The sequence below is a fragment of the Anser cygnoides genome, chromosome 3 (genome assembly GCF_040182565.1).
Source record: "Anser cygnoides isolate HZ-2024a breed goose chromosome 3, Taihu_goose_T2T_genome, whole genome shotgun sequence".
Lineage (NCBI taxonomy): Eukaryota > Metazoa > Chordata > Aves > Anseriformes > Anatidae > Anser > Anser cygnoides.
In genome coordinates this window covers 14,010,225-14,503,056 of record NC_089875.1, presented here as the reverse complement: position 1 = coordinate 14,503,056, position 492,832 = coordinate 14,010,225, and the positions used below count along the sequence as shown (strand labels likewise).

Genomic DNA, 492,832 nt, shown 5'->3' with positions numbered 1-492,832 from the left:
GGAAGGGTCCTGCAGGCTCCTCAAGAGAGAGTCAGGGTAAAGCCCCCTCTCCCACTGATCCCAGCTTAACCTGTCCTGATCTCACCCCTTTTCCAAAGCCTGCCCAGTTGTGGGGCAGGGAGCTGCATCTGTCTTGTCTTTAAGTGCCAGTGATCCTCCATCCAGGTCTCTGCTGGCCATGCAAGAGATTGTGCAGCTCCTTGCAATTTTGGCAGGCCTGGGCTACCTGGAGCTGCTGGATTTTTTTTGTTTCTGGCTCATGAATCATGTTGTTTGTGTGAAGCAAGCTGTGCCAGCTGTTACTGCATCTTCCCAGTTGCTGCATTTTCTAGGCATTGTTTCTATAACTCAAAACAAACAAAAAAAAATCGTCTCTGGCTGAGTAAAGAGCCCCTGCTCCTGGTTAAGAACGTATGAGGAGTGGAAAATTCAAATTAAAGACCCATCTCTTCAAGAAACCTATTTCTGGTGGTGATGAAAGAAACATGGTGCAAGGCCTGTGTAGTGGTGGCAGCAGTACCTCTGGTCCTGTCAAGGGCTGTAGGTCCCTCACTCTTGGGCTGTTGTATTGGTTCCCATCCAATTGGTCTCTATCTGGAGACCAATCTTTCATCTCTTATCTCTTCTGGATATCCTCTCACCTCTCCATACTCCCTGCTCCCATGAGGTCATGACTTAAGACAAGCCATGCTAAAAACACACAGCTGATGCACGGCAAGCAGGCTTCGGTGCCCATGGACACAGTGAGTCACCCCTGATCTCCTGGGGACCTATTTCATGTCCAGCTGGGCCAGCTGGTGATCAGCTCACATGAGACAGAGCTTGTTGCAGTGCCTCAGAGGCAGGCAGTGTGTGGTACCCCCACACCATAAATCATGGTGCTTCCATGGGGCTATTCCCACAGCCTCCTTTCCTAATGTGGATCTCCCTCTCAAAAACCACAACAACAAGAAAGGGCTCTAAAAAGAGAAGGTGCCTTGTGCTGGGTCCACTTGAAATGGATGTGCTGTGTGCACACGGGATGATTTCTTTGGCTCTACCCCAAATGGACAGTTTTACTGTGACTTTTGACAACTTTTCAGTGACGTCTCAAAGTCCAAGGGAGTGGCTGTATGAAAAGCCATGGGAAGCTGAGCTCCAGAGACAGAGACCGCTTCTCAAGCTCATGTTGCTGCTCCTTGGTACATAGCTGCTCTGAATGAGCAAACTCCATAGAAAAGATGAAATTTGAAGATCTCTTGCTGGAAATTGGTGGCTTTGGCAGATTCCAGATTTTGATTTTGTTTGTACTTTGCCTCGCAAGAATCAACCTTCCCATGCATTTTCTGCTGCACAGCTTTCTTGCTGCTACCCCCTCTCATCACTGTGCAATTCCACACCAAGAGGCATTTGTGAACCTCACCATGGAGGAAATTCTGCTCATCAGCATCCCCCGGGAGCCTGATGGCACCTTCAGGTCCTGTGAAATGTTCTCACAGCCTCAGTTTCACCTACTGCTCAATTCTTCTCTGCAACCAGAAAACGACTCCGTCATCCAGAACTGCCAGCATGGATGGGTCTATGACCACTCACAGTTCACCTCCACCATCTCTACCCAGGTAACCCCTGGTCCATGATCTAGGTGAAAATGAAATCAGCTCAGTGCTTTGAGAAGCAGATGGAGAGATGTTAGGTGCACAGAATCAAAGGGGAATCTTTGCATTTTAACCTGTGGAAGTTGTTCAGTGAAGATGACCTGGGATGGGGAAGCTCTCTGAAGTTCAGTTAGTCATCAACATTTCTCATAACGAGCATCTTGATTTCTCTGGGCGATTGAGAAACTGGTGTTGTGGGGAGGAGAGATACATCAGATTTTCTCTGCTTGGGCCACGTGGAATTTGCACAAGATTACAACTATAAGGATTTCATTTTAGCCCGTGACTTACTTTCCTGATTCTCCTAACACTTCATTACTTCTCTTCCTCTGTCTGCCTCTCCTCCCTGATCTCCTGTTTCCCCCTCTTCTCCCAGAGATCATACTGCCTCTCTTACTGCCCCCCCTTGTTTTATCTCTGCCCCCTTGGCATAGCTTTGGTGTTTCACATTTGTTGAGCATGTAGCCTAGCTGGGAAGATGAGCAGGACAGAGGGAGAAATGAGGCAGAGGAGGGCATTCACTCCCCATGCCACCCAGCCACTGATTGGGAAGTGCTTGAGCTCACGGGGCACCCTGGGAATGGGGCAGCCAGCAGGCATGGGGTGGTAGGGATGGATGGGCCAAGTGAAAAGGGAGGAGGTGGTACAGAGCACAAAATGGTGGGACAGCAGCAGCAAGGAGGGTGGGCACAGATCATAGGATACAGGGAACAAAATTCAAAACTTTCCCAGATCAGAGCCCAAAAGAAGTAGGGTTTGTGGTGAGGCAAGGACGATGCTTCAGGAGCAAGGTGGTGATCAGCTCACAGCAAGCACTCAGCAGAGCAGGGACAAGGCCCCTGGAGACACTGAGGACATCACCCAGCTCAGTACCAGCTCCAACCTCATGCCAGCAGAGGGGTTCAGCAGCCATAGAGTGGAGACCCCATGGCAAGAGGCTGGATGAACCTGGCCTCGATGGGAAGGCAGGGAATCCTGGTAGCAGGAGCCCATCATCCCCAGCAGTGCCACTCGGGGAAACAGCAGAGCGAGGACTTGGCTGCATCACCCCCTCTGAAAAGCTGTAGACTCGCAGTGTACTCATCCCCCTGGAAAACATTTCACAGGTTTAGGAGTCCATCAGTCCAACTACCAGCAGTGCCTCTTGCCATCAGCCAAGAAATGTGCTCTCAAAGGGCCTCCTGCTGAGGTGCAGCATTCTGGCCAGACATAACCTTGAGCCTGCCCAAGGTCCCTGCTCATCAAACATTAACCACCAGCCTTCTGAAATGCTCTGCTAGGGCTGACAGTGATGCCTCTGGGTGTTAATACTTTACATGCAGGCTGTAGTTTTCTTTCCTTGAAAGGCAACCCAAAGCATGGTAGATCTGAGGGAAGGGGACAATTTGGTCAGACAGAAGGCTGATGGATCCTAACCTAGAGCCAATGCCTCCTCCCTACCACCCACCACCTCTAGTTCTGGCAGGCACTGAGGTGAGATGGGCACCAGATCTGCACCTGATTTCTACACTGTTTCAGGGAGAAAGGTGTAAAGCACCCTTGGAGGAAAGGCAGGAAAGGTGCTCTGCAGCAGAGGTGCTGGGCTCAGAGCCTCGTGACGCCACATTCAAAGTGCAGTGGCCTCGGGACATGTTCAAGGGGACACGGCCTCCTCTGGAGTCTTTTGTGCTTGCAGGCAGAAAGGTTGCTCAAGGTCTGGCCAGCCTTTTCAGAGAGACTGCAAGGCTGGGTTGATGATTAATTTTAGTTTTATCAAGTTACACTCATATGGAAAATTAACTCTGCAGCTTGGCCACAGCATTCTGTAATGATTAGCGACATTTGCACCTCCAAGAAAGTAAAATGATGCTCATTAACTGAGTTAAAAAGAATGCCTAGACCACTCTCTTCATAAGAACTCAGTAAGTTAGCCTCAGGAGCTAGTGTTTAGTCTGACTCCTCTGCCTTCTTTCTACCCTGCACAGACAACTTTGAGGAAATTGGCCAGGGCAACAGTAACTGGATATCAGCACACATAGAATCATAGAATGATTTAGGTTGGAAAAGACCTTCAAGATCACCAAGTCCAACCATCAGCATGGCCTACCGCGTCCCATCACTAAACCATGTTTTTTAGTGCCATGTCCACACTTCTCTTAAAATACCTCCAGGCTATGGACTCCACCACTGCCCTGGGCAGCCTGTTATAATGCTTGAACACCCTCTCCATGAAGAAATTCTTAATGTCCAATCTAAACTTCCCCTGGTGCAACTTGAGACCATTTCCTTGCATCCCAACACACCCTGAGGTCACTGCAGTGTGGCACCCTGCAGATGCCCATCTGGTCAGGTCAGTCCCCAGAGCATCAGGATCTTGATGAGGAAGCTAGCAGAGAAGTGCACCAAGGCAGGTTGAGAACAGTTATCACAGGGGTCAGGAGAGGAAAAAGGGATCTCTTCATGATGGAGTGGTACCCAGGGAAGCTTTCTCCTGCTCAGCAAGTGTCCACAGAGAGGTTGTCACAGTGGGGCTTAACAGCTGGAAGCCTCTGAGCTTTGTAGGTTGCCATTTTACATTTTTCAGGACTCTGGCACTGTCCTGTCTGCAGCTCCATGCACAATTCTACATCTCAAACAGATTTGGCTAATATGAATTGGAACACGAGATAGCTGATCACTGGAAGGAAGGGGTGAGAATGGAGACAGAGTTTGAATTGGGCACTAAGTGTCATTTTGGACTTGTGTTTCAGTGGGACCTCGTGTGTGAGCAGCGTGGACTGAACCAGGCAACTGCCACCTTCTTCTTCATTGGCGTCACAATCGGGGCCGTGGTGTTTGGATACCTTTCAGACAGGTTTGACACCTTGATTTGGAGGCTGTTCCTCCAGGGCTTCAGTTTCAATGACAAGGCCTTCACAAACCTGTGACGTGCAAAAGGCAGTCAGAGGGGCAGAGAAAGGAGAAAACACAATCATAAAGGGAGAATTCAGCCTTTCACATGAAAATTGGATTAAAGTCATAACTGAGGAGCAATGCAGGGGCTAAATGCTGAGTGGTGGCCACCGACTGGTTCATGGGGCAGCCAGTTAGGAGCCCACCAGGGAAGCAGTTCTCTGGCCATGGTTAGGAGCAAGATGCACTGCAACAATAACACTGACCCACTGCATTGGGGTCAGCACTGCTGTAGGAACAGTAAAAACTAAAAATATCCGCTGTTTATGGGACCTATTTCAGGAAAGATAACCGTCTATAAAGGAGAAAGCTGGTTAAAACAAACAAACAAAAAGTTAAATCCTTGCAAGTTATCTAGAAATTGGTTAAGGACACACAAGTGAGGGGTCAAAGCAAATGCATGCCATGTCTGAAACAGAGTTTCAAGAAAGAAAAGATTGACTCTGCTATTACTAGAGAAGCAGGGTAAAGGAGGTTGGTATAAGCAGGGAGGCTTTCCTTGAGGAAGAGCTAGGGCAATGCCTTGATGAGGAAAATAGGAACAAATCTGCTCTCCCTGGTTAAATGTTAGAATGTGATAATGTAAACTTGAAAAAAGTCTGAGTGACAACCCAGAAAGGTCATAAATTAAGAAATTAAGTATTTTTGCAAATAGCAGAAACAGGAAACCTACCAGAGAATACACAGAGCAAGCAAGCAAGCAGGATGTGCCATTCACTCTACACTATTCAATATTTAATGTCTGAGCTTCCTGTGCAGGAAACTATTTGATTCCTTCCCAACTTCCTTCCTCTGGGAGTAAACAAGCATTAGGGTAAAGTAGGCTACAAGATCACTGCATAGCATAGGGAAACCAGCTTCCCAGTACGATGCTCCCAGTTACTTCTGTATCTTTGATATCTTTGCTTATATCTGTATATTTCTGTGAGTCTCAAACAGTGTGTCTCAACTTTGTGTCTAAAAAGGTTTAATAGCACTTTTGTAGGGGGAAAAATGAGAATCAGGAAAAGGAGATAGACAAATTAAGGCAGAGAAAAGCTTTATGTTAGAGAAAAATGAAAAATAAACTGTTTTTTAAAGTGAATTGTAAGGGGAAAGAGCCCATAGATGATTAAGCAATAAAAGGAGCAACAATAGGGCTGTGGTGTGAGACATAACTGAGTTCATGCTCACAGCGAGGGAACATGTAGGGGCAGGTGCCGGAGCTGGAGCCTTCTCAAGAGAAGACCTGCCTTGAAATGAGCTGGTAGAAGAAGGCGTGAATTCACAAAATGAATGATGATAAACTGCCAGGACCAGGGAGTGGTCATCCCACGGTCCTACAGGAACTTTAGGATGGAAAAAATGAAATATTGTTGGCATTGTGTGACCTCCACAGCAGAGGACTGGGAAGGTATGAGGTATCAAATCAGTTTTTACACCAGTTCCCAAGAAAGATCTTGGGAACTACCAGCCAGGCAGCCTGGCATCTAGCTATATTGGGCAAATTGGCTCAGAAACTATTCTGAACAATTGAGCCAGTGGCCACATGACTTTTTCCTCTTTTGCACAAGATTCATACTTTACAAGCAGTCTGTATTTCTTTGAAGATGTTAACAGATATGTGAACAAAGAAGATATCATCTACTTGGATTTCAATAAGTTTCCTTACAAAAAGCTTCTAAAGAAACTGAGCTGCCCTGCAGTAAGGAAGAAGGTCCCTGCTTGGCTAAATAATTGATCAAAAGCTGGGAAAGAGAAGAGAGGTGTAAGTGTTCAGTTGTTACAATGTAGGAACACCTCTGGGGACCTGATAATTGGATATGTGTGCTTTTCAGCATTTTTCTAAATGATCTGGAAAAGAAGTAAGCAGGGAGGTGAGGCTGAGTGACAAAGCTGGACAAGACAAACTCTGAGCGTGGAGAACTGCAGAAGGATCTTACAAAGCTCTGTGAGTGGATGGAAGCATTAGAAGACACAATGTCAGGGTAGATAAATGTAAAATAAATAAAGAAACAATTAAAATTTCACATGTAAAATAGAGGCCTCTGAGCTGACCATAGCTGCTCAGGAGCAAGACTTCAGGGATATGATAGAAAGCTTCAGGCAAACATCCTCTCAGCAATGTGTAGTGGCTGGGGAAGCGAATTTAAAAGTAAGAATTATTAGGAAAGGAAAAGAAAGTTAAAGAGAACGTCACCATGCAGAAACATGCATATGTAGTGACCCCACATCTTGAATACCATGTGCAGTTTTGATTTCCTCCTCCCCGTCTCTAAAGGTTAGAGTAGAAGTGGAGAAAATTTGAAGAAGGCAACAAAAAAGACTAAGTTTTGGCTTGACTTCCAGTTAGAGAGACCGGACCCTTCAGTCTGCTAAAGTTACAGGTAAAGAGGGTTTGACGTACTCTTGTGAGCAGCCCGGAGCAGAGCTGACTGCACTGCCCTGCTGAGCTACGTGGGCACAGGCCCTGCAGGAGAGCAGGTCACATCAGGGGATGGTGCTGGGGATGGTGCTGGGAGCAGGGCATCCAGTAAATTTGCAGGAAATTTGGCAGATCCTTTTTCCTGATTCAAGTGGGAAGGGTCCTTACCTTGCTCAGCTTTTCTTCTGTTTGTCTCTTCACATGATCTTGATGTGGGATCGAGCCAAAACGCCTAAGCAAGCCCAGCATTTAAGCATATTTGTGCCCTGATTTGCCTCCCCTGAAGATGGTGTGCCAGGAGCTGCTGGTGGAAGGACAAGTGCAGTATTTGCTCCAAAAGCACTAGGAAAGGGGCCTGGGACTGACAGAGTGGGGATGGGAAAGAAGAGGTAAAGTTATGAAAGGGCAGGTCATGCCACATCCCTTAAAACACAGCAAATGTATTGAGCACTTTGTGTTGGTTCCCCACGACACTCCAGATACAGCAACCAGTCTCCAGTCGCTCAGACTATTTTTGGAAATCCAGCTGTTCTGAATCAGTCAGAACTTTCTTGTCATCCATTTGACCACCCCCAGTGAACTTCCACAGGTTATGAGTATTATCTTTACAAAAGCCATGCTGATTCTTGCACTGTTTACTTATCTGTGTGTCTAAGAATTCTTTTAACATTATTTTTATCCATTTTATCAGTATCGATGCTAGATCTGTTAAACCCCAGAAGTCATGCCCCACACCTTTGTAAGACACCAAAGCTGATGTCCCCTTAGCAAACTTCCTTCTCTCTAACAGAGAAGAGGTCTCACTTCCTTGTGCTAATCGTAATGCAGATATTTCATCTCTAGTGCTTTGGAGTGAAAACCATCTGGACCTGGCATTTTGCTACACTCATGGTTCACTTTGTTCTAAGATCCTACAGACACGCGTTTGAGAACACCTCTGCTGACAATTTTTACCCTGGTAAACCCTCCAAGCACCTTTACTGTGAACATATATATGCGAAAAAATAAATAAATCTGTTATTGCCTGCTCTTTTCCAAGCACCCCTTTTATGCCTTTTCCTTGTACCTCACTGGTTGTGCGATGCTTTGGCAGACCTCCAGACTGGGATATTTGTGAAAATGGCTTTTTTATTCTTTTTTATGCTTGCGCAGTTTGCTCCTTTTATTATATTTTCCACATTTAATCATTCAGAGGTTGGTCTTTTCCAAATCTTTCTCTCTGAAGACAGTTTTAACCGCATTATTTCTAGCAGCCTTCCTGTAGCCTGCAATTCAATCCTGCCAGCTTCCCTCTGGTTTCCTTAGCAGGTGGCATGCATTTGCTGAGAGAGTCTAGTAATGGATCCATAAATAGCTGCCTTGTGCCCTGCAGGGAATTTTATGTTTTGATATGCTTCTTGCTGTATTTTTGAGATATACCTTAATTTCAAAAATGTACCTTTTTTTCCTAAGCAGTTACACTTTTGGAAGCTGGATGCAGTTTAGGTGGTTTTCTGGATGTTTGCTGCTCTGATCCAGCTGCATTACAATGACTTTTGCAGACTGGGTCTGCTTAAATTTCAAAGCAGATCCAGCAAACTGCCTAGGCCAATGCCATGACTCATTTCTTCTACAGTAGATTCATTAACTAGCTGCTGCACGAAGTCACTTGTGATAACTCTTAAGAACGTTATTGTGGCATCGTGTCCCAGCACATAATTTGACCCCACCAGGGTAATGGTCTTTGCCATCATCCTTATCAGGTGGCCACTAGGAGAACGTCAGAATCAGGCCAGGGTTTCAGTCCCTATAGACCGAATGTTACCCATTGACAGAGTTAATTTAATTTAATTTTAAGTTTTTTAATTTTATTTTTTTTTAATTTTTTAAATTTTCACAGTGCTCTCTCCTCCTTCTCCTTTGGAGCAGGGGCAGCATCTGGTTCCAAGGGGACGATGGAAGGAGGAGGAGTGGGGACAGCTATTGGAAGGTGCAGGCTGTGCCAGCAACACAGATTTTCAAGCTGGCATCTCTCCTTTTCATGGTGGTGTTGAATGGGGAGCCCATTATTATTATTACTATTATTATTATTATTATTATTATTATTATTATTATTATTATTATTATTATTATTTTGATAATTGCTGCTCTTTCCATTTGGGAGATTTGTGCCTGGTGCTCACGGGGCAGGCTGACCGTCTGTAGTGGATCACATCACTGCAGCACTGGCTATATCCAGAGCAGTTTCCCCCCTCTGAGGCATCATGTAGTCTTTGCAGAGTAGGCAATATTTTCACTGACCTCCTTGAGTCTCTCATTTCACCATTTGAAACCCTTCTCCTGGACCAGGCTTCCAGCCTGTAAGTAACCCACGACTGTGATTGTGGCAGGTTCGGTCGGAAATCCATGCTCCTGCTGTCGCTTGTGCTCTCTGTCGTATTCGGGATGCTGAGTGCCGCCTCCGTCTCCTACAGCATGCTGGCCATCACGCGGACCCTCACCGGGATGGCTCTGAGTGGTCTCTCCCTGATTGTGTTGCCTCTGGGTAAGTGTGAGGTGTTTGTGGGTGCCTGGCTGTGAGGGGGTGCTCCTGGCAGGCACCGGGTAAGCAGGGACTCGTGCAGCACGCAGGCGTGATTTCAGTATGGGCAGCCAAAAGAACAACCCTCTTGGGAAGATCCAAGCATTACAATTTAGTCCAGTTAATGCTTTAGCAGTCTCATCAAAATATAACAACCACTTATTAGTGCTTCTGTTCCAGCATTAACACTTATCATCCATGCTGCCCAATTCCTGTTAAGCATCATTAACCGTGCAGTAAAAGCCATAGACAAATTATTGTCCCTTTTCTTCTGATACAGGGTTCTCACTCTTCAACCACAATTACAAAAATTCATCAGCGTGTCATGTCCTCAGCAGGAGCAGGATGGTGTGTCATTTGCAGGGTGTTTCTTCCTCCCCAGTCTTGACTTTGCAGCAGTTGTTTTCATTATGTTCCTGACCCGTATTTTTAGAAAGGCCAGGAGAAAGAAACAAAAAATAAAATAAAATAAAATAAAATAAATTAATAAAATAAAATAAAATAAAATAAAATAAAATAAAATAAAATAAAATAAAATAAAATAAAATAAAATAAAATAAAATAAAATAAAATAAAATAAAATAAAATAAAATATAAAATTTTTTTTTTAAATCACTCAAAGCTAGGCAAAACTCAAGCTGAAGACTTTAATTACTTAGATAATTAAAACAAGCTCCAAACTCCAAGCTACCCAGCAGAGCATAGGATGACTTTACAGATGCAGTTAGGACATACTAGGCAAGAGTCACTCTACTGTAGAGCAAGCTATAGGTGCAGCAAAAATTTCCAGAATTTTTGCAGATACAACCAAAATCAAGCTAAACACACTTCAGGAGTGGACAAGTCCTCACAAGACATTACACGTCCCAAGGCCTGCTATGGCTCATTCCTGTTATAAAGTCTGATGCCTACAAGACAAAGTAGAGCCTGGGAAGGACATTTATGATTGTTAGATGCTGTAGCAAGATGTCAGGATCTTTAGAGGAAAATTGACTTTTAGTTCACACACAGAAACAAGCAGACCACCGTTTGTTCTGGTTTTACATGTGCATTAGTATCTGTTCTCAATGAACACCTGTTCAGCTTAATATATTTCTTTAATGTGGAATAATGAGTGGGCAGAGAAATAGGAAACTATGCAGACAAGGTACAACTGGATAGTAAGAAAAAAAATGAGTTTAATGAAGAAGACCTCTTGAATGCTGCTGAACAGGGTAAAAATGTATCATCTAAGGGGTTTTAGCACCATTTTTTTATTACTGTATGTCCAGCATTTCTTCTTTTAAGGCTTTACTTTAATTGCTTACAGCTTTGCGGGAGGTTAAGCATTGTGGATGAACGTTTAAAATGTGCAAAATGTCAGCCAAACAGCAGAATTCTGCTGGAGGAAAAGACCAGGGATGTTGCCTCACTTTGCACTTCTTACAAAGTCCCGCAGACCCTTCCCTGGAGAAGTCCTGTGTGTCCCCGCTGAACGCTGCCTCCCTCTTGCAGGGATGGAGTGGGTGGACATAGAGCACCGCACCTTCTCTGGGGTCCTGACCAGCATCTTCTGGAGCATCGGGAACATGCTGCTGGCCCTGATAGCCTACCTGGTGAGGGAATGGCACTGGCTCTTAGTCGCCGTAACAGGACCTTGTCTTCTGAGCATTATCTACCTGTGGTGAGTGCTGCGCCCCGCAGCCTGCTGGCTGGTGGGGATGGGGGCGGGCTGTGATTTGCCTCCCCTGCCCTGTGAGCGTGGCAAATATCACAGTGCTGGTCCTGGGATGGCAGGCCTTGAAAACTGGAGGGGCCTGGGTTTCATCTCTCCTCACCTCTGCTGAGGTCGGGAGCCAAGGGTGCACCACGGCTTTGGGAACAAGGAGGAGGCAGGAATGAGGCTGAGGCCAGGCACAGATCTTTGCATTTTCCATGGCCTTTCTCAGCTGTGTGAACATCCTAACTGGTCGAATACATCAGCTTTCTGTGGGCTATTTCCCACCTGTAACTTTATTTAAGGAATATCTAACATCTCTGAAACTTCACAATGGAGAGGTGGTCTATTTAATCAAAGAAATTATTTTTCCTTTTTTTTTCTTTAATATAGCAAGACAGACTAAAATATAGGGTTGATTCACTGATACTGTCACTGTAGTGTGAAGTATGTTGGATTAGTTTATTCAAAGATACAAAACAGTTCTTTGCATGAGCAACTCCATTTCCTAGGTGGACAGATGTCCCTTGTTGTAATCAGCAGAGATATTCCCACAACTGCATAGATCTACCAACAAAATCTCAAATAATATTCATGAAAAAGGGGATAGAAACTGATGCTGTTGTTAAACAATGGCTCAAAAATAGATGTATCCTTTCCCCAGTGATTAATGCTTTCTGGCAAAGTGTATCATCTGATATTTTGCTGATCAAGTACAACACAAAAATATGTGTTCCGCTGGCTTTTTAATCTGAGGTTTTTTGCTTTTTTCCAAGGACAACTAGCTGTAAAAAATTGAATCATGGGAAATGTTGAAATTCATATAAATACATTTTGACCCATCCTTTGAAGGATAACTTTCCTTTTTTTCTCTCTCTCTTACATTAATGCCTTTTATGGAGATGAGTTCTCCAACAAATTATACTGTAGTCTGATCAAAATTCAGGCACCCAAGAAGTCCGTGATTGCTGGATAATTAAAAGTCCATGAAGTATGGGATCAAAATCAAATTTAGCACATTCCATGGATATTGTTGACATGGCACCACAACTCAGTTGAGACATTAGACAACCAAATGACATAATATACTCTGGAGATGGTGACAAGGTGTGCAAAATGTCATTTTTTTATTCTTTATGTTTTCCAAAGTATTAAAAGGTTATGGGAAGGAGTTGAAAACTTTCCAGAAGTCCAGTTCTGCAAATGTTTTTGCTCCATGCATCCTTTTTCATCTACTGATTGACTAGATTGAATAGTTTATTAGCTTTACTGTGGTCTGACTTGGGGCACGTAAATCACCAACAGCTTATAGGGAGCTGGTCTCAGATCACTCCTCTGGAAGACCCCATTGAGAGATTTTGACAAATATGTGATCTCAGTAGACCTCTTACCTACATATTCCTTCAAGCTTCTAAATTCTGTGTTTAGAGACACCCACCTGTCGTTGCCCAGAAGCTGCAAAAGAGCAAGCAGAGGAGCAGTGGCAGATTAGGGAATGAGTATTGCTTTAATGCTCACCACCCCTCCTGATGGTGAAGCAGGAGAAGTTGGGTCTCTCTTCTGCAAGGAATACGTGGCCCGTATTACCAAAATCTCTATGACACACTGCCAGGAAAGGATAAGCGCTTAAATTATTTCTTTAAGGGCAGAACAGCATGCGTGTGTAAAGACAGCGTCCTATTAGTCTTATTATTTTCATGCACCACAGTTTCTATTTTTAGCTGAGGTTGAAGTCTCACAGAGAAGATCCCCTCTCTTTGGCCAGGGCCATGTATGTGGGGTGGAAAACACGGAGCGCCAACAGGAATGCTGTCTTCTCTCCTCGCACCAGGTGGGTCCCAGAGTCTGCCCGGTGGCTCATAGCCAACGGCAAAGTGAAACAAGCTCACAAGCATCTGCTTAGATGTGCAAGAATGAACGGGATGAAAGACTTTGCTCTCTCACCAGAGGTGAGAAACTGAAGATCCAGACACATATCCTTCCTCTTCCATTTCCTCTTTCTCTCTGTTTTAATTCTATTTTATACCTGAAGCAATGCTCACAGCCTGCAATGTGATCCACAGGGTGCCATAGTCCATTTTACTCTAGAAAGCACTTATACCCACTGCTAAAGAGAAAACATCAGCTCACCTGACATAAAGACATATTAATAGCATGTACTTAGTGTATTCATTGCACTCAAGGTACTGTATGCAGTGATATCCCAAAATATGAAGGCTACTCCACCTTAGTCTGGAGAAATAATCTTGTATTTACTGTACATATGCAACGGAAGATTGTTGGCTGTGGTGAAGTCAGCACTCATGAAAATCCTTCACAGCGAGGCTTGGATGGCTGCACATCTGTCACCTCTGAATAATTAGATCCACATGATTTAAGTCCTGACCTCCTCAAGAGTGACAAAGCTCAGCAGTAAAATCCAGTGGGTACAGAAGTTTGTGGCTCATTAAACGCTGATATTTTCTTTAATGTCCTCTGCTTTATCTCTTACCAAAGGAGGAAGATGGGAAAACCCGGCACAAGCACACGAGCTTTGTGCTTTGCCACCACGGTCCAGATGTGCACACAGTGCTCCAGCATCCCCACCACTCTCTTATCCTGGCCACTATGCCATTTTTAAAAAGCAGTTTCTTAATATTTTTTAAGAGGTGGTTAGCCTCTTTGATTTACAATAGACACGTGTTGTTTAATCATGTGAGGAATGATGAGTTTAGGTTGTGGCAGGCGGGAGCTAACTGTGACTCTTCCTTGCCTTTAATCAAGCCAGTAGCTCTGACTAAATGTGTAAAAATAACAGGTTAAAACCCCATTCATTCAGCTTTGGCTTATGACTCTGTATTTCAGAGTGCAGCATCACCAGAAAGGACATGGGATTGTACCATCAACCTACTCTTATGGTTAGGAAGTGTAGCTGGGGCTTCCCCACTTGTGTGGCCTTGCACCAGGTCACACTGGACCATAACCACTGGACCTTGATCAAGAAAGGTTTGCAGTTGTGACACCTTGCTGGATTTATGAGGTTTATAGAGACATGCCTGTTTTCTCATCTGTATCCAAACATGCAGCCAACAGATGACTGCCTGATATAAGGTTGCTTGATTGATTTGACCATGCTTCAGTGTGTTTTGATGGCTTATTAAGATAACAACTGATTTTCCTTATTCAGAAGACTTTGATTCTGCGAGACATATAAATCTCCTGATAATTGCACATTACGTTACTGATGTGCTCTCAGATTTAATAGCACTGTCTTATAGAACTCATTAAGTAATTTCCCAGTGTGATTTTTTTTTCAGTACGAAAAGTTTTGTCACTCTTCCAAAAACTGCAAAGAATGAAAGTCTCATAGTATGCAATTAAACATAAAAATCTTAGCTCTTCCCTAGCTGAACATGCTGTTACTTACAACTATCCTCCTCCTTTTCCTAACATTATTTCATTTTGTACAGTTCTTTTAAACCAGAGAGCTCTCTGAGCTAGGATTTCTCTTTTATTAGATATTTCCAAGCCCCCAGCCTCCATAACCGTTCAGCACTGTGTTAACTGTAGGTAATGCTAAAAGCCTGCAGACTCCCTCACCCTCCTTCCTCCCCAGCTATCACTGAACCATGTGCTTTTAAAATTCTTTGGGGATTCTTGTTGTTCTGGCTCTCCCAGTTGTCCTTCCACATGCTAGGAAATCTGGCCAACAATATGTAGTAGATGTCTTCCATGTTAATGTCTTATATTACCCAGTTAAATAGCAAATCATGCAACTTAAAGAGAGGACTAACTGCCATCAGGGTTGCTTGAATCTCACATTGAAATTCTCAGCATTGCAGAAGTGGTCTACTATCAGTGCTATAATTCATCCTTCGTATCTGGATGAAAAGACTTATTATTTGCCTCTGAAAAAGGCAAAAATAGAGCAAAAAAGTAGAAAAAGGAAAGAAAGAAAATGGGTATACTGAAATAAAAGAAAAGCATGGGTTCAGCAAACCACTAGACAATGTGTGAAAGGATCATCCAACAGGCAGACAGCTCATCTGGTCCAGAGTCCCTGAACTGCTGGAGGTGGTGGCATTTTGGGTGGAATATCTCTGTGTGCTTGCCCTGCTCTCCGCGGGCTCCACTGCAGGATGCTGTTGGAGACAAGGCACTGGAAATGACCCTCAGACCCAAGACGCTGCAGCTCTTCTTCATACATCCAGCCAAGTTGCAGGCTCACAGCATAGCTCTGTGGTTGTGATTAAGTCTTTATGCAAAAACTTTGTTGTAGGCTTTGCTTTCTCTGAAGAGAATATTAATCTGAGAATACGTCACTAGTTAACCAGACTCTCTCCTCAAGGTTTCCTTAAAATTTTTCAGTTTTAACAGTCCTACCCCACATTTGCTGATGATTCTTGGGCATGGCGAAGCAAAGCCACGTTGACATCTCTCCCAAGGTTAGGTGTCCACATCATAGCTGTCTCCAGTCTCCTTTAGAGCCTTGCAATCTAATGAACAGAGTTGATGGAGTTTAGCATGCAGTTCTTCTGACCAAATGCAGCTATTTGCTCTGGGATGAAGTGACTCCATCACTCCCATTGGAGCTCCCCATTAACCACACAGTGAGCCTATGCCAACTAGCTTAGGTACCTCTGCCTGCACTGCAGACCTGCAGTTGTATGAATCTCTCACATCTTAGCCAGTGAGCACAAATTGTGAACTCTCCTGGTACTTGTCCCTAAATCAATCACAAAAATAATTTGTCAATAAACAATCTATTCTTCCTTATTGGCAAGGCTCACTTCTCAGTGTTTAGCTTCTTTATATATTCAGGTGGACATATTTTAAATATATAGATGTATAAATAATCATACTTACATAAATGTGAGAATAAAGCATGCAGTTCACCGTTAGCTCCTGCCTGAGACCTGACTCCATGGCAGGCAACTACTTGGGGAAGAGGGTGGAAATGGCCAATGCTGACTTTGCTAACATCACAATCTGCTGCAAGCCTTGTTGCCACGTAGGGTATGCAGGTAAGAAGGGGTGAATAGATGAAAAAGGGGTCTAAAATGGCAGACAATCTATTAAATATTGTATGAAGACATGCCTCTGATAACGTATGTCCAGAGAATTGTTCTGCTATAGGAAAGTATGGAAAACCCAATGTGATGATGGAGCTGGGAAGGATGACAGGCCCCAACCTCTCTAGGGTTTCATGTCTGGATCTTGAACGTACAGCAGCTGAGCTATTTCCTTCTTTCCACCTCTCCCAGGCCCTCAGAATGATCACAACAGACAAAAAGCCAGGAGAGAGTTACTCCTACATCAGCTTGTTCAGGACACCAGTCCTACGGAAGATCTCTCTGTGTTCTGGGGCAGTGTGGTAAGCAGTGTCACTTTGCAGAGGGGATTTATCCTGCACTTGCCCAGCTGTTTTTCCCTAATTACCATCTTCACACACTCCTTGCAGGTTTGGTGTTGCCTTCTCTTACTACGGCATGAGCATGAAACTAACTGGCTTTGGGCTCAACATGTATCTCTCCCAATTTGTCTTTGGCATCATTGAGATTCCAGCCAAGATGATCGTGTACGTGCTGGTGAATCGAATTGGACGACGGCAGAGTCAGGCATGGTCACTCATCCTGACTGGACTATGCATAGGAGCCAACATCATCATTCCCAAATGTGAGATGCTCTTCTGCTATATGCAGCACTTGCTAAAGGGGAGGTTTCCATTCCACGCAGTGCTAGAGAAGGAGAACCATAGATCTTGTCCACAGGCAACTGTGTACAGAGGTGTCTTTCATCTTCAAGGGTGACAGTGGGACAAGGCTGCTAATGTGGGCTAGCCCATATATCTGGTGGCAAAAGCTGGTCTCCAGTCACTGTGAAGTGGCTAGTGAGGGTCCAGTTATGACCAGGTTAAGCGTCTTTAGTACAGACAATGTCCAGTGGGAAACGTTGGGACCTATCCTTTCGTCAGTTCAGCTTCCACTCAGGATAACAGTCACCAAATTTTCAGACTTGGATTCAGACCTTGGATGCACTAGCTCTAGGGCTATTAGGCTTTCTCTTTATTTAATTATTTATTTTTGTAAGAGCATTGAACATTCGTTCCTTTTGCACAAGAAGCCTTTTCCTAGCTGTTGCTCTTCGACCATTGTCATAAATGTCTTTTCTTTCCTCCCAGCCTTCACTTCCTTACGCTCTGTAGTAGCCATTACGGGCAAAGGTCTCTCAGAAGCTGCATTCACCACTGTCTTCTTGTACACCTCTGAGCTCTACCCCACCGTACTGAGGTAAGAGATGCCACCGCCTGAGTGCACAACCAGACCCTCAGTGGGATGTCACCCCCTGGTCTTTGGCATCAACACAGCAAAAGATGCTGTTGGCTAGACTGCAGGACTGGTCCCTTGCCTCTAGAAGCAGCAGGTTCTAGGGATTATATATCGTACTCATGAGAAAGGGGCAGTGCGGGTGGGCTATGTGGATAGGGAAATCTATTGAAAGGTGAGGACTATTCTGTATGGGCACATTTTTGAACTCAAGGGATCTGTGCTCAATAAAGTCTTAGTACCCTGCGATAATCTGTTAGTAACTGCTAAAAGACCCAGGAAATAATCATTCGAAATATCAATTTTTATAAGGGACGCATATTACCACATGAGTTTGACAGCCTTCTGGACATCAGATGATACTAAAGCAGGGATTAACTAGCCTTTCAGGAGGAAAAAGCCAGTTTATATGAAATATCCAGGTACTGGAAACATAAAATTAGGTGCAGTACCAGCATGGTTTGGGCTATAGCAAAGACTGGTGGAGGAAATCTGTTTCTTGTGGAGTTTTTTGTTTGTTTTGTGAAAATCTGGAGGAAAACAAACAAAAAAATCAACTCATGGATTACTGCATGGATCATGGTTTACTTCACCTCTGTTTCTCCCTACCCAGAGTACCTACAGTCCTCTATCTTTCACCGGTCTGTTTTATGTGGGAATGGTGCATACTTAAACCAGAGTTTGCAAGGTCTGGTATGAAAGAAGTACCCATATCTTTCTTGTGGTCTACTCCACCATGGTCCCCTACCTTTCCAGGCAGAATGGGATGGGATACACCTCCTTCACGGCACGGATTGGTGGGGCTTTGGCTCCACTCGTCTTCCTGCTGGATGACGTGTGGAGGTCTCTGCCCGAGGTGACGTACTGTGGTGTGGCAGTGTGCTGCGGCTCGGTGGCCTTCTTGCTCCCGGAGACACTCAACGTGCGCCTGCCTGAAGGCATCGAGGACATCGAGAAGACACAGTGAGTCAGCTCCATCCTGCCCTGCACGTGGAGTCTGATGAGAAGGGCACAGAGACGTCCCACTCTGCTGCCTGTAATTCCCCATCCATGGGCGGCAGCAGATCAAGGGACAGCCCGGTAGGGATCAGGACTGTCAGATTTCTTGGTCTTCTGTCCATCAGCCTAAATATGCCTTCTTTTCTTCCAGGGTGAAAGAGCCATTACAAACCGGCGGTCCTGAGGGCATGCCGTTACAGTCTCTTCTGAAGTGAGCGACTCCGTGGGACAGGCACAGACACTGTGTAGGACTGCAAAACTGAGCCACCCTCTGACCTGCCAACAAAAGAGCCTTTACTATCCTCCTCGTCTCTCGCTGCAGGAAAGTGGGGCTGAGGGCATATAAGGAAGGATGTGGATCATGAAACCAGCTGGAGGGAGCTAACCCCTCTCTGTAGTGTGGCCAGGAGCAAGAACACTCAGGTCTAATAGGGTCTGGAAATGCAAGGACCCTGTGCTTAGCTCTTCCAGTCTTTGGCCTTGATGGACTAGCAGCACCTTTCAGATTACTGCACAGCCTTCCAGAAACTACAGTCCATTGGTTTACAAACCACAAAAAAAAAAACAGCAATAAAAAACAGAGTGTGAATTGTACAAAAAAACGTCTGAAATAAATCTAACTGGATGGTGGATAAACCATAAACTGTAGCTACAAATATTTCTTGAATTCGGAAGTGGTCTGGAGATTTTCCACACTGAGGGTCAAAGCTAGGAAAAAGTACATGCAGTAATTCCACTGAGAATGGGATATCTCCAAGCATTTGTCCCAAATACACAAAGAAGATGTATTTTTTTTTTCAGATTATTTAAATCTAGTTTATATGTGATATCCTTTAAGAAAAAAAAAATCATTACAGGAACTTTTGAATGTAATATTGAGTAATTCAGTAATGGATTTCATTCTGCTTATTGATCTAACACATTGATCTTAAGTTTAGGAAATGCCTTTGCATCTTGTACTTACTTCTGCAAATAACGGAGACAAGGCACCAACTATAAATCTGGAACCCTGACAAAGAGCAGCTTTCTAAATTGGGAAGAGAGAATGACCTCAGCATCTGAGTCCCAGACACACCATGATTCCCGGGGCTTTGATGAATTTTAAGCTAAACCATGCACAGGTCTATTAGGATAACACAAACCAACAACGCATCCGAAAACAGATGAGGAGCCCCATCAAATTCTAGGTCGAAGAGCGCCTCCTAGTAGAAATGAGCTGCATGGCGAAATTTTGCCCGCATTTTTGCTTTAAGCAAACAAAAGGAAAGCAGATTCCTCATCCTGAGACTGAGACATATAATTTTGTGTATTATTTCTGTCTCAAAGATTGGGTCAAATAGCCATTCAAAATCCCTGAAAAAAAAAAAAAAAGACCAATTCCCTGTGTGCTACCTTGTGTTCACTGGAGGCAGATCATCGCTCTTATATCAGCAAGTTGCAACACGCTGAGATTAATAACAGACCATAGTATTATTTCAGAAGCGCCCTATGCAGAACACTTGTTTGGGATCCTTTTCAGAGTATTGCCCTAGCTACAGCAAATACCTGAAGGAGACACCCCAGGGTGCTTTTGCAATGAAGGAGCATGCAACCTTTGATAAAAGAATGTGTTTATTAGTGGTAATTTATTATTTTGGACAAGCTTGACATCTCTCACTAGGTCACATTTTGCAGTTGTAGGTTTTCATATCTTTTCTATATACCTGTGAGTATAGTAAGTTATATCTGTAGTGCTGTCATCAGTTTTGGAACTGCATATATCCATCATGCATTTTATCCATCCTGGTAGCTGCCATCGAAGCTGGAAAGGAAGTTTCTCCTGTGTTACCAGATCAGCGTTAGCAAAATAATGTTGCAGCACTTTCTTCTGAGCCATCCAGGACCACGTGAAAAGAAAAGCTGCAAAACTCACTTTATCACAACCTGGAAAGTGTCAGTTCAGAAAAACTTTCAATAAAGAAGGTTAATTTTTTCTCCAGAGTGGGAGAAGGATGGGATTTAACGTCCTGATGTATTCCCCACCTCTACAGCCTTGTCAAAAGGAAGACAAGTGGGGTCCCAAATGACTGGGGTTGATGGTTCCCATTCTCACTCTGCCCATGCAGGAGCATACCCACAGGCCATTCCTCACATACAAGAGGTGTACATACACACACACACACACAAAATTAAAATGTTTACTTCTAAATGGCACAGCTGAGATAATATTGCTTTAAAACCCTTTTATTTTTTCTTGGGGGGGGAGGGGAGGTAAATTAAGTTCTGATCCCATTTTATATTCAGGAAAAACCTTTTAGCTTCAAAAAGACTAGATTCAGTATCCCAAGATTCATGTCAGTAACAATTAGCATCACATTTAAACAACCTGCACGTCAGCATCCAGTCAAAGATGATAAAAAATAATCGGACAGTTCTTCTTCATTCGAATCTTGTTATCATCCATTTGGCCTACATTTGGGTGTTTTCTATTTTCCTTAGATTATTAATAAAATTGGTCTTTTACCATAACAACTTGGAAACACTAATTGTTGTCACCGTCCATAAGGTGGAAAACATTTCATTAAGAATTTTTTGATCAATTTAGCAGAAGAAAATGAGGTAGGTAAGGAGCCATTTTTAAAATGAGATTTCCCTGTCCTTGAGCCACGTATCATCTCATGTTGTCAAAAAAAGAAAAAGCATGCTGGTCATCACCAATCTACCACACATTTCAGTTCTCTTCAGGAAAATGCTCTTGATTTGTTGGAAATGCGTCGTGTTTTATAGCAACCAACACAAGCATGCAGTGCTGACGGCATTTCTCATACAGGGTCTGCAAGGAAACCAGGGCATTAACCAAATCAAGAACTCTGTTGCCATTACTGACAGGTTTGTTAAGAGATCTAAACTCTCCAGGTTGTGAATTTGTGAAACGAGATGGGTGCGGTTGGCTGCAGCCTCGTTTAAGAGGAAGACAGGAGCAATGGTTACAAGGAAAAAGGCATTTTCAATGAACAGAAAAACCTAACTCGGTAACAATGCTTGAGAAGATAAGCACAGGAAAACCGAAAGATGTCAAGAAGAAAAACAGGATTTGATGAGTGTGGTGGACCAAGGACAAGTGTCGGTGTACCAGCTCCCAGGCCTCGCTGTCTCTCAGCTTGGGGCCAGCATCACCCCCAGGGGCAGCCTGGCCCTTTCCTCGCCTGCCACCCTCATCTGCCATCTGTTTTTCACTCCATTTCACCAAGACCATCCTCGAACTACCCGCAGCATCCCGATGCGGGCCAAGGAGCGCTGAGCAGAGGGGACGACCCCTTCCCTCTCCCCCATAGCTGTACCCCACAGGGGCCCTTGCAACGTCGGGGCTCAGGGCAGAGCCACACGGGCAGACCTTTACGATCCCCCCATCCTTCTCCCATCCCCTTCTCCCACCCCCTGCTGGCACACAGGGCCGGGGCTCACCACCACCCCCCACGGCGCCATCTTCTACAATCGGGAAAACCCGCTCTGCTTCCGGGTCGCCGTGGGGAAGGCGGTGCAGGGGCAGGGCCAGCACCCCCCCCGTGTGCCCCCCTGTCCCTCCCTGTCCCCCCCCCGAGCCGGGGGTAGACCCGAGCCGGGGCCTCCCCGCCCCGCAGCCGCGGGGCCCGGCGCGGTCCCTCCCCGCGATGAGCTCAGCCCGGCGGCGCGCAGGGGCGGGCGGCCCCGGCCATGCGGAGCCAGGACGGGAGGAGGCGGCGGTGCCGGTGCCGGTGGCCGAGCAGGGCCCTGCCTAGGCTGCGGCGGGGCCCCATGGGCCTGGGGAGGCCGGCGGGCCCCCGGGGTAGGGTAGGGTAAGGGTCCGGGGGTGCTCCCCGCCCCGCCGCCATGTACACCTTCGTGGTGCGGGACGAGAACAGCAGCGTCTACGCCGAGGTCTCCCGGCTCCTCTTGGCCAGCGGGCAGTGGAGGCGGCTCAGGAAGGACAACCCCCGCTTCAACCTGATGCTGGGCGAGAGGAACCGGCTCCCCTTCGGCAGGCTGGGTAAGGGCTGGCTCGGCGCCGCCGTGCATGAGCAGGGCGCGGTGCTGTCGGGGTGTCCCCCCCCCCCCGGCAGGGTGCGGCCACCGGGGTTCGGCAGCCCCCTGGCACCTCTGCGGGCAGGGTGTGCCCCATAGGGTCCCCCATAGCCTGGGAGGCATCGCCCGGCTGTCCCCTGGTGTCTCCTGGCCCCCTTGGCAGTGGCAGCAGCCCCTCGGTGAGAGCTGGCCCCCAGCCGTCTGTCTGCCGCCGGGCTCCTTGCCGCAGGGACCCCGTGGCCGCCCCAGCCCGCATCGCCAAGAACAAAGGGGCAGCACCGGGGGTCTCCCTGCGGCCGCTTCCATCCCTGGAACGGGCTCTGTCCCAAAACCTGAAAACAGGCAGTCCCTGCTGGGGGCTGCTGCCCCTCGCCAGGCCTCGAAGGATCGCCCTCCCCAAACTCCTGGAGGACAGCGTCTGCGATGCCCCCCAAAATACCCAGCCCAGCCTGGGGGCTGCGGGGCGGAGGAGTGGGATGCTGGCAGCCGGGACTCGCACCCCGCAGTGGGACACTCCCTTTGTTTGGCTCCCCGCCTGTAGAGGACAGTGGTCTCAGGGTCCCTGCCATCCCCAGGGCTGTCTGGGGGGGTCACGTCACCCCTACTTCTGAGCCTGCGTGCAGAAAAAACACTTGAGGCTTTTTTTTTTTTGCTGTTCCTTGGGGGTTCTGTCTCTTGGTGCAGGATCATGGGGGACACAGCGGTGCCAGTGACATCCCTGTGCCTAGCACAGGGCAGGGAGGTTGCAGCGCTGAGCTCACGCGTTAGGGGAGTGTTTCTGGGGTTTGAGCTCCTGCGGAAACGTGTCACAGCCAGGTGCACTGAAACCATCATCCGAGGATGTGCCTCTGCAGGGTCTTGGCGAGGGTGACAGCACGACTGGTCCCTGCTTGGGGCAGGGGGAGAGTTATTGTGGAGGCCGTGTGCATGTAAGGCCAGGGCACCCCCTCTTCTTCTCCACTGCTGCTTGTCCCCTTCTGCCAGCATGCATGGCCGTGGGTGAGCAAGCTCTGGGAGCTTCCCTACGCGGGTTTGTCCCCTGCCAGCCCTGCTGCCTGTCCCCGGCCCTACCAGACAGGGAAGAGCCCAGCAGCAGGGAAGGAGAGGCTGCCCACGAGCAGGGAGAGCCACGCCAGGCGCTGGCAGCGTTGTGGGGTGCGGCGGGGAGCAGAGATGCACCGTCATTGCCTGTGGCTGGTGGCGAGCTGCGAGGCTGGTGGGTGTCTGTGCAGAGTGCCAGCTGCTGGGCTGGCCCCGTGCTGGTTCCTCTCCCCAGCGTGTCGGAGCAGGTTTGTGGTGAGGACGCCGCTAACCCCAACACCGCAGGGTGTCTCCCTTCTGCAGTCCCAGCAGCCTGGGGGCAGGACTGCTTTTGCAGCCCCTTTCATGCAGTTCAAGCCCAGCACCACTTGGTCACCCCTGCTCTGTCAGATCGGTAAGTCAGCAGCTCCAGCACCACTCCCCCTGTCTCCACAGGCGCTTGTGACTGGAAAGTCCCCGCCACATGGCAGTGCCATCTGGTCACCTCCCAGCGTCAGGGTGTTTGCAGGAGGCAGGGGAACCCTGGGAGAGGCTTGAGCAGTGAGGATGCTCACACGTGCTGCAGCCAGCCACCACAAGCAAAGCTGGGCCCTAGTGTGGAGGTTTGCATGCAGGGCCTGGGAGCAGCAGGCTTCGTCACAGAACCGGTGCGGGCCTTTCATGTGACCAGAACAGCATGCCCAGCTCAGGTCAACCTCTTACTAACCTCTTCCACCCTAGAGAAGAGCCCTGGGATGATGGAAGGGCTTCAGCAGGTCCCTCGGTATGTCTTATGACAGGATACCTAAAAATGTTTTTCTTAGAGAGGGGCCAACCTTTGGCACTGACTTCTTTAACCCATCCTCTTATAGCAGGAGCTGGTTGCCTGAAATCGGTAGATTAAGACAAAAAAAAAAAACATGGTTATTTCGGTACATCTTCCAAAAATCTGTACCTTCTCTGGAATCTCTTCCTAAAGCTGTCCCTCTGAGCAGCTGTTGCACGCAGGCTGGCTGGGTTGGGTTCTCCTAAAGGCTCTGCTTGAAACAGACACTGCTTCAAGGAGTTGTAAGGCCCTGTCTTCCAAAGGGCTAAGCTTAGATCGTGTGTCACGGGGGAGTGGTGGGAGTGCCACTGCTGCTGGCTGGCCACAAGCACTTCTGCTGCACTCGCTGGTTTCCTACTCCTTGGGCTGATGGTGCCCTTACGCGGTGAGTGTCCGCATCTAAGCCTGTATCTTGCATAAAAACAGCTTGTGCTAAGGGGAGACAAAGGAGGAGCAGGCTGCAGAGGCCTGACAGAGCAGAAGATGCTGGGCTCTGCTGGCCGCTGGAGGATCGCCGGTTCACTCAGTGCCTTGACAGCTTTTTAGCCCTGTTAAACTCACTGAGCAGACCTCGGTGTGCACAAGAACCTGTTCCCTTTCCCTCCTTGCTGGCCACCACACTGCACGTCACAGGCCACTGCTCCAGAGATGCTCAGCAAACCAACAGGGGCACTACCTCAGGTGCCCTGGGAAGCAAGCAAAATCAGTAAGCTGGAAACAGGAAGAAATTTGAGAGTTTTTACTAATTGCTTTCTGTAAATTAGTGCGTGGCAGTGCTGACTGTACCTGGCTTTACAGATCTTTCAGCTGTTTTTCGTACTTAAAGATCTGTGATTAAAATAATGAGCCAGGTCGGGGCCATGGTTTTGGGGTTGAAATAGATATTCACTGTCTGTGATCTCGCAGCTGCCTGGTCTTTAGGTTAATGTTTGCTCTGGGCCGTTTTTTCCAGGCAATTACCGCAGAGGGTAACTAAAACTCTGAATGCTGTTTCAGGGTCTAAATAACTCCCACAAGCATTTGTTTGAAAAGAGAAGGCAAAGATGCAAGTAACTTGTCATGCTTGGGGGTCCCTCTGGTCCTAGGTCTCGCTTCAGACCAGAGTGGTTTTCTGTCATATTTTCCCTATGGATGTCAGTTGTCACCAGGGCGCCAGGTATTGCCTCTGGCATCGTTCACCTGTTGCACATCCGTGTTCTGGGGAAGGCTGTGCGCTGCTGCCCAGATCTGCATTACCCCTTGGGCCGTCAGTCTCTCGGAGTGACCATGGGAGGGACATTTGCAGTGGGATCTTCAACCTCAGAGCTGTTTGGACTTCGACTGGGCAGGAGGTTGGGGCGTGAGGCCTCCAGGGGTCCCTTCCCACTGCAGCTGTCCCAGGGGCATTCCTGCATGCTGCCAGAGGGAAGCAAGGCTTTAGATCGTCTTTTAACATTTCCCAGCCCTTTATCTGAGCCTAAAGGGAATCCTGCTGTAAATGACAAAAAAAAAAAAAAAAGGTTTTTTCCTAAGCTGTGATCTTTGTGTCATGGTGTACTTCCCTGCATCTTCCTACTGCTCTTAAGAGTAACTGAAAGCCTGGCTCTTAAAAAGTGCCACCAGCAAATGGAGAACATTTTTGGATGGCTCTGCCCGTTCCCGGTGTGAATTAGGAAATGGTTACTTTCTTTTGGAAAATGGAAGCAGCATGTTCAAAACAGACTTGAATAAAAGCATGTTTTTTCTTCCCTGATAGGAGGAAAATGCTGGAGCTGGTACCAGCTGAGAGTCTGTTTCTTTGATGGAGGGCAAGGAAACAGCTTCTTTTTCTTCTCTACTGCACAGATCCTTTGCACTAAGCAGATGTTTTTCCTCCACTAATTGAGAAGTTTGCCTGACTTTTCTATTTTCTGTTGTAGGCCATGAACCCGGACTTGTGCAGCTGGTGAATTACTACAGGGGAGCAGACAAGCTGTGCCGCAAAGCATCCCTGGTGAAGTAAGGAATTCACTGAAATGTTTCACAGCGTTGGTAGAAAATTTTCTTCTAACTGTTGGCAACTGCTGAACCTGTTCTAAGGGTATTTCACAGAACAGCTGCATTGGGGCGTCCTCGCACGTGGTGTCTTCAGACTTCTGTGCTGGTCTAGGCAGATATCTGGGTGCACAATGACCTCTTTGTAACTTCAGGGGAAATGACATTTCCATTGAATTACATCTTCTTGAAACCATACAGTGTATTGAATCAGACAGACAGGAGCTACAGATTAGAGCCAAATCAAAGAAAAAAAACAACAAACCGTATCTGCTCTTTCTCCTTGTAGCTACTTAATTAAAACCTACTCCTCTCGTCCTCTGATTCATACAGCGATGAGGCACTAACATGTGTTTAGCTAATCAGATTTGTTGGTCAAGCAAATGTCTGGAGACATCTCAAGGAAGACCAGGCTCTGGGAGTTATTTCTGCATGACCAGCTGTGCCATGGTCTCCTGGGGAAATGGGGGTGAGGTTTCATTGTAGATAACCCCGCTCCCTGCGCAAACTCTGCAGTCGTCAGGGCATCTTCATGTCAGAGCTCTTGGCCTCCTCCAAGCGTCTGATTACAAGTTAGTGTCTGTCCTGCCTCTTGCTGATGCAGTCTGTGTGCTGATCTGAGGCCAATCCTTCTCCTGCAAAGAACCTGGTCCCAAATGCTTTCTCTACAGTAGTGATGCTGTTTGTCAGGACATTTTAAACAAGCATTCAGCGTGCTCCCCAGCTGGATTTCTCTGCAGCCCATGGTCTGGAGACAGTCTTGAAAGTGCTTGCAGTTGTTTTTCTCTCCTGAAGCTTGGCTGACTTGTTGTACTCTGGGGTCAACCGTGTATCAAGCCACTTATGAAACCAAGGGACCAGAAGTGACGTTCCTCTGACAGGGGAATCCCAGGGTGTCACTGACAGACTGCCATTTCAACAGAGGATGCACACAGAAAGTCAGCACATGGTTAGCTCTGCTTTTGGCTTTCAGCAAAACGCAGAATGAGCATTCAAAGAGGCAGGCACCTCCCTGGACTCTGAAAGAAAACAGGCCTCAGCTCCACTGACAGGAGTTTGCTGGCATCTCTAGGCGTAACTGGTGGTAGGAGGGAGTATCTGCCAGAGGGAACAGAGACTGAATAATGCAAAGGGGATCCCAGGCACCTCAGAACAGGAAAAGTGTAGCTGTGTTCTTGCCTTCAGCCTGTTCCCAATGGTCTCCATCCCCATCTGGGACGCCTGATCTGATCTCAGGGGGAATGGGGTCACGAGCTGAGCTGCAGCCCGAGAGCATTACTGCTCTGGCTTCCCCTTTGCCTGCTGTTATCACAGCTTCCTTCCTGCCCTGTTTCACAGTAGCAATCACGCCTCCTCAGTGGCCTCGTGCAGAGATGGTGTAGGGAACTCACTACAAGCTCTAATTACATGGAAACTTCTCTACTGATTGCTTCGTGATATCTAAAGCACAAAATATTTAACAAAAGCTTGCAGGTCTGGTTCAAAGAGAAGTGCATTGTTGCAGCTTGGGATTGCCATGATCTCTTTAAAAAAGACCCTAATTTCGATGGTCTAAAGAGAATATAATTATTTAGTACAGGCTGTCTGTAAGATGCTATTCATCACCAGAGCCCAGTTAATTATGACTTGTACTCAGGAAATTATGTCCTCGCGGGTCACTCTGGAGATTAACAATGTGGAGATTAACAGCCTCTATCTCTTCACCCAGGCTAATCAAGACAAGCCCTGAGCTATCAGAGTCCTGCACGTGGTTCCCCGAGTCCTATGTGATTTACCCAACAAACCTGAAGACCCCCGTGGCCCCAGCACAGAATGGAATTCGCCATCTCATAAACAACACAAGGACAGATGAGAGAGAAGTCTTTTTGGCAGCTTACAATAGGCGGCGGGAAGGCAAAGAAGGCAACGTGTGGATCGCCAAGTCCTCAGCTGGTGCCAAAGGTTCGGTTTTCAGCAAAATGAGCCACCTTCTCATTATTCCTTACCCCTTACTTGATCAATAGAGTCCTGGGGCTTGGCTGAGCCCAGCTAAAATTTAGCCCATCTGTGAATGGCTTCGCCTACCTAATCCATGCCAGTCATGCCACCATAGGGCTCTCCTTTTTTGGTGGCATCAGGCTCCTGACAGGAATTAGGACATGGATGGCAGTGAAATAACTCCCCTTTTTTCTAGTCATGCACCTCAAAATACAAGAATGTTTGGTGCTGGGGGAAGGCAGCAGGGACCAGCAGGCCAGGGGAATGTGGACTGCAAGAGATGGGGAGCATAACAGGATGTGGGGAGGAGGGCAGTGGAGAGGAGAGCAGTCCTCCAGGACAGTGGCAAGCATTTCCATGCTGCAGCCAAGCCTGATTTCAGCTGATTTCAGACCATTGTTTGTCTTCCACCCAAACCTAAATACCTGGTGCCAATGTCCCTCCCATGGTCACACTGAGAGCTGTGAGCGCAGTGTATCCAAACTACATCCAAGCCTGGGCAGCCCCAAGCAGAGCAATGCAGTACCTGTATTTCTCTTTCATTTGAATAAGGCAATAGATACCTAGGTGATAACATGCCCTTCCTTTTTCCAGGGTCGTTGCACAGCTTGCTGTACAGAAATAATGAGCTATTAGGAAGATAGAGCTGGACACAGCTATGGATGTAATGCTTTGGTAATTATCCTATCTGCCAGTTACAGCAGTATCACTGGCATGCTATCAGAATTTCATTATGAAAACGCGCCTTGCTGTGTGCGCAGACCCCAAGTAGCAGAGCCCTGCCCATGGAAAGACCTGGTCTTTTCAAACAGAACAGGCCCTGAAATACTACTCATATTTGCAGAGTCACTTTTGAAGCAGTTTTACAAAAATCATCAGGAAACGTGAAAGCCAGAGGTGGCTGCAGGGAGGCTGGGTGATATAACTCATTCGTGCAGGCTTTCCTCGCTGCTCTGCTTTCATGGCTCCATTACTGAGAAGCATCAGAAGAGTACATGTATTTTCACCAGGGAGGAAGGGAGATGAGTACTTTCGTCATGCCACTGATGGGAAATGTGTCTGTGCAGTGTAACTGTCTGGCAAAGAATCAGTCTGGAAAACTGAAAAGGCCATGGCAGTTATTCACTGCAGCATGGGGAGGTTTAAACTCTCCGCATACTTTATTCAAGTGGGATCCTGTCTTCTTTTCTGCATTAAAGCAAAGTAACTTTTTGTATTCATCACTGTGCTGCAGAACTCAAGATGGGAATTAAAGTGAAAAGAGAGCCTCATGCTAATCTTCTAGAGAGAAGTTCAAATGTCTGGGGATTACTTCTGATGAAGCAGAAAGCTTGTCGGCATTAATTGCCGAGGCAGCTTCAGTTCAGAGACAGCCCCTGATTCAAGAGAGTTCTAGGAGAAGCTTGGTTGTCCATCATTAGAAGGAAAACTACAGGTTTAGGATGTCCTGACGTAAAAGTTAAGAAACGTTCATCTGTTGCCAGAGATTTTGGTGTCGTCTTTGAGAACAGAGACAGTGGCCCCACATAAGCTGCTTTGCTGGTTGCTGACTAGGTGCACAGTTGAGCTAACCACCCGCTCAGTTCACCGGCTGTCCAGCACAGAACTGATGCCTGCTGACTTTCCCACTGCAGCAGCTTTACTGGCTTAAAGAGATGTTGTTTCCTTCCTTTCCCGTGTGATGTACAGCACTGTGATACACCACAGGTACACCAACACAAGTGTCTGACTGGCTCTGCTGTGACCAGGGGACTAAAAATCTTGTTTCACTCTTCCCCCCACCCCCCCCGATAAAATGGGGGAGAAAAATATTTGATGAAAGCACTTCCATTTGGTTTGAGGACACTAAGAAGGGTAGGGCATTGGTGGGGCTGGGAAGCTGGTGATTCACAGGTGTGCTCTAAACCAGTGTTGTCCTACTGGTGCCCCACTGAAGAGAGTTTGTTTCTTTTCACTCAGTATTTCCTAAAAAAAATCAGCACAAAATTAAGAGTAAATTATCAGCTTTAGTCTAAAAGGTTAATTAAATGCTTAACAACAGGCCATAGTGCCAGAGAAATGTTAGATAATTTTACCTGAGCTGGTTTATCCTTCAGTGGCACTGTGCCATCCCTTTATCAAATCCCAGAAGGGATCTGTTCTCTCTTCGTTGTTCTGCAACAGTGATTTCATGTCTGGACTCTTGCAAGAAATGAACAGCGACAGCTTCAGCCAAAATGTGGCAGTATTTAAAAGACACATCTGAATTCTTTAATGAAGAGTTTCCAAAGAAGGGGAAAACACTGACTACATGGATGAGCATTTTGAAACAGTTCTTTTCCTAATTCAGCAGTGATTTCAATAGTAACTTAAATGGACTCAGGGAGCAGGGGAACACTGTTTGCATGTCTGCTTCTGGCAGACAGAAAAGCCAGGCGGGGGAAGAAAGTCTTAGTATAGAATGAAAACAAACCTCTCTCCCCAAAGAAACAAAATAAAGAAAAATCTCACAAACTGCCAAAGCCCCTTCTCTTCAAACTGCTGAAAAACAGGGAAAAGCAAAAGAAAATTTAAAAAGTGCTAAATGCCCCTCCCTGCCAAGCCCAGCTGGAAAAAAAACCTGCCAGAAAAGAAAATCTAATCCTCCAAACAAAGCAGCTGCCTCACTTCTTGCCAAGGTCCCTGATTGCTCTGCATCTACTCACACCTAAATAGCCATCCCCTGCAGACAGGCCCCAGGCAGACCGTGCCATCTCAGTACCCTTGGTTTCCATTTGCGTTAGCTCCAGCTGGAGGGGAACCAAATGTCCTATGGCATGGAAAAGGGGAGATACCTCTGCCAATTTATTGCATGACACTGAGCTAACATGACATAGCTCAGGCACCAGGCAGCCCTGGGGCCATGGGTTCTCATGTGATGCTTGGTTTTCCATGGGAATGATCCACGGCCCACTTGGGCCCGGAAAGAGCTCTAGCAAAGATCCTCCACCTGATTTTTTCTTTATCTTTCTGTGTCAGGGGAAGGGATCATGATTTCTTCAGAGGCTGGAGAGCTCTTGGACTTTATCGATGAGCAGGGACAAGTGCACGTGATCCAGAAATACCTGGAGAAGCCTCTTCTTTTGGAGCCAGGGCATCGCAAGTTTGACATCAGGTAACCTTTTCTGCCTGGCTTTTGTAATACCGGTTTGCATTTCTGCGTAGTTTCTTTTTAAGCCACTGAGACTTGAGTTTGTTCTCTTGCCCCCTAGGAGCTGGGTTCTCGTGGATCATCAATATAATATCTACCTCTACAGAGAGGGTGTCCTGCGGACCTCTTCCGAACCATATAACAGTGCTAATTTCCAGGACAAAACCTGCCACTTGACCAATCACTGCATTCAGAAGGAATATTCCAAAAACTACGGGCGGTATGAGGAAGGGAATGAAATGTTCTTTGAGGAGTTCAACCAGTATCTGATGGATGCCCTAAACACAACGCTTGAGAATAGCATCTTACTGCAAATCAAACACATAATAAGGTAACCAGCTGCCAGTTGTACAGGGGTACCCAACCCTTCAGTGACAGGGAATCTGTATGAACACAACTGAGCAGACAGATGGACAAGAGAAGGGGTTGATTTGCGTGAATCGGGGGTTGTGACCCAGTGGTAAATTAAAGATAAATCCAGAAACACCCCAATGTCATTGCTTAGTGAAAAAGCAGATAAGGGACTCTATAGATGCGGTTCTCTGAAGGGTAGGTGTCAGTGTGTGTGCATTTTGCTGGCTGTTTTTAGAGGAGAATGGAGTGAGCTTTAGCCCAAGCAGAGCCAGCTAGCACTATCAGCTACTTCCTGGGCACTGAGGAAATTGCCTGGAGAGATCGTGGCACTGCAGAGAAACCAGGTCTTGAAGAAGTGATCCTCCATGGCAGAGTTTTCTTTGCAAATCCCCCATTGCTGTTACACCAAAATGACATGACACGATCTTTGAGGGTCTCAGTGGCAAATGAGCTCTGAGTGGCAGTTCCCTGGGGGCCCTGGGTGCAGCTCTTTGTGGCTCTGCCTTCTACTTCAAGCTCTAACTGCAGATTCTCTTTTTCCACTTGCCTAATCTAGTGGTGAGGGCGGATGCTGCTCTCCTGCTCTTTGGGTGTTAACTCAGCGCTGTCTTAGGAATTTTGGACTGTCCACGTATGTTTTGATGTTTGCAGGGACCTGGTTGCCATGACGTTTGTTGGATATAACTTGTAATTTAGGGGCTGGTAAAATGACACCCAGATACCAGGCACAAGGCAGGCCTGATGGGGCTGCAGGGGGGCACTGCCTGCTTGTTTGCTTGTCAGAGTCAGAAAGCGTTGCCCCATCCACTTGATGCCCGAAGCGGTCCCAAGGCAATGGGGGAGCCCTCCGCTTACCTGCACCATGCACGTGCCTTCAGAAGCTGCAGTGCAACCAGTGTGCCCGCAGGGCTTTTAATCTCATGTTTCTGTTTTTCCCATCGCAGAAGCTGCCTTATGTGTATAGAGCCTGCAATCAGCACAAAGCATCTTCACTACCAGAGCTTCCAGCTCTTTGGCTTTGACTTCATGGTGGATGAGGAGCTGAAAGTCTGGCTCATAGAAGTCAACGGGGCTCCAGCTTGTGCCCAGTGAGTAGTCAGTTTCTGTAACACATTTGTGGTGCCACCGTTCACATGGCTCACACAAAACTTGGATGTATCCCAACTCCAAGTGAAAAAGGTGGAAGAAAGTGAATGGAAGGGGGCTTTCCCATGCAAATCCATACCAGATACTCGATTTCTGGACAACTGGATTTGAATGTAACTTGGGATGTTTTTATTGACACTGTGGGGTACGTTGCGGAATTAATGCCTTGGGGCTCAGGTGATTTCTCAGCCTCTCTTGTGGAGCCAGTGGTGGATGGTCTTCACCTGAACACAGAATAAATGAGTAGCATTAAAGGCAGCAGCTGGAAGTGGGTGACTGAATTTGCAGGCAGTAGGACCCCAGCGCGCAGTGTAGATGCCACAGAAATTGGATCAAAGCTCCTGCCAGCCAAGGGGAAGCTGGGACAGCCAGGCAACCCTGGCCATGAACATCTCTGCATAGGCACAGTGGGAGGCGCTGTGTTATGCGATTGAGACGACTGGAAGACTAGAAATCTTTGCTAAATAGGCATCTTTATTATATACAAACACAGCAGAACAGAAAAGGCTGTTCTACATTATCTGCATTACTGTAGCTATCATATTATTTTTACACGTACATATCAATGTGTTATATATTATAATAATATCTATATTATTATGTATGTTATAGTATGTCAACTAATCTGCATTAAATGTAGATTAGATTAGGTCATCACTAATACTAGAGAAGAAATACAGGGCCAACCTACCAGGCAGCCCAGTCATCACCCTTTTCAGGGCTATTCTAATTTATAGCACCCATATCACACAATTCAGATTTAAAAGTCAAAAATTGTCTGCTGAAAGCAGTAACATACTCAGGAGCTGAAAAAGCATCTTACTGTTAAGTAGCCCCAGCTGCAAGGGTGGCATTATTAATTCTAGCAAAGACAGCTTTGGTACTAGAAGTGTCCCATATGCCAGCACATTCAATGAGGTTACACGTGTATTTCCTTCAGCAGAAAACAAAGCTGTTGTTAACTCATTTCTGAAACACCTTGTCTCTCTTCTGCCTAATCCTGCTTTTTGTGAACCTTGCCATGATGAAACCCTTCCAGCCCTTCTGGGGGAGTCCTGTGAAATCTCTGTGCCTAGCTCACAAGTTAATATACACGCTTGCACCCCATTGCAACATTTCATCAAACCATGCATACATCAAAGAAATCCCTCTGGGGTGCATCCCCACTTGTACAGGGTCTGTTGTGATAATCACGACTCCCAGAGCTGGGAGACTGGTACAGGGGGTGCTTAGCTGTTGTCTGCCCCCATGCATCTTGCGGTGACTCAAGTCTGGGTCCTGAGGATGTGGAGACGCTGCTGAGGAACTTGATCTGACAGTAAACTGAGAGAAATGGGTCTTATGGTCCCATGCAGCAAAGAGCAATGTTGGGAATGGGAGCATCGTTGAGAAAGAAGATGGTTGCTGGGGTAGGAGGGGAGGATACCAGGACATGCCAGCCTCACCTGATTTGCCTCCCTGGAGCTACCTGTAACAGCAGCAGGATCTTGTAGCTCCCACTGGGAAAACACATGCCTATGTATGAGGAGGTTGGGGGCCCACTGGTTTGGCCTGCTCGGGCGTCTTACTCTGTCTCTCTTGTCTCTTAGGAAGCTGTATGCAGAACTCTGCCAAGGAATTGTGGATGTAGCCATCTCTAGCGTTTTCCCGCTCGCTGACACTGGGCAGAAGATGAGCCAGCCACCATCAATCTTTATCAAGCTGTGATGACCACAGGAATGCGTCTGCTGTGCATAGGGAGAGACTGCACCCACTGGGTCAGCACTGTTCGATGGCTTATCTCAGTATCATGCCAAAAAGTGATAGGGACAGACTTCTTTTTTTGTTCTGGAAAATCATGGGGAAAAACAACAAAACAGGCACCCACACAGAGCAGCGATGAGCCAGAGCTGCTGAGACAACTCTGCCTGCATTCACCAAAATCCACTTTAGAAACAGCTCTTGTGACTTTGATATCTGAAACAAATCTCTCTGGGAGAACAGCAAAGTAACCTTAAGATGAAACCCCAACAGGGATACTATAATACTGTATTAGCTCCTCCTTTTCTATAGAGATAACATTGTGGGGTTTTTTTAAGGCGATTGAGTGAAGAGTACGATGGTCTTCTGGGACATCGTAGTTGGAAAGTTTTCCTCCTCCCGCTGTGTTTCTTCTTTCCTCACCCACTGCATAATTAGTGCCTTAGCTCAGCTCCAAATAGGTGACTCCTTTCCCTTGTTCCTGCTCTTTTCCATAGAAAGGAACAAGATCTCTTGCGTCACAGGATGCATAAAACCAGGAACACTGAGAATTCAGTTTCCTGAGGTCATTTCAAAGCTGGCTGGCTGAACACCCAGGCAACGACTGGCAAGGACGCTGTCAGAAAGGGTGCTGAACTGCAGGCGGTGAATTAACCCAAGCAGGGAAGGCAGTTTGTTTGTTTATAGTTATCCCTTTTCCTAATGAGATTTGAATCAGTTTCAATCCAAGTCTGATGCAGTTGGATTCTGTTTGAAACAGGTAGAGAGACTCCCCTTGGGACTCACCTGCAGGCTATAGGATTTCTAGCACCATTTCTGTGCTAGGAGTGTTTTGAATAGCTGAAACCCAATCTACTCAGCTTCTTCTGAGACAATGCAGTGAATTTAGGCTCTTCTCTCAGCTTTCACCTTACTGCCTTTGAGGCTTGAATCTGAAACCTTTCAACCCAAATGATTTTTATCCTGTTTGATCCAGCCAATTTGATTCTCCTCCATTTTACAAATATTGTAATTTTCTACCCTGAACACAGTCCACAGCTCAGTCGCAGCAAGGAGGAAGTTGGGTGAGATGTTCTAGACCAGGAGAGAGATTCCTTGTGTATAGGTTTGCCACACAGCTGGGGCAGGCTGATATTTTTGTGGGGAAGTTAAATTCCTTGAGGTCCCTGAATTTCAGAGCTAACATCTACTTTGAGTATAACCTAAATCCCTGGCATGCTACCCATCTTGTGAAGTTCATCTGAATTTTCAGCGTAAGCCAGCACACCCCTCCTAAAGTAAAGCTCTGCAGAGCACAGCAGCATTTCTAGCAGCAGCTGGCTTTGTGAGTGGTGTCTGGCCTGTGCCGTGTCCCAGATTTCTATACAGAGAAGCAAAGTTCAACCGTTAGATCTCTGTTCAAGAGGCTACTGTGGTGTCTGCAAAGAACTGAGTGCTGACAGAGTGCATGTTAAAGCTCATTTGTACAATGGTGGTACTGGGTTTGGGGATTCTTTCCATGTTGCACACGATGTGTGGATGTACCTTAGCTCTGAGGTTACGTGGTTCAAAATATGGTTCAGGGCAGATTGTGCCTGCATGAGCAGCACAGAACCAGTTCCTGGCAAGGAGGAAGGGAGATAGATTGCCTGATTGAGATCCTCACATACTGCATAGGAAACCGTCATGGAAAACTGCAGCTCTGGGGATTTGAATTGATTGCAGCAGGAGAGCAGACTGTGCAGCTGAGGTCAGAGCTCTGTTCTGCTGCCTCTGGCAGGGAGAGATGGTTGGCACAGAAATAAACTGGTTCCTGTTACCCAAAATAAACAAACAAGAAGAGATCATGGAGGTTACAAGTTTCTTGCTGCCTGTGCGTAAATGGGACGTGAGTCAAGCAGTGGGATTTCTCCCTCAAAAGATCCTGGAGTCGTGATGGACTCATCTCTGCTCATGACCGAGATTTGAAAGGTCTTCCTGCCAGCCTAGAGCTCTGTAAGGAGACGATCCTGCCACTTTTCTGGAGACAGAATTGAAGTGTCCAGGCCTCCCTAGAAGAAGATATTTTGAACATGGTGTAATGGGACGGATATTCTTTGCAACATGCTGTGAATCCACACGTGGCACTACTTCACACAAGGATGCTTGAATCCAAGAGGGAACAGCGTGCTTAGCAAAACCCAGCAGAAGCATTGCAGAGGGGAAGCATCCCAAAAAGCCACACAAACACCTCTGGAGCTGTAAACACGCTGAAGTGCTGCGTGGATCAGCATCTGCACAGCATGTGACAGGCACAAGGTGCACTGGTACACTCAGAAGTGACAAGGAGCAGGAACATTTTAATATGTGAAAACAGGACTTTTTTTTTTCTTCTGCTGCGTGCAGAAGAGGCCTGGACTGTGAGTGCTAGTGGGTGGGTTTGTTTCTAGAGAGATCCCAAATGCCAGGTCTGGTCTCTGACTTTGGACCTTGGGTGTATTCCGAAGAGGTGCTGTGAACTCTTCAGTTCATGAGTCAGGAGGCAGTGGGGAAGTAGTGAATCATAAGCTGCTAGAGAGAGGGGTATAGGAGGAGGACTGGTTGGGTTTTAGTAACCTTATGATGGCACATAGGTGTCAAAACTTCCATGCAGACCAGGCAAAGCATAGTGGTAGCACTCCAAAGTAAAAAAGTAGGCCCTGATGGCTGTTTAACTCAGCTTGCAAAGCTGACAGTTCAGCACGTCTCCATTGGCATTTCCAGGGTATCTTTAAATTAGCTTAACCTAACATGAGCTTAAAAATACTTCCCCCCACCCCCCAGCAAAGGCAAGATCAAATAGCAATCACCCTGGTCCAGGATGTACATGAGGTGACAGGACACACTGCACTCTCTCAAGCTCTAGAGCAGCCCAGAGCACAGCTGCTAAGTGCATGAAGTGAGAAAAAAAATTCCCCATCATAAAGAAATGAAAAACGCACCAGCCCTGGGGCACCAGACCCATCTTTCTTTTCCACTCAAAAGGGAAATTCAAAAATCAGATCGTTCCCTTTCTTAGTGTACAGCTCCGTGCTGAAGTAGTGGCAAGAGGCCAGGAAAGCAGCCTGGATGCAGGAGAAAGCAGCGGCCTTCACTGGAGCAGCTGATAAAGCCAGAAGTACTGACTCAGGAACCTCTGCCAAACTCCAAGGCCTTTTCTTCCCCCCCGTTGCATCTCGGGTTGCGTTGTGGTACGTCACCAACTGGGTATTAGTGCTGCTCAGCTAAAAGCAGGGCTTCGACTTGATGGTAGAGCCGTGACCACAGGTGATGCAGCTGTTTATAAACTGCCCTATCAACTGGGTTTCGGGGAGATAGCGATTCAGGGACACTAATCATCGGTAGGTTTGCTGAATTCTTAAAAGTAAGCTACAGCCTCAGGAGGAAAACAGCAGGTACTGTTTGTGACTACCACCTGCCCTCAAAGCATTCCTCGAGGTAGAGCACAGAGGTGAATGACAGAGGACAGACAGCATAGTGCCTAAGGTCTTGTCCAATATATTAGCCAAGCATATATTAGATGTGTGTATGGCTGAGGCCTGAGTGTTGCAGCCGTGGGTGCATCTTGCAAGTGATGCTCACAAACCCTCGTGAGACTTTCTTTTTTTAGAAAAATGCAAAAAAAAAAGTTTTCTACCTTATTCCAGCTAAAAGGTCAATAGAAAAGGTCTTGCCCTCTTTCCTAAGCTTTTATAAAGGATGGTGCTGGGTTTCAAGAAGATACCTGCCATACTGCAGAATGTCTCTAGTCTTAGCTCTGTCCCTTCCTGTGGGCCACGAAGGATTTCAGACCCAGGTGCTCTGGTGGGTTTCCAGCAGGGTCTGGTCCAGCTGGGCCCTGGGTTTCAGTTAATTCCCCAATCACTTGTCTCATGCCAGGTTAGTTGTGACTACCATGCAACTGCTGTTGTGCTCCCATGAAATCCAGCGGCCAGCTGCAACCCACAAAAAAAACTCTGGAGAAGCATAAGAAGGAATCAGCAGCCATTTCACCCGGCTTCTGCACCCCGTTGTGATCGACGCCCTTCAGGACTGCTTGCATGTCCCTGGTCCCAGCATTTCATGTTCTCCACGTGCAGCTGTCCCCCTGGGGAGCCCCGCTGTGCCGTCCGTGGGTTAGTAACCATGTCTCATTACCCATGTCAGCTCCCACAGGCCACGGAGAGCGGCGGCGGTGCTGGCCGCTCCCACGTCAGCATGCGCGTGTGGGGCCGGCGGGGCTCCCTGTCCCACGCTTCTCCAGCAGCTGCGTCCACGTCTGTCCTCGGCCACCATTAAATGAGCTGATCTCATGGGCTGGCGTCTTTCCTTGGGGTGGCCTGCCCTCCATCATGGGTGGGCACGGGGAATCATAGAATCATATAATATCCTGATTTGGAAGGGGCCTACAAGGATTGTGAAGTCCAACTGGCTCCACACAGGCCTACCTAAAATTATCACACAGAGTCACAGAATGGTTGAGGTTGGAAGGGACCTCTGAAGATCACCTAGTCCAACCCCTCTGCTGAGCAAGATCACCTAGAGCACATTGCGCAGGATGGCATCTAGGCAGGTTTTGAATATCTCCAGAGAAGGAGACTCCACAGCCTCTCTGGGCAACCTGTTCCAGTGCTCTGTCACCCTCACAGTAAAGAAGTGCCCCCTCATATTGAGCCAGAACATCCTGTACTTCAGTTTGTGCCCATTGCCTCTCGTCCTGTCACTGGACACAACTGAAAAGAGGCCGACTCCATCCTCTCGCCGCCCTCCCCTCAGATATTTATACACATTGATGAGGTCTCAGGTAGTTTGGGTTGGAAGGGGCGTTAAAGACCACCCATTTCCAAGTGGGGCACCTCGCACTGCACCAACTCCCCCAAACGGGAAGCAACGCAGGGGGGCCAAACAGCGCTGAGGCAGCGGCGTGTGGGGCACGTGTGTGTGTCATGGTGGCCTGATGGCACCCGTGGCGTGGGCAGGGTGTGCCGCCCGCACGCCTGCACCTCACAGATAAGCACCTCACAACTCCTCCAGCACCCACACGCGGGGGGTGTCGGGGAGCCCAATTTTTTTGTGTGGTTGGAGGGGGGCATGGCTTGAGGCTTGAGGCTTGGGGGGGGGGGGGGGCAAGCGCGCGTGGGGCCAGCACGTGGCGGTGGCTGCCGCAGCGCCCCCTGCTGCTGCTGCTGCTGCTGCTGCTGCTGCTGCTACTGCTACTACTGCTTCCAGTGCTGCCGCTGCCCGCCCCGCCCCGCGGCATCCCGGCAGGCGGCGCGGTGCGGGCGGCATGGAGGGCGGCCCGGTGCCGGTCGGCGGCCAGCAGCGCCGCTTGAAGCGGCGGCCGCGGCCCCGCGGCGGGGTGCAGCGCGACCTGCCCGCCGCCCACATCGACTCCTTCAACTACGCCATCAGCGAGGGGGTGTACCAAGCCCTGCAGGTCGGGGGGAGCCGGGGGGGGGGGGGGGGGGGGGGGGTGCGGGTGGCGGTGCGGGTCCCGCTGAGGCGTGCGTCCCCTTCCTCCGCAGGACATCTCCCCGCTGGAGTTCGCCCTGAGGGACAGCCGCGTGTCGCTGACCATCGCCGGCGCCGCCATCTCGCCGCCCATGGTGCCGAAGGGGGCCGTGTGCCGGGAGGTGAAGGTGTACCCCGCCGAGTGCCGGGGTCTGCGCAGCACCTACCGCGGCAAGATCACGGTGAGCACGCCGAGCCGCGGTATATTCCTGGTTTTGTTTCAGCTAAACGCCTTTTGCAAGGCTCACCGGCTTCTGGGGGTGTTCCTGAGAGTCGTGTCCGGTGTGCGGTGCCGGTGAGCTGGCAGCGAAAGGTTTTCTTTAAACTGAGCTCTGAAGAGACCCCATCTGCTCTGTCCTTCCCCCCCCCCTCCCCCCCAAGGACCTTAATCATGTTCCTCCCTCTGCTGTCGAGTTTGTAATGGAATCCGTCAGTTAAGAAAATCCTAGGAGGAGACACGTTTAAACTCACAATGTTGTAATTAAAATCCTTTTTTTGCCCGGATCTATGTTTCAAATAAGCCCAGAGTTATAAATCCTTCATGTTCATATCATCTGCTCGTTAGTTTTTTGGATTGCTCCGACATGTGACTGTAGAAGAAGCATCCCTAGCAAATACCTTCTTCTGCCCTGTGGATGGCCACCGTGTTTTCTCTTACAGTTCTGTAACAGGGACCGTACTGCACATTTCCATGTGTCCACTGCAAGGGAATGCTTGCTTGCAGTTTCAGCTTTTTTTTTTTTCTTTTTCTGAAGCATTACAAGTAGGTAAAACCTACTGCAATTGAAACATCTTGTATGAACATAAAAGTGGGGCATTCACACATTGTTCACAGCAGTTTTCCCAATGACTCCTGGATTTTGCTGAGCTAGAAATGCTTTCATTCTTCTAAACTATATTGTTTCCCTTCTTTTTTTTTCCTATGCATATTTAATTGTTTTTTAATTGTTTTTTCAATCTGTGTAAATGTTGGAACAAAACATTTTTCTGTGCCTTGTGTGAGAAAGTCTGGCTTGTTCTTGTCCACTCCGCACTCTTGCGCAGGAAGAAGCAATGTCTGATCATTCCCTGTCTTCACCGCACTGCTTTTAACTGCATGTAGCACTATCAAATTATTCTTAGTTCTCCACAGTAAGTGCCATAGTCCGCTGAGCAGCTTGTCGCACAGAAGCCAGTTTATGCCCTTGGTCATCGTTTAAGCTGGAGCCCAGAACTGTGCAGAAGTTTCAATGTAAGGCTGCATCGCAGATTCAGAGGGGGGAGCATTAACAGTTTCAGCTCCATTTCCTAATAATGCCTAAGAAGTGTTGCCAGGTGTTGAACCAATGATTTTGTATTATAATGCCAGTTTCCTTTCTGAGCGTCAGTAGATCTTTGAAAGCTCATTCGCTATTCTGCCTATAAAATCAGGATCATTTGCCTCCGCTGGGCGTTTTATCACTTTGTTTCTTATGGTCAAGGCATCATCCTTCTCCAAACCCATTGCCAGATCTTACTGTTGTAAATAAATTTTTTTTAGCAGGACACTTTTTTTTCCTCACTTTTCAACTCACTTATGAACACATGAAGTGGACAGAATTAAGGAAAGGCTTGTAATCTGGATGTCCTTTCATTGAACACTTTTTCTTCTACTTTTTCTTTTAACTGTGTGTTAACTTCTGAGGCCTCCTTTTATATCCTGTGGCTTTCATGTCCTTTTCTATTTTGGCTGCTTTTTTGAGAGGTCTGAAAGGCAAAGAAAACTCTAGTCAACTTCATACACCTTACTAGCAGCTTCTTTACTTAGTTCTATACTTGTATGATTTTCTTCTGGGAACTCCTGTTGACTGTTTACCAGAGTGTATTATCTATGTTTGTACTAGTTGTGCTTTTTATTATGATTACTACCATTTTACAGTGGCAAAAGTTGATGAAACGGATTGGTGATTATGTTAAATGTGCAGTTAATATGTGAGGAAAGTAAAAGGGCAGCTTACTTTGCTCACTGTTTTTGTTGTATCATTTTAGGTTGACATCAGCTGGTCAGTGAATGGCATTCCACAAGGGACTATTAAACATCCTGTGGGGTATATTCCAATTATGGTGAAGTCTAAATTGTGCAGCCTCTATAATCTTTCTCCCCAAGAGCTCATCCAGCACCACGAGGAGGAAGAGGTAATGAGGATTTTGCAGGTCAGGAAAATCTGCATTTTACATGAGTAGTACATTAGGCCAACAACTGACAGGACTTGAACATTTGTATTTTAAGTTTGGCTTACATTTTCTGAATGTTTGCTCTTTACGACGGTTCTGTACAACGTCTTGAAAAATGTTAAGTCTCAGCTGTGTTTGAATACAGGGATCTGTTTGGTGCCACTGCCTGTGGTTGCGGTATGCGACTTTTCAACTGCTAACCAGCAATTGAGGCTATGTAGCTGAGTGGGCTGCTGTGGAGGCAGACTTGGAGAGCAGGCATTGAAAGAGTTTTTCTTATTTTTGGTTGTCTTCTACAACAGTTTCCTTACTTCCTCAGTAGCATGTCATCTATGGGCAGTTAAATACAGAAGAACTTACTGCTGATGTTTGCTTGCTGTTTTGTGAGCACAAAACAATGAAAGAAAATCTACAATGGCGAGCTATTGCTGGCCCCTCTACTAAGCCACTTGTACCCTTACTCCTAGTATTAATTACTAGAACACTTTTTTTCTAATGACACACAAGTTGGGGAGCTATAAAATTTATTGGCGTTAAGCTTATATGTGACCACAGAGAGGTTTTCTGCACCAAAGTTTCTTTTTGTCTAAAAATTCAAATTTAGAACTTAAAAGTATTTATTAAAAAAAATAACATCAACTCTTCAGAGCTGTTTACTTGGCCACATAGATTTGTTTTTTTTTTCTTCCTTGAAATGAAGGAACATGCATCCATTTCCTTGCACTGTATGCTAGAATTAGACTTAAAGGTCACTGACAAAGAGTGCAGCCTTTTCAAGTATAGTGCTGAAATGTGTGTCTTGCTGTTTCATAGCTGAAATATTAAATGTTTGCTTTCACAAAATAACGTGAGCATTTTTTTCTTTTACTTAAAATGTTATGTTATGAATTTTTAAGCACATTAAAAGCATTATTCTTTTTTTCTGGCAGGAAATGGGAGGCTACTTCATAATTAATGGCTTAGAAAAAGTTATTAGAATGCTGATTATGCCCAGGCGAAATTTCCCTCTTGCAATGACAAGACACAAGTGGAAAAACAGAGGCCCTGGCTTCACAGAGTATGGTAAGCTAAGGAGCTTCCTGCAGCATCCCTCCAGTAAATACATGTGGACAAACAGAAATGACCAACTATAGCTGATTTTTTTAAATTGCATAATGTTTATATTTTGAGACAAATTTTACTACAAAACCAAGGTGGTTGAGAACACCGTACTGATGAAAGTATGAAACAGGTACTTGCCTTGTGGGGTTGTCTGAGCTGCCCATGCTAAGCAAGGAGATTGTATTCCAGGCTGTGGAGTACATGAAGTACTTGTTATGTCGAAGGACTAACTGGAACCCTACGTTCTGTAGAAGTCAGTGTAAAATGTTGAAGTTGTTTCAGTGAATTTGGTTTTCTGTACTCCAAGATGCCATTTGTAATTTACATAAAACAGATTAACTAGATTCTTGGCTGTTCCATAGCTTTGTCATGTGTACTCAGGTAAACGAGTTGGCATTAAACCAGAGAAGTCAGGGTTTTGCACTCAAAGCATTACCATCTGCTGATTTGAGTGAACCATGGTGCTTCAGAACACACTGCAGTTCCCTGTGAATTTATTTTGAAGGAGGGCCGGTTTAGACAGTCGCATTTGTTCTATTTTGATTTCTCCTGCAGTGGACATCATAGAACAGGACCAGGAAACACTGCTTTGAAGGTACTGCACTACTACAGAGATGTGAAAATTTGAACCACAGTGCAATTAGGAAGAGTACTTGTGTTGCTGTATCTTTTGACCAGAGTTCCAGATAGGAGAGATGAGTCTTGGGGCTTTCCATTTCTTAAAAGCTTTATGCATCTTGTGAACCTCTCAGCGAATGCAGTGGCTGCCTGGAGACGTTTGTCATTAAGAACTAAACTGAGCTAGTATCTTTATTTGAAATGGGATGCTGATGCTGAAATCAGTGATCTGTCCGCCTTGTGTTCTCAGCCACGAAGTACCAAAACTTCGCTAAAGACCTAATGAATTGTCTCACCTGTTTGGACTTGTCACAGAAATGCAGTCAGTTGGTTTTGCACAGCTCACGTTGGTCTTTGCTTGTGTTAATTTTTGCAGGAGTAGTGATGCACTGTGTTAAGGAGGAGCACACTGCAATAAATATGAACCTTCACTACTTGGAAAACGGTTGCGTCATGTTGAACTTCATTTTTCAGAAAGAGTTGTTCTTCCTTCCCTTGGGATTTGCTCTTAAGGTAAATAGTGCTTGTGCTTTCTCTGTTGAATAAAGGCAAGTTTTGCTAAACATTTTTCATTTTTGAGTAACAAGAATCAGCTAATTCCAGAAGAAATATTTTCAGTCGTACTTCCTATATTGGCTGAAGAACTGTAGACCAGACTGAGCCTGTACATGTAATGCAATGCACAGTTGCAGTACAGGAAGTGCATGCAGGGTAAAGAGAGGAGGGAGGAGTTTTGAAAGGTTTTAGGGCTTCTTACCAATGAATGCTGTGGATGAATGGAGAGTGTAAGGGTTTGGCACCTAGTGTGAAAGGTCTTGGGAATCTTTTTAAAGCAGAATGACCTTACAAGAAAAGGTTCAGTTCTCAGCTATATTAGTATTAACCATTAAAATCAAGTAGTCTCATGTAAAAGTAAACCAGTAAACTGGCTTAATTTTTGAGGAGAAAAATAAAATGCTGTTTCTGATTGGAACTGAAAACAGGTAAGAACTGGAAGACAAAAAACAGTAGTGTCTGAGCGCATTGGGTGGGTTAAACTGTTCTTCAGATAGCAGGCAAAAGTTTGACTTCAGTCAAGCTCTCCAAATTTCTCCTAAAGCATGCTTTCTCTGGTAACAGAGTCCAGGGCATGTCAGCTGTGTATTTTACGTACAGCAGCAAAGTGTTGGAGCAAATCAGAGGCCTGTGGCACTACAGCTTGTCTTCCACTGCATAAATCAGTCTCAGGGAATTTGTGTGTACTTACAACCTGCTGTATTTGTGTTGCTGTTGCATGGTACATTTCACTTTTTCTCCAGTCCGCTGTCTCAACAAAAGTAGTTACCAAAAATGGGTAATTACTCTTAGTTTTAATAAGCAAGGGAATTATACTGACTTTGTTAGCTCATGAGATCTCAGGTTAAGCAGGCTGTGTTGTCTGAAGTTTGAGTTCTTCTTTCAAGAGTAGGCACTCCCTGGACTTTCATCCCCCCCAGCATCAGTTGAGCTTAGTTCTGCACTGGTTTTCTGTGGTCTGTCCAGGTCCTGCTGTGGCAGCCTGGTTCTTCTGTTCTGGCTGCAATTCCAGTTCCTCTTTGCTGCGTAACCACCTCACGTCCTGGCTGAGAGGCAGCGTGTGCTGTGGCTGCTTCTAGATTGTTCATATCACAAGGTTCTAGATTGTTCATATCACGACATACCAAGTGGCAGAATACGTAACTGCTGAGGTTGCATTGCCCCCTTTGAGAAAGAAATCTGCCTGGGTTTATTTTTCATGCAGCCTCAATTTTTAATGAGCTTCTTGAAAGCTTCTTAAGTGTTGTGGACAAACAGTTTGCTTAAAGATGAGGGAGGTTTGTCGGCAAATTGAGAGGTCATTGGCGGGCAATGTATTTGCTTAACCCTGACTTAAAGAAACAATTAGGCAACCGTTGTAACACCTAGACCTAAGAACATTGGCTTTAAGTATGAGCTTTAGAACATGAAATGCTGAAGCTAAAGTGAATTGTAATGGCCTTCTAAAGAGGCTTTAGAGACTAAATTGTCTTTTGATTTCTGTGGTGATAAGAAGTAGCTTGAGACAACGGTGAATTAAATTCATGTTTCTAAGTGAGCTTATTAAGTAAAGAAAAAAGGTGTGTATATATATATATGTGTGTGTGTTTGTATAATATATAAAAATACAAGTAAATCTAACCTAAACAAAAGAAGCCTGTTAATTTAGAAGGTGTCGGTCTGTTTGTTTGTTTTCCAAGGGTTTCATTAGATTGGGGCTACTTGTGATCATCAGTTTATTAATATCCTCAGTGCTACTCTTGAAGCCCCTTAATCCCACAGTATTTTTCAGTTTGCATGGTGGAAGGGTGTTTCCAGAGAACTGAAGAACCTAAATCATTGGGGTGCCCTGCTTCTTCAGTGTTTTATGGCCCAGCATTGTCATGGCTGTTTGTTTTTTTGTTTTCTGATCTGACGCCCTTTTGTCTTTCAGGCATTAGTTAATTTCACGGACTACCAGATTTTTAAAGAGCTGGTCAAAGATAAGGAAAACGACACCTTTTATGTGAACTGTGTTACTGAGATGATAAGAGCAGTAGCAGATGCAGGCTGTTACACGCAGCAAAACGTCCTCGAATACCTTGGAAAGAGCTTCAGAGTAAAACTGAACCTCCCAGAGTGGTACAGCAATGAACAGGCTGCGGATTTCATTTTCAAGTATGTATTTATGCATTTAGGAGTGTGTGATTCAGCGTGATTGCACTGAAATTACAAGCAACTTTAAGAATACTCTGCCATCACTCTGCCTTTGTTAAGATTTTCATGCACACACAAAATGATAGCCAGTGGCCAGTTCTTGGTGGGACTGGAGGATATTCTGTTAATCTGTAGTTGTGTTCTAAAATACCAATTTTACAGATTGACACAAACATCTACAAAATCGTTTCAGGAGAAGGGCGTTCATTGTTGTTTAGATGTAATTTTCTGATGTATTTAATGAAAAACTGGAATGTTCACCTAAAGAAAAGAAGGTTCCAGGTACATATGTGGACTGCTCGAAGTTAATCTTGTTGGCCAGCAGCACTGGCACTTCCTCAGCTGTTTCACACAGTAATGGGCAACTGTTATGAGAATTGCATTTATCTATTAAAATGGTAGGAATTAGATGTTTAGAAACCAGATTAGCTTCCAGATGTTTTAAAATCTAACTTCTTTCATGGAATAAGTTAGGTTTGAGATGTCAATGTGATGAGCATTCAACCAAATCATTTATTTTTCAAGTGTTAGTTCTATGAGAGGTATTTTAGCATTTGAAAAGGATCATTTGGGATGGCCATGCCCTTGAGTACTTGTAAATAGGGGGGTGCTGGTTAGGTTGCTGGAAACATTAAGGCAGTTTTCAGGTGCCTCAGAGGGGCACTTATAGTGCTGGAAGTACAGCACTTTGTACTGAGAAACAGGTGGATAATTTCAAGAAAGTTATATATTCTCTTCGTTCTAAATACTCTTATGTGTTTTTTCCCCTCTGATATGTTCTGTACACCTTGTCTGTCTAAGCTGGGGAGATAGAAGAGTGGGAATAGTGGAAAGCATTAATTGGGATGTACCTTGTATCATAACTTCTGCCTGGCCAGAACTTACCTCAGAATCGGCCTTTGGAGGTTTGTCTTTACGGTGAAGTTGTAAAGGCTTCAGCGGGGGGCAATATAGAGCAGCAGCAGAAAGGGACAGGTCCTTGTGTGCTGACATGCTGAAAGATGATTGCACTTGTGTCTTGGAAGGCGAGTTATTTCATTTGTCTGATTGGAAAGCAGTTTGTCAGCTTAATTGGGAATTAGGAGTAACCTTCCTTTCTGCTTGCGCTAGAATGTTGTTCAGCCCACTTTTTTCCATGCAAGGGTTTGATAGCAATAGAGGTTCGGATTTCCTGTGGCCAGACAGAAATGTTTTGTGATCTGTTACTAGAATCCAGTTCAGATTCGGAGAGTGGTTTGGTTGCGTGTATGTGGATAAGCACAGGCATGTAATTGGTGTCATACCTGCTGTGAAATAATGTGCAAAACTCATCTGTTGGGTGGTTCTTACTCAAATAGCTTTGTACATGAACTGGACATCTAACGCGGGAGTTTGTAAAGTCAGTTTTTCACAAGGTTCACCTTCATCTAATCAACCAGGTATATCTTTTTAGCTAAAAAAATGTTTTGAGATAATTTAGGAAGAATGTGAAGAGCAGCTAGCATGAAGAGATGGTGTTAGTTGTCCTTCTTTCTGTTCCTTCAGCAAGTGTATCTGCATACACCTAACAGACAGAACTGAAAAGTTCTACCTGCTTTGTATGATGACCCGAAAGCTGTATGCTTTTGCCAAAGGGGAGTGCATGGAGGATAATCCTGACAGTCTGATGAATCAAGAAGTGCTTACGCCAGGACAGCTTTACCTTATGTTCTTAAAGGTAAGATCATATCCGTTATCTCCCCCCCACATACCCCCTGCTCCACCGGGGGCTCCTCCACGGGCTGCAGCGTGGAGATCTGCTCCATGTGGGTCCCATGGGCTGCAGGGGGACAGCCTGCTCCACCAGGGGCCTCTCCACAGGCTGCAGGGGAACTTTTCTCCCAGCAACTTGAGCACCTCCTGCCCTTGTTCTTCAGTGACCTTGGTGTCTGCAGGGCTGTTTTTGCTCATATTCTTTGATTCCTCTCTCCCAGCTGCTGTTAGACAGTGTTTATCCTTTTTGTAAATCTGCCTCTCCCAGAGGCCCAACCAGTGTCACTCACTGACTCAGCTCTGGCCAGCAGCAGACATGGGGCAGCTGCTGGGAGCTTCTTACAGAGGCCACCAAAGCAGCGCCCCCACTACCAAAACCTTGCCACGTAAGCTCAATACACTGTTTTGTTTTTTTTTATAAGAATTCAAAGTGGTCATGGGTATGTTGTTCTGTCTCCTTTTCCCTGTTTTTATGTAGTATCCAAGACTACATTATAAAAATCTAATCCCCTGTCTCACAATTTTGTGTGACCATGGCCTTCAAGTTTTGGTGCCTAAATTTGCTTCATGACATGGTTTTAATTCATCACTGTATTTAGTAGGCTAAACAACGGAGTTGGTCTTGTGGTCAGATTATACGTATGCTTTCAGCTTTGGGGCTCGTTTGCTTTTTATGAAATTCTGTTACAGGACTTTATTTACTAGAGTCACCACCAGTCTGGGTGGAAGTGATTGCTAAGATGTCGGATGGGCTATTTGTTGCGGGTCTGCACTGGCATGATAATGCAAGCACTTAGATAAAATAAAGTCAGTGTAGGAAATCCAGTCGGAAGGCTTTCACTTTGCTGAAAGTTGTCCATCCTGCTGATTTCAGAAGACTTCTGTAGTACGCGTAACCAGTGAGGCACTCATAATTTGAGTCTCCATTTTCCAGTTTTCAATTTAAACCTCTCACTTTTAAACCATAGGAGAGGCTTGAGAACTGGCTGCAATCTGTTAGATTTGTTTTGGAGAAGAGAACAGAAAAGGCAGATATCAACATAAATGCTGACAGCTTGATGAAGGCATTCAGCCTGACAGCAGATGTTACCAAGGCATTTGAGTATCTTCTTGCAACTGGCAACCTGCGATCTAAAACTGGTAAGTCTTAAGGCTTAAAAAGCCTTTTTTCCTGTTACATAGTATGAGAAACAATATAAAACTGAGCTTTTAACTGAAAGCAACTTGAATGCAGAAATGATATACTGTGAGTTAATGAAGACTGGTTTGGGGAAAGGGATAGTTGAATAAAAGGGGGGATTTGTCTTCAAATATAGATTCTTCTTATGCATGGTATAAAACATGTTAGTTATTAAAGCAAAGCCTCTACACAGATAAATAGTAGAAACTGAGTTTAGCATTGTCCAAACGAGCAGCCATATTTTTGTTTTCCCAAAGACTATTTCTTAAAAGATACTACGTAAGACAGAGAAGGGGTGTTTGTTTATCAGGACTGCCCCATTAGTAACGTGAGTTTCAACAGAGAGAAACTGCTTCAGTTTAATAATGTATATTTCAAATTTTCTTTCTGTTTTTCTGGCATATGGAGTGTGCTGGTGTGGTTACTTAACGCTCGCTAGAAAATGAAGTGAGATTAGAAGGCCGCAGAATTTTGTTAAGAAGTACCAGGTGCAAATCCCCAAGTCACTTCACTAGGAACAATTTCCAGTTGTTTCTAAAAGAAGTTGTGTCTTAAGCCATGGCTTGGAATTTAAAGTCTCTAGGTCTTCTACAAGTCGCTTAAATGCCTGTGTACCTTCTGTTGTTGGGATCCTGTGTGAGCATCTTCAGGTCTTACCAGTGAGAAATAGGAAACAGCCTTGTAACATTATGCTTTATGCGTCAAAGCTGGGCGACGTCCTGGCATAAATCTCATTTTTGTTCCTAGGCCTGGGCATGTTACAGGACAGCGGTCTGTGTGTGGTGGGAGACAAGCTGAATTTCGTTCGCTACCTTTCCCACTTCCGCTGCATACACAGAGGCTCAGCGTTTGCCCAGATGAGAACCACAACTGTACGCAAGCTGCTGCCCGAATCCTGGGGGTTCCTGTGCCCGGTGGACACCCCTGATGGAGAGCCCTGCGGTCTGATGAACCACATGACAGCTGTGTGTGAAATAGTGACAGAGATGGTGCCCGTGAGAGACCTTCCACCTTTGTTATGTGCCCTAGGTACGTTTTACTGGCTTGAACATTTAATAAAGCAGTTCCTTTTTACTTCTTACTTCCTTTTTACTCTTCTGCCCTACAAACCCATATCTGGGAAATGTTCTCCAGATACCATTATTGTAAATTCTTAAACTTGAGAAGATGAAATCAAGCTAAACTTGTTCTTACTGTGCTTCTGCTTAATGGCAAGTAGCATGTTGCTTATATAGGCTTGTCAGCCTTCTGGAGAATAGAAAGTTCAAAATAAATGTCTTAGCCATGTACCGTCAAGTCAAGATGTTCACTTGAATGCAAGGAATTGCACAGTACGAGCTGTGCGAAGTTGAATGAAACTCTGCCTTCCTAACGCTGGCAGTGACTTTAATTAAACTGCAGCTCTTCCAGTGATCGCTGCAATAGCGGGAGTCCTGTGTCATTCCGAAAATTGTTGGGGAGTGGGTGGGGAATGGCATTCTCAGTTGTGCACATCTTACATTTTCCATCAAGTCATCGACAGCTTTGCACTCTACAGATGGTCTAAATTTTCTGATGTCTCATGAAGCTTTTCGGTGTGGATTTGAGGCTTCCTGCAGAAGTAACGTGTGCTTTGTGTGGTTTTTTTTGGCTGTTCCTTCTCACAGGTGTTGTCCCCATTGATGCGACTCCAAGCAGGCCTTACGCTGAGTGTTACAGAGTGGTATTGGATGGCGCTGTGGTGGGCTGGGTGGAGTGTGACCTGGCTCCTCAGGTTGCAGAAGCCCTCCGGCGTTTCAAGGTTGTCTTGTTTAAAATGTTACTTAGTTAAACGTCCTCAGTATGCAGTGGTCAAAAATAGGCATGTTTAGAACGTTTTTCATAACTTCCATTTATTTTTTTAAATATAACGTAGTAAGATATTTTGTCAGCATGTTAGTGCTGGAGTGGGTTCATCAGGTTTTTCTTGTTTACATTCATAAGTTTAGTCTGTTGGTTTATGAACTTGTCATTATTACAGATCTATTTATTTTTTTAAAAAAATAAGTATTCTGTCCTTTTCTTGGTGGAGAATTTTCTAGAAATATTTTTTAAATCTGTCTTCATCTTATATTACGAGCTGCATCTGTGGTTGGTATTTTTCATTGTGGGCATAACCTAATCTGTTGGATGCAACTTAACTAAAGCAGTCTTGGTTTGTATTTCTAAATTGTTATTTCATTGCACAAACAGATAACTCAAGAGAAAAGATTTCCTGCACGGGCAGAAGTGGTCCTTATCCCAATGACAGGAAAACCCAGTCTGTATCCTGGGTTGTTCATTTTTACTACCCCTTGCCGGATGGTGCGGCCTGTCAAAAACCTGCTGTATGGAAGGAAAGAATGGATTGGCACTCTGGAACAGGTGGGTTTTGCATATTTCCTGTATAGTGCCAGAATAACAGAATAATAGTATTACAGAGGTATCCTGCATCAAAAGCGCTATTTTGTGAAGTATTTGTCGAAGGAGCTGAGAATGGGACATAGGGAGATAGTGCTGAAGAGCTAGAATAGGTGGCAAAAGGGTTTTATCACTTCTAGCTGGTAAGTTTCTGGTACGTTTCTTACTGGTGGACTGTAGGGGTCTTTGAGATACTTAAGTCTGCTTTCAGTATTAACATAGTCAAGGTTTTTTTAGGTGAAGGATTGCTGTCTTGTGTGTACTGTCTCATCTTGGTTTATATCATGGCTGCCCAGGGCAGTCTGCAGAAACAGGTAGCGGCTTGCTTGGGAACTTGGTGATTTGGAACAAGGAAAGGAAAGGTGACATCTTACTGCAGTTTTATATTTTCAGACTTGCTTTCCTTGCAGTTAGCTGTGATTGTAGTAGTAGCTTAGCAGTTGTCTGATGTTTTTCTTGCCTGCACTAAGGTGCAGACAACAACCACAGCTAAAACTGAAATGAAAAGTCATCAGAGGCAGCTTTATTTTGCTTTCTTCCTGACCTGTCTGATTTGATTCTTGCAGATCTTCATGAACGTGGCCACCGTGGAGTCAGAGGTGGTTCCTGGAGTGACCACTCACCTGGAGCTCTTCCCTCACGGCATTCTGAGTGTGGTGGCCAACCTCATCCCCTTCTCCGATCACAACCAAAGTCCACGAAACATGTACCAGTGCCAGATGGGTAAATACTGTCGTACCTAATGCTGTGAGTCCCCAGGCAAGGGGAGGTGAGGGGTGGAGGAACCTCTTGTTTCTATTCCAGTGTGCATCCCTACACTCCCAAATAGCAGCTCTTCCCAGCAGTTGTTTCAAACTCGAGGTTTATTGCCGTGAAAGAAATGACTGTCGGAGAAGTCAGGTTTATCACGCTGGCAGCCTTCCAGTGGGCAGTTCTAAATAGCAGCACTCATATTGACTGTCTTAAGTCTTCAGTAAGTTGTTGGCATTTTCTTTCTGTTTTTTAATTTGAGGTTGTTGATCATAGAGACAAGCATGGGGCACTGCACCAGCTGCTTAGGGGAGTTAATATCTGACAACTGTGCTGCCATCCCCGCAGCTGCCAGGTTGACCTGCTTCTTTCTGACTGGTAACTAGAGCAGAGATTGTGCAGTAGTGCAGGTTTCTTTGCCACCTGTTTTCAGTCACTGTGATGTCTCGACACTCAGTTTTCAGAGGACAGTTACTAGGCATCTGTTGTGGGATAGTAATATAGTGCTGTGGCAACAGGGTGTTTTTTTTCTCTGTCAACGATTTAAATTGATTTATTTGGTTGTCTGAAGGCAGTTGGGATAGGGTATGTACATGGGGTTTCAATCGTCTGATGTGCAAGTGACCTGCAAGAAGCTTATTTAAAACAAACAAAAAAAAAAAAAGCAGGCTAAGAGAAGCATGTGGGCAGGAACTGAGAGAGCTCTCATTACCTCCACAGCATATTACATTTCTGACAATATTATCAGAAAGATTTCCTTAAAATGCTACCAGGTTTTCATACTTTTCTGAAAGTACCCATGTAACTCTGTAAAAAAAAAAAAAAAAAAAAAAAAACTTCTTTTTCCTGCCAGTATATTTATCCTGGCAGTAGCAAATGCTTCGTGACCTGGAAATATGTCAAGTATGCCTCACTATGGGAAACTTCAAAGGGGGGGGAAAAAAAAAAAACACATTATCGGAGATTCTGAAATTGCAGAAAAGACAATAAATTACAAATATTTCTTATGTAGTGCTATGAAGGGAAATAAATATTGTGCGTGGCTCAGAGAAACTTTTATAACTGGACTTAAAGCAATTATTAAATTCTACAGTTTTTAAAATTGATAATTTCTCTAACTCATTTCCAGCCTTGTTCTTAGCAAGATACCTGGAGGATGAAACATGGCTTAACTTTGAATTGATCCTGAATAAATCCACCTTTCTTTCTTTATAGGAAAGCAAACCATGGGGTTTCCAGTTTATAACTACAGGGACCGCTCGGATAACAAGCTGTACCTCCTTCATACTCCCCAGAGCCCTCTGGTGAGGCCCAGAATGTATGACTACTACAGCATGGACAGCTACCCAGTCGGTACCAACTCAATTGTGGCTGTCATCTCCTACAGTGGCTATGACATGGAAGATGCAATGGTAAGCCACCGAAAGAAGGAATTACGCCGTCCTATAAAGGAATCTGGTGTGGGCAGTGGTGGAGAAGGGTGGTAGGCAGCTGAGAAGAGCCCAATTTCTGCTTCTGCTAGTCCATAGACTCCATTAGGGCAGATACAGGAGCTCAGCTGTTAAGGATCTTCTGCAGATCGTGTTTGAGGTACTGAGAGTAAAGCAGAGCTCCCTTGCGAAAGGCAGCGGGCTTCCAGCACTGATGACAAAATGGGGGTGGAGGAAGCTTGGGCCTGTTGGGATGGTGACTTGCTGGGAGGTTTTGTTTAGGAGGGCAATGTTAAAAAGATGAGTATCGGATCAGAATGGAAATGCTTTCTTTGAAGTTACTAGCGAATCTCTAACAGGCCTTTTTTCTTCCTCTTAGATTGTGAACAAGTCTTCCTGGGAGAGAGGGTTTGCTTACGGAAGCGTTATCAAGATGGAGAGCATTGACCTTTCCCTTAAAGCCAACAGGGGAGACGATAATTTAGTATTTGGTGTCAGGCCTGGTGATCCGAATGTTGCAGAGAAGTTAGATGCTGATGGACTGCCTTTTATTGGCTCCATCCTACAGCCTGGGGACCCGTTCTACAGCTACATGAACCTCAGCACGGGGGAGGCCTTCACTGTGTACTATCAGTAAGTTCAGCTTGTCTCTCCTGGCCCCAAACATGCAGTTGTGAGCAGTCTGATAGCAGTGGCCCCTGATGAGCTCTATGATCTTCCCGGGGTTTCTTTTCCTCCTCACATGGCCACAAAACATGCACGTGTTGATGGAACATGAAATTCATGGTACAGGTGACTTAGGTGCATGTTTTGTGGCTTTTCTCTAAGCCAGTGTATGCTGAAGAGCTGCAAAGCCTGATTTACCCAGGAGACAAATCTGAGACTGGTGAAAAGATTGCTTCCAGAAATGTTTTGCTGTCTCCCTAGGACTGTTCCTCTGTCATTTTCTGCAGCATTTTGTTAATTGAATAGGAAATAGTGTTCTGTCCAAAAAAAACCACGAACACCACACCACCAACGCACAAAACAACAACAACAACAACAAAACACAATCCAACAACAACAAAATACAAGAAAGTGCTTGGTCACCAAAGACTGCACTCATATGTATGGAGTTATCCGTACAGCTTGAGGTCCTCTCTGTGTCTCTCTACAACATTTATAGTGTGAGGATTATGCTATTTATTATTCATGTTGAGAAGGCAAATCAGATCAGATCCAGATCAGATCATTTTTTTGGTTCCTATGGAGAGGTGTAGTTCCCTGCCCTCAGTGTTGGCTCCTGCCCCCAGTTTCCCCAGGGACCCTGCACCCTGAAGTTCTCCTTAGTGTCAGAAGTGTGCTGCATAAACTGCCAGGGCTTAAGCACAGCTAGGAAGAGATGAACAGAGGCTTTGACTTAAAACTTTGAACAAGCTTGCAGTTCTCTCTTTTTTTTTTTTCCCTTGCGATGGCCTGTACTTTGGTTGCATTCGGCACAGGAAAAGAACAGCTCTAAAACAGAAGTTAATCTTAGGTTTGTGCCTTCTGCAAGTAGTGTTCATTAGGATTTCAAAGGACAAAGGGGAAAAAAAATAACCCTGTTTGTAACATGGACAAAATGTATTTATTCTAAAGCTGTTGCCTCCAAAACACGTTGAGAGTTTGGGCTGTGTAACGCAAGTTAAGCCTGCAGCAGGCACCCACCATGTGAAACATCAGGCTGAGGGTACACGTGGAGAAGTAGCACACCCCTGAACTTGTTGGCAAAGGCTGTGTCAGCTCACACCGTGCCTTCACTCTCTGTTCCTGAGTCTTCCTCTCTGCTTTGCTCTAAACATATTTATTTATTTTAGTATCCCACCAAGGCAGTGAGAATTTACTGGGGAGGCAGGGCTGCTGCTGCCTTAAAACAAAACAAATGTTTTCTCATATTGCGTGTGACATCGATGAACCTGGTTTAAATGATTTTTATTTGAAGTCGTGGATGGCACACTACCTGATGGCATGGCAGCTTGCAGCTGTGCTTCTAGCATTAGAAACAACAAATGGATGGCACTTGTGTGATGCTTTTGTATTGTTTTTTTTTTTGCTCTAATTCTTACACAGTCTGATTTCCCTGAACGGTGTTTCCCAAGAAATGCAGTGATCCCCAGCATTTTATTAGACTAAAAAAGTGGTTTGGTTTCCTTCCTCTGCTTCCCTTTCCTAAAAATCACGAGTACGTCTGACACCTTTGCTGTGAATGTTTGTCTACCCACACAGGAATAAGGAGGTGGGCATTGTAGACAACATCAAGTTATGCAGTAACGACCGTGGCACCGGGAAATTGAAGAAGGCTTGCATCACCGTGAGAGTTCCCCGAAATCCAACTGTCGGCGACAAATTCGCCAGCCGTCACGGGCAGAAAGGCATCCTGAGCCAGCTCTGGCCGGTTGAAGACATGCCGTTCACGGAGAACGGGATGGTTCCAGACATCCTCTTCAACCCCCACGGGTTCCCCTCCCGTATGACCATCGGGATGCTAATCGAGAGCATGGCGGGGAAGTCGGCAGCGCTGCACGGTGTCTGCTACGATGCCACTCCCTTCACCTTCTCGGAGGAGGACTCGGCTCTGAAATACTTCGGCGAGACTTTAGTGAGCGCGGGTTACAACTTCTTTGGGACGGAGAAGATGTACAGCGGGATCAGCGGCCTGGAGCTGGAGGCAGAGATCTTCGTGGGAGTCGTGTACTACCAGCGCCTGCGCCACATGGTCTCGGACAAGTTCCAGGTGAGGACAACGGGCCCTCGGGACTCTGTCACCAACCAGCCCATCAAGGGAAGGAACGTGGAAGGTGGGATTCGCTTCGGCGAGATGGAGCGTGACGCGCTGCTGGCCCACGGCACGTCCTTCTTGCTGCACGACCGCCTCTTCAGCTGCTCCGATGGCTCCGAAGCCTACGTCTGCACGAGCTGCGGCAGTATGCTCTCTCCTCTGCTGCAGCGGCCGCCACCTTCCTCTGTGGCGAGCAACAGGAGGTATTCCTGCTTGCTGTGCGGCAGGGTGGACACCATCCAGGTTATCCCGGTGCCCCACGTCTTCCGTTACTTCGTGGCAGAGCTGGCAGCCATGAACATCAAGCTAAGGCTGACGCTGGAGCAGTGAATTGTGCTGCGGGGAGGGAGGAAGCACGCGCTAGTCCTGCGTTTGCCCCCGGTGGGTTTCACGCTTTATGTCAGTTCTCAAGTTCTTGAAACGGTTGCAAGGTTAATTTGAGGTTTGTATTGAGATGGGGCTGTCTTAGCAACTCCTGAAGCTGCATCAAGAAGAAATGCAGCTCCGCCGACATTTGTTTACCCTTCATAAAGGATCACTAGCTGTCGAGATACGGTGTATGGAAATCAAGCAATATCAGTGCTCCCACCAGGAAAGTGTGTGGGGGGGTTCCTCGTTCTCTGAGCGCTGGCTGCAGCCACAAAGACAAAGAGGTCACAGAACAGCATGAAGTGAATGCTGGGACTAGACAGTGCGTTGCACTGTTTTGTAATTCTTTATTTTTATTTTATTTTTTTGCATTTGGCTGAAGAACAAAGTAGATGACTTTGCAGCCTGGCACCTACCTTGGCTCCAGCAGCTCTGCGGTGCCGGGGGAGCAGGCACAAGGCACAGGCTCCCCGTCTCGAGTCCCTGGAGGCAGCAGCAGCACAAGTTTGATGCCAGCCGTGTCTCCCTTGTGTTCGGGGAGAGCTGGGGTGGCGCGGGGACCTGCTCAGCCCCGCTGCTTGCGGTGAGGGCACAAAGGAGAATTTTTCACTTGTTAAGAGTTCTTTATATGTTTCTTAAAAAAAAAAATAAATAAACAATAATTCTTTCGGAGCTGGTGCCTGCTTTCTGGGAAGGGAAGGGAAGGGAAGGGAAGGGAAGGGAAGGGTTTCCCCCGCTTCCTGCGCTCAGGGCCGGCCGGGGCGGCTCTCCCAGGGCTTGCTCGGCCGCGGCAGGCTGGAGGCCGTGGGGGTGTCCCCCGTGGGCTCGGCCCGTGGGCTGCGCACCCCCGGCGGGCTCTGGCCGCTCCGCACCAGCCGCAGGAGCTCGGCGAACGAGGAGGGGGCGGCCGGGGCCGGCGGCTCCGCGTCCCCCCCCGCGGGCTGCGGGGAGGGCGCAGTGGTGCGGGCCGGCTCCATGGCGCTGCCCGGGGCCGTACCACGGCGGCGGGGCGGGGAGGGGGGGAGCCGGGAGGGCAGTACCACCGCGAAGGACGGGGAGGCTGTCCCGGCCTCGCAGCCTCCTCCCCCGGGGGCCTCCCGGGCTCCACGCCCGCCCCGGGGCTGGGAGATGCGCAGAGCAGGTGGAGGTGGTGAAGGGCTGAGCCCTGCCCTGCTGCTGCTGCTGCCGCTGCCATGGAGGTGCTCTGCGTGCTGCTGGCCTCCGCCCTGCTCCCGCTCCTGCCCCGTGAGTACCGGGGGGACGAGGCACAAGGGTGGTGGGTCCTCGACCCGTAGCACCGGGGCGGGACGGCGCCCATCCCGGCCAAGGTGCGAAGGTCGAGCGGATCCCAGCGCTCAGCCGGGGAGGTTGGGGCGCACAGCCTCCGTACGAGGTCCTAACCCGCATCCTCGCAGCCTCCGGGGCCTCCGTGCCCACGCTGGCGCCGCCGTTGACCATGGTGGTGGACGGGCAACACCGGCAGCTGGTGGTGTGCGTGGTGAGCGACGTGCCGCCCGGCTCTGGCGACGCTGTGTGGATCTCCAGCGGGAACGGCAGCGCCCTGCAGTCCTTCACCTACGGGGCCTCACCGGAGGACGGCGGCACCGTCTGCGCCGTCTCCATCCTCCCCGAAAGCCCCCTGGAGGGTGGGCTTCTGGCTTGCCACGTGGGGCCCAACAGCACCGCTCCGGCCCGCAGCTCCAGCCCCGTCCCCGTCGCAGGTATGGTGTCCCCTCTGCCCGGCTCAGTGGGAACGGGGCCGACGGAGGCTCCCGTGATGGTGGGGAGCAGGTGTGAGGTCCCGCGGGCGAACGTTGCCCCTCGGTCGGGGTGCAGGAAGGGGTTTGTGGCTGGCCCCGATGTGCACCTGCCACCACCTCCCCAGCTGCTCTCCATCCTGCAGGCAGCGGCGAGGAGGCAGAGCTGTGCCCCAGCGCCACGATCGGTGAGTGCCCGGCCCCTGCGGCGGCCCGAAAACACACCGCCAGGGGGGAAACCCCGCTGGGAGGCTGGAGGCCCGGGTGGGGACGGACCGTAGAGGGCGAGGGGGTGTTAAACTGTGTTCTGGTGGGGATGGTGAACATTTTGGGGGATGGAGGCTGGGGGTGGAAGCTGGAGATGAAGGCTAGGGGTGGAGGCTGGGGTTGGAAGCTGGGGATGGAGGCCAGGAATAGAGGCTGGAGATGGAGGCCCAGGATAGAGGCTTTGGTTGGAAACCAGGGCTTGGGATGGAGGCTGGGGTTGGAGGCTGGAGAGGAAGGCTGGGGTTGGAGGATGGAGATGGAGGCTGGGGTTGAAAGCCGTGGATGGAGGCTGGAGATGGAGGCCAGGTCAGACCCCAAGGAGCCCACAGACTGGAGCCTCGAGGCCACCCGCCCAGCCTCGCCGCACTTTTGGAGGCCGTGTGGGGACGGTGAGGCCCCCCCGGCCTCGCATGGGAGCTACGTTGACGTCCCCTCTTCCAGGGCCTCATGCCTGCGCCTCCGCCGTCCTGCTGGCGGCCGCCCGCGTGGTGCTGCTGAAGGTGGCGCTCCTCGATGCCCTCCTCACCTCCGCCCTCATGGCCCAGCGGTGAGTGCCTGGGGGGGGGGGGAGGCAGCACCCCACTGGGCCTGGGGGCACCCCCAGGGGACGGGCAGCGAGGAGCCCCCCCGGTGCTGCAAGCACGGAGAGCCCCCTTCTAGGCTGGGGGGGGCGGGAGGGGAGCGGGGTCCCCGCTGCTGCGGGGGGGACCCCCAAAATCTGGGGATGGGGAGGGGAATGGCGGAGGCGGGCGGGGGGGGGAGGGAGGTAAGGGCACTGCCCACACTTGGGCCCCTCCATCCCGGGGGCAGGCGGTGGGCGGGGCTTCGTGAGGCGCGCGGGCTGGGATTGGCCGGGCGCGCCACGCAGCCCGCTCCGATTGGCCGTTGCCGTGGTTACCGGGGCGAGGCGCGGCCGGCTGCGTGGCCCCCCGGAAGCGGAGCCATGGCGGCGGTGGGCCCCGCCGTGCTGCTGCCGCCGCTGCTGCTGCTGCTGGCGGCGGCGGGCGGCGACGACTCGGACTGGGTGCGGCTGCCCAGCAAGTGCGAGGGTGAGCGGGGACGGGGGGGGCCCGGGGGGCTCCGCGGGCCTGGGCGGGCCCCCCCCCTCCGGTGCGTGATGGGGGGGGGGAGCCGGGGCTGGCGCGGCGGTGCGGCGGTTGTTGCTGAGGAAATAAAGCGCTGCGGCCCTCTGATCGTGTCCTGAGAGACAGTGAGGGGTGGGGTGGCGTGGGGTGCGGTGGGGTGAGGTAAAGCCGGGGTGCTGGCGGGCCCTGCCCTCACACGGCGCCCCCTGAGGTGCCCAGCACCAGGGAGCTGGGAGCTGTCACAGGGCGGGAGGCCTCGGTGCTGCGGGGAGGGGTCGGGATGTGCCGTGGGGCTGCTGGGGTGCACGAGGAGCCCTCCTCATCCTCCTCCTCATCATCCTCCTCCTCCTCAAAGATGAGCCTGTGGGTGGCTGCCAAGTGCAGTTCTGAAGGGACCCCGCAGGTGAAACTCTGCCTCCCGGCCTCCCTGTGGCAACACACTGACGTCGGAGCACTCATTTGGGTCTTCCCCCGGCTTCAGGGCGCCTCAGCAGAACCAGCTGAGACACTGCCGTTTAGTCCTTTGGACACCGATGTGGTGTCTGCTCTGCACACAACAGCTCCGTCCAGCCCGACTCCCGGCACTCATTTCCGAAGCAGTCCTGTTCCCCAGGAGCGGCAAAAGCCACTAACTCGCCTGTGCTTTCCGTCCTGCAGTGTGCAAGTACGTGGCGCTGGAGCTGAAGTCTGCTTTTGAGGAGACCGGCAAGACCAAGGAGGTGATCGACACGAAGTATGGCTTCCTGGACGGGAAGGGCTCTGCCGTCAAGTACACGCAGTCGTAAGTGAGAGCGGGACGGGGGCTCCTGCTGCATTTAGTGCCTGCGGAGCTGGGGCCTTGCCGAGCCTGCAGGTGGGCTGCACAGGCCTAAAATGCACCAGTGCTTGGCAGCGTGGGCAACGCAGCCCGGGGTACATCCCTCCTGCTCCAGAAGGGCTCGGCCCCACACCCTGGCTGTTCCTGGGGAGCAGCACCGAGCCTTTCCCCTCCCTCCTGTCTGCACAGGGACATCCGGCTCATCGAGGTGACGGAGAACATCTGCAAGAGGCTGCTGGATTACAACCTGCACAAGGAGAGGAGCGGCAGCAACAGATTTGCAAAGGTGGGGGTTGCCTTTCACTACCTCGCCTCCCTGCACGCTACTGGGGCACTGAACTGTGGTTTGTTCTTCCTGTCCCCTGGGTCCCTGGCCTGCCATCTGCATGCAAGGCCTTGGAAATTGGGTCCGGGGGGGCTGTCTTTAGGGAGAGGTGGTCATTGTGTGTGCAGGAGGGAGATATGTGCCCTCTTACGTGGCACGTGCCTTCCTGTCGTGTTGGGGATCGGGTGCTAGTTGCAGAGAGGGACTTGCCATCACTTATGCTTTCCCCCAGTGACACCGATGCGGTGTGGCCCCTGATTTCAGCTGTCTTGTGCCCGTCTGCACCCCTGGCAGCACTGTGGGGACAGAGCAGGGGCTGGGCAGGGAGCGTCACCTCACGAGGCGGCTCTCTTCTCCCACAGGGCATGTCGGAAACCTTTGAGACCCTGCACAACCTGGTGCACAAGGGCGTCAAGGTGGTGATGGACATCCCTTACGAGCTGTGGAACGAGACCTCCGCCGAGGTGGCCGACCTCAAAAAGCAGGTACCTGCCCGCCGGGGTCAGCCCGCAGCGGCTGTGCAGGCTGGGGGAGGATCTGCGGGTGCCGGCAGGACCCAGCACGCCGCTCCCACCCCCCGCGTGCTGGGAGCTAGGCTCTCCTCTCTCCGCTAGTGCGACGTGCTGGTGGAGGAGTACGAAGACGTGATCGAGGACTGGTACAGGCACCACCAGACAGAGGATCTCTCCCAGTTTCTCTGTGCTGACCACGTGCTAAAAGGGAAGGACGCGAGTAAGTCTTTGCTGCTCCCAGGGGCGACAGGCATGTGTGGGGTGGAGCGGGGTGGCCCGGTGAGGGTGCGAGGAACCCCGCTTCTCCCTCAGGGCTTTGCTTCTCTCTGCAGGCTGCCTGGCGGAGAAGTGGACCGGCAAGAAGGGCGACTTGGCGAGCATGGGGGAGAAGCCGAGCAAGAAAAAGAGCGGGAAGAAGAAGAAGAAAACCGTGAAGGAGCAGAGTGAGGGCATCGAGAGCCTCCCCGATGCAGGGGCCACCCTGGAGGAGCACGGTGTCCAGGAGGAGGCCCCGCTCCCCCACAGCCCTGCCGACGAACTGTAGGCAGGGGCCGGGAGCCCCGAGGCACGGTGCTCACCCCAAAAGTACTGAAGGGGAAGGGGTTCGCTCCACGCTGCGGGGCCACAGACCCCGGCCAGCCCCGGCACGGACTCACCAGCCCCTGTAGGCTCCAGCGAGCCGGGGCAGGGGGCAGTTGTGGCAGGTTGAGAGGCACGGACTCTGATGTGCAGGATCGAAATGAAACTTTATTAGGCGAGTGTGCTTCTTTATATACCCTAGGTACAGAGGCCGGTAACTTTCCGGTACACGTATTAAAATACATGAGAAAATCAACAAACATACTGTGAGTAGCTTCAACAGGTGCATAACCCAGCTTCCCAACCCAAAACCACCAGGAAAATTGTTAAGCCATCCCCACTCATCGTCCTGCCTGTGTTTACCGACCTTGTCCCTGAGTTTCTGGATGCTTTCATGAATGGACACGGAATGGTCCGAAAAGTTCACACAGCACATCCCGTCGAACTCTTCACATCCGTGACTGTGGGCTAACAGTAAAAAGTCTATTGCTGCGTGATTCTGCGACGTAGCCTGTCTAACCGAGTCCACATCCATCAGTAGATTAGGTAAGGCTAAAGACGTGGCGTTGCCCTGTTTGGCAAGCCAACAGCATAGTTTATTCAGTGCGACTGAAGCTTTTGATGCCACTACTCCTGGTGCAAATAGAGGCCAGAATTATCTCTTTGCTGCTCCAAAATCCCACATCATCCCCGCGGTCCGTCTGGAAAGCACGGGTCGATGGCTTAGCGCGCCGATGGTAATTCAGAATTGTTGACGTATTTGGTGTCAGCAAGGTAAGTCTTCCCAGGCCACAAGGTCTTCCCCTCACGTGTGAGGGCATTCCTCCCCACGTGTGATCTCTGCAGGTAAAGAAGATCCCCGAGGGGAGCGCTAAAGGCACATCGGTGGAGCAGGAGATGTTCGGGCTGGCATAGTTGCACCAGGCTGTGCTATTTCTATATAACGATAGAGAGGAATTAACATTTTGTGCTACAGATTGTTTTTTACCAGTGTGATTAAAATACAAACAACTGTCCATTTTGATTGAACCTAAAAGTTCAAGCTCCTGCGGTTCACGTGGTAGCAGGGGCAAGTAAGCACCCCACCCATCCCAGTTATCAGCACAGTTTCTTACGGTGCTACACAAACCCTGTGCAGTAGGTGGAGGCCAGGTGTCTGCTGGACACCAGGCACATAGAAAAAGGGTTCCCAGGGTAGACAAGGCGAGGCACGTGGCGTCTTGGCCAGTCTTATTTGCTAGTTACCCAAATGTTCTTGGGTTGTGGCGGGATCCACACTCCGTCCACAGGTACTGTCATCGTCAGGACGGCAATGGCTGACGTAATGATGACTGGAGCCATCTCGCTGGGACCCATCTCGGCCCCGCATCTCATTTCGCTGAGCAGAATGTCGGAGTTTATGGCAGTAGGAAGGGCGCTGCGCAGAGACCTTTTGGGCCCGCATAATTTCTGCAGGCCCCGTGGAGCCGAAGCTGCATTCCCCATGAACTTCGGTCAAGCATCGCGGCACCTGGGCATCCGTCGCCAGCGGTCCCCTGGCTCCCGTTGGGATCAGGGTAATGGTATCAGAGAGTGTTACTGGCGCTTCTGCTGGTGCAGGTGTACAAGCTGGGGCTGCCAGTGCCAGGGGTGGCCTGTGTCGGCGCATGTCCTCTTGTTGCGCTGGCTCGGCATTTTTGGGGGGCATTTCCTTTTAAAGTGACCAGTTTCCCCCCAGTAAAAGCGTTTGGAGGATCTGGCGTGGAAAGCCGCAAAAGCCTACATTAAAAGGTTAACCTGATGCGGTTGGGTGTCCACCTTCTGACGCGTCTATCGTGTCCGTAAGTGCAGGATTTCGCGGGGTTTTTAAGATCCGTTGGCAATCCGCAGTAGCATTTTCAACCGCCAGCTGTTCCAACAAAACTTCCCGAGCTGCAGCAAGATCTACTTACCTGTAAAGGGCACCTAGCAGCCGCTCCAGAAATTGCATAAAAGAATCCTGCGGCCCTTGCTTCATGGTGACAGAAGACTGTGTAGGCTTTCCAGCATCTCCACATAACAGATCACGGGCTGGTCAGCCTAGGTTTTCAACTGCTTGTTGGCCCACTAGCCGGCGCCGTTGGCTAGACCGCACCATGAATCGAGTGGCTGTTGGAAGTGTTCATGCTGTAGTCTGACAGTCGTGCGGCGCCAGGACGTGCGTTTCAGACACCGACTGCAAGAAGCTCATGGTGTACGGTCACAGGAGCCCCCGCCTGTCCCCAGGTGTCTGGGTGTGTTGTTTTAGGGTATCAGACATCGTTCGCCATGCTGTGAGCAGCCCACCACTGTTCTGTCACCTCACCTGACTGAGTCCTGGAGTTTAACCCCGATTTGGTGTCAGGTCTCAGGCTTGTAGATTGAACTAGAGTCCATCCCCCACGCAAACAGCATTCTGAGATCTAGGACCGGTATAATTTTCCCATGCTTTTATCAAAATGTTTTCCATTAGAGTTAACACCGTTTTCTGTTCCTGGGATGTTTCGCTCCCCATAGTCCTCGGCTGCTTACCTCCATCCCGCAGAAGGCGATGAGTCGTGCACGAACTCGCCCCCTTTCAGCGACCCAAGTTCGCCACCTGTGAGCGAAGTGCTCCGGGCGCCTTTTGGGGCAGGGGGAGAGGCACAGCCTCCAACGTGCCGGATCGAAATCAGACTTTACTAGGCCACGTGTGCTCTTTGTGCACCCTAGGCACAGAGGCCCGGTAACTTTCCACTTGTGCCCGCAGGAGATTTTTCACGGTGCTTTCCGCAGGACCTCGTGCGTGTCACGCACACCCTCAGCGGTGCTGTTTTCGCACCAGCACTCCCTCACCCCGTACGCCTCCCTTGCTCCTCCTGGCTCTCCCCACGGCTTCCGGCCCCTCGGTTCACCCACAGTTAACCCCCCGCACGCTTCAGCCCCCCCCAGCCGCTGGCAGCCCGGGGACGGAGCCCCCGCCCCGCTCGGCTGCAACGAAGGCGTCGACCCCGACCCCCTCCGCCGCCGCCGGGCCGTGGCGCGCAGCCGGAGGGCGGGAAGAGGGCGGGCGGCGCCGATTGGCCGAGAGGGGCGGCGGGGGGCGTGGCGCGGGAAGGGGCGCGGCAGGGGATTGGCGGGCGGCGGGGGGAGTGCGGGGGGCGTGGCGAAGGAGTGGCGCGCCGGGAGGAGTGGCGCGCCCGGGGGAGTGGCGCGCCGGGAGCGGGGCCGAGGCCGGAGCGGGGCCGGGGCCGGAGCGGGGCCGGGGCCGGAGCGGGGCCGGGGCCGGAGCCGGAGCCGGGGTCGGGGCCGGAGCGGGCGGCGGAGATGGTGGACAGCGTGTACCGGACGCGGTCGCTGGGGGTGGCGGCGGAGGGGCTGCCGGACCAGTACGCGGACGGGCGGGCGGCCCGCGTGTGGCAGCTGTACATCGGGGACACGCGGAGCCGCACGGCCGAGTACCGCAGCTGGCTCCTGGCGCTGCTCCGCCAGCACCGCTGCCGCTCCGTGCTCGACGTGGCCTGCGGCACCGGGTGAGGCACCGCGCACCGGTGAGCTCCCTCCCTCCCCAGCCCCCTCCCCCCGAGCCCTCCTCAGCACCCCTGACAGCCGTGTCCCCAGGGTGGACTCCATCATGCTGCTGGAGGAGGGCTTCCAGGTGACCAGCGTGGACGCCAGCGACAAGATGCTCAAGTACGCGCTGAAGGAGCGCTGGGAGCGGCGCAAGGAGGAGCCCTTCGACCGATGGGGTGCGGGGCTTGCTGGGGCGAGGGGGAGGGGGAAGCTTGCGGGCAGGGGGTGTTGGGGGAGGGGGGGCGCTGCCCTCATACCTTCCCCTGCGCTGCAGTCATCGAGGAGGCCAACTGGCTCACACTGGAGAAGGACCTGGAGAAGCCAGGGGACGGGTTCGACGCCGTCATCTGCCTGGGCAACTCCTTCGCGCACCTGCCTGACTTCAAAGGTGAGGCCAGGGAGGGTTGGGAGGGCTCGGGGAGGGTATCACATACCCACATATACCCCTACACAGAGCCTCCCAGGAGGCTGAGAACTTTCCCTAACTCATGCCACGAGTGGATTACCCGAGGTGGCATTGCTGTGTTGCAGCGTGTCGCCAGGGAACGTGCCCCAGTTCGTGGCACGAGCGGGGCCACCGGGCCCCGGGGGTGCTGGGGCTGCGTGCGTCTGTGTCGCGTCCCTGGCAAGGCTGAAGGCACACCCAGACTCGTGCCACAAGTGGGGCTGTGGGTTCCCTGCGCTGCCCCAGCGAGGCTGAGAACGTGCCTGAGCTCATACCGTGGGTGGGGCTGTGGGTTCCCTGAGCTAAGAGCTGGGGGGGGGGGGGGGGGGGCAGTGATTTGTATGTGGGTGAAATGAGGGGGGTGGTGGTGGTGGTCCTGTGGATACGAGGGCACAGCCCCTGCCTGGGGACGCTGCGGTTCCCTCCCCGCAGGGGACCAGAGCGACCACAAGCTGGCCCTGAGGAACATCGCCAGCATGGTGCGGCCCGGGGGCGTCCTGGTCATCGACCACCGCAACTACGACCATATCCTGGCCACGGGCTGCGCGCCGCCCGGCAAGAACATCTACTACAAGGTGGGCGGCTGCCGGACCCTGCCCTACCCCAGGCCCCTCTGCCCCAACCCCATTCCCTAGCCCCTTCGCCAGGTCCCCGAGGGGCCCGGGGAGCTGGGCTGTGCCTGGTCTGGGGGCAGCCGAGTCCCCGCAGGACACAGCCGGCCTCCTGCGCTCCCCAGAGCGACTTGACCAAGGACATCACCACCTCGGTGCTGCTGGTGAACAACAAGGCCCACATGGTGACCCTGGACTACACTGTGCAGGTCCCCCCGACGGAGGCGGGGGCCTCCCCGGAGCTGAGGTGAGAGGGGGCCGCGAGGGCGGTTCCTGGCCGGCACCGAGCCCCCGGCCTCACCGCCGTTGCCTCCTTGCAGCAAGTTTCGGCTCTCATACTACCCGCACCGGCTGGAGGCCTTCACGGCGCTGCTGAAGGGTGCCTTCCAGGGGAAGTGCCAGCACAGCGTCCTGGGTGACTTCCAGCCCTACACGCCGGGGCAGGCCCACATCCCCTGCTACTTCATCCACGTCGTGAAGAAGACGGCATGAGGGGGCTGCGGAGACGGGACTGTGGTGGTGGAGAGCTCCGAGCAGCTCTGGGGACAAGCAGGGGGCTGGGGACATCGCCGTGAGCTGCCTGGGAGCCCCCTCCTGTTAATTAAGAGCACCTGTGAGAGCTACCGGAGCCCGTGGTCCGTGTGTCCGTGTATGGGGCGAGTCACCTTCTGCTACGGGGGGACCTGGGTGCCCAGGGAAAGGAGTGCCAGACCTTGGGGGGAGTACGGGGGGGGGGGGTCACGGGCGCAGCCTCACCCCCTCTCTCTGCCCCTCGCTGCTGCCAGTCGCCAGGAGGCCCGCGTGGGCTGGCTCCTGGGTGGCTGTGCATCCCCACCGCTGCACGCCTGCTGCAGCACCGCTCGCGGGGGAGGCCAGCAGACACCCTTCTCCCTCGCACCTCCACCCCCCCCTTTTCCTGACGCTGCTCTCAGCCCTGGTCCCTTGGCACGGCTGCAGCACCCTCCTTGCCCGCCCTGGGGAAGAGGTGGTGGCCACATCCAGCAGGGCGTCGCGGTCACGGCCGGCTCTGCCTGAACACGCTCAGGAGCCGGAGCAGCAGCAGCGCTCGAGGCACTCGGCTGGGCTGTCACGCACCAAGTGCCCGCGGCTGCGGGAGGACCAGCCTGTCGGGGAGGAGCGCGCTGGGGTCCTCGCCAGCTGCAGGTGGTGCAGCGATGCAGTTGGAAGCAGTCCTGGGGCAGGCAGCACCAACCCCCCCCAGCAGGGCTGGGGCGCTCATGGCTCCCTGGTTTACCCTGGGACTGCCCCTGAGCTGCGGGAGCAGCTGCAGGGACCCGGCAGCTGACTGACACACACAGCTCCAGTGGGGGATTTATTTGGCACCCTTGGCAAAGGCCAGGAAGCAGCGCACGTGCAGCAGCAGCGCCAGCTGCGGAGCGAGGCGAGACAGGGCCTCGGGGGTGGCTGGTCCAGCTCATGCTCAGCGCAGGCTGGCTTAGGTGGGGCAGCTCGGGGCTGCTCCAGCCAAGGGTTGGGTTGAGTATTTCCAAGGCTGTGACAAGCTTTTCCTGGTATCTGGTGGGAATCGCTCTTGCTGCCACTTGTCCCCAGTGCAGCTCACCCCGGCACCGAGCTCCTCCAGGAAGAACGGGGCTCCCTCTGCAGGCAGCAGCGAGATTTTCCTTCATCTTCTGGGTGCCAGATGCAAGCACCCACAAGGGTGCAAGCCCCACAAGGGTGGGTGGCCCCAGCCATGTGCCTGCACTCCCCGCTGCTCCCTGCCAGACACGGGTTCCCCTCTGGGACACCCAGTCCTCCCAGGGGCTGGCAGGGCCTGTCCCGAGCACAGCGGACAAAGATCTGAGGCCAGGCAGTGCCGCAGTGGAGCAGAAACCTCTATTTATTTACGGAGACCACGTCAAGGCCAGGCCTGCGGCAGCAGCATTGCCCCACGTCCCACAAGTGACTGCCCCCAGCCTGCTGCCAAACTGGGTCGAGTTTTGGCCTCGCTTTCCTGTCCTGAGACACCCCTGAGCTGCCCACAGCCACCAGACTCAGCTTCCCCCCTGCCTGGGGTCACCCTGGCATGTTCCTGGCAGCGCCGTGGTGCTCCTCTACAGCTGAGGGACTGCTACAGAACCCACCACCCAGGGCGGCTGAGCAGAACAGCGCCTGCACACAGAACTGCATGGCCGCTTTTTCAGCCCAGCTCAAAAAAGGGGTCCACCAGCAGGGCGTCTGTTTTTGCCCCAGTTCTCTCGCACCTTCAGCGCATCCTTCCCTTTGTTCCTTCGGGCCCACCTCCGCCGAGCGTTAGCAGGCAGCAAACTTCTGCTGGATGTGTCTGTACCTGAGCAGCTCCTGCTCAGAGACCGATGGCTGCAGCCTCGCGGCAGCCTGCAGGAAGTCCTCCATGGTCAGGATGAGAGCAGAGCTCTCTGTGTCCAGCCCTGCATGAGACAGAGAATGGGAAAAGACTGAGAGCAAGGCGCTAGGGTGGCTGGCGAGATCCAACACCCCTCTCTCCTGCCAAAGGAGGGAAATTGGCCTGGAAAGAAAACCCATGCTTCTCTTTCCCCCCCGGGGCCAAGCACTGGAGGTGGAGATGCTCACACACGTCGAAACTGCCTGCCAGTAACCCGCAGCCTAGCACGCAGAGACAGCCCCAGAGCCACCGAGGCTCTTCTCCCGAAGCCCAGTTACTGCCAGCAGCGGTAACCGCCCTCTCTGCCCCTGAGCGGGGAAGCCACAACACCTGGGATGGGCTGGGGTCGGGCTCCCACCTTCCTCGATCCATTCCACCTTGCGTTTGACAGCGCACATCATGGCGTCCGAGCACAGTGCGTAGATGTCTGCTCCTGTCAGCTGAGCCGGGCATTTTTCTAGGATGCTGCTGAGATTCACCGAAGGATCCAGTTTAAACCTGCCAAGAAATGAAGCCACAGTTGTAAGAGCCACAGGACAAAAATAAAAACAGTCTGGTAGATATGCAGCAGCCAGAGTGACTGGGCAGGAGGAATCAGAGGCCACAGAGTCACACCCCATGTTTAGCAACTTTTGGACTATGCTCTGCACGCTCCAAAAAATCAAAGGGCTTTGTTTGTTTGTTTATGTTTGTTTGGTTATTTTGTTTTTTTAACCACAGTCATTTCGCTTTGAAACATCCCCACAGCAAGGTCCTCTCTCCTGCGAAGCAGGATCAAAGGCAACTTCGAGTTCTCACTCAGGGAAATTAAATGCTCTGCACACCTGGGAACAGCCTGCAGCCAGGGCTGAATAAGAACACGCTTAATTACAGACAGCACGAACCACTGGAACACCAAACCACCCCATCAGAGCCACACGGCAGACAGCAGCGAGCCTCCTACGGCACGAACGAGAGCACAGCACTGGAGGGCACGACTGCCAAGCCGCACGGCGTGAAACGATGCTCACAGCCCGCCCGCGCTCTCACGTCTCCTACCAGCTCATCCTCGAAAGGAGCAGCGATGACAGCTACCCATTACACAAAGTCCCTGCAAAGGCAGATGCAGAGCAGATGCTCTGCTGCTCGCCCAGCTGTTGAGGTGTTAAGTCCACACCCAAACTGCACAGCCTGCTCTTCTGCTTCCAGAGATGCTCTCGGGAGCCCAGAGAAGCCGGAGAAGCAGCCAAACCCTGCTGCTCGGTGACCCCACACAACCAGTGTTTTCTCTGGGAAGACGCACAGAGCACAGGCTGAACAGCACCCCTCAACATCCCAAGACAAGAGGCAGTACGACGAACAGAGCTGCCTTCACCCTCGGTTCTGGAAAGAGCAGCAGATGTGCTTATGGAAGTCTTGCAGAAAGCAAGTGGGAGCTTCCTGCCGTGTTGGTGCACTGCAGCCTCACCACACGGCCAGGATCCTCAGGCAAGGGGTGGCTTGCTCCTAGGAAGGCTGCCACCCGCTGCAAGGCGGTGGAAGGGTGCTGCAAGGGGACAGGGTCACTCACTTCCTGGTGACTGCGCTCAGCACCTGCAGCTGGGACTCCCGGTCTTCATTTATGCCCACATACACCAGCTTGTCAAACCTGTCAGCAGAGAAAAAGAGAAAAGGGACGGTCAAGAAGAGGCCCAGAAACACCTGGCACTGGTGCTCAGCCCCGTGCACCGAAAACTGAGAGGTGGCCCTGGGGCAGCTCCTTCTGCTGTCAAGTCCACGGACAACAGAAGACTCTGAGGGTGGCACAGATGCTGGAGGTCAAGGCTGCTCTTCAGAGGGACCTTGGCAGGCTGGAGAAATGGTCTGACAGGAACCACACGGGGTCCAGCAAGGGCAGATACAAAGCCCTGCCCCAGGATGGGCAAACTGCAGGCACGAGGACAGGCTGGGAGGCAGCTCTCCAGAAAAGACCCTGGGAGACCAAGTCCTACCGCCAGTTTGGTGCCACGGCAGGACTCCTACTGCCTTGCTCTGCTGCTGGGGCAATAACCAGAGTAGGGGGGAACGTAACGAGCACGGTATCTTGTGCCGCTGCTCCAGCTATAGGCTCTGGCCTCGTGTCAGCTGCCTGTCTTCCCCAGAAGCCAGGGCAGGCTTTAGGAAGAGTCCCTGTGGGGGGAACATGGCAGAGACCCAGCTCAGCTCATCACCAGCTGAGGTGCTCTACAGCCCTGCCCTGAAGCGAGGCAGGTAGGAGGCGACGCACCTGCCCGGCCGGAGCAGCGCTGGGTCCAGGAGGTCAGGCCTGTTCGTGGCTCCAATGACAAACATCTCTCGGCTGGAATGAAGGCCGTCGAGCTCAGCCAGGAGCTGCGAGACAACTCTGCAGGGAGCAAGACGGGACATTCACAACTGGGCCCTGAAAGGAGGAACAGGCGAGGCCACTAAGGGTCCACGTCCTGGGCTTCGGCTCCTACTTCCCTTCCCTGGAACAGCCCGGACACAGCCGCCCAGACCTCTCTGGGCACAGCCAGCGATTGCATGGGCTCATTGCAAAGTCAGCACAAACCCCTGGTACCAAAACAGCCCTTCATACTTGTGCTTGGCTCTGACCCCTTCCAGGCTGTCTGCACGTGCTTACAACTTGCTATCAGACGCTGGCAACACGGACCAAACATAGGCAGGCACGCATGGCTAGGGATCAGATTCCCCACACAGACGTGCTGGTCAATCCCAACTCTCCCTGCTATGCGGTGCTGCCCAGCAAGTTCAGCCGCAAGACTGCCCCGTCAGTCAGTGCTGGGGACGCCCCGGTGGGCCTGCGATGCTGCCGGCCAGTCCTCAGGGCAGCGAACAGCACACGGTGCAGATCTAGTTCTGCAAACCACGGGGCTCGAGGACGTCTGGCAGCAGAGAACTTCAGCGCTGCACAGGCCGCCCGGCGTGAGGAAACCTCAACCGGTTTCTGGCGTTGCCTGAGCCAACCAACACAAACCATACCCAGCCCCTTCCAGAGCTGTTGGCCTGTGTATGTGAAGATGGGCGCTGTGGGCACATGGTGGCACTGCAAAACTCTGCACAACCCCTCACGGATGGAGAGAAGACTGGAGAGGGACTATCAGCTCAGGATAAGAGCCCTGGGGGAAGTCACCCTGTTTCTGCGTATCGCCAAGCTGTACGTGCTTTGCTTCTATCAGAGGCAGCTGAAAGGTTTCCCACCGCAAGGCAGGGGTGTGAAGGATGGCCTTGGAAGAGGCCAAAGGGAACAGTTGGCAGCCACAGAAGCAGTTGGAGGAGGCTCAGTTTTAACCAAATGTTTGCACAACAAGCTTGGGCAATCAGGAATCTGCTGCAATGCAAACAGCAGTACTACGAGCCTGAGAGGGGAGACAGGCCATGCAGAGGGTTTGAAGGGAGCAGGAAGGGAAAAGGGAGATAAAGAGCTGGGATGGACTCTGCCTTGCCGCGCCATCCCGTGCACCCCTAGCTGAGGCAGGCATGCCCGCTCTGCCAAGGACACGCTACGCTCACTCACCTGTCCATGACACCCCCCGAGTCTCCGCTCCGCCCACGATTTGGGGCCAGGGAATCCAGTTCGTCAAAGAAGATGATGCAGGGAGCAGCTGCCCGGGCTCTGGCAAACACTGGGAGGAGACACAAGAGCACACGAGATGAGAAAGCAGGAGGAGCAACCGACGGACCCCGAGTGGAGTCACCAGCAGAGAAGAGCTGAAGAGCTGTGGATGGAAGTGAGCTGCCTGCTGCCTCACCACCGCTCTCTACTCCAGCCAGAAGGGCTCAGAGAGAGCCAGACTGGCTGTAAGAGACTGCTGGATATATGCCCTTGCTGCCTGCTGTGGATGGGAGTTTGGAAAAGCGGTTTAAGCCCTCCCACCTTCCCTCCGGCACCACAGAGCAGCCCCTCTTGCCACACGCAGGCTCAGGACGCTTCCGCTCACCGTTGCGCACGTTCTCCTCGCTCTGCCCCACGTACATGTTGATGAGCTCTGGCCCCTTCACGCTGCAGGGGGAGAAGGGAGCTGGTTAGAGCATGGCCAGCCACCGCTAGGAGAAAGTCAGTCCTCCCGCACGGCTCTTCACCTAAGGAAGGTCATGGTGCACGTGGTTGCCACAGCTTTTGCCAGCAAGGTCTTCCCTGTCCCAGGAGGCCCGTACAGCAGTAGACCAGAGCGGCACAGACCCAGCGACAGCAGTTCTGGGTGCTCCAGGGGCAACTGGATTGTGTCCAGGATCTCCTTCTTCACCTCATGGAGCCCACCAACATCCTGCCAGGACACGGAGGGGATCTGCACGAGAGGGAGAGTCCCTGTCAGCACTTCTTCCTGAGCCTGCCCGTTCAGCCCTTGCTCCAGTCGTCAGCCTCTCGTGCTGCGGGGCAGCGTGTCAGCCCCTCACCACACTGCCCAGCCACGTGAGATCCCCTAGGGGCACATGGGGGAAGGCTGAAAAAAGGAAAAATGGACCTAGCAACTTGTGTTTAGGGCACTTTGTTCCCCACGGTGCTGAGACTGAGCAAGGGCTTCACAACAGAGTGACAAAACCTGGGCTACTGAGACCTCTGTCGCGTGAGGGAGGATGTGAAAGACAGACATCCTGGAGGACACCACAAAAAAACTAGCTGCTTTTGAAAAGGAAAATGCAGGAACAAAATCCATGGGTTTACAAGTAGGTAGGGATGGGGCCAGCTGCAAGCATGCAAGGGAGGATTGCTAAGCGAGGAAAGACAGCAAACTTGAGAGGGGGGAGCCATGCCACTTGTATTATTTTATGGTAAAAGAACCTTGGAGGAGGAGGAGGGTGCTCTGTGCAAAGCCTTTGAAATCGCAGGCACGCCAGAGCCTGGGTGACAGATCCCCCCGAGCCAGAGCAGCTCTCGTGGGAACACACAGAGAAAACAAAGCCCCAGCACACTTCCCCCAGCTGCTGGCTGGGTGGTGAACAGGTGCCAGCACAAACGGGGAGTTTAAAAATAGGCCAAAGCTAAATTCTTTCCCCCTCCTTTGGCTCCCTCCCCTCTTTCAGCTCTCCTTCCTTTGCTACTCGAGATGATGTTATCACGCTTTTACTCCAGCTGTCCAGCAACTCCGCCGGAAAATCAGGTCTGACAAGATAAGGATTTCTAGAAAAAAAAACCTTCTAAAGCAAGAGATCGCAGGCACTCTTCCTTCACTGCTGATGAACAGAAGAGCTGCCTTCTCCCCCACACTCCTGCTTATGCTGCCTCTCCCTAGAAAAAGCTCTGCAGACATCAGCACAAGAGCTGGAACGCTGCAAGGTTGTTTTCAAAGGAGAACATTGTAACTGCAGGACACGCCGGAGATGCTGCTAGCAACTGAAGTTTGAAATCGTTTTTTAATCAGAGGCTCAAGCTGGTATCCCATTAACTGCAAGGAAAAACGTGTGACTAACCAGAAACAGTAATCACGGAATTGAGAGTTACGTACGTTGAAAATATCCGTGCCTGCTAATGGGCTTTTTGAACCCTAGCCAGTAACTAAGAAATCGATAAAGGATTGCAAAATACAAGCAGAATTAGCTTCCATTCACACAGCTCGCTGCCGAGCATGCTCTGTGGTTAGTATTTGTCTTAGAGTGAACTTGGTAAACACACCTCAAAGCAGAGCTCGTTTGGCTAATTCATTAATTTATTCGATACCGAACAGCCCCAGAGCGGCTCCCAGCTGACAAGAGCAGCAAGGCGATACCTTGCTCAGGCAGGACTGCAAACGGGCAGCCGGGGAAGGTGCCGGAACAACTGCTCTGAGGACTGTTTCCAGCCCTGCGCTGAGCGCAGTCATTTGCAGGTGGGGGCGGGGAGAAGAGGCTCTGATCGTCGTGCTTGGCCCTGACACCGCGCTGCCCAGCAGAAGCGGTCACCCCAAATGCTGTTTCCCTGGTCACGAGCCACCGGAGGCAGGGCATGCCCCTCCCAAGAAGCTGACCCTGCTGGTTTTCTCTCACCCCCCACGGCCCTCTCCCTGAAGGATCCCCGACTTTTCAAACTGCCCCGCTCTCAGAAAAGCCTGTGCCAGCTCGAGCCATGATCAAGGCCATGGATCAAGTTTAAAGCTTCTCACACGAGGGGAAATTCCCTCTCCGGCTTGTGCCACAGGCTCTCTGTTCCTGTATGCCAGGCAGCTGGAGAGACCTCAGCGAGGCAGCAGCCTCTTGAGAGGCTGAGCGGTGCAGCCTGGCACCCCTACTGATGAAGCAGTCTCCAGTTAGAGCTGCAAGGGCTTCCCCGAGCAAATCCAAAGCCAACAGGGTCCAAAAAACACACCTGGACTGTTTTTCATGGCTTGGGGAGTATGTGGAATGAGACAGCAGGAAGCAACATGCTCGGGCACAGCACGGGTCTGGCAAAGTCTGTGAGAAGTATCTCGAGCCACAGAGAGAGAATCTTTAGGGAAACAATCCCCCTCCTCTGCCCCAGCATCCTACCTTTGGGGCTCCCACTGCCTGCGAATGGGCGTCGTGCAGCTGGTCCAGAGCAACGCTGAAATCCTCCTCAAGCACCGGGAAGCCAGCAGTGCAAAAATCTCTCTCCACTTCCTCACTCAGTCCCCCTGGGAAACTGGCAAGGAAAGAGAAGGGAAGGGCTCAGGCACTGCCCCGCTCCCAGCACGGCCAGGCCCGCTGCACCCCCACCCTCCCCGCCTCCTGCCACATTGCCCGGGCTACCTCGAGGCCTGGATGCGGGTACAAGCAGCCCGGCTGCTGTGGGACAGCAAGGCACAGAAATCCCCCAGCACAAAACCCTGTGAACGCGGAAACAAACAGCATCAGTTCAGTCCCTGACCACAGCTCCAGCCAGGCCATACAAGGTGTATGGGGAAAGAGTCCTTGCAGAGTTGTACTCTGAGCTTCTGTGCTTTGACTAAAGGCTCTAGTTTGTCTTGTTTTTGTTTTTTCCTTTCCATTTTTCAAATCGCCTTCTAGCAGAGCAGAGCATCAACCAGCCCTCTGCAAAAAGCGTAGGGTCCTTAGGCACTAGAAATCCGCTCTTAAAACTGACGTCTGAGGACCAGGGTTAACCACTGAAGATACTGACTGGGCTACGGGAGTTGTCCCTTTCCTCCACGGCCAGACATGGGAGGCTGGCCCAGCGCCCCCGTCCTGCCATATCACAGGGCTGCCCCTTGCCGCGTGTCGCTGTGGTTTCACTCACTGCAGTCCTGCGGGCCAGCTTGGCTAGGTTCACTTCTTTGCCCAGAGGAAGACTGGCAGTCAGCACGCTCAGCATCGACCTCCTCTGCTCCTCGGAAAGGGCTTCGATTTTCACCTCATGAAGGAAAGCAGTCTGCACGTCTGCAGGAACATCCTGGGGTCTGCAGGTTGTCCCGATCACCAGGACAGGGTGGCTGTTGAGAAAGGGGGGCAGGGAACGGCTGCAGTTTTGTGGAAACCTCCCTCTCCCCACTGCTAACACCTCCGCCCCTCAAGTGACATCTCATCTCTTCACCTGGTGTCTCCCTCCCTGCTCCCTGGTACTTGTCACCTGCCGCAGGATTCTCCCGGGGTCTAGCTCTGCAATCCCAGCGGAACAGCTCCGCAGACCCTGCGACCCTTGGCATACCTCACACCTATGCCAGCTTTGCTCATCTGAATAAACTCAGAAGCCAGCCCAAGCTTGGACAATAAGGCCCCCTGATCTCCCCAGCCACTAAGAGCAAGGGCCCAGTGAGGTAAACAAAGTAAATCAGGGAGAATCTCCACTGGATTAACAACAAAACTGGGCACGCTAGCAACGAAAGCCTCGATGCAACAGCGGCTGCAGCCCTAGGCAGAAGCAAACAATCGTCCTGGGCGCCCAACAAGGTCCATACCTCAGTGCTGGGTCTCTATCCAGAAGCAGCTGGCGCAGAGTAGCGATGACCCTGGCGTCCTCTCCCAGCATGTCCCGGTCCCTGCCCAGCAGCTCTATGTCCTTCAGCAGAAGCACGCAGGGACGGTACTGCTGGGCCTGGGCGAAGGCCATCTGTATTTTCTCCTCTGCGGCTCCACTGGTGTCACCGCACAAACTAACGCAATCGACCTGCAAGACAGGCCACACAACGCACGGACTGCAGGGGCTGCTACGTGGACAGCTCGGGGACTGGGAGCAACGCTCACTTCCACGGAGCCTGCCGTGGGCAATCCGCAGCTGAAAGGGGTCTTAGGATTATCTGACATGCAGAAATGGCGGTTTCCTGCTTCTCCGCAGGAGGACAGGGGAGCAGGAGGGTCTTGTCTGAAAGGGCTGAGGACAAGGGACTGGAGAAGTCAGTGGAGGAGATGTCACGGCTCAGCCAACCTATGCTGGAAGGGATGGGAGAGCTGTGGAAGAGAACAAGACAGGGAGAACAAGGTGCCTCAAAGGAACAGAGCGAAGAGCAGAGGGAAAGGCTCGGGGCACTATTCAGCTCAGTGCCACCCAGGCTCAGAGTGCAAGAGGGAGGTAGAAGGTAAGAGGAGGAAAAAAAAGTTATGGGTGGCTGGAAACCTAGACACTGTTTACTAAGCAAACACTGCATGAAGTCATCCAAAAAGGAGAGGCTGCTGGTGAGCCCTTGAACAGCAGCTTGAACACTGCTGGAAACACACACTGCTGCCTCCTGGTGCTGAGAGGTTTTACACAGAGAGAAGAGGAAATCCACTGGTTGTTCTGCGGGGTTGCCAGAAGTCTCCAGATACGGCTGCTACACACTGAGAAGCCGGAGGTTTAGCAGCGGATCCGTGACAAAGACTCCCTACAGGACATATTGCTTGGAACAAGAGACGGTGCTGGGCAACGGCCAGGGCTTTATCTGCCTCCCCCACTGACCCACTGTTATGCATTTACTCTCTTAACCGTTCTTCTCTATCTAAGCAGTGACACGATGTAACAGGACCCAACTTCTAAGCAAAAGAAGAAAACCCAAATATCCAAAATGCTTGGCTTGTTTTCTGTGAATTTAACAAGACCCACGCAAAAGGAGTAAGCTTATGTTTTCCTTCCACAAAAAGGAACCTTCGAGCTCTCTTCTACTCTAGCTTTCTTCTTCTTCCAAGTCCTTTTAGAGTTTGTGAAGCTCTTAGAAAAGTCAGCCTGCAACTTCCAAACTCCTTGCAAACATAAATCTATAGATTCAAGGAGATTAAAGAATTTGAGGAATACATCCGGACTCTCAGAGCGAACAAAAGAAGCGCACAGAAGGAAAAACAGCATTTTTAACAAGCCAGTGAAGACTCTGTTTGTGTTCAGAACCTCAAGTGCTGTTCAGAGACATGGGCTAGACCTCATTTTGGCCATAAAGCTTACCCAGTGTAGCTGCAGCTGTGAAAACGTAACAATGGCTGTACTGGCTCAGACCAAGAGTCCACTTAGCCCACTGTCTTGTCGCCATGCATGGCCACAAGTGGCTGTTTAAGAAAGAATAAGATCAGCGTAAGCATTTATAGCCCTCTGCCCTCAGTCCTCTTCCGAGCAACTACCATTCTCTGGGGATTTTCCCAGTCAAACGTGATTTCACGATAAAAGTAAGACGCAGTAGATTTCTCCTCCAAATACTCTTACCTACCACAAAGAACCATCTCCTTCAGCTTGCCCATAACCTGCCTCCCACTGCTTTCACCTGTCGGCACCAAGCATCGTCCTGGCACAGAGAGAGAAATCAAACACTTTCCACTCTGTGCTGACCACTCAAGATCTTGCAAAACTCTACCAAACTCTCCCTGAGTACTCTCTTCCAAGCTGAAGAGCCTGTTCAGCTGTTTGCTGCACAGAAACTGTTCTAGACCCCTGATCTTCTTCACTGTCCTCCTCTGAATTTTTCTAGTTCAGCTTTATGCTTTTGATATGGGGAGACCAGAACTGTGGATGATATTAGAGCTGTGGCAAGACACGGATCTGTGCAGCAGCAGCACCAACTCTCCAGTTTATTTCCTGAAGTATGATCTGATTTTTGACGTGTGAGAGCAAAGCTGAAGTTTTCATGAAGCCACTGACATAGAACAAAAGTATTGATCCTGACTGGTGACAGTCAGCTTGAAATCCAACACGTTTCGTGTAAAGTGTTGTTGTTTTCCAGTAAATTTTATCCGGCATTTTACTGCTCAGTCACTTCGTCTCATTAAACCTCTCCTCTAGTCCAAGGACAGTCTGTCCATCTGTCTCCTCGTACCTTTAATAGTTTTGTTATGAGGAACCATCAGATCTCAATTCATCCTCTTTCCCACATCATTTCGCAATATGCTGAACAGCACAGCTCCCAGTCCAGATACCTGCAGAGCTCCCCTGCTGACTGTGAAGACTCACCAGCTATCATCAGCTAAGCCCCATCAGACCATCATGTCCCAAACCTTTAACCAGCATTATATCCAAGCCAGGATCTTCACTCGCATCTCACCGCCACGCAGTTTCCCAAACAGCCTTTTCAAATCCCAAGCAGACCGTATCAGTCTAGTTCCCCTCACCACATGCTTGATGCAACACCTTCAAGTAACCTTCCGAAGGCTCGCTGGACAGGACTTGGCTCTGCAGGAACTACAGGGATTCTTTCCCAGTAGCTCACACTCATCCTAGTCTTTGCTAATGCCATCCTTCACTCTAACCTCACAGTTCTGTGTCCTTTGAAGGATGTTTCTTGTTTCCGGTGAATGCCCTTTCCCTGCTGTTCATCTGCTCTGGCTTCAATTTGCTTTTCCCAAGCCCATCCCTGTATGTTTTATGCAGTCGCCCTGTGTTACAGCACGCTGCCCTTCATTTGCTTCCATAGTAGATGTAAGGACTCCCTTACCTCAGCCAACTCTCTTTTTCTAAACAAACCCCATTTTGAGGCCATTCCCCTTTCCAAAGCCAAGCACAGCTATGGAAGACGTGGGGGCTTTTTTGCTCTCGTGAATGGATTCTTGGTGAATGGAAGGAAGCACACTTACAGCGCAGCTCTTCTAAAGGCAGTGAGATTTTGAAGCAGATCAGGCACATGCATTGCTATCAAACCACCGGCCACCTTTCTTTTGTAGGACTCCTGCCCAGCTGGGGAAGATCTCAGTGTTATCTCTGCTTCACCCTGCAACACGCCTTTTGTCAGGGACAACCGAAAACACCCGGTGCCACTGCAGTTCCTGCCCTCATCACCTCCTTAGCTTCTCTCAGTGTGTTCAGCTGGTGCCGCCCTCTGGGGTACGGTTCCAGCTCAATCCCCTACCGATGATGTGAAATCCCCTAAAACACTACTGTGTGCTGTGGTACCTGTAAAGTCAGTCAGACTCACCAAAATAACAGTTACTAAAGAAAGGTACAAAGGCAACCTCTGGGCCAAGAATCATAGAATCGTCAACCAGCCACAGGAGGAATTACCTTGAAGAGGTGGAGGTTGAGGCAGCTACACACAGCTCTGACAGCCATCACCTTCCCGCTGCCGCTTGGTCCTGAGAGGAGGACGCTGCCCACCCTGCTCAGCGTGGTTGCCCTGTAACACAGAGGCAGTTCTCCCAGTGACTGGGGAGCAGGGCCCCAGCTCTCCCGAGGCGTGACGGAAGGGAATTTAACTCACTGACTGTTCAGGTGAGGCCGAAGCGCATCGCAGAGGTCCTTCACAACATCAGAAAGTCCGGCAGGAGACAAACTGCTCCAGAACTCGTGACTGTTATAGGCTGGGGCAGACGGGACAGCACTGTTTGTTGAGCCCACCTGTGAGGAAAACAGCACTCTGTAGAACAGCGGCTGAGAAAAGACAGCTACCAAGTGACACTCTGTCCTGAAACGCCATTCTGCAAAAGCAGGGGAAGCACAAGCTTCCACAGGCACATCTGGCATCCATAGTGCACCCTCAGGCTCAGTACACCCTCCCTGCCCTCCTCTAACATCTTACCAGATACAAAGAGGTGTTCTGCGTGTCCGCCAGGTAACCCTCGGACTGCTCGCCTTCCACCATGCCTAAAATCTTCCTCACTTTGAAGTAAAGCTCTGGCCACCTAAAGGAAAAACAGGCAGTCTGAGTCGTGGAGCCAAGATCTTGAAGACAAGAACATCCATCAGCTGGGAGCCAACTGAGAGGCAAGGGTAGGCAGAGAGACCCTTGCTCCCTGGCTGGCTGGCTAGGCAGACCAACAGGACTGTCAACAGCTACAGCTTCTCCTGGTGGCTTCAGCCCACGGGTGCTGCTGTACTAACTTCTAACTTCTCATTTTGCCTTCTTCTCAGAAAGAGCAGTCAGGCATTGGCAGTCGGGCACTGGGACGGGTTGCCCAGGGAAATAAGTGGTGGAGTCACCGTCCCTGGGGGTGTTCAAGGAAAGGCTGGACGTGGTGCTTGGGGACATGGTTTAGTGGGTGACAGTGGTGGTAGGTGAACGGTTGGACCAGATGGTCTTAGAGGTCTTTTCCAACCTTAAAAAAAATCAGTGATAATCCAAAAAAAACTTTTCCTTCCTCCCCTAAAATAAGAGGCAGAAAAACCGTCAGCTCCAGAGACAGATGAGAAGGGAATCTACTGTCTTGTTTCAAGAGAACCAGGAGTGGAGAAGTACCTTTTCTCTTTAGTATCTATGTGATAGCACCATAGTTTACTGCCACCTACCTAAGGAATTTGTCTGCATTTACATCTAAAAACTCAGCATGCCCAAATGTTGGAACACACAGGATGTCTCCCTCCTGGACAAGCCTACAGGAAACAACAAAACACAGCTTCAACACTGAAAAACAGTAAGTTCTTCTTGCATGCCCTCCCCATACCACATCTGTTTTTTACAGAAAAGAATGTAGCTACTTGCACCAATTCATTCCTTTCTTGTACTCTAAAACCGTAAATAACCACCTAAAGATTTAGCACGCATGGGATGAGAGTAGCTGCAACCAGGCTACTAAAGGGAAGATACAGAAGATGAACACTATCAAAGAGTATCACTTCCCGACAAAGTCACCTTCTTGCGCCTGGCTAATTGCAACAGCAGAAAGCCTCATAACGAGGCTCCTGAAAAGGCTTGGGGGCAGGTTTCACAAGCGAAGACTGCAGCGCGTCCAGCTTCCCCGTCACTGATCTCCACTCAAAGCTGAAAACTGGGTTTATGGACACGCCCCAGAAGGGAGGTTTGCGGGCAGTACTTGGGAGCCTTCACCACTGGATGGTAAATTACAAGGAAGGAGATTTGAGGGTGACTTTTGAGGGACAGGACAAGAGATACTGCTTGGAATTGAACCTGTGTGAACTCATGGGGAGCACATGTTGCAAACAGACATTTAGGAAATACTCCGCGTAAGCATTCTGCTATTGGTTACGCGTGTAATCAACACGTATTGGATCAGGATGCCACAAACATGCAGCGAGGGTGCAGCTCGCAAGCAAGGCCCCCCAGGAACAGAAACGTGTGGCTTTTCTGCGTGGCTCACCGGGGCGTTTCAAAGTGCTTGTAGAGAATACGGTCATAGACTCCTCTGACACTGTAGGCTGGCGAGCAGACGATCTCTACATACAGTTCCTTGGCAAAGGGCGGCACGGACAGCAAGGACCGGCTTCCTTTCCCCTCCGCAGCCCCCGCCTTTCCTTCGTACCTCTGTGGTGGGACGAGGTGCACCGTGAGCCACCCCGGGCTCCCTCCTCTGCTGCCCCCCAGCCCACCACCCGCTCCCCGCGGCACTCACCTGCAGACAGAGGAGCTCACCGCCGGCAGGGTCGCAGCCCAGGTTGAAGGCGAGGGCTGGCGCCAGCAGCGCGGTGCCATCGGGGGGCTTTCTGCGGGCGGCCCGCGGGTACTCCCAGGCGGGGGGGCGAGCCAGCAGCGCCGCCAGGTGCTGCCGGGCCTCCCCCTCTGCTCGCACCCGCACCCACTCCCCGTGGAACAGCCCCAGGGCCAGCAGCCCGCGCCGGCTCACCCACACCTCCGCCCCGCCGCCGGCCCCGCCACCGGGGGGCGCAGCCCTCAGCCGCGGCCCCTCGGCAGCCCGGGGGCCGGCGGCGAAGCGGGAGACGAGGGGCGGCGCTGCGGGGCGACGCCAGGAGGCGCCGCCAGCACCGGGAGGCGGCGGCGGGGGGGGGGCCGCGAGCGCTACGCGGGTGCCGCTGCCCAGCAGCCCCTGCAGCGCCGGCCGCGCCTCCAGCACCAGCGGGCCCGGCCCGGGGCCGGCTCCCGGCAAGGCCTCGCCCCTCCTCGCCAGCACCGCGCCCCCCGCCGGCCTCCCCCCTCCCCCCCGCCCCCCCCGCCGCCGCCGCCAGCAGCACCCAGGCGAGCGGCGGGGGGCGGCGCAGCGGCCACACGGCCACCCTGCGGCCCGCCGCCAGCCCCAGGCGGCGCAGCAGCGCCCCGCGGAGCCACAGCTCGGCCCCGCGGCGGCCCGCCGCCTCCAGCGCCACGGCGCTCAGCAGCACGGCCTGCGCCCCGCCGCGCCCCGCCGGCCGCACCGCCAGCACCAGCCCTCCCCCGCCGCCTCCGCCGCCGCTCCCCCCGCCGGCCCGGCCCCGCAGCGCCGCGCACAGCGGCTCCGGGGCCAGCAGCAGCGCCGTCACCGGCGCCAGCTCGGCCGGAGGGGCGTCCAGCGGCCGCAGCACCGCCACCGCCATGGGCGCCGCCACGACACCATAGAGACGGGAGGGTAGAGCGGGCGCGGCGCGCAGGCGCACGGGGGGTCCTGCCCGCCTCAGGGCGTAGAGGGGAGGGGCAGAGCGGCTCGCCCGCGCACCTCCCGGGTCATAGAGTGCCGGCCGGTACCATAGAGAGGGAGGCTCCTCTCAGCCCCCGCCGTGTAAAAGCTCAGAAATGCAGTAAAAGCTCGCAAATTCACTAAAATAAACTCATCGCCTTCACTCGTCCCTTCTCCCACAGACTCATCTAGGTTGGAATGCCACCTCCAAGATCACCCAGTCCAAGCTCTGACCTAACGCTACCAAGTCCTCCACTAAACCGTTATCACTCGTATTGAAGCCAGGGACAGAAGAATGGGGGCTTGCTTAATCGTATTAATGATTTCTAAATAAAACAATCGTAATTATTAAAGCCAGGAATGAAAGAATGGGAGCTTGCTTAATCGCTTTAAAACAGATATTGCTGAGTGTCTTTGCTTACTACTGTGCAAATTAACCGAAACAAGGAGTCTCGGGGCTCCTCACAGAAGATGTTTCCTGACAAAAACGAGGAACCTGTCACAGAAACCAGCTGAGACCGACCTTGTGGTTTGGACAAGAGCCAAGGAGCAGCTGAGTCTGTACAACGGCAGGGGGTCAACTAGTGGTGATGAAGAGGAGTTATCGGACTTCATCCCCACGACCCCCCCCGACGACCGCCACCAGAAGGCACTGCAGAGGCGCAGATGGGAGGAGTTTATGGAAATGACTTCTGGGAGCTAATCTGAATACAAAGCGGGCATAGGTTATGAATATGTATACGCGTATTGGAAAACTTCATGTATATGTAACTTTTTACTGCATATAACCAAAGCAAGTTGCCGTGTTAAGGTGCGCATGCCTTTGGGAGCATGTGCCCAGCACCGAAATAAACCATATAGAGTTCTTCTATGAATCAATATCACTAAGCTCTACATCTAAACATCTTTTTCTGACCAGCTCCTCACACCCGAGCCGTGCCCCAGCAGTCTCCTGGCTCTGCAAACACGGCTCCTGTGGCTGATGAGCCCACCTAGGCCCTCAGGAGGGCCCTGAGGTGGCTGCGGGGTCTCACGTGAGCTGCCCCACCACAGCCCAGAGACACGAGCGAGGTGCAGCTGTTGCCACACTTAAGGGCTCTTCAGTCCTGACTTCACAGGGTTGGGAGAGGTTTGGGTTGGAAGGGACCTTAAAAATCATCTGTTTACAACCCCTTCCCATGGGCAAGGACACCTCCCACCAGACTAGGTTGCTCAAAGCCCCAACCAGCCCAGCCTTAAACACTTCCAGGGATGGGGCATCCACATGCAGGGGTCAGCTCATGCTGACACCCACTCCATGGGAGCTGAATGTTGGAGATCTCATCGTCCCCCCCGTGGGCTTTTCTCAGGGCAGAGCTGTACAGCAGAGCTGAGCTCTGGCTCCAAATGTACCCCAGCCAAGAGGGTTGTGTTCGGCACATTCTTCCTCACCCTTCATCTCTCATTCTTACCAGCTACACTCAGACAACGTGCTCATGTGCATTAAAGTTGTTGAAAGAATAACCTTCACATAGATGAGCTAGAAGAGGCTTCATATGTAAAGCTGGCAGCCCCAGCTTTATTAACCTCAATTAAGGTTTCTTCTTGCTCTTCTTGGGGCTGGTGAACATCATGAGGGAACAGACAATAGTGCTGATGTTTTGCAGGGTCTTTACTGGCCCTGAAGATGTGGTTTTGGCCATGCTAGTGTCCAGAAAGTCTCAGGCGGGTCTTTCGGACAAGTACTATGCCCCAGCTGTTGAGCCAGACAACTGGAGTTCAGTTTTCATCTCTTTTCATCTACCTGAGCCATTGCATATCCTGTAACGTCTCTTGTTTAATAACTGCATTCTCTTGGCAGTCAGTTTATCTCCCAATGAACGGGAGACAAGATCAGCAGCTCTACCTTTGCACAAGAAAGAGCCTCAAGCTCAGACATTTCCTTTTCCACAAGCTGTGCTGGTTTTGAACAACCTGTCGTGTGTACACGGTGTAGCCAAGTGTCACGCAGAGATACCAGTAGAGCCCCCTGAGCAGAGTTGGCATAGCAGCATGCTGGTGCCGCTGTTCTTAACTCTGGACACAACTACCCTGCTTCCAGTCCCACAGGGTAGTAGTCCTACAGCTGACTTAAAGTCGGCTCAAATGTTCCTGAACAATGTTGTACTTTTTGTTATGTGCCAAAACACCTCTTCGCTTTCAGCCCAAAACAACCAAGAAAAAAAGATTTGGTTAATGTAGAGTTAAATTTCTTTCATTGGCGATCACAAGAGGTAGCTACCATTTCATAGCACTAACTCCAGATATCACAAATGTTTAATACTTATTCTGTTGATTTCAATGGAAGCAAATTTAGGCTCTTTATTACTATTATTATTATCATTATTAATATTACTAAATAGTAATATTAATAAATTGCTATTATTATTAATAATAATAGTAATAATAATTAAAGCCATTTATAAACAAATCAACTGCATGTAAAAAGTATGCAAATACTTGCTCTCCAGAAGTCTGACAATTACAGATTGTCAGGCTAGTGGTATCTCCTATAATAGCTTTCTTTTCTCTTTTTCTTTTAGGGAAGCAGACACCAATCTTGTTTCACAAGCTTCTTCATCAGTGAACCAGATGATAGGTTAGAGTGCACCCTCAGAAGGTTTACTGATGAAACAAAATTGGAAGGAATGACTGACACACCAAAAGGCTCTGCTGCCATTCATAGGAGACTGGAAAGCTGGAGAATTGGGCTGAGAGGAACGACATGAAGTTCAACACAGGCAAACGCAGGGTCCTGCACGTAGGAAGGAATGACCCCCTGCACCAGTATAGGTTGGGGGCTGAGCTACTGGAAAGCAGCTCTGCGCAGAAGGACCTGCGAGTCCTGGTGAACACCAGATAAACCATGAGCCAGCAATGTGACCAAGATGTGACCATGCCTGCATGATGTGCTCTAGGTGACCGTGCTTGGCAGAGGGGTGGGAGCAGATGATCTCCAGAGGTCCCTTCCAACCTCAGCAGCCATTCTGTGATTCTGTGAGCAGACTCTTAAGAATCTCCTAGCAGAATGTGGCTGGCAGTGCCTCGTTTCACAGTTTCAGCACAGAACAGCTCCTGAAAGCTTTGGCCTTGACAGAACATCGTGTTTTTTTATTTGCTTGGTTTGGTTTGGTTTTGTACTGACTCATTTGACCAAGAAGGCTAACAGTCAGCATCCAGGCTCCACCTCCACATAATGGAAGCAGCCTCTTCATGAGGTTTCTGGTTTCCACTGCCTCTTCCAAACATGTCACGGCAGGGAGTTCCGTTAGTCTTCCTTTTGCAGTCTCCCAACAGGAGGGGAGAGCTCTTTCTCCGAACGAGGAAGCAAGGAGCCACAGAAGAGGTGAGAAGGTTTCTCCTTAACACTAGAGGTGAGAGCAAGGGGGGGCCTCAGAGTGACCCCTTCTCTTCCCCCCACCTCCAGGCCTCCTTCCACACGAGGGCCTCCTCTTTCAGGCCGCAGAAACCCACTCCCAACACGGCCATGTTTGGCCTCGGGCGTGGCACGCCATCACAGGGGCCGTCAGTGAGGCCCCATGATGTCACAGAGGCATCGGCCCTATAAAACCCCCTGCGCCTGGCCCACCACTCGCTGAGCTTCTTGGCCCTCTTGCGATTACCAGCCATGGCTGGAAATAAGAGGTCCTGGAGGAACTGCTGCCCACAACTGCGTGGGTCAGAGCGGTTCATTGAACCCAAGAAGAAGTGGCGGCGGAGGAGTGCCAGCGGAAGTGGAGGAACTGTGGCTGCTGAGGTGGAGCCCATGGAGGTGGATCCAGCTCCAACCCTTGTGGTTTGGCACAGCGTCACCGTGCCAGGGCTCCCACCTGCAAGACGTCACCACTGCAGGAGCGCCCGGAAAGCTCCGTATCCCCGGCACAGCTTCCGCCGCCACCATTAGCTGGGAGAGGCCATCTGGGAAACACCTAGCAGGCTTGCCTGCGGGATGGCCTCCTTCCACATCCCTCATGCCCCATCCCCACCTCTCGGGCAGAGATGTCATCTCTTCTGCACAGAGTCCCAAGGAGTGGGCAAGAGTGGACTCGGCTTCCTTTGGGCTGCTGCACCGGGGTGGCAGGAGGCCCCCTCAGAAGCCGGCGCTGGGCCTTGGCTGTCTCAGCCTGAGGACAAAAGGCTGCCCAACGAGGAGGTGCTTGAAGACGAAGCCGGGCCCTCCATGGCGGCGCACAGAGAACAGCAGCGGATCAGACAAAGCAGTGACGCAGACAGCTGTTCCTCTGGAGAAGCACAAGTCCTCAGGCGTGCCAGGAAGAAGTGTCGGAGTGCAGCGTTGAGTCCATTCAAGATGCATCATCCCCAGTTCTTCCCCAGACTGGGACTCAAAGTGCAACAATAGTAATAACAATGAAAAAAAATAAATCAGTAAAACAACTTTGCTCTCTTATTTGGTGGCATTTTTGTAATGGCGTCTGAACTCCTGCATCCCCTCCTGGTCTCCCCAGTACAGGAAAGGTACTGATGTGTGTAGTGCGGGCCCAGCCCGGGGCATTTGTGGGGGTGAGGGACCAGGGCACACGGCACACGAGGGCAGGCTGAGGGGTCTCCTTTTGTCAGCATTAAGGAGAGAATGCTCCCGGGGTGGACCTGACTGCTGACCATCAGCCCCCAGCAGAGCAATTTTCTCAGTGCAAGTCCTTATTTCTAAGTAGCTAAACCCCTGTGTGTGGCACCAGTCCGGTAACCCTCTCTTGATGCCCCATTCCTGGATGTTTTCAAGACCAGGTTGAATGAGGTTTTGAAGCTTTGTTCTAGCTGTAGGTGTCCCTTCCCCTGGCAGGGGGCTTGGAACATGGTGATGTTTAAGGTCCCTTCCAGCCTACGCCATCCTATCCCTCTGTGAACCATGCCTCAGGCCAGTAGTCCTCTCTGTGAAGCAGCACCCCTCGCAGCACAAAATGAGAGCTGGGAGCCCACCAGGCCCTGCCAGGAGAGCTGTGTGCCCCACATGGGGAGGGGACCATGGTGTTCCCCTTGTTGCAGTGACGACATGGTCGTAGCTCACAGTGCTCAGCCCAGTTAGAGATGGAAAGCCAGGCCATCTGCACACGGGCAGGGCAGAAAAAAAAAATGATTGCAGGCATCCAGTGCCAGCATGGCACAGCCCAAATAAAGGGTTTGCAGATGCTGCTCAGGCAGGATTAGGCCTCCAATGTGCTAAGTCTCGGCTCTCACAGAGCCTAATTGCTGCTGCAGTAAGCCCTGGCTGGTCCTTTCCTGAACTGTGCTCCCCCCACTCCATCATATGGGTGTGGTTTTTTTTTCCTGCAAAGCTTGTATGTGCCATGCATATGTTCCTCCCACCCCCCCCCCGCAGACCTGAGTGAGCAGAGGGGGGGGTTGAAGGAGGAATATTTGCAGATGATGGCGCTGCTCTTCCCAGCCAACCATCTCCCCACGTGCCCCCCAGACCCCTGCACAGCACCAAGTCTGCGAAAAGCTGCCACCAGGCTCAGCGGCAGGGACAGGGACAGGTGATAGCATCATTACACAGCCATGCTCCCATTGAGCTGCATTAGGAAACTTTCCAAATTGGGATTACTCAGATTGTAATAAAACCTTCTGATAATTTTCAGTTAGATTTTGGCCAGCAGATAGAGCTGGAGGTGTTCCAGGGTAGCCGTCACAGTGCACACACAGGCCAACTCAGCACGGCGGTGAGAGGAGGAGCCCAAATTTGAACAGCTGGATGGCCACAGCACCCTTGCACATGCCATCATGTCTGGGGATGCTCATGGGGCTGCCGGAGCTGTCCTGCTCCATGTACTTGCTAGGGAGGCTGAGGTACCCTAACAGTTCCTGCAGCGCTGGTTCACCTAGCCCAAAATGAGCTCCTTGTGTTTAATCATGAAACATGGGGACACAGGGCCCAGCTCTGTGCCCTCCGGGGCAGCAGATGTTTCTGGATCAGCTCAGATCTTTGGTGAAAATCGATCACCTTTGGGCATGTGGAGGCCACTGAACTGGACCTCAGCTCTGGAGAGACAAATGAGGGCTTCACTCTGCTCCCCCGTGTGACTACACAGCACTCAAGCCCCATTTAGGCATGGGTCTGCCCAGGATCTTCTCTAAGCTAGCAACTACCACAACACCTGCCGAAGTAAAATAAAAGAAATCACAACGCAGAGCGTGAAAACCAAAGATACGCCACAATTTTACTTACGGATGCGTAATAAATAAACGGACAAAACAGGAACAGCCACATTCAAAAATCCAGATCACTAAAGTGCTTTTAGACATAAATATAGGACAACCAAGAAACACCTCTCACATTACGCTATTTACAGATAATTACAAAATATTTTCTTATGTCAGTTCACAAAACTGTTTAATTGTTCCAGGGTACTATGGCTTGGTTTTCAAAAAGGTCTGTTCTAGTATGCATAGCATGGCAGGTAACATTCAAGAATGTACAAAATTGTTGCATAACAAAAACGTCTTTACCCCCTTCTCCCAAACGTGAGTTAAGGAAGCTACACAGTGTAAATCCAGTGGTAAGGCTGCATTGGCAGGCCAGATCCTCAGGAGGTATAAACTGGCAGGCCTGTCAGGTTACACCAGCTTGAGGAGGGACCCTACCATGTTTAAAAACCCCGCTGCTGGTTGAGGTGGAAGAATTGTGTGCTTGAAGCAGAGGGACTTGCCACACGGGTGCTGTGCAGGGGTGGCAGTGCTCAGAGAAGGCGTCTGTAAACTCCTGCACCATCTCTGCACCCATGTGTTTGGGAAGGGAGCGATTCCCATTGCATTGCTGCTCTTTGTGCTCCTGGATGGCCCAGGACACATTCACATCCCAGAGGAGAAGGGAGGCTCTTCCCGAGCAGCCGTCCATGCTGCCCGAAACACGGTCCCGTCTTCGCATTGCTCTTGGCCGTGTTGGGACACCTCTCCCACCCTCCACCCTGGCTGCATCTGTGCTCTGCTGAGAAGTGAACAGCTTAAAAGTGAAGGGACAGAGGCAGGGGGAAGGTGTCCAGTTTTAGAACGCCCTGAATTCAGATAAAAGTTCAATGACTTAAGAAAATATATATATGTGTTAATAAATATTCTTATCTCCCCAGGAAGCTGTGAGGTCTGGCCTCCTGCGGGGCAGCCCAAGCTCAGTGGTCCCTGTCCTTCTGCTCCGCGGCAGGGTCCCCGTTGATGCACTGCCTCACTATGCTCCTCTTCTCATGCTTGGCTGTCCTGGAGAGGTCAATGGCTGTGTCCTCAGGATTTTTTGCCAGGTTAAGTTTGTCGGAGCTCCTCTGGGAGCTGGCCTGCTTCCCTTGGAGTTCCTCCTCATCCGGCTCCACTCGCCAGCCATCTGCCAGCTTCTCTTGGCTCTCCGCCTTCCTGCTCACCTCCATCGACTTTTTGTGCATGCCTGGCAGAGGGGAGAGAGCAAAGCCAAGGGTGCCGGTTGCTTATTTCTGCCCAGAACTGCTCAGCATCATCTCCTCAGTCGAGGGGAGCGTGCTGCTCTGCCCTCCTGCTGCTTCCTTCAACTCTCACTTACATCCAAAGAAAACTCATGTTTCCTACCCCATGCCCAGACCCCAGGTCTCCCTGGAGCCTTCTCTTCTCCAGGCTGAACAACCCCAGCACCCTCAGCCTGTCTTCACAGTGCTCCAGCCCTCTGATCATCCTTGTGGTCCTCCTCTGGACCTGCTCCAATAGGTCCCTGTCCTTCCTGTGCTGGGGGCCCCAGGGTAGCTCTGACAGAGCATTAACATTGTCTTCAGCGAGGGGCGTAATGACTCCCCAGACCCTCAGCCGCTCCCACAATGACTGCTAACACAATGAAGCAACACACAGCGAAGTGCAGATGCTCGTCTGACACAGCGGAAAAAGGCTTTCCCCTTCCTGGCTGTTTGGTACAAGGAGGGAGGGAAAAACCCCAAACCTGCAGCTCCTGCCCCATTCTGCCCTGATGCTTACCCAGCAGCCAGGGGGCGCAGGACCCCACCAGCCCGCTCTTGGCAGAGTTGATGATGGACTCGGGCAGAGGGATGGAGTGCCGCACCATGGCGCCGTAGAGGCCGTACTCGGCCATCACGCTGCTCCGGCCCCAGCACTTCTCCCGCTTCCGCCACTTGGCTCTTCGGTTCTGAAACCAAACCTTCAGGGGTAACAGCCAGGAGAGCACGGAGGGGGTGGGATGTGGGGAGGAGATGGCCCCACGGTTGGGCGTTCAGGCCAATCGTGCACGGGGGAGCGCATCCAGGGCAGAGGGGCAGCCGCGTGCGTGGGGTGCAGGTACACACGGGCACGGGGGAGGCAGCAGGAGGGTGGCCGGGGCAGAGCCACAGAGGAGGATTTGGGGAGGGCACACACGTGGGTGTCAGCGAGAGAGGAGAGGAAGGGGGGGAGAAGGAGCACACGTTACACGAGGCTGGCCCTGACCCAGGAAGATGCCCCCAGCCCAAGTCACCAAGGGCGGCCCCTGCTCGCCGCCTGCCCGCAGAGCCCTGCACTGGCTCTGCACAAAGCCACCGACGTCTCCAGAAGGGGTCCACGTCGCACTTATGGGTGATGGCAGAGGGTGCTCAGGTCCCTCTCCCCACACCCTTCCTGTATTTAATGGCTAAAGCGGTGTAGGTACAACCCGACCACCATCCAAACTCCCAACCTGTCCTTAAGCCAATGAGCTGCTCCACAAGGGGGCAGGATCGGGCCCTAAAATATCACCTCAAAGGCTACGTGAGCAAGCTGGGGAGAGCTTTGACCCAGCACCTCTGCATCACTCCTGCCTGAGTTGTGTCCCTAGAGGAAAGAGCTGAAGAGCCAGCGATGAAGGGCAGCTGCCTGGGCCAGCACTGTGTCCCCCCATCCCTGCATTCCCACTTGGAGCCCGGGGAGCAGGAAGCCGAGGAGCCACCCCAGAGACTTCGGCGCTCCCTCCACCTCCACCCACTCGTCCTACAGCAGAGGACCGGCGGGTGCCAGCAGCCCCCCAGACTCCGTGGGGAGAGAGGAGCCGCGCAGCCCTACCTGTATCCTATCCTCCGGCAGCTCCGTCTTCACCGCCAGCATCTCCCTGGCGTAGACGTCGGGGTAGTGAGCTTCGTTGAAAGCCTTTTCCAGCTCCTCCAGCTGGTGGGCTGTGAACACCGTCCTGCGGAGAGGAGCCAGCACCCTGTGACAGGGTCCAGACCCTCCCGATAACATCACCCCCTCCCCGCTGGGGTTATGCCTTGAAAATCCTCCCCCCGCCGCTGCTTCAGCTCCTGTAGATCCCCTTCTCCTTGCTGTCGTGGGGACACCCACCCACCCTAGGGGACCCAGGGGGACAGCAGCGGGGTGTCCGGGGCTCAGCCCAGCCCTCGGGCCTTACCTGTGCCGCCGTTTCTTCCTCTTGATCTGCGAGGCCGGCATCTTCAGGTCGCTGGCATCCCCGGACAGGCTGTCCTCATCTGGTGGCAGCACGGGGAAGGAGGGGACACGGTCACATCCAGACCCTTCCCATCCAGACCCTTCCCATCCAGACCCTTCCCTGGCCCCACGATGAGCAGCTCCCCCCCAGTGCCACCCCATGGGTGCCCCTTCCCCTTCTCCCCGGTGCCCAGAGGCGGACAGCGGGGGACACGGCCATCCCGGACGGGTGGCCCGGCCGTGGGGCCAGCAGCTCACCGGACACGCTCTCCTTGTGGCGACGGGGGGCCGGCGGCGGCCCGGGGGGACCCGCTCGGGGTCCGCGGGCCGGGAGCAGCGGCAGGGGGGCGGGCAGCAAGCAGGGGGCTCCGGGCCCGGCCAAGCCACACAGCAACCCCAGCCCCAAGCCCAGCGCCCCGCCGCCCTCGTAGCCTCCGGCGGGCCCGGGGGCGGCCCCGGGGGGCGGCTGCAGCTCGGCCTCCAGCCCCAGCAGGTCGGTGATGGCGAAGCCCTTGGCCCGCAGCCCCCCTTGGCCCGGCCGCGCCGCCCGCTCGGGGAGGGCGCTGCGCACCGCCGCCGGGCCCGGGGCCGCCGCTACGGGGACCGCAACGGGAACCGGCACCGCCACCGCCGCCGCCGCCCGGCCCCCCGACGGCTCCCCCCGGCCCGGCATCGCCGCCGCCTCCCGGCCCGGCCCGCAGCGGGCACCGCCGCCCGCCGCCGCTTTTATGGGGCTGCCGCCGGGCCCGGCCCCGGGCACACCCCGGGGCGGCGGGGGGGGCGATCCCCAAGCACGGATTAGCGGCCACCGGGCCCCGCGCCCCTCCCTCGGGTCCCCCCCCGGTCCCTCCCCCCCGGGTCCCCCTCTCCGGACCCTCCCCTTGGTCCTCCCCATCCCTTCCATGCCGGTCCTCCCCATCCATCCCCTCCCGGTCCTCCCCATCCATCCCCTCCCGGTCCCCCCATCCCTTCCACCCCGCTCCTCTCCATCCCAAATCCCTCCGCTCCCTCCCGTTTCCCCACCCCGACGCCCTTCGGGTCCCCTCGGTGCCGTCCCCACGTCCCCTCTCCTCGTCCCTCCAGCCCCACATCCCGGACGGGGCGTCCCCGCCCGGTTGCTGTCCCCCCACCGTCCCCCCGGGTGGCAGGGGGCTGTGGGGCAGGACCCTCTCAGGCCGGGGCCGTTTCGAGGTGCCTGGCCTCCTGGCTCCTTTTGGCTCCCAGATTCTTGCACCTGAGCTGCAATTTCTTTCTTTGCTTTCCCCCCCTCCCCTCCCCTTCATCTGTTTATGGAAACGATTTACAACCGGCTTACACGGGCGGCCTGATCCAGGCCTTCCCGCTGGACGGTCAGATTAACCGAGGGTCCTTCTGATAAAGATAATTACAAGGGGACTCCGCATTAACTTTGCATTATTAAAGAAAGACCCAAATCTCCCCTCGCAAGCTGTTCCTGGGATTAGCAGAACAATAACTTTCATTTAGGATAATTGCCGTGGCCGGCGCTGGGGGCTGGCGAGTGGGGGGGTTGCCTTCGGGTGATCGCGCTTCACACCACAAACGGGAGGTGGGAAGCGGGGGACATCGCGCCCCCAAAGCCACCAAGGTCCCCATGGGCTGGGCATGCAGGGATATTTGGGGCATGCCCACCCAGGGCTGCCCCCCACCCGCCCGGGGACGGGTCACCCAACGTCCCCTCGGGCACCTTCACTTCTCTGGAGTGTTTTTGCTGCAGGTTTGCTGGAAGCGGAGACTTTCACTGCTAGGCAGGGAGGATCTGCCACAGTAATTAGAAGCCCTAATCCGGCCACCACCCACAACAAATTTCCTGTCCGAGCAGATATTAGTGGATAAAACCCTAATTTTTGACGTTGCCCCAGAATCAGCTTGATTTCAGCAGTTTACGTTAAGGCCGAGCTGTTGGGAGAGATGATGAAGCCTTAAATATGCATATGGCCTAGTCATTTGGAAAGTTTGGGGATAAAGCACGTATAATTGCTCCTAATCAGTTTATGAAACATAAAAGCTCAAACCCAAGAGAAAGCCGATAGACGCAGAAATGGAAATAGCGATTAAATCTCCCCACGCCGGCGAGGTGGCCTGGATACGGTGGCGGTGCCACAGGGCACCAGGGATGCGCCCGCTCCGGGCACACGGCTCCGGGACAGGGCAGGGGGGGACACGGGTGGTGCCAGGTCCCCAAGCCACGGTGGAGAGGGGCATCTCCGAGGGGCATCTCCACCGGTCCTTCGGACAATAAATCAGTTAAAGGATATCTTGATATACGCTCATCAGATAGGATTATCTGGGATTAGACTAATCAGTAAATGTTTCTCTGCTCATTATTTTCCAGGGAAGATTTTCAGCTGATTCTCCGACGCCGAAAGATTATTAATCGCTTAAAGAGCAGAACATCAAACATCGCTCTTGCTCTAATTTCCCTGCGGTTCCGCCCCCCCTGCGGGCAGGGCGCATGTGCCAACCAGACCGGGAGCCCGAGGGTGCCCCAGCACCTGGGACCCACACCCTGCAGCACCTTGGGATGGTACCGCAGGGGCACCGGTGGGATGGGTGCCCAGGGCTGGCCCTTCCAGACCCTGGAGTGAGCCTTGCCAAGTCCTTGCAGGATTACAGTATGCGCTAAGTGAGTCCCAAGCCAGCAGCCAGCGGGGTTTAGGGGCGCCTGTCTTTGCAGGGATGTGAAGGGAAACCTCAGAAGGGTGCGCGCTCACCACAGATCCACCTTCTGTAGCGATGAGGAAGGGGAATCAAGGAGGAGGCATTGAAGGGACTGGTTTAGGGGATTAGTAATGGGATAAGGCAGCTTTCACCTCCCTGGTTTAGATATGAATCAGGTCAATAATAAAGGAGAGTCTGCACCATCTGACAGTTCGTGGCTGCTCGGGGTGGAAGAGCCTCCTGTGCTCCATGGACAGGGAGCGCACAGCCATCATCAGACCTGAGCTGGCAGCCTCGGCCAGGCGGTCCCTGCTGGCCCCATGCCATGCACCCCACATCCAGCTCCTGCCTGGGTAAACAGGATGGGAACACCAGCAATTTGGCAAGGGGGAGAGTCTGGGGAGAGGTTACTGCCTCAGCAAGCTCATACAGAAGGAAAAGGGCTTTTCTTCCACCTCCTCCACGTCCTGCTGGGAAAGCGATGGCCAAATAGTCTCCATTTTGGGGTGATGGATCTGTGGGGGCAGGTGACATGGCCAGGTTAAATAAATGGCGATATCTGTGCTCACAGCGCTGCTGTGCTGCAAGGAGCAGTTCCTTTCTGCCCCGCGCTGATGTTGGTGAAAGGCAGCATTTGCAGGATGCAGGCAGCCACATCTGGCCGCGCACTCCGCCTGCTGTGCCGGAGTGCAGCAAGCTGGGCTTACGGCGAGCGCCTCAGCAGCCCTAATTTGGCACTGGAGGGGGTCCCTTTCCACGTCCCAGAGACATGCCCTACTAATTCCTCCTCACAGCTTTCTGTCTTAAGACATTTGCCTTTGATTAAAAACAGAAGAGCAGTCACGGTTTAAGTGGAGTTTAAGAGCAAACCACGTGCCGGGGAACAGGGCTCTCACATCTGGAGTGCTGCAGATTTAATCAAACTGCTGGGAAGTGCCACGCGCAGACAGCTGTCACAGCAGCCTGGAGCCGATCCTCTAATTAATTCCTGGCCAAACACAGGGCAAACAAATGACCATCCAGGTGGTACACCTACAACCGCGTGGTCGGCAAGCAGCAAGCAATCGGAGTTGGGGATGCTCTCCCTTGATGGTACCCGTGCCCACTCCACTTGTTTCTGCAACCTTCGGAGCAGCAGTCCTACAAAACGTGGGTTATGGCAAAACAGGGCAGGTCTGGGTGCTCCTCGGTGCTCCGTCACGGCTCATTAAAGCTAATTGAAATGGCTGCCGGAGCTGGGTCTGCGTGGGTGCTTGGGAGTCCTGGGCACACAGCAGAGCTGGAGTGGGAATACCCGACTGTGAGGAGCCCCAAACTAGCCAATGGACTGTCCTCTCCAATTAGCCCCACAAAGGAGCTCTTATTCCTCCGCACTATGCTTGTCCGATTACTTTATCTTATTATTTCTTGATCATTCCTCCAAAATGTGCTAATTAAACAGAAATCATCAAGTCAATTAGAGAAACACTCATTAAAGCAGAAAATAAAAGAAAATATAAGCAGAAGAAAAGCGGCTGCAAGGCTCCCAAGCACGCACAATAGCTGCCACATTCATTACATCAGCATCTCCCCAAAGAGGGGTATACATTGTCAGACTCTGGTTCAGGCCCTGGAAATTAAACTTCCCAAGCAATGGAGTCAAATTTCTTTTTGTTTTAATGGAAAAAGCTGCGCATTACACCACCTTTTTAGGTTTCTTTTATATTTGAGAGAGCAGAGAGATGTTTGGTCCCATGAAGGTCTCAGGTCAAGGACAATGAAAGCTGCTGGAAGAGCTTTACTGACCTTAGTGAGTTTGGAACTGAACCTAAGATTCTTAACGTCCTTCTGGTGTGGAAGATTTTTCAGCCAGTTTCTTCATTCAGAAGGTTGACTTTTGATGGGAAACCTGCTCTGTGCTCCACGTGAAACCATGCGGGAGGGACCTGCCCGTGGCCGTTCAGCAGGACAGTGGCAGAGCTGGGGGACAGATCCTGCTGGACCCTAGTGCAGGCATCGCATCCAGGTGCCACAGCTGTTACTGCTGCTCATCACGGGAATGGTTTTAAACTGAAATAGAGTAGGGTTAGGTTAAATATTAGGAGAAAATTCTTCACCATGAGGGTGGTGAGGCACTAGCACAGGTTGCCCAGAGAAGCTGTGGATGCCCCATCCCCGGAGGTGTTTAAGGCCAGGTTGGATGGGGCTTTGAGAAACCTGGTCTAGTGGAAGGCATCCCAGTCTGTGGCAGGGGGTTGGAACCAGATGGTCCTCGAGGTCCCTTCCAACCTAAACCATCCTTTGATTCTATGACCCTAGACTCCACGGCAGACACACCGGATGCTTCCATGGGAATCCTCGACTTGGCCTCAGGACTCCATTCTCCTGCCTTGGCTACCTCAAGCAACACATAGGGCAATAAGGCATGCCCACCCCCAGTGAGAGCCACAGTTACGGCTTGGAAAAGGTGGGTTGGTTTGGAGGCACTGGTCCCAGGAGGTGGAGGAGTGATGGAGAAGTGCCCGGGGGCTGGCTGGAAGAGGTCCTGGTGAGAACCAGCTGCTCTGCTGGTGCCTTGAAGGTTGCTTTTCCCCTTCTCCACCTCCCAGCCTCCTTTCTCCCCCAGCCACCTCAATCCACCCGGTCACCAAGCCACCCTCTCTTTCCATGAGCGCCATGGTGAAATCCAGTCAAACACGTGAAATGGCGATTCCACTGTTTCTAATGTCTCTTTTGGGGGCAGGGAAAGGCAGATTTCACTTTATTCTGCCACAATATGGTGGAGACCCCAGCTCAGATCTGGGTGAAGGTGTCACCCAGTCCCTTGCTTTTCCAAACCAGTTCAGCCATGCCTAATTGTAGGCGCTGCGCTATGAGACCTGACAGGGTTCCTTCTCCTTTAATTAAGCTCCAAGTTTGCTATCTGAGTGCTGTGCCATATGGTATTGATTTTTCGGCTCCGTGTGACAGCACTTGCCATGAAAGCAGCTAACCTAATTAAAGACGGGGACCCCGCGCACGCAGGCGGCTACTCTCACTCTTCCCTTTAGTGCCGCGTTCTGGAGCCGCTCTCCTGGGTGCAAACAGGTGCCAAAACTTGGGACCTGGCTTGGCTCCGAGGACAAAATCCTCCAGCCATCACCACCCAAAGTCCTGGCGCTTGGAGGCGAATCCAAAGGCTGAGAGGCATTACACAGGCAGCGTGGCCCTTTACCAAAAAAAAAAAAAAAAAAAAAAAAAAAAAAAAAAAAGAAAAGAAAAGAAACCAGCTGGAGGACCTATAGGAATAACAGAAAAATAACATCAATTGTAATCCCAAATATGGATCCTCCTTCTCATATGAGTAGAGGCATATGGGCTTCTTCAGCTCCTTCATTGGAAGCACCCAGTTGTAAAATGTGCACCAAGCAAAGCACAGCCATTATTTTGTGTGTGCACTTCATTTTCCCTATAATAAAGGACATAGAGCATGAAGGACTTCCTAGCTTTCCTACCAAATTCTGCTTTTTGCTTTGATGTGATTTCTGCAACATCATCAAGGTGGACCTCAATGCCAAAAGGGACTGTATTGTCCAAAATGAACAGATTTAGTGTTGCTGACAATGAACCCAATCACCTCAAACAGGGACTTGTACTATGGGTATTGTCACGCTCCAGGAAAAAGGAGAAAAAGGATTAAGAGGAAGAAATAAGCATCCCCCTTGTGGGATCATTGTCTGCAAGTCTCTGAGTTTTTGCTGGATTTTGAAGGTGAAAAAAAAAAAAAGTATTTTCTTCCAGTTTGAAAACGGCAGCAGGCACTCTCATTTCCTTCTTTCATGCCTCAGATGGCTCCAGTGACATTGCAGGAGGGACGCCTGGCCATCAGGTTTCTTCAGCACCCCTTCCTTTGCTGTTCCTGCAGTGCTTAGCCAGCCAAAGGTGAAGGAGCTGAGGAGGCTGCAGAAGACCTGGGAGATGCTTTTTGCTCTGCAGGAGCAGTTCAAGGAGAAAGAAAAGCTGAGCCCTGGTGGTAATGACATTTTTCCACATGGGTAAATACATTGATCTGGGACAAAAAACACCCGGCTGTGCCTCTGCCCGTGTTGCAGAGGAGGAGGAGGGACGGGAGATGTGCAAGATGCTGGAGGCAGAAGTTGTAAGCTGTGGTGTCTCTCCCAGGGCAATTCCTCTGGGGAAAGCTCAAACCTCAGCAGACCTGGATCTCTGCTGTGCCTGGAGCGGTTCCTCCCACCTCTGCCCTTCCGAAAACAGCTGGGTGGCCATACATAAATACCACAATATGGTATTTATTTATTGCACAGAAGTGATGGGATGCCCCCAGGAATGTCATACACCCATAAAACAACTTATAGGGGTGTGTTACTAGTGTCTTGCCACTGGGTGGACAAAGTGGTTTAGGAGAGCACAGGGCAAGGCACGCATCCTGCCCAAAGAGCTTAACTTCTAAGCTTTAATCAGAAGAATTAGGGCTTTACTTTGGCTCTAATTTAATCAGAAAGAATAGCGGAGGTGGTCGTGCCATTTCGTTGGCAGGGTGCTATCTGCTCGGGGTGTTTTCCCTCTCACTTTGCCTTCCCCCAGCAGCACCCCCAGGTGGCCAAGGTCCTACCACTGGTGGCAGGCAGCATCCTGGTGGCCAGTGCTCACCTGGGGGAGCTGCCCAGGGCTGGCTTTGCCCTCCTGCTGGAGGCTCTGCTCTCGGTGGGCTCCCACAAGGCTGTCAGAGGTCTCAGCTACCTGCCACCATGCGATGGATGTGATGGAAACATGCAACACATCTGATGGAGGCTCCACCAGGTCCCTACAACTCTGCTCGCTCAGCGCTCTCCTTTGGGCCATTTTGTTGCCAGCAGAACTGCAGCCTGGCGCTTCTTTAGCCCAACTTCTGTACCTGTGGAGTGCTGAGGCTGAACCCATTGCTTTTCTCCCCAGCCCCACACCCATCTTACCCACCACAGCAACATCAGACTGCGCCCTGGACGTGAGCCTCCTCCCAGCAGCTCTCGATCCTCCTTGCTGTACCCACAGAAGCACAGAAGTGGCTCTGATCGTACCGAGCAAAATCTAATCAGGCCTGTACATAAAACAGAGGGCGAAAGAAAAGCCCCGACCGTATTTTTAAATAATACCAGAAAGCTGTAAGTATTTGGTCGGCCTGCTTGTTCTTACTGCCTGGGATCAGCCCGATTATTCAGGGATTCATTTTTATTTCTGAGTTTTATTTTTTTTTCTCATTTAACAGCTGCACATTAATAAAAACTCCATTTATTGGGGGATTTGGCTGGGATTGCTATAATAAAATAGAAGGATTTGTGCCGGGCACTAAAAGAACTCTCTGCAAAAAGTAGTGTTTTTCCAGTGATTAGGAGCGCCAGAACATATTGTTTTGCCGTGTAGCCCCGTCACTGCCGGGGATGGTGACAGATGTCTTGTGTTAATGTTGAATGATTAAATGCCATTTCTGAAGCCACTCCCTAGCTGCGGAGCACGGTGCTGCTTCACCCACACAATCTGCCTTCAATCTGTTCCCCTTGCTGAGAGCATCCCGCCTTCGTGCTCGTCGAGAAACCCCCGTCCCAACCCAGGCCATCGTGGTGTCCCTCACACATGCCACTAGCGTGGTCACTTTGGTGGGACCACCCCAGGATTTTACTGCACCCAGCTCCTTCCACACGCCCAGCTGTGTTCCCCTGTCCCCAGCTGTTTCCTTTCCCTCCCTTATCCCACCAAATCTCTGCAGCCCACGAGCCGCATCCTGCTCTGCCCCCAACCAGGTAGGTGACCCAGCTGGGGAGGAAAGCCCTCTGACCAGGAGGAGAACACGGGCAGGCCAGCAGCGAGGTGGAAATGGTGGCTCACTGTTGTCCACCCAAAATTTCGCAAGCAGCAATTCTCCTCTTCTAAAAGCCAGCTCCAGCCTCCGAAAACACGCAGAGTGATACCCAGAGAGACGCGCACAGATCCTTGATCAGAACATCTGTATCCTCTGCGAGTATATTGTCTTTGCAAAACTATTATCTGTTTGGCATCTGTTGCAATGACAATGACCTACTCCGACAGCACAGCGCTTGGGACCCCCGCTCGTGCGACATCTAAGGCCAAAGTCAGCGCGGAGGACAAATCAGGTTGTTTCTCCAAATAGAGCTGATGCAGCGGGGGGGAGGGAGGAGCAGGCTGGTGAAGATCTGGCGGTTCACGTGCATTTACACATGCCACCGCCAGACCCGCCAGCCAAGGGGAGAGCTTGGGCACGGGCTCTTGGGCCAGCCCAGAGGTGCAGAAAGATGCTGAGGAGGGGGAAGACCGCAGCCGTCCATACCATCCATACCATTTTCCGTGGTGGGTTGGCTCCATGTACCCTGTGGATTCAGGGGCAAGGTCCCCACGTGCCCCAGCACCTGGTGCCACTGAAGACACCTGCTCTGGGCTGCAGCGACCTGGCTGTGCAAAGCCGAGCAGCGAGGGGTCCAAATGGACGAATTTCCACCACCTCTGCTTTAAAAATCACAAAACCTGCCACCACCCCCCTAATCCATCGGCCGACAGGTCAAGTAAAAGCAGGTTGCCCACTCGCTTTCACTTCTCCCCCAACTTAATCTGAGTGCTAAATTACAAGTTGATAATGGGTTCCCATTAATTATTGATTTTTCAGATAATACTTGTTAAAGTAGAATTAACGCTATTGTTTCTGAACAAATACTGCCCAAATACTGTGTTTAGCGGGCTTGTAATCAGCTTTACCCACTTCTCCTCTAATCTGATTGAAACAGATTTCCTACCAAATCTTTTTTATCATTTTGTTGATATTAAAAGGTCACATATTTGTGCCTGCCCAAAAGTTTAATTTAAGTTACTGCAATCGATTATCATTACATGTTCGCACACGAGTGGCAGAGTGCTGATGGAGGAAACTTTAATTTAGATTGGAAATAAAGAAGAGAGAAAACCAAAGATGTACACGTTTCATGGCGTTCATTGAGTGATGTTAGGCATTGTACATTTTAGCTTATTTTCCCAAGCTCTATATTATGATTCTGTTCATCATAATGCCTTTTGACCCGCTGCATTTACTCCATCATAATTATCCTTTAATACTCTTATAAATGAACTTTTAGCTTATCTTCTGTTAATTCTCAGAACAAGCAAAGCACTAACGTAACAAACAAAGCCATCTAAATAAAGTGTTTAACCCTTCTGGTGTCTTCCCCTGTTTATTTGAAGGTGGGCCATGATTTTAGGAGGTAGACGGCTTAATTACACCTCCTCTCGGGCAGTGCAGAGCCTGTGAAGGAATTTCAGCCCCTCTTCAAGCAAAGTCACATTGAACAACTCTGCGGAAAGGAAAACCAATGAATTAAAACCAAAGCAAAACTAGTTGGCAAGAGTATCGCGGATCAGTCTGGGATTTCCGCAGTGTTGGGCAGCCGCCCAAGCCGAATGGCACACAGGACCTCAGGTGAGCAAGTTAGCAAGGGAAGGTGGAGGCGAATTGTCTCAAGCACTTAAGAGGCTTCGGTTCAACTTGCAGTCTGGCCAAAAGCACTCAACAAGCCCTTGGGCGACTCAAATCTCTACAGGAGGTGGAGAGGACATCCCTGCTGGGTCTGTCCTACACACCCACACCTCAGAGCTGAGACCATCTTCCACAGTGCAGCTGTAAAAAAGCTTACAAGCACCACGGTCCTAAAAACTATGCTATCTTCCACCTTGTTCCTCCTCCACAGCTGTGCTCAAGCCATGATGAGAAATGGGGACACACCAGCTTGTTCCACTTACGGTGTTTCAGAGTTTGGCACATAACCACATCTCAGCTATGAGCACAAGAAAGGCTTCTATAAATACAAATATTCCAGAAATACGATATCTCAGGAACACAAACACCAGGGTTTGCAGCTGTATATGGGTGCAGGCGAGACACCACAGGCCACACCGGAGACGCCATCTGCCAGAAGAGTCCTCCTTGTCCTTTGTAACCCAGGAGGGACGAGAGCCTCCGGTACCCCCAGCGCCTTGGACACCTGCCACCGACCCTGCGTGTCGGACTCTCTCGAACTCTTCTGCAGATGGCAAAGCTGCAGCCCATCTCTGCTGTGACCTGATTTCCCTGATCCACCTCGCGATGAAGTGCGAGGTAGCTGGCACTGGTCAGCGCCTGGGGGACAGGCGCCCAGGTACCCCAGGGCCCAGAGAGCCCTGCTTCCCACAGATTCCTCAACGTTGCAGACGGGGACAAGACCATTACGGGATCTGTGGTGCAAAGAGGGGTCACGTCCTTGGCAGGAGAAGCCTGCTGCTGCTAGCGATGCAACTCCTCTTGCCACAGGCACTCCGGTCTCCTTGCTGTAGTTATTTATTATTGGCATGACAGGCAAAGCAAGAGAGGGCCCTTTTCCTGCAGAGTTTGCTAAACCTGGAGCATTATTTTCCCTGAGGGAGCTGAGACACAGAGGTTAAAGACCAGATCCAACACAGGCTTTAGGCTTGGTCTCAGACTTTAGGTGTCACCACCAGGCTGCTGTCACAAAATGGCTCCGTCTTCTCCTCCAGGCCAGCAACCTGAGATCTGCATCCAGCAGGGACTCAGCTCCTTCAGGATTTCCTTCTCCACACATATCCCTCATCTGCCTGTTTCAAAGGAGAACTGCTTCCTTTTTTCATCAGTTCATTGGAGAGTATCTCACATGCATAATTCCTGAAAAAAAAGAGGTTGCTAGAGGACAACTCATTTGAGACGATTCTTTTAACAACTGGGTAAACTTTGCAACTTGCTAGTGAATGTCAAACAGATTTTCATGGAAATTTGGTGATATTCAGTGAAAAGATATTAGCGTGCATAATGAGAAAATACCTAATTCTCCCAAAGAAGGTTTTATGTCTATAAGTGCATTGACAATAACCTGGAAGGGTGAGATTATAGCTAGTAATGCCACGCAGACCTCCAAAGGAGATTAACTCAGGAGTTTTGTTATTAAAGGTGTACTGTAACTCCACTGCAGTGAGAGATACTATATAGTACTAAAAAAAAAAGGTTAACAGCCTTGAGCAGCACTGGGAGACAACTTGCCTGCATTAGTGCATGTTCCAATAAAAAAGGTCGCAGTGAATGGCAAATGAAACAGCCTTCCTCTTTGGTCCCCAGCCCATCTTATTTTCTCTCTAATATTATTTGCCCTCACAAAATCCTGTTATAGTCTTTCCCCTGGTTTTGACAGCAAGATGATGATTCCTTCCAAGCCACAGGGCTGGATCCTCAGCTGCTGCGAGCTGACCCAGCTTTGCCAGCTAATGGGACTACGCTGACTTACATCAGCTGGGAATCTGGTTGCTCCCCTGCTTCACATAGAACGGACTCACAAAGATTATCACTGAGCTTTAAGACTATCATGTTTTTGTTGTAAAGAAATCACCCTAAAAGCATTTTTTCCTATTAGTTTTTTAAGAATTCAATCCTCTGTTGTAGCTTAAGGAGAAGCAATTTCCTGATTACCACCAGCAGAGCCAAGGCCAACTTGAGAAATTTGTGTTTATTTTCTGATAACATAATCCATATTCCACAGAATTTACCATGTGAAATATACTCCTGTGTAATACCAAAGTGTTAATGGCATGGAGTAAAACCACAAGCTGGTTTGAAATGCAGAGATTTTGAAGGAAAAGATATGAAATCACATAATGCAGCTCCATAATCGTTTGACAATAAATGATCCTTTTATCCGATTATTATTTTGGTTGCGTGTCTTTAATAAAATGCAGCAGTTACCCATTCCCCAAAGCATTTGGATCACAGCTGTGACCAAAGGACTGTGGCCTGTACCGAGAAAGGTGGGTCCTGGTTCTTCATTACCCCATGCACAACCTGAGCTCCTCAAATTTTAGGACCGTCAACGGTATGAAACATAGGATCACATGTTTAATTGCTTTAAACGAAATCATTGTACCAAGAGTTACAACCTGACAGGCAGGGAACGAAGAGTACTGACACAGGAGTATAAAGACAGCACTGAAAAAGACTGTGACCAACAGAGTCAAGGAAATTAAGAAGGAGGCATCCACATTTACCAAGAGCAAACATATCTCCTGTTCATTAGCTAGATATCCTACAGTAGGCTGACTGTTAAGTTCCCATTTATGGTTCAGAATATGGTTTTTTTTCAGTCAATATATGTTTGCAGTTTTAAACAAGGAAAGAAGCATTAGTCACATCTTTTGGTGATAAGTGCAGGAAACTACCAGCTCCTTAACTTTCCAAGGGGAAATCCTAGAATGCTCATATAAGACTTAATTTGTAAAGAATTCAGGAAATAGCACAAGGGAAGTATGTTTTTACTGTTTCAGAAAATATAAATGATCCTTTTTCATCAGATTAGGAGTTGGCTTAAAGAATGTAACCATATTGATAAAATAATGCTACAGCTTCTCGAAGGAATTTGATTTCATTCTTTTTTTTTTTTTTTTTTTTTAAAAAAAAGAGTGTTACACAACATTAGTTGTGTCCTTATTAACCAAATTTTAAACTTGGCAACTGTTAAATCCCTAAATCAATGCCAAATAATTCAGCTGCTCCAGCCTTATCTCAACCCAGCAGTGTTGGGTTAACCAACGGGCTGCAAAATAATATTAAATGTTGCTAGATTTTTGTAACATTTGCAGAGGATTCAAAAATGAGTTGAGCACTAAATAGCATGTGGTCAGATCAGATATGTGAGCAAAATTTAACCACCTGCAGAACTGCATTATCGTTTTTAAGAAAGCTACAGCCAAATGCAAATCTACATCTCCTTGGAAAAATATGGAGCCTGGAGATGGTCCTTTGGGATGGTGCTTGAAACAGCTGAAGAAATGGTTGAACCATGGTTGGAATGCATTCTCTCTCTGAATTAAGAAAGAAAGGAGATATTTTTCACCATGTATTCCCTAATGCTACCTACAGCCAAAATAATGGTCTGTTCTTGCTATACCAACTGGGAACTTGGTTGTTGATATATGGTATCACATACATGTTGTATGGCAAAATAATTCACCCCACGGAAAGGATATTATGGGAAATCAGGGCACAAAGATATGAGGCAAGAGAGATTTTTCTCTTTCTCTTTCTCTTCTCTTTCTATTTCTCATTTGTTTGTTTGCTTGTTGGCCCCTGGGCACAGAGTGACAGAGACGTAGAGAGGGATTTGTCAAAGGCAACTCATCTAATCAGTGTGCAATATAATACGTGTGAAAATGTGGAGGAGAAGGTCAGGAAAGATGCACCTTCTTTTGCCTTCAAAAGAGTTCTGCAACTGAAGAGGAAGAGTCCGTGCATTTTACCTGACAACTAGTATGATGAAGAAAAAAAACAGAAAGGGTCCTATGAAACTGCAAAAGCTTGGGAATCCTATTGCCTTGGTCATACCTTGCCAGCCTCATGCAGCAAGATGCTGGCTGTCCGGGGAGTGACACAGGATGCTTCACTGCTGACCTCAGACCAGTTACACGGGTATCTGACATGGGTCTGATTCTCATATCTGCCTTGCTCTACCCAATTCCTTCTGGAAGCTATGAATGCTGAAGGCTCACAGCACCCCAGAAAATCAGGCATGGTGTATCTGTCCGGCAACACCTGTGGGCTGTTTATATCTTTTTTTTTTTTTTCCTTGTAATAAATAGGCATAGCAATGCTGAGCACAGCAAAGGAAAATGTGCAGAAGCAAAATTATGTCAGAGAACAGGTCAGCAGAGCCAGGCATGAAGGGGACAAAGCAGATGACCTGCTAGTGCAAATGCACAGACCTTCATTTAAAGTCAGACACCATGACAACGATTTCAAGAGTAAATTGTTGTAATAAGAGTATTTTTAGAAATCTTTGCAGCTGTCAAATATACTTGCAGACCAGTAAGTTTTCTTTCTTTACTCATTCAACTACTTGAAGTTAAAATTACTCCTACAGAGCATCTACAATAGCAGCCTCTGAGATTTCCCAGATGAGATGCAGATGTCCATGTAGCCCATTCATATCTCCTGACCACAACTTGCTTTTCCGTAACTCAACACAGACCCAGCAGCATCCCTGGGACTGCCAAGGGTCTGGACTTCTGGCTGAAATCCTATGGTGCAGAAGGCCATGATATATATAGCAGGAACTGAATGGTTACATTGGGGATTGTAAGGCTGCAAGATAGGCATCTGAACTAAAACCCAGCTCAGGAGGGCTTTTCTCCTTCCAAGTGCTGCTGTTGTGGGGAGAAACACCAGTAGGTTCAAAGACAGATAATCAAACCCTTAGACAACTGTGGAGATTATCAGTGGTGGCGAGAACACAAATTCTTTATTAAGTGTTTACAGATTCATTGAAACTTCTGACCAAAATCCAAAGTATGATGGACTGAGTCACATTTCATTTATATTTTTTCTTCTACTGATTCAGTAGCAGTGATCTGCAGTTTGGGTTTGTGCATTGGAGAACTAATGGTGGGATGAAGACCGAGCAGGACAGTCCAGTCAGTCAGGTTGCTTTCGTTCTGACGTGACTCCACCAGCTCCAGCAAAAGCAGACCAGAATAAAACCGACGTCTTCAAATCAGGCTGGATATATTCTGCCTGGCACTTGGATGGCACAGATTGGTGTTTGGCACTTCTCTGGCTGTTGAAACCCCAACAGGATTTCTTCACGAATGAAGGAGCAGTTCGGTTGCAGGACTGGGGTTGCATCTCAAAGCACAAAGCGTGTGCACCAGCAATGGCAGTACAAGCTGACAGCTCTAATATATTTTCTCTCACTGGAAACAAAAATTTTAAAAAAAAGCTATTAAACTGACAAAAAAAACTTTGCACAACACATGTTGCCAGTACTCTGGCATCAGCCTAGAGGCTTAGAAACACACAGGCCCTGGGAACTGCTCTTTTCCACCCAGGGATCCCACCCACGGCCTTTACTCTCCATGGAAGAGGCAGGAGCCGTATGTGTGCGGGGAGAAAGGCGTTTGGCCAAATTACCTTATTTATTCATGGGCCTTCCTTAATAATCATGATAATAATAATAAATCCTGTGGGAGCAACCCAACCAATTCATGCGCGGGTGTGCAAACGGGCAATTTGCAAACTAATTGCCCCCACACAATGCGCCGCGCAGACAGGTTGCCCGAGCGCCGGCTCTGCATGCTTTTTGTACACGGCGGCTGCCCGACAAGAGGCGGTTGAAATGCTTTCTGGGCAGACAATGGGCTTGCTCAAGTGTGCAACTATTTCGGAGGGAAGCTATCCGCCCACCCCGGGTGGCGAAGGTTTGTTCTGCCCGTGTCCAGCTGCTGTGTCCTGCCAGGAAAATACAGGGGCCATGTGTGGGACACAACAGTTTTGCCTTATTGCCTCTCCCGGCTTGGGAGGACACAGAGAATATCGGCAGCATATGGGTCTCAGGGGATCTCAGTCATTTAACAAACATTATATGCTCCATAACAAAACAACAATATTTTGGTACTTAGATCAACCAAACAACTAAATGAAATTCCCTAGAGGGTGAGGGCTGGTATGCTAATTGGCTTGCCTTGTGGATTTTTCTATGCGGCTCCCCAAGAAACAGATTGGCCCATTTTTCAGGCAACTGATTGTTAATTGGAGTAATGAATAGCGGGCTGGAGGGGCCGGCCACTTCACTTGGTAAATTCAAACCCCTGTTATTCATGAGGATGAGATGGAGGTGAAGTGGTTTCCACAGAAGACGAGCAGCCGGGCTGGTGCCAGGTCAACCCCAAAGCATTTTCCTTTCCCTTGTGTTGGGAACCTTCCATCCATCCTCTGTCCCTCTGGGATGCCGTGACCTTCGAACAGCTGAATCACTGGCGGGAAGGGCTCCCCGCGTTGACTGCAGGAGGCCAGCCAGTACCCTCACCGAGAGACCTCCCTCCACCAGCCTCATTCTCTGGCTTTTTGGTCTCTAGCACAGACAATCTTTAACACCTCTGGGAAGGTCCTGGGTCTTGCTTCATTTCCAGGTAGCTCTGATGGGCTGCACAGAAGGTCTCAAGGAGTAGGGGAGTCTGCTGGCACAGCTCCCATGTCTTCCTCTTCATCTTCCCAGCTCCTGCATCCACTACGTGCCCACGCAGCCTCTGCTCTCTCCCCTTCATACGTTCACCAGCAGCAGTTCTGGTTCCCCTTCATCCCAGTTTGTCAGACTGGTTAGAGGAAAGCAACTGGGGTGTGGGGAAGGTGAAGATTGTGATCTTGTCTGCTCTTTGATCCAGAATTTCAGAAACACCTTTAGGTTATTTCCAGTACTTCTGCAAGAAGTACCAAAATAATTTCTCATTTCACAGAACTATCCAAAACTTTTCTAGCTTTGCGTTAGTTTAGCAAACAAAATATTTAAACTTTTTAATAGGCCACATTTCCAGTCAATCACAACTCCAATTCTAACATTCTAAAATGTAGAAACTGCTCAGTTGCATATTTCCAAAAAAAAAAAGAAGAGTTTCAGTTTCATGTTGAGCACTAAGGTGGTTCAAACCAGCACACAGGTGCCTCATGTCAAAAGTCACTTCTGAAAATCTCACAGCATAATTTTTATTCTTCACTATATCAAAGTAACCAAGCTCATCAGAAATTAAGATTATACTCCGCAAGAATAGACTTATTTTTATCTCGGGGTAATAAATGATGTTAGAAGACAGGTAGGTAACTCCATTTCCTGAGAAATAAATAAATAATAATAATAAAAAAGTGACACAGAAGAGAAAGAACTGTATTCAAATGCAATTAATGACGTTTGGGGCCTGCTTTTTTGGGTACCCAAGCTGGGTGCTCCAAAAGGCCTCAAAGGGCAGGGAGGCTGCTTTTGGACAAAGCTCTTCTTAAAGCGCCTCAGGTTGGGCAAGCAGAGATTCCCTGTGTTTGCTTCCCCTAACAGACCGTAAGTATTCACCCAGGTACTTCTGCATTCACCCAGGCACTTCTGCATTCACCTTGGAAATAAGCACTTTATAACCAACAGTGAACTCATCACCAGGACACTAGAAAGTACATTCATTTTGTAGGAACTTAAACAGCGAACATTAGTTTACTTTTTCAAGGAAGTTTAGAAATATTGGAGGCATAAGGGATGGAAGGCTAGCAACAGGCTGCCACTAACATTTATTCAGCAGTAGTTGGTCCAAGACATGAAACAAATAACTAAAAAGACTTTCTTTCTTCCAAGGACCATTCTAAGTGATTATTTCATATATAAGACTTCAGTACTTTCTAGCAAATGAGGGGTTCACAGCGTTTCAGAGAAGAAAAGTGACTTTCCAGGTCATTCTCTCATAGAGGACTCTAAGCGTTCCTTGCTGGTGTACAGAGTCAGGCAACAGGGCATGGATAATTTAAAGAGTTGATCCCTTGGTTTATAAATTAGAGGGGAGTTCGCAACTAGTTTAATTTCCATGCTTTCTTTTCTATACACATCCAGCAACGGAATAGTACCAATATTGAGGAAAGACAGACACCTTCATTTTTTTGTTCTTCATAATTTTAAAGTACTTTATATAAATCACTGAAAATATCAAAAGACACAAAAAAAATCATCATGAAATTAAATAGTTGGAAAAAAAGAAATCACACAAAAGTACAAATGATCACACAAAACCCACAACTACTATCTATAGTCAGCAGTCTAACTGGCAGCTGGTTACTGAGGGAATTTTTCAGGTGTTGATACTGCCCAGGTCTTCCTTAATGACCTGGAAGACAGGGTGCAGCGCTGTCTGGGCAAGTCTGCAATCTATGCCAAGCTGGAGAGTCACAGTCAATGTGCCGGAGGTCAGGAGCTTGGCAGACTGGAAAAATAGGCTGAGAGGAGCTTCATGAGGTCCAAGAAAGGCAAATGCTCAGTCATGTGCCAGGACAGACAGATGCCATGCAAGGGGACAGGCTTGGGGCCTGCTCCACCAACAAGGCCCTGGGGCCCAAGCTGGCCAGCAATCAGCAGGATGCCCCTGTAGGGCAAAAAAACAGCCTTGTCCTAGGCTGTTGTAAGCAAAATGTTAGCCAGCAGGACTGGGAGGTGATCCTACCCCTCCACTCAGCACTGGTTTCTTCAACCGTCAGAAGTGAAGGCAAAGAGGAGACCTTATTGCTACCTAAAGAAACGAACATGGAGCTGGGCTCTTCCCAAAGATCTTCGGTGACAGCACAAGTCCCTGTTAGATATCAGGAAACAAACGTTAACCTACAGGTAGTTGAGTCTGGGACAGGGCTTGGAGAGTCTCTTGGAGATACTAGACGCCCATATGGACAAGGCTTTGATCAACCTGACTAAACTTCAGTTCTGATCCTAGTTTTAGAAGGGGAACTTCAAGATGACAGTAAATCATTTTAGGATTCAAATATCATGCACAAAATGTTTTTTTTTTTAAACCAGGGCATTTTTACAAAAAAACTTCATTTCTGAACATTGTTGTCATACATCATGCCAAAATAGGTCCCGAAAGCTTTACAGAAGAGGCTGAGATCAATTTTCTGCAGGTGGAGCTGTCCCACAAGGTGAGCAAGGACTTTCCTCTAACTCAAAATATTCAAAACTGACTCCAAGATTATGACGAGTTCATAAAAATCTTTATTAACGAAAGCCTGGTCAAGGTGCAGGCTGTCTCTTCAGTTAGACAAACCTGTGCCACTAGACAACCAGTTGAGCTAATGAATAACATACCTTTTTGAACACATGCTTTGTCCACACACTCACAGGCAAAACGTACATTTTCAACTGCCATCCTCCGCATAAGACACAGGCAACAATTCCCAAAAACATGAACAGTTAAAAATGGTAGCAGTTTGTTTTCACTTCTCCTCTCCACCCAACTCAATTGTTCTTTAAAATAAGCACGTAGAAGGAATTATAGATAATATGTAGCACAGTGCTATGTGACAGCCCACAGATGGATGCATTTCTAATGAATCTGAAGAAGTTAAAAATGCACTGATAACAGACATGAAAAAAATCTGGGGAATTTTCCTTAATTAGATTACACTCTGTGCACCCTGTCTGAATGAATGAGGACACAGCAGTGGAAACCGCCTGACAGCACTGTTAATATAACTGGTAGGGTTTGTAGTAGCGGACATCTGTTTAAAAGCTGTGATCCAAATATGCCCCTAGAGGCCAATCAGATGGGTTTTCTTCTAAAACATTAAAAGCTGAATTCATACTTGCTGGGAGCAGGTGCAATTCCATTGAACTCAAAGGTATTATCGCTCACCGAATTGCAACGTCAGTCCAGACTTTAAACGACTCCTACCGGTCTGCAAGTGAGGCAGAAGTGCAAGAAAAAATAATCCCATTCATGACAAAATGTTCAAATAACAGCAGGGTGCAGCAATGCTGTTTGCCAGTCCTGGGCCCTAGTGGTGTGCCCTAAAAAAGTGACTGAAGTGCAAAACATGTTTTGCTCCTACTCACTGATCTCCAAGTCAAAGACTTGAAAATTTTGCTTTATTTCCTCCCTCATGTTTAGCTGCCTTGCTTACAGACATACATACGGATGTAGCTCCTTGCCTAGAAAAGCAATAAAAATAATAATATGGTTTTTATTGTTGTTTTCTTTGAGAACAGAATCAATTCCAGTTTTATTCCAATCATACAAGCACAGGTTATGTATAGAAGGGGTCCAGAAGGGGAAAATCTGGGCATGATCCCCACACACATCACTGCACAAAACAGACGCGCACCCCTGTATAAATAAATAACCACTAAGCCATTCCCATTCATGTTTCTAGCTAGCGCAAGCTATTTAACAAATAATATAGGTCAATTATGTAGGTCGTGATAAATTTGTGAAGAACTTCAGCCTGTAGGGCACCAAAAAGACCACGCTGAGGCAGCATTTTCAAAGTTACTGCTCGCTTCTGCATGTGGCTCGCAAAGAGCAGGGAGAAACAACAGAGACATGCTTGGATGTTCATATTTGCTGGTAGTGCAGCCACAGCTGAAAAAGTCATTGACGTCCCCTGGGAGACACCCTCTGTGATACAATTGCAGAATGGTGGAGCCCGTCCCGCATTTATTGCAGACAAATCCAGTACACAGCCACAAATATAATCTGTTATACCGTACTACACCCAGCCTGCAGAGCCAGAGAAAAATATACCAATTTGGCCTGATACTAGAGGTCTTCAGAGTTTGAGTTTATTGCCACACGATTATGTACAGCTTGAAAAAAAAAAAAAAAAGCCTGGAAGAAAAAATACATATTACTTCAAACCACAAAAAAACATCGGCACATCACTAGATAAACAAAGAGAGAGAGAGAAGTGCAAAACAGTCAGTGAAGGAATAACGTTAGCATGTCAAAGGCGCGCTTTAATCCTGAGCTCTAAGAATACGAGGCTTGTACACATGCTGCTCCTCCAAAACTTTTCAGCCAGGTACTAGTCCCAGCCACATTTGCCAGAAACGTAAGTGTTTCAGGGAGATTTAATTTTTATGAGTTTGTCAAAAATTGGCGCATTCCCAGAGGAAACAGAGAAAAATCTTACTTATGCTTTCTCTGTGGGAAAGGAAATGGCCACTCAGCATTTATCTAGTATGTCTGACAGCAGCCCTCTGACCAGGGATGGGCACAGCTCTGGAGAAGCCACAAGATAGGCTAAGCCCTGCCTTTTTAGAAATGTTGGGGAGGAATGATGGGGAATCATGGAGGCAGACATCAGAGGAATAGTGGGTGCCACCTGGGGTTTCAGGTAGGCGATTGGATGGCAGAGGTACCTGTAGGGTCAGTGGGAGCTCAGGGTAAAGGGGAGGATGTGGGGACTCTGCAGAGTGTCTCAGCAAATGCTACAGATATGTGTTTTGTAGAGGAGAGATACAGGGGCTGTGGGACTCAAATCCACAGGGAAATAAGCTTAGTTTTCACTGCTGAAGGAACACAGCATTTTTCTGCTGCAGGACAGCACTAATAAAATTTGTTCTTTGAGATAAAGGGGGAAAATTGATCTTGGATGGCAATCTGAGCTGTAGGTTTAGTTGCTGTTACCCGTTCTTAATATTTCAGGCAATCCCAGCTCCGTCTGCCACGGGACATGAGTTCTGACTTCTGCACTGCCGTTAGAGAGGATGTGTACCTGGTGTGCTTGCAGATGAACTCCAATATCTTTAAACAAAACATCTCAGGGAGTCATCTGAGTTACTCTATTGCACCTTAAATGTGCAACTGTTTTTTACATTCCCACACCTGCACTGCTGCAAAAGAGCCATTCCCCAGGCAGAGCGGGGGGGGGGGGGGGGGGGGGGTGGGGCAGCACTGAAGGAAACACCAGTGGATACAGGGGGTCTTCATTATTTAAATAACTCTTCAGGTCTCAGAGGGCAGATGTTCGAAGCCACACTTGTGCATCCAGGTCCACATCATGCAGCCTGAACTCGTTTGTTGGCCACGAATCAACTGGTGGCAGAGATCCCTTCTCAAACAACTGGTCCCCAGTAACCTGCATTCTAGCTAAGGTATGGCATATATAACACACAAAGTATGAATGCACATTTATGTAATATATGTAATATGTAGGCACCATACTGGAAAATTTGTTACAAACCTCATAGTATATGGCTTGAGTTAATTATGGGAATGACCACAGTACTATACGTAAGAAAACTTCAGAACAAATGCAGAACCTTTTAAACTATCCATACTTCCACCCAGGGCCCCAGATGAGGTGAGGGGGCGGTTTCCAAGAGCAGACCAAGAACTGTTCCCTGTGCACATAAATGATTCTTTCACAGGAGGAATAAATAAATAAACAAATAATAAAAAACAGCATTACAGTTTTACAGTTTTCTGGGTTCTCTGCAGCACAGCTAAAACATTACAAGCTGCATTTACAAATATATGTGCAGGATGTTTAATATACAAGAGACAAATACTATACTGTTTCCCCCTGTCCCTAGGGAAATGGTGTTGCTGATAAAATACTGCTCTCTGCTGGCCTGGCCTGCTTTTCCAAGAGGACCTCACTTTCCACAGTCTTCTCTTCCCCCTACTTAGCGAAAAGGGGAAAGTTCAACATGTTTTGCTGGATCTTTGATTGCATCTTGCAGCAATTGGTAACAGGAGCACTTTTCATTTAGGACTGAAAATAAAAATCATATTGCTAAGTAAAACAATCTTGATGTCACAGAAATCTTTAGTCTTGAAGAAAAACATAAGTAGTACTTGAGCTCTCCAGAAGCATTTCTGTTTTCTTACAACATGAAAAAAGAAATTGGCTGTTCATGTAGCAGGCTACCCGATGCAATGAGCTCAGGTAGGGGTGTATTTTTAAAGGCAAGGGCCTGAAGTTCTGTTCTGGGTATTGGGAAACTTGGTCCTAGGTGGGAATTTTCACTGCAGCCCAAAATCCTAGAGACAACAACAGGATTTGACACAGCTCCTCGGTCCCCAGGTCCTTGAGAGGACAGCCCTAGGCCTGGGAAGCTCCTTGCCCAGAAACCTGTGGACTTGTAGTACTCACTATGCACATTTTTTGTTGTCTTACCAAAAAGCGATCAATCAAATTGAAAAACAGCTTATTTGCAAAGAATTTACCTTTTCCCACTGCACCACACTGCCTGCCACTAGGCATCTGTGTGCTACAGCTTATTAGCAAAAACTGTAAAACTTGACCTTTTTAACGTCAGCGTATCATCTTCAGGGGCAGAGTGCCTGTCCCAGGAATAAAGGGTATTTAACCAGCAGGTTGCTGAGTTTCTCCTGTTCACCTTTTTCCTTATGGACCTGCAGCACCAAAGTGCTACAGGGGCAATTTTGGGATTAGTACCTATAGGAATTACTAGAGCACACTCATCTGTTTTTCTCAAGCTACCTGCAGACTCAGAGAGGTTTCTGTAAGGTTTCTTGTATTTTCAGGGTCTCTCTTGCAAACTAGGAGGGCTCGAAACCAAATAAAGTGTGAACTCTGTTGCAACCACATCACTGGGGAGCCTCAGATCTTAAAGACTTTAAGTCTTCGTGCCTTAATCTTTCTATGTACGATTTTCCCATTAAGAGCAAAACTCCTTTTAAATATAGTTAAGCAACATTAAAGCAAGTTAGAAAACAGTTGGAAAGTTCAGTTTTCCTTACATGAGCAAAACAGAGAGTTTCACGTGAACAGTAATGATCATTTGAAATTCCTCCATGCCTGCTATGCATAGGGCTTGGAAAAAAAATAATTTAATGCCCAAACAGTGCTACAAGGAAGCAATTTACTGGAATAAATAGTACCCAGCAAGACTCAGCGCTCTTTCCAACAGTGGGATCTTTCAGCACAGATGCCTGCACCTGCACAGCACTGTAGGAGAAACAGCAGAGCTCAGTGGAAGATAGGAGCCTCTCGCACACAGCAAACAGCATTGTGGCACGAATGGCTGCTCTGCATCTGATTTCCAAACATCAGTTTTCTCTTTTTTTCATGTCTGTGTTTCCTGCTGAACCTTCACGTATCCTTGCTCCAAAAACAATGCTCTTAATTCTTCCAGATTGGGTGGATTGGCAAGCTGCTGCAGAAGTAATTTTAGCTGGTGAAAGACAAAGTGACTTATGTGGAAGAAAGCCACTAAGAAACTTACTCAAGCAGAAAAAATTAAAACCTCTAGAGGAAAAAATAAAGCAATCTTCTGATGGAGTCATTTGCTTACTCTCTGCCTAGAACACAGCTGGATAAAACTTGCAAGCGACAAGTTCTCGTCATGACAGGATCTAACAAGAAAAGCTGAGGGTTTGTAGCTATCCTATCAGTCATCTATTTGATGACCTTATTCTGCGGGAACTGAGAGTCAAAAGAGCTACTTGCTGGACTTGAATACATTGCAGTCCATAGTTACTTTCCATACATATTTTCCTTCCGTATAAGAATTCTTACCCTACGCTTGTAGGGATTTCTGTGAATACATATACATTATGTGCACCAAAAACATGGGGATGGGAACTGGAGAGCTGTACCTGAGCTTCTGATCAGGAAGCAAAAAGGGCCCGGTGTTTACTGGGAATGACTCACCATTTGCAAACGTTGCTAAAGGATTTATTTGCAAAACCAACCATTGTGTCAGCTTGATCAACATATTGGCACATAGGACATGAAAACTGTCTGCAAATTATCTCAGAAGAACTTCCTCAAGTTAATCAGTCGCCTCCAGCTGCCCACTTGACACATAGGCCTGAATCCCTGTCATGGGCTGTCCTGGGCTGGCTGCCAGACACTCAGCCAGCGACTGCCTCGCTCTCCCTCCTCAACAGGACAGGGAGAGGAAATAAGAAAAAGCTTCTGGGTTGAGATAAAGATGGGGAGATCACTTACCAATTATCATCACAGACAAAACAGTCTTGACTCGTGGGAAATCAATTTATTGCCAATTACAATAGATGTGGATGGTAAGAAACAAAGATGACATTAAAACAAGATTTTCCCCTCACCCCTCTGCCCAAGGCTCAGCTTTACCCCTTCATTCCTGACTCCTCATCCTCCCTCCCACCTTGAGTGGGACAATGGAGAACGGGACATTGAGGTCAGTCCATAACAGCTCCTCTCTGCCCGTTCCTTCCTCCTCACATTTTTCCTCCACTTGAGAGTGGGTCTTCTCCATGGTCTGCAGTCCTTCAGGAAAAATCTGTCCCAGTGTGGGCTCTCCACTGGCTGCAGTCCCTTCAGAAAACAGTCAACTACTCCAGGATGGAGTCCTCCATGGTTACACAGTGGATACCAGCTCCACAGATCATGGGATGGCTGAGGTGGGAAGGGACCTCTGGGGCCATCTGGCCCAACCCCTGCTCAAGCAGGGCCACCCAGAGCTGCTTGCCCAGGACCACGTCCAGGTGGTTCTGAAGATCTCCAAGGAGGAGACCCCACAGCCTCTGTGGGCAGCCTGTGCCAGGGCTCTGTGACTTGCACAGCGAAGGGAGCGTTTCCTGATGGTCAGGGGGAACCTCCTGCGCTCCAGTTTGTGCCCACTGCCTCTTGTCCCGGCACTGGGCACCGCTGCACAGAGCCTGGCTCTGTCCTCCTTGCCTTCAGGGATTTATACACGCTGATGGATCCCCTTCGGCTCTCTCCACGCTGACCAGCCCCAGCTCGCTCAGCCTCCCCCACAGGCGAGGCGTTCCAGCACTGCGGGCGTGCTGAGCAGGGAAGGACCAGCCCCATCCCCCTGCCGGCAGCACGCTGCCTAACGCCCCCCAGGCCACCATTAGCCTTTTCAGTGGCCAGGGCGCGCCTCAGGCTCGTGTCCAGCCGGGTGCCCGCCACCCCCCAGACGCCCTGCGCCCACCCAGCCGCCCCCTGGCAGCAGCCCCCCGCTGCCCTCAGCCGCCACCACAGCCGGCAGGGCGCGCAGGCGCAGTGGCGGCGGTGTCGCCATGGCGGAGCCGGCGGTGGCGGCGGTGTGAGTGCGGCCGGGCGGGCAGCGCGGGGCGGGGGGGGCAGCGGGCCGGGCCGGGGCGGAGGGGCCGCCGGTGCCACCGGGCCCTGCCGGGCCACCTGCGGGTGGTGGCGGCGGGTCGGGGCCCTCCGGCCTCTCGGGGCTCTGTAGGCAGCGGCGAGAGAAGGCTTTCCCCTGAGAGCGGGGTTAATGGTCCCCCTGCCCGTCAGGGAGACGCGAGGGGGCTGCTGCTTCCTCTCCTGTTACTGCCTCATCCTCCCTTCTCCTCACACAGACCGCGTTCTGCACAGCGGGCCGGGATCCTGCTGCTTTCCTTTCAGGACATGCTTGTAGCCCTCTGGCACTTAGAGCCAGCGGAGGCCTTTCTTGGACCGGGAGGGTTGGAATAATCGCCCGGATATGTGCAAGGGTTGTCACCCACATCTGCTAGTGCAAGCCAGAAAGAGCTTTCTCTTCTTTCTTTTCTTTTCTTTCTTTTCCTTCCTTCCTTCCTTCCTTCCTTCCTTCCTTCCTTCCTTCCTTCCTTCCTTCCTTCCTTCCTTCCTTCCTTCCTTCCTTCCTTTTCCTTCTTCTTTCTTTCCTTCCTTCTTTCTTTCTTTTCTTTTTTCTTTCTTTCTTTCTTTCTTTCTTTCTTTCTTTCTTTCTTTCTTTCTTTCTTTCTTTCTTTCTTTCTGTTTTTTCTCTCTTTCTCTATTTCTTTCTCTTTCTTTCTTTCTTTTTCTTTCCTTTCTTTCTTTTTCAACACCATTTCCCCAGTTTCTCTTCTGCAGCACTCCACGGTTCCTCTTCCCCTCTACCTGCTCTTCACCCATATTTGTGCCTTTGGTCTTGCCTCCCTCCATTTTTATAAAATCCTCTCCTAGCTGTTTTTGACAATGTACCGTGATCACCTTGAATTTAATTCCTCCCTCTCACGCCCTCTGTATATCTCCTGAATTCCTGTCATCAGCAGATTACATCTGTCAAAACCATGTTTAAGTCAACTTCGTCAACTAGTTTGCTTTCTCTTCTTCATTACACTGTCAAAAAATTAATAATGGAATTTTCTCCCCATAAATCACTGATGACTTTGTTTTAATCATCTGATTGCCTACATGGGCACTTGTGTATTTGTTGCGTTGTGCTTTCCTGCTGGGTCTTTCCTGGTGTTGGAGCTGGGGGTCCAGGCTGATTTCCCGGATCTTCCTCCTTGCCTGTTAAACACCAAATTAAAATTGTCCTTGTCTGGTCTCGTGGGACCTCCTTCACCATCCAGGAACTAACAAAGATAACTGCAAACGATTCAGTTTGCCCACAGAGGCTGTGGGATCTCCATCCTTGGAGGTTTTCAAGATCCGATGGGATAAAGCCCTGAGCAACCGGTGGGTCCCCATAGCTGCCTGTGCTTTGAGCAGGAGGTTGGACACGAGACCTCTGGAGGTTCCTTCCCACCTCAGTTACTGTGTGTAGCTTTTCTGAACTCTCCTTCCTCTATTCTTTCTTAGGCCTCAGCAGCAATGGAAAAAATTATATATTTATGCTGTTTCGTGTCGTAAAATTAGCTGTAGATCTCAGCGACCTGCTGAAGGAGGATGGACATGTTCCTTCTGAACTATTAGGAAAGTGGTGTGTGATGTTGGCACCCAGCTGCCACGGAGGCATTCGATGGCTGGAACGGGCGACGTGAGAGAAGAGGGATTTTGCTGCTAGGTTCAGTTTTACAAGCGATTCGTAGGGTAATCCCAGCTCTTTGAATGCAGCATTCTGCATCGTCCTGCTGGGGTAATTTTGCACATCTAACTGCAAGTTGCCCTGGATTAGTCAAGCTAGATTAGAGCACTGAAGACAGCAGCTGTCTCACGCTAGATGCTGAAGGAGCTGAAGGCATAAATCCTTTTATGTGCAAGCAGTAGTCTGTCACTCTGCATGTAAGGTTTTTCACCAGGCTCTTTGTTGCAGTGGATAATTGCTTGCTCTGACAGTCATTCCCAACTTTATCACTAACAGTTAAGTATTTAACTAACTCTCAAGTCAAGTTTATTCCTGTAAGTCCCTTATCAAATAACCATCATGCTCTTAGATCTTTTTATAATACCTTCTATAGCTTTAGAAAGTAAAACGCAGCTTTCTTTTCTGTTGGATGTAGGAGTGATGTGGAAACCACCTGTTCTGTGTGAGACAGAAGAAATAGAACATTTGGTAACAGGAAGAAACAAAAGACCTGATAAATGGAAGCCATGAAGATATCAAAGCGGTTCTTTGCTTTTGGGATTTTGGCATGCATCGCTATTTATGTCGCATACATGAAATGGCACTTGGATTCCAAACCGGTTGTGGGAGCAACAGAAGGAGTTGCTGAAAGCAGGAGAGAGAAACTGAGCCATCAAGCACTGACCACAGACCTCTCGGTCTTTTATGGAATCATGTTTGACGCAGGAAGCACAGGAACCCGCATCCATATTTTTAAATTTACACAGCAGCCTAAAGGTATGGCCTGCACACTGCACAATAGACAAATTCTTCTATAAATTATGGAGCAGCTTATTGATGATTCTATTCGTGGGAGTACTTGAACAAATGCACTTCAGCTCTTTCCGGAGAGCCATCAGGAAGTGCATTATGATTTGAGCATGTGGGTCTGGATGAAATTTATTGTGAAAATGTTCAACAAGGGGGAAAACGCAGTAATGTCAGAATGGTAACTAAATAGCTGCTGTACCTTTGGAACACATCTTAAAGAAAAGCAGTTTTTATCACGATATTTGTGGGCGAGAGGAGCAAGTTCAAAGTGCCTCATTCCCCCAGATTTTCAGCATGAGGTTGTTGGCTCTCTCTAGTTCCTAGCAGTGAGCTGCTTCTCTCTGCGTTGTCTGGCTTAGTGGCACTAAACTTTGTCTTGGCTTCAGTGGCACTTCCCTGTTGGATTAAAATCGCTGTGTATTGCATTTAGACAAAATTTTTGCTGAGAACCAAGACAGAAGTTGGCTGTAAAGCTCCAGTTTTCCTCTGGAGTTGTAAGCTTCATTTGTTTATGTGTTGTCAGCTCCTGTTTGTGAAACTTGTAAAGATGAAAGAAACAATGTGAACGCTTAAGTAGGTGATGTGGAGGATGTTTTTAACAGGTAGTAGTGTGGTATATGGTGTGTTTGGCCTTTGGGGAGCACCGTAGGTTTGCAGGATGGACTAGTGTAAGGCCTAGCCACCAAAGGTGTTAAACAACAGTCCACACATGGACTGCGTTTGTTCTTCTTTCAGTGTACTCCCAAACCTCTGCTTCTCTCTAAACAGAATTCCAGAATATATTGCAGGAAACTTCATGGAGTGTAGTTGGGTACGAGAGGGGGATGCTGTCAAGTTCATGGTGTTTTGCTTGCAGATTTCCAAAATACTTAGGGCTGGCTTCCTCTGCCGCCATTGAAAATGGTGGGAAAACTTCCACTGACTTCTGCTGGAGTCAAGTTTAGGCAGAACAGAGCATGCTGGAATGTGTGGCCTTTGTTACCCATGTAGTTTGGAAAGCTGCACATGGCAGGGGTAAGGGCTTGAAGAGAACGTGTACCCATCTGATACATTTGTCTGATGTGCATAAAGAATATGTGCGTGGTGGGCACCAGCACGATCGTGGCTTTAACTAATGGTTTTGTGGAGAGGTAATTCCACAGCAGGGGCTGTGTTCAAAGGTCGGGCGGCCTTTGATCGTTCATTAGGCAGAGGCTTCAGTTGACTCTCGTTAGCACATAATGATGTAATTTGTAAAGTGGTTTTGGCTTTGTGCATGCAAAATGATTTGTGCTAGTACTTATTTTGGAACACTGCTTTTGAACAGAGACTCCCAAATTAACCCATGAGACGTTTAAAGCGCTGAAGCCAGGCCTGTCTGCATATGCTGATGATGTCGAAAAGGTAATTTTGTTTCTATTACTGTAAAAGCATGTGCACCAAAGCGTGCTGCTCTTGATATGAACAGCAATTCACACCTTGCCGTGGTACAATATGCTGAACTGTCTCAGTTCAGTCTCCAAATGGTACAAACTCACAGCAGAAGTTGGTCGATGCTCAGAAGATCAAGGAGCAGAACACATCTAGTTCTGCTTGGTGATGTTAATTAAACACAGCAGATGTTTCTTACCGTCTTAAGATTTCCTGTGTGCTTAAGAATATGACAAAAGAGCCATGTTGGATTGGAGCGGAGCCTTCTCCAAAAGTGACCAGAAGTGGATTCTCAGGGAAAGAGTCAAAAAAACAGGCCGAGTATTAAGTGACTTCTCTCCTGTCTTCCTTACCTTCTGGCTCACAGGGATTTAAGGAATTCCTGAGCCAGACATGCACCCGGCTCATATTGTTTTGCTGGCTCCGAAGGGCTTTTTCCCCAGGGATTTGTCGCATTGCTTTTTAAACCTTCTGTAGCCCGAACATTCAATTTTGGTACTGCTTGGCACATGGCACAGTTTGAGAAAGTGACTTTTCCTGTTTGTCTTTGACCTGTTGCTGGATAATCCCAGTTATATCCGCCAGTTCTTACTCCGTGAGTCATCCGCTTTCTCCTGATCCCTTGTGATGTTTACTTGTCCCTGTTCCGCATTTACAGTGAATCATATCTCTGATCACCCTTTTGCCCTTCAGAGAAAGGCAAATCTTAAGGGTTTCTAAGATGGGCTTTGGTTGGGGGTTGTTCTTTCTCTGCTCACAGAGTGGCCAGGGAATAAAAGAGCTCCTGGAGGTGGCAAAGAAGGAAGTTCCTACGGAGCTGTGGAAGTTTACTCCTCTGGTCCTGAAAGCGACAGCTGGCCTACGGCTGCTGCCGGGAGAAAAGGCTCAGAAATTGCTGGATAAGGTACTGTTTCTTATCTTTCGGTTTGCTTTCCAGAAATTTTATGACAAAAATTGGTCCCTTCAGCGTAAAGTATATACTCCTTTATCCTTATGTACATTAGTCACTCCTATCACTTTACTCTGAAAGCAGTATATAGTCACCTGATCTCGGATGAGTCCGGAGTGAGAAATGCTATGAGTACAAACACAGAGGAATGATGACAGCTCCAAATATGCATGGAGATGACATGAAACATAATAAGTGTAATGAGATACTTCTAACAGTCATCACAGGCTTGTTCTTAGTGCGTGGGTTTGTTGGTGGTTTTGACCAGAATCCTGCTTTTCTGAGAAGATCTTTCTCATTTTGCCATGTTATCTGCTGTGTTATCAGCCTGCTGCTGCAAGATTCCTCTGCTTTATGTTGATTAGAATAGTGTATATTGTATTTAAAGGCATATAAAATGTTTAGTATTTTAAAATATTATAAAAATAAAATATTATGTCCTAGACCTTACAGCTGCTGGAGAAGTTATTGCTTGTACCCTAATTGTACTCTTTTTTCTAAGCAATGATTGGAGGGAAGAAATGTGGTGTGGTTGAAACCAATGTCTAGATTGTTCTCTGCTGCTTACAAGCTGCTCTGTTCTTTTTCCACACTGAATTTCATCTGGAACTGCTGCAATTGTTGCTTTAGAAGACCCCAGAAATGCAGGGCTTTGCTGCCTCATGTAGGGTGCAGTACAGAAAGCCTCTAACAGCCAACATGCTCGTGTTAAAAAAGCCATTCCCTGGTGTAGTCCCAAAGTTATTGTCCCTAGTAGTTGTTGGCTGTGATTTCTGGCCCAAGAAAAGGAACAGTTGTGTAAAGCCAGGTTTGTTTTTTTTTAAATTGCTTTTCAACTGAAAAAAAAAGCTTTCTCTGAGCATAACTTTTCTTTGAACTACAGGTGAAGGAGATTTTTCAGGCTTCCCCCTTCTTTGTGAGGGACAACTGTGTGTCGATAATGAACGGAACTGATGAAGGTAGGTTAACTTCTGAAGAACTTTTTTGCAATCCTGGAGATTCCTGCTGCGCTGTGGCAGGTCCCCACTGACCGTACTAGGAACCCGTATGTAGGAGATTTGATACAATTTTTATACTGCCTCAGACAGTGCCTGCCAAAGAGATTTTGTGCTATATTTTCCAATGTGAAGTCCTTCACTGCATCCTGATTTTCAAAGCTCTGATTACCAGGCAATTCCTGTGGGAATTGCAGTAAGCACTTCTGGAAGGTTCTCTGTGTATCTGCTTGTTGAGGTGGTCTTCAACACCTCCTGTTTTTGTACGCCCTGCTTTTGACAATGCTCATCTGAGCTTTCTGGAAGTATTTGGTCTTAATGTTAATTAAAACTGATCTTATGAGTGTGATTGTGAATTGAACCTGAAAAAAAAAACACGTTACATAGAGAAAATATATATTGAAGTAAGTGGATGTTCATCAAAAAAGGCTGAGCACAGAACCCAGAATCAGTCTTGACTTAAAGTAATTCAAAGAAACATGTCTACATTCTGGGTAACTTAGTGTTGAAGTGTGTTTTTAATCTGCTTAGAAACCAGACTTTAAAGTAGTTGCTGCTCCAGAGCTGTTTATGAGTTTCTTTTTTACTGCTTAATGGAAGAAAGACATTGTAATTCTTTTCATTTTAAGTTCATTAATAGCTCTGACAGCCTTGGTTCAGCCAAGGGTTGAAGTGGACCTCGTTCCCTAGCGTGCCTTAGTTTTAACCAAATGGATAAATACTTTAATTTGTTAACATAAGGGCCATTAGTTCACCTAATTCATGGAGAAAAAGTTTAGAAAACAAGAAAAGGACAGCAACAGTGCAGTTCACGGAAATGCTTTGAGGGAATAGGAAAAAATAAAGCACTGAAAAGATAAAAATTCTTAGTATTCAAAAGGAAAATTGTATGCCTAACATCACACAAAAGCCTACTGGTGGGTATTTTCCTAGCAAATGAACAATGTGAGAGTTTGTCATTTCCTTATTTTTTAGCTAAGAACTGAAGCCACTCTAATAGAGCCTTTGGGACTTCTCACCTAAGTGTTTGGCCTGTGAAGTACAGAGTTCTCCAGACATTTCATATATGGGGCTTCTCTTCCTATTACCACATAAACTCTGGTATGGAAGGCCACTCTCCTTGCTCAAGGCTGTAATCTTGGTTTATGACAGCCATTGACAGTTGCGGAAACACTGGCTTTGGGGCGGGCTGGGTCAGGGTAGCCCAGCAGAGCCAGTCCTGTTTGCCTCTCTCGAAGGTCCTTCTTTCTAGGTGTCCTTTGGAGTCTTTGCATTAGAAATCCTCCTTTTGTCAAAGGGGGCAAGGGAGCTTGTGGTAGGTGCTTCTCTGATGTCTCTTTCTATGGTTGCATGACAAGCTCTGGTTTGCTGATTATTTTGTTTAGACGGTGGAGTGAAACTGAGAAAACTTTAAAATACCTCCAAGTGAAACAGATACTAAAGCCGGAAGACCTAGTAATATGGCTCATCTTAATGGTTACTGTTGTCATATAAAATGAAGTTACATGCTGTAACAGTGCATCTTCTGATATTATGTGATCTAACCGTGCCTCTTCTGAATCTTTTCCTTGTTAGGTATTTCAGCCTGGATCACAATAAATTTTTTAACAGGTATGTTTTCATGAGTATGTGTCTAAAAATATGACTGATGCTGTGAAATTCATACTGTTTACTGCCCCTGTATAATATTTGCTCATTCGTTGGAAGGGTCTGGAAATAAGTCACCAGTTGTTTTTGGCCTGCCCCATTTAAGTAATTAAGATTTTGGCCATTTGCTTGATAGAATGAGGAATTTAATCCCTTTTCCTAGACGTTCATGTAGCCTTTCTTTTAATTCCCTGTAAGGTACCAGAGCATTTTATTCCTTTTTATAGTCTGCCACTAGCTCTGCATAAATTTTTGATGTGGATATTGTAGATCTGCCTGGCAGCTGCACAGTGTGAAAGTAAGTGCTGTTGGTGCTTCCTTACGTATTTATAACAGAAATACAGTTAAGTGTTTACACTGGTGAGATAGAAAAGGGTAGCTGAAGAAAAAAATTAAACTGAAGCCCTCTCTGACAATAAGCAAACCAGTCTGCCACCCAAGCACTCTGTTCAGCACAGTGTGCGGAGCATTATGACAAGTGCTATAAATCTTTTTATGCTCAAAGGAAGTATCAGAAAGGTCAGAGATCTTCAAACATTAGCTCTCATGAGGTGTATACTGTGGTACTTGGCACAAACTGATCTTGTCAGGAAGGTGTATTTGAAGGATCTGAGAAGAACTGGATTTAAAAGGGAAGAAAGGTCTGGGACGGCAGCAGGAAGAATCCTGAGAGAGCTAGTCTATTAAGCCAGCTCTTTTCAGTCTGTTCTCCCCTTGGCCGTAGGAATCTGCAAAATACTGCTGTGGGATCTGGGAGAGATGGCCAGGAAAACCACATTCCTTTGTATTTCAAAGTGGTTACCAGAGTAAAGTTTGCAAAAAGGTGCTTGCATCCAGTGAAGAATGTTTAGGAATCCAATAACCAAAGCTGCTGGAATTAGGGCATGAGCAGCCACCAGAGAAATAATAGTCACTTGGAAGATTTTCAGGTCACCCTGATAAAGCACAATTAAGTGACGATGTTATAATCTAGTGCTGGCTGGAAGCTGACAGATGGAGTTGGATTGCCGTCTTTCTTTACAGCTGTACTTCTGGTTTTATTCCTTGCCAGTTTCTCACAGCGCCCACTATGCCTTTCTCTGTTCTGTCACGCATTTTAGGTAGCTTAGATGACCCGCAGAGGAGAAGTGTAGGAATGCTGGATTTGGGTGGCGGATCAACACAGATCACCTTCCTCCCACACGCCGAGGTAATGGGAACGTGCAGCACGCTGTAGGGAAATGGTGGTGCACAAATCAGTAACTGCTCGGTTTTATTTCCCTTGGACACATGCCAAGGGGTTGTCAGTGTAACATAAAGCCATGCTTCTGACAGAAAAACCTGTATCGGTTGGTCACATATGCCTTGTTACAGTCGGTGACAGAGACACGCGCAACTCTCTGTCAGTCCTCTTGCTCCAGCTCCGTGGGTCCGTGCATGTGGTGAATGCCAGGGCTGCTTTATATAGGAGAAAATGCAATGTCCTGAGCATCTTAATCCTTCACACTCAGTTTGTGCTGCTTATAGTGACCTCAAAGGCAATGCTGTTAGTGAATCCAAGTCCATTTGGCTTATATTGTGTTCTAAGAACAGAATTAGATGCATTAGATGTTTGTTTGTGGCTTTCCTGAGTTTACTCAGTTGCAAATGAATGCTTTATAAAGAGGAGCATGAATTATGCAGTTAGAAGCACATGCTGATGTTTTTCATCTCAGCTTCCTCTTACGGCATTAGTATAGGTGTTCTGTGAGCAGGAAGTCCTGTGGATATGGAATAGCAAGGTCCTGGCCCGATCAGAGATCCTGTTTGTAGTAAAGCTGCACAGAAGCAGAGGATAAGGCTGCTGTTTCTAGTGTGCCGGCCCGGGCTGATCAGGACATTGTGCTCTCACAGAAGAATGCCAGGGAATGTGAAGAGTCCTGGGTGTGGAAATTCTGGAGTTAGACATGGTGTTAAGATATGAGCAGCTAGGCATGAGCTGCCTGAGCTGTGTTCCCCATAAATGCGCTGGTGGCGGTGGTGCACTTGGGGAACAGGCTGCACAGTGCTTTAGACAATCGTCCTTTCATTTCTTCAGACCACAGGCTGGTCCTCACTCTGTTCCTTGGCAAGAACAGTGATGTGCTTTTCCTCCGGCCTGTGGAAGTTCACAGCTGAATTCACTGGAGTAGGAAGTTAACGCGTGCCTGGTTTACTTATTATTTTGCACAGTTTCCCCTAGTAGTGATCCTGTGAAGAGGCAGTTTCTGTAGCATCTTGACAAAACCAGTTAAGAGCTGTAATAAGGACTCCTTATAATTAAAATAATTCTTTTACAGATGAGTTTGGTGTAGACACACCTAGAAATGTAACCAGTTTGGACTGTCACGTAAAGTCACTATTTTAGCTCCAGTTTTTTGGTTATCTCATGTATCAAAGGTCAAATGGAGATACATGCAAATTCTTCGTTTCTCTGTGAACCATGCTAGGATTGTTTCGTGTATTTCCTAAGGTTTTGGAAGATTGTCTTGTTGATGTCTGCTGTTGCTGGCTGAAACCTTGCTGTGACATCTTTTTTTCCCTCCAGGCAACTCTCCAGACATCACCAGCTGGCCATACAACTTCATTTCAGATGTTTAACAGCACCTACAAGCTGTATTCATACAGGTTAGTCGTGGTAAGAAGAGGTACTGTAAAAGTAGGAGCTTTCTTTGAAGCCAGCGAGATCTAGGTGTTTTGCTGAAGTGCACTTGAGTCCTGAGAAGAAGTGGGTGAGCCTGAGCCAAGTCACTGTCCACACAAGCTGACGAGGGGGCGGTTATGCAGAACAACAGGCAGATAAGCAGTCTGATGGCTGAGAAAGTGATGGGCTCTAATTCTGCTCCTGGCTTTGAAGCTGCCTGTCCGCCCAAAGCTTTGGGCAGAGGGAAGCAGATTCTTCCCACCTACATTTGCTGTGGGATGTGTTGGGGCTTGGAAAGAGTCCATGCTGGAGGTTGTGTGGCCTTTGAGGAGTGCAGGAGAAAGGTTAGGGGAAGCATTCCCAGCCTTTAAAGAGACATTATAGTTGACAGCTATTCCCTGTGCTTTTTCAAGGAGAGGTTATCCCTCTGGGTAAGGATAATATCACAGTGGGTTGTCACACTGTTCCCCTTATGCATTAGCTGCTGACTTGAGCCTTTTTGCTGGGACCACAAAGAGGAGGCAGGCATGTCCCGGCCAAGTTGTCGGTGGAGTATCAGAGGAAGGGTGTTTGTTGTTCACAGAGGCTTTTTTTCCCTTTGCAGTTACCTGGGACTCGGGCTGATGTCAGCAAGGCTCGCCATTTTAGGAGGAGTTGAGGGAAAACCCTGTAAGTTCCGGGCACTCTTCAAGTCTTGGCTCTGAGCACAGCGTGCATTGCACTATTGTGGGGGAAAAGGGTTGTCTGTCCTCTTCCTACTGGGCTGAAGGTGCCCGAGTGCTGTGTGCATTCCTGTCACCGTAGCTGAGTGTGTTTGAGACGAATGCAGGAGGTGATGCTGCTAGATCCCAGGAGACGTGGATGTTTGCCAGCCTTAGGGGGGCGTGGGACACTTGAGCCATGGCTGGGGCTTAGAGGTGCATTGCTGAGGATGTGGGACAGTATGAAGCAGGACTGGGGATCTAAAATTAACTCCGTGCGTTTTTCTCTAACGTGGCTTTGTTTTACTTCTGCAGTAGGGGAAGGTGAGGAATTGATCAGCCCTTGTTTACCACCTGGTTTCAAATCTGAATGGCAACATGCTGAGATAGTGTACAAAATTAAAGGACAGAAGGCAGGTATAGTAATTTATCGCTCTCTCTTCCTATCTAGGCCAGCATGCTAGTAGAAGATTATTTAAAATTATATGCCCTCAGCTTCTTGGAAAGATACTAAATTCTCCGTCTGTGTACTCCTCTGTCTGGCTTTCTCTTGACATGCTGTTAAAGAGATTCTGCAGCTCTTGCCTCTCGCGCTGTGGTATGTCTGCCCAGTCAGTAAATCTGTTAGTAGTACTGCAGATGGAGCTGAGCGCTCCCTGAATTCTTTTCAAAGTCCTTCTGCCTCAAATGGTGTTGTTCGTCTCTGATCTATCACATACTTGGTCCCGGACTGAGGATGGTCAGTTACCGCTTGGAGAAAATGCAGGTGTGTCGTTTCAGTCCTCTGTGAAGAGCCTGTAAGAAATGAAGAAGCGCTGTTGTGCGAAAGGGAGCCTGTCTCCTTGCAGATCCTGAAGAAATTTTGCGTTTAAGTGTCTACCTATACTATGCTGGGTGTCTTTGCATTCTTTCAGGTGAGCCTCTGTATGAGTCTTGTTCTAACAAAGTGGCGAAGATGCTCTACAAGAAGGTGCATAAAGCTGAGGAAGTGAAGGACTTGGATTTTTATGCTTTCTCCTACTACTATGACCGTGCAGCAGAGGTTGGTCTCATAGGTATGTTTGCTCCTGTTTTCATTTCATTTTAAATGACAGATCTTGGAAGAAATGGTAGCAGTGATACACATCACAACGCTGTGGTAAGCTCTCATGGCTACCACAGTGCATTGGTCTCGAGTGAATATTGAACGTTGTTGCATTTCTTTACAGAAGGGACTGGAGATGTGATATAGGACCTCCAACTTTTTGTAGTTTTTCAAACAAGCTGTCTGCATTTCAGAAATGATTGGTGTCTGATTACAGTCCAAAATAGAAAAAAGACTTCACGATGATATGAAAAAACTTGCTAGCTTTTTTCTTGGGCAGTAGAGGAGACTGGACTTGCTCTCTTGGGCTGACCTTTTTAGATGGAGTAAATATTTTCAGATAGTTCAACATGTATTCAGAATGAATCCCATCTCTTTTCCAGTGGTACGCTGGTGTGCACAAGGCTGTCACATTTAGTAGCAGAAAGCAGGCGGTGGGATCTCAAGCTAGTGTGGACAAACTTACTCCCTCCTCAGCCACTTTGTTTTATGAATAATTTCACATTTAATATGTTGCAGAGCACCACTGCCCTGTCAGATCTGGTCAAAGGTGTTAGCTGGGTTCAGGCATTACAGGACAGGGCAGCATAGACATGGGGCAATGTGAGGAGGTCTTTAAATTCTGTTTTTATATGAAAATAGTTTTAGGAAAGAAAGTTCCACGTAGAATTAGGTTTTCAAGCTATACTAAGAATCTTAAATAAATGTTTCTATACCTTTAAAGCCAATGCGAGTTTTGTCATTGATTTCAGTTGGCTCAAGGCTTATTTCCAAAGTCTGTACAAATGTCTTTTACAACTTGAGTCTACTACTGCCTTTATACAAAAAAACGTTAAACATACCATGATTTTTTTTTCTCTGTTAGATAAAGAAAAAGGAGGAAGCTTAACTGTCAATGACTTTGAAATTGCAGCTAAGTATGGTGAGTAAAAGATGCAATCAAACAGGACTGGTAATTGTGTGTAAATTCATACCCAGGTGGCAAATGCGTGACATGCTAAGAAGACTGATTTTTTATTTCAAGTAAATATTCAGCACCTCTCTCCATAGCACCTCTGCTGATTTGTGTGATTTGTATTTCTGAAAATATCAACCTTTTTTTTTTTTTGAGATTTAGTTTTCTTGTAATACATTTAAAAACCCTCTTGGGAATTACTAACAAACTTGTCAGTTAACAGTTATCCTGAAGCCATGCTTGCAGAATAAATGTGGGAGTTCTCATCATGTTAGCCTAATCCATTCTAATCTTGTTTATTTTTTCAATTTTTCTCATGATTTGTTCGTATATTTGATTGTTAATTGAAAAGGGGAGGAAAATGATTCATAGCCTTTTTTGCTTCACCAGCTGCAGAGAGAACTGCCTCCTCAGATTTGCAAATGTAATCATGTTTTTGTTTGTTTGTTTGTTTTTAATAGTACAGACTCAGGCCTTGATCAAACTAACTTGTGACTTTTCGGTAAACTTTCTGAGTGACTGAACAATTGTTGCAGTTCTTATTTCTGGACTATCTTCTGAGAAAGGAAGTGGTTTTTATTTATTTATTTATTTATTTTTAAACAGTTGAATGTTTACGCTCAAGAAATTTTTTAGTAGGAAGAGCACAACTATCTGTTAAGCATTCAAGCTTTATTGAGATAGGGATGAAATTTTTCACAACGCTTGTTTTTCCAAGCTGCTGACATCTTTTTTTTTCAGTAAAAAGCAGATGTGATCACACTTGAGGTTGCTGATATTTAAGAGATTTAAAGTAGGTAGGATAAAAGTGGGAGGCCCTTTTTGTCCTTGCCCTGATAAGTACAAGAAACTCAAATGTCTTTGTGGAGACAGAATGCCTTGCTTTTCCTTCCTGTGTGCCAAAACTCTTGGGCTTCTGCAAACACGTGCATGCTATTTTAATGTCATTTTAATGGGTTCCATTACTGTGGAACACAAATTACAAGAGGTGTTTTTTAAGGATTTGTTTGAGGTTTTTCAAAGCTAGGTTGATACACTGCTTTCTTTGTCTTCAGTGTGTAAAACCATGGAAATCAGCCCTGGAAGCAGCCCTTTTCTCTGCATGGACCTCACATACATCACCTTCCTCCTGCAAGAACTGGGCTTCCCGAAGACCCAAGTCTTTAAGGTAATGCACAAAAACAGATTGCTGGGAAGAGTGGGCAGAAGACGCCAAGGCGTTAGTCATCATGCCAGTAGCTTGGTCCCTGGTTTCCTTTCTTGCTACAACGCATGCGCTGTGACTGAGGTGGGGCAACACTGCCCCCACAACTGTGATAACCAGTTGTGATAACCTTCAGCACTATATTTATCTTGCATACTTCTGTCAGAGAATTGTGTTTAAAAAACTTCTTTTTTTTTTCCCTTCAGCTTGCCCGGAAAATCAACAACGTTGAAACAAGCTGGGCGTTGGGAGCCACTTTCCATTACATTGACTCACTCAATAGACTGCAGTACTAAAGCTCTTGAAGGCAATTTTGGGAACCTCAGGTTCTGGAAAACCAACACAGGAGAATCTGTAGAACGGGTCTGGTTTTGGCTTCCGGAGTCCATTGGGACGTTACCATAAGCTAGGCCCCTTCCCTCCCACCCCCTGCGAGGTCCCCTCCATCACTTGCTCTTTTTTACAGTGCACAGTGCAGTATCTAAAGAAGCCTTGATTGTACAGCATCTGCAGTCAACTTGATGCAAAACTGCATCATCATTGAAGGAAAACCAGGACACCTGCAGGACATCTATGATCTCTATGAGAAAACCACACCTTTTTGGAATATGCCTGTACTATTTGCTTGTACTGTGCTGGTCAGTGTAGGAAATAGTCACTCCAGAGGGAACTCTTTACTGTCCTGATTTCAGGGTGTTTTTTTCCTGTTTGTCAGCAGTTTCCAGTGATAATTATTTTTATTTTACTACTTACATGTTTGAAAATGAACTCATCCGTATGTGTGAAGACAATGCATTTACATGGCTGTGCTGCTGACAGGCTGCAGCTGAGAAACGCTGTGTGGAAGTTTCAGCTCTGCTTTTCACTTGCTGGACTAGCAAAGCTCAGGAGCACTATTGAAGCTGCATACAAACAGGCACGAATCAGAGCCTGTATGCCCTGTAGGGTTAATGCCTACAGCCTCAAGTTGGTGTGTTGGCTGTTGGGAGATTGGTGGTGGAAGACAACACCAGATGTGCTGGATCAAGATGAGCACCGTCTGGAAGTTTGGTACGGGGCTGAGGATGGAATTGACAGTTTTGGAGTAGGTCAGCATAAGATCCATAAACAAGATGCAGCCACAAAAAAGAAACCCTGAGCACAGCTTATTGGACCTCACAGGCATTTGTGCCTTGGCAAGGCTTATGCAGGGCCCAGGATAAATGGTGTTTTGGGTGCCACTTCCTGCAGACGCATCTCACTTTGATAAATGAATGTATTGTCGTTGCACTGAGCTGTGGCAGGGTAGCTGCAATGCACCACTCCAGCAGTGTCCTGGACACAGGCTGGGAGTGATCTCAGAGGCAGCACGAGCTGGAGAGCACATGCTGCGCTGCTTGTAATCCGACCGTGGAATTGTGTTGTATTTGTATGGATGTTTAGGCAGACCTGAGTGGTCGTTAGGGGCTGTAAAAGAGCCCAGCCTGCAGGAGAGCCAGCAGCGTGTGCCCTGGTGCGTGGGCTCTCATGGACTTAGCCCTGTCCTTTTCCCGGGGCAGCGAGACACAATATAGGTGTGCATGGCTGCTGGCTCTGCAGCTGAGCCTGTGGGGGACATTTGAACCCCCCCCTACTGACAATAAACCTCCAATTAAAAATGAAGACCTGGTGCTGGTGGTGTGACTTTTAGTGCCAAAACCTGGCAGACCCCACAAGGTGGGGGGGTTGAAAAACACATGCCCTCACACCTTTCCATCCCCTGCGTGCCATTCCCATCCCCTTGGGGAATTCCAGTCCCCTCAGGCCATCCCTGCTGTCTCACACCATCCCCATTACCCTCACACCATCCCTGTCCCCTCACACTATCCCTTCCTTCATGACACCCATGTCCCTTCATACCACCCCTGTCTCTCATGCCACCTCTGTCCCCCTCACACCACAGAATCACAGAATCATCTGGGTTGGAAGAGACGTCCAAGGTCACCGAGTCCAACCTCTGAGCTAACACTAACAAGTCCTCCACTAAACCATATCACTAAGCTCTACATCTAAACGTCTTTTAAAGACCTCCAGGGATGGTGACTCAACCACCTCCCTGGGCAGCCCATTCCAGTGCCTAACAACCCTTTCAGTAAAGAAGTTCTTCCTAATATCCAACCTAAACCTCCCCTGGCACAACTTTAGCCCATTCCCCCTCGTCCTGTCACCAGGCACGTGGGAGAACAGACCAACCCTCGCTACAGCCTCCTTTAAGGTACCTCCCAGTCCCCCTCACACCATCCCTGTCCTTCGTGCCATCCCCATCCCTTCATGTCACCCCTGTCCCCCTCAAGCCATACATGACCCCCCACACCATCCATGTCCTGTCATACCATCCCTGTCACCTCACTTCATCCCCATCCCCTCACACCATCCCTTGTCCCCTCGCACCGTCCCCATCCCTTCACTCCATCCCCTCACACCGTCCCCTCACACCGTCCCCGTCCCCTCAGCCCAACCGGGAGCCCGGGGCAGGGCCGGGGGCGGTGCGGCCGCTTCCCCTCACCGGGGGCCGGCGCGGTCGGGCCCCGCCTCGCCGCGGCGGGCGGAGGAGGCGCAGGCGCGGCGGCCCCGGCTGCGGCAGAGGCAGGGACGGGGACGGGAAGAGGGACGGGGACGGGGACGGGGGGGGGGGGAAAGGGACGGATCCCGGCGGAGGTGCCGCGATGGCGGCGCCGCTGAGCGACGGGGAGAAGCGCAAGCAGATCAGCGTGCGGGGCATCGCGGGGCTGGGCGACGTGGCGGAGGTGCGCAAGAGCTTCAACCGGCACCTCCACTTCACCCTGGTCAAGGACCGCAACGTCGCCACCCCCCGCGACTACTTCTTCGCCCTGGCGCACACGGTGCGCGACCACCTGGTGGGGCGCTGGATCCGCACCCAGCAGCACTACTACGAGCGGGACCCCAAGGTGAGCCGCCATGCCCTGCCCTGCCCTGCCCTGCCCTGCCCTGCCCTGCGCGGCTCGCCTGCGGCAGGCGACCCCAGCCCCACCTTCACACCTCGCCCTGGCTGCGTCCCCAGTCCCCTTTCTGGCCTCAGATCCCCCCCTCGCGCTCCTGTGAGCGTGGTCCCACGAAGGCCGCCGTGGGCATCGCTGTGGGCACGGTCACGTCCACGCCTCGGCGGGCTCCTCGCTGGCTTCGCGCCTGCTCCCACGTCTCTGCCACGCGGGCTGGGGGCACTGGGGGCTGCAGGGCGTCCTTCAGCCCTGACCCTTCTGAATTAAGAAGCCCCAGCGCTGAACCGGGGAGCCCCAGGGGGCAGGTGTGTGCTGGAGGAGGCACGGCCCTTCCCAGCCTGCCGGCGGTGGCGGCGGCGGCACCGAGTCAGCTCTTTTCTCGGGGTTATGGATATTGCCTTGACACACCGAGCTGCGCTCAACTAATGTGCTCGCATGCCGGCGTGGCCCTACGTGCTCTAGGAGTTACGCCTGGGTGTGGAGCCTTCCCTGTTATCCTTGCTCACCCAAACATACCATAGTCAATATTATTGCACCGCCAAGGGGCTGTGTAAGTCCCCTCAAGGGTAAGAGGAGCCTGGAGAGGGGTTGCTCTCTGTCCCAGGCACTTAGATTTTCGCTAGAACCACGTCCCTGTGGGAGGCTGAAGTGAGCAGAGTGTTTATGCCTCCGTGTGATGCTTTCACTCGTTCTGTTGAGTCCCAAGGAGAGGACGGGAAGAGCAGAAGGACCCTTTCATACTCCCAGAGCAGGTAATCCTGCCGCTTAGTGCTCCAAAACTGGCCTGGAAAGATCCCGGCTACCAAGGAAAGGGATTCAAGGGGAAGCATGATTCAAAGTCAGGCTATTGCTCTGTTAAAACTCCTGTTTACGTATAAAAATATCTGTGGGGATGGAAAAATCTGAGTAAGGGCAAAAGCGTGCGTAGCCTGCTTCCCCGCTGCGCATCCTAGAAACAGGCTTTCATTAGCATTCACCACACGGGCAGTAGTTCCTCCGAAACTTGGGAGGTCACCGCAGACCCGTCCTTCGTGTGCAGTTGTGCCAGGAGCTCTGCCACCCGTGGGACAGTTCATTCCTTCAGTAGAGTGAAATGTGCATGTCAGTGTGGGGAGGACACAAGGAAGGGCGAGCCCGTATTGTTTCAGCCCCCGACAGCCTCGGGTGGCTTTGAAGCATGTGTCTAAAGCTGTCAACATCTGGAACATCTGATCTGTCACCGTCTTGCTCAGAGATTGCCTAAAATCCAGCACGCCGGGCTGATCCTTTCTTGCAGAGCTCCCCAGCAGAGAGAGGGTGCCCCAGCCAGGACAGAAAAGCGATGGGAAACGCTCTCAGTGCCAAAAACAGGCTGGGGAAGGTTGAGCTTGCGCGCCCAAGTGCCTTCTCCCTTCCCTCCCGCTGTCCTGCCGCGGGTGACCTGGCTGGCTTATCTTCTCCCAGCTCAAAAAGCGCGAGAGGAGAGCTGGAAAATCACTGGCAGGAAGGGGGTTGGCCTGAAGCCGGGCCAAGTATGCGAGGGGCGGGGGGCTCCCTGCTTGCTGCAGGCTCTGGATCGGCTTCAGCGGAGCATGAGAAAACTTTTAAGAGCCCGGTGCAGGCATCACCTCGGGCGAGCTTGGCTGCGCGTAAAGATACAATTCAGCATCCTAGATAATTCCTGCCTGAAGTTAATTAGGGAAACACTCTTAACAGGCAACGGGATTTTTCTATAGAAGGCTGTTGGCAGGGAGATGTGCAGCGGGGAGTTGGCTAGCATCCCGTGCAAGGCTCCTTCTGACAAACAAACTGTGGTGCATGTTGTTCAGAAGCGGGCGCCAAGAGCCGCGTTGGGAGGCTGTCCCTTGCTCTGAAAAACAGTTGGGCCTGATCTTAATTTTAAGTGACTTCGGTGAAATCCTTTGGGTGCAGCAAGTGATGGGCAGGCCTCCCAAGGTGGGGTGAAACGTGCTGTAAGTGTCTTGCTTTGCCTCCCCAGCGTATTTATTACCTGTCCCTGGAGTTCTACATGGGCCGCACCCTGCAGAACACGATGGTGAACCTGGGCTTGCAGAACGCCTGCGATGAAGCCATTTACCAGGTGAAGTCCTGGGGTACGGGGGGGGGTCCCCTGAAGAACTGGCCAGACTTTTCCATGTGGATGGCTGGGTATCTTTATTTCTCAAGGCCTCCTCCTGAGGATGTTTTATTTTGACTAAATGAAGGCTTGGCCCTCTGCTTGTGTTCCGCCACCCCCAAAGAAGGCAGTGGTGGCACCTTGGGGTGCCTCGAGAGCTGGGCTTACAGATTCCTCAGACCACTCTTTTCCTGTAGTGGCCGGGCTCTGCATGCAGAAAGCAGCTCCAAGAGTCCCCAAAGACTAGGGAATCCCAAGGGGCAAACAACTTCCCACCACTGGGAGAGGTGATGGCTCATCACGGGTCATGTAGTCTGCTGAGGGAGGCTGGGCCAAAAAGGAAAGCGCAAAACCACCAAACCACAGTTCATATGTGCATGCACATACATAGAAAGCCCTACAGCAACACTGGCAGACGAAAGTAAATCGCCAGGAAGGGGGGGGGTGGGGAAATGGCTTGATTTTTCAAATGTCACTGGATGGGTTTGAACTGGAAAAAATACAGCCACTGCTGAGTACCACCGAGTCGATCACAGATGCCAGGCCATATTTACTTAGGCTCACTGCCATCTGCAGCAGGACAGTGACCTTTTTGACGGAATAGGAGTTTGGGGGCTTCCTCACCCGAAAGCTTTATTTCCCTACCCCTCAGACTGTAACTCCACGTTACAGCTTCTAGCAGAAGTTGGGCTCTGTCACTCACTGTCCCTCCAAATGAGGTGCTAAGCTTGCTGACGAAATGCCCTGGCCAGCACCTTCTCTGCTGAGGGATGGGAAGGGATTCCCAGAGAGGCACCCAGCACTTTCTGTCTGAGCCTCAGAGCACAGGCTGGTTTTATTCAGGCAGGATCCTCGAGTCTCTTTGCGAGGCATTTTCCACGGGCTGATTCGGCCAGCTGTGCAGCCAAGGCTCCCCGTGCTGTAGCCTCCAGTTCCTGGAGCTCGTGATGGCCAGCTGGGACGGGAGGTCTCGTATCCAGCATGGCTTTGTCACGAAGAGAGACTGTATTAGTGCCCCCTGTCACGCCGTGGAGATAGCTGAAGCTCTGGGAGGGCGGTCTGGGGAGGAACTGTAGCATCTGCCTGGCTCCCCAAGTGTCCTTGCTGCTGGCAGGCTTCCCCTTGAACCAGGCACAACCCCTGGAGAGGCAGCCAGCCCTTGGGTTAGAGGAGAAAAAACCCTGCGAGCTGCAGAAGATGAGACAGCCACTTCCACCCGCGGGCCCCGGCCAAGCAGCTTGGCAGCGGGGTGCTCAGGATGTGGGACGGCGCAGAGCGTAACGGCGGAAACCGCAGCCACGGGCTGCAGAAATGGCCGTAACCTTCCTCGAGGCACCGGGCTGGGCTCCGCAGCCCTTTGCGCGCCGCCTGGCCGCCTGTCGGCCTCCTCCTCGGTGGGAGGGCCTTGCGGCCGGAGGGGCTGCCAGGAGGCCGGTGTTTTGTTGGGTGTCTCTAAGGAAACCTGCTTCGTGGGAAAGCGTTGCTTGATGAGGGATTGTTTTCCAGTTAATTAGGCTGCCCCCGGGGGCCAGAAGCCGGTGAGGTGCTTTGGGGGGTGAGGGAAGGGCTACGGGGAGAGCCCCACGCGGTTTGTGTGAGGTGTAATCATGTTGGTTTGGGATTTGTGTGTGCCCTCCTCAGAGAGCACCCTCAGAGCACGGGGTCTGGGTACTGACGTGTTCTCCTGTGGCTGTTTCCCCAACAGCTGGGTCTGGACTTGGAGGAACTGGAGGAAATCGAAGAGGATGCCGGGCTGGGAAACGGAGGCCTGGGCCGCCTGGCAGGTAACGCGGGGAGAGGGGAGCCCCGTCCTCGCTCCGAGGGTGGCCCGAGAGGAAGGGCACGGAGTTTACCTTCCTCGTGAGCATGTCACGTCTTCATCTCAGCCTCCCAAGGGCTCTCTGCTTTGTGTCACCTCCTGCACCTGGGGCTGCCTGCCACAGCAGGGCCTCAACCACACACGGCCAGCATCCAGGAGATGCCTTGGTGCCTGACCGGAGCACAGCAAGCTGGGCTGTGGCTGAAAGAGGCTGTCTGAAGCCTTTCTCCTCACCTCCCTGTAAAAGCTTTTGTTTTTTTTTCTGAGGCACACAAGCAGCCCTCACGTAGGCGAATTGTTGGCTGCTATTTTGATCTGCCCGTCACAAAGGACTGCTGGAGTCAAGAGCTGCCTGACAGAGGGAGTGCCAGGGCTGAGCTTTACCAGAGCTGCCCTGGACCGATGGTCAGAAAGCTTTGCTTTGACAGAGCTCGTAGTAAAGCAGCTGGTGAGTCAGGATCAGAAGCCCCGCAGGCAGGCGGGCTTCGAGCCAGGCGTGGGTTTCTCAGGCAGGTTCGGAAGAGCTCTCGCTGCAACAATGCTGCATTTAGGTGCATTTCACTCACACCTGGCTTGAGCTGCTGCTGCCCCCGATGACCACTGGTCTCTGCTCTGTGCACATCTGCTCACATGGGGAAGGTTGCTGCACCTGCACCTTCATCACGCGAGGCTGCAGGCGCTCCCGGTGTCGGCACCATTGCTCCCAAATCTCCCCTGGCATTGGCCTGATGCTAAGGGCCTCGCTCCTGGGGGAGTCCTGCCCTTCTCACTAACAACTTTGTGGGGCCCTGGTGCAGGCTGTCCCCTCCTGTCCCTTCTGCACGGGGATTCCTGAGCAATCAACGTTCCCAGCAGCACCGGTTGTGGCAGACCCTCAGCCCCGCACCCAGCGCGCCGCCGGGGCGAGGTTGGTGGCAGTGTGATCATGCTCTGCTCTTCCAGCTTGCTTCCTGGACTCCATGGCCACGCTGGGGCTGGCAGCGTACGGTTACGGCATCCGCTACGAGTTCGGGATCTTCAACCAGAAGATCGTCGACGGCTGGCAGGTACGTTGTTGGCACACGCGGGTCGCCCCATCCCCTTCTATTTCGTGCTGCGATGGCTGGCTCTGCCTGTGGGTGTGACCCGGCCACACAAACAGCACGTGGGGCCCTGGGCTGCCCAAAACCTCAGTATTTTAACCTGGGGTGCTGCTGCTCATGTGGGGTCCCTTGGAGACTGGCAGCAGGGCCTTAAACGGGGACTCTCCCCTGTAGCATTAATAATCATAATGGTTTGCAAGTGAAAGTAGACTAAAAAACTGCCCCAAGTGGTGGTTATTCCTCATGTATGTCTGGAAATGATTTCTCTTAGGAGACTTGTATTGCTTCTGTGCATAAAGGACCCTATTTTCCCCTTAAAACAGCTCTCCATAGGTCAGGTAGGGTAAGAGGTGTGAGGGTTGTTTTTTCTTCCTCCTCCACAAAGAAGCTGTGCTGCTAGGCCCTGTAAATGGTGGAAAAGAGGCCAAAAAAAAGAAGCAAAAAGCAACTGTAGTTGGTTCAATGTTACTTGAAAAAGAACAGGGGCAGTGGTGGCTCAGACCAAGCTCCCTCCTGGCAGAGAAGCGCCTGCAGACGCAGTGTCTGCAGGTGCCTCAGCCCCTCTTGTTCATGGTGCACATCAGCGTGGGTTGCTCTGCTGAATTCACTTCTCTCCTGTTGGTGCTGTCAGGAGCAGAGCAGAAAAATCCTCTCTGGCAGAGGGCAGAGCAGTTAGCAAGAGCTGGATTACAGGGGGTAGTTTGGACTCCTAGGGGACCACAAACTGCACCATCAAGCTGGATGCAAAGCCCTCAAGGCACTGGGCGCAGGAGTCTGTGTGGTTTGTATGGATGGTTTAAACCAGCACAGCTCAGCAAAGGCAATAGAGAGTGATTTATATCAGCTGGGTTTTAGTCATCCAAGTTTTGGAAAACCCAGCTGTCTTCTAGAGACCTCTGTGTATCCATTTTTAAAGCCACCTTACCAAAGCTTTGCTTTTCAAACCGTCTCCCTTTGGAGAGCCGAGTTTAGCCTCCCCTTGGAGACACGAGCCCCGTCTTGAGCCACGTTTGCCCCTTGCAGGTGGAGGAGGCCGATGACTGGCTACGCTACGGCAATCCCTGGGAGAAAGCTCGCCCCGAGTACATGCTCCCCGTGCACTTCTACGGCCGCGTGGAGCACACCCCTGAGGGCGTGAAGTGGGTCGACACCCAGGTACGCGCTGGGCTTGGGGAGGGTGGCGTGGAGGGGGAGAGTCTGCCCCCGTGCTAACCGAGGTCAGGCTTTGCTTCTCTCCCGCCCTGGTAAAGCGCTTTCTGCTACGTTTGCAGTTTCATTTTTATCGGCTCCGATGGTGGCAGGGAAAAGGGGGACAATGTTCAGTCGCAGCTGTAACTTCAGAAGGGGTTGGTGCCTGAATCTGTAGCAATTTCCAGGGTGAAACCTCTCATCCATTCTTGCAGGGATTTCTGTCAGGGGAGGATTGCAGCCCTGGCTCGTTCTGCGCTGCTCCCGGCCACGGCTTGCTCAAACCCAGTGATTTTGCAGGTGGTTCTGGCACCGCTGCTGTGGGTGGAGATCCATCTCTTGGGGCAGCTGCGCAGCAATCCAGCGGGTGTTCAACTCCTGTGGTCAGAGCAAGTGCCTCTTTCCCAGGCCAACCTGGTGGGTAGACGAGGTTTCAAGTCTCCAGTCTGCCCGGAGGCCTTGTTCTGCACCACTGTGGAGAGCAAACGCTTCTCCAGCTCCCGCATTCCCCTGCCTCGGGTTGAGGTGAGGCAGTGTCGCAATTACAGGGGTAACGCTGTGCTTCGGGAGCACATGCCTGCCAGGGGCATGTGCAGCTGCAGCATAAATGTGTTCCAGTTTTACAGCTGAGGGAGGCAAACTCTGAAAAAGCCTGGATTTATTAAGGGGATTGAAGAAGTTTCAGCCTCTGCGCCCCAAGCCCTAAGGAGGAAAGGCCTGTGAATTTCTCGGGGATTTATGGACACGGCCTAGCCTTGTTCCCACTTTGGTCGAGGGTCTGTCTGAGGAGCATACAGCCACAAAGCTGTTGAAGGCAGCGAGGTGCGGGCAGGTTGGCAGGGCTCAATAACCACACACCTGTGAACAGCACGGGGCACCGTGCCAGAGCTCCCCGGGGAAGCAGACACCCACCTGGGGACTGAATGCCTTTGCCTCTGCGTGCTTTCCTCTTCCAACCCCAGCATTGCTCTGGGGTTTTCAGGGATCCCAAGCTGCGCAATGGGAAACACTGCTTCTGACAAGGAAGTGAGGTTTCAGCCAGTGCTATTGAAGGAACAGAGTGGAAAGGCTTAAAAAAAGTCAAAGATGCAGTTTCTAAATATAGCATCGTGCAGTTAATGGGATGCATGCCCCGGTCCCGTGGCTCGGACAGGGCAGGCTTTCTGCCTGCCTGCTTCCATGTTCGGAGCTGGTAATACCAGCTTGGAGAGCCCGAGCTCTTGCTGGTTTTCTCCAGAGGGGAGGTGTTGCTGACGCCAGCACAACGAGGCTGTTTGGGGCCGACGTGCCGATCCGCCTGGCTTTTCCCTGCCCTGTGAGCACAGCTCCATCCATTCTCTGCTGCCCTTTGTGTCTGTGCTTGGGGAAGGCCTGTGGCTGCAGGGCTGTCACAGCCCTGCATGCTGATGTGTTTAGGGGGCTGTAAGCTCCTTCTAACAGAGGTGGCCAGGCCCCGTGCTGCAGGATCAGGGCTTTCCTCTGCAAGCACTGCTCAGCTCTGCTGGCGTAAGCCCTTAGGGGCTTTGTTCTGGGGCACGGTGCCTTGCCTCCCTGCTCAGCTGGTTTGGAGGCACGGAGACATTGGTACAGCAGTGAGCTGGAGCATGCAAGCTTGGAAGCACACCTGTGCCTTGCCTGGCGAGTGTAAGCTCAACTGGAAGCCCCGGTGGTGTTCTCTGTAGCACGAAGCCACCTGGGCAGCATCCCAGTGCTTAAGCACAGCTGAAAGGCTGCACAAGTTGTTCATGCATGTTCAGTTCCAGTGCTGGAGATCTCAGTGTGTTTACCCAGGTGGCTTCAACGTACGTTTAATGGAGTTTTTGGAGGAAGCGCTATGGCAATGGTGCTTTGGTGGTCGGGTTTGGTCCTGGGAGGCTGCAGAGGGCTTCTGGGCAGGATTCAGGCTGTGCAGTTTATCCCAGATGGAAACACCCAGGTGCCCCAGCACTGTGCCAGTGCAGGCAGAAGAGCAGTGGCCAGCTGAGGATGCTTGCAGGGCTTTGGTGAATAGTTCATAGGCACTCCAGTTGGTATGGGCAGGTCAGCAGGTTGCTTGCAAGCCTGTTGTTTTATTAATGAGCTTGAAACTCCTGTTTGCCAGTGAAGCTCCAAACAACTCTTCCTCTCCTATTAATGCTTTTCTAGCGGGTGCTGAAAGTGCCCGTGACAACAAGCAGGTTTGTGAACCTCAGCAGCTGTGTTTTAGTGCACGTGGGATCTTTACCACAGCCAGAAGTTGCCTGTGTCCTCTGGATTCTTTCTGGAGACATTTTGAACCTTCTTCTGAGGATGTCATGCTGCTAAACAGAGGGAAATGCTGTCCTTTTGCAGGTTGTCCTCGCCATGCCGTATGACACACCAGTGCCAGGATACAAGAACAACACTGTGAACACCATGAGGCTGTGGTCTGCAAAAGCACCCAATGACTTCAACCTCCAGGAGTGTAAGTGCTATCCCTCCACTGCCTATCTTCTGGCCAGCGGGCTCTGGGGCTGGGACATCGTTATTCCTCTGTGTGTTGCACCTGGCACAGCACTCCACATCTGCCCTGCTTTATCCATACCTCCTGGCTACCTCAAAAACACAGTGCTGAATGCACATTCATGGATCACACCACCTCCAACCACTTCCAGAACCCTTGTGCACCCACCCATCCTCGTTTCACCCCCCTCATGCTTGCCTCACTCTCAAAACCTGCCCTGTGCATTCCCCAAGTGATAAACCATGTGCCAGTGTGTTCTGCATATCACCAGGTGAGCTGCAAACACCCAGGTGCCATGGAGAGCCATTTCCATGCAGCAGCATCCTCTAGTGCTGAAGGAAAATGGCAGCATTTTTCCTTCCTTACTGCTGGTTTCCTCTGAGTCCATGTGTGACCCCTACTGTATTTTTCAGGCTCTAACTGTAGTGCTGAAGGACACGTACTGGGCAACTAACAGTTGCTAGGCTGTACAGAAGGGGAATGTTTTAGACAAGACTGATTGGATTCATTCTTCCGTACTTGGAAGGACCCAGACGTGCGTGTCCAAGCAGCCCCATCAGGGGAACTTATGTGGGACGCAGAGAACTGAGTTCTTGATCAGTTCTTGATCGGCAGCTGTGAGCTGGGTTTCAGGCGGGCCTTTTGTGCCCTGTAGGAGTTAGCTGTGGTTGTGGTCTTCGTGCTTCTTTGCCCTGCACCACTTCTCCTTAGTCCTGAAGCAAGATGGCTGCTTCACTCGCTTCCTTTTTTTTGCCTTCTCTGTCTGCTGTCCGTCTTCACTTTCTGTCTTCTGTCCTTTCCAGTCTGTGTGTCTTGAGAAACTGTGTGGGTATGTACCTTTCTCTCGTCTCCTCCTGTCTCTATGGGTGCATTCACACACGTCCATTCCCTTTCATATTTCATTAATACCAGCCGTCATGTTCCTGCTAGAAATCTCCACAAAAGAGGGAAAAGCACGGTGTTGGGGACCTGTCTGAATCTCTGCAGCTGTGGCAGTGCTGTGTGTATTTCTCTCTCACTGCAGTCAATGTGGGTGACTACATCGAGGCAGTGCTGGACAGAAACCTGGCAGAGAACATATCCAGAGTCCTGTACCCAAACGACAACGTGAGTGACTCTTGCTTCTCTTTCCTGCTGCTTGGGTTCATCCTTCCTGTAGTTTTATTGCCTTGCTTGCAGGCAGTGGAAGGTCACGGCCACCTGATGGTTATTGTTCTGGTTTGAGGATTTTTAATACAACGTGTTAGCTCTGTAATTCTCAATGAACAGATGCAGCTCTGCTGGCCCCAGAGCGTCACTGCTGCCTGATGGCAGCTGGGAGCCTGGCCCGTATCATATAGTTGCTGTCTGCCTTCATACTCAAGGCAGTTGCCAACTTACATGGTTTACTGTTTGCAAAAGTAAGTCCTTATTTTAGAGGTGTCTATGAGGGGGCACTCATTTCCAGCCCCAGTTCAAGGGATTTCTCACGCAGGAATTGTCCCAGGCCATGCAGTCATTGTGCACCCAGTCACGGATTAGCATCTGTGCTGGAAAAGCTCATCTCCTGGGCTTTACCCCACCCACTCATTTCTCTTGGTGTTTTAAAACAGAACAGCGTGTTGTGTGGTGTGCACAGGAGGCAGCTGGTGTGTCCATAAATGACACTGGCTCCTGGCTATTGCAGGGAGTCCAAAATCCTTGCTCCAAAAACCCTGTAGAGGGCCTTGCAGCGAGGGAGGGAGCTGCACTTGGTCTGTGGGAGCAGCACCGATGTGTCAGGTTCTGTTGCCCTCTGGAGGCAGCTGAAACAGCAGCCTGTAGCATGGCTGGAGCTGTAACATGGCTGGCCTCCTGAGAGGCAGGATGAGTAACACCTAGGTTTGGCCTGACAAAGTGCAGAGCACGTAAGGGCTGTTGGGAAGCCCATCGGATTGGACAGGAGCATCTCCAGGGGCTGGGCTGCCAACTGGGGATGGCAGCTGCAGCACTGACACCTGCGTGTCCCCCACATGCAGTTCTTCGAAGGCAAGGAGCTGCGGCTGAAACAGGAGTACTTCGTGGTGGCCGCGACCCTCCAAGACATCATCCGCCGCTTTAAGTCCTCCAAATTTGGCTGTCGAGACCCTGTCAGGACAAGCTTTGAAACGTTCCCGGACAAGGTGAGTTTGTGGGCAGGGAGGGCCCGGGGGTGTTTCAGCCAGACCTGCCCACCGTGTGGGAGAGCAGGATGCTTTGCTGTATACAAAGACCCTGGCAGTTTGGGTTGGAACACAGAAGTGATCTCGGGGCCCATTCTCCAGGGGAAAAAATACATTTTGGAGCAAATCTGTTGAAGGTTGAACAGCTCCATGGGAGCTCTGTCTGTTTCTGGCATGTGTGGTTCTGTGAGCCATAAGAAGAGACCTGAGTCTTCCCCCAACCCTGACCCCACGGGGGCTGTGCTGGGACACAGACAGAGCCCTGTCACTGCCACATCTGAGCCCGGCGAGTCTGTGTTGCAGGTGGCTATTCAGCTAAATGACACCCACCCTGCCCTGTCCATCCCAGAGCTCATGCGGATCCTGGTGGACGTGGAGAAGGTGGACTGGGACAAGGTGAGCAGAGCTGGAAGGTGCATACCACACCTCACAGGGGCAAGAGCTGCTGTCCTCCCCTTAAATAAGGTTTTCTTCCCCCTCCTGGCCCTGGCATGTGTGTGTTAACCCGCTGTCTGCCTGCAGGCCTGGGAGATCACGAAACGGACCTGTGCGTACACCAACCACACCGTGCTGCCCGAGGCCCTGGAGCGCTGGCCAGTCTCCATGTTTGAAAAGCTGCTGCCCCGTCACCTGGAGATCATCTACGCCCTCAACCAAATGCATCTGGATGTAAGGGACTCGGCTGGTCACGGGCTGTGGGTTTCGCTCCAGCTGTCTTTTAGGATGGGAATGTTGCCAGGCCCTACAGCTGGGTTGCTAATGCCCCTCTTCCTGCCCGCCCGCAGCGCGTGGCAGCTCTCTACCCAGGGGACGTTGACCGTCTCCGGAGGATGTCGGTGATCGAAGAAGGGGACTGCAAGCGCATCAACATGGCACACCTCTGTGTGATCGGCTCCCATGCCGTCAACGGCGTGGCCCGCATCCACTCCGACATTGTGAAGAACTCAGTGTGAGTTGGGGGACACCCACAGTGTGCACAAACCTCCCCTCTCCTCTCTGCTCACTGAGCTTCGCCTGCAAACCTGGGGGGCTGGCTGGGGCAAACAGGTATCAAGGCCCGCTTCGGTTGTCCTGCTGGGCACAGCGGGCTGGAGAGACAGTCTTATTTGAGAGTGTACAGGGTCCAACTCATCTCCCTTCGGAGCTGGTGAAATCCTAGGCATTAGAGCCAAGGAAGGGGTTTGAGAGGCAGTGCAGAGAGTTCACGATGGTACAACGAGATCAGTAGAGGTTGTCCTGAGTCAGGAGCATGTCAGGAGCACCCAGCTGAAGCTCTGGGTGGTGGCAGAGTGGTTCAGTGTGGCCCCTACTCCCTGATGTTCCAGGTTCAAGGATTTCTACGAGCTGGAGCCGGAGAAATTTCAGAACAAGACAAACGGGATCACGCCAAGGCGCTGGCTTCTGCTGTGCAACCCAGGACTGGCCGATGTTATCGCCGAGGTGAGTCGCAAGCAGCTGGAGTGAGGGGCTGAGCTGCGATCCCTGCTGTTTGCTTCTGGGCACTTCACAAAGTCTCAACAGAGCCTGAGGGAAAGGTCTGGCAGGTGTGAGCGAGGACAGCCTGGTAGGAGCATGCCTGTTGCACGTGTAGGTGTGAGGTTGGCTGAGCTTTGAAGTCTCTGAGGAAGAGCTGGCCAAGGAGTTGCAGAAATTTGGATCTGGCTCCCTCCCCTCGCAGTGGTTGCAGATAACCTGTCAGGCAGCACCGCGGTGTGTAGAAGTGGGGTGTCGGCAAAAGCATCCAAGCTTCATGGCCACAAAGGAGCTCCCTCAGAGCCCCAGCCCCAGTTTTGTCTCCTCTGTTTAGCAGGCCCTTGAGGTTTGTTTATTTTTGCTTCACACTGGGGTATGCAATAGCCGAAAACCTTTGTGCAGTTATTTTTTATGTCCTGCCCTTCAGTTTTTCCAGCTGCCAGGAGGCCCTGGTACACATGCACATACCCTTCCTCTCAAGCTCTTTGAGGGAAAAGGACTTGTTTGGATTTTTGCAAGTACCCATTTTCCCCTGTACCTTCGAGCTCCCTGAAAAATCAATTTGCCATAGGAAACTGTGCCCCTTTTCCTGTCCAGAGCATCTCTTCTTCCTCTTCCCAACAGGGCTGTGGTTGGGGAAGTGCACTTGTGGACGGGGTGAGATGTCCCACAGGTGAAACATCCCTATTTTGATTCCTTCCTTTAGAAAATCGGGGAAGGCTTTGTCACAGACCTGAGCCAGCTGAAGAAGCTCCTGGATTTCATCGATAATGAGATGTTTATCAGGGATGTGGCAAAAGTCAAGCAGGTAACGAGCGCTGGAGGTGAGGGGGGAAGAAGGGTAGAGGCAGCATGCTCCCAGGGAACATCCCAGCAGCCAGCCCTCACTTCTGGCACAAGGCCTGCTCCTCATCAGATTTTCTTGCCAGGAGAACAAGCTGAAGTTCTCAGCCTACTTGGAGGAGCAGTACAAGGTCAAGATCAACCCTTCATCCATGTTTGATGTTCAAGTCAAGCGAATCCACGAGTACAAGCGGCAGCTGCTGAACTGCCTGCATGCTATCACCCTCTACAACCGTAAGTCCTGCCTGGTAGGGGCTGGTAGTCCAGGGGCGCCCCCCAGCAGCCCCTTGCTGCCAGCGTTCCTATGAAAATGCACGCCAGCTGGTGGCCAAGGACTCCTGAGCCTGGCTGTGCCCTCCTGTCACGAGGGGCTTCTCCTCCAGGAGGAGGACAGAGTACCTGAAGGGTCCTGCAGAGCTCTGGAGAAAAGCTCACAGCCCAAATCTCCATCGCGGCGTGGTCCCAGGGCCCAAGTCACCCCCGCACCCATACTGCTGGTGTTAGGACTGGCCTGGTGCAAGCTAAAACCCCGCTCCCAAGTGTCTGCCTCATCCCCCTGCCCCTTCCCAAGGGGAGGCAAGTCATTACAGCTCTGACTCGTGGCTGTCTGGAGTGGCTTTCCAAGTACTTTGCAGCCCGATTTTGCCCAGCACAGCTTTGGCAGATGTCTGGTTGGGCTTTGGGGTTCTGCAGGTGTGCTGGGCTCACAGCCCATCTCTGATGTGAACGATGAGCTCTGCCCGGTTTGTCTTTGCTTCAGTTGTTTATGCCCTGCTCTTTCAGGCATCAGAAGTGACCCATCCAAATCCTTTGTTCCTAGGACGATTATGATCGGAGGAAAGGTAAAGTGCTTCCCAGCCTCAGTGCACGCGCGGTATTGGGATGCGGGGAAGGTGCTGGTCCCTTCTGGGGGCTTTGCTGGGTTTGCTGTGGGTTAGCCAGCGTAGGTCTGTGCTGGTGGGCTCTTCAGGAAGCGCTGTCATGGACTAGTGGGGCCCCATCGCTCCCCTCCTGGGGCTCAGGGCTTCTCCCAGTAGGGTTTTGGCTGAGCCATGTGAAGAGCAGAGGTGAGGCCCAGGTTCTCCCCACAGCGAGGACCCCGCATTGGCACCTCTCATGCTCTGCCTTCCTTAAAAGCCTTCACTCTCTCTGGGCTGCTCTTCTTCAGGCGGCCCCCGGCTACCACATGGCCAAGATGATCATCAAACTCATCACATCCATCGGCGAGGTCGTCAACAACGATCCCTACGTGGGGGACAAGCTCAAGGTCATCTTCCTGGAGAACTACCGCGTGTCCCTGGCGGAGAAAGGTACGTCTGTGGCGCATGGAGGCACAGGGCAGGAGCTGGCCGTGTCCCAGCTGAGCCCAGAAGCTGGTTTGACAGAAGGCTGTCACAGCGGGCCACCTGGGCACCTTCAGGAAGGGCCTGAGGGCTGCAGGGCTCTACATGGGGCAGGAGCCTGGTGCAGGAGCAGCAGCAGCTGCATGGGGTCCTGGCAGAGCTGGGCCTTTGTGCCTGGGTCCGGCCTCTGGGCTGAGCTGGAAGGGTCAGCAGGCCACTGCCCAGAGTCGTTCTGCTGTCCTGGGCCCAGGCCGGGGGGAGCTGCAGCAAGCCGAGGGCTAACTCCCACCTCTCTTGCACCCGGCAGTGATCCCAGCAGCGGATCTCTCCCAGCAGATCTCCACAGCTGGCACGGAGGCCTCGGGCACCGGCAACATGAAGTTCATGTTGAACGGGGCCCTCACCATCGGCACCATGGATGGAGCCAACGTGGAGATGGCCGAGGAGGCAGGCGAAGAAAACCTCTTCATCTTCGGCATGCGGGTGGAGGACGTGGAGGCCCTGGATCGCAAAGGGTTGGTGCTGGGGAGCATGCTGCCCTCTCTGCCCGAGACACGTGCCAGCTCTCTGGGTGCTGGGCCCCGGGGGAGAGCGCCAGCCCCTACAGCCCGTCCGTGCCTCCTCCCTGCGCAGGTACAACGCGCTGGAGTATTACGAGCGCCTACCGGAGCTGCGGCAGGCCATTGACCAGATCAGCAGTGGGTTTTTCTCCCCGAGAGACCCCGGGTGCTTCAGGGACGTTGTCAACATGCTCATGCACCACGACAGGTGAGGCCTGGCACGCCTCCCAGCCCCTTCGTGGGAAGATGACTGGGCTGCCCCGCCTGGGACCCTGCAGCAGGCAAACCCCGGCCTTACTCTGCGTTCTGGCTTTCAGGTTTAAGGTGTTTGCCGACTACGAAGCCTACATTAAATGCCAAGGCCAAGTGGACCAGCTGTTCATGGTAAGAGCTGCCCACAGCCTCAGCAGGGGCAGGGGGTCCTTGGCCATGGAAAAGGGGAAGCTGGGCTGTAGCGGTGCCCCAAGCCTGAGCCGTGCGGGGGTGGGATGAGTGACCGCTGCCCTTGCCTCCCCTCTTCCCAGGACCCCCGGGAGTGGACTAAGAAAGTCATCAGGAACATCGCCTGCTCGGGCAAGTTCTCCAGTGACAGGACCATCACCGAGTACGCCCAGGAGATCTGGGGGGTGGAGCCCTCCTCCACAAAAATCCCCCCACCCAACCTCCCCCGGGACTGACGCAAGCACAGAGGGAAGGAAGGAGGGATGGGTGCCCAGCCCCGGAGCCCTCACCCGCATTTCACCGCCAGCTGGCCGGGCTTGGCTCTGCAGGAGCGAGGCCTTTCCTTCGGGGGGGGTAGAAGGGTGCTCTGAGGAGGAGCCCTGACTGAGGAAGGGGAGCGGGGGGAGAGGCGAAAGGCCCCCGTGTTTGTACCCAGCCTGCACGTGCTGCGTATCGCTTTTAGTGAGACAGCCACGGATCAGTCTTCCGCAACCGCACTCCACGCTTAACAAGGGATCTCCAGCCAAATCCTTCCCTCCCTCTGCACGTGGCCTGGCCTCCCTGCCCCACAAACGGGTTTAGACCACACCGAGTGTCGTGTCCTCCTCCAGGGGCTGTGCCAGCCCAACAGCAAGGGGAAGGAGAGGCTGCTGCCTGCCCTCCCTGCCGCCCCCTTCCCCCAGCGATGCCTGGAGAAGGGGCTGGGTGTTAGATCAGCTGCCTCCAGTGCAGGTGCCACTTCCATACACTGTGGTGCAGGAGGAGAGGGATCAGCAGCTGGGATCACAGAGCTTGCTGTAGCCTCCTCCCCACCTAGTAATTAAAAACCCAGTAGCCGAACCACTCCAGGGATATTTTTTTTTTGATTTTTTTTTTTTTTAAAGCATCTATAGCTGTGTGGAACAGGTTCTGCTTGCCCCTGCCAGCTGGGTGGTGACCCAGCCCGGTGCATGACAGCTCCTCTGTCCCTCCCCAGCTGGGCCCTGCTGCTCCGTGCATCCCTCGTGGGGCTGGGGTCAGTTTAACACCTGTAGCGCGATGTAGAGCACCAGTACTCCTGTGTGACACCCACTCATTAAAGCAACCCGAACATGCGTTGGTTTGACTTCGGTGTGACTGCCCGCTGCGTGGGGTTCCAGCCTGGTGCCGCGACACTACAGATGCGGACACGGTCCCCTGCAGCCAGCACCGGCCGGGTGCCGGCACTGTCATGGGGACAGCATACCCATGCAGAATGGGCTCTTTGGCCAGCACCCAGGGTGGAGATGAGGGAGACGGGGCCAGAGGCTGCTCTGCGCCACTACCATGTCCCTGTACCCTGGCATGGTGGCTACATGCACTGGGCTGGGGGTTACGGTCTTGGATTTAGCCTGGAAATGGCACGGGGGGGGTGCTCTGCTTGAAATCCCACGGGCAGCTCCTGGTTTCCCTAGAGCCTCAGCCGGGCTCCAGGAGAGCTGCTCCCGCAGAGCTGGCAGCAGTACCACCCCTAAAGCATCGTCCAGTCCCAGTTGCAAGCCCTTTCTCCCATCCCCTAGCCCTACTGCAGCACTGCCACACACCCAGCTGGCCTGCCCGAGCAGGGAAAAGGTCCCAAAAACAGGTGAAAGCTGAAGTGATCAGCAGTCAATGCCTTTATTAAAACTACACCACTTTTAGATAAACATTTCGGTTTAAGTTTCCAAGCATCTCACTGGCCTACTGCAGGGACCGGCAGCATTGGGGTCACCGCCAGCTGCCGTCCCCGTGCCGGACCCTCAGCTCTGCCCCCGGAGGAAGGCAGCCAGCCTCCAGCTCTGCCTCGCTCTGAGCCAGCTGCTGGCAGCAGCGTTAGCTGGAATGTGCAGGTCACTCTCTACAGAGCCACATAAGTGTTCCTCTTCTGTCAGTGCAATAAATACAAGTGCATCGAACATAATTTAAGTGGCACAGTTAGCTTATGAGTATCATGGGTCAGAAACCTCAGGGATAACCACGCTAATGGCAGAAGAATCTCAGTACAAGAACAAGCTACTGTCTGCTTTGCAACTAGTATGGTCCTGCGGGTATAACTGGGATGCATGCCGAGCAGTTTATACTACGCTGTACACCCCTGAATGGACCCTTCAGGCAGCACGATTCACTTCTGAGCACTAGTGACTAAACCTACAGCACCACTCCTTTCTCCTGGACAGCGTGCTCCCAACACAGCAGTGAGATGGGCTGAGAAAGCTGCTGCTGGAAGTGCCTGTGGTGCCCAGAGCACAGCAGGGAGGCAGAGGGAGAAAGGTGGAAGAACCCCAGACTTTGTTTTTGCATCAAGAACTGCGTTGTCACTGCCTGCTTGTAACTACAGAGGAACAGTGTAGCCACCAGGAACAGGAAATCAAAAGGAACTAAAAAGTAGATGAGGGGAAATCAAAATACAAGAGTTCTTCCCACCCAAAGGAAGCACATAGCTGGCTGGCTGTGTACAGGGAAAATGGAAGACACCCATTCCCACATCCTGGGCCCATGCTGATCGCAGAAGGGGGAAGTCAGGCAAAACACGATCTTATGCTTTCCAGCTTAAACTCCCAACTCTGTAATTTATCTGTATAAGCCACTTCAGTCCTAGTAAGAAGTGCGTGTGAGGAAGGGGAGGAGCTCCACTGAGGATAACAGGGATGGGAGCAGAAGTGATGTCCAGAAGGGAAACTGTACGGAACAGGAAAAAAAGGGTATTCATCTTTTCCCCTTAAATAGATGTTGGAAAAGGAAGAACAAAAAAAAAATCTCACTTTATTTCCAAATGTGTGCAATTAGCCCAACACTTGCAGCACATTGTGACTGAAGAGCTAAACAAAAATACCTCTCACCACCTGGATCTTCAGTGTATTTGTAATTACAGCCACTTAGCGGAAAAAAAGGGCAGGCAAAACGTGTATTTCCTAGAAAGGGAACACCTCAAACTCAAGCAAGACAACTGTGGTATGGAGACACGGCAAAAGCCATTCGCCTACAAATGAGTCTGTACGTGATCCAAAAAATAGCAGCAGTGTTTGGAAGTGAAAGAAACACCCTTGGTCATGACATACGTGTCCTAGGAATGTCTGTCCTCGGTGGTACCGCGCTGGATTGGCCAGGCTCTGTTGTGCTTACTTTTTTCACCATTTGGTACAAGCTCCTGGGTTGTTGTCACCCCTCCGTCCACGTCAGAAAAGAAGCCATCAACTTCTTTCTTCTACCATCACAAACGCTGATGCTGGGAGCTGGAGTTGCCAAGGGTACACATCAGGACTGGAGTGGGAATCCCTGACCTCCTTTCGTGCCAGGGATGGAAGAATGGCAGACTGACCCACGGGGAGGGAAGAGGAAAAGGAGAGAGAGAGGGGAAGGAAAGAAAGGGAAACCTCTGCGCTGCCAAGCAGCCAGTCTTCAGTGATGATGCTCATGTTCAGATACTCCCAGAAATTCCCTAGGAAAAGAAACAACACAGCAGTGACTCTCAGTTGTCCTACGCTCTGGTGGATGCTGTGGCTTCTGTTTCCCTGGCAAATACTGGGGCTCGAGCGCTTGCAGCTAGAGGGAGCAGCAGTGAGCTTTGCTTCACCCATCTAGAAGAGGTAAATGCCAGCAGCAGAAGCAGCTGCTCTGCAGGCAGCCCCTCCAGAGCATCCAGCTCACAGCAAAGATGAGACAGAGAGGGGGGGAGCGTTCCCAAGCTTTCTGTGGTTCCCTTTCTGTAGTTCCCCTTCTGACCCAGAGCCCCAAGCACCATCCCCCCCATGCTGTGGAGACCCCGCTGGCTGGGCTGTTACCGCAGTATTCGAGGTAGCTCTGGACTCCTGTAGATGTATTTGTGCCGGTAGCCGAGGTCTGTGTGGAACGGAACGAACTGCACCTTGTAGTCTCGGAAACTCCGCGATGTCGCCGCGATGTTGTAAAGCTGAGTCCGAGGGGAAGCAGGTGAGGGCCACGTGTCACTCCAAACCAGCTACCCCCCAGCTCAAACCCAGCCATCCCACCCCAAATCAGCCCCCAGGCCCCCAAACCAGCTGCCTCTCTCAGGGGTGGTCCTGGCTTGACCAGCTTTGCGACCTCTCGCCCAGCCTCACTACCGATTCGCCACCTCCAGCACCACAGAACCTGTGGTCCCTTCAGGCTGTGCATTTCTGTGTACGTCCTGCTGTTGCTGTCTTTCTGCCTGGCTTTATCAACATCCCTGGGGCGTTATTCTGGCCACCCCAGTCCCTTCCTCCAGGTCAGTTCGCAGAGCCACACGCCTACCTTTTTTCCCAGATGAAACGGTACCACCGGGTCGTCCTCAGCGTGAAGGATGAGCAGGGAGCAGGAAATGTATTTCACACTGTAAGACAGACAACAGTGGCAATCAGGAGCAGGTAGACTGGATTCATTTTCCTCCCTGCCCAAAACTACTTCTACCACAGAGAGCCCCTTACTGATGTCAGGCAAAGCCAGTTAAAAAATAGAGCAAGCAAACAACTGCAAGGCTTCAACACAGCACGCAGGGCTAGGAAACGTGGGCTGGCCCGCAGCAGCCTCCCGGCACTAACACCAACACACCTGGATTTGCGAGGAAGCTGCAGTGACTAACGTGTTCTGTGGGTCGTTAAGTGCAGTTCAGATCTTGAAAATGCTATTACACGGGCACCATTAATTTGATCTGCAGAAGATTTACTAGCAAAAGGCATCCTTGGAAAAGCTGTTTGCTGCTCAGACCCAAAGTGGCTCACATCACTGCAAGGCATCGTCCCCCAAGGTCTGGTTTGGTTTCGCAACTGGAAACCGAACTCCTAAGTGCTCAGCCTCTTGAATGAGGTGAAAGCAGACGTTATTATGCAAAAAGGCGGCTTATGCAAACGCACACCAGAGAAATAATCCCAAACCTTTAAAGTCCTGATGCTACTGCTTAACGTGTAATGCACACTTGAAAGGCATAAATCACCAGGATCAAATTAGCATATCCCTGAGTAGTCTCTGTGCTCTCTTTTGCATCTCTCCTCATTAAGACCAATTAAAAAAGAAAGAGCTCCATAGTGCAAAGCTGTGCTGCATTCAGGGCTGCAACAGTAACTGAAATCCCTTCAGCAAGTACAATGCTTCGACAGAAAACTAGCAGAGTGCAGTCTGCTCCTTGATGCTTGCCCTGGTTCACTGCAGCCACAGCTGAAACCCCAGCGAAGAGGGAAGACACTCACTTCTCATCGTTTGCAAATTTAATTCCACTCGTCGTGATGGGGTCAAGGAAGAACCAGTCAAACCCAGGGAAGTATCTGTATATCTGAAAGGAAAAACTGGTGTTAGTGGCAGGCACCAGCAGGACAGTTACACGCAGCAGGAACAGGGCAAGCCTCTGCCATCCCTGTAACATCCCTGAGCTGCTGGCTGCGCGCTCTGCAATGAGACAGGCCACATTTCCACCGGCACCTTTTTTCCTCTCCTGTGTCAAGCCCCTCTTATCAGCCCGCTCAGGAGCAGGCTCTCGGGGAACTTGCACGGTCAGAGTATCAAGGCATGATGCTGCCGCTGGGAACAGTTTTCTGGCAAGCGAGCTTTATCCCTGGGCACCTCACCAGGACAGGCACATCCAACATGGGTGTCTGCTCAGTTTAGAGCCAGCTTGTAGCTGAACGGAAGAGACAGCCACGTCGGAGTGAACTCACCAGGGGATCTGGGCAAGCAAAGGGACCACACAGAGAGGGCTGTGACCAGGGGAAGCCCAGCTTTGCCATCACTTTGCTCACAGCCCACAAAATGGCCTCCCACAACAGGGAAGCTACAGCACAGAGTGGGCCATCCACTGCTGAGAGCTGAGTTTACCTTACCCTCTCTGCATTTACTGCCCTTTCTGACCCCAATTTCTGTTTTATTTCACCAGACTCCACACATGGGTTAGGTATTGCTTACTGCAGTGGTCTTCCCAGGACCTGCCTTACACGCTGGTCTTTATTTCCAACACTTGTAAACGTGACTCATGGCAGTTAGCTCAGCTACATCGCTTCTGAAGGTTAATCTCTAGGCGTGCCGTTACACACCACTGCTGTGAGAACCGCTGTGTACTTGCCACAGAAAAGGGGTGACTCCGCGCCTCCTCCCGTATGTTGGTGAACGGAGATTCCAGTATCAGGGCATCCGGGGGTGTTTCTGAAAAGCCGAAGGCAACGTGCTGAAGTGCAGGGGTCAGCTGCCACCGCGGCATGCCAAGGACAGCCTTGTCACAAAACCTGGGACATCAGCAGCACCTGGGCCAGGTGGGGTGAGCAGCAGCCCACCAGACTTACCTCTCTCACAAAGGCGCCTCACGAGATTTGTTGCGACCCTGGAAAGGAGAACAACGGGTGTTAATCCAGCACAGTCCCTCTGCAAAACACCAGGCTCTGGTGTTAGCAGGGGGCAGGCGTACAACTACAATGCCCTAACACTGCGGTCTGGGCAGCCAGCCCACGGTGACTTGGGTTCCCACAGGTCTCCCAAACCCCCACTGATGCCCACAAAGGGCATTAGGCACCTGCGTTTAGGGAAATGAACAAGGCCAGGAAAGCAGCACACCATGTAGTCACTTGAAAGGATCTCTTTGAGGTGGCTCTCAGGCTCCTGACATACCCACAGCGGTGCAACACAGCCTCCTGCCCCATGGGTACAAGGGCTGAGGAGCAGAGAGGGGGAGGCAGGAGTCGGGGCAGAGGGTTACTGAGCTCCAGGCAGCTGAGCACGGGGCTCCCAGCGTGACACTGGCCACAGCTGGGTCAGAAAGCCAAAAGGTGTCCTCCATGCACCTCCCTAACGGGATGGACACATCTGCAGAAGTTGCTGAATCCTCCAAGCACAGCTAACTTCAAAAAGCTCAACCTCTGGGCTGGCTACAGTCACCAGGCCGTTCAGATGGCAGTGCACTGGGAAACGTCACCAGAATGCTCCAACCCAGAAAGGGATCCTGAACGCAGCAAAAATAAAGAGGTAGAGCCAAAGGGAAAAATAAAATCTTCCTAGTCTCAAACAAAGCACGCCGTTTAGTACCACGGTGACGAAGAGGCACTATCCTGAAACACCTCCCTGCCCCAGCACCACGTTTCGTTGGACAGCAAGGCAAGCCACTGTAGACTCAAACAGTCTCATCTGCACACTGTTTAATTTCAAAGCAATTCCTGCGTTTGCCCTCTGCTCATCCCCACATCAATGGGATAAGAGTACGTGTTTTCTGCTGAGCGTGATCAGCCTCCAGACAGCGCAGGAAAGGGAGGAAGCATAAAAGGAAAGTTAAAAACCATTTAGGAAAAGGCACTTTGGACTGCAGATTTCTCACTGTTCCTACTTCCCTGTGCCAGGCATGACCCCATAAACACTGTCGATGGCCATCAGTGCAGCCATGCAGGCATCTACATGAATATTAATTACACACAATATGTTTGTCAGGACAGAAAAAGAACATTTTGTAAGGGAAAACTGCGCGCACATGTGGCCTGTCGCTCTTCCAGAATATCAAAGCAGCACGATGTTCTGCTTTGAGAGACGAATACAGACATAGGTTCGCCACAGGAAGAGATCAGCGCAGCCCCGCTCGCCTTCCACTCGATCAAATAGCATCATACTCTAAGTGCCTGTTTCCCAGCAGATCCCTCCGGGCAACGAAGGTTCGAGATCAATTCCCGCACAGTCATTCACTGTAGCCCTTCTCTCTGCAGAGCGCAAAAGGGGAGCTACTCTGCAGCAGTTATGCCACAGACTCCAAGCCAAGCCAGCCTGGGGGTTTTGGCAAACAGCGCCTTCACCCAAGGTCAGTGTTTGATGTTTGTCAGAAGGTGCTAAGTCCCACTGGGATTAGATGCTTACCCCGTGCCCAAGGAGTGTCCCCAGATGTAGACAGGGTTGTCTCCGCTTCTTGCTTTTATCCAGTCGAAGACGTGAAGGGCGTCATAGGTCATTCCCCTCTCAGACGGGCTGCCTATCGAATCTCCCCAGCCTGAAACACAGAAGGTCCCTCCGTGAGCTGCATGAAACGCTCTGCAAAGCCAGACGGCTCTTCCCATGCAGCACACCTGCAGAAGAGTCAGGCGCAGGCAGTTTCTGCTCATCTCACTGTGCACGTCTACAGCTTGGGGTTAAAGCCCTGATTGATCAGCAGTCATTGAAACAAGGTAACTGCTGGCTGCAAAGAAATTTTTGTGGGTTTGGTCAACAACAAAAACAACAGCTGGATCCTAAACACGGCCACACTGTGTTCTTGCACCTCCCTGAGCGCAACTGCCCAGCTCTCAGACCTCGGCTGCTTTTGCATGCACATAACCAATTCCTAAGTGCAGTCTCTAAAAGCATACAAAGTGGATCCTTGGGATCAAAACCCAAGCACATTTCACAAAGCTGTTGCAACGTCAGCTTGTCCATGGTGTCCAATCAGGGCCCGCCAGCAATCTTCCACCCTCCTGATTTCTCTGGCTCTATCCCTATTACAGCATGTCTACACACCTCACGCCGAGCAGGAAGCATCCCACATCCCTTCTGACACCTACAGAGCAGCCGGAGAAGCTGCTGCCAGCAGGACTGAAAAACAGGGCGAGCTCCTACAAATAAAACTCTGAGAAGAGCAGCAGATACTTGACTAGTGGTGGCACAGAGCTGCAAAATGGTCGCAGCTCCTGCCAAGGATGTTAGCAATGAGCTGCCATGTATCTTAGCTTCACAACAACTTCAGAGCAGCTCGCGGTCTCTGTGAGACCAGAAAGAACATGAATAAGTAGGACTTCTATCAAAGGTACCATTATCTGGGGAGCAGAAACAGTATTTTATGATAATCTTGTTTAATTCTTGTGCCTTTTGTTACACTTTGGAGTAATTTTATTATGGAAATTTGAGATTTCTGGAAATGCCTTACAGATCAGAAACATCTGCAGCATCTAATACAGCTTCTCTGAATTGTCAACAGGGCAGCACATAGTTACAGGTCACAAAATAACCATGTCTCGTTTGTACAATTTAAAGGCGAGAAAAGGAAGGATGAACTTAAAATTGAAAAAGAAACAGCAACCGCAACTGATTAGCTAACAGCAACCGTGTGCAAAACAACAGTTCCCCTGAGATTATCTTAAAAAGAAAAGCAATTATTTTGTTACTTAGAAAAGAAAGATAGCTAAAAGCGTTTCACAATAACAGAAGCCCACATACCTCGGTAATCAAACGTGACCACATGGTACCCGAGGGAGCTGAGAACCTGGAGGGGAGAGAAACACACAGAGCTCTCACAGAGGCTGCCACCTCTGCCGTGCTCTTGCCTCAGGCCAAGGTGCAGGGACCTGATTTATAACATTATCAACCCAACTCGGTAAAGGAGTAATTTAAGAGCTTTTCAGCGTGGCAGGCGCAGGGCTTTCGAGCAGCAGACATTTCAGTCTGCGGGCTTTACTCCATTTGTCTCCTGGGCCGAGATGTAGATCACCCCTTTAACAGCTTTACCCTTGGTATCTACAAATACCCAGTGACCATTTCCCATACAACCAAACAAAGCCCACACAAAAACTTCCGGGTTTTCCAGTGAAACAGCACAACTGCTTCATTTATACTATCCAAACTTGCATAAAGGTGAGCTCAACATACAGAGGTCTGTTTCAGGTTTCAGAAGGCTTAAACATATACACCTAAAACTTACAATTGCTCTATCGTGAAGATTTACGTTACAAACAGTGGTAATCCTAGTAAAATCCATTAAAAGCAAGTAAAAATAATATCCCCACTAGATCAACTTGCTTAGAAAAAGTACCTCGGTAAAAACAGTACTAGCATTCTGAGCTACCATTGCTTGGTATGACTCTAACATCTCTGCAGTGGATAAAAATCAGTCACAAAAAGATTAAACTGCTGTTGTGACCTCTGTAGGATGTGTGATAGAAAAGCCATCTTAGTATTATATTACACTCTAAATCTTTTAATGGACCGAAGGAAATTGCGTGTAAAACCAACACGTTGTTTTTAGTGTAAGTGAAATCTTAACAGTCTGAATGATTTCCGTTACAAGTTTAGGCCTCGTTAGTACTGGAAAAAAAAAAAAAAAAGCACCATACAGAGAAGAGGGGTGTTGGCAACCTAAATCCTTTGCTGGGGGGACCATGATGGTGACAGTATCTCCTTTTTTCCTTCTCAGGTCCGCTTGGGATCAATCTTTGTACATTTCTGATGTGCACAACATGCTACTTTCTCTTCACCAGTCTGTGACTCTACATTACAACCCAAATTACCCCGCAGGATGTGTTTAAGACATATCGGACATGTTCTCTTCCTCACCTCTAAGCCCATTTCTGCATCTCTCTTGCAGACCGCAGGCGAGCTGCTCCCAGCCCTGTCCCCACGGCTGGGCTGTGCCCCCTCCCAGCCCCGCTCGTACCTGCACGCCTCCGCAACACACCCTGCGTCCCCATCTCCAAGGTCTCTGCTGTCGCACGGGGCCTGCGCTCCTCTACGCTGCATCACTATGCTGGCTGCCATCGGCATCTCGTTTGACACAGAGTAACTATCTGCAGCTTGCACGTAAAAACGTGACAGATTTTCTCTCTAATACCGTCTGTGCGGGAGTTGTTACTATTTGCATTACGGTCACAGCCAAACCACGTCGTTATACAAAGCTCAGCAAAATAGAACAAGCTAGCCAGTAGTCACCTGGTCTTTAGACGACTGCTGTTAGGGCTAAACAAGCCGAAAACAGTGCTCCACGGGGCTCCAAAGCAAGCTCAGAAGCTTCACAAGCCTCAGCCGTGTTACCAGCAATAGCAGTGCTACATTCATGGGGCTACGAGGCTGCAATTTCCCTCTTCGACAGCTTACCAGCTGCAGACTATCGCTCATGAGCCCAGCAAGGATACTGCAAAACCTCTTACACTGCAAACCCTCTTGTGACCTGAGGCTTCTCTCCAGGAACGAGCAGTGGATTTCCTCGGAGGCAGCTACCCATTCAGCTGCCTCAGGGCAACCTGCGCAGGTCCACGGGCAGCAAACAGCTCTTCATTGTAACGCATTAATTGGTTGCTGAGTGTCTGATTTTATAGCCAGTGCAGCTTGCGCAACGAATAAGTGCATTATAGTGATTACGACGAGAGCTACAGGATGCCAGGCCAAGTTCAGAACTCCTTTAACTGCAGGACACCACCACCCTCAGGGGGACTGCAGGAAGGAACAGTGATGCATCCTTCAGGATGCCGTAGCAATCTGGGCATCTGCTGGGTGTACAACACTCGCTGCCTTCAGGGCTCCTTGCACCACCAGCTGGACTGCCAGCATTAGCTGTTGGGTGATTAGTATTTGTTAAAATCGTTTCAAAAAGAAAAATATCTAATGGTACCGGCAGTGTCACAGCATACAGCTGAAGTGACATGCCTGCACACTGAGCATTACCTCTTGGAATAGTCCAGTTGTACTTCCTGTAAGAACAATTGTTCTCAAGTATAATTTTAACCTTAACAGGGGTTAAGGTTATATATATAGCTGACATTACCAGGTAGAGCTATAAACAGACAATTTACAGTAACGTGGGGACACACAGTATGCATACAAGTACTGTATCTTACACAGACGCCTGGATGCTGATTGGAAATGGAGAGAGCAATCCCACTGTCCCACTCGGCTCTAAATGGCTGTCTGCAGACAGAAAAAGCTGCTATCTTCACATGTGCATCACAGAGTTTGCCCTGCTGCTTGCCGGCACCCCCTGGGGACTGTCTAACACATTATATCAGGCTCACCCTTGCTTTACTTAGTTGTGGTAACTCTTGGCACTACCACGGAGTTATATTACTGCACTCCCCCTGCTTTATTGCCATTTTCCCACTAGCACGTACCCAGAATTGATGTTATCATTCACAACTGCACCAGCTTCAAAGTCACTCCTTCCCTCAAAGCCCCTTTGCTCTTTGCTAGTCAGGTCTCCTCAAGCAATTCCTGGCTCTTCCTTTGGCTCTAAATCCTTCCGAGGGGGTTCCCCAGAGGTGTGCCCTGTACTGCGTGTGCTTACAGGGCAAAGGCCCTTTACACAACGGAGGGATTAAATACCCAGTTGTGAGCGCAGATTCCTGGGCAGAACAAGTTACTGTCGTTTCAGCATCCTGTTGCAGATGACCTTGCTAACATTGCAGGCAGGTGGGGTTATGTATTTATCAACCCAACACCACAGTACAGAATACCTCTGCAAACTGTATAACAATAACGCAATAACCAGGTAAAATATTAGTAAGTACATTAGGTGCTGCAAGACAGCTGATTCCACCAGAATTACTAAATATCACTTTTGGTACGTCCACTTATGTATTGGATGCCCCGACCAGGCATGCAGAGCACCAAGTTCTTTCTTGCAAAGCCTGGTTTTCAGCTTTGCAATGGGATTTTAGTGCTAAGTCACCACACACAATCTAGCCTTTTCCAGACCATTAAAAATGACTTCCAGATCAGAAGACTGTATTAAATCATTCCCTTTTCACATTTACTTATATGATAATAAAACAGAGCAGTGAAAGCAAAGTTATGCAACAGATACTTAGCTGGATCTGGAACAGACTACGTCATCTTCTGTGCTACCTGGGGAAGGGAAAGTGATGAAGAAGCCTCGAACATCTCCCTCTGCAGGACTTTCTGGTCATAGGAGAAGTCTCATCAGTAGTATTTGTTTCCTTATTTTATCCAATTTATTATCTATTGTTCTTCAGTATCAACTGTTAATTAACCTGCTGACAGCTTAGCTATCTTTGATATGTTTGCTGTATCGGCTGCACTGGCGGCATCTCTTCTGAGTAACAGAGATGAACTTTTATTTCAATTAGCAGGGTGATAAAAGATTTTTACACTCCTCTATTTCTTCTTAAAAAAACCTGCCGAGTTTAACGCATCGATTGCCATCACACAGATAGGACTACTGTTTCATTTACAAAGTCAAGTCCATGCCAGTTCTTCTAGAGCCTTGCATTTCACATACCCTTGTTCAATCAACCATTCCCTCAACTCCTCTCTGCTCCATTACTGATAAGGCTTTATTTACGTTCCCAATTTAAACCTTTTTTCTTTTGATCTCTATCCTAGATTTCTTTTATGCTTACACTCACATACACTTCCCACCTGTGCTGTCAGGACTGGCACCCACCTCGCTGTGTGCAGGGGGGTAGCATCGCTGTTCATCCCCGGTCACCATTCCCATGGCTCCACTTTCCTCCACCTGGATTTCCAACTTCTCCCCCTCTGTGTGCCTTCTGCAAACAGCCCTTAGCTCTCCCCCTGCATCTGCCTCCTCAGAGCATCGGTCTGACCCGCACCAGCCACCACCTTCACCATATACCTGGCCAAGACCACCATGGAGAAGCCTCCAGCTTTCCCTAACCCCAACCTGAGTCGGAGGCAGGGCCACGCCTGGGGGTTCAAAACCCCACCGCTGAGAATGGCCGTGCCTGGAAAGAGCGCCCTGAAGAGGGACAGCTAAATTCTCCTCTTGTTGCTGGGAGCCAGGTGCTGCAAGGCAACACAAAGCAAACGCGCGGAGTAGAGACCAGGAATGCAGCAAGAGGAATCTGCCTGGCACTTGCCCTGGCCAGCTGCTCCTGCCCAAAGCACCAGCCCTCGCGCAGCAGCCAGCAAACAGTGGGGCTGCCCTCGAGACAAGCCAGGCCCAGGCAGCAGCACCCCACACACCCACCCAAACCAAGTCCTGCGTCCTCACAGCCTGGCATGGCACAGCCCCTGCGCTTTCCCTGCTTTGTGGGAAAGCAAAAAAATATGGCAGCGTCCCAATCCTATGCCCTGAGGCTATTAAGCCTCTTCTGGTTTAGGTGGTGTTGTCTTTCAAAAGCATATTTTCCTTTCTTGTTTCTCCCTCTAAAACTAGCTCAGAAAAAGTCTCAGATGAAACTAATAAGACTTCAGCTGCCTTTGCAGATAACACATTTCCTTTGGCCCTTAACAGGATGTTTAGTGTAGCAGTGACAAATGTTTTCTATGTAGCAATTACTTACATCCCTATAACAATATCCCATTGTTTCTTTTGTTGCTATAAAGTTGGGTAATCTCATGCAATTGGCAAAAAAACCTCTGCATCAGCTCTCCAATCTCCCAGCACATCAACGCAGCAAGGACCAAAAGCTTCACCGCCAAATCCTCAACATACAAGTCTGAATCGCAGAGGAGCTCGCTGTAGCCTGTTCCTGACAAGGGTAGCTAGGAGAAGAGGACTCCTGTCTTGAATTTTAAAAGGTTTTGAGGACTCTTGTCTTGAGTTTTAAAACGTTTTGACTTGCAATATTCAAAGCATAAATAATTTGTATCAACACAGTGACCCTGAATATATTAGTATATACGGTATCTGGAAACCAGGCTCAAGCAAAGAATAACTGGCCACGTGTCCAGAGCAGAGGAAAGCACCCCTCAGAGTGAGCTTTTTTCTGGTTACTGCTCCAAACACACATCCACGCAGGCACCAAGGATTGGAGCAGTGACAGCCTCAATGTTCGGTGTTGCTGCTGAGAAAAGCTGCTCACACGGATCAGTCACTTGGGAAGAAGGAGCAGACCTCTCGAGTTATTTCCCTTCTGAGCCTCTTCTAGGGGGCTCTCCCCTGCTGCTTCCAGGGTCTGAGCACCAGAGGCTGAAGGGCCAGCAAGCCAACCTGATTCATTCTGCTGGAATAAGCACATACCCAGAGTTTCTGGCGTGGTCCAGTACTAGTTCGGACAAAATCCAGAACTACTCCCTCTGCCTGTCCTGGCCAACACAAAATGCATTGCAGCAGACGTTGTTTTTCTGGGAGTCAGCCAACTGGCTTAGCATACATGACAGTCTCCCCAGCTGTCATGTGCCAACCTTCAGTAACTTAGCACATCCTTTTTTTCTTAGGAAAAAAGCATCACCTGCTTCTTTGAAACTTCCAAATGGCATTTTCTAAGTGACCTGAATTAAAAAAAGGCTTTACTGCAGGGGATCTTGCATAAGTAGCTGCATTGCAATAAGTCTTTACGAATGCCAACACTGACACCAATTATAAGAAGAAAGAAATGAAAGATAAATCCATAGGAAAAACACAGCCTCAACTCCCTCTGAAATGAACTAGCAAAAATAATTATGGCTCTTTGGGGACATTTGGGGATGCGTTGTGTCACAACAGTGACTATACAGAGACTGGTAACATATGAAACAATACTCTTAAATAGCACCTTAAGTCAGCATACCAGGATAATCAATCAAATCATGACTGTGATTAAATAAAGCTTTTATTTTTTTCCTCACGAACTGTTCTGAACATATTCCTGGCAAAGAACCTGGTTAGTTTGGTTGGAGCTGACAGGTAACAGCAAGTAAAAAAACCTTTCAAGTATTTTTGAACGTGGTGAAACGTGCTCACTGCTTACAGACTCCCCTAGATGCGGGGTGTGTATGGCAGAAGGGGGCCAAAAACCCTAGGTCATGTGCCTGGTGGCAGTGGGCTGTAACGAGCAGTCTTCAAGCCTGTGCAGGTCTGACTGCATTAGTGCAAGCGCCTGGACAGCACGTGCAGCCACTTACCTTGTAAAGCTCCACGCGGTGATCCCCTCCTCTGGCAAAAGTGATTCACGAAGAGAATGAAAAACAAAAACAAAAGCCACATGTCAACATTTAAGCTTCCAGAGACAGGCTTGGGATTCCAGCTAAACGCAAGCATGCATGCCAAACAAACACTTTAACTGCTTTGTTACGGGCTAGAAGGAGACACCACGGCACTGTTGAGCTATGCAGGATATAGTTTAAATGTCGACTTCTCCCTTTAAATTTCTTCTCATGGCAGAAAAAGACGATCTTTTCAACCCGCCCTCCAACCTCCCTTTTCCAAAGCCTGTAACACATCCAAACCGGCCTGCCCTTGCTGGCTTTGCAGATCCTGAGCTGCTGCCACCAGTGCTGCCCCAGCCAGTAACCCCTGCTCCCAGCAGACCTCACCACATTAACCCAAGCGCCTGGCCCTTGGAACCTCTCACCTGGCTCCTAGCACAGGGACAGAAAGGACACGTGCAAAAGACTGAGCAGAGAAAACCAGAGTGGAACACTAGAAATAAGTCCAGGGGAAGAATCTGCTTTAATGTTTTTTTCATAAATTGAAAACTAGCGGCTAAAAAAGGAAAGGAGAGGGAATGTGACATCACACGCATTAAAATAAGTCCCCATTGTGACACTGCTAATCCACAATGGAGCTTTAGTCTAGCATTGCTAAAAGTAGATTTTCGCCTGCACTCACATGAAAACCCTAAAACATTCCCGCTATGACTGGTTTGGTCAGTGCAGCCTCTAAACCAAACTGCCACTTTCCAGACCTCCCTCGAAGAACACACGCACTTGCCAGCCAAAAGTTGTCAGCTCCAACTGCGCTACAAAATACCTAACACAGCCAAAACCACTCAGGGCAAAATGTAAGGGGTTGCTTGGAAGTCAAGTTGAATCAAACAAGTCTGAGGAAGAAGATACACTTGCTTGAAAAGCCATCTCGGATGTGCACACACTGGTGACTTCTCATGCATTCCTCAAAGTGCAATACGTGATTTTTTTTTTTTTTTTTTTTTAAGGACATCAGGTAAGCATCATTTTTGCCTCAGCTCCAGACCACTCAGCTGAACCAGAAAGCAAAGGCAGTGCCTTTTACTTATGCTTTATTGATGCAGGCTGTGTTAACCAGGCCTTTCACAAGAGACTGAAGATGCGCTGTGGAAACATACAGCAACATACATTAAAGCAGAAACGGCAAAGCCAATATGACTCCGGCTTCCTCCAATGCACAGAGTAAAGCAAAACGTGAGATACGCAATCAATACATAGCTCAGCACTTTATCTCAGTAACACCTGGGGGAGCCAAGAAGTAAATCTAATCAATAACCGCACAACAGAGATACCGGTCCTAAATTACCACTGTTAAGCTGCAGAGCAGTTTCCATTAGTATCATTTGCTACACCCAATAAGGACAAGAAAACAAACTAAGCAGTATTTGAAAAATAAGGCAACAATTTGATTAAACCTTGTAACACATCAGCATGAGCAGACAACAGTTTCTGAAGTCCCATCTGCTCATGCATTTCCTAGCTCACAGCATGCAACTTCCACATTTTGCCCCTGTACAGAAAAAAGGAACGCTACTAAGGTAAGAATTTAGGTGAAAAAGGGCAAACCTCCTGCAATGTAAAGGCTAGGAAACCTTCGCTACCAGCACAGTTGAAACAGAATTGTATTACAGCAACGCTTCTGCTCTTGCAGAGTATCTATAAGCAGACATCAGCTGCAAAAGAACACGCACTCAGAAAGGAGCCAATACTCTTTGAAAGATGCATATTAGTAAAGAAAAAAACCCACATGTACTAATAACTCAAGTAAAGCTCTGCATCATGCAGAGATGTGGCAGGAAAACCATGATACTGCGAAACACCCAGAAAGTCCCATGCTGTACTAATGGGTTTTAGCACCCAGAAACTTTAGAGAACCTGACCACAGCTGCTAAGATTACAAGTTTTAGAAATGCTCCTGTTCCAGACAAACGTCCTGTACATGTGCAATAAGGAAACAGGCCAGCACATTACCTTCCTCTTTCCATCTGATTTTCCTTCCTCAAAATGTGTTAACTACTAAAATAAGCTCATGAAAGGAACTGGAAAGCTTATTTAATATACGTAAAAGCATACATACAGAAGAGGTAATACTATCCCATGTCTTGATTCAAAAACCGTTATACTGGAAAGAAGTATTCCTCCCTACTTGATTGAGTAGGCGTCACAGCCTCCTGGCACGCAGAGGACAGAAAGCATCTGCAGGATCAGATCTCTCTGATAATGCAATAAATGTATTCTCACATTCAATAAATGGAGAGCCATCATGCCTTAAAACATGCTTTCTTTTAAAAAGAAAGGAGAAGAACCAAAATGCTTTTAGATTTATTTTTTTTTTTTAAATCAATGTGTTGAAGCTGTAGGAAGACAGAAAAAACACACCGCCTAACAGAGCCGTTGCTGTTTTGTGTCTCACCTTGTTCCAGCATTGCCGTGCAAATAAAGGATTACAGGATGGCTGGAACCCAAAGCATCTTCAAACCACAACTGGTCCTTCCCCCGGGCATTCTTCCATAAGGCTGCAGGGACTGTATGCCTGTATCCAGAAGGAAAAAAATATATGTTTATTCCCTTGTTGCTTTTTAGTGTCTGCAACTCAAATTTTGAGTTTTTCCTGATCAATTCATTCACTCAGAGTTAAACTCCTCACGCACTCTTGATAAAGCTGTCATTCTTAGCCAACAAGTGAGACATTTTAAAAAGCCAGTGAGTAGTGTTATTTCTACATTTTAATCTCCAATACTTTTGCCTTCAAAACCCAGGGCTATGCAAGGCACCAAACTTCCCAGACCAACCCAAAGCACAATTACTGAACTTCCGGCTGTTCTACAGGAAGAATCTCAGTCCCCAGGCTTTTATGGTGCTTGATTACTTCAATCAACAGACTTGTACATCATAAAGAAGATTCACAGCTAGGTCATTAGATATTCAGAATAATGACCAAAGTCAGCTGATTTTGGAAAGAACATTTGATAAACAAGAGGTATAGCTGACTAAAGCGATTTGAGGAAAAACAGGTGCTCAAGGTCTGATGAGAAGATACTGTATTTTGTTTTCAAATACCAGATTCTTGAAGGTTTAACGTCTTAGCTAGAAAAGCTATAACCTAGAAACCCAGGAATTTTTAACTCACAGCTGTTCTTCAATAGAAAACATAGCTGGGCAGCCTGTTAGAATGAATTCAACACTAGTGGGGAATGGAAAGAGATAAACAACAGACCAAAGAGAAGGCAGGCATTCAAACTGGGTAATTACTCCAGAAGACAAACACTGAAAGTGAGTACATGCCCACAATCATCTCAGATTGTTGACAAAGGGGCCAGCTTACAGCTATCAGAAGTACGAAGGTGCTCACATTCCTTTCTCCTACGAAGAAAGACAAATTCCATCTACCACACCTTCCCGCAGACATAAACATGGTCAGAGGACAAACCAGTACATAGGAAAACACGTTAGAAAAAAAAAAAAAACCTACTTGCTTGCATGCAGCAGCCAAACATTGAGTTTTTGAGGAGGAAAAATGCCCAAATAGCTGTAGGACCCCCTGTTCTGCCTCAATAGTTCCGCAAGCTTATGAACAAAGCCGTCTGAGGAGTTTGTTTCAGGAGCATAGTGAACACAAAACCTTATGCTAACGTTAAAACAAGGCTCCAAACTTTAGTGAAGGTCCCATTCAAAAGGTCATACGCTCCCAAGCAAAGAGAAACTTTGCTGCCTTAGAGGACACATACAGGGTACACGCACACAGCTAAACCCTCCAAATCCCACAGTTTATAAATCTAACAGCACTGGCTGTATTAAGCAACGGCACCTTTCCCTTCACACCTGACACAGTGTCTAGGCTATTTTTTCAGGTGTTTGCTGTTCTTGTGGTATGCGTTCAAACTGCGGGCACTTCTTGCTGTTCAAAGCCAGCAGGGACTTTCTGTGGCTTTGAAACTCCTGGGTTTGAGACACAGTAGAAATTGGTCACGAGGAACAGATGCAGAAGCTGGTTTGAGCTGGCCTAATAATGCAGCAAGTGCTGAAAGCAGACCTTTTTCAAACAAAGAACCAGTCATTTGAGCCGGTCCCGGTTAACAAGGAGCTAAAATTAACTGTCCTTGCCTGGGACCAGAAAAATCTTCACGAGTAAAAGCGAGCACTGACACTGTCACTTGTTCTGCTAAGAGAGCAAACGGCGTGTTCCTTCCTCACCCACTCTCCAAACCTTACATATGTTTTGTACACAGAATATTCTTCCTCCTACTCTGAACACTTCGATCCTGTTTTCCCATCTTCCCCCACATATACTTTGCAAAACAAACTATGAACGGCAGTCAAATAACAGAACTTGTAACTCCTTGGGTCTGGTCTGATGTGGAGGCATGACCTTTGTAGCAATGCAGAGCCTTTCTGATTCCAAATTATGAAATTTCTCTGAATGCAAAGGTTGTCCAATTTTGTTTCACGCATTATCGATCCGAGTTCAGCCAAGCTCCAGCGATCTGCATGCTTTTCAACACGAACTCAGCCACTTGGCAGAGAAAAAACGCAAGCATCCACAAATCAGAGCAGGCAATGGCTGCCGCATGCACAGCAAAAATACTGGACACGCGATATTGAGAACAAAAGGAAAGACTACGGATGTACAGCACACACTGCACACGGCAGGTGTCCTTACCAGACTCCGATGGTTACATCCTCCTCTGGCTGAAGGTAATAATTACAGGTGTGGTTTAAACCTTGATCTTGTGGTCTTTTCAAGTCAATGAAATATGGGACCCTCACTGAAATACAAAAAAGAAGAAAAGAAGAATAATGAAACCTTTTAATTTTTACCTGTATTTTCTTACAAAACAGTGTTACCAAGGCACTGGAGAGTTGTACAAACCAGTCCACTGTGCTGGGAAGACCTTTTTCATTGTGTGAAAGGATGAAATCAACTACTCTTGTGACTAAAATATGAACAACAAAGACAGCAAGGTAAGATGCAAGCAACCACCAACAAAAAAAATAGGCAGGAGCAGGCTAAAATAAAGAGGTGGGGGATCCAGACAAATCTTCCTGTGACATGTACCAGAGATGTGAACCATCTCTGCTCAGTTTGCTTTAAAAATCTCCCAGGCACATGACAGCCACTCCTGCTGCATCAGGGCGGTGGGTGAGTTGATTTGGCCTTTCATTGCTTGCAGTAAGGGCAGTTACCGATGGGACAAACTCACCTGGGACAAAGGGCGCGTCCCAGAGTTAACGTCTGATGTGTTTCAGGATGGCATGTGGTTTCAGCCTCTATATTTAAAAAGTCTAAAGGAGATACTGTATCATAATAGCAGACACTGCATTGCTCTTGTCATAGAAGAGTAAGATAAACTGTGTCAAAAGCTGGCCTTCTGAGCCTTTGAGGAGGATACACAGTTTGGTAGCCAATTCTCCAATGACTAGAAAATAATTGCTTTATCTCCCAGACACCTCAGCATTTACGAGACCACATTAGGCTGGAAACTTCATCTCTTCAGATGAGCACCTCTGAAGCCCCAGGAAACAAAACAGTTCCACCTCAGTTCACTCCTCCAAACGCTTTACATTTCCCAGCCTGCAGAACACAGTTGGCTTTGCTTGCTATGGTCAATGATTCAAACGTGAACAACATCAGGAAAGTCAAACTTCCCCTCATCAAACATCCCCTCAGATTTTCAGCACTTTTTTCCTATTGCGCAGCGTCTATAAAACATTGCTTTTGAACCAAGCAATGTGCTAGGTGAGGCGACTGGCTTAGTCTAAACACTTGTTTTTCCACCACCAACGCTGTGCAGCCTCTCCAGGCAGCCTGTGAAACACACAACACCAAGAGGGATGCGAGAGCGCTCTCCCAGCAGGACGGAGCAGTTCTGAGGACTTTGTTCTCCCAGTAACTCAGGCTTTTCCCACCTGAGCTCCACTCCAGCAGAAGCAGGAAGTCTGTCTCCTGGACGTTTAGTGGCACAGTAATTAACTCACCAAAGCTTCTGTTGTATTAACACACAGAAGCACCGCTATTGGTGACAGCCACATCTCACTTCGCTTACCCCAAACACCATTCCCCAAGCGCACAAACCACAGCAGACAACGGCTGTGTTAACCTGACAAGTCCGGAGCCTTAGACTGCAAACCCGTGCCTGAGCGTGTTTGCTCTGACGCAGAGGCATTTATTTTGTTTAAAAGGGTATCTGTAGGTCACCTGGACCCCTGCAAACACAAACGTGAGAGTCCAAAAAACCAAAGCACAGGTGCCACCACAGACCCACTGGGTCACCGTGCTGTCACCACACAACTCACAGGGGTGGCAGGTCCTCCCCGAGGGGGAATTCTGTAGTCAAGGTCTGGACAGGAGCACGAGTCACTTCTACCAGTGTTCTGGGACAACTATTCAACTTCCCTCTGCCTCTACTTTCCCCATATGCAGTATCTGTTAATCGTCATTGCCAGAAAGTGCTTTCCTGAAGCTCTGTGCTCCTGTTTTAGATGCAGACCCCAAACTACACAAAAGGGGGAGGAAAAACATGGGGGAAGAGCACTGACTCGTGCTCAGGAGGTTAAAAAGCAACACGACCACTGCTCCGAAGGAGAAATGCCGCTCTCCAGCGGAGAACAATTACTCAGACTTCCTAGTGTGCTTCCAGTAAGGATTCTTTCTACAGAACTACGAAGGCAAGTAGTCGTCGTTGGGTACTGTGACAAGTAAATAGGTGACTGCCATTATATTAAAGCAGTGGGAACAATACCACAGAGATCTTAGCGCAAGGACTACTGAGAGAGTGTTACAGGACAATTATTTTCATCACTTGGGAATAAAGAGAGGCAGGAATTTCACGGAGACCTAACAAAGCTCCGCAAGGGCAAATGAAAATCACCACGAATGAAAGCAAGGTGATGAAAATGGAAGCGACCTGCGTTACTCACTGTTACCCAGCTGTCGGTTCTGACAATCACAGCACGAGAGCTGGCCCCGTTCAGAAAGTACACGTGCACACTTCATAGCAACCACAAACCAAGGTGTTAGAGTACACAGAGAATGCAATCAAAATGACAAAAGTGATATAAAAGCAGCGCACGTGCACTTGGTCCTCTTAGCCAGGGTTTCTACAATTAAAGGGAAAGATTTTAAGACTTCATTAGAAAACCCAAGTCAGGTTTAAAAGACAAATTTAGATTGCGAAGAAGCATCCCTTATAGTGATGCTCCGTCATTTTCTACCCTGTGGATAACTCAGGCTTCCCTGGGAGCTAAGCCAGCCCGCCAGAGCCATCCCACAGCCCGTTTGACCAAACGCAGAGGCCAAACAGACACAAAGAAAGCATTCAATGTGACTGCGTGAATAGGTCCCTTCTGTTCTGCCCCAACCAAAATACCGCGCTAAAGTGCTTTCAGGTGAAGAGTCATGGCCTGGAAAACAATGCGCTGGATTTAATTTCACTTGCTTGCTGCCTACTCACGCAGCTTTGTTAATCCCTTTGGAAAAATGTATTTGACATATTGTACAGTTTTCCTGAAGGAAACCGTTTGGGCTGAAAGCTGGCTCCAGTTTGGTCGCTGTATTTATACTGCAACATACTACTGAGACCACCAGGGCCGCAGCCAACGCTCTCCAACACACAGCTTGGAGAACTTACAGCCTGTGAAAGTTCACATCCTTCACAAGCTGTAAACACGCGGGGAGGGGGGGGAAGTTACAGCAGGCAAACAAAATACAAAGACATTCCTCCCCTTCACCCTTCACCCACCCCAACAGAGCGGGTCACTTACCAAAGTTTAGGAAGACCAGCTTCGCCTGAATAGCGGGGCAAAGTTTGACTAGAAATGGAATGGCTATGTACACTCCCAGCAACCAGATTATTAGCCTCCGCAACCGGAACCATAATCCGTATCGCCTGTGTAAAGAAGGAAAAAAAAAATAAAGAAAGGCCTGAATACAGCAGGAATTTTATGAACCAGTTGTCACAACGATCTGCGTGCTTGGTGCATTGGAAAACGACTTCATTTATTCTTCAAACAAAACTAACTTGGAGCCCTTGACGCAGCCTCAGCTGTTTGAGAGAAGCAGAAGCCAAGCAAGCTGTCAGCTGATGATACACGCCTTCGAGAAAGGGAAGAGAAACTCCCCTCTGATCACATTCTAAACCACTCTGTAACAGCTTTTTTTTTTTTTCCTGATGATTTTACAGATTTCAAAATCTCTGGAGAAACATATGACACATTTGTCTCCAAAGAGAAGCACTTACCATTTTAAGCACTATCAGCAGGATTTTTTTTCCAGTTACATTTTTGTATACTTTAAGGAACTGTGTGTAATGAGACAGCCTGATCTCAGACCAATAAAATTACACGTGATCGCACGTACAGACTGGAGCAGAGGTTCTGCCTTGTCCAGCTAAAAGGGGTCATACCTTCCAATGACCTGGAAAGGAAATCTTTCTAAGTTATAAAACATGATGAGATTTCCTACTGTGGCACCAATTCTCTGTGAGTCCAAACCTGAGATCCCCCAAGACTTTATTTCTACTTTCCCATAAGTACTCTGATTGGGAAGAGTAAGCTCCTTTAGAAAAAATATTTTAAGAAAAATCAAAGTATCACACAGCAGAAGTCAAGCAAGTTCTCTCAAAATATGCTTTACTGTCTCAGAATAATTACATACATACGATTGTGCGCGTACACGAAGTTGTACTTCTCATGATTTACTTGCCTGACACGCTACGGACAGCATCACTGAGTGCCACTGCAGTCAGGAACTAAAATGCACACAAACCCTTCAGGCACCAGCACTTCTCTGCTCTCCAGCCGACAGCCCTGAGCAGGAACCACATCGCAGGCCAGCGAACAACCAGTTTTCACTATCGGCAGTTCCTGCCAGCAGCTGAAGGCTGAGATCAACTTTTCCAAGAGGCCTGAAGTTAGTACTCTCTCGTTTGGCGGTTCTAGGAGGTGACACGCTGAACTTGCTCCATAGCAGTGCTAAAAGGGCTTGAACGCTGTCAGCTACTTGAAACAATCAAACAGAGGACCTCTTTTTTAAGTATTTCTCCAGGAGATGAGTGTACAGCTAAAACCAGTATTGAAATAATCTAATCACAGGCCAAAGCCCTTTGGATCTCAATAGGTTTTGCAACCCTAGGCTAAAACCAAGGTTCTCAACAACAGTCGTTCTACCCAGCGCAGAAAAAAAAGCTCCCCACAACTCTGCCTTTAGGCTTTTGGCATGATTGCTCGTGTATTTGCCTGGAATGGGCTATCCTCCTACATACCCCACACCCACCACACTACTGCCACCCCACAGGTACCTGTCCGTTTCCTCACGTCCTGAGTTACATACACATCTGCCCTCCAAATGGCTGCCCTTTTCTTAACAACCTGAACTGCCGTTTTCCAAAAGGGGAGGAAAAACATTATTAAAACATCAACAACCAAGCCTGGTTGCAGCAAGGGCGTGCTGAAAGGCTCAAAATATTATCATCCTTCCCATGGAAAACCTGACAGTGGGGACGTGAAGAAAGCCAGCAAGGCTTCCAGCGACATTTCCATACCTCGAGCCCATTTTCTCAAGGCAGTAGGGAAAACAGACGCAGCAAAGGACTGGCAGAGGAACAGGCTCAGCATCAGAAGAGCGTTGGTGGTACCGGAGCCTCAGTGACCCATCTCCACCCCAGGGAGAGCAGCAACTGGAGGAGGAGGGCGCAGAGGTCCCGAGGGCACAGGCACAGGACACAAAGCCTGCCCACAGCCGTGATCCTTCCGAGCAGCCCAGCTGGCATCCTCCAGAGCAAGGAGCTGAGAAACGCCATGAGGTGAGCTGAGCACACAAGGAAACCCCCTGCAACTTTGGCAAAAGCCACCCAGTATTTCTCTTGGGCAAATGGCAACCGCAGCGCTCTCTGCTCTCAAGCTAAAGCTTTCTTTCCACAACCACCCCCACATGAGCACACAGCACCTTTTTTTTTTTCTTTTTTTGTCACTCAGCAAGGTTCGTGGGAGAGAGATCGCCGAGGTTCAGTTGCTCAGCCTTCATCGTATTTTGCTTCTCTTCAAGGAGAAGAGCATCTCCCTGCTAAACCTTTGGGGTTTGGCTCTGAAGCCCTCCAGGCACAAGGAGAAGACATCAAACCACAGGGTCTCCAAACATCCCCCCCGCAGAAATGCTGAACGCGACCCAGGCACGAGCTGGAATCGGGAAGAGAAATTGCTGAAGACTACACTGAGAAATGCCATCAGAGCAAAGGAATGGTTTTAGCTTCCACTTTTTCTCTTTAGGAGACTGAACAGAAACATCGTTTCCTTGTCTCCGGTACCCCATGCCAAACGCTAAGAGGTAGTGTGACATCTACACCTCATCACCAGGGAGATGGCTACTTGAAATGCAACCAGGGCAAAGCCTCCGCCCATCAACAAGCGGCTTCCCCTCTGCTGATAAATCCAAGACAAGGTGCTGAAGTGTGCCCGCTCTAAGTTATCTGCTAAGTCCTTAGCAAGCAATTTCACCCAATTAAACGGCTCTCGCTCTGCAGAAAAGCTATCATAAGAAACAAATGCCCCGCACGGGGAGCTTTGGGCGTGCTCAGGCAAAAGCAGCAGCAACACGCTTTTCACCCCCAGAAAACTCAACTGGTCTTAGGGTCTTAGTGAGAATATACAAGTGAGTTAGAAAATAAGCAGCTGCAAACTGAAGACATTGAAGAATATCATGAACAGATTTCCAGGAACAATGGAGGTAACGTCTTAAACAAAATAAAATAAACAGGAAAAAAAAAACTAATTTGCTGAAGGCCTCTGCCCAAAACATTGGTAAAATCTGAAGCAGTTCTGGCTTCACGTGGGTTTCTGAAGTGGGCACGAAAAACACACTCCCTCTCCAGACATACTTAAACCAAAGAAAAAAAGGTCTTTCCTCTGTGTGACACCAGAAATTGAAACATTTCCTAGGATTTCATACAGGGACAAAGGTCCTATATTTACTCAGCGCGATCACGGTCTGCACTTGGGCAGACAACAGAAGTACCTGACTGGAGAGGAGGACCTAGGGGTCCTCTGAGGAGAGCTTCCCTCGCCTGTGTTGTCCTTCATCTACCAGCGCCAGTGGAACTTCAGGCCCTAACATCCTTTGAGAAACTCCCCTCCAAGAAAACTCCAGGGTCTGGTGAGCAGCAAGTGCCTGATAACCTCACTTCCGAGGCATGCTCTGCATCCAGATCCAGATTAAAATCACCTCCCCTGGAGAGCACCTGAATCACTTCTCTGTCAGAAGCGCACGAGATGAGTTTCCATCAGGATCTCCTTATCAGCTGCGTGACCAGGATGAAAGGACAGCCCTAGGGTGAAGTGGGACACTGACACCATGAGAGCTTCACTCTAGCAAGAACGGGACAAAATTCATCAGAAATACATGTGCACTGGGCTTGCAGTCCCAAAAGGACATATGGACAAGTATACGCATAGCCTACATGCCCTTTGTCATCTAGGGGAGACAATGGTAAAACAAAGCGCTCGTAGACATTGAGGACATCCATCTGCACTTGTTCCAGTGAATGCTGTTTCTCTGGTGTCCCTCAAACCATTGGCTGTTCAAATTGCAAACCAGCAGTCCTGTCCCAGCAGGAACTCAGAGCGTAGCACACGGACAGCCAAGGCCATTTTCATTTTTGGTCAAAGTACCTCCTGATTACCAGGTGGCAAAAGTGACTTTAAAAGAGGAAAGAATAAACAGCATGAATACTGGCATAAAGAGTACATGTTCCCCCACTTCTCTAACAGAAAATATTCAGGAAAAATAAAAACCAGTACATTCCTCCCCAGAGAGGAGGATCAAGAGCACTGGCAAGCCTTCCTTGCTGGTCTTGTTTTAAACAAGAAGTGTTTTCAAGCCCAGGTAAGATCTTCAGGAGCATCCATCTTCTCCCTATAGGTGTCTGGGTGGGTGGTATTGCACAGGGCTCCTCCTTCTTGCAGGGCCTGGAGGAGGAAAGGAGCACCAGGTCATTCTTCTCCCTCCACGCAGGCCATCCGATCCGCCCAAGCTGATTAGCCTTTTGTTGTATTTCACTTGTTCCCTGCCAACGAAAAGAAAAGCGAGCCTACCAGCCTTCCAACTGCGTGAAAGTGCATCCAGAGGGAGCCTCCCAGCTCCTGATCGGGAGCTCGCAGCCAGGCTGGGGGCTCATCTCCACTCCAAAACACTACAGCAGCTTCTGGCCAGCTGGTGCAGCAGAGCAGTTTTGCACCACAAGAATAATTTGGGTCTTTTTCTCCCCTGGTTTGCTGCAAAACCCGCTTTATGTGCGGGCAAATGCAAACTGAGGAGATGCTAACGTCAAAGGGTTTGTCCCCTCCTGGCTTCTGTGCGCTAGAACGAAGTCGCATAGGCAAACGGGCCCTCACGTGACTCTTTTGTTTCAGGCCCGGCTATACAAAATTCTTCTTAATGAAGTCTTTGGCCAAGCCTTAGTTCTGCTTCACTGGAGACACTGTATCGAGAGCAGGAGGCTGAATTATAGAAAATCCACCCAGTCCTGAAAACTGATCTTCCCTTGAATTCACGAAAGCCAGCGGGAACACAAAAGTCTCAGATGTTACGAATCGCAGCAATCTCCCCCCTTGGCATTAGGATCCTTTTTAAACAGCATCAGTGCCCTGCAAAACATCTCAAAAATAAAAGTCAAAGGCCCCCAAACTCAGCTTGCTATACCAGAGATGAAGCAATCATCTAAATAAAATAATAATAAAAAAAAACTATAAACAAAACCATAATCCTGGAAACAAGACGAATTTAAAATAGTATTCATGTTTTTTCCAAGTGTGTTCCCTAAAATAAAGCAATAAAAAAAAATCATGGACATAAACTGTCTTCGTATCCGCAGCTTCAACCAATTCCTAAAAATCTTTGCTCAAGGTGTGGAAAACAAAAAAGAAAATTGAATCTACCAGATGCCTTTGCCACTTCTTAACAAAAGAAAAACAAACCACCTTCTTAATAATCTTGCACTTCGTCTCTCTCTGAAGAAACACTCTAACCTCTCTCAGGAACAAGCCTGTCGCACGGTATCACCACTTCAGTCCACCTCTCTACGGACACAAGGAGCCTGGAAGACTGCAACCTCCTGAAAACAGACCGAAGGCACTACATTGCAAAGAGCTGTGCCGAGCACATTTTTACAAGGGTAAAGCACTCGAGGATTTGTCAAGCACTCGAACGCCACTCCACTCCCATTCATTGTTTAACCATTGGCTCCCTTCCAGAGCAAGGCTACTGATACACAGCAAAAATATTTTTTTTAATTTATTTATTTATTTATTTATTTTACAATCCACTGGCTAACATAGTGGTGTTTTCAACCAGAGAATAAATTGTTACTGACACATGCCATGCCTGCCAAGGACAGGACGGGATTTACTGACTGTTACCAACGTTGCAAAAGGCAACTTGAGATTTCAGCTATTAAAGTGAGCTAGGGAAGTTGGGTACCTATTTGTTCTCTGACAGCCACCATAATTCAGGTACGAAACCGTCCGTAAATAAAACCAATAAAGCCTCTCACCCAACAGCGAGCCTTCCTAGGAAAAGCTGAGCGTGCCTGGGTGCGTTAAAAGCTGAATAAAGCTTTACCTGGTAGGCAGAGATAGCAAAAACTGAACCTCTGAATCTGGCTGAACTGCTTCTATTTGCACCTATGAGAAAGTGTAAGACAGTGGCAAACAAAACGCTTTCTAAATATCGACCTTAGAAGGCTAGGATGGAACAAGGCATCTGAGCCTCTGCCCGCCAAGGCTCAGCCCAGGACCAGCCACCTGCGCGGGGTATCGTGAACTCTGCCCTGCTGTTCCTCTTTTAATTAGAGGCAGAGCAAGGGGAGCAATGGGAGTAATAAGGCAGTGGAAAGCCAACTCATTTAAACCCTAAAGGTTTTCATTAAAAGACAGAAGAGAAAGGCGAGCCATGCTTTCTGAGAACGGTTTCAAATATGCAAGCTCCACCTCTAGCGCCTCGGAATATGCGGCAGGGATTTGTTGAACACCCATCACCAGCAGCGATGGAAGGCGAAGGCGTCCTGGCAGAGGGAAAAGCTTGTCAGACCTGCATCGCCCGGGAGCTGGAAGCACACCCACAAAACCTTTTATAGTAGCAGGAAATTCGAGGGGTTCCAAGCAGAGAAAAATTACTGCCAGCCATTGAAGTTTATTCTTTTCTTTGTTGATATTATAGCAAAAAACAAAAAGCTTTCTTCTCCCCGCCCCCTTTTTTTTATTTTTTGCTATTTCTGTAGGGCAGCAAACAGCTGTCGTAAGCAGCAGCTTATTTCTCTGTTCGTGGCAGCATCACAGTGTGAAAGCTGCACACACAGCTCCAGAGAAATTGTGGTCGTGTTTGCTGACAAGCAGCATATTTTGGCTAGATGCTCACCAGCACTTCCAGCATCCCACCCCTTGTTTTACATTAACAACAGCAATCAAATGCCTAGAGACTTCGCGTTACCTTACTGAATTTCTATCATATTTTTAATAAGAACAAAACCACAACACAATTAAAGCAGAGAAGTCCATTTGACAGGCTCTGTGCTGTTTTTTTCCCCACTTCCCACAGCAAACTGTCTACTCCCAAGCTCTTCCTTGAGGCTTTCTTACCCATTTTAGCCCCAAAGCAAGCCGTTGCACGCAGGTCATCTCCATTGGGCTGGGCTAAGGGCTTCAGGCAGCGTTGCTCCAACTATCTGAGCACAGATGAGGTTTGAAACTTGAAGCTCGCAAATTCCTCCGGCCCACCGCCTCATTGCCTAGCTCCCCTCTCACAGCACAGGCTCTCAGTCTGCTTCTGCACCTCCTCCTGACCACGAGCAAGTGAGAAGGCACTAACTTAAAGCAACCATCCCCAAGAAGGGTATCATCTTGCCAGTCAACATCTGGCTTTCTAAATAAAGGAGAGCACCTCAATGAACGGGGTTTTTATTTGGAAGGGGGCAAGCTCCCGATATCAAGACCTTAAAAACCAGCTTCAATTTTCAGAATAGGGAATGACCTCGGAGAGGAACTGCAGGAATCAAGACCGTGCTGCAGCAAGAAGGGGAACTGAGGTGGCAGCAGGGAAGGTAAGGCAAAGGGGAAGGCGCTGCCCATCAGCTGACAGCGATGAAACGCCACGGAGGGTCAGGCAGGGTCTCGGGGAGCAGCAGGGAGAAAAGGAAGCCCACAAAGGCAGGGAAAGGTACACGAGGGCATGGCGCAAATGCCCAGAAATAGCAGAGCTGCCCTCAGGCAACGTACGGGCCTTGGGCACTGAAACACTTCTACAAAGAGCTGAGCAAATGAAGCCAGGTGGGGAAAGGCTCCCCAGGCACTCCCACACCCCACGGGATGGGGGCACAGGAGCTACACCTCACTTTCCCCCCCCCTCGAGCACCCATGCCTTGCATTCTCCTCTCAGAGCAATGATTTATTTGAAGTGCACACTGACCCACTGAACAACAGCCACGCTGCTTTTCAATACTTAGCTGGAAGGGCATTAGGCATTCGTGTTAATTGTGCGTGACAGCACTCACCTGAAAGCTGTGTTTTAAGAGGAAAGGAGCAGAGGCTTCTGTTATTTTAAGCACGCAGCAAACAATGAGTAATTACACCCTAGGCAATTGAACAATCGAGCGTTGGGACAGAAAAGCTGGCCTGGGGACTGGGGTTTTGAGCTTGTTGACTTGCTCTCAACGCATCTTGTGCAACAGCAGCTTTGTTTGCACCACAGCCTTTCCAGGATAAATCTTTTCGTTTAAATTCCCCGAGCAGGCTTCCTCCAGAGCTCCCCAGCAGCGCTGCTGACACTTATCAAAGCTGAAGTCACCCACGCGAGATTTTAGCCGAGCTTGGCACTGAGAATACCGCTGTGGTGCAAGCACGCTCCCTCCGCAATGTTTACTGAATTCTTAAGTTCTCCACTCATTTCACGGCCGACAGCTGGTTTATATTAAAGGCACAACCCTCGGCTAGTCCGTGAGCTGGGGAACACAAGGCTGTCTGAAAATGGAAGGGGAAAAAAAAAAAAAAAAAAGATAATCGAGAAAAGGCTTAAACAGCACTGGAAGTGCAAAACAGGAGCCTGAGAGCAGCCGAGAGGGGTTCTTACTGAAGCAGTGCCGCTCATTTCCCTCTCACACTCTCCTATATTGGGGTGCAAAAGCAAAGGGTGGAGAGTAAAACCAATTTAGATCTGCAAAACTCCACCCCAGTTCCTAACTGCAGCTGAACGGAGAGCCATTTGCCTGTTAACAGAGGGCCATAACTGAAAAAGCCAGTTCCCCTGCTCCCACGTAAACCTGTTCACATCCTGTACATCTGCCAGACCACCGTGTGTGCAGCAACAACAGGAACCCACGGGTTCAGACGCAGTTCCTATGGATACACATGTAGGAACAGGTCCACGTTTCCAAGCTGCGCAGCCTTGTGAACATGAAATCTTTTCCCACAGCGGTTTTTGGGAGACGGCCACCACCCAGCCAAGCCTGGGAATTACCACTCCTGGCATGCTCGGTGGCTCTGGCTCTCTTTTAAAGCATCCGGGCAGCACTCTCACTTGTCTACAATTTCCTTCTAAATGCACAAAGATGGTCACCTCACGTTTGTCCATCTAAGCAGCCCTGCCTTTGCTGGCAGAGATCAGAAACCAATTTTCCTTGGAAACCTGCAGGAAAAAAAAAAAAAGCTTTTGTATTAGCAGCGATACAGCCACCTTTTAGATGCAGAGCACATCACCAGTGAAACATTTTGATTACAATGAGCCAACAGTTCCCTGTTAGAGGCACACAAGCGAATGGGAACATTAAACAATGCCAAAACATTACATATGCTGGCCATCAGCTGATCGCTGTCACATTTAGCTGGCAGTCACAGCGCCCTCTGAAATTGTGACCTGCTTAAAAAGGGAGGCTCGGTGAACAGTGCACGGCCGTGAAGCGACAGCCGTGATTAAAGAACGGATGCAGGAGCAGAGACAGAGCTGCTGCCAGGCGCCGACATACCTTGAGCAGCAGGTTATTTTGCATGCAGCCAGGGAGATGAATCCATTCCTGCTTTCATCTGCGCTTTGTTCAAGGGTTCCCGCTGTAGGTATCGGCTTGGGGAGGGAAAAACTCCGCAAGGACGAAGCTTGGAAACTGAAGCTGACAACGAGAACCACAGCCTTCACTAATACTACAGAGATCTGAAGAGCCAAGCCAGGAAACACACCCAAGGACGGTGAAAAGCAGGTGTTGGCATATTTCTACTTAAACCCAGTGCAAACTGAATGTTTTGCAGCACTTTAGCTCAATCCACCGCAAAGCTTAAAGTGTATGTGCTCCCTGCTCTGGTAGGAACGGGGAAAGAGTGCTTTATGACAGGGACAGCACAAAGCTATCAGAACCTGAAAGAAAAGCTTATTCATCATGTTTCTGCTGGGTTTGCAGAGGATAGAACAGGGTATTTCCAATGACCGTGGCCAATTCGCAGATTTTATACCCAGCAGCACAAAACTGACCTTGTCAGCTTTGCTCCTGCTTCCTAAAGCTGCTCTGAAACCAATCGCAAAGAGAGAGATAGGACTGCTGTAGGGGAGAAAACAGAGCCAGGCTTCCTTTCGTGAGGATGCCGAGGCAGTCTAGAAATGCACTCGAGCACCTCGAACACCTTGCACACGCTTTCCTCCCCAAGCAAGGATGCTGCGAGCTGGAAGCCCTGACTGAAACAAACTCCGGTTACATCACCCTCATCTGCAGAAGCTTCGCTGTCTTGGAGCAGTCACCCCAGGGGAAGCTTTACCGCAAGGGGAAGGCAAATCAGCCTCTAGACGGGGTAAATATATTTGCTGTTCTCTGCTCTCAGCTTGCTTAAACCCCACTGAGAGGAAGTTTTCTTCCAAGCAGGTTTTTTTCCCCAGTTATGCCACATGAAGTCCTTTATCCTGCCCACTGCCAGCAAGGAGAGATGAGACTCCACACGACCTCATTTCGAGTATCATTCAACAGCAATCTCTTCTGCAAGAAGAATTAAGCTGTACTTTCAGCTGCTGCAGACCTGACTTTAATACTACCATCCAGATGCTGCAGGAAGGAATATCTTGGCTGCCCTTCTTACGTGCCGTGCGGGACAGACAGGCAACACACGACAAGCGAAAGGCAAAGCCCACATTTTGGCCGGCCAACCAGCGAAGGAACACCAGTTCTCGCTATTCACACACTGCTCCTAGTAAAAAAAAATAAATAAAATGAGGCAGAGGTACCCGAAGAACACAGTCACCTCTTACCCGTCGTGACATGAGGGAACACCTCTGGGCTTGCACGAGGCTAAAAGAACAATACCTGCCCTGTTATCCGTGCCTAAAGCCATTCAGCACACGTCCAGCCACGGCAGTGACTTACCACAAGTAGGCACATCGGCCACTCTGTCGGCAGAAGCTTGTTTTGGTTTTCTGTTATTAAAATAAACTCCCCAGACATTGAACTACTTACGCTATGCAACCCCGCATGCCCTCCGTTGGAAGGTTTTGTTTAAGATATTTGCTAGATTCAGAAGAGAACTTTGATGTCTGTTTCCCCCCCCCCCACACGCTTTTCTTTTGATTTCGAGAATTCTCTTTCTGCAATTTGATAATTGCTTTGAGCAAGGAGAGGGCAGCTGCGGGACATCTCAAATATTTTCTAATGTTTATTTTTAAAAGTCAAATTTCTGGCCCAGCCATCTTTTTTATTGCTTTAGCACTCAGTAAGAGTTATAACGTTAAAATAAATCTGGGTTAAACAAACAGTTTGATTTGAAAAGTAAACACAGACATCCTTCCTGTTAGCTCTGTTCAATAATCATAGTTTAAATGATCACGGCACTTAACGCGGGCTAAAAATAGGAAGCTCTGCTCACAAGTTTAATTGCCTTCATTAAAGCAGCAGACTTCTGAAGCTGAGTGTTTGACCAACACTGCTGGGAGACAGCGAGAAGCAAGGTGGGCTGCAGCCTTCAGGGCTGGTGCCCACGGGCAGAGGTGACCACGCAGCGTGACTCCACGCCGTGCCCGGCACCCACCCCATGGCTGCGGGCTCGGTGCTCTCCCCTGCATCTCGCCTGGCTCCCGGTGAACTTTTGGCTATTTCACCAGCTGCCCCGGGCTGCTGACTTGCCCTGCTTGCTACCTCATCCTCCCGGTTTTACCGGCAGTAACCATCTCTGCTCTGCTACGGTTGATACACAAATTACACACCCTTCAGCCCGGGGATCAATCCCCAGCTGTCTCTCTGCCCGAGCTGCTTTCCAGTACAGCTAACGTGCTCTCCATTAGCAATGCAAGCCCTTTAAATAAAACAAATAAACTGCGGTACAAAGTCAAGCGCTTTGGAGAAACAATTCTACCAATTGTGCTTCCATCAGCTGGGCCATAATCTTGACAAACCTGTCGCAGTTTACACTTGCCTTCCAAAGGGCCAATCTACTTTCATCAGTATATGCATTTAGCTGCTAAATCTTCTTCCCCTGAATCACAAATTAACTCTTACCATTAAAATTGCACAGACTCCACGTCAGGCTAATGACTTTAAAGTCTCCTCGGTCTCCTGTTACCCTTTTAAAACACCAGAAGTACTCTCCCTTAATCTTCTTGCGGTACTGATTCAGTCACAGCCACATTAACATAGTGCTCTCACGTTACAGCCCTAGTGAGCCTTCCTTGCTTGCACTCCCTCGCCCTGGGTGTCAGAAGCCATCCACCACTGCAACACCAACAACGTGACGTTCCCAGCACAGCTTCTCACAGCATTTCCAAAACCCAGGGATTTCTAAGGGAATCGTGGTAGAAGCCTATTAATTAATTTCACATCCTGATACGGTTGCCAAAATAACATGACCCACCCTTCAGGCCTGCAAGGATAAGGTAAATTAGCTGTAGCCTCCTAAAGGAACATCACAGTAGCACGGTGCCTTTAGAAGGAAACTGGGCTCAGCAGGCAGGACAGGACCCTCATTAGCAGCAGAAGTCTTGCTTGGGTGTACCAGGCCTCTTGCTTGTGCCACAGCAGCAGATCCTGCAGAGGAAATGGTGCCACCATCATTAACTTTCATTAAAACCCCACAACGTTGCTTTCAACAAAAAGGAATCCGTATTAGCACATCCTGGAGAAAACCTACAGACTCGCCATGATGACCTGGGACTGCATTTGCAGAGAACTACATTCCTGGCTAGGCAACTCCAAGCCATTTATAGCATGAAAGCAAGTCATCTTCCGAAATGAGCTGGTCGTAAGTAGGCCATTGATCCTCTGTGCAAGAACAGGCTGGATGTAGATGCGGGGATATCGGAGGCAAAAATGACTTCCAGAAGGAAAAGCACGTACTGGATGCCGAGGAGTTGTGCTGATGTTGAAGCTCAGTTTAGCTTGCGCAGCACAGCATCGCACCAACTGACAACACAGCCCCTGGTTATAGTCACTGGTATGACCTCACCGGTATAACCAGAGGAACCCAGAGCAGCCAGCTGAGAAGAAAGGACAGAAAACTTTGGGATAACGCTGAGAAGATCCTGATCTCCACAAAGACATCTTCACTCCGGGGGTGACTAGAAAGTCCTCTTGGTCCCAGGAGTTACCCAGAACTGCACCTATACTGGGAAATTTAGGTATACCGAAACAAGCAGAGCCCTACAATTTATACAGCTCCTAAGCAGAAGAGAGACTTATAAGAATTACAAAGCAGCAGCGATTAATAATAATGCAGTAATTAATAATTCAGACATAAGCTATCAAAGCAGAACAACTGAACCCAGGGGCCCAAGTGATGTCAGAAGGATGGCGTTGCACTGAAATTGAGTTCGAGGAGACCCACACAAAACTCGGATATAACCCGAGAGCAAACGGTCTGCAGAGTCTGAAGCAAGCGTGCTCAAGCAGGGTTCTCTGAGAGAAACGTGGGGAAAACACTCAGGGACTGTAGGACGACATAGCATGAAGCAAATGCAGCAGAAAAGTGCTGTGCTCTATTACAGAAAATCCAGAGACTCACAGGAAGATTGGATACGAGGAAAGAAATTTTAGATCATATAGAAAGATCTGCAGCAGAATGCTAGGAGTCCCAAGAGATGCTTGAAAGAGTTTTGTGTTTTCTGTTTAACACAAAAAACAAATTCAGTGATGAACACGATGGAAACAGGCTTCAACGGTACACAGCGAAGCACAGAATTGTCAGGCACGTATCAACACGATGGCCTCACAAATCAGTAAGACAAGAAAAAAAAAACAGAACACTAACAGAATGCACCTAATAACTCTTCCACATTGCAGGGAGTCTTGCTATTTCAGCTGTATGAATTACACATCTCTGAAGAAAAGAGGGAGATGAGCATAAGGAAAGAGAAATTTAAGAGGTGCAATCCCCAAAACCGGTTAACCTGCAAGCAGCTCAGAGGCACTCACAGTCATAAGCTGTCCACGTGGCCGACAACGACGCCTGGCTTTGGACCCAGCCGCTGAGTTGCCATCCATGGGACAGCCAGCCAGATGTGTGGCAGTAATTACACAATCCCAGTTTTGACAGATCCCAGCAAAACATTACTGTGTAACCTCCTCAAAGAGAAATTGTAGCAAAAACAGATAAACAGAAAACCACAGAGCAAGTTGTTTGTACACCCAGATGAGGAACGGTGTCTCAACCTGTACTCACTGTGAAAGAAGGCACGGGCAAGAAACTGGAAACCATTTTATAGCTCCTTTGTGAACTTTGCCCAAGAACAACTGAAAAAGCAGAGACTACTCAGAAGGAAGGTGGAATTGGTGAAAAGGTTACGTGACCGCTGAGACTTCCCCATACAAGCAGCACCTCTTCTCCTTGAAGAACACTAGCAAGGTTTGACCTTAAGACAGCAACTGAAGGGAAAAGATGGCACAAAACTTAATGGGAAAAAGATTCTTAAGGAACATACAGTAAAATTCAGCCGTATCAGAGGGAACGGCGCCAGACTGCAGCAGCAGCCTTCAGCCTCACAGTCTTCATCATTTTACTGTATTAAAAAAAAAACAAAACACAAAAAGTACTGTAAGATGACTTTCTCCCCTTCCAGAGAAAGGCTGAGAAAACTGTGCACAAGGCAAGCACAGGCGATTACAGTCAAACTGAAATTACACCAAATTGTCGTATGTTCAGACAAAAAGAGATCTAGATTGTGGGATCCATGGGTTGGACGGCCAGAGGAAGGCTGCCAAAAATACACCTTGCGGGGACTTGAGCCAGGAATAGGGGCCACTAAGGGTGAAGACAGCCGAGATAAGTGAAGAGACAGGCTGGAGGACAGCAGGCTTCTCCAGAGATGCAGCAGCAAGACAAAAATATCAAGATACAGAGCTTACACATATGGGGTTTTCAGCTTATCACTGCTTCACAGCACGGAAAGAGACAGAACTAAGTTTTATCATTAGCAGCGTAGGAGACTACGGAATGACAATTAAATACTTCAGGTCTATAGTCTGACTATCGACTGGGACTAATGAGGTACAAATAAGGACTAAGGCATGGGAGAGAAGGGTAATATTCATGTGACCATTTGCCTCCAGGATCAGGGTTCAGCAGAAATGAGATAGGAGAATTTGCTTTGATACCAAAGCCATTATTAAAAGCTTGCCTGGCTTTCTTTATTCTCCTTGCTCTCGCATAAAGGGCTTTCTATACCTAAGGCTATTCAAACGCATTTCCTCAAAACATCACGGCCACTGATCACAAAAACGGGTTACAGCAGCAGCCTTGCAACCACCCTTCAAGCATGAACCCGCTGTGATTGCTATCCCCAAAACACTGCGCTACCTTAATAACCAGCCAGCGGGTACTTTAAACCGCCAGGTGGAAAACGCATCATAACACCAATATTACAGGAATGGCTACCCACACAAAACATACGTACCGGGGAATCCAGGTACCATATGCTGTTTCTTTAGCACCGCAATATTGCCTATAATAGCTTCAGACAAAATGTGTCAGTTTCTTTAAAAAACTAATTGTTCACTGACTGTTGAAGCAGCTACTGCTCTTAGATAGTCATTACATTGTATTTACCACTATGTTTGGAAGAATAACAGAAACACCTGTATTTGTTCCTTTCCGTTTGTAAACCACTTAAGAAAAGCCACATTAACTCCAGCATGCACTCACCTAAACCACATAAATCTTATTTATCAGATACCCATCTCCATTATATGCACACGCGCGCACACGCTCTTTGTAACAGTAGTTCAAATGCACGGCCACCTCTTCAGAATGAATTTCAGCTCTCGGATGAATGAGCACAGCGTGATGATATGTCTGAACCAAAACAGAGGGACAAATATGGTGCTAGTGAAAAATAAAAAATACTGTTGAAAGCATAAGTAGTGCTTACATTTGCTGTTACAGTGCTATTTAGCCTCTGCTGAGGCACTGGACACAAACAGAAAGCCCTGCTGGGGAAGTGCACATGCCCTGGTCACCACTGCAATTACAAACCCTGATCCTGCTGCCCCCGTAGCCCCCCACGCTCCACAGCCACAGGATCTGCCACGGACACCTCAGGCTACTGTGGGGTTGGTTTGCTTTTCTAAACAGTGGTTCGTGTCATTTTCAAAGACGAGATGAAAAGCCACATCCAGAGAGACCTACGTAACAGCTGTATGAAATGCAGGCAGCCCCAGTTCCCCCGAACACAGAACCCACAGCCACGAGAAGCGCTGATTTTAACTATCTCAACAACAAGGATGTTGCTAGGAATAGCTTGCTGCAGTACTAATCCCCAGCTCCCGATACCACATCACCTCCGCCAGCCCAGCAACCCCGCCTCAGCCAGTTTTCACCTCTTTCCAGCTTCCGTGAGCTGGGAAGTAAAACCGAAGAAGCACGCTGAAAAACAGCAACACAATCAAATATTCATTTTATATCCAGTGGTATAATGAACACTGCAATAACAGCGCAACTTTGCAAACTAAAACAGGAGGATCCAGGTGATCATACTGCAATTTGTTGGCTACATAACTGACGACTGCCAGAATACCCCCCCCAAGGGAGGTCTGTTGTATATGTACCCTCCTCTTGTGCTCTTCCTGAAACACCCACTGCTACCTGCTGCCAAAGGTGGGACAGGGGGCTAGGCAGCCGTCTGACCTGACTCAGGGTGGTTGTCCTGGACAACACCATTAATCTCTGGGCATCATACCCTCTTCTACCTGGACCTCCTGTTCCTGCAGGCTCAGGTTCATACTTCAGCAGTGTATTTGCTATCCTGCAGAAAACATAACCAGAGGGTATTAGCAGACCCAGACATCTCGCCTGCAAAACACCATCTGAAGGCTCACGGGATGAAGCAGTCAAAGGAGGTCCATTGAAAGTCAGTAAGAAGGACAAAATACCAGGAGAGCAGAAAAAAGTAACAGAAGTATATAAGCAAGTGATTGTTCCACTTTGCGCTTTTACTCAGTTGCAAACAAACACCATTTTTGCAACACTGCACAGCATGGTCACTGAGATTTTATTTATTTTTTTTATTTATTTAAACGTGGAAGAGGGAAAGTGTGCTCCAAACAGATAAGGCTTTCCTACAACATCAAGAGTTTGATAAACACTGCTGTATAAGGAATACAGGACTAAACACACAAACAAAAAAAGGTTCAAAACGCATACAGGACTTCAAGAATTTCTGAAACAGGCTTCAAAGGCTCAACACAGAGAAAAGTAAGGACAACTTGCCTGCTGACCATTTTTAAAAGCGCTGAAGGAGAAATAAATGCAAGAAAACTTTCCACAAGGAGCGTATTTTCCCTGCTTTTAGTTTGGCCTTCCCAATGCTACATTTCTAATGGCTGTGCCTGGTGACCGCTTCCACCAAGCACCTGCCTGCCAGGCCACACCAACAGCCTGCCCTGCACGCTCAGGACCTGGTCAGAGCCCGCCACTGACATAGCGCTTCTGCTTCAGTAAGAAGTACTTTGATGCTATTCGCGATGCTGACAAAGCGATCAAGCCATCACTTGATTACCATTAGTCCTAGAAGTTATCCACTTCAACAAACGGAATAAATATGCTGATTTTTTTAAGTTATTATAAAAGCAGAGCACTGACAGAGTCTGATCTATTGCATGGTCATTAAAACAGAGAGATCAACCCAGCGCCATTTTCAATTACCAAAAGCTCGTCATAACGCGAACAGAGCGCTCCCAAAGGTTTACCTCCAGGGCATAAAAACAAATAGCTATTACCCATCAAGATTAATAACAACTCTTTAAGGGCTCTGTCATTGAACACGACAAAAATCTACGTCATCAGCAGGAAAATGTTATCTTCAAATGTTAAATTTTGTCTAAGAGAACAGAAAGAGTGTCTGAAAATTTACCAGAGGAGCAGCCACGTGAGCTCATTTTCTAGAAATCTGTCGACTGCCTTTGGATGTTTATAGGCTGCTGTATTCCTGAAGCACAGCAATTTGGCATCAGCCACCCAAACCACACAGCCACCGCGATCATTAAATATTCTTCGCACTTAGGAAAAACGCAACCAAAGGAAAAGCACTGTGCTGGCGCCGAGGTGCCTCAAGGGTTGCGTCTTTTCCCTCTCTACCCTTCGAAAGCATCAGTGAGTCTTCACATCCCCCTGAAATGTTGCACGAAGGCGGCTCCAGCTTATAAGCATCTTCTCTCGTGACAGATTTTTGTTTGTACCGAGGGGCACAAGCGTTCTCCTAGCACAACTGCGTAAATACCTGCAAAATGTTCAAAACGCTAACGCAGCTAGACACTTTACTTGTGCAGCCGCGTAGATAAGCTTCCTCTACCCTCACCTAAATCCCACTCACTGTTTTTTTTTTACAAAAAAAAAAAAAAAAAGCAAAGCCCACACACCTCCCTGCCTGACAGGACTCCGCGCCCAAGGGACTCTACGGGGCCGTGCGCAGGTACCAACCCCAGCCCCTCCCGGCCCTCAGCGGCCAGATCTCTAATTAATTCTCAAATTAACGACACCCCGAGACCCCAAACACCACACACCCGCCCTGGGCTCCCCTCAGGGCCGGCCCCATCCCGGGGCACCGCGGCAGGGCAGCGCCCGGTCAGGGCACCCCCGGGGGAGGCGCGGCGCTCAGTGCCGGTGCCGCTCGCCCCGGTGCTCACCTGCCGAGCGGTCGCTTCATGCCCGTGTCGGCGGCGGCGGGCAGGCGGAGGCTGTGCCTCAGGCTGCAGCCTTTGTCGAGCGGCGCGGGCGCGGCGGCGGCGCGCTCATGCTCCACCGTGACCGACTCGTTGCGTTTCCTCATGCCGGGGAGGAGGGGGGCGGCGGCGATGGTGGTCCGGGACGGCGGAGACGGCAGCCACGGCTCCCCCCGAGCAGCCACCGCCGCTGCTCTCTCAGCGCCGTGCTCGCCCCAGCTCCGCCCCCGTTAATCTCCGCCTCCGGAGCCGGGCCGAGGACAAAGGGGCCGCTCGCCCGCACCGCGGATGGCCGCCGCCCCCTCTCCGCGCCGCCATCTTTACTGCGGGCACTGCGCGCCCGCCGCCATTTTGTTGGCGGCCTGAGGCGAGGCCCCGGGTGGGCTCGGTTCCAGGCGGCAGCGTGGTCAAGTGTCCTCTGAAACATAAATCAGCCTTAGCAAAGTTTAGGATACAATTGCCCCCCTCATATGTTCCCTCTAGCCCTCTGGGAAGCTTACAGTAGCATATGAGAAAACATCTTTATGTGTTGATCTCTTCGTCTCCACAGACACGCAAAGGCGAGGCTATGTTGCCACAGAGCTCCCCTACGCACATGGCAATTTTCCACTGCAATGATTAGCGGCAAAAAAAAAGGAACAAATAAAACATCCCTTCCGGTACCAGCAGTAGCTAGTGACTAAAATATCCGTATTCTAGCAATGCGCTGCAGAAAACTGACATGCTTACGTACCCTATTTCCTACTGCCGCTGCTGTGTACTGAATGCCAGGCTGGTCCATCGAGGTACCTTGTATGTTCTCGTAAAGTGAAAAAGTGGAAAAATTCCCAGAAAACAGACCTCTTCAGACCTCAGCTATCATACATCCATTTCTTCTGTATTGCTGCAAACTGATCCCATACCTGGAACATACCTGGAGATTCCAGGTAAATATGGCATTATAATCCCAGGGGCAAAATCAGGACCAAAAAGGAGGAAGCTGTTGCTAAAATACAAGCCTCAGCTATCTTAGCAGTATGGATAGCTACCAGAAATTGCTCTCTAATCTGCTGATGTCTGCTTTGTTAAGTCCCTGGAAGTTTCTCCTAGCATTTGTGACCTTTTAGGGATTTTCTCTCAGCCAAAGCATAATTTCTAAAACTTTCAGGCAGGCTTTTGGAAATATCAGCGATTCTTGTGCATGCTTTGAACAGCAGAGTGTCCTTTTTTTTCCCTCAGCTTTTGCCTTATTCCCTGCATCTTGTTGGGAAGGCTCGCAGCTGCATTTGGGATTGTTAGCCATGTGTTCGGACATGTGGTGACAGCAAGTCGTGAGTGGCAATCATTCCTCAAGCCGGCACTTCAAAAACTGTATTGGGCTCCTTAGGAGTGACAGGGCAGTCCTGTGAAGATAGAGCTGCAAGCTGCCTGACAGGCTTTGGTATGAGGAGGATGGTCTCAGGTGTCATAAATCCTCTGAAATGACTGAGAAAATTTATTACCAGGAAGGTCAAGTAAGGAAGATTACTTGAAAGTCTATATTTATGGCATGGGTCCTAATAACGACTGGCGTTCTCTCTGTGCTAGAAAGAAGGCAAGCAGATATTTTCTTGCAGTGACCTTAAGCCATTCTCAGCATTTCTGAAGGCTTCCTTAACTAGGTACAAGTATAAACAGGCATCTGTTTGGTCTCTCCCATCATATCAGATTGTTAAGATTTAGAAATCACCACGTCATCTTTTTGTTTTGTTTTGTTTTGTTTTTTAAAGTGTAATGTCTGCTGTACTGCTAGTACATAATTTATAGAATATGAGAGAGGTTCTCCCATTTGGGATCAGTACTTATCCTTCTTACCTATTGTAAGAGATGAATGTGGCATCATAAATTTGCCCACTCACAGAAATCAATGCACAGCATCCATTCTTAATTCCAACCTGTGGACTTGATGGGAGTGGTCAATGCAAGGGTCACCTACAAACCATACTTCTGCTGCTGTTACAGGCAAGCTAGGGTGAAATTTTACTGTCTGCGGTCACCAAATACTTCATCTGAACAATGCAAAACAGCCTGGGGAATGTGCTGCCACAGGATTTCTTAGCAGCCAGTAACTCCGTGTGGTTCTACAAAGAGAATATGTACAGGAAGAACAGGAAAATCCAGTCAGAGAAAAAGTTGAGAAAGAATTTGATATTTCTTAGCTCAGGGCACAAACGAAGATTGTAGTAGAGCTCTAGTAGAAACTATCCCTGTGGGCAAGGACACCTTCCGTAAGGTTTCTGTGTGTCTGGAATGATCTGGAAGAGGTGTGGATACAGGCCATAGGGCAAGGACACAGCCTGCTGGACTGCAGCTATGCCAGTCTCCTTCCTACCCTGTATTCTTCCCAGGCAGCTGCACCTGAAGATGGAAAGCAAAGGACAGCAACTGAGCACAGGTCATAAGTAATATTAGCAAGAGAAGGGATGATAGATGTGTTTGGCTGTGGATAAAGCTCTTAAAGGTCTCCACAAAGGACAAAACCCAGAGAAGAAGACACTGAAGGAACACAAAAAAAGCCAGGAGAAAATTATGGTGAGAAGACTATTGGGGGATAAGTCTCTGGAAAGCACAAGGCTATTCAAAGCAGCAGAGCAAACAGAAAAGGCAAGGACAAAGCCATGGCTGAGGATGAGGTGCTTGAAAGGGGGCAAAAGCCAATGAGAAGAGACTCAAAGCAGAGCACAAGGAGGCTACACTGCCAAGAAAGGCAGCAGTACCTCTGAAAATCTACAGAGACCTGCTAGGAGGACAGACACACACAGCTTTCTGTTCCCCAAGCTGCTCCTCTCTGGGAGGACAAGGAGGGAAACCTGATGCTACAAGTAAATTACGCTCTTTTCTTAAGCATCAGTCAAGGCAGAAATGCTTTAGCTTAGGTTGCTTGTGCACGTTTGTGCTTGATGGGCAGTGTGAGGGCTTTGCAGCACCACAGCTGGCTCCCACTGCAAGTGCCTGGAAGCAACCCCACACATACTACCTCCATCACTGGAGCATTAGCAGCACTTCAGGAATTGCTGTACTGCCAGCAGGCATCAGGGAATTCTGTCCAGGCACATGCAAAGCTCAGCTGACCTCTGGAAAAATATTTTTCCCCAGGTATGGCTGAATAAATACCATTTGTACAGTTCAATGTCATCTCTGCTTACAGCCTCGCTGCCAGACTTGTAAGCGTGACTTTGCTGGGTGTTTTGTCTTTGTCATAATGGGGAAGGCATTGCTGTATATAATAGACTCAAGGAAATTTTCCCCATGCGTCTAGCTAGGTTTGTTTAACTGGTGAGTTTGAAAACATTGACCCCGTGTTTAGCTCTCTTCAATAGAGAAGATTGATGGGAATCTTCTACCCAGATGTATTGTTATTTGTTCCAGACGCAGAAGGCATTCAGGGTACTCTGATAAAGCCATAGGCTGATCCTAGGTCACATTTAGCTCCTTCCTCTGCAGTGCAGTATGCATTTCCAAGGGCACGGGACAGTTCTGCAGAATCCAGATGACAGAGGAAAACACAAACGCATCTCAGTCCAGCTCTCGCAGGCAGTCTGCTGGCCAGGTGACAGAACTACAGCCTGGAACAGCCAAGCTCAGTCTCATCAGCTGGGTTCCTAGCAAAGCACAGGAGAACTCAGCGTTTCCCTTGTCCCACTCCAAGCTAGGCCTGGGAAGTTGTAAGTTAAGAAGTAAACCATCTGGGAATCATTTCTACTTACCTGCCTGCTTGGGTAATATTTCAATCTGTGTGTTTGAAGATGTCCAAAAGGCTTCTCTCCAGAGTTTTCTCTTTGCTGACCACCTTGCCTGCCAGTGCCAGTGCTCCTGCTGAAGCACCTCTGGCACACCCCTGTGCCTCGTTTTACACCCCACTGATGCATCACGTCCAATCTGAGAGTGTGCCCTGTGCCTGTGGCTGCTGCGCAGCGCAGAGCTTGCACAGCTGGAATTACACCGACAGCCTGTAAATATCCATGCTTAAGTTCAAAGAGCTACTTCCCAGCTCCCAGAAGTGCTGGCACTCCAGAACCCCTGTGTTCTGGAGTAAGTCTGTGGTTCTGAGAAATTCAGTGCCACAAAGTGGGACCTTCGAAGTAGACACCTGTCTGTCACCTAGTGAAGGGACATGCTCAGGGACATAGAGTAGGGCCAAGGAGGCAGTACGGGTTTCCCGGTAACAAGCTCACGTACTCACACAAAGCAGGCTGCAGACAAAATGTTCATCTGCTTGAAGCCTGAGTTATCCATACCACAGGCTTAGCTAAAGTGAACTGGAGTTTTTTTACCTCTTGCACCAGCCAACAGTCAGCAAGCACCTCAAAACGCAACTTTGAAAAAAATCTCAACTTTGTTGATCCTACTCTCTTACTACAGCAAAAAATGTATCTTGCTCTGCAACAACATATCTGTCTGCTTCTGCAAATGTCGCACATGCTGCAATATGAATTTTGGAAGTGCCCAAATGTCGGTGGCTGTAAAAGTGGCTTGGCCACTTCGAAGACAGGACAGACGTCTCCTGGTGTTGCTGCAAGCCATCAGTCTCATTGCTTCAGTAATGGAGGATATGTGGCACTGAAACCACGCAGATCAAAATACACATCCTGCAAGAGGCTGCTGAGGACTAGCTAAGCTGTTTGTGGGCTCCGCTGGAGCAAGTTATGATGTGCTGCTCTGCTGTGAGGGATTAGCTGACCGGTGGACCATCACAAGGTGCGGGTGTGTCATTCATACGCCTTGTTCCTCACCTCGGTTTTCAGTGAACCTCTTCCAGATGCTACAGATATGCCAAATTTATCTCCAGGAAGACGAGTGCACGTAGTGCTGAAGTCTGCCAGCCCTGCCACCTGGCTGCCTCCCCCAGCAAGTGAGGGTTGCTCTGTGTGGGGAAGGGGAGAGACGAGGCCTGTCACCCACGGGTCGGGGAGCTTGTGGGCAATGCAGCATCATCGTGGAAACAAGCGGGCTGCTCTGTGCAGCAGTCGCCTGTAGATGGCTGTAGTCCCACGTGGCACTGAGGTAGGCTGCAAGGGAACGCTTTGCACCAGGTCAGCAGCCACAAGGAAACTTTCTGACCTTTGCTGGCTTCAGGGATAGCAGGCCCCTGAGGCTGGAGGGAATGTCTGGAGTAAGGAAGAGTCATCGCTGGGAGAAGAGCATCAGGCCGAGGAACATTGAAACAAAAAGGACAGAGACAAGTCCACAGGACCTGGTGGCACACACGCGTGAGTGCTGAGGGAGCTGGCTGATGCCCTTACAAAACCACTCTCAATGCTCTGTGTAAGGTCATGGTGGTGAAGAGAAGCTCCTGAGGACTGGAAGAAAGCTCATCTCACTGCCCTCTTCAAGAAGGGAAAAAAGGAGGATCCAGGGAACTACCGACTGGTCAGCCTTTTCCTGATCCCTGGGAAGGTGAAGGAGCGAGTAATGCCGGAAAGTGTTTGAGATGCATGGAAGGCAAGAAGATGATCAGGAGTAGTTGTCATGGATTTATGAGGGAGAAATAATGCTAAGGCAACCTGATGGCCTTCTACAATGAGATGACTGGTTTGGTGGGTGAGGGGAGAGCAATGAATGTTGCTTCTCTTGACCCGAGAAGGGCTTTCAACACTCCAGTGAGAGCATCACAGACAAACTAATGAAGTGTGGGCTAGATGAGTAGACGGTGGGGTGGTCTGAAAAGTGGCTCAATGGCCAGGCTCAGAGGGTTGTGCTTAGGTGCACAAGGCCCACCTGGAGCCAGCTGATAGTGGTGTAGCTCCAGGGTTGATCTGAGGCCAATACTGTTTCCCCTCTTCATAAATGAACTGGATGATGGGTCAGAGTGCCACCTCAGCAGGTCAGCAGACGCTAGAAAACTGGGAGGAGAGGCTGATACACCAGGGGGTTGTGCTGCCATCCAGAGGCAACAGGACAGGCTTGTGACATGGGCAGAGAGAAGCCCCCTGAAGCTCACCAAATGGAAGTGCAAAGTCCTGCCCCTGGGGAGGAACAAGCCCAGGCACCAGCGCATGCTGCAGGCTGACCAAGCAGGGACACCTTCTGCTAGACCAGGTAGCCTGAAATCCCATCTGACCTGACCTTGAACACTTCCAGGAATGGGGAACTCAACTTTTCTGGGCAACCTGTTCCAGTGCCTCACCACCCTCATAGTGAAGAATTTATTCCTAATATCTAAGTTTACCATCTTTTAGTTTAAAGTCGTTCCCCATTGTCCTGTCACTACATTCCCCAGTAGACTTCCTATCTAGCTTTTTTGTAGGACCCCTACAGTGGAAGGCCACTGTAAGGTCTCTCCAGAACCTTCTCTTCTTCAAGTTGGGCAACCTCAACTCCCTCAGCCTTTCTTCATAGGAGAGGTGCTCCAGCTCTCTGGTCATCCCCACGGCCCTCCTCTGGACATGCTCCAACAGGTCCTTGTCCTTCACAGAATCACAGAATCATCCAGGTTGGAAGAGACCTCCAAGATCACCGAGTCCAACCTCTGACCTACGCTAACAAGTCCTCCACTAAACCTTATCACTAAGCTCTAAATCCTTGTGTTGAGGGCCCCAGAGCTGAACACAGTGCTCCAAGTGGGGTCTCACAAGCCTTGCCCCTGCCCTTGTGCCCAAAGAAGATTGCACAGAGGAGAGGACAGCTAAAGCCCAGTCCACCCTCAGGCAACATTGGCTCAATCTGGTACGTTGATACACCAAAGGAAAACGGTTTTGACCAAATAGCTGACGTCTAACTGAGCCCCTGTGATGCCCTGGGACAGCGTGCTGCTCTGAGGTGAAAAGCTGAGGAGGAAGCTGTGGCAGCCGGCCACCTCCTGAGGAGAGGAGGATGAAGCAGCAGCTCCCGTGCTTAAGCCAGAGATTTGGGTCTTCTGCGCCTTGAGGGGAGCGACGGGGCCGACCACAGGCAGCACACTGGGACCTGGGGGCGAGTACCGACAGCGGTGCCTCACGGCCCCGGGGCTCCCCTCAGGGGGCTCCCCTCAGGGGGCACCGCCTCAGCGCCCCGCTCCCCCCCTCCCAATCCCCTCAGCACCACCCCCCGTAGCCCCTCCCCCCCCCCCCCTCCGTCCCCTCGTCCACCAATCACAAAATCCCCGCGCGCTGCGGCGGCGCGGCGGCGGCGCAAGCAGTTGCTAGGCAGGCTCCCGCCGCTGGCCCAATGGGAACGGGGAGCCGCGGCCGGGCCCGGGCGCAGGCGGCGGCGGCGGCGGGAGCGGAGCGGCAGGGGCCCGGCGCTCACCATGCCCTACAAGCTCAAGAAGGAGAAGGTGCGGCCGGGACGGGCGGCGGGGGCTCCCCGCACCCCCTCCACCCCGCCCCAACCCCGCCCCCGCCGCCGGGGACCCTCCCGTTGCCCTCGGCCCCTTCCTTTCCCCCCCCCCCGGTTCCCCGCCGCGGCCCTCTTTCCCCTCTCAGCGCGGCCGTTGGGCGGGGGCGCGCGCACGCGGGGCTGCGGCCGGCAGGGGGCGGGGGCGCGCGCGGCGGGCGGGGCGGCTGGTGCAGGAGGGCGGCGGGGGCGCGCGGGGCGGGGGCGAGCGTGGGGGGGGGATGTTGCTGCCCCCCCCCCGCCTTTATCCAGCCCCCCCCAGCAGCTGGGGGGGTCCTGGGAGGGGGGCACAAGGTGAAATCTGATCCCCCCCCCCTCCATTTGTTTCTTGTCGCCCCTCCAGGAGTCTCCGAAGTCAGCCAAAAGCGCCCCGAAGGCCGGCGGCGGCAGCGGGAAGGATGGCGGGGCAGAGAATTCGGAGGAGGTAAGGCTTCCGCCAGGCTTCCAGCGCTGCGCCCCTGCGCATCCTCGAGGGAGAGCGGCGTCTCTCGGTTGGGGGTGCCTCCAGCTGCCCTGCCAGCTAGCCCACCTCCCCGCCGCCTTACAAAACCAGATCAGGAGCCGCCAAAGCCTAAAGTTTAGGTGAAGTTAATTCCCTGTGAAATTCGGCCCAAAGGGAGTGACGGCAGCTGAGGAGGGGACGGGGCGAGTCTCGTGCCCCGCAGCCCTGCGAGAAGAGAGTTGGCACAAAGCTGATGGCGAGCGCCGCCGGCGGAGCGTGGTCAAGTTGGCTGCGGAGGGAGAGGAGCCACAGCTCCCAAGGAGGAGGAAGGCTGACAGACTGGAGCAGCTTCCTTGCTCCTGTCAGAGCGAAGCGCAATAAACCCTGTTGTCACCTTGTGTCAGAGTGGGAGAGTAGTGAGGAGCTGTAGAAAAAGAACTTGTTCTTCTGAGGCATTTTCTGGGGGAGTGAGACTACGGAATAATTGCTAGGACACCTCAAAGAATAGGGGTGAAGTGCTAGAGATGAAATAATTCTCTTTCGGTATTACAGCCTCATTGCTGAACGCAGCATTACTCACAAAAAGGCGCAGTCTATTCCCAGCTATGCAGAGCCTCTTTCGCTCTCAGTTTGGATGTTGCCAGGCTAGCTGTGTTAGGATGGCCTCAGCAGGACGTGATAAGATGATAAGCGGGGCTAGAACTAGCAAAAACTTGGGTAAACTGCAGCTTTTCTGGTAGACCTGAGTCTGAGCAGCACTCAAACAGCGTGACTGCAGATTTTGAGACTTGGCTGGGAAGAGCATTGTACACATGTTCAGGGAAGGATGCGTGTGTGTATGTGGGTATTTTATTTATTTTAATACTGCAGTTCGGCGAACAAGTTGTGCCACTTCTCTGTCCGTAGAAGCCTGTGTGCTCAGGTCTTGTCTGGAGCACGTTGCACTTAGGATCTGGAGGATCTCAGGTAGGAGATGTAAGGCTAAGGAAGACTAGGAGGGAATCTGTAGTTCAGTGGGAACATCATGGTCAAAATACGGTTATTTTAGAGTCTCTTCCAAAGCACAGAGCTGTGTTGCAGACCTGTTACAGCCGCTCCACTTCAAGGTTCAAGCCCTGCTCGTGGCCAGCCTGCCGTGTAGCCAGCAGGGAATCAGCTGAGTTTGTTTGCCTTGGAGCAGGCGGCAGTTTTGTAGATCCTTTTTCTATATCCCATCCTCATCTTGGCCTTTGTGTTTTGTGCGTAGAGGTGCAAACAGCTGGCTGCTGACTTCTGAGGCAGTGATGGAGCTCCAGCTTCGGCGTTGCTTTCCCGGTAATGAGCGCTGCAGTCAGAAAGGGAGAATAGCTCAGGCTACGAGCTCCCTTCCGTGACCTGAAATGGCACGTAATGTCTGGTTGTTCCTAGGCGCAGGAGAAACTTAGAGGTGTTGTGTCTAACCTTCCCTCCCACAAAACATACCCAGCCACTTCCTCATACCCCAAACAAAATCCAGCCCTTCTTTAAGATGGAAAGCTGGGTCTCCTTTGATCATAGGAACAGAGAGCAGAAAGGAGACACCTCTGCAATGTGCCACTGCCACAGGTCTCGTCTCCATTTCCCTGTTGAGTTTGCAGTGAAGTCGTTCTCTCTCGGTGCTTTCCTGCCTCCAGACTGCCTTGCTGCAGAATGGAAGAGAGCTCTTTGCTTGACCAGAAGAAATGTATACCAGTTTGAATGCGATTTTCCTGCTCTTCAGGAGGCACAGAAAGGTATTTTTGACTTTCACGTTGGGGGACTGTAAGGAATTTGATCCGTGTGCTGGGATGGAGGCTCCTTCCTCCTGCTGGAAGCAGAAGGGGGTTTTTCCTCGTGAAACGCCCGGAGCGGTATCGCGTGGTGGGGTCGATGCCTCTGCTGCCGCTGTGGGACTCTTGTACCCTCTGAATTCTTCCGTGGAGTTATGGTTGTCTGGTTGCTTTTCTGAAGGTGAAAGCTGCGTGCACCAAAGGGAATTGTCATCTTTCCTCGGGTCTCAAGAGATGTCTGATGGGCTTGGAGCAGAACAGTATTTGGGCGGTCCTCTTCCAGTGTCTGCTTTCCTCCCTCACGCTGCGCTCCAAGGAGCGGGGAAGGGCTCTCAGCCCTAATTTATCCGGAAAGCTGTGACTTGTTTTGCAGGCAAGTTGTCCAGCTGGTGGAATGAGTAAAGCTCTGCGAGGAGCAGCTCTGGTTTCGCAGATCCGAGCAAGTGCAGCAGTCTAGGACCTCCTGGTGGGGGTCTTTGCGGAGGGGGACGAAGCGGGCAGGAAACCTGTAAGCAAACTGTTTTGTTCCCTGCAGCGAAGGAGTCTTCAGTGGAGCTGATCTGGAAGGGCAGATGTGCTCAAAAGCAGGCACAGAAGCGTCTGAGTTCCCTACGAGGGCAGCGCGGTGCTCTTTTAGGTGCCCTCCTCGGTGAAGCTCTCCAGGGTGAGGAGCCAGCGTAGCTTGGCCAGCCCCTGCCTTTGGAGGGGCCGTTTGCTCTGGCAGAGACGGGGGCTATGGAGGAAAACGCGGGAGCGGGAAATAAAAGGTTTGGGTGGTTCGTTCCCTTTGGAACGTGACGAAGGTATGAATGGAGAGGATTTCTCTGTGGCTATTTAGGGAGGAAAAAAAGAAATAATGTCAGAGACCAAGGCGGCATTGGGTGAGAGGATGAGAAAGAGTTACTCCTCCTGGCCAGAAAGACTGGGAGAGGCAGCTGGGTGGGGAGGAGAGTTAATGACCTGGAAGTGGGAGCAGGGATTAGCAGCAGCAGCAAAGAGGGAAGAGGAGTTGTTGTGCAGCCTCAAGGGCAGCTCGGAGCCTCGCGGGTGAGATCCGCAGCTCTGGGAGAGGGTGCTTGTCTTCACCGCGCTGCCGCGTTACGTGTTCTGCAGCTGTCTCCACGGGGCTCGCCGCTGCAGTGCCTGGAGTTCATTATTCAGAGACGGGCGTTACAGCGCGCTGATGTTGCTTCGGAGGCAGAGAGCTCGATTTTAATGGGGAAGCCGGGTAACGACAGACAAAGGGAGCAGGTACTGACTTGAGGGATGGGAAGGGAAGAGTCATCTGAGGAGGAGGAGCCGAGAGCAGATCTGGGCTGAGGAGCTTAGCGAGCGGGGGATGCTCCGGGGACCAGTGAGGCAGAAGGGCTTTCGGAGCGGCGGCGATGCGCCCAGCTGCAGTGGGAGTGCCTGCAGAGGTGAGGTCATGGATGGGCAGGAGAGCAGAGCGGGGCTGCCACTGGGCTCGGCGTGGCTGGGGAAGGAGCGGCTCCGGGAGCCCGGTGCGAGGAGAAACGGCACCGAGCAGGAGGCCCAGGGCCTGGGGCTCGTCGACTTGCACCGACAAGTTCCCGGCGAGGAGGAGGAAGAGGAGGAGAGGCGGTGGGAACCAGCAGGGAGGAAATGCCAAGAAGCCGGGGAGCCTGCGCCTGGGGGAGCTCAAACCCGGTTGCGACTGGGGCCGGCCCATCCTGTTGGCTCCTCCGCAGAGGGAAAGGTGGGGCTGCTGCACCACGCTCGGGCGGGCGGCTTTGTGCCGGTCGCTTCGGCAGGCGAGCAGCAGGGCTTGCCGTGGTGGTGCCGGGAGCAGGGCCGAGCCCGAGCAGGTGGAGGTGCGCCTGGGGCAGGGAGCTGGTGTCCACCTCAGGGGAATGGTTGGCGAGGCTGTTCAGGGGAAAAGCTTTCAGTCCTTGCAGTCTGCGGTGATCTCAAGGATGGAGGCTATGCTAGGGAACTTGAAACGAGCCTCTTCCCTCCTGATTCATGTGACCAAGCGGGGAGGTACTGAAGGCAGAAGGACGGCGGGCCTGCCACAGGAAGCCCAGGGAGAATCGATCCTTCCTAACCCCCCTGAGCACTGCAGCGTAGGCGCAGAGCGTATCCAACCTTCCCCATCATCAGATTCTCTCTGGGAAACTTGGTTAGGTGATTTCCGTGTCGGTGTGTCTGCTTCCTGAACGCCCAGCAGTTAAATCTGAAGCCGTGTTTCGCTTCTGATGACGGCTGTCGAGGACCGTAGAAGCTAGTGGCGAGGACTCCTGCAGACCCCCCCCCCCCGTGAAGGGAGCGCGGCTGTAACCTGTGAGCATGCGGTGCGTGTACCGTGCTGGGAACATTTGCCTGGGGCATTTCTGAGTGGGTGGGGAACGCACAGGCATGTCCTGTCAGCCCCACATGGCTTCTAGGAGAGCCCATGTGCCCCGCTTCCCTCGGCGTTACCTGTCGGGCTGCTGACACACCTTTTGTTTCCCTCTGTATCGTCTTCCCCCCCGTGGTGGCTCGGCGTTCAGATTCTGCCCTGCTTCCCCGCGGAAGGAGAAGAGCGGTCCGGAGCGGAGGAATCGCCTCCCCTAAGCTGCCAGGACAGCGTCTGCACGGCTCAGGCTGCCCTGCTACCCACACGGTCAGGGTGAGGGATGTGCTTCGCTCCCGGGAGGGTTCCAGCAAGGTTTCAGCCCGGCTTAGCTGCTGGTTTGGCTGCTGAGGGGAGACCGCTGGTCAGGATTAGCTGCCCCCAATTTGTAGTCCGGGCCTGCTTTCTCTGGCAGATGGAGCTGTGTTCATCACAAGGCTCGTCTTGCTCCCTCCTCTCTTCACCGGACAGCGCTGCTCCATGCAAGGAATCGGATCAAGTCTCAACTGCAGGGAGTTCAAATCCTGTTGTCTCCCCCCACCTTGGTTTGGGTTCGAGTTTGAAGCAGAACCGTTTGAGATTTCTTTTGAGCACAGCCAGACCAAAGCATTTCTTATTTCTGGTTCGAAGCAGTGGCTTGACAAAATACTTGGTGTTCCCTGTTTGCCCCTGCTCTTCCCGTGGACTCTTGGCACTTACGCAGAGCAGTGTCCCCTCGCAGCAACGTTCCCTGTTCCTCCCTTGCTGTCTACCCGCGTGCCGTGGGTGTGTTCACTTGTTCTTGCGCAGCGGTGCCGTGCTGCGCCTCTTTGGAAAGCGTCAGGGCTCAGTTTGGGTAAGGGCTGTTCCTCTCTTGGGTAAGCTGCAGCTAGACTGCTCCTCGCAGGAAAATACTGGCTGTACCTTGTTTGGAGGAGAGCCCGGACAAGCTGCTGCGCTGCTGGTGCTTCTCCCCCAAAATCCTACCAGTTGGCGTCCCGGGGAGGTGTGTGTTTGTGCTGCTGTGCTGGGAGCTTGTGGGGGAAGAAGGGACTGACGTGCAAGGGTTTCGCCCACCTCTCCTCCCCATCCGTTGCACTATCCCCGCGGGGTCCTGACCCGCTTCACCCTGCAGCTCCTTGGCTTCGTGCGCCAGCTGGGAGGAGTTGGCTGAGCCGGGGGACGGGAGCCGTGCTGGGCCCATGCGGCAAGGCCGGAGCAGGCTGGGTGCTGTGTCGGGATGTCGCCCTTTTCCACGCGTTTCCCACGAGGTAGGTCAGTGTGGTGTTACAGGATCAGGTAGTAAGCCACTAGGGCCCAGGTGGGACTGGAACCAGCAGAGCTTCAGCCAGAACAGAGCTGAGCTGAGAAAACGCTGGCTTGAGTTTGTGGTGACCCACTGAAAACGAGAAAATGCCTCTGCAAGTACTGTTCGACAAGCATGAAGCGGAGAGAACGTCTGCTGGGGGAGAGTGCAGGCAAAGAGTTCATGTCAGTAACCCCTAGCAGCTCATGGCAAGACGTGGCTTTGCTTTCCATATCTCTAGCACCACGTGTACCAGGAGGCTCTGATGCCTTCGTGCTACCTCGCAGAGGTGAGTAAAACTGATGCCCGCTTCGCAGGTGTGCTGCAAATGCAACCGAGCGGTCTGGAGCCTTGCAGAAGCAGGAGAGATGTGCTGAAATTCAAGTGCAACAGTGCAAAATGTTCCCGATTTCTTCAGGCCAAGAAAATGCTGATTACATCTGATTGCTTCTGAGGCTCGTAGGTAAAAGCTCATGAGTTGTTCTCCTCTTTTTTTCTCATCAGGCCCAGCAGCCGCAGCAGCAGCCGCAGCAGCAGCAGCAGCAGACAACTTCAAATAAGCGTCCCAGTAACAGTGCTCCCCCACCAACCCAGCTGAACAAGATCAAGTACTCGGGGGGACCCCAGATTGTGAAGAAGGAGCGTCGGCACAGCTCTTCTCGCTTCAATCTGAGCAAAAACCGGGAACTGCAAAAGCTCCCGGCCCTCAAAGGTACAGAAGCTGTGGGGCAAGGGTGACCTGCCTGATGAGCTGCGCTTCCTCCAGGCAGAACGCTGTGGTGTAAGGGCTCTTTCCAAAGGGCCCCTGGCAGTGTCCTGCTAGCCTCCTGCCAGCTGTGCTGCAGGGATGGCTCTGGGAAAGATGCTTGACGTGGCAGCAGGCTGGGAATTGATGGAGAGCCTAAAAGAAAAGGAGGATGCTCAGTGTGAGCGTAGTTACCTTCCCGTTTGAGCTGATTGAAGCCCTGGTGCTCAAGGTTACTTGAGGTTGCTTCAGATTCTTCTGCAGATTGTGCAGGAAGGTGGCAAAGTGCAGAGACCTTGGTGCAGGCTGCTCGTGGTCCCTACAGCCGTGTGCTCCTGGGAGAGGACCAGTTCTCCTCCTCCTCCTCCTTATGTTTCCATTGCAAACTCTGATAGCGCTATTGAACTTGTCTGCATTAGGGCAATTACACAGTATTAGCAGTTAGTCTCCATAATGGGGCAATTAAAGATGTCTTAAGTGCAAGGAGAAAGCGTTTTCAGCAGTCACTCAGCCGGGCCCGTTGCTGACGTTGTTCACAGAGACGGGTCGAGCCTTTTCAGCAAGGGCAGTGCCTTGCAGCTCAGCAGTCCTTCTGCAAGTGAGATGTACGTTTGCCTGGCTGGCCCTGGCGGCGCAGTTTCCAGTGGCAAAATACCAAAAGGAGAAGGCCATTAGTATGGGGCCTCTGCCATCTTGGCCCCCCTCCTTCGGGCTGCTCCCTGGGAAGACGACGAGCCTCCCGTGTGCTCTGCCCAGCTCCCTGTGTGACTGCGGGGTGCAGCGCATGGGTGTTGTCTATGATGGGAGCCAGTTCGGTGAGTTTGTTCTCCAGTGTAGTTTGCACTGGGAAGGGATCGATGCTTATCAGATCAGAACCCCCTACCAGGTTTGAAATCACTTGATGGATCGGTGCTCCAGGGGCCTCCTTCCACCTCCCCCTGTCTCATCTCCATAGCAGGGATAACCCCACGCCTCCCTCTTGCCCCACCAGCTCAAGGGGGGCTGTGACTAGGGAAGGAACGCAGGGCAGGACTGAACCGTGCCGACACCAGGTAGATGCTCTGCCCGCCTCCAAGGACAGGCATCCTTGCTTTCTCTTCCAGATGCTCCTCCGCACGAACGCGAAGAGCTTTTCATCCAGAAGCTGCGGCAGTGCTGTGTGCTTTTCGACTTCATCTCTGACCCCCTCAGTGACTTGAAGTTCAAGGAGGTGAAGCGAGCGGGACTCAACGAGATGGTAGAATACATCACGCACAACCGTGACGTCGTCACCGAGGCCATCTACCCTGAAGCTGTTATCATGGTGGGGCATGAGGCCAGCATGTGCTCGTGCCCCAGAGGAATGGGGACTGCTCAGAAGCATGCGCTTTTGGGAGCGGGGAGGGAGAAACATGGGTTTGTCAGAGAGCAGCGTGACCCCAGTCTTACCCCTCCCTTGCAGAGAGAGCTGGAAGCTTTTGTCCCTGGCACAGACCGCACTTGTGGAGTTCACGTGCAGTCTGTAACCCTGCAGCCTTTAGAAGGGGAGCTGTTTGTGGGCTCAGCTATGGCAAATCCCTCTGCACTTAGGGCTTCGCTGCTGGGAGGACCACCGTGAAGCGCAGGGCTGTCATTCATACGCCTTTTTGCTCCCCTCAGTTTTCAGTGAACCTCTTCCGGACACTCCCGCCATCATCCAATCCCACAGGCGCGGAGTTTGACCCCGAGGAAGATGAGCCTACGTTAGAGGCTGCCTGGCCGCACCTTCAGGTGAGGAGGAGCAGGATATAGGACTGGTCAACTTATCTCTGGGAACTCGAGAGTCCGTGCCACCTTGCTGCCTGCCCCAGCAAGCGAGGGTTGCTGTGTGCTGGGAGAGGGAAGGGCAAGGCCTGCCACGCGCGGGGCAGAGGCAGTGCAGGGCCATCCTGGAAACAGGCTGCTGGATCTGTGCAACGTCCACCCGCAGATGGTCGTCGTCCCGTGTGGCACTGAGGTGGGCTGGAAGCGAACGCTTCGCTGGGAGTAGAGGGAGTTGTGCTGTATTGCCTACGTAAGAAGCAAATCCCCGCAGCGTTAATTTCCCTCACAAAGGCTCAAGAGCCCTCGTCCTCTGGGCTTCAGCAGAATTAGGGGTAGCACCCTTGTCTGCTTTGGTGCTCTTCTCCTTGCCGTGCTCCCTAGGAGGCGTGTGGAGGAAGAAGAGTGCCTGTTGCCAAAGCAAAACCTGTGCTGGCACCTGCTAACACATCACCTGTGTGCTGGATGTCATCCAGTTGCATTAACTGGGAGCAGACGTGACCAGAAAAGGACAGGGAACTGGAGGGGACGAAGAGGGAAGGGGGGGCCAAGGGTCTTTTCAGTAAGCTGTGTGTCCTGGGAAACAGTCTTTAAGACAACATACTTGAAAAGGGATACGAAGGCAAGAGAAACCACGGTTTAACAGAGCTGAGAAGTGCAAGTCAGGAAGTGAGCTTATGAGGATCTCCCCGGGTGCCTGCATGGAGACACGCTGTCAAGGTGACAAAGGCAGAACAAGAGCCAGTCACTGCAGGATGAAGCGAAAAAATAGGCAGGAAATAAGGCGCAGTTCTGCAGCAGTGGTTAATCGCTTCTCACTGCTGCGGTTGATGTAGGGTTGGGAGTGTTGATGGGAACGGCTTTCCTTGGCACCGGTGCGTTATGATACAGTGCTCTAGTCTGGCGTAGAGGTTCCTCAGAAGCATTTTAGGCAGGGGCAGCCCTCAGATAGTCTTGCCCATCTAGGACAGAACTAGAAGTTATTGTTTCAGTGCTGGCGGCCTTCTCAAAGCAAGCTGGCCTTTTTCCCCCAAGGGGGACACAACGCGAATCTCACATCGTTTAGCAGGGTCAAGCCAACCTGGAGCCTGTCCCCATGAGTCAGAGGGCACGATGTGTTTTCCTGGGGTCATTTCATGTCTTTGCTTTTCTGTGCTTCCGTGGTGTCTCTCAAAAGCTTCCAAGGAAATCTAAGCCGTTGCCATCTCTTCTGGAGGTTTCTGTTCTCTGTACAGGCAGTGGCTGGAGGTAGGAAAAGGGTTTCCCGAGCGCAGTGTCTTCATCTGAGTAGGTGGCTGTTGTCTTTGGTGGGAGCTGTGGTGAGGAGATCTCATGCAGATTGGGACAGTTAACGTGCCACTGCCCATCGTAGTGAGGGCAGCTGAACTGGTGCCAATGGGTGGGGAAACACATATTCCTCTGTCTTCTGTGCCCCCGTTCGGGCCTCTCAGCTTTCCCCCAAATCCTTAAGGAGAATGAAAAGATTTAAAACATGAAGTAAACGCTGGTGAGGGGATGAGGGGGGATTTCTAAGTGCTCTCTCTTTCTCCTCCCCCAGCTGGTGTACGAGTTCTTCCTGCGGTTCCTGGAGTCACCTGACTTTCAACCAAATGTAGCGAAGAAATACATCGACCAGAAATTTGTACTGTCTGTAAGTAATCGTAGCCCCTGCCACTGTGCAGCACCTTTAGGAAGGACATGCAGCAGGCTTTGGCCAAGGGGTTACGCAAATAGTCCGTCTTTGTCAGGAGGTGCCAGATGATGTGGGTTTTCTTTCTTCCCATGTCTTATCTTGAAAGAGCAGCCCGAATTCTCTGAGCAGGGCAAGAAGGTGCATGAGCTGTGGTCCCTGGAAGTCATCGTCATTGTACAGGAGGAGCGGGGCAGTGGGGGCCTTGCAGGGGAAGCCCAGGAACAACACGCAGCTTCGGAGAGTGTGGAGGCCATTGCCATGCTTTAAGAGATGGAAGAGGTGCTGCTGGTAACAGCTGGTGGATAGGAGGCTGCGTGTTTCAGGGCAGCAGCTGCTGTGATAAGGGTGCTGAAGGAAGAGCCACTTGGCGCTGAGCAGCAGCACTGCCCAGTGTTGTTTGTAGCGTTGTCCCAACAGGCGGTATGCAGACACTGACCGAATTTGTGTCCCCACAGCTGCTGGATCTCTTTGACAGCGAAGACCCCAGAGAACGAGACTTCCTAAAGACTATTCTGCACAGGATCTATGGGAAGTTCCTGGGGCTGCGAGCGTACGTGAGGCGGCAGATCAACAATATATTTTACAGGTGAGATGTTTCGTAGTGCCACTGGCTTGCTGAATGGGTGGTACAAGCCAGTGAGATAAATTCTGGACACTAGAATGGGACTCCCATCTGTGATCCAGACTTTGATTAGCCAGGTGGCTCAGTTATGTCATGCTGCTGAGGTGTGGATAGCATTCACCTCTGCCTAAGAGCCGTGACGATTTGGTAGCCCTGCCTTCAGCATACGTAGCAAATGCTGGGAGTGGTGAGCATTGGCTTCTCTGAGGTCATGCTGATCTGGGAGCTGTGAATGGAATATTTGCCTCAAACTCTTCCGCCTTGCCCTGCTGTCTTGGAGTTCTGCTGTTTGCTAGGAAAATCCTCATCTCCGTTGTTTGTCCTTCCTTTTGCTAATCAGACTGGGTCCAGCACTCGGCAATGACCTGTCGTTCTTCTCTTCTCTTTAGGTTCATCTATGAAACAGAGCATCACAATGGGATTGCAGAGCTGCTGGAGATCCTGGGAAGGTAAGGGCATTTTTGGAAGTCCCAGAGGGCCCACTTTGGGTGAGATATCCTAGCCCACTGTGCTGCGTGAGCTGGTAGTGCCTTCTTCCAGTTGTTCTTGCAGGAGCCACTCTCTTTCAGAGGGTCTCAGTCTGGTGAAGCACACAATGAAATCACTCTCCAGCCTTCTGATAAACGTGGTGATAGCCTTCTCCTCCCCACATTTGTCTGCGTTTCTCTTGTGTTTGAGACCAGTCCCACTTTACTCTTACCGCCTGCTGAAGCCAAATAGCTTCTTGCAGCCTTGAGCAGCCTTCTCCGTAGCTTCAACAGCCCTTCAGCAGCAGCAGCCCTCTCTTTTGTTGCTGTTGGACTGTTGTGTGAAGTCAGGCCTTGAGGACTGGGCTGCCTCTGTGCTGGACTTCCACAGATGTTCTGTTAAACTGTGTGTGAAGACTCCTGGGCCCGGGCAGAGCAGAGCCCAGGCTCCTTCAGAGGCCTTTCCCCACCACGCCATCTGAGGAGACATGCTCTTACTGAGCAGGGTTTGCAGGGTTGGGCCCCAGCAACTGCACTTCTGCTGGTTGGTGCTTTCCCAAGTTACTAATGAGAGAGAGCTACGCCATCTCACGGATTCTTTTGAAGTGGGAGATAATGTATATCCACTGGGCGAAGACATTAAATAGACTTCTGTTTCTTCTCAGCATAATCAATGGGTTTGCTTTGCCGCTGAAGGAAGAGCACAAGATGTTCCTCATCAGGGTCTTGTTACCACTGCACAAGGTGAAGTCTCTCAGCGTCTACCACCCACAGGTGAGAAGTGCTTCAAGTTCCCAGGGCAGATTCTTGCAAAAGTGTTCATTCGGGCTTTCTTGTAGATATTCAGCAGGCTGCGTTACTATATCACACAGACTTCTTGGTGTAAGATGTTTGGGGCTCTGCGCTAACCTTTAATTGTGGTGATTTGTCCCAGCCTTGTAGTGTCTGGGGCTGTGTGTGTGTGTGTGTGTGCTTTTTGCCACTGGCTGACGGGAGGATATCCTGTCATTACCTGCTGAGTGAATGCTCTGGCCTGCTTTGCCTTTCTGTGCTGGAAGTTCATGAAATACTGGTGCCCTGCTGAAACCAGAGAGGTAAAATTCTGAGCTTCAGTCATCTGTGGTGTGTCATCTCTTAGTCATTGCTGAGATATGCGGAGAAATCAGTGTGCTGGGCTGCTAGGCTGGTATAGAGATTAATTTCTTGTCATTTATAAGTAATAAGAGAAGAGAAAAGTGGAGAAGATTGGGACTCGGGCTAGAAAGTGAAAAATGGATACAGAACAGTGCTGTCTATTTTCACAGCCTCGTTTTTATGCGGGTAGGGCTTGCCGATAGTTGAGTTTGCTCCCTCCCATGTGTGTGGCTGTGCTTGCATTTGAGTGTATTAGCTGCAGATGGCTCTAGATGGCTCACGTTGTATCCTCTGCGCTGCACAAATGTCCTGAGCTCAGGTCCTGTCTGCTTGGTCTCTGTGAGCCCCCGATTGCCATCAGAAGAACTGGAGTCCTTTGGAGCTGCAGCTGTCTGCTTGTCACACGCGCGGTGGAGGGCCTAACGTGACTTCCAGTTGTGGGTGGCGGTGGCAACGTTTTAATCTCCAGTACATTTGAGGATGCTCTAATCTTGCTGTGTTTCCTCCTGCAGTTGGCGTACTGTGTTGTACAGTTCTTGGAGAAAGACAGCAGCTTGACAGAGCCGGTGAGTAACCTTGCTTAACCTCTGCATGTCAGTCAAGTCCCAGAAAGTTTCACAGCTTCCTTACAATCCGGCAAGAGTGAAAAAGGGCTGAAGAGGGCTGAGAGGCATCTAGATTGTTTACTGTACTTGCCTGGCACCCTGTGGGCAGAAGGGGCAGTGCTGCTCATGTGCAAGCCTTTTGCATTCTTCCCTGAAAGCTTCAGGACGGTGGGCTGTAGTTTGCTTTTGTGCTTCAGGTCTTGGTGCAGCAGAAAGAAAATTATACAGTGTCCTTTCAGAGCAGGGCTTTCAGCTTGTGATGGATTCTGCAGAGACAAAGCACATTTCTGTCTTAAGTCTAATGGAACCAGCATGAGACCACAGGGGCCTTGAAATAGTACAAGTTCACTCCAGACTGCCAGAGCTGGCCAAGGAACCATGAGGATGAGGTCGTGAACCTGGGACCCAAAGATCTACCTAGGCAAGCCACTGTTTCTTGATGAAAATATTCTTCCTGCTCTAGCATCCGTATGCTAACTCCACGGTGTTAAGTCTCAGTGTAGAGACATATGCCTCCTGGACGGAGTGCTGTTGAAACATCAAGTTCTAAAATGTGGAGCCCTCCCATCTTCCAGTTACTGGCTACACGGGCCTGCAGCGTTAGCCAGGCTATATGCTGGCTTGGCAGCGGGTGCAAGCAGGAGACAAATGTTTCTCCACCTACTGGAGGCCAGGAAATGTCTTCGAGAGAGCTGAGCTTCACAACCTCAAAACAGCAGATGGCCAAAGAACGCGTGCTTGTGCCACTGTAGCAGGGAGCACCAGAAAGTGTGAGCATTTTAATGAGTAGCACTAGTTGAGGTCGTTCTGTTCTTTGGCTGAAAAGTGTGTGTTTGTGGTGAGCCTGATGGTACTCGGTGGAAGCTGGTCAGCTGTTGTCAGCTTTCTGGCTCTGCAGCTCTGACACCAGCAGTGCTGAAGCAGACCTCCTCGCTTTTCTCTTAAATGTAGGACCTCCATTTCCTGTGTTCCCGAAAGCCTCCTCTCAAACAAATTGTGTAAGGTGGCTTCCTGATCGTGCTGAGTACTTCCTGTGGCTGAAATCCAGCCCAGCAGCCTCCTGCCAAAGCTCTCGCTGTAGAGTGAGGGATAAAAGAGAAATAGAAAGTCTGTCAATATTTCCAGGATCCGTTCTGCAGCTTACACAAGTAGTAGAGCTCCATAGCTCATCGCTGCTTCCTGAGTTGGTGGTCCCTGGACTAGATGCCCAGGTCTGGTTGGGTGTTTGCGGAAAGCAGTGGAACGACCCGATTTCCTTACCTTCAGCGGGCTGCTGCGTTGGGTCCTGACCAGACAGACCAAGGCAGTATCACAGCCCTGTCGATGAAGCATCCTGCTTGTGAAGGTTTTGAATAGACTACTGGTATTACCGGGGGTTATTGAAGTTTTGGAAAATTAGAGGGGTTGTGCACCAGCGAGGCTCTGGCTGCACCAGGAGACGTTGCCACCAGTGCTGGAAGGAGGCCAGATCTTCCTAGGCCCACACTCGCTTAGAGTGTGCCTCCCAGAAGCTTGCTCAGCAAGGCTTGGCATGGGAGCTCCTGCATTACAGCAGCCTGACTGACTGCCAGGTGAGCAAGGCATCAGATGTGCTCAGGAGGAGTGCACGCAGACTCGACACACCTCGTACCACCTTAGCTGTAGGAGAAATTTGTCTGAGTCACTGGAGCTAACTCAAGCCTGCATGGCAGACCTGAGTAATGGAAAACAGCGAGGATATCCAGCTGCTGGCTTCTTGAGCCTTGAGGTGGTGGAAACGGAATGCTCAAACCTTGCTGTTGCTTTGCCCACTGAAATTCCTCTCAGATGCTCAGAATCGGGTTGCTGAAGTACACGGTTTGAAAGAGTAGCTCTTACCAACAGTCGTCTGAATCTAGTGGCTGTAGAGTTAGAGCACGGAGTCAGCGTTTCTGTAAATGCCACACCAATGGCTCCCCCAGAGTGAAGGTCTGCAGGATCTTGGATCCTGTCTTTGACAGTGCCTAGAAGCAGATGGGTAGGGGAGGAAGCAGAATTAATAAATAAATCAAGTGGAATATAGCTCTTCTCCTAGTATTTCCTTCCACTGTCTTGTAAGCAACAGTTTCCTCCCCCAGAAGTTACATCTGCATTGTCATATTTAATCATCATCATTAGGTTTAGCCTCCGTGAACTTACCTATTCCCTTCTGGAGCATGATTGGACTCCACAAAGTCTTCCACGAATGAGCTCTGTAATCCAGTTACCTTTGTGTGTAATGGTACTTCCTGAACCTGACCATTGCATTATTTATTGGGTGCTTCCTAGCGTTCTAGCTCTGCAACGTATTGGATAATGATTCCTTAATCGCCCTCTCCGCAGCATTTCTGACTCTACGAGTTGATCCTCCCTTGTTTCTCTGCACCATCTGGCAGCCCCAGCCCGCTCTGTCTTGAGCCTTCATTGTTAAACTGTGCTTGGGGAAAGAGTAGTACGTAATTTTAGCATCCTGGGCAATGCCCTGGGCAATGCGTGCAACTTGGCAGAGTTTGTACTTTGCCTTCTTCCCTGGTAACCCTCCTTGGCTCTCTGGGAAAGTCTTGTTATTTCTGTTATTTCCTCTCCTCTGCTGTTGTGACCAGACCTTTAAAATCTCATTTCGCATCTGATGTTAACTTCTGACGCTGTGTCCGTACCCTCCCCGCTCAGGTGATTGTGGGCTTGCTGAAGTTCTGGCCGAAAACGCACAGTCCCAAGGAGGTGATGTTTTTAAACGAGCTGGAAGAGATCCTGGACGTGATTGAGCCGTCTGAGTTTGTGAAAGTTATGGAGCCCTTGTTCAGGCAGTTGGCCAAGTGTGTCTCCAGCCCACACTTCCAGGTGGGTCCCGGCTCGGGGAGTGGGTAGGGCGCTGACTTGTAACCCACTTGGCACGCGAGGGTAGCGCCACAGCTCTTGAGCTCGTCTCTGGGTTAGTGGTGACGTAGGTGTCACCAGGGTGAGTACCAGGGTGCCGCGTGCTGGGAGGGGGTGAGAATCCTCGCCCCAGCCACAGAGCCATCTCGTCCAAAGTGAAAACTAAGCTGACTAGCAGACCCCCTCCTGCTGCACTGTGCTGTTCAGCACCATGTATTATTGCAGCAGCCTGGAGCTGGCTAGCAGGTGCAGTACAGGGGAGAGCCATCCAGTGTCACCCTGTCACAGCAGGACCAAGCTGACCGCAGGACTCGGGTGAGGCCAACAAAAAAGAAGCTGTGGAATGAAAGTAGCTTCGGAGAAGGTACTTTGTATTATTCTGGTGTAGCCGATGGTGTCCTGGAAGTGCTGGAGTCTTCCCACTGAAGGGAAGCTAACTGCAGTACCAGGCTAAAGCGATCTCAGTGGGCGATAGTCTTAGGGCTGAAAATCTCCAGGGTGGTAGGAGCTGCTAGTAGCTCCTAACAGCTCTTCTTCGCCAAGTGTTTTAGTTTGCCATAGTGTGCAGGAGGAAGATGCACGGCTTGCTGATGAAACACGTGACTCACCCGGCTCTGGGTGGGGTGTTGGATGGTGGCAGAGCCCTCCCCAGGGTGGGTGCGACTGCTCGGTGAGGCAGGCTGGCTTCAGCTTCAGTCCCTCTTCTTATACAGTGAGGTACAAAGGCAGGTGTGAGGTACAAAAATGAGGTCAGCCTAGGTTGTGTGTGCGTAGAAGATCACTGTTCCCTGAAAAGGATTGACTCTGGGAAGGGCTTGGGGAGCTTGGTGGAAGCCAGCTGGCTGTGGATTACACGTGTGGTGGATGGGAACCAAAGGACCAACAGGAGCTTTGTGCATGGAAGTTGCAGCAGTAAGGAAGGAGGGAGCTTGAAAGGAAAAGGGCAAAGGATGGAGGAGAGGCATCCTGTACGTCATAGCAGGCCTCTTCTGCTGTCAGCTCTTTGCAAAGTAAGACTGAAGAACCTGGACAAGGTGCAAACGCCTCACAGTCTAGGGGAATAAACCTCGGAGGTGTTCCATACAGTAAGACTAAGCAGTTTTGGTGTCTGTAGCTTGCCTGAGAACACAAATAGGAATTGACTTCTTGGTAGGTCTGCACACCATGGTGGGAGAGTTTTCTCCAAGTGGATTGTGTGTTAATCTAGCAGACAAAGGCCTAACAAGATCTAATAGGTAGAAGCCAAAGCTAGGTAAGTGACATGAGATGAGTTTCACTTTCTTTACTCAGGTAAAATGATAAGTTAAGGGGATGTAGCGAGTTCTCTGTCAGCTGAAATATCAAACAGACTGGATGCCTCTCTTCCTAGGTGTTTGTCATCCTCAAGCTAGCACTAAACGCAGAAATTTACCCCCCAGCCTGGGGACTGCATTGCTGAGATTTGTGGTTAAATATGAAGAATTGTGATTGAATCTATCGCTATATAGAAACTTGCTAGACTTGTTTGAATTGACAGAGCACGGTGGCTGCCCCAAGATTTTCCGTATTTTCACCCTTTTAGATCTGGGAATGAATTGTGGGCCTGGTATCTGAATCATGCTTGAAAATCCAGAGAGACTGTGTTGTGGAGAAGGCCAGGGAGGAATGGTAGAAATGGAGCCTTAGGGAGTGCAGTCTGAGGAAATGGAGGCTTGGAATTAACCTGTGCTAGGACCCGGAGAGGATGACATTGCTGTGCTCAAGTGTTGTGTAAAGGGTGATGGAGCCATCAGGATGATGTTAGGCTTGCTTAGTCATGAGGTTTTTCCCCAGGAAAGTGAGAAGTGTCTGGCAAAAGCTAAGGGTGATAACTCTAGGCAGAGGGAATAAATGGCCATGTAGAAGGTGGCCAAGGTCAGCCCTGCTGCCTGTGCTGTGGGGAAGCATTTGCTCCTCAGCTGAGCGGTGGCAAGCTCTGGTCACAGCACTGCACAGTTTCCACGTGCACCACAGGTGTAACTGGAAGGAGCCTCTCCAAGGATGGGTTTCTCTCCCACTGCAGGTGGCAGAGCGAGCGCTGTACTATTGGAACAACGAATATATCATGAGCCTGATCAGCGATAACGCAGCCAAAATTCTCCCGATCATGTTTCCAGCGCTCTACAAGAACTCCAAGAGTCACTGGAACAAGTAGGTCTTTCCGCATGCCCTGGCACTTGCTGTGCATGCAGGATTGCTTGACCTACTAGCGATCTTGGGGCATGCTGCTACAGTGCAATGATGCATGGCACTCGGTGACACCAGGTGCTGAGCCAGAGGGGGCGTTCCAAGTTTCAGCACGGGAAAGTGTCACAGCAGACCACAGTGGCCTGTGGGGTCAGGCATCTTGCAGTGATCGGCCTCGCGGCTGTCAGGTCTGCCCACGGATTGGTACCTGCATATCGCTAATGCTGCGGGTCTCTTGGAGGTGTGCTGTAGGTTTTCCAGTCGATTTCTGGCTGCCTGCTAACTGATGAGCACCCGTATGCTTTCTGTGACCAGAGACATTGGGTAATGCAGTGCCTGACTGCGTTTGAGTGCAGGAAGAATGGAGAAAGCAGAACTAAGCAGGCAGATGCCCTCTGTCAGATCGCCTCCCGCGTCTGCTTTCTCGGTACTGGTCTGTGTTGTGGTTCTCCCGTCAACTTCCTGCTGGCCTTTCTTCCAACTGCTTCTTCAGCTGATTCCTTTTCCATTTAACTCAAGTTGTAGAGCTCACTTCCTTTTAATGAATTAGCTAGAAATACTCAGTCCACAGCTGAGATCCTAAAGTCTTCCAGCAAAAAAGACAGTGAGATTAAAAAAAAAAAAAGTCTAATTCCAGAGGGCGGAAAAAGCAAAGTAATTAATTCTGGGGAGGCTGAGCGAAACCAGGAGTTAAGCATATACTGTGGTAGCAAAGACAGGGTTGTGATGCGGAACTTGTTTGCAAACAGCTCCCTACTGGTCTGCTGTTTGATTGCTTCCTTCTCTTCATTACAGCAGGAAGCACAAACTTGAGCTACCGGTCAAGGGTGCCCTAAAGACTAGGGTCAATGCGTTACCTCTCCAAACAGAGCTGCCTTGCTGTCTGTTCCATCTGATGCCATTCCGCGTACACATGCAGACACGAACATGCACAGACAGAGGCGTGCACGTGTGCACCAGAAGGCAGACACATGCATGTGCAGACAGGCACACGTGCTCACACAGATGCTTGTGCACATTTGCAGGTGTGCGTGCAGACGTGCACACAGGCACACTCTCGCTTAGTGTCGTTGCCCCTCCTGATCAGAGTTCAGAAAAGGACTTCATGTTCTTCTCTGAAACCCTTTACCAGTTGTTTCCTTCTTTCACCAGTCAACATTCGTGATTCTGCTGTTTCTGCCTTTCCTTCTTGGCTCCTTCCCAGTGCTATGGCAGATGAGGTCCTGAAGGTGTTTTCCTCGTATTTCTCCTTTTCTCTCTGTTTTAGCACAAGTCACGTTGTCTCAGCACAGGCTGAGTACCTCAGATTCTCCTCTTCCTTCCCATAGCTCCTCTACTGCCAGCGTTTTGTCAGCCTGTATAACAAGCCCAGGAAGGCTGTGGCTCTCTTCCTTATTCTACGTGTAGAGCTGGAGAGGCACAGGGCTCAGATCTACTGAATCTCTCATTTCCCCCGCATCAGGCGTTTCAGAAACAGCTTCCATGCTTGTTTTTATTCCCTACGAGAGTCCTAGTCCCAGAGAGCTCAGGCACAGCGTAACCTGTACATAGGTTGCTGACATGAAGGCAGCTGTTCTTCTGGGGTACTCCTTGTGCTTGTTTCCATCTCTTGAGGGATGCTGAACGGCTGTCTTTTGGGCAGCTCGGTGACAAAACCCACGAGTAAACACTGGGCAGCCCAAAAACGTCATGTTGCGTATGACGAGGTGACTTGTGGGAGGCACTAGAGCTAGATTAGGTAAAGCCCTCTTCAGAACAGTCCTGAGCAGGTCCTTAGTGTCCTTTTTCTCCAGTTTCTGACTTTAGGAATTAAGGAATTAATGGCTATTTTTGCACTCACGAGGAGCGCAGTCAGAGCAGGGCTATCCCAGCGGTCTTTTTCTGTCTTTCTCCTCCATCTCTTTCTCCATGTGATGGTCTCAGGTGCTGTGTTTGTGGAGAGGGTTTTCCCACACGAAGAGCCGGGACTGCGTGAAAATCTTTTGTAACGTTTCTGTAGCGTACAACGAGTTGCTGCAACTGTTGGCTCTTGTCTGTGCTGCTGGGGCTAACTCAGGGCTGAGGACCTGGCGGGTACCACCATGACTTGTTCTCCTTTCCTGATTTCTTTGCAGGACAATCCATGGGCTGATCTACAATGCACTGAAGCTGTTCATGGAGATGAATCAAAAGCTTTTTGATGACTGCACGCAGCAATACAAAGCAGAGAAGCAGAAGTGAGTAAGAGGTTCTTGCCCTGTGACTTGAGCTCATCCTGGAGTCTCTTTGGGTGCAGTAAGAGGTGACAGACGCCAGTACGCAGGGGGGAGATGCAAAGGTGGTACAAATCATTTGGTCAAAAAGTAGAGGACTCCTCAGCAATAATCACGTGTAGAGATGAGAAGAGTTAAATGCGTGATGAGTTAAAAATTCTTTTCAGTTCTGCTGAAGCAGGTAGCTTGGAAAAGAGTGACAGAGTTTGCTGGGTTATGAGGAAGTAAGTTGCAATGTAGAGGCTACTCAGCTTTTCAGAGAGGCTTGGAAATATGTAGCAGTTTTTATGTGTGTTAGTGAATGCCACTGGAATCCTGCTGCTTTAGAAAGTCTTTTCTAAAGAACTTTGCTGCGGTGCAGAAGATGTTTTATGCCAACTGCAGGACACTTTCAATTTTTCAGTAATAAAGATGGAATAATATCTAGAACTTCAAAGAATAAATGGCGGGGATAAAATCTTAGCAAGTGTGATGCAGTAGCTGTGTCATGATGCAGTAAAGAGGGGAGAAAAAAAAAAAACAACACTCTTCCTGCTTTCTTGTGTTGGTTTTGATGCTTGTAGGACTTACCTTGGTGAGTTGAATCAGTTCAGGAAGCTAGAAGGAAACTTTTTCTTTCTTGGGTCAGTTTTCTGCTGGCTTAGTGAAATAAAAAGTGCTTTTCATTCCTGGTAAGCCAGGGCTGCCAAAGGGGGAGGCAGTGAGGAGCTCTTAGACATGTGCAGCTATTTAGTGTAGGGGCATTTAATAGCAAAGTTGAGATGCGAATCAGAGTTTGGGGATGGGTAACCTGCATATGGAGAAATTAAGGTTTTGTTGCATCTAAATTGTCAGCAAACAAGATTTTTTATTTTCCCATTGTATGGCATCTGTGAAGTCCATATCAAGGTCCAAACATACGTTTTAAGTCACAGTCACGGCACTATTTACTATGAGGTCTACTTGGTGTTTCCCTCAGGAGCTTTTTCTACCTGTTCAAATTTATATCAGTGCCCCACATTCAAGTGTGGCTGATGTAGGATTGTTCTAGAAAAGGCCAATGAACTACCTCAGAACTGTCCAAGAAATGGATGGATAGAGCTGTACTGGTTTCTGCTCTTGTTATTTTTTTTTCCCTCTGGCGCCCCTCTGACTACTAGGGCTCAGAAGATATTTTGTTTTGTACCTTTTACTGTCCTACATAACCAAATTTGGTAAAATGTTGATTGAAAGCTTGGGCAGAGGGGGATGGAAAAAGCTTTTTAGCAGCTGAATCTGAGACAAGTTTACTGGCAGCAAGCATGGTACAATTTCTCAGCTAAGTGGGATTCCCCTACCACGGGGACCCAGCTAAAGAGCCCTTTCTGTGCAAAAAGCAAGAAGGCTCAGCTGCACTATTACTAGCACATCGTTACCAGCTCTTTTTGGTTTGAGCAGTGTGGAAAGGTCCCCTTCTGAAGGGCTGCTAGAGTTAGGAGGAAAAGTTTTGGAAGGTCTGTGGGGACAGGCTGGGAAACATCTAGGAAGGGAAATCTGTGGCAGGAAATGAGGTAAGAGCAGGCTTCGGGAGAAGCAGCTTGTCTGGGCAAAGTGGTCGAGGTTTTGGGCTGAGACAGAGTGAAGAAGCAAGGGATGGGGGGGGCTGTTATCCTTAATGTCAAGGGATAGTAGGAAAGGGATTGGTAAAGGAAGCAGGTTAGAGGAAGATCTCGGTGAGGAGTTGGGTAAGGGACCTGGGAGTGGACAGGACATAGGGCAATGATGGGGGATAAAGAGCATGGACTTGAGAAGGTGGATTAAAAAAAATGGGCTTATTAGAGCAATATTCCTAAGTTATTTGCTTAAGTCTATTGTAAAAATGTCATCTTTTTCCTTCATATCTTTAAGACTTCCAAGAAACAAGCAAATCCATATGCACTTAGCACTTTGGCTACGTGTTCTGGACTGTAATGGAATAAGTCATTGCTGGAATGAAGGGGGTTAGGAAAAGCTTGTTTCTCTGGCAGGAGAAAATGATATTTAGTGGTGTCTCCCCTGTGGAAGGAGAGAGTTTTGTAGCTGAAGAGTCAGTCCTGGAGTTTGGAGTGCCATTCCTGCACTTCCCTACCTGCTCTTCTGTCAGCAGGGGGCTGCAGCCTGTTCCAGTGAACAGCAGGTCCCACCATCTCCCTTCTGGTGGAGAAGTCGTGCTGCTTCCACAGCTCCCTTCTGCTGTCTCACTGGCAGAGGTCACTGCAGGCCACGGCCTGCTGACGCGCAATCATGTGGTGTTGCAGTTAATTGCTGTTTTCTTTTCAAACGCAGAAACCTAAATGAAGTAGGACTTTTTTTCCCTAATAAAAAACCTTTTGAGGTCGTTGACGTTTATTGTTTCAGGAGTAAAGCAACGTTCCTAAGGCTGCCTGTGGGAAGTTGGCTGGATTGCTGTAATGCGGGATCGATATTTAACTGCATCACACCCTTGTTGTTTTTTTCACAGGACCTCTGCCTTATTCAGTGAGGCTGGCGAGTCTGAAAAGCTGAGGTTTCTTTTGTGTAGACAGAAAAAGGAGGAGGCATATGAAATGTTTCCCAAGGAGCCCCCTAGAGACCCTGTGCTATGAACTAGAAAATAGCGCGAGACAAAGACTGCACACGTGAACAAAGCCAGTGGATGTGAAACGGTGAAAAGGAAAGATCTTGTAGGCACGCAATTAGGCTGCAACCAGCTGATAAGAGGTCTGTTCAGAAAAGGCTTAGTCATGTTTCTAATTAGTTACTGTGCTTATGAGTGACATGCCAACGCAGGCCTGTCACCGCTGCACTCCTTGCTGTGCAGCTGCAGCCCCTGGAGCAAGGCAGGGCACGGAGAGACAGCCCATGTCCCCGGGGCATATGGGGAGGCTGTTCAGCGCAGGTGATCTGACTGTGCCTTCTGAGCCTTACTAATCTGCCCGGACACTTTGAGGCTGTTTGAATTATCAGAACCCTTTGGAAAACAGCGGGGAGGTTTGGGCAGATAGATAGTGTCTTATCCTGAATGTGCTGACCACCTGAGTGGAGACTGCTGGGCCTTAACTCATCTGTGAGGGGGGAATAATCTCTGCCCATCTGTCAGGGATGCAAGGGCTTTGGATGCTGACTTTCAGAAAATGTGCTGTCAGCGTGCCCAGGGGCCTCCCTGACACCTCATGTGTTAGCAGCTACATTATCTCCTGTGTTGGCCACAGCAGCAGGAAAGAGAAGGTATCTCCCAGTGTAGCTCTTCTTTTCCAAATGAGGAGCACATCACCTAAAAAGCAGGGCTGTGGGGGTTCTTCTCCCATAGATGCAGCGCTAGCCTGCGAGGCATTGCTGCTTTGCGAGATAGGATTCTCCAAAGACTCATGTCAACGAGTGACACTGAGGTAGACTGCAATGAAAGGTGTCCTAGTGCAGGAGGTAAAGCCAGTCTGAGTGATGAAGCTGGGAGAAGCTTCCCCTACAGAGGGATGTTGGACAGCCATAATACAGTTTGAGCCACTCAATGGGGCATCAAAATAAAGATGAAACTGTTGCATTCTTTGGAAATATTTGCTTTGCTGAAAAGGGATCACTGGTGTAAAGCTTTTAGACTTTTAGGAGCATGGCACTTAGTCTGGGTGTTCTCTTTGGAAGCTGGACTTTTACGGTGTCAGCTGAGCGCTTTACAGATTAACAGCGGCTCGCTGCTGGATGTCAAAGAATGAGGAATGGAGCTCTTCTGCAGTGCTGTTCAGCCCTGCTTTGGTGATCTGAAAGGAAAGAACCTGTGCCGGAGAGGCATGGAGCTAGATGACTGGGCACTCATGCCCTCAGCGTCCTGTGTAGTGGACCGGTAATGTGATGCAGTCCAGCCGAGTAAAATGAGTTTCATTATAGCCTTATAGCACAGCAGGAGACACGATCTGGGCAAGGTAGACGTTGCCTTGAGGAGCAATGACCATTGTCGAATCACGGAATCGTAGGATCACGAAGAGTCTTGAGATTGAAGGGGACCTCTGGAGGCCATGTGGTCCAACCCCTTGCTTAAGCAGGGACACCCAGAGCTACTTGTCCAAAATCATATCCAGATGGCTCCTGAGTATCTGCAGTGCGGAAGACTCCACAACCTCTTCGGGGAACCTGTGCCAGTGCTCGGTCACCCTTGCAATGAAGAAGCGTTTCCTGATGTTCACATTGCACCTCCTGTGTTCCAGTTTGTGCCCGTTGTCTCTTGTCCTGGCACTGCACACATCTGAAAAGAGCCTGGCTCTGTCCTCTTTGCACCTTCCCATCAGGTATTTATATGCATTCGTAAGATTCCCCCCGAACCTTCTCCAGCTCTCAGTCTCTGTGCCTATCATCATCGTGGCCATTTGCAGGACCCACTGCAGTATGTCCATGTCTGTCTTGTCCTGGGGAGCCCAGAAATGAACCCGGCACTCCAGGTGAGGCCTCACCAGTGCTGTGAGCAGCGGGGAAGGATCGGCTCCCTCAGCCTACTGGCAGTGCTTTGCCGAAGGAAGCCCAGGACACCAGTAGCCTTCTTGCTGCAAAGACACACTGCTGGCTCACCTTCAGCTCCGTGTCTGCCGGGACCCCCAGGTCTCTCTTTGCCCAGCTGCTCTCCATCTGGGTGCCCCCAACTTTTTGGGTTCCTCCCCATGTTCACAACCTTGCACTTTCCCCCTGTTGAACTTCATGAGGGTCTTGTCTGCCCAATTCTCCAGCCTGTCCGGGTCCCTCTAGATGCTCGTGCACCCCTCTGGCGTATCTGTCGCTCCTCCCAGTTTTGTTGTCTGCAAACTCACCGAGGGTACACTCTGCCCCCTCCTGTAGATCATTACTGAAGATGTTAAACAGGACTGGACCCAGTGTTGACCTGTGGGGTACACCACTATTACTGGTCTCTAGGCTTTGTGCCGCTGATCATCGCCCTCTGGGCCCAGCCATTTGGCCAAGTTTTTACCCACCTCACTATCTGTCCATCCAGCCCATACATCAACAGCTTGTCTCTGAGGATCTTACAAGGGAGTGTCAGAGGCTTTGCTGCAGCCCAGGTAGACAATCCACTTGTCTACCAGGCCAATCACTTCATCGTAGAGGCTTACCAAGTTGGCCAAACATGACTTCCCCTCAGTGAGTTCGTGCTGACTGCTCTTGGTGATTTTCTTCTCCGTGTCCTTCACGTGCTTGGAAATGGTTTCCAGAACGAGCTGCTCCATCACCTTCCCAGCGATCGAGGTGAGGCTGACTCATCTTCAAGCACTTCTTCCAAGCTGCCACGATTGATCAAGGATTATCAAAGGTGGCCTCACGTCTGCCAGCTCCCTTCCTTGCTGCAGCCTTCCTCCTGGTTTCTGGGACCTGGGATTCCCGAGGGCCACTCTCGCTGGTAAAGACTGAGGCAAGGAAGGCATTCAGAACTTCAGCCTTTTCCCTGCCCTGCGTAACCAGCTCTCCCACTTCATTCAGCGGTGGGCCCACGTTTTCCTCAGTCTTCTTTTGTCATTGATGTACTTACAGAAGCACTTCTTGTTACCTTGACATCCCTGACCAGATTCAATTCCGTTTGGGCTTCAGCCTTCCTGACTTCACTCTTGAATGCTCAGTGTCACTGTGTTCCTCCCAGATCACCCGTTCTTACTTCTACTCTCTGTACGCTTCCTTCTTTGTGTTTGGGTTTGACCAGGAGCTTCTTGTTCATTCACGCCGGCCTCGTGGCATTTTTGCCTGACTTCCTCTTCGTTGGGATGGACTGCCTTTGAGCGTGGAGGTAACCCTTGAATATTAACCAGCTTTCTTGGGCCGCTCTTCCCTCCAGGGCCTTATCCCATGGGACTCTTCCAAGCAGACCTTTGAAGAGGCCAGTCTGCTCTCCTGAAGTCCAGGGTTGTGAGCTTGCTTTTCACCTTCTTCCCTGCCCTCAGGACCTTGAACTCCACCATCTCATGGTCACTGCAGCCAAGGCTGCCTTTGACCTTCACGTTACCAACAAGCCCTTCATCGCTGGTGAGTATGAGGTCCAGCAGGGAACCTCTCCTTGTTGGCTCCTCTGCCACTTGGAGGAGGAAACTACTGTCAGTGTCGCTCCAGGAACCTCCTGGATTGCTGTGCTGTCCCTCCGACAGATATCCAGGTGGTTGAAGTTCCCCACGAGGACCAGGGCCTGCAAACCTGAGACTGCTCTTAGCTGTCTGTAGAGGGCCTCATCCACTTACTCTTGTCAGTCAGGCGGCCTGTAGCAGACCGTCACTATAATGTCACCTTTACTCATTCTCTCTTTAATCCAAACCCACAATCTCTCAGTTGGCTTTTCATTTATCGCCACACAAAGCGCTCTGCACTTCAGCTGGTCTCTCACAAAAAGGGCAAATCCCACCCCTGTCCTTTCTAAAGAGTCTTTATCCTTCCACTGCAACACTCCAGTCATGGGAGTTGTCCCATTACACCTCCGTGATCCCAAGATCATAATAGTCTGAGTGCCTAGTGGACAGACATCTTGGTCTACGTTTCCAGTGGCAAGAGTAATACAAGTATTTCTGTTTACCACACATTAAAAAGGGTGCTGGAGAAACTGGGGAGGAGACAACAGAAGAGAACTTGGGGAAGATGAGTGTAAACTCCTGGCCACAGTTCTCTGCAGAGACCTCCAGAGCTCTGTCAGAAAACGAGGTATAAGTTTCATTTTTGGTTTCTGACCCCCATGTTCTCTGATGGAGTAGCCTGCTGCTTGAATGCTTGGCAGCTTTATTCTCATTTTTACCCTCCTTTCTTGGATATATTTCAAGAGTTTGAAGTAATCACAAAATATAAGAACTTCCTTGGCACGGACAGGCAGGGTGCTAGACAACCAGTAGCAGAGACGAAAGCCGGAGAAGTTAAAATCAGAAATAAAGCAGAGATTTTAGTGCAGATGTTTAAAACGTAGAAGAGAGTAACAGGGAGGAGTGGATGCTCACCTCTGTCTCCGGGGGAAAGTTCACTGCCCTGGGATTTGGAGGCGGCCAAGTTGAATGCTCACTTGAGGTCTGTGCCAAAATCTGTGCCAAGCTGAAGAGCCGTGCCCTGGCCTGTGGGCAGTCGTCTCTGGCGTGGCACGTTATGGCCAGAGAGAAAAGGGAAACGTGGGCAGCTGAGCCCCAGATCTGTTGGAAATAACAATTTGCCCCTCTGCGTGTGGGGCACCAAGGAGTTTCCAAACCGGTGTCACTGCTTTCCTCCAGAAACTGGGCTCTCGGCTCCGCTCCTGCAGCGCACAGCCAAGGAGCAGGCACCTGAGCAGCCTGCTGCTGCCACCCTGTGCTCCAAGGGGAGCGGGGAGTGCGCCTGGGGCAAGCTGCAGCACTCCCTTCTTGTCACATCTCACCTCGAGGTAAAAGAGGGGCTCTCTAAAGGGCTGAGCAGCTCTTTCTCTCACCTGTGCTCTTCTGCTGTCCCTGTTTTTTTTTTTTTCTTTCCGTTGGTGAAAGCTGTGCTGTCCCCAGGAGTTCACACCTGTGCTCTCTCTCTCTCTCTGCAGGGGAAGGTTCAGGATGAAGGAACGAGAAGAAATGTGGCAGAAAATAGAGGAGCTGGCCCGGCTGAACCCCCAGGTGGGTAACAGCAGGGCCCTAGGACAAATGAGACAAGAATATGCTGGTGGGGTCTTGGCCTGCTTCCTCAGCTCATGAGAGCAGCTCTAGCACGTGATCTCAGGCCCGTGCGCATAGCTGCAGCGGTGGGCTGTCCCTCTCAGGCCCTAACATCTCGGGGATGCTGGCAGTATTTTACCAGCCCGGACTCCTGCAGCACTGACCTCTGTGTAACGCCACATGTACGGTGTGCCTGCGGCCCAGGCAGGTGCCACAGGTAGGAACGGATGGGTGAAAATGCTCCTTTCCTGTCTGTGCGCTTGCTGTGACCTTTGCCAGCACCAAAGAGAAGAGCCCCGTGGCGTTAGGAGGCTGGGGGGAGCAGGTTTGGTGTTGGCTGGTGTCCTCACTCCCCAGCTGTCTGTCTTGTCTGCAGTATCCGATGTATTACGCACCTCCGCCATTGCCTCCAGTTTGCTGTATGGAAACGGAGACCCCAACTGCAGAGGATATACAGCTTCTGAAGAAAACGGTGGAGACGGAGGCTGTGCAGGTGCGTAGGTGACGAGGGACCTTCCCCAGTCCCTCTCGGAGTGCTCGGGACATCACCACAGTCAGTCCAGGGCCCGGCAGTCAGAACTGGCTCCTTCAAGCGTTTGGAGGGTAAAAGCCCCCCTACTCTAATCTGTGACCATTGGAGATCAGCCTGTAGTTTGGAGTTTACCTGACCTCCTCGCTCTGGAAGAAATGTAAGTGGGGCTTCTCTGTGCCCTTTTGGTTTGCGTCTGGCTCTCAGCCTGCTCTGCAGCACGCCACGGTGTCACCCAGCATATCCTAGAGCAGTCAGAGGAGGGGGAGGCTCAGGCTGTACGGGGCTGAAGGGCTTTGTTGCAGCTCTCTGACTCCTTTGGTTTGTCTGTAGATGCTGAAAGACATTAAGAAGGAGAAGGTTTTGCTGCGCCGGAAATCTGAGCTTCCTCAGGACGTCTACACTATAAAAGCCCTGGAGGCCCACAAGAGAGCAGAAGAGTTTCTCACCTCAAGCCAGGAGGCTCTCTGACGGGCTCAGGAGCTGGCCCGGGAAGCTCTGCCCCCATCCCTTTCCCCCAGGGGTCACAGAAATGCACTTGGTTCTCATGTATAAATAAGGAATGAACATGGTGAGCTGTGCCTGTCCTCCACTCCATCCACATCCCTCCAGGGTAGATCTGGTTTTACGTTGTAACTTGTACCTCGCCACTGCCGTGTCCTCCTGCTTTTCCACCTTCGCTGTGCGTGTGTGAAGGGAGCCTGCCTGTCCTGGAAGCCCGGGCAGGAGTCGCTTCATTTCCACGCTGCCTGGTTCTTATTCCGCCCGGGAGCCAGAGCCTCGCTGCCCTGCAGGGAGGGGAGACGCTCCCCGTACCTGCAGCGGCAGGAGGCTGAAGGGAGCCGCGCTGGGCTCTGCAGTCAGCAGAAAGAACCAAAACCCCTGCACAGCTCACCTCCCGGGGGGGCAGAGCTAGGCAGCGGCACGGTGCGCTTGACCCCCCTGACTTCAGAAACAACCTGAGCTGCCCAGCTCAGCCTGACGGAGGCGGGTGGCACAAATCCTGCCCTCGCCGCCGCCTGCCCCCGCGCAGCCGAGGCCTGCGGCTGAGCTTGGGCTGGGAGCATCAGGCAGAGTTTGTGGGGGCTCTGCTCTCTCCCCGCCCTGCCTTGGGGTGCGGCTCTGCGGTCGGAGGGTCTCGCGTACAGCAGGAGGCGTTCACTTCCACCTTTCTTTTGCTTCAAGCCCCCTGTTCTGTTCCCTTGTCAGTGGAGTGGGGGTTCAGTGCTTTGCCACCCCCAGTAAAGCTGGGTGCAAGCACTACGTACTATTGCTTCCCTCCCTTTAGAGCATCCTTAGAAGCTCTCTTGTGGGAAAGTGAATTCCTTCAGCTCTTTGTATTGGTCCTTGCTAAGTCGTCTCCATCCCAGCGTCTTGGGTAATTGTGGGCCCAGAATTAACTTCTGGCTTTGTAGCAGGCGTCAGCCACTGACTTCTGCTTTCTTCCTCTACCTGCTCAATTAAAATACTCCCGCAGCTCTCCCTTTGTTGCTCTATCCCATCCTTAGCTCTGCAGTGGCTGGGGTTTCTAGGAGGCTTGTGCTGCTAAAGTCATTTCTGCCAATTAGTGGAAGCAGTGGATCCACATTACGGGGCCAAGGCTGAGTTGTGAGTGTTCAGTTGTCTCCTCCTCATGATCGGTGGCTAGACGCTGCTGTCGAACTGCTTCTGTAGGTGCTCTGAGCAAAGTTAGCCTCGCCCTATTACTTCAGCACCTGCCGTGGCCTGAGGCCCTTGTTAGTTCCGTGGCGCATCAGGGACTTGCTGTGCTAATTTAGCATTTAGGGTGCACTTGATAGCCCAGGGGCCCGCGCAGCACTCGGGTGCTACTGTGATCCAGCTCTCGGAGCTTTTTCCCCTACCTTTTGTGGTGCAGATTCAGTCCCAGGCCCAGGCGCCCCCTCAGAGAGGCTGGTTGCGATGGATAAGGGAAGTCTTCTTCGCTTCTTACCTGCTGCGCTTGCTTTCTCGACGCATCAGCTTGAGCGGGTTTGCGGTAGCGCAGGGAGCTTCTGGGGTCGGTGCCAGCGTGACGCAGCTTTGCAGCATCGCGGGTCGTCGCAGGAGGTCCTGGTGTGTCTGCTCCTCGTCCCCACCAGCAGACCGCTTCCCGGGTCAGAGGTTCACCCCCTCTAATCCTGCTGCTGGTGCGCAGCACCCTTCCTTCCCTCCAACCCGCGCTAGGCTGTTTTTCCCCCCGTGTCGCCCCCCCGCCCTGTTCAGCTCTCTTTCAGTTCGGCCCTCGTTCGGCATGCCACCATCTCTCGGGAGCAGCTGGCAAGCGTGCGCGTGCGAGAGATCACCCCGAATCACGCAGGACCCCGCCTCCCCTCTGCTTCGTGCGATGGGCCAGTTCATCAGGAGACTTAGGAAACACCTCAGGGAGGTTATTGCTTATTTTGAACATTAGCCCGAGCTCATGGTCAGCTGCCAATCAATTACCTCACGTGAGCCTGGCACAGCATGTAGACATGCGCTGGGTAATGCCGGCTGAAGGCTTGCAGGAGCGGCAGGTGGCTCCGGGGCACAGCACAGATGAGGACTGCCAAGCGCCCCAACCTGCAGCAGGGTTTAGGTGGGTAGGGGAGGACGTTTCTTCCCCTCGCGGTTATGGGCTTTCCACCTCGCCTGCTTAGCGTCGCGTTACAAGCTGCCGCCTTATTTCTAGAGCGCTCCAGCATGTGCCCGCCCTCACTACCGCCCGCTCGCTGCTGGGAAGCGGCCGCGTTTCCCTGCTCTGGGCCGCGCTGCCTGCGGAAAGAGCTGAGACCTGTGGCACGCGGAGGCCGGGCTGCCCTGCGCACAGCCCCTCTCCGCCTGCAGCCCCCGGCCGCGTCCGGAGGAGTACTGCCGAGAGCGGGCCGCGCGCGGGGGCAGGACCGCGACGCACCACGGCTACGTGCTGTAGGGCTTGGATGTCCTCATAGCTTTGTGTGTCTTGTTCTGGGTCAGGGACCTCAACGCTTAGAACCTTTCCATCGCCATTAGTTTACTGCCTACTCATTCCAGTGTCCTGGACATCGAAGAAGGGGACCATGTGAGTCAGGGGGGAGCGCGTTATTGCCCTCCGCCACGCGTACCGCTCATGTGCAGACCTGCGTCTGCCACGCTACCGCTGCCCCTTGCTCCACACTTGGTTTCTAGCATTAGTGCTCATTTCTGCCTATGCCTTCTCCCCACATCAGCCAAATGGACAGAACTGGAGCTGCCTCTTCTACTTCACACAGCTCCCTCCTCCCGAGGGAGCGAGCAAAACTAACTACTGCATTCACCCCCTGGACACAAGTATTAAGCTGCTTACAGTTCATATGTACATATGGTGTACTTTATTTTCAGTAGAGCATTACATAGTATGAAAGTGTTGGATTTTGTACAGATGTCCCTGTATGTACAGTACTAAATAAAACTGATCTCTTGGAAAGACACACTGGGCTCGACCTCTGATACGCCAACATGCAGCCGCGTGCCCTCGGAGGAGGCACCCCTGGGGGGAGAGGGACTTCTCCAGCGCTGGGACGAGGTGTTTGTCCCAAGCCAAGCTGGGTGAAGCCGCTCAAAACCCCTCCCTCCACACGTACGCAGGGTCAGGAATGTGGGCTGCCTCCTCCAGGGCAGAGCAAGTCAACACAAGGACATCACAGCAACTTACGTGGCAGCCAGAACCGGGAAAGAGGTAAGGAAGGGAAGGTGGACAACGTCAACGGGAGAAACTGGAACAGCGATGCCTGCGAGCCCCGGCCCCAAACTGGGTGACCGAGGGGCGGGCGGGGGTCTGGGCGTCACTTCCACTCGGGCCTGGGGCTGCTCAGGCTCTGCCTGGCCTGCAGCGTGCGCCGCACCACGTCCTTCCACTGGTCCTCGGAGATCTCGCTGGCCCAGGGCGGGATGCCCAGGGTGGGGAGCTTCACGCCGGCCATCGTCCTCTTCACCAGCTCCACGTGCTCTGGGGACGGACGGGCAGCGCGTGAGGCCGGGGCCTTCCCCCAGGAGCGGGGACGGCACTGATGTGGGAATGGCATTGATGTGGGGATGGCGGTGACATGGGGATGGTGACACGGGGAAGGTGACACGGGGAAGGTGCCCTTACCTGGGTCCATGGGGATGGAGCTGCGGCTGCTCTGAGCCGCCGCGCCTTCCTCCTCCTCCTCCTCCTCGCTGTCCGCGGGCGGCTCGGGCAGGTGCAGCCCCAGCATCTGCGGCACAAATGGAGGCGGGGAGGTGGGGATCGGGCCCGTTCCCCCCCCGGTCCCCCCCCCAGCCCCCCAGCCCGGCGCTCCCCGCTACCTGCAGCCGCTCCTGCAGCCCGGGGCCCGCCGCCTCGCCGGGGCCCTGCTCCGGTTCCTGGCTCAGCGGCTGGTACAGGTACCCGCCGCCTTCCTCCCCCTCCTCCCCCTCTTCCTCCTCTTCCTCCTCCTCTTCCTCCTCGTCGCCGCTCCAACCCGCAGCGCCCTCGGGGGCCTCCGGCGGCCCCGGCTCGCCGGGACAGACCCGTTCCGGCCCCATGCTCGGCGCCACCGCCATGCACCGGGCGCGGCCCCGCCGCCCCCTCTTCCTCCTCCTCCTCCTCCTCCTCCTCCTCCTCCTCCCCTCCTGCCCCCGGCCGCCCCGCCGCGGGGCACTGTGGGTGTTGTAGTCCCGCGGGGCCCTCCGCGTGCCACCCTGCCGGCGGCGGGGGGGGGCGGCCGCGGACTACAAGTCCCAGAGCGCGGCGGGGGGGGGGGGGGGGGGGACCGGAGCGGGGCCGCCTGAGCCGCCTGCCCGCCGCCAGGTACCGGGCTGGGGGTGGCGGCCGAGCGGGGCCGGGGCGGGACGGGCGGGCACGGCTGCACCGGGGGGGGGGGGGGGGGCGAGGGGCGGCTGTGGTGGGGGCGGTGAGGCGTGGGGGGGGGGCAGCAGCCGGCCTCCGGGCCTCCACCGGGCGTTTGGGCCTCCGCCGAGCCCCCAGCGGGCACCTGGGCCTCCGCCGTGCTGGGCTGAGGCGGTGGGAGCGAGGCTGAGGCGCGTGGGGAGCGTGGCGGCGGCACGAGGCCGTGCGGTGGCGAGGGGCCGAGGGGGGCCCTTACAGCCCTCGTACCCGCTCCCCTGGGCTCGGGGCAGCCAGAGGCTGGGGCTGGATCTTGGCAGGAGGGAGGTGGAAGCCTGGGAGGTGAGGAGGGGAGCGGCCGGCTCGAGGATTTGGGCAGGAATCACCTGGCGGAGGTGGCACTGGGAGGAGGTGGCACTGGGAGGAGGTGGCTCTCCTCTCGCAAAGAGCAGCCGCCGTGGTGAATCCCAGCCCGAGCACCCGGTCTGCGCTCCCCGCCGCCCCACATGAAGCCTCTGGAGCTGCCGCTGCTGAGCCCCGTGGCTGCCCTGGCACGGGCGCGCTCCCCGCTGCCGAAATGACATGGCGAGCTGCTGAATGTGCAAGCTTGCAGTTTCGCCCTGCCTTAGCATAAATAGGCAAAGCACGGGATAAATGTCAAGCACGAGTGAAGAAAGCGGGCTGTTCTCGTGCTATCTGTAACAGTAAGTTGGAGGTACTTGAAATAGAACAGTCTATATGGACTGCCGCGAGCTGCCTGGGCTATTTTAAGGGTTACTAAACCTTGTGGCCGTCATCTTTTTGGGAGACGGGATCGAGGCAGCCACACGGTAGGGATTTGCTCTGCGGCACGGCTTTACGGGAACGGCAGGCTGCCCTGCTTGGGGTGGTGCCGTAATTCTGGGGTGACAAAGGCAGAGCCCTGGAAAACACAGGGTTTCTCCTCCTTGCTCTGGGAATCGACTGCAGCAAGGCTAATCCAAGCGGCTTTCAGAAATGGCTCTGGGTTTCTTTGTGTGCAGAGGAACGAGGCAGCCCGGTGATCTCTCTTAGCGCAGAGAAGGGGGTCTGAGGATGTGTATTTTTGTCCTGAGGTTGTGGTTTAGCTACGGTACTCAAAGATGGTTAGCAGCTTTCTATCTGGAGCAAAACGTTTTCATAGTTAATTGCAAGGCTTGAAAATAGCGAGACTAAAGCAAATAAAACATCTGAAAAATCCGAGTCTGAAAACCCAGGGTGTTGGTTTTTTGGTTTTTGTCCCCCTTTGCTCAAATCACCACAACAGTTTTGGAAGGTATACCAGCGGAAAATTATTGAATTGTTCCCTGGTGGTCCTGGACGGCTGTGTGCTGTGCTGGTAGACCCTTGTGAGGCATAAACTGGGCTAGTTGGTTGGTTGGGGCTTGCTGTGCACCTTCAGACAGCAGCACAGCCGGAGATTTGGGAGCGCTCTGTGTAGGAGCTGCCTTCGAAGAACACCGAGCTGCCTTACGTGGGACGACAACCAGGCTGAAACGCCCCGGGTGAGGCGCTGCGCTCCCTCTGCCGGGTGCCAGCGCCGAGGAGGCGCGAGGGAGGTGTCGAAGGACGTCCGCAGCTCTTTCTCAAAGCAGACCCGTGATCGTGATCTGCCACTCGCGGTCGGGTGTCACGCCCGGCCGTGGCGTTGCTGGAGGCGGCCGTCGTCGCGCCGCGTCCTCGGGAGGCACCGCCGGACTCGTGAGGCTGCGCGGCAGGTGGAGGGCTCCAGGCGCTGCTGCAGGACCGTGGCAGGTTGTTCCTGAGACGCTTCTGGTTTTAACCTCCTCGTGCTTAGCGGCACGGGAGCGGCTTGCTGCGCTGCCTGCTTCGTTTCCAGCCCCCGTCAGGTACCTCAGGGGAAGGGCTTTGCGATAGCAGGTGAGGCGTAGCCTGCTTTTTAGAAACGTTCTTGTTCCTGGCAGCCGATGACGGGACCTGCCAGGGTTTCAGCCCAAATTTCTCTGCCTCCCATGCTTGAGCATAACTCTGGAGGGGCTCTGTCAGAGCAGGGGAGCGGGCAGTCCTGAAGGCTGTGTGCTGAGGGTGAAATGCGAAGAGCTGCTGGCTTTTGGGGGGTGCAGCGGGGAGCTGAGGCATCAAGTGGAAGAGCCTGGTGGCTTCAACAGAAGCCCTCCTACAACAGAGCCCCCGTGTGCCCGTCGTGGTGGGCACGCTCGTGCCTTGCCGACACTCTCCTGGCTATGCCTGGGGGTAAGGGGTGGCCGGGGCTCCCTGAGAGAGCGCGTGGTGAGTTAACAGCAGCTTCCTTGGGTTTGCTCAGTCCGGAAGAATCTCTTCTCTCGCCCTACAGGAAACCTGTGCTTATTTCGGTGGCGTTGGTTGGTCTCCCTACGGGTCCAGTGTGGGGTTCCTGCGGGCTCTGGGGCACGGGTTCAGCCGGGTCAGAGCTTCAGGCGGCTTCTGGTGCAAGGGCAGAGGGGCTGCGAAGGCTGTTTTGGGGAGATGCAGCCCCGGGCAGAGCGGGTTACGGTTAGGGGAGAAGGCACCCACACTTAGCTCGCTGTCTGCGAGGATCTGTCGCAGCCCTCTGCCTCCCCCCAGCCCTTGGCATCGCTTCTGTGAGTGCAGAGATTCGGGGCGTGAGGCGGGTTAAGCCTCCTCGTGCCACGAAGGAACGCGCCCATGCAGGGCAAAGGGGATGTTTGTGAAGCCCGGCCGCGGATTTAGGTGCCGTCCTGCCGGCCGCCGCCCCTGGGCGCGTGTCAGCTGCTCTCGGGGATGATCTCTGGAAAAACTTTTCGCCTAAGCCGGGCCTTGAGCAATCGTAATGGTAGGAAGCGGCGCTGCAACGCCTGCCGCAGCGTCAACCTTGCGTCCCACGGTGTAGCCAGGGCTGTGGCGCTCAGCTGAGCAGATTAACTTCTTAGGATGCATCCCCTTCGTTTCCTGTCTTCCTGTGGCTAATCCGAGCGGTGGAACCGCGCGGGCAGGGCGGCCGGCTCCCGGCGGCCACGCGGCAAGCGGCAGGTCTGCTCCCAGAGGACCCGAGAGGTGACAAGGTGACACGTGTCCTCTCCTCCTTCCTGGGCCTTCTGGAGAGCGCTGGCAGTATTGACACGGCCGCTCAAGTCCCCTTGAGCTACTTCAGGAGCCTCCGACGGAGTCACTTAGCCCAGGGGTGGCTTTGAGGAGAACAACCGCTGGTCGGGTTCAGCGGTGACTCCCGGTCGAGGAGAATAAATAAAACAGATAGGGGAAGCCTGCGGGAGAGCCTAAAAGGTGACTTTGGTGGTCTCCATGGAAACTCTCTGTTCTGCAGCTTTGTGGAGGACTCGTACCAGAGCTGCTGGCTGGCTTGAAGGAGGCAAAAAATAGTAATTAAAAGGTGGGCGCTGTAAGGGAGAAGCGGCTCCGCGGGAGGGGCGCCTCGGCTCGTCTGTGCCGCGCAGGACTGCGGGGAGCTCTCTGCTCAGACTTGGCCCCTGTCCCCTCGCCACGACTTTATCTCTGACTCCTTCCCCAGCCCTGAGGAGCTGGAGATAAGGCCGGAGCGTGCTGCTGGGCCGTACGGGCGCCCGGGCGGAGAGCTGCGGCCCTGCTTGTCTGCGGGGCCGGGGGCCGCCTGGCTGCGCTCCACATGGCGCACCAGCTGCTCTTCAGCTCCTTCGGGAGGAGAGCTCTCCGTGTGAAAAGTTAGCGCTTTCCAAAAAAAGGGGCTGAGAAAATGTGTAGGAATTTTAGTCATCGTTCTGAGGCGTCCGCGCACCGCTTCACGTTCGGCAAATGCTAAAATTGGGCGTGGGGGGAGCGCGCTGAGGAGCGAGGAGCGAGCAATTAAAGAGGGAATTTTCTTTGGGCTGCCTGCAACGCTGACTTCTCCTCTAATGGCTGTTTTTCAGCTGGGGGAAAGCTGCTGACGAATTAGACGGACCTCCTTCTTCAGAAGTGCCAGGGCAGGACCGCGCTCCAGATCCTGAGATCCAAAGGGGAACCTCCGCAGAGCTCAGCGACGGTGACTTCTGTGCGAGCTGGTCTCGGCCATCTGTCTGAAGCGTGAGTTCATACACCGCAAGGCGTGCGTGGCTGTGCCTGAATTTACTGTGGGAGAGAAGGGACTTATCCTGATCCTGAGTGGGGAGTCAGATCAGAGAGCCTGAATGCAGATGTAGTGCACCCTCCTATCAGGGACTCTTGCTTTGGGGGGGAAGCTGTTCTTTTGGGGTTTTTTGTTTCTCTGCCTTTTTTCTTTGCCTTTTTTCTTCCTCTGGCATTCTCACAAGCGATCCAAAGAGCGCAGTCTCTTCCCTCTGGCTCTGTTCTTTTCACCTTCACAGTTGGCTCTCCCCGCATGTCTTCATTCATGCGGACAAATTGTTCTGGCATGTACATGATGTGTGCATGGCGAGGGCATGGCCGGGCGCACAGCACTCGGCTGCCTTCGCAAAAACTGCTGGGCTTGGGCAGCCTGTACTGCCGCCCTACGTTGTTTTTTTGGTGTGAGGACATCTCTGCTTGCTCTTCCTCGCCTCGCTCAGGTTACAGCACCCGCTCTGCCTCTCCTTCCCAAGCGGAGAGGGCAAAGCTGTCTTCAGCGGGAGGGCAGATGGGCGAGGACGCAGCAATGTGACCTTCATAGCTGGCCTTCAAGGAAGGCAGGAAAACCCACGAGATGGATCGTGTTATTTTAGCATTGTGTCTTTGTTACAGAGCCAGGTGACGCCTGCGGGGCATGGCGGTGGCCCGGGAAGCATGAGGCCGTGGCGCTGGGGGCCCTGAGGACGGCCTGGCTGGCGGGGACGGGGAGGAATGTTACGGTGGGCCGTGCACCTGGAAGGCGGGCCGCGCAGGGTGAACCACGCGGCCGTGGCCGTCGGCCACAAGGTGTATTCCTTCGGCGGGTACTGCTCCGGAGAAGACTATGAGACTCTGCGGCAGATCGACGTCCACGTTTTTAATGCAGGTAAACGCGTCCCTCTGGCAGGGCAAAGGAGCGGCTTGCTCGGTTACTGGTTTCATTGCCTGCTGCTGCTCGGTGTTACGTGCTCTGTTACGTTTAATTTCCAAATTTCTAATTTCCAAAAAAGCTGTCTGTGTAGATGGGAGCCTCTTCCGTCGTGCAGCTCTGTGTTTTCTGCTTCGGGGGCAGGCCACAGCGGGGCTGTAGTTCAGCAGGCTGCTAGGACAAGAGCTTACCAGAAGTAACCGTATAGCCATATAGTTCTGTCCTTCTTCTCTGTGAACGCTAACTCAGGAAAGCGCAAAGAGGCACCGGTTAGCTGGTGTCCCCCATCCAGCTTCCAGTTTTCAGCCACCCCTGGCATGTACAGGGCAGGGTGGACTCGGCGCACAGGGCTGAGTCTCTGGGTTTAGGCTCCCGAGCCGGTTCCCTGTGGGACAGCTGAGTGCCACCACCAGCGCCGTGGAGTCAGCAGGGGTGTGTGGCTAGGGTGGAGGCATTCCCGTTTTGGCAGCAGCTAGCTGGTAGATATCCAGGCTCGCAGTGTGGCTTAGCAAAGCAACCGGAGCTGGAGTCATTCTTGTAGGGTAGCCAGTATGTGTCAGGAGGCTGAATCGGAGCCACGGCTGTGCTGGGAGAGGCTGCGTTTCTTCATTCGGTGCCCTTTGAACTGAACGGATTACTGAGCTGGTCCATAAAGCGCCTCCCTATAATTAGGCTGAAAAATTGCACTGATGCTTGGATGGGTTCGGCTGAGCAGAGGCATGAGGGGAACCAACGGCTCGTCCTTTGCAGAGGGGACAGCACGCTGAGCTCTCCTAAGGTGCAGGTGATGTGCGGCTCGAACCGCTTTGTCTGCGAGGCACAGCGAGTTCACTGCTCTGAATCTGACCTGGGAGAAGACAGCAGCGCACGGGGTGGTGGATGAAACGTGTGGCTACGTGGGGTCGTTGAGGTGGTCTGCTCACGGTGCAGAGGGCAGCTCAGGACCTCGTGAACGAGGGCATTCCTCTCTATTGGGAGACACTGGCCTCTCGTCGTGCAGTTGGACGCTGTAGCTTGTGAAACGTGCCGGCAGAGCGCTGCTCTTGTGGTGCGTAATTACCGTGCCCAGAGGAATGCTCCTGCCTCGTCCTCCCGTCTGACCACTCCCAGGTGTTAAAGGGTCAAGAAGCTACGGCTGCTGCTTGGGAGGTGCCACTGGCTTCCCAAGCCCTTGCGCTGTCAGGTTTCGGTGCTAAAGCTGAGGTTCTGGGTCCTGAATGATGTCTTGCAGTGATCTGAAGGGGAAGAACGCCAGCGTCCTGCCTAGCTGGACTTCTTAACATTGGCTGTGCCTCCTCAGTGCCCTTCCTGCCTCTGAGGTGGACGCTCACCTTTTAAGAAGCCTGATCCTTTCCCTTTTGCTGCCCTGGTATTTCAGGGGATGGCTCTCTTCCCCTCGCCGCAGTAAGACATCTAGCTGGTCTTTGCTATGTTACCTCCACGTGGCAAACAAAATTGGAGGGAGGGCGTCTGGACGCTGTTATGTAATGGCCATGCAATGCTCGCGGTGCCTCCTGCACTGTCATTAAGCCCTGTAATACACACTGACTGCTCTGACTACCAGGGAACGTGACGTGCAGGCTCCCAGGAAGGAGAACCTGTAATCACAAGGAGCTCCCATTTGTACCCCAAGGTTAGCAGAAGGAACTGGAGAATGGGTGGGGGTAAAAGAGACGCAGCTGTCGGGTCTAAAGTTCTTACTTATTTTTTTTTTTTTTTAAAGACAAACAAACCATTGTTCCTACAAAGCTGCCGTGTCGTTTTATTTAGAATGTGCTCCCACAAGTCCAAATGCTGTCTTCAGGTGTCTTGCCTTGCCTGTTGCTGCAGTGAATTATTCCTGTGCTGCCCGTTTCTTCAGCGTTTTGAGTCTCTTCTTCAAAAATGTCACTAGTCTGAAGTAGTGTCTGCATTCATTATCACCTCCCTCCTTTTCTTTCCCGTTTTGGTAGGGTGTGTGTGGTGGTTTTGTGTGGGGGTGGTGTTTGTACCTTCACTCGTGGTCTAGGATGAAGGAGAGTGGAAATATCTTGAGTGTGGCTGATGCAGAACCAAAGCTATTTCCGTCCAGAGTCCTCCAGTCCTCTGTGCTTCCTGTAGTTCTCTCCTGAACAGGGGCCCCGTGGAAAGCTGTGCTTCCATATTTCTTAGCTACCTACTATTCAGGGTCAGGCACAGCTCTGTCTTGCTTACCAGACTGCTTCTGCGCCGTGTTGTGGCGAGGGGAAGAGAAATATCGGGCTTTCTGCTTTCACAAATGCTCACTTGTCCAGGCTGGGTAGACTGGTGAGCACGCGTAGCGGGCTTAACATCTGACACAGGCTCAAACTTGTGCTTTCAGTGTCTCTGCGCTGGATCAAGCTGCCTCCAGTGTGGACAAACAGCCGAGACCAAGTGAGAGAGGTGCCCTACATGAGGTATGGGCACTCGGCGGTGCTCATAGACGACACCGTCTACATCTGGGGTGGTCGCAACGACACGGAAGGAGCCTGCAACGTGCTCTATGCCTTCGATGTCAGTAAGTTCCAGCTTCTTGCTCTTTCTCGTCACAACTGCTCTCGATGAGACCTTTTCCCTGGCCCTCCACGTTGTTCCCCAGCTTGTTTCCCTGTCCCTTGGTCTCTCCACAAAGTGGTAGTCTTGGCCAGTTGGGCAGATGGGGAACTGGTGCTGCTGGATGGTTCAGCGGGTTTGGAAGGGGAAGGGGGTGCCCAGTGTGTCTGCGTACTTGACTCTCTGTAAAAGCCTTTGAATAGAGATTACTGAACTCTTCTAAAAATCGGATGGTTTTACATTTTTCTATCAGCTTTGCGTGCTCTCTCTGATTGTAACTACAACAGAAGCACCGTCTGTGTGCGGCTGAAGGTTGCAGCGAGAAGGGGATAGAGCTCTCAGGGACTGTGATGTCTCTCCAGGGTGGTCATTCTTTCTAAAAGCGTGAGGCAGAGTGAGGAATACAACGCACAAGTAGCCAAGGACAGGATGGAACAACAAGGGCAGGCATGAGCCAAGTTAGATAAGCCTGAAAGATAAACTCCTTGAGGCTTCCAGTCGGTTTCTTCCTCGTGCTGCTGGAACACCTGGGAAGAACAGGAGCCAGCAGGAAGTGGGTGGACGGGAATGCCAGGAAAAGAGCAGGGTACACCTGGATTCCGGGGGCAAGTCCACGTAAATGCTGACCACTAACTGGCTTGCTGGCCTTGCTGTGAAACTGCTTCCTCTGGTGCTCGGTCATGAATTCCTTTCATTACCAGGAGATGTTCTGAAGCTTGAAGCTGCTCTCTGGGCGCAGGGTTTCTCCCTTCCCCTGACACATGTAGCTGAGAAGCCACCAGCAAATCGCTGTGTACACAGAAGCCTTGCAGTGGGAGCTGCCTGGCGTCCCCGCCAACTCCGGCACTTTAGCATTAAGTGAAAATTAACTGAGAAGGCCAGGCGTAAGGGAGCCCATCGCAGCTGTCTGTACACGCTGTGCCCGTCCCCTGCCAATCCTGGAAAGTGCGGCTGGCAGCCCTCCGGCTGTGGCGTCAGCCCCATTGTATCAGTCACGTCAGGCTGCACAAAGCCCTGGCCCAGTGCAGCTTTGTCCTCTGGGGCTGGAGGCACCGATCCGGTCGCGAGTTGAGGCCCTCTTCCCCTCTCTAATCTGACACGTTACGCTCGGGCAAGCTCTCGCTGCTGCCGTGTGACTGGGCTTGGAAGCAGCCCCGCCAAGGAAGGGAACTCGATAGCTGTCGCGGGTTTCTCACTAGCTGGCTGCCCAGGGATTTTGTTGACCTTGCAAGCCCCTTTGTGTGGTTCCAGCTGGAGCCTAGGTGGACGGCTGTGGCCGCGGGCCAGGCTCCGAGAAGTTATCCTCGCGAAGAATGTTGCTTTGGCTCCAATTTTACCGCTTCCTGAAATAAGCACTGCTGTTGGCAGCTCGGAGCAGTCGGGGAGGGCGGGGGGGGAACGTCTCCTGCTGCCTCGAGGCTTATCTGTGCCTCTCTGTGGGCTCGTGGGACAGGTGCCTGTTTATGCTTGGCAGGGAGCTGCTGGCTTAGTTCCATGCTGCCCTGCATGGAGAACAGCTCCGGCTGGATTTAAAGTCCTCTTCGAATTCAAGCCAATCCCTGGAGCGTGTGGGCTGCCTCTGGCTGGTGTAGACACATGGGGAGCAGTGCTGAAGGACCCATGGAGGGTGGAGGGCAGGGAAGGCTCCCCTTGGAGAGGGGGTGAGAAGATGACAAGTGGAGCGGATAAGATAGGGAGAGCTGCGCTGCGGAGGTGAGGATGTGCACAGTAGCTCTGTTGACACGGTGAGCCTGTGGTTCAGTGGCTTCTGGCTGGGTTTTGGAGCACTGTTTTTCCTCGGTTAGACGGCATCTCCAAGCCGTGAGGTCACTAGGGCCACTTAGCATCGTTGCTTCACTGTAATTGAAACTGTAAATGCAGAGCTGATTAATGACTCACAAGTAGGCTTTGCAAGAGATTCAGTCCAAATAACATTGCTCAAGCAGCGCTGTACTAATCACGCGCAAAACTCGAGCTGTTTGTCAGGCCAGGCAGTGTCAGCAGCCGTGCCCGGGAGCCGAGGACCTCTGTCACCGTGCCCCTCTGGAGGCTCAGGCAGGCAGCCATGCCTGGAGAAGCCTGCGGTCTCCCTAGGGGAGGTGCTGTGTACGAAAGAGAGAAGGATTTCTGCCGCAGAAATGAGGAACGGTTGCAAAAGGCTATCCCATCCCCACGTCTTCTGTGTTTTCTTAGCGTTGTCCCCTGTTTTGTTTCAGACACGCACAAGTGGTTCACGCCAAAGGTGTCTGGAATGGTCCCAGGAGCCAGAGATGGGCACTCGGCTTGTGTCCTGGCAAAGAGCATGTTTATCTTCGGAGGCTACGAACAGCTGGTGAGTAGTCTCTGAAAGAGCTATTTGGCCACCCCTTGGGAAAGAGGGTATTCCTGCCCAGCAGAAGCAGGACACAGGGGCGTTTTGTATTCACAGTTGGTTTCATTTTATAACTCGGCAAAGTCACGGCATTAATTATCCAGGTTAGGCTCATAATGTTTCAGAGAAGACGGTTGGCAAAGTCAGTCTACAAAAACAGTGACTTTTAAATACTGTCTTTTCACAAAACATACCGAGTTAAAATTTCAATATGTTCTGGTGTATTTCTCCAACACTCCGATGGTATTAGATAAATGTATAATATTTATGATAAATACCATATATATTTATTTTAAATTAGCTGAAAAGTGCACCAGAAAAATCACTTTCAAACCTGCAGTGTTGCTGTGAGGCTTTGTCCCAAGCTGGTGCGTGTTCCCTGTGTTCTCTACCTCTTCTCGTACCTCGCTGAGCCCCTCCAGCGAACACTTGCTCGTCCTCTCGTGTAAGAATACCTTGAGACAAAGGTCATCCTGCACTAGCTGCCAGTGTGCTTAGCACCCCTTTAAGCAAATCCTTACGTGCTGATCTTAGGAGGGTAAGTATCACTTCAGACTATCACCAGACTCCAGAAAAGCTGTGCAAAGTCACAGCTCTTTATTTGGAAGAGAGCTGAGACTCTGTTAAGGCAGTCCCTTGGTTTTTTCCTCCCGTTTTCCAAGTACTGTAGCATGCTAAATGCATGGTCTTGGTTGCAGCAGCCGCGTTACAAATGTGACTTGCTTTTAACCAAGGCCAAACAAGCCCGTATCTGTCTCGCAGCTATCTCCCCTGCCTGGAGGAGCAGAAGTCTGTGCTGTTTGTGTGAATGTAGGCTCTCGCAGGCTGCGTGTGGTCTTGGTGGAATCCTCAGACCCCTGAGTGTATTTACTCTTGGATGTTCAGCTTCCTAAAAGTAATCTTAACTCCTGCCTTTCCTTGTGCGTCCGTAGCAGAGCCAGCTTCTCTTTCCTGTTAGAGCCACCACCTTTTATTATGGTGTGAAGTAGAGGCAAGGTGCTGCTGTGCCCGTACCTACTGTGTGTGGGACAGTCATGGTGGTAGGAACTGGGGACCAAATAAACGGGAAGGCTGCAGGGAGAGAAGGGGCAGCTTTAAGAAGAGGTGGGCTTTGCCTCCCTCTTGTTAAGTGGTTATGTATGCTGTTTACCCTGCCGTTTTGGAGCAAGCGCCACATCTCCTAGGAAGCGGTGACTCCAAAGGGATGCTCTGGTCTCTACGACAGCGTCCTTTCACGGAGGGCCGGTGTGACCAGGCTTCTTAGCCCCTTTGTGACTGGGCTGCCCTGCTGTCTTCCAGGCCGACTGCTTTTCAAATGACATCCATAAATTGGACACCACGAACATGATGTGGACCTTAATCTCTGCCAAGGTCAGTCTCTGTTTTTCACTCTGCCTCGGGGACAAAGTCTCGTCTCCGCTATTCCCTGGGGTAGCTGCCTGCACGTGCCTCGCGGCTCCTGTCTGGTGTGGCAGGAGGGGAAGTTCTCCAGGAGAAGGCAGCCGCCCCAACTTCCCTGTCAAGATGTCGTCTCCCTGGGTAATCTGCATTGTTCCTCTTGCTCTGCTTTAACCTGTCCCTGCAGGGTACACCAGCTCGCTGGAGAGACTTCCATTCAGCCACCATCATTGGAACAAAGATGTACGTGTTTGGGGGCAGAGCGGATCGTTTTGGGCCATTTCACTCCAACAACGAGATCTACTGTAACCGCATTAAAGTGTTCGATACAGAAACAAACTCCTGGCTGGACTCCCCTCCAACCCCGGTGCTTCCCGAAGGCCGACGGAGCCATTCGGCATGTGAGTGTGGGTCTGCTGAGAGGGGAGGACAGTGGGGAGGAATTCCTGCCCCCAGCAGAAGGGGTCTCTGGTCCGCCGGGCAGAGATGTGGGATAGCAAGGGCTGCACGGAGCCTGGCTTCTGCGGAAAGCTGCCGCCAGCAGCAAAGCCTTGCGTGCAGCCCTGCACGTGAAGGTGGTATTAATCGGAGCAGACAACTAGCACCGCTTTGCTGTGCTTGATGTTGGGACAGGACGGCATGCTGATGTCTGTGCTTACTCCCCACAGTCAGCTACAATGGGGAGCTGTATGTCTTCGGTGGCTACAACGCACGCCTGAACAGACACTTCCACGATCTCTGGAAATTCAATCCAGGTATTTATGCTTTTAGCTCGTTGCAGTGATGGTGCTCAAGGCCCTCAGGTGTGTGAGTGCTCAGACGAATGTTTGCTCCGGGGTCTGGGAGCGTGTTTGGGGGAAATAGCTCTTCTGACAGTGCTGACAGAAACTTGCCGCTGTGCTTGGCACCCCTGTTCCTCCTCAGACCATCTCCAAATCTCAGTTAGAAAGAGGAAAAGGGAGAATTGCTGAAAGATGTGCCTGCTCAAAAGGGGGCTGGCAAAATTTTGTCTTGTTCTTTAGATATGCAGAACTCTTGGCAGAAAAGGAGGTGTGGGGTTAGAGAGGCTGTAGCTGGGGAAACCACTCACGCTGACCTGCAGCATCACCACGGCACACTCTTGGTACCAGGTCACCTTGGTGGTTCTTCACCTGGTACCCCAAGTATCAGTCAACCGTGAGCTGTTTTGGGGTCTTCCATTTGTTTTCTAATTGTTTTGCACATGAAAGCCTTATATAAAAATGTTACCTGCGAGCAGCCAACTTGCTGTTCCCCCAGCCAATTTAGGAGCTAGTGTGAGAGCCTGTGAAGGTTTTTAGGTGCCATGCATTAGTGAACAATCACCCCCAGCATCCTCGCCGTGGAGAGCGGCAGGGACAAAGGCTGCTGTCTCCTGGTTCGGTTCCTGTGCTCCCGCAGCCAGCTCGGTGAGGATGCTCTGCATTCTCAGTGGCTGCCAAGAGATGGAGCTGGTTCCTGGGTCTCCCTCCAGATCCGGCACGCACCGGGGTCCTTGGGAAGGGAGCCTGGCTGCTCCTGCCGCTCCCTGTGGCATCTGACCCGCTGCTTTTGGCAGCTCAGGGGCTTGGGCTTTGTAAGCGAAAGGCCTGGGCTTGCTGCAGTGGCTGAAGGGCAGAACCTGCAGCTCCCCTTCCAGCAGGCAGAGCTTCAGCAACCCTGTGCCCTAAGCAGCCTGATGGAAGTGCGTCATTCTGACTCCAGCAGAAAGAGGAGGTGGACAGGGAGGGCAGATGTGAGATGTGGTGTCTGTGGGGGCCTCTTTTTTGCTGTGGTCTGTTTAAACCCATAACCTGCTTATACCCGGGTCTCGGCCAGGCTTTTCTGACAAGCTGGTGCACTCTCACCCTCGTCCTTCCCCTTAGTTTCCCTTTCCTGGAGGAAGATCGAGCCCAAGGGGAAAGGCCCATGTCCTCGACGCCGGCAGTGCTGCTGCAGAGTGGGAGACAAGATCATTCTCTTTGGCGGCACCAGGTGAGCTCTGTGGGGTCCATGGGAGGGTTTTCCTTTCTCTTCAGTAGTTTCCCTCCGTGCTCTGCCCCATGCTGTAGTCAGATTCACTTCAGAGCCACGTGGCAGCTTCCCATGCAAGTGTGACAAATTACCTAGACCAGGGCTCCTCTGGAAAAGACAAGGGGGAGACTGAAGATGTCATGTTGGCCTGTAAAGCACCCGGTGACAAGCCCTGTTCGACACCCAAGACCAATAGCCTGGTCTGCTGCGCTGACGCAGACTTCAAACAGATTTATCCTCCGTTACATGCTGTCCTGCTTCTCCCACCACAATTTATTTCTTTCCTTGGCAAGAGGGGTGTCTGCCAGGCTGCAGAGGGATGTCAGCTCAGCTGGGAGCTGTCTGAGGAGCCCTCCACACAAGGCAGCGTTCGCTTCCGTGCCAGTGCTCCTTAGCAAAGTTTCCATTCACAAAGGGGACCTGGTGCTGAGGATTTAGCTGTCAAACACTGGAAGTGATGCTGTCAGGAGGCAGGGCAGCTTGGATGTGGCCGAGAGCCTTAACAGCTGCTAACAGAGAGGAAGTGGCCCATCACCAGGACATGCTCTGTGCTGCCTGGAATGACAGACGGCAGCTCTGGAACATGGGCCTGTTTGCAAGTATCCACCTTGCACGGGCACCTGAAATGCTTTCAGCCCTCCCAGTGCTTTGGAAAGCTTTCTCTGGGACCCTGGCAGTGGCATTTTGGGGATGCTTCTGAAGACAGGTTGGAGGCAGAGGACGAGGCAGAGTAGGTCCAGCTCGGAAGTGAAGGGCCTTCAGCTCCAGGAGAGCTTTTGGGGTGGGAGAAGGTTTAGCAGTAGGATGGATGTGAGGGAGCGTTCAGTGCATGGAGGTACGCAGAGGGGCTGAGTTTATCCAGGCTCCTCAGCAGACACTGGAGCTGCTCGCTGCAGTGGAAGGCTTGCAGGGGCTCGGTGACAGGTCTGGATGCTCGCTGCCGCTGCAGCCTTTGGTCGGCGGCACGGATTTGTGTCAGGGCAGCAGCTGAACTGGTGTTAAACCCAGGCTCTCCTAACAAACGCTGGCAGACCCCAGTGAACGTGACACCAGCTTTTCAGAGCTCAGTCCGCCCCTGCCAGGCAGCACGGCAGAGCTCGTCTTTTCCACGGGGTGACTTCGCTGTTCGACTTGTTCTTCGAGCCGGGCTCGGTCCTGACGCAGGCTGGCTCACCGCGCTGTCCCGGGGCAGGAAGAGCTGCTGGTGGCAGGAATGCGGCCCGCCTGGACCTGGGGAGGGGGACAGGCTGCGGTGGGGGCTGTGCTGGCTTCCTGTAATGGTTATCAGGTGTGTCCTGGAGCCGCCTGGCGAGATAAGAAGTTTTCCAGGAAGTCGTTGTAAACGGAGAACTCCCTGCGGTCTGCCTCCTGACCTGCGCTCCCCTGCCGGGGCAGGGGAGGGGGAGAACACAACGCGGCGCAGGGACGGGGTGCGGGGGATTCGCCTTGCAGGATGAGCCGGCGTGCATGGCTTGCGGGCGGCAGCAGCGCCAGGGCACGGACGGGCAAAACCCCTTTGTGTCCTGCCTCTCCTGGGGGGATTCCTGTGCCCTGCAGCCTGCTCAAGAGGTGCTTCTGCAGGTGCCTCCGCTCCTGCAGCGTCCAAATGCTTCGCTTCTTTTTGCAGTTCTGCCGAGAGCTCAGTCTCTTTGCCCCCGTCTGTGGTCTCTCGCTGATCAGCAGCACTCCCGCTGTTAGCGTCTGGTTTAAGCGACCAGGCACGTCCCACCGACCGCAAGGGACAACGGAGGGGAGATGGAATGCTGTAAACCAGAGGTCAGCTGAACAGCTTCCGATCCAGGCTTGCCTTGGGGATGTGTTTTCCTGACAAGGCTTAGGAAGGCCTGGCTTCCTAAGGGAGGATGAGCAGTTCTGCTGGGCTCTGGCTGTCGCCTCGCAGCCCGCTGTCTGGGAGCTGCAGCTCTCCTGGTCTTGAACTCCAGGCTTTCCCCAGCCGCTTGCGGCTGGGCGATAAAACCGCAGCCACGCTGCCTGCTGGCTTCTCCTTTGGAAGATAAGGGATGCCCCAGGTTTTCCTGTGACGTGGATGTGAGATTAGATCGCGGTGCGGCGAACATACGGGGTGGTATTAAGGGGGCTTTCGCCTGTATCCAGGCAGATGGGACCCGTCAGCAACAGGTCTTCTCTGCCAGCACTGAGCTGTGCCCCGGAGCTTGTGGGGGGAGATGAGGACTGGGCGAGCAGGTGCTGCCTCACCTCCCGGGGCGGTGCGAGGCTTAGCGGCTCGTAGGTGGGCAGCGAGTGGCAGGGGGGTGAGGAGTCACTGCACGAGGCTCCAGCCAAGCAGGGAGGATGTGCTAAACCCCCTTGTGGCAACCCAAAGCGGGACTTAAAACACCTTTCCTTTCTTTCAAGTTCTCCAAGCCACCATCAGCCGTGGGAGCACCTTCCCACAGGCTGGCCCATGTGCTGGGGCACACAGCGACCCGTCCTTCAAGTGGCTTTGGCAGCGAGGGCAAAGCAGTGCTGCCTGCAGCGTGGGGCTCCTGCCCTTTCAGGGCCTCTCTGGTTGCAGGAGGTTTGGATGGCCACTAGCTACGACCGTCACCATCTCTGGAGACAGGGCACAGGTCCTGTAGCCCCGCAGCACAGCTAGAGAGCCTCCCAAAAAGTCCTCTCGGGTCTCCAGCTTGATCTTGCCCACCCCGCCGGGGTGCCAGCACTGCTTTTGGACTTTGCACTGTGCCATTGAGCGGTGTCTGAATCCTCCTAGGTCGGATGGCTGGCCCTTGTGATGTTCTCCTGGTTTGATCTGTATGCGATTAGGTGACGCAGCGTCGCTGTGACCTGGTTTGCCGGGGCTGCTGGGTTGTTGGAAAGCGGTTTGGGAGGTACTGGGAGGAGGAGGATTGTGAAACCAGCCAGGAGCCGGTCAGGGTGCGGGGAGCACAAAGAACAACCACCGCAGGGGCGTTTTGGCACCGACTGACGAGCTGTGCTTGGGTCCCGCAGCCCGTCTCCGGAGGAGGGCATGGGCGACGAATTCGACCTGATGGATCACTCGGACCTCTACATCCTCGACTTCAGTACGTGAGCGCTCCCCGCCCGCACGGCTCGTGCCTCTCGCCACCGGGTGCCTCGCTGCCAAGCACCGCTCGCCGTGGCGTTTTGTGCCCGACGCCCCGGTCCCCGCACGCGAGGAGTGCTGTGGCTAACCGCCCTCTTTCCGCAGGCCCCAGCCTGAAGACGCTGTGTAAGCTGGCGGTGATTCAGTACAGCCTGGACCAGTCCTGCCTTCCCCACGACATCAGGTACCGCACGCCTTGCTGCCAGGCCACCCGTGGGTGCGCTCCCTGCCTCAGGGCGCTCCAGCCCTGGACGCTGCGCTCGTGCTTCCCCTCAGTGTGCCCCGTTGGTGTGTTGCAGATGGGAGCTCTCGGCCATGACGACGAACAGCACCATCAGCCGCCCCATCGTCTCCTCGCAGGGCTGATGCCGGCTCACCCCTCCGTCGCCCTGCTCTCACTCCTCCACACGCCGACCTCTTGCTCCACTGCCTGCATGAATTTTTAGCCCTTTCAAGCAAGGAACGTATGTGAGCTCCGTTTGTCTCGCCCTAGCCAGGCCTCCCTCTGCCCTCATCACGCTCAGGGCAGCGCGGGTGTGTGGGCAGGGCAGGCTGCCGGGGAAGGAATCTGCTCGCCCCAGCTGCGCGACTCTGAGCCCCCGTCCTCGCCTCTGGCTCGCCTGGAGAGCTGCAGCCGCGCTGGCCTGGTCCCCTGCCAGCGAGGGCCCGAATCGACTCCTGCCACCAGCCCCAGGCCATGAACTGTGCCCCTGCTGCCTCACCAGCGCGGGGACCTCCACGCCTGCACCCGTCGGCGCCGCCCTGCCTCCGGCCTGCTGGGTCCCGTGCCTGCCGTGGGGGCCTGGCCCCAGCTGGCTCCTCTGCCTGGCTCCCGTTGTGAAAAAAACAGCGCCCAGGGGCGGTTTTATAAACACTGAGGCAGAGGTGGCCTTCTGCTGCTCTGTGTGTCCGAGCTGGGGGCCGCCGTGCTGGGAGGGGAAGGCTGGGCCTCCACTGCAGCGGGCGTGGGATGGGGTGGGGTGGGGTGGGAGCTGTGCGACGCCCGGGGTAAGAGGGCTGGAGGCTCCACGGGTGCCTCAGGAGCTGGTTCCTTGCCTTCTGGCACTGCCCCGCTGTAGGCTGTGGTGGGCGACGAGCAGCAAGGGTGAGGCTGGGGCCTGAAGGGAGCCGGGCTGTGCTGGCAGCATGTCTGGCTCAGGGAGAGCAGTCCCTGGCACCAGGTTAGCCGCGGGGGCTGGCTGGGCATCTCCCCCAGGCTGGCAGGCAGCTCCAGCTCCCCCCGCTCACCCAGCAGCCTCTCCAAAGCCACGAGGTGCCGGAGCTTTGTGCCGCAGCCCTCCTCCCCCAGCACTGAAGCACCAAGCTCCCTCTCCCTGCGCCGTGCCAGGCGGCAGGGGACACCCACAGACCCCCCAACTCGGTGTCGGGCAGCGTGGCTGCACCCCGAGGTGCTCCTGGCTGTGGGATGGGGCTTCTGCAGGGACAATCACAAGCTCTGGGGCACTGGTGGAGACACCCGGTACCCCATGCCAGCTCCCTCTAGGAGAGCAAACCTTTGGTGGGGAGAAGGCGGTGGCCTTGCTGGGGAGGGGGTTGTGGGCACCCTGCTCCCTTCCAAGGGCTGAGGGACACCGTGGCCCCACGCAGCTCAGGTCCCCAGCCCACCACGGACGTTGTGCTGGGCTGTTGATGGTCGGCCGGTAGCTGGTGGACGCACACCCCGCAGTGGGATCCCTGCTGCCTTCGTCATCGCCCCCTCCTGAGCTGCCAGGCTCGCTTTACAGACCCCAGCTTCCTTTTATTGCTTCCCCTCTCAGATTGCAGCCGGGCCGCCGGGGCTATTTTTAGCAGCCTGCCTTCTAAAAATAGCCGCGAGCTGTTGGCAGTTGCGTCAGGAGAGGTACCTCTCCTCCGCCCGCCGCCTTGGCCCCTGCGCCCCGGGAGGCTACAAAAGGAGGCCGGGAGCAGCGGGGGTCAGCGGGTTCAGAGGCAGCCGCAGGCGGAGGAGGCGAGAGGCGCTCCGCCAGCTCCGGGCGCGCCGTGCCGGCACAATGACCATCTTCTGCAGCCACTGCCACAGGCCGCTGCAGGCAGAGGCGAGCTGCCTGCCCGGGAGGGCCAGGTCGGCGCCCGGCGTCTCCAAGCCGTTCAGGTGAGCTGCCCCTCGCCCGCGGGGCTGCAGGCTGGGCAGCGTGCAATTCCCGCAGCCTGCCGTTGTGCCGGAGCAGGGGACGCCGTCCCCCCCCTCCCCAGGACAGGGCTCCCCAAAGAGCTGGCTTTGCAGGTCGACCAAGAGCGCCTCGAAAGCTCGCCGGGACCAGATCAACGCGGAGCTGCAGGCGCTGCGCTCCCTGCTGCCCATCTCGGCGCGGGAGAAGGAGCGCCTCTCCTACCTCCACACCATGGCCCTGGTGTGCCTCCGGCTCCGGGGCGCTCACCTCTTCCCTCCAGGTACCCGCGGGCACCGCCGTACCTGCCCGGTGCCTCGCCAGCACGGCTCTGCACGGGGCGCTGCTCCTGGAGGAGCCTCACGCTGTGCTCCCCCTGCAGACTCGGCTCCCCCGGCGGGACCGGTGCTGGGTGCGGAGCTGCTCTCCCTGCTGCCGGGGTTTCTGCTGGTGCTCTCAGCCGGCGGCAAGCTGGTCTACGTCTCCGAGAACGTCTCCCAGGTCCTGGGCCTCTCCATGGTAAGGCCTGGCCGCTGCGGGGTTGCAGTCGCTGTCCCCGCGAGGCTCTCCGGTGGCTTCAGCAGGCCGCGAGCTCGCGGTGTGCCAGCACCCGGCCCCGCGGGGCAGGCACGCTCCATGACGACAGCTCCCCGACCAGGTGGAGCTTCTCGCCCAGGGGGACACAGTCTTCGACATCTTGGATGGGCAAGCGCGGGAGGACGTGTGCAAGAAGCTCCTCCTGGCGCAGGAGCAGCCAGGCAGGGGTAAGGCTGGGAGAACGGGAGGCTGCTGGGGTGGGGGTCTCACAGGTGCTGGGCTCTTTGTGGCCGCCTGGAAGGGGAGCGGGGCTGCCAGGGGAGCCCCTGACCCACCCCGGCAGGTTTGCTTCTCCGCAGAAGTCACGTTTGTCAGCGAGATGTGCACATCCAAGGCCTTCCGCCTGCAGCACGGGGGTAACCGGGCCGTGGCGGTGCGTGGGCGCTTCCTGGCCCCACGCTGGCCGGCCTCCCCCACTGCAGCCTTCCTGGCCCTCTGCACTCCGGTCCCACGGCTGGCTGCAGAGGGCGATGCTGGCTCTCAGGACGACCTGTTCCACAGCACTCATGCTCTGGACATGACGTTTACCGATGTCACGGAGAGGTGAGGGGTGCCCGCTCACACCGCAGCCCCAGCCGGCTGTCCAGGACAGCCAGGATGGCTTCACTTCGCTAAGCCCGGGTGCAGGACACAGGCTGGACCCCACTCCTCTTGTCCTCCCCAGTGTCATCTACCACCTCGGCTACCACAGGGAGGAGCTGATCGGTCAGTCGTGGTACAGCCTCCTGCACCCCGAGGACACTGACCTCGCAGCTGCCCAGCACAGGGCTGTGGGTGAGTGTCAGGCCTGGAACTGTCCGTGTCCTCCTCTACCCTGGTCTGACTACACCCAAGACCAGGATGGTTGGGACAAAGCAAGTTTAGTCCTGCTCACTGTAAGAAGGAGGAAGCAGAGGGTTAGTTACACGCCCACGTGGGTTTGCAAGCACACAGGTGGCTGCTGAGCTGGGGGCCACCAGCGCTCTGCCCTGGCACAGTGAGGGGACGCACACAGAGGGGGGACGATCCCCCTTGAGCCCCGTTTCTCCGAGCATCCCCGCCCCCCTAACGCCTCCCCTTGCCCGCAGCGTTGGGGCCGGGGCCGGCCGCGAGCCCCGCGGTGCTGCGCGTGCTCCGCAGGGACCGCACCTGGGCCTGGCTCCGCGTCTGGGCGCGAAGGGGCCGCGGCCTCATCGCCTGCTCCAGCCGCAGCCTCAGGTGAGCGCTGGGCCGGGCCTCGGGAGGCTCGGCGGGGGGACGGGGGGGGGGTTAAGGGTGGGGCGCGGAGCCCCGGGGGCTGCCCCTCACCGCCGCGTCCGCCGCAGGGAGGAGGAGGCGGCCTACCTGCGGGCACGGCGCCGCGCCGCGCCGCCCCGCAGCCCGGCACCGCCTCCCGCCGCCGCCGCCGCCTCCCCGCCGGGCCCGGCGCTCGGCCGGCTGGCCGCACAGCTCCGCGCCTTGGCCGACAGCCTCTCGCCGCCCTCCGCCGCCGCCCCGCCCTGCCCCGGGACCGCGGCCTGCCCCGGGCCCTGCCCCGCGGCCTGCCCCGCGCCGCCCCGCGCCGCCCGACGCCGCCCTGGCGCTGGCCCGTCTCCTAGGCGACGCGCTGGAGGCCGCCGCGCCGGGCAGCGCGCATGCGCGCCGCGCGCCGCTCGCTCCTCAATAAAGGCCCCTCCCACCGAGTGAGTGAGTGACTGAGTGACTGACTGACTGCGCATGCGCGCCTCCCGACCGCCGCTGGGCGCGTGGCTGAGGGGAGGGGGCGGCCATGAGGGGGGGCAGGGGGGCACGGGGCGAGGAGGAGGAGGAAGAGGAGGAGGAGGAGGAGGAGGAAGAAGAAGAAGAGGAGGAGAGAGGAGAGGAGGAGGAGGAGGAGGCGGCAGCGGGCTCGGCGTCGGAAGGTGAGGCCCTGCGGCCGCTCCCGCCGTGCCTGAGGGGGCTCTGAGGGGGCCCTGAGGGGGCCCTGAGGGGCCGGGCCGTAACCCGCTGTCCCCTCGGTCGGTTCCTGCCCCGGAGCGGCCCGAAGCTGCTGGGCCCGGGCACCGGGGCGAGCCTGCCTGAGGTAGGGGTAAGGGAAACGGGTGCTCCCGAGGGGGTTGGTGACACCTCGGTGGCCCGCCGTGGGCGTCGGTGGGGCTGGAGGTCTGGCAGAGGGGGGGGGTGGGTCTCTGGAGGTCCCCTCCCGCTGAGGTGTTCTGAGGGGAAAAGGGACAAAAAGCAGCCAGGAGGTTAAAGGATCGGGGGAGGGTGCGGGGGATGAGGGAAGCAGGCCGGGCCCGCGATGGAGAGCCCCTCAGGACGGCGAGTTTCACCCAGGGATGGGAGCAGCCCTTCTGGAGCAGGGCACTGCACTTCCCCAGCTGCTGCCCAGCTCTGTTTGCCCCCTGGGACCTCTGGCTTCTGCCCTACAACGGCTGGTGATTTGTCATTTTTTCTTCTGCTGCTCTCAGATGATGTTTGTAACAGTGTGAGTGGCTAGTTCTTGCCAGCCTCCTACAGACACACGGTAGGACACGTGTCCTGTGCTGACACTGCTGTGCGGAAGGTGCTTTCCCCGTCAGGTTTTAATGTGTTGCTTCTTGGTTTTGTTGCCAGCATGTGAGCCTTTGCTTACTTTCACGGTACTGTTTTGGAAATGTGGCCAACTGGAATTCTGCACTGCAAGTGACAGTGCCTTTGTCTTTACAAAACATTAGAGTCATTTCCACATCATTCTTCCTTTCTTTTAATGTTTTCTCTGCCCTTCTCACTGACCTTGCACAGAAACTTTCATTCATCCAGGGACACCCACGTATCTATCCTCCTATATAGAGATTAACTGCTCTACGCCCCAGTAACTTGTGTAACGAATACAGATTCTTCCTGTAGTGCAGTTTAAAGATTTCTGCACTGAAGGCTACAAACTCCACTAAGATGATGGCTATGAATTGCCGAGCTGCTTGGCACTCGGTTTGTACCTGAGCGGTGAGCGCAGGTCTCTGCTCGGAAGGTGTCGCGTTGTGGCCGTGCAGGCACTGAGTGGCAGCACGAGGCTGACAAAGGGCAACGGTGATGGGGGGCAAGGGAGCCTGAGCCAGGGAGGAGATCAGCCGGCAGCAGGATCAGCGGGAAGGGTGTTTTGGGGGAGCAGGGTGATCAAACAGCGCTGTGTTAACGTTTCCTTTCTCCCTTGCTCTGAAAACTCGAGTGTACAAGCGAAAAGAAAGCATTTCTTAGGGCAGTACTTGGGGCAGGGTACGGCTGTTTTGGGGAGGCCATGTTTGGGTGTTTTGTGCCAGCCGCTTGGTACCCCAGCTGTGCCTCGCCGCCAGGACTGCGTGCCTGGCACTGTGAAGAGGTGCTGAGCAGGCAGACACCTCCCAGGTGTGAACCCAGAAAGAATTGGTTTGGTTGCAGTTAGGAGGAGGAGAACAGTACGCTGTTGGTGTAGTACTCGTCATTCGGGCTGCTAATGTTTTATATCTTGTAAGAACTGTTTAGTCTCCTTCAGTGACAGTGATCTTAAAGAAGCGTAGCAACAGAAGACTCCGGGAGAATATCTTGTGCATTCATCGGCACTTGGCGTAGAAGTGGTTTTGATGTTTCTTCTGTTGTGGTGGTCTTCTATTCGGCGGTCAGAGGCGAGAAGGAATAATTTGTAAAATATAAGATGTGAGCTGAGGGGTGCATGCAGCAGGAGAGGGGCGGCACCACTGGGCTCGTGCCAGTTGTAGCCAACTGAGCTGTCCCTCTTGGTGGAACTCAAGAAGTGCCTCAAGAAGCTGTTTGTTTCAGGCGTGTTCTGCTCTCTCTTCCAGATCCGTGTTTTATGTCTTTTGAGGAACGACTGCAGCTGCAGAGTGGTACGGGAACAAGAGTGAGCAAGCAGGTGGCCGGTGCGAAGAAAACTGCCAAACCCGCAGTGAAGCAGCAACGAAGCAAAAAGGGGTAAAGGTGTCCTCGTGCGTTCAGAATGAAGTTCCTGTGTGCCCTCTGCTCTCCAGAAGCTGTGCTGGGAACTCCTCACGGGTCGCTGTTGCCTTGGGGCTGCTGTAGATCTCCTTTAACGTGCTGTACAGCGGCGTCCTTCACCCCAGCGCTTTGTTTGGGAACGGGCTGATAGCGTTGGGGCTCTCGATATTCTGTCCTGCTCCCCAGCTGTCACCTGTTACTTGACAGTTAAATCAGCACTCAATTCCTGTACGCCCTCTGTACCGAGATGCTTTTAACCCAGAAGCACGGCTTGCTTCTCTTTTAAGGGAGAGTGTTCTACCTCTGTCCCCCTGCTGCTTTCTGATCCCCTTCCAGCTTATCGGGGTCTCCTGCCCGGCTCCCGGAGCTGCAGAGTTGGCCAGTTTTTCTGGGATTTCATTCATCCTTCTGCTCTTCTCTCATCTGCGTTGATGTTCCTCCCTCCCTCCCCTCCGCCCAGTACTATCCCGTTCTCCTTCTCCGTAGTCTTTACGCCTCCTGTTTGTATTCTCTGGAGACGCTATTGATGTGGCGACTGTGGAATGTAGTCAGTGCAACAAAGCCTATCAGATCTCTTTGCCGGCCTCTGCCATTAGCAGCTGCCATACCATTACCCTTTACTTGCGGTAGTTAACAGTTCTCAGTCCTCAGGGTCATATCCCAGCGATTTGAACAGGTCTCCTCTGTTGCACTGGTGCTCCCTCCCCTATTTCTGAACCTCTGCCGAGTCGGTTTTCCTTCTGAATGAAGCAGTTGACCAGAATGATGCGTCTACTTTGCCTCCTACCCGAGAGGCTGGGAGATCTTGTGTAGTGCAGCATCCTCAGACAGCGTCTCTATTTCTAATACCTGGTTTGCATAATTCTGTTTTTATTATTTAATTCCCCTAATCCTTTAAGCGCTGCATCACTGTAAACCCCAGATGCTGTTTCTCTCATGGTTTTTTATAATGGAAGTGAACTTCTTAAAAAGGGCTTCAGGGAAATCCCCGGCAACTCGGCTGCTTTCAGCGATGGGTTATAAAGCTGGTTTGAGCGTTGCACAGGGGTGCAGCTACATGAGCGGATGTGAAGATACGCTAAATGCTGCCTCGAGCATGAGTTGGAGATCTGCTTTATTGCCTCAGGGCTGTTTGTGCTCCTTGCCCCAGTGAAACTATTGCCAAGTGTGGCTGTAACGCCAGGACTCTCAGCTTCACACGTCTTTCCACGTTTCTGGTAACGTAGGTGATGTACGGACAAATCATGGGATGCAGCATCTGAGTGGTATGGGGAGAGTAATACTCCCTTCTCCCGCGTTATCCTGCCTTCCTCTCAACCCTAAAGCACCAAGCTCCAAAGGCCTGGGCTACGAGAAGGACTTGGGTCCTGAGCCACTGCGAAGTATCTCTTGGAATACGTGCCATAAGCTGTATGGCCCACGTTCCTGGGGTCTGGCCTTTCCTGTACCCGAGTTACGGTGTGACACACATCAGTTATACTGCTCCTGGTCACAGGAGGGCGGACCTGTCTCTGTAACGACCACGTCACTGCAGAAACACCCAGCTTTGGTGTTGCCTTTCACACTGAGTACCGCTCAGTAGCGCGTGAGTTGGGCTAGGAACACAAGAGGGTTGTCACGTGGTGAACGAGAACGTGCGTGTGATGACTGAGTACGGTGCGTTTACCGACGCATCCTGTGCAGAGGCAGGTTTTCATTTGATACAGTGGGCTCTGAGGTTCTGGAACAAGACACGAAACACGCAGATGTTCTGTGGGGGATTACTTTAGCCACGCATCTATAGATCGGTTGGTTGCACTAGCCTTGTCTGGCTCTTGACCAGGCCACCTCTAAGGTATCGCCATGGGAGAAGCCTGGTGTTTTGGCACTGTGCATTAATATCCTCCAGAGGGTCTGCGTGACCTGCTGGCGCATTACTCTGAGCCTCTTTCTGCCCTCTGCTCCCTTCAAGTATGTGGTTTTTTTTTTTTTCCTCTTTCAGGCCGGTGGAGATGTCTGCCAAGAAACCCGTGCCTTTTCTGCGACAAGTTGTCTCTGTCACAAAGAAGGTGGGTGCTCCTTCTCCCCAGCTCAGCTCAGCTCCCTTAGTGACGCCGAGGGACACGGAGGTGGTGCTGGGGCTGCCGAAGGTGGCACAGGCTGTTAGTGGGAGACGGGGCTTGGACCAGCCTGCTGAGCGTGGGTACAGGTACTGCGCGTTTTGGGGAGAACAAGAGGTGGGGTGCAGCAGGTGCCGAGCTTAATTTGGCTTGTTGCTGTTGCCAGGTAAACTGGATGCAGATGTGATGACTTGGTGAGGGACCGCCACCTTTGTTGTTGGGCTCAGTCTTTGCTAACTGCAGATGTTTTCAGTGGTGGCTGTAAATATTGCTAGATAAAAAAAATAAAATAAAAACGTCAGGGTCTGATCCATGGGAAGAGAGAAAGCAGGACCTTAACGGTAAACCTGGCCCCGGCTCTCAGCTCTGCCTTTCCCGCTTCCAGATCCACAGAGACCCTCGATTTGATGACCTGTCTGGAGTGTATAACCCTGAAGTATTTATGAAGACGTACAGCTTCCTGGACGCCATCAAGAAGCAGGAGAAGGAGGTGATGCTTTATGCCTGTCCTTGGCCAGGAGAACCTTGCTTGGCAGGAGCAGCTTCCGCAAAGGCCTTTCGCAGCGGAGCTGGCAGGCAGGCAGTGACGCAGCTTTCTGCTCTCTTCTCCAGATGATTCAGAAGCAGCTGAAAAAATGCCGGGACGTGGAGCAGAAGGAGAAGCTGCAGCAGCTCCTGAACCGCATGGTAAGTTCGGTGCAGCAGCTCCTCTCCTGTGAGGCACGAAGAGAGGAGGTGTGTGACCTGAGGGTTCTCTAGACGCTTGCTGACACGGTCCATCCTTTCTGTGCAGACACAGCAAGAACTGGCACAGAAAAAACAGCAAAAACGGAGGGAGAGGGAGCTGTCTTTGAAGAGACGACAACGGGAATTGGCCAAGCAGGGGAAGAAACCCTTCTTCCTGAAGAAATGTAAGTACAGAGTGCGAACGTGCTGCTGACAGGGCTCCGAGCTCTGGAAGTGAGTGGTCGATAATTTCGCTTGGAGCTGCGGAGGGATGGGTCTGGTGCTGGCACCCGAGTGACAAGCCGGGCCTGGAGCCAGGCAGGGAGAGGCGAGAAGGGGCCAGTGTGCGGAGATGATTCAGGCTTGGGTTAAAGCCTCGCTCCTCTCTCCTTTGCAGCTGAGAAGCGGAAATTGGAGCTGGCAGAGAAGTACGCAGAGCTGAAGAGGAGTGGAAAGCTGGAGAGCTTCCTGAACAAGAAAAGGAAGAGGAACGCCATCAAAGACAAGCGCCGTCTGCCCTCGCAGAAGAACTTGTGACGGCTGGGCAGGCGTGCTGCTGCCTGGAGAGGTGGGGCTGCTGCTGGGGTTCCCTCCGCCCTGGCCAGGCCTGGGGACGGCCCCCCATCTTCCTGCCATCGCTGTACGGTGATGTTTTTAGGCTCCAGACCTTGCACCTGCCCATCTCTTCGTCTAGCTAGGAGAGCACAAGCTGTGCCCTGCGTCACTGGCTCTTCTCTGGGTCTCACAGGCACCAGCTGAGGTGGGAGGGCTCCGGTCCCGGCCCTGCTCAGAGCAGGGCCAGGGCTGCGTTCAGAACAGGCTGCTCAGGGCTTGCTTCGTGTGGGGCTGGAGATGTCCGAGGACAGATGCCACCACCTCTCTGGGCCCCTGCTCCACTGCTTCCAGGTCTCAAGGGGATTTCTTTTTTTCTTCCAGGAACGCTGCCTGGTGTTAGCCTGTGATCATTGTTCTCAGTGACGTGCCCGGCTCTGTCTTGTTAAAAACCTCGTTACAGGTCTGGGCACGAGCAGGAGGGCTTGCTTGTAGGCCTCTCCCTCTGAGGCTCAGTAAGCCAGCTTCCCTCAGCCTCCCAGCACGGTTCTCCAGCCCCTGCCGGTTTTCCCATCCTCAGCTGCAGTGAGCCCAGAGGGCCAACACCTTGCTGCTGGGGGCCCGACCTGGGTGTGGTATCCAGATGCAGCATGGCCAGCGCTGAGAAGAGGCGAGAGAACTGTGTCGGTGTCTGTCAAAGCAGCCGTGGCGTGGCAGGCCTCCCTCGCGGCCCGGCACGCAGCTGGCTGGTGGGGCACAGCTGCCCGGTATCTCCAGCAGGGCTGCCCCCTTCTCAGCTTGTTCTCTCAAGGGCTGGCTCCGCACAAAATAAATACTTCACTTTCCCTCTATTCCCGGTGTCGGTGCTGTTGCAATCCAAGCTGTAGTTTGAGCTGACAGGACGTGCCTCTCTCCGGCACTACCCACGACCGCCATCTCTGTCGTTTCTCCTCCCTCCTGCTGGCCCTCTCCTCACCGAGGTGACGTGGGTGCGGGCCCGGTGCTCCCTGTCAGACCCAGGTCGGCAGGGCAGGGTGCAGCCCCGCTGCCGCAGGCGGGCAGCTGCTGCCTGGGGCCCCGGGGAGAGGCCTCGCGGCGGGCAGGAAGCGAGGCGAGCGACGCCACCGTTGCCTGGCTGAGGGCGGTACTGGAGCATCTGCCTCCCCGCACATCCTGCTCTGCTGACGGGTTTTGGTGAGACTGGGGGAAGGCGGAAGAAGTGGGATGTGCCAGCTCGGTTAGGGACGATAAGGAGATCCTCAGCCGCCTTTAGCCCACGCGCGGCTTGCTTTGTGCGCTGCCCGGCCTCTTCCTCCTCTCCTGGCCTCACGATGCAGAGCCTGCCGCATCCTTACGCCTTTGGAGGGGGGGGGTTCCTTGGCAGCAGCGTGGTGGCACCGAAGCTCGAGGCTAGCACGGCCTCTTTGTGGCATCGGTTTGCTGTTCTGTGCTGTTTCTGTCCTGGAGCTGAACAAACCTCTCCTGGTAAGGGCGCAAGGAGAGAACTGAGGAAGGAGGCCGGAAGCCTTGGCTGAGAGGCCGTGCAGGAGCAGCCTTCCCAGGTCCCTGTGCCCCCATCCCTAGCTGCTGGGAGACCCGCCCAGCGGGCAGCACTCCTGCTGCAGCCCCAGACCTCTCCCCGGGTCTGGGTGGCCACCAGGGAGCTCCCCCTTTTCCCCCCCGCCGCCACGTGACACTTGGACCCGCTAGGGACAGGGGACGCAGACACGAGGAGGGCTCAGGTCTTTTATTGCAAAGAGGGAGATACGAAAAAGGTCCCGTGGCCGAGCCCCCGCCGAGCCTGCGGCTGTCCAAGAAGGAGGAGGAAGTCCTCGCCCCCCCCCAGCGTGGGCACCCGGCTCTCGCAGCATGGGGAGCGGGGCCAAGAGGCCGCGGTGGGGCAGGCGGCGTCCCCGCGCAGCCCCGGGCCGAGCCAGGGGGCCGTGGCCCTGCGCTGCTCGGCTGCCCTCGGGGACCGGAGCACTTTTGCCCAGGGAGGGAGGAGAGGCAGGATCAGTCCCCGCCGTCCAGGGGCGCCGCGGCCCTCCTGGCGTTTCGCGGGGATGGCCGAGCGTGGCGGTGCCCGGGCTGGTGCATCACGTGTTGTCCTGGGCCAGCTCCTCGGGGCAAGCGGGCTGGTCCCGGGACTTGCCCGGCGCCGGGGAGGGCTGGGGCTGGCAGGTGCCCTGCGGGGCGGGGCCCGGCCCCGGCGGCGCGTGGTTCCGGTGCCGCTGGTACTGCACGAACATGCAGACCTTCAGGCCGATGGCCAGCATGTTCTTGCCCATGAAGATGCTGGAGACGCGGGCGTCCCTGAAGAAGACCATGTTGCTGCCGCGGATGAAGATGGTGGTGATGTTGACGGTGAGCATGCTCAGCATGGGGTACAGCATCATGCGGTGCGGCACGATGCCGATGCCTTGCATGCTGATCTCGCAGAGGGACACGCAAGGGAGGACCAGGAGCAAGATGTAGCAGTAGAAGAACATGATGCCCTCTGCCCAGAGCGGCAGGCCCTTCTTCTGGGGCTCCCACAGGTTGGCCTGGATGTCCAGCACGTCCAGCATGTCCACGATGACCCAGAAGAGGCGGTTGCGGAGATCTTCCTTCTTCTTGAACGTCCGGACGTACTCCATGCGTTCCATGGCCACCAGCAGCACGTAGAGGGCCGGGATGCAGATGGAGAGCAGCAAGGTCAGCGCTTTGCGGGCCATGAGGTCCAGGCTCTTGCGGTCGGCTTTGTAGTTCTGGTAGACAAAGTAGACCTTGATCTCCAGAACGAAGACGTAGAGGAACCAGAGGATCATGGCGTAGCCCCGCTTGGCTGTCTTCACCTCCGCCCCGACCCAGATGGCCACGTAGCGCAGCACCAGCAGGAAGCACACGTCACCCACTGCCACCATGACGCAGATGCCCAGCTTCCTGGAGCCCTGGCTCTGCTCCACCAGGTAGGCATCCATGAGGATGAGGCTGCTCATGATGAGCACCGTGGAGAGGCACACGTGGGGCTTGCTGATGGGCGGGGAGGGAACCATCCTGCGGGGAGGAACAGGCAGGACCATCAGGGAGCTGCCGGGCTTGCCCGTCCCCACCCTCTTGTCCCCCCCCCTCTCCCCACCCGCTGTGGATGACCAGAAGAAGGGGTGGGGATGGTGGATGGTCATCGATTCTTCTCCCAGCCTGTCTACCTGGATTGTTTCAAACCCCCAGAACGTGCCAGGCCACGTCTCCACAGGACATGCTGCTGGGGAATGGGCACAAGCCCCAGCTCAGACCCCAGGGGCTGCAGGGGGGGAGACCATGGGGATGTCCCTCAAGCATTCGGGGTGCTACTGCCTCTTCCAGGAGCTCCTCGCACTGCTTAATCTCTGCCGCAGCGAAGGGCACGTGCCTTATTTTCCGTGGGCTTTCCCAGTCCACGGCCCTGGTTCTGCTCTTTCCTGGAAGGCAGGCACGGCCGTGGCTGTGCTTCCATCCCGAGCAGGCCCTTAACGGCTGAGAGCCAGAGCCCCTGTCTTTTTAGCCTCCTTCATTTTCATGCTCAGCATTAGGAGAAAGGACAGCCGGGCTAAAAATAAGCTGTAGGGTGGGAGGGAAGAAATCTGCCCAACATCTTCAGTTTCCTCCAGCCTCGCACTCCTCAAGAGCTTTGCCTACAGCTGTCTGCCCGTGCCCGCTGTTCCCCGGCATGATGAGCAGGGAGCAAGGAGAGGCAGCACTGGGCCACGGCTCTGTGAGAGGCCCTCGATTTCAGCCCGATGCTCGGCTCCCCGGCACAGGGGCAGAGCAAAGCCTGGACCCCATGAGTGTCCTACAAGCCTCGGGTGGCACGGGCGCTGTTGGGCTCCCTCCTCCTGGCCGAGCACAGCTGCGGGAAGCTGCTGCCAGCGCCGGAGGGAGCAGGGAACCGGGGGCCCTGCGTGGCACGGCTCGGCAGCTGCTCTGGAGGGGAGCCAGCCCCCGGGCTGAAATGGAGGACGAAGCTTGGCTGCTCGCCGCGCTGCCCGAGCACGCTTGGGCAGGGCAGGGGCCGCCGGCAGCGTGCGGGTGGCACTGAGCGGAGCGAGCGCGTGGGAGCGGGGCACGCGGGGCACCGCCATTCCAGAACTACTATTTTGGCCAAGAACCTGCGCGCTCTGAGGGATGCAACCTGCCAGGCAGAGGTGCCAGAGGCTGGCGCGGGGATGAGGGAGATGATGGTCCCGATAGATGGGGAGCACCCCAAGGGCTCCTCCGTTTAACCCTGCAGGCTCCTCAAGCCTTTGGGGGAGCTGGAAACCTCCCGCCCCCCAGCTCTGTGCTCAGCATGCTGCCCCATCTCCCGAATCGCACCCGGCAGCCGCTCTGCCCCGCTTTCGGACCACAGCGGGGCCTGCCACGGGGCTGCCGCCCCCCCCCCCCAGCCCCTGCGCCGAGCGAGCCCCCCGCGCGCTGCCGTTACCTGGGGGTGCCCGGACAGGCGAAAGCCCCGAATCCTGCATGTCCCGAGCCTTCGGCTGAGCGCGCGGACGGGCTGCAGCAGGAGAGCGGCGACGTGGAGGGGAGCTGCTCCGGGCCGGGGCGGGGAGCGGCACGGAGGGACGACGGCCGGGGCGAGGGAGCGGGGGTCCGCGGCCGGCTCTCGCTGTCCGCTCGCAGCATCGCTCGGGGACCCGCGGCGCGGCGGGGGCGGGAGGGGCTCGGCGAGGGGAGGGAAACGGGGACGCGGCTGGGGGCGGGGGGAGACCCTCACCCGGTCCCCGGGGCTCAGCCCGCACCGGCGGGGCTGCAGCCGCGGAAGGGGGCCCCGGAGCTCCCCGCCGGGGCCGCGCTTACCTCGGGCGGCTCCCCGGGGAACCGGGGCAGGGCGGGGACGGCGGCGGCGGCGGGGGGGGAGCCCCGGTGGCGGCCCCGTGCCCGGCGCGGCATCGCCCGGCGGCGGCTCTGCGGCGGCGTTTGGCCCCTCCCGGCCGGGCGGGGACTGCGGCGGCCCCCGCCTCGGCGGCACGGCCCGGAGCGGCCCGGCACGGGCTGGAGCGGGCCCGGGTCAGCCGGGGGGCTCCCCTCAGCCCGGTGGTCGCCGCTCTGCGGGGGCCCGGCCCTGCGGGGTGGGGGCCGCGGGGCGCTGCCCCCCGCCCGGGCGGCGGCTCGGGAGGTTGGGGGGGGGTTCCCGGGGATGGCGGGAGGGGACACCGGGTGTGTGGGGGGCGGCTGTACCGGGGCACGCACGGACGAGTAACGGGAGCACGGGCAGCGCCCCGCCAGGCCCCGCCGGGCCGCGGCCCCCCGAGCAGGCCCCGTTGCCATGGCAACCCCGCCGGGCGCGCGCCCGGCCGCGCCCCCCGGCGCGCGCTCCCGCCGCCGGGCCGCGCGTTAAAGGACTCGCCGCCACGCCCCCCCGCCTCCCGCCGCCTCCCATTGGCCGCTCCCACCCCGGGCTCCTCGCCCTCCTCCTTCCCGATTGGCTCCCGGCTTCCTCTAGCCACGCCCCTCGCCCCCCTCCATCCCGATTGGCCGCACCCTCCGGCCTCCCCTTTCCCCCGCGCGCCATTGGCCGGCTCCCCGCCGCAAAGCCGCGCCCCTCCCGCCGCCCTCCCATTGGCCGCGAGCCTCGCGGGGCCGCCCTCCCATTGGACGGCGGGCCTCCGTCTCCCGCCTCCTCCGCCGCCGCCGCGCGCGCTCGCGCGCCACCCATCGAACGGGCGGGCGGGCGCGCGCCCAGGCGGAGGCTCCGGGGCCGCCACCGGCGGCGGGATGGCGGCGGCGGGCGGCGCGCTGGGCTCGGGGCCCCCCGTGGGACCCCCGGCGGCGGCGGCGGCGGCGGCCGGAGGGGGAGCGGCGGCGGCGGCGACCGCGGCCGCCACGGCGACCACCGTGATGATGATGACCGCCGCCACACCGGCGGCGGCGGCGGTGACGGCCGCCGGTCCCGGCCCGGTGCCGGTGCCCATGAACCTGTTCGCGACGTGGGAGATCGACCGCTCGGCGCCCAGCTGCGTGCCCAGGTCAGCCCCGCGGGGGGCACCGCGGGGTGGGTGGGTCCCGGGAGGTCGGTGCTGCCCGCCGAGACGTCCCCGGGGAGCTGCGGGGGGGGCCCCGGTACCGGGAGGTGCCGCCGGGCCTTGGGATGGGGCGTACCGGGAGGGGGGCACCGGTGCTGCGGTGGTCACGGAGAGGTTGGGCGTGGTGTGCGGGGATGGGGCGTGGTGGGCGTGGTGGGGGTACGGGGACGGATGGGCCCGGTGGTCCTGGGGGTCCTCTCCTACCTCCTCCGTGGGTCTGTTAGCGGTGATGACGGTGGTACAGGGATGGTTGGGCAGGTGGTCCTGGAGGCCTTCTCCAACCTCCATGAGTCTGTGATGATTCGTGGTGATGGTGGTGGTACGGGGATGGCTGGACCAGGTGGTCGTGGAGGTCTTCTCCAACCTCAACAAGTCTATTAGTGTGTAATACTGGTGGTAGGGGGATAGTTGGACCAGATGGTCTTGGAGGCGTTCTCCTACCTCAACAATTCCATGATTCTATTATTGGTAATATTAGTGGTACAGGGATGGTTGGACCAGGTGGTCTTGGAAGTCGTCTCCAACCCCAATGAGTCTATTAGTAGGTGATATTGGCAGTAGGGGGACAGTTGGACCAGGTAGTCTTGGAGGTCTTCTTCCAACCTCAATGGTTCAATGATTCCATTAGTGGTGATAGTGGTGGTAGGGAGACATTTGGACCAGATGGTCTTGGAGGTCTTCTCCAACCTCAATGAGGCTATCAATGTGTCATACTGGTGGTAGGGGATGGTTGGGACAGGTGGTCCTGGAGGTCTTCTCTAACCTTAGTGGTTCCGTGATTCTATTAGTGGTGATATGGGTGGTCCAGAGGTGGTTGGACCAGATGGTCTTGGAAGTCTTCTCCAACCTCAATGATTCCATGATTCTGTTAATGGTAATATTGGCAGTAGGGTGACAGTTGGACCAGGTGGTCTTCAAAGTCTTCTCCAACCTCCGTGAGCCTATTAGTGGGTGATATTGGCGGTAGGGGGACGGTTGGACCAGATGGCCTTGGAGGTCTTCTCCAACCCTAGTGAGTCTATGACCCGCGCGTTGCTGGGATGCCCACCAGGGATGTGCTCAAGCGCTGGGCCAAGAGGAGCCCAACGCATGGGGAAAAGAAATCACGGTAAGAACCAGCCCTTGGAAGGGGCACCAGGAGGCTGAGGAGTTGGGAGCGAGGAGCATGGGGGGCCAGCAGCCGGACAGCTGGGAGCAGAAATGTTTGGAAATTTGCCCAGCTGGTGTGGTGCCCATGGAGGTCCTGGGCTCCGCGGGCAGCAGCCTGGAAGGAGCACGCAACGCGTGCCTGAGGAGTGCGGGCAGGTTTGGGGGCAGGTTTGGGTGCTGCGTGTGGAGCAGGACGCGGCGGTACAGCTTCCGAGTGCCTCGAGGTGGTGTCTGGTTGTGGGTGTCGAGCAATGAGCCGGGCGATGGTGAAGCGCGTGTGGACGTAGCCCTCGCACGTGGAAGCTGGGAGTAGCAGATGGGAGGCGATTCTTCCTTCCCAGCCCCGAATCTCATCTGGGTTCCTGGGGGGTCTGTGCTTGTGTATCTCAGGAACCCCGCTACGCTGTCCCCGTGCCCGGCTGTGCTCCAGGAGTGGCAGCGGTGGCAAAACAACATCCAGTCAGGGGTAATGGGGCTTTTGTCCTCTGCACGTGCCTGGTCTTAATCCTCCCGGCCCTGAGCGTGTGTAGGGGCTGTCGAGGGGCTGTGCCCAGGCCGGGAGGATTTCGGGGAGGAATCCAGGGCACTGAACCAAGTCCCCGTTGAGTTTTGGGGGTTGCCTCGCTCTCGGACTGGAGGTATCGTCCTTCCTGGTGGGGTCTCTCTGGTTTTGGGGCCAGTCTGGGAGAGGTGTGTGCCGAAGCGTTGCTGAAGTAAAATGTCTGTCTGCATCGAAGCAGCGCCGTGCTGTGCTTGCATTGTTCCGCGCGCTTGGAAGAAACGCGTGGAAGGACTTTGTGCAAACACGCTCTGGGGCTCGGGCTTGCCAAGCAGTGTTATTTTTCAACCTCTGTTAATAGCTCTGCTCTTCTGCGTGCTCCCTTTAACATCCAAGAGGCCACGAGTGCGAGTTCTTAAAGAATTAGGAAACGAGATAAGATTGCCTGATTGGGTTCGTTCTTGCTGTTTTTCCATGACACGGCCGGCGTGTTGTGGATGTTGGTTCCACGATAAGTTGTGGCGTTTCGAACTGGAGGTGCGAGATACAGGCAGCGTTTCGGCTCGTGGATTGCTGTGGCTGAGCTCAGAGAGCAAAGGCAGGTTCTCCCTGCACAGCCCGTGCCGCGAGGACACAGGTACACTTATTTACACAGCATCCCGCAGCCCTGGGGGCTCAGGGGGCTGCTCCGTCCCCGCGTGAGCGCAGCCTGTCTATTCTGCAGCCCCTACAAATTCCCCTCTCCGAGGCTGGCTCGGTGGTGAACACCCCCGTGCTCGGTGTTCCTTTAAGGAACCATCTCCTTCCAGCCGGAATAACAAGCATTTGTCTGCCTCTGGTGCTCTCCAGTGCTTCCCTGGGTAAATCAGGGGTTTTCACGGTCAGCTTCCAGCCTCAGCAGAAGCTGCTTGGGGAGCAGTAAATGGCTCCGGATTATTCCCCCAAAAGGCAGTAGGATGCCACGGGGGGACGGCGCAGCTCCAGGCAGGGAGCGCCTGGGAGAGGCCCCGGCTTCTAAGGAAGCAGTCTCGTAACCGGTGATATTTGCCGTGTCTGAATTATGATTTCCTCTTTGTCCTATAGAGAAAACAAAATGTTCCAAGCGGCCGTCTGATTGCTTATTAATATCGTGGGCTTGGCGACGCGCCTGCGAAGCGACATGTCTGGTGTGCCGCCCGCTGCCCGGCCCTCCCTGCGCCTCGTCCGGCACAGGGGAGCGCGTTTGGGATTTCTCCGTGCCGTGTTTCCCTTCTGAGCACATGCTGCTGGCATATAACATATATATATGTATGTATATATTTCTGGGGAGCTGGCCCCGCCACGAGGCGCGGTGGCTTTGTTCAGGTGCCTCCGTACGCCGGCAGCGGCGGGCCCGGAGGAGAGGCGCGGTGTTTCAGGTGCCTCAGCACATCGCCACTGTGGTTACGGAGACCGCTCCCCGCTCTGCGGGGTGATTCATCCGCTGTGCTCACAGCCCAAAATTGCACGGGCATTTCCTTGCAGGCCTGTTGCAATGCGAGCACCGTTACAATTTACTGCCCGCTGTCATCTGGCGGGCGGTTTCTGTTGCTCCTGGCTCGTGCGGTCTAAGCCAGCGAGGGATTCTGCTCGGTAGACAAAATCTCCTGTTGTGTTCTCGTTTTTCTAGGTCCTCCTTATTTTCTTCCTCGTGCTGATTTTTTAGACCTTCACTGGAAATCCTTCTTGTTCTGCAGGGTGAGCGTGGCTTCAGTAACACGAGGTCCAGAGATAGGTGCATATGGGACAATCGCCTGGACAAAAAATGCCCAGGTTCCCTGCAGAGCTGTGTACTTTACCTGGTTTTCTGTGCGTAGGATACCCAAATTCCTTTCATAGTACAGGCAGCTTAGGATGATGGTTGAACTCATGCCTTCAGTTCCGTTTTCCAGAAATGAAGACCACTAACAATCGGCTATTGTGCTGTTACACCGGTAAGAAAAGACCAGTCCCGTTCTAAAGGCTTCTGCTGCTCTTCTAATTGCTCTTTAACACTTTTTCTCTGCTACGGAAGAAGATCATATTCATCCAAAATGTCTCGTGGGCAATTCTGTTGCCTGGTTTTCAGGTAGTGTCTCTGAATCCATATTATTTAGGTCAGAGTTTTTAGGCGTACGTTACTTATATATTTTAGAAGAGCTCCCTTTCATCTGTTCTGCATTTTTCCTGTGTTCCTTCAGTTATTTTCTAGTAGGCTGTTGATTTTCCCACCTTACTTATACATCCAATTTCTTCTCATTGCTCCTTTCCCTCAAAGGCCCTGCACACTCCTGCTGATAATCTTGGCACCGTTCTCATGTTTTTTCCTTGCTTCTCTATTTCCTTGCACACCTGTAACTCAGTAATCTTCAGTTATGAATCTTAATTTTTCTGTTTTCTAGTTAATTTTCTTTTATTCTCAGGATTTAGAGGCTATTACTTGCGAAGCTGCAGCGGCCACAACTCGTTATTTCATGGCTTTTGTTTTTCAGCTGGACAATGCTCGTGGGATGTGTTTTAATAGCTTTGAGGTTTTCTTTCTCTCTTAGTGAATAGCAGGCTTTTTCCTGTAGTTAGGCTTTTTGAATGTTCTTGGATGCACTTCCCTGAAATACAGTCCCGTCAATTGCCATTTATTTCGGTCCGCTCCTACCTCCTGCCTGAGGCTGCTGGCTCTGAGTATTCCTTTCTTTCTTGTGTGCTCCTTTGTCAGAAGCAGACCCAGGATGTCCATTTGAATTTCATGGCATACTGTGTATATGAATAATTTACTCATTTTTTTTCCCCTGGTGTTTATCGAGTCCCTTAACTGAAGCTTTTCCTCTGCCTGTTATGTTCCTTAATCTCCCATCAGAGCACAGGACAACGTTCCCGTTTCTCTGCATTTACGCCTTGCTCATGTCACCTCGGACTGATGAGATGTTCACGCTCACCTGGGGCTAACCTTGTCTGTTGCCCTACTCCTTCGGGGAGCATCACCCCTTATTTCAGGGACCTGAGCAAGTGGCTGAAAAGCCTAGATACACGTTTACCAGTTGTGGTGAGAATTGTTTTTGAGTGAAGGATCTTTACTGTGCAATTCTTTAGAATTAAACTTATTTTTTTTTTAAGGAAAATGTAAACATTTTTTATTCCAGTTGAAGAAGCTTCGAAATGGATGCCCAAGTCTTTTCCGCAGGGCTGCACTGCCACCCGTGTGCCACTTTGGTCTCCAATATGCTCTCTTCTGAAACGTGCCGTATCGTGGTATGTATCGGGAGACCTCTCATACCGTGGTGCCATATTTCTGAGCCTGCGGGGGGTCGGATACAAGGCGCTTGCCCGCTGTTGAAGACACCAGCAGAGGAAATGGATGGGGTGGTAGGTGGGCTTGCTGTCGTGGTGAAGAATCACAGAAGCAGGGAGCCGTAAGGAAAACTTTATGCTCACCATCAGTAGGTGAGTTGTCAGAGTTGGGTTTCAGAAGCTGCCGTGTGGCACGGGCTCCTTTCTGTGGACACTGTGGACGATGGAGAATCCCTCGTCTCTGAAGTCTCCGCGGCAGGCTTTGCCCGGCTGCTGCCTCTTCGCACCTGAACAACTGCCCGTAGCCGAGACCTGGAGGAAGTTGCTGTGGGTTTGCGGGCTGACCTTGACCTGGTTTCAGTGCTTTTCCCGGCTTGGCCGCACTGGCCCTTCTCCAGCGCACTTGGAGAGGCAGCGGTGCGGCCCGGCCGGCCCTGCCAGCTGGCGGGTGTCGGGCTGCGGCCTGCCCTGCAGCCCCGTTAGTGCCTTCAAACCTTGTTGAAAGGTGCTTGTCACCCTGTCTTAAGCACGTATGTATTTTTTTTTTCCTCTGGTAGACAAGGCTGCAAGTGGTGTTTTTGTAACCGCTTTGTGGTGGTTAATTCATTAGCACGTTTTATTTTAGCCCGCAGACACAGCGAACGAGCTGTTCTGCAACAGGCATCGCGGCCGGCTGCTCGTGCCGTGGCTCCGTGGAGGTGTGGTGTGTTTGTACCTTTCTCAGAGCAGTCTTGGACCTGGGGGCAGCCGGTGCAACAGTTCCGCTGCCCTGGTGGACAGAAAAGTCAAAAACCTGTTAGATTTGCCAAAAAAAGGTCTGTGACTTCAGCCACGCTAACGCCTGATTTCAGCACGGCCAAACTGAGTGGAGAACAATGCTTCTTCAAAACTTGCACTTTTGGGTTTTCCGTCTGCCCTGAGGTTGCTTTTGGGTTAGATCCTAAGTGAACAGTGGGAAGTTCAGATGCAGTGATCTGAAGTGAGCGATGCTAGCGAATGATGTGATGTTTCCCAAGTAACATACCCATCGTGTTGCCCGTAAAAAAAACACAATAAAAAAGTTTGCTGCCGGACGCAGCCTCGCCACTGACTGGCTGGCTGGTCGGCTCTTTTCTCACATTTCTCGGGAGGCCGTTATGCAGCAGGAATGAATCTCATCACGTGCTTTTTGTTAAACAAGTCGCTCGTTTGAAAGCGGAGCAGGAAGACGACCTTGTGGTTTGGACACGGAAGCGAGGCTTAGATGCGGATCCTGGATCTGGAGCTGCTTGCTCTGTGTCTCACTCCCGTTCCTGTGCCCCTCACTTTGTTCCCAGCCACTCATTTCCATGCCGTGGTGTTGCTGTTTCCTCACTTGTGCTGGGGTGACCGGAGCTGTGTGGTAAAGCAGAAGCGACCGCGATGTGCGGCGGCGTTGCTCTGAAAGCTAGCGTGCCAGCGCTTGCCAAGGGAGGGATTTGTCCTTCTTGGGGAAAATGGGGCCTTAGGAGACTGCTCATGCGCTCTGGAGAGAGAAAGCTGAAGCCAGAGGAGATGGCTGGGGGCTCTGCTCTGACTCCACAGCCTGAGGAGTGGAGATGGGGAAGCCTGAGGGTCTCAGAAGGGAGTAGCAGGAGAGGAGCCCTCTCAGAGCCCCATTGCCAGCAGCGCTTTCCTCGCTGCCTCATCCCGACCCTGCGGGCTGGGGGTCCTCTGACCCGTCTCGGGGGATCATGGAAGCTGGTGGAGTCTGGAGGAAGGTCTGAGGAGCACCGTGTGGAAATGGGGCTTTTGTGGACTTACCGCCGAGGTTTTAAGGTCTGTTTGTGCCGAGCAAAACCCTCGCTCCCGGCAGGGGCCATGGGTCTCCACGCAGCGTGCAGCGGAGTGTGAGAGAGGCCAATGGCCGTGTGAGCGGGGCGCTGGGCGTGCTGGGACAGGCTGTCCGGGCGGGTCCCAGCACCTCCTCAGGAGAGGCTTCTTGACAATGCATTTATTATCTGGAAACCAGCTGGGGTGACAGGAGGCTCTGGCAGAGTCCCGCGTCCCGTCGTGGTGGGTGCCGCCTGTTCTCCAGGGGCCGTGCTCCCTGGGTTGGATAGGCATGGGTGAGGGGGAAGCAGAGGTGAAGTGGTTCATCCAACAGCTAAGAAGTGGCAGAGACAGGGATTAAATTTCCCCTCTCTGCCTGGAACCAGATCTTAACTCCGAATTGCTTCCTTCTGTACAAGCAGCGAAGTCTGGCCGTAGCAGAGCCTGGGGGATGTGGTTATATCACTGCAGCTCTCTGTGCGCCTGGTGGGGCAACGCTTGGTTGGTTTAGGTTGCCCTCAACCAATTTTCCTTTTTTTTTTTCCCCCCCCCCCAGTCCCCAAATGTTTGGGTGTTGCCAATAAACGAGTCAACTCCCCATCCAGTTGCCCAGTTCCATCCTGGCTCGTTAAGGGCATAGACCGCGAAGATCCACGTTTCACGGAAATCGGTGGCTAAAGGGAGGTTGGAGGTCCTGGCTCTCCTTTTCCAGCAGGGTGCCGGAGAAGACAGCCTGCAAAGAGTCGATGCAAGTGCGGGAGAGGGGGGTGGGAGAGGACGGTGTGTTTTCAGGCCAGGCTGTTTGATGACTAGCAGCAGTAGTTGAAGCACAATCCGAGCGGTGCCTTGTTTTCCAGTGAGGCATCCGTGTGGGTATTTAATGCGAAGGGATGCGGAGTGACAGGAGAGTGGTTTCAAGTGCTTCCATTCATCCTCTGCACAGCAAAGCACACTTGCTGCCTACGTACGGAGGTAAATGTGCCTGCAAGCCAGCGGGGTGAGGCATGTCAGCCCGCAGTGCTGCTTTGTGGCAGCTGGGGGAGGAAGGCTTTAACACCTCCCTCCTGCCCTAAACCTCTGCCTCTTCGGGGCCTGGCCGAGAGGAGGGAAAGGAAAGCTCTTAACCTTATTATTGGTTGTGAATACAACAAACAATCCAATTACTGCCATCCTTTAATCCGGGCGCCGTTGGACCACAATTAAGGCGGAGGAGTCTTGGTTCCCTACCCCTGCAGGCAGGGGTGTGGTGCCTGTGAAGGAGGAAGGCAAGGCAGTCAGTTACTGGCCCCCAGACCTTACCTTCTCTTCTGAAAAACGATGAGGCACAGGCACTGGTGTCCGATCCTGTTGGCGGTGCCAGGCACTCCTGTTGACGTGAATACGAATAGGCTCGGGCTCCCAAGTGACAAAAGATTAATAACTCCGCTTAATTACAACCTACTTTTTTCCTAACACTGTGAACGTAAATGACTTTTCAAGGAGAGCTGGCTGTGAGATGCGCAGGCTGGTGGAACTCTTGGGGCAGAAGGCAACGCTAAGTAGATCAAGGTTTAAAATCCAGGGTAGCTCTGATCGAGCGGTCCGTGTTAGTAAGCGGTGCGAGAAGCTCCCTGGTCTCTGCCTTCAGAGTGGATATCGTGATCTCAAGCCAAAGCGGCTTTACTGTGGAGGTTACAAGTGTTCAGTTTCCTCCTCTGCTGGGGGGGTCTCATGTTGAGCCAGCTCTGCAGAGCATCTTCCTTGTCGTAGCCGGCAGCACAGCACCCTGAAAGAGGTTATGAAAGGGAAATGTGGAGCTACATTTGGTTTTGCCAGCAATAGTTGTATCTGATGATACAAATAAAGCACGTGAGGTTTTGGAGTTCAATTCTGGTTTAACCCGAAAATCAATTCAATTCAGCTCAGTGCGTAGCAAATGTTTGCTGCTGACAGCCCTCGAGAAGGAGCCCTGGGTCATCGATGATGCTGGTGAGTTGCCTTTGACATGGCTTCTTTGTCCAAGCAATAGGGCAGAGACCAAGATGAGGGACATCCTCAGCAGCAGCAGGGAGAACAACAAATGTTGGGGAAAAATAATCTCCTTAATAAATAAATAAATACATTTTTAAAAACTAGGCTGTGTGAGGATTTCTGGAAGTACCTTTGGAGTGCCCTGGCTCTTGGTTCTTGACTGACTGTGTGAAATGAAGCCACTGAAAGGGAGATGACTTGCTCATTTCTGGGTTTGAGAGAAATTACCTCCTGCTGCCTGAAAGGAGGCTTTTGAACAACTTCTTCTTCCCTTATTTTGCAATCATGACTCTTTTCTTCCCTCAAGATGAGATGCGTGTTCTGCAGAGCATCTGTTCCTCTTTGGGTAAGTAACCAAAATAGGTGTGCGCATGCACCTTAAAGACAAAAATGTGGACCTCTGTGGCAAGTAAGCACCTTTGGCAAGGACATTTGGAAATGTGTGCTCCAAGAGACCTCTGCACTTGAGCTGTGGTGACGCAGCTGTTAATCCTTCCTGCTTCTCCCTGCTCCTGTGGGCTCCCTGGGGAGTACCAGCTCAGCACCCTAGCCTCTGTACCTGCAGGATGTCCAGGGGCTTGCAAGCGCCAGTTGTTGCTTCTGAGTGATACCTTGGGATTGGATAAAATGAGTAACGAGGAATGGATGGAGTCTGTTTCATGCCTAGTGACCTTGTTCTTGTGCACGACAGCTTGCGGTGTCTGGGAGGAGAAGAAGCTGCCGAGCAGCCTGCTTGTGGAATAGGTCTGCTATTGACAGATAGCGCGGCGAGGCAGCTGGTAGCCTGGAAGTAAAATGACCAGAGCAGTGAAACAAGGTAGTGGAGAGTTTTTCAGGCTTGGGAGTGTGGAAGGGGTTGGGTATGACTGATTAAAATACCTTTTCAAGAAGTCTTGCGTTGCACTTAAATCCACGTGTGTGCATTCATGGCCAATCTTAGGTCACCAGACGGTGGGTTTGAGATGCTTTCTTAAGATTTCCAGCCTGAAACACAAGGATTTTCTGCTTGTGCTGAGTTTCACCACATTAATAATAAATTTCCCATGTGGAGGACAAACATACAGCAAATCCACCAAAGCTGAATGCTTCCTTACCCGCTGTGCTTTGTGCTTGAGTGAAGCTCACGAGCTCTCTCGTGGTATATATGCAGGTCCACAGCAAGTGCCCCCTAAATATATCTGTCCAAGCATGATTCTGTTTTCTTCTTTCATGGAAGGACATTAGTGGCCTCTTCCACGTGGACACACCTGAGAACAAAAGTGCTTCGAGTTGCCCAGGGCTCACAGGGCTACTTTCTTTCTTGCCCATCTTGCTTCCCTCCCTCCCAGAGTTCGGTGTGTGCTTTCTGTCGCATCGACACCGGGAGGTTTCCTTTAAAGCGCTGTGATTCTTCGGGCAGGCTTAGGTTGCTTTTGCTCGGGCTGCTGAGGGATGCTTTGGGGCAGTGTCATCCTCTGAACGCCAAGCCTTTCCTGTCCTTGAGGATAAAGGTCTGACTTTGAAGGCTCACGCAGCTTTTGCTCTGAGGGAAGGTGCCTAACGCAATCAGGGATTTTCCAGCAGGACGAGCTGTGTGTTTCCCAGGGGCCGCAGCTTTTAGATGAAATGGGTGAGATTGGCCCTAAAACAAGGCTTTCAGCACCAAACCTGCCTCTGTGCTGTGGGTGACTGGGCTTTATCCCAGCTGGATATAAAATCCTGCTCCCCACGGCAGGCAGCCCTGCGGTCACAGCTCTGGAGCAGAACAAACCTGGTGAGCGTTAGCTCCTTCCTCAGGCACCTGCTTCAAAGCAGATCGGAGAAAGCTGAGCTTTGAGGTGTGTGGCTGTTTCTTCTTTTTTTTGTTTTTCTCTTCCCCTGTCCTTTGGGATGCATTTCAAGCTGTTTCTCAATGGCTGTTGGCAGGCTTCCAGGCTTCGCTGGCTGCCTTGCTGAATCACCTGTAGTGCGAATAGTTTAGTAACACATGAGGATTGCAGCAAGCGCGAGGGGCTATGACTGCAGCGTGCAAAATGCCCTCTCGTGCCCAGGGGATGCGGATGGAAAAGCCTGCTTGAAAGTGGTGTTTGGGGCGACTTCTTAGCATGAGGTGATGTAAAACCCAGCTCTGGCTCTCAGCAGCCGGCACCCCTAGCAGGGAGCCTCGATAAGCCGGTAGGAGTTGTTTTCTCCCTTCCCAGCTGGTTTTCTCACCAGCCCAAAGGAGAAGTGGGGCATTGTGGCAGGGATGCTGCCCCTCTGGACAGAGAGGAGCACTGCCCGGTGGGACTGCAGAGCCTTCTGCTGCCTTCCGCAGCTCCGCTGGCAAGCAAAAAGACATTTGGATGGAAACCCACTTTGAAACGTGGCTGCCGGAAGGCTCCTGTGGTTTTTGATTCCTTCATCCACATTAGCTGACTTCCGTCTCTTCTTGTACGGACCTGGGTGAGATTAGTCAGCCTCGTTTTTGGTGCAGAGGGGGCAACATATGTGTCTGCTTTTCAGTCCTTTCTGAGGAGCTCCTCGCTTGGTGGGTGAGGGGAGAAATGCCAGTGCTGCAGGCTGCTGGGGACGGATGCCTCGCCTTTTACTCCTTCCTCCCGAGAAACCTCCTCTTCCCCTGCACCCAAACCTCCTCCCTTCCCCAAGAGAGGGGCAGGGGCACTCGAGCTGTCTGCAGCATCGGCCTCAGATATTGATCTCCCATCGGTGGCTCCGCTTTTAGACCAAGCGGGAAACTGGGTAATTGCAAATCCTATTTCTTAGAAAAGGAAAAAAAAAAAAAATCAATCTTTTCTCAAGCCGAGTGCCGCCATTTCCTGTCAGCTGCTTGTCCCTGGGCATACAGAGAAGGAAAGCTGTCTGCAGCCCTTCTGGGAGCTGTCTGAAAGGCTGGCTGACCGCTGTGGGAAGCAAATCCCGTGGCTCGCTCTACCTTTGTGGAGTTCTGCTGTGCCAGGGTGGGAATCAGGCCCTCCGAAAGCCCTAGCTTTGCTTCTCAGTATAAAGGGTCAGGTGTTGTTTAATGCAGCAGTGACTTTAAAGCTGTTGAGCTTCCCTCTCTGGAGCTTTCAACTTGGCAAATGTTGAATTTGACTGCTGCCAATGAGTATTGAACACTGCACTGCCGGAATAGTGACCCCAGAAAGTGGGCCGCTGCGTTGTCCGCATCCCCTATCTGAAGGGGTGGCACCTTCTCAGCCTTGTAGCTTCTTATTCTCTTGACATACCTTACAGAAAGGACAATACATTTCAGAGATGGCTTGACGCCAACCGAGGTTATGTTGTTAGTGATAAACGATGGATCGTTTTTCTATAGGTTTTTGTTGTGTTGCCATTTTTGGTTTACCCGAGCAAGTCTGGTGCTTGTGTATGCTCTCCAGGAGGCCGGGCCAGACAGATTTCTAAAACTGATGTCCCACCTGATCCTCAAAAATATGGAAAAATATCCCAGTAGGAAGTCTCGCCTGCTGGGCTTTGACGTGATCCTGACACTGAGTGGTTTTCTATTAACTCTCTTCTCAAATATCAGTATTCTTTTTTTTTCATTTTTTTTTCAAAAAAATTTTTTTCAAAAACTAGATGTTGTTTGGCATCTTTCATCTCCTGTGAGGCAGATAGCTGGGACACCTGACCCAAAGCTGTCGTGTGAGCCCTCATCACAGCACAGCCAGTGCTGTCGCTTGAAATCGCACTAGCAGATTGCAGGACTGGGCACAGGACAAAACAGATGAAATAAAAGTGCTCAGATCAAGCCAACAGTGCCTTCACAATGGAGCTGTGTTCACACTTTGGTGTGCTGAAGGAGAAGAAGGTGAGAGTCACCCCGAAGTGGCTAATTGCTGCTGTCTCGCCCTGAGGGGAAGCTGTGCCGGGGCGATGGGCACACCTGGCATTGGAAGCTCTTCCCCCAGATGACTCACGCCTTGGGCTGGTCAAAAGAAAGGGGGAGAGCTTTGTTCCTATCCCAGGCAGAATTCCAGACCCTACACCGGGTGGGACACCTTGGATGGCATCAGTTGGCAGTCCAAGCCCCACAGCTTGGGACTGGCAGCCCTCCTCTGCTGCTAGTTGCAGCGTGTGCGTGGCAAGCTGCCTCAGTGCTGGCCCGCAAGGAAACAAATCATTATTTTTTATTATTATTATTTATTTTAGGTTTGTTCTTTGCTGGATTAACAGGTTGAGTCAGTTCATCATGTGCTCAAACACACGGTAGTGGTGGGGAATCACGGGGAGCTGAGAACAAGGCACGGGGCCTGCTGGCTTGCCAGCGTCCTCCAAAAGGGATGTTGGTGTCCCCAGAGAACCAGGGCGATGCTCAGTCCCTGTGAACAGCTCTTGCAAGGGCCTGAAATGAGCCTGGAAAAGAACCATGAGATCTGTTTGGAGCCCCGGGGGCGTGGTGGGGAAAGCTGTGTGGGAGCAGCCGCGTTGTGAGCGGTGACTGGGGGCTGCCCGGCAGCTCTCCGACAGGCACGGCCTGCGGCGTGAGGCGCGCCAAATGGAGCCCTGCTGCGTTTTCTGTCAGGGGCGGCTGTGTCAGGAGAAGGTCTTCCTGGTTCAGCTCTCCTTCTTGTTTTGTCACTGGTGTCTGTTTCGATCATTGTGGCCTCGGTTAAGGTGATTTGTAGGATAATGGGGCAGAATAAAGTATTTCTCACCGAGCGCCAGTTCTGCCGGGTGTGTTACCAATTGCTGTCAACCCCTGGCACTTTCTTGAGGTGCCTCTGTGAACAAAATTCCCTGCAGAAATGGAAATATGTCTGCAACTGGAAGAGAGGCTCTTCTGAAAGGACCAAGGCACAGCGGAGCTGCAGCGAAGCACAGGGATTCCCAAGGGGATTGCAAGCTGTGTGTGTGTGTGTAAGAACTCGTCCTTTTTCATTATGTGTGAGGCTGGTACAGATTTTCCTGGGCACGGGGGTGTTTTAAGCCCAAGCGGCCGTGCTGTAGCTGGGCTGCGAGCTGACAGCATTCACCGAGTGAGCGGCAGCCATCTTCCCAGAGCTTCACAATCTTGAGCCAGACACAGCTCAAGCAGGAGCCAGAGGGGTGTGCTAGACAGGTTATCACCGGTGCTCAGATACCAGCCTAATCAGAAGCTGTGCAAAATCAAGGCTAGCTCCCAGAAAGAGCTAACAACCCCTAAAAATACACAGTTGGCCTTGTGTCTTGTGTCTGCTGTCCGTGAAACACGTGCACGTGTGGGATTTATGATTGTGCTGTGCGGGTGTTCGGTTGCGGAGCTTTCGCATCCCGCAGCATCACCGGAGGTGAGGTTGGGCTTGCTGTTGAGCTGTGATATTGCAGGGGGAGGCAGAAGCAGTGCTGACAGAAATGCAAATGGTGGATGAGTCTCACGTTTCAGGTTGTCTCTGGAATTGCTGGAATAATTTCTGCTTCCTACGTGGCAGTTGCGAGCAACCAGAGGGGCCGACAGGAGCATTTGCATTAAGCCTGCTGACTCTTGCTGATACCGCAAGCCGAAGGGATCGCGGTGTTGCGTGGCTGAGGCTTAGCCAGGTGCTCAGCATCAGGTGCTTAAGTTCAAGCCCTGAGAGATGCTGCAAACAAGAGGGCGTGGGAAAGGCCCATTTTTTTCTGGGATTTTGGAAAACGCTGGAAGATTGCTGTGCCCTGACTAATTGTCAGCCCTTATAAGGTGGTTCGGAGCATTACTCACTGCACTTCGCTGAGCCTAGCGCTGTGTTTTTATTGCCTGTTATGCTGAAGCAGGCCAGGCTACTTCTCAACAGAGAGCAAGCTGCTGGAGTTGCACGCAACGACGCGCACGCCGCTCTGAAAGCGGTGCGTGCAGTCTTTGGAGATCTCAAACGTGTCGTTCTTTCAGATGGAAAAACATGGGGAATCTGTCGTGATGGTTGTTGAAAGACCTGCCCACGGTACCTTTGCAGCCCACGCGGGATGCCCAAGCTGTCCCCCTTGCAGCCCCTGCTTGCTCCCTACCACAGTAGCGAAAGGGTTTCATTGCCTCCTGGCTCTGATGCATTTTGGTCAGTTTAAAATCAAGCTTTTTGGAAGTAATTTGCTGTTTTCATTTTAGATGAAAAGACATCAGTGACTTAAGCAGAAACACAGCTCTTAAAGCAGCTCTTGCTGCAGGGCAGCTTATTCCTCTGGAGTTTGTTTAAGTGGAGTGTAGTTCAAACAGGGCTGTGAGCTAAGCCCTCGAAGGCAGGATTTTTAAAGCTCCCAAGGTAACTTAGGACCTCAGTCCTAAGCCCTGCTGGCTCCACAGACTCACAAATTCTGTTCCGCAGCTCCAAAGCTTTCTTGTAAGGATGCTCACAGGGCCCTGGGCGCATATATCTCTTTGTGTGAGACAACGTGAATCACCGTGGGAGAAAATGAAACTTCCCCTTTCATGTGGATGCTTTCTAGCAGATAAGAAACTGATTAATTAAATGCTAGGCATGGCTGTAAAATAGGGAAATTAAGGGTTGGGGAGAGATAACAGTCTTTTTTTTGTTTCCTTTAGATTGAATTTTAAGCACATCCTTCTGGTTATGTGTTGTGGGGCATTTTATGCATATCTGGACTGACATTTTCTTGTCTTCAGGATCTTGACCATCCATCTCAGCACAATCGCCTTGTTTTCATTTTTCTTGTGAGGTGCCCAGCACTACTGTGTACTTCATGTTCAGGGCAAGCTGGGCTTTCTATGCAGTTGAATATACTTTTGGGTCATGATCATAACAGTTCAGAGTTGCTGGACTGTGGAGAGCAGAAAGTATCAGCTCCTCTCGGTGGCTCAGGGACTGACCGAGTGTTTGGACCTGACCCTTTGGTTCCCATTGTGCTTCTCAGCCCTGTCTGTCAGGGGCTGGAAAGTGGGGAACTGGAGTGGCCGTGGCTGATCCGCCCAGCGTAACGCCTGCTTAGGCACATGGAGTTATTTTATCACATGTACCAAGGCAGATGAATGTTTTCTTATAATATGTTTTCTTATATAATTTCTTATATATTCTTATAATATTATATGTTTTCTTGTAATATATAATATAATGATGTTTTCTTATAATATCCCTATTCTTCCAAGGCTAGATAGTTGCCAGATGGATGTGTGTGTCTGATCATTTTGTGGTTCCCCTTATACCGCCCAAGCCACACGGTTTGCTGAAGGCGACTTTTGACTCAGTGATACCACTGGCGTGTCCCTGGGGATGTTCTGGGTATTGGACGTGTATGATAAGAAAACAACAGAGAAGCAGATATGTAATCAGGGCTTGAATTCTCGCAGAGCTGTTCCTGATCTCAGAAACCACAGGAGTGTCATGTTACTGCAGTTCCCAGATGGAGATGCCGTGTAATGCCTGCATGAAATATCCCAGCACGCTAGGGACACGGAGCCTGGGTGCTGCAGAGGCCGTACGTGGACAGAGAAGGGCCATTTATTGAACGGTAGCACCGGTGCTGATCTTCAGTCTGGGCACGGGACTGCTGCGGAGTTAACTCTGTGCGAGGGGGTGTGCAGGGAGAGCTCCTGCCTGTGTGAGTTGGGTTTGCAGCCCAGCACGTGCCTCCCGGGTGTACCACAAGCACGCCTGAGCATCCGTTCCTGGACTCCTGTGGGGCTGACGGGGAGTCTAGCAGACCTAGGGGCGATGCTGGGGGCACAGAACTACCGTTAGTTGTTTCTACTTCTGCTATTCCAGAGAGTCGTCTTAAATATTTGTGTTGCATCTCATCGCGTTTTGCTGCTTACTTGCCAAGGCTGGTTGCCTTAGACACCGGGGCTCTGGTAACTAGGACAACAAGATTGAGCAGGCAAAGGTAGAAATAATGGTAATAACTTTCTCAACTCCTTCTGAAATAGGCTTGTATGAACCAATACCATGCACGTGGGCGACTTGTGCAAGGCAGAAAGGCAGAACAGACTGCTGACATCCTCAGATCCTGCTGGCAGCACTGCCCTAACGGAGCAGTTGCGTCCTCCTGCAACTGGAAACAAGCCGCCAGGCGCACGTGGACGTGGCTGACCTCTTCCTCCTCCTCTTCCTCCTCCCCAGGGCTGGGGCTGGAGCAGGGCCCAAGAGGTGCTGAAGGCAATCCCTCAGGGGCCAGCCCTTGTGCGCCTGCCGATTTGGCACAGCCTGAGTGGGAAGCTTTCTTCCAGAGACGTTGTCCTCTCCTGGAATAGTTGGTTGTTGGTTTGTTTGCCAGCTGGGAGGCTGAAGAGGGCCCGGGAGAAGTTCATGATTGGTGTCCTCTCTCGTTCCTCACATGGCTGACTTTTGGATAATGTTTATGCAGTGGGCATGGCTAGAAGTCAGCTTTTGATGCAGTTCTGCTGCCCTTTGATAGCAGGCTGTTTCTGTCCTTCTAGGTACTCCCAAATCCAGACTTAAGACAGCAAAACAGTATTTCCTAGCCCACATTTGAAACATATTGCTCCTGGAAGCTCCTGTGGATCTGCGTCCTGCTGTCCCTGTGCCTTGTTACTGAACGTCTTTTCTGCAGTAACAAACCAACACTGTGTTCTCTCCTCTGGAAAGCCTCCAGCTCCATGAATTCGTGCTAGCAAGATACTTGTCTAGCATCTTTCGCTGCTCTGCCTGTTGGTGTCCTGTACTCAAACACCCTTGACCAAGACTCCCTTTTTCTGTGCCCCGGTGTAAGTTTAGGATCGTCCAGCAGTGCACAGAGGAGGGCTGGAGGAGCTGCCTCCTTGGGAGCAGTGGGCTTTGGGAAGGGCAGCATGTCCACCTCTTGTGCAGCCGCAAATAAAGAAAAGTACTTGTGGCTTCTTTGCTCGCCCGGTAAGGAGGAAAAGAAATTCCATCGCCAGCTGTGCTCTGTCAAAACCGTCTGCAAGAAACCTGCTTCTGATGTCTCGGTTGGCTGCATGTGTGGAGAGGGGGTCACAGCAGATGACGGGTCAGAAGTGTCAGCGATAAAATAACCGTGAGCTATTTCTGTACTGGTCATGGGATCCGGTGAGTGGCTGAACCCTGCCCTGGATATCCACGCAGCCTAATGAAAAGCTCAAGTTAAAGACCCAGGTCTTAAAAATAACTGTTGGATGGGATCCTGGGCATCCCTTTGACAATCAGCACCTAGACTAGGGCTGTGGAGCATGCTTCTGCTGTGGGTATGGCGTCCCGGTTTGAGCAGGTATTCCTGCTATTTTAAGATCAGTGCCTTCTGGTTTTGAGGTCTCAACTCCTACTTCTACTTACCACTTCTCACCCCTCGGGTGCAGACCCCAAAAGTCCTCTCCTACAGGCCCGTGAGCCGGCTGTTCTTCAGCTGCTGGCGGTGCCTGGGCTTGTGGTTGTCAAGTGCTTGTGTGAGCCCAGAAATTTCGTGACACTGAGATTTCCAGCTGGCTGCAGTGCTTCAAGAGAGCATTGGGAGTTCATTCCCCTCGGCTGAGCTTGGCTGGCTGGCCCTGCTCTGCCTCTCTGCCCTTTCTCCAAGTTCCCTTCCCTGGCTGTGCGTGGAGACCAGTGATTGACCGCACCGGTGAGGAGCCCACCAGTGGCCTACGGTAAGAGCTGTAAATGCTCACACACAGCAAAGACGTGGCTGGGCAATATCTCAAAGTAATACGTTGGGTTCTCTTATTATTGATCACAAATATTGTAGTAATCAGTGCTAAAGAGGTCTGGGAGTATCCTTCCCCAGGTTCTGGCTGTCTTCTCTTGTGGACCAGGGAGGGTGCAGTTGTGGTTGAGCAGCCCTGCTACTGACTGGTAGCCTTAGGTAAGCCACGGACACAACATCTGAGAAGGCTTTTGGAGCAAATTCTCGCTGGGACATCTTCTGCTGGTCATTGTCAGGTGTTGTCTGGTGGGTGCCTGCTTTATGAGGATTGCCTCCTGGGGTGAATCTGCAGGCTGCTCCTGCTCAGCTGCCTCCATAAGGACCTGTCTGCTGAACAGGCCGAGCGCTCGTCACTTGGCCAAGTGACAGCGGAAGCAGTGTGACACCATAAGGCGAAGCATCGTTTTCAGGAAGAGCGCTCTGTAGGGAGCACCTCGGCCTGCTGCGATTTGAAGGCAGTGCCCCTCGGTGACAGCTGTGGAGGCCAGCGTGGCGGCAGCGCGTCACTGTCTCCTCCTGTGGCCGTCCAGCTGTCCTGTGAGAGGTGGCGTGCTGCGGGATGCCCTTCACACAGCCGCCCGTGGAGCTCGGGGAGCCTTGGAGGAGGAAGGAGGGAAGGCGAGGATGTCTGGTGTAGCTGCGCCGGTTCTGGGGAAGCGCTCCGCTGAAGAGTCTGTGTGGTAGCGTTGCTTCCTCCCACGTTTCTGGGAGCTGGATGGGTTCAGTAGCGTGTCTGACACGTCTCTGAGGCTGCCAAGCTCTGTTTGCTCTCTCTCTCTCTTAAGGCTAGAGAAATAGGAAGCTTGAGACAAAGTAACTTCAATTAATTTAACATCAGTGACTAGATGTGTTTGCCATTCCTCCTGGTGTGATGGGTTAGTTCATAGAAGGATTTCAACATCTGAGGATGGATAACCTTGAGAATCACTGTGATGAATCCAGGTTGGTTTGCCTTCTCAATCCTGGGTGAAAAGGCACGGCAGCTTTGCTATCTCTGCTCTGACGGACAAGGTGGTAATAACAGGTCAGCCTCACACAGAAGTGTTGGGCCTTGCCCAGGCAGTGTCCCATCACTGGGGTTGGGATGCCTGTCATTTACGAAGAAACTCTGCTCCAAGAATTCTTTTATATGGGATTCCTGTATGTAAATATCTTTGGTTTCGAACAAGAACATTAAAGGTACTTGTGTATCCTGGCTGTAGTTCCGTTGTTTTCTTAGCCTTGACATTTTGATTCAATGAACTTTATTTTAATGGAGTTTGAGACTGGGGAATCTAACAAAACTGGGGAGAAAAAAATTCAAATCAGTATCCAGCTACGCAACACTACCTTGATATCTTCAGCTAGGGTGGAGGTGAGAAGACGAATATGGCTGCAGTGGTTTGGTCTAGACCTGCCCTCTGGTCCAGATGGTGAGCAGCCTGGGTGCTTCCTTGGCTGGAGCCTTTCTCTGCAGTGGGCACATTGGAAAAGCTTTTTACAGCTTGAAGTGCTGGCAGAAGAACATATGCGGAAAAATGGAGAGGAGAAAAAAACAACACACACACACACAAAAAAAAGAACAAGTTGCCTGGGATGGGATTCACTGGAGCAGTGTGGAGAGATGCCAGCGTGTAGTAGCCAGACTACTGTGTATGTAGCTGCTTGCTTCAGACGGTGTCTTTCCTAGGGGACTGGGAGGTGAGAAGCCACCCTTCTGTAAGGGTTGTAAGGGAGTTCTGACAATCTATAGGTTAGTAAGCATCTTTAGTGGAAGCTAAAGAGCAGGCAGTGGAGCACATGGACAGACATGACATTGGTGTGTGGTTCCTGTTGAAAGAAAGGACCATGAAAAGAAGACTTACCTCTCAGATGTCGTGGACTTGTTGGGGCATAAGAACTGTGAGATCTCGTTGGTAGACTGCTTGGATTCCCAAAAGGCCTTCAGTAAGGTTTCTCAGAGGAACTTCTTAAAATGCTGGGCTGCTACAGAACAAAGGGGAAAATCCTCACGCAGGTAGCTACTTGTTTAAATAAATATCAGGAATACATAGTCAGTTGTTATGGTGAAAGCTCACCAGTGGAGATCCGGAGGGGTCTGTACGCTCAGATGCCTGCTCAGTATTATCCTAAATCAAAACAATCCTTCTTGGAGAAGATTAATACAGCCCTGAAGAGTGCTGAGGGAGTGTATGGTGTGGGATCGTGTTCGGTGCACACCAGCACATCGACGGGCTTACTCCACAGGGCTCTATTTCAGGGAGTATTTGTGATGCTGTGCTGAAGACTTGGATGCAGCTTAGATTTGCATTTCAGGAATGCAAGTTGGACTGTTCAGGCTCAACCTTATTTTTCTTTTCTGACTGAGAGCATTAAGAATCTGACATGGCTCTTCTTGGCAAAATAATGGCCTGAAGCCCTTGAAACTTTCCAGAGATCAGCACTTGTATTTAAAGTAGGAATATTCCTTCCTCCGGTTTCTCTCCCTGAAGCGCTGGATGATATTAAACTTCTTTCTTTTCCTTAGAAAGAGGAACGTCGATGCTGAATCCCGGGGGAGCCGTCACGCGGGGCTTAAGGAGCGCGTTCCTGTCAGCCTCTGACAGGAGCCGCTGGGCGAGGTGCTTTGGCAGCTGGAACCGAGTGGTTTTGCTTACTGTGCCAGCAGCCTGCCCCAGCTGCAAGTTTCGATGAGCTCTGCATTTTCTTTTTATCCCTGTCGTGACTCAGTGGTACGGTAGCGAGCATTTTATTCTGCGCCTATGCTCCTGTGTCCCCGGTCCCGTGGCTGTTGAGGCGTGGTTTTGTGTAAGGCCTGCCAGCCAGACCGCCTGCTCTCCCCTCCGAGGAAGCTCTCGGCGCCGGTTCACAGTGGAAATAACTGGAAGCAGAAGACGTGCGTTGCTGCAGACACTGGGAAAATGGAGCAATCAGCATCCTGGGGTCGGGGGGGGGATGAGAGCACCCCTGGAGACTGTAGGAGGGCTCTCAGAGGTGGGTGGGTGCAGAGAATCACAGAATAATTGGGGTTGGAAAAGCCCGCCAAGATCATCTGGTCCAACCACCGCCCTGCCACCAGTGTCACCCACTAAACCATGTCCCTAAGCACCACGTCCAGCCTTTCCTTGAACACCCCCAGGGACGGTGACTCCACCACCTCCCTGGGCAACCCGTCCCAGTGCCTGACTGCTCTTTCTGAGAAGAAATGTCTCCTCATCTCCAACCTGAACCTCTTCTGGCACAACTTGAGGCCATTCCCTCTAGTCCTGTCACTGGTTATCTGTGAGAAGAGGCTGACCCCCAGCTCCCCACACCTTTCTTTCAGGTACCTGTAGAGAGCAGTAAGACCTCCCCTGAGCCTCCTCTTCCCCAGACCAAACAACCCCAGTTCCCTCAGCCACCCCTCACAGGACTTGTGCTCCAGGCCCTTCACCAGCTTCACAGCCCTGCTCTGGACGCTTTTCAGGGCCTTGATGTCTCTGCTGGGCCTCTCCTCTGAACTCTGTGTGTGGAGACAGGCGTGAACAGAATTTGCTTAAACTTTCCGTGAGGAAACGCGGGTGTCTGCTCACGTACGGAGCCCAGCTTGCATCATCTCTGGCCTGTGGCTTTGTGCCACAGCAGCCCAGGGTGGGCTTGCCCTGGTGGCAGGGCTGAGGGCTTCTGGCTGGCGTGCTCCAGCCGCTCCTCCTGGGAGGCGCTGCCTGCTCGCTCGCCCGCTCTCGAGGAGCTGCTTGCTGGCACGTGGGAGCTCATTGCAATTCAGGGGAAGTAGCTGAAACTTTTCTGGAAAAGTAGGTCAGGGAAATCTGCCTGTCAGGAAAGTCTGGGGGGAGAAAAGGGGATTTGATGAAGGCGATAACAGCCCAACGCAATCCACCTCCATCTGTTTCTATTGAAGGGATTTGTGGCTTGAATGTAAATCATAAAGGCGTCTATAAAAACGCAGCTCCTGCTAGAGTGGCATCTGGTGACCTCGCTCAGCTGTGGCACCTTGTAGCTCTCTCCTGTCTGAGCTGTGCTGCCTGGCAGGTAGGCTTTTGGGCAGCCGTCGGGGCTGGCAGGGTACGGACCGTCAAGTCTCAGAGGGCAGCAGTGTGTCCTGCTAGAATCTTCTTGTCAGCACGGCTCCTGTTTGACCGCAGTGCTTTCCTTTTAAGAAAACCGTGCTTGTAACAGGTAGATTGCGCCTGAGGCTGGACGGAGGAGAAGCCTCGTGAACAGCAGCATCCTCTTCTGATGCAGCAGGTAGGGCTGTCCTTGCATTGCTCAGACAGCGCTGCGATCGGTCTCACCCACCTCTTCCTCTTTGCGTATGTGCCTACCCAGTAGTGAAGAGGCTGCTGGGTTTTCTAGCAGCCTCTAACGTGGAAGAGATTTATTCAGTGCTGCTGCTTTCAATAGGTGCTGGTCTGCTGCCAAAATGGGGAGAGCCAGTTCGGTTTATGTTACTGAAGCAGCTCAGGTTTTCGGGAACATCGATGGCTTTACGCTGTTCTCCGTGTTACACACCGAGAATTGATTTTGGGTGGAGAGAGCAGGAGTTCTTCACGCTGCCAGTTCTTAGCCAAGAACCGGCCCAGTAACTAGCCTTTGGTTATGGGAATAATACGTGCCAAGAAGGCAGCCTCTGTCTCCTACTCTGCGGATGCTTTGGGACCAAGGTCCAAATATAAATCAAAAAGCACCAGATGTGGACTCAGATGGAAGCATAAATTTCAGGTTGGAAGTGCTTCAGTGGTTCATATTGTAAAGGCAAGTCCCAAGGAGAGAGGTTTGCTTCAGAAAACTCACCAGGACTTGTACCAAAAACAAAACCTGGGTGAATGAGGAGAATCTTGTCTAGACACAATGCGATTAATGCATCTTCACGCTAATACTTGAGGCGACGTTCACTCACCTGTGACTTCTGCCAGTGCAAATGCGATGGACCTCAAGCCACTTTCATAGAGTTCAAGACGTGGATGCTGGGAGTAGGAGTGGTAAGAGGCTCAGATGATAGTTGGATCCTTTGTCCCTTTCGGTGGTGAGAAGAGAAACACGCAGGGCTGCCAGAACACGTACACTTCTCTTCTCCAAAATGGGCTGGAGCTGGAGGACCAAATGCTAATGGTCATGCTGCCGGTACTGCTACTGTCACCAGGCTCCCTGGGGCTCTGCTGCAGCCTTGCTTCTGCTTTTCTCACATTCTGGAGCAGCTCAGCTATACAGAAAAAGCCTTATGCACCTTCTCACAGAGGCAGGTTGGAGTCAGTAATCTGTCTGTGGGAAGTCCATTACCACCTACCGAGCAGCTGGCGCACAGCAGCATGGGCTCAGGGTGATCAACAAGGTAAATTGTACCCGGTCCCGTGAACCCCTTGTGGCGTTTCCTCCCGGAACACTATAAAAATTATAGGGTTACGCAGTGTATTCATTTTTAGCTTCCTTTTTGAAAGCGAAAGGGTGACTCACTTTGTGTTTACTAGAGGGGAAGCTCACAAATAATTAATCTGCTTTTGTATGGAAATGAGAGCTCAGTTAAAATCTCCGAAGTCAGTCTATTAAGATTGGCTCGCTGAAGCTACTTTAGATGTGCTGGATTATAAGAACACTCATCTAAACATGTTTTCTGTAGAAAGCCCCGTTAATTGGATGGAGGATTATTATTCCTGAGCAGTCAGAAACCAACAGATTCCGGTCGGTGCCCTCCAAGAGGCTGGAGCTAGCAGATCTTATCGCGTATACCCTCCCTTCTCACGTGGAGGTTCAAAGAGGAGAATCACCTCTCTGCTTTTTCAGGCTCCCAGTTGGTTTCCTTAGCTCTGCAACTTGCCAGCGAACCGAAGTGTTTCATTTCTGGTTGCTCGTGGTGGTCTCCCTGTGCACCCAGGGCAGGGAGAGGCTAGCCCTTGGCAAAGTCTGCTTCCTGATGTCTGTCCGGTGAGCTCCCCGTGCTCGCTTCTTTGAATTCTTTAAAGCTATGAAGACTCTTACTGCAATTTCTTTTAAATTTGCAAATTTATTATTATTATTATTATTAGCTGTACAGTAGGGCGATAGTTAATATTTCCATGTACTTTTTATTTAAATGCATTTCTCTTTTTCTAAAGAATACAGTATCTCAACTTTTGTGTCCACTCTAAGGAGCGCTTGCTTGGCTCTTATCTGTCTGCATCTGGTCTGGAGGAAAGCCACCACAGAGGAGATGAAATGGAAGAGCTTTATGCAAACAAATATTCTTGCACTGAGGCTCAAGCGTAATGGCAGCTGAAGAGAGGCTCGGGATTGCTGAAGCCTGAGGTTCTTGGCCCAGATGAATAGTCACCATTGCGTGGGCCCCAGAAAGCACCCGTGACAGAAGGCTTGGGGTCTGGGCAGAACTGTGTACATTATTAGCCTGGCCCAGATGTAAAATCCTGGCCCAGAGGACTGTGCCCTGCAAACTGTGGGTGATTTCTGGGGGCAGTGCTGTGTGACTGACAGCGCCTGACTTCTGATCGTTCTTGGCCTCCCCAGGAGTGAGATCACGGCTGGATGCTGCCTAGAAGCCCCTTTGCCACTGAACCTGGGCTACTTGGGTTACGGGGGATAATAGGGGACAACTGGGTGCAGAGGAAACAAAACACGTTTCAGAGGAGGCTCACAAAAGCCCTGTGACAGACACAGCTGACTTCTACATGCAGAGCGTTAACTAGGGGAAGAGCAGACCAGCTTGTGCTTTGTGACAGCGCAGGAAAATTAGCCTAGTTGTTGGTTTGGGGTGGGTTTTTTTTGCTTTTTGCTTTCCCCCCACAGGTAAGACGTGCCTTGGCCCAGTGCTGCCCGTGCTTTGGCTGTCACAACGTGAAGGACAGCGGGGCTGTGCGTGCCGCTGGTGAGGGCAGGGGCAACTGCAGTGGGGCCCAGCTCTAACTGGCCTTTACATGCCTCTCTAATTACACGTTGATTTTAAGCAGGGATTATTCTTGTAAAGCTGTATTTTAATTTGCCAAGGCAATTTCAGTGCATATTAAAAACTAAGCCAGTGCAGGCTTTGCATCTGCTAGTTCTGGCAAGATCGTGGTGGTTGGTTATGGAACCCGAGAAACCCAGGACCTCCAGACCTTCCTCCTCTTTTTGTGGTACGAGCCTATTTTAATTCCTCCTGCTGCTGCTCTGGCTGCAGGACTGCTTCTCCCTTGTACAAAGCAGGGCTGGCTGCGCTACAGGTCCGTAAAAAAGTGCAGTGGTGGTGCCCTGGTGCAGAATCTGTAGGGTTTGGGCAAGCCAAACTGCACTGTGGAGTCCCCGGAGGATGTATCCCTGCGACCTGCTTTTTGCAAGGAAGCAGAAGGAGCCCGGCAAGTTTCTTGAAAAGCCAGTGTCTTCAGCGAGGGAGGGTGAATATGAGATGCTACTAACAAGCTGACGAGTGCTTTGGGATCTTGGCTTCCCAGGGTTTGTGTTTTGTTCCAGTTCCTGCGTATTGCCGTGCATGCCGCTGGTAACTGTGCTTGGTTTGATGTTTTGTATGCTTGCTTCTTGGCCCTGGGAGCTGAAGATAGTGCGGTCTAACCGGGCCGCGGTGCTGCCCCTCCCTCCAGGCATCGGGGTGGTTTGTCTGATCCCCTTACAGCATTTCTTTTTAAGGACCTGCCAGATAGTTCTGAACTAGGTTTTTCGTTCCAGTACCTTCCTGGGATGCCCCGGTCCTGAGCCTTTAGTTCAGTTTGCTCCCTTGGTGTTGTTGTCCTTTGACTTTCGTCTTTCTCTTAAAAATCGTAACTGATTTCACAGTTACTTGCAGTCTTAATTATTGCCTGCCCTTCTTAACCACTTCCTCTGTGTTAGTTAAGAGTCAGAGGTGCCTTTCCTGGCTGTTTTCAAAACAGTATTATTTTGGGCTTGATCTAGCTTTTATTTCTTTCACGGTTTGGTCAGTGAACCAAAACAAGTCACGTTGTTGTCTCTTCTGCTTCAGCCGGCTGGTGCGGACCCGCCTGTGGGCCAGTCCCAAGGTGCATGCACTGGCATCCATTTCTCGAGCAGGCCACGTCGAAGAGCTGGGGATGAATCCTTTCAGGAACATTTAAACGCCTCCCGTGTAAAATTCAGAGCACTTGGGAAGAAAACAAGGGCACTGCGTCCGAACGTGCAGGTTTGACTTGGCCAACACACGCCCAGACAGGTGGAAAGGAGCACCTCTGTCACACGAGGTGGTTGCAGGCAGCTCTGTGCTAAAAGGAAAGCTGCTCTGTGGCACCAGGTAAGCTGCAGCTCCTTGCTGTGTAGCGTGTGAGAGCTCTGCTAGGGCTGTGACAGATGGCTGGCTCTTTCTAGGCAGGTCGCAGCGTTTCTGTTCCCATCTTGCTTGTTGCACTGAATGCACAGAGTTTGCTCTCCCGTGATTTTACCACTTCTGTCCCCCCTTTTCAGACAAGGGTGCTTGTGTCACCTGTGGTCAGCACAGTGGCCTCACTGGTCTAGGCCAGTGTGGTGAGGGACCTGCGTATCAGAAGCTCTTTTTTTTTTTTTTAATAGCTGCTGGAAACCTCCATGCAGAAAACAAAACCTCATTTTTGGTCAACCTGGTCCCTTCTTGCTGCTGCTTGGGCAGTAGCCTGCAGAGACCGAGAGGGCTGGGGTGGTGGGTGAAAAGCAGTGCTCTCAGCAACGCTGCCGCGTGCAGCCACAGGTGGGTACCAAACTTCAAGCTGCCTCAAAGGAAAAGATTTAAAGCAAAACCTTGAACAGAGGCTGAATACATCTGGGAAGGAAGCACAGCAGGTTTATTAAAATAGCAGCACTCTGGCTGGTGCAGATCTTGGGGTGATAATACCAGCCCACGATGACTTGGTAGGGCATTTCTCCGTTGCTGACTTTTTCTAGCCCAGAGCAGCATGACCGGACTGTAAAATGGCACGCTGAGCCGCTGCCGGGTTTGTGTCTGACATGAATCAGGTTAAACGTTAGCAGGAGGAGTACTTTGTCGGGAAACATGCAGTTCCAATTAGCATATTCATCTTTCCACTTAAGTTGACCAACGGGTCAACTAATTCGCTAATTTAGCATTTATGGAAGAGTAGAAGGATGGTAGTTTAATAAAAAAAAAAAAAAAACAGTCTGCAAGTGAGAAGTGGTTTGCATGGAGAGCTGTGCTTGCCCCATGGCGAGGCACGTCCAAGCCTCCAAGGGTGGCCCCAAGGAGAAGGAAATTACTGGAGCCGTCGGCAGTGGGAATCCTGGGCAGTGTGTTGCTGCTCTGTGCTTGGTGGGGATTCTGGAGAATGGGCAACGCTCCCCAAATTGGTGTGTGGCCTTGGCCAAGCACGTGTGCCCTGACCTGGGGGGCTGTGACCTGTGTGATGGCTCTGAGCCCGGCATCTTCATGCCCCTACCTCGCTGCCCCGCTGCTCGGAGCCATCCTTTCCTTAGGCACACGGCGTTACGAGCAGTTCATGTCTTACTCCAGGTGCACCGCCGGCACGCTGACTTGTTGGCAGCACGACGGCAGCTGAAAGCCTGAAGCAGAGGTGACTTTCTGGAGAGGGGAGCACAGAGCAAAGCACCCTGAGGGCAGTGTTGCTGCGGGTCTGCCTGCCTCTCCCCGTGGCGGGGCTGGCGCACACCATTTAGTGCACCGTGGCCGATCTCCTTTATCAATGATGGTTCGAAAGCATAACCTGCTAAAACCCTGCAAAGGAACCATTGCAGCTGGTCCAAGAGCAGTTTGGGCTCCAATACACTCAGATACCGGCTTTGAGGAGGAGAATGATTTTGCACGTTGCGTTACCTATAGAGGAAGAGTTTTATATCCTCGATGACCCGCTCTGCCCTGGGTGGCTGTGCCGTCTCAGTGGCACCGCCATGCTGCGAAGCACGGATCTGGACCCAGAGGAGTGCTGAGAGCTCGCAGTGAGAGAGCAGGCTCTTCCCGGGAGGCCTCTGGGTGGCACTCCGAGCTCCTGGGCAGCCCCACGCGTGTCCCCGCAGCGGGAAAGCGGCTTCTGTGTGCGTGCGTAACCGACCAGCTGGCGGCAGCGAGCTCAAGGGCAAAGCACTGACCAAAGCAGAGCTGTTCGGAGATCATCTGCCCGGGGATTAAAGAGTTAGGCACCCTTCCAAGGGCTGGTGGGAGCAGGACGTGCCTGATAAGTGTACGTGTGCTGTGAGATGGTGACCTTTAATGCAATTAAAAAGGGACTGCCCAGGCGGATGACTGCAGGTGGGGCTGCTGGGGTGGGCTTTCTCTCCCTGAGGACAGGAAAGATGAAATGCTCCGGGTTAATGCAGTGGCACTGAGGGCCAGCTGAATGTGTTGTACATGGAAAAAAGGCTGGGTTCTGCCCTGAACGGCCATCCCACGGGGCATGGGCTGCCAGGCCATGGGAGGACTCTGGACAGCTGAGGGCAGCCAGCTGTGAAGATGAGGAAGGATGGGCATAACCGCTTTGCAGGGCGCTGTGTTCTTCCCTTTGCCTCCCATTTGTCCTAACTGAAGACACCGTCTTGCTCTTTGGTAACGTACACCCTGCTGACACTGGCACTCTCGGCCATCCCCAGCACACCTCTGCCCTCCTCCTGTGTGGGGGCCCCTCTTTTTTTGGGGACCCCAGGAGGAGCTGGCATGGCCCTTGGCCCCCACTGTGCTCGTTTAAGCCACCTGAGTGCCGCTCGCTGTGGCCACGGCAGTGGGAGAGCAGAGAGGCAGGAGCGTGCTAGCAAGCCGTGTGCGCTCTGTCACGCTTTCCCCAGGGGAGGCTCTCGAAGCAGGCTGACGTCGGCCTTCATCCCAGGTCATCTTCACGCACGTCACTGGCCCACCTCCCTGAGCTGCGGCGCCTGACGAGGAACCCGCTGCTGTCCCAGTTCTTCGCTCCTGGTTGCTTGCAGCAGGGACGTGGCTTCTGAAACGGGAGTAGGTCTCCCTCTGCGCGCACCAGCGGCGCCTCATCCGCGTGTATCGTGGCACAGGATGCAGTGCCTTGACCTCAGAAGGTTGGGAGAGCACTGTGGGCAGCATCGCGCCACGCACACCCCGCTCCTGTGCCCTCCCTGCTGTTGGTGCCGCTCAGAGGTGAGCTGTGGGCCTCTGGGCAGAGCGCGTGAAGCTGGTTTTGTGGGCACCTGTGAGACTGGCGGGTCCCAGGCGAGCTCCAGGGCACCCCTGAGCCCTGGGGTGCCTGATCCTCCTGGCTAAGCCTCCAGCTGCTGCTGTTGGAGGCTTAGTCCCCGGCTGTGCCCATAACAGTGTTAGTATTGACCAGGATGCGTGGAGGGCCACTGCTAGGAAGGGCGGATGCACTCTGACGTTTGTAGATGGCATGGGAGCTTCAGACAAAATCCTGGCGGCTGCTGCTTGAAGTCGGTCAGGATGTTCAGGAAAATAATATTTAGTCTGAGCTGCCTTAGTCTCAGCTGTCTGAGCTGGTGGTCAGCAAGCCGAGTACTGAACAGCGCTGGATACTGGTGGAGAAAACGTATCGTATCCACTCACAGGGAGCATGAGGCCTGCCCTTCAGGTTCCAGATCCCATTAGGGGCCAGATGTGCCTTTCGAAGAGCCCTCGGTGCTGCCTGGCTTCGTGTTCCAGCCTTCACCTTCAGCGTGTGACTCCAGCAGAAGTCCTACTTAGCACCTCTGGCTCCTTGCTGGCTCTCCTGTGCAAAAACAGATGTCGAAAGTTCCTTGGTTGCACAGAGCTCAGGCTGCTTCTCTGCCAGGCACCTTTTCCAGTCCGTGGATAAGCTATGCGTACTTATACAGCTCCGGTTTTGCAGGGTGCCTGTTCTTCCTGTACTGCTCACGCCTTGCGTTTTCATCCCGTTTTCCTCGCCCCTCTGCCAGCCTTAGGAGCTGTACCTCTGGTACAGAGGAGCTCAGTGCCTCATCCGGGATGCTCTGGAAAATTACACCTTTGAGGTTTGAATGCCATCAGATTCAGTGAGCTCCTGCGTTTGCTTTTTTTTTTTTTTTTCCCTTGGCAGGATGCGTGTTTGCGTGGATGTGGGTGTGCTCCTTTCCCTTACCGTCATCTCAGCTGAGGATGGGGGCAGTGACAGACGTGTGACCGTATGTGCGTGTGCTCCTCTTCCCTACCATCTCCTCGGCCGGCAGTGGCGGTGCTGTGCGGCTGAATAAAGAGAGAGAGCTGCACAAGTCAAAGGAAGGAGCTGCTTTATTGTGCTGCGGGTTTAAAAAGCCGTGATCAGGGGAGGGGATTTTGCAGGTTGGAAGCAGCATTACACAGCTGTGACCACCGGAACCCAATACAGAGGATGTCCTTGCCGTAGTTCCACAGCCCAAGAGCACTTCCTACTTACCCTGTATGATCAGGCAGATCCAGATTTATAACTTACCTACCAGAAAGTTCAATGACTTGGGGGGATCACGGACATACTGTTCTGATCTTCGTGGATCAATCCTGTCCTACGGGGATCTGCAGGGATTAGCGAGGGACCCGCTGCTGTCCAGACCTGTGCCTGCACAGCAGTGACACAAATCTGGGCGATGCACGGACTGGTTAAGTAACGGATAAAAAGGGGGTCATCAGGGATAGGCAGGCTGCTGGGGAGCACCCTTCTGAAATAGGTGTGCTCTGTTGCTGCAAATACGTTTAGACTCCAGAACACGTGTGCTAATCTCAGTGGGAGGGGAGGTGGTGTTGCAGAAAGCACTGGTTTGAAAACGGTTTGGGGTCGCAGGGTGCTGGGCAAGCGATATCTCTGGGGGCAAGGGCAGTGGGTGGAGGCAGGTGCCCAGCTTTCTGCACGTGGTGTGGCTCTCCTGCTGCGTGCAAGAAAGCTGGAGAGGGTAGAAAGAGAAGAAAGGAGCTTTAAAGTGCCTTATCAGACATAAAAGAGCTCAGCTGTTTTAGGCTGAGGAAATAGGCAGAGCTGATCAGCATGCACGTACTCTTCCCCGAGGAGAGCCACCAGGTACCGGTGGGATTCCTGAGTTCCTCAGAGAGGAGCATGAACAGCGAATGAATGAGCTAGTTTGGGTAGGGAGCACGTTTTGCAGCGAGAACAACTGCCAGGTAGAACTGCAATCTTTCAGTATCCTCAAATGAAGACTGGATGTCTTTATGGAAGGTTTAATCTTTTGGGGATGAATGTCCATGCGGGTAACTACAACAACTGGAAAATTTGAGTAGTCCTTGACTTACACATGCAAGCCGTGCACCTCCAGGATCTCCTCTAGGATCTAGGGAAAGCCAAAGTTAGCACTGTTTGGGGAGTGGTGGCAGCTAAGCTTGGCCGTCGTTCCTTGCGAATAACCTCCGTGGGAGCATCCCATAGGCCCCTAGGCAGGAGGTCGGGGTGGCTGGCAGTCTCACAGGCACCGACTAATCCTTCGAGCAGCCGAAGTAGCTCTTCTCGCTGAGCCTCGGTCTCCTTCATGGTTTTTCCCTGCCACTTCCCGTGCAGAGTCCCCGGGCTGCGAGGTGCTCAGGGTGGCTCCGCTGCAGGAGGCGTCCTGCGGGGCTGCTGCCTCCCGAGTCAGCTCCATGCAGCACTGCGCGAGAGAAGAGCCGAGTGGTGATGCCTGCATGGGAACATTTGCCTTAACTAAGTCCGGGATAAGAATGGATTTAGGTGCTTTGGTTTATAAATAAACAGCACTCGTGGCCAAGGTAGATTTAAGCAGAGCTGGCAACAGCCCTGCTTGGGAAGGGATCTCTTCACCACATGGCCTGCTGTATGACTTCCTGTCGCACGTTAATCCCTTAAGCCTGCTTTAGCTCCGTTAATTTTCCTTCTTCCCTTTTTTCCCCAATGGGCTGTCTCGGTGGCGCGTGAACGCCGGCGTTCCTTGGCCAAGCCTGTGCCCGCGGCGGGGCCGAGCATCCAGGCTGCCTTCCGAGCGCCGGGTACCATGTGGCAGGGCCCCAGGGATGGTGGTGCCTGAATGCGTCCCATTCTCTCTGTCTTACAGGCTCTGCAGTCTGCGCCTGAAGAAGCTCACGGTGCTGAAAGAGCTGGACAAAGAGCTGAGCTCGGTGCTCATCGCCGTGAAGATTCAGGTAGGCTCCTCTCCTTGCCCGGCGGCAGCAAGCCCATCCTCGTGCCCTCGCGGTGAAGTGCCGGTCAGCGTGTCCCTTGCTTTGTGCCATCCCCTTGTTCCTGCCTCCTATAGCACCCTTGGGGTGATTCTGGCTCCCAGGCAGGGGGGAATGATGTCCCAGCAAGCTGCCTGGTGCTGGCTGGCATCGGGGGTGAATTTGGCTAGGCCTCCGCACTAGAACAGTGCGTCCCGCTTCCCTGCCTCAGCCAAGGCTCTCCTTACAAGCTGCTGTTGAGGTTTGGCGTCCCCTACCCCACTGCCGACCCTTTAGGCGAGCTGTAGGTGCTGGGTGCTTTCTGGCAGTGCTTGCTGTTTGGATCCCCCTCCCTGGGGAGGGAAGGGGCTATGTGAGGGATGTGCGTGGCTTCCGCAGGCATCTGCACCCTGTGGGATCTCGCTGCTGCCTCTGCTGTCCCCTCCCTTTCTCCGTGTGCCCTGGCCTGCCCTGGTGCTTCTACTCTGAACCAGGCAGAGGGAAGAGGAAAGGATCTTTTATCACCAAGGGGAGAGGGAATTTGCCCCCATCCTCACATGTGTGTGATCCTGCCCTCTCCCTCTCTCTGTGGCTGGTGGTGGAGAGATGGCTCCTCGTGGGTTGTGGGCACAGGCTTTGCCAAGGGACAGCAAGGAAGCGCGATGCCTCTGGAGCGTGCTGTCCTTGCCACAGCTCCCCCGACCCAGCTGGGATGCCGGTGTCCTTCCTTCGTTCTTGTCAGCCGGCCGAAAAGCTGCTGATCCCATTGAAAGCATCGTGGGGCGGGCGCTCAGCAGCTTTGTCCTCTCCCTGAGCTCTTTGTGCCGCACACATTAGGATCTAAATCCTGGATTAGTGCTGGAAGCTGCTGCATTAGTGGAGCTCTGGGAGCCGGGATTTGCCTTCATGGCAGGGTGGGTTCCTTGCCCAGAAGGATCTGAAAGCGAAATGTGTGAAACGTGGGGCCTGGAGGGAGGAAAGGAGCCGGATGCCGTGTTCCATACGCTGTCAGTGTCTCGCATCACTTGTCTTTTCATCTCTGCGTGTACGTTACCGTTCAGGAGAGCCAAAAACACAGGGCTGTGTCCATTGATGCAGGCCCTAGCGAGGGAAGAAGCTGGGCAGGGAGGCAGAGAGGCTTCAGCAGTGACTCCTGGAGGCCACAGAGGCTTTTCTCTGCAGGGCTCTGAGGCTGCGGTCGGGGTCTGGATCACCTGCGGCTGCGTGCCACTGTAGGCTCCCTGCGAAGCTGAAGGAAACTGGAGGAGAAGGCTCCTGCCCACGTTCCCCTGTAGCTCGGCGCACGTCACGGGAGCGGGGTGGGCTCGTGCGCCTACCTGGGCTGCTTCCACCGGCCTGAGCGGCCACCTTGGCAGGGCTGGGGACTGCCGAGCCTTCCCGGGAGGCAGATGGAGGCTGTAGGCAGCTCCAGCACGGCCTGCCCACAGACGGGCCTCAGATGGATCCGTCCCTCCCGCTCCTCTCCTAGGTAACAGATGAGTCACGGCAGCAAGTAGCTGTGTGAAGGCTGCCCGGCGAGCGTTGCTGTCTTTTGGGTGGAAGCAGATGATACGTGTGGTTTGTGGAGGACCTCGCAAGTTCCCAGCTGGGGACTGGTGGAAAGGGGAGCTGTATTCCCTCACATTTCAGCGGTAGCTCCGCTGGGCTGGGGCAAATCCTGTCAGGGTGCTGCTGCTCCCAAGGGCACGTTACACAGAAAGGAAGCTCGGGGCCTGCCCGAGTGGGGCCCGCATCGGGACGACAAGTGCCAGGCCTGCTCCATGAAAATACGTGCCCCAGAGGATGGTGGAGGCCTCTCTGGGATGTCCCAGTGAGCACACTGATCTGGTCTTTAAAACGCAGCTTCCACATGTGGTGTTGCTCCCTCGTGTGGAAAGACCCCTGTCGAAGGGCCGAGGGAGCTTTCACGTCTGCAGAACACCCTCATTTCCCGGAGGGGACCTGAGTGTTCAGCGTCCTCAGTCAGGGGCTTCCCGTGAGGTAAAAGTCCTAACTACTGAAGTCCAAACTACTAAACAGGGGACTTGCTCTCACCTCCCTTGGGTGGTTTTTAAAACTTTACCCCTCGCTACCTCAGGGGGGCTTCCTGTGAGGTAAAAGTCTGAACCACTGAAATCCAAACTACTAAAAAGGGGACTTGCTCTCGCCTCCCTTGTGTGGTTTTTAAAACTTTACCTCTCACTATGTTTTTTAACAGCTTGGAGATGTCACGGAACATTTCCTGCTGCGTATTGTTCAGCGTGGCATTAAGAGATTCAAATGTGCCTGGCGCGGCACCACAAAGGTGCAGTTATCTTGTCTTGGCTTCCTCGCTGTGATTATGGTGTGAAGGGAAGTGTGGTGCTCCCTCTTGGCAGAGGGAACTCCCAGTGCTGTAATTCAGGAACTCTCCGTCTTGAGCTGCGAACAGAGGAAGCAATCGAAGAAAGAGGAAAGCTGGTCCCCGCGCTGCCAGGGCAGGTGCTGGGGCAGGGCTGCAGATCCTCCTGCAGCCGCTCGCTGGATGTGGCTGGAGACTCAGGTTCAACCCTTGGTGCTGTTGTGGAGGGGCGATGGTGCCAAACTCTGTGTGTTGAACACCCATCAGAGCAGATTTATACCTGAAGCTGGGGGCTGTACCTGGCAAACCAGGCCTGGGAGCTGTGTGCTTGTATAGAGCAGCGCAAGCTCCGGTACGGTTGCAGTCTGTTAGGTAGTGAAGATCTACGAGCAGAACCGCTCCCTGCTGCTTTTACTTCCTCAACAATCTTTGTTGTCTGTGGTCTGCACTGAAGCAGTCTGATACTAAGTCTTCTTTTAGTACCGAGGGTGATACTTGACTGTTGTGCTGAGAGCTAGGCCTTGCCTGCCATTACCCAAACTGCAGAGCAGCTGAGCTACGTCAGGGGCTCAAAGCCACATCGGACAGAGGTTTGAATTTCTCTAGGGATGGAGATCCCGCAGCCTTCCTGTGTCCTGTCCCAAGTGTTGACTGCCCTTGGGAGGGAGGAGTCATTCCTAGCACACAATGGTCATTTCCCATTTTCCAGCTCATCCCCATTGCCTCTCACCCTCATCTTTGAGAAGAGTCCAGCTCTGTCTTCTCTGCGCCCTCCTTCTAAGTGTCTGTGGGTAGCAGTGAAGTCGCCCTTCACCTCTTCTTCCTGCTGATCAACCCCCAGCTCTCTCAGCCTCTCTTTCTACGTCCTGTGCTCCAGCCCCTGCTGATCCCAATGTCTTCTGCTGGACTTGCTCCAGTCTGTCGATGCCTTCCTTATAGTGGGGAGCCCAAACAGGTTCCAGAGCCCAGGTGTGGTGTCACCACTGCTGAAGAGGGGAGCAATCCCTTTCCTTACCTGCTGCTGCTTGCACTTTTGCTGGGCTGAAGCTCCCATAGTGGTAAGGAGCACAGAGGCTGGTGATGTTTAAGAAACCTTCATTTTCACACAACCCAGACTATGCTCAGCTTTCCTTTGCTGTAGCGCCGTCCCCAGACGTAACGTCTTCGTGAAGAATAACTGCACTGGTGCGTGCAGTTTGATGAAGGACTGAATCTTTGGTGGGAAGTCTGCAACAAACAGCAAATGGTAAATGTGCCTAAGTAAAAGGTTGTGGTGGTGACCAGCTATCGTCTCTAAATGAAGAGCAATGCAGGAAGGAAGAGTCGGTGCGTTCTTGGCCAGGAAGGCTCCCAGATGGTGAAGGGGATTAGCTCCACCTCCTCTCTTCCGTTTCAGGAAGCCTTTTCACAGGGAAAGCCTTGCTCCTGGCACAGTGGCTGGGAGCAGTGTTGCAGGCAGCTCAAAAAAGGCCTCTTGGGAACGAAGGACTGTTTCTGTAGAGCTTGTCTGTGCCTCAGTATCGGCAAGAACTGTAATGCTGCACCACTGCAAGATACGGAGGCCTTTCCTGCCTCCCCTCTATAGGGTTGTTTTTCTTTTTTCCCCCTTCCTTACTAGCCTGGGTAACACCAGCAATTGGGGTGCAAGAAGGGCCTTCAACCAGTGCCACCACTGTGGGACATCTTATCCTTGAAGCTGGTCCCATAGCCCTGTGGGGACGCAGCCACAGGGTATAGGCCTTTTGGGAAGGTCCGTGAGTTCTGCTGTCCTATGACCAGGAGAGCCTGGTGCATACAGAGGACATTTTTCATCCCCCGGATCATTCGGTCTCTCTGGGTCAGCAGCCACGCCGTAGTTGGAGGTAGTGAAGGTAGGAGAGAAGTAAAGGAAAGGGTACTAAGAGTGGGCTGTGTTGACAGAGATCCCCTTTTACTGCCCTCCTAGGGGGAAAAACAATTGTGTATGTGGAAAGGTAAGGACTGTTGCCAGAGGAAATGGCTAGGAAGAGTTTTTGGAGAGATGAGCTGGGCGAGGAGGGGACCCCTGTTGCCCTGGGGTGTCCTGCCTTGGTCCCAGCAGAGCCAGCTGCGCCTGGGTCTGTTTGCTGGGGTAGACGTGATCCAGGACTGTCCCGTTGTCCCTTTCCCGGCCAGGCAGCGTGCTCGGACCTTTTCCTTCGCCTGCTGGTGCTGTCTGCCTGGCTCCAGCAGTGTCTGCAACCGCAGTGTCTGGGTGCGAGGAGCCAGGTGAAGCAGAGCAGGCTTGGGAAAAGCAGGTCCCAGCAGGTGGGCAGGGAGAAGAGGCCTTTGGCAGCTCGGGAGAAACCCCAGGCTTTCGCAAAGTGTTTATTGGTGTTTGCAAGGTGACTCTGCGAGGCGGAACAGAACAGAGCCACGGCTCTGGCTCCTTCCTCATGGGCTACAAACACCAGACCCATGTGTGTGGTGCAGTGGAGCCTGTGGCCAAGACGCTCCAGCTGAGCTGTGCGTGCCTACCAACCTTCTTGCAGGGTTCGAAGCGAGTCCTGAGGTCAAATGAATACGTCCTCCCGCCTGGCGGCCTGATGGAGACCGAGCTGGAGCTGACCTTCTCACTGCAGGTACCTCGCCTGGCCCCCTGGGCATCCCGGTGCTCCCCTCGCCCGGCATTTCTCAGCAGGCGTGGTTTTGGGGCTCGCTGGGAAGGGGGCAGCCTCTGAGGAGGGGCTCTGGAGCCTGCCTACGCCCTGACGAGCACAGCACAGGTTCATGCTGCTGGCCTGCTGCTCCAGGGTTTCAGGGGGTGTTTCTCTGGGCAGTGGGGATTTGGGGGATGATGTGGAGCACAGGTGGCCTTTGAGGGGCACCTCAGAGGTGGGCAGGTCAGATCCTGCTGTATATCAGCACCGAGGAAGAGTTCCCTACCTCCCCGTGTGCCATCCCGAGCCCTGCCCTCACGCTGCCCTCTCCCTGTGCTGCCCTCCCCCAGTACCCGCACTTTCTCAAGAGAGACGGCAACAAGCTGCAGATCATGCTGCAGCGGAGGAAGAGGTACAAGAACCGCACCATCCTGGGCTACAAGACCCTCGCAGTGGGCATCATTAACATGGCCGAGGTACGGGGTGCTGGCCACGGAGCGGGAGCTTGGCACCACCAGTGCCAGCCCTGGGGAGGGAGCTCGGTGCCACGAGTGCTCTGTGTCACCCACATTTGTCTGTCTGCCTAGGTGATGCAGCACCCGACGGACGGAGGGCAGCTCCTGAGCCTCCACAGCAACATGAAGGACGTGAACATCCGAGTGGCTGAAATCAGCATCTACTCCTTGTCCAGTCAGCCCATCGACCACGAGGATGGGAGTGTCCCCTCGGGCCCTAAAATCAAAGCTTCAGGTGTGTTAGCGCTCACCCACAGACCTGAAGGCAAGCGTTTGGGGTGGGGCACGGGTAACAGAGGGCGTCCCCAAGTGTCTGCCAGCAATACTGAGCGTTTGACTGGAGCCTGGACAGATGTCTTGCTCAGCTGTGGCATCTGCAGTGTCTGCTTTCAGATCGCTCCCCAGACATTGATAACTACTCTGAAGAAGAGGATGACAGCTTCTCCTCGGAGCAAGAAGCCAGCGATGACGCTGTTCAGGGCCAGGTAAGGGAGAGATCTAGCAGGGTGGCTTATGTCCTGGTCTCATCTCTCAGGCAAGGATCAGACGTTGAGCGTCTGCATCACCCCAAGCTCCCTCATCTCCCTCGCAAACATTTGTCATGGTTTCAGAGGGCAGAGAGCCACAGTACCTGACAGCAGGAAGGACTGTGGTGCATGAGGACTTTGGAGAGCTGCAGTGTACTTGGATGAGCCATAGGTCTCACCCTTGTGTCCTGGGAGCTGTCTGGTCTGCAGCACAAAACGCCTGCTGAGCACCTTGCACCGCGGATGCTATCCCTTCTCGCTGCGATAACAGGCCAGAGGCTGTCCTGAGCTGCCCTCTCTCTTGGGGAGAACAGAGCTTTTAGGAAGAAGTAGTTTGGGTCTTAAAATGGTCAGGAGGCAGACCCATCCCAGCGCTGTGATGAGCTGTGCCACTGCTGTTTGCAGTCCTGCTGTTGTGCTGCGTACACTCAAGGACTAAAAAAGCCTTGTGGTGGCACGCTGGTCAGGAGCAGCGACAGTCCTGAGCAGCTCGGGATCCACCACATCACCTGCCCCATGGTGCCAAGCTAATACATCAGTACTCCATGTGGAAGCCGCGTGTTTCTCCGAGGCTGATCCCTGGAAGAACACTTGCATGACCCGGGGAGGCCCTGGCTTGTGGCCTCGGCTTCCTCTCCAACCCCAAATATCCCGTCTCTGCCACTGCTGGGTGAAGAAGAGAGCTGGGGTCAGCAAGCTGTATGCACAGGCTGTTTCTCCTTCCCCTGCTCTGCTTGCGTGGCTGTGGACAGGGGCTGGGGGCGAGGAGCAGGGCTCCCAGCTGCTCTCCCACATGTGCAGTCAGGGTGCTGTGCTCTCTGAGCTAACGCTGGAGAGGGGAGAACAGCACGTAGGTCGTGGGGAGGATGAGAAAAGAGGTTTAGGTTGCAACAAGGACATTGCAGAAGGCTGCTGTGCCTCCCCTGCACCTTGCTGGCACGTTGTCCCCCTGGAGGGGCAACATCACTAATAAAGAAAGTCTGCTGGGGGAGAATGGCAAGGAGGGAGAGGAGCAGGAAAGTGAGAAGCAAGCCTCTGGGAGAGTGGGCCAAAGCTTTTCAAGGTGGGAGGTAAGCGTGGGGCGGGGAGGCTTCCAGGAGCTGCTGCTCCCTGCAGCACCCGAGTTGCTCTGACGTGCTGTGGCCTCTTGCCCGCAGGATCTGTTTGATGAAGAGGACGACTTGAGGAAAACCAAGAAGGCCAGGAGGAAAATGATCCGAACCACGTCAATGACCAGAGTAACATCTGCGTTTCCAATGTGATCGAAGGGATGGAAGGGACTCAACTTCCTCCCCTCCCTGCAGAGCAGGGGCTGGATTTCGGGGCAGGGGGTTGCTGGCACTGGTGCAGAGCAGGCGATGGAGCCCTTGGCTCTGAGCAGAATGGGAAAACCTCCTGCCTTCACTGGATTAGCTCACTGGCCAGAGCCATACCCCAGCTCGTGGCCTGAGCCATGCTTAGCCTGGCTTTGTGCACCTGATGATCTGTGGGCAATGGTTCTGACTTGCTGCCGTGACACGGTCTCTTCTCCTTCTCTCCCTGAGGAGGGGGAAGGCTGGCACAAGTAGGGCCGTTGGCAGCTCTTCTGCCGCTCAGCAGAAGGGGGGAGCTGCCCTGGCAGCCCCCTGCTCCCCAAGCATCTCCTTATCCCTGTCAGGTCCCTGGGCACCTTCTCCTTGAGTTTGTTCCCCAGCTTTTATCGATTGAAGGCAGCATTCCTCAAACGGGTGTTCTGGGAGACAAGGGATTTAAATGGAGAGAAAGTGCTCCTCCAGCCTGTAGCAGAGTCATAGTCCCTGCACCATCCCTCATGCCCCAGTCAGCAGCGTCTCGCAGAGTCCACATTTAATCCAAATCCTACAGCAAATTTAAGGACCCAGGTAGATCCTAGCTGAGCGTGGGCCTGTGGACCCAGAAAAGAGCCAGTGGGCTGTTAAAGAGAGCAACTACGGGCTGTGCATTTGTCGTCTCGGAACCTGTTTGGATAGTTTTGCTGACCTTTTTTTTCTCCCCTTGTTTTATTTCAGCAACCAAACTTCAAGCAGAAATTTGTGGCTTTGCTGAAGAGGTTTAAAGTGACAGAGGAGGTAAGGAGCAGGAAGGCTGCCCCACCTGGCAGCGGCTCCTCGCAGATGTGTCGGTGTCAGAGTGCTGGTTCCCGCTAACTGGGAGCCTGAGCCTGAGCTGCAGGTGCTCAGGGCTGTTCCCAAAGGTGATGTGAGGCACGGCACAGGCTGGGGCTTGGCCTTTTCAAAGCCTTCTGCCTCAAAAAGGCAACTCCGAGCTTCGTGCTCAAATCAAAAACACCTTCCCAAAAGGCCTGTTGGGGGGATGTCATGCTCATGGCAACCTCCTTTGGCCCAGTGACAATGTCACCTGCACGCACCTGGCCTGGGATGCTGATGACTCCCTAACGCTTCGTTGCCCTCTGGCTTTGTCCCACAGGTCCTGGATTCTGACCCCGTAGACCAGACCCAGGAGGTGGAGGAAGACCTGGGCTTGCTCTATGACAGCCTGGAAGAGTGCAACAACAGCGACAGCGGCCCAGAGATCGAGGACAACGAGAGCGTGCACAGTACGCCCAAGCCGACCCTGAGGTAAGGATTGCGGGAGGTCACAGGCCACCAGCACCGTCCGTGGGACCTGGAGGAATGCCCTCTGACACTTCTCTGTTGCTTGGCTTAATGTAGGCATTGTCCCTCTCCTTTCCCATTGTCATCTTCCGTTGGCGCAGCTGAGTTCCTCACTTGTGTATCCTGTTTAAAAAAAACCCTTAAAACTGCCCGTAAAAATTGGGTTCCTTCATACTGACTCTCATTTGATTTCCTCCTGGTCCAGCGTCTGACACTATTCCTGACCTGCTCTAAGAGTACCTCCTGGACCTAAGCCCCTGCTGCCGCTAGCTCTCACACCTTTCCGCTGGCAGTCCCGGCCTTCTCAGGCTTTCCACCCTGAAGCATGCCTGCCTTTTGAGCACGTTGTCTCGGGGCTGCTAGGGCCAGTCCCTGTGTCCCCGCGGGATCTGCATGTTGTGTTCCCACCCCTTGCGGAGGTGTATGGCTGGCAACCCTCAGCGACACCGCTCGTCCCGGTGGCTTGGCTTGCTCTGCCGAGCACTGCTGACTTGGCACGGAGGTGCACTGAAACCAGGCTTTGCTCCCACGTGGCCCGCGTTCACCTGGCCTCCCTGCTCGTGGCTGTTCTGTTTCTGCGCTGTCCTTTCGTGGGGAAGCTGCCTCCTGTTGTCTTTCTGCTTGGCTGCCTCACGGTGCCCTGAGTCTCTTCTAGGCAAGCAGAGACCAAGCCAAGGTGACTTGTCATTATTGTCTCTAGAGTTAAGCATTTGAGTATAATTCGGGTTAGTTTGTATCCCTGGTGAGGGTGCTCAGCAGGGGCAGCAGACTTGGTCTGCCACAGGCAGAATGTTTGAAAGGAGAACTGCTGGATTCAGGAACCGCTTCAGGGCATGGGGAGGAGACAGGAGCAGGACTGAAGTCACATCTCGCACAGATCCACAAGTTGTTCGGGAGGAGACAGCGGGTGTGTGGGCACGAGGGAGCTGCTGAGGTGGTCTGCTCGGGTCTCCGAAAGGAGTTTCACGTGATCCCTCACCGCAGGCCTTAAAGAAACAGAGGCGCTGTGGGAGGAAAAGGATGGTGGTCCTGTGGTCAGATAACAGCTTACATGTGCAAAGCTGTGGAAACTTTAAGAATTAAAGCCTGCTGAGTGCGTTTAAATATAAGGCCCTGCTCTGGCTCTGCAAATCCACCAAGGTCCGGTCCCTGGGAGAGCATCCTGCCGTAGGTGCTGGTGTGTGCTTGCGCCCGCCCTGACAGCCCGTCTTGGGCGTTGCTGTCTCTGGTAGGACAGCCTGGTGGGCCCCGGGCTGGTTTTCAGCCTGCTCCCGGCGTCCCTAGCTTGGTGTGCACTCTGTTCTCCGGTTCTGGCAGTGCTGAGCGCGTACCTCCTTGCATTCCCGTGGGCTGCAGGGTCCCAGTGCAGAGCATTCTCACCCTGGTTGCCTCAGGAAGCTGGTGGTGATCTTCCAACCCAGCCTGTAAATTCAAGAGGTGCTCCTCCTGTTGGGTTTGGTTTTTTGTCCTAGACAGCCTTGCTAGACACCACAAAGCTCGTGTGGAGCACAGGTGTTCAGGTAGTCCTTGAGAGTGAGCGGTGGCTGCTGCCCTGCCTGGGGGGCAGCTGGGGGCTGTAAGACCTCAGCAGTCAGAGCCTGGGTCTGAAGAACAGAGGGGAAGGAGCAGAATTCTCCTTGGGTGGCTGAGAATATGGACAGCAGGGAAGGAGGCTATGGAGAAGGGCCTGGGATTTACCTAAATCTGAACCTGCTGAGACTCTGACTCAGTCACACCTGGAGGAGAGAGCCTTTAAATTGCAAAGCAGGGAGAGCTGAGAGCTGCAGGAGAGCTCTGTGCTCGGCGTGACACATCCTCTAGTGACGAAAGCTTCTGGGTTGCAAGTGAGAGAGGGCAGGCACAGACACAGCTTCCAGGTGGCGGGGGGGGGGAGGCAGCCCCGTTTAAAGGGGGCATTGAAAGCCAGACCAAATGCACACAATTTGGGTGAATCCAATGTCTAAGGGCTGGGGACGCCTGCTTTTCGAGGTGCCAGCCAGGGGTGTGCCACGTCGGGTAGGACTACAGGAACAGTACAAAGGAGAGGTGCTGGCTGGGGGCTGTATTTTTAGAAAGCTTAGCATATTTCTCTGCTTTGACTCTTTAAGTTTTTAATACGGTCTGTCTGAATGGGTTGAAACTGTTGGCTGAGAAAAGGCAAGTGCAGAGTAACGACTGTGCAGGGTGGTGAGGGTGCCTGAGATCCTGTCGTGGAGACTGGAGAGGTGGAGAGAGCAGAAATGTGCTAATAACAGGAGACATCAGCTACCTCTGTGTGACCTGGGGAAAATATCTCATGGGGGCACAATGCAGACTCCAAATCTGTGGCTTTTGTGAGTGAACGTGTCGTGAAGCAGCTGGCCGTGGAGCTAGCGAGGGGAAAATCGAGCCACGAGTTCTCCTGCCAGTCTGTAAGCGCTGCTGCTGAAGGGCTGCTCTGTGGTGGGACCATCACTTACTGAGACGAAACGTCCCAGCAGGAGCAGTAAAAGCAGAGAACCCGGCCCTGTTGTGCCTGGCAGCACGGCGTGCTGTGTACAAACGAGGAAGTAAAGAGAATGAAAGCGCAAGGGGCAGCCAGGACGTTCAGAAGCCCGTGGGTGTCCTGCAGAAAGCTGCAGATGAATCCAGACGAGGATAAAGGTGGAAAGGTGGAAACCCTGGCAGGGTCCTAACAGAAGAACAGCTCCGTGTCCTACACTTGTGGTCATCCCTGTAACCCAGCAGGCCTGTCTGCACAGCAGCCAAACCAGGAGAAAGTTTTGCTGGGAGTGAGCACAGACAGACAGACAGACAGGCAGCTCAGGGGGAAGTTGCCTCACTTCTCTAAGGGGAAGCCGCACGTTGCAGGCGGGCTGCCCTGCTGCAAGGGTCCTGGGAGAGCTGCCAGTGAGGTCCAGTGGTGCAGCCTGCTGGTTTCCCAAAGGCTTCTGTGGTCCCTGAGCAGCCCACAGGCCATGGAGGGGGCCTTGACAAATAAACAATGGGTGGAAAGTGGGGACGCGAAGGTGGAAGCGGGCAGCCCTCGCCGTGGTGGCAGAGACCCTCCTGCTCCCCAGCAGGGGTTCCCGTGTTGACCCCTGTGACTTGGTGTGGCACTGTGCGGCTCTACCAAAACATCAGCGCTGAGACCTTAAAAAAAAAAATATATAAAAGCGTAAATGTTAGGGAACAAAAACAGGACGTTGCAGTACTGCCGTGCTACCTGCGGTGCTGCTCTGTCCGCAGCGCTGCGGCCTCAGAGCCCTGGGGAAGGGGAAAGCAGGAAGGGAAGGTGGAAGCTGCAGCTGGAGGTGTGCAGCAGCAGTGTTCGGAGAGAAGGAGCCCTCCCCGGAAAAGGGGGAGCAAAAGGGAAGGCAGCAGAAGTCTGTGGGAGCCCTGGTGGCGTGGAGGGCAGCACGTTTGGGTTGCGGTGTTGGCAGAGACCCCGCACCGGTGAGGTAGACAGCTGCCTAGCTGGGGCTGCCTTTCTGCACCCTGCGGTGGCAGGGGATCACCGGAGGGGGAAATGGCTGCCGGCTAGGAGGCAGAGACCTGCCTCCAGTTCCCTGGGGTCACAGGTTTTAGCCTGCTGGGGCACGAGGGCACGTGGGCGTCCACCCCTGCGTCCCGCCGGGGACCTCTCCACGGTGCTCTGTGCTTGGGACAGGCCGGCGGGGGCGCGCTGGGGTCGTGGTGACTTTGTTCCTCTCTTATCCCTGCCTTTTTCTCTCCCGTCTGTCTGTCCGTCCGTCCGTCTGTCTGTTTCTCTGCAGGCGTTTCTTTGAGGGAGTCTCTCATTCTGGTTCCCAGACTGAGATCGGCAGTCTGCACAGCCAGAAAGGGCAGGATCAAGAGTCGGGCAGCCCTGTGAGTTACACCACCACCACCACCACCACCATCTCCTGTCCCCCTTCCCTCCCCGGCCAGCCCAGCACCCCAGCAGCGCCCGCAGCTCCCTCTGAGACCAAACCCGGGGCTGCTCCTTCCCTTCTTTCCTCTTCTTTTTCCCAGTGCCAGCGGACAGGTAGCGATAGCCTTCCTGGCAAGGCAGGGGGGCGTCCTCTGGGGCCGGTCCCAGGGGGATGCCAGGCTCCCCCGTGGGAGCATGTGCTGCGAGGCCGGGCCAGGTCCCACTGCGGGCATGGGTCACCGGCAGCCGCCCCGCGCGGGGCGCTCCGTCCTGCCCTGACCCCGCTCCCTGTCCCCCAGGGCGAGGCAGAAAAGAGGAAGCCGGGAGCGCCGCGAGCGCAGGAGGAGCCGGGAGCCGAGGTCCCCGCAGTGGTGAGTCCAAGCTACGGGGGGACGGAGCGGGGCTGGAGCTCCCTCGGGCACCGCCTCGTTCCCTGGGATGGGCAGAGGGGGCTGGAGAACGGCAGGAGCGGAAGGAGGGTCAGGAGATGGGGCTGCAGGAGGTGCAGCTGAGCCCTGTCGAGGCCCTGCAGCCTCAGCTCTGCTGTGGGGCCAGCAGGGCACGGGGAGCAGGGTGGGGAGCAGGGTGTGCACGACGTGACTGTGTGTGGCCCTCAGGAGCTGGCCGCAGAGGAGCCGAGTCCCCGGCTGGCCCCCGCAGAGGCTGCCACGAGGGAGGGCAGCGTGGACAGGCTGGCCCAGCTGGGCCCCGGGACCAAAGCCGAGCTCCCCAGTGCCGTGTCGCCCAGGTAAGGCAGCGCCGGGCCCTGGGGCAGAGCTGAGGAGGCTCGGCGTTGGCTCGCTGGGGTGAGGGGGGGTGCTGGAGGAGGTGGGGTTTCCCCCCACACAGCGTCACCTCTCCTGCTTCTCGCTCGCAGCAAGGCGGAGAGCAAGCAGCTGTGGCGTCCCCGCAGCACCTCCGTGAAGGACCGGCAGAGCTCCAAGGGCCAGGGCGGCCGCACCAGCAGCCTGGACAGCGAGAGCTCTCCTGACTCGTGGCACAGCACCCAGGTGAGGCCCTGGAAGCCTCCTCACCCGCAGGTCTCTCGCCCGAGAGCCCTGCTGGGCCCTCTGCTGTCAGCAGGTCGCCTGGGGCAGCCTGCCGAGCCTAACTTTGGCGGTGATGCCGTCCTAGGTGCCCCGAAAGTCTGTTTACGATCAGCTGAACCAGATCCTGGTCTCCGACGAGCACCTCCCAGAGAGCATCGTGCTGGTGAATGTCGCCGAGTGGCAGGGGCAGGTAGGTGCGAAGGGACGGGGGGTTCTCCCGGCCGGGGCAGGGTGTCCTGGGGAACCCGGTGCCAGCTGGGCCCTCCTCTCCCCCGCCGCATGGCCCTTCTTGGGGGACACGGTGCATCTGCAGTGCAGAGCTGCGTGCACAGGTCTGTCCGTCCACCTCCTCCATCGCTGCTGGGTCCCCAAAGCACAGCACCCGGAGCAGTCCCAGCAGGGATGCCTAACAGGATGCCTGCCTCATGCCCTCGCTGCTTGGTACTGGTTAGAGCTTTGCTGGGTGCCACAGCGGAGGTGCCGGACTCCCCCTGCTGGCACCAGGCCCCGGGGAGCGGAAGAGGCACTGCTCCCTGCTTGGAGATGGAAGGGCCTGCTGGAAAATCAGGGCAGGGCTTGTGGCAGGAGAAAAGCTCCTTGCACATCCTTGGTGTGTTCCTGCTCTAGCTCTCATCCTGAGAAGGGAAAAAGGAGTGGTATCTGCTCCCAGACCCTGACGTGGCCTCTTCTAAGCCCCCCGGTCTAGCACAGCAGCGCCGTTCAGCTGCATGCAAACACCTGAAGAGACGCAGAAGCGTTTTGGAGTGCCGTGGGAGAGAGAGCCAGAGAAGGGAACGAACAAAGGAGGGACTGAGCACAGAGCTGGGCCCTGCTCTGGGGTGGCAGGGCTAAATCAGAGGGTCCCTTGATCAGCCCCGTTATCTCAGGGAGCACAGCCCGGCTCCTGGGACAGCTGTGCCCTTGCCAGTGCAGGCTGGTGACTGCTGTGCTCAGAGACGAGAGCAGGGGCTGGGAGGAGCGGGGACACTCGGGTAAGCAGCCAGGGATGTCCGGGTGGTGGCAGCCCTCCCGTGCAGCGCGCGGTGGGGACAGGGGCCCCAGCCCCATCCCAGTAGGGCCTGGGCAGGTGTGGCCCCGTGGGGCACCCGCGGCTTGGCTTCACCCCGGGCTCTCTACCTTGGCAGTACGTGAGCGAGCAGCTCCTGGCGCACAAGCAGCTGGTCGTGTCCACCTGCTCAGTGGCGGACATCCAGGCGGCCTTCAACACCACCGTCTCCCGCATCCAGCGATAGTGAGTGCAGCTCGGGCTCAGTCCGGCGGCTCCCTGCCGCTGCGGGGAAGGGCCGGGGAGGGCACCGGTCCCCCCGGGGCTCACTGGGACGCTGTGGCAGCAGCGGGCTGGGCTTGGCTGGCCTGGCAGGGCATGTCCCCGTGCCACCCGCTGAGCCACCAAGGGTCCATCACGGTCTCCGTCTCTCCCTCTGGCAGCTGTAACTGTAACTCCCACATGCCTCCCCCGGTGAAGGTGGTCGTGGCAGGGGACCAGAGCTACCTGAGCGTGGTCCTCCGGTTCTTCGTGGAGCAGCTGGCCAGCAAGACACCCGACTGGCTCAACTACCTTCGTTTCCTGCTTGTGCCACTGGGTGAGAGCCACCGCGAGCCTGGCTTGTCCTCCCCCACCGCCCCAGGCCCCCCCCCGCCTGGAGCCAGCGTCCCCCTTCTCGCCCGCAGGCTCCCACCCTCTCGCCAAGTACCTGGCCTCGGTGGATAACAAGTACAGCACCCTCTTCCTGGACACGGCGTGGCGGGAGCTGTTCAGCAGGGCTGAGCCGCCCGCCGCAGGTGAGGAGCGGGGCCCGACGGGGCCGGCGGCGCCCCGAAGGGAATCCCAGCAGCACTCGGTGCCCTCACCGCTCCCTGTGCCCGCAGACACTGTGGACATCGCGGGCCGCGTCACCCAGTTCATCGCCGGAGCCAGCCTCTCCCACCAGCTCCCCATCTCCGAGGCCATGCTGACGTACAAGCAGAAGAGGTGAGCGTAGCCCGCGGTCGCCTTTCCTGCCTCAGGGGCACGCGGGAGACGGGGGACAAGCTGAGTGAGGCCACGCGCTGCCCCCCCCCTGCCACCCCCTGGCGTGCACGGCCCCCGCAGCGGCTGCGGGACGGCGGGGACGGACTGCCTGGGCTGGGCCGGGCCGGGCTGGGGGCTGCGAGCCAGCACCGTGCCGCCCCGGGGGGTTGATGCTCGTGTTCCAGCTGCGCTCTCACCTCTCCCTTCTCTTGGTTTCTGGCACCCAAGGAAGAGAAGTCTCTATTTTGATTTTTATATCAGGTATTGGCTTGTGCTTGCTGTGCCGCTGCCTGGCCCGCCCTCCCTCCCCACCCCATGTGCGTCCGTCCCCCTTGCCGTGCAGAGGAGCCGCGGCCCCAGAGCGGGGCAGGGCTGCCCTCCCGCATGCAAGCCCTCTCCCGGCACCGGAGGGGCCGACTCCTTGCCTCCTTGTGTAGCGTGCCCTGTGCTGCCATGTCGGGGACAGGGTGTCCCGGGGGAGGGAGGGCAGAGGAGAGGGGCCAGGAGCCGGCTTCGGCCCCTGCCAGCGCGAGGGTCCCCGAGCCACGAGGCCGGCCAGCGTGGCAGTCGGCGCCCCCAGCCCCTGACCAGCCTTTCTTCCTCGCGCAGCCCCGATGAGGACTCCTGCCAGAAGTTTGTACCCTTCGTGGGGGTGAGTGTGAGGAGGAGCCGGGGGGCAACTGGGGCTGGGGGAGAGGGGTGGTGCTGGCGGGGCTTGTCTCACTTGTCTCTCCTTGCAGGTCGTGAAGGTGGGCCTGGTGGAGCAGTCCTTCAGCGCCTCCGGTGAGTCCCTGCCCTCCCCTTCCGCACCACAGGGAGCTCCTTGGCGGTGTCCCCCAGCCCCCCCTGACCCCCCCTTTCCCTCCCCAGTGGACTCGGACGATGCCACAGCCTGCGCTCCCTCGCTGCTGAGCTCAACGCCAACTGCCAGTGGAGCAGCCCCCTACGGCAAGGAGACCGTGAGCACCCCGCCGCCCTCCCCGTCTGTCAGCAGCGGCCTCTCGGGGGCCGGGTAAGGAAGCGGGTGCTGGGGCACGAGGGTTTGGGGTGCTCCCAGGCCAGGCTGCCACGTCCCAGGGCTGCCCCGGGGCAGGCTTCAGCTGGGTTACGGGGTGCTCCCCTCTCGGCCAGGTCTCTGAGCCCCGGCGTGGAGGTGATGGGCCTGCAGGTGGACTACTGGACGACCCAGGGGCTGGACAGGAAGAAGGAGGGCGAGAAGAGGGAGACGGGCATCAAGAACACGCTCAAGAGCAACTTCCGCTCGCTCCAGGTCAGCCGCATCCCCGGCATAGGGGAGCTGGTGCCGCCCAGCACCATGGCCATGACCGTGGTCACCAAGGAGAAGAACAAGAAAGGTAACTCCTAAACCTGCCCTGGGGGGCTCTCCAGTTTTGGGGGCACAGCCAGTTGTAAAAAGGGCAGGGGGGGAGCTTGTGGGAGGGCAGAGCTGGGACCTGGCGCAGCAGGAACAAGGCGGTGAAGGCAGCCCTGGGGCGAGGGGTCCCGCCCCGGGCCGGGTGGGGACATCCTGACATTGGTCTTGTCTGGCCACGGCCCCCCCAGTGATGTTCCTGAGCAAGAAGCCGAAAGAGAAGGACCTGGAGCCCAAAAGCCAAGTCATCGAAGGGATCACACGCCTCATCTGCACAGCCAAGCACCAGAACACCATGCTGCGAGGTGAGGGGAGGCGCCAGCCCCACAGGGCCGCGGGCGCCAGAGCTGGGGGGCCGGGGCTGCGCCTCACCGCCCCCTCTCCTCTCAGTCTCCATAGACGGGGTGGAGTGGAACGACGTGAAGTTTTTCCAGCTGGCGGCACAGTGGCCGACGCATGTCAAGTACCTCCCCGTGGGCATCTTCGGCTACTCGAAGAGCGTGTGAGACGCGGGGCAGCCCTGGGATGGAGCTGAGGAGGCGGTGGGCCAGATGTGCTCGCAGCCCCCCCGCTCCGCAGCCCAGCCCCTCCAGCTCTGCAGAGGGACCTCCACACCCGCCCCGCTCCCCGGGGGCCGAGCCCCGTGACGGTGAGGCCACTGAGACCGGCTCCACGCATCCTCTGACACCAGCCAGGGCACCACGCCATCTGCCTCCCCTCACCCCCAACAGCAGCCTGGGACAAGGGTTGGCACCGGCCAGCGGGGACCCGGGGGGGGGGGTTCTCCGGGCCCCCCTTTTCCCCGCTGCGGCCGTCGGGGCCCCAGCTGGGCTGGGCCCGGGCAGCTTCCCAGCGCCGGAGCCACAACCGGGGCTGCTCAGCGTGGGGGGGGGGGCGGTGCTGAGCAGGGCCCCCTGCCCTCGACCAGCCCTTGCTGCTGTCCCCATGCTGCTGGGGCCTGGCCCTGCCCCACGGGGCTGAGCCTCAGCCACGCTCCTCGTCCCCCCGCAGCCCCGCTGCTGCGGCTGGCAAGGTGCTGCCGAGGCCGGCCCCAGGCTGCCGGGGGGGGGGATCACCCCTCATGTCCACATCCCTCCCCGACCAGCCCTGCCCCAGGGTGCTGCCAGCTGGAGGTGCAGCATGGGGGCACCTGGGTTTTTTTTTACAAGATTCTATTTTTTTTAAATTTATTGTACGGTTACTTTTCGGGATTAATTTTAATAAATTAATGCTGGTACCATTACGGCGGCGGTGGTGTGGCTCCCTCCATGCCCAAGGGCACGGCTCAGCGAGAACAAAACAGCGTGAAGGCAGCAACCAGCACCTCTCGAGCAAGCAGGGCCACCCCAGGGAGGTGGAAGCCAGAGGCATAAGCCCACCACCTCCACCCCAGGGGCCAGCTGCAGCTCTCTGACAGATCAGCCACTGGGACTGGGTGCAGCTTGGCTCGTTTATTCAAAATGGAAGTCCTCACGAAGGGCTGGGCCCAGCCCCTGTCCTGCTGGCCCAGCCTGGTCCTTATCTACCTGAAGGTGGAGAAAGTCTGTCTCCTTTCAGCAGCGGCTGGGCTTGCACCTGTCTTGATCTCTACAGTCTGGAAGGCAACTTGGGGCTGGGCCTGGGAGGTGGGAGGCGGTGGGGACTCAGCAGGGACGTACTCCAGGACGTGGGGCCTCCCTTCCTGGCGCCGCAGGTAGCCCTGGTTCAGCAGGTGCAGGACGCACGACAGCACGTCCACGCTGTGGCAGCAGAAGCTCAGGAACTGCAGCCCCGGCCCCAGCTCACCCTTCTGACAGGCATCGATCACCTACAACAGCGAGGGAGCGCTGCGCTGCAGGGCAGCACACGGCACGGCACCCGGGCGGCCCCTCCGCGCCCCCCCACCTTCAGCCTCCATACCCTGAACACCAGGTTGTCGATGTGCAGCTGCTTCTCTGCCTTGAGGACACGGGTGATGAGGCAGCAGAGGACGTTCCTCTTCCTCTCCAGGGCGCCGCTCTCAGCCCTCTCTGCCCGCAGGTACCTCTGCCGGGGCAGCAGCCTCAGGTGGCGGCCGGAGGCTTGGGCCAGGGCCGCCCGGTTCAGCCGCAGGGCACCTGGAGCTAGCACCCGGCCCACGGTCAGCCGGGCCCCGAGCCGGTCCCTGCAGGAGCCCCAGGGCGCCCGCGTGGCTGCTGCGCCCGGCCCGGGGCCTCCCACCGCTGCCGTCACCCCACGCCCCGGCTCCACACGCGGCCCCGAGCCCCAGCACCACGCAGACCAAAGCCAAGACCCAACCGCCCGCGCGGCCACGCGCCCCCCGCGCCGCCCAGCCCCGATCCCCAGCCCCACACACGCCCCCACCCCAAAGCCCGGCCCCGCACCCAGGCCCCAGCCTCTTCCCTGGGGCTCAGCCCCAGCAGCCGGACTCGCCCCGGCCCGCCCGCATCCCCCCCAGCCCCTCCGCCCCCACCCAGCACCCAGGGGCGGCCCAGCACCACCCGAGGGTGCCCAGCCCCGCGCTCACCCCCCAGCGCGCAGCTCTGCACCAGTACGCCCTCGCCCTCAGTCAGCGGTGCCAGCGCCTGCTGCAGCAGCTCTGCGGGGAGCCCCGTGGCCCGCAGCAGGGACTCCACGGCCACCTCCTGCGGGAGGGGAACAACGGCCAGGCGAGAACCTCAGCGCCCGGAGACCCCTGGAAGGGGGGCACGGCCCCGCTCGGCCCCGGCACCGGCTGCACCCCGCCTCCGCGGCCCCAGCTCCTACCTCGGTGCCGTTGAAGCGCAGCAGGACGTACATCTGCAGCGTGGACACGTGCAGGACGCAGTCTCCGAACCGCAGCTCGGCACGGCCCAGCCACGTCCACTGCAGGCGCTGGGGCCTCGCGCACGCCCAGCCCCGCTGGCTCTGGCCTGCCGGGGGACACCAGCGCCAGGGCCGGGCAGCGCTGCCGGGCGTCCCCCGCACCCGGCGGCACCGCCGGGCGCCCCCCGCGACACTCACTCTGCCCGCAGAAGGCGGCGAAGTCGCCCAGCGGGGAGCTCAGCGCCGCCGAGAAAAACCTCCCGGGCTCGTCCATGTGGCACAGGGGGGACACGGGCCAGCAGCGCGGGGACAGGGCCAGCACCGTCACCTCCGGAGCCTCCGCCGCCGAGGCCTCCCCCGGCGCCTGGGCACGCGGGCGCGAGGGCAGCTCAGGACCCCACGAGGAACACGGCGGCCCCCGGCCCAGCCCCGCCGCCCCGCTCACCTCGTCCTCAGGGCTCTCCGGGCCCGCGCCCAGCCCCAGCAGCCGCTTGTCCCGCTCCTGCAGCTGGAAGAGGCGAAACTGCCGCCGGAGCTCCTCCGACTCGGCCAAGTCGCTCAGCATCTCCTGGGGGAAGCGGCGGGGGAAGCACAGCCCGATCTGCTCCAGGACGGCCCCTTCCAGCCACGAGGGGCCCTGCGCCAGGAGCCGCTCCCCCAGGTACAGCCTGCCACAACCACGGCGCAGGTCAGGGCCGCCGCCGCCACCCAGCCCCGGCCTCGCCCCCAGCCCGCGGGCCCTGCGCCGGGCCCTGCGGGGCCACGGCCGCCCTCACCGGTAGAAGTTCTCGAAGGTGTGCGCGAACTCCAGGCCGCTGAAGACGACGAAGGGCTCCAGGACCTGCTGCAGCAGCCCCGTGCTGCCCGCGGCCCCGTGGAGCTCCTGGATCTTCCCGTCCAGGTAGCGGGCAAACCGCTCGCTCACCTGCGGGGGACGGGGCTGGGTGTGCGGGGGCTCGCGGGGTGGGCACAGCACAGGGACGGGGCAGCCGCCCCGCAGGGAGCAGGGGGGGAGCCCCCAGGGCTCCCGGCAGGGGACGAGGGCCCCTGGCACAGCCCAGCGCAGAGCTCCGTGCCCGCGGCTGGGCACGGGCACCCTCAAGGGCCCCGGGATGGCCGCTGGGGCCCGGTGCCGGCGCCGCGCTGCCTGGACTCACGTGCAGGGCGGCGAGGAAGGAGAGCCGCAGCAACGCCCCCGCGAAGCCCTGGCCCAGGGCCACCACGAAGGCAGCCCGCTGCCCGAAGAGCTCCTCCGTGGCGCCGCGCAGGCGCCGGTACAGCCCGCAGTACCGCTCCGCCACATCGGGCGCCTGCCCCGCCGCCTCCAGGAACCGCTGCACCTGCAGGGAACGGCACCGGAGGGGTGAGCACCCGCAGCCCCGTCCCGCTGACGCCTCCTGCCCCCCGGCCGGCCCCCAGCCCTACCTGCTGCTGCACCACGCCGCGCCAGCACCGCACGATGCCCCACAGGCCGCTCGGCTTCTGCGCCGCCGCCACCCTGGGCGGCGCCTCCTTGTTCCTGCCCTCCTGCCCGCCTGCCGGGGCACAGCCGGGGCTCAGCGCGGCCTCGCGGGCAGGCCCCGCACACGGAGTGCCGGCAGCACGGCCACGGGGGAGGCACGGCCACGAGCCCTCCCCGGGCCCCGGGGCCCTCTGCAGAGCCCCCCGTGGCTCCCCACGGCTGCGGCCCGGGACTCGTGGCCCCTTCCCGAGGGCAGCCCCTCGCTCACCCGCCGCCCTCGCCTCCTCCGGCTCCATGCCGCCAGGGTCCACGTGCACCAGGAGCTGGGTCAGGAGCCGCACGCAGGAGCCGAAGGCGGCGCCGCGGGCCGGGGGGCGCTGGGCCGGCTCCCCGCTCCCCAGGTACTCGCTCAGCAGCCAGGCCAGGGGGCTGACGCCGCTGGGGTCTGCGAGGCCACAGAGACTCAGGGCGGGCGCCTCAGGACGGGGCGGCGCGGGGAGGGGCCCGGCGCGGCCCGAGCAGGTACCTGGGCTGGTGATGCTCTGCACCAAGGGGCTCACCAGGGCCTCCCAGCACGCCCTGCCCAAGGCCCGGGCCGCCTCGTCGTCAGGAAGGAAGCGCTCGGCGAAGTCTTGCTCGTGCCGCAGCGCCCGGTTCAGCCTGCAACAGCCAGCGGGCAGCGCGCCGCAGCACCGGGCGCCGCCGGCGGGCACGGCCTCCCCCAGGAAAGGGCTCCCGGGGCCGGCAGCCCGGCAGGACGCCCCCAGCCAGGGACCTCCCGGCCAGCGCGGGACACCCCCGCTGCTCCTGCGGCCCCTCTCGGGCTGCCAGCGGCGGGGGGCACGGCCGGCAGGGAACTCACTTGCCAAAGAGCTGCAGCAGCCGCCCCCGGTCCCGGCGGATCTCCTGGCACCAGGCGAGCGCCCGGGCGGTGCAGCAGAGGAACGTCCGCCGGCACAGCTGCTCCCTGAAGACGGGCCAGAAGGTGGGCTTGGGCCCCAGCACCTCGATGCCGCGCACACGCGTGTCGATGCCGCCCTGCGGGAGAGCTCGGCCCTCAGCTCCTCGCGCACGGCCCCGCTGCCCTGCGCCGCCAGCCCCCGGGCTGGCCCCCGGCTCCCCACCTGCTGGCACCGCTTCACCCGGATCTGGATGACGGGCCAGAAGCGCGTCATGTTCCTCAGCAGCACCACCCTGCTGGCCGAGGGCAGCACGCTCACCTGCAGGCACACGGTGAGCCCTCAGCGTGCTGCGCAGCCAGCCCCCGCCGCCCCCACGCTCCCCCGGCCGCCTTCATCGGGCGGCACCAGGAGCAGCCGTGTGGCCCGAGCAGCCTGGGCGAGACTCACGGTGTTGAGCACCGTCCCGACGGCGGCAGGGCTGTCTCCCCCCAGCACCACCACGCGGGCCGGCATGTAGCTCGAGTCCTCGCTGGCCACCAGCATGCTCATCTCCCTGCAATGCGGCAAACGTGGTGATGCCCAGCTGCCCCCCACCAGCCCCACACGCCTCTGCCCAGGTCCCACAACCCCCAGGATGGGGCCCGTGGGCAGGGCTCGCGCAGAGCCCCGAAGCCACCTCCTCCCCGCACGGCCCCTGCCCCCCCGGGGCCCCCAGCCCTACCTGACCACCACCCCGCACTGCATGTGCACAGTGATGAAGTGGGAGCCGGTGCTGCCGTTCGACTCCCAGTAGGTCTTGGGGTTCCTGTCCGTGAGCTTGCTGGCGCGGTGCGGGTTGGAGGAGACCTGCACCTTCTCCCAGCACTTGTCCTCCCTCACCTCCACGCTGGAGCCTGCGGGCAGAGCGCGCGGAGCCTCCAGCTGCCAGCCCACGCACAGCAGGCGCGGGGGCCCCGCTCCCCACGCTCACCTCGGCACAGGTTGCGCAGAAAGACGTCGAAGAAGGGGATGCTGATGGGCCGCTGGCTCCGGCGGTGCTCTTCGATCTGCCCCAGCGCCAGCTGGGGGACGGGGGCGGGCGGTTACTGGGGGCCTGCCTCCTCCTCCCCTGCGCCCGCTGCAGCGGGCGGAGAGCCGGGGGCTGCCCCCAGACCCAGAGCCCCGCGCCGACGGGCTCCCTGGCTGCCCAGGCCCACCTGGATGCAGCCGGCCAAGATGCTGCCCGTCAGCGTCCGGTGGAGGCCGGTGAACTTCTCGCAGTCGCTCAGCAGCTCCAGCAGGGCCGGCGCCATCGGCACGGCCGAGCTGTGTTTCTCCAGGGCTTTGCCCAGGGCCTCGCGGGCGCCCGCGCGGCACATGGCCACCGCGCAGTCCTTGCTGGCGGCGGCCAGGCGGTGCAGGAAGCCGACGACCTCCTGCACCACCTGCGGAGGAGGCAGCCCTGAGCGGCCAGCCCGGCGCCGGCAGCCCGCGGGGCCCCACCGGCGCCGTGCCGCAGCGCTCCAGCCCCTCTCCGAAGGGACCGGGCTGCCGCTGGGCACGCAGCCACCAGGACGCGGTTGTCACGGCCGCTCCCAGTGCGTGCCACGAGGCCGGGCTGCTGCGGGCAGGGGCCCCAACGCACCCCCGGCACAGCCAGCCAAGCCGTCCCCGCCCACCAGGAGTGCCGGGGCCCCCTCACCTCCCGGTCGCTGCCGTGGGTGCTCAGGGAGGACAAGCAGGGCTCCACGCACTCGTGCCAGGGCAGCGCGTCCTCCTGGTAGCCGTCCAGGAACTTGTTCAGGATCCTGAGCGGCGGACAGGGCCCGCTCAGGACTCGGCACGCAGACGGCCCCGCCAGGGGCAGCCCCGCTGCCCTGCTCCCCCTGCCAGGCCGGGGCCGAGCCCGCAGGGGCGCGTCCTGCAGGGCCCCCAGGCCCCCTCGCAGCCCCCCCGGCCCCACCTGAGGATCCGCAGGCCGACGGCCTTCTCGGCCCCCAGCAGCTCCAGGCTGCGCAGCAGCATCTGGAAGCACCGGCGCTCCTGCGACGCCTCGCCGGAGGGGACGGGGCCCCCGCCGCAGAGCTGCCGCTCCAGGGCCACCACCACGTCCTCGGACAAGGCGCAGTCCCCCGGGCCGCCCGCGGGCTCCCTCGCCTCCAGCAGGGCCTCTGCGCCTGCGGGACCGGGACCAAGGAGGTGGCGGGCCCAGCCCAGGCACCGTGCCCGCCGCGGGGCCTGGCACGGGGAGGGGGCGCGGCCGCAGGGTACCTGGGGTCTCGGGGCCCAGGGGCAGCCGGTGCTCCGCCAGGCAGTTGATCACGCCGAGGGCCAGCAGCGCCGTGGGGCCGCCGGCGCCCTGCCCGTCCCGCCAGCAGCTCTGCAGCACCGCGGGGAGCTCGCCGCTCACCAGCCGCTCCGCCAGGCCCCGGTGGCCGTCCACCAGCATCCTCAGCACCAGCAAGCCGTTCCGCACGCCCGAGGCGCCCCTGCGGGGACACGGCGACGTGGAGCCACCCTCAGCCCCCCCGGCCCCGCGGCCGCCCGCCCCGGGCCCCGTCCCTACCCCGGGACGCTCTGCATGGCGCGCACGGCGGCGGGGATGGCGCTCAGCAGGCCTGGTGAGCCCTCGCCGCAGGCGGAGCCGATGCTGGCGAAGACCTCCCGCAGCAGCTGCGCGTCGCCGTGGCTCAGGGGCGGGGGCTTCCCGACGGCTCCTCCGGGCTCGCCGGCCCCGGCTCCCACCAGCACCTTCAGGGCCTGCGGGGCCCGGGGCGGCTCAGCGGGCGGCGGGCGCCTCCGCCACCCGCGGGCCAGCCCCAGCCCGGCCCCGCCGCCCGCGGCGTCCCCTCGGCCGCGCCGCTCACCGCCAGGCCCGCCTGCTGCACCAGGGCGGAGGCGGCGTGCTGCCGCATGCAGGCCAGCACGGCCCGCACGCCGCCCTCCATGGCGAAGGGCACGCGCCAGTCGCGCCGCTCCATCAGCAGGGCCACCAGCCGCAGCGCCAGCACCACCAGGCGCTTCTCGGCCGCCTCGGCGCTCAGCAGCTCCACCGCCGCCTTCACCAGCTTCTCCCTGCGCGCGGAGGGCGCCTCAGGAGGGGGCCCTGGCACCCAGACCCTCCAGCCGCCTTCCCCTGTCCGTGTCGGGGTCACCCCGGCAGCCCCAGCGGGCAGCACCCACGCGGCTCCCCCACGCACCTGGTCCCCGGCCCGCCCCGGGCCTCGCCGCCCTCCTGCTGCTCCGGCTCCGGCTCCTCCTGCAGGACCCTCACCATGTGCTGCAGCCCCGCTACGCGCAGCTCCGCCTCGCAGCCGCTGCTCCGGATCGCCTCCGCCACCTGCGCCACCTCCTCCAGCGAGCCCCTGCCGCTCGCCCCCTCACAGCCGCCGCACGCTGCCAGAGGGCGGCCGGGCCGTCAGGGCGGCAGCAGCGCCCGCAGCCCCAGCGCCCGCAGCCCCAGCGCCCGCAGCCCCAGCGCCCGCAGCCCCAGCGCCCGCAGCCCCAGCGCCCGCAGCGCCCTGCCCGTGCCCCGGGGGCTTCACCTCTGCTCTCCGGCGCCTCCGGGAAGCGCAGCCCTTCCCTCTCCAGCAGCTCGCCGAACAGCTGGGAATCCGACTTGAACACCGCACAGACGCCGTCCTCGGCCCTCGCTGCCTCGGCCGGCGCAGCTCCAGGGCCGGCGCTCCCGCAGCCGGCACCCTCCGAGGACGCCGCGGGGCTGCCCCCGCCGTCCCGCTCGGCCCCCCTGCCCGGCCAGTATTTGCCGTAGACGCGGGAGCCGCGCAGGTGGCCCCGGGCGCTGCCCCGGCTCCGCTCCTCCAAGACCCGCAGCACCTTCTGGGCCAGCCCCGCGGGCACCGGCAGCCGGATCAGGGCGTCCTCGTCCAGCCCCGGCAGCTGCACAGACGGGGCCGCGTCAGCCCCCGCGGACGTGGACCCCGCGCCCCCTGCGAGGGCCAGGACCCAGCCGGACACCGAGGCCGCACCGCCACGGGGCCCCGCTCCCTTCCCTCGCCCCCTCGGCCCCCACCTGCTCTGCCTGCTCCCGCTGGACGAGGCCGGCGATCTCCTCCTGCTCCTGCGCTTCCAGCTGCCTCACGAAGAAGAGCAGCTCCCACCACTCGGCGCGGCTCAGCGTCTCCGCAGCCTTGCTCGGCCGCTCCCCCAGGTACGGCAGGGAGTACAGCCCCCCCAGGGGCCTGGAGAAGAACGGCTGCGCGACTGCAGGACAGCGGAGCGAGGAGAGGCAGCGTCAGCTCCGCCAGCTCCCCCTCTGCTGCAGGCCCCTCGCTCCCACAGAGAGCTCGCGTGCGGCCGGGGCACGAGGGGTCCCCGCGCCCCCCAGCCTGCCGCAGGACTGGGAGGCGACAGGAGGGAGGGAATGTGCCAGGAGCAGAAGCACGGAGCCGAAACGGGCACCTCTAGCTGAGGGCTCTGCCAAACTGCTCCCACAGCGCCTGGACCAGGGCAAGGCTCGGTCACCCAGCACCAGCAGCACCCACAGCGCCAGCAGGGCTGGTCAGAAGAGCTGAAGACCCAGCCAACGCGATGCTCACCCGCTGCCAGTTTGTGGCTGTTTGTCAGCGTCGTCCCCCTCTGCCGGCCCTCCTGCTCCTCCTGCCCCGAAGAGCCGATGATCTCCACCATGTGCCAGTGAACCCAGTAAGTGCAGCCCAGGGCTTGCCAGTACACCTGCGGAGGAGAGCACAACACAGAGGTGACCGAGGGAACAGAAGACAACCCGTGCTGCCCCCACGCAAGGCTCCACAGCAGTGCTGAGAGGCCTTTCGTTGGCCCCGTCCTCCCAGCGGCGGGTACCTGCACAGGCGGCGTGCCGTCGTTGCTCTGGCGAAACTCGCCCTCGTCCCCCGCGCTGACCTGCTCGTAGTCCTCCAGCAAGCGCACCCGCATGCCGCGCACCAGCTGCGCCCGCACGTACTCCACGTAGCTGCTGCGGCTTGGGAAGGCCGAGCGCGTCTTGAAGGCGCTGGGCTCTTTCGGTGGGGGAGCGGGGGCTGCCTGGGCAGCGGTGCAGGATGCGGCCCCGTGCTGGAAGATGGAGCGGGCGGTGCGAGGCTTCGCCTCCTGTCGGGCCGGCGGCTCTGGCTCGTGGCTGTGCTCCCAGCCCATGGCATGCAGCAGCTCCACGATGAGGCCGGCCATCGCCATGCTGAACTCAAACTCCTGCTTCACGCGGCTGCTCTCCGGCTGCTCCTCGCCCTGCTCCTTGCCGCTGCCGAGCTCGTCCAGGAGGGAAGTGACGCGCAGGTAGCGCTTCACCAGGGCGAACAGCTGCTTCCCGGGGATCTGCAACGGGCAGGGCCCTCAGGGGCTGCCTGGCTGAGAGCCTCCACCCCGGCTCGCTCCCCCGAACCCAGGATCTTCTACTACCTGTGGAAGGTGGATGTCCTCAAAGGACATGCAGCGCTCTTCCGACGATGTCGTCTCAGCAAACAGCTCCAGCAAGGTGTAGCAGCTGTCAAAGTCCATGTGCTGCTCGATGCCATCCTGCTGGCTCAGGGACAGCAGGACATAAGCCCAGCTCCCTGTAAAAGCAACAGAAACTCTTCAGGCCCCCTAAAGGCACCCCTCATGCCACCCTCAGACACATGAGAGATAAAACATCTCTCTCTCCTGTGCATGTGCATGTGCCCTGCAAGGACTACACGCCAGCTACTGGGGAGAGCTGTGTACGTGGGGAGCAATCTGGCACCAGCAACTGGGGTGGCCAGGGGGGTCTCGGTGCCAGTGACAGGAGCACGGGGGGGGGTGGGCTCTGAGCTACCAGCCACCACAGTGGGAACAGCGTGTGTCCCCAAAATCAGCTACCGGGGGCACTGCCATGAACGAGCCCCACGGCACGCTGCTTCCCTCCCAGCCCCCCCACCTGCGTCGTGCGAAGCCAGGACCCTCAGCATCTTGCCGGCGCTGCGGCAGATCTGCTTCTCCTTGTGGCACAGCATCTTCGCCAGCAGGTCGAGGGCTCCCGTCTCCCTGAAGGCGCCCGCCAGCGAGCCGATGCCGGCGTAGGCACTCAGCACGTGCATGGTGTTGAGCACGGAGGTGGCCTCGGGGGCCCCGGTGCCGCCCAGCTGCCGGCCGGCTCGCCGCACCAGGCTCCCGACGTCGGCCTCCATCTCCCGCAGCGAGGCTTCGTCCGGCGCCGCGCCGCCCACGGGGAACGGGCCGGCCGCCCTCTCCTCCTCGGCCCGCGGCCCCGCCGGCTTCCCCTCACCCAGCAGCGCCGGGCAGCTGGCGCACGCCTCCTCCGCGGACATCCACAGCGACACGCTCCCGGCATCGGGCCCCGCGGAGGAGCCGCCGCCCGCCGCTCGCTCCTCCGAGCGGACGAGGCTCCACCGGACCAGGTACTGCGGCTGCCCGTCGTGGCCTCGCCGCTGCCGCAGCAGCTCCCGCGGGCAGGCCTGCAGCTCGGGGCCCAGCGGCACCAGCAGGCCGGTACCGGGGGTAACGGGGCTACCGGGGGGCCCAGGCCCAGCCCCTGGAAGCGGAGGCTGCAGCGCTTGCATGATGTCAGGGAGTACCGGGCAGCCGTGACGTCACGCAGCGAGCATCCCCGCTGCCACCGGGACCGGCTCACAGAGCGAGCGGCTCTGCGCTGCTTCCGGGTGTGCGGCACGGCGCGCATGCGCGAGGGGAGGGACGGCCAGGGGCTGGGCCCTGCGAGTCCCCTCCCCCCCGTTCATTAACGGCAATAACACACCGGCGGAGGCGCACACACCGCTTTATTGGCCCAGCGTGGATGCCACGCGGGGCAGGTGCACGTAGCTCTTGAGGGGCGGCAGCGGCCTGATCTTGCGGCCAGCCCAGCCGCCCTTGCGGTGCCACAGCCCCGTGTGCGGGCGCTTGCCCAGCCAGCGGTTGCGGCCCGCCTTGCCGATCACCCGCTTGTTGTGGTCGACGTTGGAGACGCGGCCCACCGTGGCCACGCAGGTCTCCAGCACCTGGGGGGGGCAGAGGAGAGCCGTGAGCCCCCCGCTGTGAGCTAGGGGCCAGGCGGCTGGGGAAGGGCCGGCGCGGCTCCGCTACCTGTATTTGCCTCTTGGAGGGCAGCTGCACGATGGCCGTCCCGTTCACCTTCCGCAGCAGCACCCCACAAGTCCCTGCAGCGGGCGAGAGGAGGAGGGAGCTGTGCTGAGCGGCAGGACTTTGTCCCAAACCACCACGGGGAGCACGCCCCCAAACACCCGTGCCCCTCATGCAGCACCTCCTCCGGAGGACAGACCCTCAGGGACACCCTCGGGAGGCAGCGTCACGCAGCTGTCCCCACCCCTACAGGGCACGGCTTTGGGGAGAGGAGAGGACAGCCAGCGGGTGCCCCCGCGCAGACGCACCGGCCGCGCGGATGTACTGCGCTCCCTTGCCGGGGTGGCTCTCCAGGTTGCAGATCAGCGTGCCCACGGGCAGGGCCCCCAGCGGGTAGGCGTCCCCTTCGTTGGCCGACACTGCGGGGGACAACCCGGTGAGCGTGGCACGGAGCGGCCAGCGGGCCCCCAGCAGGGCGGGCACGCAGCCCCGGGGCGTGCACCTGCCATCCTGCTGATGCGGGACGAGTTCTTGATGATATCCCCCGGCTGCATGTTCTCCGTGGCGATGATCCAGCGCTTCCGGTTGCCGCCGGCCACCAGCGCGATGTCGGCCGACCTGCGGGGGGGGCGGGGGGGGGGAAGGCGCGGGCGGGCGGTCAGAGCAGGGCCGACCGCACTGCAGGACCCGCCCGCGGCGCCCGGCGCTCACCTGCACGGGTCGTATCGCACGCCGATGACCTTCTCGGTGCCCTCCTCGTAGCGCAGCCGCTGGAAGTCGATCATGCGGTACCGCCGCTTGTGGCCCCCGCCGATGCCCCGCACACGGATGCGACCTGTGGGATGGGGGGGGGGTGGCTCCACACGGGTCGGGGTCCCCTCAGCTCCCCGGGTCCCCCCCCAGCCCCAGTGCCCCCCCCAGGTCCTCTCAGCCCCCCGGTGCCACCCTCACCCTCCGGGTCCCCTCAGCCCCCCAGTGCCCACCCCAGCCCCGGTGCCCCCAGCCCCGGTGCCCCCCCGGTGCTCCCCTCAGCCCCCGGTGCCCCCTAAGCCCCCCGGGTCCCCTCAGTCCCCAAGGTCACCTCAGCCCCCCAGCGTCCCCCCCCTGCCCCGGTGCCCCCCCCCAGATCCCCTCAGCCCCCCGGTGCCCACTCAGCCCCCGGGTCCCCTCAGCCCCCGGTGCCCACCTGTGTGGTCGCGCCCCCCCGTCTTCCTCATGCCCACGGGCCGCACCGTGTACTTGACGCGGCACTTCCACGTGGGGTCGGTGGTGCAGCGCGCCGCCGAGGCGCTCAGGCAGCGGCAGGCGGCCGCCAGGGCCCCGCCGGACGGCGATATCGCGACAGGCCGGGCGGCGGCGACAGCGGCGACAGCGGCGCGGGGAGCCGACAGCGCGAGCGCCCCCAGGGCCCGGCACAGCGCCGCGGCCGCCATCTTGCGCACCGCCCCCCCCGCCCCGTCCCGGGCTACCACTGCGCGTGCGCGTCGCGGCTACGGGCGAGGGGGCGCGGTCACGGGGAGGGGGTGTGGCCAAGCGGAGGGGGCGTGGCCAAGCGCCAGGTGGGGGCGTGGCTCCGCTCCCGGTGTTGGCGCGAGGGGGCGCGCGGGCGCCGGTGGCGGCTGGCGGCGGCCATGTTGCGTTTAAAGGGGCCGCGCCGCTGAGCGGGGGGGGAGGGGAGGGGAGGGGAGAAGCGGGGAGAGGGGGGGGCGGATTTGGGCCGGGCCCCGCCCCGTGCCGCCGCCGCCGCCGCTGCCTCGCACCGGTCTCCGCCGCCCTGTGCCGAGCAGGTAGGAGCGGGACGGGGGGGGGGTCCGGGGGGGTTTGGGGGGGATTTAGGGCCGGTGGGGCGGGTCTGCGGCACGGGGAGGCGCCAGGCCTGTAGGCCCCGGGGCCGCCCTGTCAGCAGGCTGCGGTGGCTTTGCCCTCCGGGGTCAGGCAGGGCGGGCAGGGGGGTGTCCCCACAAAAACGGGGTGTCCCCAAAAAAATAGGGGGCCTCCCCAAAATAAGGGTGTCCTCCCAAGAATAGGGTGCCTCCCCAAAATAGGGTGCCCCCCCTCCCAAGAATAGGGTGCCTCCCCAAAATAGGGTGCCCCCCCGAAGCCCCCTTCCCATGCCTCCCGCCCTGCGGCACCCCGACCCCGCTGTCCCCAGGGAGCCCCCCTGGGCAGGTGCGGGCCCCCCAGGCCAGCACGGCCCCGATACGTTTCGGGGTGCTCCGTGGTGCCCCGCCGCACCGCCGAGGCCCTGTGCGAAGCCCCGTTGGCCGCAGGGCCGTGGCGATCGTCCTCGCTCCCAGCCAGGCCTGGTGCCGTAGGGCTGCCGGGGAGCCTGTCCCCGGAGCCAGCCGGGGCATGGAAATAGGGCCTGGGCGGCTGCGGGGGGCAGCCCTGCGGCTCCATGAGCTGGGCTTCGGGGAGGTGTCGGCCGTGGGGCGATGCCGCCACGCAGGTAAGGGCGATAACGAACAGGGATGCAAACCCCCCAAGCCATAGGATCGATGTTTGGATGTGCTTCTGGGAGCCCGGAGGGAACGGCATCAGCCCCCCGCCCCGAGCCCTCAGATGGGGGCAGCCCCCCAGCAGCAGCTCGGTGGCAGCCGTGGGGTCGGTGTGCGTGGCGCTGCCAGCGGAGCGGTGGGGCCGTGGTGTTCCTGGAGCCCGGCCGCATCTCCTCCCCTCCCCCCCGCAGTGTGGTTGGCGCTGCTGCTGCTGCTGCTGGAAGCCGAGGGCAGCGCCGTGGGAGCCCCGCGTCGCCGCCACCGCCGCCGTGCCCACTGCTCCTCCGCGGCACCGCTGGGGCAGGCGGGAGCGCCGGACAAGCCACTGCAGGCATCCAGGTACCGCTCCTCGGCGGAAGATTCCCTTCTGGTGACTGGGACGGGCAGGGCGCCCGGCCGTCCCGTAACAAAGGGCCGCTTTGAACTGCAGTTTTGGGGAGAGCCGGCGGAAAGTTTTCCCCTGGGGGAGCTTGCAGGAAGGCAGGTAGGCGCGGAACCACGCTGCGGCGACGCCGGGGAGGGATGGAGGGGTTTCGTCTCTGCTTTCCTCGTCCCAAGGATACGCAGCGGGCGTGCCTCCCGCTGCCAGACAAAGCCAGAGGAGCGATGACGGAGGCGGCTCCGAGTGCACAGCCATGGCTCGCAAACTTTGGGAGCCTTGTTTCCGCCCAAACGTTCCTTGTGCAAATAAAACGCTTCCCCGAGCAGAGGTACACCCTGCTGGAGGGGCTGGGGGGGGACGCAATTCCCCGTAAACCTCCGGGAGGGAGAAGGGATGCGGCTAGAAGGCCGTGTCTGGAGGAGGGCTGGGGGATGGTGTTGCCGCAGAGAGCTCTGGCCGGGCAGCCCGGAGATATTTGCACAATGGTGGGAGGCTGCGGCGCGCTTCCAGCCGGCACCGGCTTCCCCCGCACCTTGCCCAGCTCTCCTGCGGCGCTGCTCCCCGCTAGGGTCTCCTCTAGCGCCCTTGGGCTCTGCTCCCCGGGTCACTTTGTCCCGCTTGGGGAGCTGGAAAAAAGCACCTGCCCCCGCTGCGTGCGAGGAGGAGGAGGGCGGTGTGCAGCGAGCACGGGGTCAAAGATCTCGCCAGCCCAGACGCAGGGTAAATAAACACGGCTGCGCTCTGCCGTGACTGGCGGGAGGAGCAGGAAGCTCGCCTCCTCTCCTCAGCTCTTTGGGAGGAATGCCCAGGTAGGAACAACGGCGTTAATCCCAAAAAGGGTCTCGGGGGGGGGGGGCACAGGGGACGCGCTGCGAGGCTTTGACCTTGGCGGAGGTGCCGGGTAAAGGCTCGATTTGCTAGGGGAGCCGGAGGTGAAGCCGATCCTGTGCTTATTGTGCGGGTAAAGCTTTGTCTCGGGGAACTCGCCTGCCTTGTTGTGTTTTGAGGCCCGTTTGTTTCTGGAAATAGCCCGCCCGCAGTCAGCTGGTCCCTGCAGCCGCCCCAGGTATGCAGCGGAGGGGGTGTGGGCGCTGCAGGGCCTCCCAGGGCACGCGGAGCAGCTCCGGGGCACTCGCTGGGCCCAGCGGCACCCCGACCGTCCCCGTGCTCCTGCGGCACATCCAGCCCTCGGATTAGGCAGACGCCTGCAGAGGCATCGGCTCCTGGGAATTATTCCGCCTGCTTTCATACCGCTGCGTGCTGTCAGGGCAAGGTAACGGCTCTCGCTCTGCAGCGAGGCTCCCTCCCTCCCTGCCTCCCTCTTTCCCCATCAGATCGGGAAGCCAGGGAGAGATGCTCGGCCTGGCTTCGCTCCAGCTGCTTAGCTCTTGTCTCCGCTAGCCCGGAAACAGGTTTTTAATGGTGCTCCGCTCTCGTCCCAGCCACAGCAGATGCAGAGTGGATTTGGCTGCTGCGGGCATGAGCAAGAGGTTTTTGTTTTCGTTTTTTTTTTTGCTTTTTTATTTAAAAAAAAAACAAACAACAACACCTTATCAGCTGATCTGGAGACGCTAGCGCAAGGGTGGGGGGTGATGAAGACTGCCATTCCTCTGGTCCCAGTGAAAGGTGCGTGTTTTCCAGGCCAGCCGGTGTTGTAAACAGCACGAGGGGCCGTAAGGAGCAATCGGGCTTTCTGCTGTCACAGTCTCTTTCTGCTATCACACGTGTCTCTTCCTATTTCTTTACTTATTTTACCTGCGTTGCCTCCCGTGTCTGTGTTCTGCGATTGCCAAAGAACAAAAGGGGTAAGCCCTTTCTGGTCTTGAAAGGAGCGGCTGATCTGATATAAAGCCGACCACAGCAGCTCCTCTGTCTTCCCCAGAGCAGATGTGCTCTTGACATTGGCTCACGCTTTGGTAACCCAAGAATTGTTTGCTCTGGTCAACCAGAACAAACCCCAGTTTGCCATTTCCAGCCGTGGGCTGGAAAGCAGGAGGAGATGAGAAGCTCCCAGGTCCTTTCTGAACCTGGATCACCGCGGCCACGTCCCTGGAAAGCCGGCTTACCACCACCTCGCCCTAGGCTTCAGGAAGGTTGTGTTGCAGCACGTTTTCTGTTAGAGACTGGGGTGGCGGGGAGCTGAAGCTTCTGGGACAGAGAGGAATGTTTCATGCTTGGGGGAAAGAGCATTCGTGGAGTTTTCCCTTCTTCTTGTGGGAGAACCCTTCCACGTGAGCTGCAAATCTGCTCCCTGAGCCCTAGTTAAACACCCTTGGGGCTCCTGCAGCCTGCGGGTTAGCGCAGGCTTTCCCAACACAGGCCTTCTGGCATCTAGAAGGGCTCCTGGAGCGTCACACTCAGCTAGAGCTGGCATGTGTCAGCTGCTGCTGAAAGAAGCAGTCCTGGCACTGATCCCCGTCCAGGGCGTAGGGCGGGCTGAGCTGTTTCCAGCAGCGCAGTCAACTTGCGCCGAGTTATAAATGACCGTCAAGCCCGGGGAAGCTGGGTGGGTGAAGCCTTTCTGGGCCTGGAGATTGGCTTTAAACCACGCGAGGGGATGCCTGGGTGCTGAGGAGAGTCCCGTGTTTCGGGCACGAGAGGACAAGGGCGTGAGAGCTTCCTGCCTCCATTCCCAGCTCTGCTGCTGGAGGTGGATTGCACTGGTGGATTCCCAGCTGTGTCCCTGGTGAAAGGACACGTGTGTGCTGCATTCCCTTCCTTCGGGCCCAGGATCAGTGCCTGATGCTGCAGCGCCCGGCCCCTTTGTCCTGAAGTGGTGCCCAGCGAAGGGAAACACGAGGAGGAGTTTATCAAATCGGAATTCAGGTTAGGATTTTATTTTCCTTTTCTTTTTTTTCTCCTGGATGGTCAGACCGGGTTAGGGGTCTGAAGAGCTTGTAGGATCTCTACCTCGGGAGATACTCAACCCTTGACTGGACGCAGCCTTCAAATACCTGATCAGAGGCAGGAGGATGGACCAGAGACCTTCCCAATGACACAAATACCCATCGCAGACCTTTAGTTAGGGAGGAAACTGCAACACAGCAGCCTGTGTAAGGTACACGAGGCCATCTGTGCATCAGTCAGTTTGACTCATGAGGCTCTGCAGTGCAGGAGGGGTCCGGGCTGGAGGCAGGGGCTGGGGGAGAACCGGGGCAGAAGACGGGGCCCGTAGGTGCCCCTTTTTTCCGCAGCAGGGTGGAGAAACTCATAAGCCAGGGTTAAACAATGGCAGGGCCCCACGCGTATCAGAGTTGGGCGGCACCTTTTGGCTTTGGGGTTGCAGCTCAGAAACGTGCTGGGTAGGAGCTCCCCGGGTGCTGGCCCCGGCCTGGTGTCCTGTTTGTGTGCCCTCGGTGGCTCTGAGGGAGCAGGACGTGTCCCAGGCATTGCTGGCACGGCATCCCAGAGCACTGCTCCCGCTCCATGCCTCACACGAGCCTCAGCGGGTGTGTCCTGGCTGCCCGTAGGCTCCTGCAGTCCCTGTTTGTTTCCTGATGCTATGGTATCAAAACGAGGAGGAGGCTTGTGACACCAGCTCTGCGATGGCTGAACCTCAGCACGCTGTTTCACTGCCCTCGTTTTACTTTTTGGTGTCCGAGGCGTCAGGCTGAGGTTTCGTTGTGATGTGGAGGCTCGGCTGTATATCGGTGATCTCACTTTCAGCTTCGTGGAGGTCAACCAGACTTCCAAAAAACCCTTTATTTGGTGGTTTGACAGCAATGAGCTGGCAGAGGTCCAAAAAAAAACCCCAAAACCCTAACAAAGCAACCCCCAAACTCTTCCCTGCTTCCCTCAAGGAGGTCACCCTACCTGCTCTAGGTAACAAAAGCACAAGACTGGGATAACTGCTGTGAAAATAAGCCTCCAGCCCCGTGTTTCCATTTCTGAGATGCTCATCAATATCCGTCTCCCAAACTTACTCCCTCCTTCTCGCTATGAATCAGCCTCATTCTTCTCCCCAGGAAGCTTTTTTTTCCAGAACCCAGTTGTTTTTCCTGCAATTACCGTATCCTTAGATCGCGTTCTCCTACAGAAGAGCTTGCTGCTAAAAGATCTGCGCTCACTGCCATGCAGGAAGCACTGGCAGGCCATCTGCAGTCTGAAGGAAGCTGCAGTCGCTGCCCTGACAGCACCACTCATGCGAGCTGTGCAGCACCCTGCATCTCACCTGTGCTTGGTCCAGGGACGCGCAGGGAGGCGGTGAAGCGAGCTGAATTTGTTCAGGCACGTGTAGAGGTAACAAAAGACCACCTGAAGTCTGCTTCTGTCGTAGCTGCCCCCTGATTTCCCCGGTGCCAGGTTTGTGGCTCCCTGGAGCCTCCTGGCATTAGGCAGCGTGACTTTGAGGTCCGCTTGGACCCACCATCGTCTGGCATCCTTGTCTCCGTTGTGGGCTTAAGATGCAAGCGCCGAAGCTTCCAGCTCTTTCCTCTTACAGCTCTTGTGTGTGGGAGCGGATTTCAGAGGCAGAAAAAGTGGGCTGACGAAAACTGCTGATGCTCGGTGGTTTCCCGGTGCCGCACCGGATCGCAGGAGGAAGGTTTGTGCCCGGCAGGACGTGGCAGCTGGTGGCTCCCCGGCTGGCTGCAAGTGCTGCAAAGCTCCGTGCAGGCTTCCTCCTGCCCTGCCTTCCCACAGCGCTCCTCCAAACGGGAGCAGGGGAGGGGAGGAGGGTGTTGTCGGGAAGCCGGGCTGTTCCGGCGGCTCACCGTCAGCAGGGAGGCCGTGCCAAGTAGAGCAGAAACGCGCTGGTGGAGACCTGAGCCGCGGCACCCCCGGAGCTGTGGGGATGGCAGGTGGATAAATGAGGAGCTGGGTGCTCCAGCCTGAACCTCCTCTTTCTGCCCGGATAAAGGACGCTCCATGCCCTTTGCTGAATGTGTGGGAGCAGGAAGAGTGCTTATGCAGCAGCCTCGGCCTGCCTGACCTTGGCATCGGTTGCCATACAGCACGTTGCCTCTCTGGAGGGCTGTGCACCGAGCACAGACCTGCCAGCCCTGGGGAGGGCTGGGAATAAGGCTCTGTAGGGAAGAATCCTCGCTTCGGAGGGACAATGAGCTGTCTTCTGCCAGCGTTCGTGGGTTTTCTTCCCTGCACTAAAGGGAGCAGCGTTTAAGCGACTCCTCTGCAGCCCTCTCTTTGTTTTCTTGGTGGTGTTTGGGAGTGAGCGGCCCGTGTGCTGCTCTTAGGTCTGGCACCCTGCAGCCAGCCCGGGCAATCTGCGCTCCCCCCTTGAATGGGAAGTTGGAGCTGAGCACTAAGGGAGTTGGTGCCTAGCAGAACTGTGCTTGCCACAGAACCGCAGAAGGGTTTGGGTTGGAAGAGACCTTAAAGACCATTCAATTCCACCCCCCTGCCATGGGCAGGGACACCTCCCACCAGACCAGGTTGCCCAAAGCCCCATCCAGCCTGGCCTTGAGCACCTCCAGGGATGGGGCATCCACAACTTCTCTGGGCAGCCTGTGCCAGGGCCTCACCACCCTCTGAGAGAAGAATTTCCTCCTAACCTCTCATCTAAGTCTTCCTTCTTCAGTTTAAAGCCATTACCCCTTCTCCTGTCACTACGCCCCCTGACAAAGAGTCCCTCCCCAGCTTTCCTGCAGGCGCCCTTTAGGTTGTTGCAAGGCTGCTGTAAGGTCTCCCCAGAGTCTTCTCCAGGCTGAACAACCCCGGCTCCCTCAGCCTGTCTGTGCAAGAGGTGCTACAGCCCCTTCATCATCCTCATGGCCCTCCTCTGGACTCGTCCTAATACTTCCATGGGGCCCCAGAGCTGAACGCAAGACTCCAGGTGGGGTCTCAGGAGAGCAGAGCAGAGGGGGACAATCCCCTCCCTCTCCCTGCTGGCCACGCTGCTTTTGATGCAGCCCAGGGTATAGTTGGCTTTCTGGGCTGCAAGTGCACATTGCTGGCTCGTGTTGAGCTTTTCATATCAACCTTCTTCAGCCCTGAGGTCCTTCTCCTCAGGGCTGCTCTCACCAAGATCATCTGGTCCGACCACCCCCCTACCACCAATGTCACCCACCAAACCACATCCCTAAGCGCCACGTCCAGCCTTTCCTTGAACCCCCCCAGGGACGGTGACTTCCCTGCAGCTTCCACGGTATCATCCTAGCCGAGAAAGTCAGGGATTGTGCAGAAGTGTTTGTGCAGTCAGTGAGAGGAGAAGAATCACTATCAGTACGTCTGGAGGATCCGAGGGTCAGGAAATGTATGTCGTTCCAGGGTAGGATGAGCCCGATGTCTCCTGGGTCAGGTTGTTTTGTTTAATCTCCCTTCTCAGACAACCTGAAGCCTCTGCAGTTCTGAAAAACAAGTTGAATGTGAGGACTGTGAGATGCTGTAAGCTTTTTCTTCTGGAAGGGCAGAAGAAAGACAGGATGTTGCTGGAGCAGAGATCCTCGTGTTTTAACACGCAGCTCAGCAGTTTCTCAGTTGATGAGTAGCTCTGTGCACAGCGGAATTAATGAGGCTGATTTCCTATGGATCTGGGGCTTGTCAGACTGTTACCAAGCAAGGTGCGAGCTCTGGTGGCTTTTTATCCCGGCTCATAAGATGTTCCTCTCCTCAGTGCGTATGTATTGAGCGTTACAAAGGTGGCAGCAGGAGCTCAGGCCGTCCCAGTGGGGATGTAAGTAATGCTTCTGTGAACACCGTCAGCATTTTCAGCTGGCCCAGCACACAGAGGGCCAGGTGAAGGGCTGCTCATGGGCCACCCCGCTGTGCAAGCCCTGGAGCAGAGCTCTAGGTGTGCTGTATGCCGGGTTCGAGGCTGCTTGTGGGCATCTCCTTGTGTCTCCAAGCGGTACCTGTGCTCCAGAGGACTCCCGCTCCCTGATTTCCCTATTTCTGGGTATGGAGCTGGGTTTTCTTGTGAGCCAAAACTGGTGACGGGGCCATTTTGCCCTTCAGCAGTTGTTACCTGGGCTTCTGTGGAAGCAGGTGTCTGCTGCACCTTGCTAGCAAGCTGTGTGCACCCATTTTGGGGCAGGCAGGTGGAGGTTTGCCTGGTGGAGCAGCGCTAGCATCCTTTGGGCTGCTGCCTGGGTCCCGCCACGGGCTTCCTCGGGAGCTGGGAATCCTTGCACATCTCTTCTTGGATTGTGCTTACCCGCAGAAGGCTGACTGTGGCAGGGTTTCCCTTGTTGCTTTAGCATTCAATCCCTCCCCCTGATGTTTTATCAAGGTGGGAAAGAGCACAGGGGAGTTACGGATCAGGTGGATTCCCTAGGAATGGGCAGCTAAGCAATTTGGCAAGCAGGCTCTGAGTGGCAGCCAGTTCTCAACAGACCTATCCTTTTCTTCCAAGCCATAGTCTGTGCCCTGTATCTTGATCTCGGTGACATTTTTCCTGCCGTTCTTACCATTTGGTCTTCCCAAAAGCAAACTGGAACTGTGTCAGTCAAGGTGAAACCTTTCAGTCTGAAGTGCCAAACGCAGAGGATGACGGTATGTGGAGCGTGGCAGGCGCCCAGGAGGGGAGGGTGCAGTGGGTGCAGCACGAGGTGGTGCTGGCGCTGGGTGACGAAGCGGACGTGAAGTCAGCATCGTGACTCGGGGGCTAGGTGGGGAAGGACTCGATTCTTGCTCACAAGTAAGAACAGTCTTGAGGAACGTGAACCTTTGCCCTGCTGAGGCTCTCTGCTGCGCTGAGAGTTTGCTGCGCTTCCTGAAGGACGTGCATCACTGGAGCAGAAAGCTTGGAGCTGGCATCCCTCTGCTTTCCCTTCCCTCTCTTCCGCAGTCAGAAGAGGTGTTGGGCTCTGACAGCCTCCTCGCATCAGTGGTTTGCGGGTGGGAGGTGCACACGTTGCAACCACAGCTGCCAAGCACAAGTCTCAGCTCCTAAATGGAAGCTAAATCAGCTCCCCTCGCTGCTGGGAGTGTGGGGGTGCTGGAGGGCAGTGCTGACTTTGGAAGGTGAAGTGGAAGGGCTTAATGTGGGCAGCTGGTTGAACCCTGTCGCTGGCAGATGAAGGAGGCTGTGGCACTTGGGTCTGGCTGCTGAAACAGCACCAAGGCACTCAGATTTTGGTTTTCTCTCTCTGTAGGGCTGCAGGGCCAGGACTATGTCCACCATGGTGTACCCAAGGGAGGAGAAACTGGACAAGCTGAGCCAAGAGGAGATCATTTCCAACACCAAGCTGGTGATGCAGGGCCTGGAGGCGCTCAAGAACGAACACAACTCCATCCTGCACAGCTTGCTGGAGACCATCAAGTGCCTGAAGAAGGATGAAGAAGCCAACCTCGTGCACGAGAAATCCAACCTGCTCCGCAAGTCGGTGGAGATGATTGAACTGGGGCTTGGAGAAGCTCAGGTGAGAGCGGCAAGTGCCCTCCTGTGTGGTTGGTACCTGGGACTGATGGGGGAAGGCAGGCGCGTGGCCATCCCCCGTGAGCTGGAGAGGCAGTGTGGCCCTGGGGGTGGTCCCTGAGCACGCGTGTGAGGGAGATGTGAGGCTGGGGTCTCTCCTGACTCTCACTGTCACTCTTGACAAGGTGATGATGGCGCTGTCCAACCACCTGAACGCGGTGGAGTCGGAGAAGCAGAAGCTGCGCGCTCAGGTGCGGAGGCTGTGCCAGGAGAACCAGTGGCTGCGCGACGAGCTGGCCAACACCCAGCAGAAGCTGCAGCGCAGCGAGCAAACCGTGGCTCAGCTGGAGGAGGAGAAGAAGCACCTCGAGTTCATGAACCAGCTGAAGAAGTACGATGAGGATGTCTCACCTTCGGTATGCCCTCGTCCTGTCAAGCAGCAGCCTTTTGCCCTGGGGGGTTGGAGCAGCAGGATTGCCTGGGTGTAACAGCCTTGCCCTGGGTTTTGTCCCTTCCCAGCTACAATGCACAGCAGGGTCTCTGGCAGAGCATGGAGTAGGGTGCCAGGATTTGATGGGGAAATCTGGCTTTACTGGGTTTGTTGTGTGGGAGAAAGATGGCGGCAGAGACACCAGGGAAGTTGATGGTGGTTTTGGGCTGCAGCAGGGAGAAGAGATCCGCAGGTGGCTCAGCCCAGGCTGCTGTCATCTCTTCTGAGAACCAATAGCACTGTGATTCCTGTTTTCTCAGGAGGAGAAGGAGGGCGACTCCACCAAGGACTCCCTGGATGATCTGTTCCCAAATGAGGAGGAAGAACACGGTCCTGGATGTAAGTGCGTGCTTATGCTTGGTTGCTGACTGTATCCGTTCAAACCTGCTCTGCCAACCGTGCCCCTGTGTGTTGTTCTGTGCCTGCAGTGCCCCACCAGCACAGCAGCGCGGTGGCAGCTGCCCAGCAGGGAGGCTATGAGATTCCCGCACGCTTGCGCACCCTCCACAACCTCGTCATCCAGTACGCCTCACAGGGACGCTACGAGGTGGCTGTGCCTCTCTGCAAGCAGGCGCTGGAGGACCTGGAGAAGACATCAGGCCACGATCACCCCGATGTGGCCACCATGCTCAACATCCTGGCGCTAGTGTACAGGTGGGGATAGTGGGGAGGGCACAACTGGGCCAGGAGGGCTTTCTTCCTCCCTTTCACCAGGTCAGCACATTCTGGTGACAAGGAGTTCTCCCAGCTTCCAGGGATTTGCCCTTCAGAAAGGGTTTTTGGCACAGATAAGGGATTTGGACTGCTAAACTCCCTGATAAAACTAGAGACTGGCTAAAGTAGGGAGGAAGGGAGAAATGAATGGGCTGTGGGAGCTGGCCTGTGTGGAAGGGGGACTGCTGTTTGTGGTTCTGCTTGCCGTGGGCTGTGTTGTCCAAACCCTGAATAACTAGTTGGCTTTGCACTGCAGGGATCAGAATAAATACAAAGAGGCAGCACACCTCTTGAACGATGCTCTCTCCATCCGTGAGAAGACCCTGGGCAAAGACCACCCAGCGGTGAGTGTCTCCCTCCTCTCGGTCACTTCTCTTGCCCAGGGACAGCAGGGACCCTGTGATGTGTGGGGTGCTGTTTGCATGGTGTGGGGCACCGTTTTGTCATGTCAGTATCTTTCTGCTTCTTGTTCAGTATGGCCTGGCAGGATCCAGGAGAAGCCAGTTCCTGACATGTAGGCAAGGTTGGTCCCACTGAATTCATCTCTGTTTCACAGAGAAACTTATATCTCTGCAGGTGGCTGCAACTTTGAACAATCTGGCTGTTCTCTATGGCAAGAGAGGAAAGTACAAAGAAGCAGAGCCACTCTGCAAGCGAGCCTTGGAGATCCGTGAGAAGGTACTGGACTCCCGTGACCTCCTTCCGTCCAGCTCTCCCTTAAGGTTTTCTTTCCTGACCTTGCAATTTTTAAATGTTGTCTTTTTGTGGCTTCCCTTCTTCCGTGCACCCAGGTCCTAGGCAAAGACCATCCCGATGTGGCCAAGCAGCTGAACAATCTGGCCCTGCTGTGCCAGAACCAGGGCAAGTATGAGGAGGTGGAGTACTATTACTGCAGGGCCCTGGAGATCTACGAGAGCTGCCTGGGTCCTGACGACCCCAACGTGGCCAAGACCAAGAACAACCTGGTGAGACCCTGGGAGGAGGCCGTGTGGGGGTGGGTGGGAGATAGCTGGGAGAGGTGGGGAGGGTTAACCTGTCTCGTCCAGTGGGATTGGAGCTGTTCTCTTGTTCACAGGCCTCCTGCTACTTGAAGCAAAGCAAATACAAAGATGCGGAGGTGCTGTATAAGGAGATCCTCACCCGTGCTCATGTGAAGGAGTTTGGCTCCGTGGATGGTTTGTACAGCAGGAGTTACTGGGGCTGGGGAAGGCTGAGCAGTTTGGTCCCCTGGCTCTCAGCCGGGGCTTGGCTGGTGCTGGTATCCCCTTGGCAGAGGGATGGGGATGCCTTGCAGGGCCCCTGCTTTGGGCACTCCTTGAGACACTGCCCTTCGAGTGTGTGGTGCTGTTGCACGTCCCTCAGAAGGAGACTTGGAGAGCTCTGGCTGTGAGTCTTTGCTAGGCTGGGAAGCAGTTGTGGCTAAAAGGGGAAATAGCAAGCGGCACAGTCATTCCCAGGCATGGCCTGAAGTTTCTCCTGTAGGCCTGACCCAGGTATTCCACTGTGGGAGGACTTGTTCCCTCCTTCCCATGCCCTGCCCTTGCAGTGTCACTTCGCTGGGGCTCTGGGCAGTGCCTGGAAGCCCCGTCACCTCCCTCTGGTGAGCTGCTGGCTTTGGAGACAGCGCTGGGTTGTGCAGGAGGTGGAGCTGCAGTGGAAGTAACAGAGCAAGAGGACAAGGCGGTGAACGGAGCTGTCTTGTGTCCTTCTCCACACAGATGAACACAAGCCGATCTGGATGCACGCGGAGGAGAGAGAGGAGATGAGCAAGGTGAGTCTAAGCTGGGGGTGCAGCCTCTTGACAGCAGCAAGAGCTGAGAGAAAGATTCGTTTTCAAAGCTGCCGGCCAAAGCAGGCCCAACGGAGCCATGCTGGCCGTGTCCTCTTCTCTCCCAGGGCTGTGGAGCAGGCCGGGAAATCCAGCCTTGCAGGACAGATGTGCAGTTGGAGTGAGATTCACTTTGCAGCCTGGGCAAGGACTGAGCCTCTTCCTCCCCTGGGACAGTCGGGCCTGGGCACAGCTGCCCTGGGGGCAATGGCACAGCACGTTCAGCATGATCAGGCAGTGGTGACCACACACCTGGCTTGTTCTGCTGGGGCTGCTACACTCCGCTTTGTGCCATTTACACATCTCCTATTAAAAAAGTATAAAACTGTCTTTGTAAAGCTTCTCTTTTTTTTTTCTTTTTTCCCCTCGCCCCTCTTTCTCCCTGCTTTTAGTGGCAGCAGGGAGAAGCCAGCTTTCCTTACAGCGGCTCTGGCCTCGAGTCTAGGCTTTTTGTGCCCCCAGAGCATTTCACAGTGGTTTCAGCCACCCTTCTAGGGCTGCCTATATGCAGGCATCAGAGGCATTTTGAATACTGAGTGGTCTTATCCTTGGGGTTGTGCAGGTTCTGACCCAAGGACACCTAAATGTGCCTGGCCTGATCCTGGTGCCCAGCGGGAGAGCACAGGGCGGAGAAAGGCGGTAGGCATGGGGCTAACGGCTGTCTTCTCGCCCTACAGAGCAAGCACAGAGACAGCGCTCCCTACGCCGAGTATGGCGGCTGGTACAAGGCCTGCAAGGTTAGCAGGTAAGAGGGGTTCGTGGGCAGCTCGGGGGGTGGGCGAGGTGGCCCCCAGGGCTCCCGCTCACCCACCATCTGTTCCCGTAGCCCAACTGTGAACACCACCCTGAGGAACCTGGGCGCGCTGTACCGGCGCCAGGGCAAGCTAGAGGCAGCTGAGACCTTGGAGGAGTGTGCAGTTCGCTCTCGGCGGCAGGTAACCCCGGGGGGACCTTCCTCGGGTGGGGGGACTTTGGGGTTCTGGGGCTGGCAGGTCATGGCGTAGCCATGTGTGTGGTGGGGGCTGTCCCGTGCCTTGCAGCCTCCGATGTCCGTGGTTTACATCCCCACAACCCTGGAACAGCTCGGTGGTTGGCGTTGGGGTTGTGCAGGGGTACACACGTGTGTGTATACGTATGTGGGGCTGCACTTGCATGCACATGGATGGGTGGAGCATATGCTGGGGGGATCTGTGTTGTGAAGGAAGCGTGGCTCTTGGAGTGCAGGAATCCTGCAGCTGCATTAGGGCAGCTTACTGGGCTTTGTCAGCTACCGAGGAGATCTGCACTCACTGGAATATTTTCCTCCTACTAATTATTTGTCCAGGAAATACAGTAGAGATTTCCTAGAGCGCCTCTCAGCCTAAACTCCTCTCAATTCTCACGCAAAGCGGGAGTTGTAAGCACCCAGCACAAAGGCTGTGGGAGAGCAGAAACTCTCACGCACCAAAATGTGAAGGACAAAAAGTTTTCAGCTTTGGGGCAGCGAGCCCTTGTCACTCGGGGTGGCTTGTGGCTCGAAAGGGGCTCCCTGAACCTGAAACCCAAACAGATTGCTAAATGTAGGATAGCATTTGGCTCTATCCTCGCGCGGGAGGATTTTGGCTGCGATGGGGCAACGGCTGAGAGGTGGGACGGGCCTGGGCAGAGCAGCACCACCGAAGGGCAAAACCTGGTGCTTCCTTATTCCTTTCTGCTTGCAGGGCATCGACCCAATCAACCAGACGAAGGTGGTGGAGATCCTGAAGGAGGGTGACGGCACAGAGAGACGTCGGAGCCTGGGTGGCGGCGTCAAGTACGAGAATGCCACAGACGGTAGCGAGGAAGTGAGTATGGGCGTGGAATGGAGCGGGGTAAGTACAAGACACCATCAAGAATGGCCTCAGCTGGCTGCTGGAGGGAAGGGACAGCCCGGCTCAGGGCTCTCCCCGTGTGGCCTGTCGTGGCATCCTCGTCTGCCTCCATTTGTCCCCCCGCACACTTCCTCCCCCTCTTTCTTGGCATGAGCCAGCCAGCCCACGAAGGTGCGTGTCTGGGCCTGGCTCCTGGCGTACAGGCCAGATAACCCCCACTGACGGCTCCTGCTCCCGGGGGGCCGCCGGGTCCTGGCAGTGCACAGCATGAGCTGGTCCCGGCCTGCCCTTAATCTCAGCCTTGGCAACCTTATTAACACCTCTCCCCGCTGCGCACCCTTCTCGAGGCCCTGGCTGAGCATCAGCCCCATCTCAGGCCCACGCAGCCTCCGCGAGCAACTTGCCTTTCCGTCCTGCAGCGCGCCACGGGCAACGCCGAGCCCAGGGAGGTGTGTGCGTGCCTGTGTGTGTGCCCGGTGGGTCTGTGGCTGCGTGTCTTCAGGGCAGGGGGATAGCCCGCAGGCAGTGCCTTTGCTGTCCTCTCCCGGCCTCGCGCCACCCGTGGGCTCTGGCTGAGCAGAGGTGGTTAAAGGCAGGTCTTTGCAGGGTGCCTGGCTGAGCTGGCCGGCGGTGGCGAAGGAGGCTGCTGTTAGCTGAGGCTCACGCAGGGTGAGCTGAGCCTGCCGGGCTCGCTCGGAGACTGAGGGGCACTTCGGTCACTAGCGCTGAGTTCGGAGGAAGGTAGGGGTCCAGGTGTGGGACAGGTGGCCTCTGCGAGAAGGCGGGAGAAGTGAGCATGTGTGAACATCAGGGGTGCTTGGCTCGAGGGCTGTTAACGCTTACTGATCTCCTGCAGGCTCTAGCTGAGAGCGTAGCTGGCACCTAGGGTCGGTTGCAGCCTGGCACGACACTGAGCACAAGTCCTCCGCTCCCCCCTCGCGTCTGCTCTCACTAACCCTTCCATCCTCACCCGCATGAGCTGCCTCCCTTCCTCCTTCCTCTCCCCTCTTGCCATGACAGCCCCTCAGCACCCAAGCCTGAAGCCCGCTGGCTCTCTTGATTGTGGATTGTACCCTGGAGGTGGCTGGAGGGGGCCTGGGGAGCAGAGCTTTGAGGGCTCCTCCACACACAAGGCTGCCCTCAGCCTCAGCTCTCGGTGTCAGGACTGAGGAGGGTCCTAGCCCTGGCAAAACACCAAAGGGCCCTCGTGTTCCCCGTTAGCAGAGGGGGACAGTCCCCGTCCCCGTCATCCTTCCCCAGGGGGCCCAGCCAGCTGTAGAGAGAGGTTTTGGGAGCTGGGACGCGGCTGCTGCCGCGTGCTGCTCGGCGCCTTTCCCAGCCAGCAGCACGCACAGCCAGCTCCCTCTGCCCCGCCAGCAGCCCCGCGCTGCGCCCCAGCTGCCCCAAAAAGAAGGCTGAGGCAGCTCCCCCTGCTCCTGTCCGTCACGGGCAGCTGTTCCCTCTGCTGGCCTAGAGACCTCGGTCACGCCGCCCCAGGCGTCTCTGCTGCCACCCCTTGAGCTGCCACCTGCTGCAGGCAGGGCTCCGGGAGCCCCCGGGGTGGCGGCGACCTCTCTGCCCCGCTGCACAGAGCAGCTCGAGAAGCACCCCGAGCCCTGGACCAGCTGCCTGCTGCCCAGGTAAAGGCGTGAGCCCGCTGTTTCGGCCCCGCCAGCCTCTCTCCCCGTCCAGACGCGGCCCGTTGCCACCGCATGCAGCCCGGGCCCTGCCCCAGCAGCTCCCTGGGCTACCTCCAACCTCACGGCCTTGTGAATTGTGTCTCTCTCCTCTCTGTGCACTAGGCTTAAATGCCTCCCGAGACTCCCTCTTTCCCCTCCACCGCAATCACCTGGATGTTTGTGTTGTACCTTCCGACTTTTCCTCCACACCATCCCTCCTTCCTCGGCAAGAGCTCCGCGCCAGCCCCCCAACCCTCCCGGCGCGCGAGGGCACCGCAGCGCCTGCAGAGAGGAGTGCCCAGCCGCACGGGGCCCCGCTCCAGCCCCGTGGCCAGCAAGAGCAGGAAGGATCTATCTGCGTGGAGCTGCCTGCTCCCCCCTGGCCAGGGCGGCGGGCTGCCGTCCCCTTGCGTGCCCCCACCCCAAGCCCGCCCTTGCACACCCCTGGGGACCGCAGGGGACTGTCTTCGCTCCGGGCGTGCCGACTCCACCGTCCTTAGACAGCCTGAGCCCTCCTAGCTTGTTCCCTCCCCCCTCTGCAGAGGCCGGGATGGGGGGCACGAAGATGTAGGGGGGCTGTTTCGGGACACAGAGGCCTGGCCTTGGCAGGCCCGTTGTGTGCCCGCTTGCTTTCTCCCCCCGTAGGCTTAGCTGATGTTAGCGCCCCGTAGCAAACCTGCGCTGGCCGCCGGCGAGCTGGACTCTCCCTGCAGCACAGGGCAGCCCCCGCCGTGCTCTCCTCCTCCCCGCCGTGCTCTGCAGCCCAGGGCCAGCATGGGGGGCTCTCGGCAGGGGCATGGATGTCCCTGCTGTACATCCCAGGTACGGGGTGACGGCCAAGGGCCCTTTGGCTGCTGGCTCCTAACCCGACGCTGTAGCTGAGCTGGCGTGGTGGTGGCAGTAAGAGAAAGCGTCCTGTGGCTCCAGGGTCCCCGCATGTGGCTGCTGAGGGAGGGAGAGGTGAGGGAGAAGCTGTTCTCTGTTCCTTTGGAGGCAGAGGGATGGGTAGGAGGAGAGCAGAGCTGCTCTCCAAGCAGGTACAAGTGGCTGAGGTACAGAATGGGCTCACTGAAGCACAGCAGGGAGAAAGAGGAGGTGCAAGGAAGGGTGTGAGGGAAGGAGGAGCTGGGGCTTGGGGTGTTCCAAGCACGAGGGACAGGTGAGGTGGAGGGAGGTTTCCACAGGAGGAGAAGGCTTTCCTGGGGAGGAGGAAGAGTTCTGAAATGCGGGACCTGGCTTGCAAGGCACGGTCCTTGGGGCTATGACTCACTGTCCTTAGCCACGTGGACGGGAAGACCGTAAACGTCTTACTGCCAGGGAGGCAGTGCTGACCCTGGGCTGGTGTGGGGATGGCTCAGTGCCCCCGGTGCTGCTGGTCCCCGCTGGGAAAAGGCCCTTTTCCCAAGAGCAGCCCACCACTGCCGTGAGCCCCGGGCCCTTGGGTGCACGCCCCCATCCCACCTGCTGTCAGAGGCGAGCCTCCCTGCCCTCCTGCAGGGAGAGAGAGGAGCCTGGGGAGGCTGCAGGCAGCAGGGCAGAGCCTAGAGGCCAGCGCAGGAATCCCCCCCCCTTTATTTATTTAGCTAGGTAGTTTCATGCTAGTCACCTGGCAGGCTGCGATAATAAACCTGCTTGTGTCTGTCTGGGCCTGGCTTTCCCGTGGTGGTGGTGCGGAGGCCTCGGGGCACGTGCGTACCGCTCTCCTGGGAGCTTGTGCTTGCTGAAAGGGGGCTTGTCCTCGGGACCACGGGGGCTGGAGGCCAGGGCTGAGCGCCGTAGGGCCGCACCGTCCCTGCCTCTCCCTCCCACCGCTGCCCCGTGCTCCTCGGAGCGTGGGGAGCCCCCAGTTCAGGCCTCAGCACCACCTGGCTCTGCGCTCTGCCGTGTCCCGGACCTGGTGCTGTAACGACTGTACCTCTGATTAAAGGCAGACAGACCAGAACCGCTGCCCTGTGCTTCTTTCCATGCTCCGTAGGGCAGCGTTGCTCAGCCCCGGGGTGGAGGGGGCGAGACGCTGCTGGATCAGGCATGGGTGCTTGGTGTCTGTGTGCGTGCAGGGGGGGCGTGCTGCTGCATGGGAGGCAGGGGGCACCTCACTGAGGGACGCAACGCTGCTATTCACCTCCCCGGTCTCCAACCCGGGGTTGCTTCCAACCCTAGCCCTGCAGCCTCGTGGCGGGGCTGCCGTGGAGCATTTGAGGTTGGGCTTTCCTCAACAGCTGTTTACGTTACCCAGAAAAATACCCCGCTGTGCCCTTCGGTGCTGAGCTTCACGTGCGGCCAAATCCTGCCCGGGTCCTCTGCCTCCATGCAGCAGAGGGACTCGGTGGTGGAGCTGCTGCTTGTTCTCAGCGCTCTCATCCTGGTGGGTGCAGTGAGGTGGGTGCTCTGCAGTAAACCAAGCCCCATCAGCGTTCTGGGTTAAAAATAACGCTGCAGAAGAGGGAGCGGGGAGAGAAAGGAGGCTATTTTTAACCCGGAGTGCAGCAGCACTCGGTTCTGGCATTGGTCTGCAGTCAGCCTGCACCGCTGCAGCTGGGGAAACGTGGCTCCATCCTCCAGCCCCGACCCCAGAGCTTACCTCCCAGTGGGATCCCGCTGCCCCTGCACCACGACCCTGCTCCCCTGCCCCGGCAATGCTCCCTGGCTCGTGTGCCCTGGCAAAAGGAACAGTGCCTGGCGTGGCAGAGCCCTGCCAGCAGCGTGGTGACCCAGTGCTAGCGGTGGCGGGGCTCTCTTGCTTCCTCCCCCCTCTCCCCTCCATCCCCATCTTTGCTAGTGCTGCGTACCGATGGCCGGCTCTTCCCAAAGCTGCCTGGGATGCCCGGCGGAGGAGCTGGATTGCTTTGCCTTGCTAATTCTGACGGTGCTCTCTGCGTTCCTGGTGAGTGGGTGCCTGGCAGCAGCAGCGCGTGGTTCCCAGCTTGGAAGCCCCTCGTGGCGATGAGAAAGCGAAGAGGTTCTCAGTGCGCTTGGCTTACCCGAGAACAGATGGGATCGGTGCTGGGAGAAAGGTTTGCTGGTAGGAGACGTTCTGTTCAGCTGGAGGAGAGAGGCCCGGGGTGGATCAGCTTTGGGTAACCGCGGCAGGGAGGTGTTGGAAAAGCCCTTCCCCAGGGCTGCAGCAGTTCCTGAAAATTTGGGGGTGAGAACAAGGAGACTTAAGGCAGACCCCGGACAGCACTTGGGCTCTCGCTGCTGCCAGCCCAGGCCAGGGCACACTTTGTTCACGTGGAGGGGTTCGAAGGGGCTCCCGCACGTGCTCATGAGGGCTTCTGTGGTTGCCTCACCTCTGTTTTTTCTGCCTCGTTGTGCCAGGGAAAACAGCTCTTGGGGCCGTTGGGATCAGTAGCAAAGAAGACCACAGTTAACAGGTCGTGAGAGCAAAAGCAGCCCCACACCAGCAGCGATGCCGCAGCCTTGAGCAACGGGTGTGCCTGGCCGCGTGGGAGAGCTCGGTGACACAGTGGCACAAGGCGGTGGTGTGCTGGCAGCCGGCACGCGGCCACTGAACGCATCCACGTGGAGCTAAACCACGAGAGGGGCTAGAGTCCATCAAGGGCTGAGAGCACCTGTCTCAGTAGCGGGGACATTTGGGGGCACGAGGGAGGCAACAGACTGGGGAACCAGGTTTAGGGCCAGGTTTGGTCTCTGGAGAAAGCAGGCAGTAAAGGAAGCCCCGTAAAGAGCCACCCCGGAGCAGCCAGACGAGCCCGTCCCAGGGGCGTTCGAGGTGGGCTGAGTCCGTGTGCGAGTGCCGAGTGGTTTTGTCTGACACGAGTGAAGCAGGACCAGCGAGCGGGAGCAGGACAAATGCTGGACGGGCAGGGGGACCACCACCAGCACAGCGAGGAAGGGGGAGAGGGGAGGCTCGTTTCCAGCCGGCAGCAGGCGGGGAAGCGAATGCCCTAACAGCACGTCCTGGCCTGACCGAAGGTGTCCCCAGGCTCGGGGACCCCCGTCGGCGCTTGCTGCTTGCTGCCCCCGGGGACCTCCGCTGAGCTGTAGGAGACGGAGCGGGGCTGGGGGTGCCGGTGGCCCGGTGCAGGTCGGTTCTCAGCGTGCCAGAGCCCCCCCTCAGCACCGCTCAGCCCTGGCCCCTGGCTTGTGTCTCCGTCTCCAGGACGGCAGCGGCACCCTCCAGCGCAGCAGCTCCCTGGGGAAAATCCGCGACGTGATCCGGAGGAGCAGCGAGATGTTGGTCAAGAAGCTGCAGGGCAACGGTCCCCTGGAGCCCAGGAACACCAGGTATGGGCCCGGCGGGCCGCGGTGCCGCCGACGGGGATCGGGCACGAGCTGACCCCCGCTCTCCTCTGCTTCCTCGCAGCATGAAGCGAGCCGCCTCGCTAAACTACCTGCACAAGTCCAGCGACGCCTCCTTCGAGGTGAGGGACGGGGACGGGGCAGGAGAGGGTGCCGGGGGGGGCCGTGGGTGCTGATTCTCATATCTGCTGTGTTTTTCAGGGCACCCAAGGGCTCCGTGCGGAGAGCAGAGGCCTCAGCGCCAGCAGCATGGATCTTTCCTCCCACAGCTCCCTGCTCGCTTCCAACTGACCCCCCCCGCGGGTCCCCCCCCTGCACTCAGCGCCTCGCCACGGCTTTGCAGGGCCGCAGCCGGCCCCCCTCCCCACCTCCACCGCTCCCTTCCCATCACAGTGTGCCCCCCTCGCTCCACTCCGGGGGTCCTGGTGGGCGGGGAGGGGGGCTGCAAGGAGCCCCTAGCTAGTTTGGGGTGGCGGGGGGCACTGGGGACAGCAGGAAGGTTAGGGTGCTGGTGGGGTGGGATGCCCCCCAGCAGGTGGGGTGCCCCCCAGCACCCGGAGCACCGGGATGTCCCCCATCCCCTAGAGCACTGGGGTGCCCCCCGCCACCCGGAGCCCCAGGCTGCCCCCATCCCCCGGGGCGCCCCCATTACCGGGATGCCCCCCGACGACCACCCGGAGCCCCCGGGGGCCCCCCCCCATCCCCGGGGCACCCCTATAAGCCCCCAGCTTGCAGGAGAGGGCTGGGGGCTTAAACTGGGGGCTGGGCGGGGGGCACGGCGCGGCTCCCGAGCTGTACTTTCCGAAATAAAGCCCCCCCCCCTTCCTTCCGTGGCTGCCGGGGGTGTTTTAGGGGGGGTATTTGGGGAGGGGGCGCGCACCGGGGCGGAGGGCGAGGATGTCGGAGGGGATGACGACGGGGTGGTGACGTCATCATGACGTCAGAAAGGGGCAGTTCTTTTCCGGAGCAGGGTGGAGCTGGAAAGGGGTTGGGGAGGGCTTGGAGGCGGACGGGGGGGGGAAGATGGCGCGGATCAGGCTGGAGGACCTGGACGGGCTGGGCGAGGAGGAGGAGGAGGAGGAGGAGGAGGAGGAGGATGAAGGCGGGGGGGGGGAGGACGAGGAGGAGGAGGGGGACGAGGAGGAGCGGGGCCGGCTGTTCGCGCACTGGGAGGCCGTGGCCAGCACGCACCGGGTGAGCCTGCCCCCAGGTGAGCCCCGGGGGGGGGACGGCCGGGATTTGGGGGGGGGACACACGCGGGGCACCCCCTGACCCCTTTGCCTTGCAGACATGGCCGGCCCCATCGCCCAGATGAACCGGCACAGCCAGGCGCGGGAGCCCGTGCCCCACGTCTCCCTGTCGCGACACGGCAAGGTGAGAGGACCCCCGACCCGCTTCTGATCCCCCCGATTCCCCCCCCCCCCTCCATGCAGCCCCCCAGCCTTGCACCCCGCTGCCTGCCGCGCTCGGGTGCCTCGCCGCCTGGCACGACCCGTGCCAAGCAAGTGTGGGCGCTGCTTGGGGGCTGCACAGGGTCAGGGCGCTTCTGTGGGGGGCGGGGGGCTGCGGCCCGGCTGGCAGCACCGAGGGACCCCGCATCCCGCCCGGGGGAAGGGGCTGTGCTGCTCTGTGCTGCCATGGCCTCGCTGCCAGCGCCGCGTGCGGCTTGGGGTGCCACGGCGCAACAGGGGCGTAAAGCTGTCAGAAGTGTCCGAAGTATAAAGGGTCTGGAGGGGAAGATGTAGAGGGGTGGCTGAGCCCCTTGGTGTGTTCAGGGCAGGGCAGGCTGAGGGGAGGCCTCATGGCGGCCTGCAGCTCCCTCACGAGGGGAGCGGAGGGGCAGGCGCTGAGCTCTGCTCTCTGGGGACAGCGACAGGACCCGAGGGAACGGCATGGAGCTGGGACAGGGGAGGGTCAGGCTGGGGGTCAGGGAAAGGTTCTGCACCCAGAGGTGCTCGGGCACTGGGACAGGCTCCCCAGGGAAGTCATCACAGCACCAAGCCTGTCATAGCTCAAGAAGCGTTTGGACAACACCCTCAGACACAGCTGGGTCTGATTTTGGGGTCGTCCCATGCAGAGCCAGGAGTTGGACTCGATGATCCACGCAGATCCCTTCCAGCTCAGGATATTCCATGGTTCTGGTTGTCAGACCCGAGCACATGTTATTGTTTGTCACAGCTGCTGATCCAAACCTGGCAGCTGCTGCTTGAAGACTCCCGTTCTTGCTAAGTTGCACACCTCCTCTAATCTCTTGCACAAAAAGGTGCTTTGAGAAATAACTGTGAAGAAGCGCTCGTCAGACTGGTTCTTGTGTCTCTGCAGGCTTGGTTAGGCTTGCTCCCAACCAGACGTCTGTCAGTTGTCCTCTATACGAGGAGGGCTTAACCAGTTTCTTCTGGGCTGAGGTCCAGTACAGCTGCCTGTGAGACACGTCTCAGCACGCGGGGGCACAGCCCTGAACCAGGGCTTCACCGCACTCCTTTCCCTGCTCTTCTGCATCCCAGTGGCTTAGTTTGGGCTCCTCTGTACCTGCACCGATCCCAAGCAGGAGCGGTCCCTGGGACTCCGTGGGACCTGAAGATCTTCTGTTGCTGTTGGTGCCTCCTTTGTGCCTGAGGAGGATTCTTGGAGTTCGACTCCGGGGCTGGGTGAGGAGATGGGAGCCGCCTCGTGGCATCAGTGCTGAGGGGACTCAGGAGCTTGGGCCCTTGTGGATGCGTTCCCCAGGCTCAGGCAGGTGGGTGGTGTGTGGTTGCTCCTCCTGAGCCTCGTGTCATCCTCTTGGAAGTGCATGAATTCCTGTACCACCTGCAGAGCCTTCCTGGCCTCAGTACTGAGACAAAATCCCCGACCCAGTGGATGTGAAGCATTGTCACTCTTTCTCTTGCCCAAGTCTCACCTTCTAGAGGGGTGCTTGGTCAACGTACGGGTCAGGCTGCAGGGCTCCAGACACCGTGCCTTGCTGAACTGAAAGGTTCGTTCTCACATGCTGTCAGAGATGAGAACTGCAAACAGTCTAGAGGGACTGTCTGGTGGGTTCCCTTGTCTGGTAAATGCTGTTGCTCTGCTGGGCTTGGTGGAACAGGCATGGCCCCATCTGAGGGTGACTCCTGTGCACCCTTTCTTTTTTGGGCTTGTCCAGAAGACCGAGTGTCTGTCGTGGAAATAGAGGTTCTGACCCTTACCACAAAGCTGTCCCCTTTGCACGACCCGTGCTCGTGTCTCTTCTTCCCAATTTCACTTCTTGGTTTGGGAGAAGGATCCAAGAGGAGTTTTGTCCAACCTTCGCAGCTCTTCTTTGTGCTAGAGCTCTGCCGCCAGGCCTTCCTTTCTCCTGCGCAGGAGGTTTTTTGCCTGTTACCCCACAATGTACATAGTGCTCAAGGGAATGGGCGCTGCCGCCCGAGGGTCCAGTCGAGCTTAGTGGAGGCCTTTGGGTGCCTGGAATCAGGACCATCCTTGTGTGTAGGCAGGACAGTGACCGGAGAGCAGCAGAAAGCCCTGTGCTCCCTGCTGAGGATGTGCTGCATTCCGTGTGCATGCCAGGAGCCTCCCCGCGCCCTGCCCCGTGTCTGTGCTGTTCCTTTCGCTGACTTCTGCCCAGCGGCGCTGCGTGTCCTTGCCTGAGGTGTGTGCACCATGCCAGCTCCCCTCGCCTTCTCCGTCCCCCCCTGCCAGTTGCTGGCATGCAGGGAGTCCCGTCTCGGCAGGATCCCTTCTCCCCGCTTCTCGCCTGCCGTCGTGGCGTTGGCTTTGCCACCCAAGTGCCAGCGCCCTAAACTCTGACCGGCTTTGTCCTGTGGCCTGTTGCAGTGTGAGGAAGCGGCCTACGAGGAGCGGCACTACCCAGCTGGGAAGTGGGCGTGTGTCACCAAGGGGGAACCCCTGTATGAGCAGAGCATCTCCCTGAGCTTCATGAAGCTCATGCGCTACATCTGCAAGGAGAACTCTGTAGGTGTGTGCAGGCAGGGGCTGTTGGGGGCTGGCAGGCTGCGCAGAGGGAGGGCCCTGCCTCATTTCGGCCCTCGCCTCTCACCGTGCCTGCTGGCTGCCTTCCTGCCTCCTTCCAGGTCGCTACTTGGGCATGACGGTCCCGGTGCTCAACGAAATCCACCTGAACGAGGAGGGGACCGAGCTGGAGCGCGAGGTCCTAACCGCCTATTACCTCCCGGGACAGTTCCAGCAAAACCCCCCCATCCCCATGGACCCCGAAATCCACATCACCGAGAGGGCGCCGCTCCGGGTTATAACCAGGTGACCCCAGCGCCGGCCGCGCTCCCTGGGCTCGCCGCGGGGCTGCTGCGACGCCCCGGTGGGCAGAGGGATGGGAGACCGTGGCTGGGGCGAAGTGCGGCAGCTGGCGGCTCTGTTTGCTGATGTTGTTCTCTTTCCTGTAGGGTTTTCTACGGGATAACCACCGAGGAGACGATTCTGCGGGAGATCGGTCTCTTCTGGGAGCTCTTGGGCTCCACAGACGCCGTGCTCCGGGAAACCTACATCGTGGCCGTTTACCAGAACCCCAGCGTCCCTCAGCGCCGCAATGAGATCTGGTTCATCCGACGGGCAGAGTGAACCCTGCAGCCGGCGTACGTGGCGGTCCTGACCCCAAGGAGACGAACGCACGTCCTTGCCCGCCGCCCACCCGCGGAATGACGGACCGGGAGACTGCGGGCTGGCTTTGCGCCCTTGCCAGGGGGAAGCCTGCCTGCTCTGTGCTTCCCCTGCCCCTGCCGGGCCCAGCTGAGGCCGGGGCTGGCACCGGGGAGAGCCTCTGCAGGAGGCCGCTGGTGGGAAGCATGCGGCGGTGCCCACGTAACCGTGAGGGCTCGTGCAGCGTGCTGGCGCGACCTGGGCTGCTCTCGGCCCTGAGCCGGGGCTGTAGAGCTGAACCGGGCGGGCCGGTTGGCAGTCACGAGCCGGGGGTGTCCAGAGGGCGAGTGTGTGTACAAGGAGCGAGGCCCTGGACTCCGGTCAGCCTCCTGCAGGAGCGGCTGCGCTGAACAGAGCCGCTGAAGTGCTGCTACGGGGACAGAGGGACTCGAAGGGGGGAAAGGGCTGGCTGCCAGCACGATGTGGATGCCAAACGTTTCCCACCGGGTGGCTTTGTAGCCTGCTGGGTGCCTCCCCGGCTGTCACCCGCCGTCCCTCAGCTGGGACCGGGGCACTGGCAGCCGCCAGCGGTGGGTGCTGGAGCCGAGACGGACGGGTCCCGCCTCGCGTCGCGCTCCCACCAGCAAGCTCCGCGCCCCCAAATACTGCCGTGCTCTCCCGGGGGGAGGCCGGCAGCGCCGAACAAACAGCAAATAAACCCAGCTCAAACGCTGCGGCTGCGGGTCACTGGTGGCGGGGACGTGGCGTGCCTGGGTGGCCTCCTGCCACCGCCTCCACCGGGCCGGCCGCTCTCATCGCCGGCCATGAGCGGGGCAGGTGGTGGAGAGAGGGAGGCTGCGGAGTCGCCCCCGGCTTCCCCTGAGGCCTGTGTGGTCCCGACCACAACCAGAGCCGCCCCCGGTGACAGGAAGCCGCGGTTCCGCTCTGAGGGCGGCTGGGCTGCAGGCAAAGCCCCGCGGCACGGCTCGGGCACGGGTCTCGGCCTCGTCCCCAGGGATGGTGCGGGGAGGCTGGTGGTGGGCCTCCGTGCGGGGCTCGGGGGGGCGGGCAGGAGGCAGGGAGCCCTGCACCAGGAGGCGGGGGGCTGCGGGGGGCGGTGATGGGCACCGGCCCCTCAGGGGGACCCCTCGGTGAGCCCCGGGGTGGGAGGGGAGCTCTGCAGAATTCCTTCACTCTTTTAACATCTAGTAGCTTTTTATTTTCTTTATTTAATTTTTCTATTATTTTATTTTATTTTATTCGTATTTTTTATGTTATTTTAAAAATCTATTTATTTTATGCAATTTTTAAATTTAAAATGTTGGGGTTTTGTATTTTTTTTTTTTTTTACCTTTTTTGCATTTTTCATATTTTTGTAACGTAAATTTTTGGGTTTTGTAATTTTTGTACATTTTCATATTTTTTAATTCTTCTGTAGCTTGAAAAAGAATTTTACTTTTTTTGCATTTTTTGATTTTTTAAAAAATTATTTAAAATTTTGATATTTTTTAATGTGGTGGCCTTTGTGATTGTTTGCAGATTTTTAAACGTTTGTGATTGTTTTAAATTGCTGCGATTTTTTTTTATTTTTTGTAACTTTTATTTTTTGTCGTGTTTTCATTTGCTTTTTGTTTTTTGTGCTTTTGTTCTTTTGTACTTTACTGTTAAATTTTTGCACTTTTTATAATTTTTTCATTTGTCTTTGCTTTTTGTAGCTCTTTGGTTTTGCTTTTTTCATTGTGTTTTTTTAAATTTCTTTTTGTAGTTTGTTTTCTGTAGTTTTTTTCGATTTTTGCCTCGTAGTTTGTATTTGTAGCTTTGTTTTGTAGCTTTTTTTTTGTTTTCCTTTTGCAGTTTGTATTTTTGCTTTTGTTGTGTAGCTTGTTTGTTCTTTTGTTTTTTGTCTTTTGTCTTTTTCTCTGATTTTTTTTGTCTTTTTTTGTTTTTTGTCTGGTTTTGATTTTTTTTTGTCTTTTTTTGCCTGCTTTGTTTTTGTCTATTTTTTGTGTGCGTGTCTGTTTTTTGGTCTGCTTTTGTTTTTTTTTTTGTGCGTGTGTTTTTTTTATTTCCCCTTTTCAGTAACCACCGGAGCCCTTTCATTCCCTCCTCCTCCCCCTCGCCCCCCCTTGACCACGCCCCCGGTTTAGCCCCGCCCCTCCCGGTTTGGCCCCGCCCACTTCCCTCCGCCGGCGCCGCCCCCGGAAGCCCCTCCCGGCGGGGCGGCATGGCCCGGGGCCGGGGCGCGCGCTGAGCGGCGCGGGGCGGTGCGGGACGGGACGGGACGGGGCGGAGGATGGCGGCGGTGCGGGCGCTGCTGGTGCTCGGTGAGTGCGGGGCCGGGCCGGGCCCCGCGGAGCCGCCACCGACCGGGGGGGGTGGGGGCTGCGGGAGGACGGGGGGAGGCTGGGGAGGGGAGAGGCTGGGAGGGAAGGGGGGAGGCTGGGGGAGAAGGAGCGAGGCTGGGAAGGAAGGGGGGAGGCTGGGAAGGAAGGGGGGAGGCTGGGAAGGAAGGGGGGAGGCTGGGAAGGAAGGAGGGAGGCTGGGGGAGAGGCTGGGAGGCAGGGAGAGAGGCTGGGAGCGAGGGAGGCTGGAGTGGAAGGAGGCTGGAATGGAGGGAGGGAGGCAGGGAGGGTTGGAGGCAGGGAGGCCGCCGACCTCCCCGTGCTCTCCCCGTGGATGCTCATCCCTCCCGCGCCACGTATGTACTCCGGGCCTCCCGGCCCCTTCGCCTCCTCCTCCTCCTCCTCCTCCTCCTCCTCCTCCTCCTGCTCGGGCTGCCCGGCCGAGCCCCCTCTCAACGGCGGCGACGCCAGATGCGCCCTCGGCCGGAGCGTGCGGGGAAATATTCGCTGAGTCAACTTTTCTGGCGAGCCCCGAAGCCCCAAATGTCTCTTTTCCTTCTGGACGTGCCTTCGCGTCCCGCGTCTCGGCGCGGCGGTGCCTTCCCCGCGCCCGCTTGCGAGCCTAAAGCGCAAAACCTCCGAAAACGGGAGCGGCCGGATGAGGTCTCGGAATTCCTCTCGGGTTTCAAGAGTCCGACACAAACCCCCAGCAGCGCGACGTGGGCGACCTCTGCTCCTCGCGCCCAAGCCGCCGTCTGCTTCCGAGCACGGCGGAGGCTGATCCGAGCAAGCATCCCTTCGGCGTCCGGAAAGCTGTGCTGCTCGGCACACTTCTGGGACGTTTTGGGGCCAAGCAGTGAGAAGCCGACGCTGCTCCCGTATCCAGAACCACCTGGTGTCCTTCGGGACCCGGAGGTGCCCTCGGTGGGGTGCAGCTCCTGACGCAGCGGGGCTCTGGAGGCATGGGGACCCCACGGCTGGGGGCACTCCTTTGTCCCCGCAGCGGGTCCATTGCCTCTTGGACTACCAAGAGTTGGCAGCAGAGGGAGGGATGTCACCTCCCGCATAGCTTCGGGACGTCCTCCGGCCCCCTAATCGATCCCAGACCGCCCTCCCATCTCCTAAAACGCGGTCTCGGGTCGATCGGAGGCAGGTGTTCCAGCCACCGCGAGCACCCGTGGTTCCACGGCGTGATGGGTGCTCTCACCGGCAGGACCGCGCGTCTTTGTGGCGCTCCTTCGGCCGGCCTCGAGGCCTGGCGGGCAGTGAGCGTGGCCCCGGAGGGCCAGCAGTGCCTCTTCCATGGCGCATAGGGTTTGGGAGGAAAGGCGAGGGGAGAGCGGGGCCGGGCGACAGGGCACTTGAAAGAGATCTGAAGGCCATGAGGCCCGGCTGCGGGTATTTGCTCGGGGAGCTTTACACTAATATTTTTCTTCCCTCCGTTGCAATTCATCTCCCGCTTGGGCCGCGAAGATCAAAGCTGTCCTCCAGCGAGTACACGTGGGCTTAAGTCAATAGCCGGCCCTACACCTCTCTCCGGTGAATAAACACTCTTTCCTCCCTGAACGGTTCCGAGCGCGGCTCTCCGACCTGGAATGCGAAGCATTCCGCGTTAGCAGTGGGTGTTTCCACAGCCCTCGATATTTGGGATCCGGGAACAACCGCGCATTTAGCAGCAGGCTCGGGCACAAACGTGCTCTTTGTCGAGGCGGTCGCCGCCGCCGTGGTGGTAGGAAAATTCCCCCGAGGTTGGGGGGGGACGTGCGATTGTCTGCCCGGACCCCGAGGAGACGGGGCCGGGGGCGGTGGCCTCGTGGGCTGGGTGGTTTTGGGGAGGCCTGGAGGGCGGCGAGGCACGGAGGCATCTCTCCTTTGTGAGGCGTTAGGTCCTGCGGGATGGTGATGTTAAATTTGGGGGGGGGTTTGTGAAAACTGTGCGCGCCCCCCTGGAGAAGGCTGGTCGTGCTCGAGGTGGGAGAGGGACAGGGACAGAAGAAATCAACGAGTGCATTTTGGGGGAAAAAAATGGCGATTTGACAGCCGATACCGGGTGGTTCCTGGGCATCGGCGCGGCAGGGGTGCCCCTTGGGTGGTCTGGCTCCGCGTCCCGCTCCTTGCCTGGAGGATGTTTGGGGGGTGGCATCCAATTGCCGCTCGTAAATGCCTCGCATCTGTTGGGAGAGCAGATGTTATCTCGCGCCGGTGGGGTTAAAGCGCTGCTGCAGCGCGCCTCGTGTGCCAGCATGCCTGCAAGAAGCGATCCCACCGCTGGGCACGGGAGGGTTTGCTCTCCGACGGAGACCCGGTGGGGAGCAGGTGAGGATGCTGCAGGTTCTGGGGCTTTTTGCGCGGCTCCGCGTGCGCTTTGCGACTCCCGCCCTGTGTCCTCGTGAGGTTTTGGCAGCAGTGAGGTGGGGATGCCGCCCAAGCTCAGAGCGAGGAGTCCTACCCAAAGGTTTGTCTCACCTTTCCTCCTCCTTTGGCACGCTGCAGCGGGAGGAGGATGGACCCGTGCCGCCCCACCGAGGCAGGGGCTCCGTTTGGGGTCGTTCCTTTGTTCGGGGGAAGTGCTCGGCACCAAGTGCCACCCCCTGGTCTTTACCTGTGTCTCCTCTCAGTCCGCGCAGCCCCCGCCGAGTAGCTGGGGAAGATCTTCGAGCCAAACACAAGTGGTCTTTGTTTCAAAGCATCAATTTGTGTTGGCAGCCAGGTCTGCAGTGCATGTGCTTCTCATTGACTGCTGCTCCAGCTCCGTTCCTCGCTCCGTGTGCCAGCATTTTTTTATTTTTTTTTTGAAGATTTAATACAAAAATGTTTTTCCTGAGCTTAAAAGGCTGAGCCGTACAGTACTCTTAGTCTTAATTTAAGCCTTGCCTTTTTTCGGGGAAGCGCTCTCTGTCTGCTCGGAGAAGAGGCTGCCTTTGAGAGGTGACCCGTGCGTGCTGTGCCATCAGCAAAAGGAGAGGCGAGGGGCACCTCGGAGCAGCGTGCAGCTTCTGGAAGCCTGGGACACGGGGCTGGCCTTCTCCTGAGCCTGCTCGTCCCGGGGCGCTTTGGGACAGCTGCTGGGTAGGTGCTTTTGGTACTCCTTGTAGGCTCTTCGGTTTGCTCAACTCTCCAAAATCTCCCCTCTCCCATTTTGACCCCTCGGTGAAGGCGTCCCGCGAGGACCCATCTTGAGATCTCGTTTTAATCCCGTAAAGCATTAGGTGGTGTCCAGGCAAGGCCCGGCTCGCTGCTTAAAACCTCCCTGTCGGTGGGGAACAGAGGGGTGCTGAGGCATCGGGGTGCCCGAGAGAGGAGAAACCAAAACCAGACGGATCCAAGGGGACAGTGGTGGGCGCCCGCCGGCTCCTCTCCCCTCGCACAGCGGGGACACACGAGCTGTGTGTCTGGGGAGGAGGTTTCAACCGATGACCCCGCAGTCACGAGGTGTTGGGGTGCCGATGACCTCTCTCCTGGTGAGAACGGAGCAGGATTTTCCTGATTTTGGGGCGTTTGTCTTTTGCTTACGTAGGGCCCCAGAGCGCGTCCTGGGCGCCTCCGCCGAAGCCGCGGTTGCGGGGCGGCTGGGACCTCTGTGGGGCTGGGGGGGGTTACGTCAGCGGCGGGGCTCCGCAGGAAAACTGGTACGGGCAGGCTGCCGTCTGGAAAACGGGGTGGCACGTCAGCTTTCAGGTGCGCGAACCCTCCAGCTCTGGGCAATGAGACGCTGCAGGCGGGGAAGAAGTGACGGGGGTTGCTGCGTGCGTGGGGAGCTCCTGCGGGACGGGGCTGGGGTCAAAGTGACTTGTGTGTCGGCTCCTGGGTGACATAAATTCAGCTCGGGCCGCCCCAAAGAGTGGCGGCACAGTTCCCGGGGACTGTCACCGCGGTCCCACTCTCTCTGTCCTCCGTGCCCTGAAGCAGGAGCGACGGCATGGAGCGGCCGGGCCCCGTCCTCGCTGCCCAGGGGAGGGCTGAAGGCAACGTGGGCTTTCTGCCCGTGCTGTCAAACGCGCTGCTGGCGTGAGATGGGCGCCGCGTTGCTTAAGCCCTCGTATAAACAACTTTCCTCATTAGGGTTGCTCGCTGGCCTCCTCGGGAGCACAAAGAAAGCCTTTGATTCCAAAACACACAGCGACTCTCCAAATGGTTAAAGGCGGGACAAGCCGCGGCTTGCAGGTGCCTTTGTTGCTCTCCACGCAGCGTGCTCTGCTGCGTGTCCTCGCTCCCCCTGCTGCGGCGTGGCCTCGGCTCCGTGGAAGCCACCAAGCGGGTGCCCGCATCGGTGGGAGGAAAGGTGGTGGTTTTCTGGTCCTTTTCCCGGCAAAGGCGCGACGGGAGGCGATAAAACCCGGCAGCCTCGCAGGGCTGCGCACATCCAGCTTGCCCGAAGCGTCCCCGGGAGCGGAGAGGAGCTGGTGCTGCTGAGGAACGTCAGCCCGTTGCCTCTTGGAGGGGGGCCAACGCGCAAAGTCTCCTCCAGCAGCTGAAGATCATCGCGGACCAAAGCAAACAGAGCTTCCTGCGCGCTGCTCTTTGTTTGTCTTGGGTCCTCTCCCTCCTTCCTGCCTGCCGCGAGCACTGGAAAACGGGGAGACATCCCGGGTGCCGTGAGACCTCCCCGTCCTCCAGCCAGCTCCAAGCAGATGGTATCCGCCGAGATCCGAGGGAAAAGTCTAGCTCTGGGGGCAACACGTGGCTTTTTCTCTGTTGGGTCAGCTCCTGAGGACTTTCCCCATGCCTCGCGTGTGCTTGTAGCCTTCGGCCGCATCAAGTCCTGCCTCTCTCCCGCTGCCCTGGCCCAGGCGCAGCTATTCCTTCTCCAGCTTTGCCTCCCGTCCCTCCTCTCCCTGGTTGCTCTCCTGGCCCCACCACAGCACGCCGTGGGTCAGTGGCTGTCCGGGAAGAGTTACGTGTTCTCCGGGCGCCCTGGGGATCGGCCGTGCTGCTGCTGTGGACAGAAGCACTTGTTTCTCAAGGAGGTTCGATCACCGGATCAGTCTCGGTGAGTCAAGTTATACCTGGGCTTCGCTCTCATTTCTCGCTGGGGCTTTGCATTAGGCCTGCCAGCGGTGAGTGCTCTGCCGAGCTATCGATTTGTAAAAGTGCTCCCAAAAGTGCCCTGCTTGCACATTTTCCCCACTCAGCGACTTGTCTCCGTTTTTAGCAGAGAGGTAGTACAGCAGCGCTTCCCAGAGAAGCCACCTTTTAATTAATATTGCATGGGCACAGGAAATACTAGCTGCTCTGGCTGCTCTCCTATTTTTGTGGCTTTTAATATAGGTTCAGAAGTGGCTCTGATGAAAATAAACAAGGGTCTGTGCCTTTCTGTGCCCTCCCTGCTGCCGGCGGCCGTGAGCTGGGGCTGCCTGTCAGCTTTCCAGCGACGAAGAGACGGAGTGGGATGAAGTCTGCGGCCCCGCAGGGAACGGCTGGAGCAGGGGAGCTGTGGATGATGCTTTTTGCTGGAAGAACGGCGGTGTGACGAGGGGTGGCGGTGTGTGACACGCAGCAGCCCGTGCCGACTGCCCCTGAGAGGCTCGTGAGCCCATACAAGTGGGAGAGGCACCGACGCAGCCGGTGGAGCGGGCCCATTTCACGTCTCTCCCCGATGGCCTTTTGGCAGCTGCGCTCGTCTGCAGCCCTGCTGGATGTGCGGGGCAATTTGGGGCGGCTGGGAGAAGCTGGCGCGTGCTGTCGGGAGTGCCTTTCCCAGGAGTGCTGCTCCCCTTCCGAGGGGAGGGGAGGGGAGCAAACAGGTCGAACCTGCGGGAACCCAAGTAGAGAAGCAGGATGCTCCGGAGGCTCGCTCACCTCCAGCCGGACCCACGGCCTCGCTCGTCGTCCCCGTCTCCACACAGCCTCCTCGAGGCTGGAGGGGTGGGCTCGGAGTCCCTGAGAACAGCGCAAGCCTCCAAGTTCTTGGCTGTGCCTCCTCCTCCTGGCCAGCCCCCGGCTGCTCTCCCCGCTCTGCTGCCCTTGGGGTGTTTGTGGAGCCCGTGCTGAGCTGTGCCTGGTTTGGGGTCTCTCCCCCAGCCCTGAGCCAGCTCTGGCACCGGCAGGACCCGCCTGGCGCTGTGGTGCCGCCCGGGTGCTCCTCCACCACCAGGTGGGTTTTGCTTGGCAAGGACCTCGGCGTTCTCACATGCCTTTGCTTGAATTTTGGGGAGGCGTCGTGCTTCCAGGCTGCTCGCAGGGAGCACGGGGCTTGTCCTGGCTCTCCTTGGCGTCTGCCTGCTGTGTTCCCTTCTGTGGCAGAAACGCAAAACACCCTTGCTGTGTCTGCCAGAGAGCTCTGCCTCCGTCGGATGGGGGAATCGCAGAATTACCCTGCTGGGAAGAATCCTTCAGGAAGAATCCTTCAAGATCTCCAAGTCAGCCTGACCTACCAAGTCCCATCACTAAACCACGTCCACACGTCCCTTAGATACCTCCAGGGATTCAGCACTGCCCTGGGCCGCCCATCCAACGCTTGACCACCCTGTCCATGAAGAAGTTCTTCCTGATGTGCAACCTAAACCTCCCCTGGCACAACCTGAGGCCGTCGCCTCATGTCCTATCGCTTGTCACCTGAGAAAAGAGACTGACCCCCTCCTTTCAGGTGGTTGTGGGGAGGGATGAGGGCTCCCCTCGGCCTCCTCTTCTCCAGCCTAAGCAGCCCCGGTTCCCTCAGCTGCTCCTCATGTGTCTTGTTTCCCAGTCCCTTCACCAGCTTCGCTGATCTTCTCTAAACACGTTCCAGCATCTCAACATCTTCCGTGTAGTGAGGGGCCCAGAACTGAGCACAGTGATCACGGCACGGTCCCGCCAGTGCCACGTACAAGGGGACGGTCGCTTCCCTCGTCCTGCTGGCCACGCTATGCAGGCCAGGACACCGTTGTCCTTGGCCACCGGGGCTCACCGATGGCTCGCGTTCGGGCCCCGCCGATCAGAGCTGCGCCTCCGACCTGCCGCGCTGCCGGCAGCACGCGTCGGCCGTAAATCAGCCGTCCGGAGGGAGCCGGGGAACTGCTGGAGGGCCCCGAGCACGCCCGGGAGATTCAGTTGGCAGGGCCGGCGGGCGCAGCCAGCGCCGTCACCAGTGCTGAGTCACCCCCGAAGCATTTGCGCTCCTCGCTGGGGCTTGGCAGCCCGGCCGGCGCGGTGTCTGCGCGGGAGCCTTCGGCTGGTGGGGCCTTGCGGAGGGTTTAATGGGGCCAGCGGGGTTCCCAGCTCCTGCTTGCGGCCTTCCCCCTACAGGAAAGCGGGGTCACGCTCTGGAGCCTTTTTCTCGGTGATCCTGGGGTTTTCTCCTGCCACGGATGTGCGAGCAGCTCCTGCCTGCTCCGGCACTCTTCCCGGGGACGGCTGCGCCCCGGTGCGGTGCGGCAAGCGCTGCCTCGCCAGGCGGCTGATTTACGGTCCCCAGCCCCCCGGTGGCTTTGTTCTGCTGTTTTAACCACTCTGAAATTTGGCTTTGCCATTCCCAAGTGCGGGCCGTGGCAGGGCAGGGAGGACTCCCAACCACGGGGGGGGGAGAACCCCCTGCAGCTCTCCGAGCAGCGCCGGGGAGTCTAATGGGGATCGCGCTAAGTGGTTGTGGCTTTTCTTTTTCTTATTTTTTGTTCTAAATACTTCTAAAGCTCGGTTCGAAGTGTGCAGTTGGCTTCTTGGTGGTTGCAGGGACTGGCGGGGAGAGGTGCTGGGGTCCCACAACGTTCCCAGACGAGGGCCTGTGGCTGCCGTGGGGCTCCTGCTGAGGTCCGTGATGCTCTGCAGTGGCCCCAGTCTGCTGCAGACGTGGTCGTGCGTTGTCACACGGGGATGGAGGTGAGGAAAGAGCGAAGCAGCCCTGCCGTTCCCATCTGGGACCCAGGCCAAGCGGCTGAGTTCTGTGGGATGAGCAGATGTCTGCAGCTGCTGCAGGATGGGGGCTGTCTCCGTGCCTGCTTTGAACTTGGGTCGCTTCTCCTCTGGAGCAGTAAATCCCACTTGGAAGGTTTATGGAGCCAAAGCCTCTCTAGCAGAGCATCTCTTGGGAAGGCCAGTTTGCACCCCTCCAGCCCTGCTGGCGACTCCCGTAGGGGATGATTTTTTTCCTGGGCACGGGGCGAGTCGGTGCTTTTCCTTTAAGCAGAGTGGGACACGCTGTGGTTTTAAGAGGCTAACGTGATGGGCGCCCAAAGGCTTTCCAGATGTCGGGCTCGCTCGGAGCAGACCTGCCGTGCTCAGAGCTCCTCGCCCGCACCAAACCATTTCCATCTGGCCTGGCGGGGGAGAAGGGCTTTATTGCAACTCGACCCGTTCGGGAGGCTCTCTCAAATGGAACCTCTCGCGGAGAGGAACGTGCTGGCTGGAAATCATTTGGAGATGCAAATCTCGCGGGGTGTTTGGCTCGGCTGCCGTTTCCGCAGGATCTGCGGGGCCGTGGGGTGGGCTGTGTGCGGGGCAGGCGTGCTCCGAGCAGCCGCTTGGTGTGGCTGCAGGCACCGACCCACCCGGCCAGGGGCTTGCTTGTGTTATTAAGCATTAATGATTTTTTTTTTTTGCCTGCTTCTGCAGCCTCAGCTGGTGGAAACAAGCGTGCTGGCCCTGTGCTTGCGACCAGGAGGGGACGAAAAGCTGCCCCGCGTGCCGTTCCCAGTCCTGGCATGCCAAAAATCTGCGTTTATAGGAGCGTGTTCGTAATGAGCTGTGCCAGGAAACACATGGCTTGCTTGGGCTGTGAATGGGAGGCCTGTGCGGGGCCCTGCACGCACCCAGAGCCTCGCCAGGACACGGAGCAGGCGCTGGCCTGCGGTCCTTGCTCGGCGGGAGGCAGAGAAGGGCTGCAGGCGGCTTGGGGTTCTGGTTTTGCTTGGGGTTGGTCGTGCATGGTGAAGGTGTCTCCTAATCCTGCTTATTCACTCTGAGGCTGAAAGGCTGCAGCCTGGAGATGGATTTGGGCTGCTCTCACCGCCCACCTTGGTCAGTGGTGAGAGCTGGGGTATCTCAGGCCATCGTCATCCTCTCCCCCAGCTGTGTCCCTGGCCTCTCCTCCAAGAAAGTGCCCCTCGTGGTCACTGCAAGGTGCCCAGGGCCTTTCCCAGCGATCAAGGTCCTCTGCCAGCCAGCCGTGTCCTCTACAAGACGAACTGCTTGGGGTGCTGGCCGTGATGATTTCTGCACCCGGCTCCTTCTGTGGCATCCTGGTACCTGTGGTTCAGGCTTTTTTTTCAGTCCCGAAAGCCAGCTGTCCCGCTGCCCTCCTGCCAGCGGGAGAAGAAGAATAGGAGGGCTCCCCTTGGGCGGAAGAAGCACAGGGTGGGCTTCCCCCGGGTTTTGGTGCCCTGGGCGCTCCAGATGAGCTGTAACCCCTCTGATCTGCCGTTCCAGATGCCGAGCACCAGAGGAGCTGGCTCGCACATCTGGCAGAGCCGAGCCGGGGCGAACTTGGCCGGAGCAGCCCTGGCAGCAAGCGTAGCGCTGCTGCGGCCTGGCTGGGGCGCGGGGCTGGCTTGCAAGCTGCAGAAGCCCCGTGGGCTTGCTTCCCAAACCAGGGAGCCTCGAAGCCCTTTCCCAATTCCTATTCCCGTGCCTTCAGCTCCTTGTTTGGTTGCGAGCAGCTCCGGGATTACTCACGTCCTTGCGTCAGCTGCGGTGTCTCAAGAGGTTGCTAACCTAAGCTCTTTGGGGTAAAAAAAAAAAAAGAAAAAAGAAAACGGATCCTTTCCTTTTCCCCTCGTGTCCTCAGCCGAGAGCTTTTAGCTCATCAAGGAGATGCCCGGGGATGGGTGGCCCATGGCGGGGAGGAGCAGGGGCGTCCCACAGGGCCCCGCCGCCTGCTCCCAGCTCTGCTTCCCCGGCGCGGCTGTAGGTGAGCTGCAGGCACGGCAGGGCTCGGGGCTGCGCAGCAGCTGAGGGCTTTGTGGTCGAGGCCGCATTCCCCAGCGATGTCGTGAGGCAAGGAGACAATGATCTTTCTGGATTGCTTCAAGATGCAGGCCCGTCAGGCGGGGCCGGGATGCGCTCGCCTGGCCGCCCCCGGCTCGAGCAGAGATGGGCTTGGGGGAGCTTTCGGAGGGGGCTGCAGTCCTGGGGGCAGCCCGAGAGGTGAAGCGAGGTGCCTCCTGGAAGAAACGAGATGAATTTTGAGCAGGGGGATACCTCGGTGCGTGCAGGGTGCTGGATCCAGATCCCTGCCACACGTACACTCTCAGAGCCGGGATGTGACCTGGTCTTTGTCTCCTCTCCTTCCTGCTGGTGCCCGTCCCCTCCCTGCGGATGATTTGCTCCGTGGGGTGCGGGAACGCTGCCCTGGGGACCTGCAGGTACCAGCCCTGCTTCCCTGCACGCTTCCCCAGCCTTCCTCGGCCGCCTCGCCGGGAAGTTTTTGTGGTTCCGTGAGATATCCTCTGGGTAAAACCCCACCAGGCGTTTCCGAGTGAGCTGAGCTTTGAGCCGTGTTTATCTAACTGGGCCGGAGCTTTCCTAAAAAGCTCTCTGCAGCCACGCTTTTAGGCCAGAAACATGTGTCGAGGGTTTCTTCTCCTGCGTGGGTATTCTCCTGCCGGGACACGGGGGATGCTGAGGCAGCAGGACGCAATCCTTTCTGAACCCTTTCTTTCCGACTCCTCGCAGTGCCGGGAGCGCGCCGCTTTGACCGCTTTCTCTCTGTCCCTCTAAGAAGAGTGCTTCCAAGGTGCTCAGCATCTGCCTGGCCTGGCCTCTTTCCCCGCAGAGCCTGGTGCTGGGAGCAGAAGCCCGGAGCGACCGGCGTGCTCTGAATTGCCCTTTGTCTGCTCGCCTCTCTGCGGCCAGCTGGTAACCGGAGCAGAGCGCCTGCACGGCTGCCTGCGGCCGGGCGGCTGCCGGATTTAGGAGTACGTTGTAGGGCAGCCACGTCGAGCAGGGCTGAGGAAGGAGTGGGCTGAGGAACGCGCTGGCTGCCCTGTCCCCAGGTCCCCCAGGCACCGAGCTCGCGGGCAGGGCTTGTTGCGTGGAGGCAGGGTGCTTGGGCTTTCCCAGCGCCGCCCGGCAAACGCAGCACGGGGCAGCTCGCCTGTATCTTTGCTAAACGAGCTCAGGCTGCACAGCTGGCTATGGCTGGGGGAAAGTGGCTCTCTTCCTCCTGGCAGAGATGCTTCCAGCCCTGCAGAGCCACCCCACGGCCGCTCTCGGACCCTGGGGTCAGCCCCTGCGATTTCTTGTTTCGGTTTCTCCTCGCAAGTGGGTTGAGCCCTGGGCTGTTGATGCTGTGCCCTCTGTGCTGTGCTCCCTCGCTCCCGGGGGCCGTTCTTGCTCCAGAGCAGTTTTTCTGGGTGATACCTGAGGATGTGCAGGTGAAGTGGAGACCTGGCCCCAAGGAGAGAGGCTTTGAGGAAATCCTGGAAACTGTACCTGGGTGTTTTTCTCGGGTACGATCCTGCTGCATGGTTAGGGCTTGCACACATCCTAAAAAATCAGGACAAGAGGAGCCCGAAGAAACATCTGAGTTCCCCGAGGAACTGCCTGCGCTCCAACATTTGGGAGCAGGGGGCTCTCCTTGGCTCGTGGCAGCCCCGTCCCCATGTGGGGGGATGCCACATGAAAATGCCACAGTTCCAGCTCTCTGGAGGCTGCTGTGAGCACCTCGTGCTTCCCGACTCCTCTCTGCCCATCCACGCGCCCTAAACGTGCCCTCCTTTTTCTGTCCTGCAGCGGTGGGGACTCGGGCGATGATCCATTTCACCAAGGAGCCGTACTCGCAGGACGCCCTGCACGGCCGCAGCGCCATCCTCCGCTGCGAGGTGGAGGACCCAGCCCACGTGGAGTTCGAGTGGCTGCACAACGGGCTGCCCATCCAGGACACGGAGCAGCGCTTCAAGGAAGGCAGCAACCTCCAGTTCGCCGCTGTCGACCGGCACCGGGATGCTGGGGACTTCCAGTGCGTGGCGAGGAACTCGCTGAGCGGGGAGGAGGCGCGCACTGCCAACGCGTCCTTCAACATCAAGTGTGAGTGCGGGGAGGGGTCTCTTGGGACGGCACGGGGCTGGGAATGCTTGGGTGTACGGGGGGCGACGGTCAGGCATTGAGGCAGCACAGGCTGGGCAAGCAGGACGCGAGGAAATGGCCTCGAGTCGTGCCGGAGGAGGTTTAGGTTGGATATCAGGAAGAATTTAATCGGGGAAAACAGGGTTAGGCATTGGAACGGGTGGTGGAGTCCCCACCCTGGAGGTGTTTAAGAGATGTGGCATTTAGGGACGTGATTTAGTGGTAGATGTGGTAGTGTCAGGTTGATGGTTGGACTCGACGGTCTTAAAGGTCTTTTCCAACCTAAATGGTTCCATGATTCCTCTCTGGCTACCACATCCTTCACGCCTTCAAGGCCCCCGCATCTTCTAATGCTCCCAAGGCTGTCAGAGATGCTGCCGTCCCCGTTTGTATGGATGTTACTGCACCAAGCGTGTCCTGAGCACCGCAGATCCTTGAGAGCCCACCTCATCCCTCTGGGAACAGCCACCCGGGGCAAAGCGGGACATTTGCAGGGCGGCGTCCCTTTGCTCCGCGCTGTCTCCGGGGGTTTACATGTTTCTAAGCCAGTGCCCGGTTATTTATTACCAAGCTGGCACTTGCCAGAGCCAGCCAGGCTGACGTTCCCTTCAATCCCGCAGGGATCGAGACGGGCAGCGTGGTGCTGAAGCAGCCGGCCAGCGCAGCTGAGATCCAGCCTTCCTCCACCGTGGTGCTGCGGTGTCACGTCGACGGCCACCCGCGGTAAGGGTTGCCCCCCGAGGAGGGGACCCGGCCGGAGGTCCCCCCCGCGCCTTCGCCGCGCGCTCTTCCCCCTCTCTCTCCGTCTCTCTCTCCTCCTCTCTCCTGCGAGGACGCAGTAGAGCCTAGGGAAGGCGAAAGGCAGGATTGAGCCTGCGGCCGAGCACCGGGGGAGAAGGCAAACGGCTTCCTCGGAGCCGCGTAGCGAGGAGCACAGTAAGGACGGGCTGTGACAGCCCGGTCGCTGCGCTGCTTGGTGTGCTGCGGTCACTCTCCGTCGCTTCCCGATCATGTCCCGTCCACTCGGCTGCATGTCTCATAGCTTCGTGTGTGTGTCGTGGCCGGCGGTGGGAGCGCACAGCCAGGGAACGGGGGCCATCTCTGGGCTGTGCCCCCCGCACACGTGCTCGCCAGGGAGCCCTGCCGCCGACCCCGCGCCCCGCTCACCCTCTCGCCCCTGTCTCGCAGCCCCACGTGGCAGTGGTTTCGGGACGGCGCCCCGCTCCCCGACGGCCGCGGCACCTACGCCGTCAGCAGCAAGGAGCGGAGCCTCACCCTGCGGAGCGCCAGCCCCGATGACAACGGTGTCTACTACTGCTGCGCCCGCAGCGCCGTCGGCTCCGTCTGCAGCCAGGACAACTTCACGCTGAACATCATCGGTGAGCCGCGCGTTTGGCTCTTTTACCGGGTCCCTCCAGAAGCAGAAGGGGCTTTCCCTGAGCTCTGGCTTGGGAACTAGGGTTGTGCTGGCACGTCTGCCTCCTTCAGGGCCACAGTGTCCGTGCAGCGTGCTCCCGGCTCTTTTTTGGGTTTCCTCCGGTGTAAAGAGCAGCCCAGGGTACCCCTGCTTCCCTCACCCTCCTGTGGTCTCTGCTGTTGCAGACGAGAGCTTTCCCCAGGCGGTGATCGTCCCGCAGGACCTCATCGTGACCAAGAACGAAGAGGCAATGTTTGACTGCCAGTTCGCGGCCGTGCCCCCTCCCACGCAGGAGTGGCTCTTTGAGGACAACCCCGTCACCAACAGATCCAAGTAACAGGGACCCCGGTGATGTGGGCAGGGCTGGGAGGCACAGGGAGGGGGCACCGTGTTCCAGAAGCGAGCGGGAGGGGCCAAACCCTGGCCAGGCGTTCAGCATCAGCCACCGCGGTGGCTTCTCAGCTCGGCTGGCTTGGGTTCAGCGGAGCCCTGGTGCTTTTGTCTGGCCTTCCCCTGTGTAGGACTTAGGAAGTGGTTTGTCCCCGGAGGAGTCTGTGGGGCTGGGAGCCCTAAATGCCTGCGTACGATGATCCCCAGAGCCCGGGGCATCTCCCAGCCTGGCCGGGGTGCCCGTAGTGGTGATGCTGGGGCCGGGGATCGCGCAGCGGGACCGTGCGAGGCAAGTGGTGCCACCTGGGTGCCAGATGCCCGGTGGCCCGGCAGCTCCCGGGCGCCACCTTGTGCCCCCTTTTCCCTTTCCTGGCTGTGCCAGCTGGCCTGTTTGGGGGTGCCTCTTTCCACGAAAGCCAGCTCTGCTCCAAAGAAGAGACTTTTCTTAGCACGTCTCCTTGACGAAGCGCGCGTCCCACCTTCTTCTTCCTGCACCCTGCTTCCCCCGCGCTGGGAAGCCTTGGCTTGGCACAGAGGTCTCCCCGTTTGTTCCGTGGGCTCCTGTAGGACAGCTCGGGGCTGCGGCTGTGCCCCACGTCCTGCAGAGACGCCCGCTGAGGTCTGCCTCTCCCCGCGTGCCCAGGACCACCGTGTTCGCCAACGGCTCCCTGCTGATCACCCAGGTGAAGGCTCGCAGCACCGGTGTCTACAAGTGCGTCGGCCGTGGGCAGAGGGGGAAAGCTCTGGTGCTGAAGGCGACTCTGCAGCTGGCAGGTGAGGTCCTGGGGCCGGCGATGGGGCGGGCAGCAAGTCCCAGAGCTGCCCTGCCCCTCTGGAGATTTGGGGCCACGTAGCAGCGGGCCAGTACACAAGGTGGTGTTTGGTTTATCTGTGAAACTGCTCGTCCTCACTCCCTGCGTGCTCTCTGCTGGTGCTGGTGGCTCCCGGGGGGGTGGTGATGCAGGTGGGACGGCCACGCTGCCCTGTTTGAGCCCTGCTGTCTGTCGCTCCTCTCAGAGATCGAAGAAATGGCCCCCTTCTCCCCGAAGGTGTTGACGGCGAACCAGGGGCACCGCGTGTCCTGCGCCGCCCCGCGGGGCGTGCCCACGCCGCAGGTCTGGTGGGAGAGAAACCAGGAGCGCATCCCCCCTGCCGGCAGGGTGTACCAAGAGGCAGAGCAGCTCGTTTTCACCAGCATCACCGAGGCGGACGCGGGGACCTACACGTGCCACGCTGCCAACAAGGCCGGGGAGAAGAAACAGGAGCTGAGCATCACTGTGGCTAGTAGGCGGCTTTCTGAGAAGGGCTGGGAGCATCGGGAAGGGCTGGGTGGGTGCTCGGGGTGAGCTGGGGAGGTGCTGGTTGTGCACATCTCGTGGCTGGTTGTGAACTGCCCACCCGGGCTGGATGTAGGGTGCTGAGCGGGCCCCGTGTAACCCCTCTCTTCCATGCCTAGCGGTACCCAAGTGGGTGGAGATGCCCAAGGACAGCCAGCTGGAGGAGAGCAAGCCAGGGTACCTGCACTGCCTCAGCAAGGCCTCCCTGAAACCCACGGTCACCTGGTACCGCAACGGCGTCTCCATCTCTGAGGTGAGGCGACAGGGCAAGTCCCCGCTGCTCCCGGGCGCTTCTGCTGGGCTCCATCCTCCCCTGCTGCTGCTCTTTGTCACCTTGATCCCATCCCTGGCATCCCTGGCGCTGCCCCTGGCACCCTCTCCATCCCACTGGGGTGCGGGAGCACGACTGGCTGTGCCTTGTGCTTTTGGGGTGGTGACGGGGCAGTTCTCTGGGGGGGTCTCAGCGGGGCTGCCCCTATCTGGGAAACAAGGCTGTCACCAGCCCTGCGCGGGGACGCTGCCCGTGGCGCTCCTGCAGCTCCAGGGCTGGTGACAGTGTTGTTGACGCCCCCATCTCTGGTCAGGACTCACGCTTCGAGATCTCGGAGAACGGGACGCTGCGCATCAACAACGTGGAGGTGTACGACGGGACCATGTACAAGTGCGTGAGCAGCACGCCGGCGGGCAGCATCGAGGGCTACGCGCGGGTGCACGTGCTAGGTGGGTGTGCTGCCACGCGCTCCGCTCCCTCTCCTTGCAGGGAGCTCTCTCACCTGGCAGGAGGGTCTCCGGTGCCCCCCGCCCCGTGGCCAAGGCACCGAACGGGGCACCTCTGTCTCTTGCAGAGAAGCTGAAGTTCACCCCCCCACCCCAGCCGCTGCAGTGCATGGAGTTCAACAAGGAGGTGACGGTGTCCTGCTCGGCCACCGGCCGGGAAAAACCCACCATCCAGTGGACTAAAACAGGTGAGGGGGGCTTGGCTGGGGCACATCTGTCCCCGACATGGACCCCAGGAGCTCCCACAGAGTGGCAGACATTGGCCACTGGCGCTGGGACCTCTGGAGGCCATCTGGTCCAAGCCCCCGCTCAAGCAGGGCCGCCTAGAGCAGGGAAGCCGCCCCGTGGCACAGCGCAGCACGTGTGGCCGCCACATCCCTGTCCTTGCCGTCCCGCAGATGGGAGCAGCCTGCCATCCCACGTCAGCCACAACGCCGGCATCTTGTCCTTCCACAAGGTGAGCAGGAGCGACTCGGGGAACTACACGTGCATCGCCTCCAACAGCCCGCAGGGCGAGATCCGCGCCACCGTGCAGCTCGTGGTAGCAGGTGAGGGCTCCCCAGCAAGCCTCCCGGCTCTCTTGGGTCACCTGGGTGGCATGTCCCCGCCTGGGTGGCATGTCCCTGCAGGGACAAACGTCTCTCCTGACCCTGAGCTCTTCCCCATGGTGCTCAAGCATCTGTTTTGCCAGTGCCTTGGGTACAGCCCTAGAGGATGTGCCACGCTGCTGGTGCTGGCCCCGCTCTCCTACGCGGGCTCGGTGTCACTCCCAGGAGCTGACAGCCTTCGTGTCATCCTCTCCACCTGCAGTTTTTGTCACGTTCAAGCTGGAGCCAGAGCCCACGACGGTGTACCAGGGGCACACGGCCATGTTCCAGTGCCAGGCAGAGGGGGACCCCGTGCCGCACATCCAGTGGAAAGGAAAGGACAAGATTCTGGATCCCAGCAAGCTGCTGCCCAGGTACGCGGCCTCCATTCGGAACTGGAACGGGGTTCATTGTGTGCACCTGGTACCAACAGCATGGTCTCAGGTTGCCAGTCTGGGGGGTACGTGGTCAGTTGTCCCCACGTCCAAGGGCTCTCCTGGCCCCAGCTGAGCTGCAGCTGATTGTTCTTGGGCGCTGAGGTCTGGGACGATTACGGCAGGGATATGAGGCTGAGCTGTCCTGGGGAGACGAGGCTGCGGGTGCCCCACGCCTGCCTCTGCCCTCTCAATGTTTGCAAAGGGCTCTGTGTGGTTGGCAGGATCCAGATCATGCCCAACGGCTCCCTGGTCATTTACGACGTCACCACCGAGGACTCCGGAAAATACACCTGTATCGCTGGCAACAGCTGCAACATCAAGCACCGCGAGGCCTTCCTCTACGTCGTAGGTGAGGGAGGTGCCCAGCCTCGGGACGTGGCCTCCTGCCACCCTGGAGCAGCTCTGGGCCCTGCTGCTGGGGTTTTTCGCCTTCCCCTGCCACGTTCCCAAAGAGGGTTCGGGAAATCCCTCCGTGCTCTCACGGGTTCGCTGCTCTCTGCCCCACAGACAAGCCGGCAGCAGAGGAGGACGAGGGACCCAGCAACCACACGCCCTACAAGATGATCCAGACCATCGGGCTCTCGGTGGGGGCAGCCGTCGCCTACATTATTATCGTGCTGGGGCTGATGTTCTACTGTAAGAAGCGGAGGAAAGCCAAGAGGCTGAAGAAGCACCCGGAGGGCGAGGAGCCCGAAATGGAGTGTCTGAATGGTGAGGCCGGTACCCCCGGGGGTGGGGGCTTCCCTGCCTGCCCCATAGCCCTGGGCTGGGGGGGGCTGAGGGTGAGCAGGGAGCTCCCCAAGGTATCTTGCTCTTGGATTTGGCTGTGGCTGGGGGCAGAAACCTGCTGCCGGGTGAGAAATAGGCAGGGGAAGGGAGCCCAGCAAGTTGGTGCGAAGCCTGCGTCCCAGCTCCGTGTCGTGGCCGTTCCTGCCTGCTGCAACAGGAGTAGTGCTGCTGCTTCCAGCACCCCTCTGTGGGGTCACACACGCCCTTTGCCAAGGGAAAGGCGGTATCCCTATGAAGCAGTCGTGCTCTGCCAGCCTCTCCAAACCCCAGTTCAGCAGCTCCTGGTGCTGCAGGGGAGACTTTTCGCTGAACGCTCCCAAACTCTGCTGGGAGCTCACCCTGTTGTCTCCGAAACCCGTAACAGCTTTACGCACCTCCAGCATCCTCCAGCAAGGCACTTTGGAGCATAACGAGTTACCTGAAGAACCTCCTTGCCACCTAGCACCTCTCCCCGCGCTGGCAGACACAGCAGGACGTGGGGGCTGCTTTCCCCAGGCACGGTTTTACAGCTCCGGCTGCACCTCGCGGTGCTCAGCATCGCTCTGCGGCTGCCCACAGCTGGCCTCGACCTTTGCTGCCAGCGGAGCTGGTGGCTTTGGCAAGCAGCTGCCAGCAGCGGCACCCCTTCCGTGTTGGCAATATGATGTACTGCGCTGGTTCCTACCACCTTGTGTCCATCAGAGGGTATTTTTTCCCATCCCGTGGCAGCTCAGCTGCTTTTTAACAGCTGTTCCCTAAGACCCTGCAAAACCCCTGCTGGGCCCCACTGTGCACAAGCTCGTGACTCCTGCAGTGAACCCTCGAGCTCTCCGCAGCATCGTTTTCATTTCCAGAAGCTGTTTTAGCTCTTTCTCTAATGTCAGGTTTGTCCTTGCATCGTTGATCCCAGTGAGGTCTTCTGAGGGATGGGCTGCAGGCGAGTTTTGCTCCCCGTGTAGTTCCCTGCACCTCCTCCTGCACCAGTTCTCCAGCACTCAGCCACGTCCTCATCTTCTGGGGATAGCTGTGAGGTGTGGCAGAGCATCGCCACGGGGTTTGGCTGCTGTTTTCCCTCTTGTATCGATTCTTTGAGCAGAGCCAAACCTCCAGAAGACAAGCCTGGCTGGGGGATGTCCTGGGAGCAGGGATGCAGGAACATCTCTGCAGTTTTGTGCCCTGCTAGTGTCACCTCTGCAAGCCTCTCCCATGGCCAACCTGCAGGCAGCCCGCTCTTGCCAGCAGACTCTGGCCAACATCCTCTTGGAAAGAATTTGTTTTAATCCTTTTTCAGGTTGCCTCAGTTTTTTTTATTTTATTTTGGCCTGTCCTTATTACATTCTTTTTATTCTGCCAGACTTTACCCCTTCTTATTCTCTTCACCTGGAACCAGTTTAGCTGTCAGAGAGATGCGTCCTGGCTTGCTTGTAGCCCTCACCCAGCTGCCCGGATGTCTCTGCTCCTTTTTGGCCCTTCCGTGGCCTCACTTGGAAAAGCGCTTTGTGTTTGCTCTCAGCTCCGGTGGAGTGACTCCCCACCGTCACTTCTGATGCGGTCCCTCTTTAGCTGGGCGACCTGAAGTGTCTCAGCACCTACCTGAGGATGAGTGCTCCCCGGCTGGCCGCCAGCTGACTTTCCCAGTGCCCCCAGGACCCGGCCAGATTTGACCTCCCTATGGATTTGCGGTGGTTCCTTGCAATGGATTTCCTACGGATCGATGCGCTCCTGACAAGTCAGTCGCCCTCTAAGGTCGTGTCCTTGGTGTGCCTCATCCTCTGCAACGCGAGTGCTTGCTCTCAGTGTCCCTCTGTCTGACCGTGCTGCTTTTTTGGGTGAACACGGAGGGAATTTGGGGAGGTTAGCAGCTGTGTGGACTGATGGGAGCGTTTGAATTTGTGTCAGCCTGTGCTAATTTCTGCAGGAGATGCTCACGTGGTGCGGGCAGGTGGGCAGAGCAGGCACTCCGCACTTGGTCCCCCCCTGCGCTGCCGGCCGTGTAAATGAAACTTCATCTCCCTGGTCCCTTTGTTACCATCTGTCCGATCAAAGCTCCGTGAAAGATCGGCGATGTCTGTGCTCAGGAGCGCCTGCCGCGGCCGCCTGCTGGCGCTGTCTCTCAGCAGCACAGTACTCGCTCTGCAGCCTTCGGCATTTTCTTGGCACGGTCGCAGCGGTCTTGTATTATCCCCTTGGCTTCGGGCTTCCAGTCTTGAGACACCATCAGTCACTGCTGCAGACAGCGGAGGGTCAAACAGTTTCTAAGCGCTGGGCTGCTGACAATTAGCATAAAAACAGGGCGAGCGTAAGCAGCACCGAGCCTTGATTTATAGGGCAGATGGTGTTTTTCACTCTGCTCCTCTGTAAATATTACTCCAGCCTGTGGCAGAGGACAACTGTCGGTAGCCGTGGCTCTTAAGTTATAGCATCTCAGCGCCAAACCTACCTGTGGCAAAGCCGTGTCACCGTGGCCAGACGTGCTGGAGGGCAGGGACCTCTCTTGGGCGCACGCGGTGCGAGCGTGTGGGTACCCGTGCTGCCCTACGACACCCTTGGATGGGGATCGTGGGCCGCGTGGTTCCTGTCGGGGATACCTCCGGCTGGGTCAGGTCTTAATGCTCTGATTAAATTCTTTTGCACGGCCAGGTGTTCCCTGGATGCTGGGCTAGTTGAGATGGGGTGTGCGCAGTGACACAGGGTGATGCTGCACACGCATCACCGTAGCTGGGCGCTGTGCCCTGCGCCTTACAATCAGCCCCGGGAAAGTCTCGCTTCCTAGCGCCAGGTCTGATCCGAGCAGTACCCGCGCTAAAAGTCCAGGTTTGCTGTCTACACAGGCAGCTTGTAGGGGAAACGCAGGGCTCGCTGCTTTCTCAAGGCAATGTTTTCTCCTGCTCGCTGGCTTCTGTTCGTGCTGGGGAAATTCGTAGCGGGCTTCCTAATCAGAAAGTCTGCTGGGGTTAATTGTAAGGTGCTTCGATCCAGGTGGTAAAAGAAACTCCGGGCTGATCTGGTGATTACCAAGGCGAGCATCGCGGGATCGGGGGGGTCAGGCTGCAGCAGCTGGTGCCAGGGGGACCCATGGGTCTCTAGGGCATTAAAAGACCGTGAGCGGGGGCCTCTCCGCCCCACGCATCTGATCCACTGACTTCTCTCAGTGGGCAGTGGGGATGTGGGCACCCCTCGGGGATGTCAGCGTGGCGTGGGACGGACAAGGCCAGATGGGGCCAGTTGGCTCTGGGACCAACGCCATCGCTCAGCGTCTGATTTCAGGGGTGGCTGCAGGGCTGGCAGGGATGGGGCCGGACGTGAGCCCGCGGGGAGGGCAGCCTGAGGATGGGGTCCTCGGGGGTCTGGAGGGGGCTGGTCCCCAGTGTGACATTACCAGCACAGCCGGGCAGGATGCTGAGGCCACGCGTGTCCCCTGTAGGTGGTGCTTTGCTGCAGAACGGGCAGACGACGGCGGAGATCCAGGAGGAGGTGGCCTTGACCAACCTGGGCAGCAGCTCTGGGGCCAGCAAGCGGCACAGCGCCGCTGACAAGATGCACTTCCCCCGTGCCAACCTGCAGACAATCACTACCCTGGGTACGCCGGGCCACCCCATCCCAATTCTCAGCGGGAAACTCGGGGCTGAAACCTCCCAGCCAGAAAACTCAACGGGCTGGGGCTCGGAAGGTCCTGCAGCCCCTGGGCTTCCTAAATTTGCTGTCCTAACTCGCGCTGTCTTCCCCTGTGCGGCTCTGCACTTCCAGGCAAGGGGGAGTTTGGTGAAGTCTTCCTGGCCAAGGCGAAAGGAGCAGAGGACGGCGAGGGCGAAGCGCTGGTCCTGGTGAAGAGCCTGCAGACGCGGGACGAGCAGCTGCAGCTGGACTTCAGGCGCGAGGCGGAGATGTTTGGCAAGCTGAACCACGCCAACGTGGTGCGGCTGCTGGGGCTGTGCCGCGAGGCCGAGCCCCACTACATGGTCCTGGAGTACGTGGACTTGGTAAGGGCCCTGCCAGCAGTGGCAGCAAGCGAGAGCGGGGGGATGGCAGAGATGGAGCCCTGCGGGTGTGGCGTGGTCCAGGCTGGTGGCACAGGGACAGTGATTTTGGGGAGGCCAGGCTGAGCTTATCAGTGTTCCCAAAATTCGGAGGAGTGGGGTTCTCCTGCAAGACCTGGGGGCGGGGGGGGCTTTGTCCTTTCCCTCCTCCTCCTCCTCCTGAAGCTGTGGGACCCCCTGCTGCAGAAGGGCTGCAAATGCGGACTGCTCTTATGGGGAGCGTGGGCATGGGGGGACAGGAAGGAAGCCTTTTGGGGCGTGAATGACCTCCTGGAAGCATCAGGCCTGCTTGCCCTGATCTTAGCCCGTAGGGAGGTACTAGCTTGCCCTACAGGGCGAGGACCAGAAGGACCGTGGCCCAGGAACAGAGGCTCCACGGTGCTCCCAGTGGGAGCGATGGGACTGATGAGCACGGGAAGGTGCTTCCTCTGAGCTGCCGTCTGTCTCCTAGGGGGACCTGAAGCAGTTCCTGAGGATCTCCAAGAGCAAGGACGAGTCCCTGAAGCCCCAGCCCCTCAGCACCAAGCACAAGGTGGGAGCGCGGCCTCGGAAGCGCGGCGGGGCCGGGGGCTCTGGGGAGGGCAGGGGGTGCCAGCATCCCTCTGGGGCCAGGTGTCTCTGTGCACGCAGGTGGCGCTGGGCATGGAGCACCTCTCCAACGGCAGGTTCGTGCACCGGGACTTGGCGGCCAGGAACTGCCTGGTCAGCGCCCAGCGGCAGGTCAAGGTCTCGGCCCTGAGCCTCAGCAAGGACGTGTACAACAGGTCGGTCGGGGAGGGGGCTGGTGGGAGGGGACGGCACCGGGATGGGACGGCGCCCACCTCACTCACCGCCCGCCTGTCCTGCCCGCAGCGAGTACTACCACTTCCGCCAGGCCTGGATCCCGCTGCGCTGGATGCCGCCCGAAGCCGTGCTGGAGGACGAGTTCTCCACCAAGTCGGACGTGTGGTCCTTCGGCGTGCTCATGTGGGAGGTCTTCACGCATGGGGAGATGCCGTACAGCCCGCTGGCGGACGATGAGGTCCTCGCAGGTACGCGGAGCGCCTCGCGCTGTCGCCGCCATCGTAGCCCCCTCCCTTTCCTCGGGGACAGCAGGGTGTCCCCCCGGCAGCACAGTGCTGCCGCGGAGGGGATCACGCCTCTTCCCAACACCTTTCCATCCCGCCAACCCACACCAGGGCTGCAGTCGGGAAAGACGAAGCTCCCACACCCCGAGGGCTGCCCTTCGCGGCTCGCCAAGCTGATGCAGCGCTGCTGGGCGCCCAGCCCCAAGGACCGACCCTCCTTCAGCGAGCTCGCCACCGCCCTCGGGGACAGCCCGGCCGACAGCAAAGCCTGAGCACCCTGCCCCTGGCTGGGGAAGGACGCGGCGGGGCGGGCGGGGGGCCCGCGGGTGCCCGGGGAGCCCCCGGCACTCCTGCGGCCCCTTGCCGAGCCCAACCCCGCTGCGCGGCACCAGCGGCTGCTGGACTCGAAGCACAAGCCAGTGTACTCCCCCCTTGCCTCTCTCCTCTCCGTGGCTCCGAAAAGCCCGCGGGCTGCCGGTGTGGATGGTGCGCGGCCCCCCCCTCACCTGGCGAGAGCCGGGCTCCAGCACCAGGCTCTCCCCTCCCCGCTCGCCACGTGCATATCTGTCCATCTGTCTGTCTGTGCTAGGCATGCCTGTGGGCACGGGCCCACCATCAGGAACACGAAGTGCCTGGCATATGAAGGAGACGCTCCACCACCTTTTCCCCATGACCCCGTGCCTTTTTTTTTGTGCGTGTTTTTTTGTTGTTTTTCTTTTTGTACGAGTCCTGGGGGCAGCGCCCCCCTCCCCTCCTCCCCCAGCGCGCTGCCTCCTCCCCACCATAGTATTTCTGTTACTGGAACGCAGCCTAGAGTGGGTTAGTTTGTTTGCTTGAGCGGAGGGTACCGCAGCCAAGAAGGGTTGGGTTTTGTTGGGTTTTTATGTGCTGCTCTCAATAAAGAAGGCTTTTTTTTTTTTCGTTTTTTTTTTTTTTTTTGTAAGACGCTGCTGTCAATGCGTGCCTGACTCTTTTCCTCCGCGTGGTTCCTGGGGGACAGACCTGGCCGGGGATGGCAGGGGAACTCATGCCATCACATCTCGTGCATCTCCTGGAAAGGAGAAGCTCCTTGCCGGGGCATCCCCCCTGCGTGGTGGTGGTGGTGGTTTGGGTCAGCGCCAGAGGAGCTGCGAGCTCTCCAGCACCAGAAATACTCAATGCCGGACCAAATAAACTCCATCTAGTTGGCTCTGCTTTCATCGGCGATGGACAGGAAGCGTCCAGGATCCCCTTCCTACCTCTGCTACCCAGACAGGCTGTGGAGGTGCTGGAGGGTCAGGGGAAGGCTGCAGCGAGGCGCCTAAACGGGCAGGCACCAGAGCCAGGAGAAACTCCAGACCCCAAGGGTGCAGAAAGCCTGGGGGTTGGGGTTGTGTATTTTTGGGAGTGATGTCATGAAAAAGCTCTGTATCCTTGGGGAAAGGACAGATGTTGGCCAAGCTAATTGGAAACAGCGGGCTGAACATGTACAGCCCTGGCTGAACGTGGTGTAGGGGAGCGGGGTATCGGCATCCCACTCGGGCGCCTGCGGGAGAAGAGGAGGCCTTGGGCAGCTGACAGGCTTGGGATCCGTTTGTCTCAGCCCAAATTGAAGGAACATCTCAAAGAAAAGCCTTGGGGAGGGAAGACGACCTGTGATATCCATGGCTGGAGAGCAGCATGGCTGCACCAGCACAAGGGCCCGATCAGGAGACCACCATCTGGGGTCAAAAAACGGGCGTTTATGGAACAGTACGAGGTGATAGCAAGCGGGTATGAGTTGTCCCAGCTGCTGACGACCCAGGACAGGAGATATATAAATATATATATAAAATATAAGGATCTCCAAGCCAGGTGTTTCCAGTAGCCCCTGACAGTTGCTTCGGCCCCGCGGTTTCCCAGCCCCCCTTACCCCAGCGTGCTTTGAGGACCACAGGACACCAGCTGGGCGCAGAGCAGCACGCAGGAGCACTTCCCTTGTGGCTTGACCCGCTTTCATCTCCTGCCCTGCAGGGAAGTAATGGGAGCAAATTGGTGTAAGCAGCCTCAGCTGGGTGCCCCCGCCCAGGGAGGTGGCCCGGGAGCTGCATTTAAGCTCAAGCCAGGGCTCTAAGGGATGTTTTGGGCTACCTCCTGTTTGGTGCTCCCACCTCCTAGGCGCGCGCCGCAGCTTTGTTATCATCCCGTCCTGCTCTTTGGTCCCGTTTCTTGGCTGGTGAGCGGGTTCTTGACGGATTCTGGACCTGGCTCATCCTGGGGTCACCTGCACCAGGTGTGGCCGGTGCTCGGCCCCCCCGGGGAGGGTGGCCAGGGGCATGTGATGGGAGGCATGTGAGTGCCAGCGCCCCGCCGGGAGCTATAAATGGCATGTGTGCTCACTGGAGGAGCACGGCGCTGGGGGGGACGCGAGGGGGGTGTTTGTTTCTGCTCCAGGAGGCCGGCCCTGCGGAGGGGCAGGCGGCTGTGAGGGCTGGTGGCGAGCGCGTGTCCCCCCAGCGATGAGGCCCATGGGGCGCTCAGGAGGCAGGAATGGCGCTGGTGGAGGTGGGCTCAGATGGGGTGCGTGGAAGGAAGAGGGCTCCCCGAGGGCTGTGGTGGCTCTCTCCTGGCAGGGCCACGTGCCTCCGCTCATCCTTCCCGCGTGGGCTCTGCCTCCCGTGGAGGCCCTGCTTCCCTCCTGGGGGGGACCCTACCGCCCCGAGGCCGGCCCCGTACGTCTCCTTGACCGCCCGCGGAGGCTGTCCCGCCTGGAGGCTGCCAGGCCTCCACTCTGTCCTCTGGGGGATGTGAAGGTAGCGGTGGCCTCCTACCACACACGGAGACCCACGGCGGGGGCAACGCGTGTCCTGCTCACGCGGCCTCCCCAGCCTCCCTGGGCCTCCACCGCTCCTTCTGGCCCTGAGCGGAGGCCGGGAGGCTTGCGAGGCTCACACCCAGCCCCTACAGCGGAGGATGGGAGGCTGGGGCAGCTCATGCCCGGCCTCTACAGCTGCTGGGGGGGGGTCTGGGTATGCTCTTGGGGGGCAGGCGGAGGCCGGGAGGGAGGCCGGGAGAGCACGGGGGCTGTCCTGGAGGCCGTCCTCCGGTAGGGTTGAGGCTGGGGTGGGCAGCTTGATGGATACGAGGGCAGGGAAGGCGGAGGGAGGCCTGGAAGGGCCCTGGGGTGGGGGTGGTGGGGGGGTGTCCTTGGGGGGGTCCTTTCCCCACGGCCTCCCCGGGCCTCGCCGCCTCCCGTCCGTCCGTCCGCGCCGCCCCGTCCACGCCGCGCGGCGCGGCCCCTTTAAGCAGCGCCCCGCGCCTTCCCCACCCGGCGGGTGACGCCGGCGCGCTATGCAAATAGCCCCCCCCCCTCCTCCTCTTCGCCCAATCGGCCGGCGGCTCCGCGCCCCCGCCGCCCAATGAGACGGCGGCCGGCGGCGGGGCGCCCGCTCTCCCCATATAAGGAGCGGCGTGCCCATATAAGGCAAGGTTGCCGCGCTTTATATGGGGGCGGCGCGGCGGGGCGGGGGCGGCGGCGGAGGAGCGGGTGGCGGCGGCGGGGCCATGGCGGGGCCGGCCTGAGCCCAGCCCAGCCGGCCCGACCCGCGCTGGCCGCCGCCATGTTACCGAGCCAGGCCGCGGCCGGCAACGGGGCCGCCGCTGCCGCCGCTGCCCTGGCCCGCGGCTCGGCGCTGGGCCGCTCGGCGGTGCCCCGCGGGGCGAACGGCGGCGGCGGCGGCACCGGGGGAGGAGCGGCGGGGCCGCCGGGCGGGCGGCTGGAGCGGGAGGCGCTGTACAGCGGCAGCGAGGGCGACTCGGAGTCGGCGGAGGACGAGGAGCTGGGCGGCGGGGAGCGGCGCGGCATCAAGCGGGGCCTGGCGGAGGCGGCGGCGGCGGCGGGGCCCGCGGTGGGCCCGGGAGCGGCGGCGGGCTCCGGGTACGGAGCGGGAGGAGGAGGCGGCGGAGGAGGAGGAGGAGGAGGAGGGGGCGGCGGGGCCGTGAGCGGAGCCAAGCCCGGCAAGAAGACGCGGGGCCGGGTGAAGATCAAGATGGAGTTCATCGACAACAAGCTGCGGCGCTACACCACCTTCAGCAAGAGGAAGACCGGCATCATGAAGAAGGTGGAGGCCGGCGGGGCACCGGGAGCGGGGGGGGGAGGCCGGAAACAACGGCGGCGGGTTCCCCCCGCCCCGGGGCCGGATGCGCCCGGCCTTGGGGAAGAAGCGGGGGGAGGGAGCCCCCGGTGCCCGCCAGCCGGAGGGAGATGGGCCGCCCCGGGTCGTGGCGGGGCGGCCTCCGGGGTGGGGTGGGGGGGTGGGGGGAGGCTTCGAGTGGCCTCGCTGCGGCCTCACGGGGTGCGGGGGTCTGCGGGGAGACCGGCCGGAGGCTGGCCTCGACCTCCCGGGGGGTCTCCTGCGAGCTTGGCTAGAGGCTGGCCTCTGCCCCCCTAGGGGTCTTCCGTGAACCTGGCCAGAGGCTGGCCTCCACCCTCTGGGGGTCTTATTTAAGACCAGCCAGAGGCTTGCCTCCACCTCCTGGGGGTCTTCTGTGAGCCCAGCTGGAGGCTGGCTTCTACCCCCTGGGGGTCTTTATGAGACCGGCCAGAGGCTGGCCTCAACCCCCTGGGGGTCTCCTGTGAACCGGCCTGGAGGCTGACCTCTATCCTCTGGGGGTCTTCTATGAGACTGGCCAGAGGCTGGCCTCGACACCCCCAGGGGTCTTCTATGAAATGGGCTGGAGGCTGGCCTCAACCCGCTGGGGGTCTTTATGAGACCAGCCGGAGGTTGGCCTCTACCCCCTAGAGGTCTCCTGCAAGTCTGGCCAGAGGCTGGCCTCAGCCCCGCTAGGGGGGCCCCAAGTTGGGTGCAGAGGACACAGGTCCTCCTGTTTTTTTTTTTTTTTTTTTTTTTTTGGGGGGGGGGAGGCCGGCAGCGAGGTGGCCCTACATGCATGTGTGCCTGACCCCCTGTCCTCCCCCTCGCGCAGGCCTACGAGCTGTCCACGCTGACGGGCACCCAGGTGCTGCTGCTGGTGGCCAGCGAGACGGGCCATGTGTACACCTTCGCCACGCGGAAGCTGCAGCCCATGATCACCAGCGAGACGGGCAAGGCGCTGATCCAGACGTGCCTCAACTCCCCCGACTCGCCCCCGCGCTCTGACCCCACCACCGACCAGCGCATGAGTGCCACGGGCTTCGAGGAGACCGACCTCACCTACCAGGTGTCCGAGTCGGACAGCAGCGGGGAGACCAAGGTAACAGCCCTGCGCCCGCCTGGGGACACGTCCCCTCTTGCTGCCCCTCCAGCAGCCCTCGGGGCTGCCTCCTCCTCGGGCCCGGCAGAGGCAGGCAGGCTGGCGGCAGGTGTCCTGGCCCCGGCCACGAGGCTCCCCACCGGCCCGGCTCGCCCCCCGGGCAGCTCTCGGCGCTGTTATCTCTCCCCGGGCGTCTCCATGCGCTTGCACTCATTGATAAAAATTTGATTCTGCCTCCATGGCCTTATAAGGCCTGGTTTCCCTCGCCAGAGTCCCTGGCAGGGCCCCTCACATTCCTTATAAGCTGCAGCTGTCTCTTGCTTTGGTGCTGTTTTGGAAGGGGGCAGGGAGGACATGGGGAATGGAAACATTTGGCTGGACCGACCGCTTCTGCTCCCTGCCCGGCGGCCCTGCAGGCGCCGGCCCCTGCCTGCCTCTGCTGGTCGTGGCCCCCGGCCTGGGGTGTCGCAGAGGGCACGGCGTCAGGCGGGTCCTGCTCGCAGGTCGCTGCCCCAGCACAGGGAAAAAGGTCCGTGGGATGGGGTGTCCCCTGCGTCCCCAGCTCCTTGGGGCTCTGGGTGTGAAAAGCTGGCCCCGTGTCCGTGGCGCTTGGATGCGCAGGTGGCTGGGGAGGGATGGGACGTGGAGCTGGGGGCTTTGCTGTGACTCCTGGGTCCGTGCGGGGTCTTGCGGGGTGCTGTGAGTTCCTGCAGCTCTGCTGGTGGGATGCGTAGCGGGCTTGTTGCGCCAGCACCCTGCCCCACGAACAAAGCCCCGCACCAGCAGCCTTCTCGCTGTCTGGACGCCCCTAAACACGAAGCAGAGAGACCCCAGAGAGGGCGCTTGGGACCCCTGTGCTGTTGGTGAGCCCCCAGAAGCAGGGTGCAGACGTGCCCAGCGCGCTGCTGGGTGCCACGGGGATGCTCGGGGTCATGGTGCTGCCACGTGCCCGCTTGCTGCGCGCCCTCTTCCCCGCGGTGAGCGCTGCTGCTCCAGGCAGAGGGGCCTTGCTGCTGAGCCCCGCAGATATCAGGGAGGGGGATCGATACCTGCAGGCGGAGACCCCGGTTACCCCAGGTTGGCGTGACTTCCCTGGGTGCCCCTGACCCCCCCCGTGAGCTCTGCCAGCGGGCGAGGGAGGCCACCGGCGCTCCCTCCCTCGTGCAGCCTCTGTTGGGAAGGACTCGGGGCTTCTCCTTGGGGGGGAGAAGGCAAACAAATCCCGCGGGCATCTCGTGCCGAGGCGTGCTGTGCGTGCACGGAGCAGTTTGGAGGGGCAGGAAGGGCTGTGCGTGCCACCCGACCCGTGCCTGGCACGGGGCTCGTCCACGCAACATCCATTGAGATTTCCGCTGGAAACGGCGCCGGGTGGCCCCAGAGGAAGCGCGCTCTCGCCGTGTGGTTGCTCTGTAGAGGTCTCCTGCCTGCTTTCTGGTGCAAGCCCCGCTCAGCGCCCTGCGAGCTCCATCCCAGCGCTCTCAAGAGGTGGTGCTTTGCGTGGGCTGCCTCGTGGCCACAGCCAGCGTTTGGTGCAGGGCTTGGAGGAGCCCTGCATCTTCTGCTGGGTGTCCCGGGTGCGACCTCTGGGCGGACAAGAGCTGCTGGTAGTGGGCTGCAGCAGCAGAGCGGGGAGCGATGCAGCCCACTGGTGTTCCTTCGTGCTGCAGCCAGCAGCAGCTCTGCGAGGTTCCCCCGCTGCGACAAGCCCAGCGGGGACAGGGGGATGCTCTGCTCCTGGCACTGCAGCCACGGCCTCACAGCTGCTGGCCTCTGGCATCCGTTGGGGTGAGAGCAGAGGGGTGGCACTTACGGGGCGATCCGTTTCGGAGTGGGGGGGAAAAGTGGGGCCTCCTGCCCCAGCTGGAGCGGGTGCTGGAGACCAGCACGGCATCTCCTGCATGCTGCCAAGGCCAGCTGTCCTTTGGTGTCCCCGTAACGATGCTGGTGGTGGGTCTGGGCCGTGCTGGTCAGCAGCGCCCCATGCACTGGGTTGCCTCGAGAGAGAGGAGGTTCCTTGCACCCTGCTGTGGTCCAGGCTGGGCACCAGGCGGCCTGGGCAATGCCCTGTGTCTCACTCACTTGTGGCACGTGCATCAAGCGTGCCCAGCGGCGTGGGGCTGTGCAGACGCCTCTGTCTCACTGTGCTGCGTGTTGGCTCCTCAGGCATTGCTCTGCAAAGCGGAGCTCGGGGTGGGAATGGACATGCAGCTGGGCCAGCACGGGGAGGACCTGCAGGGCTGCCCCTGGGCTCGTCCATAGTCCCTTGGGTGACCTGTGCTGAGGGTGGCCCGGGGCTTGGCTGCTGCTGAAGGCTGGCCCCATGCACGCAGGCTGGGCTTTGCAGGGTGCTGGGGTGAGCTGAGGTGCCCAGGGGCTTGTGAGCGTCCCAGATGGGCAGGGAGAAGGCAGTGGGCGTCCCAGTCCCAAGGTCTGCCCCAGCTCCCTCAATTCCTCCAGCCCAAGAGCGATGTAGCAGAGATCGGAGGGACCTGCAGCAGGGCAGAGATGGGGTGTGCGTGGTCAGAGCATGCTGGCCTGGCTCCTTCGCTCTTCTCGTCGTCCTGAGGTTTGCCCTCGTGCTTTCAAAGCAGTCCCAGGGACCCCACTGTGCATCTCCTGGGATGCCTCTCCCAGTCCCCAGGGGGATGCGAAGGGCTGGGCTGCCTGCGGGCTGTATCCTGGGGCTGTGCACCCGTGGGGACGGGGGGACCCTGCTTTTCCAGCTGGAGACGGGACCCTTCCTTGCGTGGCCCGGTGGGCTGCGGGGAGCTCTGCCCCCTCACCCACGTGGGGAGGGTGCCCGCAGCTCCCACGGCCCCATGCGGCGCGGCAGGAGTTTGTGGTTGAGCTCATGGAAAGTGGCTGTGCCGGGCGCTGCGCCGTTATCACGTGCCTCTGCTAATTTGGACGTGGGGGGGGGGGGGGGGGGGGGGGGGGACGGGGGACCGCGGTGCCAAGGCGGAGGGGCTTTGCTCTCCTCCCTCCCCGGGCCCTGGGGCAGGGCTGAGTGCCCGGGATTGGCTCCCCCCTTGTCTAAAATGGGCTGCCTTCCCTTTTTTAGCTGTTCGTGGAGCTGTGAATTCCTGGCTGCTGGCAGCCTGACAAGCTGGGAACAAGGCGCAGCACGTGGGAGAGCTGGGCCCACCGTGCAGCGGGAGGGCTGGGAGCGTGGCCGCCTTAACCCTTCCCGGGCGTGCCGCCAACTCCCAGGTGGCACGGCCCTCCGGCGGGGTCCCCGAGGGGGTCTGCGGGGAGGAGGCACGCCGGGCGAGGTGTGACCGCCCCGGGGCAGCGGGGACCCTCCTCGCGAGGTCGCCGGCAGATCCAAGATCCTGCTTCGCGGCTGCCGAGGCCGGGGCGCTGACCTGTCTCCACCTCTCCTTCCGCAGGACGCGCTGAAGCCGGTTTTCACCGTCACCAACCTGCCGGGGACGACGTCCACCATCCAGACGGCCCCCACCACCTCGACCTCCATGCAGGCCAGCAGCAGCCCCTCGTTCCCCATCACGAATTACCTGGCGCCAGTGTCTGCCAGCATCAGCCCCAGTGCCGTCACCAGTGCCAACGGGACCGTGCTGAAGACTACTGGAGCCAGTGCTGTGACGTCCGGGGGCCTCATGCAGATACCCACCGGCTTCACCCTCATGTCAGGTCAGTGGCGTTCAGGGCTGAGGACCGCGTCTGTCTGTCTGTCCGTCCGTCCGTCTGTCCGTCTCCGCGCTTGGAGCGTGTCGCCGCCCTCGCCGGAGGGCAGGAGACCTAGAGGCAGGTGGAGGCAGCGGCTGCTGCTGTAGGGTGACCCCAGCTGGGATGCTTTGCTCGAGAAGGGTCTCGTGGTGACCGTTCCCTTAGGGCGCTGCTAGCTGGCCCTGCTGCTGGGAAGGGTGGCAGGGAGCCGAGCGGGGGCCCCCGGGGCAGCACCGAGGAGCCCGGAGGGAGTGAAAAGAGCTGGTGGTGACGGAGCCTTTCTTTCTCCCTCCTTTTGGCAGGTGCTTCCCTTTCTCCGGGGACCCCTACCATTCCTCTCACTCAGTTACAGCCGCACTCCCTGGCTCTTCCCAGCCAGCAGGGCCAGGCGGTCACGGGTACGGCTGGACAGCTGCAGCAGGCACAGCAGACAGTCTTCCGCTTCCCTGCCAGAGCTGGAGGGCAGATCGTGTCGCTGACAGGTCAGCACTCGCTTCTCCTCCGCTTGCTTCAGGTTGGGGGGGATGGAGGCTCCTGCAGGGGGTCCCGGTCCTGCTTAGAGAGCTGACCCCAGCTGAGGTGGGCGCGCGGAGGAGGCTGAGCGCAGGGCGATCCCGGCTGCGGCTCCGGGGACGGAGGGGAGGAGAGGGCAGAGTGCTCGGCACGGGCAGGTGGAGAGCAGGGGAGGCAGCAGGTTGTCTGCCCCCTGCCCCGGGGTTTGTCCTGGGGCCAGGAGATGGGGTCCCTGGTGCATCTGTGCTGGGAGGAGTGATGGAAGGAGACCGTGGGGGCTCAGGTGCGCGGTGGATGTGGTTTCGAGTGCTGGTTCCAGCTCTGAGCAGCTGCCCCTGCTTTCGTGCCTGGGTCTGCAGTCGGTCACCGAACCGCAGCGCAGAGGTGATGAAAGAGTCAGCGTGGAGGAGGTGGAGGTGTTGCTGTGCTGTCTGGTAGGCATCATCCTCGGCAGGAACTCCTCATGTTCCTGGGTGTTGTGCTAGGGCTGGGCATGCCCCTGGCAGGGGGTTCAGAGCAGCCATCACCTGGGGATGAGAGAGTATTTCTTGTGTCCTGCCTGGCTGTGTCCAAGTCGGTAAGCCTGAGGGCCTGCGTGCTTTCTTGGACTTCTTATGGGTCCCTTGGTCCCGTGCGAGGAGCCTGGGTTTCCCTTGTGTTCTGGAGGAGCTGAGAGGACGACGGAGGTGTGTCTCTGGTGTGGTGTGCGGGGAGATGCCCAGCCCAGGCCAGGTGGCCTGTGGTTCCTGCTCTGGCATCCTTTGCTCTTTCCTCTGGAGATAAGACCTGAGCCTGAGGGGAGCTTTCTGTGCCGAGCTCTGTGTTGGCACAGCCTCGCTGAGGAGCTGTGCAGCGAGTGCACCGGGCCCCTGCGGCTCTGGGGTACACAGGTTGTGGTCCTGGTGGCTGTGGTTGTTCCTGCGCAGGGCACCGTGGTGTCCTTGAGGTTGCTGGAGCTGGGTGAGGTGGCCGTGCCCTGAGTGCCTGCTGGAGAATGGTGCTGGGCTCCAGAGGGTGAAGGCCTGAGCGTTTTGGGCTCTCGCTGTTCTGCTCGGTGCTGCGAGCCCGTCTTCGCGGGGCTGGCTGAGTGTGGGCAGTGCTGGGGCCCTCTCCTCCCAGCATCTTCTGCGCTGTGTCCTGGTGGAGCCAGGAATGGAAATGAGGGCCTCGGGCATCCCTGAACTGGGCCTGGACGCTGGACAAAAGCTGCTCTGGCATTTCCTTTCCTCTCCAGAGCCCTGCAGGCCAGCTAATGCCTCCTTGGCCCCTGTGCGCCAGGGAAGAGCCCTCCCCAACGCGGTGCTGAGCCACGCTGAGGAGCCCTGTGTGGCCAGAGGGGGACAAATGCTCGGGCTGAAGGGCTCCCTTCTCTCCCCAGGTGGTACCATGGCTCAGCAGGTCCCTGTCCAAGCAATCCAGGTGCACCAGGCACCGCAGCAAACGTCTCCCTCCAGTGACAGCAGCACTGACCTTACCCAGACCTCTTCCAGCGGAACAGGTAATTGGGACCTTAGGCTAACCACACTCTCTCTCCTTAACCACTGCTGATAGCAGCCCACACCAACAGAGCTGCTTCCTGCCCGGGATCACTCAGTTCAACTCTACCCCACGCTTTCTGACAGTTTCCCAGGCGGATTTTTCCCCTGTTGCCAGCCCCAGTGCCATGCTACCTCTGGGTAGGTGCTGCTGCGCACAGCGCACCTCAGAGGGGATTTCAGAGCCTCTCCACATACGTTACCTGCTCTTTCCTGTACCAAGGAGCTGAGAACAAGTTCCCAGGCTCTTCCCAGTTCTCAGGGGATTTCTTGCTGAGCCAGCATTGTGCCCTGCAGAAGGCATTGGCTCATTTGTATTTGTCACTTTTTTATGTATGTGCAGAGGACACCTCTGTTGTCCAAAAATGAGAAACAAACTGATTTTGGGTGCCTGGATGCAGGCTGAACCCGGTTCAACAGCTTGCTCAGCTTCACCACGACACCTGCATCACGGGTCGGATTCAGTCCTGGGATATTTGGCCCCCAGGCTTCTGCCCTCTCACCCTCCCTGACATAAGCTACCCAGTTCCCCGGGGTTTCTCCTGAAGAGCTTGAGGGGAACAGGATGGGGATTCCCACGAGCCCGGGCAGTGCCGAGCAGTCACTCACACTCACCTCTCTCGTGTCCCGGTGCCAGTGACCCTCCCAGCGACCATCATGACATCGTCTGTGCCAACCACGGTGGGCGGCCACATGATGTACCCCAGTCCGCACGCGGTGATGTACGCGCCCACCTCCGGCCTGGCGGATGGCGGGCTCGCAGTCCTCAACGCTTTCTCGCAGGCGCCCTCAGCGATGCAGGTGTCCCACAGCCAGGTCCAGGATCAGGGTAAGGCAGCTCTCTGCATCGGTGCTACCCTCTCTTGCATGTGTTTTTGCTGTCTGTTTGTTCCCGAGGGTTCTCTTCTGGGCAGTCCTAGTGCCTGTAGAAAGCCCTGGCAAGGATGATGCTCAGTGTATTCTTTTTTTTGATCCGTATCTATTCCTCTGTGCACAGGATTCCTTGAACAATTTGCTAGGGGAAAGGGTGAGGGTTGCTGGTGTGGGGAGCGTGGAAGTGTTTTCCAACCTTAATAATCCTATAAATGGGGCAGACAACAGGGGGAGCTAGGAGACGGGAGAGGATGCCCAGGTGCAGGAGGGGACAAAGCAGTGCGAAGCCACGCATGCAGGCTTGGGTTGGGGGTTTGTGCCGAACGCCCAGCGTTTGGAAAACGGCGTCATTTGTGTCATTCCCTCTGTCTGTGGCAGGTGGTGTCCCCCAGGTGTTCCTGACAGCCCCATCAGGCACCGTTCAGATCCCAGTCTCGGCTGTCCAGCTTCACCAGGTAGGTGCAGAGTGGTGCTTGGGGCTGTGGCGGGGGGGATGTCCTCGCTTCCCCCGCGGGGCAGTGCTGCCCCCAGTGTCGGTCCTCTGGGGACCTGGGCGCTTGGGTAGGGCAGGTCCTTGGGTCTCAGAGAGCTGGGGAAGCTGTCGGTGCCACCCACCCGTGGGTAGAGGAGGTCTTCGCTCTCCTTGGGCAGGTGCCTAGAAGGGACGCCGCCACCCTGGCTGCTGGCACACCTGGTCTGAGGGCATGCTGTCCCCCAGTGCTTGCTCCTCCCTTTTCTCTCTAGATGGCTGTCATCGGGCAGCAGAGCAGCAGTGGCAGCAGCCTGACGGAGCTGCAGGTGGTCAACTTGGACACCTCGCACAGCGCCAAGAGTGACTGAGAGGCCTCTGCTGCTGGCCTTGTGCCGTCCCTGGCTTGTCGTGCCGGTGCTGGGGCTGGCAGCCATTCGTTCTCGTACAGACTGCACCAGTTATTTATTGTTGCCTTTTCACGTTTCCTTCATCCACACATGCACACACACACGCACCCACCCACACACACACACACACACAGGCATGCGCGTGGGGCTGCAGGACCCACCTGGGGAGGAGCTGTGCCGGGGCCACGCAGGGCTTGGGGGCGTCGGGGTGCTGCGATAGCTGTGCTTGTCTCTCGCCAGCCAAAGAAACTTGTCTCTCGAGGGGAGGGTGCGCTCCATGCTGTAAATAAATACTGGGGGGGGCCGATCCCAGCTGGAGGCCCTGGATCCTTCTAGGTGCTCCGGGTCGCCTTGGCTGTGGGTGTTCGCTCTGCGTGGGGCCCGGAGCTGCCCCTCGGGAGCCGGAGCGGAGCCGTGCCGGCCTCAGCAATGTGCCTTTGTGGGGGTGACGGGTCCTGGCCGCGGCAGCTCCCCGCCCCGGGCTCCGCAGGGGAGCGAGTGGCCAGCTTGGACGTGCATCTCTGGTTGGGCCGGGCACGTGGCCCCATCCTCCTTGTATGCACTACAGCAAGCCCTCTGCCCTCAGTGCCTCCTCATCGGGCTGCCCGGCGGCTCTGCAGCCTGCCCGGCTCTGCCCCCGGCAGCCGAAACGCTCGGCGGGTGCCTGGGAGCTCAACGATGCCCCGCAGAGCTCCTGGGGGGGCTCCGCGGCCAGCCCGGCCCCACGCTCCCGTCTCGGCCCTTGCACTGCTTGCGGACTCCATACGCCCGAGGGGGACGTGGCCGGATCTTTCCCACGTCCCTCTGCAGCTCCAGCCGCTGCTTTCTAAATTTCTGTGTCTGATGCAAGGCGGAGAAGCAACTCGAGTGTCAAAAGGGAAGAGCCCGCGGGGCGCTGAGCTGCTGGGCAGGCGGCAGGCTCTTCCCGGAGCACCAGGGTGACCTGCGGGGCCATCCGGGGCTGTGGAGGAGCCTCAGCAGGGCCGGGGAAAAAAGGGCTGGAGCATGCTTGGTCCTGCATGGGAGTTGCTGTGAATGGCTCTGCTACCTAGCCCTGTCCCTGGAGGGAGAGTGAACAAGTAAGAAGAAGCTGCTGAACCCTTAGGGGAAGGAGCAGCTACTGTAATTTTTTTTAAGTTAAAGACGAAGCCTTGGGGAAAAAAAAAGAAAAAAAAAAAAAAAAGAAAAAAAAAGAAAATGACTTTATTTTTCTAAGTGTTAAACTCAGTATTTATGTAATTCTTTAAGGAATAAAAGTTTGGCTCCTGTACAGTTTTCATGGGGTTTGTACCAGGGGGATGGGAGAGGGGTGGGTGGGCATGGAGGCAGGAAGGGGGCCTTGCTTTTTGAGTTTGTATTGTAACCTTGGACATGTTCCCTCAGCATTAGCGTTTAAGCTGCGCTCTCTGCCCACCAGCACGTGCCAGGGACTGAGCTGACCCGAGCCAGACGATTGTTTCCTACTTCCCTGCACTGAGGACTCCGTACCCGTAACTTCGGGTTTAAGGGGCAGGAGGCAAGTGAAGCAGTGGCTGGCCTCTAGGAGGGGGCGCAGGGGCTTGCGGTGTGCCCGGCGGCCAGAGGTGGGCTGGGTTTTCTGGTGGCCGCTTCCACCTCTGGTCCTGGGCCGCTGGCTGTTCTGTGACCGCTGTCGGTGTGGAGCAGCAAAGGGACATCCCCGGTCCTCTCTGGGGGGTGAGTGACCAGCAGTGGCCGCTCTCCCTGCTCGTGGCGCAGGTGGCACCTCTTGAACTCCTAGCTGATGACCTGGGCTCTACTTTCCCTCCCTGCAGCCTCAGCTTGCGCTGCGCCTTAGTGCGCAGATGCGGACAGGTTCCTTCCACGTCCCCCTGTGCAGACAGCTCCCTGGGTAGCCAGCCCTGGTTCTGCCGTGCAGCCTGTGGCAGGCTCGTAGTGGCCCATCTGGTGACCGTGATGTTGCACGCTGCCTCCCCTTAGCATCCTCGCTCTGAGCCGCGTGTCCCCCGCAGCTCAGAGCGTGCGGGAGCGTTGCACCAGAAGCTCTACGAAAGCCGCTCGGTGCTGCTTCCGAAAGAGAAGGCCGAGTAGCTAGGAGTTCACCCAGGGAGACAAAGGTGGGCTTGGGGCTCGCGTTACCCTTGTCCCAAGCACATCGCCGGGGCCATGCTTCGCTCCGCTTTGCTTGTGCTGGCACTGTGGAGCAGGGCTGCGGGGCCGGGGTGGCAGGAGTGCCGTTGCGGGGCGTCTTGCTGTATCCCCTCCCTCGTTACCCAAAGGCAACTGCTGGTTAAACGCTAATGGTGTATTTTATTTAAGTGCAGACTTGTAAGAACACTTGTGTATCAGGGACGAAATGGCATTTATTGTGTGGTGACATTTTTAGTTCATTTTACTGGTTTGAGGGTTGCGTGTGTGCGTGTGTGTGTGTGTGCATGTGTGCGCGCGTGTGTGTGCATAAGTGTGTGTGGGATTTTTTTTTCCCCTCCAGTTTCCAGGGTTGTGTTTCTGGAAGGATGTGGAAGTAATCACAGTACTATGTACAGAGCTTTCTTTTGTATTAAAAAAAAAAAAAAGAAATTACTCTTTCAATAAATGTTATCATTTTGTGCACAGATCTGGGGTCTTGGCCATGCTTTGCAGGAGGGGTCTTCTTAGGGAAAACTCATCGTCAATGAATGGGGATCAGAGGCAGCTTCCTGCACCAATATGTGTACCCCGGAGGGTGGGGGATGTCTGGGCGTGATGTGGCAGAGAGAAGGAAACCTTCTGACGTCTCTCTCCATCGCCATCACCTCTTGTGAAATGAGGCCTGCCCAGCTTCCACCCTGAGGGTCCCAGAGCCGGGGGGTGGGCCAGAGTGGGTGGACAGCAGGGCCGCGAGGGCTGACCCTTTGGGCTGCTTGGGAAGGGGGTGGTGAGCAGGGCACGGTGTGGGGGCAGAGAAGTACCTGCTGCTGAGGGGCTGTTCGATGAAGCACTCACCTGATACGGGATGCCACAGATGCGAGGTGCTGGCCAAGGCCTTGTTGCTGTGGGGGACGTCGTGCAGCCGGTCTTGCAGTCCTGGAGCACCCAGATGGTGGTGGTTGGGGTGTGCAGCTCCATCCCCAGGCCTTGGGGCTAGGAGAAAGAAGAAACTGCTTTTAAATGAAGTAGTTGAAAGGCTGCAAGCAGAATAGCATCTCCTGACAGTGGCAGGCTTCTGGTCCCGTTCTTGACCAAAAATGAGGTGGTTTCCCTGACCCTCTTCCAGATCCATTACTTTCAGACTCCTGGTGGCTTTGGGGATGGAGCTTAGTCATTACAAGGCCCAGCACCAAGGCTGTTAAATTCCCTGCAGCAAACAGCTGTGAGGAGATACAGCAATACTCAAAGCCCAAACTGGACCATCCTTGCCCCAAGGCAGGTGCCAGTAGGTCTCTAGGAGCTAGGTCAGGGCACACAAGTTATCGTTAAGTGGATAAAGGTGGGACAGAAAGCAAAGAGAGAAGGGCTTGTTGCAATCATCAGTGCTGTTGGGTCAACAGCATCCCAGCTGACAACACAACCGCCAGCCCCTATATAGCAGGTACCATTTTTTTAGAATAATATTAGGAAAGTTTAGCACCGTAGTAGAGGGACCGCCCTGTGACTGTACTAGTGCTCACAGTGCAGTTTGGAGAAAACAGATCCCAGCAGAGCAGGACAGAAGGTAATAACGAAGGTGGTTAGGAGCAAAACACACCTGAAATGGCTCTTTTGCTACCGAGAGGAGAGGTGCTTCACTTGTACAGGTCACACCGCAGCCAGCCCGTTGTTGAGCACTCCTACACAGACTCCTGGCTTGGCACTATAAAACCCACGTCAGCACAAGCAACCCCATGCTACTTGGCCACAGGGGACTGTGCACGGTGCGTGAAATTCCTAAGGCGAAGCAAGATACCACAGACATCATCTCCATTTGAAGGATGAAAGCCTAAGCATGGTATCGAGACCGTCAGAGCAAAGACATGAACAGTGCATAAAAAGGTTTCGGCCTCACAAATCAGACGCCTGTGCCCTGTCTGGCCACTGCCACTTGTCGCTGGTGACGGGTTTGGCCATGGGATGTCGCCAGCTGGGTGCCAGGTTGCGTTCCCCACAGCAGAGCGTTAGCACCACCTCATGCTTGCGACATTAAACGCGGCCCTGCTGCAGGTGCAGTACACGCATGAAATGACGGCTGCCGAGACTGGAGGAAAATAGCGACAGTCGTGCGCCTGCTGTCAGCTTTCCTGTCGTCGTGTGGCGGTTAGGAACTCAGTTTCCCCTTCATTAGCGCCAATATTCTGTGTTTCTCTCTACAGGAGACGAAGGGACTTGTAAAGGTAAAGCATGATCTAACTAAATACCAGTTTGATACCCTAAATTTTAACAACGCCTTGGGAGTTAATGGGGAACACAGAAAGATTTTGGGAGAACCCACGTGCTTCCGGAAAGAGAGGATAAACAGAGGTTACGTGTAATAATGGAGAAATCAAGAGGCAGGCAGGGAAAGGCAAATATTTACAGTTCTCCATTGGTGCCACAGCTTTAGGGGCTGGCCCCCACAGGCTGATGCAGCACCGCGCTGATTTCTCCAGCCCATTGCTAACTGCAGTTCTACGGCTGGTATTAATTGCTGGTTGTTGTGGTAAAACACGGAAATTGCCTCATCAGTTTCATTAGTACCAAGGGTAGAAATGGTTGGCCAGGTACCTGTATTTGCTCCAGGATCAAATAAGAAAGCAAACTCTCATCCATTTAGCCTTTAATTTTAATGGTTATTTATAATTAAGACAAATGTTAACAGAGGAGGTAGATAGAAACCTGTACCTACCGCATTCAGGCCTTTGGGAATCCTGGGTCCCAGAGACCAGGAGGAAAGGCCGGAGCAAAGATGTACTCTTGGTGGAAGAGGACAGGGTCAGGGAATACTGAAGTAAACTGGAAGTAACGAAAAACTGAACGTTTTTGACTGAAAGTTAAGGAAGTCCACGGGCCCTGAAGGGATGCACCGTCTTTGACCATTCGTGGTGACTGGGAGAAGTGCCTGAAGACCGTCACTCCTGTCTTCAAGGAGGACGACCCGGGGAACTACAGGCCGGTTGGACTACAGGCCCAGTGTAGGGGCACCAAGTGATGAAGGGGCTGGGGCACCTCTTCCATGAGGGGAGTCTGAGCGAGCTGGGGCTGTTCAGCCTGGAGAAGAGGGGGCACGGGGGGGGGATTCATTAGTCTGTATAAATCCCTGAAGGCAGGGTGCAAAGAGGACAGAGCCAGGCACTTTTCAGCAGCGCTCAGTGCCAGGACAAGAGGCAGTGGGCACAAGCTGGAACACGGGAGGTCCCATCTAAACACCAGGAGCACTTCTGCGCTGTGCGGGCGTTGGAGCCCCGGCACAGGCCTCCCCCGGCCCCACCACCGCAGCGGGGACGGGGCAGACCCCGGGACGAGCCCCACCGAGCCCCGGCGGCCGCCGGGTGCCGCTGGCTCCCCGTGCCACCGCCCCGCCCCGGCGGCGGAGCGCAGGCGCCTTCCCCGGGCACGCCGCGGCCCGGCCCCGCTGCGGGACGCGGAAGGGGGCGGGCGGCGCTCGGCGGCCCGGCCCCGGAGCTCTGCCCCTCGCCCAGCTGCAGGGCCAAGCCCGGGAGGAGTGCCATTTGTCCCCCAGCCGGGCCCAGCCGGGCCTGGGGGAACCCCGTCCCCCGTGCTGGCGGCGGGCGGAGGTGAGCGGGGGCCCGGCGGTTGAGCGGGCGTTGCTGGGGGGTTTTGGGGTGGTTTGGGAGAAATCCCGGGTTTTCCGCGGCGGGCAGGGGCGAGGAGAGCCGGGCTTGGGTGCACTGCGTGGTTGGGGTGCGGGCAGGTGTCCTGTCCTGGGGCTGCGGTGGTACGGGATGGGATGGGAGGGAATGGGATGGGATATGGGAATGGGGCGGAATGGGACGGGACGCCTGGCTGCACACGGGGTTTGCCAGGCTGCACTCCCGAAGCGGCTTTCGAGGTACTGGCGTTGCAGCTGGCGTGCGCATTTGCCCCAGCTCTGAAATTTGCAGTAGCGCACATGTCTAAGCACTCTGACGGCTGATCTGCGGGTTGTCAAAGAGCAGTCAGGGACTGGGACGGGTTGCCCAGGGAGGTGGTGGAGTCACCATCCCTGGGGGTGTTCAAGGAGAGGCTGGACGTGGTGCTTAGGGACATGGTTTAGTGGGCGATGGTGGTGGTAGGGGGGTGGTCGGACCAGATGATCTTGAAGGTCTTTTCCAACCTTAATGCTTCTATGATAGGTTCTAGTCTACCTCATCCGTCCTGCGTGTTACAGCTACTTCTTCAGGTGCCCTAAATCCAAATTCGTCCCCGCTTAGCTGTAAATCCTTCTGGGCCCTTTCTGATAGCTCTGCCCTAAAGAGTTTTTTTTACGCTATATGCCGACATGTGGAGACTGGGTGAAGTTATCAAAGAAAATAATGCTGCATAGAGAATTGTTTTACTCTGGTTTTTATATCATGTGAACCTCTTGGGGTAGGGAATGCCTTTGTACGCTGTACAAACACAGCTAGGGAAAACATTTTTTTGGCTTATGGTGCAGCGTCTAAACACTGTCACAAAGCAGAGGAGAGTAACTTGGTCCTTTTATTACAAAAAGATCCCAGCTGTGCTCTAGATTCTAGCTGAACGGGCCTCTTTTTCCTCTGGGATTTTGTGAGGAGAGCCTCTTTCTGTGTGCCCCAGTAATGCTAGTCTGTGAAATGGGCTCATTTTCTTAGAGCAGGGATTCTGGGTTCCCTTCAGAGCTTTATCCTGGTTGCAGGATCGGAACGAGTGCCTCAGGCTGGTGAGGAACTGAGGTGCCTGCTCGCTCCTTCCCTGGCAGGTGTGTCAGAGGTGATGATCTGCTCCCGCTTCCCCTGTGTCTCTGCAGACTCGTCCCCCGCCATGGTGAACGAGAGGCGTGATGGCGGCCTGCTGGTGCCGCTGGGCCCCGAGCTGCAGGCCTGCCCGCGGGAGCTGCTGCGGCAGCGGCGAGGCCACGACGGGCAGCCGCAGTACCTGGTCCGGTGGAGCCTCGTCCGCTCGGAGGAGCGAGTGGCGGGCGGCGGCTCCTCCACGGGGCCCGATGCCGGGAGCGTGTCGCTGTGGATGTCCGCGGAGGAGGCGTGCGCCAGCTGCCCGGCGCTGCTGGGCAAGGGGAAGCCGGCGGGGCCGCGGGCCGAGGAGGAGAGGGCGGCCAGCCAGTTCCCCGCGGGCGGTGCGGCGCCGGACGAAGCCTCGCTGCGGGAGATGGAGGCCGACGTTGGGAGCCTGGTGCGGCGAGCCGGCCGGCAGCTGGGCGGCACCGGGGCCCCTGAGGCCGCCTCTGTGCTCAACACCGTGCACGTGCTGAGCGCCTACGCTGGCATCGGCTCGCTGGCGGGCGCCTTCAGGGAGACGGGAGCCCTCGACCTGCTGGCGAAGATGCTGTGCCACAAGGAGAAGCAGATCTGCCGCAGCGCCGGCGAGATGCTGAGGGTCCTGGCTTCACACGATGCAGGTGGGGGGGCTGGGAGGGAAGCAGGGTGCCGTGGGGCTCGTTGGATGGACTGGGGGGGTCAGACTGCAGCTTCCCAAGCAGCTCCTCGGTTGCATTTAGGATGCTCTAAGAGCTAGGAGCTCCGTTTTTCCTGACAGGTTCCCCAGCTGCGATGCGGATTAACTGTTAGGAGGACTTGTGCCAAGGGGCTTGGCAGAGCATCAGGGCCTCTCTGATGCCAACTGGAGAGGCTCTGGCCTCTTCTCAGCAGGGAGCCTCTCCCCAGGCCCTGGTGGGTGGAGGCCTGGTGCTTGCCCGCTCCTTTCGTTTGAGGGGAGCTGCCATGGCTCAGAAGTGCCTGGCGTGGTGTGGGGGCACCTGGAAGTGGTGGCCTATCCGTCTGGTGCGTGGTGTCTCACAAGAGCCATCGGGGGGTGGGGGGGGGGAACACCAAATCCCACATTAGCAGACATTAGTATTTTGATGGGTATGATTTTTAATATGTTAATGACCCTTAATGTGCAAAAAGTTACTATAGGTCACCCTGGAGCTGTTTTTCTCCTTCTTGTTTTTTGCCTTTTATCCCTTATCTTCCTTGCTTCTGCTAGTTCAAGGCTACCTGTCTCTTTCTTGCAGCTAAAAGACTACACAAGCTACAGGCCTCTCTATTTTCTTCAAGGTTTCCTTGTTTTTTTTTCCCAGCTTTGGGTCTACACCAGTGCCTGAGTTCATGCTTGTGTGGGGTTGATGGGGAACCGGTTCATGGTAAAAGTTGACTTTTTCTTATTTGGAACCCTGTTCTGGAGTCAGTTGTTTGGGGTTGCCGTTTTGGGGGAATCCCACAGCTCTCGGCGTGCAGGAATACAAGGTTATTCAGCAGAGCAAAACACTGCCAGTCCAGGTCAAAGGAGAGAACGGGGTTCTAGGTTATACTGGGGAAGAAAGCTATTGCTTGCCTGCCAAAATCTGGTGCAGGGAGGGTGGTGTGAGGGATGCCTCTAGAGGGCCTGAAGGGTTTCTGTTGTTGCAGGAAGCCGGTCTTACATTCTGCTGTCCCTGAGCCAGCAGGACGGCGCTGAGCAGCGCATGGACTTTGACAGCCGCTACACCTTGCTGGAGCTGTTTGCTGAGATGATGTCCTCTGAAGAGCACTGCATGTCCTTTGAGGGCATCCACCTTCCCCAGGTAGTGCCAGTAGGCAGCCGAGCAGGGCTGCGCATCGCGAGGGCTGGCAGGGGATCTGGGCCTGGCCCAGGCCTGGGCTCTGGGGCTGTGGAAGATCCTGGGTTTGCGGGAGCGAGCCGGGGTGGAGGCTCTCAGCCAGGCAGCTCCTGAGGGCCCTGCCCGTTGCAGATCCCCGGGAAGCAGCTGTTTGCCCTGGTGAAGCGCTACCTGCGCGTCACTTCCCTCCTGGACGAGCTCGGCAGCGGCGAGGAGCAGGGCGGGGAGCAGCTGGAGAGCAGCCGTGTGAAGCAGGAGTTTGAGTTCAGCATGGCGATGGCCGGCCTCATCGTGGAGCTGCTGCGTGCCATGGGCTGGGAGCACAGCCACGAGCCAGAGCCGCCGGCCCGACAGGAGGCAAAGCCTCGCACCGCCCGCTCCATCTTCCAGCCCAAAACCCCGGCCTGCTTTGCTGCCCCTGTGCCTGTGCTGTCTCCAAACCATGGTGCCCAGAAAAAGCAGGGTGGTGCCTTCCTGACCCCGTCAGACTTCGCCGACCGCAGCAGCTACGTGGAATACGTGCAGGCGCAGCTGGTGCGCGGCATGCGGGTGCGCTTGCTGGAAGACTGCGGTGAGGTTCGAGCTGGGGAGGAAGGCGAGTTTCTTCACAGCACTAACAGGATGCACGCAGCGCAGGTAGGTCGCTGGTGGAAGTAGTCGGGCTGGGGTGGCAGAGGGGACTGACGGGTGGCTGGTGACTTCCTAATGGTGTGTTCATGTTATATCATACTTTGGAACTTTGGCTACAGCTGTCCTAGCAAAGAAGTCACTTCTCAGAGCTGGGTTCCTAAGATAAGCTAGTCTTGTTTGGTGTGATCTGTCCTGTAAGATTTCTCAGCTGTCCCTCTCCCTGGTTTGATCTTGGGGGCAGTTTGGGAACAGGCTGGCTGGCGCAGGTAACACAGCAAGAGGTGCTGGGAGGTCTTACGCCTTGGTGTGTGAGCAGTAGTACTTGGGATGTGACACTTGTTCTCACTGGGTTGGGCACACCCTGCATAGCTGTTTCTTTTATCTGTGAGTATGTGTCAGGGTCAGCTTCCCCTTAGAAATGCTCTTTGGGTGAGTAGACCTTAGGTAAGAACTTGTGGCGACAAGAGAGCTGTTAGGGCTGCGTGTTTGCAGTTTACCAGAAGTCAGGGAAAAGGCCTCAATATATGATGAGGCTTGGCCCTCTCAAATGCTTGGGAGAGCATTTGAATGCTGTTCCAGCCTTTCTGTGGGCACAGGAAGGTGTTTGCTCCAGCTTAGGCCTTTTTCTTGTGACTTCTCAGTCCTGAAGGCTGGGCATGTTCAGCGAGGGCTGAGATTTTGTTGTGACTATGGAGTGAGGAGCTGGTGGGCTCTGTGTGCCACTCCAGTGTGGTTATTTCTGCAGCATGTCAGCTGGTCTTGCATTTTGGCCATGTCTTTGAGCTTGTGAGAGAAATCTCAAATAATTTTCTTCAGACAGGATCTTCTGTGAAGCTATTTTATTCGCGGTTGCAATGGTGGGGGTCCTGCCAATTAGGAGCGCAATTTAGTAAACAAATCATCACCTTTTATTCCCTATTACCCGACACCTGATCACCTCCCCTGTTTCCTCATTGGCTGAGTACTACAGGTTCACAAGCTACTCGATGCTCCTCTATAGCATATATGTACAATTTTTCTTTTTTTTCAACCCTTTAATTTCTCCCTTTTCCTTTTTTTTCCCCTTTCTTATGTTTTGAGAACCTGTGATCTTTGTTTTACTGTTCCCACACTGCTCATCCTGTTTTTCTCAAGCTTCCACCTTATTTTGGAACAGTGAGGCCTTCTACTGTCCACTTACCTACTTAGCATTTCTCCTTGTTACGACTACACAGCTACCTTTGAATACAGAAAATTAGTTCTCTACTGCAAAAGCACAACTTAGTTTCTCACAAGCTTCCCAAACCCTGCAGCTAATTGCAATTACTGCTGCCTTAAAAATCCAGCTTTAGCTGACTGTCATCCACAGTGGGCTGTCTCTGCTTCTGTCCTCTGCTCAGTCCTGCATAGTGTGGGCTGCACAGAGTGCTAGTAGTCAGTTCATGACATCTCGAGTGAACTGAGATAGGAACCGCTGCACACACGTTAGTGTGAGCAATTGTGTTTGCTTTTTTTCCCCCAAGTAATTTGCAAAAATGTATATTTTGGTTGTGCAGTTAAAGAGTCTGAGGCTACTCCAGTTGGTCACAGCTGTGCTTAAAGTGCCTCTTCAGCCTGTGCTCAGAGGCTTCCTTACTTCAAGTTGATTTCTGCAGATAGAGGTGGTCTGTGAAGAGACTGATTGCCACACTAGGGCACAAAGCTGTGTGTTGCTGATGCTCAAAAATCAATTTAAAAGCCTCGTTCTGGTATCTGTAGAAAGGAACAACTTCCTAATGCTCTTTCCAAATCTCTCTTGCAGTAACTAAAGTTTATTACTAACCTTTCCAGAGAGAAGGTAGAGAATTTGAGGTTACCTTCTGCATATTTGAAGGCCATCTCCTTTTGTTAAATTCAAGATTCTCTGGCCTTCGTGGACTCAAGTCCATGGCCTGTTTTATTTTGTGTAATGCAATTGTTGTTATTTGCAGCTAAATAAAAATTAGCTAACAAAAACCCCTGAGCACTGGCTTTCTCGTATCGCCTCTCTGCTTTCTTGTGTAATTTTTTTTTTACCCCTCAGCCAGTTGCAGACTGCTTGTTCCTACTGATATTCTTCTGCTTAATCCCTGAGAACTGATCAGAATTAACTTTTCCAGTCACCTTTTGGTAACTTCAGCTTACTCTGATGGGTCCAGGCCCATCAACTGCCACCTAGCTTTGGAGAACTTCTTGCAGCTGAAATTTAAACAAGCGGTTTAAAATGCTTGGAAATGTGCGAGAGCAAAAAAGATGTTTTCAGCCTTACCTGCTTGTGTGGTGCAGATTATTACAAGCACGTGCTTGTATGGGGACAGTGTAACTGTTAGGGCAGCATGTGCTGGGCAAATATGGCTTGACAGTATTCTTTGCGCTGTCTTCCAGTCCCATTCTTTCCCCTCCATAATCCTTTCTCATAAGAAACGAAGCTTGAAGCAGGTATATCTGTTACTTCAAATTTGTTGTTTATCTTGAACACCTTTTGTTGTTCTTTCCACTAAAATATGCTTTCAAGTTCTATGCACTGCTGAAGTCAAAATAGTGGAGCTGTCCCAGTGATTTTTTTTTTCACCATTTTTCCCTCTCAAATAGTAGGCACTGGCTTTAGTGTTCATTGATCACTTGAAAACATCACTGAATAACCTAAATCCTTCCCGCTTTCCAGCTGTGTCTTCTGGCAGATTATTTGGCATGTCTTTCATCTCTCTCCTCCAAACTGAATTGTTTCTTCTCTCTCAGTTGTGGCAACTTCCAAATTTGTTCCCCTCTTCTCACTATCAGTTTGATTTACTTTCTCTTGTGTTTATATAAGATTCAAGCAAAACACTCTCCTGGTTGCTTGCTGTCAGTCTTTTCTGTGCAAAATGCAAACTTGTATGCGTTTTTAATTGGGGCCAGTCTGTCAAGTGTTGTGTCTTGTAACTCCTCTCAGTTGGTTTAACTCAATTTCTTTCCATCTGATGCTTTCTTGAAGTTTCTCGGCATCTTAACTCTGACTTTCCGGCACAGTGGGGTCCTGGTAGCACCGGTGTAACTCTGAAAGAGCTCAGTGAATCGGGCAACCTCTGTGTTTTTCTGTCATCAATTTAAGTTATTGACACGTTGTACTTGCTGTCGCTGGGTCCTCCTTCTGCTCGCTAAGTTGAATGTAAAATAATGGTACAGGAAGCCGGGAGGGATTCTGAGAGGCAATTGAACAAAGCACAGGAAACAATTGTCCTCTTTGAGACCTGCTCGTCAAGACCCCAAAACCTTTCTGAGAGGGCTGGTGAATGACGAGGGTATAAAAGGATAACTGATAGAAGATAAAGTCAGAGCAGGAAAAACAGTTTTCTTTACGTTCGTGTTCGCCAAGTGGTTTGTGCCACAAGACCCTTTAAGTGTGGCTCACCTGCCTCCAGGTAGTGTTAGTTAACTTTTTCCTTTACCAGGGTTGGGTACTTTTGGAGGGGAATGCTTAACCAGATGCACTTCTGTCCTAACTTACTGCTCCTGTGCTAGATGAGGTTTGTAGACGAGTGGTTTTAGTCAAAGTTGACAGCTTTTCATTTTTTAAATAAAGAACCAGGTGTAATCAGGGGAACAAGTTAAGAAAGCTGGTATGCTTAAAAATATGTGTGTTAAAGCCCAATATGAATTAGGTGCTGTTCTGCTTGAACAGCGCTTGCTATTTCCATGCATTTGGGAAAGGGGACAACGAATGTAGCATGGGGGTTGAATGAGTGAGCAAGTCTCATCACCAGGTTCTCTTTCACTCACAGGTTTTGTGGCAGTCAACAGGTCGGACCTACTGGATGCATTGGCACATGTTGGAGATTATTGGCTTTGGAGACCAGCGGGATGACCCTGCTGGTCAGGAAAAAGAATACAATCTGATAGAGAGCTTCAATCTAGACAAAGGTGAGGTGCTGCATGTGTGAATGTATCATCTCTTTGCTTCTGCCAAGGTGTATTTTTCAGTGGTGAACTTTATGTGGCTAGGCATATTTTGCATTAGCAGGCTGGATTTAGCAAGCATTGTCATGATTTAGTTTGTATGATTGTGCAGAGCTGGTTAAGTAATCACATGCCTTGTGAGTACATGAAGTATTTTTGAATCCTAGACTTCTGTCATGATACAACGTAGAGCATAAAGCAGGATTTAAACTGTGACTGTCAAAAAAATGTATGTTATAATTAGCTAAACAAACTGCCAAAATAAGAATGTAGAATCTCCAAGATGAAGCTGCCTTAGGGACCCACAGATTCACTTCTTTAAAAGCATTAACATGCCAACAATTTGCTTAACTTCATGCCACTCAGCTTTGGAAAAGGTTTGGAAATACTATTTTCATAAGGTATCTGCAGAATCTCCTAGAAGTGGCATCCTTTGATTTTGCCCTTGCAGTGGGTGAAGATAAAAGGGAAAAATCCAGACTTCAGGTACCCCTTCTTTGCTCAGCGTCTGACGTGACTCTGGCTGGGGAACTTGATGAAGTAACTCTTTCATCAAGCCCTTGATCTTGTAGGACATCCTTTGAGCAGGCAAGTGGTTTGGATTTAACCGCTGCAAAAAGCAGAGTATGCATCAGATCAGGAGCTAATTATCCACTTTCAAAATGTTCTTATAGCCAGTTGAAAAGATGGCTTTTTTATAGACTTCTGTCTCTCGTAAGTAAAGACTTAACTGCATGTCAGTTCAAACTGGCTAAGTTAAAATGAACTTGGTTAGTTTGCCTTTTTTTCCTCAATCGCTCTGACTTTGATGGAAGTATGAGGTCAATTTCGCATCTGTGTAAAAATCTTTGCAGTCATCTTATCCCACACAGATGTGGAATTGAAAAAGTAGGTGCTTTCAGCTTTGGGTCTTGGCACTCAGATAAATTAGCTTATGTTGGCTGACTGTCGGTAATCAGCCACGTTTGTAGTTGTTCTTAGCCTTTTGGAGCGAGTTTGAGCCTCTTCTGTTGGGTCTTGAAGCAGTGAATGTCTCCTAGCTTGCACTTGCAAGCTGTTGCTTGGCAGATAACAGCAAGTTGATTCAGGTTTTCTAAACTGTGCAGCGAAAGTCTAGCCTAATAACGAACTTTATATCCCGGACTTCGTTTTGGTTGCATTAGTTAAAAGAAGCTTGATGAATATGTAGTCTCCTTTTGCTTTTGCCTATGAGTACTTGCCCAGTTTGCCAGCAAGGGGCATTGGGAAAAGAGAGAAGCTCCAGGCAGAATCCACTTCCAACCTCTTGACCCCTTGAGCAGCTCAGGCCAGCTCTGTTTGCCCTGCTGCAGCTGCCTGCTGGCGCTGTGGGTGCTGCTGGTGCTGGGTGACCGAGCCTTGCCCTGGTCCAGGCGCTGTGGGAGCAGTTCGGCAGAGCCCTCAGCTAGAGGTGCCCGTTTCGGCTCCGTGCTTCTGCTCCTGGCACATTCCCTCCCTCCTGTCGCCTCCCAGTCCCGCGGCAGGCTGGGGGGCGCGGGGACCCCTCGTGCCCTGGCCGCACGCGAGCTCTCTGTGGGAGCGAGGGGCCTGCAGCAGAGGGGGAGCTGGCGGAGCTGACGCTGCCTCTCCTCGCTCCGCTGTCCTGCAGTCGCGCAGCCGTTCTTCTCCAGGCCCCTGGGGGGGCTGTGCTCCCTGCCGTACCTGGGGGAGCAGCCGAGCAAGGCTGCGGAGACGCTGAGCCGCGCCGAGTGGTGGGAGATGCTCTTCTTCGTGAGGCAGCTGGAAGCGCAGGAGCAGGAGGAGATCGCCGGCCTCGTCCAGCGGGAGCAGGCAGAGCAGGTGGGGGCCGAGGGGGCGAGGGAAGGGAGCGGGGCCCCGTGGCGGTGCGGCCTCGGTGTCCGGCTGGGTCCTGGCCCTTGCAGGGGGCGCGGGGTCCACGTCCGCGGGGGCTGACTCGGCCCCGTCTGTGCAGCTGCCGGGGCTGGACGAGGACGCCCTGATCCGGCTGCCGGTGCCCGCGGGGCTGGCCCAGAAGGTGCTGCGGGTCTTGGAGGAGCGGAGCCGGGGCAGCGCCCGGGGCCACCTGCGCGGCTCCCGCGTCTACGGCAAATACTGGCCGGGCAGGGGGGCCGAGCGGGACGGCGGGGGCAGCCCCGCGGCGTCCTCGGAGGGTGCTGGCTGCGGGAGCGCCGGCACCGGAGCCGCGCCGGCCGAGGCAGCGAGGGCCGAGGACGGCGTCTGTGCGGTGCTCAAGTCGGATTCCCAGCTGTTCGGCGAGCTGCTGGAGAGGGAAGGGCTGCGCTTGCCGGAGGCGTCGGAGAGCAGAGGTGAAGCCCCCGGGGCACGGGCAGGGCGCTGCGGGCGCTGGGGCTGCGGGCGCTGGGGCTGCGGGCGCTGGGGCTGCGGGCGCTGGGGCTGCGGGCGCTGGGGCTGCGGGCGCTGGGGCTGCGGGCGCTGGGGCTGCGGGCGCTGGGGCTGCGGGCGCTGCTGCCGCCCTGACGGCCCGGCCGCCCTCCGGCAGCGTGCGGCGGCTGTGAGGGGGCGAGCGGCAGGGGCTCGCTGGAGGAGGTGGCGCAGGTGGCGGAGGCGATCCGGAGCAGCGGCTGCGAGGCGGAGCTGCGCGTGGCGGGGCTGCAGCACATGGTGAGGGTCCTGCAGGAGGAGCCGGAGCCGGAGCAGCAGGAGGGCGGCGAGGCCCGGGGCGGGCCGGGGACCAGGTGCGTGGGGGAGCTGCGCGGGTGCTGCCCGCTGGGGCTGCCGGGGTGACCCCGACGCGGGCGGGGGAAGGCGGCCGGAGGGTCTGGGCACCGGGGCCCCCTCCTGAGGCGCCCTCCGCGCGCAGGGAGAAGCTGGTGAAGGCGGCGGTGGAGCTGCTGAGCGCCGAGGCGGCCGAGAAGCGCGTGGTGGTGCTGGCGCTGCGGCTGGTGGCCCTGCTGATGGAGCGGCGCGACTGGCGCGTGCCCTTCGCCATGGAGGGCGGCGTGCGGGCCGTGCTGGCCTGCATGCGGCAGCACGCCGCCTCCGCCCTGGTGCAGCAGGCGGGCCTGGCGGTGAGCGGCGCGGCCGAGGGGACGCCGCGGGCGGCGGGGCCGGGCTGGGGCTGGCCCGCGGGTGGCGGAGGCGCCCGCCGCCCGCTGAGCCGCCCCGGGCCCCGCAGGCCCTGAAGGTGCTGGTGGGAGCCGGGGCCGGCGAGCCCGGAGGAGCCGTCGGGAAGCCCCCGCCCCTGAGCCACGGCGACGCGCAGCTGCTGCGGGAGGTCTTCGCCAGCATCGGCTCCGCCTGCGGCGAGGGCTCGCCAGGCCTGCTGAGCGCCATCCCCGCCGCCGTGCGCGCCATGCAGAGCGTCCCGGGGTAGGGACGGGGCCCGGGGCGGGCGGCCGCGGGGCCGGGGGGGCTGAGGGTGGCTCCACGTCGCCGTGTCCCCGCAGGGGCGCCTCGGGCGTGCGGAACGGCTTGCTGGTGCTGAGGATGCTGGTGGACGGCCACCGGGGCCTGGCGGAGCGGCTGGTGAGCGGCGAGCTCCCCGCGGTGCTGCAGAGCTGCTGGCGGGACGGGCAGGGCGCCGGCGGCCCCACGGCGCTGCTGGCCCTCGGCGTGATCAACTGCCTGGCGGAGCACCGGCTGCCCCTGGGCCCCGAGACCCCAGGTACCCTGCGGCCGCGCCCCCTCCCCGTGCCAGGCCCCGCGGCGGGCACGGTGCCTGGGCTGGGCCCGCCACCTCCTTGGTCCCGGTCCCGCAGGCGCGGAGGCCCTGCTGGAGGCGAGGGAGCCCGCGGGCGGCCCGGGGGACGGCGCCTTGTCCGAGGACGTGGTGGTGGCCCTGGAGCGGCAGCTCTGCGGCGGGGGCCCCGTCCCCTCCGGCGAGGCGTCGCAGGAGCGCCGGTGCTTCCAGATGCTGCTGCGCAGCCTGGAGCTGCTGGGGGCCGAGAAGGCCTTCGGCCTGCGGATCCTCAGGTGGGGCCGAGGGGCTGCGAGGGGGCCTGGGGGCCCTGCAGGACGCGCCCCTGCGGGCTCGGCCCCGGCCTGGCAGGGGGAGCAGGGCAGCGGGGCTGCCCCTGGCGGGGCCGTCTGCGTGCCGAGTCCTGAGCGGGCCCTGTCCGCCGCTCAGGATCCTGAACAAGTTCCTGGACGGCTACCAGGAGGACGCGCTGCCCTGGCACGAGTGCGTGGAGCCCTGCTTGTCCTCCCTGAGCACCCACGGCAGCGACCGGGAGGTGAGGAGGCCCCGGCACTCCCGGTGGGCGGGGACGGCTTGGCTGGCTGTGCCGGGGGTGCGTCGGGGCCCCTGCCCGCAGCAGCCCGGCCTCGTGGCACGCACTGGGAGCGGCCGTGACAACCGCGTCCTGGTGGCTGCGTGCCCAGCGGCAGCCCGGGCCCTTCGGAGAGGGGCTGGAGCGCTGCGGCACGGCGCCGGTGGGGCCCCGCGGGCTGCCGGCGCCGGGCTGGCCGCTCAGGGCTGCCTCCTCCGCAGGTGGTGCAGGAGGTCGTCGGCTTCCTGCACCGCCTGGCTGCCGCCAGCAAGGACTGCGCGGTGGCCATGTGCCGCGCGGGCGCCCGCGAGGCCCTGGGCAAAGCTCTGGAGAAACACAGCTCGGCCGTGCCGATGGTGCCGGCCCTGCTGGAGCTGCTGAGCGACTGCGAGAAGTTCACCGGCCTCCACCGGACGCTGACGGGCAGCATCTTGGCCGGCTGCATCCAGGTGGGCCTGGGCAGCCGGGGAGCCCGTCGGCGCGGGGCTCTGGGTCTGGGGGCAGCCCCCGGCTCTCCGCCCGCTGCAGCGGGTGAGGGGGAGGAGGAGGCAGGCCCCCAGTAACCGCCCGCCCCCGTCCCCCAGCTGGCGCTGGGGCAGATCGAAGAGCACCGCCGGAGCCAGCGGCCCATCAGCATCCCCTTCTTCGACGTCTTTCTGCGCAACCTGTGCCGAGGTGAGCGTGGGGAGCAGGGCCCCCGCGCCTGCTGTGCGTGGGCTGGCAGCTGGAGGCTCCGCGCGCTCTGCCCGCAGGCTCCAGCGTGGAGGTGAGGGAGGACAAGTGCTGGGAGAAGGTGCAGGTCTCCTCCAACCCGCACCGCGCCAGCAAGCTCACGGACAGGAACCCCAAGACCTACTGGGAGTCGAACGGCAGCACCGGCTCCCACTTCATCACTGTGCACATGCAGTGCGGGGTGGTGGTCAGGTAGGGCTGGGGGCCCCGGGGGGGCAGGGGCCGTGCGGGGAGGAGGTGGCTTCGGGGCTCTGCGCGAGCCCTGCCCACGGGCCCCATCCTGGGGGTTGTGGGACCTGGGCAGAGGCGTGTGGGGCTGGTGGGGGGCAGCTGGGCATCACCACGTTTGCCGCATTGCAGGGAGATGAGCATGCTGGTGGCCAGCGAGGACTCGAGCTACATGCCGGCCCGCGTGGTGGTGCTGGGGGGAGACAGCCCTGCCACCGTCGGGACGGTGCTCAACACCGTGAGTCTCGCCCAGGCTGCTCGGGCCACACGGCTGCTCCTGCTGCTGCCCCACGAGGGTCTGGCACGGGGAGCGTGGGGGCGGCGGGTGCTGGCTGCGCAGCACGCTGAGGGCTCACCGTGTGCCTGCAGGTGAGCGTGCTGCCCTCGGCCAGCAGGGTGGTGCTGCTGAGGAACATGACGCGCTTCTGGCCCGTCATCCAGATCCGGGTGAAGCGGTGCCAGCAGGTGGGGAGCCGGGGGCCAGCCCGGGGGCTGGCGGCGCAGGGCAGCGGGGCCGTGCGCGAGGAGCTGAGGGCCGAGCTCTCCCGCAGGGCGGCATCGACACGCGTGTGCGCGGCATCGAGGTGCTGGGGCCCAAGCCCACCTTCTGGCCCGTCTTCAGGGAGCAGCTGTGCCGGCGGACGTTCCTCTGCTGCACCGCCCGGGCGCTCGCCTGGTGCCAGGAGATCCGCCGGGACCGGGGGCGGCTGCTGCAGCTCTTTGGCAAGTGAGTTCCCTGCCGGCCATGCCCCCCGCCACTGGCAGCCCGAGAGGGGCCGCAGGAGCAGCGGGGGTGTCCCGCGCTGGCCGGGAGGTCCCTGGCTGGGGGCGTCCTGCCGGGCTGCCGGCCCCGTGAGCCCTTTCCTGGGGGAGGCCGTGCCCGCCGGCAGCGCCCGGTGCCACGGCGCGCTGCCCGCTGGCTGTTGCAGGCTGAACCGGGCGCTGCGGCACGAGCAAGACTTCGCCGAGCGCTTCCTTCCTGACGACGAGGCGGCCCGGGCCTTGGGCAGGGCGTGCTGGGAGGCCCTGGTGAGCCCCTTGGTGCAGAGCATCACCAGCCCAGGTACCTGCTCGGGCCGCGCCGGGCCCCTCCCCGCGCCGCCCCGTCCTGAGGCGCCCGCCCTGAGTCTCTGTGGCCTCGCAGACCCCAGCGGCGTCAGCCCCCTGGCCTGGCTGCTGAGCGAGTACCTGGGGAGCGGGGAGCCGGCCCAGCGCCCCCCGGCCCGCGGCGCCGCCTTCGGCTCCTGCGTGCGGCTCCTGACCCAGCTTCTGGTGCACGTGGACCCTGGCGGCGTGGAGCCGGAGGAGGCGAGGGCGGCGGGTGAGCGAGGGGCTGCCCTTGGGAAGGGGCCACGAGTCCCGGGCCGCAGCCGTGGGGAGCCACGGGGGGCTCTGCAGAGGGCCCCGGGGCCCGGGGAGGGCTCGTGGCCGTGCCTCCCCCGTGGCCGTGCTGCCGGCGCTCCGTGTGCGGGGCCTGCCCGCGAGGCCGCGCTGAGCCCCGGCTGTGCCCCGGCAGGCGGGCAGGAGGGCAGGAACAAGGAGGCGCCGCCCAGGGTGGCGGCGGCGCAGAAGCCGAGCGGCCTGTGGGGCATCGTGCGGTGCTGGCGCGGCGTGGTGCAGCAGCAGGTAGGGCTGGGGGCCGGCCGGGGGGCGGGAGGCGTCAGCGGGACGGGGCTGCGGGTGCTCACCCCTCCGGTGCCGTTCCCCGCAGGTGCAGCGGTTCCTGGAGGCGGCGGGGCAGGCGCCCGATGTGGCGGAGCGGTACTGCGGGCTGTACCGGCGCCTGCGCGGCGCCACGGAGGAGCTCTTCGGGCAGCGGGCTGCCTTCGTGGTGGCCCTGGGCCAGGGCTTCGCGGGGGCGTTGCTGCGGCTCTCCTTCCTCGCCGCCCTGCACGTGAGTCCAGGCAGCGCGGCGCCGGCACCGGGCCCCAGCGGCCATCCCGGGGCCCTTGAGGGCGCCCGTGCCCAGCCGCGGGCACGGAGCTCTGCGCTGGGCTGTGCCAGGGGCCCTCGTCCCCTGCCGGGAGCCCTGGGGGCTCCCCCCCTGCTCCCTGCGGGGCGGCTGCCCCGTCCCTGTGCTGTGCCCACCCCGCGAGCCCCCCGCACACCCAGCCCCGTCCCCCGCAGGTGAGCGAGCGGTTTGCCCGCTTTCTGGATGGGAAGATCCAGGAGCTCCACGGGGCTGCGGGCAGCACGGGGCTGCTGCAGCAGGTCCTGGAGCCCTTCGTCGTCTTCAGCGGCCTGGAGTTCGCGCACACCTTCGAGCACTTCTACCGGTGAGGGCGGCCGTGGCCCCGCAGGGCCCGGCGCAGGGCCCGCGGGCTGGGGGCGAGGCCGGGGCTGGGTGGCGGCGGCGGCCCTGACCTGCGCCGTGGCTGTGGCAGGCTGTACCTGGGGGAGCGGCTCCTGGCGCAGGGCCCCTCGTGGCTGGAAGGGGCCGTCCTGGAGCAGATCGGGCTGTGCTTCCCCCGCCGCTTCCCCCAGGAGATGCTGAGCGACTTGGCCGAGTCGGAGGAGCTCCGGCGGCAGTTTCGCCTCTTCCAGCTGCAGGAGCGGGACAAGCGGCTGCTGGGGCTGGGCGCGGGCCCGGAGAGCCCCGAGGACGAGGTGAGCGGGGCGGCGGGGCTGGGCCGGGGGCCGCCGTGTTCCTCGTGGGGTCCTGAGCTGCCCTCGCGCCCGCGTGCCCAGGCGCCGGGGGAGGCCTCGGCGGCGGAGGCTCCGGAGGTGATGGTGCTGGCCCTGTCCCCGCGCTGCTGGCCCGTGTCCCCGCTGTGCCACATGGACGAGCCCGGGAGGTTTTTCTTGGCGGCGCTGAGCTCCCCGCTGGGCGACTTCGCCGCCTTCTGCGGGCAGAGTGAGTGTCGCGGGGGGCGCCCGGCGGTGCCGCCGGGTGCGGGGGACGCCCGGCAGCGCTGCCCGGCCCTGGCGCTGGTGTCCCCCGGCAGGCCAGAGCCAGCGGGGCTGGGCGTGCGCGAGGCCCCGGCGCCTGCAGTGGACGTGGCTGGGCCGTGCCGAGCTGCGGTTCGGAGACTGCGTCCTGCACGTGTCCACGCTGCAGATGTACGTCCTGCTGCGCTTCAACGGCACCGAGGTAGGAGCTGGGGCCGCGGAGGCGGGGTGCAGCCGGTGCCGGGGCCGAGCGGGGCCGTGCCCCCCTTCCGGGGGTCTCCGGGCGCTGAGGTTCTCGCCTGGCCGTTGTTCCCCTCCCGCAGGAGGTGGCCGTGGAGTCCCTGCTGCGGGCCACGGGGCTCCCCGCAGAGCTGCTGCAGCAGGCGCTGGCACCGCTGACCGAGGGCGAGGGCGTCCTGGTGCAGAGCTGCGCGCTGGGGGGTGAGCGCGGGGCTGGGCACCCTCGGGTGGTGCTGGGCCGCCCCTGGGTGCTGGGTGGGGGCGGAGGGGCTGGGGGGGATGCGGGCGGGCCGGGGCGAGTCCGGCTGCTGGGGCTGAGCCCCGGGGACGAGGCTGGGGCCTGGGTGCGGGGCCGGGCTTTGGGGTGGGGGGCGTGTGTGGGGCTGGGGATCGGGGCTGGGCGGCGCGGGGGGCGCGTGGCCGCGCGGGTGGTTGGGTCTTGGCTTTGGTCTGCGTGGTGCTGGGGCTCGGGGCCGCGTGTGGAGCCGGGGCGTGGGGTGACGGCAGCGGTGGGAGGCCCCGGGCTGGGCGCAGCAGCCACGCGGGCGCCCTGGGGCTCCTGCAGGGACCGGCTCGGGGCCCGGCTGACCGTGGGCCGGGTGCTAGCTCCAGGTGCCCTGCGGCTGAACCGGGCGGCCCTGGCCCAAGCCTCCGGCCGCCACCTGAGGCTGCTGCCCCGGCAGAGGTACCTGCGGGCAGAGAGGGCTGAGAGCGGCGCCCTGGAGAGGAAGAGGAACGTCCTCTGCTGCCTCATCACCCGTGTCCTCAAGGCAGAGAAGCAGCTGCACATCGACAACCTGGTGTTCAGGGTATGGAGGCTGAAGGTGGGGGGGCGCGGAGGGGCCGCCCGGGTGCCGTGCCGCGTGCTGCCCTGCAGCGCAGCGCTCCCTCGCTGTTGTAGGTGATCGATGCCTGTCAGAAGGGTGAGCTGGGGCCGGGGCTGCAGTTCCTGAGCTTCTGCTGCCACAGCGTGGACGTGCTGTCCTGCATCCTGCACCTGCTGAACCAGGGCTACCTGCGGCGCCAGGAAGGGAGGCCCCACGTCCTGGAGTACGTCCCTGCTGAGCCCAGAACACCCCTTGGGGGCCAGGCACAGATGGTTTTCCAGAGGCAGCTACTGGCCACATATCCGGATGAGGACAGCAAGGACTGCCTGTATCAGTACGGTTGCATGTCACCAGGGGTCGGAGGGTTGTGCATCTCCACCCTGTGCAAATGTGACACATTTCTCCATGTCAGGTCGAATTCCGGCACAGACAGATCGGAGGAGTTTCTCCTGGCAATGCTGCAGGTGCCGATGGGGCACACACTTAGTCTGGAGGAGGCAAAGCTGCTCATGAATCAGACGGTGCAGCGGGTCCAGGATACTCTGAGCATCCCAGAGGATGTTGCTCGGCACCTCCTCATGCACTGTAGGTGGAATGTGGACTTCCTGATCCACTGTTACGTGGAGGACCGTCGGTCACTGCTCATCGCCTCGGGGCTTGAAGTGGAAGATGCCCAGCGCCCTCCAAGCCCGGGAACCCACTGCCCAGTCTGTGTGAACCAGTTGTGTCCCACCGAGAAGCCACCATCCCTCTGCTGCATGCATTACTGCTGCAAGGTGAAGGTCCTGGGGTCTTTGGCTCCTGTAACTTGGCAGGGGATTGCTGCTGCCTAGTTGAAGCAGCTGTTCTTTCTCTGAAGCTGTTATCAGGTGATTTTCACAGAGCTCATACATTCTGTTATCTTCATTTCTTTGCTTGCTGCGATAGTTCGGCTCCTGATTAGTCTGTTTCCGATCTTGTGCTTTTGCGTACTTAGAGATGGTTCTGTGCCCCATCTGCTGGGTGGGGTGGGCTCCTGAGGCTGGGATTTCTTCATGTGACCCAACTGGTATAGCTCATTTAACTCTCATCTCTTCTGCTTACACAGCCCTGCTGGAATGAATATCTCACAACTCGCATTGAACAGAACATGGTCCTCAGCTGCACCTGTCCCATTTCTGAGTGCCGCGCACAGCCTACTGCAGCGTTCATCTATTCCATTGTTTCCTCCAAGGAGATTATAGCCAAGGTGAAGTAGAAAAGGTGGCTACTGGGTGTCTAAGCCATGTTGCCTTTTGGTCAGCACTAGCAGATAATCTTGCTGCTGCTTTTCCCCTTCCCATAGTTAAGACTAGTTTACACAGTCAGCGGAGGCAGCAGGAGCTGCTTGTTCTGAGGCAGGTGTTATTTTTTTCCCCCGTTCTTCCAATTTTTAGCTAGCACTTAGAGCTGAACCCCCTTCCCACCTAGTGGCAGGGCTGTGGCTGTTGGGTGACTGGTATTAGCATCCTGTGTGAACAGTTACATAGGAGAAATGAACAGCAGTCATAAAGACTGCTCTCTTTTTATTTTCCTTCAAGTCTGCAAGCTGGCAACAAAAACGGGCAAGGCTACAGGAAACCATTTCCTTCAATGTATCCTTTATATCTTCTTTTCTGTAAGAAGTGCTTGGGGAGTTAGTACATGTATATGGGCACTTAATTCTTACTGGCTTTGCAAATCCTGTGGTCCCGCTTGTCTCAGAGCAGGATTTAATACCTTGTTGCTATGACTATTTTATCAAAAAAATTTGCAGTTCAACATAAATTGCAGCCAATTTTAAAAAGTTGATCTGATGCTCTCATTGAAATGTTATCTGTCTCCTTTTCTGCTCAAGAAGTGGGATGACTGGAGCTTGAGTGCCTCAACACAAAGTCACATGTACAAAGTCATAGAATAATTTAGGTTGCAATAATCTGGTCCAACCCTGTGCTCAAAATAGCCAGCTTCTTGTGTGAAGTTCTAACACTGAAGTTAAAACACACTGCTCCAGGCTCAGTCTTCTCTGCATCTTCTATTTAGGTGGCTCTAGGCAGTGGTAAGTGGGCCCTCTGCTGCCTTCTCTCCAGGCTGAAGAAACTCAGCTCCCTCAGCCTCCCTTAGTATATTCTGTGCTCTAGCCTCTGACCGTCCTGATGGCCTACCTCAAGTCCATCATATGGACTATGTCTTCTCTAGTCTGTTAATGTCTGTCTTGTGCTTGGAAGCCCAAATGCTCTTGTATCTAGTTGTGTCACCAATGCCAATAGCTGTGAGAAATCCCTTCCCGTGCCTGCTGCCTGCACTCTTGCTAATACAAGAGTATTCAAGTTTAAGCTTTTCACGCTGTTCTACAAAACATAAACCCGGACAGTTATGTTTCTGAAAGAGGTTTTCTCTCAAACGTGTTTACCTCAAGTTCCTTGAGAATCTGTTCTTCAGATGTCATCTCCCATTCTGGTCCCAGGGATTCCTTGCTGGGAATCATCCCTTAGGCTCACACCTGGATGAACTTCAGCATGTGCAAAGGTTCCTCTGTGATCTCTTGGTTGGTGTCACTGCGGTGCTTAGTAACTTCTTGGTTGTACCTGCTCAGTTTTCCTCCAGACCTTTGTTGGACACTTGTTCCCTCTCCCTTTAGGCTGCCTGAGAGCAACTCTTTCTCTTAAGGTTCTAACAGGAACCTTAGATCTGCTGCAGCAGTTGCACCTCTCTCTCTTTCATCTCACCAAGAAAATAGGGCAGAACTAAACTGCAGGTCAGGTGTGAAATTCTGCATCTGTAAAAGCTGTGATTTGGTCCTGTCTGCCAAAGCAAAAGACTCATTTGTCTCTCTGGATGCTGTTTTCTGGGCAGAAACGATCATGTCTCCTGTCAACAGGATGACAACAGACACTGATATTGATTCTTTCAGAAGAGTAATGTGGCTTTGTTGAGACTGCCTCCACCACACATGACACAGGCTGACGTCCTTGCTGCCAGTCAGAAAACACTGTAGTTTAGGCTGACTGAGAGAGAGAACGGACAAGAGAGAATAAATGAAAGAAATATGAATAAGAGCAAGTGCTCTTCAGTGCTCAGGGCTTGCACATTTTCTCTGTGATGTTTGTTACGACCTATATTGTCCTTTCTGTGCACGGTGGCTTTAGGGCAGTTTTCCCACGTATGCAGAAATCTCCATAGGAGGGCCGTGAAAATGACAAAGTTGCTTTTGAATTTCCACCAGCTTTGTACGTGTTTGCACAGTCCTTACACAAGAGTAACTGAGTGCAGAACACAGTTACTTTGTGCAGTATAGCTGCATTCCTGGGGTCCCTATCTGAGCGATCTCGTATTGCTGACCAGTTTGCCTTGTCCTCTGTAGTAATATCTGTCTAAAGGCTTTGGACAAAGCAAGTCTCCTTCCTCTTTGCATGTCCTGTAACTAAGCAAAACGCTACTGAGGAATTCAGAAAAAAATGAAAAAAACTCCTGATAGCCTTCTATGGTGACATGACAGACTTGGTGGATGAAGGGAGAGCAACAGGTGAGGCTTTCTCCATTGTCATCCACAACGTCCTCACAGAACTAATGAAGTATGAGCTGGATAAGTGGATGGTGAGATTGATTGAAAACTGGCTAAACTGCTGAGCTCAAGGGGTTATTATCAGTGTCAGAAAGCTCACCTGGAAACCAGTCACTATCGGTGTAACCCAGAGGCTGATACTGAGGCCAATATTGTTTAATGTCGTTATTGATGACCTGGATGATGGGACCAAGTGCACAAAAGGCCACAAAAATATAGTTTTTATCTCCAGAAGTGCTTTCCAATCTCAGGTGTTCTGCGCTTCTATGAAACAGCCTTCAGATATAAGATAAGGGGTGGGGAAAAGACACAAAGGGAATGGAAGAGCAAACTAGCTCAGTGCTGTTTTGTCATGAGCATTGGATGTAGAGCCCAGAGGTACCAGACCCCAGTTTTAAGGTCTTACCAAACGGATTCTCTGCCTTAAACCTCCTCTCTGTCTTCTCATTACAGTATGAAAAAGCCCTCCTCAGAGGCTATGTTGAATGTTGCTCCAACCTGACGTGGTGCACCAATCCTCAGGGCTGTGATCAGATCCTCCTTAAAGATGGGCTTGGTTATGAGGCAGCCTGTTCCAAGTGCTCCTGGATATCCTGTTTCAACTGCAACTTCCCAGAGGTGAGGGCTGAGCTGAGCCACAGGCGGTACCGCCTCGGTGTTGGCACACGCCATTCTGCTTTTGTGTGGTTGACTGTCTTTCAGGCCCATTATCCTGCTAGCTGCAGCCACATGTCTCAGTGGGTGGATGACGATGGGTACTACGAGGGAATGACAAGTGAAGCACAAAGCAAGCACCTGGCTAAACTCATTTCGAAGCATTGTCCAAGCTGCCAGGCTCAGATAGAGAAAAATGAGGGGTGTCTGCAGTGAGTATCCATTTTTGTTGGGTGCTTGGGACAGGAAGGGGCACAGACATAGTTAGCTCCATTGTGCTTTCTTTTGGCTGAAGAGCAAGCATCACAGCAGGTCTGTTTTATAGTTTTAGAGGAACGAATGATTGTATTTAATTTCTAGGAGAAGCAAAGTACTTCCTAGCACTCAGAGTTAAATCCATTGGTAGCTGTATAATAGAAACAAAACTAATTTTGCAGTACCTTTTTAGCAACCACTTGTCTGCTCTCAGAATCCACAATAGACATACAGAGATACAGCCAGGGGAATGGATATCTCAGCACCATTTAAAAAAAAAAATTAAAAAAATAATTTTGTGATGCTCACCTAATTGTGCAACTCTAAGCAGTTTGTTTTAACTGCCTGTTTTGAATTGGCTTGGATCTGTGGCAGCTTTTTACATCCTCCAGCTTCAAAACCAGGGCTTTGAAGTTGCCATTTGCTCCTTTCTTGCACTGGCACAGCCCTTGGTGCCCAGCTGTGATTTGTTCCCATGTGTTGCATATGGCCCTAAGGCTGTACAGCACCTTTCTGCACTGGAGTGATGCGTTACTGAAGGAAGAAGTGAGGTTTCATGTAGATGTTGCTCTGAATTGTGGAGTGCTTAGTTCACCCTTCCAGTTCTTGGTAGGGTGGTACCGTGAGACTGTGCTGCTGGTTTTCCTGGTTCATTTTTGGAGACATGATGGCTCTTAAGCATCATTGTCTTCCAGCAGGGCTTTAAAAAATACATGCAGGGAAGTGCATAGTACTGAGTGAATGGGAATGGGAACTAGGCTACGCACTCCAGCCCTGCGGTGTAGGGAAGCACTGGTATGAACTGCTTGCATGCAGCTGTTAGGACTGAATGATTTTCATCGCTCTTCTCCTACCATGCAGTATGACATGTGCCAAGTGTAATCATGGCTTCTGCTGGCGTTGCCTCAAGCCCTGGAGGCCAACTCATAAGGATTATTACAACTGCTCTGCTATGGTGAGTGGTTTGCTGTATCCTAGTGGTTCGTGCTTGTGTTCAGATGCACCTGGCCTCTCAGAGGGATAAGATCTCTGCTTGTGCCCTTTGCTGTGGCCTTTACTTCGTGCACTTGCCAGTGATCTTGATAGTATTGTCAAAGTCTCTGTGTGTGGTAGCCATTTCGAGGCGATTCTGGCACCCGAGACAAGTTGTTACAGGTTGCTTCTGTCTTTCCTTTCAGGTGAGTAAAGCAGCTTGGCAGGAGAAGCGTTTTCAGGATTACAACGAGAGATGCACCTTTCATCATCGTGCGAGGGTAAGGCCTCCTTTTATTTATTTTTTTTTTCCAGATACTGACACTGTTGCCTTAGCCCTGATGAGCAGGACAGTTTGTTACTTCTCAATGCATTTCACTTGAAGCTGGGAAACAGGTTTCAGATCCAGGCAGGGTTGCCTGGTCATGTCACCCTTACTGTGGCATGAGGGATACTTCTCGGCCTGCTTTCTTCTGCCAAGTCTGTTGTGGAGACTGAACACCTAACTTGCGGTGTTCCCTTGCTCAGACTGATACAGTAGTTGGAAGCGATGGCAAAGAGATCTGCAGGCTGAGCTCTGCCTAGAGCTAAGTTACAGTGAAAAGTTGACATGTCACAGTAGAGATGTTGTAGCCGGGTGCAGTAATTGCTCTCCTGCTGCCTGCATCTGCATGCTGGGGTTGTGCTTTAGAATGCTCAGCAGTTATCTGTGTGGAAGATGACGTTTTTTGGATCTTGTGGAGCTTGAAACTGACTTTTTTTTTTCCCCTCTTGTGGTTGTTGCAGGAATTTGCCACGAGTCTGAGGAACAGGGTTTCTTCCATCAGTGAGATGCCAAAAATTAGGACTTTGACCTTTGTCCTTCATGCCTGCAAAGTGCTGGAACAGGCACGGAAGGTAAAACTGGATAACAGGTTTACTGAGATTTAGGCTTAATTCAGTTGGTGTGTTATGCCTTTCTTAAAGTGATAAGATGCCACTAGGAAGAGCTTGCTGTACTCCAACAAGGGGGAGACAGAAAACCTTGAGGGGAGTAGTAGCATCAGAACAGGGGAGGAGTTTGTATGCCTTTCTGCATTCTTCCTTTGAGCTAGGCTCCTTCTGCTGTGATCCTCACAGTTGGGTCGTAAGGATTGGAGCATTGGTCAAATTTACACCATGGAATCAGCACAAGTGTTTTCTTATAGTTGCTTTAGTCCGTTCCAGCTTGAAATGCCCCAGTAGTGGCACTTACCTTTGGAAAACTCTCCTGATGCTGTACTGCAGTTAGGAAGTTGCTCTTGATGCTCATGATTTTCCTTTCTTAACTTCATTTCATGAGTGCTTTGGGAGCAATGAGTTACTTAGTGCATGCCCTGCTGGCCACAGTGTGAAGGATTTACAGTACAGCTCCTGGATGTGTGCAGTAAACCTGTAGTAGGACAGGTCTGCAATGTTTTCTTTCCGCAGAAACATAAGGAGGAGGTGGGAATTGCCTTTACAATACATACCTTGTTTGTGCAGGCAGTCTTGATTTTGAGAGGCATGTGGAATGAGGGTTTCTGACCCTGTTTTGTCTGTTCAGTGTGGCAATCCCTGTGTTAGCCAGGGTACACATTACTGTTGCTTGCTGCTGCTGGCTTTTCTGGCCTTATTTATGTAAATGGAAACAGTGGTCTTGTTCCTGCTGGGTACCTAGATGGCTTTGGGAGTCATTCATCCGTAACAGGAGTTTGTCAGTCATTGAAATTACTTTGTCCAGGGCTCTTGGTGCTACAAAGCACCACTTCTGCTTTCCCTTGGGTTCATTTCTCTCGGTTCTCTGCCACTCAGTTTGAACTTGGGCTGCCTGGCAACGTGTGGGTTCCATGTGCTGGTTGTTTTGACACCCTGCCTGCTGCTCAGTTGCATTTGTTATACGTCTGCAATCTGTGTTCTTGTGATGGTTTGCGACTGGGAACAACCAGTTATTTCAGACTTAACTACAAAATAATTGCACATTCATTTCCAATTCTACGAGTGGTGTCCTGGCACTGCTTTCACTTGACATAATGGTTCACTCGGCTGTCACCTCAGACCAGAAATGTGCCAGACTGATACTTACCAAAGTCTTGAAGGGTTTGGTGCTACTCTCTTCTTCTTTACTTGCCCACTCTGAAGCTGAAGGGGGATGCCTAACAGCTTATTCTGAACTGTTCCAGGTACTGGCCTACTCCTGTGTGTACAGCTATTATAACCAGGACACTGAGAGCATAGATATTGTTGAACAGCAGACTGAGAGCCTAGAGCTGCACACAAATGCTCTGCAGATCCTTCTGGGTAAGTCCAGCAGTCTCTCCAAAGTAAATAGTAGCAGTCCCTGACGTGTGGTTCAAAGGATGGCAGATCTGTAGTAGGGCAATAGCATACACCCCAGCACCCACCAGGTATCTCTCACATCTCCCAGCCTATTTCGGTATTCTCAATGTCATTTCTGGGAAGTCCACTGGAGCAATTCAGCTGCAATATTAATTGCTCAGCGTGACGTCAGATGGTATGGAATACCCCTTTGGCCAGTTTGGGTCAGCTGTCCTGGGTCTGTCCCCTCCCAGCTCCTGCTGCACCCTCAGCCTGCTCGCTGGCAGGACAGAGCGAGAAGCCGAAAAGTCCTTGGCTTAGTGTAAGCACTGCTCTGCAACAATTAAAACATCAGTGTGTTATCAACATTATTCTCATACCAAATCCAGAACACGGCACCATACCAACTACTAGGAGGAAGATTAACTCTCTCCTAGCCTAAACCAGGACGGGGACCTAAGTAGCTTGACTGGCTTGATAATCAGAGCTCAGGGACTTGGTTTCTGCTTAAGAGTGTGGGGAGGAGTCTGATTTTGTTGGTCTTGAATTGCAGAGGAAGCCCTGCTGCAGTACCAGGACCTGACTTCCTCTCTTCAGCTCCTGAAAGCAGAGCATTTCAATACTGGTTTGGAGTTGGTGCACCGGATCAAGGAGCGTCTCTTTGCAATTCTCTGGCACTCCACACAGGTGAGGTCCACGTGCTTGGTGGCGGCTTGTCTTGATCTGGTCTAGTTTGATCTTGGCAAACCAAGAAAGGGGCTTCATTAGCTGAGGGTACAGACTGAGGTGCTGTATGTGTGGATGTAGGGAGGGGGTTTGCAGCGCAAAGTACGCTTCAGATCACTTACTATCTCTTTCGTTTGCCTATTCTTCCACACCGGCAGGATTTCCGTGTTGGGCTTGAGACTTCAGCAGATCCTGGTCAGAATAAGGTGAAACTCTCCAACGTGCCTTCTTCAGCCCCTGCCTGTGTAGGGTGAGTTTTCTTAGTGGGGTAGTAAGGAAAGATGGTGAGTGCAGAAGAAAAGCAGGTGACCAGAGTTTTCCCCTGTGCTCACTGAAATACAAAAGAATTAATAAGATATTAATTTCTTGCATCCTGTGTTGTGGTTTGAGATAACAATGTAAGTAATGTAGCTGTGTAGGGAGCCCAGTGAAACCTGCACTTAATGTGAGGCTACGGGCAAGAAAGCTCCATTGCTGGCAGACCCGGTTATGGTTTTTCTCCACCTGGACTGTCTTGGGTTCCTGCAGAGTGACCCGCTCTTTCTTCAGAGGTGTACTGAAGATCTAGGAGGTGCCTGAATAAGAGCAGCAAGAAGAACATAAATGGAGAGAGATAGAAGGGCCTGACACTTATTTTAGGAAGGCAATGAAGAAGTTACAGAGCTGTGAAATAGTGTATTGAGAGGTGAAATGGATGGTTTGTTGTGACCATGTGTTAAAGTACTGAGCTGGCAGGTGTTAAGTGTGATTGAAAGGTGATGAATTTAAAACAAAGTCCATTCCTGCATGACACACTGCTTAAACCAAGGAACACAACTGGCACCTGCTGTCCCAGTATGACCAACACAGGAGCTGAACAGGGTGCTGAAGGCTGCAAGAAGGAATGACGACTGGGCCAAGAGAGATTCGGTTTCAGGGCAGGGTTTCCAGTCTCTTCCAAGGAGGCTGAGACACCAGAGCTGCTGACCACAGCTTGTTGGCCAGTTGGTAGGTGGCTTGCTGGCACATCCCTGTGCTGCATGCCTGGATAAGCCCATTGAATCACCTCCTAGGTGTACCTGCGTGGCTGCTGTGCCTCTGAAGCATGGCTTTGGCAGGGATTGCTGAGGTGATGGTGATGTGGAGGGTGAGAGTGGTGTGGGGCTGGGTCATGGTTACTGCTTGCAGCCTGGGAATGGGAAGGGCTTTGCTCTGATGCTCTCCTGTTCAATAGGCCAAGACCTACCATCTTCTGTGAGTCCCCCAACACAGACGAAGATGGAAAACAAAATGAAGATGAGGAATACGACCCGCAGTGGCAGGAAGACTATGATGATGATGATGACGACCTTGATGAAGACAACTTTCTGTTCGATGATGAGTCAGATAACCTTGACTGTGACTCCTACTTTGACGATGATGATGCCTATGACTAGAGGTGGGCTGTCACCCAGCCGGCCAGCCTGGATCTCTGCCTCCAGGCTGTCTTGACCAGTTTGTCTTAGTGTCTTTCCTCAAAGATAGTGTGGAGCTCTCAGGCAGAATGAAGAGATGTTTTCCTTTGGGGGCTGCTTTCTTAGTGCTTAATATGCAGAACCATTGCTCTGGGCAGATGGGCTGTGTTACTGTGGTCATCTCTCTCAGAAAGACATCTCCTTCCCTTTCTCGTCTCCACTTCTGCCCTAGATACAATCATCTAATTGAGTTTGGAGCTGAACTGTGATTTTTCTAAGTTGAGGACTGCTTGCTATCTGTTAAAAGACTGTTCAGTCCTTTGGACTGCCCTCCCCAAGTGCTGTGTCATGTGTCCTAGCATGACGCTGTCTAATCCAGCCAGTGTCTAGAAATACCATAAAAGCAATGTGTTAACACTCAAGCCAAAGCTTCCCATCTGGAGCTGGTGGGGTCCCCTCCAGAGTGACAGATGTGGCTCAGTGCGTTATTTTTTCTGTTTGTTGTTGGAGTTGTCTTCTCTGCCATAAAGCAGGATGGGCTGCTATGAGTGGCCCAAGTTTGCAGGGCTGTGTTTAAGTGTATAAATGTATGCGTGCATGCACACACATATATATATACACGCAGAGTTTGTTTGGATTACACTTTATCTTTGCAAAAAAATAAAACCCTGAGGAACAAGGGTTGAAAAAAATTCCGTTTATAAAAGAAAGTTTTTTTCCTATCACAAGTCTCCTTGTGGTCTCTTGCGGACACGATATGGGTGCAAAGGGCAAGCAAGACATTTTGATGTGAGGAGGGTGTGACTTAGATGAGCTTGTCTCAGCAGTTATTTGTGAAATTGGTGAGGGTTTGGGGTCTCACCCAGGAACAGAATGACTGTTCCTCTCTGGGCGGTTCAGGGAACAGCAAGAGTTACGAGAAATGATGGGAAAGAGGGCAGGGTGCCAGACCACACAGAGTGATAGGGCTCTTGTTTCTGGGAGGGATGCACGGCAGGATGCTGTGCATGTGCTTGCATGTTGGTGGAGGTAACATCTGGTACCCAGCAGAAGGCAGATCTGTCGGGGCTTGGCAGGGGACAGTTTGGAGCTTTGTGGGACTGGAGATGCAGGGTTTTTCTCAGGGCATGGGAGGAGTGGGATGGGTGTTAAGGGTGCTAGGAGTTGCTTGGAGATGGGGGTATTTGGGCATTTGTAGATCTGTTTTGGTGCCTCTGGAGGCCCTTTGGGGCAGGGGACGTGTGCCGGGGGCAGATAATGGAAAGAGAACTGATTTCTTCTCCCGCTGCTCCAAGTCCTGCACTGGGTTCAGCCTCATGAGTCTGTCATGGTGGAAATCTCAGCCCTGCTCCACCTATGCAGCAAATGGGGTCCCTGCCCTAGAACAAGAGTGAAGCCTGTCTGTGCCCTCTCCTCAGGGCCACTGGGAAAGAGATGTGGTGGGGCTGTCCAGGCAATCTCATTTTCCCATTAGAGCCCGTCCTTGCAGGCAAACAAATGATTGGGTTCCCGAGGCTGCTGGGGGGCAGAGCAGGGCCCACATCTGACACTTGGGTTTCCTGGGGTAGGTGGGACAGAGCAGAGCATCCTGGATGCCTGAAGTTCCGCGTGGAACCTCATGCTTGGAGTTCCTCATTCAGGATCTCCTGTTTGCATGTGTTTACTACTGTGTGCTGGGCACTAGGGGCTGAGCAAGGCCTGCCAGACATGTTGGTTTGAAATGGGAATGGTGAGGACAAGATCTTCTCTAAGTACCAGGGAAAATGTGGGCCCACTGCTGAATGAAATGGGAAACCTGGTGGCTCAGGACAGGGAAAAGGCTGAGGGGTTGAGGTACTGAATGCCTTCTTTGCCTCAGTCTTTACCAGCCAGGACAAGAAGCAATGGGCACAAACTGGAACATGGGAGGTTCCCCTTACCGTCAGGAAACATTCCTTCACTGTGCAGGTGCTGGGGCACTAGCACAGGTTGCCCACAGAGGCTGTGGGGTCTCCTCCTTGGGGATTTTCTAAAGCTGCCTGGGTGGGGTCCTGGGTGGCCCTGCGGGGGGGATGAACAGGACAAGATGCCCCCTCAGAGCTCACTTTCCACCTCAGCCATTCTGTGATTCAGTGCAGGGTTCTATTTAGGCTGAGGGTTAGTTTTGGGTTTACCGTTAGGGTTTGTGGTTTGTTCTAGACAGAATTAATGTATGGTGTAGGATTAGGCATAAGGATAGGTTTGAGTTAGGGTTAGGGCTACAGTTAGGATGTGGTTTATGCTTAGCACTACTGTCATCATTAACCTGGGGGGATTACAGGGGCATTGCTCAAACATTCAGGGATGAAATACGGAAAGCTAAAGGCCAAATAGAATTGAATTTGTCCAGGAACATCAAGGAAAACAAGAGTGTCTTAAGTAGATTGCTGACAAAAGGAAGAACCCTACTTTTAAACCGAAGCCCTAAAACCTGACCCAAACCTGGGCAGCATCCTCCAAGCACACAGACGAAGGCATACCCGTCCCAGGAGGTGTTCAAGGCCAGGCTGGATGGGGCTTTGTGCAACCTGGTGAGGTGGGAGGTGTCCCTGCCCATGGCAGGGGGGTTGGAACCAGATGCCCTGTAAGGGCCCCTCCAATCCAAACCATTCCACACTTCTCCGATTCCCTTTAATCTCACGGCATGTCCGCAGCCCCGCTGTAGCTGGGGTTGTACAGACAGGCAGACATAAGCCTCTCCTCCTCTTGCTCATCTTCCACCTTTCTCTTCCTTTTTGTACTCCACTCTGGCCTCCTCCTGTGCAGCCTCTGCCTGCTCTCCTGCCAGTGGAGGTGGCGGAGGCGCCGCAGGTAGCTCCTCATCAAGGCCGTGCTGTCCGCCAGGCGGCGGAGGGCCTCGTGGCTGCAGCATGTGCACTCCTGGCAGTCGGTCCCCACAGAAACCAAGGCTGTCCGGACCTTCTCCTGGAAATGACAGAGCAGGGGGTACAATGAAATGGTTGGGGCCTTGGGGGACTGAGCCCTGTCGGGATGGTCTTGGCATCTTCTCCAGAAACTCCAGCCTCGCTGGCCTGCCCCAGGCAGCAGGCTGTGCTAAGAAAACCTCAGGTGCCCCCCCCCCAGTATTTTCTTGCTGGCGGGTTCAACCCCTGCAGGGCAGCATGTCCTCGTTTCCCCCTGCAAGGCCGAGACCAACCTCTGCCTCCTGGGGAGGTAGGAAAAGACCTGCAGAAGATGTAGAGCACCCTTTGCGTTCTGCTGAGGCTTTTTTGATTTTTAATTCCTTGGTTTAAGGGTCTTTGTCCCAAAGGCTTGGCAGTTCCCCGTTCCCAGTGGCCCAGCACCACCCTGCCTGTGACCACGCTCACTTACACGTCTCCGCCGTCTCCTGACTTTGTGCCACAGCCAGGACGCAAGCAAAACCCCGCAGAAGGGCCACAGGGCTCGGCTGCAGGTGTAAAACAGCCCCAGGGACTCCGGCGTTAGCTGCAGCCGAGCAAAGGCAGGACAAAACCAGTGCAGAGGGCAGAGCAAGTGGGAGGGCTGCAGCGCCGTGCCCCCAGGCTCCGGGTCCTGGGGGAGATCATCCCAGCTGAGCCTGCTCCAGGGGGGGCGGTCTCCGAAGCCGAAGTCGGCAGAGAGCAGAGGGGCCATGGAAAGCAGGAGGACGGCGGCGAAGGCCGGTCTGAGCATGGCTCTGCTGTCTTCCGAGGACAAGTCTCCGGGCCAGGCCTGGCTGCCACCCTGCACCCAGGCATGTCCCCGGGGGGGGGGGGGTCTGCGTGGAAGGAGCTTGATGACATCATTGGCCTGATGACGTCATTGGCTCAGCGGTGACGTCACGAAAAGCTCTGTGCTGTCACGGGGCCTTTCCCCGGGTCCGAGCAGCAGCATAAGGATGAGTGGCGCGAGTCCTGGCAGCTGGAGAAATGAGCTTCTAACCCTGCTGCTCCCGCCGCTGTCTCCTCTGGGGGCCTGTCACCCACCGGGAGAGAGGCCCAGGATCTCTGTAATGTCCCCAGGGCTCTGTGTGAGGGCGGCAATGCCTTGCTTGGTACCTGATGGTGACTCTGGTCATTAGAGGTCTTGGCGAGAGGCTGAATATCAGGCTGTACCACCTGGTGATGGCGTCTGAATTATTTAATTCCGTGCTGCTGCAAGGAAGCAGCACAAGCCCCCCTTGAGGAGGCTTTGGGGACCGGAGCACCCCATTACCAGTGGGGCCGTTTTGCCTAGCCCATACCAGGGTAGGAGGGCCTGGAGAGGACACCTCACTGCCCGCTGGCAGCACAGGGATCCCGGGAATATCTGCAAGGAGCCGTCGCAGGGGCGATGGGTGCAGAGGGAGCTGTTTCCAGAGCCGTGCCGTGGGTGCTGCGCTGCAGAGGCAGCAGCTGGAGGGTGCTGTCGCCACAGGAAAGGCGTGTTGTGCCCTGTGCTTGCACAGCTGATGGGGCTTCGTTTAGTAACAGGTGAAAAACCAGTTGCAAAAGCGAAACCCGTTGCAAGTTTTGGGGTGTTTCTAGTACATTGGAAGCAGGCACAGCCCGTGAGACTCGAGCAGCGGAGGGCTGGCAGAGCTTCTTTTGGGGCTGCCCTCAGCCAGGACCATGCCCTTGTTGTCATGCTGCTCTCACTGCTAAGACCAGCTCAGCTGCAAGAAGGGCTCCACACACCCTTGGGCCCAGGGCAGCTCTCCCTCTGTCACAGCAGCCCCGCACTGGGTCCCTGGGACAGATCCTGCTCCTTCTCTCCCTGGGCCCTTCCTCCTCCCCGGGAGCCTCAGGCCAAAGGAGCAGCTGACACCCATCCGCACCAGCCCTCAGCCACCGCCTCTGTGCAAAGCCCCGGGTCCCTCCCTGCTAAGGCTCTGCTGGTTGCAAACAAAGGTTTCTCAGGATGTTGCTGTTGTCATGTTAGCTCCTTCCTGTTCCCTCGGGCATCCTCGGGGGAAATGCAGCTCCTTTCCGTCGTCCAAGGTTCATACCTTGTTCAGTGTTGTTCGTCGGACTGGGCCAGCTCTCGCCAGCTTGTTGCCCTGGGTTCAGGTTGTGTTGTGAGGGCAGGGCTCCAGTTTCACCCCGGGTCATGAGCTGGGGCCAGTGTTACACATTTTTATATATGTCTATAAATTCCTGAAGGGAGGATGCAAGTGAAGACCGAGCCAGGCTCTTTTCAGCAGCGCTCAGTGCCAGGACAAGAGGCAGTGGGCACAAACAGGAACACAGGAGGTTCCCCCTGGCCATCAGGAAACACGCCTTCACTGTGCAGGTGACGGAGCCCTGGCACAGGCTGCCCACAGAAGCTGTGAGGGTCTCCTCCTCGGAGGTCTTCAGAACCAGCTGGATGTGGCTGTGCTCCTGGGAGCATGCTGATCTCCATGCAGAAGTCTTTTCCTTTGGGATCATGCTTGCCAAAGCTGATGGTCCTTCTCCCCCATAACTTCTCTGGTGGGACCGTTGAGTAGCAGGAACTCACTGGTGGCCTGCCTGTTGCTGGCAGTGATGCTGGTGCTGTTCTGTCCTGCTGTTTGTTGCCCAGTAGTCTGCAAGTCAACCTTATGTGGGTCAGGCCCCTTTGGGCACCTCTGGAGCCTGTCTGGCATGCTCTGCCAAGGTCACAGATGCTCATAAACCATGCAGTGCTTCTAGAACATCCTAGAGATGGCTGTTCAAACAGGTCGGCTACTCCAACTGGGCTCAGGCACATGCCAGAGGATCCCTTCTCCTTCAGGTCATGTTCTCGTGAGTATTATGTAAAATAAAGTGGAGAGGGCATGAGATCACCCCTGTGACTCTCACCTAAGGTGTGCACCATCTCCCTCACTTAATTTGCTTGTGGAAAGGGCCATCCGCCCCACTCCTTCCTCCCTTTCCCACTGCCTTCCTCTCTTGCACTCACTGCCCCAAACCTCTGTGTCCTGTGGCTCAGGACAGGCGTTTATTTCCTTCATCCCTGCAGAGCTCTCACCTTTCCCACCTGCCTGCCAACCTGCTCCAAAAGAAGCCAGAGTATTGAGTTGCTTGACCATGTTGCAGAGAAGGTCAAAAAAGCTGGAGAAGGGACTAGGAAACGAGACACATGAGGAGCAGCTGAGGGAACCGGGGCTGCTTAGGCTGGAGAAGAGGAAGCTGAGGAGAGCCCTCATCCCTCCCCACAACCACCTGAAAGGAGGGTGTCAGTCTCTTTTCTCAGGTGACAAGCGATAGGACATGGGGTGACGGCCTCAGGTTGTGCCAGGGGAGGTTTAGGTTGCACGTTAGGAAGAATTTCTTCCTGGAGACAGTGGTCAAACATGGAATGGGTTGCCCAGGGCAATGATGAAGTCCCTGACCCTGGAGGTTTTTAACAGTTGGACTTGGCACTAAGGGACATGGTTTTTAATGGGACTCAGTAGGCCAGGTTGATAATTGGACCTGATGATCTTGAAGTCTCTTCCAACCTAGATCATTCTATGATTTTGTGGTGTTAAGGCTCTGCAACCAACCCCCTCCTGCTCCAGACCCCGCATCAAAACCCTGTGCCTGGGAGCAGCTGCCGAAGGCCAAGCAGCATGGACAGGCTGAAATGGGCATTTCTTCTACGGGTCACTGCTGCACAGCAGTGGATAGGCCACGCCGGCCACATTGCTCAATTTCTTGATGTTTTATGTCTTTGGCCCTGGCCTTCATAGCTGAGATTTTGCTGAGTATCTGTGTGAGCGTGTTAATAAGAAGTAAACACCCCACAAAATGGGAAGGGGAAATGACTCACTCACATGAACTCCAGGTTAAAAAAGCAAAAAAGAGGAAGACAAATAGCTTGGAAAATCTCATTATTTTAGGCCACTTTTGTTACCTTGGCCTCTCTAGTCTCCTTCTGGGATGATGGAGGTGGTGGCCCTGCAATGTGGCTGCCCATGACTGTCCGGGAATACGTCTCCCTCCATGGGACATCTCCCAGCCCTAACAATTGCAGGTAGCTGGCACGTCGCATCTTGCTCTGCCACCTGCCATTGTGCTTTCTGCTGTGGCCAGCTCATGCGGGTGGGGGACAAGCCGACTTACTTTACTGTGTAAACAAAGGGGATGAGAGATGCTGCCCAGCAGGATGGGCACAGAGCACCCTTGTTGCCCTTGGATGTAAACCAGTGCCACCCACCACCGCCCAAGGACTTGCCCTGAATGGTGTGTCCCTGCTTGTGCTCAAAACGCCCCAGGGCTGCCCACATCTCCTGAAAAACCTCCCGTGTGGCCCCCACCAGGCACAGAGCAATACGTGGGCACGCCTGTGACATTCACAGCTGTCTTCACCTGCCAGTGTGAAGGAGGGAGGGAAGAGCAGGAAGGAGGGGAGGGAAGGAGGAAGAGAGAGAGGGAGGGAAGGAGGCTGCATTTGGCAGCTGCCTCCAGAGTGGCCGACCGTCACTGCAGGAGAGGGTCACGATGTCCTCGGCAACTTCCACCAGCTCTTTGCCCAGTGGCCTGGCCGTCCTGACGACTTTCCCAGATGTGCTCTTCATTCCTGAATTGGTGAGTGCCAGCTTCTCCTCCAGGCAGGGCAGAAGCTGCTCGTGGGGCACCCAGCACGCTGGGTGCTGCAGGTGTCCCAGGGACGGGTCTTATCAGAAAACACATGGTCTGGGAGCCAAGCCAGGTCCCTCAGCCATAAGCTTCTGGGGGCAGCCTAAAAGAAAGCCACGAGCCTTAAATTGGGGCTCTAAATTTCCCCTTCAGTCTGCAGGGGATTTCTGTGGCACCTCTGAAAACCTGTACTTTGCTGCCTAACAGATTTGCCGGGGTGGTTTGTGGGTTTAAGCCAGATAGCCAAATTGAGCAAATTAATTGTTAGGTGGTTTTGAGCAATGGATGCATGCAGAGGATAAAATGCTTACCCCCCCTGCTTTAGGGGTAAAAGCTAGGTAGGGTAACTGCAGCCGCAAAAAGCCTCGCTGCTGAAGCTGAGATGTTTCTGGGCTGCAAGTGCAGTGCTGGAGCCGGGCATAGGGGTGAGGGAAAGGTGGATGAGCACATGCCACTTTTTCCCACATTGTAATCTCATTGACTAGGACATGATTAGTATCTTACAGGATTTGGCACAGGTAATTAAAGCTGTTGCTGTGAGCACTGAGTGAAAGATGGAAAGTTTCAAGGAGAAACTTTTTCCTGTGTCCTCTGCTGGTCTTCTCATGACAGTTTGAGAGGCTTTTTCCTATGCCTGAGTACTTTAAGCCAGCACTGAGTGGTTTGGCCGTGCACTGTAGGACGGAGTTCAGGTTATTTCATGCCAAAAACTTCAACTGTGCCATTTGGGAACAAAGCCTTCCCTGTCCCGCAACCCAGTCCATGTCCCTGGGATTTACAGCATTTACTTTATTCTCTGTGATAACAGACAAGCAAAGAGGAAAGAGCAGGCATTACTGATATGTGGAGAAAGTTTTCCCTCAGCTCACCCAGATATGTTTTGAAGACTTGGTCCCCCATGCCCAGGCTCTGATAACAAAGTCCAGGTTTCCTGCAACTGCGTGGAGGAGGATGCCACATCCCTGGGGGCTTTCTGGCTGGGCAGACACTGGCTAGGCAGTCCTGGTGTTGAGCATGATGTCCACCCAGGCATGCTTATGGAACTGGCTGTGCCTTGAGCTGTTTGCTTGCAATTCCTGTCTGCAGGGAACTTGGTGAGGCAGCTTGCTTAATGAGCCAAAAAGAAATACCCTATCCTGTGGTTTGAGGAAGGTCTGGAAATGTGCATCCTAAAGGCTCGGGCACCACCCAGCAAGGAGGAATGCAGCAGAACAGGGTTTCTCCATCGCTGGGGTGTATGACTCCAAGTCGTGCAGGTGTATTCTCTCTACTGTGTACAAAGGAGGTGGCTCCCTTGAATCACAGCATTCAGGAAAAGGAGAAAGAGCTTCTCAATCCTCAGTGGAATTTGAGGTTATCTGCAGTGGGTTGATATGGTAACTACACAGCAAAAAAATAAATCATTTCAAATTCTTAGACAGTTGCTATAATGCCAAAAGGTCCTGCCTACAGCTCAGATGATTGCTACATCTGGCTGTTGATGAAGAACTATCATTTGTATTCCATGAGGCTGGGTTTAATTCTTGTCATCTATTTTATTTGAAGAGCTTTCTGCGTATCTGGACAAAATTTAGCAGTTGAGCCTATGTGGAGAAGCTGAAACAATTTGAAAACAGCTTTGTTTGTATTGTAAAAGGCTGTTTAAAAGTTAAGCTTTTATCAGATTGTGGTCTCCAATGTGCTGTGGATTGTCACTGAAAGCCTCTGATTTTTATGAGTTCACTGAACGAACAGCAGTGCCATAAAACCAAAATCAGCAGTCAAACACGTCAAACACGTTTGCTTGAGTGAGAAATCATATCCTACAGAAAGGAGACATGGCAAATGAGAAGCCTCTTGTCTCACCCTGACTATGTTGAATTTTAAGGGAACAACTGCAAGTTTTTCTCCAGGATCTTTAGCTGCAATGCACTCAAGTTGTCAGCCATACAGGGCCTGGGTTGGTGTTCAGGTGCCAGTTGGTCTTTGGTCATTACAAGGTGTGTCAAAATAGCAGAACCATTTTCACCCAGATACTTGTAAAGTTACAGTCACATCCTTGATCTACTGTACTGATTTGCTTAATGAAATCAGGGAAGTCTCCTCTATAAACCTGGGGTGACGTGAATGATGTGTCATTGTCTGAGTGCAATAACTCTGGTGCTTCCTTTTGACCTGCAAAAATGCTTCCAAGGAAACAGAAATACCATGACTGGGATAAGTTGGTGTTGGATGCTGGCAAAGGCTGACCATCATATACGCTGGTAATCGTATACTGGTCACCAGAATGGTATTTCCTCTAGAGATTAACCAACAAAATCAAGAGCAACTGGTGATGAGGCATGACTCCCTGTGGCAGCAGTGCTCCCACAGAATCAGAATAATTTAGATTGGAAAAGACCCTTAAGATCATCAAGTCCAACCACCAACCTAACACTACCCAGTCCACCACTAAACCACGTCCCTAAATGCCACGTTCATGTCCCCTCACAGTATGGGTTCAGCTGAGAGGCACTGCACAGACTAAACTTCTGCACATATTCAAGAAATATGCAGGCTGATCAGTTGCAGAGAAAACCTACTGCATGCATTTTTAGTGCAGAGCCGCTGCTTACAGCTCAGTCACTCCATGGCATTAGATATAACGCTGCCATCCTCTTGTGCAGGAGCCTGCTGGTGGAGAAGAGATGGAGTCAGGATATAGCTGTCCTTGTGTTCCCCAACACGAGAGTACCTTGCACAGCCCTGGTGTAGAACGACCCAAGTAGCTGGAGCAACAAAGCAAACCCTGCTTCCCAGACAGTGCTCTCAGGAGTGCTTTCACAGAGCTGGGAGCCTCAGCCCTGTTTCCCCTACCACAGAGAGTAAAACTGGCTTCATTTACCGCTCCTCAACCTGTTTGTTCTCCTCTCAGGATAAAGCTTGCACAAGGCCTTCATTAAGGCCGTGGCCTTCACCACGCCGCGACTGCGCTGCTTGTGTCGGTGGGCTGGGTTTGGCACAACACCTCTCAGGGAGCCACCATGCTAGGTGTGAGGCGAATGTGTCCAAGCTCCCTTCTTACCAAAACCAGCCTTCAGAAACGGCCAGAACCAGCCTGCTCAGCACACTGAGGCGGTGAATGGCAGTGACTCCTGGAGGCAGGGGTGCGGTGAGGCTCTTTGGGGCCCAGACCGGAGGCAGATGCTCCCAGATCTGAGCAGAGGCTGGGAAGAACTCGAAGGCCTCGCTATTGCCGTGTGCAGTGTCTGGCTTTTGGCCCTGTTCTGGATAAGGCAGTCATCCCACACTCACCCTTTCTCCCACTTGTGCTTGCAGATCTTTGGGGGCCTTGTCTGGATCCTCGTTGCCGCCTCAAAGGTCTCAGACTCCATGCTGCAGGGCTGGGTGATGTTTGTCTCTGTGTTCTGCTTTGTCATGACCGCCACCCTCCTGTTCCTCTACATGTGTGGGGCGCACGGGGGCAGCAGCTCCTGGGTCACTTTGGTAAGTGGACGCAGCAAACCTCAGGGCTGATCCCTTCCTTGCTATCCCTGGTAGACAATTGTCCCCCTTTTGTCCCCCTACTGCACTCCGAATTGCAGCCTGGGGCTTGCTTGTTGTGGGTGCCTCTTGTTTTTCCCTTCCCAGCATGCTCCCTCCCTGGGAATGACTGTGTGTGATCTCTGTTTCTTAGGATGTCATCTGCCAGGGGACAGCAGCACTGTTCTACCTCAGTGCTGCTGTGTTGGAAGCCTACTACACCTATAAAATAAAGAGTTTTTTTGCCATCCCTCAGTGGAGGTCCATCTACCAGGAGAACGTTGCTGCTGTGGTGAGTGTCTGGCAAGTGGAAGACTGTGGGGTGGCCCCAAGGGCAAATCTGGATTAGCACCAACCTTTGGGGGGGGAGGAGGAAACCAGTCCCATGAATGTCTCCAAATGTGCAAAAGTCAATAAAAATATAATGCCTTACAGTGTATTTGCTCAGATCAGGAACTCATGCCGTATAATAAAAAATTAACTGGCTGATGTATTTTCCCATTGTAGGTATTTGCATTCATAGCTACCCTGTTGTATGTGATCCATAAGATATACTCTCTCCGCCGATGGAAATCATCCTAAGTGGCTTTCCTTGCACGTTGTGTCTTGCGGTCATCCCATGAACACAAAAGTTGTCCAACAACTGCAGTTTCCAGGCTGGGTTTGGGGTTTGTTTTTTAATATATATACTATAAACAAGCAGCTTTCTGTGGGACTGTGGCAAGGAAGACCAAGAGCCTGCCAGAGAAACCTGTATCCTGGTGCAATCTATTTTCTTCATTCTCTTCCAGGTTGGGTACAGCTTGATGCTGGTAATTGGGGCCCAAGTAGAAAACATCCAGCTCAAAGCAGCTTCCCCTCAACTACACCCTTATGCCTCCAGGGTTGTTATTGCTATTGGGGGAAGCCTGAACGTCCGGCACTAAGCAGTATGAGTATGAAACCTGGCCATTTTCACTGACATCCACCTGTGTAAGCCTATTTTCCTCCCTGACGCTGCTGTGCCAAAAGAATTTTCTGTGCCATTTCTGGAAATGCCACCTCTGACTTGTGATGTGGAATGAGTGCAACTTGTCTCAGAGGCAATATGAATTCTTGCAACCCCCGAAGGGTACTGTCAAATTATGAGGCACAGCAGTAACCTGAGAAACTACCCCTGTCATGAATCTCCCTGTGAAACACAACTTAGAAAATGTGCTGTACAGACTGCAGCAGAATTATATGGATAATTAGAAAAATGTCTCAGATAAGCAGAGGCAATCAGCTCTTGTCTTTAGTGCATGACTGTTCTCACATACACTGGCACTGTGTCGCTAATAAAGATGGGTTTCCTGTGATTTTGCAACTAGACAAAGGTCATTGCCGCTAATTTCCCCCTGCAGCTGACGCATACGCAGCCCTGTACACCCTCAGGAGCACTGCACCACAGCAGGGCAGTGCCCAAGGAGCAGGCACAGACCTCGACACGAATGAAGGGGCTCCTCTGGCAAAGGGAGCCTGTGGGGACATGGGCTAAATTGACTCAAGTTCATAGAATCATGGAATGGTTTGGGCCAGAACAGACTTTAAGAATCATCTGGTTCCATCCCCCTGCCATGGGCAGGGACACCTCCCACCAGACCAGGATGCTCAAAGCCCCATCCAGCCTGGCCTTGAATACTTCCAGGGTTGGGGCATCCACTGCTTTTTGGGCAACCTGCTCATGAGTCTCACCACCCTGAGTAAATATTTTCTTCCTTATATCTAGCCTAAACCTACTCTCTGTCAGTTGAAACCTATTATCCCTTGTCCTAGCAACACAGGCACAAGTTAATCTCAGTGATGATGTTCACCTGAGCATGTAAATTAGAGTGTTAAGTCAAGTGAGTTAATTTAAATCCAGGCCCAAGAAGGGGTGTTCTCACATGTTACAGAGAGGTGCCTAATATGCAGTGGTACCAAATTATCCCTCCCAGCTTGTGGGGGGAAATAAAAGCTTCTATTTTGAGTCTGAAGTTCCTGGGTAATAGCGAGGATTGGAGAACTGACAGGAAGCAGAAGTGGACAGAGACACCTCTGTTGTTTCAGGTCCTAGGAGGACTTTTGAGGGTTGAAGCTTTTTAATTGCAATATGAGGGAAACATTGGATTCTTTATAGTTTATCCTTGCTGAAAACCAGCCTGACCTGTTTTGTTTGCTTTAGTGACAAAAGCAAGCTGATTACAACAGAGGTGGAAAAAGAAACCCCTTTTCATAGCAGGGAGGGAACTCACTGCTGCTGCAGACAATTGCGCTTGGTTCTGGAGGTTTATCTGCACCTGCTGAAACTTGCTTCAACGTCACGTCATCACAGGGGGTGGTGGAGCCCAGATTTGCACTGCCCTGCATGTAGTCACTTCAAAACACAAAGATGCCTTTCTGTTTGGGGCGTATTTACAAAAGCAGGCGTTCAAGGTCATGCCCTGCAGCCTGAGATGTGGCGCCCATGTCCACCTTCTCCACCCACACGTGGTCACCATGGCTGCTCCAAACACTGCCTTCTGCTCCCCTCACTTCCCAGTCCCTTTGCCCTGTAGCCATCCCATTTACAGCCCATGTCTTGGCACCTGGCCCTGTCCCCTCCCCAGCTCATTCTGCTATCCTGCTCTCTCTGCCGCGCACCAGTTCACACCAGTCTGCACCCTGTCACCTGCCTGCCCCATTCCTTCTGGCCCCAGCTGGGCTGCTGAGCCACCTCCCTCCGAGCAGGAGCAAAACCTTCCTGTAAGCCTGGGCTGGAAAAAAACAGCGTGGTGCTGCCATGGGAGCTCCCACCAGCCTCAGTACCCAGTGGCTGGGCCGAGGGTGCAGGCCTGGGACTGGGAGGGAGAAACCTGGGCCAAGGCTTTGCCTAGGGAGGGCTGGGCAGGGAGAAAGGCCACCACGGGGTCACGAGCATCCAAAGGAACTGATTACAAAGCAGCGCTGTGGCTTTGAAACCCTCCCAGTGCAGCCCTGGCGTTAATCCCCTGCAGCCAAATAGCTTACACATGGGACAGCACCAGAGGGTGACACGGTGAGGTGTGGCTTTGCTGCACCAGGTTGCTGAATTGCACCTCCCAGGTGAGTTACAACAACATACACGTTCCCCGCAAGGAGGAAAGGAGAAAATTAAAATGATAAAAGCCCTCTGAGATCTCTGTTGCCCTTCATGCCCTGCCCTCCAGTCCTCTCAATAAACCCATGAAGTCCCCGTGTGCCTGGAAGCTGGGCAGCCCAAGGTCACCGGCACACCTCCATGCTTCTGAAGTGAAAGATGCTGCCCACAGATCAGCGAATCTCCCAGGGCCTACAAACACCCTTCTGCCATGTTTGTCCCAGTTCTTATCCCAAAACAGAGCCCTGAGGACAGCACTGACCTGAGAACCTGCTGTGACCCCACTGGAAACATTGGTCGTGACAAACGTGGCAGGCTCAGACCTTGTCCAGGGCTTGTCAGGGAAATTGCTGTTCACTTCAAATCTGAGAGCAGTGAACTTGCCTTCCTGGGTCCTGCAATTGTTGTGCACCAAGAAAGGATGCATAGAGGCTTCACCCCACCCTTGCATTCCCTTTTTTGCCTTCTTGCTGCTGAGCAGGGTCTCCAAACCTGATAGGAAGCCCAGCGGGACCTGGGAGGAGGATGGTGTTATGCTGTTTGTCCTGTGGAGGCGGGAACCCTGGGGACATTTGCTGTGAGCATTTGCTTCACCCAAAAGCTGCGCCAGGCTGCTCTAGACCACATCCAGTTGGGATTTAGAAGTCTGCATGGATGAAGATAAACTCCTATGAAACAAGTCAGGCATTTCTGGATCCCTCCGGGCTAGCACCTGATCTCCAGCATCCTCCCCCTAATGCCATATTTCGTTTATCCTCCCATCCCTCCCCTTCAAGGATTCTCTTGAAGACACAGAGCCCACTTGAAATGCCATGAACCAGGCCTTTTTCCGAGCATTTAAAGTTCCATCACACTTAAAACCACCAGGCTTGTTGCAGCCCTGCAGCCAACACTTTCAGCCAGGAGCATAACTGGAGTTTCCACCTCTGCTCTTCTCTTCCAGCTTCCTCAGCAAAACAAGGTCTGCAGGCATCTACTTTAGAGATCAGGCAACAACACTCCAGTTAAAGACAAACCAGCCTACCTGGAAGGCAGGTAAAACCTCAGCTCCTCTGATGCAAACAAGATTACGGACATATAATTCATTAACTATGTCCAGATCGTTATCTTGGTTGTTCTTGCTTAATTGAAGACTACCTTCTTAACCGTAATGTTAGCTGTTACCCAAATACCTGCATACAGGCACCTACATTACCTTGCCTCTAGGGATGCAATGAGTTAGGAGCACTTCCACATCTTCTGAATTGCAGAATTTGCTTTGTCTGAAGCAAAGATTTAATAAATAATTATGACTAAATGCATGGAAAAGTTCAGGAGTGCCTGATGTTTCTTGTTTTATAGTCAGCTCTTATCTGTGAGCGATGAGTGAACTGTGTGCTGGGTACAACATCTGTACAACCAGCTATATTATCGTGAACAAACTTGGAAAATGGGAAAGCCACAAAAGATAACGCCTGTGGAGGGATCAAAGCTCCATGTGGGTCTGTGGCAGAACCTGATCGGTGCCTTCCCCTCTCCTGAGACAACTACAGGCTGTTACCCACCTCTGATCTTCACACCGATGGCACGGCCCCATCCTGCTCCATGGTCCCCCTCATACTAACAGAATCAAGCATCAAAACCCCATTAATTCTGAGGACAGCAATGGAAATGCCCCTTTTTTCAGATTCATGGCAGAGCTCAGCCATGAGTTACTGCCCTGTGGGTTTGAGAAAGGCCCTACACTTCCTCCAAAGCGAAGGGAAGGCCGCCAACAGGGTTGTCGGGGAATAGTTAATGCAACCCAGGCATATGTGAATCAGTAGGCCCTGATGGGATGTACCAAGGAGTGCTGAGGGAGCTGGCAGCTGTCACTGTGAGGACATTCTTGATGATCTTTGATCAGTAATAGCAACTGGGAGAAGTGCCCAAAGACTTAATGTAAAGCTGTTAATGTAGGGGCTAGAAGGGCAGTGAGGTGGACTGAAAACTGGCTGAATGGCTGAGCCCCAAGGGTCAATAACGGGTCCAGTCCTGTTCAGTATCTCCATTAATTATCTTTATGATGGGACAGTGTACCCTCAGCGAGTTTGCAGACAACACAACTGGGAGTGGTGGATACACCAGATGGTTGTGCTGCCATCCAGAAAGACCAGACAGAGAAATGCCATGGCAAGCATCTTAGAGCGGAAGGCACAGAAGCCGACTTCTGAACTGCTTTGTAGCTTGGATCACTCTTAATACTTTATCATAAAACATATTTTGGGTTCAGTTCCACTGAATTCTTCTACTATGCCCAAGATGAAGTTGCCAGATTAAGCACCATGACCTTCTATGTAGATGCAGTCTGTTTGTCTTCTGGTGGGATTTGGGTGATGGGTCTCCCAATCAGTGAGCTGATCTAGCTTCTAGCACCTACCTCTGTGTGCTTTAACTGGAGATCTGCTGCACGAAGGGGCTTACTCCATCTCTGATCAGAGGCTGGTATACATCATGGACTTTCTTTTTCTTTTAATCCCCTGGTATCTGTAGCACTTTCTGAGTTCTGGATAGGGCCCAAGACTCTACTGTGCCCAGTACCAAATCAGCAGAGAACAAAGCCAAGACCTATCCCAGCACACATGCAGAGGAGAGTACCATAAAAAAGGCTGGATTACAGGTTTTGGACTGCAGTTCCAATGCCAGCCAAAACAGGAGATTGTGGGGTTGTGTGAGAAACTAAGTTGTGTTTTTGCAGTACAGAACTAATTTTCTGTATTCAAAGGTAGCTGTGTAGTCATAACAAGGAGAAATGCTAAGTAGAAAGGTGGACAGTAGAAGGCCTCACTGTTCCAAAATAAGGTGGAAGCTTGAGTAAAACAGGATGAGCAGTATGAGAACAGTAAAACAAAGATCACAGGTTCTCAAAACATAAGAAAGGGGAAAAAAAGAGAAACGGGAGAAATTAAAGGGTTGAAAAAAAAATTGTACATATATGCTATAGAGGAGTGTCGAGGAGCTTGTGAACCTGTAGTACTCAGCCAATGAGGAAACAGGGGAGGTGATCAGGTGTCTGGTAATAGGGAGTAAAAGGTTATGATTTGTTTACTAAAATGCGCTCCTAATTTGCAGGACCCCCACCATTGCAACTGTGAATAAAATAAATTCACAGGAGATCCTGTCTGAAGAAAATTATTTGAGATTTTTCTCAGTTGCTTGTCCTCAGATATTTAGGCTCTGCTTCAACTGGGGAACTCCCCCACTTGCATGACCAGTATTCGCACAGATCCTGTTGTTGCTCACCATCACCTTGCCCCCCTCCTCTAAGCCACATACCTTCTACCTTCTGATTTCAGTTGCCCCACCACTCCGAACAAGCCTATGGAGAGAGATGGAGTGCACACTGACTCTCACTACTGCTGCTTGCTTCAAGGTCTCCCAGACATCAGCATTTTGCAAATAAGACACTAACCCACACCAAACTCATTCTGAGGATTCTTTATTGCTTCCACAATCTTATATTTTCAGTAGCTTCCCAAGGGTTTGTGAAGGAAAGCCCAGGATCTATTCATGACGCATCATCTTCAGGAATCAAGTAAACGCATGCTTGAAGTCATGTCTACTGGCTGTTTCCTCCTGAATGTCCTTAGCTGGACTGTGGTGGGAAGAGTTGTGGGAAAGCAAATCGTGTTACTGAATGGTAGCAATGGGAGCAGCAACACCAATGGTATGAGACCTACCGGTGCCCTCCTCTGAAATGTAAGCTTAGACAACCCACTCATTTGGGCTGGACTTTCATAGCTGCATCTCTGAGCAGCAGGGAAAGATGTATTGTATCTTTCACCATACTCTCTGCCTGACATTTGTCCAGGGTGATTTCTTCATTCCCTGAGCTACTTTCACCTCGCTCCACTCCAACTTAGTGTCTGGAACATCATATTCGGGCTCGGGATCCGTTCGGACGGTCCCCTCAGGCAGTGCCACAACGATGGGCAGCGGGCCCTGCTCCTCCCGGAACTCCACAACGTAGAGGTTCTTCTGGTTTGCTAACTGTTGGTGAGTTTCCTGGGGGCAGATGAGGAGCAGGAAAGAAAAAAGATGATTAAAAGAAGTCTCAGGCTAATAAACATTAGAGGAAAGGCTGTTTTGTTTCCTGCTTCTGACTGATCCTAGTTTAAATCATCTCTAAGACAACTTCAGGAGCAATGATGCACAATATTGGTTTACTTGAGGTCAACCTCTGTATGGTATATGGGGTAGGAAAAAACCGGCATTTATTAATAAACATTTTCAGCAGTGCATAAATTAAAGGACTCATTACGCACATCCTTATGGTTTTCAAATGAGATAATAATAAGCAGCAGGGATTCTGGATTTGATTCTGGGATTCTAGATTGCTGATACACCAGCATTACAATGTCATCCTAGAGGAACTTGCTTCTGGAAAGGAGCTGATCAGAAGAAGTGCATCCTGCTAATAAGGATGCGCATTGGCATGTTCGTAATGTGCATTACCTGTTTTATATCTTTATATAGATATAAATTTTGCAAATTTTGCTTTGACAACAGTGAAGTGCTTGTTACTGCCCTGATAGGTAGTTTCAGCTAATAAAACCACATGAATTCACCGTCATTTTCAATACTACCCTTTCCTTGCATACAAGTTTTGTTAAAACTCGGATTTTATAGAATAAAAATTTACTGGGAACAGAAAATTTTTCACACTCATGGCAGCTGAGAAATTATTATCAACTGCACATCTTCCAGATCAATGATCTATACAGCACGTTCTTCTTCTGTCTCTTTTGTGGAAGACTTCTCAGAGACAAAGCATTGAAAACGTATGATAGAAATCCTCAAGTCTGGGTATCCTCTCACACTGATAAGCATCTGTAACCATCTCAGTAGGCAAAGACGATCAACTGCTTTTTAGTTTAGCCCTTCTGAGGCTAAACTAAAAAGCTGGCTAGAACAGGGTGACAAACTTGACAACTATAGCTCTGCAGTGGGATACTGGGACTGTAAGCAGCTAAATCCTCACTGCTACATAGACTCTACAACCAAAGAGATAACCAGGAATTTGCAAAGGACCAACTCATCCTAAAGCTGGTGTTCAGAGGAAGTCAGATGAAATGCTGCATGCTGGATCTCTCCATCAGCTACAGACAGGGCTCAGACAGCAACATCTCCCTTGTGATCGTTGAGTTTCAGGAAATGACACCACCTCCCTGATTTACTTCAGATATCTTAATTATACCAGAGACTGAAGCAGCTGTGACATTCAACCCTTTGGCAATGGAAACTTAGTATGCAGACAAACAAGCATCAGCAACCAAAGCAAAGCCACAATTTCCTCTGCCCATGCTTATTCCGATGCCACCAAAAATACCACAAATGAAGCCCAGAAATTCAGATGTGTCCTGGAGGCACTTGGCTGTGGAACACTCCTGACTGGATAACTTCATACAACTGCAGAAAAATTACTTACATGCCGATTTTGTTTGCTCTTGGGAAAAGTACTTTGTTTTAAGCCTAGAATATAACATGTTTGACCACAAGCTATTACAATATCAATCCCATTCTGTCCTCTGACCTAATTAATATAACAACTGAGTGTAATCTACCTGTTCTGTCAGCCCTTTGAAGAGAGCTCTGGTAATGTTAATCAAGTTTTTGGATCCAGTAACCTTAGCATACATGTCTTTAATGCCAATTAGTTTGCAGATGGTCATAATAGCTCGGTGGCAATGAAGACCATAACCTGGAGGAAAAAATAAAATAAAATTAACGTGATTATCTGTAAGCATGTGACTGAGCTTAGGAAAAACAGAGAGCTAGGACCTTGTCTTAGTTATATTTGTTACCTATTATATTAGGACACATAAATATACCTCAAAAATGGTAAAACCATTCTGGAAAGACCATTCTTCCCAATCTTTGCAGCCACACTAAAATAAAGATCATGTTCTTTTTATACTAAATATATTCCACTTAACATATTGCAAAACTGAACAAAAATGTCACCACCTATACACTCAAAACATAAAAAATACATCCTCAAGAACTGTTTAATACCACAGGTTTGGTTATTATTTTTTAGAAGTGCCGCTGGCAGTTTTAGAAGAGTCTTCTACAGACAACTTTCCCACCACCCCCATGAACATTCACCAAACAAAGGTAATTTCTTTCTCCCACTCACTTTAGTACTTCCCAAAACCGAGAAAAAAAAATCTGCAGAGAAGCAAGGCAAGAAGGTTACTTAAAAGCATATTAAACCAAATCCATTACAAGGGTTGAGGATCTAAACGAATTCCCACCAAGACTGTCTCTTCCAAGAAGCAATACCTGCAATAGCTTCAGAACTGCTTCCTTTGCAATTCCAACTGGACAAGTGCTGGGTGACAGCTTTGATAACTCCTAATGCTGGTAAACCTGACTTTAAAGTCCTGGTTCACAACTACAATATGTAAATTTAAACTGGTTTCCTATCGTGAAGTCACAGCTCAAAACAACCAGTATGCTTCAAGTACAAATTACAAAACCCAGTAACAGCTACAACCTGGATGTGCAGATGAGTGGGAGGGAGGCAAACATATCTCAAATCCACAAACGCAACAGAGCTTTGCATCTCATTCGCATCTATCTCCAGTTGAGAGTGTTATATTAGCTCAAATGTATAATTATAGTGCATTAGCATTAACTGCAAATGGTTTCTTACACTTGCCAGACTTTAATGAAGGGGTTGTTTATTGAGGCATCCAATTCTGGTCTCTTGTTCCCCAAGAGACTTGTTTCATGTGGCCTAGCTCTATTAATCTTCATAAATCGCTTTATGATAGTTCTAATGTATTTTACTTAGAAGCTGAAAAGCCAGGTTATTGATTAATCCACTCTGCAGAACAGTTTTGCTGCGGAGTAAATGAGGAAAAAAATCTATTCCAGTGCTGCATGTTTTACTACACCAATATTGCCTTTTTTTCTTTTAACCTGTAATCGGAAAAGAAATTATAACCATCCAAAGCCATTTGTTCTGCCTTTTGAGAAAACACCATTTTCCATGCTACAATGCAAAGTCAAGTTTTCGACACAATTACATGTGAATGATCTCTGAAAGGCTGTTTGTCAAAGTTTCATTTTCAGTGACTTAAAGCATTTTCCTTCTGGTGTTTTGCATCGTTGCTTTTCTCCCACCTCAATTCAATCAGGTTTCTGCAGATTGTTAATGCATGAAACTCAGAAGGCAGTGAATTAGTCCATCAGTCACCGAACAAAATTTATTCTAAACACAAAAGCAAAAGATTCCAACTGAAAACTCCAACTGTGGAAACAAAAAGTTGTGCTCTGACATTTTTTAACTTGCCTCTGGCACTCCAACTGTGTTACTGTGGTTTAATTCAGTGAGGCCTATGTAAGAGAATAAGGCCATTTAGACACAACAAATTTTCTCACACTGATTTTTGATACAAAGGTGATCAAGAAAAGCATTTAAAATGTAGTGCTACTGACTAATACAAGCTGTTATAGACAATCAAGCTTTTCTTGGTAGCCATTAACATGAGTTAGTGAGAAAGAGAATACCCACTTTAAATCCACACTAAGGGACTACTCCAAGTTAAGCTCACATTCAGATGTTCATATTACAGAACTCTTTTAACTTGGATTTTCACTTGTCTAACGTCATCTTCACCATAAGATGAGGCATTTCTCCATTTAGCAGGAATTAGGAATAAAGTAAGGGATATTAAGTATAACAGTGACTTTATCTTTTCTCTGAAAACATTGGGCTTTGTAGTTATCATTTGTTGAGATTGCTGCCTGTGTCTTAAATACAGGAACAGGGAATAAACTGAATATAACAACTTGCCAGCTGAAGTTGCACAAAGCAAGAGGTTCAGCATACATAACTATACAGTTGTACTGTCATCAGCAAGTAGAAGGAATCTTACAAAAGGTGGTCTATTGTGAAAACTATGAATAACTGTAATTTTTTCATACATATTAATTACAGCTACGGGGTATCAGTGCTGGGTTGTTCAGCCTGGAGAAGAGAAGGCTCCAGGGAGATGTTATAGCAGCCTTCCAGTACCTAAAGGGGGCCTGCAAGAAAGCTGGGGAGGGACTCTTCATCAGGACATGCAGTGATGGGACAAGTGGTAATGGCTGTAAACTAAAAGATGGTAGATTTAGATTAGACATTGGGAAGAAATTCTTTACCATCAGGACAGTGAGGCACTGGCACAGGTTGCCCAGAGAAGCTGTGGATGCCCCATCCCTGGAGGTGTGCAAGGCCAGGCTGGGTGGGGCTTCGAGCAACCTGGTCTAGTGGAAGATGTCCCTGCCCAGCCAGGGCAGGGGGTTGGAATTAAATAATCTTTAAGGTTGCTTCCAACCCAAACCATTCTAATTCTACAATTCTATGAAATTACTTAATTTACAACCTTGAGAGCTCCTTAAATGCAAAAAGAAATGCAGAAATGCAAATAAGACAGTCTGACTCTCTACCTGTTGGACTTGTAAAGATTTTCTGAAGCTCGTGCTATCACATTACTGTCACACTGATTAAAAAACCCTCATCCCAGAACTAAAATAATGTCATCTAATAAAAATTGTTGAAGGTTCATAGCACTTTTTGATGCTTTCAAAATACGTAACTCTGAACATTAATATTATCTTCTCATATTACTAATGTGACAGTGCAGAACAATAATACCAGATATGCAAAAATCAAAGGGTATGTCCAAAGTGTCAGTGCTTCAGCTTGCTCAAAAGGCTACAGAATTGATAAATTAAGTAGGTGAACAAAATGACAGTGTTCTGACTGGAAAATTATCCTGGTTCTGACTTATTATGAGTTAATGATTAAATGATCTTGCAATTTAGGTCTCATCATAATGGATCTGAAGTGATTTACAAACAACTAGCTATGTAGTTGAATTTGTTTCCTGTTGTATATTAAAATTAGAAGACCAATTAAGGGCACTCAGCAGCAAGCTACATCTGTTTTCTATAAAATAGCTGCTTTATCCATCCTGAAAGCAAAGGTAGGCTAAGCAAGTCAGATGAAACCTTTGTACATGAAGATTTAACTCAAATATTCCTGTAAAGAAATGACCTTGTACCGCCATTACAGGTCTTCAAAACAGAAAGAACCTAGAAGGTAAAGTGGGTCACGCTGAAAACTGCAGTCCATTAGAAATAGGCTAACCTTTAGCTCCCCAAACTATTTCATATACGACTTTCTGTATTGCAATCCTGAAGAACACAACACCAGCTTACAAGGTTGCTCTGGATGTATCCCCATCATTGTCAATGGCTGGCAAGGCATACATTGCAACAGCACTGAATGTGAGGAAAGGGATAGTAGAAAGAAAGCAACGTCTCTTCAAAAGGTCAGCATTAACGAAGCTATCAGACACAGCACACACCATTGAGACTATGTATGGCGAGCTGTGCATCTCTTTTGACTAAAGCTTTGAGGGGGATGCAGCCATGGCCCTCACTCAATTTCCTGTCTGATAATACAGCAGAACTTCCCCAGATAAAATCTGTACTGTTGAAGTCAGGGTTCATTTTTTAGGAGGATGAGCAATAGCAAGGACAGAAACCTGTCTGTGGGCAAGTACACTTTCCTCATCTCTACATATTACAAATCGTATTAGTTTTATCATCTAGGATGGAATGAAACACCACCTATTATCATTTACCAGGAGACAGTCCTGGGAGAAAAACAAATATCTGAGCACTTGCTGTGCCTTGCTTGCATGTCTAATCAGTACATTGCTTAGGGAAGCCTTGATGGAGGTACCCATCTTCTCTGTGCAGAACTGTTGACACCAGACACGCTGAGTTGCCATGCTTCACAACTATTGACAGTGATATCCTACCACTGTGGACTGAAAGTATTTCTTAACTTCAAGGGTAGGCAGGAAGGGTGAAAGAAAGCCATGATCAGAGCTCACACCAGTACTGGTATGAGGGACAAACCCTGATGCAAAAAAACAAAGCCATGTAGTCAACAGCAGGTATTTTTGATGAAAAACCACTGGTCATCTTCACCATTTAAGACATGGTAGAGTAGCACCAAATGACACATCTCTGAAGTAAATGAACACTGCACTGATTTAACTTCATGAAATAAATACCTGTCAGTAATTAACAGAACTTCAGAATTTCCAAATAGTTTTAATTACCTTTGTTTTGCTTCTTCATGCGGATGGTTGTTCTTTTAAATTTCACAGTAATGTCATGGTAAACTGCAGGGGGAAGAAAAGAAAGGCATTACAGCTAAATTCTTCCCTCTAGAATAGCTTTAACTCAACAAACATAAGGAGTACCCTTCTTTTTTAGAACTGTGAAGAGGTAAGTAGTTTTCCTCTCCTCTGAGTTCTTTGAAAAGGAGAGTTTATCTAGGTAAAGTTCTGTAGTAGCTTAGGAATGTTTACACATCTGTGAGTACTATTTCATTATTGCATACAAAAACAAGCTACACTGGAAAAATATGAAGGGTTAACATGTCTCCAATGATCCACATTCCACTAGCAATGTAATTTAACCCTTTTCCTCATATCTAGATTTTTCTAATAATTCAGCTTTTAATCTAAGATTTCCCCCTCAGACTTTGGTTTTCTTAAGATTTTCTATAAAGAAATTTGCCATTCTAGTCTTGCTTCTTCTCTCTGCTTCAAAAGGAACCCAGAAGTCATTTCCTATGGTGGTTGTTGTATACATCTGATTCAATGAGTTGGTCTCTGCACACTGATTTCTTGCAGTACAGTCAGGGCAACTCAGAGAAGATCTCTATGTTGAGCAGAACGGAAAGCATGAAGGAAACACTACCAGTCTCTAATCAACCCCCCAACCTACTAGTGTGAAATATTAATGGTCATGGAATAGACTCATAACGATAACTACAGTTTTTATTTGTAAGATGAAGTTCGATTATACTGAAATTTTATTTACGCAGCACCTTGGTTAAATATGTGTCATTGTCTTTCATAATTTTTACAAAAGATAACTACTTGGTATACTGGTACCACATATGACATCAGACAGACTTGCATGATATTAAATTGGACTAACAAAAAGCTACCATGGAACACACCATGGACACCTCGAGCCCACATCCTCCTCCTGGGCTTGCTACTACTGCTACACATTTTTAAAAAGCCTGAAATACTATACATTAAGTAACCAAATTTTAAATGTGGTGGAGGCAGAAGAATAGAAGAGAGATAAATCTCTCAACTTAGTATTTTCATCTTAACAACACATTTCATCATGTACCTTCCTACAATTGTTGATACAAACCTGAGTGAAAGAAAAGAGCAAACTGTGTATTCACTGCAGGTAACTATCATTTATTTTACACAGGGATTGGCAGACTGTGTACTGCTGTCTAGTTAAAACAATCTGGGGCTAAGATTTCATACAGCATGCTAAAGAAACAAAATAATGCACAAAGAATAATAATACAATGCATCAAACCAGAAATGTTTTAGTTAATATCTTTTTACACTTTTCAACTAGTTGCAACCAGTTCTTATTAGTGTATTCAGTGCTTGTTGAAAGTTAAAGAGTCAAAAAAATAATCATACTACTTACTTGTGTGGTTCTGATACTGCTCTATATAATGTAAGCTGCGTATTGCTTTGTTCTTTGCCTAGCAAATAAAATAAGAGAACAGTTTTTCCTTGAACCTTTCTGCAAAGTACTTGAAATGCATTAGTGTTAAGTTAACTAGATAGAAACAAAAAGCAAGGAAGAAAACCTAGGAAGCAGGTTTGTCTCATTTAATCCATTTACTTTACAGAAATGAAAATGTTCTATTTAAAGAACTGTTTTCTCCTAGTAGATTGAACATTTCAAAAGATTACTCACTATAGTAATGACTTCAACTGTGTATTTTAGCATTGCTATTTTGGTAGCTTAGTTGAGCATTAAAACAAACTAGATTAATGTAAATGGATAAATAATATTTTCAAGTCTAAAGGAACCTTAATAAGGTCATAATGCATGTGGAAGAGAAAAATTTCTACACACTAGCTGTGTAAGCAGATTGCATGCTGTGTAGGTAATGGAAACAAACAAAGAGGGATAGAAAAGGGAGTAGGAAGAAAATAAAGTGTGTATTAACAGAATGTCAGTGCAGGACGACCTCATTATACATTTCAAGATGGATAAATCACATATGTGGTCTTATTTAAGATTACTTAAAACAAACGTCAGTATAAATTATTTTGTACTTGCTTTTAATCAACATACTTTTCGTAAAGCATTCATCCTGTCACCTGCTTTCCCCAATGCAAAACCTGAAAGACAGAAAAAAGTCATTTTATTACTGAGAAGTACACTATGCAGCACCCTGAGAAAGCAGAGGGGGAAAAAAAAGACAAATAAGGCTTAAGTTAACTCTTTTTTGTATTTGTTCTATGCTTGTTCCAAACAACACAGAGGTGACTGCTTCATCTAACAGGGTCTTCTGTTTAAAAGGTAAGAAGGGAAGAAAAAAAGGGAAACCGACAGACATAGCAAGTACATCTGTACAAATGGCAGCTCCAAGACCCTAGAAGCAAAGAAGGAGACTGGGTTTATATTAGAAAAACAGAGAATATAAAACTCAGGTTTTACAAACAGAATAGCACATTTGCAAAAAGCTCATGCCTAAAGAACAAAGGAAAAAAAAGACCGTCAGTTTCCATACTGCTACCTGATCTTCTCTGGACGCTCAGACCTACTCGTATTTACTAGCTGAACTGTGGTACTGGTGGTGATGAAGACCTTTCACAGCAGTCTCTGACTATTTGCAGTCAGCTCAGAATGGGGCATCAACTGACTGTATGGAACAAGTAAGAGGATGTGACAGCCTTTTTTTTTTTTTTTTTTAAACACTGTGGTCCAATAGTGTTAGGACAGATCGAGTTCAAATCATTTTACTTCAACAAAATAAGGCTCCGTATACTGAGTTCTCAATCACTTTCTAACTCCTGCACAAGAAAATGCAAGGAAACTGATATTCTTTTATGCATACACACACAGAGCTCATCGGTAATGTATTAACATTCTAAAATCGCACAATAGATTAGAAAATTTAAAAAAATGAGACCACCTGGGCAACTTCAGTTCAAACATTTGGCACATATGGTAAGCCTTTAATGACGTGTTAATGCTCATGAAAAAAACTTTTCAAAGAAAAGGTAGGCAGAACTTTTCAGAGCAACATGTTCTGCTCGAGAGCCACACCTTCCTCTATGTACACATTTCTTTTTTCCCCTCCAAACAGTGGTTAAAGTTCTGCCACAGGAGCACATCCGGACTTCAGTCTTTCAAACAGATGAAGTTGTACACAACTACCCAACTGGAAATACGGTAGTCTTAATAGAGGTCTCACATCCCATCATCAGAGATATCTAGTGAGCTAATAATAAAAGCAGACTATTACATCCAAGAGGTAGATGCTCTAAATATGTATTGAAAACAGTTTTCTTTACTTCATTTAACAATGCAAATGCAATTTCCTATACTCTGTCACCAATACTATGTATCCCATACTCCTGCCTCTTGATTATCTGCTAGCCTTTAGAAATTTCAGAAAAGTGACAAGTTTAAATAGCAGTACGTTACAGAATGTCTCCTCTTGCTTTAACAATATGTAATATTGCTAAGCGTTATATATTCAGTAATATGCCACATATAAAGGCCTAGCTGTGCGATTTCATTGAAGTACTAATATGTACTTGTCAGCCTCGCCTGGCCTTGTGTAACTGAACTCATGAAAAAAACGTACGTACTGTATACAACATGAGTCATAAAAAACGGCAGAAACAAGAACGCAGGAGGTTAGCACTGTTAATGTGCAGTCATATCACTAGCACAAAGAACGTATATATTACAAACATTAATGTAACAACTTCTCAGGCTTCAGAGATGATGTACAATAAATGATTTTATAAGAAATAAAAGGCCAATTCTCCCTACACCTTGGATTTAATCCATTTGTACTACACAATATCCAAACACGTTGACCCTGCCCATCATATTAGCCCATCATCATTAGACATATGCCAGACATATTAGAAGGACCTCAAAGGCACACAAATGTTTATGCAAATTTCATTTTTTTCTTTCAGTTGCCTTTTTTTTTTTAATAAAAAACTGTAAAGTTTATAAAGTTTGTAACCATAACACACAAGCTACTTCAGCCTTCTCTATATCGTGTTTCCCCATAAACAGTGGTAACTGACTCAGCTAAACCAATGGGGATTTTTTCTTGCAACACTTTATTTTTACAGCACCCATTAAGAAGCTGCAGTAGAGTGGAATTCTTGTTCTCCTCATTTTGTAAAGACCAATTCTGACCAACTCAAAGGCTCTTCTGGCCAAGATTGTTAAGCACTTCACTTGAAGAAAGAATTGCAATTACTTAGAGCATTTTCCAAACTTCTGGGGAGAGGAACATGGCACAACATGCTGGTTCTTAGTCATCTATGTCTTTGTTGTTTGTCTTACTAACATATGAAGCACTACCATGGTATCAGATGGGATCCTCTTGGAAGGGCTAATTGATCCAATTTCTATGCTGCACTGAGATGGTTTGATTGCTTCTAGAGATAGCTCGGTTACAGCTACTGTGCAGCAGAACCGTGCTTAAATAGCGCTGTCACGAGGAGAACAAAACTAAACTGAAACCCTCTGACCAGTATTCTTTCTACAGCCTGTGCTGAGAAAGAAAAGAAAAAGGTTCTCTGTTCACAGCTTGTATTATTAGGTCTTTCATAATATCACATTTCTTTTGATTTTCCCAATTCCTTTATGCAGCAGACAGCATTTCTATGCTTAGACTTCAATTGCTTGCTGAACAGACCTTTATAAAGAATCATAATGGAAAAGCCTACAAGCAGGTCAAGCTGCATGTCACTGAAGTTACTATGAGAATGGATCCAAAGGACTCTGAGTATTCTATTTCCTTAGAAGTATAAATATATTTTTTTCTAGGAAGCCCTTAATATATTTTTTTGGGGGGTGGGGGCTGGAGGGGGGTTAGGGATTAACTTCAATAAAGTAAGAAAGCTTCCTGAGGAGGCTGAGTAAGAATGAAACTTCTGATTTAACAGCTTAATTACAAGTTTCTGAATCAAGATAGTCCATGCTAGCTGAGACTACCAGTAAACAAGCCCTTACTTTGTAACTAAAAGAAGTAATACTTGCAAGGAATTATCTTGAGGTCTAAGGAGGAAAAAAAAAATCAGCTATTTGAATATTAATACTAGTTAGAAAATGTACAACCAGGAAAATGCACAATCAGTCATGGTCACTGCAAAGTGGTCACTGTTACAGCAAATGAAAATAAAACCCCAAGAACCCCAACAACATGAAAGTGATTTTGCAAAACTCTTCCCTGTGATTTGAGAGTAAAGAACTACACTCTGCAGCTACGTGGAATTAATGCATGGATGAACACTTTGATATATTTTTTTTTTTAAAGTATAAATAGTACCTACAGTAAAAAGAAATAGCATAGCATTTTTTTTTTTTACTGTAGCATAGACAATCCCTTCTGGTAAGACCTACCTGTGGTTAGCTCTATCACTCTAAAGGTAAATAAAAACTGTTTTTACCATTGGATAATATATACACCAATACTAATCACATATTTTTCCCCAATTACTTTTTTTTTTAAATACAAAAAAAGTGTTCCAGTGAACGTATAATTTAGTTATAAAGCTTACTTTTATAGATGAGGCTTTCATAATTCTTAAAGGTATTTCAATACTGCCTTATAGAAAGAAGTTTTTTTTTTTTCTTAAGTGTAAGAAGTCCCTGCATACCACCACACCTCCCAGTCTTCTATTATAAGCAATGATTACTTTGGCATCTTTCACATATAGCAAAGGCACGTACCTGCAGCCCCTTTACCATTTCCAATAGCCACTAAGGCACGTATTGATTTTTTTCTGCCTTCCTTTGCCTTCATACAGAACACATTTTTCACCTGAAGAAAGAAACACAAAGCATCATGTTATGACAAAATGCAATTTTATTTATTTTTTTAAAGAGAGTGAGTTTACTAAAAAGGAATTAGATGAAATGTTCCAATATATACTGCCTTCGCCAGTGAGTACCATCTGCAGTGGGACACTGGCTTCAAGACATTCAATAAAGGCTGCTAAAAATCTATACTCAGACACACGAGAAGTTATTTCAGTACAGTTTCACTTAAATATTCCCTATGCTGTCTTCAGTTGTACAACACTCCAATGCCACCAGCTTCATGTGTGATTTCAATCATGATGAAAAAGCAAGAAAAAAAACAAGTGACATTAATATCATCCTCCCTCCCATTTTGACATATTTTAGAAGCACTCTCACGAATTGCTTAAGGCATATCGTTGCTTTACATGGGTTAAAGCCTAGGACTTAAATCTGCTTGCAGACTGCAGAAGAGATTTATTTGTAGCTCTACTCATTACTGAGATGACAGCTGCTAAAGAGATGACTTCATTTAAGAGAGGGGAAGAAAATGGTATCTCATTCCTGTAACTATGTTAACAGAAACTCTACAGTAATTTCAAGCAGAGACGCAAGAAGCTACTTAGTTTGGAGTAGGGGGACAACAATAAATGGGGAGCCAGGTGACCTTATGGTTTGTATTCTGGAAATGGAAATTTGCTTCTGGCTCTGATACAGGCTCTCCTGTGTGATGGTGTGCAAGCCGCTGTTTTATAGTCTCCCACATTAAAAATGGTCTAATACCATCTGAAATACTTTGTCCATTTAGTGCCTGTTCTGGTTTCCTTGGTTTTGGTATACACGTATGTATTTTTGTTGTTTGCTTTATTTGTATTCATATATACCCATACACTTGTTTATATATATATATATATATATAAAAAATATCTTTGGGTCTACTTTCTTGAAGCCCTGATATCATTTCCATACATTATACTAACGGTTAATTTAAATGTGCATTGTTAGCATTGGAATTACGTAACACTCGCCCCTTTTCCTTGTATGTAATTTTTCATTAAACTACTCCGGTTGTAGCATTATACATCTGAAAGTAAATTATTACAAGATACATGGCCATGGCTTAAACATTCTTACTGACATTTACAATAAAAAGAATCCACTAACAACAATGGGCACGGATTAGGAATGAGTACTTCTGAAAAAATCCACTCTTGCTTTTATTAAAATAAAGATGCTGTTAAATTCAGGGTGCACATATATTTTAGAGAGTGCTTCAAAGAATTACCAGCTTTATTAGTTGCTTATTCCAAGCTATTATTCTTTCCACAATCTTACCACTTAGAAAGACAAGCTAAAATACAAGCCTTCTATGATGAAAGTACCAGTGGGAATAGGTTATTTACAGAAAATGCAAAATAATTATGGAAAAAAGGGATCGAAGCAGGGTCATCCTGTCTCCAGGAGCATAGATAGCACACTGTTTTTGCTCTTCATACTTTTATCTTCCATTGCCAATCTAAATACAGACTTTACAAATAAGAAGTTGACATATATATTGTCAAAAAAAAAAAAAAAAGGACATGGTGTTGGTTATCTACTCAAAATTATTCTTCTCCCTATCCAGAAGGTGGCAGGAAAAACCCATGCAATAAGCTTCTCCAGTCGCCTTCCTAAAACTGCACTTGTCAGCTGTTTCTGAGCAGCTTTGAAGGAAAATGCATTCAGTCACCCATCACAATCAGTGCTATTGCATCTCTCTTGAAACGCTGTAAAGGCTTTCCAAGCTTGATAATGTGCCCAGGCAGCCATGGCTGCTGGAACAACTGTGTCCTCAGATTCTCCCTGCCGCACCCTCGTGCCTCCTTCCATCAAAGTGAGCGATGCTCTCTCTGCTGGAGTGTGTTCAGAAGTGCTCTCCTTCCGTTCTGCAGTTAAAGCAATGCAGCTGAAAGCATATCATTAAGCAGCACTGGAATTAATTAATACACAATGAACAGCTTGCCACTTTTAAAACAGCATGACCTCCGAAAAGTGACTGAAACTAAGACACAATTACCCTTATTTACTAGATTGCAATTTGAGCCAGATTTAAAGCTAATTCTTTAAATTCGAAAACAGATGCATGCTCAACCTTAATCACAGTGTATCTCAAATTGACTGTCCCCGTTATTCTGTGCTGATAATGCAGATTCAGCTCGCTTTCTAGAACTGAGAGAACAGTGGCTCTGAAGTACAGATTGAAAGCACCTCAAATGTTCACTAAGTGGAGGAATGGCAAGCAACAGTTTCAAAGGTGGAGTTAAAAGCATGGAAGGAGGCTACAGCCAAAGAGGCTGCTACGGGTAACCATGATTTCAAGCATGTGGCAGCTCGCGCTGTGCTAGAAGTAGGTAAAAACCCAAGGCTTTTCCGTCCGTGTTTTGTTCTTGTGAAAACAAAGAATGAGTGACAGGTCAAATTGACCACCCTCAGAAAGCTCTCCTTTCTGCAAAGCCACACTCCTCACACTATGACTTTCTTGCTGCTGTAATGCAGAGGAGAGTACCTGCACAGGTTGATCCCCTCACTGCATAAGGTCCTCTGGTCCAATACTAAGGCTCAAGGTGAGACAAAATTAAACGAGGGCAGGGTACTGAAAGAAAAACATTTCCATGCAGGTGATCGTAGAGATGCTCAGGGACACAGCTAAAAGGCCTGAGAAGCCACTTCACCAAAAGAATTAAAAAAATGAAGTAATGAAGCTGTATATCTTATAAACAAAAATCAAGTCTGTGTTAGTTAGATCATGTCCATATCATTCTCTTCTCTGTGAAAAGCACTAAGGGCAAAGCAGATACCTAACACAGTGACAGAACTTGTCACAGTTGTAACTACAGTACCAAAAAAAAACCCAACAGAAAATGCATAAGCTATCTGGAGGGCAGAACTAGTATCACTGACAAGTGATGAGGGTGTGAAACATTTTCCCTAGAAGTGTGCATATGGTGGGCAATGGCAAGGGATGTGCTTCAGAAGGCAAATTAGTCTGTCTTCTGCTAGGATTACTAACGTGTGACCTCCTCAAGGAACTGTTTGTGAATTTATCAGTCTGTACTGATGTTTTATATAAGTGTTTGGGAGAGATGAATCCCACAGCCCAACAGAGGTGAGGCTGCCATAGTCCCAGGACCAACAAGCAGCACAGTGTTAGGGATGCCAGAAGCGGCCACCACCACTCTGGGCACACCTTCTGAAACCCTGCCTAGCCAGGGACATGGGCTTCCCATACGAGAGACGGGGCTACTGCTTTCCCATTTGCAGGTTCAACCAGTAGTAAAGCAGTATGTACCCCAGCAATGCAGACACACCACACTGACACTGGTACACAGAATGTCACAGACTAGGGTCTGCCTTAAACAGCTACATACAGAACTCGAAAATACTTAAGTATAGACAGCCAAGTCCTTTTCCTCCTCTTCAGTTGGTAGAGAATGAAGTTCAATAGTGAAGGGTTATAGGAAATGGGGTTACATCAGGCTGGCAGTCAGTCACTAGTGGGGTTCCCCATGGCTCCATCTGGGGCCAGATCTCTTTAATGTTTTCATAAATGGCTTGGATGCAGGACTCAAAGGTATACTAAGTAAATTTGCAGATGCTAAATTAGGAGGAATTGTTAGCTCCCTCGAGGGCAGACAGTCCTCGCACACAGATCATGACAAATCAGAGGGCTGTGCAGTCACCAACCACATGAAGCTCAACAAGAGCAAGTGCCAGATTCTAGACCTACAAAGGGGCAACCCTGGCTGTACGTACAGCCTGGGGGATGAGAGGCTGGAAAGCAGCCCTGTGGAAAGGGATATGGGGGCTCTGGTTGATGGCAAGTTGACTCTGAGTCTGTGTGCTCCGACAGCCAAAAGGGCTGAGCACATTCTGGGGCACATCAGGCATGGCATTGCTAGCAGGTCGAGGGCAGGGATTGTCCTGCTCTGTGCTGGTGGGGCCTCACCTCAAGTACTGTGTACGACTTTGGGTGCCGCAGTATAAGAAGGACATAAGTCTGTCAGAGAGAGTCCAAAGTACAGAGATGGTGAAGGGTCTGAAGGGCAAGATGTGTGAATAGTGGCTGAGGACCCTTGGTTTGTTCAGAGCAGAGCAGGCTGAGGGGAGGCCTCATGGCAGTCTGCAGCTCCCTCACGAGGGGAGCAGAGGGGCAGGCGCTGAGCTCTGCTCTCTGGGGACAGCGACAGGACCCGAGGGAACGGCATGGGGCTGGGACAGGGGAGGGTCAGGTGGGGTGTTAGGGAAAGGTTCTGCACCCAGAGGGTGGTCGGGCTCTGGGACAGGCTCCCCAGGGCGGTGAACATGGTTCTCAGCCTGCCGGAGCTCAAGAAGCACTTGGACAATGCATACAGCTTGATTTTTGTGTGGTCCTGTGTGGAGCCAGGAGTTGGACTCAACGATCTTTGTGGGCTCCCTTCATACTCGGGATATTCTATGATTCTGTTCTATGATTCTAATGGCACGGCCTCCTCTATCCAGTGTTCACAAGCACTCCACACTTGTGAGTCCCCTCAAATATCAGCAACTTGCAAATATCAGCCCACCAATTAGTGGGACTGAGGAGGTTTGTTTCTTGTCAATGAACATTCCCACATACCCTCAGCAACTAGTGTATCTGACAAGGTTTGGTGCTCATTACAAACCTCACAGACAAATTATAGGGCAGGCAGTGTCTCTGTGTTCTTATTTATGGCTTCTCCTTCACTATCCTACTATCCGCATTGGAAAGATCCTCAACCACACACCCTTAGAGGATGATACTTCCATTCATGCACCCTTACAGAAAGCTGGGAACACACTCCCAGAGGACACAAACATATACACCTACAGAACTCATACACATATATACATGGCAAGCCACACAGACCAACACAATCAGCAAATACAAACAGCAGTGGTAGCCCCACGCTGTTCCTCTCTGGCTGATCAAGATGAATGAAGGGCCATTAGAGGGAAATAAACATCGCAGGTCTCCCTAGCAGCTGGGACCTGAACATACAAGCCCCTGGGGCCTGCAGCACCACTCCAACAGCTGGTACAGGCTGCCTTGCTCATAGACACACATCACACTCCAGCAGTTGGCTGAGTCTCCCCTGATTCCTCCAGAAGCCAGCCACCACGTGCTCTCAGCCCTGGGGAAGAACAGGGGCAAACGAAGACGCAGGACCAGGACTCCCTGATCCGGTAGCCAAACCCTGGGATCTCCCTCTTTGAGGAAAGTTCTGTTCCAGGTGCTGGTACGTAAGCGTCCTCACTCTAGTCACTCTGAGGCTACCCCAAGACAGCACCAAGGGGAGCTGGTGAGGGCATCCTTTCTTCTGAGTCTGTAATTTCGGTTCCCCTTCCTGCCTCCGTGCAGATTGTTTCTCCTGTGATGGCCCTGGATCCTGCTACCTGCTATTGTCTCTCTGCCCTTCTTTGTGGGTGGACAGACAGGCCTTTTACCACATAACCTAACAGTCAGTACTCTCTCCATCGTGGCCATTAGCAGAACAAATAAAGTACTTCTCTCTCTGAATCAAGACTGATTCAGTAGCTATAGACTCTGAGAGACAGGAAGATTAGAGCCATCCATCCTGCTCACTGGGTATACCTGCTCCAAGCACACAGGAACCACAACACAGAAATAATCTGGACTCCTGTACCCCTCACTTAGTAAAGCAGATGAAAGTTTTTGTCCAGATATTTGAACAGTTTTTCACACAAGCTGACTCACCACAGCTCTGGAATAAACCCCAGGCACAGTTCTCATCCAAATTAGCAATGAGCCCAATTTATAGAGAAACTACAGACAAAACCAGGTTTGAGCTGATAGTTTTCCCCTGTCAGATGCATAAAACTCTGTCTTTTCTAACTCACTTGGAAAACAACATAACTCAAATGCCCTACTGTCACAGTGTGCGTCTAAACGTGGCTTCGTTCTACAGCTCACATCTGAGTACGGATCCTTTGGATTAAACCCACAATAATGCATGCTCACAGCCACGCTACACCTGAAATGGCTTTGCTTCCTTTTCAGAGGATGATTCATAATAATGGTGAATTATAACTCACTCAAAAGCTTCTGAATGTTCCAAATGCTAATGATTTCATCCATCCAGGCTGACAGGTAAGAGAAAGATTTAATTGTTTAATCAACAAAACCACTTGAAAATGCCATCCCAAAATGTTACTTTAAAGACAGGCCAAAACTCAGAAACCCAGGAACATCAGTAACAAATTCTAGACTCTCCCCTCTGACCTCTCATTCTTTCCTCTAACAGCTTGCTTCAGGTGCTATCTTAGAAATTGTCTGGAAATTTTCATTATCAGTCAAAAGACACTTGGTATCATCCAGGGAGCAGGAAACTTGCCTGCAGCTCTAAAAGCAAAATCTAGAGCTCTAATACCCCAAAAGTATATTTCAGCCAACACCTCATTTCAAGTAAATTATTACTCAGAGTATCACGTATACCATATAATTTTTCAGTCAAGGATGTCAAACAACAGATCTTAGACACTGTAATTTCATGCAGCATTTCCTTTCATAAGCCTTTTTTATTATGCCCTTTGCAAAAACAATAGCTAGAAAACAATTTCCAATGACTTATAAAAAGAAACAAAGGCTTTTGACTGTGCCTTAAGGAATGTTCTCTTTGTCACAAGCGGTAAGACTACCGAGAATAATTCCGTGCTCCTAAAGCAAACACGTATGAAAGGGTTTCTTGCTACTTCATGGAAAACTGAAACTGGTCTTACATTCTGCTTACGATCCCCTGCTGCAGCTAGACAATTCATTTTATTTAGTGGATACAGAATGCATGACTATAGAGCAATCAGTTAACAAGTTAGAAGTTTTCCATGCCTTCACATTCCCTACAGATACCTCTCTACAGTTCCGTGTACCTTTTTAACAAGCCATTTAGAAATACTGAAGACAAGGTCCTTGACATCATTTTGGCTCAACAAACCTTTGTTTTTCTGACTTTACCCCTGCTTTCGTCATTCCAAAATAAAGCTACTGTTCCTAAAGCACGACAATCCTGTGGTTTGGTACAGAAAGCCTAGTGGTTTCCAGTGTCCCCATTCCTGTACAGTCCCCAAACAGTCATTCTCCACACAACCAACCTCCACTCACTGCCCCCATCAATATCTGCAAACAGTTGGATTCAGAATGGCTAAGTTCAGGTACATTTAACTGCAAGAACACGAACCTCCAGCCATTCAGCTGCTGCTAATCTTTTCCAGTTAGGCACACCTATCCCTATGTTGCACGCGGGAAGGACAACCCACATCAGATGCAAGCTGTGCAGACCCTGCTCAGAAAACAGATCTTTTCTGACTGTTCTCTTCAGTTCTGCTTCTCCAAAGTGCTATGCAATAGTTGAGGTAAATGCTGCATCCAAACAGGTCTCGGGCAATCAGAAGCATGCCTGAATGCAGCTAGAGATAAGAGGGAAGGAACAAGCAAACAACCTAACTCACTTGACAGAAAATGCCAGCTTTATGAAATTACAGATTTTGCATGAATTCTTGCCCCATCAGGGCTCACTTACAAACTACCAATATTATGATACAAACTTTGTGAAGCATACCCAATCTCAAGTCAATTCAACTAAGAATAAAGTCTATGAAGCTGGAGACAATATGGAAGAAAAAAAAGACAAGATTCAGGCAATAGCCTAGAATATGGCTTCACTTACTGCATGCTATATTGGTTATATTTAGTTATTGATTATAAGACAAATTATTGATTATAAGACAAAAACTACTCCTTGTCAAAGGCTTCTGTAGAGTTCATCACTAACTTGGTTCCTGGGAAAATATCATCCACACGCTTCTGAGAATATCCATTTAATTATTGACTCAAAGCAATTTATTTTGATTGATTCTATGTCAGGAAGAACTAGTTATTTTTATTATGCCATTGTTAAAAGGATCTCTTTTGTGTTATCTTCTTCCACCCTTTCCACACTCTCTGAAAGCATAAAAAAACCCCAAAAACCACCACTCCAAAAACACCCCCACCCAGGGCAAATAATTAAAAAACTATCAAAACCCACAAACAAATACCCAAAGGAAAGAAATCCATATACAGTTTAACCTACAATGTAAGAGATAGAGAACCCTGAACTAAAATAGAATCATAAAATGATTTTGGATTTCAAGGACTAGGATAATACCAACATCATACCAAGCTCTAACCAAAGTACCAGTGTACTTTTATCTGCAGAAAACAGCTTTTGCTTTAAGGATAGCATCAGCCTATTTATGTTGTGGCCTTCTGCACCATTTCCCTATGAAAAATGCATGTATTGCCTGACCTGAACTTTTTTTAATCAAGTCTATGCCTTTCAGTAATTAAACATTTAAACACTAATGAGTGTTTCTTTTGTGTAAATAGGACAGTACAATACCCCAACCATCTGGCTGAAAAAGGGAATTATTCCACCACTGGCAAAGCTACACTGACCCAGGTACAATGGGGCCATGCTTTCACAAAATAATCCAAGTAAATTGATCTTTATTAGAAACAGGTAACAAAAAGAAAAAAAGGCGAAAACAATAACAAGTGATCAGAAGGCAGAGTTTTTGCAGCTGGCAAGTTCAGTGTCGGGTAGAAAAACAAACACATCCATCTTTTGCAAAGGACATTGTTTATTATCATATCTCCTCCTTTAGAAGGTTCCCATTTGTGAAAGATTCAAAGGGACGCTAACCTCATATTATATGCTTGCAGACCTTATTGATTACCAGGTTTCATTTTCTAATTTTCATCACACTGCAACACAAACACTGCCATATAACACAAGCCTTCATGTCGGCATTTTTTTTTTTTTTTTTTTTTAATATTAGCGTTACCATTCTGCTTTTGGAGAAAGATGACAGAAATCACTTGACAATGGATGATTCCTGAAATGATGCTTTGCCATTACAGTAAAAATGGCTTGCATAATTTGTCAAATGGAACTGTAAATTTTAATGACTACTGTTATTACATTATGTTAAACAATAGTAAATATTACCAGTAGTTTTATTAACAGGACTTCTGTGTGGGGTGTTCAATACTGGGCCCTTCAATCCAGAGGTAGAGGTGCCTTCCCACCATAGCCATCCTGTGATTTTGTGAAAGAGGTAGCCCAAGTCACCTGCTCCAAGAAGCAAGAAAGTCAACAGGAAATCCAGTAACAAAACCAATATCCGGTCCCTCGTACTGTCTCTCCATACCCAAAATACCTTTTTCTCTGTAATGTCCTTAGCTCTGGTTTAAATGAAAATCAGAGCTCGTCTGTACCCTATTCTTCAAGCAGGAAAAAACAAAAAAAAAAACAAAAAACAATCAAGTTAGCATTTCTGTTTCAAGAAAGCACTTTCAAAATAATTTCTCTTTTTTTTTTTTTTAAAAGGGAGTACAGCCTTTTGGGCTAACAAGACAGCACAGCCTTTTTGGTAGCATAATCACAAAGGGAATTGGGCTTTTGCATTTTTGTTTATAGGACATTCCTTCAAAAATGGAATAGAAGTCCTGAGAACTGCTGAAAATCAAGACACAGAAGAAGAACAAATAGGCTTTCAGCTTCTTTCTGCAAAGTACAAAATTTCCAAGCAAATATTTTAACCTCCTGTATTGTCATGAAGACAAAGATAATGGAAAAGACACACAAAAATAGCATCACATATGCCATCTATTTAAAGTAAGAATGCTAACGGGACCTGTTTATTTCAAAACTCATACTTGTTACCAGAAAATTATAGGACTCAATTTTCTTGGGCTCATTGCTGGATATAGAAATTTTTGCTGCTGCTTTTATTTTTCCTGCAAAAAACACTCCTACTTTCTCACACTGCAACAGTACAGCCCCAGCCTGCCTCTGAAATGCTTTTTTGTTATTCACATATAACAAAGCAGTGAAACAGATTTCTAAAGCACATGGAAACATCGCATAGCAACCCGTTTGGTTGTTTAATCTAATGTATTTTAACTGTAAATAATTATGCAGACACAAAATGGCCAACTTGAGTAAATACCTCATATAGCATCCAAACTGGCAGGCAATTGGGACATGTCACAGTAACAAAGGAACAGCCACTTTTCTCCTATGTGCCCTTTCAATTAACTGAAAGCACTGAGACCTGCAGGGCTTATTAGGGTTGTAACACTTAGCTGTAACAACTGCAGCAGAAGTACAATCTAACTAAAGCCAAAAGCCAATTTTATTCCACGTTAACTTAAGTATTAAAAAATAAACGTCAAAATCAGTGAGCTATATGTCAGGTCCCAGACAACGAAACTCTTCATCCAATTTCAGAGCCCCTGACAAGAGGGACACTTGGGAACTGGATAGCCTTGGGAGAAGTGAAACCTATTTTTTTACTACACTCAGGGAGCAGGGATAGAGTTTACACTTCCCCCCTTCCTTAGCAGTATGGGGAAGGGGAATTGTGTTCCAATGTGGAAAAAGGAGGAAAAGATTCATTGTTGTACTCCCTTCAGTCCTCAAACAACTGGCAGACATGAGCAAGGACCTAGTGGGGCTAAACCCATCATTTTGCGAGGACAGAAGTTCCTTACTGAGGAATTTTGCATGTGAAAATAAGAACCCATAAAATGTGTATGGTGCAATTCAGGACCTCTCACTGATGCTTGCTTAAATATTCATTTTTCTTGCATTTAAGATTTTCAGTGTAATCTCAAATATATTATTAAATGAGAACTTGATATGTAAATGGAGCAGATGATCCATCAGATTATCAAAATAAACTGGTACTTGTCTGAACCATTTGATTTTCCATCTGACTTTCAGTAGTACCATCTTTTAAAAGCAGTTTTGGGGAATACCAATGTATGCACACCAGCATATACTGTAAAGTATAGAGGCACACAACGTATTTTTTATTGTGACAAACCACCTGTGACATTAAGTGCAAGTTTGCTACTCGTTCTATTTTGTCATCTCTTTTCTAGGCACCAATGACAAATTTGGTAAGAATATATCAGAGATATTTGAGAAAAAAGAACCTTGATTTCAAACTTGTAGATAGATGAGCACAACAAAAACAGGACACAGAATTAAAAATGAACTGTGTGTTCTCTTAAGATTTAAACTAAGCTCAGTAATGGAAAAATATTGCTTATTAAATTAACTTTCAAATGTTTTTAATTTCATCTTGTTCTTGTGCATACCAGTACCACTTCACTTATTCTGTTGGTGACTTTAACAAGTCAAAGCTAATCTGAAATAGCAAGTTAGTTCTTAAAATAGAGACCAGTATGTGACAGTACATGGTAGCGTGCAGAGAAAGTACGGTTCCTTCCACAAAGGGCATCACTAGTCAACTTCAGTAGTAGAATACAAGATGATGTGCTGTAAGTGAAACTAAACAGAAGTTCACAGATACAGTGGAATAAACGCCATGTCTGGACACACGTACGACAGAATACCAGCTAAAAATACAGGCAATATTTCACAGAACTTTTTTTTATAAGTGAAGCTGTAATAATGACAAGAGTAAAGTGATGAACGGTCATCTCTACCCACTTAAAATCATGTAACAAACAACTTATTATACGGTCACTATTTTACAGTGATGAAAGTATGTCAACATTCATATTAAGCAAAGACACTCACTATGCATCTATCATAGGATGTGTATAGATCCAGGTTAATACTTTGGCTCTCAGATAACGGTTAGAAATTAAAGGAGTCCCTTTTCAATACAGCAGCTAGACGTGAATATTTTTTCCAATAATAAAGTAGATAAATACTAATTGCAAATAAGATTCTGATGATAACCCTGAAAGGGACACAAATCTAATAACCAATTTCATCTGTAGGTATGTAAGCAATATGAGAACGTTCTGAAGTGACAAGTTTATGCAATTACATTAAACACAAAGCCACTGGGTTGATTTATGCCCAGAGCATTCATGTAACAAGGTTTAATTCAATATATCAAAAGCACAATCCAAATTTTGACAAAATGTGCTTTGGTATTCATCTCACTTCATGGTGCTGCTCTTGCCACCTTGCTTAATGGCTCCCAGCCCCTTCTCCTTCACCAAAAATGTCAATACTTAACAAGAAAGTCTTGGCTGAATCTTACCAATTTGATGTCCCCCAACTGGAAGTGCTAAGTTTGCTACACCTTGCTGGGTTTTGCTTTCTAATAGCTTGGTCATTTTAGCAAAGTGTCAAGTCCTTTTAACACATTAGATATTTAAAGAAAACAAAACAAAACCCAATGACAAGAAAAACAGGTTTTGAGATTCAGCTGCATAAAACACTGACAGAAACAGAAATTACTTGGCCACAGCTACAAGTCTCACTAAAATTAGGACATAAGTAGAAGAGAAGGGAATGTGCAAGGACAGAGGGCAAATACTGTTCTCACTTCCAGAGCTACTACCTTTTCTGGATGCTGTGCATCATTTGATTCTGGACTGGTAGCAAATGAATCACAAGAAATCAGCTTATTTCTGAAGTCATGATTCCCCCTTCTAGCTTCTGCTAGTTCTGTGGTTTCCACAGCAACTAATGCATTCAAAATGAGAAAGAAACTAGTAAGGTAAGTGATAGGCATAAAATACCTTGTGACAGCATAAGCATGCATAGTACTAATTGTTACTGGTCTGCTTTGGAATGAGTTGCATCCTCCAATGGCTTTACCACTGAGAAATAACAAAGGTCCACATATCGGCATTACCAATGCTTTACATTTCACCATTATAAACTGTTATTAATGGATTATCTTGTGTTCTAAACAAAAATCCACCTATAATAATTTTTAATAAGCACTTTGACTACATTCTGAGTGATGTTTCTGTTGAAATCATTATTAAGAATTTGGGTCTTCAGAAGAGCTTTTTTTGGGGGGGGGGGGGGGGGGGGGGGCAATGTTAAGGACCTTAACCTTTAGCCTGAAGTTTTGCTGTTAGGTATTTTTAAGTGAGGTGATGCAATATGATCCATCTAGAAACGAGGATGGAAGCAAGATTTGCATTAATCCAGTCAAAACCATCATCCCTAAACCGTCAGTAAGCACAATAATGCAGTAGATATACAACCATGAATAGGAAATTTTGTTGGAATATTTTTCACAGAAGACAGAAATATCATAGGTTAAGACATCTAGGACAGATGAGTATTGTATTAACCAAGACACGTAAAATAGGATCTTCATCCCACCTGCTCTCAATCTTGTCTTCCCAGTCCTCCCCGCTTTGTTTCATTTATTTATCTTGAAAAGCAGAACTACATAATTTGCTACATATAATTGTTTGAGAACTAATGCTAACACTTTACTAGGTTCCCAATTATGGTTGCATGTGAACTGTTAAAGCTTTATCTGCGGGCATTTGCCACTTCAGAGTCACTCAAAACAGTCTTTGTATTAGCTCAACAGAGAAGTCCCCAATGAAAAGAATAATAGATTACATCACGCAATTGAAACAAAACACTAGACTAACTCCTATTGCTATAAGATTGACTTAGCAAAGACAATTAAATAAGTGCAAGCCCCATATAAAATAGCTGTAACTATTTAAAGTCCTTGAAGAATTTTGTAATGCTTACCTCAATGACTCTTGTTTCAAAATCTTCGTAAGTTTCTGTTGGGAGAAAAATAGTGTCTTACATTTCCTTGTATTAATTCCTTATCAGCAAAGCTCCCTGCAGATTGTATAATTTAAAAAGGACACGATTTTTATGTAGCTGTTTGTTTATCTCAGCAGTGAGCAGAAAAGGTAAGAATAATTTGAACACATATCTAAAGTGAGCATTATTAGTTGCTTCCTTTTAAAAAGAGCTCGAATATATTTTGTAGCTTGACTCCATTCATTTTCTCTTTTAGAATAAACTCGGAGAGAAAATAAAGTATAACTCATTTATAAAGCGTGCTTTTTTCATTTCTTGAGTAAAAATCAATATCAGTACAAAAATCTAGCTTAAATAATATCCAGTTCAAATGAGAACTTCCAGAAGGTGTAACACCACTCTTGTTATAACTACAGTACAGCTCCTGTTATAATTAAGGGGTGAAGAACTGTTAAATACATTCACTGTGCTTTGTTAGGGACCCCAGTCTCCAACTGCGATCAATATTTTATCTTTTTAAGTATTGTGGCTGCAGGGGAAGTAAGATGTAAATAGTCTCCAAAGACTGCCCAACCTAAATAACCAGCATGGCACACAGGAAGAAAAATAATCCCCTTTTAAATGGTAAAGCAAGACATACCAACTTAACTGCTTTGTCTGAACATCCCACAGAAAGCAGTAACAAAGATGATGGAAGAGCTGAGATGAGCTCAGAATCTGTCCAATACTTTGACCACAAGCTAAGCTACCCAACCTCTCCCAATTAAACCTGAAACTCTCTTGAAAATCACTACCAGCCAGCACTTACACTGAAGAATTTTTATTAAATTATATCTGTTATTGTTCCTAATTCTCTCCAGCTGTAGAAACGCTATTAAAAAATAACTGTCCACAGCATGTTATATAAAAAATAAAAATAGTTTGGGCTTTTGCTAGCTGGCAATGCAAATTGTCTTCTTCCCAAAATACTGCTCTAAAAGTGTTAAAAAGACAACACACACAAACACCCTCGTTTCATGTACAATGAGCAATGGCTGTACTTGGTTAAAAGCTAAAAAGTTGAATCACCAAATAGGCAAACAGGTCACTTCCATCATGGCAATACTATTCCCCAATATTATTCTGACTATTCTGAACTTGTATTAGACAATCACACTTATAATTTCTTTGATTCCCTTTTTCTCGACACATATTTTTGTGAAATTCCAGAGAAGAGAAAAAAAACAAAACAAAACACAATCACTTCAAATAATCAACAACCACGCAGCCAGACTTTTTTTTTCTCACCTCTTTCAATTTGAAATGCTACCTGAAAAAAAGTCTTTGCAATCAAAGACAATTACAGCCTCATTCATTTTGTCCAGTTATAGTTAAGGTGTTTTCTATTGTTTCCCTGTCACGTCTGCCTTCAAGTCTTTTCATCACAGCGGTAATAATAAGAGCTGTGTTCAGGTGTATGTTACATATTCGGCTGTACTTGGTGAACACATCCTTTTCACTGCACAAAAATTTCAAGTTTTTGCTCTGTCATTAGAAGGGACTTCAAAGGAATGACATTTTCAAAATGTCTTAGGAAATTGTGGGGTAGGAAAGAGCAAGAACAGCGCGGAGCTCTGGGCGTGACAAACCATCAGTATGTACTGCCACCAAGGATGGCAAGTAAAGGGAGAGGGCACAAAACTACACAAACCAGAAGCCCCCTCAGGTCTCATCCAAGGGTCTTCACCCTGACACACACTGTGAGTAAAGCTTGGTTTTAGAAAAAAAAGAAGAAAAAAATTGAAGACAATGAAGTAAAATGCAATGTCTCAATATAAGCAGCAGAACAAATAGGAGACCCTCCCGACCTCCTGCTTTTCCAATTTACTTTATTAACTAGAGCTTTCAGCATTTACAGCTTTAGAAGCCAGTGCTAACTAAAGCACTTAATATTTGTTGTATTTGGTATAGTCACAGCAAGAGTCTGGAGAAAGGCTTGGGAGCCTAAAGCAGCATGGTGGTGAAGAGAATCAGAAGCTTCACCAGATGTTGCTTGATCATTTACACAATCTCCGTGACTATTACAAACATGATCATCTCAGCACAATTTAGAGAACTGCTGGTCTACAAGAAGTTCAGAGAAGAGCATGCAAATGCCAACGCTCAGGCACCCTGTTCCTTCTCTGAAGCCTCATCAGCTGCAAAGCAACACTGTCAACTTGGCTGAAAAATAATCTTATTTCTAACTGGAAAAAAAAAGTTCCTTCTCTACTCACAACTAACACAATAAGTAGTGGTGAAATTGTAAAAGATCCTCCTGCAAGAACAAAGCACAAAGAATCAGTCTGTCCTCGAATATATGGAAATATATTTTTCCCCAAAACAAAGCAGTCGGTTTCAACCAAATTTGTCATATGTCAAAGGCTCACAACAGTGAGGTTCTACAGATTTCTCCTGTACCTGTTTTTGTTAGAAAATATGAATGCTGCTGAAGAGAAGCTGCATTACATGCTAAAACTGTTTGTTACCGGAGGATCTAGCAGCAGAATACCAGGAAGGGCTGAACTGCAGGATCTCAAATTGAGGGAGTCCCGCCATGCCCCAGTCTGAGGACAAACAGATTCATTGGGTTTGACGGTTTCAGGTCTATTCCTTCTACCACTTTGGCTATGTGCAAAGCACTGTCAATGTCCCCGTTCCCCTGAAAATCATTTAATTCCTCTGAATAAAGATGCTGACGGAATTTTGGGAAACTGAAAATCCCCACAATTTTTAAACAGATTAAAAGGAAACTGGTGTATGCTAATCAGAAACTGCTTTTCTCAAGCACATTTATAATACAGGCTGACGGTTTCATTTTCCTGTTTTTATTGTAGTGCCCTTTCCTCCTCTTGGCAGAACTTGACCTGACTACTGCCGCACCCACGGAACCAACTTTAATGCAAGTAACCAGCCTCAGTAATATCAGCCACACCGAAAGCAAGGAAAGCACTGGGGAGTAGAATTCATGCATACATAAATGTTGTTTGCAACAGCTGCCACTTCTTTTAACAGAATGAACTACTTGAAAATACATTTGAATTTAAAAGCAACGTAGCCTTGCATTTAAAGCACAGAACCAGAACCGTGAAATCTTCTTGACTTTCCTCTATATTCCACCAACGATTTATGGGGAATTCATTAACTTCTCAAATCTTTATTTTTCACTTGTAAGATTCAGGTGACAGGCTGCCTCATCCATTGTCATGTCACCACCTCCCATGGAACATTTGCTTTCAAGGTAATAAAATGAAATGCTGGTAAGTGAACACAGGAAATCTTATTTATATACAGCAGTATTATGCTGATATTAAAATGGAATCAGTTATTCTTAAAATCAAGGATAAACAAGAAAACCCTGAAGAGAGTGGAAAGCAAGATCTCTATAAATTCACAAGGTATGTTGTTTTCCTGACTTAGACACCATAGCAACATAAGACACAAAATTAGCTATACCAGCTACAGGACTTAAAAACCTGGGAAGGGAGTGGAGAAGTAGAAAACAGCAACAACAGGATGAATTTACAAGAGGAAAAGCTACAAAATGCCAGCATGACTTCAGTCCATGTGGACAATGGTATTAGATCATCCTGGAAAGACCATGCTCTTGCTGCCTTATGGCTTGGTGCAAAGCACATCTCGATTTTGTATTAACATCTAGAAGAAGTCACCAGAAAATACAGACAGAAAGAAATTCACAAACAAAGCACCAGGCAGAATGAGCAGCAACTGTGACTGCAAAAAGATCTGATAAAAATATAATTACAATCCATAGATGTAATTCCCTATTTATGGGGAAACTCCCATTTATGGGACATATGTTCCAAGATCACAGCTTTCACCAGGAGAACATATTCCTGGACAGAGAGAACTCTGAAAACATGAACCAAGCTTAGCTTTTAGAATGACCGGAGTCTGCAACAAGCTTGAAAGAAGTGCTAGAAAACATCAACTGTCATATTTACCTCATCTGACTATAAAAGTCTGAAGAAAAATTGCAATAAATATAGAAGCATCACGAAGTGCTTCACAAGGGAAACTCAGCTGAATATGAGTAGCAGCTTATTTTTATATTTTATTAGTTGAAGGGGGTTAGGTTTTTCATTGTTAAAGCTAACAAAATTTTTTTAGTGGTCTAATGAACAGCACTGTAAAAAAAAGTTCACCTGTCCACTTTACATATATGACCTCTAGTTTCACTATGATATTTAACTAGACAACACACAAGAACTTCCATTAGCTACATTCAAACCACAACATCTTAAACCATATTTCACTATTTGAGTAGGAAAAAAAGGTTGATTTACCTCACAGGATCCTTTAAGAAACTATACAAAAGCACAGCTGCATTTTGTACTTAAGAAAATCGATGTTGAACAGAAAACATATTTCCATTCTTTAAGACTCCTATAACAGTCTATAACATAATGCAGTACTCTATATCACAGTATAACTTTAGGTAGTCCATAACATAAAATAATAATCTAACAGCTATATTAAATTAAGCAGTGATTTAAAACATTTCACTTGTGTAAGTACTTGTTCTTTGACTGAGCTGCCTTAATTCATGCATTGGCATATGTGCAGCCAAAAAGGCACATAAGAGAAGTTATAAAATGGATTTTCAATCACAGGAAAATTCTGGATCTGGCTTTTTCCCAGCCCTTTATCACAAAGGCTACGTAAGAACTAAGAAAGATATTCAGTCTTTTCTTACCTCCGTTAGGACCTGGGTCAGGAGGATCCAGAATGACACCTCCCCAACACTTTCCACTCCATCCTCCCTCTCTCTTAACTTTTATTTTTCTTCTCTTCTCCCATGTATCTCTCTGCTGAAGAATTTCAGACTGAATTCTCTCTCGTTCTTCTTTTTTTCGTTGGGAAACTGTCTGTACCATCCCACTTTGTATTATAGGAGCATTAAGACCAGGCCAGAGAAAACCAGAACGTCCTTGAAAATAACAGGGAAAAAAAAAGTTTTATGCCAAACTAGTACTGAAATAATGAACACTGTAAAAATGCAATAAAATGGAAGGTTCTTGCTTATTTGAAGTGTTTTCTGTGACACAGAATTTATATTTAAAAACAAAAAATAGCATTAAACAACCATATCAGGATTTTTTTTTTTTTTTTTAGAAAAAACTATATCAAGCTGTTCTGATGCCACAGAAGTTAACAGCAATTTACTGATTTGTTAAATCAAAAAAACATTACACATGAAGAGGTCAAGACATTTCTTCAGCCCTTCATTTGTGAATCTACCTTCTCCGATCTCCTGGCCTCTATTGAGATTCTTTTTTAGCTTCTTCTTCCTTCTCTTCCCTCTTCCTTTCTTTACTCCCACACCAGTCTCTGCCAAAGCTCCTTTCCAGAGCTCATCAGCTGTCACTGAAATGAGAAAGCTTTCATAAGTAATATACAAGTACATCTTATATTGGAAATTGAAGCTGAACAAAAAAAAACTACCTCGAAATGTTAACCCTACTTTGATTTTTGCTGGGATTTAAACTGTGGGATTACTGCCTTGCTAAGAAAAGAATTTCCTACTACATGCACATATATCTGCTGCAGAGACGTGCCTCTACCCCTGATGACTGCAATCAGATATGCTCAGAGCTAGGTGAATCGGTTTTAAAAGGATTTTCAGAATCAATTTAAGGGCAAACATTTTTAACCACTAAGGTATTAATTCCCAAGTCAATAAAAGACAACCATTCATTACTAACTCAGATCAGCAATACCTACAAGCACTTAACCAAAGACAAATATTGATGAGAGTCAACCTCAGTCACTTTTAAAAAATACCTAAACCTGCTTTAAAAAGCCACAAAAGACAAGAAATTAATCAGCAGCATAGACCTGCCGATGTTCTCATAAAACACAAGGTCTTGATGGCTGATATAAGAGCTGGGTGGACAAAGGAATGCAAGGCACTCTGTGCATCCTCATCGCAGAGCTCTTCAGCTTTGGTTGGCCTCCTCATTCCGTGACCTTGCAAGACACCCACTGCCTTCAGATGTTTGGGCCAGCCAGCCTCCAGATGTCCCATCCAATCTCAGCCATTCTCTGATGTTTCACCCAACGTACAAGAACATGGCTAAGGAATCATGTGTTTGATAATTAACTGGGGAAGCTCTGCCATATTGACACCAAGGTGAGGGACAGCAGCTAGCCAGGCTTTCGAGAGCTACTGCTAAGTACCCAGCTTTATTTTTGTATTAAGCTTCTGTATGGTGTCAGGGCGGCTCTCTCAAAGGCACGATGCTCACCGTTCCAGCCAGAAGTCCTTATCCGGCTGGGATGCATAACTGATTCTTTCTTGAGAAGCACAATCCTGAACAAAGCAGTCGGAGCTCAGTACAGCAGAAAGCAGGGAAATACAGGGAAAAACAAAACACTACAAGTCAAAGAAGCTACCAAATACTATGCTCTCAACGTGGGAAAGAACAGAACGGCCTAAAAAGTCACGACATACCCCAGCCAAATATCGTAGGAGTAGCACAAGAGGCTTCACAGCCAAAGTAAGCACTGCAGACTTCACGCCGGGCTAGAGAAGTGAAAATGCCCTGTGACTGCACCTAACAGCAACATTCATCATCACATATATATACTGCGAGGCAAAAATTGTATTTGCTCTTGAGTAGGCTCTAGTCCCTCTGAAAAAGAAATCTCTCGAAAACTACACTTTCTTTTCTAGACATTCAAGTGAACCCCAAGGTTGTGGTAAAAAAAAAAATAGTAACATTTAGTTTGACTGCTGAGCAGGACCAAAACACCACCTTAAGAAACCTTCAGCTGCACAGCACTCAGCAAACGTCACTTACTAAAAGACAAGCTGTGACAGATACTAGACTCTCTACAACTAGCAAATACTACCCTAAAAATACACTGAATTAGAGTTCGATATAGACAAAGGCTGGTGGTAAGGAGGTGATGTATGACGTGGCTTTTCAAGTTCTTAAAGCAGACTATAAGACTGTGGCACGAGCTGGAAGGTTGATGACGGATCATGTTAAGCTTCTTAGTTTATTCAGGAAACATCGCATAACTAGCAAATTCATTTTTTTAAAAAAATAATAATCCTGCTAGCCTGGAAACACGGAATTAAAATGAAGGCTTTCATGTGTTTCTCTGCTGGGTTATTTTTAAACTGGAGCAGCTCCCCAGTCTTCAGTTTGTGTGGCTTCACAGAGGGTCACAACAGCTTCCGAGGAGGCTGCACGGGGGCAGGAACCAGCAGCTGAGAGACAAGAACAAGGGGCTCCTGAGCTGGTAAGGCACCCAAAAAAAGAAAAAAAAAGAAAAAAAACAAACAGCTTTTGAACTGTACTCTAAGTAACACTGCTTAATCCCCACACAGAGAAAGCAGCAGAAGTCACAGGGTAAGGAGACTGCACTGTACCAAAGGAGAGCAGTCTATGCCAACAGATCCGGCACGATGAGGTCGAACAGAGCCTAGTTTTGGCCTCAAGCACCGCACATAATCTGATAACATCAGAACGAGAGGAAAACGTCACACTTGGTACCAAAGTGCAGTTCATTTAATCGATCTATAACAGTATCATCATGTGTTTGGAAAGCAGCTGTATTTAATGAAACGCGTGGGAAGCCTGCAGGCTCCAGAGCTGAGAGCTCTTTATAAGATGGCAGATATCAGAATGACTTTAAGACAAAGCGAAGAGAATGGAATACGGAAGGGATAAGCAATGACCCCACCACTGTAATCTTACGGACTTTCGCCTATGACAGACAACACAGCAACGAAGAAAACTGTAATGTGACTTGGCACTGAGATGACTGGAGAGCACATACAAAGATAAGACAGGAAAAAGCTCTTGCAGTGGAGAAAATAACCCCTGACAGAAATGAGGATCGCTGTAGTGCTTTTTACATTTGCAGAGAAACTCTGAGATGAAGACAGCACAGTAGGTATGCTGTCTGTAAATGATCTGAGGTCTTACCTTTATTTTGTTTCTGCAGCAGCTCGGTAAAACAGGAAGCTGCAGGTGCTCCTCCACCACTAAAATAGCCTCAGTCATGAAACCCACCACACATTTCTAGCCAGTTACTGAAAAACACATAGCTACTAGCCAAAATAAAATCTCACACATCACACACTTACATTTTATGGCCAGGAAAAAGATCCACTACTGAATTTTGCTGCAAGCACGCTTTATGCAAGCTGATCGCCAACAACCACCGATAGTAAGCTTTAAAGATGCCACTCTATTTTACTTAATCTACATAAAAGGTGTAATATTTTGAAAAGGATTTTGTTCTGTGCCTTTTTATACTATACCCCAATTTCAGAAACCAGATAGCCTACTTCTTACTTCAGAGGAAGATGTATATTAGATCACACCTCAGTAACTCACACATATTGACAAAACAGCTTGCTGGAAACCATATTAAAAAAATAACAAAATCCATGACCCTGATAAACTGAGATTAAAAGTAGATTTCTTTGCCTCCTGGAAGATGAGAGCTCCCAGCTTGCTTAAAATATAAGCTACAAAAATGGAATGACAAATAGCAGTAAATCGGAAAATAGAAGGGAATAAAATTGGAAGAAAGGATTAACTTAGTGAAACGGCTAAATAGGCTCACTTCTTCCACTTATACAAGCAACTTTGGCTTAATTTTTTTCCATGACAAATAGTCTTGCGGCAGAACACCACCACAGATCCAAAGACATTAATATTAATGATGTAGTAAAAAAAGAAAAAGGATGTTATAATAAACTTGCTTGCTTCACTGCACTGCTTCCTGCTAATGCCATTACATCTACGTATCTGCACTACCTTAAGGAACTTTATAAGGTCTTTCCAATCACTAATGTTCACTTCCAGACTTAAGCTTGGAATAAAAAACTTTTGGTAGCAGATGAATTCCAAAATGGTATGGTATCTCGAACATTTCCCTTTTCCAGTCACAAAACAAAAACAGAATTTGGAAGAAAAATACTCCACACAGATGAAATATGAAAAAGCATCTCCAAGGGGAATGCTTACATATTCTATTACAAGTTGCAAGATAAATTACATAGTCTAGACTCAGCTGCTTAATGACCGCAAGTAGACAGTTTTTCTTGGAGGAAGGTCAAAGGCTTATCAACTCCTCTAGGAACCAAGGCATCACAAAACCTCACTGTACCGAAGTGCAGAGAACATTTCCTTGACCTTGTCTTCTCTAATGAACACATGCTTCTCCATCTCCCCAAGAGAGAACGCGCTATTGTTGGATCATTTACAAGCGGCAAAAGCAGCTGAACAAACTCACAGAAGAAAAAGCCACCTAGAGCTATAAACACAACAAATTCCACGCCATAAATCATTGAAAGTTGTGAGGGTTTTCTGAAGAGTCATCCCTGCATGCTCATTCATTTCTTCCTTTCTTTCCTCCTTGAGCTCCTAAAAAAAACCCCACATATTTCTATCATCTCACCGCAACTTGAAACTCTGAGGGCTGATTAAGAATAGACCAAGCATTGCAGAGGTATGAAAAGTGAGTGAAAGGCACACCCTCAAGCTGGTCTTTAGGTATTATCTGACATGGGATGAGAATGGAGAAAACAGACTGTCACTTAATCATACAATTTAGCACCTTGGAAAAATCAATCACTACGACAGTGTCCTTGTAAGTCATGTACATTTCCATTATGGTAAAAAACTAAAATTTAGAATTAAAAATATTTTAGGAGTCAGTTTTTAAGTCATGCCAGACTACAAAACGTCCCAGTAAGAGGTCACTGTACGGTTTGGTAGATTGGATTCTGTGCCTCAGCTTTCATGCTAAATTTTTTTTTTTTTTTTTTTGTAATAATTTCATGGCTACTACACAATCATGAGATGCTCAGAATCAATTACTGAAGAGCAAGACAAACATGCCAATTCAGGAAAAAAAAAAGTTACTTAAATAAATTAGAGAACACAGACAAACACTCTGCACAGCTCGTTTCCACAGTGGCCAGGGAAAGTCCTCAAAAAAAAAAAAAGCAACCCTTGTGTCTTTCTGATGGGTAATATTTTCATGGGCAGTGTATCAACTGTGCACCTCTTGCAAATATTCCGTAGCTCAACATGAAGTCGCTCACAGCACTGAACAATTTTTTCAATAGCTAAAGCAGCATTGGGCTGTAAGTTGATTCCACAAGCGCACCATCCAGGACATGGAAGGATCACCCACCACAGCCCTTAAGATGACTTAAGGGAGCGTAGGTCCCCGTGCTGCAGCACCTGAACAAGAAGGATGCTCTCTCGCAGCGCACTGCCAGGTGAGAAGTTCCTCACCAGGAATTCTCAAGTATTTTTTCTGCTGCTACACACAGTAACCTTGAGAATAGTTGGTGCCTCTGATCTTAATTTTTAACTAGATACAAAGCCTGAGAAATCCAAGATGATTTTCAGTCTCAAACATATGTGGTTTGATGTATCTTCCATTAGTTTTCTTCTCTCCTTGTGTAACAAGTATAGGTTCCTGGTGCTTCAATTTTGTCCGCATAATTAGCCAAAAACTTCAGAATATTTCTGGTTATAGGTGGTTTTATTAGGAAAAAAAGCAGCATATGGGCAGCAGAAAACAAAAAAGACCAAGGCACTGAAACAATATTTACAATTATTCAAAGAATTACCTAAGAACAACAACAACAAAAAATTAAACATAGCTCCCAAAACACTTGTCCCACTCTCCCTCTCCCCACTGGAGAAAGAAAGGAAAGAGAAGAGGCTGGCACACAGCAGGCTACATGAACTGCTCTAACCATTTAGAATTTGGTAATGAACTGCAATCTAAATCACTGAGGTCAGGAAAAGGAGTGCTCAACTATATATTTAAATCTGGGCCTTACAATGTCTTACCTTCTCTCTCCACAGGCTTATAAAGAGTGCTTAATAACAATAAACAAAGCTACAAAACAGTTGATACAGAAGTGCTGCGCAAAGACATACGTAGACCACCTGTCATAAGAACAAAACCTACAACTCATTTCAGTGGCTGAACATGATGCAAACAACTTAGATGTCACTTCTGATTGCATTAACTTTTACTTCCAAGCACAACACTTATTCATAGCTGCAGATAGTCTCAGAATTACATGAAACACTTAACTCTGGAACAACAGAGGTGAAGCATCTCAAACAAAGATGGAGTATGATTTTATATCCCTTCATAATCTTAAATTGAACTCAACTACTATTCAAAAACTGTCAACCGAGTCCATACCACCATTTAGTCCTGGCAAACTAGGTTTCCAATATAGCATTTTCCTGTTTTAGATATAGAAATCTTATCAGCCTGTTTAAAGATACTTACAGGAACAATTCAACTCCTTTACTAATTCAGAAAAGAATATTGTACAGACAATACAAATAGATTTATGAGAGAAAAATGGAATAATTGCATACTAATATTGGATGACTTATTTATAAAACATGAGATTCTAAAGCCGTTTCTGAAATGTGTGTTCATCCCAGATGAGATCTGCCCTTGCTCCAAACTGCAACTGCCTGCCAACACGTGACACCTCAACTTCTTCACTGCCTGTCTGATCCCATCCTGCAAGCAGAAAAGCTGGGGTAACTTCCCAGTAACTGGAAATATTGCATACTGCATTATGGTGGTACAAAGAAACCTCTGGAGGTTTCACAAAAGTTACACTTTTCAGTAACAAACCAAAAACAGTTAAAATGCACCCCCATCAGTACACTTAGCTGTAAGGCATTTAATATTCACCCCCCCCTTTTTTTTTTTAAATTAAAAAAGTTAACCAACTGTTCTTCAACATACACGCACACAAACGTATCCGCCTCATAAATAAAAAAAAACGGTGACAAGTGGTAACTCAGTTGTTTATCTGGAGTAGTCGTATTTAAAGAAAAAAAATCTTTAGGAATTGAAAAGATCTTTTTCTCCACTTTAATGTCAATCGGGCAAGGCAGAAAAATGAACAACTCAATCCAAAGACAACTCACATAGGACTGGGAAAATTTAATATCAAATGTAATTAAAAAAAAAAAAACAGGCTTTCAAGAACTGATGTTTGCAATAAGGAACACCAAGATTTATACTGAGTGCAATTGCTTGCAGTAAGCAGAGCACCTAGAGACAAGGCATGTTAGTCTATGATTGTATACTGTTGGTCTAAATGACTCCCCCTTCGTTATTACCGTCTAGTTCTATGAGCTCCAAAGGATTGTCATGTTCCTTACTCTGTATTCTAATGTATGAGGAAATATCACCTAGCAACAGAGAAATTAAGCACTTCTTTTCATTTGTTCCCAATGGTAACTAATGGAATTAATACTGTGAGTGGGAAAGCATAATTCTGATATAATCACCGTTTCAAACAAAAGTTCTTTAGTCTCATATACACTCGGATACACAATGGATGTTGAGGAAATTTTGCTTGCTGTTAGAGCCAAAAAGGTTTGTACGATTAGGGTCAAACAGTTTCAGTATTCATGACACACCTGTGTGCCTGTGCTGCCTTCAGGAATGATGGCCTATGTATTTCAACCCAATTCTGCGGCTCTTAAATTTAAAAGGTATTTATCCCACATTTTCTGGAGACGGATACATACTTCTTCCACGAAACATACAGCATCGGTGTTTGTTTCTCAAGAGCTACAAGCTTGAGCATCTGCCCAGAAAGTCTGGACTGGTGGAATTTAACAGGCTCAAGCTGTGCCAGGGGAGGTTTAGATGGGGCATTAGGGAGAATGTCTTCATGGAAGGGGTGGTCGAGGACTGCGCTGGGCTGCCCAGGGCACTGGTGGAGTCCCCATCCCTGGAGGTATTCAAGAGACGTGTGGATGTGGCACTAAAGAACATGGCTTAGTGATGGGACAGGATCACAGACTGCCTAGGTTAACTGCAATTCCTCCCATTTGAATGAGTTAAACTATTTTTAAAGATCAAGTGGAAGGTACAGGTGACCCTGCTAACAAGAACGTGTTAATACCTTAAGAATATGATGGAAGAGAAATAAACCTTCGCCAATGAGACAAAAAAGTACTGTCAGTTTCCTCAGTCATAGGACTGTCATTTGACATTTCACTTGAAAATGTTTCACATAAAACGATCGTATCTGCATTTTTAATGTTACCACACTTCTGAAACAACTGCACTGCTAAAGGATATGAGTGCCATAATGTGATTTATACTGTTAATATTGTACTTCATTTGAATTTTGAAGATTTTATTGTGTTTAACTATTCAGCTCCAACTATTAAGCTATTTACTTCTTATGGAAAAAAGGAAGGGAAGACAGCTTGGCAAGAAGAGCTATTCCGAAACCAGCAGCCTTCCTCCAAAAATTACCAGCCAGGAAAAACAAAACCAACCTTTTCAGTCAAAGGGCAGCTTTTCAAAGGACTCTGTACCCGACAAGGAAAAGTCATTTTCCTTTTACTGTCTCATCACTTGCACCACCAAGATGAAACTAGTCTGCCCAAAACTTCCTATAAACAAGACAAACTGAGCCCCCGTTCTAGTCAGCCCCTCGGTTCAGCAAAGTCCCAGAGCTTCCCACCCCCTCGACACACTCAGCGTTGAGTCAGAGCTTTGCAACAATCACAGCTGGCCCCAGCATCATGGGATGGCTGAGCTTGGAAGGGACCTCTGGAGCTCATCCAGTCCCAGCTCCCTGCCCAGGAAGGGCTGCCTAGATCCAGTTGCCCAGGACCATGTCCTGACAGCTTCTGAAGATCTCCAGGGACGGGAGATCCACCATTTCTCAGGGCAGTCCATGCAGCCACCCCATGGGTCTCCATCCCAATAAAGCAGCATTTTTAATGGAGCCCAAGACACCATTAGCCTTTTTAGTGGTCAGGGCACACCACTGGCTCATGTTCAGCTCAGTGTCCACCAAGACCCCCAGGCACGTCTCTGCCCAGCTGCTCCCCAGCTGGGTGCCCACAGCACGTATTGGTGCCTGGGGTTGTTCCTTACCAGGTACAGGACCTTGCACTTCCCTCTGTTGATCTCATAATCCACATAAGACTCCTCCTCTTCTCTCAAGGATACTCCACAGAAGTCAGCTGTTGGGAGTTTCTGTTCTCCCCAGACATGAGGCCATCCTGTTCTCCACTCTCACAAATCCAGCTTCTGTTTGATTCCCTCAGCACTGAGGTATTTTCCTTCCAGATGTTTACAAAGCCCAATTCTCTGTGCCCCATACATCTGCTCCCTGACACCAATCTTTCAAATTCCAACAATCAAGTGATCCCAAATATGTTTCAGGAAACATACAGAATCAAACAGGCTGGTGGCATGTCCTAAGCCCAGTATAGATCGAGGTACAACACAACAGGCCTTACTACTTGCATCTGCATTCAGAAATAGAACAAATGAATTGCACAAAACTTTGCTGCTATTTTAACTCAGTGGCTTATCTTTTCAGTGCGTTCATCTGAGCGGAAAAAGAACAGTGAAAGTTTGAGAGAAATAAGTGAAAGATTAGCAGTGCACACTCCATCTATCATTACCATATTAGTAGGGGACTCTGCAGATTTGGCTCATACTTGGGATCAATAGTATAAAATTTTACATTTCCAAGTGAACCGCATGATGAATTGGACAAGAAAAAGCAATTACTCTAATCTCCAGGTTCCTATGGGATCTCTTATTTATCCAGCCTTCTTGATTACTTTGAGAAAGCATAAAACTGTTCTTAACTACTTTATGTTCAACCCACTTTGGTAACCTGCCTTTTTAACAAAACAGCCTACAAAGTAAGGTAGCACACAACTTCAAAATGATAACATAATATTATTTTTTCCAGAGTTTGGTCCTTGAAAACAAACAAAAAACTCGGACTGACTTCTGTCTCTGCTGAATACATATAAGAAGTACACTTAAGTTCTTCCAAGTTCTTACATCTTATTAAATAAGCCAGCAGTTTTATGTAGCTTGCTCAGATATAACTTGTTTACAGTTTCATTGAGTCAAACAATAGGGATGTCATTACACAAATACTTTTAATTAAGTCATCTAAAAAGACAGCTGGCAAAATTCTCGTTAAAACAGAGCTCACCTAGATGTTATGAATATGAACATAAGCATAAATTAAGGCAATATCTAAGCTACAAAGAGTAATCACAGTGAAATGATTGCAATGTTATATTTTAAATTTAAGATAAAAAAAAAACAACAACGCTTATCTTCTTACATAGTCTTGGTCTTGTGACCGGCACCTAAGGAAAAGTTCTAAATTAATTTTTCCTGAAGTTGGCATCCTTAGGAAGCCTTCCCCATGCAGTTCATGCTGCAGCCCTTCGCAGGCCTCTTGAGCCCTCTCTACTGTCATTTGCTTGAAATCAGACAACAGTCAAAATTAACCGGATAAGAGGAACAGACAGCACGATTACTTAAACCCCCCTTTATATACAAAATACAAAGAAAAGTTAACTTTACCTCAATAACGTTGAAAAGAATAGAAAAAGACCATCAGTTCTGAAAGCCTGACTTTTTTTAAACAGATCTTTTGTAGTCTATAGATTATAAAAAGTCTAAGAACTGTGACTGTCAAACTGCTCCAGTTATCTGCTCCAGAGATTATGTGCTTACTATTCCTTCTTTTCCTCCATGGGAAAACGCCATAGATAAGGAACCACAAAACAGGTGGGATGATGCCTCCGCTATCTCAGTTTGCGGTCCCGAGCACGAACTTAAACAGCCATCATTTCTCAATTATGTTAAGCATGTGTGTAATTCCTTTCAGGACTGAGGGATAATACTGCAGCTGGTCTGACAATTAGCAGGACGTTATCAACAGTTTTTGTTTAGCATTTTATTGCATTTTAATTATTTCATTTTTGAGACAGCACAGCTTGAATAGTGTATCTTGCCTATGGCTCAAAAAACATTTGGAAAATAAACACACAATTTATATTGTCAATAAAGAACTAGGAAACAGAGGGGAAGGTGTTTCCCCCTCCCATCCAATAAAGTATTTTAGATGGATTCACTTCTACACAAATCAAATCGTTGCTTCCCATTAAAACACACTGCCCTTGTGCACACAATTCTATCAACAACTGTTGTTACATATCTCATAAGACGGTAGTTGTAGCTAGAAAAAAGTTACCAAAAATAGAAGCAAGCTTTCCCTTCCTTCTTTTATTTACCACAGATTATAATTTTAAACTAACTCAAGACTTACACATATTGAAGAAACTGCTTTGTCTGCACTGCTGTAGTGTGACATTCCGGGGGGCAGAGATGGAACACTGCACCTGGAGAGCCCATGCCAGGCTAGAATAGGAACAGCAACTCCCTTTCACTGGCGCAGAAGCAAACCCTGAGGATGGAGACAGAAAGGTGGTTAGATATATGACATTTTCATCTTGAAATCGCTAGGTCCTTCAAGTATACACATCACAAAAAAACACCCTAAAACAAGCTAAAAAAAAAAAACAAACCAACAACAAAACAACAAACCCAAGCCAACCCAAAAACAAAGCCCAAAAAAAGGAATCTAATAACATTTACTCATAGCATTTTCTAAAGGGCATCAGACATGAACCTACTGTCTTGAAGCACAAAGCAAGCTGCAGACAGAGGTGGGGGGAATGTTGCAATAGGAAATGCCACAAAGAGAAGAAAGCTAGGTTTCTAACAAATTACTGACAGAGTGAGAATGCACCTTCTTCTGTGCAAAGAAAACAGAGCCAGGCTCTTCTCAGCAGTGCTCAGTAACAAGACAAGAGGCAATGGGAGTAAGTTTAAACCTCCAAATTCTACCTGAACATAAGGAAGCACTTTTTTATTCTGAACTGAAAATGACCCTGGACAATCTGCACTGAGCAGGGGGTTGGGCTAGATGATTTTCAGAGGCTTCCAACCTCATCTATTCCGTTATTACACCAACCTGACTTACTCTGGGGTCCCAAAAGGAAAATATACCTCCAGAAGTACCTTTCCCAACAACCTCTGGATTTGGGTACTGCAAAGCTAGCCTATTATACAAGCTCTTTTCATCTCCAGAAGACATTGCTTCAGTGCAACATACATCGTAATGCAGCTTTACGTCACACGTACCACCTTCCACTTTCCAGGTACCACAGCAGTTTCAAAGGTGGGGTTACACACCTTACCAGCATTCATTTTTTTGTCCTTGAGGTCTCCTAGAATTCTTTTGCGAATAGTTTCTGGTTCTGCTAATGATCACCCTGTGGATTTGCCCCAAAACCTCTTCCACAGTTATTTTAATTTCAGAAAAATCCTAACTCTCATCAACATGCCAAGGGGTGCCATATGGAAAATTTCTGCATCTTTTACCAATGCATAATGATGCAACGCTCCTTTTACACCATTCATCAAACTGGCTTGATGGACATTCACTCAGGGTTCTCTGTTGGAGTTTAACAAGATCAGCAACTGGTCACTATTCAGAATATCATCAGAAACAGTTCTCCAGTATGGAATCATATTTTAAAGCCTAAGAAACAACTCATTCATTCAGAAAATAAAACGTAAGAGTACTTGACAGTTTATGTCATTATCAAAAGTATTTGTAATGCAATTTGGGGGAGTGGTTTTTGGTCTTCCTTTTTACTCCTACATTCATTAGCAAAGTTCCACATACCCAATACCATCTCCTTCCAAAATTAAGATGGCAATGTGAAAAAGTCTATACAGAAGCAATAGAATCAACACAAAATGAATCGCTAGGCAGTGAGATCAGATGAAGTGCTGCAGAAACAGAATTCTGTCAGAACAACTGGGGCACAAAAGAAAAGTTAAATGCCAAAAAATGAAGCCAAATAAACACTAGTTTTATAGAAAAACGGTCACCAAGTGATCTCAACAAGTCTGGTGATTCAAAGTGGCTTTAAGATGTACAATTTGTAACAAGTTGTTAAAGCACAGGGTGAGACCTTGTTTGTCTGAGACCAATGACAAATCTCCTATTAAAAGAGATTAAATCCTTAAAGAAAACGTTAAAGTGACATAAGTTTTAAATTTATACTTTTGAGGCTGGCACTAAGAGAATATCAGTTCTGAGCTGAAAATTAAATTCTTATGTTTAACAAATCCCAGGGGCTTTATTGACAATATTCCAGACACACGACTGCTTTGGTCTCCGAAATGCAGCAGGACAAAAGGAAGAGGAAGATAGAAAAAAACACACACACACACACACCCTAAAAAAAAAAAGAAAAGAAAAAAAAACCACCCAATAACCATGAAAAGCCTGAAACCCCAAGTGCCTGTATTTACTAAAGTATACCCCCCCAACTTTTCTCTGTGCATACTGCTACCAAGGGAATAGACACTTTGAAAGCCGAGCAAATAAAAGTATTTATGCAAGGTAAACAGTTGGAAATGTCACATCTCAATCAAACTGGCCTGTGCTACATAAGCATGCACAGTTAATGCATCGTATCCTCTCTACAGATCCTCCAAACACATGTGATGGGATTTTTCTTTAAAAATCTAAAATGTGTCTTACCATAAGCTATTCAAAACTGAACCGTCTGTAAAAGCAAGACAGGTCACAAATGCAGGGCTGATGTCTTGCCACCAGCAAAAGACAAATCAACACAGCAGGAAAAAAAATGCCTGCTTACTATATTTAAGTCCTGCTCTGCACTAATGGAAAATTAACCCCTCACTGCATACTTATTTCCCTGATATAAACATTACACTTACAACCCTGGCCTGACTTAGATGTTATCTTTCACTGGCTAAACATAGAATTTTATACGATATATAACTTCTGTATACATGTGTGTGCATTTTTGGCACTTGAAATTTACCTCATAAAAGCAGAGTAAAGCCACTTCATTTTTCTCACAAGATGTAACAGGAGAACTCATCTCAGGACAGGTGGAAATGGAAACCTAACAGTTTAACAGTTATTCCTACAATCTTTTAGTCCCTAACTGTTTTTCTTTTCTTCTTTTTTTTTTTTTTTAAACACTCACTCACACACACGTCTACTATTTTAATGTGCCTATTTCATCATAACTTTCCTAACCTTCACATACTGGTTAACACACCACCTTTAGGAGATTTATGTGCAGAATGCAGCACCTCTCCCGACAGAGTGCCCCAAATTCATACACATTGCCATTTTTTCCCCAATATCTTGGAAGACGTCAAGCTGTCTGAACATCCACGCATTTGCTTAACTAGTGAATGCACTGTTCAGCAAGAATGACCACACCTTTTTTTTTTCTTTTAAAAAAAAAAAGAAAATTGGCAACGATTTAATAATCCCCTCTACTTCTGTAATTATTTTCCAGGGGAATCAAATATGGAAAACCGTTCTTAGTTCTGTACTTCAGAGAAAGAAACACTGCAGGAAGCTGGTCTCAGCAGCGAAAAGTGCACTGTAAAAAAAAAGAACCACAACAAAACTTAGGAAAGAGCCATCAGGATGCTTATTGTGCAGCTATAATTAGAACTCTTTGCAAAAATTGCCTGAGTATAGTTCCAGGCATACACACAGGAGGCTCTAGACCAAAATAACCGAGACATTCTTAAAAAGTTTAAGTACAAGAAAACAGAGGTGTGTTCTGATTAAATTCCAAATTGCAGTTTTGAAGATATCAAGCGCTATGCGCTTATTCTCTAATGGGCAATGAACTTTTTTCTTGCCTAGGGTTTTTCCATTTCACATTTTGCTTACTGCTTTTTACTCAAATGAAACTTATGTACAGAAACAATGCACTCATACCAATATTCGCAGCAGGGAAGACACTTCAGAGTTGTTACTATTTTTTTCCTGGCGTCTCGCGAGTGCTCAAGTGCCATGCAGTAATGAAATCTTTGCACTAATACAAATTGCTTTTTAAAAACTCCTCCTGCTATCTTGGAAAAATTTGGATGTGAAGAACAATCTCTCAAGCTGAAAGCCAGGCATTTAAAAATCACAGCACATGGAGAAGGTCACTATCGGCCTGGGCTAAGCACGGAATAACAAAGGTAATGATACCACAAAGCCTTAGAGGGTAACACCTAAAATGACCCTTATTACTTTAACAAATGATTTAAGAGCAGTTGCAGCTTTTTAGTTTCCTGGTCCACTTGCAAGACATAATTAAAGAGATACTCTGTGGTTAGGCAGCAAAAGTGTTTCCCTCCACCAAGGAAACACCACTGGCCTGCTTTCAAACCTCCCCGAATGCTCAGCCTTTAATTGCTGCTTGGCTACAGAATAGGCATCACTTCATTATACACAGCCCCGAAGAAGAAAAAAGAAATTCATTAACTGCTTAGCTGGTTTTTAGCACTCAAGGAAGGGAAGGCGGTGAAGCTTCTAGAGGCCAAAGAAATGCTAGAGAACTTTATCTTGGCTTTGAAGCCAGGGGAGAAAGAAGGGAGGTATTCTGCCAAAAGCAAAACCCAACCAGCCTCCAGGTGTTCCAACACCAAGCTTAAAGTATTTTTACCAACGTGATCTGTCATTTCTTCCCACCTCAGTCTCCAGCAAGATTTATTATTTAGCAGCCTTTCCCCAGACGACACACAGGCATTAACGGGTGTAATTAATTAACTTAGTTATGACTTCCACCTAGGACTTAAGGCTACTTAGGTTATATAAAGGGTTCTGAGACAGTTCATGAATACTTATTAGCAGGGTCCACAACTGATGGCATACATTGACTGTTAGGATGGAAGTCACTTTGGAAGAAAAGTGAGAACAGAAGGAGACAGAAATATAAGATGGGTCTCAAGGCAGACTCCAATGCAAGAGATGATTCCTCCCCTAAGAACTTCCCATAGTACGTACATACTTTTCATCAGGACTCTTCCAAACCTGCCCACACGGTGCTGGCTGTTAAGTTGCACGGAGTCCTGTCATTACACCCCCTAACAAACCCAAACCCCACCACCCAGAGGTCAGCAAGTGAAAGAGGCTAAGATTCACCTGCTCCTACCAGCTGCTACCCAGGAGAACCCACCAAACACTATCAGGGTTCACAAACGCAAAGCCTTAAGGATGACAATATGAGAAGAAAAGAAACAAAACCGGCCCAGGGGCTCTGCGACAGGGCAGGGCAGTGCGGGTGAAGGGGAGAGCTGCCAAAGAGAGGGCAGCAGAGAGGAAAACAAAGGGCCGAGGTTGCCGGGGCACTGCGCAGTCACTACAGGCACACTGCCTCAAAACCTCAGTAGGGCTTACTGCTTAACAACGCTTTTAATGAAGAGATTTTAATTCTCTATGGAAACATGCCTTCCGCAGGTCAAACTGCAGCATAAAACCTGTGTTAGAATGAATTACGTATCGCAGAAGCGCCGCCCGCCAGAAGGTTTCAGTTACACGGTACTTTTTCCTCGCGCATCAGAAGAGTTTTCCCATTTTTTTTTTTAAGCACAACTTTTTGAAGGAGAGCCCCAAAGTCAGCCCGACTCTGACTGGAAAACACAGGCACGCTCCTCCTAAGGGCACTTTAACGGGAAAATAACACAGCTGGGCTTTGAGAAGCGACTGCAGAGCACTACAAAACACAACAGGCTGGTGAAGGAGTAGGACAAGGAGCCCCCCGCCCCCCCCCGGCACCTCGCCACGCCGCCCGCACGGCGCCGCTAGCACAGGCCCGCCCGGCCGCCGCCACCACCGCCGCCGCCATGTTGCCTCCCTGCCCCCGGCCGCCGTACTGAGGCGTCCTCGGCGCTGCCTGCTGGGACAGCGAGGGAAGTGCTGGTGAGAGGGGAAGCTAGGGGAGAGCGGTGAAAATCTGTAGGCGGCTCTAGCGTGGTGGCACGCTGAAACGCTCCTCCTGCCCCTTTCCTGAGCAATTTCGCTGCAAACGGTTTGACAGGCGCGCGATGGAGAGCCCCGGGCTAGGAGCTCACCGAAGGACCCCACCGCTCGCCGCCCGACCTTTTGCGTTGGGCTGCCTCCCGCGCGGGGAGGTCACGTGGGCGGGGGCGTGGCCATCGGGACCAGGGGCGTGGCCATCGGGCGGGGGGCGGGGCGCGGGGCGGGGAGGGGGCCGCCGCCATGTTGTTGGCCGACGGGCTGGGGTTGCGCCCCGCTCGCGCCCCTGGCCGGGCGCCATTTTGAGGCGGGGAGTGCCCAAGTGAAGGGGCTGCCCGTCCTCCCTCCAAAGAGTTAATTGCGTTTATTTCAACCCCCTCTGTCGAAAGCTGGCCTGCATTTTAATAAAAGGCTTTCCAAAAGGTTAAATCATTTTGTGTCCCACCACACTCCCCTGAAACACACGCTTTGCCCTCAGCCAAGTGCTGTTACCAGATATTTCCTTGCTATCTCGGGGTAGGGTAAAGCCCCGTCGCATCGGACGACCCGCCAGAACTGAAAGTAATTGCACTAAGTCTGGGCGTGCTGTCATCCACAACCTTCCTTGGTCCCAATGTTTTCCACAAATGACAGCCGAGCAGCAGAACAGATTTAAACCAGTGTTAGTTGCTGATGTGTGAGCAGTGCTGCCACTGGGAGGGACAGCGAGGCTGGCGGATAACGGGCTGTTCAAGGGCAGCCTGGCTGCTCCGCTGAAGGATGAATACTATGCTCTAATGCGAGCAGACGGAAATTTCAGAGGAGATGTGGTTTCAATTAGGGTTTTCCTATTTTTGAATAATAGCAAAGTCTCAATCTAGCTCATTTGTTTCGGCAAGACTAGTAATTTTTAACAACTGATAACACAAACACTGTGTTTTTTTTTGCCTGGCCTGTTGCCTGTAAATCTCCATTGTTTAAAGTGATTCCCCAATGTATGCTTTCCCATTACAACAGCAATGCCAACATTCCCATTACAACAGCAATGCCAACTAAATGTGTGCCACAGCTTTGTCTCCTCCTGGCTAGGAGGAACTTAAAATGTGCAAAAAGAAATCTCTCTAAACCCGATGGAGAGTGGAGACCTGGTGGAGTCAGAAGAACCTCACTCACTTTGGGTCAGCCTCAGCAGTAGAGAGGCTGCTGTCTTGCTAACAGTTGCAAACTGTTTATCAGAAACTGCTAACCGTTTCTGATAAACAAGTTTCCAAAAGAGCAGAACCTGCAGAAGCAGAGCTGGCTGTTGATAGCACAGGCACTCCCCTGTCCTAGGGAAAATCATCCCAACCTTGTTGCCAGGGCTGAAGGTGAGGTGAGACAGCAGAAGCAGGTTGTGGGAGTCCTCACAATGCGGAGGAAGTTTTCAGCCTCTGAAATATTTAGCTGTCCAGCAGCTAATGCTAAGCAATACATTTTTTAAAGGGAGTAGGAGAATCCTTCAGGTCTGGTGGAAGGAGCTGCTTGCCTGGGAGCAGTGACCCAACCCCAGGTAGAGGAGTTACCAGCTTCTGTGCCTTCTCACCTGCCTGGGCCACTGCACAGCAAGGAACCAGGCAGCTGTCAGCCCAGAGGAGCACCTCGACCCCAGGCCTTGGGTGCACATGGAAGGTGCCCTGTTCCCAGCTTCCTTGCTAATAGGGGCCAAAGCCAGCCCCGCTCTACACACACAGCCACCAGTTCCCAGTGTTGCCTAGGGAAGGGTTGCCAGGAGGAAGCATAATATATTCTCCATGGAAACCTGCACTTTCACGATTTGTTTTTATGCGTCTCGGGGGCTGATGGACACCAACAAGGATCCCATTTCAGGAAGGTGTCATTAAAGAGGCTGGAGCAAGGCCATCAGCAGTATCCACGAGGGTGTACCTGCCAGACTGCTGATGCCTTTTAGTACAAGAGTGTTTTTAGGGTTTCTGCCAA

General features: G+C 53.0%; 27 protein-coding genes and 2 long non-coding RNA genes across 59 annotated transcripts; 19 read left to right on the top strand and 10 right to left on the bottom strand.

The window, feature by feature from the left end:
• Positions 1–1,102: 1,102 nt before the first annotated feature.
• Positions 1,103–19,200, top strand: SLC22A7 (solute carrier family 22 member 7). Its single transcript, XM_013194917.3, has 10 exons — positions 1,103–1,598; positions 4,364–4,467; positions 9,339–9,493; positions 11,024–11,192; positions 13,057–13,174; positions 16,469–16,578; positions 16,666–16,880; positions 17,386–17,494; positions 18,287–18,493; positions 18,681–19,200. Exons 1-10 carry the CDS (start codon positions 1,221–1,223, stop codon positions 18,742–18,744), a joined length of 1,629 nt encoding a protein of 542 aa, XP_013050371.1. The 5' UTR covers positions 1,103–1,220; the 3' UTR covers positions 18,745–19,200.
• A 2,889-nt stretch (positions 19,201–22,089) lies between these two features.
• Positions 22,090–39,104, top strand: TTL (tubulin tyrosine ligase). The gene is made up of 7 exons (XM_048079025.2): positions 22,090–22,535; positions 26,315–26,393; positions 28,138–28,370; positions 31,404–31,539; positions 31,637–31,906; positions 32,874–33,017; positions 34,665–39,104. Exons 1-7 carry the CDS (start codon positions 22,379–22,381, stop codon positions 34,780–34,782), a joined length of 1,137 nt encoding a protein of 378 aa, XP_047934982.1. The 5' UTR covers positions 22,090–22,378; the 3' UTR covers positions 34,783–39,104.
• A 948-nt stretch (positions 39,105–40,052) lies between these two features.
• On the top strand, positions 40,053–58,291 carry POLR1B (RNA polymerase I subunit B). Its single transcript, XM_066993519.1, has 15 exons — positions 40,053–40,228; positions 40,317–40,484; positions 42,310–42,456; positions 43,425–43,557; positions 44,591–44,727; positions 46,682–46,905; positions 48,469–48,640; positions 49,644–49,815; positions 50,603–50,884; positions 51,502–51,635; positions 52,067–52,237; positions 52,840–52,996; positions 54,239–54,435; positions 54,833–55,086; positions 56,698–58,291. The coding sequence occupies exons 1-15, from the start codon at positions 40,079–40,081 to the stop codon at positions 57,578–57,580; spliced, it is 3,381 nt and encodes a 1,126-aa protein (XP_066849620.1). The 5' UTR covers positions 40,053–40,078; the 3' UTR covers positions 57,581–58,291.
• Positions 40,807–46,238, bottom strand: LOC106044759 (uncharacterized). Its single transcript, XR_001212458.3, has 3 exons — positions 45,590–46,238; positions 44,511–44,749; positions 40,807–42,027 (listed from the first exon to the last, which is right to left on the bottom strand). It is a non-coding gene; the product is annotated as an uncharacterized lncRNA (long non-coding RNA).
• LOC136790334 (uncharacterized) lies at positions 56,387–58,602 on the bottom strand. Its single transcript, XR_010830060.1, has 2 exons — positions 58,036–58,602; positions 56,387–57,881 (listed from the first exon to the last, which is right to left on the bottom strand). It is a non-coding gene; the product is annotated as an uncharacterized lncRNA (long non-coding RNA).
• An 8-nt stretch (positions 58,603–58,610) lies between these two features.
• On the top strand, positions 58,611–60,194 carry PTCRA (pre T cell antigen receptor alpha). The gene is made up of 4 exons (XM_066993523.1): positions 58,611–58,864; positions 59,035–59,340; positions 59,523–59,564; positions 60,085–60,194. The coding sequence occupies exons 1-4, from the start codon at positions 58,813–58,815 to the stop codon at positions 60,192–60,194; spliced, it is 510 nt and encodes a 169-aa protein (XP_066849624.1). The 5' UTR covers positions 58,611–58,812.
• A 336-nt stretch (positions 60,195–60,530) lies between these two features.
• CNPY3 (canopy FGF signaling regulator 3) lies at positions 60,531–63,977 on the top strand. The gene is made up of 6 exons (XM_066993521.1): positions 60,531–60,692; positions 61,386–61,509; positions 61,735–61,831; positions 62,233–62,355; positions 62,485–62,602; positions 62,715–63,977. The coding sequence occupies exons 1-6, from the start codon at positions 60,587–60,589 to the stop codon at positions 62,924–62,926; spliced, it is 780 nt and encodes a 259-aa protein (XP_066849622.1). The 5' UTR covers positions 60,531–60,586; the 3' UTR covers positions 62,927–63,977.
• A 2,182-nt stretch (positions 63,978–66,159) lies between these two features.
• On the top strand, positions 66,160–68,194 carry GNMT (glycine N-methyltransferase). Its single transcript, XM_066993522.1, has 6 exons — positions 66,160–66,470; positions 66,559–66,686; positions 66,785–66,898; positions 67,388–67,530; positions 67,692–67,813; positions 67,887–68,194. Exons 1-6 carry the CDS (start codon positions 66,265–66,267, stop codon positions 68,056–68,058), a joined length of 885 nt encoding a protein of 294 aa, XP_066849623.1. The 5' UTR covers positions 66,160–66,264; the 3' UTR covers positions 68,059–68,194.
• Positions 68,195–69,404: 1,210 nt separating this feature from the next.
• On the bottom strand, positions 69,405–84,500 carry PEX6 (peroxisomal biogenesis factor 6). Its single transcript, XM_066993520.1, is given in 18 exon segments — positions 69,405–69,977; positions 70,311–70,450; positions 71,502–71,579; positions 72,198–72,314; positions 73,467–73,575; positions 73,891–73,952; positions 74,033–74,238; positions 76,394–76,526; positions 76,634–76,710; positions 77,121–77,313; positions 77,779–77,987; positions 81,273–81,384; positions 81,469–81,605; positions 81,787–81,889; positions 82,494–82,577; positions 83,303–83,466; positions 83,555–84,103; positions 84,105–84,500. Coding segments are annotated over 18 exon segments (2,976 nt in total). The 5' UTR covers positions 84,471–84,500; the 3' UTR covers positions 69,405–69,840.
• Positions 84,501–90,724: 6,224 nt separating this feature from the next.
• Positions 90,725–94,719, bottom strand: VSX1 (visual system homeobox 1). 2 transcript variants are annotated; one of them, XM_048078989.2, is made up of 5 exons: positions 94,202–94,719; positions 93,906–93,984; positions 93,563–93,686; positions 92,510–92,690; positions 90,725–91,955 (listed from the first exon to the last, which is right to left on the bottom strand). In XM_048078989.2, exons 1-5 carry the CDS (start codon positions 94,614–94,616, stop codon positions 91,690–91,692), a joined length of 1,065 nt encoding a protein of 354 aa, XP_047934946.2. In that variant the 5' UTR covers positions 94,617–94,719; the 3' UTR covers positions 90,725–91,689. The 2 variants fall into 2 exon arrangements, with proteins under 2 accessions (XP_047934946.2, XP_066849619.1); XM_066993518.1 differs by having other exon boundaries at positions 92,510–92,678; positions 94,202–94,684.
• Positions 94,720–119,804: 25,085 nt separating this feature from the next.
• Positions 119,805–135,694, top strand: ENTPD6 (ectonucleoside triphosphate diphosphohydrolase 6). Of its 2 annotated transcripts, none has more exons than XM_066993504.1 (14): positions 119,805–119,964; positions 122,087–122,427; positions 123,767–123,843; positions 124,631–124,774; positions 125,703–125,778; positions 127,390–127,425; positions 128,562–128,650; positions 130,007–130,086; positions 130,707–130,771; positions 131,119–131,220; positions 131,718–131,858; positions 132,753–132,809; positions 133,898–134,010; positions 134,253–135,694. In XM_066993504.1, the coding sequence occupies exons 2-14, from the start codon at positions 122,169–122,171 to the stop codon at positions 134,340–134,342; spliced, it is 1,329 nt and encodes a 442-aa protein (XP_066849605.1). In that variant the 5' UTR covers positions 119,805–119,964; positions 122,087–122,168; the 3' UTR covers positions 134,343–135,694. The 2 variants fall into 2 exon arrangements, with proteins under 2 accessions (XP_066849605.1, XP_066849606.1); XM_066993505.1 differs by lacking the exon at positions 119,805–119,964 and adding an exon at positions 120,705–121,322.
• Positions 135,695–136,650: 956 nt separating this feature from the next.
• Positions 136,651–153,645, top strand: PYGB (glycogen phosphorylase B). Its single transcript, XM_048078958.2, has 20 exons — positions 136,651–136,973; positions 139,003–139,104; positions 140,846–140,924; positions 141,902–142,005; positions 143,065–143,196; positions 145,561–145,672; positions 146,736–146,818; positions 147,709–147,852; positions 148,195–148,287; positions 148,414–148,560; positions 148,677–148,840; positions 149,217–149,331; positions 150,071–150,172; positions 150,294–150,441; positions 150,991–151,049; positions 151,376–151,517; positions 151,858–152,065; positions 152,184–152,318; positions 152,428–152,494; positions 152,635–153,645. The coding sequence occupies exons 1-20, from the start codon at positions 136,731–136,733 to the stop codon at positions 152,785–152,787; spliced, it is 2,532 nt and encodes an 843-aa protein (XP_047934915.1). The 5' UTR covers positions 136,651–136,730; the 3' UTR covers positions 152,788–153,645.
• A 522-nt stretch (positions 153,646–154,167) lies between these two features.
• On the bottom strand, positions 154,168–194,588 carry ABHD12 (abhydrolase domain containing 12, lysophospholipase). Its single transcript, XM_048078959.2, has 13 exons — positions 194,230–194,588; positions 175,874–175,998; positions 172,773–172,878; positions 170,526–170,645; positions 168,050–168,080; positions 161,693–161,738; positions 160,364–160,493; positions 158,815–158,852; positions 158,598–158,677; positions 157,732–157,814; positions 156,800–156,878; positions 156,331–156,458; positions 154,168–155,987 (listed from the first exon to the last, which is right to left on the bottom strand). The coding sequence occupies exons 1-13, from the start codon at positions 194,370–194,372 to the stop codon at positions 155,948–155,950; spliced, it is 1,149 nt and encodes a 382-aa protein (XP_047934916.2). The 5' UTR covers positions 194,373–194,588; the 3' UTR covers positions 154,168–155,947.
• A 6,794-nt stretch (positions 194,589–201,382) lies between these two features.
• On the top strand, positions 201,383–233,386 carry PPP2R5D (protein phosphatase 2 regulatory subunit B'delta). Of its 5 annotated transcripts, XM_066993503.1 has the most exons (16): positions 201,383–201,538; positions 201,941–202,021; positions 207,969–208,176; positions 209,313–209,512; positions 209,848–209,958; positions 211,547–211,639; positions 212,137–212,267; positions 212,693–212,752; positions 213,436–213,544; positions 214,417–214,470; positions 217,177–217,347; positions 219,425–219,552; positions 221,703–221,804; positions 229,321–229,393; positions 229,809–229,925; positions 230,295–233,386. In XM_066993503.1, exons 1-16 carry the CDS (start codon positions 201,512–201,514, stop codon positions 230,430–230,432), a joined length of 1,803 nt encoding a protein of 600 aa, XP_066849604.1. In that variant the 5' UTR covers positions 201,383–201,511; the 3' UTR covers positions 230,433–233,386. The 5 variants fall into 5 exon arrangements, 4 of the variants coding, with proteins under 4 accessions (XP_066849604.1, XP_047934962.2, XP_013050374.1 ...); XM_048079005.2 differs by lacking the exons at positions 201,383–201,538; positions 201,941–202,021 and adding an exon at positions 203,771–203,790; XM_013194920.3 differs by lacking the exons at positions 201,383–201,538; positions 201,941–202,021 and adding an exon at positions 204,943–205,077.
• Positions 233,265–234,528, bottom strand: MEA1 (male-enhanced antigen 1). The gene is made up of 3 exons (XM_066993516.1): positions 234,246–234,528; positions 234,049–234,154; positions 233,265–233,904 (listed from the first exon to the last, which is right to left on the bottom strand). The coding sequence occupies exons 1-3, from the start codon at positions 234,480–234,482 to the stop codon at positions 233,741–233,743; spliced, it is 507 nt and encodes a 168-aa protein (XP_066849617.1). The 5' UTR covers positions 234,483–234,528; the 3' UTR covers positions 233,265–233,740.
• A 98-nt stretch (positions 234,529–234,626) lies between these two features.
• Positions 234,627–252,074, top strand: KLHDC3 (kelch domain containing 3). Of its 5 annotated transcripts, none has more exons than XM_066993508.1 (12): positions 234,627–234,729; positions 238,647–238,800; positions 239,455–239,707; positions 242,091–242,267; positions 244,519–244,634; positions 245,973–246,044; positions 246,259–246,472; positions 246,740–246,826; positions 247,955–248,063; positions 251,076–251,149; positions 251,296–251,374; positions 251,490–252,074. In XM_066993508.1, the coding sequence occupies exons 3-12, from the start codon at positions 239,554–239,556 to the stop codon at positions 251,554–251,556; spliced, it is 1,149 nt and encodes a 382-aa protein (XP_066849609.1). In that variant the 5' UTR covers positions 234,627–234,729; positions 238,647–238,800; positions 239,455–239,553; the 3' UTR covers positions 251,557–252,074. The 5 variants fall into 5 exon arrangements, with proteins under 5 accessions (XP_066849609.1, XP_066849610.1, XP_047934935.1 ...); XM_066993509.1 differs by lacking the exon at positions 234,627–234,729 and adding an exon at positions 235,495–235,595; XM_048078978.2 differs by lacking the exon at positions 234,627–234,729 and adding an exon at positions 235,670–236,633.
• Positions 252,075–252,176: 102 nt separating this feature from the next.
• Positions 252,177–255,113, top strand: NPAS4 (neuronal PAS domain protein 4). The gene is made up of 4 exons (XM_048078972.2): positions 252,177–253,303; positions 253,436–253,838; positions 253,978–254,459; positions 254,581–255,113. The coding sequence occupies exons 1-4, from the start codon at positions 253,203–253,205 to the stop codon at positions 254,858–254,860; spliced, it is 1,266 nt and encodes a 421-aa protein (XP_047934929.2). The 5' UTR covers positions 252,177–253,202; the 3' UTR covers positions 254,861–255,113.
• Positions 255,114–255,641: 528 nt separating this feature from the next.
• Positions 255,642–262,074, top strand: RRP36 (ribosomal RNA processing 36). 2 transcript variants are annotated; one of them, XM_066993514.1, is made up of 8 exons: positions 255,642–255,796; positions 257,693–257,822; positions 259,828–259,894; positions 260,331–260,435; positions 260,558–260,632; positions 260,739–260,856; positions 261,069–261,239; positions 261,608–262,074. In XM_066993514.1, exons 1-7 carry the CDS (start codon positions 255,664–255,666, stop codon positions 261,206–261,208), a joined length of 768 nt encoding a protein of 255 aa, XP_066849615.1. In that variant the 5' UTR covers positions 255,642–255,663; the 3' UTR covers positions 261,209–261,239; positions 261,608–262,074. The 2 variants fall into 2 exon arrangements, with proteins under 2 accessions (XP_066849615.1, XP_047934937.2); XM_048078980.2 differs by having other exon boundaries at positions 261,069–262,074.
• Positions 262,075–262,955: 881 nt separating this feature from the next.
• LOC106044721 (transmembrane protein 121-like) lies at positions 262,956–266,106 on the bottom strand. The gene is made up of 2 exons (XM_048078979.2): positions 265,665–266,106; positions 262,956–264,259 (listed from the first exon to the last, which is right to left on the bottom strand). Exons 1-2 carry the CDS (start codon positions 265,862–265,864, stop codon positions 263,320–263,322), a joined length of 1,140 nt encoding a protein of 379 aa, XP_047934936.2. The 5' UTR covers positions 265,865–266,106; the 3' UTR covers positions 262,956–263,319.
• A 787-nt stretch (positions 266,107–266,893) lies between these two features.
• LOC106044720 (phosphofurin acidic cluster sorting protein 2-like) lies at positions 266,894–317,744 on the top strand. Its single transcript, XM_048079004.2, has 24 exons — positions 266,894–267,207; positions 299,420–299,507; positions 304,374–304,463; positions 304,832–304,957; positions 305,069–305,231; positions 305,390–305,481; positions 306,681–306,761; positions 307,551–307,610; positions 307,969–308,120; positions 311,912–312,005; positions 312,348–312,419; positions 312,666–312,796; positions 312,926–313,058; positions 313,183–313,287; positions 314,243–314,349; positions 314,547–314,701; positions 314,790–314,900; positions 314,988–315,090; positions 315,739–315,781; positions 315,870–315,912; positions 316,000–316,141; positions 316,261–316,484; positions 316,693–316,806; positions 316,892–317,744. The coding sequence occupies exons 1-24, from the start codon at positions 266,957–266,959 to the stop codon at positions 317,005–317,007; spliced, it is 2,796 nt and encodes a 931-aa protein (XP_047934961.2). The 5' UTR covers positions 266,894–266,956; the 3' UTR covers positions 317,008–317,744.
• Positions 317,745–317,937: 193 nt separating this feature from the next.
• LOC136790331 (cullin-9-like) lies at positions 317,938–328,304 on the bottom strand. Of its 4 annotated transcripts, none has more exons than XM_066993490.1 (29): positions 327,519–328,304; positions 327,023–327,177; positions 326,450–326,938; positions 326,188–326,323; positions 325,662–325,852; positions 325,174–325,528; positions 324,829–325,024; positions 324,496–324,703; positions 324,195–324,388; positions 323,900–324,117; positions 323,592–323,805; positions 323,331–323,436; positions 322,846–323,073; positions 322,620–322,710; positions 322,371–322,542; positions 322,097–322,202; positions 321,872–321,967; positions 321,610–321,785; positions 321,274–321,407; positions 321,016–321,192; positions 320,711–320,820; positions 320,443–320,625; positions 320,062–320,210; positions 319,731–319,953; positions 319,484–319,649; positions 319,247–319,392; positions 319,008–319,125; positions 318,401–318,603; positions 317,938–318,308 (listed from the first exon to the last, which is right to left on the bottom strand). In XM_066993490.1, the coding sequence occupies exons 1-29, from the start codon at positions 328,159–328,161 to the stop codon at positions 318,024–318,026; spliced, it is 5,868 nt and encodes a 1,955-aa protein (XP_066849591.1). In that variant the 5' UTR covers positions 328,162–328,304; the 3' UTR covers positions 317,938–318,023. The 4 variants fall into 4 exon arrangements, 3 of the variants coding, with proteins under 3 accessions (XP_066849591.1, XP_066849592.1, XP_066849593.1); XM_066993491.1 differs by having other exon boundaries at positions 318,401–318,597; XR_010830052.1 differs by having other exon boundaries at positions 318,107–318,308; positions 318,401–318,526.
• A 56-nt stretch (positions 328,305–328,360) lies between these two features.
• On the bottom strand, positions 328,361–330,151 carry MRPL2 (mitochondrial ribosomal protein L2). The gene is made up of 6 exons (XM_066993511.1): positions 329,865–330,151; positions 329,390–329,513; positions 329,181–329,296; positions 328,987–329,097; positions 328,682–328,755; positions 328,361–328,596 (listed from the first exon to the last, which is right to left on the bottom strand). Exons 1-6 carry the CDS (start codon positions 330,109–330,111, stop codon positions 328,378–328,380), a joined length of 891 nt encoding a protein of 296 aa, XP_066849612.1. The 5' UTR covers positions 330,112–330,151; the 3' UTR covers positions 328,361–328,377.
• Positions 330,152–330,312: 161 nt separating this feature from the next.
• Positions 330,313–351,521, top strand: KLC4 (kinesin light chain 4). 8 transcript variants are annotated; one of them, XM_066993497.1, is made up of 17 exons: positions 330,313–330,465; positions 331,368–331,515; positions 339,610–339,876; positions 340,058–340,288; positions 340,623–340,701; positions 340,791–341,016; positions 341,333–341,420; positions 341,653–341,754; positions 341,868–342,041; positions 342,152–342,251; positions 342,795–342,847; positions 343,582–343,649; positions 343,731–343,839; positions 344,605–344,727; positions 350,557–350,681; positions 350,761–350,818; positions 350,898–351,521. In XM_066993497.1, exons 3-17 carry the CDS (start codon positions 339,628–339,630, stop codon positions 350,985–350,987), a joined length of 1,875 nt encoding a protein of 624 aa, XP_066849598.1. In that variant the 5' UTR covers positions 330,313–330,465; positions 331,368–331,515; positions 339,610–339,627; the 3' UTR covers positions 350,988–351,521. The 8 variants fall into 8 exon arrangements, with proteins under 8 accessions (XP_066849598.1, XP_066849597.1, XP_066849600.1 ...); XM_066993496.1 differs by having other exon boundaries at positions 344,605–344,754; XM_066993500.1 differs by lacking the exon at positions 331,368–331,515 and having other exon boundaries at positions 330,349–330,465; positions 344,605–344,754.
• A 102-nt stretch (positions 351,522–351,623) lies between these two features.
• LOC106044719 (heme-binding protein 1-like) lies at positions 351,624–356,019 on the top strand. Of its 2 annotated transcripts, none has more exons than XM_066993513.1 (5): positions 351,624–351,906; positions 351,985–352,070; positions 353,201–353,433; positions 354,166–354,324; positions 354,510–354,644. In XM_066993513.1, the coding sequence occupies exons 1-4, from the start codon at positions 351,720–351,722 to the stop codon at positions 354,287–354,289; spliced, it is 630 nt and encodes a 209-aa protein (XP_066849614.1). In that variant the 5' UTR covers positions 351,624–351,719; the 3' UTR covers positions 354,290–354,324; positions 354,510–354,644. The 2 variants fall into 2 exon arrangements, with proteins under 2 accessions (XP_066849614.1, XP_066849613.1); XM_066993512.1 differs by lacking the exons at positions 353,201–353,433; positions 354,166–354,324 and adding exons at positions 354,767–354,950; positions 355,094–356,019 and having other exon boundaries at positions 351,705–351,906; positions 354,510–354,651.
• A 1,432-nt stretch (positions 356,020–357,451) lies between these two features.
• Positions 357,452–381,338, top strand: PTK7 (protein tyrosine kinase 7 (inactive)). Of its 2 annotated transcripts, none has more exons than XM_066993493.1 (20): positions 357,452–357,610; positions 369,272–369,565; positions 370,225–370,327; positions 370,793–370,983; positions 371,207–371,354; positions 372,055–372,185; positions 372,429–372,695; positions 372,868–373,001; positions 373,333–373,468; positions 373,594–373,713; positions 373,924–374,073; positions 374,336–374,486; positions 374,771–374,898; positions 375,057–375,260; positions 378,742–378,897; positions 379,065–379,297; positions 379,806–379,886; positions 379,967–380,118; positions 380,207–380,385; positions 380,533–381,338. In XM_066993493.1, the coding sequence occupies exons 1-20, from the start codon at positions 357,580–357,582 to the stop codon at positions 380,691–380,693; spliced, it is 3,150 nt and encodes a 1,049-aa protein (XP_066849594.1). In that variant the 5' UTR covers positions 357,452–357,579; the 3' UTR covers positions 380,694–381,338. The 2 variants fall into 2 exon arrangements, with proteins under 2 accessions (XP_066849594.1, XP_066849595.1); XM_066993494.1 differs by lacking the exon at positions 357,452–357,610 and adding an exon at positions 357,948–357,984.
• Positions 381,339–383,907: 2,569 nt separating this feature from the next.
• Positions 383,908–395,715, top strand: SRF (serum response factor). 2 transcript variants are annotated; one of them, XM_048055963.2, is made up of 8 exons: positions 383,908–384,500; positions 385,366–385,632; positions 389,022–389,283; positions 389,622–389,801; positions 391,211–391,330; positions 392,005–392,196; positions 392,619–392,695; positions 392,985–395,715. In XM_048055963.2, the coding sequence occupies exons 1-8, from the start codon at positions 384,000–384,002 to the stop codon at positions 393,078–393,080; spliced, it is 1,695 nt and encodes a 564-aa protein (XP_047911920.2). In that variant the 5' UTR covers positions 383,908–383,999; the 3' UTR covers positions 393,081–395,715. The 2 variants fall into 2 exon arrangements, with proteins under 2 accessions (XP_047911920.2, XP_047911921.2); XM_048055964.2 differs by lacking the exon at positions 389,622–389,801 and having other exon boundaries at positions 383,910–384,500.
• A 2,930-nt stretch (positions 395,716–398,645) lies between these two features.
• Positions 398,646–426,188, top strand: LOC125181391 (cullin-9). Of its 3 annotated transcripts, none has more exons than XM_066993488.1 (41): positions 398,646–398,827; positions 400,021–400,629; positions 401,639–401,793; positions 401,962–402,465; positions 406,218–406,356; positions 408,020–408,210; positions 408,344–408,698; positions 408,893–409,088; positions 409,214–409,421; positions 409,529–409,722; positions 409,800–410,017; positions 410,112–410,325; positions 410,480–410,585; positions 410,843–411,070; positions 411,206–411,296; positions 411,374–411,545; positions 411,714–411,819; positions 411,951–412,046; positions 412,133–412,308; positions 412,511–412,644; positions 412,726–412,902; positions 413,098–413,207; positions 413,293–413,475; positions 413,709–413,857; positions 413,966–414,188; positions 414,270–414,435; positions 414,527–414,672; positions 414,794–414,911; positions 415,317–415,519; positions 415,612–415,871; positions 415,950–416,313; positions 416,625–416,765; positions 419,553–419,717; positions 419,802–419,965; positions 420,870–420,963; positions 421,187–421,261; positions 421,767–421,877; positions 423,161–423,278; positions 423,850–423,983; positions 424,181–424,272; positions 425,236–426,188. In XM_066993488.1, the coding sequence occupies exons 2-41, from the start codon at positions 400,035–400,037 to the stop codon at positions 425,435–425,437; spliced, it is 7,473 nt and encodes a 2,490-aa protein (XP_066849589.1). In that variant the 5' UTR covers positions 398,646–398,827; positions 400,021–400,034; the 3' UTR covers positions 425,438–426,188. The 3 variants fall into 3 exon arrangements, with proteins under 3 accessions (XP_066849589.1, XP_066849587.1, XP_066849590.1); XM_066993486.1 differs by having other exon boundaries at positions 398,692–398,827; positions 415,323–415,519; XM_066993489.1 differs by lacking the exons at positions 419,553–419,717; positions 419,802–419,965; positions 420,870–420,963; ... (4 more) ...; positions 424,181–424,272; positions 425,236–426,188 and having other exon boundaries at positions 398,692–398,827; positions 415,950–416,406; positions 416,625–416,761.
• A 3,091-nt stretch (positions 426,189–429,279) lies between these two features.
• Positions 429,280–437,834, top strand: MAL (mal, T cell differentiation protein). Of its 4 annotated transcripts, none has more exons than XM_048048385.2 (4): positions 429,280–429,443; positions 436,294–436,461; positions 436,652–436,789; positions 437,005–437,834. In XM_048048385.2, exons 1-4 carry the CDS (start codon positions 429,333–429,335, stop codon positions 437,077–437,079), a joined length of 492 nt encoding a protein of 163 aa, XP_047904342.2. In that variant the 5' UTR covers positions 429,280–429,332; the 3' UTR covers positions 437,080–437,834. The 4 variants fall into 4 exon arrangements, with proteins under 4 accessions (XP_047904342.2, XP_013051599.3, XP_013051597.3 ...); XM_013196145.3 differs by lacking the exon at positions 429,280–429,443 and adding an exon at positions 431,064–431,178; XM_013196143.3 differs by lacking the exon at positions 429,280–429,443 and adding an exon at positions 432,760–432,945.
• A 5,219-nt stretch (positions 437,835–443,053) lies between these two features.
• Positions 443,054–490,976, bottom strand: MRPS5 (mitochondrial ribosomal protein S5). 2 transcript variants are annotated; one of them, XM_066993507.1, is made up of 11 exons: positions 490,972–490,976; positions 485,327–485,464; positions 474,430–474,555; positions 473,885–474,118; positions 469,129–469,163; positions 455,468–455,558; positions 451,832–451,878; positions 451,172–451,229; positions 449,761–449,823; positions 445,195–445,331; positions 443,054–443,635 (listed from the first exon to the last, which is right to left on the bottom strand). In XM_066993507.1, the coding sequence occupies exons 2-11, from the start codon at positions 485,328–485,330 to the stop codon at positions 443,411–443,413; spliced, it is 1,020 nt and encodes a 339-aa protein (XP_066849608.1). In that variant the 5' UTR covers positions 485,331–485,464; positions 490,972–490,976; the 3' UTR covers positions 443,054–443,410. The 2 variants fall into 2 exon arrangements, with proteins under 2 accessions (XP_066849608.1, XP_047904338.1); XM_048048381.2 differs by lacking the exon at positions 490,972–490,976 and adding an exon at positions 490,676–490,815.
• Between the last annotated feature and the right edge of the window lie 1,856 nt (positions 490,977–492,832).

Bases quoted from the DNA above. Each gene is read 5' to 3' on its own strand.
- ENTPD6 (XM_066993504.1), top strand. From the start codon at position 122,169: ATGGAAGCCATGAAGATATCAAAGCGGTTCTTTGCTTTTGGGATTTTG. The intron at 124,775-125,702 runs GTACTGTTTCTT...TTTGAACTACAG, and splicing joins CTCAGAAATTGCTGGATAAG to GTGAAGGAGATTTTTCAGGC. The intron at 131,221-131,717 runs GTATAGTAATTT...GCATTCTTTCAG, and splicing joins AATTAAAGGACAGAAGGCAG to GTGAGCCTCTGTATGAGTCT.
- GNMT (XM_066993522.1), top strand. From the start codon at position 66,265: ATGGTGGACAGCGTGTACCGGACGCGGTCGCTGGGGGTGGCGGCGGAG. The intron at 66,687-66,784 runs GTGCGGGGCTTG...CCTGCGCTGCAG, and splicing joins GGAGCCCTTCGACCGATGGG to TCATCGAGGAGGCCAACTGG. The intron at 67,814-67,886 runs GTGAGAGGGGGC...GCCTCCTTGCAG, and splicing joins GGGGCCTCCCCGGAGCTGAG to CAAGTTTCGGCTCTCATACT.
- MAL (XM_048048385.2), top strand. From the start codon at position 429,333: ATGAGTGGCGCGAGTCCTGGCAGCTGGAGAAATGAGCTTCTAACCCTG. The intron at 429,444-436,293 runs GTAATGTCCCCA...TTGTGCTTGCAG, and splicing joins GAGAGAGGCCCAGGATCTCT to ATCTTTGGGGGCCTTGTCTG. The intron at 436,462-436,651 runs GTAAGTGGACGC...TCTGTTTCTTAG, and splicing joins GCAGCTCCTGGGTCACTTTG to GATGTCATCTGCCAGGGGAC.
- TTL (XM_048079025.2), top strand. From the start codon at position 22,379: ATGTACACCTTCGTGGTGCGGGACGAGAACAGCAGCGTCTACGCCGAG. The intron at 31,540-31,636 runs GTAACCTTTTCT...CTTGCCCCCTAG, and splicing joins CATCGCAAGTTTGACATCAG to GAGCTGGGTTCTCGTGGATC. The intron at 31,907-32,873 runs GTAACCAGCTGC...TTCCCATCGCAG, and splicing joins CAAATCAAACACATAATAAG to AAGCTGCCTTATGTGTATAG.
- KLC4 (XM_066993496.1), top strand. From the start codon at position 339,628: ATGTCCACCATGGTGTACCCAAGGGAGGAGAAACTGGACAAGCTGAGC. The intron at 341,017-341,332 runs GTGGGGATAGTG...TTTGCACTGCAG, and splicing joins ATCCTGGCGCTAGTGTACAG to GGATCAGAATAAATACAAAG. The intron at 344,755-350,556 runs GTAAGTACAAGA...CTCCGTCTCCAG, and splicing joins TGGGCGTGGAATGGAGCGGG to GACGGCAGCGGCACCCTCCA.
- LOC106044721 (XM_048078979.2), bottom strand. From the start codon at position 265,864: ATGCTGCGAGCGGACAGCGAGAGCCGGCCGCGGACCCCCGCTCCCTCG. The intron at 264,260-265,664 runs GTAACGGCAGCG...TCCTCCCCGCAG, and splicing joins GCCTGTCCGGGCACCCCCAG to GATGGTTCCCTCCCCGCCCA.
- PPP2R5D (XM_066993503.1), top strand. From the start codon at position 201,512: ATGCCCTACAAGCTCAAGAAGGAGAAG. The intron at 208,177-209,312 runs GTACAGAAGCTG...TTTCTCTTCCAG, and splicing joins AAAGCTCCCGGCCCTCAAAG to ATGCTCCTCCGCACGAACGC. The intron at 212,268-212,692 runs GTGAGATGTTTC...TCTTCTCTTTAG, and splicing joins ATCAACAATATATTTTACAG to GTTCATCTATGAAACAGAGC.
- KLHDC3 (XM_066993508.1), top strand. From the start codon at position 239,554: ATGTTACGGTGGGCCGTGCACCTGGAAGGCGGGCCGCGCAGGGTGAAC. The intron at 244,635-245,972 runs GTGAGTAGTCTC...GCTGTCTTCCAG, and splicing joins TCGGAGGCTACGAACAGCTG to GCCGACTGCTTTTCAAATGA. The intron at 251,375-251,489 runs GTACCGCACGCC...GGTGTGTTGCAG, and splicing joins TGCCTTCCCCACGACATCAG to ATGGGAGCTCTCGGCCATGA.
- MRPL2 (XM_066993511.1), bottom strand. From the start codon at position 330,111: ATGGCGGCCGCGGCGCTGTGCCGGGCCCTGGGGGCGCTCGCGCTGTCG. The intron at 329,514-329,864 runs GTGGGCACCGGG...CCCATCCCACAG, and splicing joins GGGGGGGCGCGACCACACAG to GTCGCATCCGTGTGCGGGGC. The intron at 328,597-328,681 runs GTAGCGGAGCCG...TGCCCCCCCCAG, and splicing joins CCTCCAAGAGGCAAATACAG to GTGCTGGAGACCTGCGTGGC.
- ABHD12 (XM_048078959.2), bottom strand. From the start codon at position 194,372: ATGAGGAAACGCAACGAGTCGGTCACGGTGGAGCATGAGCGCGCCGCC. The intron at 160,494-161,692 runs GTATGTGGGCTT...TCTGTGTTTCAG, and splicing joins GGTCACGTTTGATTACCGAG to GCTGGGGAGATTCGATAGGC. The intron at 158,853-160,363 runs GTAAGCATCTAA...TCTCCTTTCCAG, and splicing joins GGACACTCCTTGGGCACGGG to GGTCGCAACAAATCTCGTGA.
- MEA1 (XM_066993516.1), bottom strand. From the start codon at position 234,482: ATGGCGGTGGCGCCGAGCATGGGGCCGGAACGGGTCTGTCCCGGCGAG. The intron at 234,155-234,245 runs GTAGCGGGGAGC...TTTGTGCCGCAG, and splicing joins GGCTGCAGGAGCGGCTGCAG to ATGCTGGGGCTGCACCTGCC. The intron at 233,905-234,048 runs GTAAGGGCACCT...GTCCGTCCCCAG, and splicing joins CTCCATCCCCATGGACCCAG to AGCACGTGGAGCTGGTGAAG.
- PYGB (XM_048078958.2), top strand. From the start codon at position 136,731: ATGGCGGCGCCGCTGAGCGACGGGGAGAAGCGCAAGCAGATCAGCGTG. The intron at 147,853-148,194 runs GTGAGTTTGTGG...TCTGTGTTGCAG, and splicing joins TTGAAACGTTCCCGGACAAG to GTGGCTATTCAGCTAAATGA. The intron at 148,841-149,216 runs GTGAGTTGGGGG...CTGATGTTCCAG, and splicing joins GACATTGTGAAGAACTCAGT to GTTCAAGGATTTCTACGAGC.
- LOC136790331 (XM_066993490.1), bottom strand. From the start codon at position 328,161: ATGCAAGCGCTGCAGCCTCCGCTTCCAGGGGCTGGGCCTGGGCCCCCC. The intron at 327,178-327,518 runs GTGGGGGGGCTG...TTGCTTTTACAG, and splicing joins CCTGGCTTCGCACGACGCAG to GGAGCTGGGCTTATGTCCTG. The intron at 326,939-327,022 runs GTAGTAGAAGAT...TGCCCGTTGCAG, and splicing joins AGGACATCCACCTTCCACAG to ATCCCCGGGAAGCAGCTGTT.
- VSX1 (XM_048078989.2), bottom strand. From the start codon at position 94,616: ATGCCGGGCCGGGGGGAGCCGTCGGGGGGCCGGGCGGCGGCGGCGGTG. The intron at 93,687-93,905 runs GTAAGGCCCGAG...TCCTCTCCGCAG, and splicing joins AGGAAGAAACGGCGGCACAG to GACGGTGTTCACAGCCCACC. The intron at 91,956-92,509 runs GTAAGCATCAGG...CCCCTCTGCCAG, and splicing joins CTGCGCCCCCTGGCTGCTGG to GCATGCACAAAAAGTCGATG.
- LOC106044720 (XM_048079004.2), top strand. From the start codon at position 266,957: ATGGCGGCGGCGGGCGGCGCGCTGGGCTCGGGGCCCCCCGTGGGACCC. The intron at 312,797-312,925 runs GTAAGGCAGCGC...TCTCGCTCGCAG, and splicing joins CCCAGTGCCGTGTCGCCCAG to CAAGGCGGAGAGCAAGCAGC. The intron at 314,901-314,987 runs GTGAGGAGCGGG...CTGTGCCCGCAG, and splicing joins GGCTGAGCCGCCCGCCGCAG to ACACTGTGGACATCGCGGGC.
- SLC22A7 (XM_013194917.3), top strand. From the start codon at position 1,221: ATGAAATTTGAAGATCTCTTGCTGGAAATTGGTGGCTTTGGCAGATTC. The intron at 13,175-16,468 runs GTGAGAAACTGA...CACCTCTCCCAG, and splicing joins ACTTTGCTCTCTCACCAGAG to GCCCTCAGAATGATCACAAC. The intron at 17,495-18,286 runs GTAAGAGATGCC...CTACCTTTCCAG, and splicing joins CTCTACCCCACCGTACTGAG to GCAGAATGGGATGGGATACA.
- PTK7 (XM_066993493.1), top strand. From the start codon at position 357,580: ATGGCGGCGGTGCGGGCGCTGCTGGTGCTCG. The intron at 375,261-378,741 runs GTGAGGCCGGTA...TGTCCCCTGTAG, and splicing joins CGAAATGGAGTGTCTGAATG to GTGGTGCTTTGCTGCAGAAC. The intron at 379,887-379,966 runs GTGGGAGCGCGG...CTCTGGGGCCAG, and splicing joins CCCTCAGCACCAAGCACAAG to GTGTCTCTGTGCACGCAGGT.
- NPAS4 (XM_048078972.2), top strand. From the start codon at position 253,203: ATGACCATCTTCTGCAGCCACTGCCACAGGCCGCTGCAGGCAGAGGCG. The intron at 253,304-253,435 runs GTGAGCTGCCCC...CTGGCTTTGCAG, and splicing joins GGCGTCTCCAAGCCGTTCAG to GTCGACCAAGAGCGCCTCGA. The intron at 254,460-254,580 runs GTGAGGGGTGCC...TGTCCTCCCCAG, and splicing joins TTTACCGATGTCACGGAGAG to TGTCATCTACCACCTCGGCT.
- LOC106044719 (XM_066993512.1), top strand. From the start codon at position 351,720: ATGGCGCGGATCAGGCTGGAGGACCTGGACGGGCTGGGCGAGGAGGAG. The intron at 354,652-354,766 runs GTGTGTGCAGGC...GCCTCCTTCCAG, and splicing joins CTGCAAGGAGAACTCTGTAG to GTCGCTACTTGGGCATGACG. The intron at 354,951-355,093 runs GTGACCCCAGCG...TCTTTCCTGTAG, and splicing joins CCGCTCCGGGTTATAACCAG to GGTTTTCTACGGGATAACCA.
- MRPS5 (XM_048048381.2), bottom strand. From the start codon at position 490,745: ATGGCGGCGGCGGTGGTGGCGGCGGCCGGGCGGGCCTGTGCTAGCGGC. The intron at 451,879-455,467 runs GTACGTGCCTTT...TCTGTCTTTCAG, and splicing joins AAATGGTAAAGGGGCTGCAG to GTTTTGCATTGGGGAAAGCA. The intron at 445,332-449,760 runs GTAATTAAAACT...TTTTTCCTCCAG, and splicing joins CATGAAGAAGCAAAACAAAG to GTTATGGTCTTCATTGCCAC.
- LOC125181391 (XM_066993488.1), top strand. From the start codon at position 400,035: ATGGTGAACGAGAGGCGTGATGGCGGCCTGCTGGTGCCGCTGGGCCCC. The intron at 414,912-415,316 runs GTGAGCGCGGGG...GCCGGGTGCTAG, and splicing joins GCAGAGCTGCGCGCTGGGGG to CTCCAGGTGCCCTGCGGCTG. The intron at 416,314-416,624 runs GTGAAGGTCCTG...CTGCTTACACAG, and splicing joins GCATGCATTACTGCTGCAAG to CCCTGCTGGAATGAATATCT.
- POLR1B (XM_066993519.1), top strand. From the start codon at position 40,079: ATGGAGGGCGGCCCGGTGCCGGTCGGCGGCCAGCAGCGCCGCTTGAAG. The intron at 43,558-44,590 runs GTAAGCTAAGGA...TAATTTTTGCAG, and splicing joins CCCTGGCTTCACAGAGTATG to GAGTAGTGATGCACTGTGTT. The intron at 54,436-54,832 runs GTAAGCCACCGA...TCTTCCTCTTAG, and splicing joins ATGACATGGAAGATGCAATG to ATTGTGAACAAGTCTTCCTG.
- RRP36 (XM_066993514.1), top strand. From the start codon at position 255,664: ATGAGGGGGGGCAGGGGGGCACGGGGCGAGGAGGAGGAGGAAGAGGAG. The intron at 255,797-257,692 runs GTGAGGCCCTGC...TCTCTCTTCCAG, and splicing joins AGCGGGCTCGGCGTCGGAAG to ATCCGTGTTTTATGTCTTTT. The intron at 260,633-260,738 runs GTAAGTTCGGTG...CTTTCTGTGCAG, and splicing joins AGCAGCTCCTGAACCGCATG to ACACAGCAAGAACTGGCACA.
- PTCRA (XM_066993523.1), top strand. From the start codon at position 58,813: ATGGAGGTGCTCTGCGTGCTGCTGGCCTCCGCCCTGCTCCCGCTCCTG. The intron at 58,865-59,034 runs GTGAGTACCGGG...GCATCCTCGCAG, and splicing joins CCTGCTCCCGCTCCTGCCCC to CCTCCGGGGCCTCCGTGCCC. The intron at 59,565-60,084 runs GTGAGTGCCCGG...CCCCTCTTCCAG, and splicing joins GTGCCCCAGCGCCACGATCG to GGCCTCATGCCTGCGCCTCC.
- CNPY3 (XM_066993521.1), top strand. From the start codon at position 60,587: ATGGCGGCGGTGGGCCCCGCCGTGCTGCTGCCGCCGCTGCTGCTGCTG. The intron at 60,693-61,385 runs GTGAGCGGGGAC...TCCGTCCTGCAG, and splicing joins GCTGCCCAGCAAGTGCGAGG to TGTGCAAGTACGTGGCGCTG. The intron at 62,356-62,484 runs GTACCTGCCCGC...TCTCTCCGCTAG, and splicing joins TGGCCGACCTCAAAAAGCAG to TGCGACGTGCTGGTGGAGGA.
- SRF (XM_048055963.2), top strand. From the start codon at position 384,000: ATGTTACCGAGCCAGGCCGCGGCCGGCAACGGGGCCGCCGCTGCCGCC. The intron at 384,501-385,365 runs GTGGAGGCCGGC...CCCCTCGCGCAG, and splicing joins AGACCGGCATCATGAAGAAG to GCCTACGAGCTGTCCACGCT. The intron at 385,633-389,021 runs GTAACAGCCCTG...CTCCTTCCGCAG, and splicing joins ACAGCAGCGGGGAGACCAAG to GACGCGCTGAAGCCGGTTTT.